General features: G+C 36.5%; 16 protein-coding genes and 3 long non-coding RNA genes across 35 annotated transcripts; 11 read left to right on the top strand and 8 right to left on the bottom strand.

Annotated features, from left to right (window-relative positions):
• Positions 1-2,164: 2,164 nt before the first annotated feature.
• Positions 2,165-20,048, top strand: ppm1j (protein phosphatase, Mg2+/Mn2+ dependent, 1J). 2 transcript variants are annotated; one of them, XR_009438077.1, is made up of 11 exons: positions 2,165-2,689; positions 10,320-10,437; positions 14,769-15,095; positions 16,137-16,249; positions 16,661-16,745; positions 16,898-17,016; positions 17,143-17,206; positions 17,589-17,696; positions 17,891-18,042; positions 18,959-19,594; positions 19,809-20,048. XR_009438077.1 is itself a non-coding variant. In XM_059570542.1 (10 exons), the coding sequence occupies exons 1-10, from the start codon at positions 2,433-2,435 to the stop codon at positions 19,104-19,106; spliced, it is 1,491 nt and encodes a 496-aa protein (XP_059426525.1). In that variant the 5' UTR covers positions 2,165-2,432; the 3' UTR covers positions 19,107-19,662. The 2 variants fall into 2 exon arrangements, 1 of the variants encoding a protein (XP_059426525.1); XM_059570542.1 differs by lacking the exon at positions 19,809-20,048 and having other exon boundaries at positions 18,959-19,662.
• Positions 20,049-21,776: 1,728 nt separating this feature from the next.
• Positions 21,777-34,723, top strand: LOC132160839 (rho-related GTP-binding protein RhoA-D). The gene is made up of 5 exons (XM_059570543.1): positions 21,777-21,934; positions 29,997-30,154; positions 32,802-32,922; positions 34,014-34,144; positions 34,510-34,723. Exons 2-5 carry the CDS (start codon positions 29,999-30,001, stop codon positions 34,681-34,683), a joined length of 582 nt encoding a protein of 193 aa, XP_059426526.1. The 5' UTR covers positions 21,777-21,934; positions 29,997-29,998; the 3' UTR covers positions 34,684-34,723.
• Positions 34,724-38,565: 3,842 nt separating this feature from the next.
• On the bottom strand, positions 38,566-46,783 carry LOC132160841 (putative helicase mov-10-B.1). Its single transcript, XM_059570544.1, has 22 exons — positions 46,600-46,783; positions 46,251-46,356; positions 45,994-46,151; positions 45,594-45,835; positions 44,910-45,165; positions 44,525-44,665; positions 44,249-44,411; positions 43,994-44,145; positions 43,201-43,371; positions 42,888-43,035; positions 42,631-42,792; positions 41,959-42,062; positions 41,699-41,796; positions 41,507-41,605; positions 41,281-41,392; positions 41,079-41,196; positions 40,469-40,661; positions 40,224-40,285; positions 40,007-40,132; positions 39,643-39,731; positions 39,111-39,223; positions 38,566-39,027 (listed from the first exon to the last, which is right to left on the bottom strand). The coding sequence occupies exons 1-22, from the start codon at positions 46,716-46,718 to the stop codon at positions 38,969-38,971; spliced, it is 2,991 nt and encodes a 996-aa protein (XP_059426527.1). The 5' UTR covers positions 46,719-46,783; the 3' UTR covers positions 38,566-38,968.
• Positions 46,784-47,614: 831 nt separating this feature from the next.
• On the top strand, positions 47,615-54,575 carry LOC132160842 (F-actin-capping protein subunit alpha-1). The gene is made up of 9 exons (XM_059570545.1): positions 47,615-47,711; positions 49,604-49,667; positions 50,310-50,361; positions 50,691-50,754; positions 50,963-51,169; positions 51,266-51,345; positions 52,630-52,780; positions 53,370-53,432; positions 53,575-54,575. Exons 1-9 carry the CDS (start codon positions 47,673-47,675, stop codon positions 53,713-53,715), a joined length of 861 nt encoding a protein of 286 aa, XP_059426528.1. The 5' UTR covers positions 47,615-47,672; the 3' UTR covers positions 53,716-54,575.
• A 767-nt stretch (positions 54,576-55,342) lies between these two features.
• st7l (suppression of tumorigenicity 7 like) lies at positions 55,343-71,278 on the top strand. The gene is made up of 15 exons (XM_059570546.1): positions 55,343-55,562; positions 57,139-57,221; positions 57,321-57,480; positions 57,565-57,619; positions 57,736-57,851; positions 57,946-58,024; positions 58,824-58,912; positions 58,994-59,094; positions 59,831-59,945; positions 60,044-60,116; positions 60,236-60,338; positions 66,721-66,871; positions 67,111-67,203; positions 67,612-67,751; positions 71,077-71,278. Exons 1-15 carry the CDS (start codon positions 55,394-55,396, stop codon positions 71,170-71,172), a joined length of 1,623 nt encoding a protein of 540 aa, XP_059426529.1. The 5' UTR covers positions 55,343-55,393; the 3' UTR covers positions 71,173-71,278.
• Positions 71,279-79,597: 8,319 nt separating this feature from the next.
• On the bottom strand, positions 79,598-87,576 carry LOC132160845 (protein Wnt-2b-A-like). The gene is made up of 5 exons (XM_059570548.1): positions 87,209-87,576; positions 83,482-83,702; positions 81,775-82,052; positions 81,321-81,585; positions 79,598-80,507 (listed from the first exon to the last, which is right to left on the bottom strand). Exons 1-5 carry the CDS (start codon positions 87,322-87,324, stop codon positions 80,278-80,280), a joined length of 1,110 nt encoding a protein of 369 aa, XP_059426531.1. The 5' UTR covers positions 87,325-87,576; the 3' UTR covers positions 79,598-80,277.
• A 3,481-nt stretch (positions 87,577-91,057) lies between these two features.
• cttnbp2nla (CTTNBP2 N-terminal like a) lies at positions 91,058-105,323 on the bottom strand. The gene is made up of 5 exons (XM_059570547.1): positions 105,184-105,323; positions 101,606-101,713; positions 93,051-93,323; positions 92,788-92,895; positions 91,058-92,518 (listed from the first exon to the last, which is right to left on the bottom strand). The coding sequence occupies exons 1-5, from the start codon at positions 105,196-105,198 to the stop codon at positions 91,457-91,459; spliced, it is 1,566 nt and encodes a 521-aa protein (XP_059426530.1). The 5' UTR covers positions 105,199-105,323; the 3' UTR covers positions 91,058-91,456.
• A 627-nt stretch (positions 105,324-105,950) lies between these two features.
• On the bottom strand, positions 105,951-168,233 carry phc2b (polyhomeotic homolog 2b (Drosophila)). 5 transcript variants are annotated; one of them, XM_059570553.1, is made up of 16 exons: positions 168,021-168,233; positions 124,690-124,951; positions 121,750-121,908; positions 121,593-121,664; positions 121,317-121,478; positions 120,135-120,284; positions 119,310-119,580; positions 117,255-117,362; positions 115,560-115,936; positions 114,372-114,531; positions 112,077-112,285; positions 111,126-111,258; positions 110,717-110,837; positions 108,050-108,176; positions 107,667-107,943; positions 105,951-107,039 (listed from the first exon to the last, which is right to left on the bottom strand). In XM_059570553.1, exons 2-16 carry the CDS (start codon positions 124,888-124,890, stop codon positions 106,879-106,881), a joined length of 2,688 nt encoding a protein of 895 aa, XP_059426536.1. In that variant the 5' UTR covers positions 124,891-124,951; positions 168,021-168,233; the 3' UTR covers positions 105,951-106,878. The 5 variants fall into 5 exon arrangements, with proteins under 5 accessions (XP_059426536.1, XP_059426535.1, XP_059426533.1 ...); XM_059570552.1 differs by lacking the exon at positions 168,021-168,233 and adding an exon at positions 135,760-135,898; XM_059570550.1 differs by lacking the exon at positions 168,021-168,233 and adding an exon at positions 128,494-128,645 and having other exon boundaries at positions 120,195-120,284.
• LOC132160476 (uncharacterized) lies at positions 141,826-149,770 on the top strand. Of its 2 annotated transcripts, none has more exons than XR_009438015.1 (3): positions 141,826-141,966; positions 146,962-147,033; positions 149,690-149,770. It is a non-coding gene; the product is annotated as an uncharacterized LOC132160476 (long non-coding RNA). The 2 variants fall into 2 exon arrangements; XR_009438016.1 differs by lacking the exon at positions 141,826-141,966 and adding an exon at positions 142,628-142,826.
• LOC132160848 (solute carrier family 2, facilitated glucose transporter member 1-like) lies at positions 152,357-175,197 on the top strand. The gene is made up of 10 exons (XM_059570554.1): positions 152,357-152,704; positions 166,713-166,808; positions 168,858-169,018; positions 169,168-169,408; positions 169,494-169,656; positions 169,749-169,936; positions 170,052-170,156; positions 173,830-173,931; positions 174,062-174,265; positions 174,351-175,197. The coding sequence occupies exons 1-10, from the start codon at positions 152,690-152,692 to the stop codon at positions 174,546-174,548; spliced, it is 1,473 nt and encodes a 490-aa protein (XP_059426537.1). The 5' UTR covers positions 152,357-152,689; the 3' UTR covers positions 174,549-175,197.
• A 4,316-nt stretch (positions 175,198-179,513) lies between these two features.
• Positions 179,514-189,830, bottom strand: LOC132160477 (SUN domain-containing protein 2-like). 2 transcript variants are annotated; one of them, XM_059570154.1, is made up of 18 exons: positions 189,734-189,830; positions 186,759-186,879; positions 186,559-186,671; positions 184,352-184,435; positions 184,174-184,233; positions 183,989-184,082; positions 183,595-183,656; positions 183,310-183,413; positions 183,111-183,188; positions 182,966-183,019; positions 182,789-182,832; positions 182,557-182,674; positions 182,251-182,469; positions 182,023-182,107; positions 181,495-181,610; positions 181,239-181,406; positions 181,062-181,151; positions 179,514-179,967 (listed from the first exon to the last, which is right to left on the bottom strand). In XM_059570154.1, the coding sequence occupies exons 1-18, from the start codon at positions 189,768-189,770 to the stop codon at positions 179,854-179,856; spliced, it is 1,761 nt and encodes a 586-aa protein (XP_059426137.1). In that variant the 5' UTR covers positions 189,771-189,830; the 3' UTR covers positions 179,514-179,853. The 2 variants fall into 2 exon arrangements, with proteins under 2 accessions (XP_059426137.1, XP_059426138.1); XM_059570155.1 differs by lacking the exon at positions 189,734-189,830 and adding an exon at positions 189,251-189,514.
• An 11,641-nt stretch (positions 189,831-201,471) lies between these two features.
• Positions 201,472-290,305, top strand: LOC132160849 (rap1 GTPase-activating protein 1-like). Of its 7 annotated transcripts, XM_059570559.1 has the most exons (25): positions 201,639-201,719; positions 245,351-245,410; positions 252,385-252,420; positions 263,749-263,845; positions 274,002-274,049; positions 275,126-275,164; positions 275,267-275,455; positions 276,488-276,591; positions 277,481-277,559; positions 277,896-277,949; positions 278,043-278,126; positions 278,217-278,317; positions 278,636-278,765; positions 280,543-280,698; positions 280,921-280,992; positions 281,625-281,711; positions 281,795-281,935; positions 282,438-282,569; positions 283,476-283,585; positions 283,762-283,881; positions 286,734-286,875; positions 287,145-287,250; positions 287,641-287,693; positions 287,876-287,928; positions 288,529-290,305. In XM_059570559.1, the coding sequence occupies exons 5-24, from the start codon at positions 274,011-274,013 to the stop codon at positions 287,882-287,884; spliced, it is 1,947 nt and encodes a 648-aa protein (XP_059426542.1). In that variant the 5' UTR covers positions 201,639-201,719; positions 245,351-245,410; positions 252,385-252,420; positions 263,749-263,845; positions 274,002-274,010; the 3' UTR covers positions 287,885-287,928; positions 288,529-290,305. The 7 variants fall into 7 exon arrangements, with proteins under 7 accessions (XP_059426541.1, XP_059426542.1, XP_059426544.1 ...); XM_059570558.1 differs by lacking the exon at positions 245,351-245,410 and having other exon boundaries at positions 201,472-201,719; XM_059570557.1 differs by lacking the exons at positions 201,639-201,719; positions 245,351-245,410 and adding an exon at positions 249,067-249,266 and having other exon boundaries at positions 283,765-283,881.
• A 748-nt stretch (positions 290,306-291,053) lies between these two features.
• LOC132160851 (protein-arginine deiminase type-2-like) lies at positions 291,054-300,101 on the bottom strand. Of its 2 annotated transcripts, none has more exons than XM_059570562.1 (16): positions 299,897-300,101; positions 296,942-297,110; positions 296,258-296,327; positions 296,041-296,102; positions 295,234-295,351; positions 294,667-294,819; positions 294,144-294,334; positions 293,824-293,927; positions 293,553-293,664; positions 292,977-293,084; positions 292,728-292,879; positions 292,499-292,646; positions 292,226-292,319; positions 292,068-292,141; positions 291,818-291,955; positions 291,054-291,371 (listed from the first exon to the last, which is right to left on the bottom strand). In XM_059570562.1, the coding sequence occupies exons 1-16, from the start codon at positions 300,067-300,069 to the stop codon at positions 291,138-291,140; spliced, it is 2,100 nt and encodes a 699-aa protein (XP_059426545.1). In that variant the 5' UTR covers positions 300,070-300,101; the 3' UTR covers positions 291,054-291,137. The 2 variants fall into 2 exon arrangements, with proteins under 2 accessions (XP_059426545.1, XP_059426546.1); XM_059570563.1 differs by lacking the exon at positions 299,897-300,101 and adding an exon at positions 298,611-298,765.
• A 1,900-nt stretch (positions 300,102-302,001) lies between these two features.
• LOC132160853 (leucine-rich repeats and immunoglobulin-like domains protein 2) lies at positions 302,002-317,160 on the top strand. The gene is made up of 18 exons (XM_059570567.1): positions 302,002-302,608; positions 303,449-303,523; positions 303,618-303,752; positions 305,560-305,700; positions 305,894-306,037; positions 306,490-306,633; positions 306,761-306,904; positions 307,451-307,531; positions 307,621-307,692; positions 308,421-308,489; positions 308,652-308,815; positions 308,960-309,271; positions 310,349-310,630; positions 310,722-311,165; positions 312,258-312,410; positions 312,524-312,664; positions 312,817-313,092; positions 315,197-317,160. The coding sequence occupies exons 1-18, from the start codon at positions 302,427-302,429 to the stop codon at positions 315,382-315,384; spliced, it is 3,147 nt and encodes a 1,048-aa protein (XP_059426550.1). The 5' UTR covers positions 302,002-302,426; the 3' UTR covers positions 315,385-317,160.
• A 4,127-nt stretch (positions 317,161-321,287) lies between these two features.
• Positions 321,288-423,166, top strand: LOC132160852 (membrane-associated guanylate kinase, WW and PDZ domain-containing protein 3-like). Of its 3 annotated transcripts, none has more exons than XM_059570564.1 (21): positions 321,289-322,486; positions 391,396-391,512; positions 398,546-398,665; positions 403,213-403,419; positions 406,232-406,418; positions 408,073-408,152; positions 409,171-409,228; positions 409,322-409,434; positions 412,599-412,793; positions 414,133-414,741; positions 416,476-416,507; positions 417,301-417,460; positions 418,823-418,917; positions 419,042-419,234; positions 419,345-419,524; positions 420,325-420,522; positions 420,960-421,047; positions 421,216-421,321; positions 421,635-421,772; positions 422,727-422,862; positions 423,032-423,166. In XM_059570564.1, exons 1-21 carry the CDS (start codon positions 322,180-322,182, stop codon positions 423,082-423,084), a joined length of 3,372 nt encoding a protein of 1,123 aa, XP_059426547.1. In that variant the 5' UTR covers positions 321,289-322,179; the 3' UTR covers positions 423,085-423,166. The 3 variants fall into 3 exon arrangements, with proteins under 3 accessions (XP_059426549.1, XP_059426547.1, XP_059426548.1); XM_059570565.1 differs by having other exon boundaries at positions 420,337-420,522; XM_059570566.1 differs by lacking the exon at positions 423,032-423,166 and having other exon boundaries at positions 321,288-322,486; positions 422,727-422,956.
• An 8,839-nt stretch (positions 423,167-432,005) lies between these two features.
• On the top strand, positions 432,006-445,918 carry LOC132160856 (complement decay-accelerating factor-like). Its single transcript, XM_059570569.1, has 7 exons — positions 432,006-432,321; positions 436,158-436,343; positions 436,428-436,527; positions 436,605-436,675; positions 437,104-437,280; positions 443,528-443,611; positions 445,494-445,918. Exons 1-7 carry the CDS (start codon positions 432,252-432,254, stop codon positions 445,544-445,546), a joined length of 741 nt encoding a protein of 246 aa, XP_059426552.1. The 5' UTR covers positions 432,006-432,251; the 3' UTR covers positions 445,547-445,918.
• A 1,036-nt stretch (positions 445,919-446,954) lies between these two features.
• Positions 446,955-447,857, top strand: LOC132160857 (uncharacterized). The gene is made up of 2 exons (XR_009438078.1): positions 446,955-447,466; positions 447,656-447,857. It is a non-coding gene; the product is annotated as an uncharacterized LOC132160857 (long non-coding RNA).
• A 9,498-nt stretch (positions 447,858-457,355) lies between these two features.
• LOC132160478 (uncharacterized) lies at positions 457,356-459,156 on the bottom strand. Its single transcript, XR_009438017.1, has 2 exons — positions 459,010-459,156; positions 457,356-457,593 (listed from the first exon to the last, which is right to left on the bottom strand). It is a non-coding gene; the product is annotated as an uncharacterized LOC132160478 (long non-coding RNA).
• A 5,260-nt stretch (positions 459,157-464,416) lies between these two features.
• LOC132160858 (uncharacterized) lies at positions 464,417-477,939 on the bottom strand. The gene is made up of 8 exons (XM_059570570.1): positions 477,780-477,939; positions 469,314-469,382; positions 468,677-468,747; positions 468,462-468,542; positions 466,100-466,220; positions 465,502-465,554; positions 464,971-465,114; positions 464,417-464,869 (listed from the first exon to the last, which is right to left on the bottom strand). The coding sequence occupies exons 1-8, from the start codon at positions 477,877-477,879 to the stop codon at positions 464,693-464,695; spliced, it is 816 nt and encodes a 271-aa protein (XP_059426553.1). The 5' UTR covers positions 477,880-477,939; the 3' UTR covers positions 464,417-464,692.
• Between the last annotated feature and the right edge of the window lie 3,231 nt (positions 477,940-481,170).

The following is a 481,170-nucleotide window of genomic DNA, read 5'->3' on the forward strand; positions in this document are numbered from 1 at the left end:
AGTGAAAATGTAACCGAAAAAAAGTTGTTGATTAATTAGAGGCCTACTACAATGTTCATTACATATTATAAACTCTATGCATGACCTAGAATTAAGACCTAGATATCTTATAAAGCACTAAACTACCATAATGCACTACCATAAAACTCCATAAAAGTAGGGAAATATATTGTATGACTAAGACTCTTTAGTCTTTTGGAGTTTTGTAATAAAGTGCAGCAAACAAATTAAAAATGAATGAGTGATTCTCTTTCTATCTTTATTTGTTTATGTAAACTATTCCTTCGATATGCACATTCATTTTGTATCCTATGCAGCATTTTCTTAGCCAAGGTTAATATGAAGAATGCACACAGAGATATAAGTGTATGCGATATGGCTGTGAAGAGGTTTGAGCTGCTCTCTGCATTGTCAGCCTGAATTAAGATGCCTGCTAGGCAACTAAATGTAAATTACTTTTATGGGCAATCAATGCAAAGATAATACTGATGATAACACTCAAAGATTATTGTTTTCAAGTAGGTGCTTCATTTTGTATGTTAAGACAACCTGAGAAAGAGAGCGGGGGGGGGGGGGGGGGGTGCAAATGGAGAGGAATGGAGAGAAAGCAACAAATTAATAATACTGAATAACATACATGTAAATAACATTATTGTTATTATTTAAAAAAACCATTGTGGCAAACCCTGACAGGTTTTCATGATAAAAGTATCAGCATATTTGAAATGTTAACCAGTGTTACATTAAACAGCAGGGCAGGCTGCGGCCGTATGTTGGGAGTCATGGATGCTTTATGGTCTCAGAACACAGAGAAGAGCGGAGAGAATCCTTCAGAAGCTGCACATCAAGCAACTGAAGGCAACTTTGATTAAAGGGTTAGTTCACCCAGTAATTTTAATTAGACTGTGTTTTATACCCTCGAAGCATCCTGTATATCATATACACATATGATACCTCAAAGGAGAGTAAAACACAAGTTAATTTTCATTTTTGGGTGAACTAACCCTTTAAGCATATTTCTCTTGTCTTTGAATGTGTTACTGAGAAAACAAAGCCATGGGGTTTCAAATACAGTTATTACTGCATTGTTTCTTTTCAAGTCATCTCATGGAAATCACTGCAGTCCAAGAGAGCTATTCAAAGACACCTTTGATTCTACATAGATGTTTAATGATGCTGAATCATGTGTTAATGGGTTACATGTGCTATCCACATCCAAGGGAGTGTATCCGGTATTTTGTCTTAAAGAGACAGTACGCTAAAAAACAAACCAACAAAAAAATCTAGCATCGATTACTCTGATTTCATTAGGCATCATTATAGGCCTTTATTTTTTTCTTCTTCTTTTTTTTACATTTTCAATCAATCAATCAGTCGGTCTCTCTTTAGTCCGTCGGTCTGTCTATCTAAAATCTTTAATCCAGTGCCTTACAAAAGTAACTTCCCTTTATACTTTAACACAATTTAAAGCAAGATACGTTTTATAGCCTGTTACTGCAGTAATAGAGGGTGTATCGTGTATTCTATCTTAAAGGGATAGTTCCAAAAAAAAAAAAAAAGTAAACAGACGCTTCTTATAAAGTACATATACAAGTTGTATATACATATATTACAATACATTTTTTTACATGTTTTTATTAATGGAAACTGCTTTCCATTAATGATAAATATTTAGATTTTTAAAGTGATTAATTTATACTGTTCTAATGATAATAATAATAATAATAATAATAATAATAATTAAAATTATCCTTGAAAAGACAGAAACAAAAACATTCATTTCAAAATTAATAATTATGAAAATATTAATAATGTAGGCTAAATATCAATAAAACATGTAAAACATTTTTAATATATATTACAAGAACAGAATGTTTTTGCATGATTTTATTAATGCAGTTTGATTTTTATTAATGGACATTAATTTGTTTTATTAATGTTTTAATGAAGAAATATAAAAATAATAATAATGTAAACATTAATAAAACATGTAAGACATATGTTGGTAGATTATCTAATAATATTATGTTGTTGTTGTTATTGTTATTATTATAAAAAATAATTGAAAAGACGAAAATCCTTGTAAAATAGTCGCCCCCCCCCCGAAAGTGATGGTATAACTCAGTGGTCGCTGTGTACATTCTCTGGATGGTCAGCGGAGAGTGCTATAGTACACAGCACTCCATCTTCCCTGCTATAGGCGGATATAAGCCTCTCGTGCGATGATACACACTCTGCAGGGAGAGGATTTTTCTCGATGAGGAAAACATTCTCTATCAAATCGTCACATGGGGTCAATCGCTTCCTGCATCGCGACTGAACCACTGTACGCGTTTGTGCGTTTTGTTTTAGCCGCTGGAACTCGTATAGGGTCGCATCGTTAATAAGATTACCGTTTCTCGCGCGCCGCTGATGTTACATATTTTGTTGTGATGATAAGCAAAGTTAAAAATGCCATGTCCTCGTTTGTGGGCGGAATGATCCCGCACGGCCACCACCACCATCAGCAGCAGCACGGATCCGCGCAGAACGGCGGCACGGACGGGCTGCCGCCGCGCTTCCCCTACACCAGACCCGAGTTTCTGGACCTGACACAGGAGCTGCTGCAGTACTCCACCGAGCACGCGTCCAGACCGGTCATCACGCTCAAGAGAGACAGCAGGCTGCCCTGGCGAACAGGATACGCGGAGTGAGTCGTGCGTTTTTGTCTAAGACGCGCATAATAAATCGATTGTGGGTTAAAACTATACGGCTGGTGTGACGTCATTGCCCCGGAATGTTACATGTCACGTCTAACCAAGGCAATGGCTCATCATCATCATCCTCCTCCAAGCGTTCTAGAGTCAGCTGGAATGTTTTCACCGGGATGCGTTATACCTGCACTGATGACGTAGCATAGGCTACAGTTTGCTGAGCTAATCATTACAGTTAAACACGAACATGCTGCATGTGTCAGGTTATAGCCTACGCGTAGCTTATATCCTTATGATACTGTAGCACTCATTGAATGCATCCTTACCACAGTACTGAAAGAAGAGTGTACCACAGTACAGTGCATTCCCACTGCCTGTGCAGCTGTGAGAACACACAGTGTAAAAAACCTGCAAATGTCTGATTCCAGGCCTAAAAGTAAATCATGAATGGGAATTTCTTTAGTCGTATTGCATTACTCTGGTTATGCTCAGCTTTAGGGCTGTTGTCAGAGCAGAGGGAGACACCTGGGAGCATTGTCCCAGGTTCAACTGATGCATTGGGGCACTAAGGTCCTGTATGACATTGCTGCATTCTGCTCATGATAAGCATACTTATTACGGTTTTAATTAAAATGGGAATCGTAGGTCTTACATCTTTCCTAGTTATAGGAAAATAACTCAAATTTAAGATGGAAGCAAACTGGCAGGCTACTGGTAAAAAATAAGTAACTGAACCATATATTTATGTTATAAATGCTATAAAGCATTTATGCATTTACTAAATTATCAACTTATTATTTCTCTAGTTGTTTTATTTAAAAACAATCATACATTTTAGTATTTATAATTGTTGATATTTTATATAATAAAACATTTAAATATTAATTATTTAATTTTTAATATCATGGAAATTCGTCCCCCGCACTTTTTCAGTCAAATGTGTTCGCATAGATGTTTCAAGAGCTGGTGTAAATAAATATAGATTTAAACTCAGAGACAGGATAGTCTGCGCATGACCTGATATTTTATTTGGACTCAGAAGCGCTAAACACTCCTGCAGTGTGTGTTTCATTCATCCTCGAAGCCTGAGCGCGCTCTCGCGCAGAAAGTCATAACAGGAAACTCCTAATATGGGCAACAGCGTCCAGCTATCGCTATATGAAAACAGTTGTTTTGACAGAAGAACTGAAACTTTTGGAAACACATGAATTAATATACATTAATTAATATACGATTGCGACAATATATGGTTTTTCAAGTCATCTCCAGCAGGTGATAAATACAGTATATCAACAAAACAGTGCTAAGTGACATAGATTTATTATAGTATAGAAACTATTCTGCCTTATTATGTGATAAATAAGTGTTTGTAGTATATAAAAAAAATATTATTTGTTATTGTCAAGCAGTTATAGATTTCTAAGCAAATTAAAAGCTAGAAATTAGAAAATAATTAAAGTTGCCTATAGTATCCACTACTAGTCAAGTCTCTTCTGTTCACAAAGCCTGCATTTATTTGATCCAAAGTACAGCAAAACAGTAAACTGAAATATTTTTACTAGACTATTTAAAATATCTTTTTTCTATTTGAATATATTTCAAAATGTTATTTATTGAGATTTTAAAGCTTGCTAAATAAAAGTATTCATATCTATAATTTCTTTTCCAAAAAAGATATATTTTTGGATGATATACTGTATAATGTTGCAAAGGCTTTTTATTTCACATAAATGCTGATCTTTGGATCCATCTATTCATCAAAGAATGCTGAAAAAAAATGTACTCATGTTTTAAATATTGATAATCAGCAAATCAGCATATTAGAATTATTTGATTTCTTAAGGATGTGACACTAGACTGGAGTAATGATGCTGAACATTCAACTTTGATCACAGGAATAAATTACATTTTAAAATATTTTCAAATAGAAAATAGTTATTTTAAATAGTAAAAACTTTTGCTGTACTTTGGATCAAATAAATGCAGGCTTGGTGAGTAGAAGAGACTTCTTTTAAAAACATGAAAAATCTTACTGTTCAAAAACTGTTGACTGGTAGGCTATAGATTACAGAAATGTTCTATTGTAATGTTTTATATTTTATATATATATACATATGTATGTATATATATGTATATATATATGTGTGTGTGTGTGTGTATATATATATATATATATATATATATATATATATATATATGTGTATATATATATATATATATATATATATATATATGTATATATATATATATATATATGTGTATATATGTATATATATATATATATATATATATATATATATATATATATATATATATATATATATGTGTATATATATATATATATATATATATATATATATATATATATATATATATATATAATTTCTGTCCCCTTCACTTCTGAAAAAATGGCTACGCCCCTGGGAACCCCGAGTTTCATCAGGCGTGGTCTGTTGAGTGAAGATCAAGGCCATACTTGCAAACGGCTTGACAAGATCAAAGCCAAGATGATAATGCAGTTTTGAGTCATGCCAGTAATTAATATAATTTTGAGATGTTTGGAAAAATGTTTATATTTATGTAACATAGACCTTCTCTGAGCCCAGTGTGTGGAGGAGCTATCTGACTTTGTTTGAGGCCTTGTGATGACAACATTTGAAATTGAGTGCTTTCTCTCAAGTGTCGAAACAAACAGAATTTGTAGCTGGTTCTTTAGCATGTGCTCACAGACACGCTATAGGGAAAGGTAAAAACAAAAGGTTTTAGTGGACATTGATAGTGATAATTTCAAGCTGGAAGTTTAAATCCACATGAAACAAGTCGTCACAATCATTTTTAGTTCTAATGTGATGTATTTCAGAATAAAATATGCAACTAGAAAAACAAAAGATCGTATACTAGCCGTTTTCCATGCAATTCCAATGAACTGAGAACGGAAGCTGTAACGAAGATGCAATAGCACCATAAAAGTATCATGGACATGTTCTATATATCTGCTGTTATAAGTTTTGAAGACAGACTACATGCACCGAAATACAGTCTTCATAGAATTTAATCAGGTTATATGCCCTATCGAATTTAACATGGATGAAAACGAGGCTATGAGGCCATTTTTACAATGGCACGCGCTATATAAAGTTCCTCGATCATGTCATTTTAACTCCCAAAACTTTATGGAGTATTGAAAGCTTTTTCTGAAAGACATGAACAAATCTTCATTATGTTGTTAAATAACAGTATCCACTGAATGCACTGGACTTCCGTTATTCACAGCCTCCTTTTCATGCCTGTCAAAAATTAAATATGGCTCTATACTGACTGAAATCTATTGATAATCTTATCCTGAGGTGAGTTGTTAACCAGATCATTGAATCAATGGGTTGAGAGTAAGATCAGTTAGATTCAAAAATTCATCATTCAAAATGAATCAACTGCTTCTTCAGATTCAAAATAGTCTAAATATAAAGTTTCCAGCAAATGACGTTTTAAATATCTGTTTCTCAACATGCTATTGTAAGGCTTCATAAGACTACAGCACAAAATAATATTTTATAATACCTTTATAGTGCTTTTGCAGTCTTTTTGAAGTTTCATTGTAACTACAGCCAGCACAGTTCTTCAGAATAAGGGTTCTGAAAAGAATTAAATTCCTACAGGTTTGAGTGAAAAGTCCCTTTTAAATTCTGACAGACTCTTTAGATTTTAGATTAATGGCAGCACTAGACTCCTCAGATTGCCCAACTCTTGTCTCTCGCTCTCTCACACATACGCACACACACTTATTATCTATAAGATATTGCTGAGTCATCCACTGTAGATAAAGGAGATTGGCTTTGGTGTTGCCAAGTTGGCAAAGTTAAACAGATTCATGCTTGCAGCAAGCACCCACGCCACAATACACGAGTTCCTGTCAATTGCAAGTGAATTATAAAGCTTAGTTTTCTGTAGGGATGGGTTGATACTAATCTTTCAGTCGCCCAACATCCAACTAGTCAAATAATGAGTTGGACATGTTTATCTAGATTTTTCCCTTTCGTGTTTCAGTTTTGATATCTTAAGCGACAGTGCTTTAATTAGCATTTCACACTGCTATTTGTTTAATATGTATCGTAAAATCAAGTCAGATATGAAAACATGCACGTTTGCATTAAAGAATCCCCTTCAAAAATGATTTCAGTTTGACCAGAATAGTTTATGACACATTGCTGTGGCTATTGAAGGTCAGTCCAAACACTATTAATTATCTAAATAATGGGATATACTTTAGTTTCTCTGCCTTTTAGATTTCTTAATCTACTTGACAACTAAGTCAGCAGGCACAAGTCAAGATACACGGTGCCATAAAAAGGATTTCATTTATTCTCTATTCTTAAACACAGTGGGTGGAGGTGAAGAATTGCTCATCAGGTTTGAGTTATATTGAAGCTGTATCCCTTTCCTGAGCTCATAGCTATGTGAAGATAAAACAATACACAATGGTATGATGCGCATACTTTAAAAAGACAGAAAGTGATTATTGGGTTTGATTAAGAATACTCTACAGCCGTTTTTATTGCATCAAGAAGGATATTTGTTAAGCACACAGTTCCTGTTTGACAAAGATTATGCTAACTCAGTGTATGTGACTGATAAAATGGACGTTTGAATATTGTTAAATGAAGACCTTTTTGTTTATATAGTCTTGCCTGAAGATGCACTGCATTATTGAAACTCTTCTGAGAGTGTCAGACCAATGATGGGAAACATGATATTGTTCTCATTTGGTATTTACACACAATACCAGCTTCAGTTTTTTTAAACGCCATGTAATGAATCACTCAGTAAAATCATAGTATGTTCACTAGCAAATCATCTCCCAAAATGTATGATTTTTAATGTTTCTAGGAAATATTTAATTTTTTCATAATATACGTCAATGAGAGAGTTGTTTTTTCCTGTAATTCTGCCATTCCCCCAGGATAACTATGGAGCCCCGCACGTGACATGTAAGAAAAAAATTAATAAATCGTGCACACTTGATTACTATTTCTTTCCCTCGATTTGCTAAGCGTGTGCACATTTTATAAATTGAGGGAATGAAATAGTAAATTGTGCACATGATTTAGCCTGTGTGGGGCTCCGCAGATAACTCAATTGGAATTTACTATTTAGTACACAATTTTCTGGGTTCAGTTTTTAAAATTCTATGTAATTAATCACTCAGCAAAATTATAATATATTCACTAGCAGAAAAAAAAATCAACCAAAATCTGCAAAATATACAACTAGTTTTTAATTGCCGTCAATGGAGAGAAATTATTTTTCCTGTAGTTCTACCATTCCACAAGCAGGCCCAAACTGTTAAGATCATGCTGACATGTTCATAAAAATGAACTTCAGCCCCTTTCTAATGTTAGAAATGGGGATCCTTTAGAAGACTTAGCCCCAGGAATACTGAAAGAAAACCATTGTCAGTTAACCAAAGTTACCCGAGACAGGAAATGCTAGTTTTTGACTGGTGTAAAAGCCTTGCTAATAAACGGTTCAGTTTGTGGCTTTAGCTCATTGCACTACTCTGTATTTTGCACAGACAGTGACTTTAGTTCTGCTTTCTTTGCAGTACACGTATGGTTGTGCTTCTCTTGAAAATCATAATTTTCCATTTTAAGTGGTACTTTCATTTAAAGAAATTGCACTGTTTTGAAACCTTATGTGGCAGAAGTGAAGTAACTTCAGAAGAAGGAACTTGCTGCTAGGAGACATTTCCTCTTTTGAAAGGAGCTTATAGTGGGACTTTATCAGATGAATCTGAATGTAAAAACGTGTAGCATAATTCAATTTACATTTATTTGTATTATACTTTATACTCACGATACATAGTGTTTCTAAGCAGCTTTACAGAAAATCAATATTGATGCATCACAGTTAATGTAATATACTTATTGTGGCTATATTGTTTAAAAAAAATAAGCATTTTTTATTTATTTGTTTGACACAAGTACTGTTGTATACCTGGTAAAGTTTTTGATTATTTTCTATTGTTAGAGCTTACATTTGTAGAAGAAATATTGAGTAATAGTCACAAACGTTTGAAGAAAAGACCTCCAACATTTCTAAATATCTCGTCAGGTCTACTGGGTCATGACTGTGGCCTGAAGCATCTTACTGCTCTCCGCAGATTAGGAAGAGAATGGCTTTTTATAATTCAGATTTGGGAAATAATGGCTATATATTTCTCTTCATGTTATACTGTCGTCATACTAGAAGTGATATTGAGCTGCATAATAGGTGTTTTCAAATCTGAAAGTTATTATTTTAATTGAACACAATAAGTTGCACCTACAAATAGAATACAGGTGCATATCAATAAATTAGAATGTCATGGAAAAGTTCATTTATTTCAGTAATTCAATTCAAATTGTGAAACTCATGTATTAAATAAATTTAATGCATACAGACTGAAGTAGTCATTTAAACAACTTTTGGTGCTTTTGGCAGTTTGGGCGGGTGGCAAATCCTGCTGGAAAATGAAATCAGCATCTTCAAAGAGCTGGTCAGCAGAAGGAAGCATGAAGTTTTCTTGGTAAATGGGTGCAGTGACTTTGGTTTAGAGGAATACGACAACTGTGCCAAATTCTTTGACATGTCTGTATGCCTTGACCCCAGCCTCAGTCCATTCCTTGTGAAGTTCACTCAAATTCTTGAATAGATTTTGCTTGACAATCCTCATGAGGCTGCGGTTCTCTCGGTTGGTTGTGCATCTTTTTCTTCCACACTTTTTCCTTCCTCAACTTCCTGTTAACATGCTTGGATACAGCACTCTGTGAACTCTTGCTTCTATGGCAATGAATGTTTGTGGCTTACCCTCCTTGTGAAGGGTGTCAATGATTGTCTTCTGGACAACTGTCAGATCAACAGTCTTCCCCATGATTGTGTAGCCTAGTGAACCAAACTGAGAGACCATTTTGAAGGCTCAGGAAACCTTTGCAGGTGTTTTGAGTTGATTAGCTGATTGGCATGTCACCATATTCTAATTTGTTGAGATTCAATTGGTGGGTTTTTGTTAAATGTGAGCCAAAATCATCACAATTAAAAGAACCAAAGACTTAAACTACTTCAGTCTGTGTGCACTGAATTTATTTAATTCACGAGTTTCACAATTGGAGTTGAATTACTGAAATTAATGAACTTTTCCACGACATTCTAATTTATTGAGATGCACATATATATATATATATATATATTTAAATTAGTTAGATCCTGAAATATTCTAAATTACTACATCCCTATGACAAAGGAATTGTTTACCTTTTTATTTTTGACACATAGTTGTGTCAAACAGCGAAGGTCATTGGGTCGCTCACTGCATCATCACAAATAAAATGGCTTCATAAAAGAAAAATTAAGCAGCACAACTGTTTACAACATTGATAATAATAAGAAATGTTTCTTGAGCAATATTTTAGACTGATTTCTAAAGGATCATGTGACACTGAAGACTGGGGTAATGATGCTGAAAATTCAGCATTGCATCACAGGAATAAATTACATTTTAAAATATACTCAAATAGAAAGTAGTCACTTTAAAGTCGTAATAATATTACTGTTTTTTTAATAAACGATTAAGTGATTTGGTCTCTCCTTCAGGGTGATAAATGCTGGGAAGAGCATGCTGAATGAAGACCAGGCTTCCTGTGATCTGCTGTATATCAGGAAGATAAGTAGTAAGCAGCAGCGCTGCTCCATGTTACTGGAAGACGGTGGGGTAAGTAAGTTTTAGACACTACATCCTGTAAAGACCAATGCTGGATGAATGTTGTTTGCATGAAAATATTGCAAACGCCAAACTCTATTGAAATCAATGGTAATGTGAGTCGTCACTGCGCTTCAATTCTTGGTATCAATATTTATGAATCCACTGAAACATCTATAAAAAATCCCTAATCTACTTTTTAATGGAACTCTTGTGGATCAATTGAACTGAGCTCAGGTAAGATTATGAAAGATTTAGCTTGCTGACGGAGCACTGAACTCACTGATCCTGGAGATCCCATTAAGCTCAGGCATCTGTTGCTGAAACTACATTACAGAACAATAAAGGTCTTGAAATTTACCAAAGTTCAATTCTGAACCGAATCCCTTGGTGATCATTATGAAAGGTAAAATAGCTTTCAACAAGCATACTGACAATTCAGACTTCTCGCAATGCGAGTTTACATATCACAATTCAGATTTTTTTTCTCAGAATTGAGTGATCTAAACTCATAATTGTGAGTTACAAAGTCAGAATTGCATGTTTTGAACTAGTATTTGTAAGAAAATAGTCCCTTTTTACATCAGAATTGGACGTTATAACTCATAATTGCATGTTTGTATCTCACAGTTCTGAGAAAATAAATCACAATTGTAAGAAAAATGGTAGAATGGTATCTCGCAATTCTGACTTAGCAAGTTTATATTTACATCATGCATTTCTGAGAAAAAATGTCAGAATTGTGAGATTAAAAGTCACAATTACCTTAATTTTATTTTTTATTCCGTGACAGAAACGGGCTTCCATAGAAATGCACCAATCCACCAGTAAACATCTGTTAACTCAGTTGCATAGTGGAGTTTATAGGTTATAAAATGTATATTTCTGGTTCTAGTTGCTGATTGGTCAGTACCCTGCTCGTAGCTATCATGGGAAACTCGATTATTCGAAACTATTTCAAAATATGGATCAGCATCTTGTGCTTCATTGCATAAGTGTTGATCTAGAATGATATAAATCAAGCTGAAGTTTCTAATACAAGCCGACATTCAAAAGGACTTTGTGTCTTATCAAGCATGTTGAAGTGAAACTTCTTTTTTTCCTTGTGAGAGTTTTGATCACGTGATGTGGTATAGGCAGTGTTTTCAACAATCCTGGACTTATGACTTTCAAACTGTGTGGGCATAAAACTGATCGTTCTGATCCTCATCTTCAGTCTGAACCCTACGTCCATATTACCCCATAATAACATGTTATCCTGTGCAAAAGTGGAAAACGTACTCTTAGATAATATTCCATTGACAATTAAATAAGGAGGATTTTGGCATCTGTTCAGAGCCTTTTGTATTTTGGGATCTGATGAAATCCTCCCTGTTACATTTCTCTCTCTTAAAAGGTTCCTATTATGCGTTTTCTCTTTTATTGAATGTTGCTGTTTGAGAATAAAAAAGATCTGCAATGTAACAAAGCTCAAAGTCTATTCAAAGAGAGATTCTCTTAAACAGTAAAGAAAAATTATGGCATTTGGAGCCAGAGTCTGCTCAGTGTTGATTCATTTGGCGTCTGACTCTGGAGCCGCGCTACCAAAGTCCCGCCCACACTCCTGCAGACCCAATCACAAGCTCACAATCATGACACCACACCCCTTTTTTACACCATTAAATAACTAACAAAAAGCAAACTTGTTAAAAAAATTAACACTTGAACTTATTATTTAGCATTTAGCATGACAAAAACCACCAAAAATGACCGAAAACCATATTTGGGAAAAATTTAATTGAAGTGTAATTTGATGATTTATTTTGGCTCACGTCCCACGTCCCAAGATGTTTTGGTTTAATTTTGCCGGTCATGAGCATCACATATTGGTGTCCGAAGCCCCACACATGACATGCAGGGAAAAAAAGTTAATTGTACGCATGATTTACTAATTCTTTCCCTCGGTTTACTAATACGTTCCCTCAGTTGACTAAATCGTGCACACAATTTAATATTTCATTCCCTCAGTAAAGCATGTTCACAAAATAATTTGTTGGGATCGCATATTTGCATGGAATCACTTTAAGTGAGAAGTATCTACATCAATTTATGAGAATGCAGACAAGAAGTAGCAACAAATTATTATTTTGTGCACACGATTTACTTTGAAATGAGGGAGGGAATTGTATTGAGTGCACGGTTTAATGATGGCACAAATTATTATTTTGTGGGCACAATTTACTTAAAACAAGGAAAGAAAATTGTAAATTGTGTGCATGTTTTAGTAAATTGAGGGAACAAATTAGTAAATTGTGTGCATGATTTATGATTTTTCCCCCTTCATGTCATGTGTGGCTCCATAAGGGTGCAGCATTTAAAGACCTCACTCAGAAATGGGCTGGTAATCTCCAGCAGTGTTTACTCACGCGAGGTTGTTAACCAGGACACTGACCTCTCTCCTCTCTTCCCTTCGCTTCTGCTTGCATCACGTGATGTTGCCCTCCCCCACTTAATACCCCTCTCAACTCCCCTAAATCAATTACATCATCCTGTCATTTGCTGTGCTGCCTGTATGCAAGAGTCTATATACAGACAAACAGGCCGTTAAAAGGATAGCAAGGCCACATATTCACTTGACCTGGAGCCCTTGCTCTTTAGAATCAGAGATCCAGCCACAGTTGTTTGCTGCTGCCATGGGCCTTCCCAGCTGGCTGTTGATCTTACATGACTGAGCGAGTGTAAGCTCTCGGAGTTAATCTCGTCAACAGGTAATGACAGGAAACTGAGATTGGAGAGTGTTTCTAGAAAAGCTATGGAACGGGTCCGGATGCCCCCATGTGGTTTTGAAAAGGCTTTACATGTTATTGTGCCACCTTGCTTTGCTTTTTTAAAACCCCTTAACTGTCACTCATATTTTTGAACATAGACTTTATAGTGCATGATTCAAACTTAAAATTGTATAATTCATGAATGAAAAGATTTTGTAACATGATATTGATGTACCATTTACATGGTAATGCAATGTCTGATTTTAAAATGGGTTTAAAGGATGAATTTTGAGATTTTAAGTTTTCAGTTGATGTATAATTTCTGATGATTTCTAAAATGTGATGGAGAAAAAGGCAACGAAGAAGTCTTTTTTTAAAACAAAGGTCAAAACTCCTGTTATAATTTAGATTTTTGAGAGTGCACTCTTGTCATAAATTAATCTATTACTTTTCCTACATCATTTTTAACAGAAATAAAATGGTAAAATATATATTTGGGAGTCTTAGACCTTTCCAACGATATATAGTTTGTCAAGATTAGATTAGATTTAATTGTAATGTAGTGAAGTAAACCTAGGCGTCCCGTAGGTGACAGTTAAAGGGTTTTAATACTGATTGGTCGATAGTCAAAAAAAAAAAAAAAAATTCAGACGTTTTCTAAACGACTACTAGCTACTACTAGCTTTTGCTATGGAAAATTATTAGGTGAAGGGGGTATTTTTTTTTTTTTTTTTAAATACTTTGTCCTGTAAACCACTGGTATTTTGAGCTCCTAAAGAGTGTAAACATTGTGGTTCATTCAAGACATCATGCTGTTTGTTTGATGCAAGAGGTCAAGGTTCAGCTAGTTAGCCTGATCCAATTAGCCCCCTACTGATAGAAATTGTAACTACAACATTATGAAACATATAAAATAAATGTATAATATATATTGTATATTTTTATTTATTAAATTATATATTTATATAAATTATTACTAATAATAATCAATTATATAAACAAACAATCAAATAAATAAATAAATAAATTCATTCATTATAGATAAATAATAATAGATAAATTATAGATAAATAATAAAATAACCAAATATTTAATATGTACTCAATTGCAAAGTTTTGGATAGGCTACCTGATAGTCATTTACTTTTTCTAAATTAATTAATTTTATATATCTTTTTTATTTACATACGTACATTTACTTATATTATAATTTATATATTTTAATTATTTAAATAAATGTAAATATATATATATATATATATATATGTATATATATATATTTTTTTATATATATAAATTGTTACTAACTACTTTAATAGATAAATAATCGATCAATAAATGAATTAATCAATCAGGTAGACCAGTCCCAAACTTATCCAATTGGGTGTATTAAATTAAATTATATATACTTTTTTTATTATTATTATTTTTGTTTTAGTTTGTTTTTTTGTTATATTATTATTAAATGTTTAATATAAAACCCAATCGCATGAGACAAGTTTCCTATTTATTTGAACAATGACATTTTGTGCAATTCTGTTTCATGCCACTAATGGTGCAGAAATGACACTCCTTGTCCTCTTTCTCATCCCTTTAGGAAACCTCAGGCATTCCCATACACTTCTGGGGAGTGTTTGATGGACACGCCGGCTCTGGTGCTGCTCTCATGGCATCCAAACTTCTCCATCGTATCATCCGTGATCGGCTTTGTGATGTGGCTCATCTCCTTGAAAATCAAAACAACTCTCCACCTATCTGCCTGGCTAAGAACGGGAGCCCCTTCCAGGCTGAGGCGAAGAAAGGTGCCTGCCTAGATGGAGAGGAGCAGGATGGGCTCCTGGATGAGCCGCGGTTCCACATGGAGAAAGACATCAGTGTGGAGAGCCTGGTGATGGGGATCATAGAGACCGCCTTCATACAGATGGTGAGATAAACCTGTGGATGTTTTTAATGGAGGACTAGGTGTACCAATTCAAAATAAAATAATGAAATTATCAGTTTATTCAAAAATACAATTTTAAATAAATAATGAATTTTTTTAAATAGCATGTGAAACAATTATTTAATTTGTGTTTAAATGTAATTAAATGTAACAAATAATAAATTGATATATAATTATGCAACATTTATAATGTATTTAGTGCCATGAAAATAATAAAATAAATGATCAATGTATTATTATTTTTTAAATGCTCATGTAAAAACTAAACATTGTTTAAATTGACAAATATTTAAAACAATTTATTAAATTATTATTTAGTAAAAAGAAATTGAATTTATTGAATTCATGAAGTCATATGATGCAGCAAATCATAAATTAGTATATAATTTTAAGTGCAACATTTAAATTGCATCAGTCTAAAGCATTTGCCAGCTATGTTTCTTTACTTCTTTGCCAGCTGAGTTAAAACAGCTCCTGGACAGCTCACAGTTCACAGACAATAAACATTTGATTTAGTTTGAAGACTTTAACTAACAGTTAGAATTTAACTAAAATTTTAAACATGAATTCATATCACATAGGTATTTTGGACCTAACATCTGTATATTACTGGCACAGATGTTTAAACATCAAGACTGGGCATTATACATAGAATGTTGAATGTTGCGCAGATGTTTTTTTTTCCAAAAAGCGACTAGCTACAAATCTAGCGACTTCTTGGACAATCATTATTTAGTCTCTGAGACTCTCTGGTGCTGGCGCACGAGCGCGAGGTCTCTCTTTCCCAGCGCGAGCCTCTCTCTCTGCATCTGCTGTGTTCAGCAAATGCAGAGAGGAGCAATATTACAGTTAAAAAAAAAGATATTCTGGTGCTTCTAACTATTTTACAAGCAAGTATAGCCGACATCAGTCACAGCACAACCACTAACCAGCGTCTGCTAAATGATTAAATGTAAATGTAGATGTGAGCAAACAGAAGAGAAAACCGAGTCTGTGTCTGTGTCTGTGTGTCCCACTCTACAGGACGACCTGATAGAGAAGGAGAAGGAATCTTACAGCATCTCTGGCGGCTGTTGTGCCTTGATTGCAATTCACTTGTTGGGGAAACTCTATGTAGCAAATGCTGGAGACAGCAGGTAGGGGGACAGCTATTAAATGTGCATGTTACATTATTTTTGTTAAAAAAAAGACTTTGTATTAAATTAGCCTCAGTAAACATTGAAATGTCTGTCTAATGAAAAATGGAGGAAATTGTTGTTGCCTGAAATGAAAAGATGACATAAATATGTCTCTAAGGAGACGGTGTGTCTTCTGCTTTCCATTGCATTTCATGTTATTTTTGCAAAGATGTTGGCCATATGACTCACATACTGTGACGGTTACCCATAATGATAATCTTGGGGATTTTAGCAGTAAATGAGAAAATAACTGCAGTAGATACGGTACTTCAAATAGCATATATAACTGGCTATTGAATGTATCATCCAGCCTTTTATAAACTGCTGATTAGAAACACTTGTAAAATTCCCTATGTAATTTTCCCACAGAGCCATAATTGTCCGGAACAATGAGGTCATCCCAATGTCCAATGAATTCACACCAGAAAGTGAACGACAGCGGCTACAGTACCTGGTGAGTCATCTGCTGTTATTGTCCCAATATAATTCCCATTCTATTTCTAGCTTTTTTCTAAACCCTGTTCATTAATTTACTGTGTCTGCTCCATTTCTATTAAATCTTCTATTCTGTAACCCTTCCATTGCGTTTGTGCTGTTTTTGTCTAGGGCTTCCTCAAACCGGAGCTGCTCGGGAATGAGTTTACTCATATTGAATTCCCCAGACGTATCCAACACAGTGAACTCGGCAAGAAGATGCTTTTTAGAGACCACACAATGACTGGCTGGTAATTCTAAAGCAGGCTTAATTTTATAACATCCAGTAAATTGTTATTTTATTTTATTTAAATGTATATAAAAGTTTAAGTCTTTGGTTTTATTGCATTCATCATCATTAAATGTTATTATTTCAGGGCATATAAGACAATCGTAGAAGACGATCTCAAGTTCCCGCTGATTTATGGAGAGGGGAAAAAGGTAAACGAATCATTTTGCTTTGTTTGAACTTCAAAAGGTTCAGATGCTGTACATGGATTTTATTTAAAGCTGCATAGCAGTAACATTTGTTACAGACCTAACATATGAAGGTGTCTGAAGCTTTTTTCCGCACAGTTTTCACGGCTATTTATTACAAAGCAGAAGTATTGAGGTGTTGCGAATGGGACTTGCTAAAATGTTCTGCCAGTTGTGGGCCAGAATAATGTCTGTTTGTTAAAGTTTGCATGAATATAAAATAACCTTTTTTCATTAATGGCACAAGAATCTCTAGCTGTGAGTGTGTGTGTGTGTGTGTGTGTGTGTGTGTGTGTGTGTGTGTGTGTGTGTGTGTGTGTGTGTGTGTGTGTTTGTGTGCTCTTAGGCTCGAGTCATGGCTACAATTGGTGTAACACGTGGTTTAGGAGATCACGACTTGAAAGTGTACAACTCCAACATTTATATTAAACCTTTCCTATCCTGCTGCCCAGAAGTGAGTATATTATTGGATATTTATATGCAAGGCCATTTATTTACTCATTCAAATAGTCATTTAGCTACTAGTTATTAAGTCACTTCTTGATTGAAATGGACAGTTCACCCAAGATGTTTTATTAGATGTTAAAAAGTAAAAGTATATGGCATATGAAGCATAACAGCATCAACATAATACAATCTCATGCCCAGGTCAAGGTGTACAACATCTCTGAGCACAAACATGGGTCTGATGATGTCCTGATCATGGGTAGTGATGGACTATGGGACGTTACAGCTGACAGAGATGTTGCCGATGCAGTATCGACTTTCTTGTCTGGTCGTGAGCCCAATGATCCCTTGAGGTATGTCCTTGATTTTTCCATCTTAACTGACCTGATCTCATAATGAACAGCACACATTTTCCCCACACACTCACGAAAATTTTCTAAATGCAAATAATAAAATACAACAAAACTAACTTAATTTTTTTATCTTTATAGTCTCTTATGCTTACCGAATTCAGCTTTTGTTTAATCAAAAATATAGCAAAAAGAGTAATATTGTGAAATGTTATTGCAGTTTAAAATAATATTTCACATTTTGTTATATTTTAATATTTAAGATTGTAAAAAGTAGCTTTAAGTTATGGCAAAACATAATTTTATCAGTTTCTCAAAATCATTTAGAAATAATTCTAATATGCTGATTTGTGTACAATTATTATCATTGCTGTTGTGCTTCTTAATATTTTTGTGGAGACCATGATCTTTTTTTTTTGCAGTTTAAATTTTAAATTTTTATTTATTTATTCTTAATTGTTATATATATATATATATATATATATATATATTTGTCATTTTATATTTTATTAGATACAATATAATTATATAATACAAAATAATTGTTAAATATAATAAGATGCAATAATTAAATATAAAGCCTATATACATATACATACATATAGTTTGATTTATTTGAAATAGGAATCTTGTGTAACATTACAAGTGTCTTTCCTGTCACTTCTGATCAATGCATCCTCACTGAATAAAAGTATTCATTTCTTTAAAAATAACCTTTGAATGTTACTATGTTAGTTTATATAATTATGCATAGTTAGGGTAGCTAAATAAATAAGGTGATCATTGGCGGAATCGAGTGTGCTGTAGTAGTTAGACCAGTATATGTCAGTTTGTCATCACCAAGGCCCTCAATTGTTATTTTGCATTTACTTTAATGTTCAAATGCTGATGTCGTGTTTGTCATTTCGTGTTTTTAAAGGTACACTTTAGCAGCACAAGACCTCCTGATGCGCTCACGTGGAGTCCTGAAGGAGCGAGGCTGGCGCCTGCCCAATGAGAGACTTGGCTCTGGTGATGACATCACAGTGTTTGTCATTCCATTGGCCAGGGCAGAGTTAGAGACATGACCAGGTTGGTCCGCCTTCACTGGACAAGCACACCAGGACACGTCCCTGGCTCCATCCCAGAGAAAGGGCGAGGAAAACCAAGAAATCCATTTTCAATCCATCAGATGGCTCGGATACGAGAGACGTTAAATGCAACTTCCCCTTGTCCTCCTTCTTCTCCTCCGAGTCATACCATGAATATCGTCAAAGCCCATGTCAGGTGTGAGGTGACATCATCAAGTGCCATTCCTCTTGCTCTCTATTTCCTTTCTGATTTGTCGAACGCACCTCTGCAAGTCAGTACGAGACAGTAGGACTTGTAACCCATGAGTATTTGTTAACATTGGTGGGCCGTTTGAATCTCAATCTCAGTGTGGCAAAAGGAATGAGCCAATACTTCAAAAAAAAATCAAAGCCCTGATGGCAAGAGAAATAAAAACCGAAGCACTTTATATGTAGCAGAATCCATTTGAGCTGTGATTTAAAATGCTGATTTTATTTCTCTAACTGTTCTCTGACTGTCTCCAAAGAATGCTTCTTTCGACTGAGTTTAAGGTTTTCTAAAGCAAGATGCAATCAACAACAAAAAACGATGGACATTTCCTGTGAATGCAGAGTTTTTTGTTTATTTTAGCTGTTTCGGGTTTAAACAGGCATCCTTTTACATGGAGGCAATGCAAATGGCTATATTCTGGAACTAGTATTAAATATAGTTCTGTAGAGCTAGGCTCATTTTCCCTAGACCTTCAAAAAGCCATGTACAATTAACCCAAAACATCTAGTACAGTGTAAGTCATTGACGTGCACAAGGCTTTCCATTCACAACCGAGCTGATTGCTTGAACTGCTGTAGATTTAAACATCGTAGCTGAATGGCCTGTTTATTTTGCTGTAGATAAAACCTAATTTGGTCTAAAACCGTGTCAGTAAAGAATCTCAAATCCAACAACCAATAGATCCTAACCTGAAACACAACCATTAGATCCTAACCTGAAACTGGAATTAGTTTAATCAGTCATTGGTCTTTTTTTTGTACACCTTGAATGTACCTGATTTCCTTTACTTGATGTCAGTGTTGTGTCTGTAAAGTATTAAGTAAATATATATTGATTTCTTCCTTTCTGAATGGTGATTCATTGTCAAAGGATTACTCTTTACAAATGATGTGACTAATTCTAAATAAATCTATCCTTTTTATAATGGCTATGTTGTTATTTTTTGTGCTCCATTAATTTGCTCCATTGTGCATGAGAAATGAGTGTTACTGGTGCACAGTAGCTTGCATTTAGAAGCAATTAATAGATACTTATTAAAACTATAATAAGGATTATGATATATACTGTTCAATATAGTGATCCGTCATATAAAAAACATAAAAACAGCCACTATGTGCACACTCTTAGAGAGAAAATTAATTAATAAATACAACCAGTTGTCACAAAGGTGGTACCCTTTCAGAAGATACTTATATGTACTATTTTGTACTATTATGTATACTTTTGGTATACATGATATGCACCATTTAGGAGTAAATAAGTTACAAAATGTAGCCTTCATTTTGAAAAGACACTGCCCCAGTAACAACATTTGTACTTTTTTTCTGAGTTAAGCTGTTCATATTGATAGAAAATACAAATAAATAACAGATATTAATCATGGAGACCTACTGAAGGCTAATAAAGCATATTTTACACTGTGAAAATAATATGGTAATATTTTGAAATATGGATATTATTCTAAAATGTAATTTAATTTTTGTGATGGCAAAGCTGAATAGAAATATTATGAAATAGAAGTATTTTCTAACATTTGTAACAAGTCTTTTCTGTCACCTTTGATCAATCAAATGCATACTTGCTGAATAAAAATATTTAATTAAAACAAAAAAAAATCTTACTAAGCCCAAACTTTTTGAATAGTAGCCTATTATAGACTTTTGTCTGTATTTCCATAATGATATTAAATACATGCATTTAAAACACATAACAACTTCCCTTTACTTTTATGAAAAATATTCATAAAAAGACAACATTGCATTCTACTTGTACAGATCTTGTCTGAATGCATTTCAGCTTGATTTTATGACAAAAAAAGTGCTGATATGTGTCATAAGTAGCATGGGTATATTTGTAGCGATGGCCAAGAATACATTTTATGGGTCAAAATTATCGATTTTTCTTTTATGGCATATCATTAGGATATTAAGTAAAGATCATGCTCCACACATTTCCATTTCCTACCGTAAAAATGTCAAAAACAATTTTTGATTAGTAGGCTAATGTTAATCGCTAAGAACTTCATTTGAACAACTTTAAAGGCGAAAATTTTGAATTTTTTATTTGTATTTTTTATTTTCGCACCCTCAGATTCCAGATTTTTATATAGTTGTATCTCGGCCAAACATTGTCATATCCTAACAAACCATACATCAATGGAAAGCGCATTTATTCAGCTATCGAGTGATGTATACATCTCAGTTTCAAGAATTTGACCCTTATGACTGGTTTTGTGGTCTAGGGTCACATACAGAAGAGGAACCAGGCTGAAGAGCAATAGAGCATTGTGATTTAGTGGTGTGTGGTGTGTATGGCTCTCCACAGCGATCAGAATGATGTCATTATTATCGGTGGCGGAGGGAGGGACCGCAGTGCTCCTACTTGGAACCGCCTCCTCAACCGGTCAACACTCAGCAGCGCAGCGGGCGACTGTGAGTGTGATTCCCAAAACAGCGGGCGGGTCTTCTGTGAGTCGAGCCTCGTCTGTTAGCAACAATCGCCTGAAATTCTCCACATTGCGCTTACAAATCGAACACGAGATCGTCTGGGAATTTGAACCCCGCGAGAAAATAAGGTATTTATGTTTCCATTTGCATACATGACATCTTATTTGACATGTCGGACTTCAGGAATGTTTCTAGAAAGCAAGTTTGCTCGGGCGGTGTGAGGAAAGTAACGTTAACGTTAGGTGGTGGCTGTTAGTTCTCAAACGAGCTCGTTGATGTTTTTAATGGCTCGCGTTATGTGTGAACTATGTCAGATTCATAGTTTAAACCGACCAGGCAGTGTGACAACAGTGAGAATTCACATTCACAGTTCTGTCGTGAGTTATAGAAGTATTCAAAATTATACAAAACACATTTGCGACTGTTAAAGCTCAGCACGAGTTTTGGTTATTCTTCGATATAGTGCGAACTAATTAATTGTTTGCTCGCTGTTCGACGTGCCGTTTCTAGTCGTGAGTAATCAGCTTCCTTCAGTCACGCAAGGGCGTTGCAGTCGACAGCGCTTCAGTTGTGTGCAAAACTTTTCCCCTACACCCAGCCGAGCGACTAACTAACTAACCTGTTGTTCCACCGAGTCTGTCTGTCAAGATGACATGTCGGCGTGTCTTATGGCACTGCCTTCTCAAAATGTGCCTTAGGCCAAAGCCTGTGTTCTGTGGCAACCAAATGCTTGGATAAGACTTAAGAAAGGCCTGATCTTTAATCCTTGGGGTGTTGTAGGCCATTTTACGCTCATTCAGATAGCCTTGAGCGACATTTCATACACAGATTTCAGTATTTTATATGATACAAGGGAAAACTGTTGTATGCGCCAGAATTGACAGTATTCCCTTGATTCGGGAAAACCTAGAAATGTCAGGGAAAGTGACATTGTTCACTCACTCTAACTTTTTAGCAACTTAAATAATTTGGACTGCTTCAAAATGTATGTTTGTGACTTTTTGTAATTTAATATTGTAGGATAAAAAGTAAAAATCTTATCAACACCTTAAATTAGAAATAAAATGAAAAATGCTACTCAAAAACCAAGAATACATTCTTATCCAGGTTTTCTGACTACAAACAAAGCTGAACAAGTCTTTTTAGAAAAATGTAGTTTAAAATACTTTTAGACATGTACTGTAGGACAGATATGAATGACATAATGTCTGCCACAAGTAGAATTAAAATGCTATTAACAAGGTTTGTCTGGAAATGACAAGGACTGAGCGCTGCCAAAATCCAAAGCTCATTAACTGTTGGTTTGCACCTTCTGTTTGTTCATTGTTTTTCTGATTATTTAATGCATTTTATATTGGAAGCAATGATTAAGTTGGTGCCAAGACAGACAATTCATCATCCTGCTGATCTAATGACTGAAGACTAAATCACTGCAATAAAAATCATAAGTTTGAAAAATCCTGCTCATGTAATAGTTTAGATTCATGGCATAAATATATTATGCCCATGGTGCATTAACAACAGTCAGAGTCTGACCCCAGACTGAGATAAATTAGCTAATATGGATTGTAGGTTTGCTGAAAATGCCTCATTGACTGCTTTCAGACAAGCTCCACATTACGAACTGCTCCCAGAATCCTCAGCCTGCTTCCTGTTGCATTAAGCTTCTGGCTGCCTTTGTCAACCTGCCATCTGGTGAACTTTGCCACACTAATGAAACATTTTCCTGGAGCAGAAATGCATTTTAAGGTCCACAACCCCTAAGGCAGATACACTATTTTATTTTTGAGTGACCATGTGGTGGCTTCGAGTCACAGGAGGACATACTGTCAAAACTTTTTTGGGATAAGACATTAGTTAGTCCAAATCAAAATAGCACAGCACACAGCAGCTCCAAAGTCAATCAAAATATAGTTGAATTACATGAGAAAACCTGGCAGTGAATTAGAAGAGAGGTTCTCCTACACACACTTATGGAATCAAGGAAGGCAAACCTGGACAAACGTTATCACCGTTTACCTAAACCATATCTCTTCAGTTTATTATCTTCAGCATTGATGAGGTGTTCATGTGGTCGTTGTGTTCCTCGCAGCATCATATATAGACCATCTGTCCCTCATGCCATAAAAAAGATGATTTCATTCATCATATTTTTGTTGGTTTAATTCCATTTTTAATGTAAAGTTCTGTTGTTAAAGGGATGGTTCACCCAAAAATAAAGATTATGTAATTTAATTAAGCTATGAGAATACTTTTTGTGTGCAATAAACTATGTAGGGTCAGAAAGCTCTTGGATTTCATCCAAAAATTTAATTTGTGTTATGGAGATGAACGAAGGGCTTGACATGAGGGTGAAAAATGTATGACAGAAATTTTGTAAACTCTCCCTATAAATGCAAGTTGTGACTGATGCTTTCTTGAGGAGATTTTGTCAATTTAACTTGTCATTTTACATCACTGTCATTCTTACAGTTCAACTTGAACTATAAAATGTTTCTAAAGTTGTCAGCCAACTGGTAAGTACAAGACTTTAGTTTCATCCATTCACACATTAGTTTTGGACTTTGATTAGTAAGCTCCTACAAACACTTTTTTTTGGAGACATTTCAAGTGTTGGAGTTTGCATTTGAGCACTTTGCTCTGGTTGTGTAACCTTATAAACTTACTGTAGGCCATGGGCAGTATTTGTCTGTTAACTGCAATAATATATTATATTGCAAGTTACTATGAAATTTAAATGGAAAAATAGATATTTTTGGGATTGGTTGAAATTGTTAAAAATTATAAACATAAAAATTATGTTTGTTTAAAATAACTCTGGGACTTGTCCAGATGTGTCACAGGAAGCATATTTAAGCTGGCGCTGTTCACATGGATTTGAGTTTCTCTTTTATTCTCCAAAGAACTTCTTTAACAATAGTTGAAGGTACTTAAAGTTCCTTCAGTTTGCTTCTGTAACCTGAATTACCTGTATTTGTGTACTTATCTTTTGTCAATAGTTGTAAAGACATTTTTCAGATGACTCATTTGATTGTTTTGAACACATGAATCACTACATTATTTAAAGGCCTATTTCCAGGAAGATGGAAAACAGCAGGGAATTCCATGCGTTTCAGACTCTGCTGCGTAAGTGATATGATGCTTATAAGCCAACGGTCCGTGGACGTGACGTTTAAGACTGAGACTATTTTAGAAATGTCTTTCTCAGATCAAATGATTCACACACTTTTTTAAGCAGTGTTGTGTAACATTTAAAAATAACGAAACCCTCTTATCAGAAAGAGAAAGGTTAGTTATGAAAGTTAGGATTATTATTGGTGTTTAGTTGTCAAAGTTACCATGTTTACTTCTTGTGATAATCAAATATGATTTAACATGTACAGAATTATATATTAGTTTCATTAAATTTTGAAAAAAAAAATGTATATAATGTATGCGTATGTGTGTACATATATGTAAATATACGTGTGTGTGTGTGTGTGTGTGTGTGTGTGTATGTATGTATAGCCTATATATATATATATATATATATATATATATATATATATATATATATATATATACATATACACGTTTGTCTTGAAAGCTCTCTATTTGTATGATCAATTTATTTTTTAGAAATTAATTTTATACTTTAGAACACTGAAAAGGACAAATAGTCGAAGCACAAATATTTTTCCATAATCTGTTCTCATTTTTTCCATAGTTTTCTAGACCTGAAGATTACTTAAGGGAAATAGCTAGCCTACTTTTTTAAACTGCACAGGAATCAGTGAGCCAAAGGAAATCATGTTGATTTACATAAACCTCTAATATGACAATGTGTTAGCAAGTGTGTAAAGTTAATGAGTGTAAATTTTATAAATGAAACGGGCCTAAGCACAAATGAAATAACAGTGTTGCACTTGCCTTTTTCCATGCATTTCCTGGAAATAACTTAAATCGATTTTCATATTTCTAAACTGCATAGGATCCTTAACTGTTTTAATTAGGAAATATTTAAATATTTATGGAATCCGAAAGGTCCCCAAAATGGGACTCGAACTCGCGCTCGAAAGTTTGTCTACACAAGGGTATCAGCCTCGACTGTTGGAAGATATTTAAATAAATGTTATAATCATAATTTTTTTTATTTTTTGTTAAACACCGCATATTTGTTCAGTGATAACTATGAAAAAAACAAAGCTCCGCCTACTTCCGGTTTCATCCGAATACAGATACAGCTACGAATAATTTTGTGATTGTTACAGATACAAATACAGATACAAATACTGGTTTCACTGCACACCCACAATATATATTATTATATAATAAATAATTCTTATTGAGTTTTATTGAACTTTGTTTTTTCTCAATAACATTATACTCAAAAAATGTTCTGTATAGTATCACCATAGAGCAACAAATTTATTTATTTTTCTCCAGTAATTTTTTTTTATATATATATATACTGCACATGTACAAGGAAACGAAATGCGGTTAGCATCTAACCAGAAGTGCAATAAGCAGTAAGTAAAGAAAATACAAGGTCTACAATATGTACAATAACTATACAGATAAGTATTATGAACATAATTTACAGATTTTAAATACTATTAGCATGATATACAGATAGGTGTGCTATGAACATACTATGCAGGTGGATTATGTAAAAGTGTATGTACACTATAGGCAGAACTATGAACATATGAACATAATTACACTATTGCAATGGACAGTAAAGTGCATAGAAAATATTTCAGTGTGCAAATGGATTATTCAGTGCTCCTGGATGAACAGACAGTAGTGCAAGTAATAACAAGTTACTGTTTTTTTGCTTGTTGTAAATAAATAAATCAGTCAGATGTAGTGTTGAAGAGGGGGAGGAGTCTGTGTGTGTGGTGTGGGGGGTGTTGAGGGGTGTCAGAGGGCAGAGTTCAGCAAGGAGACAGCTTAAGGGAAAAAGCTGTTCCTGAGTCTTGTGGTCCTTGTCCGGAGGCTCCTGAAGCACCTCCCGGAGGGCAGGAGGTTAAACAGTCCGTGGTCAGGGTGAGAGGAGTCCTTGAGAATGCTGCAAGCTTGTCGTGGACAGCGATTCCTCTGGATGTCCTCAAGAGCAGGAAGTGGTGTCCCTGTGATGCGTTGGGCAGTTTTCAACACCCTCTGCAGTGCCTTGCGGTCAGCCACTGAGCAGTTCCCATACCAGACTGTGATGCAACTGGTCAAGATGCTCTCGATCGCACACCGGTAAATATTCACCAGGATGGAAGAAGACAGCTGGATCTTCTTCAGTGTCCTGAGGAAGAAAAGGTGCTGGTGAGCCTTCTTGACCAGGCTGGAGGTGTTTGTGGCCCAGGACAGTTCCTCCGAGATGGTGGTTCCCAGGAACTTGAAGCTGAAAACACGTTCAACAACCATCCCGTTAATGTGGATGGGTTCATACGTGCTTCCTTTCTTCTTCCTTAAGTCCACAATGAGCTCCTTAGTTTTATTGGTGTTAAGGACCAGGTTATTGTCAGCGCACCATGTGGCCAGGTGCTGTACCTCCTCCCTGTAGGCAGTCTCATCGTTGTCTGTGATGAGGCCAATCACCGTGGTGTCGTCTGCAAACTTAATGATGGAGTTGGATCCATGCACAGGCTTGCAGTCGTGGGTGTAAAGGGAGTAAAGGAATGGGCTCAGCACACAGCCCTGTGGTACGCCAGTGTTAAGTGTGATGGTGATGGAGTGGGTGTGGCCTGACCGAACATGCTGAGGCCTGTTGGTCAGAAAGTCCATAATCCAGTTGTAGAGGGAGGTGTTAATGTCCAGGTCTCCAAGTTTTGTGGTCAGCTTGGAGGGAATGGCGGTGTTAAATGCTGAACTGAAGTCAACAAACAACATCCTAACATACGTGGTTATGGTCCAGGTGTTTGGTGCAGAGTGCAGCACTGTGCATACTGCATCCTCTGTGCTCCTATTCCTACGGTAGGCCAATTGATGTGGGTCCAGTGTGGGTGGGAGGCAGTCTTTGAGGTGTGCTAGGACCAGTCGCTCAAAGCACTTCATAATGATGGGTGTGAGTGCTACGGGGCGATAGTCATTCAGGCACATTGGGGAGGAGTGTTTCGGTACTGGCACAATGGATTTGGACTTAAAATATGTTGGCACAGTTGCTTGGCACAGTTGCTTAGAGACTGTGAATGAATGTCTATGAAGACCCCTGCAAGCTGCTCTGCACATGCCCTAAGCACACATCCAGGAATGCCATCTGGGCCAGCAGCCTTGCGTGCGTTGATCTGGCTCAGTGCAGTGTGGACATCTGTGGAGGTGAGTTTGAGGGTTTGGTGGTCTGCTGAGTGTGTGATTTTTGGTGGCCATCTCCTTGCTGTTGCTGTTGAAGCGAGCATAGAATTCATTTAGCTCGTTAAGGAAGGAGATGTCCGTGACCGTTGGAGTGTAGTTGCTTGACTTGTAGTCACAGATGATCTGGATGCCCTGCCACATGCGCCGAGGTTCAGAATTGGAAAAGTGTTCCTCTACCTTCAGCTTGTAGCAGTACTTGGCCTTTTTGATGCCCCTTTTCAGGTTAGCCCTGGATTTACTGTAGGCCTGAGCGTCGTCTGACCTGAAGGCAGTGCTGCGGGCTTTCAGCAGAAGTCGCACCTCCTTGTTCATCCATGGCTTCTGATTAGGATATGTTGTTTTATATATATTTATATATATATATATATATAAAATATATTGAGCTTTTTATTCCTTTATGATTTAGACAGGACAGTGGAGAGAAGATAGGAAAGTATTGGGTAGAAAGAGGGGAGCGGGACTGGCACAGGGATACGAGATGGGAATCGAACTCTGGTCGCTGTGAGTGCAGTTGTGCTGTATATGTCGGCGCACTCCAGTAATTTCTAAAGTCTCTCTTTCAGTAGAAACTAAACCCCTGTGTTTCCTGTGGGTGGATGAAGCTTTATGTGAGACAGACAGAAACCCAGGCAATACTAAAAATAAAGTTCTTTCTGCTCCTAGGAAGCACAATCTGATGGAGGTCTGCTGATAAGTGTTAACATATGTCCAGACAGTGGAGAAGAGCGTGAGATTACTAAGGAAGGATAGATGAGAGTTGGGCGGCTTGGATATGCACAGCTGTGCTTTCCTACTGGCACATATTCATCATGGATGCGGGACAAATCTCCCTCATCGCCCATATAAAGACCCAAGCACGACCTCTCCCACTTCTTCCAAAGAATTATCACACTACCACTAGCTCCTATAAGCAAGCGAGTTAGTGTGGATATTGATGTTGGCGATCAAATGCATGACAGATTAATGCGATAATACATGCTCCTCAGCTAAGTTGATTATGAATAAATGCTTTTCCTCTTCCGCCAAACTGACAACTTGCAATTTATAGTGTGAATAGATTTGAACTGTGTAATCAGAGTCTAAAATGAACACTCGCCAAATGGCAGGTGTGACAAATTCGGTTTGTGGAGTTGAAATCAAACTTTAAGAACATTGTATGCGATTAAAATAAAAGATGTCAGGTTTGGTTGGGTTCAGAAGCCTTTGCATGTATTTTGATGTGTGTTTTGTAGCCGTGAGAATCATGTCTGCAGGGTGAGTTTGGTATCATTTATGTTAAACAGATGTTCTTATCATGTTTACTTACAAATGTTTTCCTCATCTGCTTTTGATTCAGCAGTGTTCATGTGCCTTCAGGTCTGTTTTCTGTTATGATGCACAACATATGGCTGAATGACAAAGAAAAACATTGGGCTACAATAAAAAAAAAGTTATTTTGATGTTTCATTTAACGACCAATCAAAAGCCGTTGTAGTTTTGTGTTGAATTTATGAAGAATTTCCTGCCCACTCTTATAAATAATGAAAGTGAATCAATGAAGCTGTTCCTTGGAAAACACCATTAATGTATCCTAAAGTGATCCAATATGACTTCTGAATAAATAAGATGGTTTGAAGTGACTAACAGATGGACATTTCTTGATCTTCTTTCATGAAAGTGAGGACTGATGCATGAAAGAATCATTTAGGCTAGTTTTGTGAACTGATTCTTGGAAAAGATCCGAATCAAAAGAACAGTTTGGTTGCAGTCTTTTTGGACTGGAACCCAACATGTTTTATATTTTACACTGAACTCTTATTTTCCAAATGTAAAAGTAAAAGAGTCTTTTTATGACATGGAGCCATTTGTTGTTATAGCGAATCCCAGGTATGGCGGCTATCAGGAAAAAGCTGGTGATCGTGGGAGATGGAGCATGTGGGAAGACCTGTCTCCTTATAGTGTTCAGCAAAGACCAGTTTCCAGAAGTCTACGTGCCTACTGTGTTCGAGAACTACATCGCAGACATCGAAGTTGACAGCAAACAGGTTGGTATTGATTTTGGTCACCTTCAACCTCCACAGCCTGTCTTTGTACAACTCTTCTCAACAATATTTCCAGTCCTTGAGGTTTGGGTTGGTTTTGAAAATGTCTGATTGTGAAAGCCAAGCTGAGATCTGTCAGCAAACTAGAACATGTTGCGAGTTTTTTCTTTTTTTCTTTCCAGTTATTTTCCTTAGTTTTACTGTCTTGTTCATTCTTAAACCAGTGAAGAATCTGTGAATGTTGTTTTTGTTATTTAATGTGTATTTTAGTTATCCTCTATAGATCCATTATCCAGATGTTTATTCAAACAATCAAACTAAAAAGTGTAAAAAAAATAGTCATTGTTTTGGAAACATTGTTTTGTGTTGTTATTGTTAACTAAAACTATTAAAAACTATTTTCCGTAATTTAAAAAAAAAATACTAAAATCTAAAAAACAATTAGTAATAAGTAAAAATTAGTAAAAAAAAGTAATTGTTTTGGAGCAGTGTTGAACTAGCTTGGTAATACCAAACTCTGCTACTTCGCTTTGCTTCGTAGTCTGGAAGGGCATAACTGACAAGCGTTTTCTTTCTTGTTTGTCTGCTTGTCTGAAGTTTAAAATCGTCGGTTACCCGTAAGCCAATCACACAATGTTTGGTTATGACGTTTGTTATGCGCCGGCTCAGCCGCCTCGAACTTCTACCGTAAACTCTGGTATGCTGCGAGGACAAAAAAACCATAGAGCGAGTTTCGGTGCCTCCTTAACCTGATCCTCCATAAGAGCAACCAAGGGGGACACAATCACAATTATCGCCTTGCCGGACTTTGGCCTCCCCAGTTTCTCGCTGACGATCGGTAACAGTTGATAAATAAACTTTTCCTAAATCCTTTCACGATTAGGACCACAACATCACCTCCATTCAAAATGTAAAACAAACGCTATGCGAATAGCATCCCGTGTCTCCATGTCCGCTGTCGTTTTCGATTTCCCTTACCTAAACTACGAACTTACATTCGGTGCTTATCGTCCATGTCACGGCTCTCAGCCCGCCCTCTGTTCGTTGATTGGCCGGCTGTTTTGAGGCCGGAGGAAAACTGGGAGATACGTCGCCATCTCTGACTGAGTACAGAAGGGAACTGAAATTGAGCGGAAGTACGAAGTCTGACGTAGTCAGGCTAGTGTTGAACTTAAACTATTAAAAAATCAATCAAATCAGAATAATAAACACTATGGTAATAGTATGATAAATAGTAAAAAAAATACTTTAATAGTATATAAATAATAACAAGATGAAAATCATTAGCCCATAGTTCAGATTTTTTGCAGTTCTGACCACTCTGAAATCTAAAGGGGACTTTGCAAAACAGGAAATGACTGTTCTCTCTGGTTTCCTGACTGGACTCAAGGTATCCCGCCCCCTGTCGCTGTTAAGGAGCAGGATGGCATCTCTTTTAAACCCCCTTCGCTCTCTCAGTAGTGTTACGCTGCTTATTTTGTCAAAATATAGAAGCTTCCCAGTGTCGATGGAGCATAAATCTTTCCATCCTTTGTGGGGAAAAAAGACATTCGTCTTCATAGTCTTTCTCCAAAATGTGGTCTACAATCGATATGACGTTCATTTTTGGCTGGTGCAATGCATGTACACATTTTGAAAAACTATGAGCCATCAAAAGCATTATAGGCTTGTTTATTCTGCACCTGAACAGATTATTATGCAGTAGAGCTTCAGATCAGTGTACACGGATGGAAAAAATATTCTGGTCTCTGAGTGAATTAAGGAAAGGTTGTGTAATGATGTGGCATCAGGCTCAACGTATGACTCAGCAACGCTATGAAGCCTCATTGCTGAGCTTCAATCTTACAGGAGAGCAGAAGGGATGGACTTTGATTCCCTCTAATCAGTCGTTCAACTAATTCAGTTCATTAGGCTTGTTGTGATTGGATAAACCAATCCTTGCTGTGGCTCTGTACACATGTGAGTCAAGAGTGACATATCTGAGACCATATCACTGCTGATGGATAAATGTTTTTTTAGATTATCAGAATTAATCTGACATTGAAAACAGATGAAGGTTGAAAACCTTTACGGTGAAAACAATTATTATTATTTTTTACTTTACATTATAAATAAAGTTTATTAAGTATTATTGATATTTGAAATGTAGATATTAAAAAAATATTTAAAATTGTGTTTGATAAAAAATTTATTCTTAAAGTTGGTTTTAAGGTCATTTTAATACTTGAAATGTAAATATTAAAATGTTTTGAAATTTAAAGAAAAAATATTAGAAATTTAAATATTACAAATATTTAAAATTAAGCTTGCTTTATTTATTCATTTAAATATGTATTTACAAATATATTTTAAATAGTACATAAAAATTGTACATGTACATTTCCAACTAGACATCTTAAGCCAGAACATTTTCTGTTACGAATGTGTAACGCTTATTTTGCCTCATTTCTTGGGTTTTACATTGCCTATTCATTCAGACAATGTTTATATCATATTGAAATATATATTAAGTGCACTTCTGCTTTTGTGTAACTTGTTTGATTGCAAATTAGTCATAATTTGCAGTCCAGCATAGTGTACAGATCATAAAAGGCTTTGACTAGCTATCACAACTGAGCTTTGACTCCTTCTGTCCAATTATGATCCACAGGTGGAGCTGGCATTGTGGGACACAGCAGGACAGGAAGACTACGATCGTCTGAGGCCCCTGTCTTACCCAGACACCGATGTCATCCTCATGTGTTTCTCCATTGACAGTCCCGACAGTTTAGGTAATCCCATTTCCCAAAAACCCAGAAATCTTGTTCATATCTTTTATTTTGGCTCACCCTTTAGGCGAAGGCCTTTCTTACTGGAAAAAAGGATTCACTGGGTCATTACTGTATGCAGGAAGTTCCTGTGTTTTGTCTAAGAGTCGAGGCGCATCATGATAACTCTTGTGTCCATGACATTACTGTCTTTTATCTCCACCAGCTTCCCGAAAGAACATCCTTGTTCTCTTCTCTGTTTCAATTTGTGTCTGGAAGCTTGAACAAATTCAACTCATGCTAGAATTGTATAAAGGTTATTGCAGACAGTTCTGAGATTATTTGTCAGGATTCAGCCACATGATTCAGCAGAGTTCATAAGATCATTATTACATAACAATTAATCCAACAGTGAAATGAGTGTTGGAATGGAACCACCATTATTCTTCCGAGACTCTAAACATGAATTACTAATGAATAATAGGATTGGATTTGCTGGGGAAAATCGCTTATTTCACTCATACTTTATTTGGGTCACATTCACATTACAAAACCGCATTCTATAAGACCATATATAAGTATTATTTAACATTTTCATATTTTTGTGACCGATATTTTTATTTTACCATATTTTTCTTCATACAGTACTTACAGTTTGGAACGTGGAAAACTTTATTTATATATATATGTATGTAAGTGTGCGTGTGTTTTTTTTTTTTTTTTTCTTGTATATCATTTTTATACAATTTATGTTATAATACTACATATATTAATTATATTTAGAAAAGAATTGTATCCTGCTTTCTTTTTCAAATATAATTGAAATGTATTAACAAGCGTTTTTTATTTCAATGATGTGCATTTTATATCAATAGTCAACTTTTTTTTATGTGTGTATATTTTATATCATGATTATAAAAAACAAATTTTTTTACAAGCTTGGAAATATCATCTTATGTTAATTTTTATTATTATTTAATTAAGCTGTGTGTATATTATTTATTATACTCTTTGTATAGTATTTCCAATGTCTTTTTGTTTCCTCATTTGAATGAAATCAATCTTGTGTGTGTGTGTGTTGTGTGTTGTGTGTGTGTGTGTGCGTGATCTCTCAGAAAACATTCCAGAAAAGTGGACACCGGAGGTGAAGCACTTCTGCCCCAACGTTCCCATAATCCTTGTGGGCAATAAGAAGGATCTGCGAAACGATGAACACACACGGAGAGAGCTGATCAAGATGAAGCAGGTGTGTTCCCTGGGCTGGCCATACCTCCACTATGGGGAGTCCCATTAAAAAGCTCTTAGCAGCCAGAATTACTGCCACTCTAGAAGCCCTGATCGGTTATCATTTGTCAAACTCATTGCACAATCAGTCCAACCTCTAATAACCAATGACTGATGCCCCCCATATAATGCGTCAGCAATAGTGTTCGGTAATCTGGGCAGACAGCCTCTGTTAAATCGATCCATTTAGTTGGCAGAATTAACATCGTATGTCATAAGTCGGACAGACAGTGCTGCACAATTTTGACATCCATCATTCAGTAACCGTAATTCGGTTTTAAATCATATTGCATGTAATGATTTAGTTCCAACGCCTCTGTTTTGCAGGAGCCAGTTAAACCAGAGGAGGGCAGGGACATGGCCAACCGCATTAGTGCCTTTGGCTACCTGGAATGCTCAGCTAAAACTAAGGATGGCGTGAGGGAAGTATTCGAAATGGCCACCAGGGCGGCACTCCAAGTCCGCAAAAGGAAGAAGAGGAGCGGGTGCTTGCTGTTGTGAGAGAACTTTCCAGTCTTTTCCAGAATGATCTCAATAATGACCAGGAAAAACCAAACTCCACAAAAAAAGAAAGATAGGTTTTTGACCAAACAGCATAAATACACTGGACTGTATGTCACATTTCATGCATACAAACAGGTGGAAGATGGAGGAATGTGAATAAAATATGCATTAAATGGACAGAGGGTGAGCAGAAAAGCAGGTTAGATCAGTATATGATATGTCTTGATTTAGTTTTCCTTATGGCACAATGTTTTTTAGAATACATTTTTATTTTATTTTTCCCCTTCAGTTTGTACTGTACGGATGATGTTGGTTGTAGCGGTATTGTTTTTTTGCACATTTATCGATCGACTATTATAGCTAAGTCTGGTTTTCATATGATTGTAATCGAAATTAATATAACAATGTAGAATTATCTTAATAGCACAGAATTTGGTAATAAAATCAGTGCCTTTATTGCCATTCCCTCCACAAATTGAATGTACTCTGGTAAAGTGGTAGTTTTGAGATTCTCTGTGACTTAACACACTTTTCTAGTAGTGAGAAACCATGTATTTAAATGTATTTAGGTAATATTGAGTATGTTTATATCTTTCAGTCCCCAAATAAATAGTAATTACATGCACTTAGAAGGCTCAGTCAGATTAATTAGGAATGTGACGCATTTCATTTGAATTATCCTATTTGTCCTCCACACATGCATAAATATGCGTGCACGTGGAGCTCTAAACTGGTTTGACCTGCCTTGAATATCTGGGCTGAGCTCAAGCTGTCACATAATCTGACTGTATGGTCCTCACGTTGAGTATTGTCAATGCAAACTTTAAATTTTTTAAGTTTGAATCACTTATTAGGTTTCTAGCACTGCAAAACGTCAAATAAATACACCTATGATTGCTAGCAAATGTGTATTAGCTAGAAGAGGCCTTGAGTGCCTTTGCTTTTCCCACAGAACTGTGTGCATTTAGTTAGCTGTCATTAATGCGTTTTGTTTGAGATAAGTTTATTTGCATGCACAAGTTTTGTCTCAAACAGTGTTGTAATGTTTCATGCCAGTAAAGTAAAGAGGTGTCCGGGCCATCAGGGTTTTGAGAATAACCGTTGTGCATCTAGAAAAAGATCTGTAGCTTTTATTCGCTTGTGTAAAATTCATGTAATGATGACACTTCCACTGCTGTCCCCTACTGGTGCCATGAGATGCCTGACATTAAGTACAACCCGAATTCCGGAAAAGTTGGGACGTTTTTTAAATTTTAATAAAATGAAAACTAAAAGACTTTCAAATCACATGAGCCAATATTTTATTCACAATAGTACATAGATAACATAGCAAATGTTTAAACTGAGAAAGTTTACAATTTTATGCACAAAATGAGCTCATTTCAATTTTGATTTCTGCTACAGGTCTCAAAATAGTTGGGACGGGGCATGTTTACCATGGTGTAGCATCTCCTTTTCTTTTCAAAACAGTTTGAAGACGTCTGGGCATTGAGACTATGAGTTGCTGGAGTTTTGCTGTTGGAATTTGGTCCCATTCTTGCCTTATATAGATTTCCAGCTGCTGAAGAGTTCGTGGTCGTCTTTGACGTATTTTTCGTTTAATGATGCGCCAAATGTTCTCTATAGGTGAAAGATCTGGACTGCAGGCAGGCCAGGTTAGCACCCGGACTCTTCTATGACGAAGCCATGCTGTTGTTATAGCTGCAGTAGGTGGTTTTGCATTGTCCTGCTGAAATAAACAAGGCCTTCCCTGAAATAGACGTTGTTTGGAGGGAAGCATATGTTGCTCTAAAACCTTTATATACCTTTCAGCATTCACAGAGCCTTCCAAAACATGCAAGCTGCCCATACCGTATGCACTTATGCACCCCCATACCATCAGAGATGCTGGCTTTTGAACTGAACACTGATAAAATGCTGGAAGGTCTCCCTCCTCTTTAGCCCGGAGGACACGGCGTCCGTGATTTCCAACAAGAATGTCAAATTTGGACTCGTCTGACCATAAAACACTATTCCACTTTAAAATAGTCCATTTTAAATGAGCCTTGGCCCACAGGACACGACGGCGCTTCTGGACCATGTTCACATATGGCTTCCTTTTTGCATGATAGAGCTTTAGTTGGCATCTGCTGATGGCACGGCGGATTGTGTTTACCGACAGTGGTTTCTGAAAGTATTCCTGGGCCCATTTAGTAATGTCATTGACACAATCATGCCGATGAGTGATGCAGTGTCGTCTGAGAGCCCGAAAACCACGGGCATCCAATAAAGGTCTCCGGCCTTGTCCCTTACGCACAGAGATTTCTCCAGTTTCTCTGAATCTTTTGATGATGTTATGCACTGTAGATGATGAGATTTGCAAAGCCTTTGCAATTTGACGTTGAGGAACATTGTTTTTAAAGCTTTCCACAATTTTTTTACGCAGTCTTTCACAGATTGGAGAGCCTCTGCCCATCTTTTTCTTCTGAGAGACTCTGCTTCTCTAAGACAAAGCTTTTATAGCTAATCATGTTACAGACCTGATATCAATTAACTTAATTAATCACTAGATGTTCTCCCAGCTGAATCTTTTCAAAACTGCTTGCTTTTTTAGCCATTTGTTGCCCCCGTGCCAACTTTTTTGAGACCTGTAGCAGGCATTAAATTTTAAATGAGCTAATTAAGTGGATAAAAGTGTAAAATTTCTCAGTTTAAACATTTGCTACGTTATCTATGTTCTATTGTGAATAAAATATTGGCTCATGAGATTTGAAATTCCTTTAGTTTTCATTTTATTAAAATTTAAAAAACGTCCCAACTTTTCCGGAATTCGGGTTGTAAATTAGCAACACTACATAAATCCACCCCCATGTTTCCTGTCTGTGTTGACTGTTTGAACGAGTGTTGAATTCAATAGCATGGGTTAGCTTGGTTTCCCTCTTCTGCTAATGTAAAATAAGAGGGTGAAAGGCACAAAAAATTTTTCAAGGTGTCCTGGGTCATATTTCAACCAAAAAAAAACAAAAAAAAATCTTCCTTGTTTAGGTCCATCAGAAGCACACAGAACATGAAACTAACCATCTGTATAATTCTTAAACACCTGGAACACTATAGCAATGATTTCGAAGTTATTAAACTGGGCATTATTAAAACACAGATTGTAATGTACTGACTGTGCACAAAGAATATCCCATTAGACCAAGTACAAACTAAACACTACATGCTAATAAATGTTCTTGAGCTTTTTTTGTTTTCCAATGTACTGATTTGTGAAATCCTCTATGCAGATGTGAGAACAGACCCATGACCGTTGTGAATTCGTCGTCTGCATGAGTAAATGACTACAGCGTCCAGCTTTAGCATACAGAGCTCCACTTCGGACTCTGAGATCAATCTGCTGTGTGTGTTCATATGGTCTCTTCCTTTTTTCTGGAAGTATTAAATATGATTTATTAATCCAGATTTTTATGAGCGCTCATAGTAACAATGCTTTGTAAACGGGACTAGTAGTAATTGTTTGAATGAACTGAAACCAATCCATGTTAATAAACTATTTTTTTCGAAACAAAACAGTGTTGCACTTTTTTACTTTTGTGTGAAATTAAATGCAGTGAAAACTTGTCAATTTTTCAAATGCTGGACCATTTACTGTTAAATGTTTCTTTTTTTTTTTTTGCTAAATTTTCAGTCTTTTCTGCTTAGATTTTAAGTACAACATAATAAAACAATACCACCATAGGCATAAAGTCATGTATTCTAATATTCTAAATATAACACCAAATATATATATTTATATATAAATATATATATTAATCTAAAAATAAACAAAAGGCTAAAGACATACAGTATACTGGCATAATTTGCATTGACAATTTTTTTATTTTATTTTAATAGCCATTTAATTGCTAGAAACATTTTAAGTAGTGCTAAAAAGCATTTGAAATAAGTAAATATGCATTTTCAGTGATAAAGAAAAATAAAACAGATTTATGTATTAAATTAAAGAAATTAAGCATTGATAAAAATTGAACCGTGTTGGCTAATGAAAGTGATAATGCGACTGTGATCTTTAATCTACATCAAGTTGCACAAGTGCTACAATCTCTCCACTTTTAACTTAGTAGTGTACAAATGGGCTGTTTTGCTGCATTACCAATTGAATCATTCATCTGCCTTGTTTTACTGGCAGAAATCAACAATAAAATGAGTCTGTCAATACTGCTTTACTGATAAAAATTCATAAAATTCCCATTTGCTCTGGATGTAAGCTGATGGTCTCATTTGATTGTTGTAAATCTGGTCCTCACTGCTCAGATCCCCACTCTGGATGCGCATGCTGCTGTAGTGGGCTTTCGTCTATATCTAGACACAAATGCGCAATGAGTCATACGATCACATAATATAGTTACACTTCAGGTCTGAAAGTGTTACATAAGGCTGCGTACCATCAGAGCTGATTTTTAAAGATGCCAGCCGGCTGACCACATCCTCTTCTCCTTCTGCATCCTTGTAGTCGAAGCCAGTGTAGCCCTGCTCGAGCTCACAGTACCGGATAAACCTACACAAACAAATACACATTAATGAACTAGTCCATACAGACTATCAGTGTGACAACAATTTCCTGGAATGAAACAGAACTTGTTCCACTTTCAAATCCACAAACAAAGAAAATCAAGTATCAATCAAACACAGTCCAAAACTGGTGTGTAGTGCTTCTAAATATAACTGGAAGAAAAACAGGGAGATTTTTCTCCTGGGCATGTGGCCAGTGTAAAGCGAGGTCATTGTTTTGCATAAGAAATGCTAATATGGCATGTTATAAAAGATGTTGGCAGCCAATCAGGTGGTTTGTAAGTTCAAAATGGTTTTGTAATTGGCGTTTTTTTTTATTCAAAATGGGTTGTAAGTGGCCTGCGGGCGTTAAGACTATTTGCCATTGGGTCGGTGGCAGGTTAAGCTTAGAGGAACATACTTTACCTCTGCCAAGTAGGATCCTTGCTTAGGATGACTGGGTTTCCCACCACAATGAGCAAGGCCTTGGCTCTGGTCATGGCCACATTAAACCTCTGTGGGCAACAGAAGAGCTTCACTACAGGGTGGATTCATTTCTCTAATCTAAATCCAAACAGATGGTCAGAAACATGTGTTTGACCTCTACTGCTCTGATTATGAGCTTCTGTGATTCTTGTAGTTAAAACAACTGCTATTCGATTCCACAAATGCCAACCAGTAGCTCTTATTCAGACTTTTGAACAGTAGTATGTATATATACTTGATTTACTGCATTACAAATGGCAATAAGATGGTTAACCAACTTATCCAATAGAAATGAACTACAGACCTTCTCATTCGAGAGGAAGCCAATGTTGAAGTCTTGGTCCATCTTGACATAGTTGGCGCTACTACGGACAGTAGAGACTATGATGACTTTTCTCTCTTGCCCCTGAAACTCTTCCACTGACCCCACCTACAAGAACCCAAAAAAATACAACAGCAAAAACGATGAGCTCAGAGAGGGAGAAAAAAAATGAATAAATAAATCAAAATGACAGGCCAACCTTGATGTCTTTCCACTTGTTCAACTCTGCCACGGTGTTCAGAGCTTTCCGAATTTTTTCCACCTAAAATGAATTAAAAAAAATTGTTAAATAGTATAGAGGGGTATTTATTTCTAATATTTTTTAAATACATTTTTTTAATTCAATAAAATAGCTATAAAAAGACTTCAAATTATACATTTTATTCATTACTAATGACAAGCAAATTTTACAACACAAAGTAAAAGTATCCATTCTCAGTCTTCCCTGTTTCCTGTAAGGAGTGATAATGCCAATGTCACTGGTGCTGAGTTTTGGCAGACCCTTCTTGCCCTGCGATTGAATGAGCTTGTTGAGGTAGCTGACGATGACCTCGATCTCAGTCACGTTGAAGAATGAAGGACTGTTGGACTCCCTTTCGTCTTTCCCCATCACTCCATGAAACACGACAGGAAATCCCTGTTCATTAAAGAAACAAGAAAGTGCTTTATTCATTCATTGTCCAACATTCGCACCTTCCACACATTCTTTGACACACATATAATACCTAGATAACTCAACTACACTCATAAAAATTAAAAGTTCTTTAATGGCATCTATGGTTCCATGAAAAACATACATGAAACCTTTCAAGATTCTTTAGATTTAAAAATAGTGCTTTTAAGAACTGTTCACTTAAAGGTTTCCTTAGGGAACCAAAAATGAAACCTTTATTTTTAAGAATGTAGAAACAAGATCTTACATAATCCACAGTCACAGTGTGTTCAGTATATTTTCTTATTAGCTCTGATTCTGTTTAAACATTCAGTTATCAACAAAACCAGCACAGGTTTTTGCTTTGTCAAACAAAAAAGTTTTTGTGTTGTGGTCTGGTACCTTCATAGGGAGATGCTCCCAGAGACAGAAGGCCTTCCGCTCCATCTGGTTTGCAAACACCTGCAGCTCATTGTCATAGAAGAGCTCGTTGGGGATCTTGAGGATGGCGGGATGAGATCTGTGATGGAGCGAGATGTACTTGACAATAAGTGATCCGTCATCACTTTTGACATTGAAAATGGTTGAGAGATAAGATTAGAACCTGTAGTTGCGCAGAAGTTTGGTGACGAAGCGAGTGTCAAATCCAGAATGACCGTCCTGGCTCTTCTGATAGAGCGCGTTCTGTTTCATCAGCCTCTCCAGGAGGGACAGCCCTGTTTCATATGAGACGGTATTAAAAATAAAATTTCATGACTTAACTACAGCTGAGTTCAAGAAGAAGAAATAAATGAAAAATACAATGGAAGTCATGAGACATATTTGAGTACCCAGTCCATGTAGTTGTGCCAGTGGAGATCTCATAACGGGGCCCAACTGCTTCGGGTCTCCGGCCAAAACCAGCTGGCCCTTCTCAGGGTCGAGCAAACCTTGGGCAGAGAGAGAAAGCACAGTGTAGAAATGAACAATGTGTTCTTCTAATCTGAGTTCTCCATCTCCTCTCCCAACCTTTCCTCATTTACCTGCGATCCCGATGATACACTCAGGCTCCATGGCTTGTCCGGCCTCATCTATGAAGATGTGTGTGAAGTGACCCTTACCAACACCTCCTGTCACGAGTCTGAAGGACACACAATTAGTTATTAATTTTTAGCCAGCATAGCAGAACATCCCAGCTAGCACAAAGTAAACTGACAGAGAATATGACAGGATCATTATAGTACTGCACACCGCCAGAATGGACAGAGTTTCAAGTGCTATATTAGTGTTACGACTGCTGTACCTTCCTGCGGTGACCAGAGTGACAACAATGACACTGTAGTCCATCAGAGCTTGTCTAGATGGGAGTAGGAAGCTGTCTTGAGCTTCATTCCAGTTACTGTGTTTCTGTAGGGAATTGATATAATCTATAATTATCTCATTTAAATAAAACATATATATATATATATATATATATATATATATATATATACAGTACAGACCAAAAGTGAAATGAAATCAAAAGTACACATTTGATTTCATTTCATATATTTAAATAATATTAATATACTATATTTCGGTATACACTTATTTGGTCACTTTTAGTGAATTGAGTGAACAGATAGACAGACAGTCATAGATAGATGGATGGATGGATGGATGGATGGATGGATGTTACATATAAAGAAATAACATTACATTTATATAATATAGTGCATTCATGATATTTACAAATATAATATAAACTATCATACATTTTTGTTTTATATATGTAAATATTATTAATACATTATAATTCATATAATATTATAACAAAAGTTCAAGCTGAGTGCAGTGGGGTAGAGTATTCTGCGCAGTGTGCTGGTGTTACCATATGCATATTCCAGGCATCCTTTTGTAATCTAAACTACATACAAAAAATAAGAGTAGTGGTAATATGTAATTCCAGACACTCCCCATGTATTTGATATCTCACCAGCAGTTTCTGCGGTAAAGTGCGTGGGTCTCTACTGGGAGCACAGAGTCGGTAGAGGCGATGGCCATCCACATATCCTAACAACCTCTCACACAGAAGGTCACAGGCACTGTTTGAGGGAGCGCAGGCCAGGATATGGGTTGTATCCTTGGATTTATTCACCTGGAAGCAATAAACAAGCACAAAGTCATGCGTCACCTGGCTGTTTAACGCTGTAATAAACACATGAATGAAGTAGTCCTTATGATTGCCTTTACCTGCTTTATGGCTTCCACCACTGTGACAGTTTTGCCTGTGCCAGGGGGTCCAAAGATCAGGTAAGGTGCTGGTTTGGATGTGCCCGACAGGATGTGCTGCACTGCTGCCTTCTGCTCAGGGTTGTTCTCTAAATCTTTATTGAACATGCTGGAGGATAAGCACCAAAAGGTTTGATAGAAAAAAACACACAGGAAAACATACAGCTCAGGTTACAGTGTCTTTGTGTTCCTATCATCATCTCAGAGGACATTCCTAATATATGTGCATGTGCGCGGATGTACTGTAGATGTGTGTGAGTGTTTGCATTCAGACCTGAGGTCTGGTAGTGCAGTCTGTTCAGTGCCCTTATCAGAGGGGAACAGCACATCTCCCAGTCCGTGCTGACCAGCGAGCTCCACTGCCCTGTGCTGAAGCCTTATGGGGAAGCGATTGATGTTGAACTCAACATCGAACTTCATGTTGCTGACAAACTTCTGGAGAAGCCTACAAACACAGACCCAAAGACATTCGATCATGTTCTTAAAGAAGGTTTATAATTATTATAGGCCTATAATTATTATTAAGAAGTATTTTTTTTAAGTCTCTTATGCTTAAAAAGACTGCATTTGTTTGATTAGCAATACAGCAAAAACAACTATTAATGTTAACGTTACATAACTGCTTTAAAAATGTAATTTATTCCAATGTAATGTTTTCCTGTATCCAGCATCATTACTCCAGTCTTCAGTGTCACATGATCCTTAAGAAATCGTTCTAATATACTGATTTGATGCTCATAATTACCAATGTTGAAAACAGTTGTGATGCTTAATAGTTTTGTGGAAACAGTGATTCTTTAATGTATAGAACGTTAAAAAGAACAACATTATTTGAAACTGAAATCTTTTGTAGCCTTATTAAAGTCTTTACTGTCACTTATTAGTGTCTTTAAAATAAGTAAATAAATAAATAAACATCTCGCTGACCCCAAACTTTTAGACAGTAGTGTATATATAAAATTAGGTAGTCAGAACAAAAACGTGTTAAAAACATGTTACAGTGTGGTTACTATCCATGAAAGCTATGTATCGCGTTATCACTGTGTGTAATATTTCACATTTCTTACTTCTTGGAGAAGCCGAGTTTAACTTTGTCAAGTTCTACACGATGGACATAGCCTTGATAGACAGTGATGGGCTGGTTCCTGTCCTCTGACAAACAGAAGTTCAGTGTATCTCCTCGTAGTACAGACGGTCTGTTCTCTGCCACCCCTGGTACCTGAGTTAAAGACAGAGACAAAGTTGACAGAAAAATACAAATTTCAGTCCATCTGGCATGAATAAGAACACATCTGTGTTAGATAATTGTGCTTCTCACTCACTTTGAGAATGAGCAACTTTTTGTTTGATTTGTCGAGGGTCATAGTCTTGCCGTAGAGATCGTACTTCTTGATGTCCACCTCCATCTGAATCTCTTCCAGGTGTAGGAGGAGGTGAAAGCGCTCGGTGTAGTTCTTCATGCATAGCTGGCTGTCCAGCACTTGCCTGAGAACATACAGATACATACTCAGAGAGAGAGAGCTGTGTGGCTTACTTTAAACATCAGTACATCAGTTCAACACAATTTCCTTGCTCTAAAAAAGTCCATGCTTGCTTGCCTGACTCTGGGAAGCTGCTGTCTTACTGGGGGTGAAAGGCGCTCAGAGTCCTCCAGCTTGTGTTTGGCCAACTCTTTCAAGTAGGCTGGGTACTTATATTGATTCAACTTCACCATAATCCTCAGAGTGTGTGTGATGAAACTATGAAAAATACACAGGGAGAAATACTGATTCAACAATATTGAACACAGTAGATAGATAGATAGATAGATAGATAGATAGATAGAGAGAGAGAGAGAGAGAGAGAGAGAGAGAGAGAGAGAGAGAGAGAGAGAGAGAGAGAGAGAGATAGATAGATAGATAGATAGATAGATAGATAGATAGATAGATAGATAGATAGATAGATAGATAGATAGATAGATAGATAGATAGATAGATAGATAACCTCTCGGGGGGTACCCCTTCTTCCACGATCCTGTTCTCCGGCTGGAGTCTCCTGCTCTGTTTGGGGTTATATGGACTCTCTGGGCCCAGTGTCTCAGCAAGCCCAGATTGAACCACTGCCTCCAGTTCCCGGACTATAAAGAAGGGCTTAGCAGAACCTGGTGGATCTGCCTCTGGACAGAACTCAAAGTACATGGTGGCTGGAAAGTGTCCGTGGTGGTGGACTTTATAATGCACTTCAACGGCATAACTCTCACCTAGCAGAGAGACATCAATCTGACATTGTTGTGAGCATCCTAATTTAATTTGAACATCTATCTATCTATCTATCTATCTATCTATCTATCTATCTATCTATCTATCTATCTGTCTGTCTGTCTGTCTGTCTGTCTGTCTACTGTATCTATCTATCTATCTATCTATCTATCTATCTATCTATCTATCTATCTGTCTGTCTGTCTGTCTGTCTGTCTGTCTATCTATCTTCCTACTGTATCTATCTATCTATCTATCTATCTATCTATCTATCTATCTATCTATCTATCTATCTATCTATCTATCTATCTACTGTATCTGTCTGTCTGTCTGTCTGTCTGTCTGTCTATCTATCTATCTATCTATCTATCTATCTATCTATCTATCTATCTATCTATCTATCAGATGACACTCAGTCCCTTTTTCTCACCTGGACAGAGCAGAAGAGGAGAAACACGGTTCACTCTCCTCTCATCTACGAGAGTGAAGCAGCACATTTTGTGCAGAGCTGTGTAGTATGTGAAGTGCACACAGTTCTCGCCCCGATTTACGATGTGAAACTTCACCACAAACACCTTCCCCTGCTCCTTGATTATGAACATAACCTTCCCTTTGGTGGCCTTGGGGTCAGAGGTTATTTCAACATCTCCTTTGTCCTTGATGAGCTCATCTCTGAAAGAGAAACATTTGACAAAAAGTTTTTAAAAGTAAAATGCGCCACTGGGAAGTGATGCCTGTGATCACATTCATATTATACATTTTTCACACATACATCATGCATTTAAAGGCGATTTTGTTCAAACAAGCAGAATTATATCTCTGATGATCACCGTTTCATTCTGAGTTTGTTGAGGATTTCTGAAGCAAGCTTCCTCTTTGGGGTCAGGACAGGTTTTGGGGAAGAAGATGCTGGGACAGATTCTGGGACTGATGTGCTGGAGTTCTGCTGTGTGAAGGACTTCCATTGATCGCAGTAGTACACACGCACCTGTCAGAGTAGGGGAGTGATGAAATGAAAACATGCAATATGAGTTTCTTGACAAATGGACTTAAAGACACAATATATGTTCATTTATGTTGATTTCACCTTTGGTTTCCCATGAAATATAACTTTTCCATGCCTTATACTGGCTTTATTAAAACATTTTAAGGCATTGATCACATTGGAAAATTTGGGTTCTTTGCTTCCATCCCTGGAAAAAGAAAAAAAAGAAAGGGAACAATCACATGCAACTTAGTTAACCTACTGCATCAATGCAGATCCTGGACAGTGATATCATACACAACACTTGTATGCAAATGCCACAATGTTTTATTCAAAACTTTGTAGATAAAAAGACAAAATAAAGCAAAACTTGACATGAATGAATCGTGTAAAACAGACGTGCCAGATACTGAGTGGATGACTCTGAGTCATATTAACATTAGTGGCAAACCTTTTAAACTCAGAGTTGTAAATATCCCGAAGCTCGTTTCTGTCTGTTTTCGAGATCCTCTGCCCCAGAAACTCCATAAAATCAAGCCCTACTTCGTATGATGTTCTGAGAAAAGGCATTGTGCTGTTGTTTATATGTCAGTAGTTTGAACGTCATCTGCTCTAAGCGATTCCGGAATCGAAACTGACTGCAGGGGTAGGCTACATCAGTAAACTATCGCATTGGCTCTCAAACGAATGAGCCCTGACCATTTTTTTCACTACTTATATAAATTACTTGACTGCTTGAATGTTGAATTCTTACAACAATGCCAATGTATAAACAACTTAAACATCAAAATGAGGCAATGCTTTGCAAACATTGGGCAGTTACCGGTCATAACATTTTATTATGAGAAAGTATCTTTAGTCACACTCCCTAAATCTGTTGCGTTACACAAGATGCATAAAGGAGATAACGCTTTTTATCTGGATGGGGTTATTTAATTAAAAACGCAGTTAGGTTTGGTAAATCTAAAACTTAGAAACTAGACATTTCTTTTTCCGTCAAATTGTAACCAAATATTGCCTGATTTAGTTTTTATTAAGTGGAATATATTAGGAAATTTATGCATTAAATATGAACAGTTAAAGTTAAATAAATATACTAAATACAAATAACTAAATAAAATAAATCGAAATAAATATATGGTATATCATACTTATAGGGAGAGGCTTTTAAAAATATTTTGTATTGAGAGCAACAAACAATTTATAGCTAATAGAAATTCAAGAGCATAAATAAGATACAAAATATATATTGTATCCCTGGATAATAGTGTAAAGATTATATATTTTGATACAAAGACTGCAACATGAATGACAACTTTTTAAGTTATAAAAATTTACTGAATCAAAATATGTAAAGAGAAAAGAGGCCAGTGGGAGAGCTCATATGGTGTACAAAGTGTAAAAAACATTTCAGTAGCTAAATATAACGTTAAGTATGTAAATATGTAATTTTGAACTCTTTTGTCAAGTTCCTGATTGTTTTCCCGTGATACAATTCGACAGGGCAGGTCCAGTTGAGCCAAGATGGCGGACTTTGAGGAACAGCTTTCCGAAGAAGATAAGGTATGTGATTATCAATTCAGGCTTCCTGATGTATCTTCCCTCTTTTGTTACCGGGATATGTACGACTTGTATATTTTCATGAACGTGTCATAAGTGTTATTACGCGCATTGGATGTTTTACAGTGTACAAAATCCGCGATGAACAGCGTGCTAAGGAAGCTAGCAAGCTAACTGAAACTCGATCTAATCGATCGCACTCCTCACAGACGCTAGACTATGTAGATACTAGGGACTGAGATTAGAGATTAATATTAATACTTACCTACTCTATGTAGAAAATGTATTTTATCAGATAATATTCGTGTTTTCACGTGAACATTGGAAGTATTATTGAGTTCACGGACTATTAGAAGAGGTTCGGACTTGTGCATAGGAATCAGGAAAAATCACTTCATCAAAATGATCAACTTAATTAAGACAACATTATAAAATATGTTCGTTTATATTTGGGTCATTTTTCACATAACTTAGTATCTTATTACAGTTAATTTGAATACAAAAACTTATTTAAGATCGTTTTTCCCGTGATAATATATATATTTTTCGAATAGTATCCAATATATAAATAACTACATTTAATTATCGTATTAGATTCATTTAATGAGATCAAGGGGAAGTGTTTTTCTTGCACTTAAACAGGGGCGCAACCTCGGCTCTGGTCTTGTTTGTATTCTCAGCTGAGTTAGTGTCGCTGACCCAGCCCTCTTTCTGCATGCTCTTACATGCGAGCGGCTCTTCCGGTCTCACGCCCCCACCCCCTGCCGCCGAGCCGATGCGAGTCAAGGGCTGTTCTAATAAGTGGGCTCGCCCCTCCGCCTCTGCAAAGTCGAAACAGTCGTGTTGAGGCCAGTTGAAGGAGGAAAGAAGCATTTCAGAAATGCTTACATATGGAAAGTGTGTTGCAGCTGCAAACTGCTCAAGATTGGCTAGATGTGATATTTAGATTCCACTGTTATATTATTCAGCTCACCAGTGCAAGATAAAAATAAAAACTTGGCTTTTGCTTTAGGGCAGAGGGTTTTCCATGATTAAAAAAAAAAAACGAAAAAATGATTAGTCGTGCAGGATAAAATACGAAATGTATCATAATATTGAGCAAAAGTGTTAAATACGCTAATTAGTATTTGGATGTTTTGTCATATTAAGCAAAAAGCTGTCGATAAAAATTAATTGAACGAATAAATTAATACATCGATTAAAAGTTGTTATATGATGTATCAGTAGTGACACATTTTCTTAAGATCTAACAGTTTGATTTAAACCATTATGTTGCATTTCCATTGTGATTTCTTTCTTTATCTTACCGCTTGACTTTAGTTGTTTGTGATCAGAATGCTCTACAGGTGGTCTATACTGTTTTTGTTTGTTGTCAGTCTGTTTCTGTTACTGAAGATAGACCCTGTAGAGGTTTCCACATTCAGAAGTGCTGCAAAGGGTCAAGAATGGGAAACATCCGCAGAGCCAGAGCTGGACTCAGTGTCACGGCCCTTAATGCTTACATGTGCACTGCTAAGAAAAGCCTCAATTCTGCAGCCATCTAAGGAGTGGCACAGAGAGGGGCCCAGTGTGTCATCTCAGGAAGCATTTGACCTGGTTTCAAAGGAAGCGCAAAGATATACCAGCTTCATTTAGTTGATATGTGTTCTTTAAGTTGCTTTTGGCTCCTAGAGTCTCTGGAAATATGTGACAGTGGCATTAGCCTGTGGTTCATAAGAATCGCTTGTATGTGCAGAACACCCCATTCCACCTGTTCTTGGACCTGAGCGTTTTTCTTGGGTATTTTTGAGCTATTAGATGTTTTCTGCATGGCTTTGAATAATCACTGACACCTCGGTTGTGAATGTGCAAACATCTCTCTTGTTTACTTCATAAGTGCGTTTGTTTTTCCTCAGGTCCGCATTGCTGCAAATTTTGTCATCCATGCTCCACCTGGAGAGTTCAACGAAGTCTTCAATGGTAAAATATTCATGCATCATATATACAGGCATTAAAAAACCAAACAATTACTTATTGAGACAGTTTGGAGTTGGTGAGATTTTTTTTTAATGTTACTATATTATAATGTGCTCTTATGCTCTCCAAGGTTGCATTTATTTGATTGAAAATACAGTAAGAACAATATTATTGTGAAATACTGTTACAATTGAACAGTTTTGTTTTCATATATTTTAAAATGTAATGTATTCCTGTTATGCAGAGCTGAATACTCTACCATTTGAATTAATTTAATAGTAAATTCATAAATACTGAGAACACTGTGTTAAAAACACTACTGTTCAAAAGATTGGGGTTTATGTAAGATGTTTTAATGTTTTTGATATATATATATATATATATATATATATATATATATATATATATATATATATTTTTTTTTTTTTTTTTTTTTAAGTCGTTATGAATGTCTAAATTTTCACTTTACATCCTACTGAATAAAGTTAAATTTTCTTTAAAAAAAATATATATGTATATCTTTCAGACCCTAGGTTTTTTAACAGTAGAATATTATATATTAGGAGGATGTATGTATTATGTTTTTTTTTTTTTTTTTTAAGAATGTTCTCATGATATCACATGACGTCTTTTCTTTGGTTTCAGATGTGCGGCTACTGCTCAATAATGACAATCTGCTCAGGGAAGGGGCGGCTCAGTGAGTAGTCTATATTTATTACAGCATATAAATGCGTATTATATTACTATCCTCCCTGCCGGTTTTCTGCAAGCAAAATAGATAAATCGAGATTCTCTTCAAGAGATGCCATGAGTACACAACCCGTTTTCAGTGTCTCTTTCAGTTTAGATTCCCCTTCACAATATGAATAGATATATGGAGAAGTGGTATATTTAGTTCCGTGGCTGTATCAAAAGCCCTTTATTTAAATTGGATCAAATTCTGTGAATCATTAATCAGGGTTGAACTGATAATGTTGCTAATTTTGAATAGATTACACTAAAAACATTGTTTCCTGTTTGTAACAGTGCCTTTGCCCAGTACAACATGGATCAGTTCACACCTGCTAAACTTGAAGGAAGTGAAGATCAGGTGATTATAACAAGTACTTTTGAACTGAAAATAAACCCTAAATAATTTCTTAACATACATTCACATGGTCAGTTTGTGCATGATGCACCAGTGCACATTATTCCAAAGAAACTAAACCTTGTCAGAAACATGCTCTCCCTCTGAAATAATGTTAGTAGGAAAGAAGAGTCTATTGACTGAATTTACTTAAACTGCTTCCAATCGGCAGGTTTTGATCACAGAGCATGGAGACCTTGGCCATGGACGGTTTTTTGACCCTCGTAAGAAACAGTCATTTAAGTTTGACCACCTGAGGAAAGAGGCGACTGACCCAAAGTCTCATGAGGGTGAGGCGGCCCTCAGGCCGTGGAGGGATGCTTGTGACGAAGCTCTGAGGGCGTACGTCAAAGATCATTACCCCACTGGAGTCTGCACTGTGAGTTCACTAGATCTCGTTTTCTAAAGAAAAGGCTCATTTAATAAAGCGAGTTCTTTGTGTTTTTTGCAACATTTTTTTTTTTATTGTTTTTAGGTTTATGGGAAAACCATCGATGGACAGCAAACGATCATTGCTTGTATCGAGGGTCATCAGTTTCAGCCCAAGAATTTCTGGTAATTTCGTTATCCTTCTCTGTTTAATGGTATGACTTGAGCTTTAAATGGCATATCAGAGTAGTGGTGCTCACGAAGGTGCCTCAGGTTTGAGACTGACCTGCAACATCTACCAATATCATTCCTCACCTCCTCCATTCCCTGTCCCTCTTTTATCTTTCTGATAAAAATAAATAAATTCCAATAATAATAATAGCAAGCACATACTCCTAAACTGCTTTCAAAATGATGCACTTATGCACATGTAGAGTATGAAGGATATTTTGTCATTAAAGGGTTAGTTCACCCCAAAGTGAAAATGATGTCATTAATTACTCACCCTCATGTCATTCCAAACCCGTAAGATCCTTTGTTAATCTTTGGAATACAAAGCTATTTTTGATGAAATTGTAGAGCTATCTCCAATGTTCCCAGGTCCAGAATTGTAGTAAATAAATCAGTAAAACAGTCCATGTGACATCAGTGGCTCAACTTTAGTTTTGTGATGTACAACAATATATTTTTTTTTTCGCAAAGAAAGCAAAAATAACATAATTTACCCAACCATTCTTCTTCCGAGAGTTACGTCTTCTGCCATTTTAGAGAGTATTAAAATGGTGGCATTAAAAACTCATGATTCAATGCATTTGTTTTAATACATTATTAATAAACCAAATAAAAATGATGCCCTATTCAGACGGGAATTGTTTCTCATGCAGACATCTGTTAAAATATTTGCATGGCTCCTCAGGGCTAAAACTGATATGTTTAGATGATCTTCTGAAGAGCAAGTTTTGGGATCCTGATTTCTGATATGTTCAGTCACAACACAAGCGGTGGATGGATATCATTTTTAAAATTTAAAAGAAGTTAATGCAGTTAATACAGTAACCGGCTTTGTTCCAAGTATGATATATGATCTTTAGGTGTGGGGAATGAGCTCTGCCCCCACCCAGATCATGACCCTACTGTATCTAGAGACTGTTATGTGTCTTTGAATGGAGAACAGGTGCACTAGACTGCAAAGATCACCTACTTGTAGCACTGACAATCTAGTTTCGCTCTTTCACACATACAGATAACAAAACACATGGCTTAATTGCACAAAAGAACATCATCTTTAAGCAGTGTGCACAAAAACTGAGATGTCATGTTATATCCCTGACAGTGAATGGTTTTTGCATACTATGGTAATTATGATGGATTGCATGCAACATTGGCTTTCGTCGTACAATATAGCTACTAAAAATGCCATCAGTCTCGTTCTTCTTGTCCGTAAGACCTCCTCCATTTGTCTGCATACAGGAATGGCCGCTGCCGATCAGAATGGAAGTTCACAATTTCTCAGGCTACTGCTCAGGTGGTGGGAGTGCTGAAGATCCAGGTTCATTACTATGAGGATGGAAACGTGCAGCTGGTCAGCCACAAGGATGTGCAAGAGTCTCTGGTCATCTCTGTAAGTTATTTGAGCCCGAGCTGCTTGGGTTTTGGAGTGAGTATGCTTCCTGTTAATGAGTCAGTACAACACAAACAACCTGCCTGATAAAGGATCAGCCGACTGCCCTATGAATGACTTCTCTAATGACAGTGGGTGTGGTTCTGTCTTGGTACATCTGTTTCCTGGACTTTGAATTTGTTGCTGCCTGGCATGGCAGAATGATATTTACTAGTTAAGTTTAGTCTACCATTCAAAGGTTTGGTGTCGGTTTTTATTTATTTATTTTTTGTGTGGATGTACAGTTTGGCTTGCCAGAACTTAATCTTCATCTAGTCAGCCTGCTGGCTCAAACTTTGACAACGAATCTCTTTTCCCAATATCCCTATGCTCACTTATGACAGCATATGTTATGACCATATGTTGCTTTGTTGAGAGAAAAGGAATATGAAATTGCCCTGAAAATCCATTTAATTCTGAACACAATAAAAACGTATACACTAAAAGGACCAATCACTGTTTAAAACTTATTTTGAGGAATTATGAGTGCACAAAATATCCACTTTTGGTAGTTTAGTGATTTTTATTTATTTATTTATTTTTTCAACAGAATGAGGTACAGACTGCCAAGGAGTTTGTCAAAATCATTGAAAATGCTGAGAATGAATATCAGGTTTGTTGATTTTGATTGGTTAGTCATTATTTTACAGGATTGCTATTGCGAGTTAGTCTTGATGAAGTATTTTATAGCACCTGATCATATCTACTATGTGTGAAAAGTCATAGTGCGATTTCCCCTGCCGTTTGCCTTCCAGACGGCCATCAGTGAGAACTACCAGACCATGTCTGACACCACCTTCAAGGCCTTACGCCGGCAGCTTCCTGTCACCCGTACCAAGATCGACTGGAACAAGATCCTCAGCTACAAGATCGGCAAAGAGATGCAAAACGCTTAGACACACGGCATGCCTCCGCTTCTGCTCGCGTCACAAGCAAAGAGACAAGCTAAGAGGGGCCCATATCTAAACCTGAACCTACACCTGAATCCAGGGCGGGGCCAAGGCGAGAAGGTCCTTTAAGAAGTGTGCTAAAAATGTGTCTGTCCTTTTTTTTTTGTTCGTTTGTTTTCCAGAAGCCACGGTTTGACCTCAGCTGAAGAGACTGCCTCCTTTTCTGTATTGTAGGAGGGCTGCAAGCTTGTTTTAATGGGTTTAGCAAAAGTTTTTGCTGTTGAACAAATACCTCCCATGACACCAGTGTACAGCGTCATTAATGCCCCCCTTAAATCCCTTACACCTCCTCTAGATCAGCGTTCCCAATGCTTGACACACTGAACTTTTTATTGCACTTAGCCCATATGATCAATTGAGTCCATTTTGTTTACTTTTTTAACAACTCAACAAAGTTTTACTTCATGTTGAGTCGTAAAATAAAATACGTACCCCATCAAAGCTCTCTAGCTGGTCATAAAGAATGTCTTGACAGCAGTTATCATCACTGTGTTGTTTTCCAACGTAAAGATTGGTCTTTTTTTAAAACATTGTTGTAAGGTGCCATCATCTGAATGTTCTGTCAACTGATCACAGAGAGGGTTGTGCCAAAGTGAGCCTTGTATTTGTACAGGAAGTCATTTCAGGTTACTGTTCTGTGTGGAAATGGTCCCAACGTCGTACTCTGGTGTCTAAGAATGGTATATATACTGTATGCAGTTACACAAAATATTTGTCATCCTCCTACCCTAGCTTTTATTGCTAACTATTTTTTACAAATTATAAGAACAAATATGATCCCAGAGGAATAAATGATTTGCACCAAACTGACTTCATTACTATTATTTTTAATGTATTGGAACATCATTTAATGCCATATTATATATAATATTAAAATGACGTTTTGCTTAAAATGAGGGGTGTAAATTTTCAAATTTAGCTCTGAATCAGTTTAACATTAGTTGCTTCGTTGTCAAAATTATTATTTTTTAATTACTGAGCTGTGTTTTTATGGTGTATTATTATTCTTTCAAATAACAAATTCTGTAACTGGTACATTATAAATTAATTGTTAAACTGGTGCATTTATACACCCCTCCTTAAATTGCTAGGATATTTGTTTGGTTCTTGCTATAAAAATGATTTTAAAAGGTTAAATAGTAATATACTATACCTATAAACATAAGCCTCAGAAATTAACTTTAATTGCATTTTTATTTCATGTTATTTTCCAATTAAATTTTATTTGCCAGATGGTGATTTTTTTTTTTTTAGTTTAAATTTTTTTTTTCTGTATTCTGTTTTTTCAATTTATTTTATTGTTTAAATTATTTTTCTAACACCTGAATATCCATTAATTAGGTTGACAACAGAAAATTTTCAATTAAGGTTTTTTGTGTGTGTGTGTATGTGTATAGTAAAATAGTAGTATGTTAACGGCCAGTTTCACTTAAAAAAAAAAAAAGAAAAGAAAAAAAAAAGTAGTATACATTATATACTGCAGTATGCTATTCTGTAATTAGGTTTGAGACAGTTGAGTATATATCAAATGAACGAGAGCTACGCCCTCTGATGGAGAGCGTCGTTACTGCACTCTCTCCTCCACTATCCCACAATTCTAATGTTTACGGCTAGTCGGTGAAAGATGGCGGACAGCAGTGGCCGTAATCCTCAATCACCCGGTTTCACGGATAAATTAAAATCGTGGCTGTGCTGGTCGTGGACGTACATATGTGCGCTTTGGTTCGCCATGGTCTTAACGATGGTTTACGTGCTGAGGAGCCCTCTGAAGCTGCAGGAGACCGTTAACGCAGGTGTGTGTTTATGTTCAGCTGTGTGGATGTATACAGCTCAACACAGGATATCTTTCTGTCCATTTAAGCAAAAGTTCACACAAATACACTAATTTTCTCGTCTCTATGTAAACCCATGTGAGTTTAATTTTCTGTGGAATATGAAAGGAGAAATTCTGAAGTGAGTGCTGGTCGGAGTTTTCAATGCAATGTCAATGAATGGTGACAGAAGATGTTAAATTGCTGTTAAAGATCATAACAACACTCGAGTCGTGCAGTTGTTTGAAGTCAAACTATAGCATTGTGAGAGAAACAGACCTGCATTTAAATTCATTACTGAATCATTGAATTTAACGATTACTTAAGATAAAAGCAACTGTCAAATGCAAGTCTAAGAAATTTTATGTTTTGTACATTTAATATAATTCTGAAATCAGTGCACTTAAGCTGCACTCTTATGTCTCTTATTTGTTTATCCACAAATGTTTAAACTTGTACATAGTGCAGTATGCATGTGGTGTTTGTGTAGCAGCATTATTCAGAGAAGTAATTTACTAAGACAGTGTGCTATGACAGTAAACAAATGAAAATATGTTGAGGTTTTATCATCATTATTTTTCTATACTAAGACGTCTTTCAAAATTCTGCATAAATAATCCACTTGTATATGAATTTATATATATATATATATATATATATATAAGCTACTTCATTTTTCAGTTACTGTTTTTAAGATGATACTTATTGCAGAAGTTAACTACATGTAACTCGAGAAAAAAAATTTTTTGTGTGTGTTTTTTTGTTTTTGTAAATGACTGTACAACAGTTTTTTCACAAAGCAACACTCCAATTGCTCATTTTAAAATATAATATATTATATAAAACGTATATAAAATGTTTAATGTTTTATAAGTGCAGTGTGCATGTGATGTTTGAGTAGAAGCATTATTCAGCAGTTAATAAAAAAATTGATTTTAATATAAATTGTAAAACTGTAATTGTAATTTATGCAGGATATGAGTGTAATCATTATTTGTTTAAAAGACAATACATTTCTGGCCATTTTTTATGAGTTGAATTATTATATATTTAAAATCTATAAATACATCTCCACTTTATATATATATATAGATAGATAGATAGATAGATAGATAGATAGATAGATAATATATTTATATTGCTATTTTGCATTGCTTTAAGCTAGTGCTGTTCAATGATTAATTGCGATTAATCGCATCCGAAATAAACATTTTTGTTTACATAATATATGTGTGTTTATTACTGTGTATATTTATTATGTATATATAAATACATACAGTATACATGTATATATTTATATTAATAGATTTTATATTATATATAAATATATTTATTATATAAACAGCATATTTGACTGAAATATATACATGCATGATAACCATAATAAATATACACAGTACACGCGCACATTATGTAAACAAACACTTATTTAGGATGCGATTAATTGTGATTAATCGCGATTAATCGCTTGACAGCACTAAGCGTTTTTCAAGATTAACAGGTGTTACAGTTTTTTCTTAATATGAGTGAAAATGTCTATATTGTTATACATCCACAGCATCTGTGTTTTTAAACACTCTTACGCCTAAATTCTATGTTGCGCTGACTGGAACCTCCTCACTCATCTCGGGCCTTATATTGGTGAGTATTCTTGGCTTTGGTAAATTGGTTGTCAGATAACTAAATACTAACTTCAGTTTCAAAGCTGTGTAAAATCACACTCTTTGCGTTTATCTTCAGATATTTGAGTGGTGGTACTTCAGGAAATATGGCACGTCCTTCATAGAGCAGGTGTCTGTCAGTCACTTGCGCCCCCTACTGGGAGGAGTGGAGAACAGCAGCTCTGTGGGCCTCTTCTCTTCTGTAAACGGCGATACCGAGCCGAGAACCAACGTTGCAGGTTTTTGAAAGTTACTACATGTTTATCTTTCTAAATATTATAAAGTGAATGGAATATACAGCTGTTATTTTATTTTTCTTTCAGAATGTAAAGTGTGGAGGAACCCACTGAACCTATTCAGAGGCGCAGAGTACAGCAGGTATATTGTTGGATGTTTCTTAAGGTTTCATTTAATTTGAATATTTGATTTTTAAAATATGACAGAATTCTGTTATTTAAAAAAAATCCTATTCATTCATGATCCTGTCATTCTAGGTACACTTGGGTGACAGGAAAAGAGCCCCTGACATACTATGACATGAATTTATCAGCACAAGATCATCAAACCTTCTTCTTGGGAGACACTCAGCAACTTAGACCAGAGGACTCTGGTTAGTCTCATGCTCCTCCACTTAAAAGAAATACCTAAATCTAATCAGAATTGATGTTTAATCATGATTGTGATCCCTTTTGTTTGTTCTGCAGTAATGCAGAAGGCCTGGAGGGAGAGGAACCCGCAGGCACGAATTCGAGCAGCTTACCAGGCAATTGAACTGAACCGCGAGTAAGTTCCATCCATCCTTGTGATTTTATTCAATTATAGCCACAGACGTCTTATTCAGTCAGACTTTACAGCTGAAATGGTCAAGTTAATAAAAATTCATAAACAAGGGATGCACAAAATGTTGGTACCATTTTACGTATTTGCTTATTTTAATTTTATTTTATCAGTCATTATAAGATAATTAGTAATGCATGCTCTTACTTTTACATTTACAATTAGTCATTTAAATTTAATCGTATTTTTTATAATGTGGATTATAACGATGCCGCCTGAATTGACTTGTAAATTGTCATTTTAAAATGATCTATTTAAAATTTTTATGTTATATTTTAAATTATTTAAATATACAACAGCTATATAAGACATGTATCGTTATTTAATGACTCGCTTTCTGTTTCAGCCAGATGTGAACATGGATTTTATTTTTTCTAACTCTCTTTTTATGTTTTGATTCTATTTATATCTATTTCATCATATCATCATATTTAATTATGTATGTTATTCTCTGTCACTTAAAGCTAATCTTAACACATAACAATCACATAATCTTAAAAAAAAATTATAGCACTATTTAATGTAATATTTTTGAAATTAATGTATACCGTACTCATTTTTTAAATTATTTTAATACATAACAGTATCTTATTGTAATATAAGCCATGTATTGTTATTGACCATAACATAGGAGGAGTATTTACTGGCTTTTCTGTGTCGGCAGAATTTAATCATCAGTGCATCTCTACTGTTGGCATCAAATTGACTTTTTCTGACTCTCAAGCATATGACTCATTCATTGCAGATGTGCTGCAGCATATGTGCTCCTGGCCGAGGAGGAAGCCACAACCATCACAGAGGCTGAACGGCTTTTCAAACAAGCACTTAAGAGTGGTATGAAACTTTCACACTGTCACACATGTATGCTCAGCATACAGTAACTCACACTGTTGCTTATTCGCGTTGCTTTCACAGCCGGAAAAGACACCAATCTTGTGGTCTACATCAAGCGCAGACTGGCCATGTGTGCAAGAAAACTGGGTCGCATCAAAGAAGCTGTAAAGATGATGAGAGATGTAAGAGGAGCAATATACCACTTACGATGTTTAGGTGTTGTGGCTGTAAAAAGTGTGTGTTTTGGTGATTTATGTTATGGGGCTTATCCCTTGCCACAAAGAATTTTATAGAAATTATTTTACAGTAAATTAGGTTTAAGTTTTTGATTTTTGAGGATCTAAATGATTTTCTGTGGTTTTCCACAACTTGATTGAACATTACTGTAACTTTAGTGCAGATATAAATAAAATTCAGCCTTTCTTTATAAATGTTAAAACTCTGGTCAGATGACTCTAAAACATGTTGTCACTCCACGTCTTTAAAATATCCTCAGGGCAAGTTTACATTCAACATTTACCTGAACATACCTTAATATTTTCTTTATGATACTGTACATTAAAAAAAAAATACTGAAAGAGAAACTTTGATTTTGAACAATAGATTTAAAAATCTTAAAATCTGGTATAATCTTATATAGCATCTTTTATGCCTAAAATGTTTATGTTCTGTAATCATCAGAGAGTAATTTCTGGTATAATTGAACACTTACAATTGTTTATGAATATATTGGAGCTCAGCCTTTACTTGAAATGTAACATAATTTATTTTATTTTATTTTTTATATTATATTTCACATTTCGTTGTTTGGTTTTATTTTATTTTACAGTTCATTATTTATTTCATTTTGTTTTATTTTTGTGGTATCTTGCACTTGAAGTATGCTCTGTTGTGTAATTTTCTTGCTTCCTTGCACAGTTAATGAAAGAATTCCCCTTACTGGGAATGTTAAATATTCACGAGAACCTTTTAGAAGCATTATTAGAGCTGCAGGCCTACGCTGATGTACAAGCAGTCCTTGCAAAATATGACGGTAAGCTCATTCACCTCTCAGTGTCACTGTACATTTCATAGACGACAGGAAGAGATGCTAGTATCCTTTATATTAACTGTCTGATGTTTTCCTTTCAGATATCAGCTTGCCAAAATCAGCTACTATATGCTACACATCTGCCTTACTGAAAGCCAGAGCAGTGTCAGATAAGTAAGCCTTCAGCATCCTGGAAATGTCTAATATTCAATAGCATATTACCGTATCATAGCATAGGTGATGTTTATGGATGATAGTTTGCTGAATGAATCTGTGTGTGTGCTGTATGGCAGGTTTTCGCCTGAAGCAGCGTCCAGACGAGGTCTCAGCACAGCAGAGATGAACGCAGTAGAGGCCATACACAGAGCCGTGGAGTTCAACCCACACGTACCAAAGGTTTGAATGATTCTTTTAAACGGTCCAAAATTCAGCGTCATATGGAGATGACCAGTGAAATGAAAACATTTACAGATGTATTACTGTATTTTGCTTAACTTAAGGCCAGGATATCAAAACAAAATATTATTGGTAACAAAATATTAAACTACACTTAAATTTAGTTTCTTATATACTACTATTCAGAAATTTGGGGTCAGTAAGATTGCTTTTAATGTTGGAAAGGGGCTCTCATGCCCACCAAGGCTGTGTTTTTTCATTAAAAAAGTAATATAGGCAAATATGATTACAATTTAAAATAACAAAGCTGCAAAGCTGAGTTTTCAGCATCATTACTCCAGTCTTCACTTTCACATGGTCCTTCAGAAATCATTCTAATATGCTGATTTGCTAAACAACAAACATTTCTTATTGTTATAAATTTTGTATTTTTTTTAGCTTTCTTTGATGAATATAAAATGCAAAAGAACAGCATTTATTTAAAATTGCAATGTTTGTTTCATTATAAATGTAATTACTTTCTATAAATGTAATTTATTTTAATACATTTAATTGAGCCTTGCTGAATAAAAGCATCAGTTAATAAAAATAAAAAAGAAGAACTTTTGAACGACAGTCTATATGCAGTAGCATTTATACAATCGCTATTGTGTTACCACATGGAGTTCTGGAATTGCAACAGTAAAACAAAACTTTTGACTTTTCATCGAAATTTCTGATACTAAATGTTTATTGGATTTGCTAACATTTCAAGTGATCTTACCCCAGTAAAAAAGTAATATATTTAAAATATATTTATTTCATACCAAGTATAGTTCAAATCTATTAACATACTTACTGAAATCGCTTAAGACTTACTGATATACAAGGTCTAATTCAACTTTGTTTAAACTGAGAAAGTTTACAATTTTATGCACAAAATAAATAAGCTCATTTCAATTTTGATTTCTGCTACAGGTCTCAAAATAGTTGGGACGGGGCATGTTTACCATGGTGTAGCATCTCCTTTTCTTTTCAAAACAGTTTGAAGACGTCTGGGCATTGAGGCTATGAGTTGCTGGAGTTTTGCTGTTGGAATTTGGTCCCATTCTTGCCTTATATAGGTTTCCAGCTGCTGAAGAGTTCGTGGTCGTCTTTGACGTATTTTTCGTTTAATGATGCGCCAAATGTTCTCTATAGGTGAAAGATCTGGACTGCAGGCAGGCCAGGTTAGCACCCGGACTCTTCTACGACGAAGCCATGCTGTTGTTATAGCTGCAGTATGTGGTTTTGCATTGTCCTGCTGAAATAAACAAGGCCTTCCCTGAAATAGACGTTGTTTGGAGGGAAGCATATGTTGCTCTAAAACCTTTACATACCTTTCAGCATTCACAGAGCCTTCCAAAACATGCAAGCTGCCCATACCGTACGCACTTATGCACCCCCATACCATCAGAGATGCTGGCTTTTGAACTGAACACTGATAACATGCTGGAAGGTCTCCCTCCTCTTTAGCCCGGAGGACACGGCGTCCGTGATTTCCAACAAGAATGTCAAATTTGGACTCGTCTGACCATAAAACACTATTCCACTTTGAAATAGTCCATTTTAAATGAGCCTTGGCCCACAGGACACGACGGCGCTTCTGGACCATGTTCACATATGGCTTCCTTTTTGCATGATAGAGCTTTAGTTGGCATCTGCTTATGGCACGGCGGATTGTGTTTACCGACAGTGGTTTTTTGAAAGTATTCCTGGGCCCATTTAGTGATGTCATTGACACAATCATGCCGATGAGTGATGCAGTGTCGTCTGAGAGCCCGAAGACCACGGGCATCCAATAAAGGTCTCCGGCCTTGTCCCTTACGCACAGAGATTTCTCCAGTTTCTCTGAATCTTTTGATGATGTTATGCACTGTAGATGATGAGATTTGCAAAGCCTTTGCAATTTGACGTTGAGGAACATTGTTTTTAAAGTTTTCCACAATTTTTTTACGCAGTCTTTCACAGATTGGAGAGCCTCTGCCCATCTTTACTTCTGAGAGACTCTGCTTCTCTAAGACAAAGCTTTTATAGCTAATCATGTTACAGACCTGATATCAATTAACTTAATTAATCACTAGATGTTCTCCCAGCTGAATCTTTTCAAAACTGCTTGCTTTTTTAGCCATTTGTTGCCCCCGTGCCAACTTTTTTGAGACCTGTAGCAGGCATGAAATTTTAAATGAGCTAATTAAGTGGATAAAAGTGTAAAATTTCTCAGTTTAAACATTTGCTACGTTATCTATGTTCTATCGTGAATAAAATATGGGCTCATGTGATTTGAAATTCCTTTAGTTTTCATTTTATTAAAATTTTAAAAATGTCCCAACTTTTCCGGAATTCGGGTTGTAGTATACTTATAGTACAATTGCAGGATATTTTTATTTAGTACATAAATATATAAATGGATTTGTATTATATCTAGCATGAAATAAATGTATTTAAAATACATTTAAGTATATATATTTTTTATATATATTTACTTTATAAATATATATTATAAAATGCATTTATGTATAATGCATTTTTTAAGTTACTGGCCCACACATCAGCTTTATCTCACTGGTATTCATGTGTGCAGAGACACATTGTCATGACCAGGAGGTGATGCTGTTGAAGCACACTGCAGTCCTCTGCACTAAACAGAAACCTTTCTAATATTCACATCAGGAGTGCATCATTCACAGTTTTACATTGAACACATAATTGCAAGCGGGCTTGTTGACCCATGACTGCCATGCATAGATTTTAGTAAACTGTGTTTAGGGCAAAAGTTGTATCACCTTTGATTTCCTTTTTGCTCTTTAAAGATGTTTTGACTCTCATCAACTATTTCTTTCTTTGTACCTGGTTCCAACTTGCAACTTTTCAAAACACTAGATCGGACTTCAAAGCGCTTAACCTCTTCACACCCAAACATACCGTCTCAGTATTTACGCACATGCATGCAACTCAGACATGCTGTATCAGACTACAAAGTGCACCTGTTTGAGATGTGCAGCAAATATCAACACACATACACCTGGTCTTTCATTTGCCAGATCTGCCCCTAGAGCAAAAAAGACTATCCAGAATGAGCAAAGAGTGTGTTGCATGTCAGAAGTATTACTATTTGTGTGATCATTTCAAACAATGACTTGTCTGTCCTAAGGTTATACCGCCAGCATTATGTATTGAATATTAAAGATGTGGACTTGTAGAATTTGGGCAATGCAGTAATATTTGATGCTAATATTAAACAAGCAATAAGATACAAGAGACCCAAATCTGTGTCCTTTATATTTTTAGTATGTATAACAGTTTAATAAAAGTGAAAGGCACATGATTATTTGCTCAAATTCATGGTCTCTCCTACTTATTGCTTATGTCGGTGGTTTTCAAACTTTTTGATGGAAATTTCCCCCAAATGTTATCCCTCTTGATAAAATCTATAATTAGCTGCAAAGCGAACTTTACAACAAACTTTGATATTCTAAAAAGATGCTTCGTAAATCCTTTGTCATTGTACTGAAGCCAATGAAATTTACTAAACTATTATCTGGTATATATATATATATATATATATATATATATATATATATATATATATATACATATACATACATATATACACACACACACACACACTCTTGTTTGTTACACACACACACATACTGTACAGACCAAAAGTTTGGACACACCTTCTCATTCAAAGAGTTTTCTTTATTTTCATGACTATGAAAATTGTAGAGTCACACTGAAGGCATCAAAACTATGAATTAACATATTCTAGGTTCTTCAAAGTAGCCACCTTTTGCTTTGATTACTTCTTGAAGCTCATCAAGAGAATGCCAAGAGTGTGCAAAGCAGTAGTCACCTGAAATGGTCTTCCAACAGTCTTGAAGGAGTTCCCCGAGAGATGCTTAGCACTTGTTGGCCCTTTTGCCTTCATTCTGCGGTCCAGCTCACCCCTAAACCATCTCGATTGGGTTCAGGTCCGGTGACTGTGGAGGCCAGGTCATCTGGCGCAGCACCCCATCACTCTCCTTCTTGGTCAAATAGCCCTTGATCCCTTCAGTGTGACTCTACAATTTTCATAGTCATGAAAATAAAGAAAACTCTTTGAATGAGAACGTGTGTCCAAACTTTTGGTCTGTACTGTGTATATATACATATATATATACACACACACACACACACACACACACACACACACACACACACGTTTGTTACATCTAACCCTAACCCTCACAGGGACCTTGGTTTCTGACCCTACCATCTGAAAATTGCAGCAAAAATCGAGACTCATCAGACCAGGCAACGTTTTTCCAATCTTCTATTGTCCAATTTTGGTGAGTCTGTGCGAATTACAGTCTCTGTTTCCTGATCTCAGCTGATAGGAGCAGCTCCCGGTATGGTCTTCTGCTGCTGTAGCCCATCAGCTTCAGGGTTCGACGTGTTGTGCATTTCAGAGATGGTATTCTGCATACCTTGGTTGTAACAAGTGGTTATTTGAGTTACTGTTGCCTTTCTATCATCTCTAACCAGTCTGCCCATTCTCCTCTGACCTCTGACATGAACAAGGCATTTTCACCCCCACAGCTGCCGCTCACTGGATATTTTCTCTTTTTTGGACCATTCTCTGTAAACCCTAGAGATGGTTGTTCGTGAAAATCCCAGTAGATCAGTAGCTTTTAAAATACTCAGACCAGCCCGTCTGGCACCAACAACCATTCCACGTCACTTAAATCTCCTTTCTTCCCCATTCTGATGCTCGGTTTGAACTTCAGCAAGTCGTCTTTACCACATCTAGATGCCTAAATTAATTGAGTTGCTGCAATGTGATTGGCTGATTAGCAATTTGTGTTACCAAGCAATTGAACAGATGTACCTAATAAAGTGACACCTGTGTGTGTGTGTGTGTGTGTGTGTGTGTGTGTGTGTGTGTATCTATATATATATATATATATATATATATATATATATATATATATATATATATATATATATATATATATATATATATATATATATATATATATATATATATATATATAGATAGATATATATATCAGTCACTTGAGATCAATTTAATGCAACCTTGCTGTATAAAATCTAAAAAATAAAAACATTGCCCCAACTTTTGAACAGTAGTGTATCTTTTTTAACAGTGCAACAGTGGTAATATTAGTTTTATGGTATAAGCATAATATCTTAAATGTTAACTTTGACATCCTAAAAAAAATTAAAATGCATGATGTCATCCGTCAGTACCTCACCTTTGCATCTCCAAGACCACCATAGTGTAATGTCATCGTACAGGTTCTGTACGGTCAAGTGAAAAGAGATACTAGACAGACTGAGACATAGGCTTATGGGAGTTCAGCAGGAGCTTAGGAGGAACCTCCACATAAAAGAGACCCATCACTGACACTTGATCCGCCATTAAAAGAGGTGACCGTGATTGTGTGCGGGCATGTTGTGTAGAACAGCTGCCTGTCGAATGTCAGCCTGATCATAAAGCTAAATTACCCATGTCATGCACGCATATGACATATCCAACATTGTGATTGTTACTGAAATATGTTTGGATATTTGTTCAATAATTCAGAAGGTGCGCTTGACACATTGTAGAGGGAATCAGTCGAATTTAGCTGTAATGTACCATAATCACAGCCAGGGGCATTTGGGTAGGTTATCCTCTGGATAAAACCATTTAATCCTGTTGTATTGCCCTCCACAACATTCACCCCCGGGGCCCAGAGCAGGTGAGAATTTAAGTATACAGGCTCAGTATAAGTATAAAGCTTTCATATGTACACTTAAAAAAGAAAAAGAAAAAAAAATGCTGGCCTAATGTACAGTGTTATTATGAAATAATTTTATGGAAATAGGTGTTATACCAGTATTTGGTTAATTTAAAATTTAAATCTTCTGCCAGGAAATTATCCTTTTTTTTGTTGTTTTTTTACAGTATATGTGTAAATATCTGGGTCACACTTCACCCCAATATTACAGGTGAAACAATAACTTATATTTTGCATTAAGAAAATTAAGAATAATTTTGCATTTTTTAAAGACCATTACGGTTATATTTTTTTCATTGTAACATTATTTTCATCACATAAGTGCCTTATTGATTGCATAATTACCTGAATGCATTCGTTTTTTTAAGTTTTTAAAGTTTTTTTGTACGTATTTAAATACTTTACCACATTAATAATGTAATATTATACATAATATATTTATATATTGAAAGTAATTGTTTCTATAATTACTTTCTGCGTTATGGTAATAAGAATTGAGAATGCTTAATTTTCATTTATTTTGTTTCAATGAGTTAATGTAATTAAAATTAGTTTTTTTTTGTGTGTCGTTGCAGTATTTATTAGAAATGAAGAGTCTGATTTTGCCACCTGAGCATATTCTGAAGAGGGGAGACAGTGAGGCGGTGGCTTACGCTTTCTTTCACCTGCAGCACTGGAAACGGGCAGAGGGGGCGCTCAACCTGCTACACTGTACCTGGGAAGGCAGTATGTACAGTGCACATCTGTTCTTTTTTACATGCTGTCACATTCATGTATAGAATATGATGATTACCATACTCATTTACCATGAAAATTACAAGGTACTTCAGAAGTACTTAAAAGCATGGCATGCTATTATCAACATGTAGTATCTGAAAACAAATGTACTTTTTGTAAGCTGTTTACTGTAAACAAAATGTAAATCATCTCACTTGATATCAGTTGACACCTTTTGACTCTTGTAGCTTTCCGGATTATTCCATACCCCCTGGAAAAGGGTCATCTCTTCTATCCTTACCCAGGATGCACAGAAACTGCAGACAGAGAGCTTCTGCCTTGTAAGTATACACTATATAGTTTTTTATATCTTTCGTTATGTTGTTAATGTGCTGTGACTGTCTTATTAGAGTGATTTCAATAAAAATTGTACATGCAAAAAAATGGCTATTGTCAATAGTGTAGAGAAGAAGCACTGCTCACACGGAGGTCACTTTCAAACAAAGCAGCTTCCTGTTGGTCAGTGTGGCAAATTCACAACCTGACACAAGTTTTGCATGCTTTGCAAACTCTAGATTGTATAGATTCTCATTGGAATAACAGGATTTCGCCCCTGAAATTTCCCTGAGCAATGCTAAATGTGACCATACCTTTTGCATAAGGATAGAGTGTAAAATGATTAAAAATAAGAGGAAAATAGGGTACTTACTGACATGTTTTAAGATTTTAAGATTATCTCTTTATTCCAGCATTTCATGAGGTTTCAGTGTATCCGAAGAAGGAGCTTCCTTTCTTCATCCTCTTCACAGCAGGCCTGTGCTCCTTCTGTGCTATGTTGGCCATGCTCACACACCAGTTTCCAGAGCTCATGGGGGTCTTCGTCAAAGCCGTGAGTATCTGCATGCCTCACCAAGCCCAAAAGTGTGTAGTTGGTTTTTTGTTTGGTTTTCCTCATGTCCCTCTGTGCCCTTATTTATTTCTTTTTTTGTTTAGAAGAGAAAGTACACAATCACTGAACTCCCAAGATAAACATTTCTTTGTGTTGCAATATAATAATGAAGTCTGTCAATGGCATCCTAGATGGTACAAAGTGCAGCTCGTTATGAGACCATATATATATATATATATAAATTAATTTCCCTTAATTGGCAATGAATAGGTCCTTTTCATTGTCATTAAAGTGAAGTAGCTGAATGGAAACTAGAGAAGCCTAATAAAAATGCTAATTTTAGAAGAAAGAAAGATAGACATAATTTTTACAAGTTAAAGCTGCACTTTTGAACTTTTTTTGTGTTCAGAATAAAAAAAAGTTATATAATAAGCGAGTGCATCATGAATCCATTTCCCAAACGGTGTTTGTGGCTTGTCCTGAATTAATACGCTACACCTTAGTTTTTATATTCTGGATGTTTTTGGTGGGAACCGCTGTGGAGTAGCCCAGTACCTGCGTGATTCGCCATAAGCAGAGAGAAGTAGCTTCGGCTACTGTGTTCTTCTACAAGTAAACGCATGCAGTTCTGTTTTGTTAACTGCTAGAGCGACAAACAAATGAAAAATTAGTTTAAAGGAATTTATATTTTGTTATTTTTAATTTGTATATAGATTGACCCACAATACTTTGCACAGTAACTTATTTACAGTTCTTAGTCAATGAGGTAGGGAGCAGAATGGAGAAGGGAAATTAAGGAGCAGAAGTGAAGCTAAGCCAAGTGGGCCTTTGAACTGTTCGTACAACAACATTTAGCCTCTCCGAAGGCCAGGATGCCCTTTTCTGTGGCGGTGCGTTCTTCTCTTATCGTTGTTTACATTCATTTGGGTGAATTAAAAGCGAGTGATTGATTTCAGAGCAAGTTTGAGTTGTTGCACTAGACGCCACGGAAGGGCCTCGCCTCTGACTTGCATTCGAAGTCGCTCTTTTTCCATTATACTCCCTCGCTTGCCCGCGCACATACACACAAGCTTTGTTCCCCGTCCACTCCAAACATCTTGTTTTCCTTGGGGAACAATGCCCTGATTTGTAATTGCAATAAACTCCTGAATGTGAAGACATGCAGCCTCATTGGTCTTTATCTTTTTATCAACCTCGTTTGTCATGTTACCACATGTATTTATGCTAGCTCTATCTATTTCCTGGATCTGGGTTAAAATGGATGATACCTCTCCAGCCTCCACTCTTCCCGTCTTCCTCCCTCTGCGACACACGGCCCCGGGCTTCCTTTCCCATATTCCGTCATAAACATCTGTTCATCCGTGAAATGTATCGCTTCATAAACACATTTGAGGCTTGTTTATGGTGGATTGAATCGTGGAGGTTTCAGTGTTTTTCAAAGGGACTGATTCTCGCCAGTTTTATAGTCCTGAAGTTGGTTGCCATCCAGAGATTTTTCTCCTTTTGTTTGTGTCTGTCAGGACCTCCATGTAGTGTCCCAGAGGGACAAACTCTATCATACTTATGTCTAGCACTTCAGGCACTTTAAAGGCAACTTTCTGACAGCATGTGGCTCAGTCAAACACTGAATAGTCTATGAGTGAGGTAGATAAGATGAGCAAAAGCACTGCTTTCATTTTTTTCCCTCAGGTTGGACATGGATTTAACTTTGATTTCCTCATGTCAACATTAGCTTACAGCGGCAAGTTTAGGACTGAAATTCATTAATTTCACAAAATTGTTGTTTGGTAAAAAGGTGTTTACTGTACTATAACACCAAACTACTGTACAGTCGCTACCAGAGATTGGAAATTAAATCTCAAATATTTAATATTCAGTTAATAATAAATTTAAAACTATAATTTTTTTTTCTGTATTTTTTTTCTTAATAATCAAAATCCCAGTTTACTTTAGATTTCAGTATGAAATTTTTTATATTTCTAAATAAGTCCTAAATACAAAGTTATCATTTTAAATGTATAATTGTAAATCCAAATACTTAAGTCTATGTATATGTATGCATATATGCATTGCAGATATATATTTAAATATGTCAGTGTTAATCATGACTATATGGATGTAAATCTGGATAAATGCAGTTTTATTAATCTGAAAATATGATTGTGAATCCATATATGTAGTTTTTAATTGTATAAATTAATGTAAAGTCCTGAATATATATATATATATATATATATATATATATATATATATATATATATATATATATATATATATATATATATATATATATATATATATATATATATATATAAATACAGACTGTAAATTTTATATTTTAAATTAAAAAAAAATGTTGCTTTCCACTCAAACATTTGTTTGGTAAAGTACACCCATTTACTTTAGAAATGTAAAAGTCTGTTTCTTCAATATTTTGCATGAAATGTAAAGGGTTACTACACCCCAGAATGAAAATTTTGTCATTAATCACTTACCCCCATGTTTGTTCCAAACCCATAAAAGCTCTGTTCATCTTCGGAACACAATTTAAGATATTTTAGCTGAAAACCTGGAGGCTTAGACTCCATATCACTGTGCTGTGTATGCTCTTCTGTGTCCTCCGCGCCACAAGGATGCACTGTTTTATTTCAAATCAAAGCTAAATACACGTAGTAACAGCGCATCCTCGTGGTGCAGAAGACACAGAAGAGCGTACGCAGCACGGTGATATGGAGTGACACAGAGGAGACCGTTGACAAAAGAATTAATGAATAAAGTCATTATTTTTGTTTTCTTCGCTTACAAAAAGTGTTCCCGTTACTTCATATACACTTCATATTGCACGTTTGATGGCAGATGGAGTCTGACGAAGACTTTTCATACCTTTTATGGACCTTGACACTGTTATTTACTTGACAGTCTATGGGACAGTCTCAAGCCTCCAGGTTTTCATCCAAAATATCTTAAATTGTGTTCCGAACAGAGCTTTTACGGGTTTGGAACGACATGGGGGTAAGTGATTAATCACAACATTTTCATTTTAGGGTGAAGTATCCCTTTAAGATGTTTGTGATTATTAATTCAGATCCATCTGACTGTTTTTTTCTCTCTCTCTCTCTCTCTCTCTCTCTCTCTCTCTCTCTCTCTCTCTCTCTCTCTCTCTCTCTCTCTCTCTCTCTCTCTCTCTCTCTATCGCTCTCTCACTCTCTCTCTCTCTCTCTCTCTCTCTCTGTCTCTGTCTCTCTCTCTCTCTCTCTCTCTCTCTCTCTCTCTCTCTCTCTCTCTCTCTCTCTCTCTCTCTCTCTCTCTCTCTGTCTCTCTGCAGTTCTTCAGCACCCTCTTTGCACCCCTGGGCTTTTTTGCAGACAAGATGGAGAGTTTTATGCCATCTTGCCTGTGGCATCAACTAGCAAACGTCTGACGTACACACACAGCTCAGACATACTTGCACTTGAAAACACTACTGTACATGTGTAACGTGCCCGTTAGCCACCTGTACTGACAATAAAAATGTTATGGCTCTTTGACGCACTTTGCCTTCTCTTTTCCTGTAGTAATTAATGCCTTCTGACATGGTTGAGTAGAACAGTAGAAGTCAATATGAACATGTTGATGAAATACCCGATTCTCAACCTCTGCGCCGTGACTGGCTCTAATCCCGCTTAAATATGCCTGCTATGGCCGCAGGGCAGGTTGCCACAGTGATATAGTGCTGATGCAATCATTGAAGAAAAAGACTGGCCTTGTGTACCCTGAAGATTCGGCAGTAAATCATGTGTCTGTTTTTAGAGGACCTCACTTAACAAAAGTTCAGATCCACAGCATGAGGGTGAGTTGGTTGCACAGATGAAACTGTGTATTCATATAATACTTTTAAAGTCTTAGTCATGCATTGCAGTTGTGGTCATGAATATCGATCTGTTTATATATGATGGTATGTTGTTCTACAAATGGGCCAAAATCTGATGATATTTAAGGCCAGTTCACACTATGATAAAGTTTTAAAAATCATTATGTTTACCCCACAACTGTAATGGTGTAGAGGAACAATATTGTCAGAATCACTTTTAGAAAGCTTTTAATAATCCATCCTGCTTTAAAGAGCTCAAGTATTTAAAGCGGGAGACTGCAAACCTTCAGTACTTTAATAATAAACAACATTATTGTGCATCAAAGTGGACACTAATGTAGTAACAATATTGTTATAGTTCTCTTTATAGTTATAGTTCTTGGCAATCTGTTCTGGAGATAGTTGATGAAATCATGTTGCATATGTTCACATAATTGGCAGGCAGAAAAGACTTATCAGAATGTTTCACCAAAATACTTAATGTTAAAAACATGAGCAGGACATGCCAATCACACTTAAAAAAAGACTTGCACTATAGGAAAGTAACCAAAAGAATAACAAAGTGCAGTAAAACTGTTTGCGCTACAAACCAGTGTGTTCATAAATAAGACGGTACATTAAAATATGAAGACAGCAATTTGCAGTATCAAGCAGCGAAACTAGCTGTTTTTGGTAAATCTAAAAACAGCTGGACGCGGATAAGACCAGAAGCCCGACCCATAAAATTTACAAATGGCTGCGCCCATATTACATGAAAAATAAAATGGTTAAGTAATTCTGTATTATTTATGTATCATCTTTTTAATATGAAAAACTGCTTCAATGAGATAATCATAGTCATATTTTAATTTTACAATCTTTTATGCAGGAATCATGTTATTTGTATTCCTAAATGTTTTTTTAAGATGTATACTTAAAGGTAGGTTTGTTGGCGGGTTTTGTTTTCAAGGTGGCAAATGTACAGTATGTTGCACGCGGGAGGCATGTGATGCAGAAGGTAGGTCAGAACAAAACATTCAAATAAATAACGTGTTACACTTATGTTTAATTTGTTTATTCTATATATATATGGCTATTGTAAATACGGTAGTAATCATCACTAAGTGGGTTTTACCAACATGCAAATAAACACTATTCTCCTTTAGTTCCTGTCCTGCTGTGAGCACTATCACCTCTGATGTGGGGATGGATTCTTCTAACTGGGTTTCATCATGAATTGAATACTAGCATAATCCTTTCTGCATATTGTACAGTAGGCATATACACTAAATATGGCATATGCATATATTTAAAATATATATATGCTGTTGTATAAAATTAGTATGAAGCAATGCTAAACATTATATATTGTTGTTTGACCTCAAGTTTAATTCGGCTAATAAAAACTTATTTTGTATTACACTGCTGTTCAAAAATTGGGGTTCTGTAAGATTTCTTATGTTCATCAAGGCAGGGTTAATTTTTTTTTTTTTTAATGAGTAAAACTGAAATATTGTTAAATATTATTACAAAAATTTAATCTAGTTTCTATTTTAAAAACTAATATATTCCTGTGATGGCAAAGCTTAATTTTCAGTATCATTACTTAAGTTTTCAGTGTCATGCAATCCTTCAGAAATAATTCTGCTGATGCAGATGATAAAATATGCTCAAGAAATCTTTCTTATTGTTATCAATGTTGAAAACTGTTCTAATGCAGAATAACAAAAATAGTAGTAATAATAATATATAAAAATAATAAAAATAATAGTAACAAATACATGTAGTTGTTTTTTTTAACATTAGTTTTATAGTTTCTTAAAGTTATGTGTGTTATTGTTATGCTCCTGTAGCTCAAGTGGTAGATCATTGCGTTAGCAAGCGTAATGTTTGGAGTTCGAATCCCAGAGAACACATGTTAGGAGAAAATTGTTAGCTTGAATGCAATGCAAGTCGCGTTGGATAAAAGCGTCTGCTAAATGCATACATTTTATTGCCAAATATGGCTGCTGAAGTTACACGGTGTTGTTCAAAATCCAGTTTTTGCTCCAGTGTCTTTAAAGCACAACTATTCCCTTTCAACATATTTGGCATGGACATGGATGTTCACAGCTACATATGAGACGAATGCATAGTGTCTGATCATCAAAGGTCCCGCTACCACCTGCTTTCTTTGGCAGTCATCCATACAACGGTCAGATGGGGTCATGCAGGGTCTGTATGAAGCTCCATAAGGTACTGCATGTAGAGTAGAAAAGAGCCTAAAAGACTGGTGATGTTTATCCAGTGTTTATAATGTTTATTCAGTGATATATTTACAAACAAACAGTGCTTGAAGATGTTAATGTCCCAGAAAAACAACCTGGCGAATGCCTGTGAAGGATGAGGGCATGCTTTGCTTGATATCATCAGAGGCCTTGAGCTGGTGGCCTACCGCTGGATTAAGTACATTTGGGGGTGTCTTAACTGGCGCTCTCCAGGGGTCGGATTTGTTCAGGTTGGCAGTTTACTGCAGGTTTAAGCCTCCGAGTGTAACGAAAGCTAGTGACAGCCAAGCAAATAATGTTTGCAGCAGATACTGTCGCATCTGCAAGTCTTTGCTGTATTAAAGCTGTGTCTGTATTACAGCATATCCTGCCTCTCTTATATTGGCTTAGTGCTCACTAAGGGGGCATTTACACGACACTGTTTTCAACTGAAAACTTAAAACTTGTGTTTTGGACATTCATTTACACAACAACTGCATTTTGGGGAAAAACAATAGCGCAAACTTTTAAAAACTGGTTTGAAAGTGCAACTTTTTGAAAACAATACCATTATTGTTTGTCTAAACTACAAAAATCCTAATTTGTGAAAACGGTGTCATCATGCATGTGTGTATTATGTGTTCAGTCAAGTACTTGAAGAATGCATATGTGTGCAGGTGCGTAGTGTTTCTTTAAAGGGGTCATATGACACCAAAAAGAACATTATTTTGTGTATTTGGTGTAGTGCAATGTGTTTATGCGGTTTAAGGTTAAAAAAAACACTATTTTCTACATAACATACATTATTGTTGCTCCTCTATGCCCTGCCTTTCTGAAATGCGTTGATTTTTACAAAGCTCATCATTCTGAAAAGCGAGGTGTTCGCTGATTGGCTGATCTCGAACGCGTGATGAAAATGTTACGCATCTTACCATACTGTGATGCTCTGTCCTGGCGCGATGAGACAAAACCAATAAAAACCAATGTAATGACCATTACAAACGAGGCATTTGATGCATCCAGTGGGGACATAATTCCGGATTATAATGACTAATACTGTGTTTTTAGGCATTGTGTTGTGTATCGCGTCATGTAAACATAAAACCATGTCTGAATTTGTGATCAGAGAAACAACAAACAACAAGTGGTACTCTACACTGCTCAAAACTCGCATTGGAATCATTAGTGGCAAATTATTTAATTATGAAAATGTACAGACTGTGAGTCAGAAGCACCAGACTGTGCAAAGTTGGTATTGCCCCACTTTATAGAAACAACACCATTGTAGGCAGGAAACAGTCGACCGTAAAATGCGCTGCAAACATCTGAATATTTGGGTTGAACTGTTCTGAAACAGTGTTTTAAATACAACTTAACCACTGATTTCTAGTTGCATCCTCCTTTGGAAGACTGATCAAAGAGAAATCATGGCCGGACAGCACGCCAAATATGCATACCATTCTTCTTGCTTTATTATCTGCAAGGCGAACTCGTGAAATGTTGTTTGAACTGAAATGTGTCTTGGCAGTGTGTGTACATAACCATCCTAAAATGATAAAAATCCCAATAAATCATAAGTCTCAGATCAAACCATTCACAGATTCTTGGCAGAGTGACATCAAACAGACCCAGGCCACTCCCACAATTGTTGACTGACACTGGTGTTTAAGCATAGACCCACCCTGAATGAGCTGTCAACAGTCTGCCATTGTTTCTACACCAGAGCAGGTGGTCTCCTAAGCAAATGGAGGTGTTTTGTTGTTATATGTAATAATGAACATAGCAGTCGGCATTTATTCTAGACATCTGAGCCACTGAAGATGCAGTGGATTTCTTTTGCTTTTGAGGGTAATGCACCCCCGTTCTACTTAATTAACTCTATGTTCACATGAATCATTTGTGATCCAGCTTTATCTACAGAAGCAGTGAGTATAAGGTTCTTTTTAATGAATCTTTGCAAATCGCCTTTCCTAATAATGTGCTAGTTAGCCAGGTCCATGACAAATGCAGCTAAAGTATACAGTCTCATGAGAATGCCTGGTCACCCCAAGGAAGAGAACGGTGGGGTGAGCAGAGCTCATTAGCATTGAAAGGGACATGCACTCAGCCATGTCCTCATCTCATACTGTATGAAATACATGTTTCAGCAACTACCTGGTAATGCACTCGCATTCACGTAAAGTAGCCTTATTGACCAGTTTGGGCACAAGGTGTAATACCTTCAATGCTGTATAGATGGCGATATCACTAGTTTGTAGCAGAAATACACTGTTGCAGAAATAGCTAGGCACTATGTAAAATGTAACCTGTAATTGCGTTACTCATCACAAGTGTATTGGTGTAAAGAGTACATAAAAAATCAAGTCAAGTAGACAGTAAAAGTGGTGTATATTTTTAATTATCAGTAAAACTACAAAGTAGCCAGAATATTGAATATTGGGAACTACAATATTGTAGACATTATGGATGGGCCTGTCATCTTGCAACTGCATAGCAACTCCCTGACAACTACCCACAACACCCTAGTATCTATGTTTGGGTAGTTGCTAAAATGTTGCTAATGTTGCTTGCTATTCCAAAAGCATATAATTAGCTATAGTCGTTAGTTCTGTTGAACTCTATTAGTAATGACGGAACTTGCAACCATAGTTCCTTTTGGGTAACACAGCACTGGCTGGTTGCTAGAGTACTGCTATTAGGAGTATTTGCAGTTGCTAAGGCGTTTCTCATGTCTCTTCACAGATCTCCATCTCAAAACGCATTTAACAAAAATAAAGAGCTCTGTATTTACTCCCTGTAGTGCTGCTGTGCCTCTGTTTTGGAAGTTTTGGAAGAGCTACATTCTTGCCAGCTGACTCACAAGATAAGAGTTTTTATGTGTTAATCCAACGCCGCCGGCCTGTAAGCTCCGTCTGACAGCAAGCGTGCTAACGCTTCCAACCACCCGCTTCTGCAAGCCAAGCCACACTCGTCCCCAAAGGTCACGTATATATAACGCTTATCTCCCCTATAAATCTTCTCTCAAGACCAAACACTTGCTGCGGATCTGTGGGCTAAAGCCTGCAGTGGGAAGTACACTGTTCCCAATGCGGCTTTCCTGTATGAGCAAGAGTATCCGTAAGGACGCAAAAATATTTTCAAAATGGTGTAGTAGTAACCAGTTCTTGGTTTAGAGAATTGTGAGGATAAGAAACTAAAATTATACTTGCTTATACAAAATCTAGTGAATGTCACATTTAGTATTGTTTACTATATGAAAATTTTAATTAAAATTGCTTAGAAAAGTAATAGCACACCTCGATTGAATTCGCTCATTCGCTACCCTATTTTTCACCTAAATTGCTTCATTGAATTTTTACCTCAATATTAATATTTTAAAATCCAGTTGTTCACGTTTTTTTCATTTATCTATCTTTGAAACAGCTGGTTTATTATTTTTAGCATAACAAGATCGGTATCTTGGACAATTGACTGAAAATGAATCCAGTTGTAAAGACCACACACATATTGGGCTCTGAGGACATGATCACGTGACTCGACGAATATACACAAAGTCTTCGCCAAAGAACAAAAGTTTTGAATGCTATGTTAGCTTTCAGTGCTTTGACTCTATCAATACGTCCTTGTACGGATTAGTGCGCTAATTAAAATGTTAGCCGATTCTGTTTAGGAACATACATAAATTTCAACACTAACCACAAAGTGGCTAGTGTTGCCAAGGGGGTAATTTTACATGTTTTCCACAAGTCTTTCTCAACACAAGTTTTTCTGGCAAAGACAAGGTGTGAGGTGGAACAACGGAAAACATAATCAGACTAGTTGTGGGAAATTTCTGACATTCCACAATTGGAAAAATGTATCTTTGGATGAGTTGCTGAAAATGAAGCAACAATAGAGAGTTATTGGCACCCTTTGAGACTTCAGTCTTGATATAAGAATTACAGAGGTGAAAGCAAATCCGGTCAAAAAGCTACAAGCAGCTCTGTCTTACAACGTGACACAAATTAGAATGGCACGAGATGAAAATCGCTTGTGCGCAGGGGCCAAAATTAACACTCTTCCAAGGCCAAAAATGAGTAAACATTGGCTTTGGCGAATTAATAAATCTAAACAAGTTGGGGTTTTTTTTTTAGGAACTGCAACATAATACATGGCTATGATACATAATACATCATCTGAATTTTGATTATGGCAGGGTTTTTTTTTCTTCAGTTCTAATAATCAATAATATGCAGTACAAACTAATGATTTAGAAAATTATTTTGAAGTTCATATATATATATATATATATATATATATATATATATATGTGTGTGTGTGTGTGTGTGATGTTTGGATATGGCTTTTATAGCAACGGCTTTCCTTTTGGGCCTCTTTCGTCATTTGCAATTTGTACAATGACAAAATGAACTTCCACAGTCTTTACCTGACAAAGTTTCAGGTTGCTTATGATTAATGGTGCCACCATTTTGGACATGCATTACTGACCATTGTGACAAAACTCAAGTGCTTCATTCACTCATCCATCATAACAGCAAATTTAGAAACAACCATGTTGTCAAACCAAGGTGCTTCATTCAGTGCAGCAAAATGAATGGCGAAGAATTCCAGTCATGCTTACCTGACTATTTTTGCTGCTCAATCTCAGTAAGCTGCTGTCTTATTTTAGCAATGATTTGACATTTTGTGTTGGTTTTACACAAGGACATATATGAATATATAATATATATGAACATATATATGGACATATATGAAGCAAGCAGTAAAACTTTCAGAGAGTCCAAAGTTTTTTTTTTTTAATGGTTGTTATTTATTTGAATGCATCTAGAAGATATGATTTATAGTTGCTACTAACTACCTCAGCCTAAACGCAAAGCATTTCAGAGATTTGATGCAACACGTATTGAAAACCGCTTCATTCAACAAGCTTGTTGTAGCAAATTTATGCCTTTTTTATTCTCAGAAACTGCACAGGATCTATCAGATTTTAGTATACAATTTTGTATGTTGTGTGCGAAAATTCATCTAATTGTGTGCAAACAGTCTGTGGTCATGGTATCTGATGGTTTGGACACTTTATTTCAATAAACATCGAATTTCAACGAAAAATCCATCAGGGAAAATATTTAGATACTGATCATAGACAAGTTTTTGGAACCAAACTCTACCAAACCAACAAAAAAAGTGCTCATATTCAAAGGGATGTTTAAGTGCTTAGATATTTAAAAGATAACATGAAAGATATATTTCTCTGATATACAATGACAATGGGATGTTACAATAGGCACTTTTGCATCACATAGTTCTATGGAACTAGCCAGCATGGTGGTTCCTAGAGAGCCAATTTCTCCCTCGGGCCGTTTTCCTGGTTGTATTTGCACCAGCAGCAGGAATTCTGAATTGGCCAACAGTAATGTCCTTATATTCATGGTAATTTACAAACATCAACAACTGGTGAATGGACGATGATGTGATCGGATCTGTGTTGTGGGCTTTGTGATAACAGTGATGGAATGTAAACGCACAGTTTACGCAATTAAAAATGCATGAAAATCTGACTAAATCTCCTATGACAACATGCAGTGTTAATCATTGAGGCTGAGAAAATAACTCTGCAGACAACAGGTAAACGCCGTTATGGCTGTTTTGTATGGCGTTTTGTATGTGTTTGGCCAAATTAGCGTACACTATGTCACTGGTAGTTCTTACAGAACTGTTTTAGTCTCTACTTTGAAGTAGGAGATAATTACGTTCCCCAAAACAAACAGAGTTCCTAAAACAAAATACGTTCTAGTTCCTGTGATGTGAACACACCAAAAACCGGGAACTTCTGCCAGTAGTTCTAGGAACTATAAAAAGGTTATTCTGGTGTGAAAGCACCTTATAAATTGATCATTGATCAAATTCTTTCATGCATAAGTTGTGTATCAAAATGATGGTCCATGAAGTAAATGGGAAGTACAGTTATCACATTTTTACAGCACAATTCAAAGTATTATTTTGGACCATGAAGTGGAATTGTTCTTGTAGTGAAATGCGACTTGTTGCTATGTTCTTTGGGAATTTGGAACTGATGCTGTATATTGTTCTTTCCCTAAAACTCCATCAATGCATTTATCAAAGCTGTCCAAAAACATAATTTGATGTATATAGGCACAGATATTATCAGTAAAAGGTGTTTACAGTTTGAAAACAGTTCACAGTTGGTTCTATTAAACACCAGACAATATGCATTGTGTGATTTCCCATGACACCAACCGTCTACCAGTGCTCCAGACTGGCCTGTAATCTCTGTACTTGCATCATTGAAGGCGGGTAAAGTTCAGGGTTCTGCAAGTGGAGATCAGAGCGTTACAGTCAGAAACTACACATTCCACAATGCGGTGGCCCACTTCAAAAACCTGAGAACAGAAAAGCACCAGTAGCTGCTGATTGGTCATGGTCATGGCAGTCAGGTCAAATCAAGCCAGTCGGGTTTCTTATGCGGTTTACAGGTGTGGACGTCCACAGTTTCCTCACAGTCCCTGCACTCCACAGCGCAGCACCACTTGAACTTGCACTCGCATTTGCTCACATGGTTTACACGCGTGGTGTCATACCCACGGCCGCAGCACATGACCTCGCAGCCGTCCATGCCTCTGGAGGACTTGTTACACACCCGTCCTGCTGTACCCAGGGAACCTAAAATATAGATGCAGAAATTTAATAAATCAGGGTCATTATTTTACATTAAGTAAAATGATTCCATTGTGAGTCAATAGGCCATTCACTTATTCAGATCAAGATCTTTTTTCTTTAGAAAAGTATTTCAAGGTAACTTTAGTTTTTCCATGGGGCAACTGGGTATTTTCAAGTCTGGGCCATATAGTTGTTCACCTCAAAACCAAAAAAGATACAAATAAATGATAATAAAATAAAAAACTAAATTGTTTTTATTTTTAATAAACATGAACATTTTTGAAGCAATCAAATGAAGCACATTTTACTTACTATTATAAAAGTTTTTTTTTCATGATGATTAAAGCACGTGTCTTGCGTAGTTGTCATAATTATAATGTGTGCTTTATCTTGGATATTTAATTATCTATGTGTATTTCAATATTCTGGTGGTTCTCATTACTCTCATAATTGTAATAATTTTAATTATTACTGTATTACAAAAAAGTTATTGGTAGTGCGGCAAATACTACGATGTATAAATACTTTAGAATCTAATGCATCTTTTTATTGCATTGCATTAAACTTCGTTGTAGTAGTAATAAATTATTTGAGAAATGTGTTTAATTTTCATGAGATGTAACAATGCAAAATCTAAATAGTTCTTACATAAGTTTTCTATTCTTTAAAATGCAATATACAATTTCCTATTTCTGTCTTGGGACTACGGGGTGAAATATGTCTCAGATATTTTCTTTGGCAAAATTTTGCCCAATTACTTTTTGATATCCCAACTATCATGGTATAAAAACATTTAGCATGCTCTTTATTGCTTACCTGCCAAACGGTCCATTAGACAATAGTCTGGAGAGTTCTCAATGTATACTAGATCATTTTTGGTCGTTCTCTTGTAATTTCGGTCAGCAACCATGAAACCTGAACCGTCCTGGTTCATGGTGACCTCCACAGCAGTATTGTACTTCTTTCTCAAGTAGTCCCCTGTTTGCCGGAAATCAGACATAGCCAGCCAGCATGTCCTGAGAGCACATGACCCACTTACTCCATGACACTTGCATTCAGTCTTCATAAAACGCTTTACTGCCTAAAGAAAACAGAATTCAACCCATGACCTATGAACCACTCAATGACCCAGATTAAAAGACAAGCTCGGATTTTTATAATTAGCTTTTGTAATGTTAGGACATGTTATATAAACCCCTTCAGGATCATAACCTGCTTACCTGTTAGGGTGTGTTTTGCAACGATCAAATGTGATCATCTTGCCCCTTACCATTCTCCCACAGCGGTTGTTGTGCAGATTCATCAGTGCTCTGGCATCTTTGACCATCCTCTCTCTGGCATCCACAAAAGCTTTGGCAAACTTGATACCATAGTTGATGTTGTCACTACAGCCACCCCAGTCAAAGTCGCCTTCTTCATCGCTCGCCCGGCCTCTCCTGTTGATGTCGCAGCCACAGATCTTCAGCTCTCCTTGACTGCACGCTCTGGTGATGGCATAAACCACCCCAGCAGAGGAGATCGCATAAACAAATGCTGCTTCACGGCTACCTGATGAAAGAAAAGTGAGAGATTTTTCATAATAGCGTGTTAATTTCTGGGTTAAGCACAGGGTTTTATGTTGACTTTAGCATCAGCCAACGAATGCCTTACTTGAAGTTGTCAGAAAATGTTTTAACTTTAAAAACTTTGCTTTTTAGTAGTTTAATAGAGCCAAGGAAGTTGATGAGGCGTAAGGCTCTTACCATGGTGTTAAATCCACTGTGCTTTTGTTATATCAACTCTCTAACATCATACCTAGGTTTAAGCCCCTTGGCTGGACTAAAGTGCGGGAGGCCACCCTAGAGCTTTCAGACATTCGACTGATTCAGGCTGACACTCCTTCACCTTTAGTTTCTTTGGTCGATTGCACTCATAGCCTTGAGGTGTGTTTTTTCGACCAAAGTAGCGCAAAATGACCCCTATTTTGCTCATTTTCCTCCTCCAGCTCGCGCACTGAGCCAGAACAGAGGGTGATATGTCAAAAAGAGCAACTTTGTCTGTCTGCCAGAGTCATCTGCACAAATATTTACATCTCCTATTACTGTTTATACATCAGCCTGTAGCGAACCCCCCTCCCGACTGGCCACTTGTATTTGGAGAATATCCACTCTCTGTCAGACTTTCGCTCATTCTTGGGAAGTGGAGACTTTAAAGCCCTTTTTCCCCGATATCTATCCAACAGACATATTGACGGGATTGTTGTCTTGACTTAATGCTTTACACCGATTTTGTTCTTGCTGCAAGTAAAGTTGTAATGTTGCACCGTTTACTGTATAGGTATATGCCAGCACGTCAAGCTGATTGACTAAAGCATAACCTTATAGGCAAATATGCATCAAAACATATCTGTTTCCCCAATTGAAAAAAAGGCTATTTTAGGACATTTTTGGTCAAAATTCTGATTATTATTATTATTTTACTTTTAAGATTTTGTTTGTTTGATTGTTTTAATGTGTTTTAGTTTTTTCCATTATTCTCAGTTGTAGTTCACATTGAATTTCCATTTAAATATTACTTCATTACAATATTTGTATATTTAAATCAGTGCGTAAACAACCAATATTACCATTCCAGTACTAGTGTAAAGTATTTAGCAATTTAAATAGTATATTTCGTATAACTTTTGTATAATATTACATATCTATATAATAATTTAATAATATAATATTTTATATTATTTATAAAATGTTTATAATATTTAAATATACTTTGTTTTTACAATTTTGTTACAACACTGTACTTAAATTGGCTTTTTCTTTGTGCAAAATATGCTTTCTCATGTCTTTCTTTTTTGGGGTGGTTCTACTAGCTTTGGTAGCTTATAAAATATGCTTTTTTACATGATACAAGGTTGCATGATTTATGCACGTCATGTCTTATTTCTGTATAATTTTGATCTCAGCCATTGCTAGGAATAAAGTTTAACACAAACACTAACTGCGCAACATGACGCGGCCAAAAACAGTATGGTCTCGCTCCAGCGTGCTGCAGTTCCAGCGATGGTGTCGGAACTGGTGCTGGCATTCTCGGATCCACTCTTTGGCTCCTTCTCCGATGGACTGCATGAGATCTGGGTGTCTTTGACAGAGCTGCCTCTGCTTGTTCACCAGCCCTGGAATGTTGTCACATATGACCCGTGCACCTAAAGCACCAATGTACCTGCAGAAACAGACACATTAGTTGACCTAGCATTTGCTAAATTAATAAATGTTATATATAAATATACATTACTGTTGCAGTAGTTGCCCAATGTCTTGTGATTATAAATCAATTGAATGCATAATTATCAAATCAAACACGCTGAACATGAGAAACCCACTTTATAGTTGTTTCAGTCTGCCTTTTCTTCTGGGTCCATCTCTTTTAGAGCCACACACTGTCTCTTTTAGTCAGCCACACTTTAATACACATTTTTCTGGAATGCTTGATTCAGTCTTGTCAATCATTCTGTGGTATAAATATTTTTGCATAGCGACCACTAAACTGAATAATTGCCCATGTTCCCAGCCAGTTGATTTCCTATAGCTGTGCAAGTTCCATGTCTCAGTCTGTTTCTTCACTCATAATAAAATAATTTCAACTTAAATCAATTTCGTGTCCCTTTATTTAAGATATTTCACAATAAATGATACCCCATCATACTTTACTGTGTCTGCAAAAACTAGTTTGTAAATACATAGTTCACCCAAAAATTAAACTTCCAACCCAATCTCATGAGAAAACATAAAACTTTTACAAGACGGCCATTTCATATGAATTTGTACGATATGATTCATGCAGAAGTGTACGATTTTTAGACAAAGGTCCACCCCAACCCCATTTCATTAAACTGTCAGTGGAGCAAAAACATGTGAACAAACAGTTCGTACTAATTTATGAAACATAAAATAGTTGCAAATTTCCATGATGTCGCATTGGAAAATTCTTTCATCACAAACTCAGGTCATTCAAAACCTGTGTGACTTACTTTCTCCTGTAGAACACAAAATAATGTATTCTGAAAAATGTATTTTTCAAAAGATGCAATGGGGTCCAGTGTTGTTTTTGTGTTCAGGAAATGAATAAAAAGTCATACAGGCTTAGAACTCTAAGGAAGGGAGTAAATGATGACATAAATTTCATTTTGAGACAAACTATCCTTTTAAGAGCTACTTATTTCTCCATAATTTAGATACACCCCAATTTGTCCCACATCCCATGGTTCTCTGTTGACAAATCTCTACAAGAGTGTGTTATGTTCTGTAATTTATGTTCATGGACTGCAATACTGCAGCAACAATTGACAATCTTGCATTAATATTTGTCATTATGTTGCAGGTTTCTTGTTAATTAGCCTGACAAATACCTGGCGGACCCTGTCTGTTCAAGAGCACCACACAGACACCCTCGGTGAGGTTTACACTGTGCTCACACGCCGTTGTCTCCTTCCCGGATCTCATTATCCAGTCAGTCGTGTCTGGGTTTGTGCGACAGCACTCCGTACAAACCTACCAGACAATTTCCACTCCTCTTATGGCTGTCTCTATCGCTCTCTCTCTCTCACACACACACACACACAAACACACACACACACTGACATACTAGTGCAAACATACAGCCCAGCGAAAGACTTATTCCTCTCGCTATAAAGCATCCATGGGAGGGCCTGCTGTTGCCGGCTATGCACGGTTGCCCTGTTGATCCTTGACACACAGAAACACAATCTCGCTCTCCCTCTCTGTTCCAGAACACTTATCAGCTGTATGCGGCTGGGACTGGGAATGGCCACTGCACGTGAGCCAGAAAACCGCTATGCGTGAATTGATTGCAACGATGACAACAATCCCCATAACTGTATAAATTACCGTAGGAACTTAGAGATATTTATCACCACTGGGTCACACGGTTTTGGGCATGCCGCCACGGCTGTCTTGCGGACTCACGCCGTGGAATCCCCGCTGCCTTATGGAGAGCAAAAGGGGCCATACGTATAGTTATTTCAACATAGATGATACAAACGATAACCCTTCTTTCCCCATTCATGAAATACGGTATTATTGTCCATCCTGAGAGAAACCCAGCATTCATTTTAATTGAAAGTATCAAAAAATAGCATGGACTGAGATTATGCTGTTTACTCAGCTGTGGGGCACTAGGCAGTGCGCTGACTATGTTGATATTGCTACCTCTGAGACGTGATGGGGAAGTTATGAATGCTGCAATTATAGACATTTTTAAAGGCGAAGGCTGCCATTGTGTCATCATGTCTGGTGTTATGCAGTCAAGAAATTGAGATGAAAAGCAATAACTTCAGAACTAAGTCACTTCAAATCTCTATCACCCTAGCAAGTGTGTTTATATGGTGCGTTCAGCACACAAGTAGGTCTGCTGATCCAGCCAAGACCTGTCATAGAACAGTCTAGAATGTGTTGATCAATGTCACTTTAAGACATCAGACTCCTCTGTCTTTACTAACAACTGTCCTGAGAAATGATTAAACATGGTTTATGGATTTCTGCCATCACCTGCCATCTAGAGCTATTTTTTTCTTTCTGATTGTATCATTTTATCTTCTTTTTTTCAATAATATTGGTGTGATTATACTTATCTTTTTGCTATTTATTACTATTTATTTGCTATTTTAGTACTTTTCATTTGTGTCATACTTCACTAACTGTAAAATACTAACTGCTATTCCTTTTATCGTGCTTTGGAACAAATTGGTCTATGAATGAAAAAAATATATATATTTAAAGAGGACTGAATTACATAACACACACACACACACACATACACACACACACACACACACACACACACACACACACACACACACACACACACACACACACACACACATATATATATATATATATATATATGCTGCACCATACACACACATTATATAACCTTTCCATAATGTTAAAGTCAATATAGACTCTCAAATGTATATTTATATTTGCTGAAAATTTGTAATAATATTATTTTGACATAGGCTTTTTTTTTTACTTTTAATCCATTATTTCTCTACTGTAGTCTGAAATGCTTTTTTTAAATTTTGTATTCTACTTTTCTAGATGATCAAATGTTTGATCCTCCTGCCAGAAAAAAATTATCATAATCACATAATTAAAGGGGACCTGAGTCATATCTATAGTGATGGACAAAAGTTGGAATTCGTTTACAGTATTCAGCCGTGCTACTGCATTAAGGAAAACTACGTGTTTCCCACCGTTGTACAAAAGTGAATGTATTAAATATGATGTAGGTTTACTAAACTAAATTTAAAAAAAATAATAATAATAATTCAAAGGTTCCGTCCCAAAAAAACTTTGCTTTTCTAGTTAGTCATAAGAATTTTTCTGATCTGCAGTTAATTCTAATTTCTGTTATTTTTCCTTACACTTATCTTGCAATTTCCATCATAATTTGGAACCATACCTGAATTAAACGAGATATTACACTGAAATCTCTTTTTTAGTATTTTTATTTGATTCGAAATTAATTATTACCACAGTTATGATTAGTCACATATTGGACACAAATTAAATGCGCGTAGGCTACTAACAGAACAGTTCTGTTAGTTTAATTTAAGTCTGTATGCACCTAAATTCGATTTCCAAAAGATAATGAAGATGAGCCAATGAGTGGCTCTTGTGCCAGTAAAACACTTTAGAAACACCTACCACCAGGACGAGTCCACACTGGGAGTGAACATGAGCAGTAAGATGAAGGGCAGGTAGATCCTGGGAGCAGAGCCGCTCGGATCACGGCGTGACTCAACTCCAGCAAAGCCTCGCATGATTTACTCGGTCAGTATATAAACGCATCCAATTAAAAAAAAAATGAAAAGAAAGGAAAATAATAGAAAAAGTCACAGGTTCATAACAGCTCTTGAGATACTTTATCCTTCATAATTCAAATAGTGTATCTTTCCACGATATAATCGATTAAATCGCTCAGAATGAAAACAGATACATCCATATAAAATACTGAGTATTCATGCGTATCCAAATTGAGTTCCTTTAAGTCGAATCTGAATGTGGTGGTTTATAGTCCAGTGAGTGAGGTACAGTATCTGTCCCACAGAATTAGATCCAGAGGCAGGTCTCTGATTGGTGGGGAGGTCTGCGCGCTTATTGGCTGAAGTCAGCACGAGGAGACGAGATGAATGAGCGGCGCGCGCGATGCTGTCACAGATCAAATCTGCGCTTCTCAACACGCGTTACTCTGACCACTTACAAAGAAGTAAACCATCGTTGTTGGACACTTACACGATGGTAATACCATGTTTATTGTAGTACCTTGGATTAACATAAAAATATATACAATTTTATGTCTATTTTAGTGAGGTAATTGTGCTATACCGTGGTGTGCAGTGACTTATGCCTCCGACAGGCTAACGTTAACTGTTCAATTCAATTCAAGTTTATTTGTATAGCGCTTTTTACAATAAAAATCGTTACAAAGCAACTTTACAGAAAATTACATTTCTACAATATTTCTACAATATAAAGTATATTTAGACACTTATATTTAAAAACTCTGAAGAGTTTTGGGTTCATAACAAATATCAAAACAGGTTTCATTTATTTTAAAGACAGCATAAGTACAATTTTAAAGCCAAACATTGATGGTTGGATAGGTTTTAAATGATACAACGATATATACAAGGTTAAAATGGATGCAAGTGTACTTGTAGTACTTGTACAAAAGCCTACAAATAGGCTATCTATCTATCTATCTATCTATCTATCTATCTATCTATCTATCTATCTATCTATCTATCTATCTATCTATCTATCTATCTATCTATCTATCTATCTATCTATCTATAACATGCTTCATTATAATATAATATCAGGCCAGATGTCCAGTGTTTGTTTAGGTATCAACATGCCAGACTGGTGTATGCTAGTCTATGTATAACTCAGTGAATACCTTCTAAACAAAGATAGTAGCCATTGCTCATATATTTTAGGACAGTGACATTGTCAATGTACATAATCACCCCAGCTTGCTCATAAAATAGACCACTGGTATTGGACGGAGGGGGGACTGCTTTTCACACAGTAATACAAAGTAAACAACAAAGAGCTCCAGAAAGAATGTATCTGGTCACTTTGACTCACACTCTGTCCTTTAGCTTCCTGCCAAGGATCATTAAAGGAGGAAATACGCTCATTAGGAGATAAGATGTCGGAGAATCCACTTTGTTTGCATGCCATTTATTTTCTCATATTGAATTAATATAAAAATGAATTTGATGTCTTGGAAACAGACACACACATATATATATACTCTCTCTCTCTCTCTGTTACTCTTTATTATTTATTTATTGTTTATTAATAGTTAGTAAGGTAGTTGTTAAGCTTAGGTATTGGGTAGGATTAGAGATGTAGAATATGGTCAGGCAGAATATGTGCTTAATAGTAATACTGATTCATGCCTTAGCAACCATTACCAAACACGAATAAATGCCAAATCTAAGCACCACTGGGGCTCATACAGTGGAGAGCATCACCTTTTGTTTTTTCTAAACAGTTTGTGACTAGAGTACTTAACCCATTGGCACCAATAATTAGTGAAGTGTCCATTCTGTACTGAGAGGTCAGTGCCCTCCCCTCCCCTGATCTAGAGGAGCTGGTGATTATAGCAGTGTGTGGGAGAGATTTCACCAGGCCAGGCATGCGTCCCTGTCGGCCTCGCAACCTCGACCTAGTGTCCCAAACAGGAATGTTAATTAGCAACATCCACCAGAGGGGGTGACCATCCACTGACACACAGGACATCTACAGATAAACCAGTGTAGTCAGCAGAAATAGCAGCACTGATATTTTAGGGGACATTAAATGAGTAGTTCACAAAAAATTCTAATACATAATTATTATATAAAAGTAATAAAGTGGATTAAAGTTCATGAATATATTATTATATGAAAAGGTTAATATATTATAGCAATATCAATATACTAATATTGCTATTGCGGTGTTGCTTATCATATGATATAAATTGTGACAAAAACTCATAGGGGCATTTTTTGACCCAATATCTTGAATTTAAGGAACATAATTTATGTTCTGTATAATGTATGTTTCATAATGTATGGACTGTAAAATCTGTCATTTTTTCATAACTAATTGTTAAACACAGCCCTAATTATTTATTCCACTTGTTGTATCAGACTTTGCTGTGAATTTTCAGTACATGTAAATAATGACAGACGTTTTCTATTTTATATAAAAAAAAATTATAATAATTGTAATTTTTACTAATTGTAATTTGTTTTTAATGTTATATTTAATTTATATTATTTTAATTTAATTTATATATTTTTTAATAGATTCAAATGGGATTTTTCAAGTGAAGTCCAGCTCTAGACTGTATAAGCTGTGAGTTTGCGCTTGATTGGAACCTGGTAAGACCATTGTGACCGGGGGGCAGAGTGGCACATACTTCATGCGTGTTTGCCTCTCTGTTTCCCGGGCCACACACACTCACACACATATACACACACATAAAGAAGGGATTTAGGATTTAGGGAGAGGCTCCTGGCTGGTTAAACTGTGATCCCCGCTCCTGTTAGTCTCACATGGATGCTTGTGATGCACACACATTTTTCAAACACTTTGCCCCGAGTTTGAGACAGCAGATGCTTTAAGATCTAAGGGTCGGTTGTGCTTTCATTGTAACATCAAAATGAGAATCATACATTGACAAATTTTTGTGCTTTTGGGCTTGTAGTTAGTGTTTAATGTTATCTGTTCATTAAAGGTTAAAACTTTATAATAACATTCATTACTAGACAGCTTGATTCTGATTGGTCAGTTTAATGTTAAAATGAATACTGCAATGCAATAATGACATTGTTAGTGTGACAAATAAATATTTATCTGAAATTTTTTTTTTTACATAACCACCATTTTTTGAGCAGACTATCACAAGACTACCACATTTATACACAGAAATGGATTAAATCTCAAAATAACTTTATTTCACATACTATTTTTAAAATGCAGGGTATACTGTGCAGTAAGCTAGTCTACTAGTATTCCTTTCCAAAAATATAGCCTATGAATGGCTGAGGATGGGTGATACTGTGCCCTCTGCTGGCTGGATTTAGGCAGTACAAATATTCAAATCTTTTGCTCCAGCCCATGTCTACAAGTGTATCAAAAAATTTAAAAATGATACTGGTTATAAAAATAACATTCATATCAGATCACAAAGAGAATACAAACTTAAAAGATAAACAAAACAGAACATTATAATGTGATACAAACATTTGTAATATGATTCTGAGCGAGATGTAAATATTAGGCTAAATATCCGATACATTTAGATATACAAAACAAACTGCTATGTGAGAAAGCAAAGGATTATTCGAACATGAAATTTGTTAAATATATAATTCAGTGTAAAAACTAGATGACGGTAAAATGTTGATACACAATCATGTGCACTATTGTTCAAGATTTGGGGGTTGGGAAGATTTTTTTAATGTCTTTTATGCTCACCATTATTAACAATACAGTGAAACAGCAATATTATAAAATATTTTTACAATTTAAAATAACTGAAATCTATTTGAGAATATTATTTATTGTATTTTTTTTAACTGTACAGACCCCAAACTTTTGAATGGCAGTTTTTATATAAATATTTGTCTGAATAACAGTATATAAAACTATTTATAGAAGCTGGTGATTGTCAGTGATAAACATGAAAAATGAGTTTTCTCATGGCAAAATACAGAATACATAATGTATTCATGCACAAAATCAATATGCATCTGACTAAAATATGGTAACATTGCAAAATTACTTAGAAAATATGTTTCAAAACTTCTAAAATTATTTTAAAAACCTGAAATGTCCCTCACAAAAAATTCAACAGTGTTTGACACGAACGATCAAGTTCATTATTTGTGCTTGCTAGCCGCTAGAAGACAGCACCAGGTCTGGTTCTTTGCCGTTCTCGGAGTTGCTGCTGCGTCCGCAACTGGCCACCGTTTGAGCCAAGCGAGCAGCTCGGAGTGTGGCTGGTGAAGGCGGCGTGTCGGCGAGGCCTGGTTTCTTGGGTGGGATGGGAGGTGGGTTCCCTCTGTCGACTCTGGGAATAGTTGGAGACCTGAGAGTAGGAGACAGCATCCCAGAGTGGGCCAATGTGTGGTAATCTGTGCCAAAAGGGGAACTGTTGGGAGAAGATGGTTTGCTGGGACTCTGCGGAGAGCTGAGACGATTCAGGGCTTGTGTGACAGTGCTGCGGGGTGCTTGTTTAGAAATGCTGTCTAGTGGAACCACATGGGCTGCACAGGGTGAGAGGTCACATGGAGAATTTGGAGGGGAAGAGACAGTCTGAGAATCTTGATCAAAGGTGCCTTGGAACTTGTGACGGGCTGCATGGAAACGCTGGTTGATGCCAGCCTGGTACGCCGCTTGTATACTGGGTATGTCAAGTGAATTATTGCGGCTTGTAGGGCTATGAGCTTGTGGATTGGTCTGAGAGCTCCCATTGGTTAACATGCCTTGCTTCTCAACATTTTCATCTTCCTCCGCAGGAATGTGGTGTCCGTTTATTTGGGTCTTGTTTGAGTTCTCCTCTGCTTTGTTCATCTCTCTCCTCAGTTTCTCCAGTTCTTCCTGTAGTGCTCTACAACGTGCTTCCTCCTTTCGTAATCTCAGCCCAAGCTGCTCCCGTTCAGTGTCAAACTCGGCCAGCAGCTCCTCTCGCCTCGCCTCCATTTGCATAGCCCGCTTCTTTTCCTCCTCGATTTCCGCTCTCAGAGCCTGATTTGAAGCTCGTTCACGATCGAGGCGATGGCTGAGTTCACTGGCATGCTGGGACTCCTCGTGTGCGCGCGTGCTGGAGCGTTTGCATTCCCGTCTCAGCGCCGTCATGAGCTGTTTATGCTGGGTTCGCTGCTCTTCTAACTGATCATTCAGTCGTTTGTTCTCCCTCTCTATTCGGGACGCCTTTGCCTTCTCAAACTCCAACTAAACACAAGTATAAAAAATACACAAATTAGTAAGAAATACACTGATAGACTCATAGATTTGCAGAAAAAATATTTCAAAAATGTTTGATTTGGAAGTTTGGAGTTGCTTTTAAGTATTTTATGCTCACCAAGGATGCATTTATTTGTTCTTTGCTTTGTTATAATAACAAAGCAAACACTCATTTTGATTAAGACAATAAAAACTGTAGCCCGTTCCCCTTTAGTACCTCAAATTAAGATCACTATAATATTTTCAGTTCTTTATACCTGATGCAGGAGGCGCTCTCTCTCCTTCTCCAGAATGTAAGTGACATCATCTCCTTCTGCAGTATCCTCAGCATGCTTCCTCTTCTCCTCCTCCAGATCAGCAATGACCTGAAACCACCACAAAGGGGCGACAGAATGAGATAAAGATTAGCCTATAAACCAATCCAATCTCAGCTTGACCTGGTAAATCCAATTTAAATGATATGATGCTCACATCAGTATCGATGTAAGTGGCTTTCAGTTGTTATACAGCATAAACTCACCCTCCAATGTCTGTTCTCAGCAGCTGCTAGCTGTTTCAGCATCTTCTCCTGCATCCTTCTGCAGTGTCCGACCACCAGTTTCAGCACCGTCAAAGGATCCGAGCGAGCCGTGGCCCCACAGACCCCCTCTCGTCTCTGGGAGGAACTTCCTCCATCGCCCCTGGACTGGCCAGAGCTCTGGAGGACCTCACTGTCTCTCTGCAGAGCCAGGAATGGGTCACTCAGGTTGTATTTGCCATATCGATCCAACATGTAGGAATCTCTACGCTGGGCCTGTAGCAAGACAGGGATTTATTGGATTATTTTAGATGGATTTCTGCATATTTCACTCTAAACAATTAAATCTAATTTTGCATACGCTTTTGATTAGTGCTGTCAAAATAAGTGCGTTAACACAGGGATGGAGCTAGGGTTGGCCACCATACTCACAACTCCTGCTTCTGTCTTTTTTTTTTTTTTTTTTGACAAGAATTGAGCCTTTTCAGATGTGCACATCAGCTCAGCGCCAGGCATGGGCGTGAAAAAGCTACAGGTGACGAGGAGCTTCAGTGGAACAACAGTGAACTGTAGTCAGATGAGATGAAATGTTGTCAGGCCATATGTCAGAAAAACTATTTTTTGTTCTGTCTGCCATTATACTGGGCTCGCAGCGCGTGCTCTTCAATTGCATGCACAAATACAACGGCACTCTTTGTGTGCGAATGAAATTATACGAGTGTGTGTGTCAGATCCACGTCACTTTCAGCAGCAGCTGCTCTTAAATTAATAGCAGCCAAATAAGCTAATAACCCAGCTGATGTGATGTCTGTAAATCACAGAACAAAAGAAAAAAGAGGAAATCAATCACTTTTGTAGCTTTAAGGATTCATCTATATTTAATTTAGAATTTAATGTTTGATAAAACTTTTTGAATATTTCCTACTTGCTGAAGGGCAAAGGTAAATATGACATTTAATATAATGGGTTTATGTGAAGATTGTTTTAAGTTAATTTAAATGAGAACAAATTTTTTTAAATTGATAGCTCACAATTATACTGTAATGATAAATCAGTATAATTGTATAATTAAAAAAATATAAAAGTAAAAACATTAGTTGGGATAAACTGTGATTAATGTGTGATTAATTAGATATTATTTTAATCAATTGACAGCACTACTTTTGATATGAAACAGCTATCCATGATCTATTGTCTTGGTAGTTTGCGACTCATTTTTGTAGCTTCTATTCAAAACATCTCTGCAAGCCTTGTAAAGCGGCCTCCACTTTTCTCTTTCACAGACACACTCGCTACATACTTGCTTTCTAAACAGGAAATGAGATGATACAGAGCACATGACCCTGCCAAAAGCAACATAAACCATCCTCTTAGGCTCTGTGTGAATGTGTGTGTATGTGTGTGTGTGTGTGTGTGTGTGTGTGTGTGTGTGTGTGTGTGTGTGTGTGTGTGTGTGTGAATGTGTGTGTGTGTGTGTGTGTGTGTGTTCGTGTTCAGCTCCTGGTGTTTGTTGTTTTAAGTAAGAGGTCACGCAAGGGTTGCATATAGAGGTGAAACAATCGCTACAGTTTAGGTAAGGTCAATGCAGCGAATAGGACACCAAAAAAAGTTCCAGCTGGAGTAATTTAATAACTCCTGAAATGACTCTAAACTAAAAGAGCTCATTTGACCCAGAAAAAAAACATAAGGATAAGGAACCGAACGGAACTGTTGAACAGTGAAGAGAGAGTAGCTGATTGCTAAAGGCAGTCTTAAATTACAGCATTCAAATAGTGGTGCCAGGTTATGGCTGCACAGGTATTCTGGGTGGTTACTAAGGAGTTACTAGAGTGTTCTGAGCAGTGTGAGTTCTGAGTGTTGTGGGTGATTACTCAAACAAACATATGTACTTGTTTGCAACAAAAGAGGTTGAAGCTTAAACATAAAGAGAAAAGCGTGATGAAACACTCCAACCTCATACAGGGTAGTTTGGAATGAGTTGGTAGGTTTTATGAGTCCAGCTGAAAGCTGTAAGACTGGGAGCTTCTGAAAAAATGACTATACGTCTACAGGGAATAGTGGTATGAAAATGAATCTCAGGAGGAGGGTAACACAGACACACAGATGGACACACATCAAAACACATACTAAGGGTCCAAAATTAACGTTTTGCCACACCTGTCAATAGAGGATGAAAATTTATTGACTGTAAATAATCATTAGCAGCCACAAAACTGTATTTTCCATTATTACCCTATACACAATGATGTTGTTAAGACAATTCCCAAAGAAGGGAGTATATACAAGGGCTGGGTAAAAAAACATTTATCTCTCAATTAAATCGATTGTCATTTTTTACGAAATGATTGTGCTTTGTTACTTTTTTTTAAATTTGTTACTTAATTTTGTTATCATAAAAACTTAATTGAGTGTAATTCAAGTGCTTGTATACAAATTAGTAGGGATGCACCGAATATTCGGCCACCGAAAATTTTCGGCCGAAAATGGCCAAAAAGTGCATTTTCGGTTTTCGGCCGAAACACTTTTATTACCGAAACAACACGGCCGAAATGTTATGATGACGCAAACAGAAACCGCGACCTGCACGTGCACCTGCATAGCGCAGACCACGAGCTCCCCGCGTCATTCACTTCACACCAGTGGGTCTTAATAGAGAACATTCTCTCTATTCTTATTCCTTTATTCGCAGCACTAAAGCGTCTCCTAACAAAGAGATTGAGACGGACCACGAAGTGAAAACAAAGAAAAGTACAGTCTTATAGAGTCTGTTAGCACACGTCTCACTGAGATCTTTTCGGATCCTCCGCACTTCATCGCGAATGTGCTTGATCCGCGTTATAAAGACCATTACTTGGACGCGGAAATATGGCAGAGCACACGAGAAATGCTCCAGGCCGCGCTGGATGCGGAGAACCCGCGTGGAGACGGAGAAGCGCCAAGCGCAGGAGACTGAGATCAGAGCGCAAAAAAAAAAAGACTCGTCTCTGCATATATAATACACACACATATACATATACATGCATAATATCAGATTGTAGCCATATTTCTGCTAGATTTTTTGCTAGATTTCTGCTTTAATTTGATAAAAATGTTTATTTATGCCCTGGCCCTATTTAAATACACTCTCTCAAATATTTCTCAAATGTCAGGCAGATGACAAGCTCAACTGCTCAACAGCTAGATGGTTATCTGTCTGAAGTCCCCATCCCCAGAAGTGATAACAGTCTTGCCTACTGGAGAAGTAATGCACTTTCTAGTACTACAGAGAAAAATTTCAAATGCTCTTCACCTAAATGCACTTTTTATGAGAGAACAGTTAATTTTAAAACCTTTCTGCAGGCCAGTAGGCCTGTACATTATTATTTAATATACAGATGAGTGGGATTAAATTTTAGTTTGAATTTTATTTTATACTGTGCATTGTTGCAATGTGCTTAATAAATATTTGCATAATTTGTAATTATGCATTTTTATGTTTTTTTTATAATTTATGTAATTGTAATTATCTTTGAAACTTTAATATTAATTTATGCAATTGCAATGTTTTAATTTTAGTAAAGTTAGTACACGGTCATAGCAATAAATGCAATGGTACTAATAATTGGGATAATTTCTTTCGGTGTTTCGGTTTCGGTTTTCGGCCTTGGTTTTCTCTTTTTCGGTTTTCGGTTTCGGCCAAGAATTTTCATTTCGGTGCATCCCTACAAATTAGTTCATTTAAACCTTCAATATAATAGAATTGTAGTACTACAAACTGACTCTCATGAGTTTATTTTTTTCTTGAGAAAATTTGGCATGTACTGCACCTGATAAATATCCCAAATAATCGATAGTGCATCAAATCAGAAATCAAATCGAATCGCAAGTTAGTGAATCCAAATTTAACTGTGAAATTTGAGCCAAAATCCAGCAGCCCTTGTATATAACGTACATATACCATGTTGAAATAAAAAAGTCAAAGAAACTTAGATAGAATACATGGCTCGATGCTAAACTAACACAGAGATGCCTGATAGAATGACTGATACACCACAGGTTCACTGCATTGTCAAATCACTCGGCTCACATGCTCTTTAGTGACAGATTCAGGTCGGAACATGCATGTCCATCTGGTAAGTGTGTGTGAGAGTTTTTGCTGTTTAATGGTTTACTCAAGTTCAGCAACATAAAATCTTCTAAGATTCTGCTTCTCCAGGAACTTGAGATTATCAGAAACTCACACACTAGCCATGATGAAAGCGGTAAATGAGTGTAAGTCAGTACACTTTGACTCTTTGTGAACCTCTTTGGCACTGATGCTGGAGCAGATAAACGTGCCGTGCAGACGTGACACAATGAATGAGTGTTTTATAGTCTGAAGCAGAAGTGGTGAGAAAGAAAGAGAGTAAAGGCTATGTTTTTGTCTAGAGGAGGCCTGCTGGAGGTGCTTAACAAGAAAATGAGAATGATGGTGGGTGACATTACCACCAATACTTTAATGAAAGCTTGGGGTTTTAAAAACACTGTAAAAGTGACACAAAAAAAGTTATTTTTTGCATGCAACCTGTAACAAAAATGCATGTCTTGGGATTTGTGGGATTTCATAGTTTTCACCAAGGTATCCAATGACAAACTGGAAATAAATAAGCTTTCACCGAGTTAATTCCTTGTTCTAGGAAACATCCTATGTGGAAATATTTGTGTAATGCTTCCTAAATGTTCACGCAAAGAAAGAAGACATGGTTTCAGTAACCACAGTTAGTGTTGAAGCAGCCATTTCAGAGAGATGCTGTGTGTATCAAGGCGAAAGCAAAAGGACTTTATTTGGCATGGGGAGGAGGTAATTCTGACTTTGCTATGACATTCTGGCACTTCTGAATCAGCAACTGCAAGTATGTTTTGTTTAAGTATTTGCTATTGAATGTTCAACTGCAGAGTTTTGCGTGTGGTGTCGTGTGTGTGTGTGTGTGTGTGTGTGAGAGAGAGAGAGAGAGGGAGAGAGAGAGAAAGAGAGAGAGAGGGTCACAGTGGAGTCCGTGGCTTGTGTACTGCAAACACATACGAGCTTCATCACTGTGTCTGTCACACGACTCTGTTCCCCTTTCAGGTTGAACTGATGGTAAAACTAAGGACATTATTAACTGTCTTCACATTTATTTTGAAAGATGAAGCTCACAATAATGGAAAGGAGCGTTACATTGAGTGCTTGCGGTGTTCGGCCAATCACAATGCACTGGGTCAGTTGGCCAATCAGAGCAGACTGCTCTTGTCTGAAAGAGGGACTTTGTAGAAAATGACAGGTTTGAGAGAGGCGGGACATAGAGGACCTGCAATAATGTTTTTTTTTTTAATTAAAGCATGTCAGCATATTCTGTTACACCAAATACACAAATAATGATCTTTAAAAAAGATCCATTTGGCACAAAATGTAAACTAAAATAAAAGGACTTAAAAGTATTGTATTCAAGCTAATAACATAGTAATTTAAGCTTCAAATAGCCCAAATAATCAACAGCTGTATGTACTGTGTGTAAAACCTTTTGTTTATCAAGTTAATGGATGTCTGCTTTCCATTCTATATTTATGATGTTTTAAATTTTGTGTGTGTGTGTGTGTGTGTGTTTAGGCTAATAGCTTGAGCAATTATGGGGGCCTTGGGAAGATTAACCTTACTAATGACTTAAGATAAGTCAGCCAGTCTGGTGCCTTCAAACAAACTCTATGTGTGTGTGTTAGTCTATCTGATAGATAAAGATACCATAAAGAGTATCTTCACTGAGAACATTAGAGAGACCAGCGATAAAATAGTGAGATACTGTTGGTATCTGTTACCTGCACTCTCAAAATCATACTAACCACTCATTTGATAGTACAATATAAAAAACTATTTTGATAATACATCTACTCGCTTAACTTTGAGCTGAACACCTGGAAGGCATTCTTTTTGGAACTCGAAGTCTATGTACTTGTTAGTCATGAAATGTTTTCAAGTTTTCCTGCAAAAGTCAACAGCTGCTGAGGGGCAGACATAAGCATGGAAATGAATATTTGAGCAAAATACCATTTAGTTCGCCTCTATCTTCAGAAAAAGCACCACGAACCAATTATGAACAGTGTTTGGATGTACGATTAGCATGACTAATGAAGTTATACAGAAATTAGAAGCTGTTGTGATGTGACTTCTGCCCTCCTGTTGATTTTCCCCTTTACGTTTGACCAAAATGCATAAGGAGAATTTGCAATGTGTATGTGTGTGAAAGAGTCCAAACAGAAAAGTCATGCCTTAATGACCTCATTCAAAGCAGGCAATGAGTGACAGAGATTGTAATCCCAGCATGCCAGAACATCGCCCCTAAAAACCACAGAGAGCTTTAGAAGAAATATGCAGTTGGGTTAAATTTAAGCTTTCTACCTAAGTCACCTAAAGTGTTTCAGAGGAATGGTTAAAACCCCAAATCTAGAGTCTGTGATGCTCACATAGCCCCAGTCCAATGCTTTCAAGAACAGGAATGCAGCAGATTATATCTGTTCAGCCTTCCATAGAGATTTACCACAAAAACATGATCTGAGAGCACAGATGCTGAATTTTATCACCATGCTAACATGATCAGATGAACAGATGACACTACAATAGAGTTTAAAGCTAAAACTAGACAAAAGGAAATGTGCGTAATAATGTTTGACATGTTTATGTGTGGCTTTGAAGAGAACAAACAACATTCAAAGGATCGGGGCCCAGAGAACTGGTGTTTGTATGGACATAAATGGTACGCTCAAAAAGGGAAGTTGTCTTGCTCACTGTCTGGCTGATTATGAGTCACTCCTACATTGCCAAATCAGTATTTAAGCAGCAACTGTGGTATTTATAAATTTAAAGAACACTAAAAAAAATAGTTTCAGGCTACATTTCACCACATCTCATTTAACGACTTAATGTAAATAAATTTAACAACTGAATTTATTAGAGCATTAAATGTTCATACTTATTGTGACTGAAATATGATTTAGAGGACTAAAATAAGAATTGAACATGTTCTTTACAGGATTTTTGTGAATTGCACCATTACAATGGTGCTGAATGATTGCTATGTATTTAGTACTCAAAAGTGCTTTAAAAAAAAGTGAGGCAGATTTAATTGTTCATCGTGAGTTTAGTTCATTCAACCTGCTGGATCTGTATGCCGTTTTGGGTGTCCCCCAGAAGTGTGGGATGAGGCCCAGCAACAGCGCTGGAATGTAGTAGGAGACTCACAGAACAAAATAAATAAATAAAAATTAAGCAGAAAAGAGTTTGCTGAAAAAGCAAAGTAAATGAGAATCCAGTCAACTCTAATTAAACCCTGCTGAACGCAGTTGAACTGGGAACATAGCAAAACACAGGAAGTACAACAAACCAAGTTTTAACAGCAGTTATGATCAAATATCAATCATTTTTGCATTTAGTGTTGGTTCTTGGCAACTATTCTAAAACGTGTGAATTCGGAATCATTTTAAACCAGCTGCATCATTTTTTAGTGTAAGGACAAGGTTTTCAAAAGCTAAAGTTGTTTTGTAGTTGTTTTTTAATAAATGTATAGCCTTTACATGTCTTAAATAAACTGAGTTTTGTCCAAGATGATTTGTACACTGAGGTTTCTTAGAGTTTAATATACTAGTTTTTATTGTGTTAGCATGCACGATTGAGCTCTGAGCCAGACAGACATCTGGCTTTCGTTGAGTGATACAGCTATAATGTCTCTCATGGGTATCTAGTCTGCTGTGCAAAGAGTTAAATGTGTTTGACAGCAAACTACTGACTGCCAGTACACAATTACTGAAGCATACTATTACTGAAGTATTGACTTATTAATATTGATGTAATTTCTCATTAACGAGCAAAACCCCACTAGTAAAACCATCACGAGAACCAGAGATGGACTTTATCAATCTCAACTATCTAGGTCATTGTAAAATTTATCCAGGACAATCTGGGCTTGTTTATATATTTGGTTGATGGGAACTCTCCAAGGAATACCAAAAGAATACACACCACAAGATCATAAGAGCCGCTTATTAGCTCCCTAATGGTGTAAACTGATGTATGACTTGGGTCGCAGCTGCTTGGATAAACATGCAGCAACAGCGCTGTACAAAGTTGAACATCTAAACATCTTGAACGGATAAATTAGTCCAGATGCTCCTGAATAAAATGTACATGACACAGGAATGATTTTCTTTTATTTTGTCAAGTTCACTACTGGCCCACCAAGCCTATTTTCTTTCTGTTTCTCACAAAACTATCATATAGCTTAGTAAGACTTAGATATGTAGTGCACAGCTCATTTGTAGTGCTCTCTTATGGTTCATTTAAAAGTGTTTTTAAGGGCTGTATCAAGATTCTCCAAAAATTCCACAGAAAAAAAACAACACCATATGGGTTTAGAATGAAATATGGCTGCGTAAATAATGACAGAACGTTCATTTTGGCGAAGTGTTGCTTTAAGAACCAAGAGTAGCATGATTTGCCCGTGCTGTTATAGAATGCTGCTTAAAAAGAAACTATAAAAAACATTATTATCCATTGACGGGACTGGACTAACCTTGAGTGCCTGTATGACAAAGTCTCTGGCCTCCAGCTCTCCCTCTAGAACACTGAAGAGCAGCAGCACATCTCTCTTACTCAGAGCCTCCACATACAGCCTCGACTCCTGAAAAGACAAAAAAATGGAGCAAATGAGTGGGTGACTAAATACGAAATATAACTTCAGCAAACAATACACTACATTAGCACAAAGTCTATTTTAAATAGTTAGGAGAACATGCAGTCAGGCAACAATCTCCATGTCCAAAAAAACTTCTCCCTCCCTTTCCATCTGCAGACCAAATGACTGCAGTCTGCTGTATTCTCCATGTGCTTGTCTTGATTATACAGTGTGCTGCTTATTCAGTGCATGGGATCATAAAATAAACAATACAAACCCACAGTAAATAATTTGTTCTTTAGGTTTCCAGTATGGATGCACCATGCAAATGTTTTCATTCACCGATGCCATTAATTATTTTATTTTTTATAATTATTTTAGAAGTGCATTTTAGGTTACATTAAAAAACATTTTTTTATACTGTATATTTATATTGTATATAAAAAAACATTGCCATGTTATTTTCATCAACAAACTATGAATGCCTGTTTCCAGCACTGAATATAAATTAAAATAAGTAATTGCGACTTTTATCTCACAATTCTTTTTTTTCTCAGAACTGCATGATACAAACACACAATTCAGACTTTTTATATCTCACAATTCTGATTAAAAAAAGTCAGAATTGAGAGTTAAAAATGGTTATAAAAGCTATTAAAAATAAGAGATAAAAAATATTCTTTTTTCTTAGAATTGTGAGTTTATTCTGACAATTCTGACTTTATAACACGCAACTGTGAGTTATGTCGGAATTGCGAGAATTTTTACAGCCGGTTTTTTTTTGGGGGGGGGGGGCGGTTTAACTGCCAATTGCTACTTTATATCTCAAAATTATGAGGAACAAAAATGGAAATAAGACAGAATTGTGAGAGATAAACTTTTGTGAGGAAAATAAAGTATTGTGTATTGTGTTTTTATCTTGCAATTCTGACTCCATTTCTCGTATTTCTGAATATATATTATGGAATTATGTGAAAAAAAAACTGAAAAAAAAAAAATATATATATATCATCTCGCAAAAGATGAAAAGTCACAACTGACTGTTATTTTTTTTTTATCAGTTACTTCCATAATAAACACTTGCTTTGATCATTAAAAAATGACATACCAATAAGGCCATGATTAAATGCATTTTTGCTTTCTTCTTTCATAACTATGTGCACTAAATCAACAGACTGAATTAAACTCATCACAATTTTTAGTCTCTTTATCTTCGAGAGGTTTGTTTGCAGCCATTATGTTTCATCAAAAGCTATTTATTTTAAACCAGTCCTCCTGGAGCAATCAAAGGGTTAACATGCTTGTCCGAGAACATAATGGCTATAGATCACAGCTGTGATCTCAGAAAAACTCCCATTCCCATGTTGTGTTTCTTTCAATGCAGTTCACAGGAAAAAAAAAGCAGGTCATTTTTTTCCATTTTACTCTTATGAGTCAAAGCATCTGTCACACATCAAAGCTAAAGCAGCATTCCACGACTTTTCTATTGATAGACAGCTAGAGAAAGAAACTTCTTGTTGGTAGACTGAAATTCCTTCCTGAGCTCTTGCTTCTAAATACTCAGTAATTGTGCATGGATAACCCTGAAAGTATCGAATTTCACTTTCCCATATAGCTTCGCACACATAAATGCTTTGACCCTTTCGCAAGCTTCAACTGAAATAATCTTATGAAACTCAATCTCGATTTCTGCCTTCTGACCCCACTTTAATGGCGCTTTGTGTCGAGATTTGTGTGGCTAGCCAAAGTTTCCACATCATCAAGTCGCGGAGGAGTCTCAGAGTGTTACATAATATGCCAGAGACGGAAGACGTCCAGCTACTGTGCGCCAGCTAAAATTTGGAAGCTCGACTTCCACGTCAGAGCTGAATAAATCGCATTACTGTACTTTGCAGTGCATGAATTCAAATTCTCCTTTTCATCTGTGCTGTCGTGCAATCTTCAGTCAATCTGTGCTTGTAAAAAGCTGTCACATGTCTTTTGATGTATTGTGCACCGATACTAGATCTGAGGCCGTGACTATGCAAGAAGAAAGCTTTCATGGTTCGTGGTTTCCCCGTTCAAACCGTGCTAATTTGAAGCGTGTTCCTAAGCAAAGCCATACTTTATAGACGTGCTAATTTCACAACTTCACTTTGCCTTTTATAAAACCCAAAGAAAATTATTTCATGCATCAGTAAGTGCTTTCAACTAACTAACAGTTATATAGATCACGTGAAAAATACAGTGGATACACTTTGGCATGCGTGTCTCTTTACTAAAACTTGTGATTTAGAATGAAACATTATAGGAAAAGGTGATAAAAAGAGTCAAAACATTCTTAGAGATCATTATATGTCTACAAAACCTTTCTTTTATGTGCACACTTGAGGATTAGCCAATGGTGTTCTTCATGGTTGACTAATTTGGCATTTCCTTTGTAATGGTGCCCATGCCTTTCTGAATTAAAGGGTGCTACACTATTCAACATCGGCCTGAATGCTTCTTAAATTACCCAGCATTTCTCCCTGGAGCTAGACTGAAGCAGGCAGTGTTTGAGTCCAAGCTCACCCGACATGTCAGAGGGTAATTAATTTAATCCTCAAGCTGCTTGTGAGCTACAAAACAGATGGCCCAAAGTCAACTGCCTGTTGATGTGATCAGCTGGACAGACTTCATAAAGTGTAATATATTTTCCTGTTTTAAGCATTTAAGCAGTTAAATAGAATATTCTCATAGATTCTGTTTTATTGTTGTACATATTTCAAAATCCTATTTTTTTTTAGTTTAAAAGATATATATATAAATATATATATATATATATATATATTTTTCAAAATAGGATTTTGAAAATGTAACGAAAAAATTACGAAACCATTTTCTGAGAATTAATTTAGTTATAATATAATATAAAATGATACAATACAAATATATGATGTGATAAAAAGTTAAATTTTTCCCATGTCTTCCTGGGATGTCATGCATCTAAACCTAATGTACTGCAGTTTTGGGCTCATTAGAGTTTATCAGACTCGGAACGCGGAATATGAATGATGCCCAAAAATGATGAACGCCTATAGATGCAGAAACGCTACATGGGTAACAGTTAGACAGCACACTACGTTTCGAGACACAGCATCTGGCTATCTGGTAAAATGTTACATTTATGCAGAACTCACAAGCTAAATGCAGTAAAATAATACTGCTTAGGCTACTTTAAAAAACGATGTTTCGACAATATTATTATTATTTTTCTTTTACGTATGCTTCTCATATAACTAAAGAAACTCCATGCAGTAAGGACGTGTAAGTTACTGGCTTAAGCTGCTGTCAGAACTGTTGGCTATTTAAAACTAATTCGCATTATGGATTCAACCTATTCATGCAATCATAGGAAGAAAAAAAAACTTTTTACTTTCTCTGTTCTCGTGCTCATTTTCTTCACCTTTCTTTCTTTATAAATATTAAGCGATATATTATAAAGATAACGTTCTCACCGTTGTGGGTGCCATGCCAGGTTTGATCAGTTTCCAATATCGCTCATCGAGCAGCACCGTTGTTTAAGATCGGCTTCACCGAAGCTCATCTGTGTAAAGGAACGCTAACAGACATCCTACGTAGCCAATAGGGTGTAAGCGTTTTAACTCAATAGACCAATTAGGAACGAGACGCAGGGATAGGAGGCGGGACGTAACAGGAAAAGTTTTATGAAATGGGATTCTTTGTGCAGCGGTGAAAGCACTCTTCAGTCAAGAGTTACCAACACGTCTTAATCACGACATATTTGGACGGGTTTCTGTGAAAACAACGTTTGTATGGTATCAGGGTCGAGTAAGATAAATAACCACTCTTAAATTCATCCTAAACGTTGAAAATATGTAGACGGTTAGTTAAATATGACGAAATGCACGTGTGCCACCTAGTGGTGTCCTAATGTAATTCCAAGCACACAAAATAAAGGCAGCCCCAAAAAGTATTTGTACATTCACGTGAGAGTTTAAAGTACAGTAGGCAACATTTGAAGTGGATCGAAAGTTGATAAAATATCAAACTGGGTGGCATTTTATTTGAAGAAAAAATAAAGCAGAATGTTTCACAAAAATAAGTGTGTTAGGTTTTAAATTGTAAAAATATATATTTCTTTTCAGGCTTGGTTGGGTATTTTATGAAAAAATAAGAGTTAATAATAAATAAAATTAATAGGTTTAGCCGTGCAAGGAAAATCATATATAGGGTCAACAAATTAAACAAGCTGACACAAGAATCCTTCATTAAAAAATGTTATATTACAAATTTCATTCATCTGATAAATACAGGCATTTCGCAAAGCATTGTACAAAAAAAACCAATTCATCATCACAATCTTTTCTAGCAACATACAATGACAAATCTGGGCACAATTAAAATCAAACATAGCGTAATTCCCAATATCCAAGACAAATACAACTGAATGTGCATTTCAAAACCAGAGCGTCTGTATGGACACACATTGAATAAGGCGCTGTTGAAAGGAACTTTTCAGACTGGATCCCTTCTTACAGGTTGTATCGGTTTTCAGGGTTAAAGTTGAATATTCTGTTACTGTGCTTCTGTTATTCAAGTCTTCTCAAAGTAAATGTGACAGTGAAATAGCACCAGTTTTTTGTGATTCAACTCTGTTACAAATACTCACACACAAAGGTAAGAATAATTTACTTAAACATATTTGTACTGTACAAAAGCATCTCACATGTACAATAGGACAAAATCATACCTGAAAACAACAAATGTTCAATCCAGAAAAATCTGGGCCTAGTAAAACCACATGATAATATAAGTTCTGTTTGGACAGAACTGTTGTGATACATTGTCCAAAGATTTCTTCCGAGAACCGATACTAGTAGTTAAGTCCAGTCATCTGTGAGTCCCAGTCAGAATTCCAAATCACTGATTCATAATGCCTTTCTTTTGGTGTAAGTCGCTATTGTGTGATTTTTCATAGGTAGTTGGGTAATTTTCTGATCCAGCTGAATTTATTTCAGTTTTTTCCTTGGGGAGGTGCAGTTTTGGGCTTTAGCCCCAATATGTATTAAGTTTTTAAATATTGATTATTAAAAAAAAATGTAGTGCAGTTGGGGTATTGTAGTCACTAGGTTGAGGTCAGTGACATCAGAGGACACACACACACACACACACACACACTTGCTGCCTTTTCAAGGCTTGGAATCTTTCAGCATGTTTATGCGGGCAAAGATCTTGAGGGCGGGTCCTAATTTAATATTCATGGCACTCATTAGGTGATCTTCCTTCAGAAGCAGCATGGCCTGTCCATCAATCTCCTGAGCACGAAACTCATCTGCAATCTCCTGGCAACCTAATTGTGAAGTCAAACAAATTTGCACCATTAAACAGCATATTTTTCAGTCACTTAAAACCTGGTTTTCATCATAAATTTCCATTTATCTTTATATTATATTGTAATATTTAATGAATGAATATCATATCAAGTGCATGTGCATGCATGTGTATATACACTACTGTTCAAAAGATTAAAAAAAAAGCTTTTATAAGGAGTCTCTCATGCTCACCAGGCTGCATTTATTTGAATAAAAACAGTAGTAAAAACAGCAATATGAAATATTATTACAGTTTGAAATAACTATTTTATGTTTTAATATATTTTAAAATGTAATCTATTCCTTTGATGCAAAGTAAAATTTTCAGCATCATTACTCCAGTCTTCAGTGTCACATGATCCTTCAGAAAACATTATAATATGCTGATTTGCTGCTCAAGAAACATTTCCTATCATTATGTTGAAAACGATTGTGCCGCTTAATTATTATTATTATTATTTTACTTCATTTTTTCTTTGATAAACATTTTTTACATTTCCTTAAGAAAAATTAAACTGAGTCCAAACTTTTGAATAGTAATGTCTTTAGAGCACATGGAATATAGTACAGAATATACATATACCCAATTGATATGAGCGACTTACCTGGCAAAGAGCGAATGAACTCAAACACCTCCTGCACATTCCATTTGGTGGGGTCAATTGGCAGGAAGCACTGACTGAGGAGAGGAAGCTCTTCGGGATCGTTAGCAGCAACCCCACCTTGAGAAACGATTGGGCCAGAACTGGCTGCAGAGAGCGGGGAAGTTGCTTCCTCATAGCTGGAGATATCCGAGCATGGGCTGGACTCTCCTTGACTAGGCTGAGATTGGAGCGGTGAGGATATAGATTCTCCCTGAGATTGCTGAGACACAGAGAGCCGCTATGGAATAAAACAAGAGACTGTATGAGGAGGATTTACTTTATATATTTACACAAAAACATTGTGGGATAAACCACTGGCACATTGTACTGAAGTAGCTGTTCACCTGCTTTTTGGCCTCTCTGCCTCTGGGACTATGAGACCTCCTCCTTCTCCACTGATTTATCTGATTGGTTGTTTTAGTTCTATCAGGGTGGAAAAGACCAACCCGCTTCGTGCAACTTACACTGTATCTGTTCAAGAGGGTTATAAATTACAATACAGATAAAAATATTCCACATCACAGAAATGTATTATTAGTTATCAGTTGGATAGCAGCTGACTGAATAAGTGTATGTATATATACAGGTCCTTCTCAAAAAATTAGCATATTGTGATAAAGTTCATTATTTTCCATAATGTAATGATAAAAATTAAACTTTCATATATTTTAGATTCATTGCACACCAACTGAAATATTTCAGGTCTTTTATTGTTTTAATACTGATGATTTTGGCATACAGCTCATGAAAACCAAAAAATCTCAAATAATTAGCATATCATGAAAAGGTTCTCTAAACGAGCTATTAACCTAATCATCTGAATCAACTAATTAACTCTAAACACCTGCAAAAGATTCCTGAGGCTTTTAAAAACTCCCAGCCTGGTTCATTACTCAAAACCGCAATCATGGGTAAGACTGCTGACCAGAAGGCCATCATTGACAACCTCAAGCGAGAGGGTAAGACACAGAAAGAAATTTCTGAACGAATAGGCTGTTCCCAGAGTGCTGTATCAAGGCACCTCAGTGGGAAGTCTGTGTGAAGGATAAAGTGTGGCAAAAAAACGCTGCACAACGAGTAGAGGTGACCGGACCCTGAGGAAGATTGTGTAGAAGGACCGATTCCAGACCTTGGGGGACCTGCGGAAGCAGTGGACTGAGTCTGGAGTAGTGGTGGAAATTATGATTCTTTCTAGAGATTCGTTCATTTTCAGTTCGTTCACCAAAATGATTCGTTCAGTGATCATGGTTTCGTATTACACAAAATATGCCAGCAGGTGGCAAAAAAGGGTGTATTATGTGTTTTGTCTTAAGTCAACAAACGTATTCACTTGTAACAAAAACTGACCTGGCTTTATAAAAATGTGTGCATAATTTCATTCAATATATAAAGTCTAATTAAGTTGTTCATTTACCAGTTCATTTCATTCACGAACGACGTATCCGTTCATTCAACTCATTCACGAACGACATGTGTGCCAGTTCAGTCATTTCATTCACGAACGAGATATACTAAATCATTCGACTCTTTCACGAACGACATAGGTATCAGTTCAGTCATTTCATTCACGAACGATAAGAGCTCTAGATCTCGTTCAGACTCATGAAACTAGTTCATTGAAGGGCGTATACATTCACTACATTCAACAAATCACATGCTCTGTCACATCTCATAATCGAAGGCTATTGGCTCGAGGTTGAGTAATTCTTTGACAGGATGAAATGGTTCAGTTACCCGGTTCACTGAGCTGCGCATGCGCTGCTAATAGCGCCACGCTGTGTAGGGAGGAACTTCAGTGAACGAGAAATATGAGTCAGTGGATTGCGTGAACAAGAACGATTCGTTCACCTAAAAGATTCGCTCAAAAAGAACGATTCGTCCACGAACGACACAACACTAGTCTGGAGTAGAAACATTCAGAGCCACCGTGCACAGGCGTGTGCAGGAAATGGACTACAGGTGCCGCATTCCCCAGGTCAAGCCACTTTTGAACCAGAAACAGCGGCAGAAGCGCTACCTGGGCTACAGAGAAGCAGCACTGGACTTTTGGACAAATTTTGCATTTCATTCGGAAATCAAGGTGCCAGAGTCTGGAGGAAGACTGGGGAGAAGGAAATGCCAAAATACCTGAAGTCCAGTGTCAAGTACCCACAGTCAGTGATGGTCTGGGGTGCCATGTCAGCTGCTGGTGTTGGTCCACTGTGTTTTATCAAGGGCAGGGTCAATGCAGCTAGCTATCCGGAGATTTTGGAGCACTTCATGCTTCCATCTGCTGAAAAGCTTTATGGAGATGAAGATTTCATTTTTCAGCACGACCTGGCACCTGCTCAAAGTGCCAAAACCACTGGTAAATGGTTTACTGACCATGGTATTACTGTGCTCAATTGGCATGCCAACTCTCCTGACCTGAACCCCATAGAGAATCTGTGGGATATTGTGAAGAGAAAGTTGAGAGACGCAAGACCCAACACTCTGGATGAGCTTAAGCCGCTATCGAAGCATCCTGGGCCTCCATAACACCTCAGCAGTGCCACAGGCTGATTGCCTCCATGCCACGCCGCATTGAAGCAGTCATTTCTGCAAAAGGATTCCCTGACCAAGTATTGAGTGCATAACTGAACATAATTATTTGAAGGTTGACTTTTTTTGTATTAAAAACACTTTTCTTTTATTGGTCGGATGAAATATGCTAATTTTTTGAGACAGGCATTTTGGGTTTTCATGAGCTATATGCCAAAATCATCAGTATTAAAACAATAAAAGACCTGAAATTTCAGTTGGTGTGCAATGAATCTAATTTTTAATTTTTATCATTACATTATGGAAAATAATGAACTTTATCACAATATGCTAATTTTTTGAGAAGGTCCTGTATATATATATATGTATATATATATATATATATATATATATATATATATATATATATATATATATATATATATATATATATATTAATCATGCATTTTTTATATATTTTCATTATATAAAAATGATTTTGAATCTCTAACCTTTTAGCACAGACCATGGAACAGAAGCGTTTTGAACGTTTGAACTTGTAGGCAAAACCGACCCATCCACAGAGCTCACATGTGAGCTTGGGCTCCTCCGGTTTCTCCTGGGTCCTCGTGCCTGATAAAAAATGATACAATTTTATGTATTAAGTTACAGTTTATTTATGACTCTGAAACAGAGTTTGTGTGTAACCATTGGAATGGTGAGGCAATACTATGCTGTACCTTGATTACACAAAGTTTCAATGGTAAAGTTCACAAACAGGAAATTCCATATCTTATGACGCTCCCTTGTTCATAACAATGCAGGTTTCCAATCTTTCAAAACTTGAAATCCTGACACTTAAAAAGGTCAAGCATTTTAGAAAAACAGTATTTATTTGAATCTGCTAAATGAAATGCCTACCTTGTTGTCCAGCCTCCTCCATGTCTGAGTTTGTGGCACTGAGGGAATTACTGCTGGCCGTTTTCTCTGGATCTGAGGGAAGCTGCGTGTCTGGTTTCTTGGGGCTGTCTGCTTGCACCGTTGGTCTCTCCACCTGACAATACAGTATACAAACGTAATGATGTCAGGCTGATTTCTGGAATACTTCGGGCCCTTGTTTTGGGTTGGAATAAACAGATCAACAGACATTTGTAATCATTTGGATAAAAGTGTCTGCTAAATGGCTAAATGTACTGTAAGAGACAATATTTTTTTCTATACTAACATACAATCAAATACATGATGTACGAAAACAAATAAAAAATCATGAATTCATAAATAAATGAATAATAATAATACAATGATGATGATAATTATTACTGTAGCACTAAATTAGTGAATAATAATATTAATTTTGGAACTACAACAATAACAGTTATTATTATTATCATTAAATTAATTTTCCATTTAAATTTGTATAATTGTTTTATAATCCTTTGAAAGAATAATAATATTTTTTATTGTGTTGCATTAAAATGATTATGAATAATAATATTATATTTTAGAACAACAATAATTCTTATTAACAATAATAGCAATTGCTATTATTATTGAGTGAATTTTCCTGTTTAAATTTATATTAGTATATATATAATTAATTTTTTTAAAAATACATTTATTATTATTGTTGATGTTGTGTTATTATCAGATTTAATTGTTACATAAATTTATATAGATAAAATTTAACATTATAATGAACAATTCATTATTATTAATAATAATAATGAATTCATTATTATTATTTAGTTGTTGTTGTTGTTATTATATTACTGTGATTATTATATTAAAATTACTATTATAAATGATTCTAAAATAGTCAGCTATTCTAAAAGTATTATTATTAGTAGTAGTAGTAATTTTATTACAACTCACAGGGAATGGCTCAGCTCCCTCCTGAATGACAAAACCCTCGATGACGTGCGTGAGGACGTGAGGCTTCACAATGGCTTGGGGTGGCTTGTTCTCGCCGTTTTGTGACACACTTCCCGTCACAGCTGCCGGAGGCGGCTCGCTGGGGGCTGCCGAGGTCATGGTCGGGGTCACTGGTGCTCCCGTGGGCTCGCGCGCTGTCTCCACAGAGCCTGGCGGCGGTACAGAAACAAAGTGTCGGCTCATCACCATAGCAACAACAACATCGGCAGCACAAACATCAGCCGGAAAAAAAACAGCTGCTGGAAATGCGATACAAACAATGCACTTATAAAATTTACGAACGTTTAAGGAATAGTTCTGCTGGAAAATAAAACTGTAAAAATAATATCTCATATATAATATATCGCTATAATTTACTCTCCCATGACATTACAACCTATCATCATCATCATTATTATTATTATGTATGCCACCGGTTTTTTTTTTTATGTATGCAGTTGCTTTGTATGTAGAACATCAGACAATTGACTTTTGTACGTGAATCGCGTAAAAATCAATCAATTAACACTCATGGCGTTTGACATCAATGACGTCCAATTAGAGCGGCGCGCCATTTTTAATATTTTGACGCAGTAATATCTGAGGGGAAGATTATCAGCCAATAAAGACAAAAGTTTTCTGTTCCTTAGACAAAAACTAAATGTTATATTCATAACTAGATGTTATTAATATATTATAACATCAGAATACTTAAAATCTGGAAGTACGGAGTACTTATTTGAAGTGTTTGTAATGGCATCCACCGTCACCGTATGGACAAGATGTCAAATGACATAACCTTACTGAAGTTCAGTGAAGAAAGGACATAACGACATGAGGGTGAAGAAATTATTTCATTTTGTGATAACTGTTACTTTAAGAAACATCCCACCATCACTAGGCGTCTGAAACTTAAATCACTTAAACAAGAATACATCTCTCCTATTGTATTTTGTACTGCGTTCAGTCTGCGCTGTTGCAATGGACCATGTAGACACTGCTGGCGTCAACTGCGTCGTCTTTTAAAACAGCGCGTCTACTCTACACAGTTCAAAGAAACGCGCCTAGAGACCGCTGCGTTTTTGTCTTAAGTCCACTAACCAAAACCACTGGCTCCAAAACACAAGACTGTCAAGACGTGCTGTAGCTTACCGACAAAGCGCAATAAAAAGTCATTTCCCCCAGGGGCGCTCTTCAATTCCGTCTCGAAACACGGGGGGAGCCTCATTCCCACACGCCTGTTGTGATTATATTAATGACGGAATATCCAGAGTCCGCCACGCGTGCGATTCTACGCAACATGCAGTGTGCGCTGCTCCTTTTCTAGCACTCCACTCCCACGCACGAGCACTGCACATTCTGCCAGAGAGGCGGTTCACTCTTTCCCTGGAAGCGGCAGGTCACATGACTCTGTAGACCAGAGGTTCAGTGAATCTTTCACTGGCTGGTGGCAGCGGTTGAGTCTTCTATGCAGGCTATATTGGGCATTATCTGATGGTAGGAAAGCACCTTGGTCCAAAACCAGTTTATCTGTTAAATTACTGACAGATTAGACATCAAGGCTGCTAGTGCCTTTTGCCAGGCAAGGAAGTCATGTGACTGGCCCAGAGTCAATTCTGGTACATATTACTGTACGTGGGAACTGCATGCCACCCCTCATCCTACTGCATTCTCTTTTGGCAATTCTGGTTCTCAGTATGGGTGTCAAAAGCTTCAAATTTTAATGAAGCTGTGATTCCTTAATTTCTGCCAGCTGCGTGGTATTTGATACAGAAAATACAAAAAATATTGGGACACTTAAGTTATAGCCTACATACAATGTATGAATGTCACTGCATTAGATGAGAAAATACAAAACACACTTAAGTCAGTTTGAAGTCAAACACACATTTCAAGCAAAACGCTGTACAAAAAGTGATTTGATGCATTGAAATGTATACATTTTTATTCCAACTGTATTTTGTTTTACTGGTTATTGTATTACACTCCGTCTTTATTGATCTCTCCAAAATATATATTATAATAAAAAAATATTTGTTGGATTATAACACACAATTAATCAATTTAGACTTCTGTGCTCATTAAAGAGGTATCCACCTTTTTAATCCATTGATTAATTGTGTGTGTATGTTTTCATGAGGTCTTGCGCCTTGTAATTTATCATCATCTCTGTATCTTAAATTCTTTATGACTGCATTGTTTGATTATGAAACTGTACTTGTAAACTTGCATATTTAGACTCTTTGGCCACTGTACCTTGAGTTTGAGATGTAGTGTTAACAGTGTCGATTTTGGATTGTCCAGGGGGGTCCGTGCCTTGGGTTGCAGTGGTTGGCTGCATTTGTACTGGCGGACAAATCTCTCTCACCACCAAAGAGGTGGGCTTCTCCTTGTCATCCTGAGCAAGTCTTGAAGCCTAAATATTATGGAAGAAGTTAGTTGCTTCTGAACTTTATAAATTGGGCCTCATTCATGAAATTCTGAGTAATTCGGCCCTAAAACAGACTTTCCCGAAAACTCCCCAGGATTCACAAATGCTTCATACAAACATCATATTTGATAGTTAAACATGCATATGTTAATGAATTCCAATCCTTCGTAAATGGGGTGCATGTGGACGCTCATTCACAGTTAGCATAATCGCCGCCTATGAATTACAACTACGTAAGTTACATGTCCAGGAACTCAGTAGAATATTATGGACTCCCTTCTCAGGTTTGGATCCAGTACGTTTCATAAATGCAAAACAGACTAATAGGCCATTTGCCTAACAATTAATATTTAATGAACATAAGACCACTTATTCATGTTTAGCCTGGCACTCTTCTGAAAATGGCCAGTTGGTGGCGTTTGAGAACACTTTGGTGGCACATTTTTCAAGGCGCTTTGGTTGCTATGATTTGTAATATCCACAGCAGTTACATATTACTAGGATCTCATTTTGAAGAATATTACAGAGTATAAAAATGCTGCAACCAGCAAAATTAGCTTCTTCACTGACGTTCAGTCGTTGTTCAGAAGGATAGATGGTCGGTGACGTGTTTTTCCCACTCCTCCGACATTGATTGGCTGGCTAGGTAAAACATGACAGTGACAAGCACTGTTTCAATTCTTGGCTACAAAAAAAAAATTTAAATAAAAAAGACGGGGCATACAAACTTGTGAAACATTATTATTATGGTAGTGCATCAAACTGCAGTGCCTTTAGTTTTCCAAAAACAAACACGTTACTTATTATACACCATTTACACGTGGTAGAAAGCAGGTTTATAATTATTTTGCACCAAATAACATTTAGAAAATATGAACACTTTCATGAATTAGAAAGTTTATGTTAGAATGGCTTTACTAACGATTTACACAAAAATTTGTTCCGCTCGTTTCATGAATGAGGCCCATTATCATCATAATCTACAATCTGGCTCTAGTGAGTGAGTCGCTTACCTGGCGTTGTGCTGGTTGGATTTGGAGATTGATGGCTGTCAGTTGGACCGGTTGAGCTTTAGCATGGGCCAGGCCTGTGTGTGAGCAGTGCTGGCTGAGTGCATGGTGGCTTACGGTTGAATGGAAGATGGTAGCCTGTTTATTTTGAGCCGATCCCTGGTTGTGAAGTGCTGGTTTAGGCAAAACCGGAATGATCCCTACCGATGAGGTCTGGGCAGAGCTCTGGACGGCCAGTGAGGCTGTCTGTTGGTGGGGCTGGACCGAGGCGGTCTGCAGTAACTGAGGCTGGGTTCTTGAGGTGGGTGGGGCTTGGGGTTGAATGACAAACTGTTGCGGTTGCTGCTTAATCAGGGCCCGCGGCTGGATTTGGGCATATGCTGGAAGGAGAAACCACAGACAAACACTTACTATTACATACATATACTGTTTCACATGACTACACATTAAACTGACAGTTCCAAATTTAATTTTCACTGTCAGATTTTGGGACTGACAACCTCATTTTCTTTTCAGGTGTGAGTCTTGAAATGTCCCGTTCACACAGCAGCTTGCAGTTGTGTTTAGAATACTGTCGGTATGAACGTGCAATGGGAGTCAAGCCTGAATTCCTTAACATTAACCATAGCGACAGTGATCAAAGTAAAATCAAAGATGGTGATGTCCATAAAACTGAAAGTCTTATCATTTTCTGACAAGAGTCCAATCGAGCCACGAGTTTATCCATCAAATCTTCATTAACGGACAGCAGCTTTTAAATTTGGGTGGAGAGCAGAGCATTTGAATCGCGTGCAGAAGACAAAACTGACAGGAACAGCTTGGGTGGAAAACGGACGGCATCTAAATTAAACTTTCAGATTAAACTTTCAGATGACTCACAGCTCATTTCTCTGTCACTGTAAATTACCGTAAACACACATGAAAACACACAACACACGGTTTGTTGTCCAACTAGTTGTCTAGTCCTGCTGCTGTGTGAACGTGGCCTTAGTCAATGAATCCATTTTGAACCAGTTCACAAATCCATCTGATTGATTCAGTAGTGAATCAGTCTGAAAATAAATGATTCTTTAAAATAATTATCCAGGAAATCAAAAACATCTGTAAAGAACATGGAAAAGTCATTGCAATTCCTTGAGTCCAATGTGTGGGAACCTTGATTACATCTAAATACATTTAATACATAATTTTGCTGTTCAGTTTGTCCTTTTTGCTGTATCTAATAACATACGTCTCTGTGCTTGGGTTTTCCAGTACAAATTCTGTATCCAGGACTACGACATTGGAAACTGGATGAGTTTTAAAACTATGATTAGGTGTTTGACTGGAGGACTTGCAGGAAAGTGTGTTAAAATGTAATATTAACTCAGCAGGAGAACATTCAAACACAAAACCTTAAGAGTTGGGCAAGTTGAGATCACAACCTCAAAGTTTATGAGCGGTAAAAGAATTTGAAGAACTCCAACTGGCTGGAAAGTTAGCTAGCATGTGGTTTTTATGTTTATATATATGTACGCGTGTGTGTGTTCTGTCACATGAAATGCACACCGGATATGGGAAGCAGACGTCAGGAACAGCTACAGTCTTTCTTTAAAACCCTTAATAGCAAACAGAAAAGGTTCAGTGTGGGAATGTTCTTCCATCTAATGTGAATGTTGTGGGATGGTGTGTTCAGATGACTCAATGCTCTGTGCTCACTTTCTCTCACTCTTTCTTTCTCCCGGATGTTCAGAATAAGGAGTTGATGAGTTACTCCTTGCATAGCGCAACCCTGGAAAACCCCGAAATTTCCTGTTGAACGTTCAGCTATATGCAAAGCCACAACACATAACACATTAAAACAATGACATATATGCTTGAAGACATACAATATCTGTTTTTTTCTCACATGTTGGGCCAAATCTCATCATATGTTTCATCAATCACAATCATCAGTTCCCTAAGCTATGAGAAGCCATTTATGAGCAAGATTTTCCTGTGTGGGTGCATTTTCTCTACAATAAGTAATGTCGCTTTCACTTTAGTAATTTGAGTGCAGTACAGTATTCGGTATGTTAATATCTGTGGCTCTTTTATTTCCTACTTTCTTTTAACAAGCCCTCTAGTGTGTGGTTGTATTCAATAGAATAGTTTCAATTATTTGATACAAACATAAGTATCAAAATAGAGAATACATTCAACTTCACAACAAGTTATTTTTACTGGTTTTGACTTTGCCAGTTCCTACCAAACAAAAGCAAGGAGTGAAATCTGACAGTCAGTTGGGAATCATATTCTAAAGAGATGTATAAGCAATTAGTTAGACTTTTTATAGCAAAATCTCCAGTCCAGTCTCCTCCAGTATCCACATTCACATAATTTTTTATCTAATATTCAGATTTTTATAACATTTGGACATTTATTAAAAGCAAACTGAATGGTTCATCCAAGAGAATAATTCAGGATGAGTTTCTGTGAATATCGTTAATGCACAAGGGGAAAACCGTGAATCATAACACGCATCACATCAACTCTCTGGAGCACACTGCTATGGAAACTACATCCCAACACACATGTCAGGTTTTTACCCTTCCTCTCCACTGAGGCTCACTTGGACCCTCTCAAACACACTTTTTCAGTCAAGTTGAAGCTTGTTTAATCTTCATTCATTCTGGTTATTTGTGTGTATAAACAGTGGCATAAACCTTTCACCTGCAAACAATCACTGACATGGTATAATGTGAAAGAAATGCAGCTCTCTAATGAGAAACTGAAATGAAGCGAGTTGACATAAATGCACAAATGTAGCTGCAGTAAAGACAAGCACAGTTTCATTACACATTGCCTCTTTTAAATAGACAGTAGCCATCAGTAATAAAAAAATATTAATAAATTTATTCCAGAATCAAAGCTTTTTTTTGTTGTTGCCATTTTTAATGTTTTTTTCCCTCTTTATTTTTCTTTCTGGGGACTGATGTAAAAATATATTTTGCATTAGTAGTTTTAAGGTTTTATTACAATTTCTTTATGGCTTGTTTTACTCTGGTCACACAATACTCCACAAAAGGCTTTTTTCTTCTTTTTTTTACTTCTTTTGGCACTTGACTAGTGTTAATATTAGACCCTGGAGCTAAAATACTTTACATTTTTTGTAAACAAAAATCTGAGGCTTTTACCAAAGCACAACTAAACACATAGCGAAGTCTCTACTGGCCTTGACACGCACAAGTACCTGCTTCTAAATGTGCAGGATAATTGCCCTGTGTGAGCTGTTATGATTAGAGACCAGCGGAGTGATGGATGGCGTGTATGTCAGATGTTGACATGCACTGAAAGACTTATCTGAGAAAGTTTGTGCCCTTCAAATGCAATGCATGCTTTAATGCTCTTGAGCATAAGCCATGTCGAAGAAATGTAGCCTTGGGTGCATTTCTCCTTTCTTTGGTACTTGGTGTGTGACATGATGGACAGACAAGTGAAGCTGGATCTCATTAGAGTGCAAAGTGAATTGAAACTTTTTAGTTTGTTTAACGGCCAAATGTGTGCATACAACATTTTCTGGACCACTTCTGACAAAAGGTGCTTGATGGCAACATCACTGGCTCAAATGTTGACCAAAGTGAGATATTTCACTGTAACTTCTTAAATCCACTAAAAAACACTCGTCATTGCAAAAAATGCTTCAGCAAAGTGGAATAGTTTACTTTAGGTTTAGGAAATAGCATAAGTGTTGCAATATTTTTGCCAGCATAGGCCATATGGGTCTGAGCTTACCTGGTGCAATCAAGGGATGTGAAGAGGACACATTACGACTCATGTTAACTGCTTTCATCTCTGTTTGCTCTCCCGTCTTCACTCCATCCGAGGAAGCAGCGTTCACGTTGCTTTTCCCAGTGTCTGAGCTGGAAGCACTCTGGCTGGGTGTCTTGATGAGCGGGGTGGGCTGAATGGAGACAGGGGTCTGCTTTAAACTCAGTGCCTGGAGGCCTGAGGACTGAGAGGGGGAAGACACCCCCTGCTGGTTGCGCAGGGCAAGGTTCTGCACCTGTGACAGTCATAAATCAGGCAATAAACCTTTAAACTAGAATATAACAAAACATTTGAACTGTAGTATTTAAAGTTATATTGTGCACAGAATCACATAGGCTAAAGATCCTAAAGTAATATTCACAATATTTCCTTTTGAAATTGTTATTATCATTTTGAGCCAGTCCTAATCAGATGAGAAGCATCCCATCCTACTGACAAACTAAAAGATCAAATTATAAAATATAATTTTGTGTTAAGGTATATTGGTAACGTATAATATTCCTTTTAGGATCTTTTAGCGTTGATTCCTTAAAGTATTTCTGGATAACAGAGTCTGCTGAATCAATATATGTACAATAAATGTTCAATATTATAATTGAAATACCAAGTAAGTCTGTTCTTTTTGGATTTGTGATTCAAGAAATCCACAAATTTCTGAATGTTTCATGAAGATAAATAGTTTTAAGCACAGCATATTCATGAATGCAAATAAGGAATTTTGTAAAATTGTGGGTGTACTTTTGAATGTGCATGTATTAAAGTAGTGTATATCAGCATACGTGTGTGTACCTGTGCAGAGGCAGACTGTGTGTTATTGGCTGTGTTAGTGTCAGACTGTAGAGCAGTTACTGTAGCTGTAGGAGCCAGGATCAGCTGAGGGGACAGAGGAACGGCTCGGCCCAGACTCCTGGCTACATGCACAAGATTACTCTGCTGAGCCTAAAATAATCACACATAAAGATGCTCATTAACACCACGTCCTCAGGAAACTCTCCATCATACTTTGATTGGTCTAGAGAGAGTGTTCACAGGGGCCAACAAATGCTCATGCAGCATCAACCACCATAAGTTTAGCCGTTTTAAAATATCACGGTCTGCTGGTTAATACTAAAAATATATATATATCCTAATATATATATTAGGATTCCTTTTCAGGATTTTCATTTTTAATAAACTATTAATTACCGGAAACAATTTTATACCAATTTATTAAATATCAGCCATTTTCTGTAGTACATTTGTATGCATAAATTGATAGGCCAGCATCAGTTACTGGCTATAACACAAAAATAACTGGAATCATCATTATTGATCAAACAGCTTATCCCTAGAAAAACTGTGGTACCACTTTACTTAAAGACTTTATGTATGTAACACATTATAAAGCTATTCATAATGTACATCCTACTGCATGATATCTTTTTATAAATAATTGTAACCAAAGATAAAATGCATTATAATATTTGAAGATTTGTTCGTCATGAGTTTTAATGCTTTATATTTTCTACAGGTTTAACAATCAGTAGATTAGTTAGTATTAAATTAAATAAAATTTCTTCCTTTTGACACTAGAATAACTATGTGATCATTAGACTACAACAGTATAAACATGCATTACGAATATCTTTATTAATTATTAGAACTGTTGTTTATGCCATTACATTTGTTCAATAAATGTAAAATAGTTGCAAATGTATTTTCATTTTGTACTGTTTTATTGTGTACGTTGAAAAAGTTTGGAGTAATTATCTAGACAGTACATTTAATGTTACTTTAAAAACACAGAAAAATGATCTTCACACCAATTACCAGTGGCTTAATTTAGCTGAATTCATCCTACTTATTTCTGGCATTTAGCAAAAAAGCAATGACTGATTAAAAGGGAGTATTTCACTCCTTAAATATAGATAAAATAGGGAAAGCAACCTCACAAAAGATTTCTTGTGTTTATGGCTATACAGGTGTGCTCACCATCTGTGCTCGCAGGTACATTTGAGCTTGGCTGGCTGTCAGGGTGGAGCTTGAGGCGTTGCCTAGCAACACAGCTTGCTGGGAGATCCCAGAGGGGGCGGAGCTTACACTCTGGGCACGACTGATCAGCTGAGCAGCGGCAGGGGACGTGGTTAAATTAATCTGAGAGACAGAGTTGTGACATGAGCAGCTTGAATGTTATGTCACATGCAAACAAAGATCTTGACGTGATTATAATGCGCTTGATTTTAGAGGCTGCTTCCAAATAAAGCTTACTGTGGTCTGTGATGGCCCATTCTGCGTAGATGAGGTCCCATTCTGGTTTTGTCTGCCGGCTGCTAAACTGGCCTAAGCGGGAGTAACATGACAGAGAGAGTAAGAGTATATTTGGGAGTATTATGCTCGCTGTAGGAGACTATGGATGCTAAGTGACCTGCTGCACTGCTGCGAGGCTCTGGAGCTGTGCTGTGCTGAGGTGCTGCTGCTGTAGAGCTGCTGTTTGCAGCATCAGATGCTGCTGCTGAGCTGCATACATCTGCTGCAGGTACTGCGCCGCTGTGCTGGGCTGCCTGTGTAGAGCCTGCTGGATCACCTACCATTCAAGAGAGACAGAGGAAAAGTGAGAAACCTGATTCTCACTAATTTCTTGCTTCATGTATAGAGAGCGATGAGATTAGATGGAGTGAAAATGGAGACTTTAGCTGAAATCTCCAGATTCGAAAGATTTTTTTTTTTGGTAATCGCAATATCAGTAGTGTCTCAAACTCTGCTCATATTTGCCAAGATACCAATAAAATCAGAGATTTCAATATAAATATGGAGACATGTCTGCTTTTTTATAGCTCTGAACCTTTGCTTTGTGTCAACAATTGTCTCACATTTCCATTTGTATTCACCTTTGATAAAAAAAAATGTGACAAAGTTGATATTTAAATCATAAGTAGCTGCAAGTTGAAAGCTGTGATTCAATGTGATGTCTAATGTTTGTTATAGGTCAGATTACAATCCTAATCTTTTAATGTTTACTTAGCAACTTTTTCTTTCATAATATGCATTTGTCTCCTCCTTTTGGTCTGAAAATTAACTGCAACAAGAAAAAGATGCAATATCTAATTCTTCTGTTGTTTTTATTTCCCATATTGCTTTCAAGGTCAGCCTTGATGTTTAATATGGTTATATTATCATAAAATTAATATTAATAGGAAGATGTTTAATATTAACCACTATATTACAAGGCTTCTTTATGCACATATGTCACTGCAAGTCTAATAATGCATAATAACAACAATAATACATTGACATTGTATAGGATAACAGTTACATTTGACATCATATTTGTTTAATGACAACTAAATAAATACTTAAGCATCCAATATAAAAATAAAATGTTGTATTGTCATAATCGCTAATAATAATGTTACTTAATAAAGATTTCAAACCTTGTGGACAAGGAATAGATTAAGAGTTACTAGATGAAAACATTCAGAACAAAATCAAAACAAGATGCCAAAATACCTGAACAAGAGCAGACGTTCAAAAAAACATGTTCTGTATTAGATGACAGTGTAGATAAGTGCATCGCTCTCATCACTAATGATACCTTCCTATCTTTTTCTCCCAGCTATAATATGTTCTCCGTCATCCCGCACTTCCTTTATTTCCTCACTGAACTGCCCACAACGGCACAGTTGCTAGGCAACAGGATTCCTGACCCCTGGTCTTGGTGTGAGTAAAGTGCAGCCTGAACTGAGTTTAATGAGCAGTGCTGCTTGTGTCTGATCATTTTCACAAACTGAGAAAACTCTGAATGAAGCAGCTGGGTCTTACCTGTTTCCAGTACATTTTATGTCACTACATATTATGCACCACAATTTTTAAAGATAGAAATGTAGTTAGGTTTCTTTACACAATTAAGTGAACAAAGTGGGTGCAGTTTAAAAAAATTTAACTACTTTACTTTGGATTGATTGGATGTTGCAATTTTTGCCATTAACTCATGTCATGTGAATCACTTGTGTGTTATACTACATCATCATCATTATTAATAACAATATTAATATGAAAGGGGTCATATGATGCAATTTCAAGTTTTGCTTTCTCATTGGAGTGTTAGAAGCTGTTTGTGAATAGATAAGATCCCTAAAGTTGCAAAGAGTAAAGTCTCAAACCCAACCTGGGAGAGTAGCCTACAATGCCGTCTGTGCACAAAGGCTGTTTCTATAAAGTGGGGCAATTCCAACTTTGCAAGGACAGTCTGGCACTTCTGACTCACAGCCTGTATGTTTTCATATTTAAAGAACTTGCCACTGATGATTTAAACATGAGTATTAAGCAGTGTAGAGTAGCGTTTGTTGTTTGTTGTTTGTTGTTTCTCAGATCACAAATAATGGCGACATGGTTTTATGTTTATGCAGTGCGATACACAACACAATGCGTAAAAAGACAGTATAAGTCATTATAATTCGTAATTATTTCCCCACTGGATGCAACAAATGCCTCAGGTTTTATTGGCTTTGTCTCGTCGTGCCAGGACATGGCATCACAGTATGGCAGTATGGGGCATAACATTTTCATCATACGCTTATGTCATACGGCCAATCACAATGCACTGGAAAGCTGGCCAATCAGCATACACTTCGCTTTTCAAAAACGAAGCGCTTTCTAAAAATCAAAGGGTTTCAGAAAGGCAAGGCATATGGGAGCAACAGTTGTACACTGTGTCAAAAAAAATGTGTTTTTTGAACCTTAAACCACATAAACATTGCATTACACCAAATACACCAAATAATATTCTTTTTAGCAACGTCATTTGACCCCTTTAATAATAATAACAACAACAGCAACGTGTGTAGGACCCTTCGTATTGCTCTTATTATTGTTTTTTTTAAACAAAAAATCATAGATTTACTCATAAATGTACAGCTATTACTGTGTTTAAATAGTATAAAAGATTATTAATATTACATTCGACTGGAATCTTGCAACAGTGTCTAATTCCCAGCCTCTTAATTTATTAGTAAGGAGAGGTCAAAGGTCAATCACTGAGTCAATAATAAACAATAACACTCCACAATAGAGGAAAAAATATGAATATGAAGCATGGAAATCATTGTCTTTCCTCTTCTGACTGCAGTAATAAACACACCAGCAGATGGCAGTATGGATTAAAAGTCCACTAATTAAAAATCTATAGAAGCAATAAAAAAGTGATGGTGCAATGCAGTGAATCATTATACAAGAAATTTTGATAAAGAGATATGTGGTGAATTGCAAACATGCATGCAATATTATCAGCACAGTAACTATGCATTCCTGAACTCATTTGTCGATATTTGAAGTGATGGTAATGTTTTAGTGTGAGTGTGATGCGCACCTGCACAGTCTGTCGGTCAGGTATGCCGCTGTATACAGATATCTGTGGTATGGCTGCTCTTCCGCTGCTCGTGCTGCTGCTGCTGGAGCTGACAGTGCTGGCAGGCGAGGCACTGGTGGTGCCTGTGGAGTTTGTGGTGGAGGTACTGGTACCTGTACTGCTGCTGGCACTGGAGGCAGGAGTGCTCTGCTCGCCCTCCATTGTGCCACCCCGATGCCTCACCTTTGAACCACGACCACCCCGCTGCCACACTCGACGCAGGCTGAGAATAAGAATTGGTAAATTCCAGTTAATAAAATTGCCTTCTTTTGTTGAGATTGTTGAGACACTGATGCAATTTCTACCTGGTAGTTATTAAATTTGATGTTAACAAAAAGAGTACCATAGTACTATCATGTTATATACACAGTACCAAGGTAATGCCGTTTTTTTTATGGCTGCATGATTTGGTGGGAAAAAAGTTATATTTTTTAAATAAAAAAATTCAATAGCAATTGAAAATGCAATTGTTTTTTTTTTTTTTTTACTGTACTGCACAATTTGGCCAGAATTTTGTGCACAAACACAGAAGATTGTACACTGCTTGCATTCAGCTCATATGCTCCAAAATGGTGATGCGGAGAGACACAGAGGAGACGAATTGTTGAATAGAGTCGTTATTTTTTTTTTCAAAAAGTATTCTCGTCGGTTCATAATGTCACGGTTGAATCACTGATGGCAGATGGACTATTCTGGCGATGCTTTTATTACTTTTGACCTTGACAGTGTAATTTACTTCAGTCTATGGGACAGTCAGAAGCCTCCCGGTTTTCATCCAAAATATCTTAAGTTGTGTTGCAAAGACAAACAAAGCTTTTACCGGTTTGGAATGACATGAGGTAAGTGATTAATGACAACATTTTCATTTTGGGGTGAAGTATCCCTTTAATAATGGTAAAAAACAACAACAACTAATATATGCAATTATCATTTATATATATATATATACACTTTTTGAAGTGAAATATAAGCCCATGAAATCAAGGCCTTGAAAATCACAATAAGCCATATCAGGGTTTCTGTTTTATTTAGATTTATAGTGCATCCCTAATGGTAGTACCATAGTGTTCCTTGAAATACTTTGAAGTATCATGTAAATACCATGATCTATAAATACAGCAGTCATTCAGTATCATGGTAAATAGCAGATTATCATAGTGTTACCATTTGATACCATCTCAGTGCTTTTTTATAAAGTTAATTTACAAAAGAAGGTCCAAGTTGGTAGCCTAAGATGTAAACATCACTTTATTTGCATACTGTACTTTTCTGTAAATGACAGTATAGTTGCATTTGAGTTCATCCCGGACACTGAATTTGAGTGTTACATTTCAGTAAACCTTTTTTTCTCAGCAGTCTCCAGTTACCAGTACATGAACGGCCATGGAAGATGGATTACACATCCAGTCAGAAGAGTTTCCCATGTCAATATGCGATAAAGAACCACGCTAAAGGTTGTCAAACAATACTTGCATTAACAAAACAGTTCTTTTTTGGTTCAGTCTGCTTTCATACAGAGTGATTAAATAAATTATATTGGTTAAGCTTTTTCAGCATGATCTTGATTACCACTGACAATAATTTCATCTTTTAGTTCTGTTTACAGTAATGCACTTATTCATTGGGCCAAGAAAACTGGACATTTGTTTATTTCTCTCTCTCTCTCTCTCTCTCTCTCTCTCTCTCTCTCTCTCTCTCTCTATATATATATATATATATATATATTATATAGGATTATATATATAATTTAGGGTATGTAATTATTATTATTATTATTTGTACTTTTTATTTTTGGAGAAAGATTATCTAGAATGTTGATCAAAAGTGGCAGTAAAGACAATTACTATTGTTACAAAAGTTTCCAAGTAAAATCTGTTCTTTCAAACTCTATTCATCAGAACCCTGAAAAGGTATCACAGTTTACATAATAATATGAAGCAACACAATTCTGCTTTGCATCACAGGAATAAATAACATTTTAATAAATATTAAAGAGAATAGTTATTTTACATCATAATAATATTTCACAATATTACTGTTTTACTTGATCAGATAAATGCAGATTTGGTAAAAATAAGAGACTAAGAGAAAAGTTTTTCGAAAACACTACCAACCCCACTTTTCTAGAATTATTATATAAGTGCATTCTAGACTAATTAAGACCAACTAATTTTCTGTGATAATCAACAGCATGAGTGCGGTGGACAGAGCTTGTTTTCTTTTGAATCTGAAACATTGTTTAAACTTAGACATAGGTACAAGTATCTCAAGAGAGTCCTATGTCGGTTCATCCCATCATATAAACATGAAGCATGTAATCAGGGCTAATGAATGAAAAATAGGTGCCTGTGCTGAGGGTTCGCCATAGGCACTAATGTTTAAATGACTTCTCTCCTTTCCTTTCTGTATTCTGGGGTTTGTTATTCAGGGACAGAAAGTGTTAATGGGATTGAGATGGGGGAAAGAAAGAGAACGAATGCAAGGACGAGGCTAGTGGGGGTTTAGAGGGGAAGTGTGGCATGGTTTCAATTATACTCATTTAATTACTCACGCACATGGTTTAGAGCCACTAACCCCACACACTCTTCACCCCCTCCCTATCTACCCCGAATCACCCCCTCTTTACCCACAACAAACCATTATGCCTCCCCTCTTTCTCTGTCTGTTATTACGCCAAGAAATGGTGTAATATCAATGGGCCCTCCCCCTAAGCCATTTCCTGCACTCCAAAGAACTAATGGAGTTGAGCATTATAATTAGATAATCTAAATATAAGTCCTGAGCCTCATTAATATGCATTAATGGAAAGACCATAGGGATATCTGGGAACATGGTTACAGAATTAGAATATTACTAAACATTGTACAAACGCGAAGACACTTGGTTTTGCACAAGTTTAGTTTAGTGTGTATGCAGTGGCATCCTAGCATGCTTCTTACTGCAAACTGTGCTCATATAATTCTACAGTACAATAATATCAAACGGTATGCTAAATGTCACATGACCACCCTACTTTGCATGTTTAATTCAGCAAATATTATATATATATTTGTGTGTGTGTGTGTGTTTAATGTAAACAATGTGATTTTTGCAGTTGATGTTGATGAATTCATAATTTGAAACTGGAAAGTGAAATTGGGAAATTTTGGAAAGAATGTAGATATATCATGCATCTTCAGAGTTTGTATATTGCATACTTGTATGCATATTATATACTGCATAAATAGTACACATAGTACTATGGTAGTACTCCATCGCAATCTTTTTAGATGTTACCAGCTGTGTTCCTTATAAACACTAGAATGTGTTATGGTGGAAATGCATCGTGGAATGCCATACACTCATGATTAAAGCCTGCTTGGTTCATATTTAGCACTTGAGTGGGTCTGCTAATGAGAGGGAAGCTCTTATGTTGAGTCCAAGTCCCGGGCCCCTCTGAGGCTTCCGGTCCAACCAACCATATGCATCCAGCCAGTAAGAGGCTCTCTACAGCGTAGAGTTTAAACTACTATTAAATGCCAAATAGTATAATTAAATGTCACCTTTAGTAGAGCTAAAAACATAAGTCTGTCAGTAATTCCAAAACAGAGAACAAACTAACAATCTGTTCCAAAAATCTAAAAAAGTTACAAGGATGTTAGGTAAGATGGAAGGATGAGGATGGAAATGGAAGACAGACGTGCATCAATATGCATGCACTGAGAGATTTCACAGACATCCAGGTTAGCCAAGGGCCCACCTCCCAGACAAAAGCCCAGCTCCTACCTTTTCTGAGGGGCAGCACGAGCTCCGTTTGGCCCCGTGGTGAGCCCCATGCCTCAGGACCCTAATGCTTCTTTGTCTAGTGTGTGTTCTGTACCCCAATCCTGCCAGATCACCGCTAGCATCCACTGTCCCAGTCGTCAGGCACAGACGTACTCTCTCTCTCCCTGTTTCTCTACATCTAACGCACACGAGAACACCCCCGGTTCTGTGGTTTCCTAGCAACAGCCAACTGGGGGTGCCTTTTGGAGCCCTATTGCAGAGCTGTGTGCTGATTGGACAATTGGTTCTTCTCTAATGAGGATGATGGTAATGATTTTTTATCCCCCTCTATAAGCACCACAATCGCCCACTTTCAGAATATTCACTGGTGATGCTCATCCTGCCAAAACAGGGAAGAAGGCCTGTCCCGGAAAATTAGACTTTGATGGAAGTCATACTTATATTTAGTGTTGTAATAAATGTATTTAGAAATGCTGTTTTCATGATACTTAAGGTAATGGACTTGAATAAACCTCAATTCTGAGTAATAAAATTGGGCAGCTCAAATCATTAATGTAGCATGATCCTATATTAAAACACCCTAGCCCTAGCAAACACATAGCAACATCCTGGCATTGCGGCAGCGAATTATGGAGCAGCAGCTATCTTTTTTTTTTTTTTTTTTTTTTGCAAATGTAATATTCTATCAAAGATAAGTTGTTATTAGAGGTGCAGTATGTAAAATGGACAGCTAGTGGTTGAAATGGGTACTGCAGTCCAAATTCGAAATATTGGAGAGCCTAGTTTCTCTTGCCCCTCCCCCTCAGACTCGTCACTCATGTGGGTTGCCAGACTAAGGATACGCAACAGGAATGATCAGAGTTAACAATAGAAGGTGACGGGCTTTACACTGTAAATTGATTAGTTAAAGAGGTCATATGATGCAATTTTATTTGTATAATGCCTCCCAAATGTTCATGCATGAAAGAAGGCATGGTTTCAGTAACCACAGTAAGGGTTGAAGCAGCCATATCAGGGAGATGCTGTGTGCATCTAGGCAAAAGCACTTTATTTGGCTTTCCGAAAGTAGATGCATTTAGGAATCTTTAGGATTACTTACAACAGAACCACAACGCATTTTATGGATGACCCTTTTTGTGAACCTAGGAGAGGAGGTAATTCTGACTTTGCTACGACAATCTGGCGTTTCTGAATTAGATACTGTAAGTATCTGAGGGTCACACAGTGAAGTCAGCTGTCTTAACAGTCCGTGGCTTGTGTAGCTACTGCAAACACATACGAGCTTCATCACTGTGTCTGTCACACGACTCTTTTCCCCTTTTGGCTTGAACCGATGGTAAAACTAAGGACATAATTTACTGTCTTTATATTTATTTTGAAAGATGAAGCTCGCCATTATGGAAAGGGGTGTTACATTTCCAAGAGTGCTTGCAGTGTTTGGCCAATCAGCACTGGGTCAGTTGGCCAATCAGAGCAGACTGCTCTTGTGGAAGAAGGGACTTTGTAGAAAACGATGCATATGAGAGAGGTGGGGCATAGAGGACCTACAATATTGTACAGTATTTAAAAATAATGTGTTTTTTGAACATTAAAGCATGTCAACATATTCTGTTATACCAAATACACAAATAATGATCTTTAAAAAAGTATCATATGAACCCTTTAAATTAATCTGGGTTTTAATGCACTGCTGGGTACAATCTGCGATCTCTGATGCAGATGGTTTTCTCACTACCATGGCAGCAATACGCTGTGTTTTCAGACAACTGGCAACCCAGGTTGTCGAAATACTGTTGGTTAAAATGGGTAGTGGGCGGAGTCAAACAGACCAAAACAAAAACAGATATTCTCAAACGGAACATACGTATGAAAACAGAATAACTGGCTATAGCATTGTTTTTCAGAGAAATTGCAAACGGTATTTTTATGCTTTAGTACAGTCAAATAATTACATACAGCACCTTTAATGGCGGTGCTAAAAACAAAGAAGAGACACCAAGCACAGACACAGTGAAGTCTGAAAACACTGCAGTTCACAGTGTTGGTTGATGAAGTGTTGTGCTGATGAGGCTGCCTCTTAATAATCAGTGCTTAGAGCATCACTTAGCAAAGGGTATAAACCCCCAACCGCTGTGGCAATCACAATGAAACCACGCACTCATGAGAAACAGACTGCATGTGGCTGATGTGTTATTCAGATTGTGTCTGCTACAGGAAGTAAAATAGGGTTTTGGGACCCGCTTAAATCGGGGCACAACAAAAGACCATTCTGGTCATTCTGAAGAGGCCCTACTAAATTGAAAATATACGTACAAGGGGGTCTTTCTGACCTTGGAGGAGGAGATAAGAACGGCACTGTCCTGAAAAGTAAATTGAGGTACTTATCGTGTAACACCTCTGGGCTGTGTGATTCTGAAATGTACTCTCTCATATTGATTGCACACAGATGGGCATGAACGTCATTGATTGCCATCTACTTATTAGCATATAGATTAGCTTCTGGTGGGGCTGGATAAATTAAGGTGGAAGAAGGAAGGTTAGAGAAGGAATTGGGAAGATGAAAGAAGATAGACAAGGTGGAAACAGCATGAAGAGAAGTAACGGACAGAGCAAGGTGACTGCAAACACAAGATGAGAAGATTCTGTTTTGTTTTATATATACAAGGGATGTAGGTAAAGAGAAAATTTACTCTAGTGAATGTTTTAGTCTATCCATTCTGTTTTATTATTATGTTTTTTAATGTTGTCTATCACCTCATTTTCACATGTGCTTCATCTATTCAGAAGACAGAGGACAGAAAGAATGAGAGTAAACAGAGAAAAAGACAAACTGGGAATATGCGATGATAAAGGCAAAGATATAGATGGGAAAATCAAGATGGACAGATGAGGAAACGGCAGTAAACTGGGATGGGATGGGATGAGATGGGATGGGGGTGCTGCTGTCTGTCTGGTCTGGGTCTGATCCATATTAGTTACTCACTCATCCACTCAGCATGAAATGAATGGGGGGCAGGGAAATGAGGCGGGGGTGGGCAGCCACCGGGAGCGGCGGAGGGGGTGAGGACAGATGCGAGAGCATTGAGAGATGGAGGAATGCTTATTTTATGGTCTCTCCTATCACTAAATTTGGCCTTATTTAGCGCATTTTAATTAACTGCAATAAATACTCATAGTAACAATCAGTCTGTCAGTAGTAACTAGTCATTACTTATTATATTCATAACCTTATTACTTATTATGTTCATAACCGTGCATCTCATCAACGAGTTCCTTTTTTTTTTTTTTGCTCCTTTATCCCTTAAATGATTTTATCAGCCTGCATGTTGGTTATTGAGTTTACAGTTGCAGAATATTTTATAAAAAATAATTCTACTTATTTTTTTATGTTTTTTGCGGTTTACATTTGAATTTTAAAATTGTATTTAATTTTAGATTTTTTTTATTTAATAAATGATTAAAATATACTTTTTATTTTTATATTTTACATGTATGCTTATTTTTATTATATCTTATAATAGTTGTATTTTTATATTACATTTTTTACTTTAATCATATAGTTAGTATTTTTGTTTATGTATATGTTTTTTAACAAAAGCAGCATTTATTATATGTTTTACATTTTTGTTATAATCTTTAGCTATTTTATTTTAGATAACTTCAAATATGAAAGCCTGCACTGAAAAAAAAAGAAAAGAAAAAACACTGGTGCCAATAAATTAATGATGGATAAGAAATGGTCACCTATAAACTGTGTGTTTAAATTAAATTGAAATCAAGCATCAATCTGACTGTATCCATTATGTTGCATGCTATTCAACTTCAATTAAGATTTCATTTTGAAAAATCATGGTTAATGTTTATATCTTCATGCCTTATAGTTGCATTAAGCAGGTTAGAGTTGTGTGATAATATACTTTACATGCAGCAATACAAGCAATTAAGAAGATGAGATATGTACACCATGCTATATGGCCTGAACAACAAATCATAGCTACTGTATAGAACACTTGCCGTTGGGCTTCACTTGACTAATGGCAGTGCATGACAGTCAAAAGTCTCACTGTAACCCTTTTTCACCTTCTTCCTATCCTGCTCTCTTTTCTTTCTCCTCTGAGACTCCGTTAATTGGTGTCCCTTTGGTACCCCGTTCTGTGGCAGTAGAGCCAGTACGGCCCCAGACAGACATTCCCAAGTGACTCCGTTTCCCTCTGCAGAGCTGCAGCATCAATGCAGCGGACATGGATTAACTCTCCCTTAGAAGGTTGTGAATATAGTACACTGATGATGAGATGGGCTACAGAGGGGGCCCCTCATACTTATTAATACAAAGGAGGATATGAATGTCAGTAATGAGCACCTTTGGAACCAAAAAAAAAAAAGAATAATGATGTTGGCATTGATTCTTAGGCATTCATTGATTTATTTTTTTTATATAGCCCGCATAGTTTTGGCCATTTTTTAAAAATTGAAATTATAGACACACTTGAGTAATTTTCACAAAATTTTTCATAACATTATTTGTTTAAAATAATATATACTGTCATTAGAGGAAAATTCCAGTCATATTAGCCTATTTAAAGTTACTGTATTTTTCAGTCTCATGAGAACCAACATCAGATGATGATATGAGCAGCCAAATACTACTAACTTTATCTTAGTTACCCCCCTGTTATTGGACACTTTGTGGTAAATGAATTACAGTGCATGCAAATAGCACATTTGTGCCATGGCTTTCTACAGTAAATGAACATTTTTGCCTGATGTTGCAGGTATGTGCATGTTTCAGTGGTGAGAAATTGCTCTTTTAGTTATAAAAATAAAGAAATGTTGCTCCAGGCAGTCTTTTTTTAAAGGTCCTACTTTAGATGCCAATATTAATACATTTGAATTCAAAATGTCCTGCCAAAAAAGTAGTTTATGGAAAAACTGAGCACTTTTTTTTTTTTAAAGATTTTGGGCAAGTGTTTGAAAAATCAGCCCATTTGTTGTCTTCAGTGTCACAGTGCTACAAAGCAGAAGACTCTATGGCTATCCTGGAGAATGTAGACATCAGCACTGCACTGTCAGTGACGCAGCACACACTGGACATCATGTGGACACTTAGACTTGTCAGTGAATCCAAGAGCACATAAGTTACATTTGGACTTCTTTAATTAAGCTAGGCGATCATATCTGGGGGGACAGCATGGACTGCGCAAACCCATTATTTAAGCCGGGTAAACGCATGTTTATATGCACACCGAGGGATCCGTCTTTGACTCTGGGTTAAAACTGAGACACTCGAAACTCTAATTCCTTCAAGTAATCGGCACGTTAGAGTAAGCGCACACAATCAGGCTCCCGGTGCAATTAACCTTCAGTCCCACTCACAAGAATTCTGGGTCACTGCACAGAGGAGGGAGGTAAGATGGTTTATTTAATAAAAAAGCACTTTAACAGACAGCTTGAGAAAAAGCTTTTGTATTAAAGTATGGGTGGATGGGCAGACAGAGAGATTCTTCCACTGTATTTTCTAAGACAAGCATAGCTATTATTGCTCCTATTAGTTGTGTTATGGACGTGAATGATACGTCAAATCATGTGTCATGGGTTTGCTATTTATTTTCTAAACAGTCAGACTAACGATTTACATCTGTCAGATAAAAAAAAGTGGGTGGAAAAATCATTAAAAGAGGGACTCTAGCCATATGTAATGACTAGAATATCATAGAATATCGCAAAACTAGTATAAATGCACCTAGTGAAAGTCCAGAACACGCTAGCAACAAAGTGGTGAGTTTTGCATGGCAAATCAGCTCTCACATTTCCTTCTGAAAATATATAGCTAGTTTAAATTCATTGGTTTGAATCTGTAAGAGTAATTTTATCATTTTAGACAATGATTTTATTCACTTTACAACAACCAGTCAGAACGTAAACAACCCTGTCCTCAGGAGCTGCAAACCTTATTATGATTGTAAAAACAGTGTAATGATGTTTTGTTTATTCTTTCATATGGCTAGCCTAGTTTTGTTTATTCATCACCTTAATAAACACACCAGCATTTAAATTAAAGGTGCACTGAGTAATTTACTGTCTTTGTCTACGGTTAATTGATTTATAGTCATGAGATGCCTCCAATCACATATTAGCCTATTAAAAGATGTTGTATTTTCAATCTCATTTGTGAGATTTGTTGCTTTGAATCTATATGCGTGATTTTATAATCTTGCTCACTGAGTTTAGTCTCAATTAGTCACTAATTAAACCTTAAATAAAACTGTCCCATCAGAGATTGATGGAAATGCCGAGGCAGATGCTTTGCACCATGTGAAACTTGTTCATGTACTGCGACAACAAAAAGGCCCAAACCCACCTACCATAAATTCTCAACAAAGTAATCAAAATAAGGAAAGCGTGTTTATTATAAAGGCAAACAACCTGAACCAAGTAGCACCATTCTAATTCCATGAGGCGGAATGGAGTTTTGCATGTTTGGGAATCTGCAGATAAGAACATTATGGATTTAATATGATGCAGAAGTTTTTTTTTTTTTGGTCACAGGATCTGGTTTGGAGTGCTTTGCGCTTCTCGTTCTAATCCAGCTGTGTTGTTATTTGGCTGAATCACCAACTTGGAAGTACTAAAAAGAAGAGAAGTTTAAACGTACACACACATGCACATGCACATGCACACAATCATCCAATTGCACTGTGGTCTGGCGCACTCATTCACATGCTATCCATTCTATATAATCTGGCCTAATGTGGGTCACATGGAATGCCAAGGGCACAATGACCCGGCCCTGACCCCAGACTCCACTCTTTCAGATTCACATACATACTGTACTTGGCGTGATGAAAACTGACCTTTTAAAGAAATATCCTTCAGATAGACTGATTTGAAACCAGTTCTTTATGCTTTTGAAAAGGCTGATAATATTCCTTCCATCCTTAACATTTGGAGTTAATCTAAGGTAAGTAATGTGTTATGCATTCACGCTTATCACTATACACAAGAATGGCAGGTTTTGTGTTACAAAATAGGATTGCTGTCTTATTAAAAGTGTGTTTTGTCTGTACAGGTTTGCCAGCCGGCAGGCCAGTGCCCTCACATCCACATTGACGTCCCTCGAGCTGTCAGATCTGGGCTGGCTGGCTTTGAAACCGGTCTGGAAGCATGCATTAAGAAAACAAACACATTCCCTCTGCCTAAATCCTTCCGCCTTGTTTAAGAACCACCAGAAAGAAGGAATTTCACAACATGCATATAAATAATCCCTACCTTACGCTTTGGTTTTGCCTTTCCTTTTCTTCCTAGAATTGGATTACGTCCTGCTTTCCTGCTATCCTACACCATTTCTGGGTTGTGTTTGTGCTGTAAGCTTTACCGCAGAGCAGAGAGAGAGAAAGTAGGGGGTGAATCTGGGCATTAGCATTCCAAAAGTCACATGTGACACGGCTTCAGCCAATCACTGGACGTTATGCTTTCATGACCCTCCCCCTTCTTCCTAAATCCCTCCCCTGCTTCTTGTTCTCTCAGTCTACCAGCACCATGGCAACACAAAGGGCTTTAATGCCTCTTTAGGATTTCATGGCGGCTCGCTTGAAATGCATGTTGAAAAGTTTACTGACAGAAGCGAGAAGTGTATGAATGATGCCTTCAATAATGATCTGTTTACACATTAATTGTTTGACCTGTGACCTGTTTGGTTACATTTTAAGGATTTATTAATCTTGGTTAATGTTAATTTTGTAAATACTAATAGATAAACATTTGGAGTTATGTTAATTAACCTACGCTAGTGTATTACGAATGAACATAATGCATAACAATAATTATTTATTTAGAAGATTAATAATTACTGTAAAAATAGCTGTTCTTTGTTCGCAATGCATTTCCTAATATTAACTAATTGAACCTTGTTTTAAAGGGTTGCCAAATAATAAAATAATGACGCATAAAATTGTTTGAATTTATCCCATGTTTGATATTGTATCATTTTAAGTAATTTTCTTCAATCTCTATCTCAGTTTTTTTTTTATAAAGACAATGCTAACATCCCATGGCCCGCTGGCTTCTGTGTAGGCAATGGGGTTGCAATATATGCAAATATATTCAAATAATGGATCACCGAGATCACAGTAAAACACAGTCCTCAGGGCCCTGGGGTTAAGCTGATTGGTTGCAAGGCTAATTCCGAGTGTCTTGATTGGTCCAGAGGGTGATTGGCCTTAATGTCAGTGGTCATGTGTTTGTTCCTCATCATGGGGGGAGGTGGAAGCCACTGGAAAATATCTAGCATGTCCATGTATTTTTAAATGCAAGGCTGCAATATTTTATTACCAAAAAATACAGTACATTTATGTACCCTGATATGAACACCGTAGCAACAGCTACCCTAGTGTTATACTTTAAGGTGTTGAGTTTTAGACCAGCAAGCACTGCTTATATGTTCTTAAGAACATTTTTAAATCTTGTGTATTTTTCAACACTTATGATTTATAATAAGGCAGAGCAGATGGATCCAAAATAGCAATTTATTTCACATAAAATTAAATTAAATTGATTGTAGCTAATGAGTAGAGTTTGTGTATTACATGCCTTGTCTTTTTATCATGCTCTTGGAAATCATTATTATAAATCAGCAATATGATTGCTATGTACAAACCATATTTTACACTTTATTTTAATTTCACACAGCTCCCTATCTAGCATAAGATGTCTGATATTCATAAATCTCTGTATGCATCATAAGGATTATTCTTAAATAATTAATCTGCAATATGACTTATCTGATTTGACCAGCACTTAATTATCTAGTCCCCAACAGCTCCCCTGATACTCTGCTTCCAGACACAGTGACCCACCGCCTTAACCTGTTTTCCAGTAAAACAGTAATTCCCATAAGCCCCACAGCAGAGAAGCAGAGGCATCCGGCGGTATATCACATTTCACCTGAGAGGTGGATTTCATAGCCGTCACCCTGTAGAGCAATGGACCTCCAAATTGACACGAGCATCATATTATGTGGGCGTGTAATAGAATATGCATAATTCATGGGCGAGAAGATGAAATATTTATGTGGAGTTCCTCTGTGCTGCTGATGTCCTGTTGTAGCACTGAGAAATACCTGCAATGGTTCCTTTGATGTCCCCTGAGTATTTTCCGCGGTCATGATCGTGTGTGGAACACAATAGGATTTTAATTGAAGAGAACTACAGTTTAATTTGTTAATCAAATTAGTAAGTAGCTATTTTTATACTGTTTGGTCAAACCTTTGCAAGCGGGGGTATATTATTTGCTTGGTATGTTATCACCTCATTTGAACTCAAAGCAAAGCGAGAATGCACCATTAAATGAGATCACAGCTAGCAAAAGTGTTCTGCCATTCCTAATCTTGAAAGAAAGACCGATTTATTTAGCATAAAGCTTTTCCATACTGTCGGCTAATTTAAATTCGTATCGTTTTTCTGTATGTTGATTAAGGATGGAGTCTTGTGTGGATGGTGTGATATCAAAAGTACATAGGTCAGTGTAAGAAAACACTTAAAATATGTTATGGCTGCCATCTAGTGGTCATAATTAGTTAGAAATTTTGAGCTATTTTCATAAGAAAGTTGGTATAAATTGGAAAGCTGGAATATTGATATGCCTGCTTTTCTACAGTATAATGATTATAAATATTGTAATAGTTGAAAAATAAATACACTTATACATATATCTTTTTTATTTTTTAACCAAGGATGGCAGAAAAATAGTAGTATTTGCCATGAAATTTTTTGTGGTAATTGTAAAAGTTTTTCTTTATTTTCCCATTGACCTCATCAAGTACAAATGCTGATTGCAGTCGGATTGAATGCATTCGTGGCAGACGAGTTATGTAATTAATTTAGTGTGGTTTAGTATCCACCTGTCATCCCTCTTTGTGAATTTAACCACTGTGCTTTGCTGTCTGGACTGGTCATTCATCCCAACCAACATTTTTACAATCCACTAACCTGATTCACTTGATCCATATTACATATAGTAGAGGACACCATTGGTTTTTCATTTTAAAATACATTTTTTAATTGATAAATGATGTTGTCTCCCATTCTTGGACGTGACAGGTCTCTGACAGGTGCCATTATTTATATTGCATGTGTTTTCTGTAAAACTGTAATCCATCATTGCATTAATGTGGCAGGTTCTAGTCTGGTAGTGCATACTAAGCTCCTCCCTCTGCCGTCTGTGGCATTGTGGGATGGTTGTGGCATCACTGTGCCCTCTAATGGTCTAGTGTGAAATACCAGATGTACAACAGAGGAAAGATGTGAGGTTAGTGAGGACATGGGTCAGAAATGAACAGACAAGTCTCAGAAGGCCGCTGGCTCACGAGGTTGTAGGAATCTGAAGATCTGAATCTTTTATCCTAACAAAAGATTTGTCCCAACATGCCTTATTCTGTTCAGCAGAATAAGGCATTGTTTAAAAAAAAGAACAAAAAACTCATTCTTCCACAAGGGGGCTTGCATGGGTCCTTTTCAGTTCTTATGCACAACCAAGACTTCATACAGTAACTAAAATATCTAATCAACTGTGAGCATTTTTGTGCAGTGGAAACGGATATAATAGTGGTGCATAGTTACTTCAGTGAACATTTCTCAGGTCGAGTTTAATTTTGAATCTGTTTGTATCTCGACCATCTATTTTACAAAAAAAAGCTATTGAATATTGCCTGAAAAAATTACACTCTAACTTTTGATCTTTTGTAAGTTGCTGTGAATAAAATAAAAAAAATCTCTGTTAAAGCTTTTTAGCAATAGCAGTTTTAGATAGGATAGTGTATAGTGTTTATACAATAATGTAAAACAATCAAACATTAGTTGAACATAAATGAAAACAGCAAAAAAATAAGACAATCTGTGTGTATGTGTTTCCGTCTAGATGCACTTTGAAACAGTAACTTTAACACTTTAAAACATCACATTTAACCACAAATTGAAAGAAACGCTCCCCTTATTTTCATCTAAAATCAGTGGCTCAACCTTTTTCTGCCGACTAAGATCATATGATATATATATATATTTGTGTGCGCGTGTATATACAGTAGTCGGCATTTCAAGTGGATCAAAAAAGTTAATCAAGTTCATTTTGTTTTAGTTTTAGGTTGTAGGACAATTTTGATTAAAGGTTTTGATTAACTTCAAATGTTGACTACTTATATATAATATGATCTAATTTAATATAATATAATATAATATAATATAATATAATATAATATAATATAATATAATATAATATAATATAATATAATATAATATAATATAATATAATATAATATAATATAATTAATATAAGATAAGATAAGATAATATGTGTGTGTGTGTGTGTGTCCTCTAAAGGGTTAATCTCAGTCAGTAGGAAGTGGTTAAGTCACACACATATACAGTTAGTTCCAGTCATCTATGTAAAAATATAATTACAGTAAAAATTTGAACACATTATTACATTTCATTTTTTTTTTCTCTTCCTTTCTCTCAGAATTGCAAGGGAGTCTCTCTCAAAGGAAGTGTGGATGGTGCTTTGATTCAGATTATTCACTGAGGTTGTATATTTACATAATAGTAGTCAGTATTCCTCACTCATTGTTACTTGTTTATTTGTCTAGTTACGTGACTGACTTGTGACCTTTGCAGTCAGGATATTTAGTCTGACGTGAGAAGACTGTTCCCTTTTCCCTGTAGCTTGAATGGCCATGTATGTTCTTCAAAGAGCTTGTTTGATTCTTTGCATGGTGATTTAGAAGGACTGTTTCCAGGTGGGATTTGGTGTTCACATGGATGATCGGATCTGAGAGATGGATGTGCCTGCCTTAATGGCACAGTGAGTTTATTTCAATTGTAGGCTGACCAAAAGTATTCACACAAAGTGACCAAAATAATATTATCTTATCTTTTATTAAACTAAAGTTCCTAGATCTGAGAATAATAGTTAATATACTATATTAAATTGATGTATTATTCATAAACGCAGGAAATCGAATGAATATTTAAATAATTTTTGCCTAGGAAAATTATTGATCATTGAACCACATTCTGACCTTTTGTGTTGACCCCTATAGCAGATGTTTTTTTTTTACAATGAGACCCTGCCGTTTATTTGAAGTATTTTCAGAGTAATGCTTTATTTGAATGTTTATTTCAATGTTTTAACATTTTTCATTTTTGTTAACTGATTTAATATTGTTATGTGACTCTTAGTAAAAGATTTCCTGACTTTTAAACTCTAAATAAATTGCTAAATAAATATATAGTATATAGAATATTATTCATATTCATTCATTCATCATATATAGAATAAATAAAGTACATGGCATAGGAGAGGGAAAAAGATCCCATTGTACCTGTGGAGCCAGTCAGTCCACACTACAGATTGCAACATTTTACCCACTAAATAAAAAAAGAACAGTGTGTTAACAAAGAGTGAGATTAAAATGATGTAATGTGAACTGGCCAATGATGAGCTAATATTAAGCTGCGTTTTTTCTGGCTATGCAGTTTCCACAGTTACAGTGGTAATTAACAAAAGTATTAAAGCATTCACGGCATGCTCTCTAAGCTTCTGCAAGGATCAGTAAGCAAGTACTAACACTCGCTGAATGCTTTTTATTCAGTCTCTTTGCTTCTGAATGTGAAGTCTTGCAGACATTCAGTGAGCTTTGATTTTGTTTTTGGATGTGTGTTTGTGTGCTTGAAAGGGCAACCCAATTCTCCCCTTTCTAGTGAATGTATTTGTGAGGTTATTCTGCATTTGAACCAGTATCAGCCGGTTAGTGCCCGTGCCATCTAACACAGACTGTATTACACACTATGCAGCACATTTCCCCCGTGATGGTTATAAGTTTTGCATTTCTACATCCTGAGTTCTCATTTTCACTTACAGAAGTGTGACTGTGTTCTTAGACAACCTTTGTGTACAATAATGAATTATGGTTGTGCATCCATTTTGCAAATAATATGAGATTATTAAAGATATTACTTTTACTTAATTTGAATATCAAAATATGAACATAATAAATCACTAAATCTATTTATGAAATTATTGAATTATATAGTGATAAAAAATACAAATACAAAAATAAAATAAAAATATTAATAAAAAAAAAACATTGTTTTTGCTTTTTGTAGCCATACTTTCTCTGAATAGCTTTTCACATCTTTTATTTGCTGCTGTAATCGTACATTGGCAAATTATTTATTTATTCATATTATTTATTGATATGGTTATTTTATTTATTTACTTTTGTCAAGAAAGTTTAATTAAGCATTTAGTTAATTAAGAAATGAATGCTCTCAAATGAAGTTGTATTGAATGCTTTTGTGACTCTTTAAAAAAAAATTGTGTCCTTTTTATTTTATTTTATAAGAATTCCATGGAAAAGAGCAACCAGCACCATCTTCAGAGTCTCTTCTCCTATCAGTCATACAGGTCTGGAATGACATGAGGGTGAGTAATTTATGACAGAATTGTCATTATTGGTTGAATTTATTCTTTTAATTCATTCTCTAAAGCAATGTTTTGACTGTACACTACAGTACTGAATCTGCAATTTCAATGAAAACAAAGCAACTGAAATAGACATGTATGTGCATGTGAAAGCCACACATGTAAAATTAAATGCAGAACCTTGACTTGCAGAAGGTTTTATTTATTGCTCTTGTATATTCAGTAAATCTTAATTTGTTCAGAAACTAAAGCCGTAGTGTAGCTTAGAACTGCTGACTATTCCAATGACAAAAGTTTTTAAGAAAGCAGAACGATACAGTATGTGATGCTACCATGAAAACGTCACTGTTTCCATTCCGCTGATTTTGACTGAAGCTGGGCTGATGCTACGAGGTCATTACATTTTTCCATGGCTCTATAAAGCAGGATTAACAGTTATAACAGGTTGTGGTTAACACTTCAGAAGCTGAGCTGCTGTTTCATTCAAATTCCTGTTTAAACAAATAGATGTGAGATGGCAGAGGTGGGACGTGCCGTCAGATGGCAGACGTGCATGCTCGCAGACACGCACACATCTACCGGGTTGGTTTTCAGGGTGTGTATGTGTCAGTGAGAGTATTCGCTTCCCCAGTAATGGGAATTAGGTTTAGGTAGAAAGAAAGAGTGTTTGTGAGTGTGTGTGTGATAGAGTATAAAAGAGGCAGAGAGTTTTTCAAATTAATGAGAACTGTGAAAGAAAGAGAGGGACCAGTAATGGAAGTAAACCAAAAACAAAACTAAAAATAATAATAGCAATATTTTTTTTTATTATTCTTTATGAAGAAAATGTGAATTGTGCTTGACTTCCCAAGGCGAATAGAGTAAGTCTGATTGCTTCGAAAACTAGTTGTATGATTGGAGGTGTCATTTATTTTTGTATTTTTTTTGTATTTTTTTATTTTATATAAAAAAGTATGTTTATAGCTATTTCAAATGTAATTTTTATGAATGAAATTAAATTAGAATGATAAAATCAGTCAGCAGTTTGGTCAATATTTTATAATGTTTATTAATTAAAATATATATTTTTAATAAAAATGCACTTTGTTAATTCTTTTATAATTATTGCACATGCAAAATAAAAATCTACGACTGTTTTAAATGTTGCATTTTGATCAATCTATAAATATTGAACATGCAATGTGAATGAATAAAAAACATATTATGTGATGCATATTATCAAATGCGTCCACATGCAGATCCACTTTTATTATATTTTTTTGTAATTTATTTTGGTTGTATTTGCAGTTTTCAAGACCTTATATCAATTAAAAGATAAAAAATGGTATATAGTAAAAAAACAAAAAAAGGGATTACATGGGATTACAAATTGTGAAAATCTTAAAGATCTTTATACATTCAGGATAATGTAATCTTAAAATTAGATGCACGTTTTATTCTAAGTAGAATCCTAAATCTGTCATGGTCCATGGAGGGGGCCATCATGAGAGAAGATTTCAGACTGAAAGGCTGAATAGGAGTGTTTGATGGTGAGATAGTAGGATCACTGTGGGTCGTAATAGAAGGAGAAAAAAAAGAAAAAGAGATGTGATAGGTGGCACACAAGTGTTACACCTCAGCATCATGTGCTTATAAACCAGTCTGATCCAGACTGCAAACACAAACAGATGTATTTTAAACCCAGTTCTAATGAAAGACTAACTTCCCACACGGAGAGACGGTGACACTTAATGACTCAAATGATAAAGTATGTTACTTCCTATATAATCACTTGACTACTTTGCAGTAATAAACCTGACCTATATTTTCTGGTATATCCACATGCTTTCAAAACACGTCACAAAAATATTCTGTTTACTAGTGGAATGTTAATATGTTTGTAATGAAAGCTTATAAATGCTCTCATTCGTCCTGTGCTTGTCTAAAGGGATGGAGTTGTGGATTTTCCTCTTGTCAAACTGATCTGATGAAAATTCTGGTTTATTAGCGACATTGACAAACATTTTGAATTATGCTTAACACCTGGAGAAAACATATAGACTCTACACAAACAGATATGTGGAATTCAAATATTCAATCAACTGAATGGAAAATGCAACTATTTTTTACATTTGTTTAGTCTGTCTGCATGCTTTTAAGTAAACCAGGTTGTTTGGACTACAAAGTGTTCTTTCGACTGAGGGAGGACTGTACGCTGATGCTCTGCTGGCTTAACTCTGGCTGACAGCCTGTTTTTCTACTGTGCCCAGTTGCAGGGGAAAGCTGGAGTGGCAGATGATTAATGGGACATAATGAATGCCAGAGCGGATGAAACATGACTAGGTTCAGTGGTCGCTCACTATTTCCTTATCAGTTTTGCTTCTTCAGTTTTATAAAAAAAATAAATAAAGATGTTCAGTGGTGCCAAAAAGATGATCATCTTTTTGAAAAGTGCACTATGATTCAAAAGTTTGGGGTCTGTAAAGTATTTTTTATGTTTTTGAAAGAAATGTTCAGCGATGCTAGGATTTTTGGACAAAATACTCTAAAATAATAATGTTGTAAAATATTGTTGAAATGTAAAATAGCGGTTTTGATATATATGTACTTAATTCCACATTTTTTTATTTATTGTTATTATTGTTATTTTTCTAGTCTTTAGTGTCACGTGATCTTCAGAAATCATTCCAATATGCGGATTTGGTGCTCATGAAACCATTTGTGCTGCATAATATTTTTGTGGATATTGTGATGCATGTTTTTGGATTCTTCGATGAATAGAAAGTTCAAAACAGCAAATGTAGGCCTAAATTTTTGGCATCATTGTAAACGTGTAAACAATTGAATGTATCCTTTCTTTCAAAAAAGGTATTTATTTACCCCAAACTTTCCAGCTGTAAAACCTTCTTGTTTTGAAAGGTTTGTGATACTTTTTTTTTTTTGTTGGATGAATGTCTCTTGGTTTAATATTTTATTATGCATTGCAATAACTTTCATACATTTTTCGGTCTATAAATTCCTGTCAAAGCTAACAGGCATATAATGGCATTCTTCAGTGTAGGTAAAATGTATAGGCCTGTTGAGACAGACTGTGCTGTTCCACATTTCAAAGCAGGGAATAGGGCCTAGCAATAATTAACCATTGAATAAACAAAGGAATAAATGTATTTTGACATTTAAATATTTATATAATATATAAATTCACTTTAAAAATCTAATTTACAGTAATTAAATAAAGTTGGAATTTATTAGATTAAATCTTTTTTAAAGATCATTTGTGTGCAACGTTGTGTATGGTAGTGTCTGTATATTCTCACCTCTCTACAGTCAAATGCTTTAAAAACTCTTTACAATTGCATCAGCCAATAGAAAATGTTGTAACCAGGGCTACTTTTTCAGAAGGGCAGCATGTACCTACTTAATGTCAGGTAGGATGGATCTTTAGTGGCCCAGCCAAGAATGAGTTACAACTTTCTGTATCCAACCCTTACCAGGCACTACCTTTTTATAGTTTTACCAGAAAGTCTAAAGGAATCCACAGAGAACCCGATGATGCTCCATGGAGATGAACCGATTGAAGAAAGCTTGTATTACAGAATCCTTTATATTTAAGTTGGAGCCAAGAAAAATGGCACATTACCCCCCAAAAAATGGCTGCACGTAGCAAAGGAACCCTGGGAAAATCTATAAAAGGGTTGCATGTTTACAATAGACCTGTTTATTTCTGACTGTCCCCTTTCTAATGCCCCTTTTTAGTTACTATGAGATTAAATGTTGCCTGTAAACCCCTCTCAATCAATCAAAGTGGGGCCCCAGGTCCCAAGGGATTGAAAGTCATTGGATTACCCATCTGCACATGAAGATTTGTGGATTATAATCAAGAATCTGTGGAATTGAGGTCTCACAAAGATCCCTACTGGACAAGCTCTTTAATAAACAACAGTAGCAATCGATGTATGAATGCTAGTACACTTATCACAGCTGAGCTCCTAAATGACCTTAGTAATTCACATTTCTAAACACAATATCCAGTATTATACGCCAGGCAGTTGATATAGTAACCCATGGTCACCTTCCAAGCTTCTTTCTATCAGCCACCCTGGACGATCATTTACAATTCAGGCCCTGTTTGCTCCAGGCATGTACCAGTTAAGTATTTCCTCCATAGTTGCAGTCGCTATAGGCTCCTGTTTACACTGACACAAAAAGTAATCCTCATGGGTTACTGTACGTCTGTAGTGACGGGTGTCAGCTGCTGATATGCAGTTAGGAGTGTTTTTATTATTATTATTATTATTTATTATAAAAAAATAATACATTTAACCTATTTAAAGGAATTGTTCACCCAGAAATTTATGTTTTGTTTTGTTTATATCATTCCAAACCTGCATGAGTGCTTTTGTCCATTAAAAAAAAAAAAAAAACTCTTATACGTAACATTTTATAGAGAGAGAGAGATAAACAGATGGCAGCACTGAGAAAGAAAGTATTGGCAAGCGCAGTTTATTAAATTGTTCACATATTTCTCTGTCTGTGGACAAAACAAAGCAGAATATATGTGACCCTGGACCACAAAACCAGTCTTAAGTGTACATATTTCAAAACTGAGATTTATACATCATCTGAAAGCTGAATAAATACGTTTTTTGTTGAAGTATGGTCTGTTAGGATAGGACAATATTTGGCCGAGATACAACTATTTGAAAATCTAAATACTGAGAAAATCACCTTTAAAGTTGTCCAAATGAAGTTCTTATCAATGCATATTACTAATAAAAATTACGTTTTGATACATTTACGGTAGAAAATTTCCAAAATATCTTCATGGAACATGATCTTGATATACTAATGATTTTTGGCATAAAAGAAAAATGTGTAATTTTGATCCATACAATGTTTTTTGGGCTATTGCAAAAAATATACCCCAGAGACTTAAGACTGATTTTGTGGTCCAGGGTCATATAGAGTTGTGCTTGAGGATATCTTGTTTACTTGCTCCTAACTCTCATCTTTCAGAGATTTGTTTAAAGGAACCTTGCAGACTTCACTGAAGTGTCATTCTCCCTCAGAAGTGCTCACTGCAACCAAGTAACTTGTCAACAAAACTTTGCACCCCAGTGAACTGATAAACCTGTGCATTATACTGGTGTGCCGTCTGATGCTGACACTGCTCAAAGTGGATTGAGTAAATAAGCAATGTAGTCATTTATAGTTCAGGGGTTATACAATTACACTTCACATCTGTACAGCTACTAAAGTCCCCATTGCATCAGCCAGGCATTTCCAGCTGATATCAATTTAGAAGATGAGTCATTGTTAGCAGAAGCCTGCCTTATTGAGTTATCTTGCGTGTCTTTAATTGAATCAAGGAAATACTATGGCAGTAAAACACTCAGACAACTTTTTAGTGATACCAGGCAATCCTGAGTCTATTATGGTGGCTCAGAACAAGGTAGTTACGAACGACCGTACTAAAAGTGCACCACCTATTTGGACTTCACCACATTCATTCTGAATCAGAGAAGATCTGGCAACTGTGTAAGGATTTCACTAAACCGTTAAAAATCCTTTGAATGCAGAGCAAAGCACTTTTACAGTTATGTCATTGTTTAGTATTTGCACAATATTGACCTAATAGATAAATTATGGTCGTTGTTTACAAAGTGAAAAACTTCACATAGGGACTTTTAAAATCAAATCCTACTAGTATTAATATTTAACATACTGCTATGTTTCTCAAAGTACAACAACAACATTTATTTTGCAGTCAGTTTGTGATTGGTTGAATTTGAGGTATGCTGGCATTAGATAACATAATAATAGATAATGGCATAAAGCCAGCAGAACCATTTTAGGAGGCTGTTTGACCTTATGGATTAATGTACTGTTTATTGATAGGAACTGTCGAGGGTGAATGCATTTGAGAATTTTCTCAGACATCTTAAACCTTTTTTTATATAGAACTACTGCTGTTACGTTACTGTTTAGATTATACATATTTTTACATGAGTATTATTTACAATAGAATTAAACTTTGGCAATGGGGCACCTGTCAAGACCATGTGACAAATGCCCTTTTAGAGTTTTTAAGCTCTACGAAATGAACTTTGCTATATAAGAATGCAGCATGGCTTTGTCTGCATTCTCTCAGACAGCGGATATGAGATGTCTTGAGGGATTTTTTTTTTGCAATATTACACATTCTACACTAACACAAAACACGCCGGGCCTTCTCCAGCTGGCCTAAATGGGGCAGTGACTCAGCAGGGTGAAACTGGCAGAGAAGGCATTAGGCATTTTGGTGCTGTTGTAGCAGGCTTGTCAGTTCTGCAACCAGTGTATCAGATTTCACAGCTATGAAAGCCCTTGCCTCAACTGTCCTGGTGCTAAAATGTCATAGGTAGAGTGAAGTTTAGATTACCAGTAAGAACGTGCATATGCAAGGACAAAGTATGAGCTGGCCAGGGATGTGTCTGGATTCACTCCCAGTGACTCAAACGACACAAAGACATACTGACCAGGCCATTCATCCATCCTGTGCATAAAGGCCAAGGATGCCAGTGGACTGGGCATTAGTTTGGACAGCTAAGATATATAGATTATAGGTCATTCTGTGGCCTTGACCGCCCAGATTTTCTGGCATGTTATGCTAATTCAGCTATACGACGTTTTGATCTTAGCTACGCATTGTTTTTGGGTCTAAATAAAGCTGTTGCTCGTATAAAAATAGTATCAAAATAGATGTCTATATTATATGCACTGCAGTATATCCACTAACTCCTCCTCTAAAGTGTTTTTTTTTTTTTTTGCAAATTGCAATTAAATGCTACAGCTAGAAGTGATTCAAAGTAAAGGTAAGATTTCCCAAACGAATGAACCTTTTGTGTGTGTATTCTTGAAAGAACTTGTCTTTAGGGCTGGGCAGTGCCACTTATTTTCTGACCTCTTAACAACTACTATCAAAGCTTACAATAATCGTTAAAGATCAATGCATTTAGTGACTTCTGAATTCTAAAATTATATCAAATGCCACAAGACAAACAACAACAAAAAACGATGATAGATGTAGATGTTTGGTTAAAACCCTCTTAAATTTCAGTTTTTCACACAAATCTTGCATAGTTATAGGAAGACTTGGAATATAGTGCCTAAGTATTATGGACTACTTTTATGATACTTTTGTTGCTTTTGCATCTATTTGATGTTGGATTGCCACATTTTTTTTTCATTATTTGAAAAAAAAGGTCAACATTTTATTCCTTTTTTTTTCTTCTTCTTTTTTTTTTTTACAAAAGTCAAAATAAATAATGAAAATTTGTTATTTCTTTCTGATTCTGAAGTGACTGGTGCAAATTTAGCACTTTGTTTCTAACACTTACCAGAACCATTTCTTTGCCAGTAACACTAGATTGCAAGCTAAACTGTGTATTGGCTTTTTTTTTAGCATTGACTGGGGGCAAAAGGTCAGACAAAGAGCACCCGTTTTCACAGTTATACATGCATTATTCTGTTTTATTATTTGTATTTCTGTTGCATAGTGTAGCATTTCTTTTCAACTGCAGTCCTGATGACGTTCATATTGAGTCAGCATTAAAATATATATTTTCCTTAAGTAACCCTTAAAGTCATCTTCTTCTTGATTTCTTAATTCATTACATTTTATTGTAAACTAAAAAGCCCGATTATGAGGGACTGAGAAAGGCCTTTTGACACTTGTTTCATAATAAAACATCCTCTTTTGAAGACCTGAACCCAGGCCTGAGGGGGTCCTAAGAACATGTGTTCCAGCACAGCTGAAGGAAAACCACCCGCTTAGATGCAAGGTATGATTATTTGTCTGTTGTATCTCGATGTTGTAAGATACATACTTTACTATTGTCCAGTTTCCGTATTCCGAGGTCAATTTTCACAACTCAGTCAATGAAACCCCTCACCACTTGCGACTTACTGAAAACCCAACACAGTGTAGATATTCAGATCCCTCCAAGATAATAGTCTACTGTAAAAAAAAACAAAAAAAAACATTTATGTTAAATGTATCCAAACATGCATGAATGAGGTGGAAAATAAAAACAACCCCAAGATGATTTATATTAAACACATGGCTTTCTCCGTCCAGGCCTGCGGATCTGTAAGGAAACATTTAGTTGTCAGCTGATCCACAGATCATGTTTATTATCTAAAATATGAAGTTATATCACCCTCATGAGCAAGTTTTGTGTTTTGACAACAGTCTGAGATTGCCCTGCCTGTTGTTTGACAAGGAGAATGAAATACGAGGCAAGGTTGTCCTACAACTGAGTACTGTTGCTTACTCACGAAGATAAACATACAGTGTTCAAATTCCCAGAAATACCCTGCTAACTCTTAACCAGACTTCTCGTAGTGAATGAAGCACATGGTTGCTGGTTGGTGCAGTTGATACGCACTATGGAATGAGTGTAGATGCCGTCTAAGCACATTAGCGCAACAAAAGAGCACATTAGCTAGCCCTTTACGTGCAGGAGTCCACAAACCCTGCCTAAAGGGTGTATGGCTGCTTGTTCTGCCTTTGACAGATTGACTGGGCAATATTTCTGAATGAGGCCAACACACCACTGCATGCTGCCTGCAAAGGGAAATCCAAGCAGGCACAGATTTAAGGAACAACGAAAACGTATGACTAAATTAACATTTTAATTCTTAAAACTTAAATATTAAGTGTCACCATTTAACTTAAACTGTATGTGAATAGAAATATTAGTTGGCTTTAAAAAAACAAATGACAAGGCATTTGTATGTTCTGATTTAAAGTATGCAAAATTCTATAATATATATATATATATATATATATATATATATAATTTTTCAAATTTCAGTAGTATGAGTAGCATTCATTCCATGAATCTTATGTATATCAAAGCATATTCTGATTGGAAATCTTTTAATTTTGGCACCTTCCTGCATTGTATTGTTTCAGAACATGATTCACTCCTTTTACGCTCTTCTGAAGGCTTGAGATGACGAACATCCTGGACTGTCACGCTTATTTTCTTTCTGTCTCCCAGGTTTAGAACATCTATCATTGATTGTTCAGAAATGTCTGTTTTTGTTTTTCTTAGCATATCAAAGAAATGTAACATTTCTTTTGATTACTGTGCCAATGCGTTGTTGTTTCCTGCTCTTGCAGGTTGATTATTTTACTTATGCGATAAGCAGATACTTCCCCACCATCTCGAACAAAACCTCTGCTTTGTAATGAATTGTTACGTATTACCCTCTCTCATCTCTGGCTTTCCCACGATCCAAAAGGAATTGTCTGTAGGAGTGAGACACAATCGCTCTTTGAGCTTCTCTACAAACACTTGTTCAGTCTGACTGGTTTAATCGCTGATCTGGTACAAAGGGTCCTGAGTAGGCAGCCCATGCAGCACATAGTTACCTGGACACCCGTTTCCTCTCTTGGCAGGATATGATGTCTTTGCATAAGCGGTTCTGCCATATAAGCCTGTATATCTCTTAAGACTTTTTTAAAAATGTGTTTATATTTATTTGCCAATACCTTTAACCTAGAGTGGATCTGGGATCAGTATTTTTTTCATCTTTAGAATCTAATTTATTTTTTTATTTTTTACATGTAAACCAACTATATAAATAAGTTTAAGAGTTGAGAAATGGTGTTAAGCCATTATAAAATATTAGGATGCAACAATTATAACAGCAATAATTAGCATTTTGTTTGTATTTTAGTCTTCTTTTTCTTGGGTACCCAGACTTTTCTGTCGCCAGTACCTACTTTTGTTTTCATTAGATTTCAAAGGAAGAAGACATGAAAGGTTTCTTTCTATTTTGATTATGCAATACATTTAGAAAATGCAGTGCATGATAGAAAATCTCTGATTCTTAATATATATATATATATATATATAAAGAATCAGAGATTTTCTATCATGCACTGCATTTTCTAAATATTTTGTGCTCCTCTCAGAATGAAACTGTATTTTTGTTCTTTTTTGGGATGCATTTGCTAAATATTCTTATCATGCCACATAATTATTTTTGTTCTATATATTATTCTAGTCTATTCAGTTATAGAAATCTTATTATGAAACGAAACTCAACATTAATGGAAGCATATTTTTAACACTGCTGAATCACGGCTTAGTGGATATTGATGAAGTTTGTATCAAGACTTTTTAAAATGCACGTGTTTGTAAAATAATAATAATAATAAAATAATAAATAAATAAACTGACTGCGTTCTCCAAGGGCATGCTAACTTTTATACGTCTTAAAACAGAAGCGTACTATAGTTAGTATTGTCAAAGAATGACTCTTGATGTGTAACTCTTTTACGCAGTCGGTATGAGCCAATCACAGATCACTATTCCCGTCCAGCCCACATCACACCCGAGTTTGTTGCGTCATACATAAAAACGGTGAAAACAGGCAGCATCTCAGACTCACCGGGCCGAGCTGATAGTTTTGTTAAAATAGACCAGATAAGAAAAAGGAGGAGAAATAAACTTATTTAAGAACTTTGAGAGCTGTCAGAAGTTGTTGAAGAGAGGCATCTGAAGGCATTTACTAGGTCTCCCTTTTAAGCTACACCGTACTTAGCGAAGCTATATTTATTTATTTATTTATTGTTTTTTATCGTTCATTTTATTTAAAAGTCGAATTCTGAGGAAAACCGAGGGAAAGGGTCGAAGTTTCAACCGAGTCAACCTACATCGAGACGTCATCGAACATTTGACAAGACGTGATGGGGGACGGAAAGGTAACTTCGTTTATCCCCAACACAGGGGATAAATCCTAAAAAGACATTATGTGGAAAATGTTATTTGTCTGTAATGGTATTTCTGGTAGTTTGATTGTTCTGATTGCTGCATAGCCTCGCGAGCCTTCATCTCGAACTCAAAAAAAGTTGACAAACAAGTTACGTGACAAAAAAAAAAGCCAAAATAACCACGTACCACGTGTTGAGAGCTGTCACGTGGGTAAGAGAGTTGTGATTAACACTTATCAACGCGTTAGTGTCCTAAATACTGGTAGGTGTGGATCGAAATGAATCAGTCAATACATGGAACTCGTTTGTTTGAAGGCAAAGGCTGTGTTCTAAAAACCAGTTAAACCGCCTACATAGACAGCAATTGTGGGCATAGCGTTTTCTGGCTACGTCTCTAGCACAATGAGTTGCCTGTTAACACTGCATCTTTAGGTATCAGTGGTGGCGCCTGTGATGCCCTAAAGTGCTGTCTTTGTAGGTAACATACTGGGTTTTCACACAGCCAGAGAATCGTGGTGTATGTGCCCACTTTAATCCATCAGTTGCCAGCTCTATTTTTCTTTTATTTTTTTTCTTTACTGTTTTATTTTCTTCAATTTCAAGTACTTTGTTGGCATTTTTGGGTTTACACACAATATTGCCATTTATTACAACATTACACAAAGCAAAAATATACTATTTTCTATATAATACAATTGTTTGCTATTTGCATTTTCTTGACTAAATTCATCTTAAAATTCACCTTAAAATTAATAATAATGTTTTAATTGGAAGGCTCCATCTCTGGCTTTATTTTGGGCACCATCCAAACTAGTGACTAATACTGCTAGAGCTAGAGACTCATACGTGACTAGTAGGCTGTTATACATGGCTAACCTAACCACTGCTGCATAATGATAACCCATGATAGTTCAAGTGTTTTTTTTTAGTATTCCTGCACTCAGTATCTTTACATGATCTTGAGGGTTTTATTTTTTCTTTTGTCACGATAAAGCAAACCATAGAAACAAAAAAAAATTGAGATGCTTTAGAATTGAAAATGACTGAAATGCATTGGTTTTATACTAAATGCAGCAAGTTTCTTTAGTTAAATTAGAGCTAAAGTATTAAGAAATAAATTCAGCTGTTTTATGTTTTTGTCTAGTGTTTGGTTGACGTGCTGGAAACAATGGAGATGTCTCTAGGGAAAGGAGGGCTACAGCCAGGGAACACTTAATATAACCCTACCAGTAAGGTCGTGTTCTTGACCCGTTCCCAGCACACTGCCTAGTGTGTTGCCTGTGTTGTACAGGGCTGTTCATTCAACGTGCACACTTGCGTGCCTCTCTAATGCCAGAGAAACATGCACACGCATTGTTGTTTGTTAAGACATCCCTCGTGCTTAGTCTTTTCATACCATACCAGCTGATATTAAACAACATGTGAAGAATGTAGGCTTGACGGGAAGGTTTTAGATATTACCACCGACTATAGAAAACTTGCTTAGACATTTAATGTACATTTATCTCTCTTTTGTATGAATAGACAGCAGTGCCACACCTGTCACTCACCTGTCAGGTTTTATTATTTGTGTAGGAGAACAACTTTGTCATTCTATCTCTTTATTTTCTACTACTTTTACTCTAGATACCGTGGTTGTGTTCTAAATTGAAGGAAGCATTTTTGCTTTTATGAATATATCTCACCAGGAAATTTGTTTCATACAGACTTCCCAGGCACAATGTCATATCTAATGATCTACAAGGCATTCTAGATAACCAAGCAAATATTTAATGACTAAACAAAGATTATTTCCAGGTAAAGTTGGAAAGATACAATGAAAAACTGATAATTTAAGAATTTCATTCTTTTAATTCTTCCAGTCACTGAACAGCATGCATAAGACTGTGGGATATTATTCGCTAAAAATGTTAAACCAACCAGATTAAGGCATCTGAGTTAGAAAGACATTCATTTGAGACGTGCTTTGATATCTTTACCATCATATACTTTGTACGAAGGCAGTGTTATTAAGATTTCAGATATGGTTCAAAACATGTTATTTGATCGAATCTCTTCAAACTTTTGAAAAATGACTGCTGAGCACCAGAACAAACTTAAAATCATGTAATTGGGGGCAGGTGTACAGTTGACCTGTACTATATCAAGCAGAACTAACAAGCTTTTAGCGGAAATTTCGATTTTCGAAAATACATTTAATGCTTTTGATTAAGGATTAAACCTAAAGCAGACTGTCAAAAGATTTAATTCTTTTTCACTCTCTCAGGTCGAACTCATTTTCTTATTCACCCCTGCATGACTGCGTCTCTTTTATGTACTTCCCTGTCAATGTCATTTCAGCCTAATGGGTGCTAATAAAGGGATTTTTAAGCAGAATCGGATTATGGAATGATAGAATTCCAGTAAGGTAATTTATTTCCTTGAAAAATCAAGGGGCGAATCGGTGCAGAGTTGTTATTGTTAATGCCAGACATTTAAAAGAGATGGCAAAGTTTTTTATTGAGGTCATTTACTGTAGGTTATGTAATATAGTTTTTAATACAGCAGGGTTAAATCCTAGAGTGGCCCCATTCCAGTGAAGGATAGCATTGTTAGCACTGAAAAAAATACAGAAATCTATGTGTTGCAGTATGTAAAAGTAATTCAGTGTAGTCGTGAGTGGCTTATGTTAAACCATGATATTAGTGGAGTGACTCCCAGACTTAACAGAAGTAGAAGCTGGCAGATAGATGTTGCTTGAGAAAGAGGATGTGCCAGTCAGAGCCTCAGAGAGAGGCAGAAAGAGAGAGATCTTTGTCTTAGTTGCTGGCTCTTTTCCTTGAATACGAACCAGACAGCTTATCTTCCTCATCTTGCAGGCCTATATTCATCATTAATTGGTTCAAAATACAGGTCCTTCTCAAAAAATTAGCATATTGGGATAAAGTTCATTATTTTCCATAATGTAATGATAAAAATTAAACTTTCATATATTTTAGATTCATTGCACACCAACTGAAGTATTTCAGGTCTTTTATTGTTTTAATACTGATGATTTTGGCATACAGCTCATGAAAACCCAAATTCCTATCTCAAAAAATTAGTATATCATGAAAAGGTTCTCTAAACAAGCTATTAACCTAATCATCTGAATCAACCAATTAACTCTAAACACCTGCAAAAGATTCCTGAGGCTTTTAAAAACTCCCAGCCTGGTTCATTACTCAAAACCGCAATCATGGGTAAGACTGCCGACCTGACTGCTGACCAGAAGGCCATCATTGACAACCTCAAGCTAGAGGGTAAGACATAGAAAGAAATTTCTGAACGAATAGGCTTTTCCCAGAGTGCTGTATCAAGGCACCTCAGTGGGAAGTCTGTGTGAAGGATAAAGTGTGGCAAAAAACACTGCAAAATGAGAAGAGGTGACCGGACCCTGAGGAAGATTGTGGAGAAGGACCGATTCCAGACCTTGGGGGACCTGCGGAAGCAGTGGACTGAGTCTGGAGTAGAAACATCCAGAGCCACCGTGCACAGGCGTGTGCAGGAAATGGGCTGCAGAGAAGCAGCACTGGACTGTTGCTCAGTGGTCCAAAGTACTTTTTTCGGATGAAAGCAAATTTTGCATGTCATTCTGAAATCAAGGTGCCAGAGTCTGGAGGAAGACTGGGGAGAAGGAAATGCCAAAATGCCTGAAGTCCAGTGTCAAGTACCCACAGTCAGTGATGGTCTGGGGTGCCATGTCAGCTGCTGGTGTTGGTCCACTGTGTTTTATCAAGGGCAGGGTCAATGCAGCTAGCTATCAGGAGATAGCACTTCATGCTTCCATCTGCTGAAAAGCTTTATGGAGATGAAGATTTCGTTTTTCAGCACGACCTGGCACCTGCTCACAGTGCCAAAACCACTGGTAAATGGTTTACTGACCATGGTATTACTGTGCTCAATTGGCCTGCCAACTCTCCTGACCTGAACCCCATAGAGAATCTGTGGGATATTGTGAAGAGAAAGTTGAGAGACGCAAGACCCAACACTCTGGATGAGCTTAAGGCCGCTATCGAAGCATCCTGGGCCTCCATAACACCTCAGCAGTGCCACAGGCTGATTGCCTCCATGCCACGCCGCATTGAAGCAGTCATTTCTGCAAAAGGATTCCCTGACCAAGTATTGAGTGCATAACTGAACATAATTATTTGAAGGTTGACTTTTTTTGTATTAAAAACACTTTTCTTTTATTGGTTGGATGAAATATGCTAATTTTTTGAGATAGGAATTTTGGGTTTTCATGAGCTGTATGCCAAAATCATCAGTATTAAAACAATAAAAGACCTGAAATATTTCAGTTGGTGTGCAATGAATCTAAAATATATGAAAGTTAAATTTTTATCATTACATTATGGAAAATAATGAACTTTATCACAATATGCTAATTTTTTTAGAAGGACCTGTATGTTTGGGCACTTAATTTGACTAAATTCGTTAAAATGTTATAGGAATGCCAAACCCAAGTGGCATGTCAAATGCTGGATTTCTCAGATCTAATATACCTTCTTACCAATAGTCCCAGTTGATTTGAGTGATTTTTAGTGACAAGTTAGTTCCACATTAACACATCAAGTTTGCCAGCAAGAAATTGTTCAAATACTTTAAACAGTATATTTATTGTTTTAGTATATATAAGTGCTATAACAAGTCTCAGTTAGGTTAATATATATTATATATTATATTATATATGTTATATACACACACACACACACACACACACACAATTGCATAATAAATGCAAAAAAATAGAATACAAAAAGATTAGAAAGGTAGTTAGATTTTTTTTTTTAAAGAATAGAATTAGAATAGTGAGTTAAATTTAGAGGGTCAAATAAAGATGGAAGAGATGTGTTTTAAGCCGATTCTTGAAGATGGCTATGGACTCAGCTGCCCGGATTGAGTTGGGGAGGTCATTCCACCAGAAGGGAACATTTAATTTAAAAGTCCATTAAAGTGACTTTGTGCTTCTTTGGGATGGCACAATCAAGCGACGTTCACTTGCAGAACACAAGCTTCTAGAGGGCACATACATTCTAGAAGTATAGTCTTAATATTTCTTGAAATGCTCTTCTCTAGACTTAATTTCTCTAGCAAATACAGGTGCTTCTCGATAAGTTAGAATGTTGAGGAAAAGTTAATTTATTTCAGTAATTCAACTCCAATTGTGAAACTCATTTATTAAATCAATTCAATGCACACAGTCTTTGGTTCTTTTAATTGTGGTGATTTTGGCCTACATTTAACAAAAACCCACAAATCTCAACAAATTAGAATACTTCATAAGACCAATAAAAAACATTTTTAGTGAATTGTTGGCCTTCTGCAAAGTATGTTCATTTACTGTACATGTACTCAATACTTGGTAGGGGTTCATTTTGCTTTAATTACTGCCTCAATTCGGCGTGGCATGGAAGTGATCAGTTTGTGGCACTGCTGAGGTGGCATGGAAGCCCAGGTTTATTTGACAGTTGCCTTCAGCTCATCTGCATTTTTTGGTCTCTTGTTTCTCGTTTTCCTCTTGACAATAGCCCATAGATTCTCTCTCGGGTTCAGGTCTGGTGAGTTTGCTGGCCAGTCAAGCACACCAACACCATGGTCATTTAACCAGCTTTTGGCAATGTGGGAAGGTGCCAAATCCTGCTGGAAAATGAAATCGGCATCTTCAAAAAGCTGGTCAGCAGAAGGAAGCATGAAGTGCTCCAAAATTTCTTGGTAAACGGGTGCAGTGACTTTGGTTTTCCAAAAACACAATGTACCAACAGCAGATGACATTGCACCCCAAATCATCACAGACAACACTGGACCCAAGCAACTTGGGTAATCAGCTTCTCCACCCTTCCTCCAGACTCTAGGACCTTGGTTTCCAAAAGAAATACAAAACTTGCTCTCATCTGAAAAGAGGACTTTGGACCACTGGGCAACAGTCCAGTTCTTCTCCTTAGCCCTGGGAAGAAGGGCTAAAAAATATTTTTCTTGATGCCTTGACCCCAGCCTCAGTCCATTCCTTGTGAAGTGTACTAAAATTCTGGAATCCAGTTTGCTAGACAATCCTCATAAGGCTGCGATTCTCTCGGTTGTAGTTTTTTTTTTTTATTTATTTTTTTTTTTTTAGCCTTTTCAACTTTCTGTTAACATGCACAGCACTCCGTGAACAGCCAGCTTATTGGCAATGAATTTTTGTGACTTACGTTCCTTGTCAAGGGTGTCAATGAATGTAACGTTGAAATAAAATTAATAATCTAGCTACAATTCCTTGCGCTCAGGAAGTTTGGGTTTGACTTGCCTGGAACGGTACAAAGTCGTTAGTCGTGGTTTGAAATCGTGACTTACAAGCTCAAAAACCTGCCTGGAAGGCAGCATTAGACTACTTCAATCTGTGTGCATTGAATTTAATACATGAGTTTTACAATTTGAGTTAAATTACTGAAATAAATGAAATTGTCCTTGGCATTCTAATTTATTGAGAAGCACCTATAAATAACGAGCTGTAGACATTGAGGACTTGCCTGAGGTAGATGAAATGCTACATGACATTTTTGTTTAAAAGCTGTTTTAATGACGCGGTTGAAACACTCATTGAACGTTTATGTATACATATTTTCGGTAAGAATACGTGTACTGTTATACCCTTAGTGTGTAGTTTATCATTGTGTTCTTTACCTGATGATAGATAGATAGATAGATAGATGTGTTGTTGTGGCTTTATTTCATGTTTCTTTTGCTACAAAACATGCTACAAGATACTTTTTTTGTTTGTTTATTTAACTAAACACACAGATCCTCACACCACTGGTATTAATGTTAATGAGGCTATTGTTACGGTTCTGTTTAGTTTCATCCTGGACTTAGTTGTGTTTTCATGGACTTGTCATTGGTTTTCTTCAGTCACATGTCTTCCTTTTGTTCAGTTTTCCCGCCACTCTTGTCTTGTTGTCATGGTAATTAATTTAATTTACTTTGGTGTTCATCGTTATGGCCCACAGTCCTCCGCTGTGATCTGTCTCTCCACCCCTACGGCTTCGGTGGGCTCCTCCTTCTCTACGGCTCCACCTCAGTCCTGGGTCACACCAGCTCAGCCTTATTCCTCAGGCACTCGGGCTCCACCTCAGATGCTCGTCACCACGGCTCCACCTAGGTCTTCAGTGCCAGCATTGTCGCTTGGTTCCATCAACTCTCTGTCGTTGCCCTGGGTTCCCCTCACATCAGCTCTGTCTCCTTCGGTCGTCCTGCAGATGTTGTCGGCCATGCGGACAACACCTTGGCTCCTCCCTCCAAAGACTCCGTCATTCTTGCTGAATTCTGGGGCTGCAACATCGGGCCACAACTCCCATCAGTGCTCCTATGGTTGCTCCCACCATAGGGCTGGGTGATATGGAGCAAAAAATATATCTCGATACACGATATATATCTCTATCTTTACAGGAAAAATAATCCCCCAAAAACTACTGCAAAAAAAAAAAAAGCCAAATATTACATGTTTTGGGCCCTATAAAATGTAAAAAAAAATCTTCATTTGTTTTATTGTTACCTTATTCTGTGTTTTAGCATGTGTAATTATTTAAATGAAAAAAAAAAAATTGTCACGGTTCTGTTTAGTTCCATCCTGGACTTCTCCAGTCCCATGTCTTCCTTTTGTTCAGTTTTCCCGCCACTCTTTAGTTGTCATGCTAATTCATTTAATTTACTCAAATGTTCATCGTTATGGCCAGAGGTGGGTAGAGTACCCAAAAACTGTACTCAAGTAAAAGTACTTCTAGAAATATTTACTCAAGTAAAAGTAAAAGTACTAGTCTTGAATAGTTACTTGAGTAAGAGTAAAAGAGTATCGGATAAAAAATCTACTCAAGTAGTTAGTTACTAGTTACTTTGGGTCATATATACTGAGCCTATTTTTATTTAGATATATAGATAAAATGTATGTAATGTATGTGTGCGTGTATAAATGTATATATTTCATCAGCCTTTACTCCAATTTATGTAATTTATTATAAAACCCTGTCTGTTTACTTAAGTAACAGATATAGGTGTCATGCCATAACATATTTTTAATACGACTGACTTTATATTAAATGTGAATTTAACATTGAAAGTTAATGTGATATAAATATTGCTACTAATCTTTCATTGTTCAGAAAGAGAGCAAATAACATTTACATTATTAAAGATAATTTTCACTGACAGTCTAGATTTCAATCACTCTCAGAAACTCCCATTAAAATCACTGAAACTGTTAACACTGTGAAATCAATATCTTAATTAAAGATTCGTACACACATCTGCACTTTGTTGTTTCTGACGAGAGAATTCGCCAGAAAGAGGTATTCAGTCAGGAGCGAGTGAAGGAAGCACCGGCATTTTAGCGCTGACTCAACTGAACGCCTCTGATTGGCCAATGCTTTAATAAGCTCAAAAGAATCATGTGTGATTTGTTATAATGGGCAGCGCTGTATAAACGCATCTATCTCTGGCTCAGCGCCAGCAAGCAATCACAGATCTGAATTTAGCAGCTGATAATATGACTCGCTGAACGTACTTGCACCAGTGTGATTGTATTAAAATTAATAAAATCTTAATCGGCTATTTTTTGTCTTTTGGAAGCTGCATTCAACTTGACTCCCCTCTGTTATAAGCCACACACGTACAACAAACTAATGTCACAGTGGTATCGTGTACTGTAATCGAATGTAGCCCAAGTTATTACCAGTTAAACAGTAGACAGCACACGCGGTGTTCATCTAATAAGGATCTCCATCGCTAGCAAATAATAACCTTTGCAGATTTCAATTCAGTGCAGTTCCAGCCACGTTTTCAACGCTCTTTCTGTTCTTAAACGTTACAACTCCGAGTGAACCACTTCAGACGCTCAGCGCGTGCAGCAGGGAACTGAACGACTCATTCAAACTGATTCATGAACCAATTCACTCGTTTGCCAATTGGTTTGATCAAGCCTTTGAACAGAATTGACTCAAAAGAATGAATCATTCACGAATGGGCATCGCTCATTGCCCAGAGAAAAGTAGACGGCGCGTTTGGAATAAACTGAAGCATTATAACATTTATTGCATTAAGATAAAGTAACGAGAGGAGCGTCGTCCACAGTAACGAAGTAAAAGTACAGATTTTCCCCCAAAAATGTACTCAAGTAAGAGTATAAAGTAACCATCTTTAAATATACTCCGAAAAGTATTCGTTACCCCAAAAAATTACTCAAGTAAATGTAACGAAGTAAATGTAACTCGTTACCACCCACCTCTGGTTATGGCCCTTATTTGTCTTGCATTTAATTTGCTGCTGTGTGAGCTTTCATTTGTCTGGTATTGTCTGTGTAATACACTGCTGTCTCGCAGTTTGGAATTCTGTGGATTTATTTAATAAACCTTGTTGAATATTCAACATTTTCTTCATCCTTGGAATATTCGTGACAGCTATAAAGTAAGAGAACTTCCAGTAGCGTTGCTGTTGTTAAGTTGGTTATCATTAGCTTAGTAGTTATTGCACCTAGTTTATGATGTCTGTTGATCCTGGATGACTGAAGATACTGACATGCAAAGACACACATTTTTGAGTGAAATCAATTAAATTAAATCAAAATAAAACTTATTATTCTTATTTTTTTCCATGTAAAGTACAATGTACAAAAAAAATAAATCAAAGCAATAATAACCCAGCTTCAGCATCAGCTGTAGTCTAGAATCTAAGGCGTTAAATGTCTTAAGGAATGGGAAGATCAGTTCAAATGTTATGTAACTCAGAGCACCCCCCCCCCCCAAAAAAATGCCTCATTGCTTTGCAATGAATAGCGAGGTTTATTTGCATGCCAGTTTGGTTGCTACAACAGAGCCAGCATCCAATTGCCTGTTGTGGAAAATTGTGTTTGCATTTTTTCTACAGAAAGTGAACAAGTTAATTTGCCTCTACTGTTCATGTAATCTTCTTCTCTCTTTATTATTTTATACAATGGTGACATTTAAAATAGTTAATTTTCACTCTTATTATTTGAACAGCGAAAATAAGTCCTAACTTTGCCCTAACCTGAATATAATACACTTACACACAATGAAAGCCCTGAGCCAAAATATGTGTCCCAGTCAACTATCAGTATGTGTATCAGCAGAAGGGTGTGACTGTTTATGCTGTGAGCGGCATGAATTCAGAATGACAAAGCTAAAATTATTTTCATATGTAGCACCTATACCATTAACCATTATAACTTTTACAAAATTGTCCAAGCATAACACACATTAATATATTTTGTGGAGAGGGACAGGCCAACTTTATATATCTTTTTGATCCGTGTTCATGTAGTTACAGGTATGCAGTGTGTAACTAGGCAAGTCTGCATAGTAGTATAGGGTAAAGGAAGGAATCTCAAGAGAAAGGTTTCATAGCCAAACCAACACCCTACCCTCAAGTGAGAACGAAGCCAAATCTTTCATAATTCGAGGTTTCATCTTTCTTAAAGAGATACAGACCCTCTCCCTGCATCTGTTCTGAGTTGTGTTTGCCATCAGAACTAATGTTTCAATAGCAGGAAGGATGTAGTTAACTCCTGAATGAGGTCGGTTGTGACGAGGCTACTGTTTGTTGCCTTTTCATTTGTGCAGCCTTGGCTTGGTTAACATTTTCCAATGTGTGTGATTCTGACTTCATTTAAACTACAGAATGAATATTTAAAAACCTCCTAGAGGTTTTGTGATTGTATGTATTTGGCTTCCTGTTTCAGGGCTGGTTAAACAGCATAGTCGTGACCTATGTTGAACTGCAGGCTCTGTACACCAATATAAAGTGAAGGGGTGTGTCCACTTCACTCCTCCAGTAAGCTCTTGTGTCTTGTGCAGAGGAGTGTACGCAATATGCATGCGTGTGCAAATGAAAGGAGTCAACAACTGGTATCTTTCTCATCACTGACTGTCTGTTTAAAAAAGAGGAATACAAGCTTTGAAAATTTTTCAGAATGGAGATCTGTTTAGTCTCATCTAGCATGCTAAATGCTAGCTCAAATAAGAACAGCCTGACATTTAAAGATTTTTTTTTTTTAGAGTTGTTTTAACTTTTAAAATGAACAGATCCCATTTTCAAATTTAGACTCTAAAACTCTTAAGTAATTCTTTTTTAGGTTGATTTCCTTAAAAGGAATACAAAAAGTGTAGAACCTGTTAATGCTGCGTCTTGCAAGTTTAAGTAAACTTTATTTTAAAGGTCACGTTTTTCGTGTTTTTTTTAAAGCTTTGATTGTGTTTACAGTGTGCAATATAACATGTTCATGTTTCGCGTGTAGAAAAACAGTATTTTTCACACAGTTCACTTATCTGTATACCGCTGTTTTCACTGTCATAAAAACGGGCTGATGTCTTCCTTGTTCTATGAAGTCCCTCCTTCAGAAATACGTAACGAGTTCTGTTTGTGCCAGCGGTTCCTGTATTGTGATTCGACAGCAGCTGAGCGCATGCTGCCCTCCTGGAAACGCGATTGGGCTAGTTTTGGAGTAGTTTTAAAAAAGCAAGTGGGCAGGATTTGTCTTGAAATCCTAGCAATCCTGAACTGAATGCACATGCTTGAGATGTACTTCTAATCACAGAACGCCTTTACTGAAGAGATGCGCATGAAAATCGAATTCGATTTTTTTCCACAGCCCTACCATCTAGTTAACAAAGCTAAACAGCGTTGCCCTTTGTGTAATAAGTTACAGAAACTGTTAAACGCACCAACTTAAATAATAAAATACACTTACTGGTTGTGATCCATACACAACACTCCAGACAAACTCCAGACAAAGAGGGAACTGCTCCATTTTCAAGAATAATCTTTGTGTGAATCCGGCATTAAACTGATTCAGATTGAGAAAGCTGTCCTCAGCAAAATGTGCTGCACATAGTTTTACATGTGGATTATAATTTTTCGGGAACCGAGTTAAACATAAATTGTAACCATTGATCTCTAAGTACAGCATCCCTGGGAAGCCCAAACAAAGGTGATTGGACTCCGAGATGAAAATAACAGCGTTTCAACGACATGGCGACAAACACAAACGCAACTCTTCTTCCTCTTCTCCGTCGGAGCGCAACAAGACCACGCCCCCTTTTTTGTGTGTTCATGTGGGTGGAGGTTAGTCAAAAAATGGTTCTAGTGATGTCATTACTGCAGGAAGTAGAGGGATGTAGTCCAAATGGGTCGTTCGATGTAGGCGAATTCTGTTACATAAAATATCACGCTTGGCATTGAACTTTGAGCTTTAGAATTTTACAGATATTATTTATACTCTAACAACAACATTACACACTAACTAAAGTTTGAAACATGGGATCACGAAGAACGGGACCTTTAGGAGTGTTTGAGGCTCTTTATGACTTCTGTATGTATCAGTGATGCAACAACAGTTTTTGAGCTTGAGTTTGTCATCAGACATTCATATTTTCAAAGCTGTTAAAGGCTTGGCTTATGGGTCAAGTGGCTTTAAAACCGGAAACTAAACAGCAAGCTTTAGATGATTTTGTTTTAAAGCCGTGGATGGGTAACCATGTGGAAGAAAATTTCCATCCGAGATTCTCTCTATGTGAATAATCCAATCCAGTGATTTTTTTTTTTTTTGTATAATAAGAACCCAAACAATGACGGTGATGCCTTCAGAGGAGAGGAGGGTTTACACACACCCTTTCTTTATTGGGGCTGATTAAACCATTAGAAAGTCTTCCCTACGTAGTCCAATAGACTTGCATCATTGACTTTCACAAGTTCAGGTTCAGTCTTTGTAGTTTGCAGGAACAGTTTGTTTCAGGTCAAGAGGCACAGCTTCGCTCTAACGTCATTTCACCCAAACTTGGGTAGAAAATGTTGAAACAAATATAGTAAGAGACTGAATCATGTGAAGCTTCTCATGTCCCAGTCAAATTTTGCCTCTAAAAATAGGTAATTATATTTTTCATAAGAAAATAAAAGCTATTTTTGTACCTGAAGACTCCATCTTTGCACTGTGACATTTATTTTCATGACAATTAATCCTCCTGTTTTTATAGTAAGTAAATTATTTGCTTAAGTTAATGAAAATAATGTAGAATAATATTAAATCATAAATCACATTTGTAAAAAAAAAAAAAAAAAAACCTTATTGTATTCTTATTCTTTATCATTTTTTATTATAATATAATTTTATTTACTCAGGATTGACTAAGTAGCATTGCATTATTGCAATATTATCGCACGATACTGATTTAATGAACTTTCAGTCCCCTTTTACCTTCAGAGTTTCCTGGGTTGCAAACATATTTCATCACATTTTGTCCAGTCATTTTCAAGCCAGCCAGTCTGAAAACAAACATAATTCAGCTTGTTTTTGTTTTGCGTAGGAACGAGGAAAGTGATTTATTCTCTGAGCACTTCCCTTAAAAATTTATTAAAATAAATCTTCCAAATCTTCAGACATATAAACAAAACCTCTCAGGAGGTCATCCGTGCGAGTGAATACTTCTATTGTATTAAAAAGCAAAGGAAATGCTGATCATTTTGCACAACACAAATCTTTAAAGTCCTCCAGGTAGGGGGTGGTGCTGGATATTTGAACAATAGAATTCTTTTGAGAATACTGAATACTGGAGAAGAAATATTATTTATATGGTTCTTTTTTAATCTTTCAGACAAAAGACTCTTAAACAGCTGTGAGACAACTGTTGTCATCTGAGCGGTAGCCTAGCAGTTAGCACAGTTTGGCTAAAATAATGTTTTTCAATTTGAAGGAAGTACAGAATAAAAACAAGCTCTACAGCTACCATGACACTTATCAGAATGTCAAATAATAGGTCGCCACTCCTCTGAGAATAGTTCAGATTATTGCAGTCAGGTCTGGCCAATCTTCACTTTTGTCCTGAGTTTAATAGAGCTCTATTGCACATTGAGAGATGATGGAGATTCAAAACAATTCATTGTGTAGCACAAAATGACTCTAACTTAATCTTAATAAATGGTTTTATTCTTCCCTCAACAGCAACTGACCTTGCCACTGATGCTGACTGTCGGGACGGCTGTGATCGGCTCCCTTCAGTTTGGCTACAACACAGGTGTCATCAATGCCCCACAAAAGGTGAGTGACGAGCACATACTAACACATGCACAAACTGTGAGTGACTCTGTTCACCCCAGTATCCCAGGTGTGTCTTTGAACTTTGACATTAACACAAATGTCCTGTCCTAAACTCCAGAGGCACTGCAGAGTTACTCTGTACATCTCCTCGGGGAGATTTTGCCTTTCTTTCACATATTATTAGGCAATTTACATTTGTTAAATATAAAGCTTGTTCAGACATGCGTGTTAAACTAGGATATGAAAGGAGCTTTTCTGACTTTAACTCTATATGGACTGTATAGATCCTATATTCTTACTAAATACTCGCACTCCTCTTCCTGTCTAGAGAAACCAGAGGAGAATTTGACTTATCAATACCTGCCATAAAAAAAAATGTATGTACAGTATGTATAAATGTTTTTTTTTAATTTAGACAAAATAGATTACCATTGTAACATCTGCCATTTATCTCCATGTTGTTATCGGCCAGAGTTTTACTATCATAGATATTGTTTCAACTACATCTCAATAAATTAGAATGTTGTGAAAAAGTTCATTTATTTCAGTAATTCAACTCAAATTGTGAAACTCTTTGGTTCTTTCAGGGTCATTGTACATACTGGCCTTTGGCAAAGAATGGTGTGTTTGCTTTTACTGTTTGCGTTTCTGATGGTTGTACCGATAGTTTTAGCAAATGAGATAGGGCTGTGCTGATGCCTTAGTAGGAGTAAGATGTGTGGGTGTGGGTCTGACGCAGACCCTCTCTATAAATAATCGCTTCGATAAGATTACTGCCCCTTCAAGGGCCAGTTGTCCACAGTCCCTTTTTTCATACACTGGCAGTGGATTGGGACTGTAGACAACTCTGTTCAGCATTTACTTTACCTAAACATGGTTTCTACAACTATTGTGTTTTAAGAGATTATTTGATTAGCATATGGGAAAAGATTACATTTAGTATAAGGGATAGCTTCCTAAGTGCATGTGTCTAATAGTGATTCTATAAAAACAAACAAATAGGTGTTGTGTAACAGGTTTGTATAATGACCTTGAGGCACACGACTTTATTCATGAATGATATTTGTCATGCTGATGTGCTGGAGGGCTTTTTGCATAACTAAGGTGTCAGTCAGCTGATGACGAAAAAGGAGAGACAGGAAGTAGTACAGAGAACTGGCTTCCTGACCTCAATGAGCCAAATGATTATACAGAACAAACTTAATTTCTTACCATTTAAAACGCAGCTTGAATCTTACTGGGGGACATTCCTTTTAACTCCACAGCAGACAGTCATAGGGACGCAAAGATCCCAGAGAAATCGGACTCTCTCCATGGGTCTCGGTTTCCATCATAAAACCTTGTTACCTAACACTGAACGAGACAGTGCCACCTGCTGGACACAATTGCTCAGTACAACATTAATCTACAGAATTTCAATTTTGTTGATGTGCTAGTCTTGATGTAAAATAAATAAAAAGTAAAGAATTAAATTTACAATTAAAATTAATAAAACAAATATAAAAATCATAATGAATAAGAGTCACACTTTAATGATTAAGAGTCAAAGTACTTTATATGTAATACATTTTTTTTGATGATTCTAATTTTGATGTTTTGCTCTGATTATTTTAATTAACAAAAACAAAACCTCTTAACTACATTGTCACAATTATAACAATAATATATAAAGAACAGGTTTTTGCTGTAACTTATGTGCAGTCATGTAGTCACGTAATAAGCAGTCATGTTTTTTTTCATATTTTGAATCAGTTTTTAGTTTTATATTTTCCATTTTCTTTTTCTTTTTGTTGTTTGTAATTTTGTTGTTAGTAGTGCTCCCCCCCCCCCCCGTATATCCCTGTATAGTTTTTTTCCCCTGTAAAGTCCTATATAGTTTTTGCAATTAAAAAAAAAATCATCTTAAAACTAAAATAAAATGAAGCAATAAGCTGTTTTTTTTTTTAGTAATCATTTATCTTATTTCAAGGGAAAATGTTGCTGTATTTTTAGTCTCAGTTTTAGTAACTGTAACAACCCTGGTAATAAGTGACTGTATTTGTGTTGTAGATCATTGAGAACTTCCTCAATGACACATGGTTTGATCGATATAAGGATAACATCTCAAAAACAAGCTTGACTACCCTGTGGTCTCTGTCTGTGGCCATCTTCTCTGTGGGCGGCATTATTGGGTCCTTCTCCGTCGGGCTGTTCGTCAACCGCTTTGGAAGGTGAAATACAGTTGTAACCATTGATATTATTTTAACATTAATTATGGCACTGTCTTTTACATTTTTTAATTCCTTGTATACTATTCAGTCCTTGTTTCTGTTGATGTTAATGTTGTATTATAAATCTCTTTCTATTTTTCTCATTTCAGGAGGAACTCCATGCTCATGGCCAATGTCCTGGCTTTTGTCGCCGCAGCACTGATGGGCTTCTCTAAGATTGGGGCATCCTGGGAGATGCTCATTATTGGGCGCTTCGTGGTGGGCCTTTACTCCGGTCTGTCCACTGGCTTTGTGCCCATATATGTGGGTGAAGTGGCCCCCACAGCCCTCAGAGGAGCCCTGGGCACCCTTCATCAGCTGGGCATCGTTGTTGGCATCCTAATGGCTCAGGTATATACATACTCGGGAAGTTTTTGCTGTTTCAGTCACTGTTTGGGTGTTTCTCCATATTTATGTGCCGTTTATTGTATTGTAGATCTTTGGTATGGACGTAGTCATGGGTAATGCCACTATGTGGCCGTTCCTCCTTGGCTTTACCTTTATCCCAGCCCTGGCGCAGTGCTGTTTACTGCCCTTCTGCCCCGAGAGCCCACGATTTCTCCTCATCATCCGCAACGAGGAAGACAAAGCCAAAGCAGGCGAGCACAGACCCACAGCACCCAAACATCTCCATTTATCCAGCGTAGGAATGTTTTCATCAGTGTAAACTAATGTTTTCATTTGCCTTCAGTGCTTAAAAAGCTGCGTGGAACGACCGATGTGAGCGCAGACATGCAGGAGATGAAGGAGGAGAGCAGACAGATGAAGAGAGAGAAGAAAGTGACCATTCCTGAACTGTTCCGCTCTCCGCTTTACCGACAGCCCATCGCTATAGCCATCATGCTGCAGCTGTCCCAGCAGCTGTCTGGAATCAATGCTGTGAGCACCTGCACACACACACGTTTACTACTACAACAAAAACAAACCTTGGGCCTTTACCTTTTATATAAACTTGATTTTCATGACTAACTGGTGTTTACACATGGTTGTGTAGATATTCTACTACTCCACAAAGATCTTCGAGAGGGCCGGTGTGCAGCAGCCGGTTTATGCCACTGTTGGAGCAGGAGTCGTCAACACAGCTTTCACTGTCGTGTCGGTGAGTATGGGTATGCAAACAGACATCAGCATGAACATAATTCTACAATTATTGATTTATTTACATAGCATATATTATGAATTATATATATATATATATATATATATATATATATATATATATATATATATATATATATATATATATATATATATATATATATATATATATGGGGGGGGGGTTAAGTTAAATATATCATATATATATATATATGTGTGTGTGTGTGTGTGTGTGTGTGTGTGTGTGTATATATCATAAATATATCATATATTGTTAGTGACAAGTACACATTTCCATTGCCAACACTTAGTGTCAGATACCTTAAAGGGATAGTTCACCCAAAAATTAAAATTCTATCATCATTTACTCACCCCCAAGTTGTTCCAAACCTGTATGAGTTTCTTTGTTCTGTTGAAAAAAAAGGAAGATATTTGGAAGAATGACAGAATCAAACAGATCTCGGTCCCCATTGACTTCCATAGTAGGAAAAAATATATATTAAAAACATTCTTCCAAATATCTTCCTTTGTGTTCAGCAGAACAAAGAAACTTATACAGGTTTGGAACAACTTGAGGGTAAGTAAACGATGATAGAATTATCATTTTTGGGTGAACTATCCCTTTAAAGACATTGCTATTGCTACATTGCTACACTTTCTATGCTATGACTGCTCCACAGACTTCTTGTTGCAAATTTTGCTCACACACACAAACTCACAAACTTACTGACACACTCAAACACAGGCTCACACACTCAAACATTTAAAAAGACTCGGACACAAAGGTGGACAAAAACCAACACACACCAACCTGAACCTGGAGATAATAATAATATAATGTCTAGTCTGGTGGCTGTGATTATATATAAACCTACCAACGTCCGTTGCCATGATTTTTGGAATGACTGACCGCGAGAGGAAAAAAATGACGTTTTAGTCGCATAACATCGGTTAATGGAAACGCTGTCATTTCGCAATAGTAATATATATGTGTGTGTATATATATATATATATGTATGCAGTGTTGGGGAGTAACTAGTTACATGTAACGGCGTTACGTAATTTAATTACAAAATAAATGTAACAGTAATCAGTTACAGTTACTAAGAAAAAATGAGTAATTAAATTACAGTTACTTATGAAAATTGTAACGATTACAAAGAGGATTACATTTGAATATTTACACACATCCACATACAGCTTATTTCTTTCCCAAATTGCACTAAGACATATGACCCATAATCTCCGAGACGCGGAAAACACATTAGTAGAATCCAGTCATAAAAATGGAATTCAGCCTATAACGCGGACGCAATATGCCACATTTTGGACGAATAAATCAAAAGTAGGTCAGTACACTTGAATCAAAACCCGATATGGACTGATGTCTGTGAATATTAATCCGCAAAAAGACTGAATATGAATCCTGCACGTTCTGCGTGTCTGTGGAAATCAGGCGCTGACTGGACATCGGGAGAACCGGGACTATTCCCGGTGGCCTGGCAGACGATTTGGCCTTCTACTTTAATATTGTTATTGTATAATTGCAGGCCGAATATACTAAAGCGATTATTTCCCAATCCACCCTTCGATAATTAAATCTCTAATAAATCATGAATCGGTTAGTCGTGACTGGCAATGGTTGGGCTCGCGCGCTCTCCGCGCCTCCGCCGAACGGTTTGGATCAGACTCCGAGTAATCAATGCGAGAGAGAGAGACCGGAGTGAACTGTGTAAGCGCACAGCTGGAGCAGAGAAGCGACACTTCTGTTCAGGGTTTCAGGTGCATGTCAGTTTCATCTGTAAAGATGCTATTGTAGTTTTGTCTTTGTTTACTTAGTCAAGCAGCAGCAGCACATTGCTCGCAATCACTCAAAATACTGTATAAACGACGTCATTATTATCTTTTGTAATGTTACAGTAGTAAGTTAGCAGACAAATCATCATATTTTATCATAGGTTTAGGGGGAGCTAGTGGATACAAAAACACAACCCTTAGGAAAATTAATATAGCCTATGGTATGGCACTAACCGTAGTTTAACCATGGAATTTGTAGTAAAAATAAATACAAGTGGTAATTCATTTGCCAAAAAAACAAAATTGCACTTACAAAACATGGTAAAAGTCAAATAAAAACCTTCAGTATTAAAGTCATGAGAGAGATGGGTGGATAATGGAAGTGAAGGTGCAGTTCAGGAGAGAACTCTTAATTACGTTGCAATTCCCCCAACCTAAGGATTCACATTTTTTCATGTCAGGTCCAAAAAAATAAAAATAGGGTTGTCCATGTTTCAGAATGGGTTGTGGGTGTATGAGTGTGAGATTTCCCAGCCTATTTTTTTCCCAGTCCGCCCCTCATGGAAATTAATCTCTAGAACAGTCACTTCATGAGCATTTTTTACTTGTTTTGAGAAACTATCATCATATCATATACAAAGAGACAGCAGTGTTTCAAAAAGACACCAATGTTTCAGGAGTTTAGTACACAAAATAGGACACATGCTTATTAGATAACCGTACTTGAGTTGATGTATATGCTTTTATTTTTTTATTAACTATTTTTCCCCAAACCATTGTTAGATGCAGTTAGATGCCTGTAGTTATGCAAAGATTTGGTTTAAAAAACAGTATCTATAAACTAGTTCTTTTGATTTTAAATCTGCTAAATCTTAATTTAAGTGATGAAGGATGGTGAAAGTCTGACAGATGATTAACAGTTGCAAATTAACATTCATTAGAAATTTATAAAAGTAATCAAAATGTACTCAAAAGTAATTAGTTACATTACTTTATTAAAGTAATTAAAAAAGTTACACTACTATTACATTTTAAATAGGGTAACTTGTAATCTGTAACCTATTACATTTCCAAAGTAACCTTCCCAACACTGTATGTATGTATATGTGTATATATATGTGTATATGTATGTGTATGTATATGTGTATGTATATGTGTATATATATGTGTATGTGTATATATATATATATGTGTATGTGTATATGTATGTGTATATATATGTGTATATATGTGTATATGTATATGTGTATGTGTATATATATATATATATATGTATATGTATATGTATATGTATATGTATATATATGTATATGTATATGTGTGTGTGTATGCATTTAGCAGACGCTTTTGTCCAAATTGCATTTAGGCTAACATGTTTTAGCCAACATGTGTTCCCTGGGAATCGAACCCAAAACCTTTTGCGCTGCTAACGCAAACGAATAGTGAATCTACGTTTACTACAATTTAAGCGTTGTTATTATTTTACATAATTTCACTCCGTGTTAAACTAGCTGAAAATGTGCCCGGGTAATGGGTATTATATGATATTTAATATTTAAAAGTAAATATTTAAAATAAATAAATGCCATACATTGAATTTGCATTCATTTATATATACTCTATTTATCAAATGGCAAATTTCTGATATATGATGTATAAAATCGATAACGAAAGTGTAATAAAATGTATTTAAATCTTTATTTAATTCTTATTATTTACATTTTTTACACAATTTATTTACATTTAGTTTACATTTTAAAACTTATTCTTCTGATAATTATTCAATCAGACAGTTATTGTAAATAACTAAGTAAATGATGAGCAAGTTTTAATCAGCATTTTGCATCATATTAATATGATTTGGTATTGTTACGCAGCTGTTTGTGGTAGAGCGAGCGGGCCGCAGGTCTCTGCACCTCTTGGGACTGATGGGAATGGCTGGATCTGCTGTACTGATGACCATCGCTCTTGCCTTGCTGGTATGTAAATAATATTTTACTGCCATGGTGTCGATGTTTAGAGTTACTAATCATGCAAATAGTCATCCTTTAGGTCTAAAGGTTTACAATATATTTGATCTCACGACTTTATTGCCCTTCTCTCTAACAGGAAAAGTATGACTGGATGTCCTACATTAGCATCGTAGCCATCTTTGGATTTGTGGCCTTCTTTGAGATCGGACCGGGCCCCATCCCATGGTTCATTGTGGCGGAACTGTTCAGTCAAGGCCCAAGACCCTCTGCTTTTGCTGTTGCTGGATTCTCCAACTGGACAGCCAACTTTATCGTGGGCATGTGCTTCCAGTATGTGGAGGTAAGAGCCCAGTGATAATTATCTCAAGAAAACAGACACGTTTGTATCTGGCTGGGTTAACTTTATTCTCTCTGTGCTTTAACAGGAGCTCTGTGGGCCGTACGTGTTCATCATCTTCACCATATTTCTACTGTGCTTCTTCATCTTCACCTACTTCAAAGTCCCAGAGACCAAGGGCCGGACGTTCGACGAAATCTCCGCAGGTTTCCGCCAGACAGCATCAGGTGCTGAGAAGTACTCGCCCGAGGAGCTCAACAGCCTGGGGGCGGACTCTCAACTTTAAACCCCTCCTTCAGCCCTGCCTTCCTCACTGATCACTCCTCTGCACGCAACTACTGAGGAGAAGGGGTCAGCAGGCTGTCAATCAAACATTTCCTCCTTCCCACAGCTGCACTCGTCTCTTAGTCCCTGATACACCCTTCTTAGTTTGAAAGGCAGGGAGTGAGAGTATTATCATATTCCTTTTATCAGAAAGATAATCGTTTTAAGACGTTTGAGGTGATGTATTTTGCGTTGGAATCGCTTTGGCTTTGTCTAACTTGGTTTTATGTATTTCTAAACTGTTACTTTTGCTGTGCAATGAGAGTAAAAAATCGACGGTCTTCCGGTCACTCCTGACTGAACCGTGACACTGTTGATGTCACAAACCCAAAGGCCAAACATATGCAGATTGACAATTCAGTACTGTATTCCAAATAACTGTATCTCCATCATAAAAGGCGTGTGGCCTTGACAAGTCGAAGTTGGATTAGCTAAAAAAAAAAATATATGATTTTTTTTTACCCTAAAAATAAAAATACAGTTTAACTAAAAGCCCCATATGATGTCATCCACTGAAACAATATGACGTCGTACGTGTATGTATAATTTAACTTCTGCATAACAAGCATTTTTTTTTTTTTTTTTACTCAATACAAGATATTTTGTCCCTATATTCATATCAATCTCTTCTGTTCTAGCTTTCCAAGATGCGTTTAAATGCATTTATATTTTGCAACAAGTTCTCTTGCTCTATGAAATGCAGTTAGTTATGATCACTTCAGTGGGAGACAAACAGAACATTTCTAAGTTTTTTCATTATGTTACTTGTCACTGAATATTACATCAACCCAACTTTTTAATGTAAGGTCGTCACTTTATAATGCACAATCAGATGTTCTCTTCAATCAATGTATTAGCATCAGTGCAAGTGAATGTTGATCATAAAGTACAGCAAATATCTGACATAATGTCACTCATGAGTAATAGTTCAGATGTCAGTAGTTTATGCGTTTTGCACAGTCGAATCCCTCCAGTTGAGGGGAAATTGTTGAGTTGGGAAACACGGAGAGCGACCAAAATGCACTGTGACTCGTGGCATGATTAGAGTGCACTGAACAGCCTTCCTCTTCCTCTTCTTCATCAGAAGAAAGAGCTGCGAAACCAGACCATTGATGATGCTGTTAGTACAAACCATGTGTCTGCTGTTCAGCTTGCTCTGACAGACATGTTTGGAAACACAGTATGCCTGGCTCCAATGTGCCTTGTCATTTTTTAGACTCGTAGTTTTCCTTTTTTCTTCTTTTTAACCTAGTCTGTTCACCCTTGATAGTTAATTCATACTGTAAGTATTTGTGACTTTTACGCACATCAGTCATCAAATGAGGTTTTTACTTATGTAAGCATATATATATATATATATATATATATATATATATATATATATATAATATCTGCTGTTAAAAAATTTAGCATTTTTTAAACGCTTTATAATTAATTTTTTGTTTTTAGGTAAAAAAAACCTACATGCTTGCTATTCACATCTAATAAATCACCTATATTATTTGTCACTTTTTAGACATATCAGACACCTGTAAATAAGGTTTTTTTTTTTTTTTTTTTTTTTTTTTTTTTACTTTTTAGTGGAGTTTGAATGTGTGCATGAGTTATTTGGCCAGCAATACAAACAGGTCAAATGAATTTCTGTTTCAACACCAGCATCCTGAATACATATTTACCCTCACAGCATTCCATACGGGAGCATCATGTATTTGTGTGTTTGAGATTTTGTACACATCAGAAAGACACGAGTGTGTGTGTGTGTGTGTTTCAGATCATATGCATGTTTGTGTGAACTCTCAGAATGAGCATGTCCCACTGAAATCACTGATGTGTGTTGTGTGGAATTGTCAAAGAAGGATATATTTTAAAGCATATGGATTTTCCGCTGTAACTGTAAATAATGAATGTAAAATAGGTGAATTTTATGTCTAAGAAATTGTAGTTTTATAGTGTGATTTTAATAGCTGTACCATTTTCATCTGTTGTATAATGTAGAATATTTCTTTTCTTTAATGCACTATCATGGTAGTAAATACTGTAAGACAGTGTAAACACCTCACCTTTTTTTGTTTACCATACTGTATTTATTAGATCACCTAATTTATTTAGTTTTTTTTGCTTTCAGTTTTACTTCTGTTATGGAAATAAAATTGTTAGAAAAAAAATCTGTTTTTGTGAATGAACCGTGTGGGTAGCTGTAGCGCTGTAGTTTCCAACAAGTGGTTCTGATTAATCAAACACCCGATTCAACTTTGATAAAACTGAAACTGGCGAGTAATTTAGAAGACATACAATAACCACTGTCAGAAATCAAGACCCTCGAGAAAAATAAGTTGAACCGTTTTAATTTCTAATTCAGCAAAGCAAATGAACCTTGGCAGTGTTGTGTAGTGAAGGTTTGGCCATTCATAACCGCATTTGCGAGGGTGTGGTGAACTTCTCTGGTCAGCCATAGATACGGGAAACCGGGTTCTTCTCATAGTGTTTGATACTATTGATCAGGGGTGTCAAACATACGGCCCACAGAGTTGTCCAATCCGGCCCGCAGGGGGATTTCAACAATAATATAAAATTATAAATTAAACCTCAGTTTGAAAATTAAATAAAGTGTGTTCCCTACAATATTTTATTTTGAATTTAAAGAGGAACAAATTACTAATTAATTTACGTTGATATTACGCCTCTGGAGTCTGGACACTTGACGCGCATTTTAAATCGGTGCCAGAATCTCGAGCAGCATGAGGATATGACGATAGCTGCGTTGTAACTGATGCTTGTGTGGCAATTTTCTTGTGATTTTAAACATGGCCAAAAGAAGACATTTGGCCTGGAACGACGGACAGGCTATTTAAGGAGAAATGGAAAAAGGTATTATCTCAACGCCAACATGTAACGTTAAGTTTAATCACAACTTGTGATATTAAATTACACTGTGACGCACTGGACAGCTTCGTATGGAGAAAGTAAATGAGAAAGGAGTGTGCAATATTTATCGTGTACTAATATCCTAACTGTTGTTTTAATGATGTGCGAACTGACATTTTGTAACTTTTCAAAAAAAAAATAAAAACTAAAAAAAATTGTGAGTTTTTCATTGTCGGATGAAGGCTACAATATAATTCAAGATATGAGGCAAACATGTCCTGTATTGTTTTTAATATTTATGTCATGATCGTTAAGTAGCCTAATGTCTAACTATATCAAGAGTGTTGCTTTCCCGAATGTCAGCGCGATCGCTTTTATACTATAGCTCAACTAAAAATATGCTAGTATTAAGTGTGTTACATTAGTCACAATGCTGTCGATCTCGGTTTCGGCAAGGAAAACAAGGCCAAAGTAAGAACAATTGTGTGTCTCCGTGCAGCACTGAGTAGTATTTTGTTACTAAATTAATCTTTGTTTTTGAACAAAGCATTTGAATCTATGATTCAGTGGCCCATTCATAGACGACCACTAGCTTCATTTCTAAATGGATCAGCCGTTTTGAATGAGTCAGTTCACTCATAAGAGATTTGCTGCCACCTACTGGTGACTTTAGTGTCATATTTATTTATCCATGTCAGGCTTAAACCATCTCAAAACACACTCTGCAAAATATGGTAATATATATGTATATTGTCATTTTGTGTCAAAATTGCACACCCCTAAAATAACCTAGCATCATCTTCAAAAAAAATACATTTCCCATGTGTGTGTACTGTATATATACACACACACACACACACACACACATGTATATACACACACATATATACAATTTTTGTAAATTATATTGTAGTTTGTATGGTTAATGTTAATGTAATTGTTAGCAAACTAGAGTTTAACAAAAAGGTAATTCAGCCCGCACAAGGGGACATTTTCTCCGATCTGGCCCTCAACCTTAAATGAGTTTGACACCCCTGCTATAGATGTGTCCACACTAGGGAACGGAGATGCAAAACAACTTCTGAAAAGTGTGGATAAAAAATATTACCACCCTCTTTATTAATATTAAATGCATGCAACTGATATAGATATGTATATGTGTGAAGTCACATAAAGTGCATGTGAAAAAAAGTGTTTTCTATGCTTTTTTTGCATGTAGAAAAGCATTAGATGCTGGTAGAATTTGAAGTCAATTTCAAATTGAGTCAGGTCTAAAAAAAATATGTTGCTGAATTGCCAGTGTATAAACCAGGCAAATGATTTGGATTAACTTTGGCCATGAATTATTAAATGAAGCATGGAAAGATCAGTGCTGTGCTGTACATGCAGATCTGCATGAAAATGTCTTGTGCAGCTCATGCATTTATATTGACATTCACACAGTATTATGTACCATCTCAAATTTATTTTATTATTTCTTACAAAACAATATCAATCATGTGACAGAAACTTATTGTAAACTTGCCAAATTAACATTGAAGCTCTACAAAGCTTGACAAGAAAGGATGCCAAAATAAATCAAATAAGACAACGAAAATATTTATACCTTTTAAGTGTGCATTTGAAAAACTGCATCGAGCACATATATACATTAACAAATAGAGGACAAAAGAATTATATAATCTGGGACATTCAAGAGCACTTTGGTTTGAAAACCCAAAACCTGAGTTTGACTCCAGCCCTCCCCCGTCCCGCAGAGGAGACATACACCATCTAGTACCCATCTATACTCATGAGCTGGGGCGGAAAATAATAACATCTCAGAGTACAATCAGAGCTGCTGCTCATACCTAACAAGGACATACCTAAACAATATACTATTAGAAGCTTCTTAAGAGGTATATGGTTCAATGATGATGTGAATAAACACATTTCATTGCAAAACACATACTGAGGATAAAACAAATACAACACAAATGCTGTTTTATGCTAATTCCAGCTAAGCATGACATTTTTTGTCCTTCATTTGGTTTTATAAACCAGTTACTGTTACACACAATATAAGCCTGTCCTTCATATGAAGAAAAAAAAAATCCAAAAATTTAATTCAAAACTGTATAAACAACTAAAAATGTACACCTATTCATAAAAAATGTTCCTATCAAGACTTGAAAATAAATGTTTGAGGAATGCAAAAGTGAAATATTTTTTGAGAGGGTAAACAAAAAATATCAATTCTGATATCAGTCGAACGTTTATGTGTGTTTTTTGGTATCTGTTAGGAAGATATTAGGAAGATGTCTGATTCATTCTTAAAGAGTCCAGTGCATTTGAGCTTTACATTTTTTTTTTTTTGCATAGAGTAAACCAAAGCTGAAGAATCATTTCCGATCCTCTTCCTGTCAGACGAATGAAGGTTCTCCGTGAACTCTGAAGCGATACACACAGGTGTACTCCAGATGACCCCAGTTGCTCAAGATCCTCAGCTCTGTCATGCTATAGATCTCTGACGCTTCCTACAGCCAAGAAGAAAGGTTACATTTCACAAGTTCCACACCTAGGTAGCCCAAAAATATATATATATTTAATAAATGTATAATTCATTTATATGTATATAAAAACTATATTTTACATAGTAACTTATTATTTTTTTTGTGCCATCAATTATTATTATTATTAATAATGTGTCCAGACGTTTTATTATTATTAACAATAATACAATTATTTTTTTTAAACCAGTGTAAATATACAATACTTTTGACAAATCTGGGGTCAGTAAGATTTTTTTATTTGTGAAAGTAATTTTATTCAATAAGGATGCATTGATCCTAAGTGACGGATAGAAAATACTTTTATAATGTTACAAATTATTTAAGTAAACTGAAATAAATGGCTGTTCTTTTGAACTTTCTATCCATCAAATAAAAATGTATCACGATTTCCACAAAAATATTAAGCAGCATAACTGTGTTTAACACTAATAAAATGAATAAGAAATGCTTTTGAGCAGCAAATCAGCATATTAGAATTAGTATTAAATTACTAGCTTTACAATCACCGTCATAAAATATATTTAAAATACATTCAAACAGAAAACAGTTAGTTTAAACTGAAATAATATTTCACAACATTACCGTTTTATTGCATTTCTTGATTTAAAAACAACAGTAATATTAATATTAAAAACAGAAATACTACCGTATTTTTCGGACTATAAGTCGCACCTAAGTATAAGTCGCATCAGTCAAAAAATATGTCATGATGAGGAAAAAAACATATATAAGTCACACTGGACTATAAGTCGCATTCATTTTAGAACCAAGAACCAAGAGAAAACATTACTGTCTCCAGCCAAGAGAGGGCGTTCTATGATTTCAGTGTAGACTACAGGAGCACTGAGCAGCATAGAGGCGCCCTCTAGCGGCTGGAGACGGTAATGTTTTCTCTTGGTTCATTTCTCTCGGTTCATGTCAAATAAATTTTGATAAATAATAAACTTATAGTTGCAGGACCAGCCAAACTATGAAAAAAAGTGCGACTTATAGTCCGGAAAATACGGTACATGTACTACCATGATGATGATAGATAGTAATAGTCTATTTGGACTCACCACAAGCTTGAAACTCTGAATGGGCTCTCCATCCTGGTCATACATGAATGTCCCAAGCAGCTTTCCATCTTCAGTCTCATCAGACATACCCTAAACACACGACAGCCGAGGAATCTCAAAGCTTTTGCTTCATTGTTATGCAGATGATTAAAAAAACACTGAAATATCACAACTCACATAGACAGCAAAATCCTTAGGGGCGCTGTCAATGCGGCCCGTCGGTGAGAGCTCTTTGGGAAGGTGTTCGAGTGTCACATGGGTGATTCTTACTGGGTAAGACAGCGCGATTACCAAGAAACCCTGGGAGCCTCGGAATGCCCAGCACTTCCCGGGATACAGCTCGGGCTACAACACACACACACACACACACACAGAAGCTTAGACAGTCAGATCTGTGTCTACTGTATGTGGCAGTGTTTGTGTGATCTGTTACCTGTATAACAACCCGAGGGCTTTCTGAATGATACCACAGAGGAATGCCGAATAAACTCAGACACGCAGATCTGGTCTTATACGTCTCTGAGCACCGGGTGTTGAGCACACTGGCACCTGCACAAACACACACACACACTTAGTCATGTCCGGTAGCATTACATAGATACACTACTGTTCAAGAGTACGATATTTTTTTTTATTTAAAAGAAGGCTGCATTAATTGATCAATGGGAAAAGTACAGTAAAAACAGTAATACTGTGAAATAGTAATACAATTTAAAATAATTGTTTTCTATTTTAATATATTGTAAATGTAATTTATTCCTGTGATACAAAGCTGCATTTTCCACATCATTACGCCAGACTTCAGTGTCACATGATCCTTCAGAAATCAGTCTAATATTCTGATTTGAGCTCAAGAAATACTTATTATTATTATCAATGTTGAAAACAGCTGTGCTGCTTTTTTAATCTCTGTATATATTTACTGTACACACACACACACACACACAAGGGTAATTATTACCAGAAGATTCCAAGGCATAGTCCGCCAATCCAATCCCATCTGCCCTGTACAGACTAATTGCCCTGTGGACCATTTCTTTCACATCCTGTTACATACAAAAAACAAATTCTCATTAAAAGGCATCATGATCCTGATGTAAACTTCAAACTAAGACTAAAACACCACAAAAACACTTTTTTTTACTATACTGATTCTACATTTGTCATCCCATTACACACAGACACACACTTGTATAGTGACAGCTCCGGCTCCTTCCTGTTGCAGCGTCTCTCCCACGGTCCTCCAGACGTCTCTCCTGCTCTCTTTCTCCTGCACTAGTCTGTCTAGTATCCGTTTCTCCACATCCTCCAGCGCCCTCTGCAGCTCAGGACGGAGCACTATGGTCGATTCCACTGAGCCTGGATCTTTCAGGAGTTTTATCAGCCAATCGGATAGCTCTGCTCTCAGCTGCAGAGGAAATGACATCATTAGTCCAATAATACTCAACCGCATTCATCACATCAAAGGAATTTAAATGCGCTGAAGCACCCTTACATTAGTGTTGAGAGAGTCTTGTGCATCAACTCTTTCCTTGAGGAGGTCTTGGGTCGACTGCAGGTTTGAGATGCTGGACTTCAGATCAGAAACCTGCTGCTCGTGTTCAGACTCGGCACTAATGAATATTAAACATATTTATTATATCACTGCATAAAATCATGATGCAACTTGCAAAAGAAGATTGAACCAACTCCACAAAATCAAAGTAAAAAACTGACAAGACACTAACTTCCTCATCTGATCATTCAAAGACTTCAGATCAGTTTGAATCATCTAGGAGACAAGCACACAAATGCATAATTACTGTAGGTGGATGACATCATTTCCTGTTTTGCACTTTGTTGCCATGGCAGAAGAAACAGAGGTGGTAGAAAGGAAGAGGGAACGTTTGGTTTGGTTTCCTCACCTCAGATTTGACCTTCTGTCTCATGCTCTCCATCTTCAGCAGTTCGATGTCTTTCTGAGATAACAGACAGACAAAGAGAAAGACATTAGGACACTTCCTCTTCAAAAGACACAGACAAACCTGATTGAGATTAGATTTGAATTACCATCAGGCTCGCCTCTCTTTCATGCAAGCTGACGATCTCTTCCTTCAAGTTAGACAAGCTCGCATGTTGGAGATGATCCTTTAGAGCAAAAAAAAGCCTTTAGTTTAATAATTACAGTAATTTAAGAGAAATATACGGTAACTGAGTATGAAACAGGATCCTTTCTGAGGTCTAATTAACCTGGAGACAATCTACTCACAAAGGTTTCTTTCACAGGTCTATCTGTGTGTTTAACAGACGGAGTCTTTGTAACAACCTCACGCGGAGGAGAACGAGAAGCAAACGGGAACCAGTACCATATTCCTGTAACACAATATTAGGTCACTGCATATTAATGTTTATAACTCAGGCATGAACATGCAATAGCATTTTTACAGCTACATGTACTGTATGTAGTCCTAAAGGTTCAAAGTGGGTTATTTTGAAATACTGTACAAAGATTTTGTTTTCGATATTTAAAAAGAGTCACTATCTGCCGTCTCACCAAAAATAAGAAAGAGGAGAAGGAGGAGCAGAACAGCGGTCTTTCTCATATCTGATGTGCATCTACAGAGAGGGAAAGAGGAAATGTGACCATGTGTAAAAAAATAAATGCTCTTCAATGGTTCTTTGATATGAACAGAAATACGTTTGAGTGCATCTAGAAAACTATTTAATTCACTTCATTTATTTTTTAATCAGAACTGGAAATCACAATTCTCTGCTTTTCTGAAGTCTGTGAGACTCTGTAAAACATTTTGAGATTTGAAACAATCTAGGGTTTTCTTATAAAGGTTCTATTTTAAATGCATGAAAGTTGCAGTAAACTATTACACAACTATCATACATTTTCTTAAGGCCAGACATTTGTAATTACAACACACACACACGCACTGTACCTGCTGAGCAGAAACACATTGATCAGAGACAGTCGAGAGGTCAGGCTGTACCATGAACTTCCCAGCCACCAGTAGAACATGACCAGAGCCTGAGCTGCAACACACACACGAGCGCATGACTACTGGAGGAAAAAAGCTGCTTGTTCATGTTAGTGGGGTGAAGAGAGGGTTTATTCATTTAATACCTGGAGAATGAAACACATCCCAAACGACAAACGGTGGTTCAGTTACAGACTGGGCAGAACCTGGAGAAAAGGGAAAACAAGAGTAGATGTTTTTCAACCTTCTTTGCTTGACCAACCAACCAACTACTAGCCAGTGATTTTTTTTCTTCCCATTTATAAAATTTTTATTCACACTTACTAGGGTTTGATTTTATGGATTGTTCATAATGCTCCTCAGCAGAGGAATATCCAGAGGAGAATCCCTGAGTAGCAAGGGACATGCCTGAAAAACAGAGACACTTAAAATAAATAATGCTTATATGAAATGACTATTATATATTTTAGATTTCTGTTATTTTTATTACAAATTGTAATTATAATATAATATATATATATATATATATATATATACAGTTTTTGAAAGAAGTTTCTTCTGCTCATCAAGCCTGCATTTATTTGATCAAAAATACAGAAAAAAACAGTAATATTGTGAAATATTATTACAACTTAAAATAATAGTTTTCTATTTGAATATACTTTAAAAAAATAATTTATTCCTGTGATGCAAAGCTGAGTTTTCAGTATCATTACTCCAGCCTTCAGTGTCACATGTAACATCCAGTCTATCACATGAACATTTAGAAATCATTCTAATATTCTGATTTATTATGAGTGTTGGAAACAGTTCAGCTGTCTAATATATTTGATGAATAAAAGGTTAAAAAGAACTGCATTTATTCAAAATAAAAATAAAAATTATAATAATATATATTCTAATAATATATTTTCTTTACTATCACTTTTTATCAATTTAACACATCCTTGCTGAATAAAAGTATTGATTTTATTTAAAAAAAAGAAAGAAAAAAAAATACTGACCCCAAATTACTGACCAGTAGTGTATATTGTTATTACAAAATATTTATATTTTAAAAACATAGCTTCTTTTTTTTTTTATTCATCAAAGTATCCTAAAAAAGTATCACATGTTCTGAAAAAATGTTAAGCAGCAGAACTGTTTCCAACTTTGATAATGAATCATCATATTAGAATGATTTCTAAAGGATCATGTGATAATGATCCTAAAAATTCAGCTTTGCATCACAGAAATAAATGATAATTTAATGTATAATAAATTTAAAAACAATTATTTTAAATTGTAATTATATATCACAATATAACATTTTTTCTGTATTTTTGATCAAATAAATGCAGGCTTGATGAGCAGAAGAAACTTCTTTCAAAAACATTAAAAATAGTAATGTTTCCAAACTTTTGGTCTGTACTTATATATATATATATATATATATATTAGGGGTGTAACGGTACGCAAAAATCACGGTTCGGTACGTACCTCGGTTTTAAAGTCACGGTTCGGTTCATTTTCGGTACAGTAAAGGAAAGAAATGCAAACATTAAACTGCAGGTTGTTTATTACTATAAACTTTTTTTAACAATTTGTTTACACTTTTTTAAATACTTTTTAATAAAATATATATAAAATAAAAAAAGAATAAGAAAGTTCTCCACTAAATAAAATACTCTCAGTCTCAAACCAATATCATATAATAAAATATAATGAAAAATATAAATAAATAACTATGATTACAGTGCAGCATTACCAATCCCAGCTTGTAGGCCTGCTCATATTTAAAAAAATAACTTTTCCAAAGTGTAAAGTGCAGCATGAACAGTTTCAGTTTTGAGACCTGCTCAGATTTCGTTATAGCGTTGGACCGATCGGAATTAAGAGCAAAGGTCTGTTTAAATGCCGACAGGAGCTGCATTTGAATTACAATCGTTTTTTTTCTAGTTGTAGTGATGTTCACACTCGCCTGATGCCTTTTGAAAACCTTAGGTCGTTGACACACTGGCATATTGCAAATTGTCCTTTATCAGTAGGCTTTATATTTATGTTCAACATGAAGTATAGATATTGTTGTAGTGAAGACAAGATCCTGGTCTGTCGGCGCCTCGGCAGTCTCCCTCTTTGTCACCTACAGTAGCAGCAGCGAGTCAGCGCCGCGTCAGGCACCATTCTGGTGTGTAAAGACACAGAAAATGCGAAGCAGGTGTCACGCAACTGACAAACAGCAGGAACGCCACGCTCACGCCACGGCACGCAGCCAGTGTGTCACCGGCCTTAGAATCAGCTGCAGGGCGGGATTTGCGCTGAACGCTAAGACTTCCGCCACTTAATATGTTCGTTTGGAAACACGAAAATGTATATGTTCCGCAAACAAAATATTGCTTTCGGTCATTCGGTACACACGTGCACCGTACCGAAAGCCCTATACCGAAACGGTCCGGTACAAATACACGTACCATTACACCTCTAATATATATTTATATATAAAATATTTTTTATTTATTTTTTTTACAGACTCTGTATGTTTAGATACTAACCCTTCTCATTCTCAATGCGCTGTCCAGTCAGTATCTGACTCACACTGCTCGCGCGACTTGAATTGCGTGAAACACTGCTTGTGCTCTTGCGACCACTCCTCTTCTTGAAGATCCTGCAAGAAAACATCTGCATCAGCCAGAAATGCACATGCAAACTATCTACTGTATATGATGCACTGAGAGCTCCAGCAGAAACACACCTGTTTGGGCTCTCTTTGTAAGAGATATGGCCAGTGGATCCGGTGGAGCTCGTGCTGACAGCGTCATCATCAGGGATGGACGGCTCTTTGGTCACTAACCTTGTGCTTCGTCTCGACATCTCTGCAGAACACAGGAATATATATATATATATTTATTATGAAAAAAGTACTTTAACTCATTAGTGGTGACTAATAACTCAAGACTAGTACTACTGCTCATATTTAGGTCATATATATATATATATTAGATTTCATCTAATTTTAGTTTAATTTCAAACAATTTTGTAATGTACTATTGTCATTATTTTAGTTTTTATATATATACGTATATATATATATATATATTTCCAGTCAGTAATTTTAGTCATTCTTTTTAATCTTTTTCAGTTAATTACCAAGGCAACATTTCTTTTTTTAATTAAATTAAATGTTATTCTTATTTTTTAGTTTCAGCTTTTATCTCAATTAACAAAAAAAAAAAAAACACACACAAAAAAGTTTTAAAAGGATTTGTTTTAGTTAATGATAATAACCCTGATTAAATGTTCCCTCTTTATTGTTACATTTACTCATTAAGAAACATCTTTACTGACTGCTCACAGGAAAACCAGAAAACATTGTGAATCAGATCACCAAGATGAAAATCACGACATAAACGTGACATTTCATTAGACACTGTTCAAAGCTTGTTGTTGCAGTCACAAAGTGTAGTCAGATACTGATCTTTGAGTAATTCCTAATCTCAAACGGCAGCTTTGAGCAGCAGATTATGTGAAGGAGAACACGTGGAGCAAATTCCCAAACCACGGAGCTCCAGTTCCCCTTCAATCAGTTACATTAAGTCTCTTTAGTTAGATAATCTTAACAACAGACTGCACTTTAAACTTAAATTAGTTAGGAATCCACCCTTCTGTGCAGATGGAGAAATACAAACAAACTCTCATTCGATGCTCTTGTTTGTTTTAAACCAGCATTCATCCAAGCAACTATTCTTTTTTTCCCCTACAAATCCTTAATCCTGATTGAGCTAATACTCTCACGCAGCATTAAAAACATGCCTCCACATTTACAAACTACTCAATGACCAATGTTGGAGGAAAACACTAAGATGAAACAAGATGCAAAGTCTGACCAAGTTTAATCTGCAATCCGAATATATCAGTATCTCTGCTGAAACCTATACACTTCAAATAAGTAACAGATGCTTTCAATCATGCAAAACATAAACTGCTGATTGAGAACTGAAGTGTTATTTACATCAACTTTAGATGCTGTTTAATGCAACACGTCCAGATAATAATCCCTCTAACAGCTATTTTAAACTAACAGTGTTGTCTTTCAGATCAGCTGTGTTCATTAAATTCATCATCTTATTTCTTGATCTTTTTTATTATACATTATTAAGATATTTTTCTGTTAACTGTGTGCAAATGATTCAAAACACAATTTTAATACAACTTTTCTATTATTAACATTATTTTTAGCTCCAAAATGTAACTGTGATAAGAGACCTGTTTGGAATAAATATTGTGTATAGTCTGTATTATTATTTTGTACACTATATTATTGTTCGTACACTTTATTCAAGGTGAAAGGACTACTAATATTCTACAGATATTCGTGTTATGGCCAACGACAAATGTGACCCTGGACCACAAATCCAGTCTTTAGTAGCACAGGTAACAGTTATATTTGTAGCAATAGCCAACAAATACATTGTATGGTGCAAAATTCTTGATTTTCTTTTACGCCAAAAATAGGACAGGATATTAAGTAGAGATTTTGTAAACTTTCTACCATAAATATAACAAAACTTAATTTTTGATTAGTAATATGGATTGCTATGGACTTCATTTGGACAACTTTAAAAGTGATTTTCTCATCATTCTTTTGTTTTTTGTTTTTTTTTTGCACCCTCAGATTCCATGATTTTCAAATAGTTGTACAGTCTCTCAGCCGAAATTTGGTCTAGGGTCACAAAAAATATAATTTTACATTATATTAGTATTATATATTTACTCCATTATTTTAAATAATATTAACTAACATGCATAACAATGCAACAAACTTTATATCACTTTATAAACCACGGTAATGATTTGGAGCTCACAGAAGGAGGCAAAGTAAGTTTCCGTTTCTATCTTTGGCGGTTCTCTTGATATCTGCGCCAATTTTAACCACAAAGACATTTTGTTTCCTTCCCGACGTGGATGCAAATTAAATGTTTTCTTGGAGGGAACAGCGCACAGTTCTGTGGTGAATAATTACAAACAGACTCTCCAAATGAGAATACAACTACACATTATGTAGCTCTGCAACCTTTGCGTGGAAATGCGGTTATTTACTAGCGGCACATGTCTATAAAACACTCGCGCAGCATCATTTTCACAGCACGTAACGTTATGTCATGTTGTGTTGACTAGTGCCCTAAACAGTCAACGCTGCTTTTGAAAATAAAAGTTAGCGTTTATACACACTCGTGGTCGTCTCACCTTCTCCGTGGGTCTCCAGGAAGACTTGCAGTCTGTCAAAACCTGCTAAAGTGCGAACCGCTCATCCGAAACGGCTCCGCAATAACGGAATAGCGACAGAGACGTCGTTACACTCACGAGATACGAGATACTCACTTCAATCACGTGGCTTATAACGGATTCTAACGCGCTATAAGACAGGATGCTTTGAGGACGGAAGGGCTCGGCTCTTTAGTCTTTTGACAGTTGTCAGCAGCACAGCAGCTCCACCTCTCGTCGACGTTTCTTTGGGGTTGTTTATAGAAAGATGATGTAGGCAGCGAGCGCTACTGTGTGCTGCACGCTGCGCCACCCAGAGGACTCACGGAGTTACGTAGAAACTCCAGCTCGTCAAACTGGAGCTTCGTTTTACACCCGTTTCTTTCACTTTCAACATGATCCATTATGTAACGGTTCTTCGTCGTTTGTTCAAACACTTATTTTAAACATGTTTTAAGCACTCACCTTCTGTCGACCAGCTGACTTTACGTAACCGCTGCATATGTGAACGGTTTATGTGCGAAAATTCAGAAATAAATAACAATAATCGTCACTTCATCTCACGTCGTATCGAAATCTTGTCGTCTTTTGAGTGATTTTGCTAGTTTTGGTAAAATAATACGCCATCAAAAAAATTTATTCAGGCAACATATATTTGTATAAATATTTATTGTTTCAGTGATTTTACAGAACGAAACTTAAATAGAAATGAATAAAATAAAAATATGTGTGTGTGTGTGTGTGTATTTGTGTACAAATACTGTAATATATACTAAAGTATAATTTTGGGGACTTTCCATACACTTCTATTATTGTTATACTGACTAAACGATATTTTCTTTCCCTTAACCATAAACCTACCGCTTCAGATTCATCTTTGTCCTTATGGTCTATCTATCTCTTGAATATATATATATATATATATATATATATATATATATATATATATATATATATATATATATTTTATTTTTTTTTTTATTTTTATTTTTTTTTAACTAAAAACTTTACTATAGTAAGCTATGGCCCTTTTATACACACACAGACACTCGTTTGTAGGCCTACTTGTTTATGCTACATTGCGGAAAAAATATAAAAATAGTAAATTATGTTTATCTGAAAGTGTAATGATGCAAAAAGGGTTTCTATAAGAGGTAGGTTTATGGTTAAGGGATAGAAAATATCGTTTAGTCAGTATAACAATAATAGAAGTGTATGGAAAGTCCCCAAAATTATACTTTAGTATATACTACAGTATATGTACACAAACACAAATACACACACACGCACACACACACACACACACACACACACACACACACACACACACACACACACACACACACACACACACACACACACACATTTATATATGGAATAAATTAATGCTTTATAATTATATTTAAAAATCCTATTTATCACAGTTTCCAAAAAAAAAAACTGTACACCTGCTTTCAACACTGATAATAATAAGTAAATATTTCTTGAGGATCAGCATATTAATTAGAATAATTTATGAAGGATTATTTGACTCTGAACACTGGAGTAATGATGCTCAAACTTCATTGTTGCATCATAGGAATAAATGTAATTTTAAAATGTATTAACATATAAAGCATTTATTTTTAATTTATTTATGGTTGATTTTATTTTTTACCAAATAAATGCAGTCTTGGTGAGCATAAGATATTTTACAAAATAAGAAAGACTTTTACGACCCAAGTTTTGTACGGGTGATGTATTTTAATATTTGTTTATAATCGGAAGATGGCGCCATCGAGCCTTGTTAAGACTGAATTGTCTAATGGACCGTGCACGAAACAATACTCAAATTCATTTAAATCATAGTCTACATTTGTTTGCCCGTGTCAACCATTTTCAGCAGCTGTTTGTCCACCTGTCAAATCTCATTCTTCCTTGCGGTTCTTAATGGAGCTTTAACTCAGCCAGCGCTGAAACGCATTTGCCTTCCTATTCAGTCAAATTCAAGGGGCGTTTAACAAAATATTACATTAAACACACACTCACACTGAAAGTTTATAGGCCTACTTAAAAAAAGTTTGCTCTAGCTAAATATAGAAAACTTCTTTCAGAACAGACCAAGGAAATTCTCATATCATTGGCCTACTGCTTTAGATTCATCAAATACGAGTTTAACTTTGGCTGTGATGACAGAAGCATTGTGAGAGAGGTTTTTGCTACAAGCAGGGTTACAGATAGAAAGGGTTAATGCATTCAGAGCACTGCTACCATCAAGTACAAGACAATTTGTACCCTTCTCAACGAGTCAGTGAGGGGTTAACTGAGAGCTATCAACTCTAATCAGGTCTAAGAGGGATTGGATGAATGTTTAAAATGTCACACACGCCTCAAACTGTGTTCACCTTGAAGGAAACATTCTAATCAATACATCCTTAAGGGCTTATCTTATCCTTATTTGCATATAGAACCAATTTTAATTTTGACCGTGTCTGATTAATGAGACATTAACAGAGCTTGACAAAGACCCTCAGTTACAAGCTTTTACAATAAAATAAATACGCACAGCATTGGTCACAAGTTATATACAATTTGCTACTTGCTATTGCTTGTCATATTAAATTATATTAGGGGAGAGGGACTTTCTCATACTAGAGAACATTTGATTGGACAAAAAAAAAAAAAAAAATCCTTCCCAGGTTGTATGATTTGTAATTCTGGTCCATTTAGCTGAAATGTTCATGTTGACTTTAAGATTGCAGTGCAGTAAGCTTACAATCTCTTATTACCAATCTGTGCACCTTGATTAATTAAGTGAGGTGACATGCGGTGATCATTTATTTCCTGCCTGCTCTATAGATTACATTGCTTTATCAGACCCAGATGTTTTGCTCAAGGTCACAGATATGCACTGTAATGTCAGGCCCAATTGTAACCTGAAATGTGATTATTTTATCACTTATGCAAGGTACAATCACATAAAGGTCATCTGGAATGAAGAATGTGAGGAAACGAGAAGCACTTCCCAAAATTTGATTTTTAGTGCCTTTCTGCTGTTGCCAAGGAAACCAGTTGTACTGTGTGTGTGTGTGTGTGTGTGTGTGAGTGTGTAAGTGTGTGTGTACATGTGTGTCAGTGTATAGCAGCTATAATATCACATAATCAAAGGAAAGACTTCTCAATTTGCTCTTTTTGTCTCTCACACGCAGATGCACACAAAAATGAGAATGAAAAAACATCTGAGCATCAAAAGACATCAGGTTTTAAAGCTTATGTACTGGACATTCTTCATTCGAGTTTAACCTGCTGGTGATTTATTCATTATTCGGAAACCCAAGTCTGAATAATTAAGCAGTTTTTCAATTGTATGTGAATCAAGCTCGCAGACTATTATAACTGTGTAAGCTAACTGATAAAAGCAGTTTTTTTATTTATTATTATTATTATTTTTTTTAATAAAAATAAAATAATATTTAATTGACATTTAAATATTTATTATTAATATTTTTTACTGTAATATGTCATTAATTTCCCATTTAATTTTTTTTTCTTAAATATGCTGTTGACAGTGCTTCATGAATTATTATTTGATAAGAAATTTAAGAAATTGTGGCGCTCTAACTATAGGTAGAGATAATAATTGAAATTCATGACTGATTTTAAACTAATTTTAAAACAGTGTGAATTGGAGTATACCATGTGTGTTTGCATGTGCACCGTCAAGTCAAAATATGACTTTATGACATCATTTCCACTACCCTTCACTTTAAACTTAAATTCTGAAGTGAAATTTAAATTCTGAATTGTGAAGAATTTCTTTTTTTTTCAGGTAATCATTTCATGCACTACAATTACGAACATTTTTGAATCACTAAGGAGCACTTTAGCTTTCTATTATATAATAATTTAGCTTTCAGATTATCAACACTATACTTTGCTGTATTAATGTTTTCATGTTCACAAAGAAGGTCTTAAAAGGCCCTTTGACACAAACAGGGTATGATAGATGCACAATGAGATGTTAATAAAGCTTTAAATGTATTCAAGTATTGTTTTAAAGTGTATTTTAGGGGGTCCCCTTATGAAACAAAAATATATTGCAGTATATTGGAAAATATCATGTAATATATTAGGCATATATTCTTATATATATTTATTTTTTCCAATATATTGCAATATATTGAAAGCGGCAATCATTTGTATATTTTGCAATATATTATGTAGGCTAATATATGTATCATCAATATATTATTAAATGTATTCAAATATATAATATTTTAGAAAATAAAAAGGGAAATTAATATATTACAATATATCACAATATATTTTAAGAAATATATTGGTAAATATATTTTCCTTTCGTAAGGGTCTATGTGCCCTGTACTTGGCAAGAGACTTGTCTATGTAATTATTTGTGCCTGTGACAAGGGAAATGGAAATATATGGTTTTCAGACTGATTGCATCTTTTCACGGCAGAGTGATTGCGTGACAGAAATATTTTTTCTCTGAAACAGAAAATTGTATATGGATTGCTGACTTCCTGTGAAACAAATTATGCAATATAGCTGTCATAAAGGGCTCCTCACAATTGCTTGGCAAACCAGACTGACTGTCATTAGGCTGATCACCAGAATGACAGAACAGACTCTGTTGGAAAGGGCTCTAGGGACAGAGAAAGAGAGGGAGGGAAAATATGAGGGAAGTTAGAGATACGAAATGCCAGTCGGAGAAAAATAAGCAGGCCAAATGGGAAAGACAGAAAACAGATTAATTATTCATCAGTACTCAGAACCTTGTGCAGTCCCTGTGGGGGGATGTTGTATGGAAATTTAGCGCCACGCTGTCATATGTTTCCTTTCAGCCTGAATTCCCCATCACGCTCAACCTTTGACCTAAAGCATGCTAAGATTAGTAGTATTTGAGCTCTCGAACACTACTAAACATTACCGCTTCATCCATGCAAAGAGAGGCTTTCTTTAATTCCTGCATGGTCCTCCACTTCAGAAGATTAATACCTGGCTTAAATGCACCCAAATATTTTGATACAGAGAATCAAAATGTAGGATCAGCTTCTGCTCCAAAGGCTTATAGCTGGAAATGAATGGGCTGGTGATATGAATGGTGATAATGCTGTCTGGAAAACACTTGTGTGTGTCAATAGAATTTATAATACAGAATAAAGTGAAAACTTATGTATTATGTGTGTAAAAATGTAGAGACATTTTTATTGGATTTAACCCTTAAAAAGTAGTTTTGTTGTTATAAATGCTGAATTATATTTAATTTAAAATATAACCTATTAATCCAGATTTAATTTAGATGACCATTATTAGGTTTTCAGTGAAATATTTTTATTGATTAATTACTTTCCCCATCATTTCTTAGATATATTGTGCATTATTATTATTATTGCTATCATAATTTTTTTATCATTTCATTTACATTTAAATTATTTTACATTTATTTGATCATAGCTAGATACTTTGTATCATTTAAAAATAATTGAATAGTTATTTTATTATTTTATTTCAATTGAAATTGTTGACATTTATTTGTTATAGCTAAGATGGAAATCAAGTTCTTTCTTGTTTATCCAGGTCTGGAAAAGTTATAGATTGTTTGGACAAAACACCATATCTTGTTAACAGCTTTCTCGTTATGTTAACATGGCATCTTGTTGTTTCCATGGAGACGAGAGTGTGATAAACGCAGTCTGTCTTTCTGATTCATCTGTCCATTTGTTTATCCTCCTGTCATTCATCATGTACAAACACTCACTTACACACAGAAAGGATTTCGACCTTTTAGTTGAAATTAGCCCATAATTATGCGTTGTTGTAGTCAGTTTAATTATGATTCAAGAGTGACAAAGGCTTATTGCATTTTTGTCAATTTTTCATGGACAAGATCCACACACATATACACCCTGCCGTCCCCTCCATGTTTCTGTAGATCAGATTGTATTGATCAGTAGGGTTAACAGTCCAGAGAAAGCAGCTCTCTCCCACATATTCAGGCTGTCTGTGTGTGTAAAATTTATCTCTGTGCATTATCCTCCTGCAGGAGTGCAGTTTTTTTTATTATTTTTTTTATCTCCATCGAAGTGCTGCCCACTTCAGACACTTCACAAACACTGATGTCTCTTTCCACACGGCTCTAAATTAGCTTTAACCAGCCCCCACCAACCTCAAAATCCTCTCACATGAATATTCAGCAGGTATTTCATTGTACATTAAGCTGACTCAATATCAAAAACTAAGAATATGCTAATAGAATAACATAAGGGAGATAAAATGTGATGCAATAGATTCATGAAAAGACGTGAACTGGGTGCTCTAAAGAAGGTTTTGAAGTAGATTCCAAGTTGCTAGTGGTCCTGATGTCCACTAGAAAAGTTTTAATGTGAATTTGTCTTGCACGTAAGGATTTTTCTGCCTAACATTGTAAGGTCTCATATGATTGTAGATTTGCAACAAAAGCAAGTCCCACAATGCACTGGAATAAGTTCAAATATATAAATACAATTTATACAATATTTATATTATGTAACATCTTAGTAACAGCCAAACTTTATGCGTGTCGTGTATGAATCGTGAAGTTTTTTCAAAAGTAGTGTGACTGAAACTGGCCACTTTTGCGGTTATATTTCCAATTTCATTAATGTTTGCAGTTTTTACAAATCAATTGTTATTATTATTATTTTTATTTTTTTGCTAATTTAAAAACATACTATAGCGTTATTTAATTATTGAATTAATGACTCTTCTTAGGTTAATTTTTTTAGTGAATCAAAAACATACAGCACAAACGGTGCACTTCAACTCCCAAACAAATGACAAACTTACAATATAAGCCGGTACTTTTTAGTGAATCAAAAACATGCAACACTATGGAATGCAACCAGTGTAGTCGAAGAAATGACTCTAATGAGCCGATTCTTTTTAGTGAATCTAACTCATACAGATAATATCTAATTGTGAGCCCTCATTTTTGTTCATATGGCAACATGTTAAAGAAGTAGTTCAGTTAAGAGTTAAATGTATGCCCTCTCTTTAAAAAGACTGTCTATAAAATCTGTGTAAACAACTTTTGCAAGAATTAAAAAATATATATATATATATTATTAAAATAAATAAATATCCCAAGTATTTATTCCTTACAAAAAAAAGAAAAAAAATCTTTAATAAAACCGGAAAGATTCCCATCCCTATTTTCTCATAAGAGTCATTCTGAATGCTTACTGCACTATTTCTGAACCATTGATGACTCTTTGTCAAAAGGTTAAGACAACATCCTAGTAGTGTGACTCACAGAGACATCATTATGTGCCCTCCTCTCTCTCATTCAGTTCAGCAACAGCTCCACTAACAAGCAGGCTCTGTGTAGATTCAGGTCACAATGACTATAGTGCATCCCCTCGATTATTGCACGCTGACCATGCTCTGGCTCTGGGACAGTCATTACCCCTACTGGAGCTTTTTTCACTGGCCTAATTATCTCATTTTGAAACCAAAGTGGGCTCTTATGTTCCTGCTGTGCATTCTGGGTCACTGTATAGTGTGTGCTCTCTAGAGCCTGTGGACAATTTAACCACCTCCAGATTTTATGAAATAAGATGAGAAAGTAAAGGTAGCTCATTGATTTTACACAGTATCAAATGCTTTAATTTGTGCTTCCACACAGCTCCATTCATATGCTTCACATGCACATGCTTTAGCTGACAAGGAATAGAGTATAAATACCTATGCATTGATTCAATCAAAGTTTTAAAAACTCTTTAGTATGATACTTTGGAACTTACCTTTCATTCATCGTTTGTGCTACAGACGTGAATGAGGTGCTAAATTGTCAAATTTTATTGTGAAGAGGGGACTCATTTATGAAATTTATCTCATTTTCGAGGGGACCTAAAAAAAAAAAAAAAAAAAAAAAACATACTTCACATACATACATAACCTACATACTAACAAAATAAAGACAAAAGCTCTCCATCATATCAAAACCACCTATTTCATCTCCAATTCAACCATTTAAAATTAGAGACAAACAATTAGAGTCATTCATCTAGACAAATATATTCATATCAAACATCAGAAAAACAGTTGCAACTGGTATGCAAATAATTAAGAAGAGACATATTAAACTGGTAGAAGGAGGAAATTGATCTAAAAGACCTAGGTAAAGCATTCCAATCAGAAGGGGCTTTAAATTTAAATGCTCTCCTCCCACTTTCCTTGGATATCTTTGGTACAGAAAAGAAAAGATGCTCCGTGTCTCTTAAGCTATAAGATGTTTGAAATTGAATCAAATATTGTTTCAAATAAGATGGATAGTTAGAAAAAATGCATTTGTAAACAAACTGCAACCAGTGAAACTGCCATCTAGAATTTAGTGAAAGAAGATTCAATGACTAATACATTTAGCAGTGATGTGTTCTAAATGGGCACCTCAAAACAAATCTGCAGATACTATTATAAATCACATTCAAGGGTTTAAGATTGATATCAGCTGTGTTCTGATAAACAACATCCGCATAATCAATTATGGGCAATAATAGTTGAGTAATAATTTTTAATCTGTTTTGTAAAACAATTAATTGAGCAGTATAATGTTCTTAAACTACAATTTATGTTTTTTTCAATAGAATCTATATGTGTTCTAAAGGTAAGTCGGGAGTCGAGCCAAAGGCCTAGATATTTAAACTCCTCAACATTCTTTAGAGGTGTACCATCCATAAATTTAAAATGAAGAGAATTATTTTGCTTATGGAGTGCAGATCTAGTTGCAAAAAACATGCTATAAGACTTGTTTTTATTCAACAGAAGTAAATTAGAAGAAAACCATCAAATTGAAGTGAGGTTTGAATCTTAGATATATCGTAGATGGATGTATACAAAACTGTGTCATCTGCATATACTGTAGATGAATCTGACAGTCTGAGCATAATTGTGGAAGATCATTTATAAAAATGGAAAATAAAAGAGGCCCTAGGGAAGAACCCTGAGGGACACCTGTTTCAATTATTCTAGTCTGGGAGAGAACATTAAAAGACACGCTTTGACATCTGTAATGCAGATATGAATTAAACCAGAGAACAGCTGATTCGGAAAGACCAATAGCATATAGTTTGTCAAGAAGAATATAATGATTGACCATGTCAAATGCCTTAGTGAGGTCAATAAAGATTGCACCAAATTATATGGTTTGTTGAGGAGAAAGGTATTGTTACTTTTGAAAGCAATCAGATATGAAAAAATACCAGACTCAGGATCTCTCCCATATTTGAAAGAGAGAGCAGGAGGAGGTTTCTCTAAGAGTAACCATCAAAAGAGAATAGCTACCGCATAAATACATGATAAAAACAACTCAAACACATAAGCACCTGCATAGAAACGCCCAAGCAACCATCACTAGCATCATGTCATTTCTGCTTTTCTCCCTATTGCTTTGTTGTAAGTCATAAATGATTGCTGATTTTATCTGCTGTAGGGATTGGTCCTTCAAAGGAGTCGTTCACTTGATATTCATAGTGAGGTGGGCAATCAGTCAGGCTCAAACCCAGGTGAAACATCCCCACTGTGACCCCCACATTTGTCAGAACATTTCCCAGCTAGCACACAATGTAGCAGTTGTGTAATTTATTGGTACTTCTTGGTAATTTCAAGACAACGCAACTATGTAACGTAACCACTACATCGCACGCTCATAATTTCATTGCAATCAAATTCCAACTCACAATGTCTTCAGTACAAACTCAAAAAGAATGTTTGAGTTCACTTTGGTAATTGGCAACATAACCTCAACATTGTGTGCCCACAGTTTCATTACCATTATATTACCAACTAACAACATTTGCCAGTAGAGACTCACAGACTCACAGTAGGTTATAAAATAAAGAAAAAATTTAAAGTATACATGCGTTACATACATATTCATAATTCTTTGGTAATTTCATGACTTACTGGCAAAGTAACTGCATCATCACAGGTCCATAATTTAAAATCATCAAAATCCATATTCTTTCATTTGTTCTAATAATCAGAATTATAGTCAATGTTCTGTGAAAGTTCCCTAGTATGTGAGATCATTGAGCTACAGCAATGTTATATGTTGAAAAAAGGTATATGATTTACTTTCTATTTATTTTTTTACAGCGTTGTTGTAGACTTACGACAGGGTGACAAGCTTCCGTCTTGTATGCCCTTGACATATTATAATACCTATTGCAGAGTTGTGATTGATTGTTGACAGATAGATCTGCATTGATCATTTTGAGAGCTTCTCTGCTCAACTTGCATAAGCAATCATTTACTGAGCTCTTGAACGATTGAATCTCCCAACTTATGCCTCTGTTTATTTCTCTAGTATCCTCTCCACAGCATGTATTCATTGCTTTGTTTTCCTAGAGCTGCTCTCAGCTGCGAACTCCATCTTGCAGGCACCTATTGATCTGGATCTTACTATGATTAGAGATCTGGACCAGGCTGCCTACACACTGCTCCAAAACTACCTGTGTGTGGGGGAGCACACAGGAGGTGGCAGACTGCCAGAGAGATACATGAATACTCACAGATTGTGAAAAAGCTTACGTCTGGTTGGCAGTTGTTTGGTGCTGGCTGGATGGTCGGTTAATCTGTCGACCAGTTTCTTTTGGGAGGCGTTGAGCTCTTTGTTAGATCCTCAACACACATATAACTACACAATATAGCTATACACACTAAAAATACACACGCTTCAACTGAAGACTAACAAATGTGAGTGCGGAGGATGCTGCAGGGCAGATATCTATGCAGGATCCAGTTGAGAGTAAAATCCTGGATTTGTTCTGTCTCTTGGCAAAACCCGTGATGCTATTTTCCCCTAGCCGGCTGCACAAATGGACAATGGTGCACACATTAGAGAAGACTTTGCAAATGTTTTTCATGGCATGCACCTTTGTTCTTTTTCTTTTTTCTGTTGGTTTTAAATTTACCCAGAACCAAACAAGCCTAGTAATTATGCTTCAATTAGGCTGGCAGTAAAGCTCACTAATGGGTGCCACAACATGAGCAGAGATTTCATTCTCGGAGGCTCTTTTGCATGTATTTAACAGTCAAAGAGACAGTCAGCAGGAAATTCTTTTTTTTTAATACAGGGTCTCCCATTTCTGTGTAAAAATTGCTCAGAATGTGTCATACATGCAGCGACCGATGACTGTGGCAGAGATGACTGTGGCAGAGATGACAATGGCGAAGCCATTAATAATGGGTTTCTGTGTGCGGTAGTTAACAGCCTTTTAGCTGTTGCTCGATGGACCACGAGTTGGTGAGAACATAATTATACATCAGAATGAGTGGTTTCCTCATGGGTTAAAAAATGTGTTAGGGACTATGAGAGTGAACTATAAATGGTTCTTGTGTTTGGAAACATTCAAATTGTAATGAGAGAACTGTGAGTTATTGCTAATGGATTTTGTGTAAATTCATTTGAAGGGATTCACTTGAAAATCCATGTTAATACAGTCTTTGCATTCACATCTGTTTCATATTTAAATAATGTTAAACATTTTCTGCATTAATTTAGATTTAACTACTTTTTATGAAAAGCTCAAATGGTGTAACCATCAAGTAAACACCTAAATACTTTCCTTTTTAAGTTAAGTGACTTCTCCTTTTTTTTTTTTGTTTTTAGACATTAAGAAATTTACTTAAATACTGCTGTGAAAATTATTTTTATATAATCCTCAATGGGTCATTTTTATTGTCAAAAGACAACGAAATTGATTTAGGCATGTTAGTTAAGCCACATTGACTTTAAATACTTAAAGACAAAACTGCAAAAAAAAAAAATATATATATATATATATATTATAAATATATACATATATTTTTTTTAAATAAAATTTCATATAAAGGACGGTGTATTTTAGTGCTGTGACTGGTCACCAAGTTTCTTCTTCTTATTATTTATTTATTTATAAAATTATTTATTTATTTTTTATAATTTTTATTATTATTATTTATGTATGCATTTCACTAAAATAGTAATGCAGTGTGACAAATTAATAAAAAATAGTTTTCAATATTCAATTGAGTATCGCAATTAATATGAGAATTAAAATGTGCATATACAAGACTAAAACGCATATAAATATATTTTAGAGTATATGTTAAAATCTTTATCAGATTGGAAAATGTTTTCATTGTGTCGTCCGCGTGTACTGAGGAGGTGATGATCACGTGACGCGCGCGTTCTGTACTGTAGCCTCAGCTTGTTTCTTTGAAAGGGTAAATACGCGCCGCGTTCATTCCTCACTTGCATCATCTCTGTCTGAGGGGACAGAGCTCAAAATATTTTCTTTATTTGCACTACTGTTCACCAACAAACATAGGCAACGGTTCTGTTTCGCCCAACAACATTAGAAACGCCAAGCTTGCTTCGAAGACTCCACCTGTCCCAGCATCATCTGAATGAGATTCAGCACAGCTTCTGGTAATTCGTATTACTTTATTATGCTTTATACGTCTTTTATGCATCGATGTGAAAGTTGCATGCTTTATCTTAAATGCCACATTATATTATACGTTATGTGAATTAATTAACTACTGTGCATGTTATCAAGCTGCCCAGTTAGTCTTGTATCCAAAAGCACTTAATAACAATTTAAAATGCTTCCTTAAATTTTCCTTTTCCGAGCTTAATTTTGTCTTTCCTTGTTGAATTTGGACACCCAGTCGGTTGTTGCAGCAAAGCTTCATTGTTCCAAGTGTTTGTATGTGTGAAGAGTCCAGTAGCTTGCCATTAAAAATGAACCATGCTGCTTTTTGTGGACCGAGATGAGAGGAATTTTGAAAGACGTGCTCAGAAAATAACTTAACAAGCTTGCTGTTCTGAGCCTGCCTTTGTGATTCAGTCAAGTCCACCCCTGCTTTATTATAAGGGTTCAAACTGTGATGCTTTCCCAGTGTATTAGAAAGGATTATTACTAATTTTCTTACCTCATGTTGTTTCTTTTTTCTGTGGCCCACAAAATAAAATCTTTTGCAAAATGCCCAAACTGCATTTTTCCATATAATAAAAGTGATTGTTGCTTTCAAGCTCCAAAAAGTACACAAAAAGCTATAAAAGCATCTTTAAAATACCATAGTATGTGCTTAACCAGTGATGCAAAATATAATAAATCACATTTCTCTTGTTTTGAATGAACTTTAAATCCAACAATTAAGAAGTTTTTCAGCCGATAAGAATAAATTTGGACTATTTTTCTGACAGAGCAATGGATGACGACAGAAGGCTTGGAATATAGTGGAATACAGACTACTTTTGTGATGCTTGATAAGAGCAGCTTATGTGTTTAATGTAAGAAAATAAATAATTTGGGGTTTGGAATGAGAGCGATTCAATACTTGGGTGAATTACTTCCCTAAAATATATTTTGTGGTGTAAACCAATTCTGGCTTACAGCATTATTATTTTGCTACCTTGCAACTTTACTTCTATAAGTCACTGCTGTTAACAGCCTTGATACCAGTTCACACAAATCCATTATAAAAGGATTTCTGAGCTTTTCTAAACACTGTCACTAGCCTTTCACTAACCGCCTTTTACATTTGATAATGTGTTAATAAGAAGTGTCTGAATCTTAGTTGAGCCTGTAGTGGGACGTACAAACAGTTTGTCCAGTGGTCTGGTTCTTCCACCCTGTTATCGCCCGTGTTCCACCCTCCCTTCTGTCCCCTCAGTGTCTCTTATCTGCTTCCCCCATTCCTCTTGCTCTCGATCTTACTCCCTCACCTTCACCATCGCTCTCTCTTACTCTCTCTCCCTCCTGTTCCCCCCCTGCTCTGTTTCTTTAACACACTTCGCCCCCTCCGCTTTTTCTGCCTGTGGCTAGCATTTTTCTGTGGTCTGTCTGTTTAAAGAGATGGACAGCTGTCGAGATGCCACGGAGGGCAAGAGTTCCTGCAGCTATTTCCTGCTTGTTGGCTTTTTCCCCATCTCACAAGTCTAATGACCCTGCAGCGCTTTCCACTAGAGAACAATAACACCATTAGATTAGTCAGAGCGAGTGGAGGAGTATTGACTGTTCAGTCTAGCTGCTGGCCAAGGCTAAAAGTTCAGTGCTGTTGTATGTTTTAGGCCTGGCTATAGACGAGGAATAAATGGATTTGAGGGCAAAGATGGATGAGCTGAATGGTAATTGAGCAGAATCTATGAGCAAGGGATAATATGTGTATTTTTAAACTTAGACGGGAAATAGAGTAAACCTGAATGCAGTCTTTTCAAAATCAGCCTCATGCATGTAAAATTGCTGTTATAGAACAAATCAGGTTGATGATTTTAAAAAGATCATGCCATTGTAGAGTCTTTGAGAGAGCATTGGTTGTGAAGTTCAATGTCTGCTATAAGTCACTTAAAAAAGTAATGTAAACAACTTGACAGAAAAGACAATCTGATTTTGAATATTACAATAATTTTGAGGTGTTTCTGAGTTGCGTCATGATGGTCTGTCATGATTGATTAGATTTTGTTCATGTGAGATGAGGATGAAGCTCCAGAGATACTGTCCATATGATTATTATTATTTTTTTTAATCATAGATTTAGTTTTTCCAATTTTAAAAGTGCTGATCAATGGGACACAATGAACTCTAAACACACAAGGCACTGTAAAATAAACAAAAATAAATTATGAGGACATGATTAAAATATTCCAAAATTGATTTTTATATACCGAAAAGGTCGAACTCTATTAGTTTTGAAACATAAAACACACTCTAATATCTAGCACTGAGTTGCAATGGATTACATATGCTAGCCCCAAAAAAAAACTCTAATAGTTTGGGACAAGGACATGTTTTTGTGTTGAGAGCTTTAGGCAGCAAGTATTTTCAGCAAGGGCAAACAAGGCCAAGGATGTGGAGTGTACACTGCGTGGAGAGAGTGATTGGAAGTGTGAGAGTGAATGTTTCCTGCAGGCCTAGGATACAACAGCGAAACCTTTTGTGATCAGAACCACTTTTAGGACTGAGACGTTACTTACAATTCTGTGTTGTTGCAAAATCGCACCTGCTGTACTTCTTATAGCACTATCTTTGCAAAAACTGTACTGCATTCTTTTGTACAGTCAGTGATAGAACAATTGCTTTTATCTGGGGCAGCTGTGTCAGACCTTTTGTACTCCACTTTTTTAGAATGCTTTTCAGCAGGGATTGCTTTGAATTCATTCTTTTTTTAGTGCTTTGGGATTCTTAGTGCCTTTGGTTTTAAATCAAATGAGTTTAAAGCTTGAGTCAGTGGGTCATGTTGTGATTAGTTTACCTTCAGGATGTTGCTAGTTTCATACAAAATCATAATAAATCTATTTTTCAGACTGATAAATTTATCTCCTCCAAAAGATTGAATTGCTTTATTCCTTTTCTTTCTAATAGAAGTAGTTTAGATTTGAGATTGAAGCCCTAGCATCTGTTTGAATTTGTCGATTTGATTATATAATGATGTTGTGTTGTTAAGAGTGAATTTGATCATAAGTGAATGCAAACTGGAGATCCTAAAAAGTAAGATGATCCCATATCTTAGTAATTTGTGTCTTTGGTTCATGTATTGAATTGTCTAGAATCTTTAGTAATTTCTGAGTGATGCCTCGATCCAAAGATTTCTAAGTTAAAATCAATGCGTATTACTAGCACTAAACTACTGACATAAAGCATACTGGAGCTTGTAGCCTTTAGGTGACACAATATGGTTTTTGAAGATGAGACGTGTGACCCATGCTGTTGACGTGAGCTGATGATGGACTCTCTGTCGACCTCCAAGAAATAAGAGGATGTGGGCGGTAAAAATGATAGATTGGATAAAGCAGAGGTTATAAAAACTGTTCATATCACTTGTGCAGACAGATAGTTGGATAACACCATTGTAACTCAAGGTAACACACGAAGGATGGGTTTCTTGTCAGTGTCCATTAAAGATAATGTGCTTTTGCCAGATTCCCAGTATCAGATGTCTTTGCAGCATACAGCTAGTAATCTACAGTAAATGCCATCACTGTCATCCAAGATGTTATCTGAAATCCAATTGGTTTCACATACATAATTATGAATGTTAATGTAAACAATATACAGTATAAATATTCAATCAGGCCACTTTTTCCCATTTCTTTCATCTGCAGACAAATATTTCACGTATATCCCTGCTTTAAAAATGTCACTGATCTCTGTGTGTGTGTGAGAGAGAAAGACTTTAGAAGGAGGGAGTTGAATATGTAATTGTCACTGGGACTAATCAACTGAGATATTACATGGTTATTTCTTTCCTCTCTATCTCTCTCTCTCTCTCTCTCTCTCTCTCTCTCTCTCTCTCTCTCATGTTCTCCACTGTCGCTCCTCTGGGGAAAAAGAGACTGGCTCGGTAAAACAGTCTATTAGTCATAGTACTGGGGTCAGTGGGGACACCCCAAGCACAATATGAGTAATGATTTGTCAGTGTGAAAGATTTAAACAGAGGTCTTTGGGGGGGCACACCGGGCCCCTGCAGACTCCCCAGAGTAGGAGACCAGGGGTCGGGCCAAAGACCCATGTCACACTGTATGTGTTGCTTTCGATTTAGAATTCTGTCTCTTAGGTTTTGTGCTTCTTTGTCTTCATTTCTCACTCTCTCTGTGTAGTTTGTACTCTTATCTCACTTGTTTAGAAATAAAATGGGTTGCAAATGCTGTTTCCTATTGAAAAACTTGAAGCCGTTATGAGGATAAGTGTCCAGTATTCTGATCCCTGCCCTGTGTGCTGCTGCTTCTGTCACTGTTTTCTTCCCTCCCAACATGTGCAGAAGATCAGCAGCAGCTGTGTCTGTGGACGACTCCACCCCATGTGGCTACTGTTTGTGGAAATATTTTGAAGACAACAGATGCTTTGCATGTGGGGTGTTTTGCATTAGCATTAGATCTTGTAGAGAGAGAAAGCTGCAATCTTTTGATTTAAAAACAATAAGTAGAATTTTAAACCTTACAAATTTCACTTTTTTTTTATTATTATGTGCGTTGTTGTGTCAGTGCATCTAGAAGTATGAAATGGAATTGCATACTGTAAATGCTTTGGTCTTTAGAAAAATTGCATGTCTAACACTGTTGATGACACAAACATTGTTTTTTTTTTTGTTGTGTCTACAGAAACTATTTGTGTTTGGCTGTGATTTGTCTTTCCATTCATTTTAACAGTTTAACTGCAAACTTAAGTGCTGGAATGTGTGTGTGGGCTTGGCTGTGCTTATTTTACTGTCCGTTGGTCCAGAGCTAAAGCAAATGCAAGCAAATGAGTTACCAGAATCATTGGTTGTTGGGTATGATTAAATTTTTCATTTTTTCTTGTTCTTTGATTGAAACTAAAGCTTGCAGACAGTTTAAAGCAATTCGCATGGAAAAACATAATGCTTGATGTATTCGTTCTCATGTGGACACTTGTAAACCAAAAGAAAACCTTTTAACCAAATCACATTTTTTGTTGTAGAATTGAAAGGGCTAGTTTGAAGGAGCACCTGCCTCTGAAAGAGTGATTTTTGCGAGAGCATTGCTCTGAAGGATGTTCCTGGTCGGCCTTGTTCTATAATTGCTTTTCTCATGTAATTCTGGATGGCTATGGTTTTTTTTTCTTTCTTTCTTTAATTTTACATTAATTTTATTACATGAATACATTTTTTCATTACTCTGAAAATAAGCAGCACAAGCCAATATTTTAAACTACTAACTGTAAAGGAAATGGTTGAAGGTTGCCTGTGTGTTTAGCCCAATCTTCTGCTAAAGTTGGATATACAGCCTTGACATCTGCCATCTTAAGTGAGTTGGAAACCGTTATACTACTCTATACCAACGAAATTTTTGCCTTTTATGATTTGCCTTTCATGTTATATGTATTCTAAAGTAAGTTTGGAATATTCATATGGCATAACATACTTCATTTCTACTATTTCTGCAATATGCAATATATATTACTATAAAAATATACAAACAGCAATTTTTAACATTCTTTTTAATTATCAGACTCTTGAGAGTAGAAATTGCATAGAAAATAGGCCTAACCATTTTTTCCGGAGATGATATCAGTTCAGCACTCTATAAATTAAATGTCACCGAGTTCACTGCATTGCATCAGTGTAGCTTAAAACATGAAGTATTGCATAATACAATGGTTTACACATCATTTAAAAATATGGTTGACATTACACTGTGCAGTATGCAGTTCCTATTGCCTTCTCACTCCTAAAAATGTAAGGATCCTCTAGCGGGTTTTCTAAGGGTTAAAGGTTCTTCATGGAAAGAGTCTGTTATTTTTAAGAGTGTATGTAGAAAGGAATCATATATTCAGTGCTGCAAAATCGAGGTCTGTTGAGCATCTCTTAGATTGTGAGTCATTGTGCACAGTATTTGTACACTAGGTGTCCATGCTGAAAGGACAAAATAAGCTAAATTTAAACAGTTCTAAATGGCTTTTTGAAAGGCACAATGATGTTTAAAGAGGCAACATTTTAAATGTCAGTGCAGGTCAGGGCATTGACTCATTTAGTAGTTTAGATGCTTTTAATGATGCATACAGCTAATACTATTGCCTTTTCTTAAACGGTTTTCAAATTTTCTAACAAACGTATTGGAAAAAGTCACTTTTGCAGTCTAATAGGATCAGCTATTAGTCAGTCAATTTGTTTGATGGCAGTACTTTCCGTGCTAGTTCTCAAAACTTAAATCTTCCATGAACTATAAGTCAATAAAAATATAGCCTATTCAACGGAATCAAAATATGATTTGCAAGGCCACCTTTTGTAATGTCTGTTCATTAATTTTTAAACATTTTTTTATTAAATGTCCTGAATATTATATATGCAGTCTTGCATGGCTGTTTAAATCACTTTGCAGTATCTGTCCTTGCTGTATGTGTGTGTGTGTTGGTGTGTGCAGTCAGTGGTCTAGACAGTCCTGCTAAATATGCTTCAGGCGTGCTGAGACATGCTGTGGGCATGAGGTAAGATGGCTAGGGCGGGCGAGAGATGTGCTCACCCGGACACACAGACACATACAGGCCTTTAGGATCATCATGAGTCATGGTCAAGACTAACGTGTCGTCAACATGTCAATCACACAACTTTCATCTTCAGCTCACCTTTAAAAATGCCAGTGTGCCAGTTCAGCATACAAACCCAACGATCTTTGGACTGTCAGATTGGCATTGCGATCATTACTACTTCTTCATTTGAAACTGCTGTATTTTTCATTTGAACTGATGCATACATGTAGTGTGCTTGGTGTATAGCCACTACATCTAAGCATTTCTATGCAAGACTGGATGGAATTTCTAAATCACTATGATTCAATAAGCATTTGATTGCAGGAGTGCTCTGAATTGTCAAGAGGTATTAGATTAGCAAACCACACTCCATCAGACGCCTCCTGGAACACTTCAGCTAACGGTTGCTGTTTTAACACAGCTTTTCTAAATCACTTCTCTTTTTTCAATGTCTGTTTTGCATTATTCATTTTTGGTGTTGTATTAGAGATGGGAGATTTCCAAATTTAACTTCAACAATCTCAATTAGATTAACTTCATTGTACCCAAGGCAGCATTTTTGAACTTTGTTTTAGATTTTTGTGACCAGAATTCAGACATCATTTCTTAAAGGGACTGTTCACCCAAAAAAGACATTTTGTCGTCTATGCACCATCTTTTATTTCTAAAATATGTTTGATATTTCCCAGATATTGTGTGTCCGTGTGTGTGTTTTCTATCTATCTATCTATCTATCTATCTATCTATCTATCTATCTATCTATCTATCTATCTATCTATCTATCTATCTATCTATCTTTTTTTTGTCTGATGCTTTTTGTGTGAGGAAGAGAAAAAAAAGAGTACTTGTTGACATACACAAGTTGAAATGAAAATGCTAGGACTGCATGATTTGGGTAAAAAATGTATCATTGTTTTTTTTCTGATAAAAATTGTGATTCTAATAAAAAATGCTTAAATCTTCAGGTTAGCGGTGTTTGTTTGTAGGGCTGCACAATTTGGCCAAATATTTGCTCATGTATCAATAATAATAATAATAATTTATTATTATTATTATTATTATAAAAATATTAAAATATGACGATCAGAATGATTATTACTGTAATATTTTGCTGTAAAAAATAGAATAATATTTTATTTTACTGTGTAACTGTAATATTACAAAACGTCTCAGGTTACGACTGTAACCTATGTTCCCTGAGAACAGGGAACGAGACACTACGTCAGAATGACGCTTTGGGGAACGCCTCAGGCGTGACAGGTGTCTGAAATCACTATCAAATCACGGCAATCATAATGACCGGCGACAGCCCGTGAATCATTAACGTGAATGATTAACGTGCGACCTGCAAGTATAAAAGGGAGCCTTGCAAACATGACAAACATCCTATCGTCTGAAGGGACTGTTGCAGGCAGGCCCCGAGGCATGGCAGGAAGACGTAGTGTCTCGTTCCCTGTTCTCAGGGAACATAGGTTACAGTCGTAACCTGAGACGTTCCCTTTCGAAAGGGAACTCTACACTACGTCAGAATGACGCTTTGGGGAACGATATACCAACGCCACCATGCTAAGGGGAGTGCCTGCCAAGCGGCAGTGACAACTGACAGAACTAGCAAATTCAAATGAAACGCTAGAACCACTCACCCTCAGGTCACACTGGGCTGTCAGTGACAGCACTCCCTACGGTCATAGCCCAAGCTATATGATACCACAGAAAAACCTCCATAAACATAGTTTTAGTGAAAGGTCTACCTGGGCCTGCTCAAGGGCCTAGGACCACACTTCAACTTCTTAGAAGGGGTCCCTTCTAGGGAATGTGGCTAGGGAACCTGAGGGAACCCCAGCCAGTCACTATTCAGGGGAACGTGCCACCTGAAATGCCACCAGGCAGGCCTGACCTGGTGTCACCATACAAGACACTATAGTCTGGCCACTTCCTGTCTGTCCGAAGACAGAGCCTCTGGACACTTGCCTTTAGGAAGGCATCCAACCCGAGGGACTGCGAAGCAGGCAGTGAACCACTCGGACCGGATCTCAGAGACGGGATATCCTGGAGAGTATGACTCAGCATAGTGCATTACAACCCTTGCCAGCGAGGGGAGTTTCTCTACTCGATCCACGGATCAACCCAGTGTTTGTGTTTCAAAACACTAAGGAGGCCTGTGAGGGCCTAAGGACTGATCTAACTGGGAGGCCTCATTAGAGGCCTACGACCGACTGATCAGACTCAGGAGACCACATACTCATACTGACCCTCAGTGAGGGGAGCATTAGATCTACCTGGTAGGCAACCAGGCTGTAGCAAGATAAAGAGGTTCCAGGAGGGAACCCGTAGCAGAGAATAAAAACTTGAGTCGAGCCAGGGCGCAAGCTCACCTTTGGTAGCTGCCTGATAAGGTCTGCTAAACTGAAAGTAAGCGGCCACTAGCTTACAAAACCCAGCACCACTGTGAAACTACTCAGGGAGACCTGGAGAGGCCTACTACCTGACAACCACAGTATGTGGGAGCTCACCATCAGAGAGGCCTCGTGCAGCCTACTATCTGATAACCATAAAACGTGAGAGCTCACTTTCAGAGAGGCCTGGAGAGGCCTACTACCTGAAAAACCATGCTCAGTGGAACACACAGTAAGTGGGAGCTAACCTTCCAAGGAGGCCTGGAGAGGCCTACTACATGATAACCACAGTATGTGGGAGCTCAACTTCAGGGAGGCCTAGTGAGGCCTACTACCTGATAACCACAGCGCATGGGAGTTCACTTACAGAGAGGCCTGGAGAGGCCTACTACATGACAACCACAAAACCTGGGAGCTCAACTTAAGGGAGGCCTAGTGAAGCCTACCACAGTACATAGGAGTTTGCTTACAGAGAGGCCTAGAGAGGCCTACTACCCATTACCAGAAAACCCACATTAAGTGGAAACTCAAAGTATGTTGGAACTCAACTCCAGGGAGGCCTGGTGAGGCCTACTACCAGAGAACCATGACATGAAGGAGCTTACTTTCAGGGAGGCCTGGAGAGGCCTACTACCTGAAAACCACAGCTGACAGTGGGCCAGACTGGCATTCCAGTTGACTGTCTATGGGGCTTTGCCTTCAGGGAGGCCTTATGAGGCCTACTACCTGATAGTTCAACCTCAGGGCCACTTAGTACCACAGTATGAGGGATTCAGCCCTCAGGGAGGCCTAGTAAAGCCTACTACCTGATCTCCACAAAAAATGTGGGAGCCCATCTTCAGGGAGGCCTGAAGAGGCCTACTTCCTGAAACGGTCTAATCAGCTGGATGTGTACTGCTGCTGGGGACTCGCCTAACAGGGAGGCCCGGTCGAGCCTACTAGCTGATAGCGAGTCTTTCTGCTACTTTAATGAACACTGCTGGAACCATACTAATAAAAAAACTTTCCTAAAGTTTTGACCTAGTGTATGCTCCACAATGTTGTGACCCACCTCCGAGGAGGCCTGTTAAGACCTACTACTCGGTAGTGAGTCTTCTGCCCAAACTACCAGGGCCAACCACCAAAGGTGAGCTGGCCTAGGAGCCCTATCTTAGGGGTTACCCAGTCAAGGAGGCCTGCTGGGGCCTACTACCTAACTGTGCAGCCTTCAAGGCAGAAAAACTGTTACTACAGCGCTTACAGCATCCTGGTACCTAATCACATTGCCAAAGGCAGTGTACTCAGCAAAAAGCAATACCCTCATAGCAGGGGAGTACAACATACGCCACTCTGCCTAGTGGAGGCCCCATTTTAAGGGCCTACCTACTAAATGCAAGGGCATCAGCTCATGGCAATGCTCTGGCTTCAAAGGAGCGGAGTTCAAATACCGGAATGAAATGTAGTTAGAACTCCCTGCTCAACCGGAGCCATCATGGTGTGAGGTAGATAATACAGAGCTGAGAATGGATTACTCAAAACTACCCTGCGTTAGCGGGGGAGTAACACCATATGCCCCTGAAATGTTAGACAGGGAGCGGGCCTGCAAGTGGCTCCAAAGGGTGACAGGGATTTGTCCTGTGCCCAGCCTGGGGGAGCGGAGCTTGCTTGCAAGCCAACCAACTTTCACCCATCGTCCGAGCGGTTCAGCTCAACGGGCTGAGTGGAGCCAGCTCTAGAGGCCTAAAAACAAGTAGCTCTGTTCGGCAGGGTCTGGCAAACTATCACATCGCAGAGCGAAAGACAGCCTGACCCGCCTGAAGGATCATACCTCAACTACCACCCTGCATTACTCTATCACCCCCGAATGCAGTGAAAGGGGCGGGCTTTGGCCAACAACTCCCATTTAAGGGAGGAGGCTGAAATCTCGGGGAGGAAGCCTACACATAATAAAATGCGGCAGCTATACTTAGCAATACGCCTCCAACATCCCAAACATAGCCTAGGCCAGCTACAGAGGCGGCCCGGGTTAGGGCCGACCTACAAGCATAGATCTACCTGAGGGCTCGGAGGAGCCACAGCCTACTTGATTGAGAGGCTGTGAAACACTCAACCTACTGCCAGGGGAGCGAAGTACTCAGGATACCAATGTCACAAACCGAAAGGTAGGACATAAGATCTATCTGAAGCGCCAGCGTCAGTCTAAACCTAAAGTAAAAAAGTTTTTTTTTTTTTTTTTAAAAACCAACCAGTTCACCTGCGGCGTGCAGAGTGAAGACTCGCCAGAGAGTTCTCTATGAACCTGGGGGCCATCACTTTACATGCCTGAAAGAGGCGCTCTCACCAACCAAGCCGAGGCGGGCCATCAGAACCTTGTTCTCATCCTAGACCCAGCCCCAGGCCTGGTGTAAGAAACGCCTGGGGAGTCGGGAAAAAGAGGAGAGGGCTAGGATAGTAACAGCCCTCCAGGAGATGATCCATCACTAACGCTGTGATCGTTTGTACTGGATCACCTCCCTCAGATCCTTCTTTTTCCTGCGGGAGTCACGCCTCCTCTGTGACCTGCTCCTACATGGAGGGGGTGCACGAGAGGCGACACTAGCTCTCTGGCCCTGTCTACGGCCCTCAGGTCGTGAAGGGCCAGGCTCTCCCGCCTGTCTGAAGACGAAAAGATGTTTGTCATGTTTGCAAGGCTCCCTTTTATACTTGCAGGTCGCACGTTAATCATTCACGTTAATGATTCACAGGCTGTCGCCGGTCATTATGATTGCCGTGATTTGATAGTGATTTCAGACACCTGTCACGCCTGAGGCGTTCCCCAAAGCGTCATTCTGACGTAGTGTAGAGTTCCCTTTTTTTCCCAAGCTTTTATTTTTTTGGTTTAGGAAGATGGTTAGCACATATTTTGTTTCCATATCGATGCTTGTTGCGTTCCCAAATTCCCATGTTGGACTTTTGGTTTGACTTTGATTAATCATTCTGCACTAGAAAATATAACCATACGTGTCTGTATGACATAATATACATTTTTGTGTGAGCTGTTCCTTTAATCCCTTTAAAAGAAATCTGTAAATCATGTTTTAGTACGTACATGAATCCTAATCCTAAATACACTCTGACATTTGACAGAGTGATGTAGACTACAAGAAGGCTTAGCCATGAGTGCCTGTGTGAGCACACAGTCCTGTTCCATTGAGTTAGTTCTGATTAGATCATTAATTCTGATCTAGTTGATATGAGGAAGGCTGGCTGCCTGTCCTCTGCTTCCACCCCCACAGTTCCCTCCGAGCACAGCCTCGGTTTGAAAGACTTGTCACTGACAGATCCTTGATCGCCTCTCACCGTCTGATGGAATGATAGATGATGAAAGGACAGGGCTAAACGAACAAGAAGAGATTAGATTCTCTTATCATGTCTACTTTCCCTGACAGAGAGCTTAAGACCGGATGGATGCATGGATGCATGGTGAAGGTTTCAGAGGAGGGCGAGCGGATGGAAAAGATGCTCTGGGAAAAGATGAAGAATTCATGTCAACCTCGGGTGTTTTTGTGAGGACGGGTTTGGTTACGTAATCTCAAAGAGATCTCAAACAGTCTCTTGGAAAGGGTGCATATGTGGTGTCTACTCCCACGCAGGGTTTTGAAAAGTGTATTTTTGAATTTCAACTAGATTTGGCAGAAATGTGAGTGGTGCTTGTGTGTCGCTGTATTGTGATTGGTTATCTGGTTGCAAAGATGTTCTGATCGTGTTTTAACACAATTCCAGGTGAATGTTTACTGGCAAGTTAAAAGAGTGCCCTTTAAAAGAGACCTATTATGCCCCTTTTTACAATATGTAGAAAATACACACACACAAAAAAAAAAATTCTTCAGAAAAAATCAGAAGTCGCTTGGGGTATATTTATAGCAATAGCCAAAAATACATTGCATGGGTTAAAATTATAGAATTTTTTTTTATGCCAAAAAACATTACGATATTAAGTAAAGATCATTCTCTGTGAAGATATTTTGTTAATTTCCTACTGTAAATATATTAAAACTTTATTTTTGATTGGTAATATGCATTGCTAAGAACTTCATTTGGGCAAATTAAAAGGCAATTATCTCAATATTTTTAGTTTTTGCACCCTCAGATTCCAGATTTTTAAATAGTTGTATCTCGGCCAAACATTGTCCTATCCTAACAAACCATACATCAGTGAAACGCTTATATATTCAGCTTGTTTCAACAATGTTTCCGTGAAGTTTCAGCACTTTTTTTGTTTTACTTTGGATCAAATAAATGCAGGCTTGGTGGGCAGAAGATAATTCTTAATAAAAACAAACAAACAAACAAAAAACATTAAAATCTTACTGTTCAAAAACTTTGACTGGTAGTGCAGACTTATTATTATAGATTGAAACAAATGTGCTTTAGCCAGTATAAAGAGTATCAAAAGTGCTCAGAGTTGCTGCAGAAAAAAAAAGATCAACAAGAAAAGCATGTTGCTGGAGACCGGCTTATTGAACATGCAAACTGATTGTCTGCCAGCAGGAGGCGCTGTATGAGCAGTAGAACTAGCGGGTTTCTACAGTAACGGCTATAATCAAATCAAAATATTTGATTAATTTTAATAAAAGTTAGTAAATATCATCCATAACTAGTTATCAGTTTGCACTTATCTTAATCAATAAAGACGGGCGTACATGGTGCGATTTTTGTTGTCGTACGAGTTCGCATGCGTTTTTTTTTTTCTCAATCATGTGGAAATCCGTGTATGCTCGTATGGTCGCGGCTCGTATCATGTGCGAATTACGAGCTGAGCAGTGTGCCTTGCGAGCACTTCCCGACCTCCCGATCATTTTTAAACATGCCTAAAAAGTTTGTGAGCTATCGGTTTTAATTCGTGACGTGTGTGGTTGAACGATCCGATTTGTTGATCTATCTGAAGTTGACCAATCACGAACTAGGAAAACCACAAAAGAAGAAAGACGAAGACGGAAGCGCCACGGCAAATGTGGACTATTGACCAATGAGGATAAACTCACTGAACTCTTAACAGGAACAATGAGCGCTGTATGAGGTTTCTAGCAGTGTGTACCATGCATTTAAATTCACTCACTCACTCACTCACTCATTCACACACACACACACGCACATACGCACGCATATGTAGTTTATGGGGACTCTCCATAGACGTAATGGTTTTCTATACTGTACAAACTGTATATTCTATCCCCATACACTACTTCTATCCATCACGGAAAAAATGCATGTTTAAAATTTAAATTAAACATCGTTTAGTATTTTTTTTTTAAGCCATTTGGTTTAAGAGGGCACAGGAAGTGTCCTCATAAACCATGTTTACATTGTAATACCCATGTCATTATAGATATGTGTCCCCATAAACCATATACAAGAACACACACACTTTGGTGACCAGATGTCCCGGTTTCCTGTTGCTAAAAAAGAACCTGTATGTGTAGGAAACAGTCACGGCTCATATCAATATTTTATATGCAGTTATGAGAGAGGGAGAGCAGTTATATTAGGCGCGTTCGACTTGAAGCAGCGCTGCACAGAATGATCGCTGTATGCCATTAAAGTACCGCAAGAGCGATAAAAGAGCACATAGATTCAATGCATTCAAATCGCTCATGGTACTTTGATGTCATACAAGTGATCATTCTGTGCAGTGCTGCTTCAAGCCGAACGCGCCTATCAACTTTGTGCGATTGCTTTGGAAATTGTCAGGTCATTAAATCGTGACGTATATCGCCTCATCCATAAGATTTTCAGATAAACTCACTCGTGACCTATGCGTGGACATACTATCTTCCGACCATCCGAATTCGCACCGTGTACGCCCGCCTTAAAATGGAAACTATCGCAGATTAGTGTAAAATGGCAGTGATTTAGGAACAATAACTTTGACTGATTAATTGATTATCATTCTGGTCCCTATGAATCAGGTCCATTCTGTTTTATTTACAATAAAGTTGATTGCTTAGAAAAATTATAACACAGTTCTACACAGCAAATTGCACAATTTGAGGCAATATTCATGTCCGTACATTACAGTTCACCGTTTGGGGTTAGTAAAAAATATATATATACATATATACAATTTTTTTTTTTTTTAGAAATTACAATTAAACTTTTTATAATATTACAAAAATATTAATCAGCACAATAGTTTTTAAACATTTACTAAAAAAAAATCTGCATATTAGAATGCTTTCTGAAAGATCATGCAATATGGAAGACTGGATTGATGATGTTGAAAATTCTGATTTCCATCACAGGAAAAAATTACATTAAAAAAAAGAAATCTAATAGAAAACAGTTATTTTAATTTGTAAAAATATTTAGCAATTTTACTATTTTATGATCAAACAAATGTAGCCTTGGTGAGCTTAAAAGATTTCTTTAAAAAAATAAAATAAAAATTTTACTGACCTCAGTGTTTCAAATGTTAATGTATAATATGTATATGTATCAGGCCTGGGAGCACCATAGATTAACCTTTGCATTAACTGTGAGCCGTATAGGTCAAAATCTCTATGGGGCTTGGGGAGAACACACACAAATACCATCCGTACACACACAGACACTCATTTATACCCTCACAAACAGACAAACACTCGCACGCAAGTGCATCTGGTAAAGTGAAATGTCAAGGAGATAAGTGAAATTGTTTAGTTGTTCCCCAGAGAGTAGAAACCGAAGCAGAGCAATTATCTTAATTGTATTCCAGTGGTGTTAATACCCATCATGCTTTGTCGCTGAATACCTGTTCTGTTATTCTCAGTCTCTCAGTGTTTCCTTCTATGTGGTAATCTGTTTATTTGCCAATCTGTCATTTGTAATTTCCCTACCATTACTTGGCTTTTGCACTTGATTTATTCCTCTCGTGTCTTTCAGAGACTCTTTCTTTAGACCAAAGAAGTATTTTTTTAAAGTCTGTGTAGTTAGACTTTTGACCATCATTATGTCTAGTTAACGTTTCCAGCTTGTTGGCCCACTTTAAGCAGCTTAAACGGTGACCAACCACAGTTCAGTTTGTGAGCATCCTTGTCAAATTTGTGTACATATGAAAGTGTTTTTGTGCCATTTAAGAGCAGAATAGATGATACCCCAAAAGTAGGTTGTAATTTAGTTGATTTGGTTCCTTTCTATACATCCAAAAATAATGACGATTATGTCACAGACTGAAACCATATATATAGAAGTTGTTTTTCTGTGGGTTTTACATTTTCAGTCTGTGGTTTCTGCTGTCAGTCGTCCCTGCTGTACCTTTAGGAGAATTATTTGGAGGCATAGGGAGCACAACATGATGAATTCATTAAACATTGACATTAGTCTTAGGTTGCTGCTGAGTTATGTGAATAATTTATTTGCTGTAAGCTCTCCTCTGTGTTATTGTGTTGACTTAATTGCCATTCAGCCACAAATACAATATTCCTGATTGGTTTAATTCTGGCATTATATTAGAATTGTCCACAGGTTGCTGTTCTTCTGATCCCAACAAAAGCACATGATGTAATAAAACAAAAGGATGTTTGCTGCTCAGCTTGGTGTTATAGTGAGAACAAATGAACTTGTTTCACTTGCCGGGCTTATTCCTCAAGCCCTTTTCTCTGATGGCACGACCCCAATTAGCTTCCAGACGGTTCAGACGGCTTCTCAATGTTAAACATGAATTGCAGCAGATGCTGTTCTAGTTGTCACGTTGAGATGGAGCGCGAATGCACCAAACAAACATGTTTAGAATCAGGAAAATGCCAACAGTGATGAGAAACACTGCAGACTAACTGCAAATAGAAAGGAAAGATATTTAACATCTCAATTGTTCCTACTAGAGAAAATGGGGTGCAAATGAGGTGCTTGAGAAAGTTGCATGCTGCCAGAGGAAAAAAGACTAGAAAATGTCTCTTGGAAAGTTTCAAAGATCAGAGATTTTGATTTGCAGTCCAACATTTCGCTTTTCTTTCATTTGTTTTTTTCCTAAGGGATTTGTGGGATGAAAATACAAGTAGCCTATAATTTATATTTAAAGTGTGAGCATGGGGTAGTTGATCCAAAAAAAATAAAAAAATGTTTTTATCATTTGCTTGTCTTAATGCTCTTCTTAAAGGAATAGTTAACCCAAAATGAAAATTAGCAGGAAATTTACTCACCCTCAGGCCATCCTAGATGTAAACGAGTTTGTTTCTTCATCGGATTTGGAGAAATTTAGCATTAAATCTCTTGCTCATCAATGGATCCTCTGCAATGAATGGGTGCCGTCGGAATGAGAGTTCAAACAGCTGATAAAAACATCACAAATCCAACAAATATTCCACAGGACTCCAGTTTATCAATAAACATCCTGTGAAGCAAAAAGGAGCATGTTTGTAATAAATCCATCATTAAGACGATTTTAACTTCAAAATGATTCGTTCTCTCTGTGATGCATTTGAAGTGTTTAACAGCTCACAGTGAATAACACTACTTTCATTTTGGTCTGTTTGTGGCACAAAGGTATTGTCTGGCTTCAATAGACTTGGGAAATACTATACCGGTCTGATGGACCATTTTTATGGTGCTTTTGTGACATTCTCCATTCATTGTAAGTGCATGGAAAAGTGCTGTCACGATCAAAGTTCTCTACAGAATCTTTCCTTTTATGTTCCACAGAAGCAAGTAAGTCAAACAGGTTCGGCATGATGTGACGGTGAGCAAATGATGACAGAATATTTATTTTTGGATTAAGTCAGCTTAGATATAAAAGTACACAATAAAATCCTCTTCTGGTGAAGTTGACTAGCTAAAACATCGGGCTGAACCAGGAGCAGTTTGTAACCTAATATGATTGTAAATGCATGCAGTCTTTGGAGACAAAGTTCAATTCGAGACTTGAAAGTACACTAAAAGAAACTAGAGGAGACCACAAGTCTTTGAGCTTTCCGAATCTGTCTGCTCTCTCTAAAACACTGTCTATGCAGGGCTTTCATTACAGGAAGACACACACACATACACCTACATCCAGGAAGTGGTGTGATTGAATCATTGATCAATTTAATGGAGGCTCTGGACAACCGAAAGTGTCTTACTGCAGTCTTTCTCTCGTGTAGCATAGTGAGAATTGAGTAGTCAAATAGAGACCTATTTGTGAAGGATGTACATATAGCACTGTTTTAAAAATTGATAAGAAATATTCCTTGAGCAGCAAACTAGCATATTAGAATGATTTCTGAAGGACCGTGTGGCACTGAAGGTTGAAGTAAAGATATTCAGCTTTAGAAATTCAGCTTTGCATCACCAAAATGGGTCTGTGTATCTTTTGGTCATTTGACTTTTTTTATTTAATATTGTAGAAAATGAGAAAACGGTTCCTTATGCTTTTTTTTCTGTTTTTTACAAAAAACGAAAAACAAGAATTCTGCTTAATTTTTTGTCTTTTTGTTCGGGGTAGAAAAATGAATAAATGGCTTGAATATTTGATTTCTACACGTGTGCGGGAGTTAAACGCCCCTTTCTGGTGATTGGTCAGCCAAAGATCAAACCGTGCTGTCATCGGTTCTTCTGAAGTTCTGCACGGCAGAATACTAGTCCTCTGCTGCTGCAGTTGTATCTTTTTTTCATCAAACAACCAGACTTTTTCTATTTTGTTTGTACGCCCCTAGGGCTAGGCTTATTTATTTTAGCTTCTACATGTCCACACTTGTTTTAAAGCACTGAGGTCATCCAATCAGGTGCTTGATGTTTCGAGAGCGAGGTTAAAAAGTAAAGGTGACGAGCTTTTTCAGTGGTGAACTGAACTTTAATGTTTAGTGTTCTTTAAGTAATAAATGCAAAGCAAAGTTACAATGGTATCCCACCATTTTTCTGTTTAAAATTATCTGATCCAAAACAGTTTCACCACTAGAGACCGTATGAATGGAAGCCTGTTTTCACCACTGAATAATAAAAAAGGTAACTTTTTCTTTCATATTTCTGACTTTTTCCTCGCAATAGTTTACATCTCACAATTCAGAATTTTGTAATAATTCTGACTGTTTCCTTTTCCTTTTTTGAGTTGACATCTCACAATTAGCCTTTCGCCGGCCCCTCCCCCAAAACGGCCATTGTCCAATCACACATCATAGCAACTGTTACTATGTGAGGCAGACAAAATTTCTGACTCCATGCAAGATGGTGAAGCGGTGCGCCCACAGCGTTTGTAAATCGGACACTAGAATAGAGCTGTAATCGGGCCTTAAAAGTTACGCCCGACAGGACCCGAGCCCGACAGATTTCGGCCCGAGTCAGACAAGTACATTTTGATTGACAGCTTTTTAAAAGCGCGAACCCGTTTACAGCCCGACATTATTCAAATGTACGCACGCACACAGCTCTTTTGCCTTTTGTCAAGAATGAGTCATTTATACATGTTTTAACATAATTTATACATGACTAACGTAATAGGCCACTTGGAAGTTTGAACAAAGAAATAAAATAAGTCCTCTGTGACATCGTAACATCTCAGAACTCTAAATAGCCCTAGGTATAGACTCATTTACCCTATAAATAGGCCAACGCACCAATAAAAACGAGTCTTTCTTAAAATTTTTCATTAAGATAAATTCCAAATTAAGATTGGTATTTGGCAATAACGAAATTAAGATAAAGAGTCTGCCTTATTTGCTTCACCATTGCAGCTGAAATTTAATAAAAGAATAATGCCAACATTAGCCTATATAAGCTAGCCTAAATGTCTACATTATGCATTTAAGACTCAATTAGTATTTAGTTATCATTTTTAAAACCTTTACTCACCAAGATAATAATAAAAATAGCTACTCGCAATAGACAATAATAGACCATAACATATGAAAGAGAACTTTCCCGGCAGTGCAAGAGCATGACTGGTACACAAGGCTGTGCTGGTTGCATTTGAGGTACAGGTCATGGTGTTTCTTAGATTTCGCTTTTTTTACCTCCACGGCATACTGTAACCCCTTTTGCCTTGATCTGGAGGATATCGCTGAGGTTATTACTCCAAAAAAGGTCACTGACACGCACGGGTATACCTCTTCCCGTCATGGCAATCTGTCGCGCTTGACCATTTGTTTGTCGGAAGTAGCAACAGTAACTAAGGGGGGCGGGTTCGGCGAAAGGCTAATTCTGAGAAATTAAGTCATAATTGTGAGATAGAGTGTGTGATAGTGATAGTGTGTGAATTTTAGTTTTCAGAATTGTGATATAAACTCACAGTTGCGAGGAAAATAAAACTCAGAATTGCAGGACTTAAAGTTGTTATTCTGAAAAATAAAATCAGAATTCCAAGATGTAAACTTACAATTGTGACTTTTCTTTATATAACGCAATTGTGAGTTAAGTCATAATAGTGAGATATAAACTCGCATCAGTCTTTTTTTTCCCCTCAGAACTGGATTTTATAACTCGCAATTGTGAGTTTATATCACAGAATTCTGAGAAAAAAAGATTGCGAGAAGTTTCTCACAGAATTCTTTTATAATTGAAATTCTGAAAAAAAAAATCTGAAATTTGAGTTTTCCATGCTATTCGGAGAAGTATTTTATATTTTATTCAGTGCTGGAAATGGGCTTCCATATACATGTATAAAATTATTAGATATATATGTATTTGACATCTGAATTAAATTTTTCTTCATCCACCCCCCCACAGAAACACACAGATCATAAGCGAACTTCCACTAGACACTAATTAGACATGCGAACAGTGCTCACACAACAACAGCACCTATTAATAGAGACCGCGGCCCTTCCACAGAAAACCGATTACAGTCATCATTATCTTAATTGCCTTGTGATGATTCAGGAAAAAATGCTGCAAATTCAGTTTATGAATTTATAAATACAACCAATTAGCATTTCAAACCTGTTGTTCGCCGTGATGTTTTAACAGAAGCAGAGGGGAAGTCATTAATTGTAATTTAGCACATTCTCGACATGGAATATTGTTCATTATCCAATTTCACCTTTTTCAACTCATGGGAATGATAATGGCATCCTATTAATGGTCCTCTGGTAATTAAACAAGCTGATATGCAGATTGCTGTCTAATGGAGTTACTGTGGTAACCATTATCAGAATTAACCATCAGTGCATGCATGAATCAATTTCAACATTGATTTGTTTTTCCAAGCAAATATCCGAGTTTAGTCGACTCCGGTGAACCGGTAGGAATATGCAAGTCTGTATTCTCCTATTGCCTCCACAATAGACCAGCCTACTAATTTACCACAGTCCTGCTTAATACATAATTGATATTCATGAGGTCTGTTCACGTTGCTTACCATATTACTGAGGCTGCCAGGAGATAATATTCCCTTCCACTCAGACAAACAGCCTGATGTGCATTTGGGCTAAGACCCATCACAATGTAATTAATCCCTATGGGTCTGAGAATGAGTTTTAACGTTGTCTGATATGCCGTGTAGAGGATACTATTGAGTTGTAGCAAAAAAGAGAGTCATATCTGTAAATTAAAGTCAAAATTCATTAGCATTTAATACATTTTTTGGTTCGCATTGCTTTCATACTGTGAAAATGGATGGTGAGTGTGATGATTAAGCTCCAAAAAGATAACGGCTTAACCTTTTAACTGCCCCACCAAGAAAATTGAAAAATTATTTGTTTGCTTTTCTTGTCTTCTTATGTCGCTAGTTTCCACAAACTAACAGTTCCACAAACAGTTTTTTTTTTTCAGAACATCCCTTAATTTTTGTAATATCGGCCTCTACCAAATGGTTGAGATGTCACTTAATGGTAAAAGAAAATCTAAATAAAATAGTTTTGTATATTGAATCTTTATTTATTGAAGTATGCCATACAATATTTCAGGTTTTCATTTTAACAAAGGAAATTATATGTTTTCTTGTTTTTTTAAACAATAAACAAAAATAAATAACAGAAATAACTCAAAACCAAACATTCTTTCTGCATTCTAAAACTAAAAAATAGCTAAAGATAGTAATATAACTGCATTTTATGCTTTTATGATTCAAGAAACACATCGTCAAGTGTGGTAGTGCAACAGGATTTTATTTATTTATTTTTGTAGATAAATGAGCATTTCTTTGTAAACCAGCAATGCTGTGCAGTGTAAGTTTTGAGCCGGAGTATCCTCTGGCTCCTTCAAGGAAACTGTTTTTAGAGTGTTTTTGCCTTTTCTTCTTTTCTAACATGGAAGCTTAGTAAAGGATGTGCTTGTTGAGCACAGCAAATTGCCCAGTGTTCATTTAACTCCACAAGTGTACATTTTACACTTCTCTGGTGTATATATAGGTCTCACCAGCCTGGTGTTTAAGTAACACTTTCAAAAGTGTTGAATATATACCCCTCGACAGTGTTCATTGCTTTACACCAAAAGTGTACAATATACTCTAGTGTACACTGTGTATTACTCTCTGCAAGAGTGTATTATACACCGGTTCAAAAGGATATTTTTTTAAACTGACGGAGTAAAATACCTACCACATGGGTTTATTCTACAATTGTACAAAGATTAATTGTGCTATTAGCCGTCTGGAATTAAGAACACTTCTAAATTTATTTTTTTTATTGTATTTATATACAGATCACACAAACCCTTCAAACCCATTGGATTTATTTTCTCAAATTCAATAGGCCACAAAGAAATGCAACTCATGTTGTTTTTAAAAACACAATTAGTACAGCATGCATAAAAAAAAATGGTGTGACACAGCATTAAAAGAACAAATCATTTAAATTTGAATTTCAGTCATTAGTGCAATTCATATTACTGCTGTTTAAGTGCTAATGACTTGGTAATGTTTTTGCAATTTATTTACACTTTAAAATAACACAAGCGATACTTTGCCTCATAGTGCATCCCTCAAACATGAACAAGCGGGCCTGTCTTCCTGATGCATCGGGGATAGTGGATCATGAAGTGAAGCTTGGGAATAAGATTTCTTGGATGGAGTTCTTTGAACAGCGTGTGGTGTTCACAGATCAAATGTTTCAGATGAACAGTCATTCCATTCGAGATGACTGGAGAAAACACTATTATCTGCAGAAGCAGATTTTGAATGAGGCAAAATGTCTGGATGGCATTGAGACCCAACCCATTCCCAGCTTAGTTTTCAGAAATATTAAAATATCAATACATTGAAAAGTACAAAGGCTGAGAGAGGACTTAGTCATGCAGGGGATGAGCCGTCATCCGCAGCAATGTAGTGGTCATGGATGTTACTCTTCGAAGTGCCAACTGTTAAAATGTATGGCTGTGTTGTCTGTATTGATCCAAGGACTTCTACAAAACTGCAAGAGGACTGAAAACAGAAAACAACAAAAAACATTCTCATTTAAATTAATGTACACCTACACATTAACAAACATTCTAGGCATGACATGCAGTTCTACATAACATTAAAGCCCTATTCGGACGGGATCAGTTTTACAGGGGTAGATGGAGTAATGTAACTTTACCACAGGACGTCTGTAATATTGATGTCCTATTCGGACTGGATTAGAAAGTCTCAGTAAAACAGTCAGAAGTGGGAGGGGTAACACGATTACGCAGCGCAGTCACCTCCCTCGTCGTCACGTGGACATTACGTTGCTTCCTGATTTCAAGATTAAGTTTGACTATATATATATATATATATATATATATATATATATATATATATATATATATATATATATATATATATATATATATATATAACACACACACACGTATCTTATACATTATATAATAATAATAATAGATATATATATATATTATATAATATTAATAAAGATATATAAACAAAGATTTGGGTCCAGTTAAACGATTTATTAATGCAATTCATTACATTCTGATGATTGGATTCTGTTGGTAATTGGAAATTAACTTAATACAAAAAGAAGTTCCGTGCTTCTGAGAACTGCTTGTGACCTTTTCTTTAATGGTCTGTGTCATCGTATGCAGGATAAACTTGAGGTTTGCCATTGATTTGTTCCACCGCCTAGAAAGCAAGTGAATGCTTCTTCAAGCGCTTCCATATTTAAAAAAACGCGCAAAATTACAGGAAATGACGAAATACTACCGTGTATATTTTCAGATGGTCCATTCGCACGGGACTAGTATTACCTGAGGTAATTTCTCCGGACCTTTTTACAGAAGGTAAAAGTCGCCGTAATCTTTACTGACATTGTCCATAATGATTACTGACATGGAGCATTCGGACGGGACTAAAATCACCGAGAAGCTCTGATAAAAATTGCTTTACCCCACGTCCCCATGTTAAACTAATCCCATCCGAATAGGGCTTAAGAGTAAGCATACCTTGTGAAATCTTACTACGCGATCCAAAGCTTCACGCACACTAATCTTGACAAACTTATTTCTGCTAGAACGTGGTGGCAGGAGATAGACCAGCAATAACAGGGAAGACATATCAAAGTCCCAGTCTAAATTCAAAAAAGAAAACGCTAACCATAACAAATCTATATAATCATATACCAATATACATAAGCTATTTTATACACGCATAAAATTATTATCCTTGCTCTTGACAAAAAAAAATGCTGAATCTGATCTGGGGCAGTTTATTTTTTAGTAACCTAAATTACCCACGCGTAAGAGGTGACAAAAAAAATTATGAATAAAAGTTTTTTGTTTAAAAGCAGTGTTTCTGCTTTTACATTATATTTGTTCTGTCATATTATATTCATAAAATAAAATATTTGTGAGCATCAAAGTGTGAAAAGACCTAAAGAAAAGATTTGTTATTAACAATGAAATGCATATAAACCATATTACAATTATTAGCCAGATAACACAATTCAGGAGCACTTACCATCCTTGATTACAGAATCGTAAGACGATCCAGTAAGCTTTATGTACTTTCTGTGATGTTGGTACTGCACTTTAAACAGCATACTGTCGATTTTTAGCTTCAAAACAAAAAGTAACAAGTTTTAAAAAAAGCATTCCTATATTAAACTAGGCATATAAATTAAAAAAAGAACACAGTCTTTGTATCAGAAACTAACTGGTGATTAAAGGGATAGTTCACTCTCAAATTAAATTTTGATATGTTTTAGCTTACCTCAAGGACATCCAAGATGTAGGTTTCTCTGTTTCCTCAGTATTTCCCATTTTGATATTTTTAGGTCCAACCGTTCTTGTCTGTGACTCATATAATGGAGGTCTATGGTCACCACCTCAAAGAGCATGCACAGAGGAGTCAAAATTAAACAATTCCCCATCGTAAGTACACATTGATGACCTAATACAAGAAACGAGCGGTTTGTGTAAGAAAACGAACAGTATTTATATCTTTTTTACCTTTTGTACACAACCACGTCCAACTGATCTGAGTTCGCGAGTGCTTCCTGATGTGACGTGCGTGCGCGCTCTTGCTTTAGTCTGCGCAAGCGCGGAAAGCCCCGGATGTGATGTCTCGCGCATGCACATCACTCATTGTTTACCACACGCTACGCTTTCAATCTGCACTGTCTGAAATATAATGCAGTAATTGTAATAAATTAATGTTTATAATGCACCCTATAATCGTTGCGTTTATAATAAAAATACAACACATTACTCACTCTATTGACAGCGTGCCATTGGGTCCCTCTGGCATTGGACGTCGCCTCCAGTTTATACGTGGCAAACTAAACACAACGTGCAAAACGCTGCGTCTCAACAGCGGAGAAAAATCAGGATCTTCAGTCAGGCAGGTGTGTGATGCGATACTGTTAATGTCCTCGTCGTCATCTTGTTGTTCCATTCGTGACAACATATGCTCTCCACTTCTGTTGGCATCTCACAACACTTGCTACTAAAACACCACAAATTTTGAAGAGATCTCTGTCTCTGAGGCTTGAAGACGTGCTGCTGCAGCGGATCGCTCCTGAGTACTTGGTCTGTGTATTCTGGTTCAAATAAATATGGTTGTGAAAAAAATTCAACGTTGTCTATGGATATATTGAAATCGTCTTCCATTGCAATTTCCTGTACGTCTAAATATGTTTAGATCTTCACAGTGAAAGGTAATACTTCCAAAATCTGTGTAAACCATAGGCAGTAAGTGTAAACAATGAGTGATGTACACGCGCGAGAGATCACTTCCGGTGCTTTCCGCGCTTGGGCAGACTAAAGCCAGAGCGCGCGCGCACGTCACATTGGGGTGCACTCGCGAACTCAGATCAGTTGGACGTGGTTGTGTACAAGAGGTAAAAACGATATAAATACTGTTCGTTTTCTTACTCAATCCGCTCGTTTCGTGTCTTAGGTCATCAATGTGTACTTATGATGGGGAATTGTTTAATTTTGACTCCTCTGTGCATGCTCTTTGAGGTGGTGACCATAGACATCCATTATGTGAGTCACAGACAAGAACGGTTGGACCTAAAAATATCAAAATGGGAAATACTGAGGAAACAGAGAAACCTACATACGGTTCTCGTTTCTTCCAAATGACCAACACGATGACTGAAATGTCCCGTATGTAAAATAAGCACCGAACCAGTGTAGATCTTCGCGCCCAAATTTCTATCAAATTGAATTAATCCGATCAAAAAAAATAAAGCCATATATGTGTACAATAAATGACGCAGTTGTGATGTTTTGGAATTTCTGATTTCACTAAAACTATAACTTAACAAGATAACGTACAGCCTGCCAGTCTATTAATGTGACTCACTAAAGCTAGTTTATGTTCCGTCTCATGGAAACAGAACGTATTAAAATAAACTCTGTATATCAATTAAATGTATGTAGTTGTATTAAAACAAAAGGTTAAGAGTGAAGATTCTAAATCTTACCTTTTGTGTTTTGCTTTCAATCGCACGATTCCACCGAAAGAGCCGCCATTTTTCCAAACAGGGTAGATTGTCAAATGCGGACTGCATTGTCTCAATTACTTCAAGTTCCCTTATGTACAATTAACACTGGACAGGTGTTTGGAATTGCAACACCAAAATATTGCACCACTTGGGGGCACAATGTCACACAAGCTGGTGTTTATTACAGTAAATGTACACTTTTATTTGAACACTGTAACAACCATAAGGCTTTACACTGAAATTTTAACACCACCGAATTTGCTGTGAGGGAGCATCATCTTCATCCAGGGACTCAAAAGGACTGTCACCAGCTACCTCTTCTCGGACGGGGTGATAATCCAGATCCTTCTATGTCAGTGGATCTCTAACCTCGCAATAAAGTTCCCCCAGCAATGCATGTTTTGTATGTCTCCCTATATCTGACACACATCAACTTCAGGTCTTGCAGTCTCCACTAATGAGGTGATGAGTTGAATCAGGTGTAATAGATGAGGGAGACATACAAAATGTGCAGGTCTGTGGGTACTCCAGGACAGATTTGAGAACTTTATTGGGTCATCAACATAACTGAGATCAGCATCAGAGTCCTTGGGGGTTTAAATTTTTAGTGATGTTAGTACATCACCATTTGTCATTTAATAAGTAATTGCCTCTGATAATTATGATTTCCACACATTAATTCTATGAATTCATTACATTTACATCAAAAAATATCTAAAACTGGCAAAAATGAAATTCTCATTATATTAAGGAAAAAATAACAAGAGCTGTGTCATATTCATAGCTATAAATGATCAGTTTATATTTCTCAGCATATTGTACATTCTGACTGCAGAAATGGATGATCTGAAAACATTTGGTCGAGCAGGCAGTTAAAGGGTTGACTTCGGTTTTAACTTTATTCATGCAAAGCTATTGGACGGTTTTGGAAAGCTTGAAATACACTGCAAGAGTCATGTGGGCAATATTTAGAACCCAGTTCATTTTAGTCCCAAATTTAATGTTTATATCTCTGATTGGTGGTGTTCTAGAAGAAACGCCCTTTCATTTCATAGAAAAAATGCAGATCACATGTTCTGCTGAATATCTGCTTTCGTGTTCTATGAAAAAGTGAAATGATTGCCTCCCACGCAGAGGTTCCTTTTGGTTTTGAAAAATGAATATCCCGCTGACTGTGTTAGTAAATCCATTGAACTGCTGACCTGTGGACATTAGAAATGAAGCAGCGGTTTACTTGGTTTCCCGATCTGAGAAATCGCCTCGGCACTTGGCCACACCGAGAGTGAAACTGATTTACTCCTGCTGCTCAGACAATCCCTGAGGACCAGCAGGATGTAGAGCAGAACGGCAGAGCAAAAAAAACATCAAAATGGTTTGTACCGTGAAAAATGTGAGATGTTTGCAATTATAGTTGAGAAGAGAGCTTCTCTATGGAACCTCATGTGTGTCCACATCCTATTTCATCCCAAAACCAGAAGGAAACCTTTTTTTTTATTAATTTGTATTATTTATATTTTTATATGTAGGCTTTTATATTTTCATACATGGATGTTTTTTTTATTTAAAAGATTAAACATATTAATGGCATATGATTATATATTTTTTGCACGCACTTTAATATTAGGAGGTTAAGCTCGTTGTTATTACGGTCTTGCAAAAATTAAATGTCTCACCCATACACATTTGTAATATTGAAATGAAAATAATTTTCAATGCATGGTAAAATATGACCGTGATGCATATTTACAAACTTTACCATTTCAAATTGTGTGTATGCTATATACTTCTACAGCATTACTTTATACGATGATCCAATATGAGAAGGTATGTTTTTTTCTGTAACAGTAATGAGAATTGTTGAGAATTCTGCTTAATTGTCATTTAAAGTAATAATGCCACAGAGCAGGGCTTTGTTTGTGGTGAAATATGACCTGTATTTTTTGACAGATGCACCAATGAAGACGATGTTTGTTTTAATCACAGCTAGCTCTCGTCATCTGGTGGCTCAGGCTTTGGCCAAAACATCTTCATAGAAGGAATAATAAATTGGTCTGGATTCTCTTCTTCTCATCATGCCGTCATAGTGAGCCTTATCATGCCTCCCTTGTTCAAGATGCCCCCCTCCCCAGCTTTGGGGTTCATAAATAAACCAGCAGTAGACTGGAAACGGCAGTTTCTGAGCTCTATGTCAGACCAGTGATATACAGGTCTAGGTCTTTAGAAAAGGCTACACTTATTTCTTCACACTATAATTGAGTGTTATTACCACACAACAGGAAGATGGATCTTGCAACAGTGACATGCTATTCATCTTGCTGTGAAAAATCACAGACATGGAAGCAGTTTGTGTTTTGTGTTATATCAAAACTAAAAGAATATGTCTGGGTTTGAGGCAAAATTCAAGCAAAATAAGAAGGTTTGCTATTAAAGCAGTTATTTAAACATTGAACATTGCTTATTATTACTGACCTTTTTACCAGTTATAATAGCTGAACTTTGGCTTTTATTCATTGCACTTACATAAATGTAGTGAAAACGAATGAGATGAAATTTTATGATTAAATCAGAATATTAAACCACTGAAACTAGAACATCACTAGAACATGCCTGTCAGCTTCTAGGATGATTATGACATGCTCCATGAATACCTCTGCAGAGCATATACAAATCTGTTTTCTTTATCCCTACATGTGATTTTTTTTTTTTTTTTTTTTGCCGCATGGATGCAGAATCTGTTTGACGTATGTTCCAGTCTGATGATTTTATAGTTCTTGCTGTCACATTCAGTGTTAACTTAGTGGCCCAAATCAAGAGCCTACCCACAATTCTCTGAGGCTATACTGTAAAAAATAATTGTATTTTCAAAAATGAAAAAATGCTGCTTTGGTTACTGCGGAGTTTCCTTACTGTGGGAAAACTGTAATAAAACACTATTTACTATCACATAACAGCACTATTCATTTAATTTTACAGTATATAGTACAGTATATTTGCTTAATTTTATGTGGTTTAATTATGTGAGAGCACATCCTGCTCTGGTAAATCTGGTACGTATCAGTTTCAAATGACTTCAGCAGGCTGTAATATATTCCTAGAATCATATGTATGCTTTTATGATTTTATGGCTTTTTGTCATTTTTACAGCTTGATAACCCTGGTCACCATCCATTTTCATTGTAAAGAAAGCATTCTGCTGAGTGCTCTGCAGAGGAAAGCAAGTCAAACGGAGATGCATGTGTCTTTGAGAAAGATAGAGAGAACAGTTGCTTGATTTTGTAGCTGTTGGGTGCAAATATTTTTTTGTAGAATATTTTACCCACATACTTTATATACACATACATACTCCTACTCCCTTTTTTTCAGACCACCAGGTGTCACATTAATCAGTATGTGTACAATCAGGCATAATCATTTCAATCAGACATCCCAGTGTTTATGCCGTTTGTTTACTCTGTTTGTTTACACTGATCACACTATATGCTGCTCATCTCACATAAATGCAATTTAAAATCAGTCTCTGTTTGCCAACAGTCTTGAGTTGCACTGTCACATAGGCTACTCTTGCCAATGATGATTTTTTTGTCACCTTAAAAGTACTGAAATATGAAAGTATAGACTGAACACAAACATGGAAAGATACAGTATGAATGTTTTCACTCTTAAATACATTTTCATGCACCAATGGATTGCCAAGGCTGACCAGAAAAATTATTTATTTGATCATAATGATGGTTTTGCTGTTTTATTAACTTTAAGACAACAGTGTTTTTTATTACAATGATTTGACCATGCTCAAGGGACTTTTAGGTGCAACAGTATGCCTTAAGCATGGTAAAATCACAGTACAGCACAGCTTCCCATAGCTTATTCCTTAAAAAACATTATCCAAGCAGCTTGAAATGGTTAATGGTTCAGAAAGATATAGTGTTACATTTCCACTCTGATGACTGTTAAGTACTGACAAATGGCAGTGGTGTCCTGTTGTGCTCTGTGCCAGCTTGAGAACTCCCAAGAGAGCGCTTTATACTGCAAGGTTAGCATAACCGCTCATGCTTGTAGCTTTACTTTATTTTTTTCTTTTGACACTTTTTCAGTATTGTAAACAGATTTTTATCAGTTGGTTTAAAGAAAGAACCCCCCGTTAGTTTCAGACTTAACAGACCGACTGGTTCGGTTCACGTTTTCTGGCTCAAATATGAAAAACGTGTGAAATGCATTTGTTCGCTGTGTCACAATGGTCCCATTGCAAACCGCCAAAAGCGGACAGATGCCTAGCCATCTGAAAGTTTCAGAAATCAAACCCTCAAGTCATTCTCGCCCCATTTGGAGTGTGTTTGGTAAGATGGATGGAAACACTACCCATATGTCATTGTATTAGAACAGAAGTCAGCGTTGGAGCAAGATGTTGAAAGTGTTAAAAACAACAACATATTTTTCTAAAAAATTATTGCGATACTGTACAGGTATGGATCATATAAGGATCACATTTAGCCTATATTTTAGAGAAAATGTGCTTGTTGGAGATGAGAAATGCTGATAACTCTGCCAGGCTCTGTTTCTGCCAGAGCAACACTGGCATTACTTTGGCCATTTGGTGACACGACATTGCAGGCCAGGGGCCGATGTGCCAACACAATCATGACAAGATGCTCACTACATTCTTTAACTCTTTATTTCCCTCTTGTCTCCAAGAGGGGGTTTTTCTTATCAATGCCATCAAAGAACAATTTTGTTACCCCAAGGAACCATTTAGTAGATTTGAAACATTTAAAGGGTTAGTTCACCCGATAACTAAAGAAAGAAAATTCGTCCATCTTCTACTCTCCCTCGAAGCATCCTCGGTGTATGTGACTTTCTTCTTTTAGAATAATCCAATCGAAGTTATATAAAAAATTGTCCTTGCTCTTCCAAGCCTTTCAGTTGGGGTAAGCGGGGGTAAACAGAAGACGTCAAATAAAGTGCGCGCATCTGTAATAAAACGTCCCTCACACAGCTCCGGGGGGTGAATTAAGGCCCCCTGTAATGAATCCATGCGTTTTTGTAAGATAAATATCCAGATTTCAAACCTAATAAACACTTTTTCCCCCCTCATTTCTGCTGACTGTTGGGAACCAGAAGATGTGCAGGCGAAAGATGAAAGACATATACGTCACGCTCACGCGTGCCTCTGGGAAGTGTAGGAGAAAAGGAAATAAAGTTTCCGTACTTTAGCAAAGGAACACCAGTGTCCTCTTGGCTTATTTTGAAATCCTTCGATGTTTTTCTTTACAAATCCTCATTTGTGTTTCTAATTCATGACCAGCATTTTGTTTTGTTCTCTCTCCACGCTTATTACTAACCACGCAGCGGTGACGAACTATAACATCCACCTGCATGTCTTCCGGTTCCCCACAGTCGACGGAAGTAAGAAAAAAAGTGTTTATTATGTTTGAAATATGGATATTTATCTTACAAAAATGCACAGATTCACTACAGAAGGACTTTATTCACCCCCTGGAGCCATGTGAGGGACGTTTTATTACAGATACGCACACTGTATTTCACGTCTTCTAAACAGTTGACAACAAACACCCGCTTACCCCACTGAAAGGCTTGGAATTTTTAATATAACTTCGATTGGATTATTCTGAAAAGTCACATACACCTGGGATGCTTTGAGGGTGAGTAGAAGATGGACACATTTTTATTCTTGGGTGAACTAACCCTTTAAAGAACCTTTTTCCACTATTAGATTTTTTTTGTTGAATGGAAAGATTCCACGAAAGTAAACAGTTCCTTCATGAAATTATTTTTAAGAATGTAGAAATGTCAGATTGTCCTTCTTAGACAGTAATAGATTATATAGAGAGCATAATATGCTTGTATATTTATTTATTTCTACTTTCTAATAAATTGAGAAAACAAATGCTCAGATTTGCCAAGAGTTCTCAGTTTTGCTTTTTTTTAAGGATCAACTTTGTCTCTAAAGTTGCCTAGGTTAATTAAAAAACTATTGTTAACATACAAATTGTTCTAGGAAAGAAGTTGATGAGAAATATTCAACTTCATTTTGAAATCTCTGACTTTTCTGAGCACACTTTGAGACTGAAAAGAAAAAACGGAGAAGCAGAAGAGACACACAAGCCCTCATTAACTTTTAGAAATTCCTTGGTGTCTAGAAGAAACAGTTCAAATACAGAAGAGATCATATTTGTGATTGTTCTTTTTGGCAGGAAAGTCTGCAAACAAAAGTGAAAGATTTCAATATGAATTAAAATAATTCTTCCAAGACCAAACGATCGGAGCTATGCTATTAGATAAATTGCCTCCATTTCTAAAGAAACATCTGCATATTTAAATGAAATCTTTATTTCATTTAAGTCTTCGAAATAGGATGGTCCTAGAGATAAAAATCTTGAGCTTTCTATTTGAAATGCATTAATGCGGACAGGTTCAGTTAGGTTGCATAGAAAGTACTCCATGATGGCATTCCTGTTCAGTTGAAGAGGGTCTGTAACGATATCAACCTTCATATTCATCCGGAAGAAGGAGGCGGGAACCGGCGGACAATCAAAAACATTTTAATAACAAAATAAACACAACACAGCGCACCAGCCCCTCACGGACGACTGGTGCGCATAAAATAAAAACCAAAACACAACTAAAAGCCCAGGCCTGGGCCTCTCTCGTCCTTCACTGTCGTCGCTCCAGTTTTATATCCTTCCATCTCCTCCATGGGCCTCGAGACCGGTGGGACGAACAGGTGTAGTTCATCTCCAATCACTCCCCCGGCCTCGCTCCCATGTCCCTCGGCCCCGCCCCACTCGTCACATACCCCCATCGCCCCTCGCAGGCCGGGGGGTACTCCCGAGACTGCGCTCTACTCCCCCCCCCCCCCCTCCCTCCGGGGGGGCCGCTCCCGGGGACTTGCGGGAACCTGGGGGTAGGACAGGCGAGGCGAGAGAAAAGGAGATGGAAGGAGGAGCGACAGAGACGAGAGAGGGGAGAGAGGAAAAAAAAGAAAAAAAAAAAATTCCGGTTCCCAGACGCACTGCTGCTCGGCCCTCCACCAGCTGGGCGATCTCCTCCGCGGTGCCTGGCGGTGGCGCTGGACGGCCCTCGGCGGACGGCACGACACTCCTCCGCCGCCCGGTGGACGGCGACGGCTCCTCCGGTTTTGGGCAGCCGGCAGGAGTCCCCCGTTCCCTGCTCCTCCCCGTTCCGGCGGATGGCAGCAGGCTCCGGCCACCTGGCGAACGGCGCCGACTCCTCCGCTCCCTCACGGACGGCAGCCGTCTCTCCACATCGTGGGCGGCCGGTAGCGAGCTCGCCCGTCCCCGGCAACTCGCTCCAGCCCACCGCCTCGAGCGTCCATGGCGGCACACTCCTCGCCAGCTCGTTGGCACCGCGGATTCACCACAGCGGCGAGGGATCTTCAGCAGCGCGTCCCTCCTTCTCCCGGGCTTCGGCACCACTGTAACGATATCAACCTTCATATTCATCCGGAAGAAGGAGGCGGGAACCGGCGGACAATCAAAAACATTTTAATAACAAAATAAACACAACACAGCGCACCAGCCCCTCACGGACGACTGGTGCGCATAAAATAAAAACCAAAACACAACTAAAAGCCCAGGCCTGGGCCTCTCTCGTCCTTCACTGTCGTCGCTCCAGTTTTATATCCTTCCATCTCCTCCATGGGCCTCGAGACCGGTGGGACGAACAGGTGTAGTTCATCTCCAATCACTCCCCCGGCCTCGCTCCCATGTCCCTCGGCCCCGCCCCACTCGTCACAGGGTCATTGTCTGAGGGCAGGCCGAGTCTCATTTACTGCAGATTTCACCCAGACACACAAATGCAGACAGCATTTCACTCTTACTCTGTGAGACACATTCTTTGTGACACATTCTTATCTCTCTTTTCCTCTCGCTCGCTCGACTCTGATGTCTCAAGCAGCTTCGGTCTGCCGGCAGAGCTCTCTCCTCTGGAGGTCAGACACGCAGTGGGGGGAGAGATCGGTCAGAAACGGTGCCGAAGGCTTTGAAGATCACACTGAAGAACAGATCTAAGGCGGAGCGCACCGAGAACAGACAAGCTGTGGCCATATACGAATGTGCAAATTCCCAAAATGTGGAGGAACTTCACATGAATTATGCAATCCACACTGTCACCGACTCTGTCTGCTTTGAAGAATGAACTAGATTTCTAGAGGACTGAACTCACCATTGCTTTCCTAAAGTGTTCTGAGCTTTTTAGAGCGCTGTTGTTTCATTGTTTGAGTGTTATTAGTGATTTGACTCGCTGCTATAATATTCTAGTGTCTCTTAATGTCTAGTTGTGTTTCCAGACTGAGGTCTGAGAGCAGTGTGATCAACTAATTAAAAAATTAAAATAAATTGCAACAAAATACATTAGACAAAAAGGCTTGGATGAAATGTTGCCTTGGCAACTAAATAAATTTACTAAAACTCAAACTGAAATCTAAAAATAAAATATATAAATAATATTAAAATAACCTTCAGTTTGTGGAATTATTTAATAAAGAATTATTTATTCACAAAATACATTTTAGTTATGAAAAAAAGTATTCATGCAGTGTTTTTGCAGCAAAACTATTTTGATTTAAGATGTAAATGCTCCTCTTCATTGCTATTTACAGTATACAATCAAACCAAAATGTATTCAGACACCTTCGATGTTTCAATGCTGTTAAATAATTAGATAATAGAAATTTAGGTCAACCAGTTACCAAGCAATGCTTAATTTTGTTCAGACTGTGCTGTAAAATGGTCATATTAGCAATTAATGGAAAAACACTTAAGCAAAACATGGTCAGGTCAAAGTGTCTGAATAATTTTTGGTCCCAAATTTAGATCCGTTTTACTGGCAGTCCACTGTATGAAGAATTTATGGGTATTAGGGATGCGTGGTATAACGGTACAGCAAAAATACCGGTATATGTTATATTTTAAATGGTACAATATCATAATTTTGCTCAATTCGGTATTTGATGCGCTGCAGTTTGCTCTACCCAAACAGACGCTGGTCACTTAAAACCGGCAAAATGAAAAACGTAAAGCTACAGACGTGAATGCCCCACTATGCAAACGCTGTTTGAAATCATGTGTAGCAACGGGAGGCAACACTTCAAATCTGTCTAAGCATTTGTCTCTAGCTAATCCTGTAATGGTGGAAATTATGATTCTTTCTAGAGATTCGTTCACCAAAATGATTCGTTCAGAATCGTTCATTGATTCGTTCAAAAGAGTCTATTATGTGTTATGTCTTAAGTCAACGAACGTATTCACTTGTTACAAAAACTGATTTGGCTTTATAAAAATGTGTGCATCGCATTCAATTTATAAAGTCTAATTAAGTTGTTCAGATGAACAAAGCACAAGGTTTTCTTACCCAATTAGCATTTTAATTGTTTGGTCAGACAGTTTGTATATTATATATTCACATTCATAAATCGGGGATTAAACGTGGAGTTCTGTATGCTAAAATATCAAAACAAGTGTATGTGCACAGTACTTGTAACTGCGCTTTGCATTTTGCGAGATTGACATGCTAAATGGCAGACTAACCCAGTTTACTCTCATTCATTTCGTTCACGAACGAGATAAGCTATATCAGTTCATTTCATTTACGAACGACGTATCCGTTCATTCAACTCATTCACGAACGACATGTGTGCCAGTTCAGTCATTCATTCACGAACAAGATGTACTAAATCATTCAACTCGTTCACGAACGACATGGGTATCAGTTCAGTCATTTCATTCACGAACGATAAGAGCTCTAGATCTCGTTCATATGAAACTAGTTAATTGAAGGGCGTATTCGTTCACTGCATTCAACAAATCACATGCCCTGTCACATCTCATAGTCGAAGGCTATTGGCTCGAGGTTGAGTAACTCTTTGACAGGATGAAATGGTTGTTACCCGGTTCACTGAGCTGTGCATGCGCTGCTAATAGCGCCGCGCTGTTGTGGAGGGAGGAACTTCAGTGAACGAGAAATATGAGTCAGTGGATTGCGTGAACGAGAACGATTCGTTCACCTAAAAGATTAGTTCAAAAAGAACGATTCGTTCACGAACGACACATCACTATCATCCTGACTTATTCAATGAGTTCAGAGATTGACAGATGAGATGAGACAGACAGACAGATGAGTCCATCATTCAGCTGATTTAATTTAAACTTTTATTCACAAAACTGATCAGCGCACATAGCCTACTTATAAGATAATGTAAACACGAAAGCTCAAATGTGCTTGCATGACACGCTAGAACCAATGAATGAATTTTAGGTCTCATATTTTTTGCACTTTTAAACATTAATATATTAATTGAATTTGAATGAATAAGGAGATTAGTAATATCAATTTTACAATTAGTGATATTAAAATAAATGGCATATTACTATTACTGCCGCTATGGCAACCTCTAGAGGAATCAGTCGAGAGAGAGAGCGTAATAGTAATATGAATATCACTAATTGTAGGAGCCATTTTGGGGATGGTAAAGGTTTTGTCCACTGGGTGGTGCTGTGGCTATGTTTAATTAGAGCACCTGAGGAACAAGTGTGTGTGTTGGTATTTGGGAAGCAGTTTTTGAGTGCACTGCAGAGTAACTTGCAAGGTGGATTCTAGTTGTATGTGGTCCATAAGGTATGGCTTTGTGTGTACATGTGAACAAGGAGAGGCCACAAGAAGTTTGAGATCATGTTTAATGGAGCTCAAGTAATAAAGAAAGACATTTGTTATGCATCTACATCCGTCTGCATGGTGTAAAGCCAGTACACTAATATCAATGTTAGAATAACACTTTACAATTAAGCTACATTTGTAAACATTAATTGGGTAACCTGTTCTAACAGTATTATAATATTTATTAATCTAGATGAATCAGTAATTATTATTTAAATATATTCAATTCAATTCAAGTTCATTTGTATAGCGCTTTTTACAATACAAATCGTTACAAAGCAACTTTACAGAAAATTATGTTTCTACAATATTTAGTAGTAGCTAGTAGTTTGTGCACGTTTGACAGGATTTTAGAAAAATAAAAATAATAATAATAATACAAGACGTAGTCAGCTAGATGATGAGCTATCAATATTATTAATTAATAGTAATTATATGATGCAGTCACACATGTAGCAATAATTGTTAGTTCTGTTTGTTGATTCAAGGTTAGGATCATCTGGGGTCCTCTGAGGGTCAGCATCATCTCTTCTCAGGTGTTCTGGATCCAGACTGGAGCTTGTGTAAATCCTAGTTACCACGGGATGTAAATCCTGTGGCAAAACATAGAAACAAAATAGAGACATCATTAGCATAGCTGCTGATCCAACAAAGTAAAATTAGTTTAACCCAAGCTAAAGAATAAAAATGCAGATGCAACTACACTCACAATTTAAGAGATACATTATTCGAATGCTTGGTGAAAGAGATGCGTTTTTAATCTAGATTTAAACGGAGAGAGTGTGTCTGAACCCCGAACATTATCAGGAAGGCTATTCCAGAGTTTGGGAGCCAAATGTGAAAAAGCTCTACCTCCTTTAGTGGACTTTGCTATCCTAGGAACTACCAAAAGTCCAGCGTTTTGTGACCTTAGGGTGCGTGATGGGTTGTAGCATGGTAGAAGGCTAGTTAGGTACGCAGGAGCTAAACCATTTAGGGCCTTATAGGTAAGTAATGATAATTTGTAACTGATACGGAACTTAATAGGTAGCCAGTGCAGAGACTGTAAAATTGGGGTAATATGATCATATTTTCTTGACCTGGTAAGGACTCTAGCTGCTGCATTTTGGACTACCTGTAGCTTGTTTATTGACGAAGCAGGACAACCACCTAGAAGTGCATTACAATAGTCCAGTCTAGAGGTCATGAAAGCATGAACTAGCTTTTCTGCATCAGAAACAGATAACATGTTTCGTAGCTTGGCAATGTTTCTAAGATGGAAGAATGCAGTTTTTGTAACATTGGAAATATGATTTTCAAAAGACAAATTGCTGTCCAATATAACACCCAGATTTCTGACTGTAGAGGAAGTAACAGTACATCCGTCTAGTTGCAGATTGTAATCTACAAGATTCTGTGTGGTGTTTTTTGGTCCAATAATTAATATCTCTGTTTTATCCGAATTTAATTGGAGAAAATTATTTGTCATCCAATCTTTTACATTTTTAACACACTCTGTTAGCTTAGATAATTGGGAAGTTTCATCTGGTCTCGTTGAGATATATAGCTGAGTATCATCAGCATAACAGTGGAAGCTAATTCCGTATTTTCTAATAATATTACCAAGGGGCAACATGTATATTGAAAATAGAAGGGGACCTAGGACGGATCCTTGTGGCACTCCATATTTTACTGATGATAAATGAGATGACACCCCATTTAAGTAAACAAAATGGTAGCGATCGGACAGGTAGGATCTAAACCATCTTAGAGCCTGCCCTTGAATACCTGTATAGTTTTGTAATCGATCTATGAGTATGTCATGATCTATGGTGACGAACGCAGTACTAAGATCAAGTAAGACTAGAAATGAGATGCAGCCTTGAGCTGACGCAAGAAGCAGGTCATTTGTAATTTTAACAAGTGCAGTTTCTGTGCTATGGTGGGGCCTAAAACCTGACTGAAATTCTTCATACAGATCATTTTTATGCAGGAAGGTGCTCAATTGAGCAGACACAACTTTTTCTAAAATTTTAGAAATAAATGGAAGATTTGAAATAGGCCTATAATTTGCCAGTACACTAGGATCTAGTTTTGGTTTCTTAATAAGAGGCTTGATAACCGCCAGCTTGAATGGTTTTGGGACGTGACCTAAAGATAACGACGAGTTAATGATATTGAGAAGCGGTTCTTCGGCTACAGGTAACAGCTCTTTTAGTAATTTAGGGGGTACAGGATCTAATAAACATGTTGTTGGTTTAGATACAGTGATAAGTTTATTTAGCTCTTCCTGTCCTATATTTGTAAAGCACTGCAGTTTATCTTTGGGTGCGATGGATGAAACTGAAGTGTTAGACGCTGTAGAATCTACATTCGCTATTGTATTTCTAATGTTATCTATTTTATCAGTGAAGAAATTCATAAAGTCATTACTATTTAACGTTGGTGGAATATTTGAATCAGGTGGCGTCTGGTAATTTGTTAATTTAGCCACTGTGCTAAATAAAAACCTTGGATTGTTTTGGTTATTTTCAATGAGTTTGTGGATATGCTCTGCCCTAGCAGTTTTTAGAGCCTGTCTATAGCTGGACATACTGTTTTTCCATGCAATTTTAAAAACTTCCAAGTTAGTTTTTCTCCATTTGCGTTCAAGACTACGAGTTACTTTCTTGAGAGAGTGAGTATTACTGTTATACCATGGCACAGTACGTTTTTCTCTAACCTTTTTCAATTTGATGGGGGCAACAGCTTCTAATGTATTAGAGAAAATAGTGCCCATGTTGTCAGTAATTTCGTCTAATTCTATTATATTTTTGGGTACAAATAGCAGTTGAGATAGATCAGGCAGGTTATTTGCAAATCTTTCTTTGGTGGCTGGAACAATAGTTCTGCCCAGGCGGTAACGCTGAGACATATAGTTAATATCAGTTATACGCAGCATGCACGATACAAGGAAATGGTCTGTAATATCATCACTTTGGGGTACAATATCTATAGCAGTAAGATCGATTCCATGCGATATAATTAGATCTAGTGTATGATTAAAACGATGAGTGGGCCCGGTGACATTTTGCTTGACTCCAAAGGAGTTTATTAGGTCAGTAAACTCAAGTCCTAATGTATAATTTGCATTATCAACGTGAATATTAAAATCTCCCATGATTAGCGCCTTATCAACTGTAACTAGAAGGTCTGAGAGGAAATCTGCAAATTCTTTTAGGAATTCTGTATACGGCCCTGGTGGTCTATACACAGTAGCCAGAGCAAGAGATACATTAGATTTCTTTTGCATGTCTGACAGTGTAACATTTAGCAGAAGTATTTCAAAAGAGTTAAACCTGTATCCTGTTTTCTGGGTAACATTGAGAATATCACTATATATTGTTGCAACACCTCCGCCACGACCAGTCTGACGGGGCTCATGCTTATAACAGTAGTTTGGTGGAGTAGACTCATTTAGACCAAAATAATCATTTGGTTTTAGCCAGGTTTCAGTCAAGCAGAGTACATCAAAACTATTTTCTGTGATCATTTCATTTACAATAACTGCTTTGGGTGTGAGTGATCTAATATTTATGAGCCCAAACTTTAAAAATTGTTTTTGTTCATTTATTTTACATTTTTCTGGTTTAATTACGATAAGATTTTTTCTAGATCCTACATTATATTTTGACCTCACTATTCGCGGGAACAGACACAGTCTTAATAGTTTTTACAGCGCAAGTACTTTTATCATTTAAGCGGGTGGAACAAAACTCATCATAATAGTTATTAGAGAATTGTCTTACTAGTCACATGGAGCGAAGTGTCCTGGAGATGTTGTCAGAGAGCAGCTCCGCTCCGATTCTGCTGGGGTGTAATCCATCAGCGCGAAACAGCCTAGGATGCTCCCAGAAAAGATTCCAGTTATTAACAAATAGCAGTTTCTGTTCTTTACACCATGACAACAACCATTCATTTAAAGCAAAAAGTCTACTGAACCTTTCGTGTCCTCGTCGATACGTGGGCAGTGGTCCTGACACGACTATCGTCGCCGCGGGCGTCGTGCTGCGAACCGTCTCGATCAGGCTCCTGAAGTCCCTCTTCAGCGTCTCCTTCTGCCGCAGCGTGGTGTCGTTAACCCCGGCGTGAAGCACGACCGCTCTGGGGCTCTCGTCGGCCTTCAGGATCGCGGGTATCTGCGCAGAAACATCGAGAACACGAGCACCAGGCAAACAATGAGTGTGCACTTTACCTTCGGCTAACGTAGCACTTACGTGTCGGACGATGGAGTCTCCGATGATCACAGCGTCGCGTCCTGTCTCGCGGAGGGGAGCGAAGCGGTTCCGGATGGAGATGTCGAAGGCAGGAGGGGGAGAAGTCGTCGCCCGGGACCCGGCTCGCGTCCTCCGCTGTGGATGCACCCAGGGTCCGTGGTGTCCCGGCGTCGCAGTGAAGGACATCTGGGAAGATCGCGTCCTGGGTGCACCGGGCCTGTGCAGAGAAACACACGGAGTAGACGTGGTGGGACTGTTAGCAGATCGCTGTATACTTACCCCGGACTTGTGAGCGTCAGCCAGGGATGATTCCAGCACGGCTCTCCGCTCTCTCAGCTGGGCCTGCCTCACCTCCAGGTCGCGAATCTGCTTTCCCACGGCCTCGAGCTCGAGCTGCACAGAGTGGAGACATTCATCCGCCATTAAAGCAAGTAACAGTGAGTACAGCAGTGGTAATGTGTGTGAATAGAGTATTAGCAATGTAAGCGCAGTTAGCTGCAACCACGCCGCTGATGCTAACGGGCTAAAAGCTAATAGCGGACCCCGGGAGATCAAAATAAAACTAGTGATAGCGAGGCGCTCTGATTGTTTTTGTTGTATAATACAATAGAGGATATATTCACACGTTATATAAACGGAAACGATGATGTATAAAATTGATTTTTGAGTTAAAAATAGTCAATGAAAAGAATATAGTGACGGAGCTCAAACGCAGTACAGCCGCCAACAACAAACAAACAGGAAGTGACTAATACTAAATAAATATACTAATACTAGTTTAGCATTTTAACATTACTTTATGGAATGCATTAAACTAATTTGAACCCAAACACAAACCAAACAATAAGCATTAGTTTTCCTGTCCAAAAATCTGCAGTTGTCAAAGGATCTGTCAAAAAAATAAAAATAAGGATGTGACGATATGAACACTTTTTTTTTTTTTGGCAAAATCAAAATTGAACCTATGTTCCCTCTAGGTTTTTTTGGTTTGTTACATTGATACGTTTTAGTTTTTTTGCACCATGTGATAAGACTGACAAGATATGAAGATATTAAACTATTTTAATCGTTTCAAAATTTAACCTACTGTATGTTCCCTGGTAGGTTTTTTTGTGTGTGAACATTTTGATTTATACATTTGGTGCAGCAGAGTTTCAAGCAGGGTTTTTATTTTTAATAAAAATTGTTTCAATTCATTTAACTTTTGAGGCTGGTTATTGGTCACCTGTAGTATCGATACCGAGGTATTAGATAATGGTATCGTACCGAAGCCAAAATTGTGGTATCGAGCCATCCCTAATGGGTATGTCACGGTTTATTTTGCTATCCTCACTTATATAAATTAACTATAGTGTCCTGCACCCGCTAGTAAAAATATATAAAAATTTATATCTGGTGTCTGATTCATTTTTGGTTTGATTGTATATGTTTTAACATGTTACTAGAGTTTCTTTGCTCATGCATCCTTTAGCTTGCATACTGATGTTTACTTTTTATTTTCTGTAAAGCTGCTATAGAACGATAAATTCATGTTTCATATTAATTTTAAATGCATTTAAAAATGCTCTTTATAATTCTTTGAAAAAAAAAGTTTAATCCGTTTAAATATTTTTAAATATATTTTTCATTTAAAACTTTAATAAATAAGCTGAAGTATTGTCTATTGTTGTGTTAAAAGCTTTGCAGGAAGAGGAAGAGATGTCAGAAGCTTGCTCAGATGGAGGTTATTTGATTGGACTCCCAGCCTGAGGTAGTCCTGTTTCTCCTGTAAGCGCTTTGTGAAAACTTGTGTACTGGGCTCTTCTTCCCAGCAGACTGCAGATGTAAACTGATTCTGTAGAGAACACATGCTGTTGTCGTTCACACCACACTTGGTAAATAACATGCGTTCTCAGAAAAGAAACGTGGACTGCAGTGTATTCACATGTGGTTGTCTGCTTGTGTGTCTACATGTGCCCTCCAATGCTCGCCGCTATCAAAGTGCTGGAAGATACAATAGACGGCATTGTATCTCGCAGCAGACAGCGACACGTGTTGCCAGGTAACCACATCTGACATTGAGCTGAAGGTACACGGTCATAAAACCTCTTTTATTAACTCTGCCCAGGAGACGGTGCTTTATCCTAAAAGTGTGATCACCTTTTTTGGCAAAGTTTTGTCAATAGTGTAGCATTACATGAATCACCTTTCACAAAGATTGACTTTTAAACCATGCAACTTTCTGCTGGTTGACATGGTGAGTTTGTGTGACCAACTTTAACACAAGCAACTTTTTGGTCCTGTTGACAAGACATTGTCCCCAAAATGTAAGATCAATGGTAAATGTGGCTACACCTTAAGAGTATCATAACCATATGTGCTTTGTACTTTGGTGTGACCATCTTATATAAATTACAAACTTATTCTTTCTTCCGTGGAATACAAAAATATATATTTAGCCGATTGTTGAGGCTACTCTTCAAATATGCAGCTTGCTGGAAATTTTGGCATTTCAGTCACATACACGCTATTTAAGCTGTATATTAAACATTCAATATGCATCAAATTGTTATTTATATATTAGGGCTGCACAATTAATCAAATTTCAAAACTCGATTACGATTAAGGATGCCACGATTACAAAAATAAATAAACAATTTCAAATGCCCACTTGCATTATTCTGGGTGCTTAAGAGGTGTTTGCAGCGCGGAGTTTAACAAACGCAAACACACTGTATAAATGACATTTTGTCTAACTGATAGTCGTTGTCACACAGTTATGTTAAACGCCAAACCTGTCAAAAGCGGAACAAGACCGCAGTACTCGTTTGAACTGTGCATCACATGGACCTTTCATCCGCTCGCCTCAAAAGAAAACAGTGTAGAGCCAGTTTAGAGCGCATACGTTTATTACAGTGACCAGTTGTGATCACGCACTAAACAACGCTGTGAAATCCAGTAAGAAGCACTCGAGTTCAGCACAGAGTTCTCCAGTACAAATCATGTCTCTTTAATTTAAAGTAGTTAAAAAGCCAAATAAATCAGCTGTTATTCTCATCAACACTGATGCAGAAAACAGCATAAACAGTGCAACAACAACGATCCAGTTAGAAGACGTTTCGATCCATAAATCACCCACATTTACCATAGTTTTACTGTAGTAACGGTAACAATGATCATGCTTCTGCTACTCTGAATTCAAGCTCCTGTTCTAATGTGCATTTCTATGAGACAAAACTTGTAATATTATTACGTTCAGTGCTACCAAATCAGGTGCTGGTGCCACTGCTCTCGAATGTTAGTATGGAGCCCTGATAATATAAATTGTACTGTAAAATGTTACTGTAATTTGAAATTTCGTCTATTTAATTGTAAATGAAATGTATAGCTTAGGTAAACCATTTAAATTTATTTTGTTTCTTATAATTTTAGTATAACATTATTACACCATGCCTAATTTTATAAGAAGTTTAAAGAAGAAACCAAACCAATATATAGTTGAGCTCTGAGGCTCGATGCTATAGAAAAGCAATTAAAGTTCAGGAAGAGAGTTTTCAGCCTATTTTTATATATATATTTTATATATAAATATGGCATCCAGCTTCAAACAATTGCATAAATTGGTTCAAAATAATTATTAATAATCGCAATTACAATTTCAAGGGAATAATCGACAATTATGATTTTAGTCATAATTGTGCAGCCCTATTATAAATGTTAGTGTGCAAGACGTTCAAGATTCAATTCAAGATTCAGGGGTATTAAGAGTTTTCTAGTTTTAAACACAATTTTAGAGGCCATTTAGGTCCAAATCCACAAGGTTTGATTGTGCATGAGCATGCATGAGAATCAACTATAGACATAATGACTAATATGACTTCAGAATATAATGCACTAATGATATTTTTTCATGGTGCTTTGTCATCATTGTGTGAATCTTAGCTTGAGTAGGCTGGAGCATACAGCTTAAGAGTTTGATTGATTATTGTTTTTGTGGTACTGTAGTGTTGAATTATGGGATGTGCATTGGGAGTGTAGTACCACTTGGTGGCAGTGCTAATCCGAATCCTTTTCTGCTGCATTTCTGCTTTACGCTTTAAGCTTTTCAGGAACTTGCTGGCCTGGCCTAAATTCATTAACATAACATACTCCCTTTAATTGAACAGAAACCACTTCAGCACATAGACTTCGTTTAGACCTTATTGCAAGAAATACTGTCCAACTTTGAGTAATTTAAATCAGATGATGTATTTGATGTTAAAATGGAAAAGGGCATCTTTAATTTCCCTTAAATCAAATTTCTTTACTGTACTTGTCAGAGATTTATTCTGTTATTATTGAGCATTTTGTCTGAACATCTCAGCGTTCAGACGCCATGCAATTTGGCTTCTTAAAGGACACTGCTGCATTACTTTTTCTTGTAGCTGCTTTTGACTTTTTATCTGCTTTTAATAGTGTGTGTGTGACGGGCTGTTACAGACTAATTAATCTCCTGCTGCCCTTGCCATAATCGGCTGTTCACAAATTAACCAGAGAAAATAGTCCTGTTTCTACCTCCATGTGTCCCCACAGAGGACAAGCGAGAGAGAGAAAGAGGGAGCATGAGAAAGTCAGAATATACAGAGGATGTATATGAAGTTTTAATTTATTAGTTCTGGGGACAAGTGTGTTCATCATAAAGGTCCTATCCAGGAAAAATAGCATAAAAACTATATCTTCAGTGTGTTTTTTTCTGTCAACCAGTCACAGACATTTTGCTCGTTTTCAACTTTCCACCATCAAATATTATAAAATGATTATTATTAGCCTATTAATAATACAAAATAATGTATTGAAATATATTTTAAAGTAGTTTTTGGTATGTATACTGATGGCTCTCTGATGTGACGTCTCTTTAAAAATGAATGGTCACCTTCAGCATTAGCTGGAGAAGAAAAGCTCTAATGGCTTTTGTCTCAGACAGTCCGACCCCATGACACATTTCAAAGTGATTATAAAATATCCTGTGCCACAGACACTAGACGCCGTCCCCTCTCAGATCAGGACATCAACAGCTACCCTACCTAAAATAATCTCTTTTATTGAACTGACTTTGGATGTCCCCTTGTCACTTTTGTTTGTTTTTGACTTATGTTAAGGCTCTGACTTGAGGCTAGCTCATCTGGCACAGGGAATTGAGTAGTGATATGTATTTGAAATCTTTGGAGAAACTGATGTAACATCGCATCACTTGTGCACCCATGGATCCTCTGCAGTGAATGGGTGCCGTCAGAATGATAGTCCAAACAGATGATCAAAAACACCACAATAATCCACAAGGATTCCACACAACTCTAGTCCATCAATTAATGTCTTGTGAAGCGAAAAGCTGAGTGTTTGTAAGAAACAAAGCAAAAAATGTACTCGCACGGAGCTCTCCATCAGTTGATATCAGAGCGAATCGTGATGTTGCCATTGTGTTCATCCAGTAAACATCCATTTATCTGAGCCTGAGGTTACCAAAGGTTATATATGTTTGTCTTTATGAGATCTGCCTGAGAAAGTAGTATAGCTGGTTAGATTGGATTACGTTTTAAGCTAAACGTCTTTAAATTCTTTAAATTCTTTGTTTTCATTTGGACATTCATGTTAGTTGCTGACCTGTGTGTGTGTCTCAAAGTAAAGAAATCATCTGAAAGACAAGCACCTGCTCTTAGCTGTGGATCTTCTGTCTCAGGTAGTGAAAGGGAGGGAAGAAAGGAGGAATGGGAAGCAGAGAAGGAGGGACACAATCTCACACACTGAGAAAGAGGCACAGGACAAGTACCCAGCCCAGAGACGGAGACTTAGGAGAAGAGACTGCTAGAGTAGGAGGTTAAGAAGGAAAACAGAAGAATGTCTCACAGGAAGAGGAGCTTCACTTTTGGAGCGTATGGGGGGTAAGGCACACTAATGGGGATTTGTGAGGATAGAAGACTGTGACTTTGAATTCTCATGTTATTTTCTGTTGTAGTTAATGTTCACTGATTACTCTTGTATTTGGATGCAAAATATCTTTTGTAGGATGCAGATGTTATTCATTTTTCTTATGCATTAGACTTTTCATAGGTAATTTACCAAAAACTTGATTCATCGAACATGATGTCTTGTAAACAACATTCATACCACGATGCTGCTGAATGCTTGATTCTGATTGGTTGATGTACGTTTGAAGGTGTTGATTAATTTACTGCATGATTATGAAGTAGTTCCAGGTTTGTTGACCAAATTAGTCGTATATTACTTTGCCATGTACATTTCAACTAGTAAAAATGGTTTAGTGAGGTCAGTAGTTCTTTTCCAACTTTTCACAACTACTTGTAGATGTTTCAGAGTGAAAACCTGATAAACACATTATAGAGACTGACATGTATATGTGGTAAACATAAACATATAATGTATATATATATATATATATATATATATATATATATGGAATAATTAAACCTGGTCTACACACACACACACACACACACACACACACACATATATATATATATATATATATATATAAATATAAATAAATTTAACTGGTCTGGTTACACACATTTAAACTATAGAAAAGTTTAAATATATGTGTCATTTTAATATCAATTCAAGACTTTTGTAGAAAGTGTATAGTACAATTGGCAGACCAACTATTGACTATGGATTATTTTATATTAAAGTGTCTTTTATTCACACAAATAACTTCTCACGTCTGTTGTCTATGAATGTCTATTATACTTACACATTTTGTAATTTGACTCTGTTATGCTTGCTTGGTTAAAATGGTTCAGTTGAACTGCTGACTGTTTGACGATGGTGAGATAATGTCAGAGTTTGCTCAGATGTTTTTCTCTGACAAAAATGGCCTATGGAAACATGAGTCATAGTAATTTGTGACATTCATCTCACCCCTATTTCCTGAAACGTTGTATGTTTCTATGTAAAGTTTGAAGCACTTTTGTGTTGAAATGACAGATTATTGAAATAGATCAACCATAACGACATTGTGTATTGTGATACATCTGCTGCTTCTTTGGCTTTTTACCCACTTTGTCAGGTCTAACAGGTTTGTATTTTGGATTGCATAAACGTTCTGAAACTGGTTCTGTTGGATCCAATGTGTTGTTTTCTGACACACGCTCGTACAAACACAAACTGATCCCTCATGTGCTGGTTTATAGGCCTTGTTTGTACATTCAGCGACTGGACTCCAGTATTTACTGCTGAACTTATGTGGTATTTACAGTGCATTTGTGTAGACTGAATGGTTTATTCATGTCAAATACAGTTTGATTAGATTTTTTTATAACAAAAAAAAAGTATGTGACAAAAAAATTGCATAGGACAAATATTTCAAGCTTTTTTGCACCTATGGTATTATAAAGTTTTACCCAATATCATATCATTTTGTAATTACCCAATATCATATCATTTTAAAGAAAATGTCAGGGTTGTATATCCATATAAATCCTGTTTAATGATATTTCACCCAAAAATTTAAATTTACCCTTAGACCAACCAAGATTATTATTATTTTATTTTTTTTAAACCAGAACAGATTTGAAGTCATTTTGCATTACATCTCTTGCTTTAAATTATGGATTTGTTTCTTGCAAACACAGTTTTTTGGATCACAGTACATTATTTGATGCACTGGATTTGGGTGGATTACTTGTGGATTATTGTGATGTTTTATTATTATTTATTTGGACTCTAATTCTGACGGCACCCATCCACTGCAGAAGATCCATTGATGAGCACTTATCTACATCTCGGATATATTTCAGTAATTAAGAAAATTGAACCATTACAAAAGTGCATCCTCCTGACTTGCACTTTGGCAGTAAGTCATATAAGTATAGAAATTTAAGCGAGAAATACCCTTTGATTAAATAACATGCATGTAATATATTTAAAATGACATTTTTTGAATCCGTTGACAGCCCTGCTTCATTATTCAAAATAAATCTGAAAGACTGTAAGCAGCAAATAAATGATCAAAGTCACTGTTTGTTCTTTGTCTCAAGGTTATGGAAATATTTGTTACTCTATGCTCTACCTGAAGTGTTAACTCCTTTTTGTTGACACAACAGCCACACTTTTTTCCCTTGCACTCAGCAGAAGGTTGGAGGACACACTAGTGCTATGATTGACAGTGGAGGTCTGACATTTACAGCAAAGACCGTAGATGGCGATATCCAGATGCATCTGTTACTTTCGGTCTCAGTTTTGTAACACTTGGCTCGGGTCACTCATATTGTATGATGCATGTTTTTTTTTTTACCGAACAGATGGGTTTGTTTGTAGAACCATCTTGTGGCAAGATACGAAACCAATTACGTTAGCCAGGACAAAATAAGGTTTCATTTTTATGCGAAACCGCCATTGTGTTTAGCGTTGACTATTTTGATATTGATTCTTAAAGGTCTTATTCAGAACACATCTGAGCTGTTTTTAAACCAAGCAGAGTCATAGCGTATTCTTAGAACAAAGCCGCAGCTGCTTTTCAGAAAAATATGTTAGAGAAGCTGCTTCTCTCATTAGTGTCTCAAAACCACAAATGCCCTCCACACAGTTCTACAGCTTTTGTCGAGCAGAACTGTTGAGATCTCCATCAAAATCAAAAGAAACGTTACACATAAATACAAAGTTAAAGTATGAGAGGTTAAAGCTTTGTCATACCGCACAATGAGAGAGGTATGTTTCAAAGGATTTTAGCAATGGCAATTGCTTGTATTAATTGATGATGTGCTCCAGTGGTCCTTCATTATCCTATTGGTCCTTACCCTTTGTTAACTTGATAGAGCTGCTGAGTCATTATCCCATCAAGTGCATGAAGTGTTTGTCAGCAGTGAATTGATTAGCTTTTAGCGTTTAGCAGGCTCTGGGTGGAGATTGATTGGCAGAATGTGTTAAAAGGAAGAAATCAATTACCGCTCTCTTTGTATAAGTGCTTACTGTTGTGTCAGTATATGTGCATACATTCAGAAATGCATGTTTGTAAAAGTACCATGTTTCTTTTCTCCACAGAGTGGACAAAACCTTCTCCAGGTCAAGAAATATTTGGTAAGTCCTTCTCTTTCTTGAAAGTAGTTACCGTATTTTCCGGACTATAAGTCGCACTTTTTTCATAGTTTGGCTGGTCCTGCGAGTTATAGTCAGGTGCGACTTATTTATCAAAATTAATTTGACATGAACCAAGAGAAATGAACCGAGAGAAATGAACCAAGAGAAAACATTACCGTCTACAGCCGCCAGAGGGCGCTCTATGCTGCTCAGTGCTCCTGTAGTCTACACTGAAAACATAGAGCGCCCTCTCGCGGCTGTAGACGGTAATATTTCTCGTGGTTCATGGTTCTAAATAAATGCGACTTATAGTCCAGTGCGACTTTATATATGTTTTTTTCCTCGTCATGACGTATTTTTGGACTGATGCGACTTATACTTAGGTGCGATTTATAGTCCGAAAAATACGGTAGTATTAAAAGTATAATTTAAACATTTAATCCCAGTGGTCACAATATTGACTGTAAAAAAGGTCTTCATTTATGAAGCTCTAAAAACCTTACTGACTGATGTTTTAGTGCACTTCCTGCAAATCTGGAAAAAATAAAGGGTGTCAATGAAATGTGTGCAGTTTCACTTGATTAGTGCAAACTGTCACATGACCAGAGCTGTTTATTTCCTGTTTGCACTTCGAGAAGATGATAACTGCATCAAAGCTCCAAAACAATAGGCTAGTAAAGTATGTCAGCATAAAGATATGACAAAGATTTTTGGTACACATTATCTTTAAGGTGTCTAGTATTAATATATGAATTCACGTATATTCAGTTTTGTTGCGTGTGGTCATAGAATGAGTAAACGTGGGATAACAGTGAACTAGTGAACAGTTGCTAGTGAAAATTACACTAAAATGTTGCAATGACAAAATATTGCACTAAATTAAAAATTCAAATGTTACAAAAAAATTACAATATTGATGTTGTAATACTGCTAGCACTTATATAAATTTTTTATTTTTGTAAATTATGTACCGTATTTTCCACACTATAAGGCGCACCGGATTATAAGGCGCACCTTCAATGAATGGCCTATTTTAGAACTGTTTTCATATATAGGGCCCACTGGATTATAAGGCGCATAGAATAGAAGACACTGCAGTCAAACATTTGACTGGGTTTGTGTTATGCATCCACTAGAGGGAGCTGTGCTTAAGGGAATGTCAACATTATGACTGAGCCATGATCCATATATAAGGCGCTCTGGATTATAAGGTGCACTGTTGGTTTTTAAGTGTGCCTTATAGTGCGGAAAATATGTTATTTGTTATATTTCACAAAAGTAAACATTTTGAAATGCGTTGATGGTTGAATTTTTTTTGTTGTGTAACTTATGCATGGCTTTTGTGTCGCATAATTTTTCCCCTTCTTTTGTACACATGTTTGGACACAAGGCACAAAGTTTGTCATCCCATTCCATATCTGTAAAGGTCACCTCAACTACTGTATGATTTGTGTGAGCAGTTGAAAAGGGCAGGTTGGATCCAGTTAGCTCACAAACTCTCTGATATCTTTCACATCAGCCACCCCCCGCACTATACTGCTGGTGGAAAGTTTTACGCCTGCTTGACTGACAGCATTATTACTACAGAGGGAGCTGGTTATGTGTAAAGCTGGTTTATAATGGCTGTGAAGAGGATGTGTCTGGAGAGAAGAGGGAACGTGAAGGGAGAGTGTGAATGCTGGAATGTAATTATGGCGGGACCTGGGTTTCACTCTGTGTGTATCATCTCAGATGAGCGCTGTAGTGCATGCTAATGCGAAGAGAGACCCAAGAGAAACAGCACACATGAAAACTAGCTATCTTTATGCTATTCTTTTCCCCCTTGCTTTCTTAGTTGTTTTCTCTGTTTTCTTCCTTTATATCCCCCTCTCTATCTTTTACCCTTTTCACTTTCACATACTCAGAGAGTAAGTGTTTCGACAGCTTGCTTTAGTTGAATAAAACATGAAGCAAACACATTAAGTACTGTACCCTCGTTCTGAGGTTGGTTGTCAGATAAACATCCAAAATTTGTTGTACATGTATTGGAAGAAACAAAAGACATTCTTTGTATGTGAAGACACAGAATATTTATCTATTTGCACTGCAATTTGTTGTTTTCATAGAATTAAACAACCCCCTGCCCTTTAGTATTAAACTTTGAGGTGGAACTCGTCCTGCTACATAATCTACATAAATTATACCTTACATTTAAAGGGATAGTTCATGCAAAAATGACAATTCTGTCATTGTTTACTGAGCCTCAAATTTTTCTAAACCTGTATGAATTCATTTCAGGTGTTGACAATAAAAAGACGATATTTTGAAGAACGTTGGTAACCAAAGAATTGACTTCCAAAGTATGGAGAGAAAAAAAACTATGGAAGTCAATGGCTGCTATCAATTATTTGGTTACCAACATTCTTCTTCTTTTTTGTTCAGCTGAAAAAAACCCATACGGGTTTGGAACAATAGAAAGGTGAGTAAAAGATGACAAAATGTTTTCTTTTTAAGGTAAACTATCATTTAAATGACTATAAAATGATTTTCTGTTCCAATGGACAATGCAGTAGTTACATTTTTCTTTTTGTATTTTATATTGTAGGCTTTATTTGATATTCTTTTTTTAAATGCAGTATTTACTAAATATTTACTACATTTTAAGAACTAAAAAGATTTAAATATTATTTTTAATTATTATTGTTTAAAAATATTATTTTTAAATCTAACATGATCAAATGTCACCCAATTTATTTGCTTTTTCTTTGAGAGAAAATAAAAATGTAACACTTTATTTACCAAAAAAAAAAAACGTTTTGGAAACATTATTTTCAAAAGCAATACTTATGGTAATGAATTGGTTGTAAAAGCAGGTTAAAGCGCATTTGTAACTTTAATCATTTGCCTTTACAAGTGCTCTTTTGTCGTGCATGTTTGGAATTTCACTGCACCAAGTCACTTTGCATCCGAACACTTCCTCCCACTGCTGCTGTCAGAGCCTGTGCTGTTTGGAGACACAATGCTTTTATGATTAGACCTTTTCAGATCAGTATTACGCATCAGCCTGGTATTCTCTTCTGAATGGCATGAATGCCTCTGCTGTTACAGTTGCTGAGACGTGGCCCATGTGGGCTTTCTAAGCTGGTCTTCATCTTGCAGGCCTGAGAAAATTAAGACAGATTTATAAGAAACAGCCTGTAGAAGGGCGTATAGTAAAAGCTGTGCGTTGGATGGGACGTCCCTGCATCCTTTCTCATGGGACGAGCATGTGCTTGGGATAAAAGCTGCCAGGGACAACAGGGATGCTTTTAAGTGATGCTGTGGATGCACTTATGAAGGACAATATTAATAATATGGTGCTTTGATTTGTACAATAGTGCTGAATGATTACCATGTTTATATGCCATAGTATTTATGTAGTACACCAAGGTACCTGGTGCCATGGATCATGTACCATACACGTTCCTTGATATTATCGCAGTATATTATCCAAAAAATAAGTTACTGTAAGTTGACTGTTTTGCTTCGTTTTAATGATTAGCTAAAGTAGAGAAAAAAAAAATATATATAATTTTTTTATTTATTTATTCATTTATATATATATATTTATATATTTTATATATTTATCACTCAACTGTAGTTCTTGGAATTAACTACCATTTCTGTTCATCGGTCAAGCATACACAGTTGTTGGTCAATGGTATAGTCTCAGAATGGTTAAATGAATGGGCAAATATTTGTGATCCTGGACCACAAAACCAGTCATAAGGTCCAATCTTTTGAAATTGAGATTTATACATCGTCTGGAAGCTGAATAAATAAGCTTTACTCTGATGTTTGGTTTGTTAGGACAGGACAATATTAAAAAAAACAAAAACAACAACAAATAGTTAAATATTTTAAGGATTAAACTGTGGATTGAACTTGATAATGCCTTTGATCCATTTTGCAATAAATAATTGCTGAATTAGTTTTGTTATGGTAGAATATGGACGGCAGTGCATTGTTTTTTGTTTGTTTCTGGACTGTAGTTTACCCAAATTCTGTGAGGACACTGGTCTAGTGAGGACAGCAGTGGTCTTTTGGGGACGTTAGTAAGCTATGCCTCACAGCGGCGTCATCTAAGTTAACAGGATAAATAAACCCCCAGAGATCTATGAAAGATGTTATTAAAATGCTTGTTTAAGGTGCCATTGAAAAATGGTGCCCGTGGAGCTGTTGAAAGCATATTTCCTCAAGTCTGGAAAGTTTACAATGTAACAGATTAATTACATTTCAATTTCTTAATGTACTACGGAGTCTGAAATTGTAGGAAGTCATAGGAATTGGTTAGACAGATGAGAAAATGCTGTTCATCTATGATATGCAGTTTTCCTTCAAACTGTGATTTTAGTGTAAAATTAGTCAAGTGAGAAAACAAATATTTTTGACTATTTTAGTGCATTGTTACCTTTTAGTATTTCGTGTTTGATGAATTCTTATGATTATTATTTCTGATTGTACCAAAATATACAGATTAACAGCATTTGCTAGTTGGATTCTTTTACTTTTTTTAGTCTGAGAGTGATTGGGAGGTTTGAATGGGAGTTTGAAAATAGACCTGAATTTTGTCAGTTTTATTTCAGAAAAAATTCCCACGTTGTGTGTCTAAGATCAGACAGTGTGTTTTCAAGCACTGTTGTCAGTGAATATTCATTTCATCCATGCATACAGGAATAACACAGTCAAGACAAATATAACACTCTTTACGGAATATGTTTTCTATTTATTTGCCTATTCATTTGCATATATTAATTATTCAAACACATTTTGTATGTTCTTAATGTGTTTGTATTGTGCACAACTTGCCTCAACAACAGTTGCAGATGCATTTTTAGCATGTAAGGGCGTTCTGGGTGGTTGCTAGGGAGTTGCTAGGTGGCTGATCACTGACCCATGTCAAAATATCACACCAAAAAAATATCTGACTGGATGTTTCCCTTGACATGACAAAAGGAGAACAACACCCAGCTCTTTCATTTCCGTGGTCAGTTATTCTAGCCCTTGTGGCTGGTTTTGTTTGTTAACCTGAAATCTGTCCGGGACCCTCCTGCTGTGGGCTAAGTAAAGACCATTTATGGAGAGAATACTTAAAAACAGGTTTGACTTCTTCACCTCCCCAAGAGCCGGGAGTGAAACTTCAACTGTCTATTAAACACAAAGAACTCAACATTCAGGTGGACGTCTCAGACCTGAGTCTCTGTCTACTTGGGTGCGGACAGAAAACTTTAGAGAGAAGAGGCCTGGTCCAATTGCTTTGAGAAGCATGTTTGGGAACTCAGTAAATAGAAATGGCAGAAGATTGAGCCTTTCTGAGGCTGTTCTACGTAAAGTCAACCATCTTTGGTAAGAAACAAAGTTGTCTGCAAGAACTTTAAATTTTGTGGGGTGACTATGGTCCCAAAGGAAAATTGTACTGCTGAAGAGATTTTTTTTTTATTAGCTTAAGGTTCTCAATTATGTTTCATTTAACTTTCTATTCTAACATTTAACTTGATATTTCTTCTGTAACTCATTAGAATTTGTACAGAGTTTTCAAAGTTTCATCTTCAGATGTAAATTGTGGTTGGAGGAAGTATAATGAACTTGATACTGTAAATTGTAACATTGATAGATGTAGACTACTTGACTTCCCAGCATGCGTCACACCATGAATAAATGATGCAGATACAGTTTGTTTTATTGCTAGCTGTTTTTATTTATGCTGTCCCTCTGATTCACTGTAACAAGACAAGAGAAGAGTGTGCATGCAGTGTAGATGATTTTCATTGTTACATACTCTACAGTACATTGCTATGGCAAAAAACTAAATTTATTTTATTTTGCAATGCAATCAATGCAATGCAATGCAAGATTATACCGTCACATCTTTCCATTCATTTTGTTGGTATTTGTGGTATTGAGGGAAACCATATTGCTGGTGAAAATAAAAAGTGTTTAATTTTGTGCGATTTCACCACCCAGTTACTGCTGCTGCATAAAGTGAGGACTGATGGGAACTCTGTAGTGACTGTCTCTGTGAGGGATGTTCCCATCTGAGATAGTCGTTCGGTTACAGTGCAGCTGTCAGAATCATTCAGGATTGGCAGCAAATCCGTTTGAGGTAGTTGAGTGTGCCAGTTCTAGACTTGACAGATAACATCCCTTTAAAACTACATAAGAAGCTCGAATATCACACACACACACACACACACACACACACACACACACACACACAGGGAATGTTTTGAGTTCAAAACAAGTTAAGCTCTATTGACAGTATCTGTGACATGCCGTCAGTTACAACAGAAAATAATTGGACTTGTCTGAAGTTGTATTTGTAGTAAAGCATTTACATTGGAAATCAATAGGACAAGGCATTTTAAAAGCAAAAAAGTGAAGATGGTATTTTTAATTTGTTTAAATTAATTCGCTCTTATAAAAATTTGTTATTTTAGCTGTTACGTTGTCTAAATCATTCTTTTAGGTAGATAAACCTCATATAATTCCAGACCCATAACTTTATTTCTGACCAGATCATGAATGTTTATGATAAATGAATCAACAGATTAATTAAAACATCATATTCAAAGGGATTTGTTCATGAATCTTGAATTGAATGATATTTTTATGTCACCAATGACACAATGGCTCTAAAGCCCGAGTCTCCAGTCAAGGTAATTGCATGGAAAACATTTTATTCTATTCATTGTATTTTATTCTATTCTATTCTATTTTTTTTGTGTTCCACAAAAGGTTATGTATGTTTATATTGACTCGAAGAGCGAGTAAATGAATTGGCAGATTTGGGTGGACTGTTCCTTTAGTCAAAAGCAGCACTCTCGTCAGCAGGATGTATTGGTGGCTGTGAGGATTTAGAAATATTGGCATGAGAAAGAACAACTGGCAAAATGTCAAAACTGGTCCGATAAAGGGATGCAGAAACCTCAGACTGGATCAGAAGTAATAGATTCAGGTTTGATAACCCAAAAAAAGACAAGAGAGGAGAGGAGTGAGTCATAAAATGGTGTTGAGAGGCCAGGAGGAGGGAAAGAAACAGAAAGAGTTGGGAGGATGAGAGAGAGAGAGAGAGAGAGAGAGGGAGCGATAGGAAAACCAGAGCTCTGTCTATCACCTGCCCATTTGGTTCAGAGCTGCAGAACAGATTGCTCAGCGCTGATTTGTCGTCTGTGCATGTGTTCAAGTAAGTAATGTGTCGCTCTCTCTTTGTCTCTGTCACTCCATCATAAGATCGTCTGTCTTCTGTTGGTGTGGAGCTCAGGTGGTCGTGGTGGGAGGCAGTCAGCTGAAGAAGTGTCAGACTGTATTAGTGGAGCAGGTTGTGATGAAGACGAGTGAGCCGTGTGTGGGCTTGTTTTGGGGGCATGGTGTTGTTTTTGGTAGCGGTGCACCGATACCATTTTTTGGTGACTGTGTTATTTATTTCAATGTTGGTTAACGATATTCGTTATTTAGATTTGAGTGTGTTTAGTATATTAACTCCACTATTAATAGCAGCAAATGCAGGATGCTATAGCTGCACTAAGAACGTCATCTGCATCTCTAGTTTCTGCATGTTAGTGATTTAGTAAATCATATTGATTTCACTTGTGGTTTCCTCATTGTTCACACTTACCACTTGGTCATAGGATTGAGTTTTACTTGAGTTTTGTGCATTTTTGCAAATTGCAGAGAAATGAACATACATCATTCGTCAGGTAATCTATTTATCTATATAACGATTATGCATGATTTTATCTTAATGCACACTCTGTTCCGTAGTTCTGTGCTAGTGTCAGATAGCTTATTGCTAATTCATGTAAACACAGTCAAATTCATTTGTATTAGCAGGTGCGCCTGACAGAACCAGGGAGCAGCGCTGTTTTGCATTTTCTGTATGAATCCTGTAACTCTTTCTGCCTCCAGGTTTTCCTGAGCCTTTCCTAAACCTTGCCCAATGTAGGTCTTAAAGGGGTCTTATTTTACTTTTGAAAATAATTTAATTTAATAGTTTTTTGTTGCTCAATTGATGGAGCTTATCACTTACAACATGCTAAGGAAATTTTCATTTTACACAAATACGTTTAAACTAACGCTACCCATCAAAAGTTTGGGGTCGGTATGATTTATTTGTGTGTGTGTGTGTTTCTGAAAGAAGTCCCCTCACCAAGGCTGATTTATTAAATAAAAAAAAATTTATATTGTGAAATATTACTAGAATTTAAAATGGCTGTTTTAGGTTTTAATATATTTCAAAATGTCACTTAATTTCAGATTTCTCCAGCAGCCATTATTCTAGTGTCACATCGTCCTTCTGTTTTTGCTACTGTACCTTTAAGAATTTAATGTAAATGCACTCTCTTTTGATTTGCTAACCTCTTCAAGTTTGAAATAGGTGGCACTTATGGGTTGCAGATTTACTATCAGATGCAGATACATCCTTTCCTAATGTGCTTTGAATGGTTACGCAGAGCTGTAGGTGCTACACACAGATAAGAACAGCACAGTGTAGGTGAACATTTGTGGAATCAAGAAGGATCATAAAATGAAAGAATATTTACATTTGTAGAGTAAATATTTTTAGAGCTGGCTGGTGTAATGTTTTTCTTCCAATGCAAAATAAATACCCACACTCACCATCTCTATGCAAATGTCACTGGCATCGTGTGTTTTGTATCAACCTCTTATGCCACGTCTAAGTCAAGCTTGGCTTATGTGCTATGACAAATCAACAGCTTGTACTGCTGTCAAAATTACTTGATGACTTCAGGGGCTTTTCAGCACATAACCTGCCATCAGGCTAATGAAGTGAGTCAGCTCTGGCGATCCTCAAGAGGTAAAGATCTAACAAAACACCGCTGTGCCTTTGGTGACAGGACATGATGTTGCTGGCATCTGACATTCTTTTCAAGATTTGTCTCCGCCACTTACAACCGAAATGGCTTTTTGCCCTGCTGTCTAAGGTGACCTCAGTTTCATTTGGTTTTTAACAGTATGCAAATTGTCACTTTTCTGTGCAGCATAAGCAGATGCTTCATAGTTCTCCTTAGTTGGATGTCATGTGGTCTTCACATAGTCTTGTGATCTTCAAGTAAGTGTCACATACTGTAGCCAAAACAATGAATAACATCACAAATTCTGGTCCACATTGCAGCATGTTTTGGTCAAAACCACCTTTTTGGGCTGATAAATCTGAGATTTTTAGCATTTTATCAATAATGTTCTACTGAATCCCTCAACACTGTCAAATATCAAGGCTCTTTTTTGGCATCTATAGGCACTTTGGCACCACAAAGTTCTAGGATCTAGCCAGCATGGTGGTTCCTAGAAAAGCTATTTCCCCCTCTGGCTGTTTTCCAGGTTGCATTTGCATGGCTTTATTCGCAACATTTACAAACGTCAACAACTGTTGAATGGAGGACGTCACCGAAAGAGCATGAAAATCTGACTAAATCTCTGATGACAACTTGCAGTGTTACATATCAAGGCTGAGAAAAGAACACAGTGCAGACAACAGGTAGTTAAAAGCCGTTATGTTTTGTACAGTATGGGTTTGGTCTACACCACTGGTAGTTCTTATAGAACAGTTTTAGACCCTATTCTGAATTAGAAGCTAAGGTAGGTCCCTCAAACAGAGTTCCTAGTTCCTGCTGTGCGATCGCGCCAAAAAGCGAGTACTTCCGCCAATATTCTAGGAACTATTAAGGGGTTCCTCTGGTGTGAAATCCCCTAATAGTTCCATGAAGAACCTTTAACACTCATAGAGCTTTTACATTCCACAAAACATTCTTTGTGGTGGAAAAAGGTTTCTATAGAAAAAAATGGTTCTTTTAAGAACTGTTCACTGAATGGTGGTTCTTTGGCATTGTTGTGAAAGCCCCCACTCTTATTTTAAGAGTGTACTGAATGCCTCAAACTACTATTATATGATGTATCTGTAACTATAACCCCTGTATTTCATAGATTCACTGCCAAGAATGTTGCAAATCATGCCAAAATGCCAAGAATCCAGTCTGGATTCTGCTAGTTCCTACCCAAAACCCATCTTATGAACAGCTGATACACACTGAACACACTACACTTTATATTTATATACACATACACTTAATTTATCTAACACACATACTTAGTATACACTTAAATGTTGCACATAATATACATGTACATACATTACTGCATTTTTGTAATATACCTGCCTACAATTGTCAATTTGTATATTGTCATTCCTTGTCTACTTATTTGTATTTTTTGTATTTTTATATTCTTTTATTATGTGTTTTATGTTCTGTCGCTGTCATTCTGTTGTACTGCGGAGCTTCTGTCACGAAAACAAATTCCTCGTATGTGTAAACATACCTGGCAATAAAAGCTCATTCTGATTCTGATTCTGATTCTGAAAAGTGATTATTGTGGTAAAAGGGGACTTTTTGGAAAAAAAATCCTGCCCACTTTGACTCTGGGAAACTGTGTAAGTCTGCCAATAACATTGGAGCTTGTTTTTTGGAGACTACCTTGCCACTTTCGTGTGCAATATCCAACAGAAAGGGCCTGAATGATATGCAAGGTTGCCATCTGAAGGTGCTTTCAGATGGACAGTGAAAAAAATCTCTGAAGGTCTCCCTCCAGAGGTCATTTTTCATTGAAAATGCTTTTCAATGCTTTCAAGCTGTTTATTTTTAGGTATGTTAGACCAAACATCAAATCAAAGTCACTATATTATATTTATGGTCCTGTTTTGCTATTAACTGTAGGGCCACCTCATGCAAAATTCGTTGAAATAATAAAAGAATGAATCTGGTTTCAGTCAGGATGAATAGATCATTATCAGCTCGTTAAAACGGAGCACTAAAAACTGTTGTGTGCCTTCAGACAGACATTCATATGTGTCCAGACTGGCATGGAGGAACAGATTGTGTGCCAAATAGCAGGGGAGATTTAATTGATTTAGGATCGGCTGTTAAAAGTGACGCGAGCTGAGTGCATTCGATGTGATGTGAAATAATATGTTTGAACCGAGGCACTGGCTTGAGTCAAATTACAGGCCAGGGGAGGGAGGGAACAAAAACTGATGGCTTGATTCATGCAGTGTGTTTCACTGAGCCATTCTCTTTCACACTCTGCATTCACACACACACCTGTGGCTTTTTTCAGCAGATTGTATTGCATACTAACTAATCAATTCCTTCTCAGCTGGAGCAGTCCGTGATGCTGAGCATTTCTAATTTGATCTTCAGAAGAACACTTGTAACAAATGTGCCAATGTGAATGATCTGATTGCCTCGAGTTGTTAATGCTCCTGCTGTAGTTCTGAAGATTTTTGTTTGTCCACAGGAAACAAGATGGTAGAATCCCGCGAATATCTGACCCGTTAGAACGTCCTGGTCTGGTTAAGTCCTTTCCACCATCACCTGCTCCGAATCTTCTAAAGGTTTGACAGGTTTTAACATTTCACTCCTCTTTCCTCTAATCATGTTATATTCCAGCGGAGCCTTGGGTTTGGTCTGAGAAGTGGAAGGAATATCAAAAACGACTGCCTTTCATTTCTTTCTTCCTGCTGTTCACCTGTCGTTTCCTTTTTCTTGTGACAACCATCTATTACAAATAGATGAGCTGCTTCTTTTTGTGTGTGCATACTACATATAACCTACTTTTTATCATTTTGTTGATTTCTGTGGAAGACTTGATCTTTGGAGCGTCACAAAAAAAGAAAAGGATAAAACCATTCATCTAATGATTAATTTAAAATTAAAAATGTTCAGTACTGTTTGTATTATTAAAGTGTGTCACCGGATAATTCTTCGCTCCAAGATTCCCCCTCAAGGACCAACATCCAAGTCTAACTTCAGAAATGATCCTTTGTTGAGGAGCGGAATGCTAATTTGATCCAAAAAGAAATCAAATCTCCTCCAGGCATCAAGATCTCATGATGAACTGCAAATTAAAGCACTTCAGTCGCTTTGGCCCCTTTAATGTGAGCTGACCTGGTGGTGGTCCATTAGGGATCATTCAGAGAGGCTTTAAATGTTTTTTTGAGAAGGTTCAGCCACTGACAGACCCCCACTGAGCAGAACCTCAAAAAGTACTGCCCTTTTTTTTGTCATTTAAAATCAAATGTTAAATAAGTCTTTAGCAAGTTTTAGATGAACCACTGCTAGCTCTTCTCCAGGGATACCCCTTGCCTTCATTTAACACACAAGTGCTTTTTTAATTGAAGTCATCTGTGTCTCTGAGCAGCTCTGAGAGCCATTAGCACAAGGGCTTCTGGGAGCCAGGAGGACTTAAGTATCCGTGTTTAGGGATGTCCTAGAATCATTAGTGTCTCGATGACATTGTGAGAGGTTGAATACGACTAGCTCAGTCTAGATTGTGTAGTTAAGCATTTATGTATTTCACTAAGAGTCTCATAATGCAAGATGCTTATACAATCAGCTCAGCATCTCTGCAGAGCCACACTGGGATTATAATGGCTGTTTTATTTAGTTTTAGCATGATGCAAGTGAAATTGGATTGTAAACACGTTGCCTTAGCATGCATTTTTTTATTTGATGTTTATTGCCTGTGGATTATGGACTTTGCATTAGGGTTTTGTTGTATTCCCTAACTACTTATAGTAAGTAAGGTTTTATAATGCAAAATAAGGTTTTTATTTGACACAGAGTTTACTAATTTGATACAGAATTAAAAAATCCTAGTTATCTTATCAAATAAACATTGCAAATGGGTTCTTTTCAATATCTCAGTGTGACGAGTGGGGCGGGGCCGAGGGACATGGGAGCGAGGCCGGGGGAGTGATTGGAGATGAACTACACCTGTTCGTCCCACCGGTCTCGAGGCCCATGGAGGAGATGGAAGGATATAAAACTGGAGCGACGACAGTGAAGGACGAGAGAGGACCAGGCCTGGGCTTTTAGTTGTGTTTTGGTTTTTATTTTATGCGCACCAGTCGTCCGTGAGGGGCTGGTGCGCTGTTTTGTGTTTATTTTGTTATTAAAATGTTTTTGATTGTCCGCCGGTTCCCGCCTCCTTCTTCCGGATGAATATGAAGGTTGATATCGTTACAGTGGTGCCGAAGCCCGGGAGAAGGAGGGACGCGCTGCTGAAGATCCCTCGCCGCTGTGGTGAATCCGCGGTGCCATCGAGCTGGCGAGGAGGATGCCGCCATGGACGCTCAAGGCGGTGGACTGGAGCGAGTTGCCGGGGACGGGCGAGCTCGCTGCCGACCGCCCACGATAGGGAGGGACGGCTGCCGTCCGTGAGGGAGCGGAGGAGTCGGCGCCGTTCGCCAGGGGGCCGGAGCCTGCTGCCTCCGTGAAGGTATCCGGAGGAGCAGGGAACGGGGGACTCCTGCCGGCTGCCCAAAACCGGAGGAGCCGTCGCCGTCCACCGGGCGGCGGAGGGGTGTCGTGCCGTCCGCCGAGGGCCGTCCAGTGCCACCGCCAGGCACCGCGGAGGAGATCGCCCAGCCGGTAGAGGGCCGAGCAGCAGTGCGTCTGGGAACCGGAATTTTTTTTTTTTTTCCTCTCTCCCCTCTCTCGTCTCTGTCGCTCCTCCTTCCATCTCCTTTTCTCTCGCCTCGCCTGTCCTACCCCCAGGTTCCCGCAGGTCCCCGGGAGCGGCCCCCCCGGAGGGAGGGGGGGGGGGGGGGAGTAGAGCGCAGTCTCGGGAGTACCCCCCGGCCTGCGAGGGGCGATGGGGGTATGTGACGAGTGGGGCGGGGCCGAGGGACATGGGAGCGAGGCCGGGGGAGTGATTGGAGATGAACTACACCTGTTCGTCCCACCGGTCTCGAGGCCCATGGAGGAGATGGAAGGATATAAAACTGGAGCGACGACAGTGAAGGACGAGAGAGGACCAGGCCTGGGCTTTTAGTTGTGTTTTGGTTTTTATTTTATGCGCACCAGTCGTCCGTGAGGGGCTGGTGCGCTGTTTTGTGTTTATTTTGTTATTAAAATGTTTTTGATTGTCCGCCGGTTCCCGCCTCCTTCTTCCGGATGAATATGAAGGTTGATATCGTTACACTCAGTTGTTTCATTTGAGAGCCAGTTGAGATGTTTAAATGGCAAATGTTTCATTTGTTTTTGGGCCCCTGATAACATTAAATGGACTCATTTCTTCCTGTCTGCTGGCCTTCATGTCACAGCTCAAAACTGTGAAAATACTACAGTACAAACCTGGTAAATGGTTAATGGTAATTTCCTGTAATATTTACAGGGAAAAACCATAAACTGAATTCTGTTCGCTGAATTCTCTGTTGCATTTCAAATTTTGTTTGAATTTGTTTTTTCTTTGAAATAACTTTCTTTTTCTTTTTATATTTTATGTTATGTTTATTATGGTTGAATGCTACATAAAATGTTGTTAATGTTTTTTTAATTTATTTTTATTTCAGTTTAATGAGTCTCACCATGATGGTGTTTAATGCTTGTGTGAATGACACTGTGTACCTTCTGTGTATCCTATTATTTAAAACCTGCTTGTGATGGGCTTTGTTTTATCAGGTGACTCTCATAAACACCTGCTTTTGTTGGTTTTCAGTGTATTACAAAGTTACAAAACAGATTTCTTTACTTCAAGAAGTTGGTATATTAACCCTTAAAGACCTACAACATTTTTGGGGCGCCTGACACACCTGCACTTTTATTTGTTTTTCAGACCTATTCTAGAAGTCAGCATCAAGTGCCATATATAGTTATAAAAATGAGAACTTACAGTTTAAGTTTAACTAATTTAAAGTCTCAATTTTCCTTTCGTTTTCTCTAAGAATTAATGAAATTACAGAATTTTAAGAAAAATGCAAGCAACAGTTGGGTGTTTTTTTACCGTGTACTCAAACTGAAACTCCTAAAGTTTGGATATTTTTCTTTAGAAAGTTGTGTCTGGGTGTTTTACACTTCCAAATAAAATTTTGTTTACATATACCATTCCCCAAGCAAGTTATAGCCATTTATTACAATATTGTTATCGACGCTTTTGAGTGAAAAACAGGCCTATTTCGTTAACTAACAATAGAGATGTGTCCAAAAACATTTTAATGAGTAAAGAAAATGGAAAGAGTGTTATATGATAAACCAAACAAAACAAGTTTTTTCTTCTTCTGAGAAATATATTTTCAATCTGAGTATGAACAATAAACACAAACTATGCAGCATATAGTAAAAACAATTGCACAAATTGTCTTCAACTATACAGTGCAAATGATTCACAAACTACACACGAAATGAGTGAAATATTCAGAGTGCAACAGAAAAAAATAGTGCAAACTATCTTTATGAACTGTATAATTATATAATACTTAGTATACATAATATACATAATATTAATGATCGATCCATTGGCTGTAATCTGTGTCAGAATCGATTTTACCGGGACATCGCCTAGTGACCCAAGACATAAATCCCAGTGCTTTATCAGATATGTACCAGTTTCATCCTTGTTTTTGATTCGTTTTATGTCAAAGTACTTTGTGTTTTTTAGTACAAAAAACACTTGTGTTTTTTGTGCTTTTTCTGAGAGTTTTCTCATGCAAATGTGTTATTGCGTGTTTGTATTCATGTACTCACGACAGACTTTACTTTCACTTTGTTTTAGTTCATTTTCCAAAGCAATATGTTTAGTAGTAGTTCAAAAGACTACTTATTGGTTTAATATGGGACAGTTTGAACCAATCTGGGCACGGACTAAGCGTCAACAATCATTTCTGTTTGGTTCAGAGGAACGAAAGCATTGGTTTCTTCTGACGAATCAATGTTGTTAAAATGCGATGACGTAATCACGTAGACTACGGCGCTTCTGAATATCCAAATGAGATAAATAGGATATCTCCGAAAGAGAATCTATGCTTTACATAACTTTTTAAAGCATTCAGATTGGATTAGCGGTTCAAAAGTTATTAAACATTAAAGAATAACAGTTATTTTTAGCCGCGGGCGGCTGTCTCGGTCTTTGAAGTTTAACATTACCGTATTTTATGGACTATAAGTCACACTTTTTTTATAGTTTGGCTGGTCCTGCGACTTATAGTCAGGTGCGACTTATTTATCAAAATTAATTTGACATGAACCAAGAGAAATGAACTAGGAGAGATGAACCAAGTTAAAACATTACCGTCTACAGCCCTCTCGCGGCTGTAGATGGCAATGTTTTCTCTTGGTTCTAAATAAATGCTTATATGTTTTTTTCCTCATCATGACGTATTTTTGGACTGATGCGACTTATACTCAGGTGCGACTTATAGTCCGAAAAATACAGCATATCAGTTAAATTATGGTATTAACTGTAAATTTAAGGTAAAACTGACTAAACATTGTTACCATATTTTTTATGGTATAATTCTGGCAACCATAGCTGCCGTTTTTATACAGTATATTTTATGGATTTTTTTTTGTTTTGTTTTACAGTGTGTAATGGCACGGAACGGCATGGAAATGCGTGCATCATTTTAATGCAGTGCAAGAGTAATTCATAACGTGGCATTTACACCTAATTTACAATATTTGATGAAAAAAAACCTAGAGGTTTTATCTGACATAAGTTTAAGTACTAGAATTGCTAACACTAAAACTGAAATAAAAACAAATTAAAGCTTAAATAGAAGCTAATAAAATGACAAAAGCACATAATGAAATGACTCAAACTTAAACTAGAATTAAAATAAAAACTGATAATATAAAAAAAAGTGAATTCAAAATATTTATGAATAAATATTAATAAAATAGATCTGTAAAAGTCTCAGTGACCTCTGAGAATTTTTCTTTCCCTCTGGGAACATGCATTACATAGAAACCTACCTCAGAGGAATCAAATTCTGGGTTCCCCATACCAATGAATTCCAGAGTCTGTAAACACCTTGATCCTGGGAACAGGAGGGAGGATGATCCCAGATTTAGTGGTTTTGGATGCTACATTAAATTCTCCTGAATCCCAGAGCAATAACAGCGTTACAACAGGATGCTTTTACCACAACACCACCAAACAACTTTTGTATGAAGATATTAGAAAACATAGAAGTTAATTTTGAATGAGGCTTACATCCAGCAATAACCCACCTAACTCTGTTTTGGTTGCACATTATTCACTTTTATAGCCATTTTCGAAGCTGTTTTCTGTCATATAAAACATTCTCACATTATGGTTATTAAACAGCCTGTTTGTCTATGAGACTCATGCTGTTGCAGTATTTCTGTAATATGGTGTTGGCAAATGCATTATAGTTGTGCAACATGGCCGTAATGTGACAACAGGAAGTCATATTATCTTTCAGCAACTTTGACATTATGTCATCTTACCATTTTACATTTTGAGCCTGCTATTTCTCACAGATACACTATAATATAATGGGAATGTTTGCAGCTATATATTACATTAGATATTTTGAGAATGAAGAAAGAAAAGCTAGTATATCAATGCATGTTATTCTACAGTATTGCTGTAACGCTATTTAGGTAACATCTCAAGGTCACTCAAAGGTCTTTGATTTAGATAAAAAAAAAATAGTCAAGAGATTTCACAGACTTGCTTGAGAAAGCATGTAAACCTTCACAAGCCAGTCATTAGGCATTTTCAAGTATTTATAATTGGTGATTTATGCAACAGTCTTTTGGACAATTTAATTGTGCAATTTAGTTATCAAAGATACAAGAAACTTTTTTGCATGTCCTTTGGCTGGTGAATCGGAGGAGACATGTGTGGTTTGAATGGGCATGACGCTTCTGGGCGCACACACACACACACAGACATCCACATGTCACTTACAGTACCAATGATTTCCTTCATTAGAGGGTGTTTCGTATGGCATGCTTGACTAGAATAGGGGAAGTTGTAGCAGATTGAGGAAGCTATATGCCTTTTTCTTGCATTCCCTGCTGCTTTTCTCATGAGTAGAACATATGAAGATTGAAAGAAAGAGAGTTTCATTGCCGGTCACAGTCGATTCTCTAAGGGTTCAGCTGATTTAATTGACTTCATGATGTCTAAGAGTATGTACAGGTTTCGGCTTCCAGCACTCGCTGCCATGCAACACCGCAGACGCTTCAGTGATGTAAGTAGACTTAATGTATGAGAGTGTGATGAAAAATAAATCATAGTTAAATGTGCAAGTGTGTGTGTTTATATAGAATGGCCAAGTGTTAGATTGTAGACATAATGTATTAGTGTAATTGTGTTTCTTTTTACTGTAACGTGTGCTGATGTTTTACTTTTGATTTCGTTTTTAATTAGCATTATAGAGTATGCTCACTGATTTTTATTCCTCTCATGATGTAATTCAGTAATGAGAATCATGCTGTCTGATATTATCATCATGTATAAATACTTTACAGTTTGAATAATAAATTAGTGAATTTACAAGATAATGTTTTGATGCATTATGGTAATGCAAATTTGGGAGAAAATAGTCATGAAAATGTGAAATTAAATTTCAAATATTGATTTGTTTGAAAGATAATTGTAGATTTGATTTATTTCGAGTCAGACATACTTTCACAGGATCTGTACAAAGTGTACCGAGCACGTTTGTGATGCAATAGTGTTATATAGGATGTCTTAGTTAAGAAAGAATTCTCACTCTTATATTGAGAAATCTCAAATTCACTGCTTGGTTGATTCATAACTGTTTGTGAAATGAATTTAGGAAATAGTATTTCTGTGAAGTGTACATTAGCTGAATGTGAGAACCAGATGTCCCCACAATGATAGAAGAACTTGAAAATGACCTATATAATGGGACCTCCCAACAGTTAATCAAATAAGGAGACTTATTCATGTCTTAATAAAAATCTAAAGATTAACCAAGGAATCTGGAAATGGTTAGGTTTAGGGATAGGCTTTGGGTTATAAAGATATTTAACTGGGTGTATCTTAAACTTTAGGCACTCTTATGTCCCAGGGGTTGATTTAGATTTAAACTAACAGATTTTGGTTGCATCAAAACTGCCTCAGCAAACCTTTTAACATCTCTTTAATTAATTATATTTAGCATGCCTAGTTTTTTGTGTCCTATACCAATGAAAATACATCACAATAATATGAGTTGATGCATTGTAAAAAGGGAAACAATCTAAAAAAAAGTCAATTATTTTAATATTAATAGTAATAATAATAATCTATTTTTCATAGTAATTATGTGAAGATATATTTTGTATTAACTTTTCAAAAACGGTTTGTTTTAAGAAAGCACTCTAAATGTCAACAGGCCTGAAAGTGTCCATTGTTAAAAAAACACTCATTAACATAACAGAAGTAAATTGTAAGTCACCCAAAATGTGTGTGTGTGGTGTTTGTGTTTGATGAATCAGCAAGCCATATGGAGAAACACATTGAAGTTCCAGTTTCAGTACAGCGTTTTGTTACATTGAAGTCATTTAAGGTAGTCTGGACTGTGTGAGTGTGTATTATCTAAGTGCAAGTTCACTGTGTATGTGAAATTTCTTGTTGAGAAAAAAAATCAGTTGCTGGCAAGGATTTTGCAGAGTCCTACCTTGCTCTGCAGTCTTATCAGCAGTAAACATTTCAAATGGTGCTGCATTCTGACAAACTCGATTTAGTTTTTTATCTTTTTAGTAGTGTTTGCCTTTGCAAAAATTGCTGCCAAGTTGCCAGGGCGTTGTTATGTGGGGGGTGGGGGGTCTGATTGGCTTTGATGTTGCTATGTTGTAGCTAGGTCATTGTTAGATGGTTGTGTGTTCTGATTGGCTGTGGTGTTGCTGTGAGGTTGTAAGGACGTTGTTAGACGGTTGTAGGTATGTTCGGTTGCTAAGAGGTTGACAGGTGGCTCTTGTGTTGCTACAGTATGTTATGTTATCCCACCTTCAACATACAATATTCACTTTTTAGCTTTATTTTATCATCTGCCAAGGAAAACTCATTGACTTTGAAATTTCAGGATGAGTTAAGTTTAATATTTCGGGTTATATGTGACCCTGGATTACAAAACCGGTCATAGGTGTCAATTGTTTTGTTAATTTAAGCTTTCCACTGATGTGTGGTTTGTTAGGATAGGACAATATTTTGCCGAGATGCAAATATTTGAAAATCTGGAAACTGAGGACCTTTAGAGTTGTCCAAATTAAGTCCTTAGCAATGCATTTTACTAATCAAAAATTAAGTTTTTATATTTATGGTAAGAAATTTACAAAATATCTTCATGGAACATGATCATTACTTAATATACTAATGATTTTTGGTATAAAAGAAAATGTATAATTTTGACCCATACAATGTATTGTTGGCTATTGCTACAAATATACCTGTGCAACTTAAGACTGGTTTTGTGATTCAGGGTAACATATTTATATGCAAAGCATTAGCAAACATGCTAATATGCAGGCTGTAATTTCTGAACAACTTTGCCTTTAATGCATATATGTTCTTATGCTGGTTTATTTTGAGGTGTGGGCTCAATGATATGACACCGCAGCTGTAGCTAGTTAGGTCACATCCTTCATACACACAGCTGCTCTGTCTCCGTGCTAAATTATGCTGTTTCACAGTCTTCATCTCCCATTGAGATGAACCGTATGATAGGGAGGAAGGACATCTGGTCGTCTGATGCACTGTTGATCATAGGATCAAGGCAGGGAGCTCTGTACATTACTGCAAAGCCACTGTCACTGAAAGAGCCGAGAGTCATTCCCATGTCAAGTGGACTCACAGACTGTCAGATCTCGCTCTTTCTCATTGTGTTCATCCTGCTCTCTCCCCCCTCTTTTACCTGTTCCTCCTGGTTCTCAGACATCAGATATATTTGCAATGATAGAGCGAATGCAGGTGAGAAATCCACATTTTCCTCTGGTCTTATGTTTGTTGCTTTTCCTGCAATCTCTTGCTTTTTATGACCTCTGACCTTTAATCTGCAATATTGTGACACCTTCCCAGACTTGCCTATTATTACTGTCATCTGTCATCTATATTTAATGTTCTCTCTTAATATCTCACTCATTCACTTTAAAATGTATATATGTAGCTTAAGCTCTGTCATTAAACTCTTGAAAACAGTGTTAGAAATATAGTCTATGCAAGTACACAAACACTTGGTAAGTACATTTTAATGTCTGTTGAACCTAGTGATCCATCATAATTTGAGCACAAAGAGCATTTTATGCTTCTGACCTTTTTAAATCCAACCATAATGAAATAATAGTAAAAATAATAGTTCAAAACATTCAAAAGTGTCCGTTTTTTTTTTTTTTTACATTTAAGACAAACTTGTAACAAACCTAAAGGAGGTGATATAATTTATTTTAAGTAGCTGTTATTTAATTGTATATATTAATTTATATTAAAGTAATTTTAAGTATATTTTATGTCAATGTTCGTTATTGCTTTAGAAACTTAAATACTTGCATAGAATATGTTTCAGACCTAAGTGTCTCTCTGTGTAATGTCTGGATTTAAATTGTTGTAAATATTGGCCATGATAAAATTTTTGAGAATTATCAAATGTATATATTATTTCAAGTTATAAACGAATACTGAATTTCTGGTATTTACTGTTCTAATAATGTATATGAATGACAGTAATTCAATTTGATTTATATTTTTAAATGAACTGTATTTATTGAACATCCTCACCTTTCTTGTGAACACAGACCAGTAGAATGGACGAGCAGAGGTGCTCTCTTCCGCCTCCTCTCAAAGTAAGTGTGTATATTTAGAGCCACACAAACAAGCATCATGTAGAGATGTAACGATAAGATTTTTTTGTTGGGCCGATACCAATTTTAACAAACAATTGTTGGCCGATTTCGACAATTGCATAAAGCAGGGCTTAAAAAAAAATAAAAAGATTAGTTTACTTGGAGCAGAATCGTTATTTGGACATTTCTGTTCCTGCGTCCCTCTGTGAAACCGGTTTGAGTAGAAAACATACTGGTTAATAACATTATTTTTAAAACTTTTTCTTGAATGAGTTTTGAATGATGTCTCTTAGTTATAGCCAATACAGCATCGATGTCGGCCCTTTTCACGATATTTCCGACATGCCGATGGCTTTAAAATAAGCAAAAATCTGCCGATAAATATCGGCGTCAATACATCGGTGCATCCCTAGCATCAAGTGTTATAGTCATTACAGTCTGTTCTCACAGACACTGCCATCAGCACTGTGTTTATCACATGTGCACAGAAACACATAGTATTGCTTTTGTCGAAGATGCATGTTTTTATATTAACCCTCATTCTCAGCTTAGTGTAGAAGTCTAAAATGATGGAGGTCTTATTTTAAAATAAGATTTTTGTTTAAAAAAAAAAATGTTTATATGAGCAAACCTCTGTCAGCATCTTGTGCCATGAGTATTGCATTTAAAATTAATAAGTTAAAATTAATTTCAACTTTTTTGTAATGCTGCAGATCAGTGTCAGTTTTAATTTACTGCTACTATTAGAGGAACATCAGAAAAATGATTGGCTTATTAAAGTTAACGTGTCTTGCCTTAATATAAAATATCTTCACATATATTATATTAACAAGTATGTATTTAACGGAATCTATATAGAAGCTCTCTGTTATAGTTCTGTGCATTCAAGTCAACATAAAACACCAGAACATGTGATCTGATGCTCTCAGTTCTCATAGTTCAGGGTTTGTTTGGAATCATAAGTCTCCACAGGTCTCTTTATGCACCTTCATATTTCCTTCATCTACAGCATAAAGTGACTTGAATGAGAGGCTCACAATATCTACATCTCTAATCTCTCTCTATTCTTCCCACAGACAGAGGAAGATTACATTCCATATCCCAGCGTCCATGAGGTTACAAGCTTGTTTGGCTTTTTTTTTTTATGTAAATATGAGTGTGTTTTCTTGTAAGATACTGGTTGTAAAATTGTTGTTTTTGTTTTTGTGGGCTGGCAGGTATTGGGTCGTACAGGCCCTTTACCACTCATTCTGCTGCCCCAGTTTGGGGGTTACTGGATTGAAGGGACCAATCATGATTTAGGCTCCTCCTCCACAGCAGAGGAACTGCCCCCTTGTCCCGCATCACAGGTTAAACTGGAGACAAACAGCATAGCCAAGATCTACAGGAAACACTTCCTGGGCAAGGTGAGATTCTAAACGGCCAAAGATGTATTTAATTATTCATTTGACCTATCCCTCTTCATCTGTCTGTCTTGTTATAGGCAATAACCAGTGTAATTAACAATATTATATTGAAAATATTCATATTAATGAAAAACAAACAACAACAATGTGCAATCTGGAATTTTATATAATAAAGTCAACTAGAATCCCACTATTTCCCACTATTTCAGCCTCATGAAACCAATGAGTACAATTTAAGGCCAAACATTGGCTAATACAGTATGGTATGGTATAGTCGCTGATATATTATGTGTGTTTGTAGGTTTCATTCTGTTGAGTGCTGTCAAATGATTAATCATGATTAATTGCATCCAAAATAAAAGATTTTGTTTGCATAATATATGTGTGTTCTGTGTATATTTATGTATATATAAATACACACACATACAGTATATATTTTGAAAATATTTACGTGTTTATCTGTCTATATTTATATTCATATAATTTACATATGTATATTTAATATATAAACATAACATATTTTTCTGAAATATATACATGCATTTGTGTGTATTTATATATTCAGAATAAATAAATATATACAGTACACATGCATATATTATATAAACAAAGACATTTATGATGAATGCCATTAATCACGATTAATCGTTTGACATCACTAATTCTGTTGTTTCCGTTTTCATTCTGACTTTGAGGTTCTGAAAGGTACTATATGAAAATAATAAAGACGTTTTTTTTATTACATATCTGTTTTATTGATTTATGCTTTACCTGATATATTAACGTGTTTAGGTTTAGTTGACAAAGTTAATCAGAATTCCTATTTTTTCACCAATTAACAAATTGATAGATGATTGTTATGAGAACAGGAGTGTTTTTATTGGTTGTTTTGTCTCATTGATGTTATAGTCATCTTATTAGTAGTAGCAATATTCTCTGGGCTTGCTGTCTCTCAGGGTCAGAGCTTTTAGGAATTTGTGATGATGTAAAGAGTCTTTCAGAGGGTTTATGTGTTTATAACTCTTCCCGCAGGAGCACTTTAATTATTACTCAGTGGACAGTGCTCTGGGCCACCTGGTCTTCTCGGTGAAGTATGATGTGATTGGAGACCAGGAGCACCTTCGACTGTTGCTTAGGTACTCTTGACTATTCCAAGATAAAAAAAAAGTATGGCTTTGATGTTTTGAATTATGCGTTTCTTTAATTCCTTTGTTACAAATGCTACTGAAATACCTTAGGAAATGCATAACAGTAAATAGTTGATATACAGTACTGTAAAAGTATAGAGTCTAGGAACAAACCTTTATTCCCTTTCAATGCTACTTCCATTCAATTTACAAATCCTTTCTTGCTACCTCAATTGAAATCCAGTTCAAGAAATTGAATTGGAAAATTAAAAGATATTCTCAATTTAATTCTGAATGGTGCACAACCCTGTCACAGACACTTTTCTTTTTAAAGAAACAATCACGTCCACTCTCTCCTGTCACATATTCTCTCATTGTTCATTTACGAAGAAGTTCTGACTTAAGTGATCAAAATAGGCAGCAGAAACACAAGGTCACATCTATTCTTAATGACCCAAAGCCTTTCTCGAGGCCCTTTAATGATGGGGATGGAAACAAGAGACCGTGATCTATAAAGCCTCTCTTTTATACAGGGAGCTTTTCATGGACTCTGAATGTTTTTTATTGGCTGTAAGATAATTGACAAGTGCACCTGTGAATGCTGGAGTGACTCGCATGGCAATTTTTCATAGTTGAACTACCATTCATCTCTCGCTGTCTCTCTCACCCTCTATTTGTGTTTACTGCTAAATATAACATATACATTTACATTTATATTAATGCATTTAGTAGACGCTTTTATCCAAAGCTGCTTGCAATAGAGGAGCGTGAGCAATTTGTCTCAGACAGATTAGCAGAGAATGTGTCTGTGAAGTGCAATTGAGAAATTTGGTTAGTGTTATTATAATAGTTTGTAATGCTGGAGGTAAGTGTAAATCTTCTGTCTTTTTAATTGTAGGTCAAGGTTTAAAACTTACCATGATGTGATACCAATTTCTTGTCTGACCGAGTTCCCTAATGTTGTGCAGATGGCGAAGGTAGGACATTAACATAAATAGTTGAGTGCATGGCTGTCATTGGATTAAAAAAAAACTTAATTCAATTAAAATGTTATTCCATTAAAAGTGTGTGTGTGTGTGTGTGTACAGTATATATATATATATATATATATATATATATATATATATATATATATATATATATGTGTATATATATATATATATATATATATATATATATATATATATATATATATGTATATGTGTGTGTGTGTGTGTGTGTATATATATATATGCAATTATAATTATTATTTAATAAAAATAATGTGATTAGAAAAATGTAAATTAAATTAATCACAATTTGTCTTTTTCAAGCTTGTCAGTGAAGAGGTGAATGTGGACAGATTTTATCCCGTCTTATACCCAAAGGTAAGCTGGGACACGAACATAGGAAAAAAAAAACGAATTAACAAATCAAGTATTTTATTTTTGCACTGGGCCTCATTCATTATATGTTTCAAGGCATCCAGACTTATTGTGACCTTCGATGAGCAAGTCATCAGCAACAACTTCAAGTTTGGAGTCATCTACCAGAAATTTGCGCAGGTTAGATCACCTTTAAGTGTTTTTATTCCTGGATTGCTTAATTTATATTATTTGTGGGTTTGTGAACTGAAAATGTTCTCTGTTCTACAGACATCAGAAGAGGAACTATTCGGAAACAATGAGGAAAGTCCAGCTTTTGTTGAGTTTCTGGAGTTCTTGGGAGAGAAGATTGAACTTCATGATTTTAAAGGGTATAGACCTACAGTGTTTAACATGAACAGTACCCAAGTAGGACTTTTTCTGATCCTGGTACAACATTCATATTAATAAATCACTGTAGTGTGCTAGAGCTGTTGTGGAGGCTTCAGTATCAAAGTTATCTTATTATATTATAATTTCCCTTTAATTTCAGGTCTAGGTCAGAGTTACATGTTGAGTAATGGCTTTGATTGTTTGAATAGAATATTGTCCCAGGCCTGACGAAGGGTTGTTTGTACAGCTGGTATGTTTAGAGTTTGAAAATATTAATGAAGTAATTCAGATCTTTTTGACCTTCTTTTGTAATACAGCTTTCGTGGAGGCCTGGATGTGACACATGGTCAGACTGGAATTGAGTCAGTCTACCACAACTTCCACAATAAAGAGATAATGTTCCACGTGTCCACTAAGCTGCCATACACTGAAGGTGATTCCCAGCAGGTGAGACCTCATATTTTGTTTTGTCCTGCTTTGTTTTTTGTTTTTTTGTTCTGCTGTTTGGCTTTGTTTTGTTTTGTTTAGTTTGGCTTTGATTTGTTTTGTTCTGCTTTATTGTTTTGGCTTTGTTTACCTTTTTGTTTTGTTTGTTTATTGCTTTGGCTTTGTTTACTTTGTTTTGTTCTGTTTTATCTTTTATTTATTTTTGGTTTGGTTTGTTTTTTTTGTTTCATTCTGTTTTGATTCACGATCAGTAAAGAAAATAATTTTTTTTATTGTTTTTTTATTTAGATTCCTCAGAATTTAGCTAAATCAACTTTTGGTTACCTCTTGAGGGTGGGTAAATATAGATAAATACATTTGCACATTTAGGACCAACAAGTAAGATTCTGGGATATTGTTTTGTCACAGTAAGTGTGGGTTTCGGGTGTATTACCATTTGCAGCCCCCCAGAGATCCTTGGCCACTGTGTTATGCACTGACCAACAGTATGCTCTGTTAATTAGCAAGCAAACCACACAGTGCAAAGGACTGAGCCTGAAAGCCATCTGTTGTCATGCACGCTTTGCTTTGCTCAGAGAGATAACATCACCTAGGGGTTTCAGCACAGACTGCCCTGGCCACTATAACACACCCTTTTCAGTATGGTACCTCAGAGGCCAGAGATAACAGATGGGTACAGACTCATCACCTGCTGCTTTTTAATCACTATTGTATGAGATATGTGATGTTATATGAGAGCTACAGTATAGCGATATGCTAATGTCCTCCAGACTGGGACTGACAAATGTTTTTTTGCCTTAAAATGGTTTGTTTCTGTCTAAAACATCGTTTTGAATATGATGTTTGCCACAGGGCTGCAAACATGCTTCGATATGTCTTATTAATTTCCTGAACACTTTGATGATAAAGACAAGCAGTTTGCCTGTGAACTATTTTTCTGTTATGACAGCTATAATAAGTATTTATGAGCAAGCTGTGAAGACGAGCGAACGAACAGTTCAATTGAGGAAAGCTAATCGGATAAACCTTTGAAGGTTCATAGGAGATAAAACTGACACCCTGCAGAATGCTAATAGTGATTTGTTGCAAAGTTAAATCAAGTATAAATGTAATTATTGTTTCGAAATGTAGATCTTTGACAGCACTGGTGCAATAAAACACTGATTGGTTTGTGATAATATTATGATCCAATATTGTTATTTTGTGGGACATTTAATAAGTAATCTTTGTCAGTAGAAGGGTGAATCTCACAAAACATATCAAGAGCATAAAAAACAAACAGATAATTGCACTTCAAAATCAAAAGGATATTTTATTTTATTTTATTTTATTTTATTTTATTCCAAAAAATAACCCCTTTATTCCAATTCCAAAAATCAATTAACAAAAAATGAAAAGTAGTAAGATTTTGTGTGGGCCTACTCATTATTACATAAACAGCTGTTTAGGTATGTAATTTATATATATATATATATATATATAAAATATGGCGGGGTGGGGGGGGGTGGGCTGTAGTGCAACAATATGTAGTATGCTTTATTTACATGAAAGCAGAATAACAAACCTCTCAAACTGGCATAACTATGTTGGTTCTGTTCAAATATAAATGTACAAATATACATTTTTCATACAAATGGTCTATTTAAGTTTTCAGTTCTGGTTTCGGTTCTGGCCGGTCTGTTCGAAGAAGTGAATCTTAAATCATTTGTGCAGACCTTACGGGCAGCTTCCTCTTATTACTTCACAGTTTTGTTTTCTTGGTGTGACTTAATTTCAGCTCCAGAGGAAGAGGCATATAGGAAATGACATTGTGGCTATTGTGTTCCAAGAAGAAAATACACCATTTGTTCCCGATATGATTGCATCAAATTTCCTTCACGCTTATGTAGTGGTTCAAGTGGAGAACGCCTGCACTGATAATGTCCTCTATAAGGTAATTACAATTGTTTTGAGCTTGAGCCATGGATTTATGTGAATAGTGTATTTCTAATAGGAATACTTGATTACATACAATGATTGACTCAGTTCTAAAAAAAAATTCTACACATTGATGTTTTTCAATATAGTAAAACAACTTGTTAAACAATGTGCTCAAGACTTTTTTTTTTTAGAAGCCTTCCTGATATCAGTCATAATTTCTTTTGTGATATTGTAGGTATCTGTGACGGCTAGAGATGATGTGCCTTTCTTTGGACCAGCCCTCCCAGACCCGGCTGTCTTTAAAAAGGTACGTCTTTTCAGTTTGTATTCATTTAATGTGACTGATTCCATGTGAAATAATTTCCACAGAATTTTTTTTCTTTTTTTTTTTTTTTTTTTACAAAATTCTACACATCCTTCAAGCACTGATGTTCATTTATAAAGTACTCTATTTGGCTTATTAATTATTCTTTCAGATTCCAATATGTATAAACAAGTACTTTTAATTCAGCCTTACTTTATTTAAATACTTTCTGGATTTTATAATATGCTGACAAATTATATGAATAAATATAGTTGTAATAAAAATCAATTTAAACAATTTCACGGCCAGTATAGTTTGCCAAAAATTTTGCTGAAAATGCACTATCCAAGATGTAGATGAGTTTGTTTCTTCATGGGATTGAAGAAATTTTGAGTTAGTGATGTAATGCTAAATTTCTCCAAATCTGTTCTCATGAAGAACCAATCTACATCTTGGTCAGAGAGTCTTTCAGCAAATATTCACTTTTAACTGAAGTATTCCTGTGATATGACTGAATTAATAAATCTAATATATAATTTATAATTCACCTATAATTTTCTCTAAAAAAAATCTAATTTAGGAACTGTTCTTTGTTTAGATCTAATTTAATCTCATGTTCATTGTGTTTTGTGTAGAGTCCAGAGTTTCACGAGTTCCTCTTGACCAAACTGATCAATGCTGAATATTCCTGCTATAAAGCAGAGAAGTTTGCCAAGCTGGAGGTGAGAAGGGCATACATGTTTGCATGTATTTGTGTGGGAGCATCTGCATGCATACTGCTGTACATTAAGTCTTTGTTCTCCAGGAGAGGACACGTTTTGCTCTGCTGGAGACTTTATATGAGGAGCTACACATGAACAGCCAGTCCATGATGGGACTGGGAGGAGATGATGACAAACTGGAGAATGGAGGAGGAGGCAGCAGTGGCTTCTTTGAGTCTTTCAAGGTAAAATCCATTTGAATCTCTTTAACTAGTAAAGAGAGTTTGTATTTGTTTAATTAATTACTGACAAAATGATGCTTATGTCTAACAAAAGAGTTCTGGTGAATGGCAGAGAAGAGTTTTGCATAATTTGCATACTGTCCATCCTATATGTGAGACTAGAATTGTTGCATCCCATATTGTAGTATGTTAAAATCGGCATGATATTGAAGTATGATCCATGCAGTATACACTGTAAACTATATGTCAAACAATTTGGGGCTTTTTTAAATAAGTGGTATTTTTTTCTTGTTTTTATAAGAAGTCTGTTATGCTCACCAAGGCTGCATTTATTTATGTCATGCATTAACATGGTTTACTATTTGAATATATATATTTAATTGGAAGTATGTAGTATGCTAGTCAAATCATGCCCACTATGTAGTCTCTAGCTCTCATATAAACAGTTGTAGTGCCCTCTATTGTTGGCTTGCAGTGATGCAATGCATTCTTTTTTTCTTTCCAGCGAGTAATCCGAAATAGAAGTCAGTCTATGGATGCCATGGGCCTCAGTAACAAGAAACCACACACCGTCTCCACGAGCCACAGCGGAAGCTTTACACACAACCCTCCAGACAACCCCAAAACACCCGGCATTGTGAGCATGAACACCCCTTGTGACCCAGAAATGAATGCAGGCTTTCATGAGAAGCCCCAAAACAGTGTGGCAACTTTAGTTTCTGCCAGTCTTCATGCCCTCTGACCCCGGTCGTGCCCTGCGAGTTGGTTTTGTGTCATTATTATGGCTCACATCATCTGAGGCTTCATCATTTCACCCTTACAAAAGAAAAAAACTGATGTGTAATCAGCTCTTATGATCTGTTTGGATGGTGGTCGGTGGAACAGATGGGGCTCTCCACAAGTGACCGTCCCGTCTCCATTGCTATGACAACAAGTGCAACAGCAATAATTGAGAGAGCCTCTAATGACAAGCTGCTGTAACAGCCTGTTAGCCATCCTAATGTACTAATGTGTCTGTAACAACTGTCACAGAAAGCCAGAAGATTATCAAACGTGTGTGCAGAACTATAAACTTGCAGACGGATTTGTTAAACAGAGATTTTTCCATCTGGACCTGTTTTCAAGGTCATCTTGGCTGCTCTGCAATGCTTCATGAACCAATATTTAGACCAAATTAAATCACTCATCAAACTCTGATGATGTTGAAGGGCCTGTCCATTTTTATAAAAAATAGAACCCAGTTTTTGCTGTTTCTTAGCTGATATAATATTTGATGTTTTGTGTTGAATCATAAATCTGTCGTCACCCTGATGATTGATAGTAGACACAGCATGTTGATTTACACAAAGCATTTCATACACAATGGTCATTCAAAGTGCTCTATTTAAGCATAATAATAATAAACAGACATAAAGTTAAAGTCAAGTTAAAATCAATAAAAATAAAATAAGAATTAAAACTAAAGAAAATGCATGAATGGAAGATATTATGTAGGGGCTAATAATCTGAATCAAAATGTGACCCAAATGTGATTTCTCCACAGTCCTTGATTATTCCCGGGAAAAGCCCAACCCGTAAGAAATCTGGTCCATTTAGTTCCAGGAGGAGCAGTGCCATTGGGATTGAGAACATACAAGAAGTTCAAGAGAGAAGGTAAGAAAAATGTGGCTAAAAAACTAAAGGTAAACCAGGTTAACAGAGGTTAAAAAAAGTGTAACAGAGGTTAGACTCTAGTGTGTACTGACAAATAAGTATATTTTTATGTTAGGTTTATTATTATGAAAAATGCAGTTCTGAGAACAATAATTAAGTTAATCATTATGTTCCAGCAGTCGGGATGTGTCCCCGAGTCCACAGAGGACATCTGACGGTGGACACACCACTCAGGACCTCAGATTAGACAACTCGTCCAGTCAGAGCTCACCTGAGATGCAGATCACTAAGATTGGGTGAGCACCTTCTGTTTGCTGCATGGACGTATATATAATCTGATCTTTACATTCCTGGAAAGGCATCTATGATCACATTGTTGTGCTGATTTGCCACTCAAGGATCATTTCTTATCATCAATGTTGAAAACAGTAATGCTGCTCAAGAAATTTTTTTTTTTTTCACAATTTTTTCCCCTTAATAATTTGAAATAGAATTTTTCACTTTTGGTCAATTGGATGTTCAAAAAGTTAATTTTTCCTGAATACAGTATTCATTTCTTTCAAAAAAATAAATCGTACTGACCCCATGTGCATCAAAATCATATTTCCTTTGAAATTGAATACCGTTGTACTGGTTCTAGTACTAGTAAAACATTGATTTTAATACTCAATTTTTTTGTCTATTAACTATTTATGCAATATCCTCAGTTGAATAACATGTTCATGTTTGGTAAGTAAATAGCCTAACCTGAGGATATAGGTGGGTTGTTCAAAGGGAACAATAGGTAGTTGCTCACAGGCCGCTCCTTGTTAGGTTCTGATTTTTATTACCCTCTACATAAAACCACTCCCAGCAGCAAATAATAGATATTTTAGTCATTAGTAATACATCTACTTTGAAGTTCTCTGAATGTGTTGAGTTATTAACACCTGCAATCACTAAACATGACTATGGCTAGTGCTCATGGCCGTAGCCAGGCTTTGAAAATTAGTGAGGTCCAGGGGGTTTCTATAATAAGCCCCTTATTATAGAATTGTGCTATAATAGCCCCTATAAATACAACTTAATTATATATCCTATTTATTGCATCAAAGTTTGTTAATACTATATTTATGTGGTGGAGATCATAAAAGACAACACCTACCAGTCAGTTCCAGTGGTGTAGAAGGTAAAGCGCAAGTCATACATATTTTAGCGTCTTCGACCTGGGTTCGAATCCACCTTTTGGGGAAAATTTTTCTGCCTTTTCAAATTTCATATCACATCAGAAAAGCATTTATTTTCAAAGAAAATTAAGTAAATAATCAAAAAGTTAAGGGTAGGTGTAGGGAGGGCTTTATTGTCCCAATAAGGTGGCATCCATTAAATTTACACTCAATAAGTTACTATTGCATACTGTTTTATAATGTACTACAATACTGAGTTGCAGATAATTGCCACTATTTGCAGTAAGTAGTATTAATAGCAGAAAAACCTGCTATTTTAACATAGTATAAATAGAATCTATAGATATTTGCACTTAGTGTAAATAGCCGCTGCCCTTTTTGATTACTGGCAGACTAATGTCGCCGATGCTATGTTGCCAGATGTTATTAAAACAAACAGAAACCTATAAATAAATAAAATAAACCGAAATTATTTCACATATTTTGGAAATTAGTTGAGATAAAGTTATCGCTGACCCTAAACCGCAACTTCCATCTCCAAATAGGGGCGGGAACTCCAAAACAGGGTGGGAGCTCCAAAATGGGGCGTGGCTTCCTCCCATTGAGAGACGCATGACACGCAAGCACAATTTTTCTCCCAATCCACATCAGTGCAAACTCCGCCCCACAGCTGATTCTGAAGTTTTTATTGGTTGTGTCAGTTAAAGTGTTTCCTACTCTATGCAACAAAAAATGCTAACCCCTAAACCTACCCAACACCTTACCTTAACCAGTGAAATTGACTGAATGACGGGATTGGCGCTGAATAGTGTGGTAAAGAAAGTTCCAGTTCAGGAGATAAACAGTTAATAAGATTATGCAATATGAGACTCACATTTGAGGCACATTTTAGTTACACTCAGCATCACTACCCCCCTCCTAGCCTGCGAATATTGTGCCCCGGGACGGCCCCGTTGCTTGGAATAAAGCGATAGAGTAAAATCTTTCCCCTCCTCTGGGACGGCTCCTGAGTGATTCCCGTTTACATCATGAGGTTCAGACTTGGGTCCAAACACCACTGGCCACGAGCCTTGGGCTCTGGTCTCATGGAGAACATTTATTTATATAGCATATTTTATTTTAGATGAACTAGATGAACATGAGACAATGTTTAATTTATTAAGTTTTATTTTGAAATGTAAGTCAGTAACAATTGGCTGAAGCCACAGCCAATGGTGAAAGTCTTTGCGAAAGGAGACCCCGCCCCATTTTGGAGGTTCTGCCCAATTTTGGAGTTCACGCCCCATTTTGGAGATCTCCGGTCTGCAATTATACCCACTTGGCATCTCGCGCTCTCACTCGCTCACAACTAACTGAAGACTCGTTCACTTCGGAAGCATCTCGCAGCGATTATTTTCATACCATGGACACTAAACATTCTGAATTATACATGCAGACATTCAAATGAGGAGTTTAGCAGCAAATGAGACAACAAGAGAACAAATTTTATTTTCAATCATGAAAAATTTACCGAGGTCCGGACCTCGGTACCTCATAGATGGTTGACCTCGGTGACCTCATAGATGGCTACAGCCATGCTAGTGCTATCATAACATACTCCTTTATCATTATGCAATAGCAAAATACAGCCCAAACAACAGCTTTTAATCACATGGACAGAGCAGCTAGTGCAAATAATCAATCTGATGTAGGTAGTTTCCAGGTGCAAAGATCAATAAGTGAGCTGCTTTTGCTTTTAAAGTGTGATACAATCATTGAATCAAACATACCACAACCAACTTTCAAAATATTAATGCATCTAAATCTTTGACCATATGCATTTAATAATGGTTAGTTAAATGCACATAAAATGACGCATTTACTTGCCCTTAGCAATTTAAAGAGGTTGAAAAGTTTTTGAGACCGCTTTCAGCCATTTTTAATTTTTAGGTGAAGAGTTTTTTATTTGACCTCATATGTGTGCATATGTATTGTGTTTGTAGTTCGGCCCTGTGCTGTCGAGCTCCCTCGATCCCAGAGTCTCAGGATCTGTCTCGCTCCTCGTCCAATGCCAGTAGCTTCACCAGCGTGGTGGAGGAGAACGAGCAGGAACATGAAGCGACAGAGGACTATGACACAGGACTGGTGCGGTCACATACACACATGACTCATAATTGATCAATACATGACTCATATTCTACTTAAAAGATAGGTACATTTTGGTATCAAAATGTTCTAAGGCAGAGAAAACCAGGTGTATTTAGACGCCCATACTGTTCGCAGGCGAATGCATACAGGCGTAACGGAATGTGCATTTAATTTGTTTTGAACAGATGTATCAATATAACGATATGAATTGTCAAGACTAACTGGTTCTCTTGTTTGCATATGTTTTACATTTTTCTGGAAAAAAGGAGAGTCTCTCTTCAGCCGGTACGCCTCACAAACGAGATTCGTTTTCATACAGCGGCGTGTGGTTGGAAGACGGCCCTGGCACTACTAGTCAGAGCAGTTCACACGGTGAGACAGAACAAACATTTGTCCTCCCAGCAACCCAAGCACATATCTGTTAAACTAAAAGGATCACGTAATGATGATTTATGTCTTCGACTGCACGTCGTTGCATTGTTGTGCATGTTGCATTGAGGAGATATTCTTGATATGAGGTCATTCAGAAGAGAGAGCAAATAAATAGGAAAATATTGGAGAGCTATTTTTAACCTATTGCTCTCATAAGTTGCAGCTGTACTATAGTCTGTGTAGTATGAGCAAATATTGTATCATAAAGACTAAGGAAAAAAGAACACTGCATATTAAACAGTACATGATTTTTTTTTTTTAAATACTAGCGTTTTAGTATTTGTTTATGTAATTGTGTTAAGGCTTTAACAGTCATCTGTTTCACTATAGGTCCCCTTCAACAGCAATCTGAACCTCGTCCTAAAACAGAGAGACAGCACTCGGTAAGAACATCTAGTCATGAAGATGCCAGATATATATAGTCCTACAGGCAGCGCAGAATAAAAATGTCCTGGAAAGAGGGTAGAAGATGTAGCATGAGCGTTCTCTCTGTACCTGTGGACATCAGATTTAATGTAGTTTTTCTTTGTATTTGATTTGTTCTGTTGGTGTTTATCCTACATAGAACTGCTAGCTGTCCTGTAGGCTGTAGATGACTTCGTGGATGTCCATCAACAGGTTATTATATGTTATGATGTGTTTATTGGGCTGGTGTCATTTAAGTTTATTTGCATTGTTATTATAACTCTTAATGACCTAATTTGGTCTCTTTTTGTTAAGTTAGTTGTGTTGCTGTTTGTAATGTAGCATGACATTTAGAAAATCACACAATAGTATTCAAAGGTCTGGGGTCAGCAAGATATTTAAGATCATTTTTGAAAGAAGCTGATACTTTTATTCAACAAAGATTGAAAGTGACAGTAAAGAATCCTGAAAAAGCATGAAGCAGTACAGCTGTTTTCATCATTGATGATAATAATAAGAAATGCTACTTGAACAGCAAATCAGCATATAATACTGATTTCTGAAGGATCGTGTGACGCTGAAGACTGGAGAAATTATGCTGAAAATTCAACTTTGCTATCACAGGAATTTAATTGAACTATATTAACCAGAAAACTTGTAATAGTATTTCAGTGTCCACTGTTTTTACAGTATTTTTGTTAAGAGACTGCTTTCAAAAGGATTAATACAGTCTTACTAGCCCCAAACCTTTCAACTGTATATATTCATAAACCTTATTCTCATTAATCAGTATTAATTCTGTCTTATTTTCAGCATTTTCATAAGCAGCCCTCTGCAGCAGATGCTCAAAGTGAGTCCTGAGGGGAGACCGATGTGAACAGCCTGGAGGCGTACAGTCAGGCATGTGTGCATCAGAGTATCAGCGCGCTCTTGTAAGGACTCGACCCCCTTATCTTCTATCATGTGGCTGTTGGTGTGTAGGCAAAATAGCAAACCTGCCTGGCTTGTGTTGAAGGCAGAAGAAGAACAGAGAAGAGCTGCCAGCAGGTGATGAATCACGCATGATTATGGCCTTATCATAGGCTTGCTTGCTTTCTTTCTTTCTTTCTTTCTGTCCACAGTGGCCCTCATTGTGTGGGTTTGGGTTTTATTTGTCATATATTTATTTATTTATTGAGTAGATCTTTTAGTAACGGGGGTGGTAAGCTGTCACAAGCTTTTGGCATCTTTCAGAATAACAAATGAGGTTCAACCTAAACCCATCATGCTTAAAATACACATGAACCTGCGAAGCACTGTAATACACATCTATGTGTGGTTCTGTTTTGTCGCCTTTTGTGTAATGATGTTGAAAAATGAATATAGGTAAACGTTAAATGTTGTTCTTCAGAGTAGTTCTCTATCTTGTTGTGTCGAGCACCCAAGACATTTCCAGTCCCGTCCAATAAATGAAGCGTGGGCATTATAATTTATGATCAAATGAATAGACCAAGTGTGAGATGCTGTATACTTTTTAAATAGTATTTATTAAGATTATGCTGTTTTACTGATCAACATATTTTGTATGGCCACAGCTGTTTGTGGTCAAATTGTCACGTGTGTGAACTGTACACTAATGTAGTAGCCTCATGTTTGTAGTTTTATGTTTTAAAGCTAGCAGTGCAGTCTCTCAACTCCACTATATTGAAGTCCTGAAAACCTTTTAGTTTATATGACAGGTGAGCAATATGAATGTAAAACTGGTGGATATGAATTATGGAAAACACTAGATCAGAATATATTCATCTGATGCTTTATGTTCAATAGCAAATGTTGGGCATTTTATTTTGTTTTCAAACACAAATGTGTTTTATTGATTACAAACAAAAATGCCCATTTTAGATTAGATAATCAAAATAATATTTTAGCTTTTAAACATAGCACTACGGTGTTAATGCTTTCCCATTCATCTCAATGGCTTATCAGATACAATTTTTTTTTTTTTTTTTTTTTTTTTTTTTTGAGTCAGTCACTTGAGCCATAAATGTGATGGATTATTTTGAGCAACTATCCTAAGCTGCGACATTAAAACAAAAAGAAAGTCATTGGAAAAATATCAACTCAAATTTCTGTATGATGCATATTTTAAAGAATACTATGGTATCACTATCATCAGAAAGATGGCATTACCACAATTTCATGCTCAAAAACATGAAAATACCTAGGTACTTTTTTGTATGACTAATTTCCAATTTCGCTTCTTGTTTGAAGAGCTTTTTTTCTTATAAATAATGCTGTTTGGATGATTTCAGGGGTGATGCTTCTAAAAGTTTCTGGAAAAGTGACAATATTTTAGGCTGGCTGAATCCATACTCGAGCTGTGTCAGAGCCCTAAGTCTCTGCTGATTGGTCAAACTGTACATAATGTGTTTGCACATGCTAGAAACATGAAGCACAAACTTGTTCCAAACAAACACCGACTGCTTTCTGCAAGTGAATGTGTTCTCCTTTACAAGTGCTTATTATGCTACTTTTATGAAATGTTTCACTGTAAATAAATTTTCTCCTTTTTTGTAATATAACAAAATAAATTGTTTAATAAAGATCAGAAGGGTTCATGGAATGTTTATTGTGTGCTGTAATCTACATTATTATGAGTAAGATAATACACACCCAAGACCATCACCAGTTATAAAATGAAATTTCCAGTCATTATTATTGAGGCAACACAGAATGAACATTAATGGTTCATAGTTATGAAACCCAGTACAAACTTTTAAAGCTTTTGTTGTTGTTAGAAAAAATAAACAACCGGAGAGTGTTTCATAAACCAAGTTTACTTAATAAGCCAGGCTTATTTCAGTTAGTCAGACTTATTTTGAACCAAATCAACTGACAGTAAGTCAGACTAACTGAAATAAACTTGTTTGATAAACTTATTTTATGAAACAGGCCCAACTACTCTTAAGCTGTAAACATTTAAAATGATTTTGAACTTCAAAACATTATTTGTAATTGTTAGCCCTTAATCTTCTTACAAATCTTGATACAGTACCACCGCAGCCCGAGGAGTAACTATACTGTTAAAAACAAGGCCTGGTTTACAGAGGAAAGTTATATGAATTTGACAAACTATTAAAAAGTATTTGCTCACACTCATGTTGTTTCATAAGTATATGGTTTGCTCTCTTTTTCAAGCTTCATTTACTGAAATGTCTGTCCTTCAAGGAAAGCTGTTATTTTACTTCAGAACAGCGCAAATTAATGTGAATGATTTTTGGGCTACTTTTTTATTCTTTGACAGCACCAGAGCTGCTTAAACCACATGAGGGTGAGTAAATAACTCATTCATTTTTTTTAATGATTTATTCCATTAGTATTTCACTCTATGCATTGTTTTTGGCTAAAATGAAATTGTTGCGAGACTTAATAGGCACTCTCTCTCACAGCTCTAAGTTCCACCATCTGAAAGGGGACGGCTCTCGAAGGACATTGGAGCCGCAGTGAACTTCACCCAGCAGTTTGTGGTACGGGGCAAAGTCATCAATAAAGGTACATTTGAGGCCCAGAGGCTCCAGAAGAGAACACACCTCTGTCTCCAGAGCACACCTGCCATTCACCTTCGGCCCAAACGGTTTTGGGATGCCTAGCTGATCCCCCAACACAATCATGTTCACCTGAGGGTGCATACATACAAAACAAAGGTCAATGCAATGGGAAAACTATAATATTAGATTCCTCAAGTAGCTCACTGTAGAATATTAATGGGCATTTGGTATGACAGGTTGATAATACTTTAGTTATGCACTGTTTTCTAGATTGATGATAGCGATGAATGTTTCTTAAGCAGCAAATCTGCATATTAGAAGTATTTCTGATGGATCATGTGACTAGTAATGATGCAGAAAATTCAGCTTTGCATCATGAATAAGTAAAAAAAAAACATTTGTTTAAAAAAATGAAAAAGTAATAATATTTTACAATATTACTGTATTTCTTAGTAAGTAAATGCAGTCTTGATGAGAAGAAGAGAGTGTGTTTTGACTGATTGACTTGCCATTAAAAGTCATAAAAAGTTCAAATGTGAGTGGATGTTCGGGAAGTTCTTATAAATGTGCTGTACCATGTCGGGGTAGTAAGCCACAGCCCTGGGGCCTGTTTTCTCTTCTAACGCCTTAAACAGGATGGGCAAATCAATGATGTCTTCATCATCCAACCCCAGCTCTTTCTTCAGCACGTCTCTGTTCCAGTCAATACAGTTCTGAGTGAAAGATTAGAAGATGCCAGCATTATTCTTTCTCTTAAAAAAAATAAATAAATAAAGATATTGTTTGGACGGCATCTTAATGTATCGTGAATGTTGTTTCACTGACCTGCACGTATAGGTTTTCAGCCTGTAGCTTTTTGTCACTCAGAATCTCATTTACAGAGATGGTCTCTGGCAAATCTGTTCAGGTAAAACCGTTAGCTAGGATATGAAGTGTGGTGGATGGTAAACTTTTTTTGGTACAGAACATTCGGGAGTGTTTACCTGGAAACATTACTGCTTCTCCATGTCCTTTCTTTTGTAAGCTTTTGAAAACTTTGTATCCGGCGTCAGGGCTAGCCAGAAGCAACCGGAATTTCTGAACAATCAAACCATTTCAATTAGCACTGTTTTGGTTATTAAAAAAAAAAATACTGGCTGTGTTCAGAATAAAGTACTGGCATTTAAAAAAATCTACTGTTTTACTACCTTTTTTTTATTATTAATAAATAAATGCAGTCTTAGTGAGCATAAAGTATTCTGAACTTATCGGTTTACCTTTCGGTCAGGGGCTGGAACAAAGGTCATGAACTCATCCACATGACCCACAACCAGCCAATCAGAGTACAGAGCTATCGGCTCTTGAACTTTCTGTGCCCACAGGAAGTCCTGGACCACTTGGGTCATGTTTCGGCCACGAGTTGCACTTAAAATTAAACACAAACATTCTTGTTTAATCAATCATCATATATATTGTGTGGAGGCTTTGGAGAGTTGTGGTACTTACGTAGGGAACGCTACCCCAATGATGATCCTGCCAAGTGGGTAACTCTTTCCGTTGACTGTGACTGGTGGACTAACCTCCAGGTTACCGAAGGAGTCCAGACTGGTGACCTTCTCATTCAAAGCATGCCGTGTCACGTACCCAAAGTCTGGCCCCTGTGACACAGTGTTTTAGTGTTTCTATACATATTTAGATGTTAATGTTGGTTTTGAATAACAAATTTGTCTTTGTGCATTTAGCCTTCTCGCTCACCAGAATGGACTCGTAGGGGAAATCCTTAAGATCTCCATCACGAGGAGAGTCTAGTACAACAGGGAATTTGTGATGGGGAGAGTCAATGTAGCCAAACTCAAGCTCATCCTGTGGAGCGTGTCAGTAGGAATTAATCATCTCATATGATAGTCATCCGACAAGCTTGTCTAGTTCACAATACAGTCCATCATCATATGACAGTTTGATAGTGTAGGAAAATCACTTTATCAAACTGTGGAATGCAAATAGTATTTTTTGTTTCTATCAAACAAATAACATTTCAGAATATTAATAACTGGCATATATACACACATACTAGTTTAAAAATGTGGGTTTCAATTATTTGATAATAACAAAACGGTAATAATGCTTGTTTTTTTTTTTCAAACCGTTCCTTTTTTATCAAGATTCTTTGATGAATAGAAAGATCAAAGGAGCATTTATTTGTTTGTGTTTGTCAATTTTGATCGATTTAATACATCCTTTCTGACTAAAAGTTTTCTTTGAAAATATTTATTTTTATTGACTGATTGATCTCATTTTTATTGATTGAATGGATTGACTGATTTAGCTGACCTGCATCCAGCGGTCGCCTCGGTTCATGTACTCATGACATATTTTCAGTTTGTAGCCACACTTGTCCACCAGGTTCCTTATGCTCTTCAGGAATGTGTAGTTATCATTTGTGCTGCCAGAAAGACAAAAGGAAATCATTAACCCCCCATGACTTACGAGATGAAAGAGTGAGTAGCAGAAAATACTTGGAACTATATGTATCTATTTCTAGGAAATGGCATTATTTGTTAAATGATATATGAAGGATTAAAGAAAGGTTGGACTGAATCACCTGCACACATACACCTCCACAGGTTTGAGGGTGTTTGGGGTCATGATCCAGGGAGAAATATGAAATACAACTGTATCTGTGAAGATGGGCGTTTCAGGGAAACCCTTTTAAGAAAATTAGTATTTAGCAGTTATTAAAGAATTATATTACCCCTCCCTCCAAAAACATTTTTATTTTATTCAGTTTTAGTCCTTTTATGGAAGAGTTTTAGAGTGTAACTTTTATTACATGACAGAAGTAGTTCTTGCAGTAAGTAAAAGAACAAAGTTTGATGTCCTGTAGGTTGTGGGAGAGATCAGAGAGTCGTCTCCTTCACTAACCTTGCCACAGGGCTCTAGTAGACTGAGGTTAATGGTGACGAGCCCATCAAAGTCTTTATCAGGGAAGCGAAGACCCTCTACAAAGAACGCTAGTTCGGTTTTGCCTCCCAGATAGGGCACTTCCTGTGTCAGCGTGTCCATTCCCACCACCATGATATAGTCTTTCAGGAACAACTTCAGGAGTTTGTGCTCTGGTAAAAGAAAGAGATTTAATAAAGTACTAATGTACCAGTTTTCGCCTCCATCTAATTAAATGTATCACGCATCATCAACTTTCACATTACACATGCCTAAAAAATTACTATACATGTTCAAACCTTCTCTTTTCCACAAATAATTCCACAAATAAGGAATACTTTATCCAAACAATGCATTCTGCTTTTTAAGTGGAGCACAAACTAAAAATTAAGTTAAAAAAAAAACATTAAAGTTCATAGTAAACACTATACAAGCTCCGAAAAGCATTGTTCTTTCATAATCTATTCTGAATATATATATATATATATATATATAATTCACTCACTCCACACATCGTCTTCTTTTGCAGTTGTCCGAGGTCTAAAGACTCTCACGTTGTCTGAAGTGGTCTTTGAGATGTGCATGGTTAGTTTATAGCCTTCAGGAAGTTCAGCGGGACCGTTGGTGCGCAGGATCATCTTGGACATGTCCTGTAAATCTGCCATCGAAAAATATATACGTTTTTATAATGATTCTCACTTCCTTCCCACAGCAAGACATTTGAAGAGAAGAGTCACGTGTTAATTAAGCTAACAGTTCAATATGCACAGAAAAATACACAACAATTTGGTGAAGTTTTTTTTTTTTTTTTTTTAACAGTACTAAATAAACCAGAGTTTGATTTAAATGAAACCAGTAAAAATTAACTGGACTTGCACTGCATTCTGGCTAAATAGGGTTAATAATGAACGAATAATAAGGAAGCATTATTTTGCGTGCATACAGTGTTTGAAAATGCTGTTTAAGTTCACAACACCCCAGGCTTTGGTACAAAGTCTATTTACACTTAACAACCATCTGCGGCGAGACTTTATTCCCTCTCATATCTGATACTAGACCTGCCCAGACTCACCTGACACTTTATTGATCTCAGCAACCTCGCTGTCCAGTGTCTTCTGGTAAGTGGTCTCTGAGTCACAGTTGACCAGCAGAACTGCACCGTGGCCATTAGGACCCCACTTCCACGATCCCTAGATCCAAAAACTAATACTATCACACATTCTTCAAACAAAGGTAGCACTATGCAGTTGGAACACAAAAGAAGATACTTTCGAAAGTCATTGAGGTTCAAAAAACCTTGGGTCCCTATTATGGAAGCCTGTTCATGCCACAAATGTAAAAAAAAAAAAAAAAAAAGGAACATTAAGAAAGGCAATTTCAACTTACCCATGAGTTATATCTCACAATTCTGAGTTTTTCTTGAAATTCTGAGTTATATCTCACAATTCTCAGTTATATTGTGCAATTCCAAATTATGGCTCACAATTCTCAGTTTTTCATTTTTACATTAACAATTCTATTTTTTGTTGCTGCCACAGAACAAAAAAATATTTATTGTTTTGTATTGCAGTTGTAAATTTATATCTCACAGTTCTGATGTTTCTTCTTGGAATTCTGAGTTTATATCTCTCAATTCTGAAAAACGTCAGATGTGAGATATTACTGCCATACAAGAAAAAAAGTCACAATTGTTTATTCTGTTTATTCTTGGGCCTCCAGACCCTACTGGCTTTGATTGAATTGACAAAAATTTGAATTTTTCTAAATATCTTCTTTTGTGTTTACCCATGTCCAAGCCTGTAGCAATGAGCCAAAACCAAAGCATCCCAATAATACTAACACAGAGCAGATCGCAAGACAACAAGCAAACAAAGCTCACCTTGTTTGGATTGTTTTTCTCAACAACGCCATCTCGGTCAGCGTCTACGTCCAGAGATATCTCTGCAACAGAACCAAGACAACATGAGGCTTGCCTGTTGCTTTAGTCCCACCAGCATGAGGCTGTTTATGGTTACAGCACAGACACTGTTTACATAAGCATTATTCATAAACACAGGCGTAGCCTATGTCTCAAAATAAAAACATGCGAGACGTACCGACAGCTGTTAGATGCAGCACGGCGTCCCCGAGCGACTCTGCTTTCTCTCCATAGTACCTCACAGACAGCTGAAACAGATCAGAACGAAACAAGCATACGCTGGATTACTGCGACAATTATTGTGCAATTATTGTGGTTTTCTTTGATTACTAAATTGATTCATTATTGTACTTATTGCATTTAAAAATGTGCTAAATATGCCTTCAAGTTGTGAGTGCTAGATAGTGTTGTGAAAGTGACGTGAGATCACTTCGACACATAAACCTCAGTTTCCTGCACAGACTAGTACCAGGGTAAACCACAGTGTGTGCATCAGACTAACAAGTCTGACAAGGCAAGCGGTTTCCTGTCTGCATTTGTCAATGTCTTTCAGTTCTGTTTATTTTCTAATAGACTATTACCTGCTTTAGTGCAAAGGCTAGTCATACTTTACAACGAATAAAAAACATACCCCAATGGAATCTGCCCACACAGAAAACTCCTTTTAAATATTTGTGCTAGTATGATGATTTCTGATACAAGTTTAGTATTTCTGGCCAAGTTTTCAAACATTTTACCTGGTTTCAAACTATTCTTTCGAATTTTCTTTCAAACACGGAAAAATTCCCAAGATTTTTTCTGTGTTTGCTTCTAATCTGAATATTTTCTCAAGCACAAAGGTGATTGGATGCACTGCAGGTACCTTGGTGTCGTTTGCGGTCTCGCTGACTGCATCCATGGTGACGATGAGAACAGAGTTTGGGGTGAGGGGGTACGGAGCAGCATTCCTGTCCCCAGCCGGGGAAGTGACCTTGCATTGCACGTTTGGGCCACATTTTATTGAGAAGGATTTGGACTGCGGTGGAGCACACCTGTCGAAAACAATCATACATACACGACACATTATAAATGTATCCATTCCACTGTAGGATATTATACAATAGAACTGTATTGCACCATTTCATACCCAATTTAAATATACATAATTTTTCAAATATTTGGAGTCAGCAGGGATACATTAAACTGATCAAAAGTGACATTAAAAGACGTTTAGGTTCTGACTCAACCTATGGACCAACACTTCAAGACCATTTAGGAAAATACTAAGCCAATTAAAATCTACAAAACTTTTTACCATGAAAAACTACATTTTCTGACATGAATGAATGGATTTACATTAACAGCTCTAGCATATCACACCACTGATGACACTCTGGAGCAGGGCATGTCACCAACCCAAATGTCATAATTACAGCATTAGATAGTGAGTTATTTATAATATATTTAGTTAGATTCAATTCTATCTTCTAAGACCGCAAGCAGTAGTCATGATGATGTTGCTGGGGAATTGTCTATTTCAGTACAGGCTAATAAAAAAAATTATTTGATAAAGTCTTTCAAAAACCTAAAGAAAAAAAGCTATTAGGAAGTCTGTAAAGCTATCAAAGACGACAGCCGATAGTGGCAGTTATAAACAGAAGCATTGAGACAGAACTCAGTGATGAATTTAAATAATGTTGCAGCACAACGAGTGCATTCATCCGTCTTTGGAACTGCAAGGAGAAATTCTTCAATCAATGACCCCCCTCAATTGACAAACAGATCGATATCTGCAAATACTGAAACTTCAGTTCATTCCAGAATGATGACGCCAATAAACTTTAGAAGCAGAACAACAATATAGCTATAAACCATGCTAGGAAAATTGTATTACATTCATATATAACATTTCAGTTGTCTATGTATAGGCTACATCACATGCATCCTTTTTAGTGACATTTTGTTTAAATGTTTAAGTTCCCAGAGTCTGTAATGAAATGCTTGTCAAAATAATAATAGTAATTTTGAAATTAATCCTTTTATTTTCTATTCGAATTCCTTAAATATGTTCCTTTGATCTAAACTAAACTCAGTGGTCAGACAGTAACACACTTTAACCCTTTGCTTGATTTGCACTGAGAACGGTGGTTACTGTTATCCATTTGTAACATGTAAACTTTTGTATATCATATTATTGGCGACTGACAGTTCTGGTCACCATTCACTCATATTGTATGAAACAATTTTCAACGCAAGTGAATGGATTCTGCGTCTGTCACATCCTCTCAACTTTTGTTCTCCACGGAATAAAGAAAGTCAAACGGGTTTTGAAACAACAAAGGCGAGTAAATAATAAAGGGGCTTTCGGGTGAACTGTCTCTTTAAATATGTCTTTCACGCTATTAAAATAGACCGCTGTGTTTAATTCCCTTGAGCTGTGTCTCGTCGCGCTGTTTACAAACACAAGAAGAAAGCATCCATAGCGACTGTCCCTTTAAATTAAAATAAAACGTGAGTCTATTCATACAGTGCATGGAAATATTTTAGCCCACCTGTTTAAATTGACCGTTAACTCCGTTCCGAGCACATATGTCGTTCTTGTCGCTTTCTCAGTGTCAATTGTAAGTGATCGTCGAGACATGATGGTTAATTGCAAAGATGCGTCTTTCTTTCAAAGTGTCTTCAACAAGTCCCTTTTACCCTTTATGTACTTGAGACGTCACCGTGCCAGAAATCCTATTGGTTGCCTGAATGCAGGTAGCTATCCAGGGACGCTGTCTGGAAACGCCCACATCTCAGTATATCGACTGACCGCTAGAGGACGCTGTTAACACCAGTGCGTCGCGTATCAACTCTTTTGGCCAATTATTGCACTGTGTTGCCTCAGGATAACAAACCGTTTGCTTTCATTTGCAAGCACATGATGTAAATACGATGACAGTAAATATTTGGTAAGAGATGGCTTTGAATAAACCAATAAAAAGCAATTTAATGGTTTTAATATTTTTTTTTTTTTTTGGTGCACCGTGTGGAGGCTGCACATACTGCCTGCAGGCAAGCCATTATTTTTCACCTCATCCAAAATATAATTCAGCTTTGTTAGTGAGTAAACTAAATTGTTTTTTTTTTCAACATTTATTTATGTGCAATGGAGGATATAAATGTTAAGCCTAATGGTTTGTTGTCTAGAAGCAACATTTACAAGTCTTGTTTTTGTATCCATTATTACCCATGATATTTTTTTCCATACACTTTTTAGTTTTTCAGTAACATTTAAGTTGCACTATTATTTATTGTTTAACGGCACTTATCTTTGCTATTTTTCTATTTGGTTTAGTATTAAAAATGTATAGTTAGTAAAAATATTTAAATAAATAAAACCCTGCATTTTTATTGTTGCATTATCACATAATGCTTGCATAAAAAATAAAAAACCTAAAATATAACCTTTTAATATTATGTTTATTTGTTTATTTTATAAATGAGTTCAATTTAATATAAAGTAAACTTGTTCAAATGTTCTTCAAATGTGAGAGTCAGATAATTACTTCTAGGTGCTTTGTTCTCGAGAATGCTGCAGATATAACCACTCCCACTAAGTGACCATTTGTTAAAGTCTTTTAATGAATAAATGTATAAAAAAACGCACTTGATATGTAGAGGTTAAACCAGAATTTGTATCTGTTGCACATGTATAATAAAAACAGTTCCAATAGGTATTTTTTTCCACTCTGAAGGCTTGGCTACTGCTATACAGTTCCTCGATGCATGCAACATGCAATTTTTTAAGAACACAAAGAAAGGAAACAATGGATTACAATAATATCACATTACCTACCGGTCTACAATCACCTTAAGTTCTGTACCGATGACATGCACAATTTGCGTGGGTACATTAATTTCCAGTCGACAGGTCCGCTGAAACATGTTAGTCATGTCTGACCCCTTCTTTCTCTTTCTCAGACTCCGAGGTAAACTGACTGACCGTGTTTGCTCCTGCGACATGTCCATTGTTACAGACTTCCACGTCTACAGGTCTCAAATAACCTGTTTTTTCCCCTGAGAAACAGGGGCGTATGTTGCAGCAGGAGAGAAAAGTCATGTTCTCACCTGTCCAAAAACTTGCTCAAAGCTATACAAATTCCTAGAAAGCATTTAGAAGCTAAACTTATCAGATTTAACAATGCCTAAAGAACTGATTAGTAGTTCAGTAAAAATGTAGACATGGTTTGTTTGCTGGAAAGGTCTGCAAGATTTATGCTGATTTGCCTTGCAACATCAAACAGTATTACTGATGCATGTCAAATATTTAGTTTGTCTGCATAACAATATATTTAAAGGCATATTCACCCCTTTCTATGAAAATCTGTGAACTTAAATGCTTACAAGTACGCGTTGTTAATACCTGGTCTAACAAGAATTAACACAAGTTATTACACAGCACCACGTCCTGAAGTTTTTTTTCTGTTTTGAAGATATCCTGATATCTTTTTGTCTGCCAAAAGATCTGGCAGATGATCAGATGTAGAAAATGAATACATTTTAAGATCAAATGCAAGTTCATTCCAAGCATTCTATGTTAGTTATAAGATAATTAGGTTTTATTGAACCTCATATGTTGCACTTTTACCAAGATACCTTATGAGGCCTCATCTTTTGAGTTTCTTTACTTCAAAAATATATTTTTTAAATATTTTAATTTAATTTAATTTAAATTTAATTTAATTTAATTTAATTTAAATATTATTAATTTTTTTACACACACACACACACACACACACACACACACACACACACACAACCTCATTTATAATCTGCTATCAACACATGCATCAATAACCAAACAACTGATTAACCTGCATGGGCAATTCTGGTACGACAAGCTTACCTGCAGGGTTCATTTCTGAACATTTGAAAATGTGATGTGTCTGGTCATGTCAAAGCAGACAGGGTTTTTTTTACACTATTGAACCCAATTTAAAACATGCTTCAGCTAAAATGTATAAAATTTCATGTATATTTGATTCTTTTTTAAATACAGTTAATAGATGGTTTCATATATTGACCACAGTCATTACAATAAATGCAATAGCCTAATGTGTTACACAATATAATGCAATAGCTGTAATAACCTAAATATAATATAAAGATCATAATTAGAATTAATGTATATGTCAGATCTTAGATCTTTTTGTCGTTATATCATTGGGTGCAATATATTAGTGATGTCAACATGCTGGCCTAACAGGTTAAAAATATCTCATCTCAGTATAGTGTCTAATTTATACTTTAAGTTACATTGAGTGTAGTCAGAGAACTGGCTGTGACTGTCTTTCACATAACTTCACGTTTGAAACTGTTGATGGGAACTAGAAAGCAAAACAATCACATGCATTGTTTATTTATTTATTGAGAGAAAAATAATATTTCATCTTCAAATTTTTGTAGTTGCTTAATCATGATCATGAAGATGACCAGGTTGAAAGATGATAATGAAAGTACTGTGCAAAGTAAAATTCTTTGCTACAAAAAATCCTAACTCTTCAAATAGAAATTTAATATAAAAATTTGTTTTACATTTATGTTTTTATAACTGCAAAGTAGAGTTTGATCACTAAATAAATGTGTTATGGGGTTAAAGTTTTGGGTAGGGGACGAGCCCATAGTAATAAGGAATGAATGAATAAATGAATGAATGGGAAGCATTTTTTATTATTTATACCACCTAGTAATAATAATAAAAAAATAGCAACTTTATAATTAAAAAGTAATTAAAGAGATTAAATAAATTTGAAAAGCTGTTGTAATATACGCTTTAAATTATAGATTTGTGAAAACATTTATAACAGTACAGCAAACCTGGAGAAAAAAAAAAGTCAAGTTTGACGGATTAGTCGACTGGCCAATGACGCGAGGCCTCCAGCAGCACGTGACAGAGGGGTGGATCACGTGTCAACGGAAGAAGGTGCTTTTGTTTTTCCTTGGGAAAAAAGTCGAGGAACAATGTTTGGAAAGACGATTTTCAGTTATACTTTATTTTTCTCTCAAATGCATACAGACAATCTTATATAGGACATGAAATCTTTCGGAATACCTGAACCATATTTCCGCGTCTTGAAGCTTGATTGACGCTCCGTTTGGGAATTCTTGAAGCTGCAGAGATTGCAAGGCGGAAGAAGGGAATTTCGAAGAGGCGAGCTGAGAGGGCCAAGAGATGGCTCCCGATTGATTTCATCAGAGCTTTGCAATGTTTTTCAACTTAACTCGGGTTTATATGAAATCATATATTTATTCTAAAACACAGATTCGTCTCTGTGTCTCGTTAATGTCATAATTCGGACTGATTATTTGCGATCCAAAAACTCAAAATGGCGGAGGGCTGGCCCATCCCCCAGGCCCTGCTCCTGCTCGTAGTGAGTGTCGCGGGCCTGGACACTTGCCCTTCTCCCTGTACGTGTTCTGGTGGTCCAGGTGCAGCGCAACTGCTGGATTGCAATAGGAAAAGACTGAGTGTTGCAGCTCTGGAAGCTCCAGTCTGGATCACCCATGCGTGAGTACTAGAGGAGATGTTGTTTACATGCTCCAGCACTTTGCAGAGGCTGCACATGTGCGCAATACTAACTAGCTGACAACTGATTAGTTTACATTTGTTTGTTTTGGGGCAATTATAGTGATATGAAGTTATATTGTTTATCAAATCATACGTTATGGCATTATAAGTGTCACGTGATCCTTTATCGAAATACCAATGCAACTGTTTTTCCTTATAAATACCTTGATTGTTATGGATACATTTGAATAATAATACAATTTTGATAGTTTAGTTTTAGTAGCAAAACTACAAAAAAAAAAACATCTTACACTGATTAAATATTAAGACGTTGTTGAGAGATAATGACAACTGATATTTCCATACATTGTATGCAAGTTGTCTACTAAAGTTTAATTGATATGCATTACAAGCTGATTCAAAAGTTCATCAAAGCTTTTTGATCAGATTTATAAATACATATTTTTGCCTCTGAATAAAACGTAGGTATTTTTTTCTCTTTGAGTGTGAGTTTCATATTGTCACAATATCATACTTTATGGTCTATAAAAGCCTTGTGTTTCAAATATGCTACGATATCATTTTTTCTATCAGTCTCATTTATTTAATGTAACTTGGTTTTAGTTTAGATTAACTATTCCTAGTTTATTATACAGCTTCGATTCTTTGCTTTGTTGTTATTAAATCTGTATTTAAATATATAAATGATGTGAAAAGTATTTTATCAGATCTGAAGGTACACATCATAGACTTAGAAATTCCCCAGTCTTAAATAATGGTTTATATATTTGCCACCATTTTTTTTTTCAGGTTTTAATAGTTTGTTCTCTGTGAATTTAGGTCTATGAATCAGAATGAACTTCCAGCAGTGCCTTTTCTTGGAGATGCCTCATCCAACATCACAGTACTGTCACTGTAAGTTTCCCTCTATGTTCATTTTTTTCCATTAATGTTAGGTGTATATGACCATGTATGTTGATTTGGTACTATATCTGCTGTTTATTTTCAGTGTTCATAACCGAATCTCTGAAGTCGTGGCAGAGCAGCTGTTGCCATATTCATCTCTCGAAAGTCTGGACTTGAGCTCTAATTCTGTATCTGAGCTTAAGGCCAGCTCGTTCCCTCCCATGCAGCTGAAATACCTGTAAGTTTTTGTACTCCGGCTTGTCAGAGTTTTGCACTTTCATACTAAGACTGTGTACAAATTCTAAGCAGAGATTTCTGAAGAAGCTCTCTTTTTCCTTTGAGTTATCAGTTTGAGACAACACAAGTATCAGGTGTTGCTTTGATCTTTGTTGTGACATTGAATAAGGCCATCCTTAAAAATATTCTTGTTTGCCGTAACCTGACTGACCCTGTCAATTTAGGACCGACTCAAATGTTTATTTATTTTTTTGCTCTTAGTCCGACCGACTTGCCGGTTGTACATTTGCGTTAAGACCAACCATTTTTTAAATTATATTTATTAATTATATTTAAGTAAGTATTGTAAATATGTAAATTGCCTAGACCTACATACAAACGAAGGCTACATTCTTTCTTTAAAAAAACCCCTTGATGTCATCTGTGATTACACGGATGTCACACTGTGGCCTGTGCATTCGCTTCGTCTTATACTCTCATTCACTGTCAGAGTCAACGGTTCGCGCTTGGTAATGATGGCTGCGGCTGCAGTAAACTAAATGTTTGCGGTCACTTTTCAAAGTCATACGGGTTCGGGCACCATAATACATCTAAAACATTCATTAAAACAGCTTGACACCGCTTTAACTTGGCACGAAGTTCTGGAAAAACTGTGCCCAGATCTTTTCCCATCCCTTCTCCCGTTTAGTCTAAAACTGTGACTGTGTCGACTGTCACTTTATGTTCGTAAATGTATTGTGCGAATCGACTGGACCAACCAACACAAGTTTCGAAAACGAAAGTAGGAAATTGATTTTAACGGCCTTCTCTCGGAGCGCGTCCAGTTTTCTTTTTTCTTTTTTTTTGGAACACGCATCACACAACAACTGCAGCTTCGAACACACATGCATAACAGCAAATAATAACTCTGCACAGTGTTTCTCTTTTTACAACAGAAATGTGAATTCTGCCGGTATTCAGACTCATGCATACAGATACAGATTTGGGCTAGAATCGCCGTTTTTTGTTGTTGTTGTTGACATTTCTAATCGTAAACACAGCCATGTTGAAGCCTGCAGTAAATGTTTTGCGTTATGGCAGTCCACTCTGCTTATTGTTTTTCGAGAATGTTGCACTCCTGTTTGTCATTGTACACCTAACTTCACGCCAATAAAACATCAGAAATATTGATCTTAACAATATATTGAATCTTTACATTCGTCCGTGGGTTTACCTACATTTGGTGTTATTTGCTGTATAAAATGCATCTAGACCTGCAAAATCGATTCAATGAACACTTGTCACTCAAACCAAACAGGATTTTTTTTACAAAGATGACAACACAAGAAAGCAAAGTAAACGGTCTCTCATTTGTAGGTTGCATTGACACCTAGCGGTGGATGCAAGTAAAACAGTATTACACTACCTCATTTTTTTCTTCTCACCTGAAATTCATGCAATAAACATGTTTGACAAAGATTTCAATTTGTTTGTGGTCTATATAGCCTGCATCAAAATGAGGTTTGCAATGATGCGCCCGAAGGCACGGGTTGAAGACCCAGTCAGTGATGTCACAATATGCTAATTTGTTTAAATTCATACCTACGGAATTACCATCACCAAAATACCATTTTTTTTTTTTTTTTTTTTACAATGAAACTTGAAAAAAAAAATATATAGACCTACCTACCGACCCTTTTTTAAAAGAAATTTACTGTGACTGCAAACCAAAATATTTTTAAGGATGGCCTAATGGAGATTTTCTTGGTGTTTCTGATTACTTTTGGGGTTCATGGATATTTGTTTGTTTCCTCTCACCATCACAACAGCAACCTGAGCAAAAACAAGATAAGTTCCTTGGAGCCCGGTTGTTTCGGAAACATCAGCTCCCTTCTGGTGTTGAAGATAAACCAGAACAGACTCTCTGTGCTGCCTGATAAAGTCTTCACCCTCTCTCAGCTCCAAGTCTTGTGCGTATTCATGGCTAACGAAAAGGATGTTATTCCATTGCTAAATTAGATTGTGTCTGACAGGATAACTGCTCGCTAAATGCACCTGATATTATCATTTGGGGAGTTAATTTCCCTTGTTGTCTTGACTCTCTCTGATTGTTCGATTTTCTCATTGTAATGTGCGCCTCTTTATGATTTTGTCACTTTTCAGAGAGTTGAGGCGCAACAGGATTCGTGTCGTGGAAGGTCTAATTTTCAAAGAAATGAAGGCTCTTAAATCGTTGAAGATGCAGCGCAACGGCATCACAAAGCTGATGGATGGAGCTCTCTTTGGTTTGGAAAGCATGGAGGAGCTGTGAGTCAATGCTTTCAGGGTTTCACTAGATCATTTAACTTGCTTAAATATATGTAGTTAAAAATTGCTATTTATAAAAAAACAATATTTTTTTTACTACCTGCATTTAACAATGTGGCAATAATTTGTAAAGTGTAGGATCCTTTTGGGGTAGAAAGCCATTTTAGAGCAATTATATACATTTTAAATATGTCAAATTTTGCCAGAAAGGCTGGAAATTTATTATTAATATTATTATATATATTTTTTGACCATCACCCAGCTTAAAATTTAATTTGCCCTTTGTAGCATTGATTTATTTATTTTTTATAACTTTATTTGAAACCATAATCTGAACCTGGAGGTTTGATTCTTTTCTGTTTATTTAATGTAGCTGATTTCTAATTGAAGTTTCTGTTTCACACGGATCAAAGTAGTGATTTCTGGGTGATGTGTGTTATGTCCTCTGCCAGAGAGTTGGAGTATAATAATCTGACCGAGCTGAATAAGGGCTGGCTGTACGGCCTGCACATGCTCCGGATTCTCCGGGTAAATCAGAACAATATCGGACTCATTCGAGCTGATGCCTGGGAGTTTTGCCATCGCCTGGAAGAGCTGTGAGTGACTTCAGCCCTGACCTTAAAATTTGATCCTGTAGACATTATGATGAAATTAGCATGCACATTTTTATCCTTGAGGTGTTGGCTGGCTCTCAGGTAATGCATGTGTGTGTTTTGTCTCCAGGGATTTGTCTTTCAATCACTTGAGTCGTCTGGAGGATTGGGTGTTTTCTGGCCTCAGTCTCCTGCAGAGTCTCAATCTGGGTGACAATCAGATCACACACCTGGGCGAAGGAGTGTTCAGCAGTCTGGCTAACGTCCATACAATGTAAGATAACCCACATTACTCTTCAGTCTCTCATTTTAAACAGATAGTTATTGGTAGAACATAATAGTAAGCCTTAGGTTTATGTATAAAATGCATGAAAGATGATTTCGAATGATCTTGATGAAAATTGAAGTAGCATTGTGCTCTATCTCTATAAAATAACAGATAAAGTCTATCCCTGTAGATAAAGCCTTGTATGAATCCTTCTAGTTTAGTTTTTGCATTTCAGCTTGCCCTACAGAGAAAGAGCACATTCAAACATGCCCACCTCTCATAACCTCCGCCATGTCCCGTTGGCACAGTTGTAAAAGGGATGTCAGCCTTTTAGAGCCAACAGTGCGTGAAAACGGTCTCACAATACTCCCACATACCAGCCTGTCCTTACAAAACCTTCCCTTTAAACATTAAAAGCATACAATGGTGCTGAGAAGTACAGTCACCTAAATAAAACAGCTCTGATATTTTAGATTGAAAACAGGAAGCATGTTCTACACAGCAGCGGTCTGAAAAGATTCTGATGGGTCTCTTGATGTTTGTTCGTTCCAGGGACATCCGTAATAATGAGATCTCCCTCGCCATCGAGGACTTGGTTGGCATGTTTGTGGGTTTGAAGAGGCTGAACTCGCTGTGAGTTTGTTGGTGGATACGAGCTGTTTAATCTGACTCCGAGATGTGAAGTGTGGCTTGACATAAGCGTATATGTGTGTGTTTTCCAGAGTTTTACAGAATAATAAAATCAGGAGCATCACTAAGAGAGCGTTTGAGGGTCTGATGGAGCTGGAGCATTTGTGAGTCTCTTTTATCAGTCCTTGGGATTTTCAGAACAACATTTCAACATTATTACTGGATGTAGCACTATAGAAATCCCTTTTGTATTTATTTATATATTTCTTTGGAATAAAGTTTCTGCCCTTGAGTACAAAACAAGCTGGTTGTGAGAGTTTTTAATATTGAATGAAATTATACTTTCTGAATTATAAAATTACATTTATGAGATAATAGTTACATCACAAAATTTGAAGTTGTGACGAAATGTAAGCAGCAACAGACCTCTTTTCCATATCGTTCTGGATGAATTCTTAACAATAATATCTATAATATTCATTTTAGAAAACGGGTTAATTTTCATCTTAATGCCGACTTTAAATTTACACTTTTTTTTTTTTGAAGTCACAGTTATAAGAAATACATTTGCAATTGCAAGATGAGAAAACACCTTTCCAGGCTTCCATTGTTCAATCCAAAGATCTTACTTTGTGAAATGAGCATCAAAATTTGGAAAAAAAGACCACATTCAAGTCATCTTTTTTTACTTTGACCCTTTAAAACATTTAAGGTTTATAGATCATAGATTTATAAGGTTATGCTATTGTACATATTTGTCTAAGTGTAAATATAAAGTGAACACAATATGAAAACAATCGATTTCCAATTAATTTCATTATTCAGCACAACACAAAGAGCTCCTGTTTTGTATTGTTCCGTTGGAAATAATCGTTCTGAATTTGTTCTGCAGGGACCTGAGTAAGAATGGCATAATTTCTATTCATCCTGATGCTTTCACTCATTTAAAACTTAAAACACTGTAAGTAATCTTTTACTTTCCACAGACTGTATGTATTTCATATCTATGCATAATATATTAATATATATTTAGTTTCATTTTCGTCCGTATTGACAGTGTTTGTGTGTAATAAGTGTAATTCCGGTGTATTCTCAGTAATGGCTGTATTGTGCTCATCCTCAGTGATCTGAACACCAGCAGTCTTCTGTGTGACTGTCAGCTGCAGTGGTTGGGCCAGTGGTTGATTGACAGTCAGTTCCAGCAATCCTGCACCGCCATCTGTGCTCATCCCGCCTTCCTGGCAGGATCAAGTGTGCTCGTTATTAAACCAGAGGAGTTTGTCTGCAGTGAGTGACCTGACCGTTACCTTCACGCCTTTTCAAAGCCCTGTAACAAAATGTCCATGGCGGCCTTTTCTCTTTTGCTTCTTGTGCCTTGTATAAAAAGCAATTTTAGAAAATTAAGATCTCTTATTTGTCTCTCACTCGCAGATGACTTCCCTAAACCCCAGATCAGCGCTCATCCCAAGACCGCTGTGGCCTTACGCGGGACCAACATCACTCTGAACTGCTCTGCGTTCAGCAGCAGTGACTCTCCCATGAGCACCGCCTGGCGCAAAGATGGAGAGGTGCTGTATGAAGCCCAGGTTCAGAACTACGCACGGTACCAGGATCACCGCCTCCTCTACACCACCGTCCTCCACCTGCTCAATGTTAATTTTACAGATGAGGGCCAGTACCAGTGTGTGGTCTCCAACCGTTTTGGGTCCAACTACTCTACTCTGGCCAAGCTCACTGTTAATGGTTAGTGCCTCATCAAAATTGATTGTTACATGTTGTTAAGCCTTTAGCCTTATTTTTTCTTCAGTTAAATTGATGTGAAATTGATGATCTTTTGACTGAAAACAATTGCGGTTATATTTGATTCATCCCTTTTTTTTTTCTGTGTGAATTGTGAAAAATCCAATTTAATGAGCACTCACTAATAGCTAAGGTAACATATTATTAATAGTTTGTATTTTAGGTTGTGCATTCAAGCCTTCATACCCACAAGCGATCTTTTGCTACCCTCTGTGTACAGCTCTATCTCGCACCGTTGTGCGATTTATTTTGATTTATTTTTAGGTCTAGTCACAGAATTCAAAGTGTTTACTGGTGTCTGATTATTCATTTAAAGTGTCGATTGTGTGATCATCTGCAGGACTTTTGTTTTGGCGTATTGCTAGAGTGCTATGATCCTTTATGCTTTGATAAGCAGTTTGGCATTAGTTTTTTCCCTCTCCTTATTTACCCTCATTTCTTACCAGAGTTCTGACAGTTTAATTTTCCACATCTGTTGAACAAACAGATCTGTTAAACAGCCCTCTGGGATGCCGACCTTAGCAATGTAATTATTCTGTTTATATCGGTTCACGATACTGATGGAAGAGCGGATTTGTAACCTAATAATAGAATATGACAATAACAGAAACACAATTCACAAAGCAAGCACTTTAAATGCAAATGGTGCTGTTTAGGGTTTGATTGGCCGTTGGGATGCTTGTTTTTGTATTGGCTATTTATGAATTCTGCTGTCTTTTTATTAAATTATGATAATCTTACTGTAGTATAACATTTGCATTGTTTGCTTTTGTTTAAGCATTCACATTTCCTTGCTTAAAATTATTTTAAGGGTTTAATAAATATTGTAGAAGGTAGAATGAGAAAAAGAATCGAGGATTTACTATTGTATATGAAAGAAATCATTGTAATAACTTCTTTTTTTTTGGTGACACTTTTGTTATTGTAGTCGAGTTTTACAAGTGTCATCTAGATATTTCTGGACTTTCTGGAATTACTTGAGGAAATCAGTGAAAATAACTGTGTAATGGCTTTTCCCAGAGCTCCCAACCTTCCTGAAGACGCCCATGGACCTGAGCATCCGCACCGGTACGGTCGCTAGATTGGAGTGCGCTGCGGAGGGACACCCGACACCGCAGATCGCCTGGCAGAAAGACGGCGGTATCAATTTCCCTGCGGCCCGTGAAAGAAGGATGCATGTCATGCCAGATGATGACACTTTTTTCATTGCTAATGTGAAGACCGAGGATATGGGCGTCTATAGCTGTACAGCCAAAAACGAGGCGGGCAGCCTGTCAGCTAATGCCACTCTTACTGTGCTAGGTATAGTTATGATTTTTTTTTACTAAAAGTCAAAACATTTCTTTTGAATTATTTACATTAAATAATTAAACATCTCTGGTCTTTTTGACAGAAACCCCGTCCTTCCAGCGCCCTCTAGAGGACCGTAACATTGCCCGAGGTGAGACTGCTGTCCTCCAGTGCATAGCTCGTGGTAGCCCCACTCCCCGCCTCAACTGGACCAAAGACGACGCCCCGTTGGTGTTGACGGAACGTCACTTCTTTGCTGCAGCCAATCAGCTTCTCATAATCGTAGATGCCAGCCCTGCTGATGCAGGGAAATACACGTGCATCATGTCCAATACGCTCGGCACAGAGCGCGGTCATATCTACGTCAGCGTCTCACCCTCGGCCAACTGTGACCCGGTGACCAGCATATACAGTCAGGACGGGTGGACAACAGTTGGCATTGTTGTGATGGTGGTCGTCTGCTGCGTCGTCGGCACCTCACTTGTGTGGGTCATCGTCATTTATCACATGAGGAGGAAGAGTGAAGACTACAGCATAACAAATACAGGTCAGTGCACAACATTACATGTATCAGTTAAATAATTCAAATAAAATGTATATATATCATACTATATAAAATTATGATTATATAATGTCTAGTTAATAGGCAAAATTAATAATTAATAGAGTATAATGTTTAGTAGTAGCGCTATTGTGATTATGAAAGTTGTGTGTATATATATATATATATATATACATATACATATATATATATATATATATATATATATATATATATACATATACATATATATATATATATATATATATATATATATATACATATATATATATATATATATATATATATATATATATATATATATATATACACACACATATATATATATATATATATATATATATATATATATATATATATATATACACACACACATAAGTTTCATATATATATACTTTTTTCTCTCAAAATTCCCTTTTTTGAATACAATATGTGATTGGGTTATTAAAATTAATGCAACATTATTTAACATTACTTTTCATAAACAGTATAACAATCTAGTGCAATTATTTTTGCATTTTAACATAATATAAGAAATTGTGTATGTTTACTACTTTTTTATAATTTGGTGTTTGATAAGAACTGAAGAGTAGAATAATAAAAATACTGTCTTTATAAAATAAAATATAATTTATTTTAAATTTATTATATTTTTCTTATAAAATATTATGTAAATAAATCTTTGCTAGGTATAACATAGGCTAGTAAATATTGTAATATTTAAAATATTCTCCTTTTTGGTCCACTTTAATTATAATAAATGTTAAGTGGTCTTTTAACCCAGTGCTTTAATATAATGTTATAGTAAAAAAAAGGATTATTATCCATAATAATCATATTTTTCTAACAAAATGTCATTTTTTGAATGCCGGTAATTGATTTTAGACTACACAGTGATTGCGGTTATTTCAAATAATCACAGTCAGGATATTAAGTAATAAATGCAACTACCCTACCTACTACTTAAAATAGCCATTATAACAATTTGAGCATGGACCAAAATTGGAAGAATTAGAAATGTATCCAGACAAATGACATTAATTTTAATATGTAAATCTCTCTGTTGTTGTATTCCAGATGAAATGAACCTTCCAGCGGACATTCCCAGTTACCTCTCATCTCAGGGAACGCTGTCCGAGCCTCAGGAGGGCTACAGTAACTCAGAGAATGGAAGCCACCAGCAGCTAATGCCATCTCATGCTAATGGTTATGTCCACAAAGGCACTGATGGTAATGTCACCCTGTGTTCCTCTAGCGAGAAAGTTGATTTCTTTAGAAAGGATTGTATAGTTTCTACATATGATGGATGTATAATACTATCGTGTTGTGATGTGTTTCAACAGGAGTATGTTACGGTGAAGTGAGCAGTGATGTTGATCCAGATGCTAATGGAATGCTGGGTAGTCGTGTGGGCTCTTTCTTTGCTGGACGTAGCAGCTTCCACTGGAGTGAACCCAGAGAGGGACAGGCAAATATCCCTAATGGTAATTGATCCCAAAAATTCATATAATTTGATTTGTTTAAAAATGAACCTTCTGTCATTTACGCTCCCTCATGTGATTGCAAAGTGGGCTGTTTTTCTCACCAGTTGACCTCATTAATCAGCTAAAGGGTTGATTTTTGTTTGTGTTTTTAGGTGGACCAGTCCCTCTGGTCATCTGTTCAGACTGCTACGACAACGCCAACATCTACTCGCGCACGCGTGAGTACTGTCCATACGCCTACCTGACAGAGGACGACGCACTTGTGTCTCAGATCCCTCGGGACGGACACCAGATCGGCCATCAAGAGCGGGATCAGCACACCGAGCACGCAGACGCAGCACTGGAGAGTTTTATAAGTCAGCAGAACGCCTCTGTGTTCCTCACCAACCATGAGCCACGGCTGCCAGCGTCACAACACTATAGCACTGGTGAGATGAACACCAAACATACATACAGCAACAGCATATTGTTATTATCCTTTTTACCATTGCTTTGTTACTAAACTGAGTGATCTGCCCACCTAGGCAACATGTAAAGGACTAAATGCTTTATTCCAAAAAGTGTCATTTGCACATCAGGCAATTCCAGAATGCAGTGTGACAAGCTAAATAAATAAATGCCATTGAAAATGGCAGAAAGTCTGAATAAAATTTGTATATTTAAATATAATTAATATTTAAATGTGTATATTTGCATAATATTGTACACTTCATATATACAAATAAGAATTATATATAATATATTTAGATTTTAAATTGACATTAAGTCGACATTAAGTAAAAGTAAAAAATATATTTTTTATAGCTATGTACACATTTTAATGCAACTTTACAAAAAATAAATTTAGTAGTTAAGAAATTTTTATTTTTTTTATCATACTCTAACAATTCGAATGATAATGTAAGTTTCTAGTAGGGCTGAAACGATTCCTCGAGTAACTCGATTACAAAAAATGATCGAGGCAAATTCCTCTGCCTCGAAGCCTCTTTTAATTTATTTTAAATCTCACGTCAGGTTCTTTCGTTCTTTTTAATGTGACAACGCGTTTACGTCACCCACAAAGCGGAAGGAGACACAAGCGCAGCGTCTGAAATCGCATACTGCAAGGTGTCAGCAGTGTTTTGATTTGAGGCGCGTGCAAACATATGTCCATTGCAAGATAGAGCTGGCATACCACAACTAGGGCCTTAGGATTTCTGCGATGCAGAAAACATGGAGGGAATCGCGGAATCCAGTCATAAAAACGGAATTTACAGTTAAACGCGGAATGGCACGGACTTTGCCAAATTTTGAATGAATTAATCAAAAATAGGTCATTGCACTTACACCAAATCACGATATGGACTAATATCTGTAAATATTAAACCGGAACAGACTATTTAAATATGAATCTGTGTTGTTAAGAATGTTCTGCGTGTCTCTGTTAATGAATGGAGCAGAAGTGCGACTTTACACACACTGAAGCGCGAGTGACGCTCCATCTGCTGTCTCACTAATAAGGACGTGAACACATGAACAACATCTCCAGAACTGCTCTGACAGTCACTTCATGAGCATTTGACCGTTTGATTTGAGTAAAACTAGCGTCACAACAGAACTGTAAAGGTACGTCAACACGTCAAAATAAAAGTCCGGTTCAAAGACAAGTATTTGCCAGAGATGTATTACTATTGTTCAGCAGAATATATATATCCTACTACTACAAAAAAAAAAAAAAATCAAACATTATTTTTTTTAAGGTTTAATCACACAACATTTCTTCCATGTTTTATTTTTAATAGTAAATCCCCTTTGTTTACCAAAAAGTTAAGTTTGCTTAATTTTCAATAATTAAAAGATAAATAAATGTTTTATGTGTTTAATGTTTAATGTGCATCTCAGAAAATGCTTTATTTAAAACCCCAACTGAATGGCAATTAATTCATTTGTCAACTTTCTTGTCATTGTTCACAGTACAAGTACAGACAGAGAAACAATGGGTAATAATTAAATGTTTATTTTTGATGTATGCATTGCATTGTATGCATTTAAAAAAAAAAAAAAAAAAAAAAATCTAAAAAAGGAAACTAAGTTGTTCATTTTAAGAGACCCAGTAGTCTTATTTTCTCTTGCATAATTAATATTGCACTTTAATTAAGCAAAAACGCATTTTATCCGATTAATCGATGGAAATTTTGGTAGAATACTCGATTACTAAAATATTCGATAGCTACAGCCCTAGTTTCAAGTAATGATTAGTACTCTATACAGTTATTTATGAAAACACCAACCCAGTCTTCGCAAATGATTAGTAAAGTTGCGGGTAAATGGCCACAGGAAAAAAATAGTTGTGAGTGTATTTAAACATCATAATGAACACCAGTTGTGTGGCATGCATTGGGTGACCATTAACATGTTTGCTATCCATGAAGAGCAGTACATTTTTGCTATCTTTGCTACCTATGTAGATGGTAAACAGAGTCTGCTCAGTAGGGTTTGGAAATGATATAATGCACATACTTATTTTCACAACCTCTATTTTTCTTGTCTCAGATGTCCCAGGCAGTTCATTTTGGGATGGCGAAGAAACCCACTCTTCCATCCTCGCCCAGGGCTCAGTGACTGTAGACAAGCCCCCGATAGGTCTGTCTGCTGGGGACGGCCAAGAGGAGAGGAGGGGGGCAATGGAGGAAGGCTCATACAGGACTAACCTACAGGAAAGCACCTCAGCGCCCACATAAACCCAGCTAGCCCGTCTTCCCCCAGTCATCTTGTCCCCAAACATCACCACCTTGTCCTTCAATTGCCTCCCAGTGCCCTCAGCCCACTACCTCCTTTGAGAAACCTCATTCTCTGCCAAATGAAATGCCTCTTTCTTCATGTTTACACCGCCTCTACTGTCCTTCCCCGCCATGTTCGGTTGTAATCCACTGGGATGTGCATGTTTTGCCGGAAAGCTTTTCAGACCGGAGACAGAATCCCTGCTTTCACCATTCCTGAGCTAACTAGTCTGGTTTGAGCTTTGAATGCACCATTTCCAAGAGCTCCACTAGTCCAACTGCAGCATGTGACATACAAATTATTCCATGTTGGTTTTCCCGCCTACCTAAGAGTGTTGAATCTTTTTGCATATGCCAAAACTTGACCCAGACTCCCGTTTAACTTGCTTTTGCTCCGGTACAGGACCTGTACGAATATTGACTGTGAAGATTGGACTGTCCAAATAGGACAGTGATGTTCTCTGCGTGACGTCAGAAGGCCAATTACCTGTATTGCATTTCTAATTCCTGTTGGCAAACGGTACAGACTTATGACCAATAATGTGTTAACAGAGTTGATGGCTCCGTTGTTTCCACTGTTATTGTACGTCGGAGTTACTGTCCTATCATTAATAATATTTTTTGTGTAGTGCTTCTCACAAACCTAAAACATATTTCTCAGTTTCTCTGTCTGTTTTTAAGGCACTATAACAGAGAGTAAGGAAAACCTGATATGTTGCACCTTTGATAATCTTCCCAGGACAGTCTTTAACGAATCGTAATATGTTAACTTTTCTTCATTTACTCTCCATATCAAGCTTAAGATTTTTATTTTGTGTATTTTGTGTAAATGTCCATTTTTAATTTGTTTCCCTCATTTGCATTCTTGCAAGTGAATTTCTAGTTGAATTGCAGTCTGTGATTGATCGGCTTGACTGAGCACCATTGGTGTGCATTTGGGACGGGGCTACATTCTGTCTGACCAATAGAAGCATTTGAGAGAATTTCTTGCAATTCCAGTTGGTGCCCTACTAGTGTAGAAATCACGCGATTCACCTTTAAAATATGTATATGCTGCATTTGAAATCGGTTGTTACTGCTAGATCAAACTGGTTTCCTCTAGTAATTTGCCTTTTTTTTTTTGCCTCATCTCCTTAATTTGAGATGTTAGAACCAATTTGACAGTTAGGCATAGCCATGCCTAGTCATTTTTATTGTTTTGGTCTTAGAATGACAGCTGGATTTTATATATCTTGCCTGTAAACTATGTCTTAAGAGGCTGTGTCCAAAACCAAAGGAAGCTGCCTTACAGTCCTGCTGTCCACTCATTCAACACACACCTTTTAAGGAAACACATTTTAAACAGATTTTCAAAACACTGGAACGTGACTGCACGTCTGATGATCTTAAAATAAATCCTGAGATAAGCAAGCTCATATTTAATGACCACAGTTCTCATTCATCAGTAGAAATTAGGCAAAAATACATTAATAAATGATTTTACTGCTTTTAGTAGCTCAGTCAATCCAAAAATATTTTTTAAAATCATGCCAAACCACATGCACAGGATTGCTGGTTAACACAGGCAGCAAAATTAGTAAAAAGTAACCATATGAAGCATCTTGGTGGAAACAATGTTACGCAAACATTTGACTTGATGCTTAATGCCTTTCTACCTCCAGATCAGCATTTTTCAGGTTTCGGACACAGCCACTACTAAGGTTTCTGTTACATTTACATTTATGTGGTGGAATTCCATGGACAAAATGCAGGAATTTGCGCAATCTGTGATTTGTGTGAGGCAAAACATTTGCCTGTGCAGTTTTCACATTGGATTTAAGATTGTTAAACTTTATCAATATAAAGTTGTGGTCACATTTACCATTGCTCTGCCAAACTTTGCTGGTGAAATTAAGAGTTTCACGTGAGGGTGAAAAAGTTCCCCATGCAGATTTCGCTCATTTTCAAGTTGGTTGCATGAATTTGCCACATTGACCAACAGCCATGCTTTATACAACACTATGCTATTGAACCCTGTTTTATGACTGCACCTTAAGTCTGCTTAGTTTAGAAGTGACCTTTGAGTAATGGACCTTCTTTGCCCACAAAACATTCAGACTCACTTCAGTGCTTGGTGATCCAAACCATGTGCATGGATCCCAGATTAAATCTGGACCATTTATTTTGTTCAGAAAGCTCCACAACATAGCAGTAGACTGACATTTTGCACTTTTTTGAGTATACAAATGCTGGATCTTGTGTTGCAGCAGATATCTGTGGTCACTGTCTTCCCCTGTCTTTTAATGGAAATGCTTTATTTTCAACCAATTTCCAACTGTGATAAATACTCCTTGATTTGCATATTGATTTGTTGCATCTTGCACAATCTCTTGCTTTGCTGTTAGCTGTACAATTACACTAATCAGAGACCTTGATTTCAAATGATTTGTCTTGACTCCTCGCTGTTTCAGTTTCCATTGTTGAAAGGAAAGGAGTGCGTGTCATCAGCGGCTTCCAGCTATGTTTAAAACATCTAGTTTTTTTGTGAATTACTGTTAATGCTTACTTGGTCTCTCTCGTTTGAGCTTGCAGGAGATTAGTGCAAAGCAGTTTAAAAGTAATGTAAGTGAACAGCGAGTTTATTTTACCCTGAATTATACAGGACTTTGTTGGGAACTTTAGAAATGAACAAGTGTGATTTCACTTAAAGATTTACACCAAAGAAAAATCCACACGGATCAAACATTCCTGCCTCCTGCAAACCAAAGTTTTGCTTAAATGCTTTGACAATATTTAAATGCTGCTTTTTTAAATGTTTCGTAATTTTTTTTTTGTGTGTGTGTATGCTGTACCTGTACATTCTGTAAAGCATGTATAAAGAACATTGTTTCTGAAAACTGACATTTAGCTGACATTTAAACAATAAAATGAATTCAGATGCATCATGAGTGAATATGTATCCATGTTATTCAAATAAACTGTTGTTCGTGGAAAAAGCTAAGGTAAGGAACACTATGCAATTGCTCATATTTAGGGTTTTGTTATAACCCTTTATAATATTAATAATTTGATATGCAAATGTATGATGTCATCCCCATCAGCAATCATCAACATGATGAAAACTTTGATCAAACCCACAACAAAACTGCTGCATGGCCTTTGCCATCCATATTCTGTATTTGATATTCTATATCATACTACAGTATATCAGCCATAAAAGACTGATGTATCAAATATGATAGTAACATGCAGACTTTCTCATAGATTAAAAAAAAGATTTCTAAAGTTTAGTAAACTCTTCTATTTCTGGACTATTGTTTTATATACAGGGTTAATATCAAATATGAAGAGGTTGATCTGCTATTGTTTTGTTTCATAAAAGAACAAGTCTTTTTCATTTTGACACAAGGGTGAGTAAATTCTAAGATTTTTCATTTTGAGGAGCTATCCTTCAGTGTTATTGCTTTGTGGGGGAAAGTGGTGTTATTATAAGTGCACTATATTAGCATTATGCCACAGCTCACTTACAGTGTTATTCAATTATGCTAATATAATAAATTGCAGAACTTTTCTGGAAGTTTTCACTGAGCTGAAAAGGACGCAGACCCATTTGATTCCCTCTAAATACTTCAACTGACAATTTTCATTGCCGTCCTCCAAGAGATGTTCTGAGAGAGAAATTATAGTTGTGAGATCAAAGTACATATCTCCGCCTGCTGCTAACCCTCTTTACTCAGCTTTATCAATAATTCATTCAAACACTAGACTCACTTTGGATTATTACACTAGTGGAACGGGGATGTTGCTGTGTCCTCTGCACGCACCGTCGTGCAATGCTCGAGAAAATTCACTGGCTATTGCTTTCGTTTAGACCATAACTGAGACTTGAATAAGTTTGTAACAACCAGTAGATATCTAATAAGCTAGTTTATTTGTGTTCAGAGCCATGCACTTTCCAGATTTAATATAGATGGAAACAGGCCTTACTGTTGGTTTTGGTTTTCACAGAAGAAAGTCACATGGATTTAAACAACATGAGGATGAGCAAATGAAAGAATTTACATTTTTGGTTGAACTATCCTTTTAAGACCCAAATATGTGTAAACCTGAAAACAGGTATTATTTTGTCTTGTGTAATACACAGCATCTTTTCCACCAAATAGAAAAAAGAGAAACAAAGAGCTATATGTTATTTTGAGTATTGCTAGATATATGTGGGCTGGTGTGTAAATAAATTAGTGGTAACTAACACACTGAAATTAGTTTCAGGTCTGGTCTTGTGCTTCAGTATAATTAACCTTGTCTACACACTTCTTGCAGCTTTTCCTGTGTCTGATCTTTATACTGCATTTGAAGTGAACATTGTGAAGACATTGTGAAGTGACATTCGGCCAAGTATGGTGACCCATACTCAGAATTTGTGCTCTGCATTTAACCCATCCGAAGTGCACACACACAGAGCAGTGAACACACACACACACACACACTGTGAACACACACCCGGAGCAGTGGGCAGCCATTTTTTTTATGCTGCGGCGCCCGGGGAGCAGTTGGGGGTTCGGTGCCTTGCTCAAGGGCACCTCAGTCGTGGTATTGAGGGTGGTGAGAGAACTGTACATGCACTCTCCCCACCCACAGTTCCTGCCGACCCGGGACTCGAACCCACAACCCTTCGATTGGGAGTCCGATTCTCTAACCACCAGGCCACGACTTCCCCCAAGTGCCAGCAGTGGTAAGGAATTAAATTGAATCCTTTACAAACTGAAGAAGGCACTGTTTTGATTTGTCTTGACTTGTCTGTAATTAATAAGGGAGCTGAGCGCATGAATAGTGTGTAGTGTTTGTCTTAGGCAATGGCAGATTGAATGATGAGACTCAAGTTATGCTGCAGATACAAATACTCACCATAAGGTGGGAGCTTTGAGTCTTACGTGACACTACAGGATGGTGCTATTAAGATAATTGGCCCTATAATTTGATTACAAGATGAAATATTCACTGATTACTTGTGATATCCTCACCTAGACTTGAAGCTACAGATTCAATTACATCATCAGATTAATAAGACAGAAAGAATAAAAGTGCAGGATCTGATGTTAAATTTATTATTTTATCATATTTGGTAGCCTAATGGGAGCTTATTCTTAAATGTTTTTAATGCTTTACATTTTACATTTTGCAGATGATTTTATCCAAAATGGGAATCGAACCCATGACCTTGGCATTGGAAGCAATTGTCTTATGTACTGCTTTAAAAAAAATAATGTATTTATTTAGCCTATCTATTCTAATTGTTTTCTTTCATGAATGCAATCAAACTTAAGTTTGTCTACAGCATGGTTTTGAAAGTCAAAGCATGTTTTTTGTCCCTCGTTTGTGAGCAGGAAATACAAAGGCATCCAAAATTTTGTTTCTTGGTGACATGCAAAGATTGATGGTTTGACTTATTTGCATTGGTGAAAAGGAATTAATAGCAATTTTTTGTCTTAAATGTAAGTTACTTGATTACTTGTTTAAATAGGCTACCTATCACATAAAAGCAATTCTTGTACATTACTGAAGAAACGTGTTTGCATTAAGCTAGCGTTTAACATTTTGGTACATTCAATGCTGACATTTAGTGATTGTTCCACAGGTAAGGGGCATTTAAGCCACAACATAAAGCAGAAAACCCCATCATTTTGGGTCAAATCACTGTGTAACAGTCTCTCCTGGCGTTTTTATAAAAACTGATGCAATGGAAATATGACAAAAGCCAATGTAATTCAATAAATAGTTGCATTTTTTATTAGTAATAATTACAAGTTACATAGTCCATTAGCCTAACTGTTGCTTAGGGCTGCCAAGCAAGGTGGAAACTGTTACAGGTGTGCGTTTATTGGCTTATCTTACAGATAATTAGAACGCCACTCACCCAATCAGAATTTAGAATCAGAACTGTCGGTTTTATAATTGGTTCATTTGTATCTTCATTTACTAAATCAGTTAAGCTCAGTTTATATAAACCTCCACCTGAGAGCCGTCCAGTCACAGGCCGCTGTTCGCTGTGAGCGCGCGCGCGCATTACATACACACTCGCTTCATTTGACAAATACAAGAGCAACAGTAGCCTCCCTCCGTGACTGGAGATCTGAGAGAGCAGCCGCCCGCGCATGACAGCATCGCAGCGTCCATCTGAGGCGATACACATATGTTCGACCGATTGATTTCTCTGTCAAGGGCTTATAATATGTGTAAAGGTGACGGTTCAGCCACAAGCCAGGAATGAAGACGTGATAGACGCATCTACTCACTGACTGGGCATCGCGTTTCGAAGACGAACGTGAGCTTCGGCCGTTTGGACAACAACCGAATATATCCGAGACAGCCGCTGTCGTAGCTCTTTAAACCTGTGGGACACCGTCTTGCTGCCAATTCTGTTTATAGACACATTTTTATTGCGCTGTAGCCTACTGTCAGACGCGTTTCTCAGTATGTCAGTTTAGTGCGCTTGATGCTTTGCATGCAAACCCTTTCGTGAACTTACCAGATAAACACAGTTTTACCTCGTTCCTGTATCGAATGTTGTTTACTTTTGCATTATGTAGCTCCAGGCGTTTTTACGAAGGTAATCTACATGTTGTCTTGAACTAATAATGGTAGATGAGGCTTATGGAGATATCATCACGGGCTGGATGGCGCACATCCCCGCGCTGTCGTCCCCAGACCGGGTAAAGTGAACGGCAAGGCTTTAAAACCTTCTCACGTCAAACTGCACTGACACTTAAAGGCTTAACGATGTCTAAAACGCTGAAGAGGAAGAAACACTGGTCCACTAAAGTGCAGGAGTGCGCTGTGTCGTGGGGAAGCGTTGGGGAGTTCGGTGATGTTGTGGAGATCCTCGGAGGCGCAGAGCTCGGGGAGTTTCCTTTCCTCGGTCAGATGAATTTAGACGTGCTCGTGTGTCACGTCGGGAGACTACCGTACTACGGGGATGTGTTATTGGAAGTGAACGGGACACCTGTCAGCGGGCTGACGAACCGAGACACACACGCGGTGATCCGCCACTTTCGGGAGCCGATTCGAATTAAGACCGTAAAACCAGGTAAACTGAGAAAACTTTGTTTTTGTTGGCGCTTAAAGTGAATGCTGCCAAACAGTACTGTTGCCAGGAGAGTTGTGGGTCTGGCTCACAGCGCACCTGTATCTTCGAGGCTTTCAGTTAAAGGGACAGGTCATCCCTAAATAAATGGTTTTCGTATGTAACTTAGACGCATCATTATTTACAGTCATTCGATTGTATTACTTTCGTGAAACAGGAAAGTTTATAACTTTGGTTGTTTAGCGTTTTATTTTTATGTATGCACTGTGTCCACGCTGCTCCTTTCCATACAATGAGAGTGAATGGGGACTGGGGCTAATATAGTGCTGCAGCCGTGACGTCCAAACCCAGGAGACCAATTCGCCATGGGTTGCGTCCAGGTTATCCTCTGGGTTTATATAATGAGGTTTTCGACTCAAATTATTTTCTGTATGTGTGTGTAATTTACATTGTAGTGCAAAAAGTCCAATAGTCAGTTCATATTTACCACAGACATTGTTTCATGAATTGAAAAACCCCATTAAAGACTAATAGGAAAATCTTGAGGGCACCCACGGTAAATTAGACTTCTAATTACAATAAGGCTCCATTTGTTGAAATTAGTTACCATACAACAATGGAAAAATGCTTCTAAACCTAACTGCAATATTTACTAATATAATGTTAACGATCAAAAGTTAATATGATTTAATTAGTCCGGTGGTAACGTGAACATTCAATGAATGAACCAGCATTAATTTTTAAACATTACGTAATAAATTGGATTAATGAATAATAATTAACAAATGCATCACCCATAGTTAATGTTGGTTAAAACATTACCATTAGTTGGACCCTATTGCACACTCTTAAAAATAAGGGAATTTCAAAGTGATGCCATAGAAGAACTTGGGGTTCCTCAAAGAACATTTCATTAAACCGTTCTTAAGATAACTTTTAAGTCTTTTAAAACGTTCTTAATAAAAATACTCCTTTTCCACTCTCTCTCTCTCTCTCTCTCTCTCTCTCTCTCTCTCTCTCTCTCTCTCTCTCTCTCTCTCTCTCTCTCTCTCTCTCTCTCTCTCTCTCTCTCTCTCTCTCTCTCTATATATATATATATATATATATATATATATATATATATATATATATATATATATATAAAGTGGAAAGGTTTAATGGATTTTATGGGTTTTTCATGGAACCAGATGCCAATAAGGATCTTTGTTAAAAGATTTCATGAAAAATTTCGTCTTTACTCATCCTCTCTGTTAATTCAAAGCTGTGTGACTTTCTTCTACTGTGCAAACTGAATAAAGGTAATTGCCTAGGTTTTTTTTTTATCCGCACAATGAAAGTCAAAAGGCTTCAGTATCGTTTACATTCCAGGGTTCTTTCGAAATCTACTTTTTTTTTCACAGAAGAATGCAAGTCATACAGGTTTGGAATGGCATGATGGTGAGTTAATGATGACATAATTTAGGTGAACTAACATAGAAAAAAATAACATGAATATTGAATCTGAATATTGAAAATGGAGCTCAACAGCCCCAGCATGAACCGTGTGAACATTCAGTGAAACATCTCATTTGTGCTGTACAGAAGAAAAAATACTCCTGGTTTGGCACCTCAAGTCTGAACTATCCCTTGCAGACTTACTGTGTAACTTCTACTAGAACACTGAGAGAGCATGGACAAGTACTTTGCCGAACAGCCTTCAGAAGATTCTTTGTTCTCTCCCTCATAGTGGTTGCACCAAGTGCCCTGACTCTGACTTGTGCTGTGCTTAAAGTGTCTTTATGTCAGGTGCACAGTGTTTGCCTTAGGGCTGGTGGGTAGTAAACACTCCACACACATCTTATAAAAGCATGAGCATCATTTCTAAGGAGACTCACTTTTGGAGTGTGTATTGATCATAGCAAGTGGGCCACCTTTACTTAGGACAGGCCTGAGTCCCTTACTGGTGTATAAGGGCATGATGAAAATGGGGAGGAGGACGTTGTTACCATGGACACCGAATATCTTAGCATTATTGATTGGTTGAATGAGTGTATTCTTAGCAGGAGGAGGGGAAAGGCACAATATGTCAGAGTTGTTATGGAGATAGGAGGATGTTATTAGCATGTAGATGTGAGAGTTGTTGCCATGGAGAGCAGGAGAGGGTACAGAAGGATAACATTAACTGGATGGTTGATTGTTGAATAAATGGGCAGTATCTGAGATTGTGTGAGCATGCAAATCAGCGGCAGCTGAGGCCCTGACCTTTAGGACGCATATAAGTGTGTGCGTTGTTAAACAGATTCTCATCAGTAAAGTGTGAGTTTAAATAACTTATTTGTGAGTTTTGGCCAATTCATTAGCTCCTAAGTGTTAATTGTTTGATGTTATTAAGATGAGTTAATGAGGGTTGGTTTAAGCCAGTAACTCATGCATTTGTGATGCATTGACTATTTTTGACCAATTCATCATTTCATTTGAGTTTGATTTAAACCGTTAAATATAAGAATTATTTGGGAGTTTTGGAACTGATTCATATTTTTTGCCAGTACATTAGATCATAAAGAATATTTAGTTAATTTGTGAGTTTTCTTACAAATTCATTAGCTTGTAAGTGTTATTTGTTTCACACTGTTGAGATCTAAAAGTTAGGCCATAAACTGATGAGTTTGAGAAGGATTTGAAAGTATTTCTGACCAGTTCATTATAACTCACATCTCAATAAGTGAGTGATGTTAGACAAATTTAAGCTAATTCGCAAGTTTTGAGTAGTCATTTGTTCAAAAAAGCAAACTATTAATAGTTAGTGAATAAGTTATGTTGATTCAAACCAATCACAAAAACTAATTAGATGTTTCATTCAGTTTGTCAGCTCATAGGAGTAATTTGTTTGTTAATAAGATTGTTGGTGAACAATACATTATTATTATGATGTTTATTTATTTATTTTAGAAAAATAAAAAAGGTTAAATGGGTGTGTGTGTGTGTGTGTGTCCAAAACTGCTTTTGAGATAATGCTGGTGTTTAGTTTTGCTTTTGTCTAGGTCTTTTTTTTTTCCGCTGCTCAGAGAGAATTAGGTTTGAAATTAGGGACTTTGTTCACCAAAAAAAATACTGTTTTGTATCCTCTGTGGTGGTTTTTGAGCACTATTGTATGTAGGCTGCTGCATATAGGTTCATGTGTGTCTTCCATGTCCAGGCCTCATATAGAATTCAAAGTGTGTGAATAATAGATGAAGTGAGTGAAATGCCTGTACACACTGAGGATCAGCTGATAACAGGAAATGATGCGCAGTCTTTGCCACAGGCACAAACACAGCAGAGCTCCATCCACCAGCTGCTTCATCTGCACCTCATCTACCTTTTGCTTTACTGTAGTCCAGTGAAGGTGTCTATTTTTGTGTCATTGGAGAATTGCTATGGATATTTGTGGTCGTAGTGGGATGTAGTATTTCCCTGTCCACATTAGAACAAAGTTGCAGCTCTCTTTTTGCAGCAGGTTGAGTAAATCAGTTGTGTGTGCAGTTACTTTAATCAAAAAGTGATGTTAAAATGCATCTACTTTATGACTTCATTCCTCAAGCTTTCCCTAATGGTTAAATCAAGTTGGCTTCATTGACTGCATATATTGATTACCACATACATTTTTAGAGAAAATTGCTTTTACAGTTAATCACGTAATGGAAGTCTAGACATTCTGGAGGGGTTAAATGAGAAGTCTTTATAATTATTTTGCATTACCACAATAAAAGTGTTATTTACACTGCACCGTTGTCAAAATTCTATTTTTAGCTTTAGATGGATTAACTTCTAATTGTATGGTACTGGCACAATTCCCGTAAGTGGGTTTTTCTTTATGCAAACAATCTATTCCTGGTATTACTGCCAGTATCATAAAGCTATTTGGGTTTACCAGCTTCACATATTTACGTTATTAGTTGAAAGGTTGGATGTGACGTTTCACTGAAACTGTAGATACTCTCCATAATATTTGATTAGAATTATCATTTAACCTTAGATGTGGCGATTAACCTTAGGCTTGGTCTACTTTACATCACTTCAGAGGAAAATGATTTGCTTGAACAACTGAAAACTGTTAATTTAATTAAAAACCCATTTGAACTGTGTTCGAATCATGCTGTAATTATTGTATTAATGAGTTAAGTGCAAATGAATGCCACCATACATTTGTAATTATCAGTGGGATACTTGGCGGAAATAATTTATTAATCATGAGTTGTGATGCATTTTGTATGTATTTTGTGTACTGTAAAATGGCAATAAAGGATGCCAAAAAATGAGAAGACAGATGTTTGACTAAAATACATTTCCAATCATTCTTTGTGGCAGTGTGAGGATGATAAATGCACAGATAAAGCATCAATTGCAGATCTAATGCGCATCTTTTTTTGCGCTTCATTATGTTGCATTAGCTATAAAATCCTTTTTGTCTTGTGAACTGAAAGAGAGAGAGAAATGTGTAATTGTCCATCCAGCAAGTCCATTTTATTCAGACTGAAATCACTTAAATAAACACATCATATCACATTTTCCGAAATAGGACCTTCCCAGGGGGACTTGAACGCAGTGTGTCGTCGGCAGCGCTCAAACCTCTCGCCTCTACTGTAGCTTTTCTGCATGCCATTGTTGTTGTAATTCAGAGCCAGCATCAATGTGGGAATTCACAGCAATTCTGATACATAGTGCTCCTGAATTGTGTTAAGAGTTTCATCTCTCTAGGAGTGAAGTATTGCAATTTCAGCAACAGTTTTAACTCTTTGAAATGGAAATCAGCCAGAGGCTCCAATTCCACCGTTCATATAATTAGACGCTGCATTGCTTTATCCAAACAGCGAACCTTTGATTAGAACATATGAAAGGTTAATTCAACCTTTCATCTGGGCCAAATTAAGTCATTCCTTGCATGGAATATCACCTCCTGAGGGCCTTAAAGACATGTTAAAATTATGGAGGCCTTGCAGCTCTGTGACTCAGAATTAGAGCAATAACAGCGCTTGACTGTTTTAAATGGATCGCACGCCAGGGCATAGTGTCATTTTGACTTTAATGAGCTTATTGGAGCTTTAAAGGTTTTAAATATTCCCCTGCACACTAATTTATTTTGATAAACGATCCGGTTGCATATCAAAACTGTGAATCAGCACTTATTTTAAAGGTGTTAACCATCGCACATTGTATTGCACCTGTCTGCAGCCTGCTATATTTCTTGCTAATGAACAATGTATAGGCAGGATTCCAGCTTATTTACTTAATGAAGGACAAGCGCATGTTGCATCGGGGTATTGTGCCTATATAAACATCTCAGCATGGTGATAAACCGCTGGGGAATAGAGAGAGATGCTGTTTGTTCCCCTGTACAGAATGTCTCAGCAACCTCTAATTATCATTGCTGCCTCAGTCAGTATGTGAAGGACCTTGTGGTATTGTGTTCAGGCTATGGGAAAAAAATCAGCACATGTCACGGATACACTAATTAGCTTAATTTAACCACCGGCAGCCTTCTGCAATCAACAGTATTGGTGTAACTAGGAGCACTGAGAGTTCGTCAACATGGAGTATGTGCGCCTGAGGCACAGTGAAAACCTGACAATTAGGACTCAAGAATTCAGTGTCTGAAGCCCATATATCCAGTCATCTTTATCAGCACTTCTCTCATCCTTTTCAACCACTTCTCTTTCTGTTCACCCTCTCCATTCGTGACTTCCTGTTTTCTGTCCTTTTGAAGAGTCTAATCCCATTTTGCTGGCAGGTGCATGTTGACCAAATGAACGGTCAAGTACAGTAGCTTGTCAAAGGCCTGATTGAAAACCCAATGTGTTAATCGCTGATGAAGTCATCCTTGCACGGAAATTCACCTGAGCTTCATACCAGAGCACCATGGGAGTTGCTCGCCCGTCTATGAAATATTCCTGATAATACAGTACAAGCTGAAAATGATTTTACTTCTAGATATATAAGTAGTTATTGGTGCCTGCCTACTGATTGCTCAAACTTGGTGAGCTGCCGCAAAAAAAATCAATAGTGTGTGCAGAAAGTTTTGATGATTATACCCCCCCTCCCCAAAAAATGAAAATAATAATAACACGTATAACTTGAATAAAATATATTATAATAATATTGATATTACTAATATGTAAATAATTTTTTTTTACTGAAAACAGCTGCAATGGAGCAAAATATGGCAAAATTAAGATTATTTATTGACGATAATACAATTCAACAACAATAATAATAGCATTAATGATTAATAATAAATGCTATTATTTTATCTTTTGCACTTTGTTGCAGCCATTTTCTGTTACTTTTCTATAGCTTATTTAATTTTTTAATTATTTAATTTATTAATTAATTAATTAATTTTATTATAAATGATATCTTATTCTTACCATTAGTATGATTTAATTTAGATTAATATTAGTTATACTGATGATTATTACAATTATTATTGTTGATGATGATGTGGCAAACTTTTACATATTACTGTAAATCCTACTCTATAAATGAGTTTCATGTGCATTTCAGCAATTGGGCTTTTTTTTGTTTTAAGTTTGGGTGTGTACTGCAATATTACCGTAGTATTTGTGTGCTGAGACACTCAAGTATGCAGACTGTGTGCAAGATGCCATTGTTGCTTTCTGCGATGGATAGGAGCTGCAGCAAATGCTCAACTTATGTTAGATTTATAGTGGAGGTAATTCAGTTTTTTTATCAATGCATATTATGTAAAATGTCTCAGAAATTCATACAAAATGTCCAAATCATTCTCTGTTCTGTATTGCGCCCTTTTAGGTTATTAGACTCTGGTGCATGTGACCAGATCTGTACGACTGCATAATAAACTCTTGGTTATAAAACCACATCACCAGCTGTGTTTATGGCACAAAGGATTATACTGTATCACCTCCAAATGGCACATGTGGTGGCCTTTTGTCCTGTGGTTAATTACCTGCATTAGCGTGGATAAAACTGATGGATTGTGCCTGTATACAGGAGATGAGTCAGGGAAAATGTATGTGTGTTCACATACAGTTTACGGTGTCACTGGATTTTATATATGCCAATGTTGAGGCAGCAGATTTGTGGGAGTGGCTTATGTTTCATGGAAAAGAGTGGATTATGGTGGGTGTGGTTTTAGATATGTCGGGGTATTATTTATGGAGATGTGTGTTACGGGTGTGTGCTGATACGCTGTAGAACAAGATCAATGAATGAGGGAGGAGATGTTGAGTGTGTTAAGGATTGTTTTCCATAAACCAAAGGCTCTTTTAAACATTTCTGTGTTTAGAGCCTTGAAGTAAATAATAATAAGGAGAAGCTGGTGTATAGAGGTGTAATGAGAGACTTTGGCAAATGTTATTGCACCAACAGCAAGTTTTCAAATATTACTTTCCAGTAGAGAGCAAATTAAGAAAGAGATACGGTAGCTGGAAGGGTGGAATGTGTCAAATTTTTTGTCTATGCGATAGAATTTTTGTATGTTAATGAGGTGTAGGTTTCTTTTATTCCAATATAATAATAATAATAAAAAATGCAGCATTATTTGACCTACTGCATTTTCATGTTGTCTTATATCTGTCATTTCAATGTCACATTATTTGTTGTAAGGAACACTTGAAGAACATCTAAGTGACATTTTTCCCCATAAATTGAACATAGTCACCAATAATTGTATCATTCAGTTGATTCAGCATCTTTTTTGTGCTCTGCAATTATATTTTTGTTTAATAATTTTAATTGGCTTTTATTTTTATATTTTCTGTTTTCATTATTTGTTTAAAATGGTGTAATTTTGTGCTTTAGTTTGTAAATTTTCTTAGATTTAATATTTACATTTCTTTCGTTTATTTGTGTTTAAATTTTTTGTTTAGTACTGAAACTTAAACATATTTTATTTACTTAAACTAAGCTGCCATGGTGAATATTTTTATTATTATTATTTTATTTTATTACATTTAAAATTTTCATCTCGTATTTGGTTTAGTTTTAGCTTTATTTCAATTAGCAAAAACAATTTTCATAGTTTTAGTTAATAATAACTACACTTGCACTAAATGCAAAAAGTACACTTCTAACATTCTCTCTCAGCTCGCATCTGAAACAAACCACATCATGAGAAAGAAAGTCTTGCAAAAAAGAATGCTTGGAAAATGCATCTAAGAAATGCGACACGCAGCCCTGTTAATGTGTTAATTTTAGAGAAATATATAACTCATTAGTATAATGCAAACAGCCACTACAAACACATTAAAAACATATTTCTTTTTTTTTTCAAAGATGTAGCGTCTGGACCAATCAGACACACCATTTTTCATTTGATTTAACAAATTCTCTCTGAAACAGACACATACTGCTATACTCTTCTCTAATTAATTCATAGTAAAACCTTTCTTTGAATGAACACACATATACTTCAGAGCATTGTGTGTGCTGTTACTGTTCTTGTATATTGTCTTTTGTGTATTGTATATGTTTTATGCATGCTTATGATAGATCACTAGTTAATATAACATAATCTATATGATGTTTGGTATCTATGAGTTTGTATTTGCATGATCTAAATGAGAGTGTATATTGTATGTTGATACATATGCAACACATTAGTTTTATAAGACTCTTAAAGATTCTTCTCTTGAACCCCCCAATCTTATTTCATATGCAAGAAACCAGACTAGAAACAAAGAGTTGTAAAACTTCCCTCCAAAAGGTACCATTAAAAACCACCCTAAGCTTGCACCAGGCAATCGGCCTTGACTTTCCATTCATCAAGATCCTCAGATTCGAACTGGTCTTTCTCATCAACTCACTTCAGCAGAGACCAACTGGAGCCCCAAAGTGCATCAGGACGCTTTTTTTTTCAAACAGGCGAGACGTGCAAATATCAAACTTAGTCTTATTAATTGATACATTAAGTATCCTATGGACCTTTTACAAAGGTGTGTTTGAACTAAGAAACAGATGTTTCCTTCAGGCTGTAGATCTGCTGAATATCGAATTGTATGATAACTTCATGTTTTTATTTCTCTTCTCTTTACTGTTGAAGCTTTAACCCTTTTTCCTATGCCCACTGTATGCGCACGTGTGTGTGTGTGTGTGTGTGTGTATGTAAGACTAGTTTAAGTGTTTATGTAGTTATTACATTCTTTCTTGTATCACACTTGAGGTCGTTCATTGTTTGTTCATAACTGAAGTCCCTAATCTTGCAGATTTTTGCTACATGCTCTGAGTAGTATTGTACAGTAAGAAAGTTATTTTCCTTAACCAGGAAATTAACGTTCTTAGAATTGACAGACAGTTGACACTGAGAGGTCAAGTAAATACTTACAGCGGATCTAAATATGTATAATTAATCATAACTAGTTATGACTGATAATTCATATTTCCCCTTTGAGCTGATTCGCTACACAGAGGAACTTATAGTACATTTTGAATTGATAAAGAAAATACACATCCATATAAAATTTGAAATGATCATATACACAAATGATCTAATTCTTGTAATCTATTGATAGCCCTTGGACAAATATAAAAGACAGAAATCCTCTCCAAAAATACCAGAATCCGATTAAGATCAAACCCTAGAATCAGAGGTTGCTTGTTGTGGTTAACACAGAAACAGGCACAATGCCAGGTCGGTCTCGCTGGCGTAACATTTCCTTCCCATAGAGCCCTGCTGCATGCCCCCTACAAGAGCTGAACAACAGTTGGCTGTCTGAACAGTTGGTCATGCTGGCAAGGGCAAGTCTGCGATGACGTGCGTATGTAAATAATCATGACAAAATGGAGATGAAGATGATACAGTCTCTGTGTGCTCGCAGTGTATTGTAGTGTAGAATGTAAATAGCATCTAGTCGGCGTCAAACCACACATGCTGAAACCACAGCAACAGAATGAGCGTGCTTATGAGTGAGACTTCAAGTGTGGAACCAACTAAAATGGCAAAATTAATATTTATTTCTCTGTAGCTTGCATTGCTCAGGAAAAAATAGGTGGTCTGGGCTTGAAACTCGACTAACAAATTAAGCCAAGCGCCACGGATACTTTTGTTTTTGTTTGCTCTTGTTTGTAATGTTATTGCCCTTCATCATTATTGCGTAAGATGTTGAAAGTTATAACAAATAACGTATTTTGTAATGGGACTGTGGGGTATGATGTAGTATATCATATAGACGAAATAAAGTCTATTGTCTCATATTAGTAATGTTATGCTTTATCGTTATTTCGTGGTGTCGCAAAATAAGTTGTTTACGGTAATTGGTATTCGGATGACTGTGATATTTACACACTTCCACGGGGCGTGAAGGGCAGGGTGAGCATGTTTTCACCAAGTACATGTTCCTGGATCAATATTCTTGTTGATCCTGGAACAACATTTCAATCAACCAATCAGAATTGAGATACAACTTTTCAGAAAATATGATTGAACAAGATGGCGCCTGTGTATGTGGCGTGCCATCTTTCACTATGCGAGTTTGTCTTTGTTTTATTTGTGATTGTCTGTCTGTGTGATAAACTCCTCTGCCCTGTTAACATATGACCGGCAAATGCTTTTTGATATTAAATCATGAATGGAGGGAGCACGCTGTTGCATGCAGAAAGGATTCAGCACTTACCTTCCACCTGGGTGCTCTCTCCCATTTCGCCTGCTATGCACGCTTTATTGCTGATGTTGGAGGAGACTCGGGCGGCGAAGTGGCTTTATGGTAAAGCTGAAGGCGAGTCTTACCTCCTCTAAGGCAGTCTACTCTCATTCTACTAATCCATTATTCAATCAGGAAGAGAAATGGTCTTTCTCCGGACATCCTTATGAATTATCTTACCAGTGGATTTTACAGACAAGTCCATGCTATCGACTCCCGGCTTTGTAAACGGATGGTGAACCTGCAGAATCTCCGACAAGTCTGAAAATTCAGAGGAGGTACCTGCTGAATTAATTCTGGCGGTGATGAATGTGCGTTCATTGTCAAATAAAACGTTCATTTTAAATAACTTTTTCAGGGAACATCATTTAGACTTTTTGTTCTTTTTTTTGTCTTTTGTTTTTAAGAATAGTTTCACGTGTCATCCATCTTCTGTTAGCACTTTTTCAAGCTTTGAGCTACAGTTGTTTTTATTTAAAGTGACAAATCCAGTTCCACTGCTAACCTCCACTGCAGGTTAAAAAAAGTAGATCCAGACCTGAGCCCTGGCTAAATGAAGTGACTCGGGGGTTGAAGAAAACTTATCAAAAATTTAAATCTAAATTTAATTTCACTTCTATGCAGATGACATGCAAGTGTATCTTTCTTTGCAAAAGAATAGTAAGAAGCAAATAGAATCTTTGCTGAAATTAAGCTATGGCTGTCCTTAAATATTTTTAAATCTGAATGAAGACAAAACTGAAGTTGTGTGGTTTGGAGCTCAAATAATTTATCTGATTCTGCCAGTTTAGCCCCTTTTTGTAGGTCAGTAGTGCGAAATTTATACATTTTTTTTTATGGTGATCTCAAGTTTAAGAAACCTATTTATTCTGTGTTGAGATCTTGTTTTTATCACTTCAGATTAATAGTCAAGGTGAAACCATTTTTGTTCATGCATTACTTGGAAAAAGTAATTCATGCCTTTGTATTCACAAGGTTAGATTACTGCAACTCATGTTGGCATAAATAAAACACTGCTTAACCATTTACAACTGGTTCAAAATGATGCAGCGAGGCTTTTGACAGGTTCTCGTAAGAGAGATAATATTACTCCTGTTCTGAGTTCTTTACAATGGTTATCGATCCCTTATATGATAATTTAAATATTTTGGTTTTTGTCTATAAATTATTGCATAGTAGGGCTCCACTGTACTTGGTTGAACTGATTGAGAAATATGAGCCAAAACAGTCTCCAAGGTCAGCTGACCAGCTGTCCTTGATGATTCCTAGAACTAAGCGGCAAAATGGAGATCAAGCTTTTGTAACGATAGCTCCGAAACTCTGGAATGAATTACCTTTTTCTCTCAGATCAGCTCCCACATTAAGTGTTTTTAAACACAAGCTTAAAGAACATTTCCTTGTATTAGCATTTAATGGGGTATAGACACTTCTTTATATATTGAAATTGTGGAGATAGTTTCACTGTCATATTATTGTGCTCAATAAATAAATAAGAAAAGAAAAAATATACGTTTTAGGTTTACAACCAGAGTTAGATGCTTCTACACCCTTGTTAATCAGCTATCATTTCCCACTGATTTTAGGAATAAATTTTGGGTAGGGTTAGGTTTAGGGGTAGGGATTTTAAGTCTATATTTTTGGACAATAATGTTGATCCAGGATCATCAGAAGATGTTGATCCAGGAACATGTCTTACTTGGCAAAATCACGGCGACCAAAGGGGAAACAGAACCAGGTGGAGAACGACCAGCCAGGACAAAATGAAAAGCTTGTTCCTAAACGAGGGACTACATCTGTAGGATGGACTCACGTTTTTAAGAACTGCAGTTTTAAAACAACTGATTACGTAAACATCTCTAATTACGTAAACACCCTCTTTATAAGTATCCTCATAAACACAGTGATTTAGGTCTAAAGAAAAATTAAACAACTTAAAAAGAAAACTCGTATGTAACCGTATATTGGATCGGGAATTCGGTCTTAAAGGGGAAGCTGTCCAATATTCGTCCTGTCTGCCATTCATATTAAAGGCAGGGTAGGTAATAAATGTATAAACAACTTTCTTCCAAATTTGTTTAAACTTTCTATATATATCAATGCATAATTAAAATGTAAGCACTCTGATAAAAAGAGTATAAAAATCGAGTGACTCTAGACCGTTCAATCTGTATTAAACACAGCTCATTATTTCCATTTGGGACGAAACATAGGATTGGCTTAGGCGACTGTCACTCTCTCGCAACCATGGCAACCACCCTTTTGCCACACATGACCTGCCCACTTGCGCGCGCACGTTTGATTTGAGGAATTCAAGAGGCACGGATCCTAGGAATACCAAAACAATGGCAGAGAAACAGCAAGCAAAATTCACAGTACCGGCCTATGCAGTTAGTGAAGGCAAACCAGGCAAAAAAAGGAAGACAGTAACAGTACAAGAAAAGGCAATGAACAAAAAGTCTTTGGATAAACAAAGAAATAAAACGCGAGTTAATATCACCGTGGCTTTCCAGCGATGGCGAGAACTGAGGGAACTCAAGGGGCTGAAAAGTGACTCCTTGATGGCTTTATTTCTGCTGGACAGGTAAATCTTTCTTTTTGTATTTTGATCATACATATTTTTTCATGAAGCATGTGTCATTAGCACACGTAGCTGCGTAATATAGCTAACATAACATTACTTAGCGAGCCGTAGTAGAGACGATAAATAAACTATAGGAGCCCAGAAGGGAGGAGGTGGAGTGAATGGAAATAATGAGCTGTCTTTAAAACAGTCGTGAGAGGTCTACAGGCACTCGATTTTTATACTTTCTTTTTCAGAGTACTTACATTTTAATTATGTATTGATATATAAATAACGTTTAAACAAATTTGGAAAAAAAGTTTTTTATACATTATTTTACCTACCCTGCCTTTAATTAAACAACAGTGAGAGAAAATATGTCACTGCTCATGACTAAATCACTTATGTAACTATAATAAGAAGAAATTAACATTTATTAAGTATAGATTCTATATAATATATATATATATAATGTATAGAATCTATACTTAATACATGTAAATTCTATCTATGATGGATAGAGCGATCAGAATTTTAACTGATTTTAATATAATGAAAACCTTTTTAAAAGAAAAAAATAAACAATATTGTGATATTAATGTTACCGTGATATAAAATTTGTCATATCGTGATATAAGATTTTGGTCATATCGTCCACTCCTGTTTTGTAATTTTTAGAAGTGCTAAGATGTTTTGAGACTATTTCAATAAAATCTACCAGGTTGCTATAAATATGTATTTGTTGCTAAAATGTAACTTTAAATGGGCAGTTTAGTTTGTTCCTAAAATAATAGTTCACCTTAAAAGGAAAATTTGCTGAAAATTTACTCATGCTCAGATCATCCGTTCGCTTCTACCAAAAATATAGGCTAATCCATAATCCATAGTAATGCTTCCTCTGACGGTACCCATTCACTGCAGAGGATCCATTGGTGAGCAAGTGATGTAATGCTAAATTTCTCCAAATCTGTTCAGATGAGGGAACAAACTTACACATCTTCAATGGCTTGAGGCTAAGTACATTTTTCTGCAAATTTTAATTTCTGGATAAACTATTCCTTTAATGTTTGGGGGTTTTCTAATCAGTGTTTTATCTTGGGTGTATGTTTGTTTTCTAGGCCATTTTTAAAAATGTTTTACTATGATGCAACCAAAATGCAATGTTAGGAAAATGTTTTCTGCTTGTTGGGGATCCACATTGTTTGTTTTCAGGAAAATAAGCCTCCAAATGATTTAGCGCTCAGTTGTATCTCTGCACGCTACACAGGGATAAGAAAAAGTATTTTAAAGGGGTCATATGATGTGATTTAAATTTTTATTATCTTTTTTCTTTGTTACAAGCTCTTGGTGCATAAAGAAGATCTGTAAAGTTGCAAAGAATGAAGTCTCAAATCCAAAGAGATATTCTTTATAAAAGTTAAGACTTGTCCACAACCTCCTAAAACGGCTCGTTCTAACAAGCCCCCAAGTCTACGTCACTATGTGGAAAGATTTCCATAACGCCACCCAGATGTTCATGCTAAGAACAAAGTCGTACATTTTATTCTTGTAGTATTGTTGTTGCTGCTGCCACTATGTCTTATAGACTGTGAAAGTGAAACTACTTTGTTTGGCTTTTCAGAAGAGGACACGACTAGAAATCATGTTTATATCACATTTATAATGGGGTTTATGTTTATGTCTCGTCCCTCCGGCTGGACACCACATCACAATATGTTGAGGGGTGTAACATTTCAGTCACACGCTTGAGGTATTCGGACAATCACAACGCACTGGATAGCTGGCCAATCAGAGCACACTTCACTTTTCATACCGATAAGCCTTGTAAAAATCAAGCCTTGCAGATTCATGAACCCCTGACATATGCTTTGTCTCTGTCTCGCTGTCAAATACACTCTTTTTCACTCTTTTTCACTCTTTGTCTAGCACACACATGCACGTACAGAGTATATGGGGATTACGGAGAATTACATAACCCACCCGTGCAGAGGTCCTCAAGGGTACATTGCTTTCTGCTTGCATGCAGTAATCCAGAATGGCTGTGTGCCTAAACATGACAGAGACTGATAACAGGGCTGACGTGGAAGGGCAACACAGGTCATAAATATTAAGAGCTAGACATTCATCGGTCAAAAATGGCATGCCAGTGTAGGATTGATAGACTAAATGGTGGCTAAATAAAAGCTACATGGACTATTTGTTAGACTATTTGTTGGGCTATTAGTGTTCCTGTAGCTCAAATTGTAGAGTATTGCGTTGTCAAGCGCAAGGTTGGGGGTTTGATTCCCCGGGAACACATGATAGGTAAAACATTTTTAATAATTTAATTTAATTTAATTTAATTTAATTTAATTTAATTTAATTTAATTTAATTTAATTTAATTTAATTTAATTTAATTTAATTTTGGACCACCAAGGATACCATTTTATGTCATTTTTTATTTATCAACAAAGTTATAAAAGTAATTATATTACAGATTGATATTTAGCCATGGTCTTGACATCTTAACAGTTATGCTATGAACAGAGGGTATCATATATCTGTGTACTTCTCTTTAACCACAGCTTAGTACCATGGCATTGATTTATTTATTTATTTACACTTTTCATTTATTAATACTATTTATTTAGAACTGTTTTTTGTACTTACCCTGAGATATTACATTTTAGCATGTAACTTGTCACACTGTGCAACAACAACAGCAACAACAATTATACTTCAAATCATGTTTGTTGAGGTTTTTAGTGTGCCTTCAGTTTTCTAAGCAACTGAACATATGGTTTTTAGAAGGTAGGTGAATTAAAATGTGCAAAACGATTATACACTTACTAAAGTGTCCTTGAGGCATATTGACTTGCAAGTGGGCTTTATGCATTTTTAGTTTTAGATTGCTAAATGGATATATAATTTATTCATTATTAGAATGTAAGAGAAATACTGTTCATGTTGATTAGTATATGGCTTAGCCAGAGACATTGTTTTCCTTTTCCTCCTAAAAAAGAAAAAAAAAGGTTGTTGTTGGATGTTGCATCATGTGCTGTCGAGTATCTGGACTTGTTCTTTGAGGCAAACAGGGTTTGTGTAGGAGTGTGTATGTGTGTGTTTTCAGAGCCCCTGTTTCCTCTTAGACGTGGCTGACTGAGGCAGAGGTCCACACCATCAATGCACGTTCAATCAAACAGTCCTTAATGCCATCCCAGACAATTACAGAGCTCAGCAGAAATTGCCCTTACGTTGTGATAAATGATGCATCACATTGTTGTTTTATATGGATCTTAATATTTAATTTGGTTTGTGGAAGACAGGGTTGCTTCATCCATAAACCATTAATGGATGTTCCTTAGATGCGCCAGCACTTTTTTGGCTACTAATATTTCGTACCTGCTAATACTGCTATTACTGTTTCTATTTGGATATGCTAGTTCCATTGTGTCTTTTTGGGCATCCCACCATTAGCGATCCATTTGAGAAGGCGTGTCAAGCTGAAATAGCCCACATTTTTCTAATGTTTCTTCCCATTGTGCTGTTTTTGAATGCAAGAACACATCTTATGTAAACTCCACCAAAGTTATGTTCTAGATTGCTGTCAGATGAACGCAACATCAGTCCAAAAATTTTCACAAGTGGAATTTTTTTGTGAAGAGTTGAGTTTAGGAAATCAATCATGACTTGGATTTCGGAAGTTTCACACTCTGTTAGCAAAGAGTTTCTGTTTGTTTCAAACACTTCTCAAGAATGTCTACAGTCTGTCGTTCTCTTAAAACCGGTCTGACCTGAATGAGGCATGAGCACGGACACAAGTATTTGTTGCTAGATAACATACTTCATTGTATTAATAATCTTTTCCACCGACACCTCACGGGCAGACTGAATAAACCTAGATATTCACCAAAGTTGCCTTCCTTCCTTCTATAAACTGCAGAGAAGTTTATAATCGTAGTTTGCACAAATATTGAACATTTTTCATTATTGACTCAAACTCATGTCATTCCAAACCCATTTTTTTCTTCTTCTATGGAACTCTAAAGTGTTGTTTTGAAGAATCTCTTGATATTTTGTGTAGAGTGAAAATATTTCCATCGAGTGAATGTCAAGCTAGTAGTCCATATGACTCATGCCCAATATTTCAAGTCTTGTGATGCTATTTGATAACACATCAAGACATTCGAGTCATCCAGATTTGGAACAACACGATGGGGAGTAAATGGAGAGAATTTTCATTAAGGGTGAATTATCTCTTTAATCATCCCATCTGCTATTATGGTGATGATGCAGACGGGACAGAGTCTTTAACAAGATCTCGACCCTAAATGTTGCCCATCAGCAATGGAGCCATTTGTAGCAAAACATTTTATTGAGTATAAGGCAATTAACACTTGTTAATGATGGTTTAAGATCCCCATAAAAGGAGTTGCGTCATTAAACATAACCTTTAAATGAAAACACAAGCAGGACGAAGCATGAAAGGTTAATATGTTTTCGTCAGCACCTTTTAAAGAAGGACAGCACATTGACTTGATTTTCTGAGCATGTAAACACCATCCTTTGTCAGCATGTTTATACGCATACAGTACATTGGCCTTGGATAAGCATTTGGACACCTACGCCACACTTTAAAAAAAATGTACAAATGTCACTGCATTACATAAATGAATGCCACAGGGTTTAATACTTAAAAAAAATGAACAATCCTAAAATGATCGATATTAGATATACAGATATAAAATGCAAGCAGATGCTACTTGGTTTGATATTTTGTCGCTATGCCATCACATTCATACATTTTGAAGTATGGCTTAAGAATCTAAAAGCTATATTTGGACTCACCGTATCATATATCCACATGAAATACACCCAAGTTCTCCTGCTCATAAACCTGTTGTTTAAACAATGGACCTGTATGGCAACATAATGTACACTAAACCAAGACAAAGTGCTTCAGAGCTTCTTAAAATGTTGTGGTGGCAATCCAAATGATGGAAGGGATGGAGTTTCTTTTGGTGGCTTGATTTAATTAGATTAGGCCAGAGCACCAGGTGATGTGAGACTAGCGTCCCGATGTTCAGATCTCATTGTGATCGATTCGTGTATCTGATGGTTGTATCAGGTTTCATAGTGTCATTAGAGCTGACCTCTTTTACTTCTATTGACTCTCCGCAGTCTGCAACCAATTTTAGCAATACTTTGACTCCAAGCAGCTTTTAGAGATCGCATTTGGAGATCTGAACCTTTCAACTCTCTAAACCAGAATGAGAGCAGAAGTGAAAATGATAGACCCTGAGGCCAGTGGCTTTCAGACGGAGGCCTGCCTTGCCCTTGTTATTCCCTCGTTTCTCCCCTGTATCTCTCCTTTGCCCTCTTTCCTCTGTATTTCTCGCCAAACTGTTTCTGTTATTGGGCAGCACTCGCATTGAGCCATCAGACGCTGCCATCTGATTTAAAGTGGCAGACCACAGAGGCAGCTGAGCTTTCTGCTTCAGGAACTCTCTCTCTTTCTCTCTGTGTGTGTATGTGTGTGTGTGTGTGTGTTTATTTCAAACGTGAATTGAAACAGCACTACTTTTATTTTAGATATACAGGACGTCTAAACCCCTGTCATGTGTGCATGTGTGTGTATGATCCTATGGAAAGCTCAGTCCTTCTCCGAGGCAAGCGGTCTCCACATTGTGGGTGTTGCTATGGGTTACGTCCCCTCTGGGTGAGTCAGAGGCCAGTGGTGCTGAAAAGATGCAGCCTCTTTTCATGATACTCATGAGAGTGTGTGTGCATGCATACAGAGGGCTACAGAATTGTGTGCTGCATGATGCAAAATAAATGCTGCATTTCCTGTCAGCATTCATGTCAGTATATGTGATTATAGTATTTACTTAAAGAATAATAAAATAAAATAGCTACACTTCCCAGAATTCCCTAGCTTATGTGTTTGTGAATGAATATGCATGTTTTCATTTCAGTTTTAAATGCAAGAGTTTTAAGTCTTTGCACAACCAACCATAGACCCCTTCCCCTTCCTCCAACAGATAATTTCTCTGATATTTTATTTTTATTGTGACAACACTGCTTGTTTTAAAAAAAATTATTAACAGGATTGTTGATGCGAGTTTACCACAATTCATCTTACATTTTCATAATATTCTGCATTTTCTTGAATTATAAAAATTTTTTGTTTTTTTTCTTCTGCCAAATCTTTAGACATTGTAGTACAAAATAAGCGTATTTCTGTGAATAAAACTGGGTGTCACTCGCTGAATTTTACATGTTGTTTTAACGAGTTCATGTAACCACAGTCTCATGTATTAAATCATTCTATAATGCATGTTTCACATATTCTTATGCCACGTAGCGTGCTGTTTGGGAAGAAAGTGGCTAGCATTCCATTCTGAACATGACATCAGAATTCAGCTATGAATGTACACCAAGACATTTCTTGATTTGTAAGGCAAACTGGCTTGGCCTGTTTCTAAAAGTGTGTGTTTTGTGGTTGTTCTAGTTATATAAACCCAGAGACAATGAGTTGGCAGGGCAAATTATTATGTAAAACATTTGAGTTTTGGCTTTGTTGTGAAACAACGGTGTAAGCCGATAGAACACTAGTCTGTCAACGAGAAAATAATCACCTTCATAATATATATATATATATATATATATATATATATATATATATATATATATATATATATATATATATATATATATATATATATATATATATAACAGGTATTTTTAGGCATTTCTTCCAATATGACAGCTTGTGTTAAGAAGCATGTATTCCGATTCCAGCAGAAGATATATTTTTCAAAGTATTGACTTTGCTTCTTGTCAAGGTATAGGGCACATAAGTGCCGTTGAGAAGGTAGAACTTTTATAAAGTTTTCGCCCCTTCTCTTACCTCCTCTTAATGTTGGAATGAAAGTGTCAAGCATAAACCCATGTTCAAAGCATTTAATTCTTCGACACTGACATTTGCCAAAACTCTACTGTAGATTTCACCTCACGTAAGATCGCATCTCTTTGAGCGTAAATTTTACTCTGAGCACGTTCTTCTTTTTTTCTGCTCCACATCTCTCTCATTCTTTCCCATGCTAAAGGCAAAGATCAGCGAGTTGTGTATAAAATGCATGCACACACACAGAGTAAGTGTTCCTGAAATAGAACAGTGCCATGACAGCTGCAATTGTTGACAAATTTTTGTTTTGTTTTTAGAAGTAAATATTTTGAATATTTGCTAACCATAGTAAATAGTAACCCCAAAATGCCATAGTGTTGCTGTTGTTGCTCCCATTGCAATAAAACTGATAGCTTAATATTGATATTCTGGTCTCTAAATATGGCTCAGACCTTTCCTCCAATGTAAGTGTGTGAGATTTTTCAAGGTAAATATCGTAAATTGAATTGCTTAAAAATAAAAGCCCATGATGCGCAATTTCATTCTTTGGCTACAGCACAAACAGCTTGTGATGAGTTAATATTGTTCAGTATTTGGGGTTAGTGATTTAAAGCAAGTCCATAAAAATGTCTCATTGTGACTTGAAGTATCGTGGCCTGCTGGTGAGACAGCTATTCGTTGCAAATGACTCATCCATGATGGTCAGTGATGTGGATACAACACATTAACAAGCCGGAAAAATCTTAAGTCGCCCGCGGTGGTCCCATTTACTTGTGTTTTGCATGTATTAGCGGCCCAATCAACGTCAGCACTTTATATTAGTGCCACAGTTTCCGTCAACTGACAAGCACTACATATAGTGTTGATGTTGCTTTTTCTCCCACGTACAAATTATAAAACAGTTGCAAAGCAGCATAAGATGTTGACGTCTGAACTGGAATAGTTGTTTACAGCTGATGTTTGATGGCTGTGTGTGTCTGCGGGAAGCAGTTTCTAATTTGGAGCATAGTAATCAAACTGACGCGTTCAGTCAATCTGAACACATTTAGCGGTGTGATTAACAGTGTTTAAGCACAGTTGTATGTAGCAGTAGCATGGGAATTAATTAATAAGCCATGTAATTGAACAAAAGTCAGTTATTCAGGCTCATTTATAGGACTGGCAGAGTGTTTAATTTGGTTGCAATTGCTAGTTTTTAATGTTGAGATAAAAAACGATTAAGAGGATAAGCTAGTGTTAGGATTGGATTAGTACTAAAATTTAGGCATTAACACAATTAGCGTCTGGTCTTGATATTCCATCAACACTTAGCAACAGGTAAGCGGCTTCAATTGCATTTAATTTTATAATATTTGCAGTTCTATTTATTTGTTTTATTTTAGTTTTTTAAGGAAAAAGAATAGAACTTTGTGTTTGGAACGGATACCATTTTTTAAAATGTTTTTGAAAGAAGTCTCTTATGTTCACCAAGGCTGCATTTATTTGATCAAAAATACAGTAAAACAGAAGTATGGTGTATTATAACAACAACAAAAAACTGTCATTCTTTGAATATATGGTAAAATATAATTTGTTCCTTTGATGTAGGCATTTGACTGTATCAAATTTTCTTGTTGCTAAATCATTGCTGAAGCTTTTATCAATGGTGTACGATTTATTATGAAAATATATAAATCGTTTAGAAAAAAAAAGTGTAGTCATACAGTATAGCGGGTTTAATAATGTTTTTCTTATAACAAAAAACTGAACGTTTAAAGCAAAAAACTAGACGGATTAAAGTGCAAAAGAATTACATTATAAATAACAATAGCTAACACTTTATAATAAGGCCTCATTAGTAAACGTTAGTTTATGCTTGGGGTAGGAAAGTTCGGTCCTAGAGAGTCGCAGTCCTGCAGAGTTCAGCTTTAACCCTAATCAAACACACCTGAACAAGCTCATCAATGTCTTCGGCATTACTAAGTTTACAGGCAGTTGACTTTTTTTTTTAAGGGCTGAAGCAGAACTCTGCAGGATTGCGGCTCTCTAGGACCGAACTTGCCTACCCCTGGTTTATGCACTAACATTAACAATGAGCAATAACTATTTGTCACTTAAGTTATTATTCTTTGTTAAATACATCTGTTAGTTCATGTTGGCTCCAATAAATACAACTAGGTCCATTAATAAAATTAATAAATGCTTTAGAGAATAATTTTGCATCGACTGTTTGTTACCATTGAATAAATGTTAACAAATGGAGCCTGCATTTCAGCTGTTGCATAAGCGCCATCTGCTGTCACAGCGTGATTGTGCATTTTTATTCAGCTCATCTCTTTCACTTCTTCTGCCATGCGCTTCTCATTCACTTGTAATTAAAAGTGTTAGGCCTCATTACTTTTATGTATACAAAGATGAAGATTGCCTCGAGTTTTTTATTTTATTTATTTTTATTCTATTTGAAATCACATCAAAACGTACAGAAAATGTGAACAAATGTAAAATTAGCGATGTCCCAATCAGGATTTTTGTGCCCGATCAGAATCGTAGTGTATCTACCAAGACCCAAGCCGATACTTGTATATTCCTATAGGAATGTATGATTGGTGCACAGTTCAAGTTATTAAAATCAGTCCAGTGAATACAGAGTTGTGCAGAGAGTAAAAGTTATGTATGTATGTATGTATGTATATATAATATAACATAATGTTATATATAAATATTAGATCTACTATGTAAAGACTTTTGTAGATGTAAACATGTTACAATGTTAACCAATGTAAACATACTGTTGTCAAAATTATGAATACGGAATTCTTTTATTTTATATGTACAATAAGCAGAATAATGAAAACATATGGTTAGAAAGCATGAAGCTTGCGGTGTTAGAACGTCAGTCTATAAGTCAAATCCGAAGCAAGATGCAACCCATAGCAGCTCTGATAATCTAATAGCAGATAAAAAATAAACGATGAATAAGAGATGGTTACAAAAGTGTGCATCAAATACACTGCACACAGAAGTTCACATGCTAGAACAGACCTCACTTGTGCACTTATGTAAAAAGTGTTTTTGTTATTGTATACTTGTTGAGCTTTGATAATAGTTCAAATCCACAATAGATTGCAAATGGCTTTCAGTTACAGATGCATTACAAAATGAGTTTTTTAAATTTGTAAATTTGGTAGCTAAATATTTTTTAATGAATCTCAGTATATCTACTTTTACACTATATGTCACACTCTTTGAGCTGTGCTGGATAGCAGTTCATTGTCACCCATGTGAGCAACTGAAATTTGCAATATTTTGATATCGTACCTGGAAATTTGAAACCGTACAACCCTAGCTTGTACGCTGCCAATAAAACACTTGTCATTAGCTCAGGTTTTCTTTCAGCTTTAGCTCTGATCGTAGGATGAGGAGAATTCCAGATGCCTTGTGTGTGTGTGTGTGTGGGTGAACCTCTGATGTATTTTTAGTCTTTTGCATTATGAATGCCTGACAGTCTTGTTCAGAGGCGAGCCAGCGCTACTCTCTACAGAATACCGTTCCTTTTACCTGTGCGTGTGCACACAAATGATCACACACACATACACATGTATGCATACAGCACGAGCGAGAGATCATAATGTACCAGCATCTGCGCTTGTTTGTTTATTGGGAATACTGGAAGAGTGGAAATCCATTTTCCTGCTTTGTCTTTGAACTCTAAACTTATCATTCCTTTCATCTAGGCTACCTCATCCCTCCCGCTGGTGCAAAATAGCGCCTGTATGAATCCTCGCACATGCATAAAACCCAGTTTAATCACTCTCGCGCATCAAACCCCAGGGCCTTTGCTGTGTTTGCATGTGTGTTTCTGTGTTGAAGTCCACGTTTGTCAGTTTCGTTTAGTCATTACACTCCAAACCAGTCAACTCCATGTTTCACCTGGTGAGGAAATAGTTTTTTTTTAGTTTAATCTTCTATCTCCATCTCTGGTACATCTGTGTTTTCTATGTGTGTGCATTTGAGAGAGTTTCTAGAGGCGCTGATGTCTTGTCTCTATAAATGTCTCTAAGTTAGAATAAATCCTTTTTAAGCTCTGGATTTCAGATGTGCATGTGGTGCCGCTTGCGTCCTATCAAACACAGTCTTCCAGCAACATCCGTCTATCTTTCATTCTCTACTAAAAACCAAATCGTCCCAGATCACTCATACATACCTCACACATGGTCAGCAAGCACTCGAGGAAACTGGATATAATTAGCCATAGCTTGGTAAGATATTTGATGTATGGTTGTATGATGTAAGGCGTTTTTTTTATTTTTTATTACACGTCCATTTCTGTAGCATTTTGAGCTGATCATCATCATGTGGTGTGACAGTCTGTGACACATTTTTCTCTGTTCGCGCTGAAGTTGAATCAAGAACAATTTAAAGAGACAGTCCAGCCATAAAAGCAAATTTGGTCATCATTTACTCACCCTCATGTTGTTCTAAACACGTATGACTTTGTCTGAACACAAAAGGAGAATTTGTGAAGGACGTCCAGGCCGCTCTTTTCAGTTTAATGAAAACAAAATAGGATAGACTAGGGCTGACAAACTGACAAAAAACACAATAAAATATATATTTTAAGTCATACACTAGCTTTATGTAAGAATCAGGTTGAAATTTAAGTTGCTGTTCAATAAAAATCTTGACATCTGTCACGTTCATGCAAGTGATGTCTGATTCATTAATGAATCATTCTTGTGAGTCAGTGATTCAGGTGATTCAGTTGACAGAAGCAGTCTGTATTCTTTCTTCTTTGCAAGTGATTTCAGTGAATAAAAGCTTTTGTATAACATTAGAATATGGTAGTTATATGTACCACATCTATGATACTAATGACAGAATTTCCATTTTTGAGTGAACTAATCCACTAATTACATATAATCAAAAATGTTTTGATATTTTTGTTATTTTAAGATTTTAAGAGGTTGGGGGGGCTTTTGTGATAAACAAGTTTTTGCTCACTTAGGACTGATATGATCTTTCAAGGACATCAGAGAGGAAAGAGATAAGCTTGACTTTAATTTTTCATGGTTCATGGTTCAGATTTTGTTGCTGTTAAAACAAAATCCTACTGACGTTATACGGTATGATGTTAAATCAAATGGTGTGAAACAATGAAAAACCCATCACTCAATGAAAGATGCTACTAGAGAGAAATAACTCGGGAAGGGATGCAAATTACAGATTCAAATACTGGCATCCTCAGCACTACAGCTGCACAACTTCATTAACTACAGTGACGTGCTGGATTAGTAAGTGTCTTTCATTTTTTGTGTTAGAGTAAAACCAAATACACAGCTTGGTTCTGTTTCTTTATTTCACTGTCTGTCGTTATTTTTGCTGTAGAGTTGCTTCTAAACTTAAAAGCTTGTTAAAATCCATCTTTACCATATCCTACAAATTTGTTGCTTTTTCTACCACTTACCATTCACTCACATTGTGGTTCTGGGACTAATTTTAGAGTCCGTTTAATTAAATGGAATGAATTTAAAACACTGCCATTATTAATGTAATTTGTGTTCCATTCAAGTGACTTAGTTCTTATAAGGATGGAAATGTAATTTATCACTAATTGGATCAGTTATGTAATTTATCTAGAAGCATCTCTTTTCTAATTAACAGCAAGCATTGTAGAAGCAATCCTTTTTTGAGAACATCTGTGTGTTTTGAGACGTGTTCGTGCATACACTGTAAAAATGTCATGCTTTCATACTTTTACTTTTTATACCCCCAGAATTCCAAATGTATGTAAATGTTCCTTGCCATTTGCCAGTATAGAGCATTTAAGAGTTTATTTATTATAAACAATAAGTTAGAATAAGAATTAAAGCTGCAAGCAGCGATGAACGGGCCCTCGCACCCGGGCTCACCGCCAGCGAGTGGATTTTAGTAAAAAGGTAAACAGTGAGAAATATGCATTTTAAGTTGTATAATTTGAATATGTCAAAGTCATTTATATGTGCCAATCTTCCTGTTGCCACCAAGTGGCACTATTATTATAATGGAATATTGGCCTTCAGATGTGTTCAGGGTAGGGATGTTGCGGTGACGGATTTTTTCCACCGGTTAATCGACATGTAAAAAAAAACGGTAATCCCGGTGTCACCGGGGTTGTGTGTCGGGGATTTCGGGTGGCCGAAAATGCGGCCGTGCAGACGTGCACACGTCTCAATTTACTTTCACATTAATTAGCGGCAATTCAGTAGCATTTGTTTGAATTAATTATGGGTTAATTTATTTTATTCTTAATAGAAATACACAAAACAATAAGACACTCTCTTGTACTACACACATCTTTATTGCAAAATGAATAATAACTTAACACACCATGCAAAAACTAAACAAAAGCACTTATGAAACACCTTTAAAGTGCATTTATTAACAAAACGAACCACTGCACACATCTTGCAAGTATCAAACAAGAAATTATATAAAGAAATTCACTATTCGTTAAATAAATGCCTGCCTTTTTCAGCAAAAAAAAAAAAAACACCGCACAACCATCGAATATGAAACGAACGAACATCAAAAACTTCATAAGGTAGCCTACCCGAATAATCACTGGACACTTAAGTGCAAAAAAAACTAATATAAAAATTAAACTCATGTTAAGCTGTTTAAAAAAAAAGGTAGGCCTATTAACTGCATACACCGTACAAAAAAAATTATAAATAGGCTAAATGAGAAACAATAAACGAAAAACCTTCATTTTAAATTGCAACAGTTCGCTTTGAAACCAGATCTTCCGCCATCCTTTGCCAGTTAGCTCGCCTCACTCTCCTCAAATGATAAATGAAATCGGACACCTGCTGCTTTACTGCGGCGCTCGTTCCGCTTACGCTAAATTACGAAGGCACGTAGTCACTAACTGAATTAAGTGCTTTATATGACGGCAAATCAATGCCAATATTATCCGAGCGCACAGGCTAAGACTTCAACACGATGGGGACGGTGCCGGTGGTCAAGTGCTATGACCGGTAGGTGGGTTAAACACCGTGTATCACCGGTAACACCGACTATCGCAACAAGCCTAGTTCAGGGCTGCACTCTTATCGAACATGTGAAGTTTGGGGAAGATCGAACATTATATGCCTGAGTTACAACAACTTCTCTTCCTATGGCGAGACATCAAATTTTGTCACAGCGCCATGGACACACCCTTTAACAAAAACTCAAGATCTCCACAATTTAACATTGCAAAGACCTTTAGATTAGACTGACCAAAATAAAATGTTGATGTCATAAATTTTTTTGTAGTAGTTTGTTACAGCACAAAAAAATATGTCACTTCCTGTTGCCAGCAGGTGGCACTATGACTATAACTGAATATGGGCATGTAGATCTGTTCAGGGCAGAAGTCTTATCCAACATGTGAAGTTTGGGGCAGATTAGACATTGTATGTCTGAGTTACAGCAACTTCCTTTTTCATGGCGAAACATCGATATTTGTCAGACTGCCATGGACACGCCCTTTAACAAAAGCTCAAGATCTTCGCAATTTAACATCGCAAAGGGCTTTAGATTACACTGACCAAGTTTGGTGTTGATCTGAATAAATCTCTAAGAGGAGTTCATTAAGGCAAGGCAAGGCAAGGCAAGGCAAGTTTATTTATATAGCACATTTCGTACACAATGGTAATTCAAAGTGCTTTACATAAAAGAAAGTAAAATAATCATGAAGAAAAATAATAACAAAAAATAAAACAAGCAATTTTAAAACTTTTAAAATGATTAAAACATTTACTTAAAATGAATTTAAAAATAGTTAGAAAATGATTTTACATAAAAAAATAATAAAGTAAAATAAAAAAACAGTGAAAATATAGTGCAATCAGTTCGGACATTGCACAGTGCTCATTCAATAAATGCACAGCTAAACAGATGGGTTTTGAGTCTAGATTTAAGCAGGTTTTGGGGGTTTCAGCCACTTCAGATTGTGGTGAAATAAGAAATCTAGGTGTCTTTCTGGATAGAGCCATATGTTTTAACAGTCATATAAAGTCTGTAGTTCGCTCATGTTTTTGTCTCAAGAAAAGAGATGGAGATGCTTGTTCATGCCTTCATCTCGTCACGTTTGGACTATTGAATGTTCTGTATACTTGTTTGAATAAGTCCTCAATGGAGCGACTACAAGTTGTACAAAATGCAGCTGCAAGGCTGTTGACTGGTACCAGTAAGTGGTCTCATATAAGACCAGTTCTCAAGGACCTTCAATGGCTCCCAGTTGAATTCAGAGTGCAGTTTAAAATTTTAGTTATAACTTATAGAGCCTTGCATGGTCAGGCACCTCTCTATATTCAGGATCTTTTACATAAACATTCACTGGGTCGGCTCTTACGGTCTTCTGGTCTGGACCTTTTAATTGTCCCTAGAACACGTCTTAAGACTAAAGGTGATCATGCTTTTTGTACTGTGGCACCGAGGCTTTGGAACTCACTTCCATTAGCACTGAGAACTATGGGTTCTGTCAATTCTTTTAAAAAGCGGGCGGCAAAGTAACTAAAGGCGGACTCCCCTTGTTTTGTGTGAACCCTTGGAATTTCTAACTGACTCGATCCTAGTGATCTGAGTGCTCTGTCAGGTTTATATTCAGTGAACATATCTGCAATATATTTCGGTCCTAGGTCATTTAGTGACTTATATACCAGTAAAAGTACTTTAAAGTACAACCCCTGAAAATGGCAAAAACAACACCAATTTTGCAGAGAAAATTCTAAATAACTGACTTCCTGTTGGGATTCGGATTTCGTACCAAGAGACTTTTTCGTAGGTATTGGTGTGTTACATGTGTGTACCGATTTTCGTACATGTACTTGAAACATAGCTCGAGGCACACTCCGTTGAATGTGTATAGGTGATGCTATAGAGCCATTTTGCCACACCCGATGGAATATTGGCCTTCAGATGTGTTCAGGTTAGGACTGTTATCACACATGTGAAGTTTGGGGAAGATCGGACATTTTATGCCTGAGTTATAACATATTTTATTCCCATGGCGAGACATCGAACTTTGCCATGGCGCCATGGACACGCCTTTTAACAAAAACTCAAGATCTTCACAACTGAACATCGCACAGTCCTTTAGATTAGACTGACCACAAAAAAGACATTGATGTCATAAAATTTCTAGGAGTAGTTTGTCGCAGTATAAAATATATCACTTCCTGTTGCCAATAGGTGGCGCTATGACTATAACTGAATATGGGCATGTCAATCTGTTCAGGTTCAGAGTCTTATCAAACATGTGAAGTTGGGGCAGATTGGACATTGTATGTCTGAGTTATAGCAACTTCATTTTTCATGGCGAATCATCGAAATTCGCCAGGCCACCACGGACACGCCCTTCAACAAAAACTCAAGATCTTCGCAATTTAACATCGCAAAGGCCTTTAGATTAGGCATACCAAATTTGGTGTTGTTCTGAATACATCTCTAGGAGGAGTTCGTTAAAATACAACGCATGGAAATGACCAAAATTACACAAAATTTGCTCATAATATTAAAAATAACCGACTTCCTGTTGGGTTTGGAATTTTGCTACAAGAGTCTTTTTTGTAGGTATTGGTGTGTTACATGTGTGTGCCAATTTCCGTGCATGTACGTGAAACACAGCTGGAAGGCTGTCGATTTTTTTAGTATAGGTGGCGCTGTCGAGCCGTTTTGCCACACCCTCTTCTGAATCCTATATGAGACGAAAATTTTCACCAGGTTTTACGCGTGTGCAAAGTTTCATGACTTTTTGAGCATGTTTAAGCCCTCAATAATGCGATTCATTCGGAAGAAGAAGAAGAAGAAGAAGAAGAAGCGGAATAATAATAATAGACAAAGCAGATACGAGAGGGTCCTCACACCATCGGTGCTCGGGCCCTAATAAGAAAAAGTTTAATGCTAATGCAAATTGAAACAATATCATGTAGCCTAAACATTGGTTTGAAAAAGACGAGTAAACAAGTAAAAGAGTAAGAAAACAGAACAAAGAATCACATTATCATCAATAGAACAAAGAGTGTTTGAAGTTTTTTCTGAGTGTGTAACTGTACGGCTTTATTAAAGCTGTTGAAGTTATCCAGCCAAGAGCAGGGAACATTTTTCTCTTGTGAATATTAGCCTTTGTTTAATATTATGAACAACATAATAGATCTTTTGCTGTCTTTCAGATCTAATCTGTGACACATTACATTTTTTATCTATTCAGTTTTGATTCACTTAAGATATAACTGTTTACATCTTGTCTGTGTATTGTACTGATTAAGAATGCAGCGTTTGAAAAGAGCCACTTGTCAGTCATTCAGTTTTTCCATACTTTTGAAATCACTAATTGTATGCATAATAGAAGTGTATAGTGTTTCAGTTGAGTATAGCAGTATATACAGAGCGTGTTGCTAGTGTCCCCTTCGTAGTATTTTTATTCAGTGCTGAGACACCCCTGGTTGTTCCTGGGTGAATAGTGGAATACACAAGGCTGCCGAGAAAACCAGTCATTTGACAGCATGGTGCCCGCTCCATTGCCTGTTGGTAATTGAGGACCCCTCTTTGACTTGTGTTTCTTCTAGTCCCCTGCCGTAATAATAATGCATGCTCAGACTAGATTATTGATTGTCTGTAATGCCGGAGGGAGTTGTTATCAGTCCCAGCTGGGTTTGGAGCCAACTTTGCTCATCTTGTCATGATGAGGTCACTCAAATTGAGTAGGCCACAATTTGGAGGGTGATTTTCTTTTCTTCATTTACCTTTATCCCTTTTCTCTCCATGCCTGTTTTCTTCCATGGGTGTCCTCTAATGCCTCCGAATAGGCTTGACATATAGAACTGGCACAGTTGTAGTGACACGAATATTGGCACACAAAGCGTGAATTCAGTCTCCCCGAGGCACGGCGTGGCAATTGTCGAAACTGAGGCTGTTAATCTGACGGAATCAGATATTTGTTCTGGACTGATTGAGAGGAGGAGGACAGAGGCACATTAGAGCTTCACCCAGCACTCTGTGTATGCCATCTACGTGTGTGTCGTCTTTGCTCAACCGAGTGTGGCCACAAATCTCAGGGGCATAGCCACCCCCTGCTGTTCCAGACGCTCTGCAGATAAACGGCAAAACGAAGAAGTGTTAGGCACAGTGCCGATGTGCTGCTGCTCTGTGATTTCCAGTGTGCATTTGTCCATCGTTTACCACTTTGTACAGGTTTTGGTGCAATGCGTGCACTTAAAACTAAAGTGTGTCATTGTTTTGAAGTTAATATAGTGGTTTTCTCTGTAATGTTGGGAATTGCAAGCAAGCTTTTGTCAGCAGGCTTGTTCTGGAAATGTTTTTCCACATTCATGTTTCCCATTGTATTTTTAAAAAGTCTTTGTTTAAGAGTTAGGTAATGTAAACCAAACCAATCAGCTACATGGTGAATCACAACATTAAAAGCAAAAAAAGTGTTTGAAAATGAGACTAAAAGAATATATACCAGCGAATTAACAACCTCATAGCTCACAATAGGTCTGTCATTAAAAATCAATTTGCCTATGGAGAAAATTAGTGGGATTTTTCATTCCATTTATTTGAGCATCCCAACCAGCCCAACACAGCATTATTGGTTCATCTAATGGCGTGAAATGATCTGTTTTTAATGGAAAATGGAGGTTTATTTGGGGAACTTGAATTTGATTGAATTTCCTGCTTCAACAGTACAGCTCATGTCTAGTAGTAAAGAGAGAAACTTTGCCCAAGACGGACCTTTTTTTAATGTCAAGTTTATATATAGATGTGACTTTTAATAAAAGTACACTCATTGTCAGTTTTTGTATGGCCGAGTTTAGTAATTTGAGCTTCACAAATAATTCAGAACAGGCTGAAGCAGTTTAAAACAGATTACGGCTAAATGCATAACATGTTTTATAAAAATTACATAATGTGTGATATTATTTATGTACTATTATAGTATTTATTTATTTTTTAGATATTTTGGACTGACTTTTATTTTTATTTCAGTTTAAGTTTTAGTAATTTTAGAACTTCAACCAGCATTTGTTTCATTTGTGTTTACAATTAATATTTGTATGTAAGGCAGTGGTATCCAAACCTATTACTGGAGGGCCAATGTTCTGCAGATTGTAGCTCCAAGCCTAATAGAACACATACAATATGTACTAAATCACATTGGTTCTGGGTAATGCCTGTTAGATATCCAGTTGGTTTATTACTAAGCCTCTTGTGTTTAGCTACATGGTTTATGAGTCTACATACATGTTAACTTACTCATTTTAAAATATAAGTGTCCAAAGCGCGGCTTTTGGCTTCAGCTCAGCCCACCGTCTGTAGCATACCAAACAGGAAGGCTAAGTTTGTTGTAAGGTTTTAATGCGATTATGTGGCTTTGAGTCTTTTCAGGTATCACTTTTATCATCTTAGAGGCTTGTAGTCTTTCATTTATCTCTCTCTCTTTTCCTTCAGCCTCTTGAAGTAAACAGCCGAGTGTTTTACTTTCTTAACCTTGGCTGTACTAAGAAGCTTTGTCAACACCCATCACATAAACAAACAACAAACATTCTTCGCTTTAAAAAATGGCGTTATTGTCAAGTAGGTTGACTTTCCCTCCCATCTTCACGTAATATCCATAGGAGCGGACTTATTCACGTTTTTTTTTTTTTGTCTGTCATTGCAGACAACAGAGTAATTGGCCTTATATTCGGAGGCGGTAGATTTGCCGGGAGTCGCTCGTAATCTTATTATCCTACCAAACACACAACAAAGACACGAAAGCACTTCCCAGCATTCCCGCTTGTAGTTGGAATCCCATGATCCCAGAGACAATAAAGGAGTCCGTTCCAATAATTCAATGCTGTGCATTACTTGTCTTCTTTCACGGTTGTTTTCTGAAGTTTTCTGAATGATATCACACAGTTTGTTTATATAGCAACATGTGTCTTGGTGTTTTTAGGATAAACATATTTTGCACAATACAGTGCAACGTTTATGTCCTGCAACATATAAAACCATTAGAATCGTAGATATCCATAAAAATATTTTTATTTATTTTTTGCATGTTTTCATATGGGTAAAAAAAGGGACCGTTCTGCTTAATTTATTGCTCTGTGTACTATTGTAAATTACCATTTAAGATTGATTATATGCTGTTTTTTAATGCAACTATGTCAATTAAATGTGTCAGTTTAGTACAATTATTAATGTAATTAGGAATTTTCCTTACAAATTCAGACAGTCACATTTTTAAAAACTGATCCACTCCCAACTCTAGAAAATCTAGCTTGTGTTAGTGGATGTTGAAGAAATCACAAGATGCTGTGCAGCAGGATGCCTGTCTGATTGTGTAGACTCCAATTTACTTGTTTTGATTTGATGAAAATTTGTTTGCTTAACCATTTCCTCAAACTGACATGTGCGGCTCTCACACCGCCGCTCTGTGCATCTCTGTAAACCTCGGCCCACTGGAAGTTTATAATCTGTGGTTCTGACCTGACCTTCCGCCCAAATCTCACTGATTCATTTCAGAAAAATAGCTGTCTGTGTGGGAAGATGATACTTCAAGTTATTTATCTCATTTATCTCGTCACTTCCACATATGCCATAATGAGAAATAAAGTAATAGTGTTAATTGGAACATGTTGTGGATATTAATTTGTGACTTTATTTCTCGTCGTCTTGCTGTGTTAATGTTTGTCTTCGAGCAAGTGTGGCGGAGGTTTCTAATAACTTGAAAAGTGGAAGCGTGGGAATTGCAGGTGCCATCTGGTCTCAAAACAGATAACAATAAAAAAGGGACATAAGAGGCATGATTCACAATGACATGTTGCAATCTTTAAGCGGAAATGATACCAGTGGAACAGATCAAATCTAGAGTGCTGCAACTGATGTGAATTTTACATGAATTTCTTGTTTGTTTCATAATTTTGTAAAGATGGCATTCCATGTTTGCCATAATGAACAGAGGTTGCTTGAGTTTGTTTGTTTAATATAAAAACCTTTAAATATTGCAGAAAAAATTATATATTTATTTTATTATACAATATAAAAATGTGTGTGTGTGTGTGTGTATATATATATATATATATATATATATATATATATATATATATATATATATATATATATATATATGTTAAAACTTTAATTTTATATATATTTCTGGCCATGGAACTTGTTTGAATCATAATATTTTAATTATATTGTATTTAATTGTTTAATTTTAATGTGTGTTTTTTTTAAGGGATCATTCACCCAAAAATGTACAAATCTGTCATTAATTACTCAACCTCATGTCGTTCCAAACCTGCAAGACCTTCACTCATCTTAAGAGTATATATAGATATTTTTGATGAAATCCGAGAGCTTTCTGTTGGAAATGCATCACAGTACTGATGTTGGCAGCAACTTCTGGTTCATGCAGACTTTAATGTAATTTGTTACTAAAATGTATTTATTCGTTCATTTAAAATGTTTATTTTAGTAAATAATTTGTCAGATAAAAAATATAGTGCCTCACACTTCGGAGTTATTTGTAGGTGTGTCCGAAAAAATTCCGATATAAATGCAAAAAGAAAACGTCCTGCACAGTACTCAAATTTGCATCATTCTTAAATTTTATTTGTAGCGTTTCGCTTGAGGCCGAGGAATGTAGATTGACAAAAAAGATCTAAATCAAATTTTGTGATGATGCAAGTATGAGTAGTTTGCGGGATTTATTTGTAATGTTTTGAAATTCATAATTTGATTTCAATGTTTCAGCCAATTTTCCTTCCTAACTCTTAAGTCTTAGGAAGGTTGATTGACCAAAATGTTGCAAATAAGATAATGTGATGTATTTTGAGTAATGTGCAGAATTTATATATTTTTGATAATAAATTCTGTCATTTTTCTATAATTATATATATTTCAGCATTAGGACATCTGATAACTCTACTCTCTAGGTGTTATATTGCTGTTGAATGGTATTATCTACATTTTTCCATAAAATTGATTTTCATTTGGCTCTCAGGAGAATTTAGGAAAACATTACCATGCTAAATGCACCAGTCATGGCATGAGAATCTATAGACTATCTGTTTGAACTACTGAAATGACCTGGAAGTACTTTAACATTGCAGTCGAGGGCTATTGAGCATGGAGGGCTAATCTCCATGGCTCATGTGCTCCCCTATGATCCACAGGAGGACAAAACCGTTGAGGCCAATGGTGTGTGTCAAATGCAGCGGAAGTCATCCTGAAAGGACAAACTGAGATTACAGAGGACAAACGTCTTATTTTCCAACACAATGCTCTAGATAATGTCTTAAATTAATGACCCGGCATAAGAAGAACAGAGATAAATGTAACATACAATCGTGCTATGAATAACTATGGAACTGTCATGCGGAAGCGCTTCCATTTAGACGTTTCTCCAAGAAAGACTTAATCGAAAATGTCAGCTCAGCAAGAAGCAGCTGACTTCCTCCCGCCCTATCTTTTGTAGTCGTTCCTTTGAGAGTCTGTCCTCCTGAATACCAGCTCGCTCTAGAATCCCGTGACCTTGAGCAAATCGCCGGCTTTCCTTCTGTCTCCCTCCGTTATGTGTCCTTTCTTCCATTTTTTTCCTGTTGCATTTTATCATAGCTTTTAGCCATGAACTGGTGCATATTCAGTGCAACTCAGATGGCTTTTTATAATACAGTGATGGATCATGTTGAGGGCTTGATGAATCGTGCCATCATTACTGTAATGAAATGTTTTCCTGTGAGTGACAGCCATGATTTTCACAGAGCAAATTGAAGCAATACAAATGAGCAAAGCAGCACTGTAAGTGACTTGGTTTGAAGCTCAGGAAGAGTAATCATTTTTGTTTTATCTATAACTATAGGCAGAGTGATTGGTGATTGCATTTTTATGAAACAGATTTCCGGCTCCATAATCTGACTAGATATGCCACATTCAAAGCTGATGTAAAATAGCCGAGATGCACAGACCTGTGACTGCATATCAGTCAAGATCTGTATTATTATGCCCATTTGCTTGCCATAAACAGCTAATGAACTCACTTAGCAGAGGAATTGTTTTTTGGGGTTTAATATGGCTAATGCATGTAATAATTTATTGAACATTGGCCTTTTTTTTTTATCATATTCCTGTTTATACAATAAGCCAAAGTAAGTTTGTCACACCATTATGGAGAATGAAAGGCAACTTGAAATCGAAACTGAATCGTTTACTTTATTAATACATGTTCCTCATTGGCCTGGCTTTTGCATCCTATTTATAGCTTGACCGCCTCAGTCTTTCATTTTTATTATATTGAAAAGATAAAATAATTAAAAAGATTAACAAAAATCTCCTTTTTTTCATTCCCAGGTCATCCATTCCAAAGCTCCACCCTCACAACAACTACTTAAAATGATTATTTAACTATTATTTAATATATATATATATATATATATATATATATTCTCTTTTGTGTTCCATAAAAGAAAGTAAAATGGGTTTGGAAAAGCATGAGGGTAATGTATGAGTAAACTATGCTTCCATTTTTAGAGAATTATTCTTAAACTATGGTAAAATCACTGTAACACACAGCTCTCGTGGCTTTTTTCTTCTCTAATAGCTTGCGACCTCACATAGTTGGATCTAAGGTCCATGTTGAGCTATGACACTATGAAAAACGTTTACCAGTCTTTCTGTATCCCTTTCACACTTCCACCATCCTCATTTCTCCATCCTTCGTCTCTTTATTGCGGTTCACATCTGTTTCACCTGTTCATCTAACTAATTCTGGTCTTGCATTAAGTTTTCATTACAGTTCTGCTTGCACGCACTCCTTGTAAGGTACAAGTTAATTAAGTTTATGCATTTGCTGGCACATAACCCAGGCTTACAACGCGATGCTTGATTTATGCTGTCGTCAAGGACGATCTATAGCTGTGTGGAGGTGTAAAAGGATAAAGCAGAGATGAAAGCCATAAAGAGGTGTACTGCAGCCCTCGACTAACGCCACATGTGTTATTTGTGCTGTTTTCAATGAGTGAATTTCAGTGTCAAATCTCATGGCTGTGCAGTATCAGTGATTGAAGGTCAACCACATTCATTTACACAGAACTGTGCAATTATTTACTGACCTTGGATCAGTTTCATTCACTCAAATACTAAGCTACACCATGTCTGCAAGTGATGTGAGAAAAATAGGTTTTGACAAAATAGAAATAAGTGTGTAAAAATGGCATTGAATGCTTATAAAACAGATGCAGACAGCAGCAATTGTTCTGATTAAAAATGGCTACTTTTGTTCACCCTGCTCTGCCAGTTTTATGAAGGTAAAATTGTGGCTTTTCCTCTATTTAAATGCATTAGCTGGTGAATTTTAAACCAAGGGCCATTTGGGAATTATTGCACATTACACACTGTGGTCTCCTTTTAAATGAAGGCGTGCTGGGACATTATAAAAGGCCTCATCCTAAATTTCTTTCCTGATGCACCCTTATATTACTTTAGAGTTTGCAGAGGGTTTTTTTTTCCCAGCAGAGTCCACCGAGAGCAGGAGAAAGTTTGATTTCCTCCATAATTACAAAAGTGCCGTGATACTCAGCCGTTTCAGAACACTCTTTATTACCTCAGAGTCTCATGAGGGGGCTGGCAAGGGAAAACATTCTACAAGAATCGCTGTATTAGCTGAAGACGACAAAAAAAAAAAATGCCCAAAACACTGGCACAAATACAGATCCCAGATCAGCTGTTCTAGCTTAACTGATATGGAATGCATGGTTATTTTATGAATAGATGATGCTTGCACAAAGTACATTGTTTAAATTTGTTTAAATATAGATTGCAAGATTATGCATTCAAAATAAGGTTCTTTGCAGAGCCTTGTTCAACAACTTAGTTTTTATGAAGTCCCATTTTTCTTTCTGTAGGCTTCTTTCATTGGTTTTCCTTGTTTTTTGGGAATAAAGAAATGTTTTAATGTTTATTTTAATAGGAATAAAGCAAAGCCTTTTAATGAATACCTAAAGAATAAACCAATTCCAATTCTATTTAAATTGAATAAAATTTAGTTACATTTCAAAGCTATTCTTAATCTGTTTCAAACTCATTCTCTTCACTGTGTATGCATGTGTATAAATATTTGGTAAGAAATATTAGGATTAAAATATGTCGTTATTTGAATCAAAATTCAGCAAAAACATAAATGTATTAAATATTATTAAACTTTAATTAAATTGTCATTTTTCACAATGAGTTGCATTTATTTAAATGTGTTTTTTTACATAATATTTTTTTTTGCTATTGCATCCTTTAATGCATCCTTGCTGAACAAAATCATTTCTTAATTTTTTATATGAATTAAAAAAATACAGTATAATTGCTGACTGCTGATTTATATTTAAATTGTTTACACAAAATAATAATAATATATATATAATATATATATATATATATATATATATATATACACATTACATTTATAAAACTAAAAATAAAAGTAGTTTGAAATAATCTATAAATGTTTTTAATAAAATGTTCACCGCAGTATACAGTATGTGATGACTATTACAAAATGTAGCACACTAGGTCTTGGAACAGAGCTGCTGTAGGCTATGTTCTAAGCACTATATGCTGTTTTCACCAGAAGTGTGTTTTGTTTCTCATATGTGAAAGTCTGCGTGCCTCGTTTCATCTGTGAGCTAGAGCGAGTGTCGTTATTCTTCAGATGAGCCTTTCTCGTGTCATCTACCTGTTTCATATCCATTATTAAGGGCAGATTGTATCCATGCACCACTGCCTTTTTTCCCAGCATACATTGCTACAAATGAGGCTTATCTGAGACACTGAACAAATTAAGTCAGCAAGTTTTTGTCATTCACACGCTTCCTCCTTTGAGATGCTTTCCATCATTCTGGATCTCCCTCCATTTTTTCTTAGTTCTGAATTGCAAATTTCGTTTGGGATTTGAAAACTCCTGTTATCTGTGTCTCTCCTCTCTGCGGTGGCTGATTCAAAGCACAAGTATTAATCTGAGATGACTCTATAGGAGGAGAGATAACTATCTCCTTTGGCACATGGAAAGAGAGAACTGATAAAGACGGATATGAGGAAGAGGCACACATGAGATTCAGAGGAATACGAAGGAAGCTTGTGTGTTTGTTGCCGTGGGAATTGTGCCAGTTTGACAGCAGGGCTGATTGGCACTCGCCGTTGGTAAACTAGACTCTATCAACATTCTGGCCCCCAACTGCATGCGTAGTGTGCTCCGGCGTATGTGTTTTAGGATGAATAAGGCAGGATATGAATGTTGCCACATTGTCCTGGCACAGCTGCCATCTAATAAAGCTCACCAGGCACTGCGCTGCCATGCTGATGCATATTTATACAGAATCAGCAGCAATGATCTACATGATTCATATGGGCTGTGTGAAGGGTACAGTGTAAGCGATGGGAAGAAAACCAGGATGGGCCCTCCATGGCTCCTGCTTGAATTGATGAGGCAGATCTTGTGTGTGTGTGTGTGTTTTTGTTAGGAAGTATATTGCATGAAATTTGGCATGTGTTGTTTTTAAAGTGAACATGCATTCACAGTTGACCTTGTTTCCCATTATGTGTATATAATCTGGGGCAGTGCTATGTGATATATTATAGGTTTTCTTAAAATGCTGAATTTTAATTTTTAAATGTTTTAATAATTGAATATATATGTTTTTCTTCCACAGAAGAAGAAAAAATATGCAAGTTTAGATCAACATGAGTGTGAATAATGTCATTTTATATATTTATATTTATTTTGGAAACTTGTGCATGTAAGTGAACTTTAGGGGGACAAAAAATGGCTTCTAAGTGTGGAATATGATCCCATTTATGTTTGTGCGTCTGTGAACATATACACGCATTACTGGTCAAGATTTAAACTAATGGGCTGCGTGATTTAAAGGCTGCTGTGATTAAACTGTGATTTAATTAGATATGCTGCTGATAATGTGAGTGCCTGAAACGGCAGAGGGCTTAATCATTTACATGGATAAAGAGGGGAGGGAAAGCAAAGGAACGTGATGAAGAGAGGGAAAGGCAGCTAGGTTTGCGATTGATATTCTCGGTAGCTGCTCATGTTAGAGCAAGAGTGTATATTCCCTCCTGGTGGTTAAAGGAAGCAAATCAGCATGGCAGCAGACAAGCTCTTGAAGGCAGAGCACAGACAGGCCACTGATCTGCGGTCGGGCTCTCTGCCATATCTTACAGGCGTTTTAATGCCTTGCTACCAGCAAGGGTGCCGGACTGGGGGTAAAACCAGTACTGATTACCAGGGCCCCAAAGGAAGAGAGGGCCCTTAAAAAAACTGTAATATATATTTTCAAGGGGGGGGGGGGACTTAGGACTGCCTATGCATAGGGTCAGGGATCTTTTGCAGCGCCCCTGGCTACCAGTCCTACCCAACACACACACACTGTCTAGACAGTCTCTGAGTGACATGTGACCATCAGAAGATGGACTTTTAAGGATGGTCAAAAGGCGAACTCTACAGCGAGGGCCCTTTAAGGCAAGTCGGTTCACTCAGTGGCCATTTTGGTAATGTCCCCAGGCAGCTTTGTTTTGTAGGTTAAAGGCATACAAGTGCATATTCTATACTCTTAAATGAAGAAAGACTGAACAAAGGGTTATTTATTAACAGATTCTTGTTTTTAGCATCCCAGTTTAGCTTCAGATTACATTTATTTTAATACTTCAAATTCTTGTGTGAAACCAAATCTTTAAAGGGGACATATTATGCCCCTTTTTACTATGTTATATAAGTCTCTGGTGTCCCCAGAATGTGTCTGTGAAGTTTCAGCTCAAAATACCCCACAGATCATTTATGTAATTTTGAAAATGCCTATTTTGAGTGGAAGCAGAAACACGCTGTTTTGCGAGCCTGTCTCTTTAAATGCAAATGAGCTGCTGCTCCCCTCCCCCTCTTCCAGAGTAGAGCTGAGCCATTACAACTCGCACCTGCTTAAAAACATCTGTTTTGGTTCAGATTATCCTGTTTATCGAGTTGAAATCGTGTGTTTTAATCCATATTAGTTTCAACTTCTGATAAACGGTTTTTTGGTGAGAACTAACCAAGCGGCAACATTCTGATCTGAAAAATGAAGCCTACCCGGAAGTGCGAAAAACTGCAATACATCGAAAATCCGCCAGGGGAAGGTCCCAAAAGGGAGCAAATGTCCATAGCCCCCTTGTTAAAATGTCCGTTTTCACAGCATAAATTCATGTTTTTACAAGTTGGTCCCATGGACTTTTATTGTATTTTTCGATAGCTTCCGAGTGCCTGACAACTGTGAGGGGGGTGATTTTTTTTCTAACTCGTTAGTTTAGATCGTATTTAGATATAAAATATATGACAATAAGGGTGTGGTTAACTTTGAGTGACAGCTTGATTGACAGCTGACAAGGCAGCGCCACGGAGAATGACAACAAGAAGCGCCATTTTTTAATACAGTTGACATATAATACTACTGTTTCTGTATCATGAAATGTAGTTTTAAGAGGTTTTCAGGCGAGAATGTAGTTGTTTAAAGCTCAAATCTGTGGTTTATTTAAAGATTTATGAAAATTTTATCCAGTTGATCCAGCGATGACCGGGCGCTCTGCGTTCATGTACCCCGCCTGAAGCAGTCTTTCCTCGGCTAGACCTTCTAAAGTTTGCCGCCAATGCCGCGGACTCTGGCGTCTCTGTAGTGGTTAAACGTGAGATATAATTTATCTTGTGTATATCTAATGGGCGATTTTTAGTCTCGTAATCTATAATTTTTTCCCTGGGCAATCGTTTTGGCTGAGGGGAAATTTCATAGTTTTATAAGCTATTTAACTTTACCGATGTATGGTTAGACTAGAGCGCTGACTTTGTATGTTTAACTGAATTGTTTGCTTTATTTGTATAGCTTCTTATACCTTTTACTTATAATTTTATAATGGCTAATATTGATAAAACTGAAATTTAACAAAAAGAGACTGGGTTGAGTTTTGTCATTTTAAATTTTAATACAACGAAGATGATCTGTAATGTTGTTTACTGCAAAATCTGTTGTTTAGTACAAATGCACATATTGCCTGGACCATAAAATGTTTAATATTTTTATATTATATTTAAAATGAAAAGAGGCAGGTTTGTGTTTTATATTTTGTTTTTTCATAAATAGGCAAACGTTATGTGTAGTTGAATATAATCAAGATGCGTTGCCTGAACCACATTTGTGTGGATATAATGTTTAAGATTTCTTTTAATGAAAACGAAAATAGTTAGTATGGTGTTTTATAACATATTTCATTGCCTAAAATATACACAGAGATAACCGAATTTGCAGAGCGAGCTGAGTGAAGCGCGCTGCGTCAGAATTTCCAAGATGGCGCAGCCCATACCCCCCATAAACGGCTTCAAACCCGTTCTTCAAAAACTCTATGGGTGACGTCACAGACGCTTTGTCTATATTTTTTACAGTCTATGGAACTAACCTGTGCTGAAATGGGGGGTTTCATGACCCTTTAAATGCTCACATTCTCATATCAAGAAATTTGGTGTTTAATTTCTTTCTAAGTAAAAAAGTATAAGTATCCTCGGTTGTATTATTATTTTTTGCGTTGTTATCAAGACATTTTGGGTGTAGTCACGTAATCTAAATTGCTTAACTCTTTTTATTCATTTTTTGCATAAGTATGTGAAAAAGTAAGCATTATTAAATGATACACACTTAAATTTATAGTATGCATTACATTAATGTATTATTTTGCTTTTTTAATCCATGTTCTGGACTATAATGAAATTGGATTTGTGGATTTTTATAAAAAATATCTTAAATCTTGCTTGTCCAATCAAATTGTCAAGAAGTAGATGATGAAATATTGTGGTAGATATTTCTTAATAGAAATGCAAGATCAAGTGCATTGTGGGGCACAGTAAATAATGCACATTTAGGTCATACTAAGATACATACTGTATACTTCAGTAAGTGTAGTATACTAGTATGCTACTGCTCACATGGTCCATGTTTTTGATACTTGTTCTAGCTATAAAACGTCATTTCATTTCACCTGGTTTTTGAAAATGTTCTCAAAATGAGATGATAATAATCATATAATTTACATTTGGGCAAGTAGACAGAATAACCTGGTTTCCCATAGTGCTGTGCAGCCATCTGTGAGTGGGAAATTGATTCGATTATCATTTTCAATGTAATAAGCTTTGGCATGTAACTCATCCTGCTCCGTTTGTGTGTCGAATATGGAAGATACCTCAAACTATATGGCTTGAGGAGAGATGTGATATTACTTTTCTAAGAAATCAGACTTCGTTGATTTTAAAAAGGGCAAACAATTGACTTATTCTGGTGCCTAGATATGGCTTGATTCCCTCCTTCAGTGATACTTGATTGTAGGCTCTTTTGACTTGGGCCACCTAGCAACACCCTTGAAACCACTCTAGCCGGTTGGGCTCGAGCCCCTGCCCCTTTAATCGCCCAACGCTAATGTGCCCTTTTGATCCGCTCTATGTACCCCTGAACTGCAATTTCTACCTAGAGGGAACACCCAAGACCACGATTGTGCCCTAGCAACTTCACTTAACCCCTGCCCCTCCTAGGTCTGTACACACCACCCGAGACCACATTAGCCAAAGCTTGTTCATCAGCTGCTGAATAATCAATGGTGGACCTGCTGTGCCACACGGGTCTGCACACATTGAGTAACATTTTAGTTACAGACTTTTTTGTTTCCAGTGAGCACTAAAAGGAGTGGGTGGCAAACAGACCTGTGATGTCAGAGTGGAACCAACGGGCACATCCTTCCAGAGTTAACCGAGAGAGAGAGAGAGAAGAGAGAGGAGAGAGGAGAGAGGAGAGAGGAGAGAGGAGAGAGGAGAGAGAAGAGAGAGAGAGAGAGAGAGAGAGAGAGAGAGAGAGAGAGAGAGAGAGAGAGAGAGTGTCTTAAGTAGGTCACACATCCTCAGCTGTAATGGATTCATATTTAGTAGTGCTCAACAACAAGTAGGGCTGGGCAATATAGTGAAAAATATATCTGCATTTTTCAACCTAATAGCCTACAGTATATACATTTTAGGAATTACTAAATTATAAAGAATGAGTAATAATGAGAAATTGCCAACTTTAATAGATTTTGAGACATTGTTTTCAAGTAGAATACATGTTTTTCCTGAATGTAATTTAATTATTTTAAATGATTCAATAATTGTATTATTATTTATTTATTTATTTATTTTTTTGAACACATCCACAAAGATTTCTGTGAATATTTTTGAGAGATTAAACACCTGAATTTTGATTCAGATTTTAGAACGGACAGTAATAGTAATATTCATTTTATATAGCCAAAAATAAATATTGTTGAAAATTCACTACACTGTCCCGTCAAAACATCAACTATGCCTGTGTTTAAAGGTATATTATGTGAAAGCTTCCCTTTTCCAAAGGTGTTCATTTTAATGCATACAGTAGCTTTAATGTAGTTATACTGTACTTATACAATGTGAATATACTGTCATATTCAATGTGTAGTCAATATTTCAGTGTTGGTCTGGGATATAGGAAGGGGTTTGATTTTTATTTTATTTTTCTGTAAAAAAAGCAACCCAGTCAGTGGAAAAGTGGACCGATTTTGAAGAGATCATTCTCTGAGCACTTGCACTAGCAGATGTCCTGATGTTTGCTCTTTAGCGGTCATGCTAGCCTCCTCTGAGAGAAGGTAGATTTATTTAGCAGTGTGCTAAATGGACTCATGTATAGATTTTAAAAGCCTAATGCTGTCTGTCTCACTGCAGCACAGTGGCTTCACACAATCACTGGATACAAAAGCTTGTGGTGATACATAACTGAACTACATTATAAATGAGAGGGATGGTAAGAACATTAGCTATGGACCATGTTTGTTTAAAGGCACAGTTCATCCAAATGTATTTTTATCATTCAGGTTTGTTTCAAACCTAGTAAATTTATTTTTTCTGCTCAGCACAAGTGGGTAACAAACTCATGGCATTGAGAGTGACTGACACTTGATGGTTAGAAAAAATGACCAAATAGATGTGTAAAAAAATGTAATAAAATAAAACAATGAAAATAGAAAAAAAAAACACACACACACACAAAAAACTACTTTATCTCTTTTGTTATGTGCATTCATAAAGTGTATTAATTTGTAAGTGTCATATTTGCCAGATGGCATTAGAAGTTATATTAACTAATAACAGTGGCACATGAGAAGTTTATACCATAGAAAACATGTAAAATATGCCTTTTTCAAAGCTGCTGTATATAAAAAACACAAGGTAGCTGAATTTGCATGCTATTTAGATAGCTGAAGCTTATAGGTGTTCATTCCTTTCACTTTACTTTCATTACTTTCAATTTTTAAATTTTGAATTTTTTTTAAAGTAGAGGCCATGATCTTTTTTTTTTTTATGTATTGCATATTCAAATAATCATATAGCAAAGTATACTGGAGGCCATCAAATTTTTGTGAAAATCATCAAAATCGCTTGCGGTGGCTGGCAACTTTAAAAAAAAAAATGCTGGCAGGGAAAGAGTTAAGGATATCATAGGGTTTTAAAAACATGATGCAAATACAGAGTTGTTTATATATATATTTACATAATATTAATATTTTTATTTTTTATTTTTACTAAGTTTTCTAATAAATCATACAGCAAACATGCAAGCGAAGATTATATATTTTTATTAATTTATTTGGCAATGTATTATATTTTATACATATTTAAGTTTTTCTTAAAGAAATCAATCCTAGGCTATTCATTTTCTGTAATAGCTGATATTATACCGTTAAACTTCACTTAATTATATATATATATATATATATATATATATATATATATATATATATATATATATATATATATATATATATATAAACAAAAAAACACTTTTGTGGAAAATATGACATACAATGGTAATTTATTTATATTTTTGAGTAGTACAGTATTTAAATCAGCAAAATGTGCAACAGCAACCCAATAATTAAGCTTGCAAAGCATAAAATCATTTGTAAGTGTTCAGTGTATGTGAGATATAGTGATACTGCAGCACTGTCAACTGGCCGACACTCTTACATCGCACAATCCTTATTTTTAAACCCTGCTAAAAAAAAAAAAAAAAAATTCAAACGAAATGATTATCAAACCGAAAACACACACACACACACACACACACACACACACACACACACACACACACACACACACACACACACACACACACACACACACACACACACACACACACACACACACACACACACACCTATGTAGTCCATTTAGGCAAGTGATCCGCACTGTTAAGACTTAATATGCAGCTCTTAAAGGTCATTTCACCTTCATACATATTCATTCGTTTCTCAGTCTTTTGTTATTTATGTCTAGTTTTCCCATCTACACTATAATCCACCGTGATTTTCACCGGTGTATGTGTGTGGATATGTGGGTAAAGGCAGAGGCAGATATAAAAGGTTGTTTACCATGTTTATCTGGTAAGCCTCTCCTTAATGAGCTACTAATTAATGATGAATGTTGATTTACTCTTAGAAATGTGAGTGTGCGCTGTTGATGTGATGTTGCAGCAGCATGTCTCATTGTATACTTCACGGTTTGCAGAATACTTCTCTACTTTTTCTTGCTATTCATTAAGGGCTCTGAGGCTCGGGTCTAATCTCATGTATAATGTATAGTGCTGTAATGTTAGTCTCTCTAGAGCTAGAATTCGTCTCAGTGAGAGCAGGCCTGGCCCTTTGATGTATCCCAGTGATTAGGTCTTCCTGTCAAACACCCACCACATACACACACACTCGCACTAGGGGCTGAAGTCAGTGTTAGACCCTCATTAAAGAGCTTCAGTGGGAGATTTGAGGGGAGGTTGATGTAGTGTGTGATAAATATGTGCGCTAATAGTGGGTTTATTATTCTATAGGACCGCAGAAATGGAGATCTACAGAATAGAAGGCAAACGAAGAGGGGCTGTTTTGGATATTTTCATTATACATGTTCAGATGGAACAAAACAATTATTGTTCCATATTGCATGTGCAAAAGAATGGAAAATGGTCCATGTTAAGCAGAATTTTAAACTAATGTATCTTCAAAACATACAAGCAAGTAGCAAATAATAAAGAACAGCATAGAAATGTATTAAAAACAAAGTGTTTTCAGTATTTAACCCTCAAGGGTCGACAAACGTGGATATGCGTTTTGTGGCATAATCTCCTGATAACGCCGAAAAGAACTTAAATTACACTTGCAGTTTTGATCGTACAAATAAGAGCAACACATCAGTCGAATCTGTAAAGGGTCTACTTTTATTTGTATAAACACATAATAACAACAAAACACTGTGCTTTTGTAGAATAAAGAAAATAAAGCGAGTGCCTTCCCTGCCATCTCTGTATCTGTCACCTCTCTTCATACAGTAGATGCATAAATAAAACAACCCGAATCTCAGCGAATACTTGCCTCAAAAGACAAGATTAATATATGTATAGAAAGCTTGAAATGTCTACTTTGAAATTCAAGTCAAAAACAAATAATCTCTTTTTATGTAATCCGTATATAAGTAAGGAGTGGTCCGGTTTCTCCTGCAATCGACTCATTTTAGCTAATGTGTTCCCGCCTCGCGCCGAACGTTTTCCATTCAAGAACTGTGAATGATTTTTACAGTGAATGACACAAATAATCAGTGAGGAACTCGTAGCTCAACAATAAACCATGAGAAAACATGTTCAAGTATGTAAACTTGCGGCAGAACCTATAAATCTGCTTATTTATAATTATTAATTATCATTATTATTATTAGTCTCAGTTCTGCAGCTGTTACAGATGGGATGACTTTTTTTTGTTATTAGTTTGCTTGAATTAGGATTACACTTATGTAATTATTTGTCCCTTTTTATCTAAACAATTTAGCATTTTTAAAATGTTTCTAAACTCAAAACACATTTTTGCCCCGTTTGTGTTATTTTATTACTTACACAATAATTTAAAGAATAAAATATTGTTATTTACAATACACAGCGTGGTTTTTAATCATAATTTTAGGCGGGACAACCCTGAGATGTTTTTATAAGCTTGTTTTTATATGTACCATGATAATTTTTCAGACTTGATATATGGTCATATATACATATAGATATACCATGATTTGTTAGTATACATGGCTGATAATATAAAAAACAAACCTGTACTTAATTTCCTATACTTATGTAGGCTAAATTTCTGAAAATGTCTCACATTAAACTCATTATAACATTCCAAATCTGAATTGGGAAGATATTATTCAGGAAAAAGGTTTTAGTACTACAGTAAGTGAAGTAATATTTTAATCAAAGGGTTTAGGATTAGAGAGTAGTGATTATAATTAACTCTATTTAGGAATGAACAGAAGTTAACATCCCATGACTTTAAAGCATTTTGACTCTTATAGCTGTTAAGCATGCAACATTTTCTTTGTAAAGAGCGCAAAGCAACATGTAGGCTCACAAATATGGCTGCAAACACACGCACAAGAAGGTCAAGAGTGTATCTACCTTTAATTATCTGAGGGTGAATTGCTTTGACCTACGGTTCCTGCGGCATTTGGCTCTCGCCACAAACCTTCTCCAGCTGACACACATACCCACAAGCTCATTTTGTTGCTATGCTAAAGGTGAGGATATGCTGGTATATATTTATTCATATCATTGCTGGGTGTTATCACCATGACTATTAGCGTTTGTAAACACATGACACACAGTTTTCCAGCTAGATGTTTTCAGTCTTCATTCCAACATGAAGTGACAAGCTATGCCGGCTTGTGTGTGTGTGTGTGTGTGTGTGTGTGTGTGTGAGTGAGTGAGTGAGAGAGAAGTGACAGTGGAAACGCGACTGGCCCTGGCACGCACTAGCACGCCCGGTTTAAGCTTGCCAGGGGAAATGCGGCTAAAGATGCCCCTGAGCCCCAGACAGGCATCTCCATTTACCCTCAAGCTGTGGTGGCATCAGACATCAGTAGCGCCCCTGCTGTCCGACATCTCACACACACACACACACACACACACACACACACACACACACACATACACACACACACACACACACACACACACACACACACACACACACACACACACACACACACACACACAGCACAAACACATCACCCTTCCCCATGCACTGTTATTTTATGCTGCTAAACATAAGATGTGTGTGTCTCAGGTGTGTCACACACCTTAAACCTGGAGTACAAACCAAACAGCAACTAACCTAGTAAATACTTTTTTTAGTAGTGTGATAGCATCTCTTTTCCAATAAGTAGCATTAGTGTAATACAATTAAATGCTTGTTTGTGTGTGTGTGTGTGTGTGTGTGTGTGTGTGTAAATACTTTATTAAAATAATATTTTTTTTATTGTATGTATAATTGTAGTATAGCTACTGTAAGTGCCTCTTATTTTAAATGGCATAAATAGTTTTTGTTTCATTGTAACAACTGCTTATTGCTTGTATAATCCTGTTTTTAATGAAGAACAAGCTATAAATGTACACAGAATATAAATTATTAGTTATAAGAAGAGCACTATATCTATAATACATATAAAAACAAGCCAATATATGTAAACTAGTAGTTTTATGTTATTTTTTCACAAATTGTTGGCATGTAAATATTTGCTCTGACAATGTTCCTGTCTGTAATTTTTTTTTAATTTAGTCTGATTTAGAATAATACCCTTCATAAAAAAAAAGAAAAAAAAAATCAGGCTAAAGGCAGAAATGTAATGTTTAATTTCATGTTTTTGCCACTGTTGCAGAAAATCACACCAAAAGGGGGATCTGTATTAGCGTGTGCATGTGTTTTTTTACTAAATATGTGCTAAACAGGTGGCAGTGCATTACAGATCACTTTACACCAACAATCACAACTGATTGTCGTTCAGTAAGTCTCAAACACATTTCCACTATTTTGACTTCCCTACATTCTCTCTTAACTTTTTTCTTTCTTCTTTTAATTCTGCATCTTACTGCTGTTATGATTATTAAAATCTTGGAGAAAGCAAAATGCAGTCTTGTCCTTGTTTACCCATTTTTATTCAAAGAATATTATATTGCTATATATTAGCTTCTTGTTTACATAGTTTATAGAAGTCATAACTTTAGCCATGCTAATATAACCGCAGCTGTGTGCTCAGCTTAACTGAATCGAGGATTTGCATGGCATATTATTGCAGAAGTCTTTCCTCAACCTTCAAAATGTGGTGTTCCAATACACCCAAAGGAATTGCCATCGCCATGGGAACTGCTTAGGCATTTGAGACGAGGTTTCTAAGGACTGGGTCTCTCATTTCTAATGATTTTCACATGTGCACCACAATCTTGAAGTTGGGTTTGAACATGGACCATACAACTGGTGTATGTCACTGTTTTGGCACAAGTCAACATAATTCTAGCCAAAAGCTACACTTGAGAATGATGTGCTCACACAGTCATCCTGCAACCACTGAGAAATTCTGAATGTATTTTTTTCTGAGCTACAAATGTTAGCATGCCCTCTTACACTTCCCTCGAGGATAAATGAGGGGAGGCAACAAAACATGAAAGCAAAGTGAGGTGGGACGAGGAATGGGCGGTCATGATGAGGACGGCGGGAGAAAGCATTTCACTCCATCAGCACTGCCGTGAGGGGAATGATAAAAAGGGGGCAAAGAGAAAAACGCTTACCGCTTGATTGCTGCAGAGAGAGCAGATAAGACAAGAAATTGTGGATGTTGAGGGTGAAATTCAGAGAGATCTATAAAAATGGTCCAAGTTACTGATTTTGCCACTCTACTACTAGGTGACATATGTGATACTTTTTAAAATACTTTTATTCAGCATTTTTGCATTAAATTAATCAGAAGACTGAATTGGGGAATCCAATCATAAAATGGAATTTACTGTATAATGCAGAATGGAACATAATATGGCAAATTTTGAATGAATTAATCAAAAGTAGGGCTGTACAATGAATCGAATGGCAACTAGTATCTGTGAGTATTAAAGTGCAAAATGGCTTATTTGAAGACTTATTTGACTTATTTGAAAATGAAGTCTGCAAGTTCTAAGTATCTCTGCGTGATTGAAGAATGGTTTCATCTATAGACATGCGAGATGCTTGTGGTGTTTTCAGTGTCTGATGTCTTTATGAGGACATTAACACATGAACTTCATCTGCAGAGCTGTTCTGAGAGTCCATTTCATTTTACCCTTTCATTTCAGAAGAACTATCACCATATAACACACGTCACAACATCTTGTCAAAATAAAAGTTTGGCTTAACTTGAAGAAATTGTGACAGAACTGTTGTTACTACAGTAATACGGTCCATTGAGGAATATAGTTTCTAAAGTAGCAATAATAGCATATTTTTAAGGGCTAGACTAAAAAGATTTAAAAGATTAATTACATTTTAAATGTTAAAATTGTTAGAATTTCTGAAAAAACTTTATAGGGCACTATTGTTATAAAAAAAAGTTGGTTAAGTTTGAAAGTTTTGGTTGATTAGACATGCTTCTTGAGTATTTAAATGTAATTAAACTTGAAATGGAATTCAGAAAAATTAAAACGGAAGAGATGGAATAAATTTTGCATGCTTTTTGATCATTACTTTAGTGTTTTTAGCATACAACTTTAGTGTCAAGAAAAAAAAGGGGGAACAATAATTCAGAAAAAAACAATTGGCAAAAAATATAAAACAGAATTCGAGGAAAATTTATTTTCTTATGGCCTTACAAAAGTGACAGTAAAGACATTTAAACTGATACAATATAAATTATTTCAAATAAATTCTGTTCTTTTGAACTTTCAAAAAAATCCTGAAAAAAATGTATCATGATTTACACGAAAAATATTAACCAGTACAACCAGTTTTCAGCACTGACAATAATAAGACATGTTTCTTAAGAAATATTCAAATATGCATTAGATTTTAGAATTTTAGAATGATCATGTGACACTGAGACTGGAGTAATGATGCTGAAAATAAAGTTTTGCCATTACAGAAAAAAGTAAATATATTCAAAAGTCAAATATATTCAAATAGAAAATAGGTTGTAATAATATTCCATTAATATTTCACATCAGGATGCCTAGTTTTGCTGCCAAAACATTTGGTTTTTATGAGTTAGTCCCATGATTCCAAAGACTTACCTTCATTTCTCAACCCACCTGTGATGCACTCTGCAGTTAAATAGCATTATGCATTCATAGTTTATCAGTCCCAGTAGGGGGCGAACCTGAGCCCTCTGTACACTCCCTGGGACTGTCTCCATTAGTAATGTTTCATTTGATCCCTGTGTCCTCATGTAATGGGAAGATCAATCATATTGAGAGCAATGAGGTGGGAAAATGGAGTTCGCTGTTTGAGAGCGCAAAGGTTATGTCCCCAGTTTTTACAGAAACTCATTCCATTTTTTTCAGTGTCAGGCTTTTGATGGGATGCACCACGGTAAACCAGACATGGCTCTTTGTCACTGTGAACCCAGCGTTCTGCTGGGAAGGTAATAACCTGTGTCGCTTATGTGACATTTCAGAAAAGTATTTTCCACAGCCTTTACTTTCCTCTAATGATATTTATCCAGGTATTAAAGCAATGGTTCACCCAAAAATGAAAATTCTGTCATCGTTTACTCACTCTCATGTCGTTCCAAACCTGTTTTACTGTTTTACAAAAAAATTTTTTTATTTTTTTTTAAGAATGTACTGGTAATTTGTTCATGCATTTACAGCAAAATGGATCTTGAAAGGATAAAAATAATGCAAAAGTACTCTTTGTGCACTATATTATTTCAGACAAAGTGAAATCGGTATTCACAGGAAATCTGGACTTCTTGAGTTTGAAATATGGAAAGGTTTCCAGATGTAATTATTAGCCAATAAATGAAGTAAACAAAAACTTTTATTATGGTTAAAGTTTAAAGTTAATCAAATATAAGTTCTATTCATATATAAGCAGCTCTTTAGAAAACAATAGTGTTGTTATTCAGCTCAATTCAGTTTAATGTTGATTCAGTTCAGTTCAGTTCAATTACTGTTAATATAAAATTAATAAATTCTGAAAAACCTTGATTCAAGCAGCTCTACAGTAGTGTCATTATTCTCATCCAATGGTTTTAGTGCAATCAATTTGAAAATATTATTAAATAAAGTTTTTTTAAGCAAGCCGAAAAGAGACTATGGCAAGGAACCCACATTACATCAGGTGACTGAAATGAAGAAAAAAAAAAAAAATCCAGGCTCAGTCAGGGGACAAGTTTTTCTCTGGTCTGAATAAATGAACATGGTGTGATTTATGATTCCAGCCTGCATCGCAAGTCAGATTTGTGAAATTGATATTATTTAAAAAAAGAACACTCACACAATAAAATGTATCCAACTCCTGCTTGTAGATCGGGATACATCACAATGGCATTGGGATGGAAGAACTGTAGTCTGTCCAGCAGGTTGAGACATGAAGTTAGAGAGCTGCCTTTTAGCCAGTAGTAGATGTTCTTGATGTGTCAATCATTTATAGCAAATCAACTGTTTAGCTCAAATCACACTATAAAACTGTAATTTTCATGTTGGTTCAGCTGTGCATGCAATGCTGGTGTTATGACTGTTCTATAGAGCAGCTGATGCCCAATTGGCTTGGATAATTGAAAGGCAAGAACTTTCTTCATACCCCTGCCATGTTGAGTGTTGTGATTTTTCACATGCAATTTTTCTGTGTTTTCTCATTCTCCTTATAATGTTTCTGACTGTGTTCAGCAGCTGCCCTTGGGGCCTTTTGTCTCCACCACACTATAAAAAATTGCAAGGCTCAATTCAACTCGTATCTCTCCTGGAATTCACTATTTATAGTTCAGAATGCTTTATTATTCCCCAAAAATGTTGTCAAGGATTCCAGGAATTAAGTCTTTAACTGTTCATAATAGTTCTGCAACAAATACTGACTCCCCGCAAGCTATAACCATGTTTATGCTGAACTCCAGGAAGAGGATTACAGTGTTAAGTGGTATAAATTTCGAAAATGTTAGCACAGTTGATTAAATTCATCATTGTCGTCCCCAAAATAAGCCCTGACGCTTCCTCTACAACATTCTTTGGGCTATTTGTCATAATAAATAAAGGTTTCTGGCAGTTTAATTAATCTTTAATTAATCCAACCCTCTCTAAAGGGAATCTTGGCACTAGTGTCCAGAGAGTGCAGTAAGAGTCAGCAAAAGCTTGAGGACAAAGTGTTGCTGCTGTCAAACTCCATATTTGTATTTTTTCTTTTGTTTCCTCAATGAAAATAAAAATGCATTATGCAGATCTATTTTGGTAGCAGCTCTGCAGTTCTAACATTGCACCGTTAGTGCTCATGAAAGTGGTGTTCTTTAAATGGAAATTCTAAATATTTGCTAAATAACGCATCCATTCATTCAGGTGCTGAAGCAAAAGGCTAAATAGACATGCAAAGTCTACAGCTCCTATTGCAGGTGTGTAAGGTGTCGCCATTTATTTTGGAGTGATTGCAATGTATTCTAAATATATACTTGTTTTATGGACCAGCGTAATTTTTGGACAGATCATTCACCGTTTTATTAAGAGTTTAAAAAAGCATGAGCTCTGTTGCAACACATGGAATTTGTGCGTACAGTAAATAAAAAAGAAAAAACAAAACAAAAAAAAGCAAAGAAGTTTGTATTCAAATTCAAAAAGCAAGCACACTTTTACGATTATGTCCAGTTTAGTTCCTGTCATGTCTGTTATGAGCTCTCATTAGTTACCATGGTTTCTGATTAGTTAATCCTTGTCCAGCTGTTCCTACTTAGTTCTCTCATTTAGCATGTGTGTACTTCTAGTTCTGATTCTGTTCTATCCGCTGTCGGTTATTAGCTTATGATAATGTGCTGTACCAAGTCTGAAGTCTCAGTAAAGTCTGTTTTGAATGATGTATCTTTATTTGCTGTTCTCATTCCTCAACGATCTGTGACACACAAGACCTTTTTTTTTTTTTTTTTTTAAGTACCTCAGATTTGTTTAACTTCTTAATTGTGATTAGTCTATACATCACTGCTCTAAAATAACACTTTCAGTTTCAATTTACTAGAATCATCTTTTTCACTTACACTTGATTTGTGTTGGCTATATAGTTCATATTTAAGGTAGCAATACAGTACATATCATATGTATTGATAATACGACAATATTTAGTTACGGTAATATTGGTTAAATGGAAGGTGGGCATCCTGCCAAAACCCAGCTAGGAAAAAAAATGATAAAGGCCCTGAAGTGGTATTCAGGAACTGTGAGTAAACAACACCGAGTGAGTAAATGATGACAAATGTTATTCTTATTGGGTAAACTAATCTTTCATATACTTGAAAGTGATCGTTTCTTTAAGTTTTTAATGAGTTTATGTTTTGTTATGGATGGATATTTAAGTTGTTCTCAGTTGTTCTCACAAGATGCTAATTTTGTCAGAGCCTCTTGCAGATGAAATGGTATTTTTGTTGATGTAAATGTTTATTGGTCATAGTCAATGAGGCTTTACTAATAGAGACAGGAGCTCAACCTTTAGAAGATAGAGCTGTTTTGTCCCTCACTCTGCTCTCTCTCCCTCCCAAGAGTCTCTGTAGTGAAACAATATCATCCTTCATTGTGATGTCCTCAGCTGGAGCTTTAAAAACCAAACTTAACTTCATAAGCCAGAAACTTTTTCAGGAATGTAGCTGAGTTTCATAACTTACTGAATTATTTTGTCTGAGGAGCCACTTGCCTATAGGGATATTTTTGTTCAGTTTAATGGATAAAGTTATGATATGAGCTCTTTTTCAAACCTAGCAAGCTGCCTACCTAGACAGCTTTTTAAGATGACATAGGCACAAAATGAATAATCAGAATACATGCTCTTCAGTAGAGAATAACGTGTTTTTATAAAAATGACAAAAACTGCCAATTAAATGAACTGTTATTCAACATCTGTGCGTTAGAGTATTACGTTTTTATTAACATTTATGACATCAAACTCAATTTAAATTACGTTTGAGCTGTTTGAAAGCTATTTTGTGTTGCTTGCTGAGTTCAGAACTGAGTGATGGAACAGAGATGCATTTGTAGAAGACTAAACTAGAAAAGCAGTCACATTTTGATAAGATTGTGAAAAGCATAAACAATCTCAGATAACATCTAAAAATATAGGATAATTATAGATTAATACGAGATTAGTGAGCTTAATCAGATTAGTAGTGTGAAAAGTCAATTAAATGAGGAATAATGGTGCATCTCTCATTGCAGCTGTTGGATAAGTTGGATAAGACACAAGAGCATGTAGTCTGAGCCACACGCTGTTAAAAAATTCATCTCATGATGTGAGATATTTACTCAGCAAACTCTTCCGCCCAAATGCCTCTCAGATTTGACAGCTGTGCCGAGTGCACACCTTTTGAGGAGGCTGCTTATGTAACGTGTCAAAACTATAAACTCTGCCTTCACAAACTTCCATATACTCCTTTCCCAGAGATGGGTTTCTTGGAGCTGATGGCTATCCAGATCGTCTCCATCTCAATTTGTTTTGTAGTATAATGAATATGCTTTTTATGTCACAATGGGAGGCTAAAATTGAATTTTCTTGTTTGTTAGAATAAAAGACAAATAAGCTTTGCTGTAACACATGAGTTTTAACTTTTGCCTTTTACAGAGACAGCATGTAAGCAGCAGTCTGCACTTTGCTGATTAAAGCAATAACAGAACCCAAATTTGTTTGGTTTTTACATTTAAAATAGCCCACAACTGAGTTCAGAATATGCAGTAAAATTTATCCAAATTTTGTGTGCTAGTAAAAAGAATAGTTTGTCAAGGCAGCTTTGAATTTTGGCTTGGCAAAACCTTGTCTTAAAGTTGAAAACGGCTTTAATAATTCTATTGATTGATTTGTTTTTTAATTGATATGAATTTTAGGGATGTAACAATATCAAAATCTCACGATATGATAATATCTCAAAATGAAATCCACGATATGATATTTATTCCGATATTTAAAAAAAGTCAAATTTGACTTGCAACTGATATTTAAAGGGTACTTAGCTTTCTTTTAAGTTGTGGTATACTGTCTCAGTCCATTCACACTGGTGTTTTAGAAGTCAAACTAATTAGAATATAATAATAATAATAATAATTTTATTTTTATTTAAAATTATTGTTTTTCTAAGAAAGTAATAGTCATATATTGTAAAACAGTTGCATTGTAAAATAAATTAACATTTTCTAGTTATATTATTTTTGCTTTAGACTACAATAGGGAAATTACATCGTTCCTAATTTCTACACTTGAAAGGGATATTTATTTTGACTGCAGTAACGTTACCCATTTAAACCTCTAGCTGTCAGAAATTCATTCCACACTTTTTAGACAGCTTTTATTTTGAAGGAAACGCCAGTAGAGCTTTTATTTTAATTGAAAACTACAGCTTCAGAGAAAACAGGCTTACAAAAACAGGTCTCACTGCAAATCTAGTCTAATGCTTTAATCATCTGCCCATTAAAATGTTGGAAATTATGTGAATGTGAAAATAAAGCATAACTGGTTTTCATAGCGTTCCCAAATGCGCACTAAACTCACGGCACATGAAATCGTTCTGAGTGTCGTTCTGAGTCACAGAAAAGTCTGGATCACGAGCTGATCGTCTGAATGAATTGTGAGCTTCACTTTGAAACGCACAGTGAAAACAGACTTGATGAAGGGATTAAGCCATATTATGCTTTCGGCTTTAGTTCGTTTGACAGATACTGAGCCAAAACATAATGGCCCAAAACACAACTTTAATGACATTTTATGTTATAATAAGTTTAAATATATTTTAAAAATCTACACTTTTTCATACCATCATGTGACCACTGATATCGAGACAGTTCTGCTATCGCGATACCGCTATATTCACACTATCGTTACATCCCTAAGAAATGTACATGTTAGACAGACAGATTTGGAAGATTTGCCAGCACAACATAAGACAGGGAAAATTCAGGCCATAGATTTGACACTGTCTTTTTAAAGTTGACAGGGCTGCTGTAAATGATTTTGTCAGTGACACTGAAGTCCTCAGGTGTGTGGTTTTGACTGACTATATAATGCACAGCTAGCACACTCACCCAGGCTCTCTCATATACCTGCTGAGAGTTAGACTTTCTGAACAGGGGCTCATTATTAATAACACGCCAATTAGAAAACATATGCATGCTCACAAAGATCACTGATGAGGGCAGTTTAGTCAAAGAAAGAAAGAAAGTGCACTCTCCTTTTCTCTCGCTCTTTGTACGTTTCTTTCTTCTCTCATACAATATCTATAATCACCCATGCACTGAGGAACAGAAAAGCATGGGTTCCAATTAATTTTGAATGGACTTCTTGTGAGATGTTTCTATGTATACAGCAGGTTCTTTTTTTTTGAACAACAGTCAGTTTGAGCATTGTTCTGTATTTGAATTTGTCAGACATGTAGCAGGTTACTGAATATAATGCAAAGTCCAAGAAATACATATAAAAACAATATTCAATAAATAAAAACAATCGTTAAATACTCACCACAGGACTAATGATAATTGATATTTTTGTTATTGTATTTAATTTTTTTTAAGATTAAAAAGATACATTTTAAATGTTTACTTTTAAATATAATAATAATAATGAAATATATAAATAACTGCTGGTTTGTTCTGGAACTTCTGGTCTTGTTAGATTATTGATGGTCATTAATTCACTCACTCACTCACAGATAAAAAAATTACATTTCAAATATGTTATTTATTAATAATGTTTGTATATAATTTTGATTAATTCAAATGTTTATTTACTTTAATGGACCTTTTGTCTTCACAGAAAGTGTTTTTACTGCATTCTCTGTGTTGTATTTTATTGGATTGTCTATATAGTTTTACTGGACTTTCTTCATTCTGCACTGTGTGTTGTGAACTACTTTAAACCAGTATTGTGTATTTTATAGCCACTATCTATCGCTGCACTGCACAATATGGCACATGCTGACGTCTGCATGCACACCAGTAACTACCTCATCACAGACACTTTCACTGTCTGCAAATATTGCTGGAACATTATATTTTGTTTCTTTTTTTATCATTCAGGAGATATAAAATCCCCAACTTTGACTTTGTCTGTGACCGCTAACAGGATTGGTTCAGAATCTGCACACCTCTCCACTATAAGCCCTCTCACCTTGCCTCACACTTTCCGAGCTTCAAAGCTCTTTGCACTCTTTGGTTGCTGCTCACTGGTTTTAGAATTTATAAGCATGGAGGAACGAAGTGAGAGAGAGTGGGACGGGAAATCAATATCGATGGTGAAAAATTGCACACAATTGCAGCTACATTCTTACAAATTAGCACACTCTATAGAAGCGCATCGGTAGGTAACAAGAAGTAAAAAATCCCATTCATTTTCTCCATAGAGAAATTGATTTTTTTTAGATAATGTATAAACCTTTCAAGACGATCCTAATGTGAGGTCCAATGTTGTTAAATGATGATATATGCTTGTGGGGAAGGCACAAGTCCATGTGCTTCCAACTTCTTCTTTCAAGGCTTCAGGTTTAATTGCTGTATTCCCAGTGAAGTACTACACTCTCTTGACTAGAGGCTTCACATTCAGATACATTTCTGTGAGCATGGAAATGGGAATTGCAGAAAAGAGCTCTGTAGCATCCATCTAGTCATTATTTACTTTATAAATTCTATATTTTATATTGTTTTATACAAATGCATTTAATTCTAGTTAAGGTGCCATAAGTAATATTGAGAGATAGTGGTTAAAATGGGCATTGGAGAGTGTTGTTTCTCCTGCCGTGTCCTTCTCAGACTTGACGCTCTCACGGGTTGCCAGATGGAGAACACACAACATGACTGATCACAGTTGACAGTCTAAGGTGACAAGCCATTACACTGTAAGAGGATGAGTTGATCTATCCATGTTTTAATATGCCTCTGGTCATAAAGCCTTCAGTTCGTTCGCTCACTCCCATGGCTGTAATATGCTGTGTTTTCCATTAACTGGCAACCCAGAGTGTTGAAATTCTATTGGGTTAATTGGCTGTGGGCGAAATCACACAGACCAAAACAAAAACAGACATTCCGACACTGCACTTTAAAGGATTAAAACATCTTGGGACATCTAGATAAATCATTCACTGATTGACTAGTCATTTGATGGATGACTAAAACCATGGGTCTTCCAGTCACCCTTATGGTTTGACAGGCTGATAAATGCCTCAGTCATGCTTTACCAAAGTCCTGTTATATTTCTGTTAGAATTCCTTTCTTGTAGGTTCTTGAAGGTCTCGGTTATACAGTAAATCTGTCCTCATGTAGACAGCAACTATTGTCACCAATGCAACCACTCCATCTCTCTCATTGTCAGCAATAGGCTTGCCACATGCCTCCCTATTTAGCTTCAGAGGATCAAACGCTTGGCATCCTTTTCCTTTGTAACATCCCTCCTTCCTCTGTGCATTCTCTCACAGACAGCTCTCCTTATCCTCATATATTAAAATAACAAGAGGTTTCGCATCCTGCCTAAAAAAAGTGGTAAAATTGCTGAAATATATAGATTTGGATTCATTTTTGATTATAAATAGCATCAGCAATATTCTAACAGACATCAGTGTTCAATAAATGACTGTATTTAATAGTAAAAAAAAAAAAACGTAACCATATGCTCACTCATTCCTTTTTGGTTCAGTAGTTGTTTTAGTGGAAAACAACTTCACCAGTTGAAAGACGGAGATAAAAGAGGAGGATCTGAGTTTTATGTTCTGTCAGCTTTGAATTATTTTCTCTTCTGCTCGTTTGCTCATTGTCTGACTCTGTTTTTCTATTCTGATTAGCTTTGTTCTCTTTGTCAGTAACAACTTTTAGGTCATAGTGCCATTAGGCAGAAATCATAACTCCCTCGCCTCTGTGTTGTGACAGACTGAGCTTTCACATTCTCATGAAGAAATACAAGTAATGGCTCTCCACACTGCTTTCAACAACAACCGTGCTTTGTGTTCACGCGGCTGTCTTAGTGATTGTGGACACGGTCTTGGAGAGGTCGGGGAAGCGATCAGAAATGGTGATTTAGCTGAATTGCCGCTGTCCTTAACCTCTTGTTTTCAATCGGTTCTGCAGCCAGCTGCTTCTCGACTCTTCTCATTTCCCACAATGATTGTGAGCCACAGTTTCAGCTTAGGAAGTGCCATTACCTTCGAGAGCTTCAGGAGACATTTGCAGGAGCTAAAAACAGCTAATTTGAGTCACATAATCAGTGACGTCTAATATATGCATGTGTAACAGGCCTCCTCAGCAGTGCTGTTGAGAATCAATGGGGAATCGGAGCACAGCTGAGAAAAGAACCCTTATTTGAGCCGTCGGTGGCAAACGAGCCAAATCAGGCAAAAGAGCCATCTGCTCCTGAACTCTACAGTATATAGAGGTTCAACCAATTAGATAAATGCACTGTATGAGGGGGCAAAAAGGCTGTAAGATGGCCTTCATAAAAAAAAAAAAATACCATGGCAACCAGTGTTTCAGCGACATTTTTTTGTGTGTGTTTTTTGTCTTGGCTTGTCTTTTTCTTTTTCTTTTTTTATGCTGTACTGTATGTACGAGTCAGGCATTTGCATGTGTTTCTTTCTCTTTTAGTTTATTTTTGTAAATAAATTAGTATATATATATATATATATATATATATTTAGTATAGTATAATTTAGTATATATATAAATATATATATATATATATATATATATATATATATATATATAATATAAATTGTATGAATATAAATATATATATATATATATTTAGTATTGTATAATTTAGTATATATATATATATATATATATATATATATATATATATATATATATATATATATATATATATGTATATATATATATAATTTAGTATCTATCTATCTATATATATATATATATATATATATATATATATATATATATATATAATATAAATTGTATGAATATAAATATATATGTAAATACGTGGAAATATTTTCTAAATATATACTGTATTTGTGTGTATTTATATATAGGCCTACATAATAAATATAGGCAGTACAGTATACACACAGTAATTATGTAAACTAAAAATTTAATTTTGAATGCGATTAATCAAGATTAATCATTTGAGAAATTAAAAAATTATAATATGTTTTATGTAGATATTACAAATATATTGGTACCAGATTGGTTTGCAAATATTGGGTGTTCGAGTGTATGATGCTCATTAAATATAGTGCCTTTGCAAATCTTAAAAAAAGTAAATTTTTACTTTGGCATTATAACAACGTGTTGCCGAAATTAAATTTTAATGAACAATTATAGACATATAATTGGCCATAACATTATAATAATTATTGTACACTAAAAAATTGTTGTAGAAATGAGAAATTGCTGGTTTTTCACAATTTATAATACAATTAATTGTACAAAAAAATAAATTATAAAAAAAGGGCAGTGGCACATTAATTTTAAGTAGAAAAATTGGAAATAGTATCATGAAATCTTTGTTTTATTTACTGTGAATAATATTTTTATTGAATTTTAATATATATATTTTTAATTTAGCTTTGCATGCTCGATTTTCATGCTCGACTTTTTCAAAGTTTCAGAATGCATTTAATAATGAAATTTCAGATATGCTGTATTGAATATTAGAAAATGCTAAATAATGTTTAAAGAGAATCATGCCCAAAGTTAAATTGAAGGTAACTCTATTGCCCCCTACTGAGGTTTATTACCACCAGAGCAAGAACACAAAAAATGCATTTACAGTACTTTTTCTGTTATTAACAACATTTATATTTTAATGGAAACGATGCAAATTATGGTACATTTTTATAAGAGTGATCCTCACAAGTAGTAAATGCAGACTTCCTATCTCATGGTAAACCAAAGAGCAAAAAATGATAAATTTGTGTCTTCTTTTTGTTAGATTTTTTTTTTTTTTTTTTGTACGCTATGGTTTGTGAGCACTGTGACAGGAGGGAATCTGGGGAGGATTATAAAGCTGCTCTGCCATTTCTGACACGTAGGAAAGGAAATGGAGAATGACAGACATAAGAAAAGGGAGAAAACTAAAGAAAAAATGTCAACGTTAAAAGGGGTAATTAAAAAATGAAAGCAAGGCAGATGAGGAATGACCAAAGATATTTACAGCTGAAAATGGGAAATAAAGAGAGTGGCACAGTGATAATGTTCTCTAAAACCTCTGGTCTTCCCCCTAACAAATTGTCTGTCTTCCCTGGACAGGATTATTATATTATTACCTCATTTTAACGACGGAAGAAGAAGGTGGGTAAGGCAAAGGGAGAGAGAGAGTGATACAGAGCATCTGTCTTATAACCTCAGAAGGCTCTGCCTCAGAACTCAGAATCTGAGAAGTTAAGCTGAAAATGATAAAAAGAGTCTAGACCTTTGTCCTGTTGAGGCCAAAAAAAGATAGTAGAAGTCCCCTTCTTGAGGTCCACCAATTACAGCCTATTTGGTGTTTAATATACAGATTCCATATGAATAAACACCATAAATACCTACAGCGCTGTCCAAAGTCTCAGATCTCTTTTGAATTTTTGCATGTTCCTAATTTGATTACGTTTTTTAATGCTTTAGTATTTTTTAAAGCAGATTATATTTAAATAAAAAATGGTTGAAAACACACATCTTAATTAATTATCTTAATAATTTTGTAATTTATTTAATTGTTTTTAATTTTTAATTTTATTCATAATAATAGTAGTACTACTAGTAGCAGTAATAATAATTAAAATAATAATAATTATTATTAGTATTACTAATTTGTAAGATTGTTATTTATTGTATTTTTGTGTTTTATTTTTATAATTTATTTTATTTTATTTTTTGTCATGGGTATGTAAAAATATGGGTCCTGTGCATTTGATCTTGAGTTTAAATGCAGAATAGACACTATATTTTACCCAATGCAAAAGAAAACTAGGCTGAGATATAACGTATAGTCTGTACAATAGGTTGCGCTGTTTGTACCTCTTATTGATTGTTCAATCAATAAAACATTGAAAATACGTCTTTCTGAATCATTCTCAGGAAAATAATGGGTTGTGAAAATAAGATATGACCTAAAACAGTAGAATTTGTTAAACACACAGCTTTTTTCTCACACAGTCTCATTTTCATTCACATCGAATTAAATATGCTGTCTTCTCTGAGTGATGTCCATTGAGAACCAAGTTCAAAAGAGATGAAGTGGATTAAAATAGAATTAAAAGAAAACAAAGTAGTATTCTCGTTATCTATAAAGTGAGATAAATGAAGTGGTGGAAGTTGCTTGGACAGTGGGCCTATAGCAGCGTTAATAAAGGGTCATTTTCACTTGGTGAGACTCATCACACCCCTCTGCAGTGTTGCTCCACGATGCTGACCACATGTGCTGTGTCTCTCACTCGTTCACTCATTCACTATTCCCTGTATAGTCCATGCCACATGGTGCACCATATGGGGAAGAAATGAGTGCAGATGAGGGAGCGAATTTGGATGCTAATGTAAATAGACTTAAAAACAGAAGAGGTACGAGTCATTTCCGGCAAGACATTTACGCCAATTATCTTACATGGAACTTCAGTAACTGTACTTTATGATTTAATTTTTTTATAATTTTATTTATATGTACCAATTTTTTTAAACAAGAATCAACACATATGAATAAGTGTGCTTCATTAAGCTTATTTTATTTTATTTACATTTTTTTCCATAAACTATTGTAATTTGTTTTATTTTGGTAAGTATTTTGTACAACAAATTTGGTAAGAGTGCGTTTGTGTGTGTGTATGTGTGTTTAAGTGTAACATGTACCTAACATTGTAAACAAGAATCAGAACATGAATATGTGTTTTGTTTTGTTTTGTTTTGTCTTTAAACTGAGCCATTATCTCAGGTAAAATGTCCATAATCAAATTTAATTAAGGAACAGCATAGTGTTCTCATCCTTCCTTGAAGCAGCAGTGATATCTTTGTATGCTGAAGCATTGCTATGTCCATGCGTAAAAACAGCATTCATCCCCCAGTCAGGTTAAGTCATCAAGCCATTAAAACGCTGCTGATATCTGCTTCTCATGTCAACACTTTGATAATTCCTGTTTTATCCCTGTCAAAATGAATTAGAATGATGTGATATTTCAGCTTTTCGTGGTTTGTAAATCCTGCTTAATTCAAGGCTTCTGACGGGGACACCTGCCTTTCCGCCCAAAGGTTATGAAACATAACAGGTCATGCTGTGTTTATGAGGAGATTATGGTGCTTTATGAGGACTGGCAGCATGGCACAGGGGTGAAGACGGGAGATTATGGGTGAGGGCTTTAGTGGTTTGTGGCATCTGTCTGCAAAAGTCCACACTTTCTTCTTAAAGGCATCTTATTATACATTTTTTATTATTTAAAAAAAAAAATTTCATAGTCCGTTTTATTCTGTTGTTCCTTTAATGAGTTAATATCATGAAAAATCGATTTGTCTTTGAACTTCTAAGATGAAAGAGCTTAATGAACAATGAAAACATACTGTAACTTTCAAAACTTTTTTCCCCAGTCCAAAAAAGTCTGTGAAAAAGACTGTGTAAGCACTTTCTTTAAATATGAAATAAGTAACATTGTTTGGCTGGACTGTTTGCTGTGAGGTGCAATTGTTTATCTGCTATAGTGATGGAAAGACTTAATTTTAAAAATCATTATTTCAAGCAGTTGTAATGAGCATTTAATTTAATTTATTTTAGAATTTACATTTATAAGATGCTTTATCCAAAGCGACTTACAAACAATTCAGGCTATACATTATTATTTATGTTTTTTTTTTTTTTTTTTACCAGTATGTGTGTTCTCTGGGAATTGAACCAGTGTTGGGGTAGTTACTCAAAAAAATGTATTAGTCACTAGTTACTAGTTACTTCTGTAAATTGTAATGAGATTACTTTACTGCATTTGAAAAGTTACTTCACTACTTATTACTTTACTTTACTTTTTTAGGGCCCTATGAAATCCGTTTGATTTTTTTCCCCAATTCTGTTTTATTTTTTTCCAAATTCTGTTTTTCGTTTTTATTTTTCTGGATTCCATTGTTTTTCTGTTTATTTTTTTCTCAACTCCTTTTAAATGGTTAAATTTAATTGTATTAATCAAATACTTGTCTTTAAATTAAACCGGACTCTTATTTTGACGTGTTAGCGTGAATACCTTTACAGTTCTGTGTATGTGATGTGATGCTAGTATTGCTCAAATCAAATGGTCAAATGCTCATGAAGTGAACACAGCATGACTCTGAGTGCAGTTTTGGAGGGGGAAAAACATTTCATAAGGCTATTTTAAGAAATTATTGAATAAATTAAGTTGTTTCTATGCATGTAAATATGTCAATGACTTGCTGAAGTGCATGAAAACAAGCTACGTATGTATTAGACCCAAAAATAACGTCTCTCTCTCTCTCTCTCTCTACTGTATAAAAAGTACATTATTATTATGTAAAGTATAATATTATACACTCTAATATAATATAGTATTGTATTATAGTTATTATATCCAAGTTGTCTGTCTGGAATGCAGCATTAGGTTAACGTCAATAAACGATCGTGTACTACAATTACGAGTCATTCTATAAGGTGACATTTCAGCACTTGACAAACGGACAGCGACTCCTATAAGCAGCACTTAAAGCACAGCTATGTGATTGATAACGCATGAGAAACAATAACGAACGATCGTAAAATTACTTGTAGAAAACGCTCTTAAGCATTAAGATTAATCGTTATCGGGAAACCCGGCCCAGAACATTACGCACATGCAAACACGGCTTGTGTAACACAGGAAAGCGCTTTCCTATAGTCCAGTAAAGTAGTGTAGTTACCAATATTATTAAGGTAATGCGTTACTTTACTTCATTACCCAAAAAAGTTATATAGTTACTGTAATCCGTTACTTTGTAATTATTTGTAAATAAAAATTATTTTGTAATTATTTGTAGTTGTTTTATTTTATTTATTTATTTATTTTTTTGGTAAATGTTATATTTTTTATAAGTGATGCAAAAATATGTTAAATTAAAAAAGATCAAACTCAAAAGAACAATCTGTTAAAGACTGAAAATTGTCAAAGATTAATAAACTAATCTGCATTGAAATGTGTCATATGAATGGGAAATCCAGAACGAAATGATCAGGGACATTAAGAATAAATCACAAAAATTAAAATTAAACTTACAAATGAAAATGAACTTCTTTTTTAATATTGTGATCATTTGAAAGGATATGTTTTGTTAATGTTGTCACAGTGTCTGGGTTGTGTTCCCTGGGTTTCCACTAGGTGTCCTCAGTTCCCACAGTGTTTATCATTTATCACTTCCTGTCTCCTTATTTGGTCACCTTCCTCCTTGTTTAGTTAATTGATTGTTCCCCACCTGTCTCCTGTTTCCCCATCATCCTTTTGTGTATTTATACCTGGTCTGTTTGAGTCTTAGTCACGGAGTCCTTGTTTAATGTTTAATGTTTAATGTTTAATGTTTAATGTTTAATGTTTAATGTCAAATGTTAATTCATGTCCGTCAATGCCTTGCCTTGCCTTGCCTTGTTTAATGTTATGTTTGGATTTACCGGTTTTGACCCTGCCTGGACTGTGTTTTCTCTTTGGATTTCCCTTTATTAAAGACGTACTCGCAATTGGTTCTCTCTCCTGTGTTTTCCATAACACCGAACGTGACAAATGTGGGTTTTTGACATAATGATTTTATAATGAGTTGGTTTTTTAATTTAAATCATGTTTTAATAAACTTTTTTTTCCTTTTCCCTTTTAAACCAATGATCAAAGAAAATGTGATCTCTTATATGACCCCTTTAATAGCATTTGTTTTCCTCCCTCGAGCTGTGCTGTTGGACTCCTCTCTCTCTTTCTGTTTCCCTTCATTTTATCATCCTCCCTCAGTCTATATCAGCAAACATCCTCCGTCTTCTTCTGCAGAGCAACTTTGCCCAACTCTCTGTGAACTCTCCCAGAGTTGCGTCTTTGGAGTTTGGCAGAAAGAGGGGAAGTGAGGCTTTAGAAAGTTCAGTGTGGAGGGTTTTCATTAGGTTTCACTTTTCACAGTTGCTTTCGACACTGTGTCAGCTTGTTTGTGAAGTCTCTTCTGAGTTAGCAAAGCTTATAAGAGACTTACGCCGTGTTGTTTTGTGCAGCTGGCTCTCACACTGAGTATGAGTGTGTGTATGTGCAGAGTAAGATGTCACTCTAGAAAATGAAAAACAATTGAGCACTAATAGAAGGTATTTTCGTACAGTGAAAGTTCGCGTAGGAAAGCAGGATCACGAATGACATTCTTTTCCCTAGTCAGACAGTAAACTGAACTTTTGCTTCTATTTTAATTCCATAATTTGACATATTTCATAAGTTTTGTTTTATGCTGCCTGCTTAGATTTTTTTCCCCTGTAATTTTTCTTATGTGTCTCCTAATGTTTCACAAGAGATCTTAAGATTGTTTTTTAAGAGCTTTTTGATCAAATAAACAGAGCTATACAATTCATATTCACTGTATAGCTCTATACGCTTACTATATGTCAACAAATGTCTAATTTTAAGACCTAATTATGTTTTTTTTGGTTTTGTTTTTTCAGAAGTTTTATGTTTTTAATGGGCTAAGAACCCATTAAGTTTCATTATCTTATGAAAGAGCAACCTCAGAGCACTAATGTATCCCTTACCTACTTCAGTTTCCATAAACTTTGAAAGTTTTTTTTCTAATATTCTCTCTCTCTCTCTCTCTGCAGGTAAAGTGCTGAATGCGGATTTGAGGCATTATCTTAGTCTGCAGTTCCAAAAAGGATCAATCGACCACAAACTGCAGCAAGTGATTCGAGACAACCTGTACCTGCGCACTATTCCATGTAAGACACACACACACACGCACGCACGCACGCACGCACACACACACACACACACACACACACACACACACACACACACAGCCAGTCAATTCTTTTTTATTTTATATTCATATTTATTTGTTAAATTAAATGTATTTATTAACACAAATCATTTATTTATTTATTAACTTGCATATATGTTATGTGCAATATTGTTTTAGACAAGTTTTTTCATACTTTTTTATAAAATTATATTGACGAAGTGCCAGTAATAGTAATAAAATGTGTAAAATGAACAAATATGTATATGTAAAAAAATACAATAAAATACAAATTCATACATGTAATAAAACATATTATTTTATTTTATATGTTTAAAATTTGATCATGAGATGTTGTTTGTTGGTTATTGTCTCATTCTTTGGTCATTTCTCACACTAGTGTGTCTATTCATTTAGTTGGGAAGAAAGAGCCTGTCAAATACATAATAGCAAATATAATTAAATACATATGCACATCAAATATACTTAATAAATACATCTTATTTTTTGTACTTTATTTGACTTTTTGTCATTTAATTACATTTTTTATTGTATTACATTTACTTTTTTAATTTTACTTTATTGTATTTTATTTAACCTTTTACCATTTTTTATATTTTCAATGTAAGAACATTTAAACATATATATATCTCATCTCTGGCAGTCTGGTTATCTCATCTTACCTCTCAGTCTTTCCACTTGGTGTTTAGAGTGAATCCTTTGGCCAGTTCTCACACTGGTGTGTCTGTTAGTGTAGTTAAGGAGACAGAGCCTCTCCTCAGGCAAAATCTCTGGTGTTGGTCTGGCCCTCAGCAGCACACTGCCAGCTCTCCTCTGTGATGCGCCACATGAGATGCTGTTTCTCTTGAGAGTTGTGGAGTGGCTTTCTGAGAGTATGTTTCTTCTCCAAGCAGAAGCTCACTGCTCATTAGTTTCTCATTCAGCGAGTTCGTTATTCCCTATTTAGACTAACGTGATAAGTGACAGTGACAAATGTGTCATGAAACAGTCTGAGGGGCAAATTTACTACGACACTTTAGTACGTGGTATTTCACCTAAAAAAAAAAAAAAAAATCTGTCTTTCTTTCATGCTACCTGCAGCATAATCTGTTTACCTGTTTCCGAAAATCATTTCAGTCAGGTTTTTTTTTCAGGAAAAACAGACCTTCCTAAGCAATTGTAGCTTTTTATAGAATGCACCAAACATGCAAAATTTATTTGTTATTGATATACAAATTAATTGTAATGCAAGTTGTGACAAAACCAAAATGAACCTAAAATAAGCCTGAATAAATTTAGCTAATCTGGTTAAAAAAATAAAAATGAAAAATGAAACAATGTGAAATATTATTACATTGTAACTTTTCTTTATTTAAATATATTTTGAAACATAATGACATTCCTGTGATGGTAAAGTTTGAGATGTGATGGTGAGTTTTTAGCATCCTTACATAAGAAATGTTTCGTGAGCAGCAAATCAGCATATTAGTAATATGCTCAAGAAACATTTCTCATTATTATCAATGTTGAAAACAATTGTGCTGCTTTATATTTTTGTGAAAACCTTGATAAATTTTTTTTTTCAGAATTCTTTAATGAATAGAAACTTTTAAAGAACAGTGTTTATTAAAATATAAATCTTACATTATACTGTACTTATTTACTGTTTCTTTTGATCAATTTAATGTGTCTTACTGACCGCAAACATTTGAATAGTAGTATAATGCTAGAAAACACTGTATATAATGAAATATAGCTTATGCTGTGGAATGAATAGTAACTGTTTTCCTGAATTAATATTCTGCAGTGTTTTTTGAAAACAATAGAAGTCCGCCATACCTCAAGCTCTTTCTTGCTCTTTGTAGCTCCTGTCACTCTGAATATCCTTCTAAAGGATTTCAGCATCAGAAATGAGCAGCTAAAGTTTATTTTTAACAATCCATGATCATCATGCACATCACCAGTGTGCATGGCGCATTCCAGCGCCAGTTGTTTTGTGAACCTGTCAAAATCAAATACTATTGCAAAGAGGCTGTTATTGAAGGCAGCCTGAGGCGGTGCAAACCATATTAGACTTGACAGCAAACATGCAGCTCCCAAATAAAAGCGCAGCAAAGCGCCGTTACTGGTGTCACGTGTGCAGAGGGCGTTTACGTAGACTACTTAAAGGCACAGCAAAAAAAAAAAAAAAAACACCTGTCATTTGTAAAGGTAAAAGACAAGGTTATATAAAAGAAAGTTTGATATTATAAAGTGGACTTGCAAGAAAGTGATCCATTTACAGCCAACAGAAGCTGTTTAGCTGTGCATTTTATCACTGGCAATAAATGTTAGACATCAGCTTTTATTTCCCAGCTGTCAAACAGCCTAAAAATAAACTTTCTGATACACACATTTTAGTTTTATTTCTGAAATTATTGAAGTTTAAAAGTAGAATTAATTATGAATAATTCCCCCCAAAGAATGGAGAATTATTCTTTGATGTTTATGGAAAATTAGCAGGCTTGAGACAATCCGATTTAAAATAAAACGACAAAGAATTCCACTGGATGCCAATTTAAGCATCCTCTTCTCTTGTCCTTAGGTCACTCTGTTCTTGGCCTAGTTACTCCCTCTCCTTTTCTCTCTTCACCATAGTCAGTAAGTTATGAGAAGAGTCTGAAACAGCAGGGTATAGGAAGAAGAGTTGGAGGAAGAGAGAGCCTCCGGTATTTGCGGTCACAGAGCTGCTTTATGGAGCTACGAACAAAAGCTCTTAAAAGCTCCTCTGACGTAGAGGAATAAAGAGCAGCCTAAGGTGCCACTCATATCCCTTCTCCACCAGAATGCAGCCGGAGCAGGTGCTCGCCCGGGGGATCTGCGGACTTCTTTTAGATCTGGCCTGTGATTAAACTGACTTCAGAGGCCGACTAAGATGTAACTGGCTGTTATTACATAACCTGCTCACAACCTGCCGCATCACAGTCTTTTGGGCTCACCAGAGTTTACGCTGCGTCAGAGAGCAGATTTGTTTCCATTGATCCACTGGTTTGTCACAAAGACATAAAGCGTTTGAGGAAGAGGTGTTGCGTTTTGTGAAAGAAAGTCTGGGAAAGTTTAACATAAAAAGATATAAGCGTTCGTTGAACAATGAGAGAATATTTAAGACAGTCAGATTTACTGTGCTCTAATTATTCAATTGTGATTGTAAATGTAAATGTAATATTATAAATAAAATGTTTAAGTATTATGTGTATTTTATAAGTATTTTAGTTTAAGTACTATTCAAAAGTTAGGAATTGGTAAGGTTCGTATTTTCATTTCTTACCAAGGCTGCATTTATTTGATTAAAAGTATGGTAAAACCGTAATATTTAAAAAAAAAAAATTATTACAATTAACAAATAGATTTTATATTGTAAAATAAATTATTTCTGTGATTGCAAAAAACAGTTCTTATTCTTATCCATGTTGAAAATGGTTGTGTTGTGTTTAACGTGGATTTTATATATACATTTTTGCATTCTTTGATTAAAAAGTTAAAATAAAACAGCATTTATTTGAGGTAGAAATCTTTTGTAACATTGTGAAGGTTTTTTCTTGAGTCATTGCTGAATAAAAGCATTAATTTCCTTTAAAAAAAACAAACAAACTATGTAACAATATTATTGTATTTTATTAAAATAGAATACGTAACGATCAAATTTTTTCAATTTGCAAATAATGGTCTTTCAGATGGACAAGGAAAATAATGTGGCTGAAAGAGTAGGATAATCTCTTCTTTCATTCTCCTCCATTCTTTATCCTTATTTTATGGATCTGGAACAAGTTAACCCCTTTTAACCTTGCAAGTGAATATTCACATTTCTGTAACCATTCTTGTGGCATTTAAACAGTTGCTCTCCCAGTGAAAATGTAGAGGAGCCCGTTTTAATATTATTTGCTCTTAAGTTAGAGTCAAGTTTCGGCAGACACTTGACTCTGGCATTTCAGTTTGCTGGTTCTAATGTAAATGTCCTTCAAATGACAGTAGAGCCTGGTGGCATTTCCTAGCACACACACGAACAGAGCCGAGAAATGTCATCTTTTATTTTTGGCCTTTTATTCGTAAGAAATGCCACCCCCGGATGTCTCTTATGAGGATTTTGCTACTAAACAACCCACCTCTGAAATGAGGTCCAAACGTGTACACGTTATATTTGATTTTTTTTTTTAGCAAACACTCACGCAGGCTTAAACACACAGACTTAACATTTCTATCTTGGTTTAGAGGTGAAAAGGCAGGCATCCATTAATAGTTCACCCTATTTAAATTCAAAAATTTAAATTCTGTCATCATGTTTAAATCCATATGACTGTTTTTCTTATTTTTTTAGAATGCATTTAGAAACTTGGCATTCACATTCACATTTAATCAGTAAATTTGTATTGGTTTTATATTTTTGTGATTTGTAAAGGTCAAAGATAAGGATGTAAAAAAAGAAAGTCTGACTGATATTATACAGGTCCTTCTCAAAAAATTAGCATATTGTGATACAAGTTCATTATTTTCCATAATGTAATGATAACAATTAAACTTTCATATATTTTTGATTCATTGCACACCAACTGAAATATTTCAGGTCTTTTATTGTTTTAATACTGATGATTTTGGCATACAGCTCATGAAAACCCAAAATTCCTATCTCAAAAAATTAGCATATCATGAAAAGGTTCTCTAAACAAGCTATTAACCTAATCATCTGAATCAACTAATTAACTCTAAACACCTGCAAAAGATTCCTGAGGCTTTTAAAAACTCCCAGCCTGGTTCATTACTCAAAACCGCAATCATGGGTAAGACTGCCGACCTGACTGCTGACCAGAAGGCCATCATTGACACCCTCAAGCGAGAGGGTAAGACACAGAAAGAAATTTCTGAACGAATAGGCTGTTCCCAGAGTGCTGTATCAAGGCACCTCAGTGGGAAGTCTGTGGGAAGGAAAAAGTGTGGCAAAAAACGCTGCACAACGAGAAGAGGTGACCGGACCCTGAGGAAGATTGTGGAGAAGGACCGATTCCAGACCTTGAGGGAACTTCGGAAGCAGTGGACTGAGTCTGGAGTAGAAACATCCAGAGCCACCTTGCACAGGCGTGTGCAGGAAATGGCCTACAGAGAAGCAGCACTGGACTGTTGCTCAGTGGTCCAAAGTACTTTTTTCGGATGAAAGCAAATTTTGCATGTCATTCGGAAATCAAGGTGCCAGAGTCTGGAGGAAGACTGGGGAGAAGGAAATGCCAAAATGCCTGAAGTCCAGTGTCAAGTACCCACAGTCAGTGATGGTCTGGGGTGCCATGTCAGCTGCTGGTGTTGGTCCACTGTGTTTTATCAAGGGCAGGGTCAATGCAGCTAGCTATCAGGAGATTTTGGAGCACTTCATGCTTCCATCTGCTGAAAAGCTTAATGGAGATGAAGATTTCGTTTTTCAGCACGACCTGGCACCTGCTCACAGTGCCAAAACCACTGGTAAATGATTTACTGACCATGGTATTACTGTGCTCAATTGGCCTGCCAACTCTCCTGACCTGAACCCCATAGAGAATCTGTGGGATATTGTGAAGAGAAAGTTGAGAGACGCAAGACCCAACACTCTGGATGAGCTCAAGGCCGCTATCGAAGCATCCTGGGCCTCCATAACACCTCAGCAGTGCCACAGGCTGATTGCCTCCATGCCACGCCGCATTGAAGCAGTCATTTCTGCAAAAGGATTCCCTGACCAAGTATTGAGTGCATAACTGAACATAATTATTAGAAGGTTGACTTTTTTTGTATTAGAAAACACTTTTCTTTTATTGGTCGGATGAAATATGCGAATTTTTTGAGATAGGAATTTTGGGTTTTCATGAGCTGTATGCCAAAATCATCAGTATTAAAAAAATAAAAGACCTGAAATATTTCAGTTGGTGTGCAATGAATCTAAAATATATCAAAGTTAAGTTTTATCATTGCATTATGGAAAATAATGAACTTTTATCACAATATGCTAATTTTTTAGAAGGACCTGTAAGTAGACTTTAGAGAAAGTGACTAATTTTATACGACTTACTGTATATACAACTTGTACAAATTTTATCGCTGGCAGTAGACATAGACATCAGTTTTTAATTCCCAGCTGTCGAACAGTCGAAATATAAACTTTATGATTGGCACGTTTTTTTTTTATTTCTGGATTATTTAAAGTTGAAAAGAATTCTGAATAACTCCCCTGTAATAATGAAGAATTACTCTTTGATGTTCATGAAAAATCATAGCCTTTTATACCCTTTTTGGAGCTTTAGTCAGTCCCAGATCACGATATGCTTTAAACATTCTGCAAAATATCATTTTTTATGTTCAGCCGAAGAAAGTTAGTCATACAAGTTTGTTACAACATTACGATGAGTGAATGTTGGCAGGGCTAAGTAACCAAAGAGTGAAAATATGCTATATTTTAAAGACTACTTCACTGCAGACACACAGTTTTCAAAAGTGCTGAATGCTTAAGATACTGAATCTCATTTTATGCAGTCTGTGCACACTTTCCACATCTGTGTCACCAACTTGTCATTCCCCTTGTGAATCTGTGACTATACACTATGCTTGTGTATAAAACACTAAATAACACAAGACTTCCTCTGATATGATGTAATATGTCCTTGTTCAACACCATCTCTCTTTGTGGTGTTTCCAGACCATTTTCACAGGAATTATGTTAAAACATGCGCTTTTTCATCTTTTAAAGCCTTGTGAATGGCCAAAATCTACCCCCTTATTTTGGCTATATTTCCATGTAATCCATCCAGATTCTTAGCTCCAGATTCAGAATCCAAGTTTCCAAATCTCATCTATGGGAGATCAGTTCTATTTACAGTTTCCAATGGAGTGCACTTGTTTTAAAAGGAAATGCTGAAGCGCAGCCTGGGAATCCAATATGAATTTTGCTCAGTCCGAGGCTGTTTAGACAGACATAAAGTTTGCAGTGAAAGGGATTGTAATTGTGTTTGTTTTACTGGAAGGTACCACCCGGCTGCCCAGAGATGGGGAGGTTCCAGGAGTGGACTATAATTTCATCAGCGTGGGGGATTTTCGCATCCTTGAAGAGAGTGGATTACTGCTGGAGAGCGGAACATATGATGGTATGAAACATTGTCTCTACAGTGATATTCTTTATACAAACAGACATGAATGATATCTCAAATCATGTGACTTGTTGAGAAGAGGTGTGCGGTTTCTTTTTGTGGTCTGAATCTGGCAGGTGAAATTCACATCGAATGCAATGAATCTTAGTTTACCTGAGAACTTAAACTCTAATCTTATGCTGCCTGTCAAACAGTGATATTTCTGGAAATGCACCTCTAGTGTTAAGATCCGATAGTCGTGTTGTTTACTTGACTGAAGTAAACTCTCTCACCAGCACCTCGAGGCATTTATCGTACCCTAAAAGAATTCCATGACAGTGCAAACTCAGAAATGAACTGTGGATTTAGCCTTCAAATCTTACAGGCAGTGAGTCGGTTAACACAGGTTTACACCATGCAAACATGCTTTGCAGAGCTTGAGGTAAACTGTTAAAAAAGGACCTATAAGGAAGACAAAAATGGCAGTCTTTCTGCAAATAGACTACAGCATATTTTTTTCCTCAACAAAAGTTCCATGAAAGAAGCTTCATGCTAAGCTAATTAAACAATAGTTTATCTTGTGTGTCTCTCAGAAAGTCTGTACTGTTTACTGTAGGTACTTACTGTATATGTACACTTGAGGTTCAAATATGTAGCTTTAAGGTTCTAAAATCTTTTAAGGGGAAAGAAGGTACAACTGTGTAATTATTTTATTACTGACCATTTGTACATTTTTTATAATATATAAATTGGTCATGATGTACACACACACACATATGTTCACATGCAATGACTTTTAAAGTTTTATATTATTTTGAAAATATTTTATTTAGCTAGGAGGCATTAAATTGATCGAAAGTGACAGTGAAGACATGTAGTTTTCTATTTCAAATAAATGCTGTTCTTTTAAACTTTCTATTCATCAAAGCATCCTGGAAAAAAACTATTATCGCTCTTTCCAGCAGCCCAACTGTTTTCAGCATTGCTAATAATAATAATAATAATAATAATAATAATAATAATAATAATAATAATAATAATAATAATAATAAATGTTTCTTAAGCAGGAAATCAGCATATTAGAATGATTTCTGAAGGATCATCTGACACTGAAGACTGGAGTAATGATGCTGGAAATTCAGTTTTGCCATCACAGGAATAAATGATATTTTAGAATATATTTAAGTAGAATGCAGTTATTTTAAATCGTAATAATATTTCTCAATATTACTCTTTTTACTGCGTGATCAAATGAAAGCAGCCTTGGTGAGCACAAGAGACTCTTTTGAATGAAATAGTTTATTTTCAGACCACTTTATTTTTTCTTCATTAATGAAGCACAAAAAAGCTTTGTGTGTTTATCCTCCCCTCTGCAGTCTGGTGGGTTTGGATGTCTCTGTCCTGAGAGACAGATAGCGTGCCAGGCGAGTGCTTTCACTGTGGCCCCATGTCGACAATGGGACCGGACTCATGCCAGGGAAAGCCTGCTGGGACAGGGAGCCATGCCAGTAGGAAATGCCCATATGTGCTCTGCTCTCAAAGAGGGAGACGTTCTGATCCTAGGACACACACGCGTGCATGCTAACACACAGACGTACGCTAATCCCAGCAGACTGTTCCTTAAAGGAATATTTCACCATCAGGAAGTCACAATCAGTTTTTTTTACTAAATATTTACTGGGATATGACATTTTTATACTTGATACAGCATTGTATAGATTTACAACATTTAATGTCTCTGTGTGGTCATGCTTGAGCAATAGCAAACAGATGCTAGGCATTTCTGATTCCCTCATTCCAGTAGTGTGGATAAATTTACAACCCTCAAGGCAGCTTTTAATGTAATCCTGTCTAAGCAAGCTTGGTTGCATTAAGAGTTGATCCTGATCAATAAAGATTTAGCTCTTGTTGAAAGCACACAGATATAAAGAATCTCAATGGGGGTGATCTGTAAACATGAATAGACTGTGGCACAGTTCACTGTACTTACTGTCTGTTGGGTCACATATCAACATCATTTTTAGTCCAATGAATGGATAGATGTCCTGTGCTCACTTGGAATAATTCTCTCTGAATGACAGGTTAAAGAAAGATAATCTTTGATTCTGTAAAAAAATCTATTAACATATTTTCTGACATGTTGCTCAAGACTTATATATATAACAATTATAATTAAAATTTATTTTGAGTGTCACTTGTGCACAATGCACTTTTCTTAATATTAAGCCTATAATGTAATGGCTTTTTTATATGTCACTTGGTGATCAGGATAGTATTTTTTATTTTTATAATATCAGTTTTAAAATGCAAGACATTTAAAGTGTACCTGAAGTAAACTTGCAATAGGTCCACTTTAGCGCAATCAAATATACTTCAGTATATCTATAGTTAGACTTCAGCACTACTTCCACTAAGTACAAAATTTGTTCCAATTTGGCAGATTTAAGTATACCAGTTTAGTACTAACAGTACAACTGCAAGGTGTTTTTACAGTATTAAGTACATAAATATGTAAATGGATACTGTGGCGAGTGGGGCGGGGGAGAGGGACGTGGGAACACGAGTGAGGCCGGCAGTGATTGGGCAAATCAGTGGCACCTACGGCCCACCGCCGGTCTCGAGTCCCACGTAGGAGATGGAAGGATATAAAACTGGAGCGACGACAGTGAAGGACGAGAGAGGACCAGGCCTGGGATTTTAGTTGTGTTTTGGTTTCATTTTTATTTCGTCCGTGAGGGGCTGGTGCGCTGTTTTGTGTTTATTTTGTCATTAAAGTCTTCGTTTGATTGACCGCCGGTTCCCGCCTCCTTCTTCCGGATGAATACTAAGGTTAAATCATTACAGATACTTAGTATGAAATGTTTTTCAGATATATTTTAGTATATTTATGTTTCATTAGTGTTATGGAGGGAAATATGACATTTCTTCATCAAATTCTACCCATTCTTTTTAATGAATCTGCTAAATATTAAGTGCCATTCTGGACTTCTTATGTTGTGTAAAGCCCATAAATCTCTGCAATGTCTCCATATTCCATCATTTGATCTATTTTAATGTTATAGCTGCGCTTTATGTGCACCAAAATATTTTTGCAACTTTAAGAGAACACTGGGACAATGTTTCCCTCGTGGTGGGATTAAACGGCTCTCTGCAGATTACTGGCGACAGATGACGCTGTAAATCTGCTCTGATACTGAGTGTAGAGCATACCTTCTGATGCGTATGTGGTGATTAATCAGGGTTACGGTGTCATGCAACGTCTCTAATTAGCCAAGCACTTACCTAGCATTTATTAAAAACCATGTTGTATATAATAAAGTGTGTCTGTTTCATAGGTTTATTTGCCTCTTTATGTCACATCAACAAGGTCAAACTATAGTAAATACATTTCTCAAGCATCTCTTCCCATCTAATTTTGAAGCTCTTCGCCAGAATAATTTGCATACTGTACTGGAATTTACAGCGATGTTCAAATGTCTTTCTCAGTGAGACCATAGTTTTGGTAACAAATGTTATGGTAGCAGCACAAAAGGTTTCCTTACACTGTGACACTGGATAGCAGAAGATCTCATTTGTATAATGAAGAGAGACAGAGAGGGATGGAGTGAATATTCATCACTGCATATTCATGAGAGGTGAGCGAAGTTGTCAACAGAAGTTAATTGTTTGTGAAAAAGCCTATTCCCACACGGTTTCAGTTTCTATTTGCTAATTAAACTCTTTAGATTTTACAGTCTAAAAAGGAAAGGATTAATCTTTCGACTGATTACAAGGATTATATTTTACATTGGCAAAAGATGAATATGTGACATTAAAAAGCTTTTTTTTTCTCATTCACAGACATTATTGATGTCTAGGGGCAGCATATTTATTTTCAGGATGAAGGGAGCGAACAAACAAAACAACAAATTTGGATAATTTAAATTAATCTGTGTATAATTGGTGAAGGTTGAACAGTTGATTTGAAAAAAAAAAAGTATTTCCATTGGTTGAATCTAATCATACTGAAAGTGATTTCTTTAGTCTTACATCAAGGGGAAATAATGAAGCATAACCCTTCAGCCTATACAAACACACATACACACACATTGACATGTACCACCAAATTATAAATTCATTTGCATATATTCTGCTGTTCCACTGATTGGCTGCACCATTGTTTCTGATGCATATTAATGAACTGATTTTTGCATGAGAAGATAGAGGGAAAAGGTCAATTACTGAATCCAGTGGTGAGTGTAATTACTTTCAAGGCACCACTGAATGGAAAGAGTATAACATTTCACACTGCATATTGGATAATTGACACCTAGATCTCCGTTTTTGAGAAAGCGGGACTGAGGAAGAAACCCGAGGTAGCGATAAAGAGATAAATTTGCAGGCAGCTCCTGTCTCAGGGTTCCAGAATCAGCTGTTTCATCAAACTGGGGAGATTTGTGGATTGTTAAATCAAAGCTAATGTAGCAAAAACGTTGAATCACACCTCTAAAGTTTCAGAGTATATACCTTTTTGTTTTTGTATTTAGTTTTTTGTTTTTAAACAAGACACTCTTCATTTTTCTCAGGTAACTTCTATGGCACTCCCAAACCTCCTGCAGAGCCCAACTTGGTTCAGCCTGACCTGGTCGACCAGGTTTTGTTTGAGGAGGATTATGGCACCGAAGTCCAACGAAAGCGAACAACCTCTGTCAGCAAGATGGACCGCAAGGACAGCGTGGTCCCTGAGGAAGAAGAGGATGAGGAGCGGCCACAGCTCCCAAACGGCATTCCAGGTCAGGACAGACTTTAATCTGAGTGTGAACAACCGCAGTCTAAAAAATTCCCACCCATGTTGACACAGACTGTGCTTCATTACTTTTTTTATATATCAATATCTTGGGACTTTGGGATGGTGTTATTTTAGTATTATTTATATAATAATATAGTATTTATAAGATAGCTTTATTTTTACTATCTTACGCTTTCATTTTATTTTCACTTTAAGTTTTAGGAATTTTCCTGTTATTTATTAGTTTTTTTTTCCTATTTAGCTTTATTTTTTTATTTCATTTTTACTTTGAGTCAATTTAATTGACTTTATTTTTTCAAAGCTTTTCATCTAATATTTATATTGAAATAGTTTAATAAAAAAGGTTAATTTAACTTCAGCTGCTGTGCTTCTGTCAGTTCTTTATTAGTAGTCACACTGCAGAACTGCGACCCAAAATTTTTGCAACTGTCAGACCTTTATTAGAGCTTAAGATTCACCGCAAAGTCAGATTTAATTGGCCGTTGGGGAGCATGTCAAATGAAGCGATCAAAGGCTTCCAATTTTGCCCCACAAGAAAGAAGTGTTTAATATTCCTGAAATTTGTCTCAAATAACAAATCTTTGCCAAAATCGCTATGTGCTTGAGGCTTTAACCTGCAGCATGCTCCACTCATGTGCAAGTGATCAGTCTGAGGCCTTACGTGATTTCTCAGAGAAGAACCCCGTCCTCTACTAAAGGAGAAATCTGCACCGAGAGGCAAGCTTTGCTTAAAAAAGAGCCAAACCCCCTGCTCTCATGCTCTCATTAGTTCACAGTATAACCTTATAGTCCTTTTGAGATCAGCAGTTGTGCTTTCAAGGCTCCAGGCCTGAAATGTATGCTCTATTTGTATACTGCATTACTTCAGAGTAGCGTTTGGCAAGCGAGTCACATTGCTCCATAATTGCTTGCTTAATGCGTGGAGGATTCATGTCCGTGACCCTGGTGTCGATCAGCTTTAAACATAAATGAGCTGTTTAGATGTTTACAGTGTTTTAACTTTTAACCCTTGCTTTTGACTTCAGGCAATATAAGCCTCTAATCTCCCCAGGAGGAAGCAAGCTTATATCTGCAGTATTTTTCATCTTAAATTATGTACGTCTTATGTAATGTTCCTATATTGCACTTACATTAGGTGTATCTGTTTATGTGTAGGCTCTGTGGGATATTTAGGTGTATGTAACTTGATAAAGAAATATAAACTGATTTAAACTTTCAGGCCTTGAGTCTCATCCAACAGAAAGTAACATGGTAATTGTGTGGTGTTCAAATGCGTGTGAGAGAGATTAAAATTAAATATACTGTGCATATGCATACAATGCAATGCATTAGTACACATAAAATATAATGCATATATATGTAATATTGTATTTCCCTTTAATACCATGGTACCGCTACAGTACCCTTGTTTAATCTTTCTACATGCCTTCTTATTGCTTCCTTGTTCTTATCTTGGAAGTAAACGCTTAAAAAAAAGACTCTTGACACAGCTATTGTTTCCTGTGATGTATTGGTATATTAATTAAAATCTGTTGTGTTTGTATAGTCATGTTTGACTACTGGGACTGATGAGGTCTTCCCTCCCAGCCTTGGCAAAAGCCAGACTATAGGGAATAGTTGTTGAATATTTGCTGGAGTAAGTTATCCCTTGGCTCATGTTACAAGATACGTTTAATGGGGAGTTTCCTTGCCACAGAATAGTGTCATATTCGCTTTAAAGGCTTCTGCCACTTCAAATGTGCTTAAAGAGAGGGAAAATGGCAGCGAATTAGTTATGCATGCATATGCATAGTTACTGCTGTTACATACAAACACAGACAGCTGCTGTTACCTTGGGCATTACTTCCTGTTCTGCAGTATTGTGGAAAAGTACATAGCAGTAGTACTGTTGTCACATTACTGCATTAAAGTAAGTACATTGACTCAAAATATTCAGATGATGTGTAGGTCCACGCAGAATCCATCAGATTCGAATTTTGCAATTTTATAGTGATGTTTGATAAGACACATCAAATCCTGTTGCATGCTGTAATAGCCATCAAGATGTACTTGCATAGGGCTTTACACAATACACATTGTTTCAAAGCAGCTTTATAGAAAAGCTTGATGCTAATGTTTATAATATTTTAAAATCTTCATGCCTTAGTCGCATTTAACAGATTAGAGCTGGAAGATAGCGTATTTTCCGCACTATAAGGCGCACCGGATTATAAGGCGCACCTTCAATGAATGGCCTATTTTAGAACTGTTTTCATATATAGGGTACACCGGATTATAAGGCGCAGAGAATAGAAGATACTGCAGTCAAACGTTTGCCTGGGTTTGCGTTATGCATCCACTAGATGGAGCTGTGCCAAAGGGAATTTCAACAAAACCTTGATCCATATATAAGGCACTTCAGATTATAAGGCGCAGTGACGTTTTTTGAGAAAATTAAAGGCTTTTAAGTGCGTCTTATAGTGCGGAAAATACGGTAATATAGTTTACATTTTGTAACAAGCAATCAGGCACAATATAATAATCAAATTGCGATTTGCTATATAGTAGTAGCAAGAGGTTCACGTTTATATATTATACAGTGTATGCTATAGAGTATTATGATGCAAAAATTGAACAAAAATGACAAGATTTTTATGTAGCTTTAATTTGTGGTAATAATAATTATGTCATTAAATTGTGGCTATAAATACTTTTTCTGTAATGAACCTGAAACAGGAAAAGATCTTGCTTGCACACCATCCTACTTTGACATGCAAAATGAGTTTTGCATTGTCTTATCTTCTTTCCTTCTGCAGAGAGGACAGAGGAGTGGAGGAAAGCTGTGCCCAGCTACACTCAGTCCAGTGGTGGAGGCAGCTCAGGTGGCAGTGGAACACTGGAAGTCCGCACCTGGAGCTCTTTAGCCAGAGACGAAAGCCTGGAGCCCCTGCCGTACAACTGGGAAATGGCCTACACGGAGACGGGCATGGTCTACTTCATAGAGTAAGTGTGTGTGGCCGTCAGAGGAGAGATTTAGACTTTACTAACTGCACGAGGGCTGCTGCTGTACTCATAAATTCCGGGTCACCTTCTCGTCTACAACACAATCATATATAACAAGGCTTGTTCATAGCTTTGGGAATATGATTGTATTAGCAAAGAAAAGTGCATTTCATATAAAAAAAGTGCAGTTACTTTAAAGATATCACTGTAATTACAGTTATTTATACAGTTATGTAATTTTCAATTAAATATGCTTATTCTAAACTTGTTGCATCACTTTCAGTTACAAGACAGGCTGCTATTTGTGTTTAATCATGCACATGGACATATTTTATCATGAGATTACAAAGCTGGTAGAGGGTAGAGGTTATGACTTTCAGTAATGCATTTGATTCAAAATATATTTATTCAAATATATTTTATATAATGTATAAAATCTATTTGTAAATTCTGTAAATGATGCCTAACATTAATATTATCCATTACAGAATGTTTTGTGGTTACTTTAAACCCATGGCTTTATACAGTACCTTTTGAAGTTTTTGTTGTTGTTGTCACATTACTTAACACCATCTGATCTGACACGTTGTATATCACAGAATATTGTTTTTGTGTTTATTATTGTTTTCATACCACTAAATGTCATGTTGGATTTGATGCACTATTCACAATACCACAGGATATTGTTTTGTTTGGTTTTGTGTTTTGTTTTGCATTTATCATGCCACTGTAGTATTCTTGTGGAGCGTTTTCCTTTTTTATTGCCGGAGGTTCTTAAAGTAATATTTTGATGCAGTAGTTATATGCAAATTGTATATTTATACAACGTTTTTATTTACTGGCTTTAAATTTGTTCTTCAATATTCCCTTTCATAGGCAGCAATAATTGTTAGCAGGGAGCACATTTTTTTTCTCTTCATAGAGCCGCTGTCTGATTCTATTCAGGTCAAATCTCAAACTCCATCAACATAGTATTCCAATTTCTATTTTCACAAACGGCATGCTTTATCACTTCCTCTCCCCATCTTGCTGATATCTGATGTTTTCTCTGAAAAAGTAGTGATGCTTTTAAAAGTCAAGAGCAGAGCTGTCGGAACGAAAGAATAAATATAGCTCACAGTGTGGCCTAGATGCTCTTTAAAGAACAGAGTCAAAGTTCTGGTTGTGTGTTTGTGTGTGTGCATTTGGGGTCACAATCATAAATAATTTAGTGGTTCCAAAAATTTCCCAGTTCAGTTGATAAGTTTCATACTGTAACTACAGGCCATTGAAAACCTCACCCTCTTTGACCTGCCAAGGCTTTATAATAACTTTCTCTGACGCATTGCATTAGTCTAAATCAGCGGGTCTCAAACTGAGGTCAATGCAATGTCAAAAATAGACCTAAATAATAAAAAAATGGACAAAAAGCAATAACAATGAATTAACCAACTAATGAATCAATTCTTAATAATGAATGAACATGTTCAGTCCAACTGCTTGCGATTAATCAGTTCATTAAGGTTCATTAGATGAAAGTAGCGGTCTAGTTCATTTTAATGAAAGAAGAAGAAAACAGTCTAGCACAATGCTGGTATGTAGCCCAAAATCGCTTGGGAATAACTGGTCTAAATACAGCACTAATATCTAATGCATTTTCTTTTTTGTTTTATAGCCACAACACAAAATCGACTACGTGGTTAGACCCTCGTCTGGTCAAAAAAGCCAAGCCCCCTGAAATGTGTGAGGATGGAGGTGAATCTTTGCATTACTTATTTAAATAAGAAGCCATAAACATGTATGACAGCTACATGCATATGCAAATAGAAGTTCAATTGCATTCAATCAGATGTGTGTACCCTTCCACATTCACACACCACAGAGGGCATGATTGCATAACCTCATCTGAATGCATTCACTTCCTCTTGCCTCTGTAATATACACACGAGCACACATGATGTCTAACAAAATGAAGCTGCTCTTTTAAGGAAATTTTAAAGTCCTGTGCTAATGCTCACTGGTGCACTTTTCTGTTTGTGTATGAGTGTGTGTGTGTTTGTGTTTGTGTGCGTGTGTGTGTGAAGCTCTCTGTTGCGTGAACTGTTCTTTTTTTCTCCTCATTAGTTCATTTGGGCATAATGTACGTACAGCAGAGGGGATACAGCAGCTTACCCTGCCTGTTTATTTGACTATTTTGTAAACATGACCTCTTTTGCACTCTCACATAAATTTATTTTATATATATATATATATACATTAATGCAAAGCAACATAATGTGAATGAAAAAACTGAAAAATCTTTATTTTATTTTACAAAATAAAATGTATTGAAATCTTATGACACATTATTACACTAGCTTGTTTTCAGTGAACAAAAGTGGTCATTTATTTATACATTTGTATAATAATAATTTTTTTTCTAAAGTCCATGTATAATGTTTCTTTCTTTTTTTTTCTACAGCAAAAACCCAATATTTTTGCACCGAGAGGCTGTCATAATTTAATTTATAATAATTTTACACCCACTCTAATTTACTCAGATTAACCAAGCTGCTAAAGTACGTTTAATGTTTATTTATTTAAATAGCTTCATCATGATTGGCTAACCTTTGAAAGGTAAAAAAAAAAATCAAGGAAATTAATGGTTCTTTGTGATATGACTTCTTTAAAATGTTGCCTGCTGTTGTTAAAGATATTGTTTCAGCCATATGCATGTGTTTTTGTGTGTGTGTGTTTGCATTTAAACACATTGCTCTCGTTCCGTCATCATCAGAACTTCCATATGGTTGGGAGGAGATTGATGACCCGCAGTACGGCACATACTACGTTGAGTAAGTATTATGATATGATTCGATTTGTTTTCTTTACGCTTTTTAAAGTATAAGCTAGCGATATACTTGAAAACTTTCTCTGGTCATCCTCAGTCACATAAACCAGAGAACCCAGTTTGAAAATCCGGTTCTAGAGGCCAAGAGGAAACTCGGTTTGGACACTGCAGTCACAGCTCAGACCCAACAGAGGGCAGCACCTCCTCCAGGTACAAAGACGCACCTCCCTAACTGTGAATTTAAACTTAATTTATGAGTGTTTAAAGGGAACAGCAAAGACACTCAGCATGTTAGAGTTTCCCGGCAGCAAACACACAGGCTCCTCACTGGGTGAATGATAGTGTGTCGGGGAAAGAGGGACAGAAAGATAAGATTAAAGAACGGTGAGTCATCTGCCATTCTCAATATGATGAATTAAAGATTCTTCCATTACACTGGATGCATTATAGATGTGTTTGAGCATGTGCGTGTATGAGAGAGAGCCAAAAACCCGAGGAAGAGAAGAGTGCTGTTTTAGGGTGGATGGATGGGAGGATAAATGTTATAGAGATTGCTTTGCAGCACATCACAGGCTGCATTAACATAAGAGAACATTAGCATCCATCATGCATTCACATTGCCTCTCTTTGATCAGGCCCTCTCTAAAACATGGCTTTACTTCTACACATTCATTCTGAATTTCTGGAAACAATGACTGCTGTCCATTCAGGCCAGAAAATCCATATCTACTGAAGTGAACAGTGGTTATTGATGCGGAGATGACAGAAACAGGGGGAAAATAGATGACATGTGAATCTGACGGCTTTGATTGGATGGAGACCGGCGTAACAGACCCTCTATTTGGTCATTAGGAGTTGAAGGAAGGACAAGGGGAAAAAGCACCTTTTCTTTTGCTTTGCTGAAACGCTCTGTTACCATGGCAGTGGTGAGACTGCAGCAAGTTTCATTGCTTTAGATATCAAAATCACAAATCTATAGACACACAATGCTAGCGCTTTCTCAAACACTGGTTCACCAACATGATTTTAGCAGATGGATGAACTCAGTTGGCCCATTAAATTGATCAACTTTCTATTCCCAAATAGTCCTAAAAAATGTACTGTAGTATGCGTAAATGTTTTCCAGCAAAATGTTAAGCAGCACAACTGTTTTCAACCTTGATGATGGTGATAATAATGTTTCTTGAGAACCAAATTAGCACGTTACAATAATTTCTGACATTGAAGAATGGAGTTATTAAAATTGCATTTTAAAAATAAAAAAAAGTTATTTAAAATGGTGATAACATTTCACAATATTACTGTTTTTTTTCATAAAATAAATGTGGCTTTTGTAAGCATAAACATAAACAAAAGCTTTTATTTTGGATGCGATTAATCAAATAGTTTAATGAAAATATAATTTATTTATGTGTATTTTATTATTTATTATATAATTGTATAAATGTTTTGAATATTAATAATATATTAAAATATAATATACATGTACATGTGTATTTTTATACTTTTGTAATATATATTTTTACACAATAATAATAATATCTATATTCTACAGTATTAACATAATGATAGAGGCAGAACAAAAAGTCAAATCACCAGCAGATGGTTGCAGTTATATTAGGAGGCACTAATCGACAACTACATTTTCTTCTGATTTGGAGATGTGGCATGCAACTCTTTTAACAGTATTTTTTCAAATTCTATAACTTTTAACTGTTTTGAAGATTTCTCTTACTTTGAGTCTTGCCGTCACAATAAAAAAAATAATACATTCTCTACTTTCTCCTGTCAAAATGGCTAAATACATTTTTGACAGGCCTTCCTCCCTGTGATAGGGAGATTCACAGCTGCCATTACAGCACATGCAATCAAAGCACCCGCGCACGCACGCACACACGCACACACGCACGCACGCACGCACACACACACACACACACCCATGCTTCCTTTAGCTCAGTGTGATTTGTCTTTTACTGTTCAGTGGTATAATAGTGCGTTAAACTGTTTCCCACAGTCTTCTAGACCTCTTTTGTGATTTGTGAACTCTGAGGGTACAGTATTCCATGGTACACTGTGTTCATCTTTTATGACAGGAAGTACAAAAAGTGAGTCAGAGGGCATAAAACCCAAAGTTCCCCCTAAAACTTTCACTATCAGCAGTGGAACATTAGCTGGAAATCACCTCACCCAGTGCTGAGAGGGTTTCTGAAGGTTATGTAATATTGAGAACGGGAATGTTATCACTCCCTCAGCCCTTCTGGAAACACACAGGAGAGCAGTATATTAGACAAGTATGTAAGGACGAGCTGCTGATGATAAATGTTCTTGCCAATGCTGTCAGAGAGAGTTGTTAATGGTTTTGTTTACTATTCAGTTTTTAATTACATGTCAGTCACACATAGGAAAACATTCCTGTACAATTAAACGATAGTTTCATGGAACATCTATGGAATCTGTGTACATACACATGGATATAATGAGTCTATCTATCTATCTATCTATCTATCTATCTATCTATCTATCTATCTATCTATCTATCTATCTATCTATCTATCTATCTATCTATCTATCTAAAAAAATATACAAATAGAGGTTATTAGTGTTCAACATTTCATGCAGTCCTGTTTTGCATAATTTCCCCCTTTTGCAAATAATGCAATGGTCTTTACAATTGTGACGCATAGGAAGCAACATCATGGAAAGAAAAATGAATCATTTCATTAATTTCGTAATTTTTTTTTTACACAAATTATAGACGGTTTTTTTAATATTGAAATTTTATCAATTACTGCAAAAAAACATTTTGTGCCAAACAGCCTATACTCTACCATATTACATTTTATTTTAGACTACATTTGCAACCCTGTTACCCTTTTTTTAAAATATATTTTATAGTTTCATTTTAAAAATGTTATTGTAATTTTTTGTGATTATAATTATAATTAAATCTAATAAAAAAACGAATTTTACACTATAGAATGTCCCACATGTCACATATTTTAGTTTGACCTCCTGAGGTCCTTGATGGTCAACCTTTTCTAAAGGTTAGGTCTCTTTTCTCTCTCCATATGTTCAAAAAAAAATGTGCTTCAGAAACTTTTTCTGGTTTTTCAGGCCCTATTTTGTATTATGTTCACAGAAAATATCCCATAATGTGCTTTGGTTAATGAAATTAGGACAGTCTGCTTTTGTGACTTCACACATTATTGATGAATCTGTCATACATTTTGAAAACATGTTTATCAGTGAGCATCGTGGTGCAGTTGATGCTTGTATATACCATAAATCCTTGTCTAGTTGTTTACAGTTTTGTCTTTGTGCATATTTTATGTGAAGTCATCACAGATGTCTGTCGGTGTCTTCCTCTCCTGTAGGTGGAGCGGCTGGTACGCCCGGGTTCACGCGGGACCCGACCCAGCTGAAGGGGGAGCTGTATCACTCGGCTCTCAGAAAGAGCCAGCAGGGCTTTGGTTTCACCATCATTGGTGGAGACCGACCTGATGAGTTCCTGCAGGTGAAGAACGTTCTTGCTGATGGCCCGGCCGCCCAGGACAACAAGATGGCCTCTGGTGAGTGATGCCTAGTTTGGTGAATGGTTTTTAGGGGAACATCCACAATTCACATGAGAGATAATTAGGAAGCCAGCCTACGAATGACTTAATTATAGATGTCTCATCACATTAAACGGGATAGGAAAAGTATATTAACATAAAAAGACTACAGAATAATGGCTTTATTTATTCACCCTCATATTGTTCCAAACCATTTGACTTGATTTTATTTTCTTCTGTAAAACAAAAAGTGTGATATTTTGAAGAATCATGCATTTTTTCCATATCATTCTTATTTTAGTACTATCATACCATCACAGTTTTTTTTATTATTATTCTGATTAATATTATTATTTTGTTTGTACATTTTTTGTTGTTATGTGATTAAGTCATTTTTATTAGAATATTTAATTCTTATACAGTATTATGTATAATGATAAAAATAATTTTTTTTGTATTTACCGTATTTTTCGGAATATAGGTCGCACTGGACTATAAGTCACATTTATTTAGAACCAAGAACCAAGAGTAAACATTACCGTCTACAGCCGCGAGAGGGCGCTCTATGATTTTAGTGTAGACTACAGGAGCACTGAGCAGTATAGAGCGCCCTCTGGCGGCTGTAGACGGTAATGTTTTCTCTTGGTTCATTTCTCTCGGTTCATTTCTCTTGGTTCATGTCAAATTAATTTTGATAAATAAGTCGCACCTGACTATAAGTCGCAGGACCAGCCAAACTATGAAAAAAAGTGTGACTTATAGTCCGGAAAATACTGTAAATATTTTTCAGTATTGCTATATATATAGTTTTTATACTTTTAATTTTAGTTAAGTATAATAACCTGGCTCCATACAGCAACAGTTAATTGTGACCATAGTAGCAAGTCATCTAAAGCCACATAATAGCCAAAAAGAAAACTGAAATTTAAGTAATTATTCACTAATAATCTTCCTTTCCATTTAGTTGTCAACTAGATAGCTGCTGCAGATGATTGAGTGACTGAACAATCAGTCTGATTCATGATCTGTATCAGCTGATTCAAAATTCATTCACTGATTCAGTTCAAAAACACTTGGAATATAGTACAGAAGTCACACAAACTGCTTGGTATTATCTTATCAAATGTGTATATGAAAAAGATCTGTGTCAAAATTCTTCAAAGGTTCACAAAGAAATAATACACGTTTGAAATGACATAGTGTAAGGGTGAGTAAATAAGGACAGAATATTTCATTTTGTCTAAACTTTCATCTAGCGTCTTTCAAAAACATAAATGGATTAGAAAAGTTGTTCATCCACTTTGTAATGATCCTTTTCCTTTCTGATGCTGTCAAATTCCCTCTCTTTTAAACCTAGGTGATGTAATTGTGGAAATCAATGGCACACTTGTCTTGGGCAAGACCCACGCCGATGTGGTCCACATGTTCCAGTGCATCCCAATAAATCAGTATGTTGACATGGTCCTCTGTCGTGGATACTCGCTTCCCCCCGACGTGGATGCGGACAGTGAGGACCTTCCCCCTCCACCTCCACCTCCATCAGGAGAGATCGTAACCGCCGTACCCCTCATCAATGGCCAGCCACTGCTGGTCAAAGGTGACGCCCTTCACGGCTCCTCCCAGGAGCTTCACTACGTAACCACAGATGCCAGTGGGCGGCAGGTGGTCGCTGCTCTTCCAGGGGGCAGCAGCAGCAGTGCCGAGACGGGGATGCTGCAGCCGGAGCTGGTGAGCGTGCCAATCGTGAAGGGACCTGGAGGATTTGGCTTCGCCATTGCAGACTGTCCTCTGGGGCAGAAGGTGAAAATGATCCTGGATGAGCAGTGGTGCCGAGGCCTGTTGAAAGGAGACGTGATAAAAGAGATTAACAGGCAGAACGTGCAAACGCTGAGTCATGCCCAGGTGGTGGATATACTGAAGGACCTCCCAGTGGGCAGCGAGGTGAATCTGTTAGTGTTGAGAGGAGGTAAGAGAGCGGGAGGGTGTGTGGAACATCGCACTGATCATTTAGGTCATAAACATACTCTAAACAAGCAGAAAAAGCTAAAGTGTTCACTATAATTGTCGCTTTGATCACTTTTGTGGGATCATTTGCATTCATGTTTGTTCTTGTAGCTCAAACAATAGACAACACTAGAGTTGATTCCCAGGGAATTCATTTCACTTTTCATAATCTTTTGGCCTTAATGACAAGAAAAAAAAATACAAATATATATATATATATATATTTATAAATTTAACTTTAAATACAAATTCTGCATCATGTTTAGTACTTTCATTTTAATTCAGTAAAAATTCAGAAAGTGAAAAATGTGTGATTCATGAAAAGAGAACACTGTACAGAGTAAGTCGCTTTCTTGTACAGTATTATTATTTTTTTCAGTACAAATATCTATATGTTCTTAATTCAAGATTTGTTTGAGATGCACAATGGCATAAAATTAGTTTTATGAGAAATATATCAACGTTAATTATGGTCTATGTGTTTTTTTTTAAATAAAAAATAAATTAAGATTTAAGAAAATGCCAGCAGGATTAGAAAAAAATTACTTAATTTTAATCTTAATTTTGAAATATTTCTCAAAAAACAACTTTTAGCATCTACCGTCATTTTTGTGTCTCAAGTATTATATTTTGATTTAAATATGTTTAGATATTTGCACTGGGAAAACAAAACTAAATACTGAGTAAGAAAATGAATGTGCAGTGTAGCAGAGGACATTTTTCCAAATTATAATTTTTAGCAGGGAATTACACAAAAGCTCTTTTCCCTTTTTACACAATTTTTTTGTTTTGTTATATCTGCATTGTTTAGCAGGTGAGAAATCAATGCCATTATTTGCCCCACTTCATAAGTTTACATTTTAACCACACTCTTCTCCTCCACTCTCACCGATCACACTTGGTGTGTTTCTGTCCCCTTAGGAGAATGTTATGTTAGAATGATGGACCGTTGATCCTGGTGCAGTTGGCAGGAGAGGCCCTGTTGCATCTTTTGCACCCACTCTTTGGGGCTGGCTGGGAATTAGTGAAATGGGTTTAGATCACAGGGGAATTTCAGGATGTGTCTGCAAGTGAGGATTTATTGTCTGAAAGGTGAGAGAGAAAAAGAGAGAGAGATAGAGAGGAAGGGGGAAAGGGGAAAATATGAAGAAAGAGAGCAAGATAATTCATTGTTTAGCCATTAAATTCAAAGTAAATCTCACCAATCCAGAGAAAGACAGAGAAAAAAACCCTGAATTGAGAGATGGAAGTGTAGAAACATCTTTATTTTATGCATGGCTTCTGTCATTTGCAGTTTCTTTCTCCCTGGAGAATTCATCATTTTCTCTTATGTACATTTATTCTATCCATCTTTAGTGGCTCCTAGATGATGCATGTGTCATGATTAACTCAGCTCAGAATTGGCTCAGGAAACGCCCCACTCTGAAGCACTTGAATGGTGCTTCCTCTATGAGTAGCTTTTTAGTTAGATGGATGGGAATTAATAATGTAGCATTGAAACAATGTATTCTCATGCCTTTTTCATATTCGAGAGGCAACAACCATGAAACACTGTCATTATAATAAGGCTAGAAACGTTCTATCTCAGTAACGAGTTCTTGTTTTTTTCCCATCTATCTGTCGATGAGTGCCTGTTCCCTTGTTTTTTCCTCCTTCAGTGCTACTTGCGTCTCTCATACCTTTTCTCTTTTTCTAGGTCACACATCGCCTGTGAAGAGTTTAAGACCTGTGAGTATGATAATAGATTTCAGAGGTGATCATGATCTTGTAGAACTGAGGAAATGGCTGAATATTTTTTTTTATTTTGTGCCGATTAAATTTCTTCTCAATTATTTTTTGTACTGTGGGTTGGGGATTTGAACAAACCCCTTTTCTGTAAGTACCAAAATTCAGTAGCTGACACGTCCCACGCCATTTGTACTGAATTGTGTGGTGTGTACTACTTTGAAGTGAAAGAATGTACGATTTTCACTTGAGAATGATGAAATGGGCAAAAACAATCCCATATACTTATATTGAAGAGGAGTTTTTAGAGATCAGAATATCATTGAGAATTATAATTCATTCCCCTTTATTTAATTAGGCCCTTTTGACCCTGGCCTGTAAACACTCAAATATCAAACTGGTGAGTGTTGTTTGGACTTACTCACAATTACTAAAATAAATGCTTTGAAAGACCAGTATCTTGTAACATGGGGCAAAATGGCGAAACCATGAATTTTATGTGTGTTTTGGGCTTCATTTTTCAATGGGTTTACTGATAGACTTTTAAATATTTCATGCAGTATCACTCTTGCACACATTGCATATGAAGTGTGGGAATTTTCCTGTAAACTAGAAGGCCCGATCCAACCAAAATCGTGTTTTTGTTGATATAGGGTATCTATCTGTAGGCACTTCCTCATTTTCTCTGAGGATATGCCCAGTGAACAGTTTAAATGCTGCTTGTTACTGTCCACATCTGTGTGCACTCTGCTGGTCACTTTGTGAAGTGGTATTAAATCACATTATATTTCAACAGAGACCGGGGTTGAGTGCCAGCACTGAGACTCTGGACCGTTGCCATGACATCATGGTTCCCCAGGCTTTGACCTATCACTCAAACACACTGCCATGTAGCTCTCCAAAACAAGATGCTTCCCTCCACTACAGCAAACCCAAAGCCTTGCCGGAGAGCATAGGTGAGTCTATGCTGAGCTCATCCAGCAAGCAGGAAACTCTTTTGTTACAGCACCAAGATATGGATCTGTTGGATTTGAAAATTTGTCTGAATGCTATATCCTGTATCAGATTTTATTTTGCATTATCTATTTAAAATATGGAAGAGCATTTCCGCCTCAGAGTCAAAAATGATGTAATTGTGTAATAAAGTGTATAAACTATACATAGTATAAACTATAAGTAAATGAAGTAAAAAATAAAATAAAAATTAAGTTAGTAAAACACTATTGCCTTATTTTTTTTATTATAAATAAAAAAATAAGGTATTAAACTCAAATTAAGATTATGCAGTATATAAACATCACAATTATTTTTTATGTTACTATGTTGAGATACATTTACATTTACACTTATTCATTTAGCAGATGCTTTTATCCAAAGCGACTTACAGATGAGGACAGTGGAAGCAATCAAAAACAACAAAAAGAGCAATGATATATAAGTGCTATAATAAGTCTCAGTTAGGTTAACACAGTACACGTAACATGGGATTTTAAATAATATAATAAATAAAAAGAAAACAGATAGAATAAAAAAAGAATAGAGCAAGGTAGTGTTAGAGATCTTTTACACATACACACACACACACACACACACACACACACACACACACACACACACACACATACAATTGCTAGATACAAAGACACAAATTTGCAATTATGTGATTTAAAGTCACAATTATGAAATATAAAACTCCATTTTATTTTATTTAAATACTTTATTTAAAATGCATTTACAGAACAGGGTTTTTTTTTTGTAATCTTTTTTTTTCACTTTCAAATCATAATACATGAATACATGAGAAAACAGCACACGAGACAAGAGCTGTGGAAAAAAATGTCTTATTCTTGAATATATTCCGCAATTGGTTTAAATGTGTGAAACTTTAAATGAGATTTATGAGCGGAAGATTTTCAGTTAATATCAGTTGTTCTATGTTAAAACATTGTTGAATGGCTTTGTGAGACTTTGAATATAGTTTGAATAGAGTATTTTATAGTAAAAAAATTTCCCTTTGGAGCTGTACAGTCGGAATTACCAAGCACTATTATTGCATGGAAAAGAGCAGCTGTTTTATTTGAGCTTCACATAAAAAAATATCATATGGTTTTCAAATGACATATATGAGAAAACTGTCCTTTTAATTTCTGATCCGAATGCAGAGACAATTTGGACTCTTTACTTTTATTTTATTTTTATTACTGTCGCTTCTATTTTTAGTTTTTCTTTTTTGTGTTGATGAACTGATAATGTGGTTAATTCCATGTTTTCCAAATTATATATTGTACTTCCATGTAACTCTGTCCATTTGTATACAGCACCTCATTATAAAGAGTTGGACGTGTTCATCAAAAGAGATCAGGAGACAGGCTTTGGCTTCCGTGTGCTTGGAGGAGAAGGTGCAGAACAACCAGTGAGTCCCTCATACTTCTGTAATCACATTACTGGATATTTATATTCATGGACTGTATTTATGTGATTTATTAGCAGATTGACTTTCTGTCTTAACTCTAAAGCAATCTGTCTAATTCCATTAGGTCTACATTGGTGCCATCATTCCCCTGGGGGCGGCAGAGAAGGAAGGGCGTCTGAGGGCTGGAGACGAGCTCATTGGTATCGATGGCATCACTGTGAAGGGGAAATCTCACAAACAAGTTCTGGATCTGATGACTAACGCAGCACGAAATGGACAAGTGTTGCTTTCAGTGCGCAGGAAGGTCATTTACAGAGGTGAGCGCTGCAGACTGACAGGCCTTAGACATAAAACCAGCACTGGAGTGTAATTAACTGCCTGGAAAGCTTTCATTAAAGGTCAGTCCGTGTAATCTTCTGCTCTATAGATGCCCTGGAGGATGTTGGGAGCGGAGCGTTGACCCTTGTGAATGGCTCACCTCGGCTTCCACGTATCCAGGTGCCAAGCATCAAGGACCAGGGGTCGTTTGATATCACGCTCCATCGTAAAGATAACGAGGGCTTTGGCTTTGTCATTCTCACATCGAAGAGCAAACCGCCACCTGGAGGTAACAGCAGATTCATTGATGTACCAGCTGAAGTCATTCGGGAAATAAACAAGAAAAACATTAGAGATCATTAGAATTGGAAATCAAGACCCTTGTGAAAAATAAATATACTAAAATGCATTTGAAATCTACTAAATCTACCACAAACACCTTTACATATTTATGTTCTTAATAAAAAATCCATGCAATTGTACTTTTAGTATACTAAAAGTCTGTTATACTTAAAAACTGCTAAATTTGAAGAGCTAATTTTGTATTAAATGCACTTTAATTGTGCACTGAACTCCAACTAAAGACATACTGAAGTATATTTGATTGTGCTAAAGTGGATATGTTGCAAACTATACTTTAGGTTCTCTTTAAATATAATTTGCAATATATTATTCAAAGATCATACAATCCTCAACAATAGTGACATTAAAACACATTTTAGGCTTTTTGTTTCAGTTTGATAATTGAATTTTACCATGGTTGTTGTGGTTTAATGTCATGTTGTGTTTAACATATTGCACAGTGAAAGTTGTTTCTTTATTTTCACTGTCTTTTATGGCCACTATAGTCATACATACTGTGTATAAATGGTAGTCAGTGGTGTTTGCATCACAACTTGCATTGTTCATTGAGCATATTACATCATCAGCATTGTGCCTCATTGCCTTGAGGCCCATGTTCTCTATTCCATTCCATCCAGCTGTTTCAGCTTTACAGAACCCCAGAATTGTTACTTCTCATATGATTCATTTATTATGATTATAAATACAACACAAGCCATTTCAATTCTGCTAAGTGATTTGCCTAAGTGTGTGTTGCAGTGATTCCTCATAAGATCGGTCGAATAATTGAGGGCAGTCCGACTGACCGCTGCGGACTGCTGAATGTGGGTGACCGCATTTCCGCTGTGAACAGCCAGTCCATTGTGGAGCTCTCTCACAATGACATTGTTCAGCTCATCAAAGATGCGGGGAACTCCGTCACACTCACCGTGGTTCCTGAGGATGGTGAGTGAGATAATGAAATGCCGCAGAACATATTCATGCTTTCTTAACCTGTGCCTCGTGCTTTGATTTTTTTTCACACTAAGGCAATAATGTAGTTTAATTGAAAGGCTAATAACCTCAGTGAAATTTAATATAAATTATGCATGCATATTTAAATTGAACGCTTTATAAACGGTGTTTAGACCTATTATTTAGCCTACAAATCATGACTATACACCGTTTATTTTGTTATGTTTAATACATGTTAGTTGCATGCGTGAATATGATACAACTAAAAGCATTAATTGGCACAGGCTTCTGCAGTTCAAATCTTCCTGATCATATTGTGAAACATTCCTCATCAATATTTCAGAAGTGTTGCAAATGCTGTTTTATAAGGGCTTTAACACTTGATGTTCATCACTTCATATGACAGTCTGTTTTTATTGGCTGTTTAGAGTACAAAGGCCCGCCCTCAGGAGCCAGTTCATCCAAACAAAGTCCAGCACCGCAGCACAAGTTTCTCAAATCCACTCAGGATGAGAGGTGCAGTCCACTATCATGTATTTAAACCACTTTAAATGTGCTCATTCCTTCTGTCTATTTGTTGTAAATTCGTGTAGATTCAGCCATAAACATTAGCCGATAAAACTAAGCTCTCTTCACTTACAGTGTATTAAAGCCACACTTCTGCTTTGTGTTACTTATGCGCAGATATAATTTGGATATGGATGAGATCAGGGATGAGCTCATACGGACAGAGTATAAAGCTCTTCCCATGAGTGAACAGGGAGCACTGTGTGTTGCCAACTCCAAACAGGCAAGAGTCACACTTACATCACAAACTGTGCCTAGAATTTAACTAGAGAACATGTCTAGGGAAATATTTCAACACTGTATAAAAAAAACAATGAGATCATACTAGGTATTTAAGCCAAGACTAAAAACTATGAATGGAAAATCTAAATCAAATCACAAAATCTAGTTAAGGATTATTATTAATTTCTTCATGCTATCACAGAAATAAGTTACATTTTGAATATATATTAATATATTACATGCATTTTTGTTCAAATAAATGCAGCGTAGTTGAGCCAAAACTTGAACTGTGTATATCTACTTTTTCTACCTAGGGCTGTATTGCAGTAGAGTTGGAGCGCGGACCTCGTGGTTTTGGCTTCAGTCTGAGAGGAGGAACGGAGTATAACATGGGCCTCTACATCCTGCGGCTGGCTGAGGACGGCCCTGCTCTACAGGACAGCAGGATACACGTCAGTACAGCACACCACTCTTTAATAACTCACACATTGCGGATGGAATCTGCTGACTGTTTTCCATCATCTGCAGTGATTTTAGAGAAACATCTGCAGAGTGCATTTAAATGTAGTAAAATATTTAACGGAAGCTGAATATTATACCTTTTTATACTCAAATATTTCAAAATAGGAGACCCATTTCATGGGTTTGATCCCCAGGAAATACATGAAAAAATGTATAGCTTGAATGAAATTTGGATGAAAATGTTTGCCAGAAGAATTAAAGAGGTTTATTTTGTACTCTACTGTGCTGTTGTGTTTAAGTTTAAAAACGCATAAATACTCAATATGTATAAAATGATCTGTAATAACAGACAAAGCAAATAGAAAAATGACGAAGTTCTTACTGGCACATCATTAGAAATAAAGTTCATCAAATAAACTTTATCGTTTGGTTTCTACCTGCACGTTTACCTCTCTCGTAAACACTACACATGTGAATCAGAGGGCAGGGCTAAACGGGCAGCGATGTAGAAGCAGGTGTTGATATTCTTCTGCGGAGGCAGTGTTTAGCCACAGTATTACATCATAAAGTGGCACATCCCACAAGCTGTCATTTTGGCATATTGGCTTTAATATAAGCTGTTTTTAGACTAACAAGAGTTAAAACTTACAGAATGTTTTTATACCACAAGGACCTCTTATATACCAGAGATCAAAGGAATTTTGATTTCTCAGTTTATGATCCCTTTAAATGCAAATGTTAATTGACTTTCAAGGCCATATCAGACATCATCTTCCTGTTTGCAGTCAGCTGATATGGGTTTTTCATTGGCCGATGCTGATACATGAAAAGCAAGATATTTTGGTCTTTAACTAAACTCATCCCCTCTTGTGGCCTGAACCAGAGACCACTAAGATATTCAATAATGATAAAACACATAAATGATCTTATGCCTGAATGTGCAGGTAGGAGATCAGGTAGTGGAGATCAATGGAGAACAAACGCAAGGCATTAGTCACACCAGAGCCATTGAGCTGATCCAAGCTGGAGGAAACAAAGTGCTACTGTTACTGCGACCGCAAGCCCTCTTATCAGAGAACAGTGAGTTATGAGACACAAACACATGATGCTGCTGCTATTTACGCAAGCATGCTGTAAGAACATCAAGACAACATCAACAGCTAACTTCAGCTTTTTCTTTTTTCTTTCTATCTTTCTTTCTTTCTTTCTTTCTTTCTTTCTTTCTTTCTTTCTCTCGTTCTCTTTGCAGGTTGTGTAAGCTCCTCTACGGTGTGCTACTGCCCCCAGGAGCATCATCACTAACAGCCTCTTTTCTTCTAGGTCTTTTATTCTTTGGTAATGGGACTTTTACTACACTTTCTTTGCTCCCTAATTGCTAGTGTTTTCTCTGCTTTATTGTGTCAAATTATAGATATGTCAAATATGTTCCTGCATTCACAACACCATGAAAAATGGTTTCACTCAAAAATATAGCAGGGCAATACATTTACATAGCGAATCATTAGCAACCAGCAGTGAAACAGGCAAATACCACTCAAATATAATTGGTAACCATGGTAAATAATTAATCATAGTATTTTAATTCTAGGCAGTATAAGCAATCACATCTTTTCACCCTTAGGTTCTGATGTTATCCTTCCTGATCCACTGGGATCCAACACTTTCAGCATTCCTCTCAGTTATCCTCTCCTTCATCTGCCATCTACCACAGCGAAGAAGGAAACGTCAGACCTGACGAGCTCCTTTGCCCGTTCTCACGGCTCCTTGGATCTGGCCTGTGAGGAACCTCGCTCTAAAGACAGCAAGAGGGAGAAGCGTGCCAAACCACCAAACACCAGCTCTTCCAGAGTCCCGCAGCAACGGCTCATCAAGAGTCAGTCTGCGGAGAATCTCCTTGATCTCGGAGATGCAATGAAATCCAAAAGCCCATCCAAAGACAAAGCTTGCAGCCACAAAGAAAATCAGCAACAGAGCACTCGAGACTCCCACAAGAACAGAAAGTCCTGCCAACATAATCGCTCAGTCAGTCCCCAGAAGTCAAAGCGTGAAGGACAGCAAGTGGTAACTGGCGAAGCGCAGGGACGGAAAGAGGAACGCCGTGTGAAGGGGACTGTGAGGGTGGACCAGAAGAAAAGTGCCGCTGATAGAAGGAAAATACAGGAATCTAGAGGAAGGGAACATAATGAGGCCCAAGAAGGGGAGGCAAAGTGGACAGCTGAGAAAATAGTGATAAACAAAGGAGAGGATGAAGTGCTTGAGCCAAAAGCGGAAACGGAGCTCAAAAGACCCCGAAAGAAAAAAAAACAGAGAGATAGAGACATGCGAAATGAGGACACCCACATATTGAGCAGAGAAGGAGACAAGAGGAGCAGACAAACAAAGGATAAGGGGGATCAAACGGAAGTAAACAGGAAGGAAATGATTACAGACAAGAATGAAAGGAAAAGAAAAGGAAATGAGAGCGAAGACAACACTGTCACCATGGATGGGGTTCCAGTCACCACCAGGGCGAATCTAGTATTAGACCGCCCTGGTCCCTTGAGCGACGGCCTTTGGAAGATCCCTAGTTTTGCTCGTATCCTCACGCACCAGGAAGCGATGCAAGATGTTTGCGAATAGTTTGGCGATCCTTGGGAATAGAAGGTTTAAGGCCAAAAACATACAGTACGCAAGTATGTGAATGCAAACGCTTCTAGCTGCTATTTCACACAGTTCATCGTGTATTGCAAGTTGCATTCTCAACATTTCAGCACAATCGTGGGAATTTGCGTAGATTATCTGCTGGCGGAAGAGAATTTTGCTGAGCGAGTTAAACTGTCGACGTGTTATTTAGGCTAGATATAAACATCACATCTGGTTTATTGGCACAGACATTTGAAGAAAACTAGGGCCTTCTTGAGTAAAAGACTAAGCATCTTCAAGGGGTACTCAAAGTACTCAAGGGGCTGATTGAGGTTTATTTACATTGCCTAGCCAAACTTCTCCTAACAAGTTCCTTATGCTGTAAAAAAAAAAAAAAACTGAAGTTGAGTTTAATTATATTACATTTATGGAAAAGTGTATACAGCATATGATACATTCTACTGCATAAACTCAAAATAAAATCTGTTACTTGTGAATTGTAGCTTGCAAATAAGCCAATGTTGCTCCAAACCTTTATTTTCTTCTGTGGAGCACAAAAGAATATATTTTGTAGAATATTGGTAACCAAATGGCTTTCGCCCCCCATAGACTTTCATAGCATGGACAACAAATACTGTACTATGGAAATCAGTGGGACTTGAAACTGGTTGGTTGCCAGATTTCTTCAAAATATTTTCTTTCATGGACTAAATGGTTTTGGGTCCCACTGACTTCCATAATATGGACAACAAACAGTATAGAAGTCAATGAGACCTAAAACAGCTTGGTTGCCAGATTTCTTCAAAATATCTTCTTCTATAGACTAAAAGTTTTGGGTACCATTAATGTCCATAGTATGGACAACAAACACTATAGAAGTCAATGGGACCTGAAACAGTTTGGTTACCAAATTTCTTTGAAAATATTAGCATTTATACCCTAAACCAGGAGTGTCAAACTCAGTTCCTGGAGGGCCGGAGCCCTGCAGAGTTTAGATGCAACCCTAATTAAACACAACTGATCCAGCTAATCAAGTCCTTCAGGCTAATTTGAAAGCTAAATGGTATGTGTGTTGGAACAGGGTTGGAACTGAACTCTGCAGGGCTGCGCCCCTCCAGGAACTGAGTTTGACTGGTCCCATTGACTTCCATAGTATAGACAACAAATACTATGGAAGTCAATGGGACCTGAAACTGTTTGGTTACCAAATTTCTAAAGAATATCTTCTTCTACAGTGCAACGAAATGGATCAGTTGTCCACAATAAGCTCAATAATATGCATTTAGAAAGTAAATGCCAACTTTAAACCAGGTTGTTTATTAATTAGATAGGTAGCTATAAACAAGTCGACACCTTAGAAGCACAGACATCTCAAGGTCATAACTTTATCGCCCGATTGAATAGAGAGGTTTGAAACCACTACAATAATACAAAGCATGTATATTCGGTGCATTCACATGCTTGTTCACATACTTTCCAAGAGTATGTTTTTGGCCTTGCACCTTGTTTTTCTCCATGTGGCTTCAGAGCGTATCAAGTGAACAATGTTCATGTGCTTCTCTTTGGACAGTAGTCAGCATGAGCTTCTCATTCAAATGATTTAAAAAAGCACTCACAAAAAGACTGATTAGACATGAAGTTTCATCTAAACTGCTTTATGGAGATCATTGCTTAATCAACTTGGACAGGCAATTTCTGAAGCTTTGTGGTCGAGCTCATGGATTTCCTTTTTGTCCGGACAGCCTCTTTAAAATTGCTTCTTGCCAGCTGACATTAAACAACATGAGGACTCTGTCAACATCACAATGCAACCCTTCCTTATGCAATTTAACAGGAACGGCCCATTAATCACCAAAAACAACAATTCAAGTTTATGTTTCGGTTAAAAACAGCACGTCTTTACCCCAAAGAATCATTTTTTTCCACTGCATGCAAACTTCTTGTTTTGTTGCATGCGTTTAAGACCCGTGCAGTTTATCTCTTAACATTTTCAAATGGTGTAAATAAGAACTGTCTTGAAGATTGGGGGCTTTACCAGGGACTTTTCAGACTGTTCTCTCTTCCATGTCTTTGATTCCCTGATCTCCAAATATCATAATTGCAAATGACCAGAAACTTGTGCTTTAATATACCAAGAACATGATCAAATGTTTATTTATTGAAATATGTATATGAATAGATACATGTAGCTATAACAGATTGTGACATTGATTTCGGTGTAGAGGTTCAGGCTCTTGCTAAGCACCGTGGTAGTTTTACCTTGTAGCAACTGTTTTGACTTGTCACAAAACAAATGGTTAATGCAGATGTATTTTTAGATATTCTATGAAATCAGATTTAATACGGTAGATATTTATTTAATTTCTTTCCTGAAGATCCATGTCATCAAGATGAAGGCAAGCAGTGCAAGCAATGCAACCCCTCGGTTATGAGGCTATACTGTACTTTACAGCAGTCAAGCTTTGGTTTATGACCAACAGAAGCCAATGAGCATGGGTGAACCTCATGAAGGTTGTCAAGGGGTCATATTTAACCTCAAATTTAAAAGAAAATATTTTGCATCAAAGGAATAGTTCAACCGAAAATGAAAATGTGCTAAAAATTTACTCGCATCCAGGCCAACAATGAATGAATGGGTATCGTCAGAATGAGAGTCCAGACTGCTGATAAAAACCTTACAATAATGCACATGACTTAAATGCACCAATTATTGTTTTGTGAAGTGAAAAACTGTGTCTGTAATAAATCCATCGCTTCTGGATAAAACACTGACATATTTGTTTTGGACAGTTTTGGCTTGTAAAGTGTGTTTAATCTCTTCCTCCTGATTCACACAAAAACCTTTTTCACTGGAGAAAGCAATATCATGGATTGAAGACGTTTGAAGTTAAAAACATCTTGAATTTGTTTCTTATTTCACTTCATAATGTAAAATACTGGAATGGAGTGGTCTGGATTACATGTGGATTATTAAAATTTGTTTTTATCAGCTGTTTGGATTCTCATTCTGACGGCACCCATTCACTGCAGATGATCCATTGGTGAGCAAGTGATTTTGGGTGATCTATTCCTTTAAGAAAATAAAGCCTGCATTATTATTATTATTATTATTATTATTATTTATATTATGACATTATTTTTATGAAAATTAAGCACAATTACTCTTCAAATTCAAATTACTGTATTTTTTGCATTAGCTTTAACTTAAACTATAATATAAAAATAATTAATATTTATATTGCACTAAAGTAATGAGTATCTAATGAATATGACTGCAGTGAAAAGCAAACCTTCTGAATCAATTACAGAGAATTTTTATGGGAGAGAAATTCATGCGTACTGTCACAATGAAACAAATCATAAAAATCCTACAAATAGACTTCATTATGTGTAATTGATTTTATGCAAATTTTCATTTTTGAGGTGAAATATGATCAAGTACAGTTTTCTGTGATATTCACCCTAATGTGCAAAGATTCAGTCTTTAAATACAGATTATAATGTAGGGGGAAATGATCCCTCCTAAAAACAGGAATGTTGCGGGTACAATGTATTATCAAATTGTCTATTTTAAGATCCTCAGCTGATTTTTTCCATGCTTGCTTGCAACACCTGATCGGTTGTGGGAGGTTTCTGAAAGGGCTGATTTATTTGGGTTTTGAGGTCTGAATGTGGCCAAGATTAACATGTATGGTGTGATTTCATAGGAAGTGATATGATCTAACTATACCAAAGGACAGTTGGCCATTCCATATGCTGTGTGGGATGTGATTATGACCTCAGGGTTTGGATATGTAACTGTGACACAGCTGCGATATAAAGTAAAGGTGAGAAAGACAAGATCATTGTTCACGATAAGTTGTAGTGTTACATTGTTCTGTGCAAATGACACATTGAAAACTTTCAGTTCAACAAAATGTGAAGACATGTCATGAAAGCAATGTTAGCATCTGCTGTACATACATGTATAAGTAAATCATCTTCATTGTTCATATTTAAAAAGTGAGGCCTAGAATCACCTCATTTTAGACAAAATTCATATGGGCTCAGTATAACGTGGTCTGATTCATGTAAATGTTTAAATAATGTACAGCACCTTTATAAAAAATAGCTGAGTGGTCTCTCAGAAGAAAGAATAGAAATATGTATATTTGTTCTGTTATTTTTCTAAGTAATTATTTAAGCATGGCGGGAAAATATTTCAAGTCAGTGCAAAGAAAATAAAATCATATCCTGGTGTTCTGGTCATGTAACACTTCATGCAAAATCAAATGTGTTTTAAAATGTGTATCAACAATCTCAAGGGAGTTTTTTTAATTAAAAAAAATGATAAGGGTCTCCTAAACAATCCACTTTCACTTCAAATTAACTTTTTTCCCTTAATCGAAATCTTGCGACATCTGCTTCAAAATAATGATGTTATTTAAATTTGCGAATTATTCCATAATTGGCATTTCTATATTTAAGCTTGTTTTTTTTTTTTTTTTACTCCAGCCTTTTCTGCTGAGTTTTGCAGAGGAACAGGCAGTGTGACAAAACCGAGCGCACACAGATAAGAGCAACGTTTGACTAATTTCATTATTTTAAGATGACTTTAAGCTATAAGATTTTTAAATATAATGACTGTGACCATGACATTTATTATCCCAGCTCAAGTTGTCTACAGAAAGCCTTATCCCAGCCTGTCACGCCTACAGCATTATCTAGATGATAAAACCTATGGCTTGTCTCACAGAACAAAATGTAGACTACTTTAATGGCTTACAGTAAAGAAATATGCCAGTCTAAGCAGCATTTGTTCTGCTGAGTTAAGCAGAACACTGCTGTATCATTTCATGATTGCTCAGCGATGTGTAAAGTACTCAGTACCGCAGAGACTGGAGGAGGTATTTAAGGCGGTAGCAGAGATATAAAGGAGCAGATAAATTTATTGCAAACCACTGAAGCAGTGGTGAAAGTGGATAATACATGTCTGACAGGTGAAATATATTAGGATTCTTTAGCCCTACTTTGAGGTTTCTACGAAACTGCCACCAGGTGTCACTAACGAGTCGTTTCCAGTAAAACACATCACTAATGGAAACAAAACATTTGCTTATGTGGTAATATAAAAGTTAATGTACGTATAATGAATGCACATTTTAATATATTAATGTTATAACGCAAAAAGTTACATAGCTGTGTGTTCTTGTTGGGGTGCAATAGTTAAGGCTTGAGCAGTAAAGTTAATAGGCTACATGGGCCCCAAAGCATTGCAGAAAACGGTAATGTTATTAAACACACAACCATGTGCGACCCTATACAGCTTTTCTTTTTGAATCTTAAGTTTGCTGTGGATAAGCTGATGAAAAACAGACCGAGTTATTCTGTTATAAACAAGGAAAGAGTGACTGTGGTTTTTATCTCTCTATCCAGGCCAGGATAAAATGGGTGTGGTGTTTTTTTTTTTTGAGATAAGTTCAGAGAGCACATTTGGAGTCTAGCTCTGACATTTCAGAATACTTTCTCAGGGAATTAAGTTGATTTCATAAGCTCATTCAGTTTCACTGTTTTCAGCTGTTTTTCTTTCACTTTCACCAATGAAATGGTCACATGTCAAATGGTCAAGAATGTTATTGTTGTTTTTTTAAGTTTTTGAAAGAAGTCTATCTTATGCTCACCACTGGGGATACATTTATTTGATAAAAATGCAGGAAAAAATAGGAACATTTTGAAATTATTACGGTTTAAAAGAACTGTTTTCTATTTGAAAATACTTTTAAATTTAATTCAATGCTGCAATGGCAAAGCTGAATTTTCAGCAGCCATTACTCTAGTCTTCAGTGTCACATGATCCTTCAGAAATCATTCTAATATAAATAAGAAACATGTCTTATTATTGTCATTTTTTAAAACAGTTGTGTGAAACTGGGAAACACTACCATTCAAAAGTTTGGGGTAAGTAAGATTTAGAAAAAAAAGAAAAAAAAGAAGATTTTAGGGATGCATTAAATTAGTCACAAGTGACAGTAAATACATTTATAATACAACAATACAAGAGATTTTATTATAAAAAAAAGTTTTAAATAAAAACTGTTCTTTTGAACTTCCTTTGAATCAAAGTATACTCAAAAAATCAGTTTCTACAAAAATATTAAACAGCGGCATTGTTGAAGAGAACTTTTAATAATTAATAGTTGATGCACTATGTAGCAAATCAGCATTTTAGAATGATTTCTTAAGGATCCTGTGACAGTGAGAACTGGAGTAATGATGAAAATTCAGCTTTACCATTACAGGAATAAATCATGTTTTAACAGTTATTTTAGGTAGTAATAATATTGTACAATATTATGTTTTTTTGTATTTTTCAACAAATAAATGCAGCCTTGGTGAGTGTAAAAGACTTCTTTCAAAAAGATAAAAAAATATAAATAAAAAATAAATAATATATATATTTATATAACCTTTTGACCATCAGTGTACATGGGTTTAGTTGACAGTTTTTTTTTATTGTTTTGTGAGTGTTTTTTTTTTTTTTTTTTTTTTACATCGACTTTCTGCAGTGATTTTACCATAGGTGATGTTCATGGATGATTGTTCCTTTTTTCCAGCAGAAAAACTCTGGCAGGGTTCCCTGTAAGCTATAATGCTTGAATCATTAAACACTTTTGTGGTTAAGTACACCCTGTTACTATAGCAATCATAAACACAGTTTCTATGGAGGTACACACACACACACACTGAAAATAGCCATGTGTTACTGAAACACAGCATGATTCAAAATTTCAAAACCAAATACTGATGTTAGCAGTTAGACGTACTGTATGATACATAGAGCACCAAGGAAGAAATTGCCATTGTGATTAGGCTACACTGTCAAGCTTCATGAGGGACGCCCCTGTTGGGGAACACCCTTACACTGACTCACATATTCCATAAACTCTAAAAAACCAAACTCAAGACCTCAGCAGACTGGACAAATTTGCACTTTTGTTATTCAAATAGACGCACACTATAGCAACAGCATTAGTTATGTTGCAACAGCAGTGTTGAGCATTTTCACCAGGTTATGAGAATAGTATTCTTTATATACATATATATATATATATATATTACATTATATATGTATATATATATATATATATATATATATATATATATATATTACATTATATATGTATATATAGCCTATGCTTTAGGCTTTAGCCTAAGCAATATCGTACTCGTATAGCCTATATACTGTATATGTAAAACCATTAATGTTTCTTAAGCATCAAATTAGCAAATTAAATATTATTTCTGAAGGAAATTAATACTAATGTGTACATGGCTACTATAGGCAACTAATAGTATAGGTAGGCAATAAAGGTCAAATGACAACAACAGTGTATCAAACAAATACAATAGCCTACAGTACAAATACATATTCGTTTAAAACAATTATTGTTACACACTGTAAAGAGATTACATAATATTTTTAAATATAATCGGCAGACTGTGTATACTGTGCTGCACAGTACGCTCGCATTTCAGAGAGCAGCAGCCAGTTTCTGTGAACCGTGTTATCAGTCTTTAGGCTCTGGTCTGAGGGAAGGGCAGGTCTACGTCACAGAATGGGCGTGTTCCATCCACGAGTGAACCACTAGATTCTCTTCTTCAGACGTTCAGTCGTAGTACACGCCAATATATGAAGGGCTTTTTCCTTTTAATTTGCCAGTTTTTCTTTTCCTTTGCAGCGGGAAAGTGACAAATTAAGCTAATATTGGGAATATTTTGTCCGTGTAATTTATTTAATCTGTTGACTTCTTCTGTCGGTTGTTGTATATTTGAAAAGTGTTTGTTGCTGAAAAACTAAATATATTCGAATGACGATGACAAGTGTGAAGGCTTGGTCACTGCTTCTACTGCCGTTTTCTCTGGTCTCTATGGGGAAAGGTAAGTTGATTTTAAAGTAAACTTCTTGAATAGTTGTTTTTAAACCCAGTCCATCTGTCAACTTCAGAAACTTTTCAGCGTGTTGAAAATAGCCTGCTGAGCAATTTCATGAACAAATGCCGCTAAACTACGAGACAACCCTGGGTTTGGATTGATCTGTTTCTTTGAATTGTATGTGTCTAATAGAATCTCGAAAATTATTAGTCAAATGAAAAAATACCACCCTGTCTCCTAAGAGCAGGGTTTCAAAGACCGATATCACAACTTTCCTGTAGGTAGTGCTACAATATAATTGTCAAGTGTCTATTATGATTACCAAGGCTGCATTTATTTGGTCAAAAACCCACCAAAACAGATATGGTGAAATATTATAATATATATACTATTTAAAATAGCTTTTCTGTTTGAAACTTTGAACAGATTTTCAAAAGTAATTTACCTCTGATGGAGAAGCTTAAAAAGGAGTGCTGCTTAATATTTTTGTGGAAACTGTCACAGTGTCTGGGTTGTGTCCCTGGGTTTCCACTAGATGTCCTCCTTTCTCACGGTGTCTGTCACCTTATCACTTCCTGTTCCCTTATTTGGTCACCTTCCTCCTTGTTTAGTTAATTGATTGTTCCCCACCTGTCTCCTGTTTCCCCTTTACCCTTCTGTGTATTTATACCCGGTCTGTCTGAGTCTGTGTACGGAGTCCTTGTTTAATGTTGAGGTTATTTCATGTCCGTCATCTTGCCTTGCCTTGCCTTGCCTTGCCTTGCCTTGCCTTGCCTTGCCTTGCCTTGCCTTGCCTTGCCTTGCCTTGCCTTGCCTTGCCTTGCCTTGCCTTGCCTTGCCTTCTTGTCTTGTATATTTGGATATTCTGGTTTTGACCCTGCCTGGACTGTTTACCCCTTTTGGATTTGCCCTTCAATAAACACCATACCTGCAATTGGTTCCCTCTCCTGTGTGTTCTGTAACACCGATCGTGACAGAAGGACTCCGTCACTGCAAGAGCCAGCGGTATGTCGGCTTATGTCTCCTCCCCAGCCACAGTGCGGGAGAGGAGTGGATTTGAAGGAACTCGCCTGGTGGTTTTCCGGGGAACCAGAGGAGGTCGCCGAGGAGGGAGTGGTCGAGAGGATACTCAGCACCGCTCTCAACCAGGGCCGCCCTTCGACCCGGGGCTCGTGTGGGATGGATTAGAGCCACCGTCTCACCATGGCGGACGGAGAGGAGAGAGGAGGCGCACGTCCGCCACAGTGGCGTCACTACCCATGATGGCCGCTAGCCCAGCGCCACGAGGCAGGATGGACACCAACACAGTACCACAACCCAAGGCGATCACGAGTCCAGCGCCACGGTGCAAGATGGCCGCCAGCTCAGCGCCAACGCCCAAGAGGGCCGCTGACTCATTCTTGGATTATTTCGCTACGCTGTCCAAGATCCTAGAGATTCCCAAGACGGTTAACGTCATGGCTGCTGAGCCAGCGCCACAGCACAAGATGGCTGCCAGCCCAGAGCCACAGCACAAGATGGCTGCCAGCCCAGAGCCACAGCACAAGATGGCCGCCAGCCCAGCGCCACAGCACAAGATGGCCGCCAGCCCAGCGCCACAGCACAAGATGGCCGCCAGCTTGGAGCCACAGCACAAGATGGCCGACTCAACGCCTGAGTCTCCAGACAAGGTGTCACCGACTCGCCAACATAGAGGGCGGAGGAGGAGGAGACAGGCGTCTACCATTCCTCAAAGCCCAGAGGACGTTCCCGAGGCGGTGCCCGATGCTGTTCCGGAGACCGAGGCGGTGCCCGATGTTGTTCCGGAGGCCGAGGCGGTGCCCGATGTTGTTCCGGAGGCCGAGGCAGTGCCCGATGCCGATGCGGTGCCCGAGGCGGTGCCCGAGGCGGTGCCCGAGGCGGTGCCCGAGGCGGTGCCCGATGCCGAGGCGGTGCCCGATGCCGAGGCGGTGCCCGATGCTGTTCCGGAGGCCGAGGCGGTGCCCGATGCTGTTCCGGAGGCCGAGGCGGTGCCTGATGCCGAGGCGGTGCCCGATGCTGTTCCGGAGGCCGAGGCGGTGCCCGATGCTGTTCCGGAGGCCGAGGCGGTGCCCGATGCCGAGGCGGTGCCCGATGCTGTTCCGGAGGCCGAGGCGGTGCCCGATGCTGTTCCGGAGGCCGAGGCGGTGCCCGATGCCGAGGCGGTGCCCGATGCTGTTCCGGAGGCCGAGGCTGTTCCGGAGGCCGAGGCTTTCCCGGAGGCCGAGGCTTTCCCGGAGGCCGAGGCTTTCCCGGAGGCCGAGGCTGTTCCGGAGGCCGAGGCTGTTCCGGAGGCCGAGGCTGTTCCGGAGGCCGAGGCGGTGCCCGATGCCGAGGCGGTGCCCGATGCCGAGGCGGTGCCCGATGCTGTTCCGGAGGCCGAGGCGGTGCCCGATGCCGAGGCGGTGCCCGATGCTGTTCCGGAGGCCGAGGCGGTGCCCGATGCCGAGGCGGTGCCCGATGCTGTTCCGGAGGCCGAGGCGAGTCACCGATGACCTTCCGGAGTCAGGGCCAGTCACCGTTGAACTTTCAGAGTCAAGTCAAGTCACTGGGTGGTCTGCTGCTCCGCCCTGTTGGACTCCGGCATCGACCATAGGGGCGTGGTGGTCATCTGCTCCACCCTGGAGGACTTTGGCCTTGACCACAAGGGTGTGGTGGTCTTCTGCTCCGCCCTGGGGGGCTTCCGCTCTGACCACATAGACGTGGTGGTCTTCTGCTCCGCCCTGGGGGGCTTCCGCTCTGACCACACGGACGTGGTGGTCTTCTGCTCCGCCCTGGGGGGCTTCCGCTCTGACCACACGGACGTGGTGGTCTTCCGTTCCGCCCTGGGGGGCGTTTGCCCTGACCACACGGACGTGGTGATCTTCTGCTCCGCCCTGGGGGGCTTCCGCTCCGACCACACGGACATGGTGGTCTTCTGCTCCGCCCTGGGGGGCTTCATGTTGTTTTTTCCTTTTGTTTTTGTGTTAATGTCTGTCCCTGTCCCTTTCTGTTAGTCTGGCCCTCCGTCCCTCCCCCTGAACCTCCTCCAGTCCTCCTCCCTCCTGGTCTTTCTGTGTTGTGTTTCATTCTGGTGCTTGTTCCCCTTTTTTTTCTTTTCTGGCCCTCCGTCCCTCCCCCTGAGCCTTCACCTGTCCGCCTCCCTCCTGGTCTGTTTTGTGTCTGTCGTGGAGCGTCTGGGAGCCGCTCCGTAGAGGGGGGGTTCTGTCACAGTGTCTGGGTTGTGTCCCTGGGTTTCCACTAGATGTCCTCCTTTCTCACGGTGTCTGTCACCTTATCACTTCCTGTTCCCTTATTTGGTCACCTTCCTCCTTGTTTAGTTAATTGATTGTTCCCCACCTGTCTCCTGTTTCCCCTTTACCCTTCTGTGTATTTATACCCGGTCTGTCTGAGTCTGTGTACGGAGTCCTTGTTTAATGTTGAGGTTATTTCATGTCCGTCATCTTGCCTTGCCTTGCCTTGCCTTGTCTTGTCTTCTTGTCTTGTATATTTGGATATTCTGGTTTTGACCCTGCCTGGACTGTTTACCCCTTTTGGATTTGCCCTTCAATAAACACCATACCTGCAATTGGTTCCCTCTCCTGTGTGTTCTGTAACACCGATCGTGACAGAAACTGGGATACTTTTTTAAAGGATTATTTGATGAATAGACATTTAAAGAGAACACTTATTTGAAATAGAAATCTTTTGGAACACTATAAATGTTTTTCCTGTCACTTTTGATCAAACTATTGGGTCCTGAATAAAATAATGTATTCATTTACAAACACAAATTTTACTGACGCTAATCTTTTGACTAAAATCTTTTATTGTGGTTGTTGTAGCAGAGTGTCCAGTTCCTCCTATGAATGGCAAATTTGTCTTGTCACTGGAATCCATACTGAAGAATAGCTTCGCAGACGATTCAGAAGCGCTTGTGGAGTGTGCTAAAGGATATGAGAGAGCTAAAGGTCCAACTTCAATCACCTGTGTGAACGGGGTCTGGAGTGAAGTGAAATTAATCTGCAAAAGTAATTTGACTTCTAAATTTGGACATTCCCTTTAAAAGAAACTGTATCAAGTACTAAACTGTGCTATGTTGGCTTTTATTTCAGAGGTAGATTGTGGACAACCTAAACCTTCACCACATATGACCTACTCCAGCCCTGATGGAACATTGTTTGGTGCCTACATACAACCCATATGTGAGACAGGGTAAGGAACGCTGTGGCCCCTACTGTCCATACTGCACTCATACTTGTACTTGACTCTTGTTTTTCTTTTTAATCCAGATATGATCTGGAAGGATCAAGCTTCAGGCAATGTCTTGTTTCTGGCTGGAGTGGAAAAGCTGAATGTATATGTGAGTCCTCATCTTTGTTTACTGTAGATTAATAACGGTGTTATTTTTAATATAATTGAGACATTATTATAGTGTTTCTTGATATTTTTAATTCATTTAATGCATTTTTATTTTTATTTTTTTTTATTTTTTTCAGTTTTGGTAATTTTGTTCTTATCTCTTTTGTTTCTTATTAAAGTATATTTATATATTTTTTTCTTTCAGTTATAGTTATTTAAATACATCATGTTAAAACTAATTGAAAATGAAAACATTGCCTGGGCAACTTACTGAAATAAAACATGTTTATATTATTCTGAGTTTTTTTTTATGATTTTAGTGTACTGTAATAACCCTAATGCGCGTTCAGTATTAACATCTGTGTTGTCTAGAGTGACCTGACAGTCAGAAATGTTGACAGCTTCTCTTTCACTGTGTCTCTGTTATAGTGTCAGAATGCGTTTTTCCAGATCCAATTGAGCATGGAGAGAGGGTTGGACCCAAGAATCCTGTGTTTAATGATGTCATTACATATTCGTGCAATGATAACTACACCCTTGTTGGCAACAGCTCCATTACATGTGGTGAATACGGGGAATATAGTTCACCGCCTCCAATATGCATAGGTCAGTTTTTAGAATTACATTTTTACTCCAGTCACATACATTTTTTGTCCTAATTAGCTGCATTGAATGACCACAAACAATTGCATTGGTCCAGCATCTAGCTCCACACACTGTAGCTGTGTATAGAGTGCAACAGCCAATTCCGGAAGTAACAACTCATTTATTTTCTACATAGGGAGGTTGATTTTTAGCTACAACATATAATAATGCACTCAAATATATTATTATTGGCTGTTCTTGTGTGATTTGAATAACATAGTATTGTCGTTTTTACTGTGGATGCCAAGTTGTTTTTCACTGGAAACCTGTCTCTAAGTAACAGTATAAGTAATGGTGCTTTAAGATCTGACCCTTGATCAGTCTGAGGTTGTATTTGGACTCAGTCACTGGCGTTACAGCACCATCAGGGCACTGCATGTCAGAACTCAGCCTGCTGAACTCATCCTTCTATTCTTGCACAGCACAGTTGAATTGCATTGCCCTTTCACTTTCTTGTATTTTATTGTTTTGTCGCCTTATTGAGAAGTTTATGTTCGCTCGCATCTCTAGGTAACCTTCTACTTGAAGGTCCCCTTCTTCTTCTTCAGCAGGTCTATCAGGCCTTTTGTGATTTATTGATTTTTTGTCTTAGTTGTATATGTTGAAGTGATCTTTAATAGTAAATCTTCAGTGACTCATCGCTCTCTGACTCTTTCCTTCAAGCCATACAGAATCATCTCAGCCTCATGTTTCCATTTCATCATAGTCCTGCTAGTGACAGGCAGTTGTTGAAAGATGTTTTTAAGGAGGCGATGTATTATTCTCTGAAACCATCTTAGTGCGGGTTGGGGAGTATCGGATAGCTGTGCCTGGCAGTGCTAGGAAGAATATTGTCCAAAAGTTGGAGATGGAATGTTAAAAGTTAGAAGAGTTCACTACCGATCCCTTTTAAGTTTCCAATATGCAGAACCTTCTTTTTAGACAGACAGATGTATAGAAAGATGTAGATATGTAGGCACCATTTTGTTATAAAGTAATTACTTTTCATTTTTGTACATTTTATATATTATATTATTACAATAAATTATAATAAATCAAATAAGTCACTTTGCAACTAAATTGAGCCATTTATTGGTACACCTGATATTGAACAAACGATTAATTAAAATTGAATATATCTGTAAAAAATATTTCTTAAACCCAGGGCTTGAAAACAAAAAGAAAATTCAATCGGTTCACTCAGAGCAGAATCGATATTTTGACATTTCTGTTTCTGCATTCCTATGAATTATTATTGTATATATTATATTGTTAGTAACATTATTTTTTAAAAACAATATTATGTGTCTATAATTTGCCTAATAATAATGTAACGCGCGTAGTTTCTTTATGTAGGCTTTGCAGTTCTAACCGTGCGCTAGCTCGTTGGCTTTGTTGGAAGGAGGACACCGACAGGGAGCTCGGCAGATCATAACACTTGATTTATTAAACATGAAGAGGTGAACATTAGGAATTAGTCACATCTGATTACACAGTGTGCGTTATCTCTCTCTCTCTCTCTCTCTCTCTCTCTCTCTCTCTCTCTTTCTACCTCTCATAACTGCGCGCAGACAATTGTCTCTGGTCTCTGTTCTCGCGATATTACCTTTAGATCTTATTTAAAGTTATAGAACATTAATTTTAACCTTAAATTTCACTCCCTACAATAATAGTAATGTAATATTAATAAAGTACAGCGTTTTATTTACTCAAAAAGAAAAAGAAAAAAATAGAGATCTAACGTTAGTCAATTTAATCCGCTGTGGTTAGTCATCTTTTCTAGATTTTGGACAAATATAGGCTACAAAAAAAAAAATCTATCAACACTTTAAAAACAGCTAAGGTTTTTTTTAAGATATTTAAAAATATTTGCTGCATTGTAAAAAAAAACAAAACAAAAAAAAAACCACAAGGCTGAAAGATTGCGTTTTGAAAGTGAAAAAAAAAAACGGCATTGCATTTTATTAGCCCTATTACTTTACGAAATAATGAAGGCTAAAATGCCTGTAGTCTAAACCAAAATGTTTACAAACATTATAAAAACAGCTATTAGTTTCTCTCGAAAACAAAACAAGTTTAGGCTATAAAAACGTCAATTCAAAAACAAATTAATTTAAGCTGAAGCTGATGCCTGCATCTTCTCATCCGGCATGGATTTAAATGTTTCCATGTTCCCGACATATCTGGATGCTAAAATATTATTTATTATATAGTGTTTGTACTTTTATCTTCATAAAACATCATCCTTCAATTCGGCTTTATCAGCACAGTGAGGCGCGGTCACTTTGAACGCAATGTTGTACAACGGAGCAGTCTAACTTTTTATTTGTTTTCTTTAATAAAGCAAAATGATTTTGTGTCAGCACGATGGTCATACCAAAGCTGATTGGTTATATAGAAGCAAGACATTATTCAACGCTTCAGCTTTTGCAAAATAAAGAAAACTTCTCTCTGCTGTTTCGTTTTCCTTTCCGAAAACTTTGGAACATGTCGCAATGAACCATAATTTAGCACACTTTTTCTTTCGTTTCTTTAATCTGTCAATATGATTTAAGTGAAATATATTTAGTGTAGGCTATATGCCTATATTCCTGTTTATGTAAGCCTATAGGGGTTCGTTTTTCAGTTTTCTCCATTCACAGAAGCGCTGCAGGTGTGTGATCTGTTGAATTCATCTCAAACTATCCTCAGATAAACTCTAGGGCGGTGCATTGCGACTTGCCTATGATGAGTACACAGCTGAGCGGACATTTCACTTGCTGGCTTCAGCGTCACATTTGCATATGCCGTACTTCTGGAATTCATGATTCATTGACAGCAAATTTCAAATATTAAACGGAACGATAAAATAACGTTATTAACCGGTTAATGGCCATTTCAAAATTTTGATTCTGTTCGGAACTATAAAATTTTATTTAGTTTCTATTTCTGGTTCTGTTCCTGTCAAAATTTCATTCGTTTCCGGTTTTCATTTTCGTTCCTTGAACCTGTTCAGAACCCTGCTTAAACCATTAATATAACTGTATGTTATTTTCTGTACGTTTCTTTCCAGGGAGACATTCTTTTATAGTCTCGGGTTATACAAAATGGTTTGGAAACTTGTTTTGAAATTTTAATGGGCTCACTTCACATTAATGAAATGCCATGCATGCTGCAGTGTGCCAGATGTCTTGAGATGTGTTTTCAGTACTGTATTTAGTTTATTACAATCTGCCAGTATTTACTTCGTTTTTGTTTTAATGACTTAATCTAGTTTCCTTTCTATCCCCAGCTACTGAATGTTCAGTTCCTGAAGTTAGATTTGGTAACCAGATGGAAGGAAATCTCCTGTTCTTTTATAAAAGCGAAGCCAAGTTTGAGGTATAGGTTTAGCTACAGCAGCATGCTCTCAAACACTGCTGCTTAGTGAAAAGCACTTGTAGCTAAAAGCATCATCAAATAAGATCAAATGTGAAACTAATTTGTGAATGATGGGTGTTCCTGTTCTTCCAAAATCGGTGGATCGGTGGTTTTGCATTCCTTATACATTGTTCAAATCAACTGAATTGTCTAGATGTTTGTGCAACATGTATAATGTTGATTTGGAGAAGATGGCAAAAGAAGATAATGACGTATTCATATTTTTTTTTCAGTCATGATAACACCGACAAAAGCAAGCACTGCCACAACAACAGACACAACAACAGCCTCCAACTTTTCACATGGTAAGGAGTCCAACGCAGCTAATTATCTGTTATGGTTATGTTGTAATGTTTATTTGGTAAGGTTTGAAGTATCATTAGTGTGTGTAGCACAAACATTGTGCGACAGGATACGTTCCCATCGAGCGCCAACCTCCCGCTCGCTCTCGTGAAACCAATAAGGAAATGACTAAAACTGTAATTCATCGACTGGCCGCTTGAGGCTGGCTGCAAAAGGGAGTCAGTCCCATACTCCCCATGTTAAAATGCCCAACTTTACAGCAGAAAAAAACATGTTTACAGCCTGGGGCAAAAAATGATTTTGTTCTATATAGCTAATTTTGCCCCTAATGGTGTGCATAATTGCTTAATTAAGGGCGTGGCCACTTGAGTGACAGGTGGATTGCCTACTGCTGTCACCGCTGTCGCGCTAAGTGGGCGTGGCTTCAGCAACCAGCTCCCGCCTTTTTGTCCATTTTCGATTGTCCGGAAGAGTCAAGCGGTAATGCGCTGCCAAGATGGTGACGGCCCGCTCTGCACACTTTAGGCTTCAAAAACACTCTTCAGGAGTCTAAGGGTGATGTCACGGACACTACATCCATGTTTTTATACAGTCTATGGTTCCCATACATTCCCTATGGAGATTTGGAAAAAATATATAGTGAAGTGACATTCAGCCAAGTATGGTGACCCATACTCCGAATTTGTGCTCTGCGTTTAACCCATCCAAAGTGCACACACACAGAGCAGTGAACACACACACACACACACACTGTGAGCACACACCCGGAGCAGTGGGCAGCCATTTATGCTGCGGCGCCCGGGGAGCAGTTGGGGGTTCGATGCCTTGCTCAAGGGCACCTAAGTCATGTTATTGAAGGTGGAGAGAGAACTGTACATGCACTCCCCCCACCCACAATTCCTGCCGGCCCGGGACTCGAACTCACAACCTTTCGATTGGGAGTCCGACTCTCTAACCATTAGGCCACGACTTCCCTACCCCTATTATATACCCCAATATACCCCTATTGACCGGAATATAAGATGACCCCCCTTTTTCCAGATGTACCTTTTGGAAAAAAGCATTTTAAAAAACAAATCTTGTTCTCTCTCTCTCTCTCTCTCTCTCTCTCTCTCTCTCTCTCTCTCTCTCTCTCTCTCTCTCTTCTCATGCATTTTTGTCGCCATCTATTGTCGTGGGTGTATTATTGACATGTCAAAGTCTAGACCCTGAATATAAGACAACCATGTTTTTTAGATGTATGTTTTCAAAAAAACATCATCTTATATTCGGGTCAATACGGTATAAGAATGATTATTGTTTATTTGTTGTCTCTTTGTTTTGGTGGTAGGTATTATTAACACACACAAAAAATTGGACTGAAAAGGAAGGAGAGGAAGAAATACTGGGGAAGATTATTATATACTTATAAAAGAAATGTTTATGTTGGTAATTTGAAGTGTAAACAGAAGTATGAAAAATAATATAAAAGAAAATGTTAGTGAACACTCCAACAGAGACAGTTAGCAGGACAATGTATCTTCACAAACTGCAAAGAATGTTATGGTTTCTCAAGTTCTTATGAATGGAATGGTGCAAATTCAAGGTGTTTTTTTTATTTATTTTTCTTTTAACTTTTTTAAACTTTTTTTAGGGTGCTAAATGATGGGGCGCTGCAGGAAAGTTTTTTCTTTTTTTTTTGTCAGAAGCTGAACCTTCTAAATGTTATAATGGATGGGAATTTATATTCCAATGTGTGCATTCATGATATGAGTGATAAGTAGACCTGTACAGAATCGGCAGCACTTCCTGCACCAATCTCGAGGGAATCTCTGTTGCATTCTGCTTCGAGAACTGCACTTGTAGCTAAAAGCATCATCAAATTAGATCAAATGTGAAACGAATTTGTGAATGATGGGTGTTCCTGTTCTTCAGAAATCTGTGGACCTTTCTCCGGTGGTTTTGCATTCCATAAACATGTCACGTTGTCTAGTCTCTGTTTCCCTGGGTGTCTACTAGTGGGCTTACTTCCCCTTAGGTACTTCACCGTAGGCACTAGAATTCCTCTAGTCTGGTCCTGTCTTCACAGTAATTCCACTCCGGTTAATTGCACCAGGTGCAGTCACTTGATTGTCATTAGCCTCCTTATAAATACCTGTCTTTCCCTGTTGTTTGTTTGGAGTCCTTACCCTTCGTGTATGCAGCTTTCTCGTCATCCGAGTTTCCCCTTCATCTTCTCGTCTCCCGAGATTGACCCTATAACCTCTGGTCCTCCGAGTTCCTGTTCCCTATTTGTTTATTTGTTTGTTTATTTTTGGACTGTCTGTTTGGCTTTGACCTCTGCTTGTATTGACAACGATTTGGATTACCCCTTGAATAAACATCTGCGATTGGATCTCGCTCTCTCCCTGTGTCTCTCTAATGCGCGAATCGTCACAATAAATTGTTCAAATCAACTGAATTGTCTAGATGTTTGTGCAACATGTATAATGTTGATTTGGAGAAGATGGCAAAAGCAGATAATGACGTATTCATATTTTTTTTTCAGTCATGATAACACAGACAAAAGCAAGCACTACCACAAACAAAGCCACAACAACAGACACAACAACAGCCTCCAACTTTTCACATGGTAAGGAGTCCAGCGCAGCTAATTATCTGTTATGGTTATGTTGTAATGTTTATTTGGTAAGGTTTGAAGTATCATTAATGTGTGTAGCACAAACATTGTGCGACAGGATACGTTCCCATCGAGCGCCAACCTCCCGCTCGCTCTCGTGAAGCCAATAAGGAAATGACTAAAACTGTAATTCATCGACTGGCCGCTTGAGGCTGGCTGCAAAAGGGAGTCAGTCCCATACTCCCCATGTTAAAATGCCCAACTTTACAGCAGAAAAAAACATGTTTACAGCCTGGGGCAAAAAATGATTTTGTTCTATATAGCTAATTTTGCCCCTAAGGGTGTGCATAATTGCATAATTAAGGGCGTGGTCACTTGAGTGACAGGTGGATTGCCTACTGCTGTCACCGCTGTCGCGCTAAGTGGGCGTGGCTTCAGCAACCAGCTCCCGCCTTTTTGTCCATTTTCGATTGTCCGGGAGAGTCAAGCGGTAATGCGCTGCCAAGATGGTGACGGCCCGCTCTGCACACTTTAGGCTTCAAAAACACTCTTCAGGAGTCTAAGGGTGATGTCACGGACACTACATCCATGTTTTTATACAGTCTATGGTTCCCATACATTCCCTATGGAGATGTGGAAAAAATATATACCCCTATTGACCGGAATATAAGATGACCCCCCTTTTTCCAGATGTACCTTTTGGAAAAAAGCATTTTAAAAAACAAATCTTGTTCTCTCTCTCTCTCTCTCTCTCTCTCTCTCTCTCTCTCTCTCTCTCTCTCTCTTTCTTTCTCATGCATTTTTGTCGCCATCTATTGTCGTGGGTGTATTATTGACATGTCAAAGTCTAGACCCTGAATATAAGACAACCACGTTTTTTAGATGTATGTTTTCAGAAAAACATCATCTTATATTCGGGTCAATACGGTATATGAATGATTATTGTTTATTTGTTGTCTCTTTGTTTTGGTGGTGGGTATTATTAACACACACAAAAAAATGGACTGAAAAGGAAGGAGAGGAAGAAAAACTGGGGAAGATTATTATATACTTATAAAAGAAATGTTTATGTTGGTAATTTGAAGTGTAAACAAAAGTATGAAAAATAATATAAAAGAAAATGTTAGTGAACACTCCAACAGAGACAGTTAGCAGGACAATGTATCTTCACAAACTGCAAAGAATGTTATGGTTTCTCAAGTTCTTATGAATGGAATGGTGCAAATTCAAGGTGTTTTTTTTATTTTATTTTCTTTTTCTTTTAACTTTTTTAAACTTTTATTTTTAGGGTGCTAAATGATGGGGCGCTGCAGGAAAGTTTTTTTTTTTGTCAGAAGCTGAACCTTCTAAATGTTATAATGGATGGGAATTTATATTCCAATGTGTGCATTCATGATATGAGTGATAAGTAGACCTGTACAGAATCGGCAGCACTTCGACAGAATCGGCAGCACTTCCTGCACCGATCTCGAGGGAATCTCTGTTGCATTCTGCTTCGAGAACTGCACTTGTAGCTAAAAGCATCATCAAATTAGATCAAATGTGAAACGAATTTGTGAATGATGGGTGTTCCTGTTCTTCAGAAATCTGTGGATCTTTCTCCAGTGGTTTTGCATTCCATATACATTGTTCAAATCAACTGAATTGTCTAGATGTTTATGCAACGTGTGTAAGGTTGATTTGGAGAAGATGGCAAAAGCAGATAATGACGTATTCATATATTTTTTTCCAGTCGTCATAAAGTCGACAAAAGCAAGCACCACAAACAAAGCCACAACAACAGCTTTCAACCGTTCGCACGGTAAGGAGTCCAGCCCAGCTTTTCTTCAGGTTTCACACTAATATTTGTTGTGGTTATGTTGTAATGTTTATTTGATTATATGTTTTATTGCAGGAGGAATTGGAGAAAAGCTCACTAATGGCTCTTCAAGTGAGTTCATCCTTTAAATTCAATGATACTGTACTAAATTCAATGTCTGACTACACCCTCAGGAAAGTAATGCAGTAACTGTAGATAGAGGGGACTTTAGTTTGTCATACAACATGTGTCACCATATTATATAACTGTCAGTGATGATAATGGCTTATTTTGTCTTGTATAAGTTCCAAATAAGAGGAGTGATCACTATTATAACTGATGGCCACCACATACTGTATTTATTGAATGTTCATTTCCTTTTGTTCACGTGTCTCACTGTTTCTAATAACACAACTGATCTTGTATGTTAACATTTGCAGGTGCCTTCACAGATGCCGCTATCTGTGAGTAAATTAATTATTACATATTATACATATTGTATCTATTGAATGTTCATTTCCTTTTGTTCATGTGTCTCACTATTCTTATAACACAACTGATCTTATATGTTATCAGTTGCAGGTGTCTTGGTGATAGTTGCCTGTGAGTATATTAATTATTACATATTGTACATATTGTATCTATTGAATGTTCATTTACTTTTTTTCATGTGTCTCACTATTCTTATAACACAACTGATCTTATATGTTATCAGTTGCAGGTGTCTTGGTGATAGTTGCCTGTGAGTATATTAATTATTTGGATTAAGCAATGTACAGTATAGATAGTATAGTGTGTGTATATATATATACCATTAGTTTTGGGGTCATTAAAATGTTTTGAATGCCTTTTTATATTATTATTTTCTGCAAGGATACATTAAATGGATCTAAAATGAGTGTAAAGACATTTATCAATGTGCAGAAGATTTTTATTTACAATTTATTAATGTAAAATTCCTATAACAGTGTCCACAGAAATATCAAGAAGCATTGAAGACTGGAGTAAAAATTCAGATTTGCTTCAGGAATAAATTGCATTTTAAAATAATTGAAAATTGGAAATATAAAAAAAGCAGTAAAATTGTAATAACATTTCACATAAGAAATGTTCAACTTTTAAAAAATCGTACTTAGCCCATATTTTTGAGTGGTACTGTATGGTGTTATGCTTTGGTGCCATTGATTGTGATGCACAGCTGTTCTTGACCTCATTGCAAAGCATTTGAAATTTGAAACTATCTTCTTACAGGGGTTATGATATATATTTTTAAAAAAACAGGGTGAGTATATCTCTGTCAATTGATTTAAAGTCATTCTATCGCTGCTAAGCATGGCTGACTTTCATTCCCCTTCACTTCAAGCTGCTGTACACAAACACATGCATTCATCCACACATTAACATCAGCTTTCCTCTTGCCATTTCCTGCATGAATCCCATCTTTTCAAATGAGAAAGAGGATGGACACAAAAATACACACGCACTTTGATTCATGTTTTTATCAATCAGAAAGCTATCTGTCCTTGTGCTTGATTTGTGGCTGTGGCACACTTTGATTATCTTATACAGTGACAGAAGAAGTGCTTTTGGGCTAATTAAGCTTATACAATATCATAGAAAATAAAGTTTCACCGACTGTACTGGTCTGAAGGATCCTACCTTAACATTCCTAGCATGCTCATCATGAGTTAATGGGCAAACAACCTCAATCTCAAGTAAATTATTGCTGATGTACCCCGTGAAAATGTATTATATGAGCCGTAGTAGGTTAAAAAAAAAACCTTTTAATTAAAAGGTGTGCTGTCACAAAGGAAAGGCTGGAGCTGCTGACAAAATGACAAAAATAACTGCAGAGCTAATGTCTGACCAAATACTAATTACATCTAAACACCATGCAGAGCGGATGGCTAATTTAATATGAACAAAACATGAATGTGTCCAATAAATAATGTATTATAATGTCTTTACTGTATGTCTTTGTTTGATAATGCTGCGTAGTTCATACAATACTGGTGAAGAACTGAGGGCAAAAGAAGATTTATTACTAAATCAAAGTGTCTAAACTCAAGGTATCCACCCATATCTGAATCTTCATTGGCTTAATATGAACTTTCTTTTGTCATGACTTCATCCAATGATTTATACACTCATTAGTTGTTAGTTAGTTCTGGCAAAATAGTCTCAATTAATTATTCTTCATGTGTTACTGTGTCGTGTTTATTGTCCTTAATTTGTTTTATCTGGACTCTCAACCACAGGGCAATCAATCGGACGGCTCCTTTGCTTTAGTGTAACTCCTGCACATGGATTCACTGAAATTGAAACCTTTTTTGTTCTATTATTTAAACTAGTTATTGTATTTTGCTACAAAATGTTTGGCTTTTAGACATATATTACAGTAATTGATAGAAGCACCAGATTATATTTTTGTATATTTGAATAAAGATTGTTTTTTAAGTACTTGGGTGTGGTTCTTTTGCTTCAGGATGACTAACTCCTGATCTCCAGATTTTCCCATCTTGTTACCAAGAATCCACCCTAAAGAACCTCTGGCACATGTTTTCACTCGAGTGTTTTAACAGATTTTCTGTGAGTGTATGGTAACAGGAAACCTGATCCTGAATTAGCAAACATTTCTAATAAGAGTTGTAATACTTCACCCCCCTTTCAAAAGTATTCCTTTTACGTAAGCAGTAGACCGCACAGCAATGTGGTTACCAGGACAATGACCGAGATACTTGCTGCTATTCAAGCCAAATACTTCCATTAACTGGAGAATCATTTAGACAGTGTGCTCTAAACAGAGACCTTGGCCAAACCCAGGAAAGAAAAAAGAAACATACATGTGTATGTATATATATATTATTAGAGGTGGGCATAGATTAATTTTTTTAATCTAGATTAATCTCACTGTGATCTTGAAATTAATCTAGATTAAAATGACTCAGTCGAATTCTGCCGAAGGCATTCAGAATATGTGTGTTACCCAAATTAAACTGACAAACAGTAAGTCTTTGAGAAGGGGTTTATCAAGCTAGGTGGTGCATTAGAAAAGGGGCTCATCTCCTGTTTCCAAAATGCATCACAAAGTGCTTGAAAAAGCTGTTAACACATTGCACAAGGTGCAAACAACCTTACGCCTGTTTCACACCAATGTTTAAGTTTTTTTCAAGTTTGTAGGTGTCCAGGTACAGAAACCAAATAATTAAATGTAAAATAGCACTGGATAATCTTCAATGGAAAAATGAAATATACAATCAAACCTACATTTATTCAGACACCTTCAACATTTCTCACATTATTACAGTTTTGCTATATATATCAAAAATTATATCTGGTGTCTGAATAATTTTTGATTTGACTGTTAAAACTACAAAGTAATTCAGTCAAGAGCAGTGCGTGATTTTCATTTTCATTTTCTTGGATTAACATTACAGCAGCCAGTAGCTAAATTAGGCGCGGCCATTTTAAGAGACGATGAACGCATCGAATAAAATACACATCCCATTTTTCCCCAACTGTCTACTTTCACTTAAGAAATAACTGAGGTTTTCGAGCATAATTTCCAAGGTGGATATTTTGACATATTTTGTATGTATTTGTCGGCACAAGAGCAAAAATAAGCAAATTCGATGTTCAAGTGTTTTGAGACGCCTTTCTCTGCATGAACCCTGAACAGAACACCGCGGTGCTGAATTGGGCTCTTTCACATCTTTTTGTTTGTTCAAAATGTGATTTGTATTTGTTCGTTCAGGTGCAGGAGGAACTTAGAGGAGACCTTCGCAGAAGAGAGCTCGGTTCAGTGTTGCTGTCCGTGATACGCGTCTCTCTCTCTCGTGCACACCGAACACAGCGTGTGAGTAACCGGCTACTCTGTTCAGCTTTTCCGCGTCTTGTTTTTGGATGCTTTAATGTTTAAATCGACAAGCGGTAAGGCTTAAATACACGTGAAAAAGATAAGCTTTCGTGACGATGCGCAGCAGTGGCCCGTCAACTGTCCTGAGCATCTTTTTAGGCTGGCCTCAGCCAGTAGGTTAAATAAAATATCAAGGTGAAAGTCATCATAACTAGCTTAGTATAGACCCAGCTCCCAACCCAACTTTGAGAATAGATTAACGGTGATATTTTTTTTATGGCGCTATCGATAACGGCCCACCACTAATATATATATATACAGGTCCTTCTCAAAAAATTAGCATATTGTGATAAAGTTCATTATTTTCATAATGTAATGATAAAAATTAAACTTTCATATATTTTAGATTCATTGCACACCATCTGAAATATTTCAGGTCTTTTATTGTTTTAATACTGATGATTTTGGCATACAGCTCATGAAAACCCAAAATTCCTATCTCAAAAAATTAGCATATCATGAAAAGGTTCTCTAAACGAGCTATTAACCTAATCATCTGAATCAACTAATTAACTCTAAACACCTGCAAAAGATTCCTGAGGCTTTTAAAAACTCCCAGCCTGGTTCATTACTCAAAACCGCAATCATGGGTAAGACTGCCGACCTGACTGCTGACCAGAAGGCCATCATTGACAACCTCAAGCGAGAGGGTAAGACACCGAAAGAAATTTCTGAACGAATAGGCTGTTCCCAGAGTGCTGTATCAAGGCACCTCAGTGGGAAGTCTGTGGGAAGGAAAAAGTGTGGCAAAAAACGCTGCACAACGAGAAGAGGTGACCGGACCCTGAGGAAGATTGTGGAGAAGGACCGATTCCAGACCTTGGGGGACCTGCGGAAGCAGTGGACTGAGTCTGGAGTAGAAACATCCAGAGCCACCGTGCACAGGCGTGTGCAGGAAATGGGCTACAGGTGCCGCATTCCCCAGGTCAAGCCACTTTGGGCTACAGAGAAGCAGCACTGGACTGTTGCTCAGTGGTCCAAAGTACTTTTTTCGGATGAAAGCAAATTTTGCATGTCATTCGGAAATCAAGGTGCCAGAGTCTGGAGGAAGACTGGGGAGAAGGAAATGCCAAAATGCCTGAAGTCCAGTGTCAAGTACCCACAGTCAGTGATGGTCTGGGGTGCCATGTCAGCTGCTGGTGTTGGTCCACTGTGTTTTATCAAGGGCAGGGTCAATGCAGCTAGCTATCAGGAGATTTTGGAGCACTTCATGCTTCCATCTGCTGAAAAGCTTAATGGAGATGAAGATTTCGTTTTTCAGCACGACCTGGCACCTGCTCACAGTGCCAAAACCACTGGTAAATGGTTTACTGACCATGGTATTACTGTGCTCAATTGGCCTGCCAACTCTCCTGACCTGAACCCCATAGAGAATCTGTGGGATATTGTGAAGAGAAAGTTGAGAGACGCAAGACCCAAAAGTCTGGATGAGCTTAAGGCCGCTATCGAAGCATCCTGGGCCTCCATAACACCTCAGCAGTGCCACAGGCTGATTGCCTCCATGCCACGCCGCATTGAAGCAGTCATTTCTGCAAAAGGATTCCCGACCAAGTATTGAGTGCATAACTGAACATAATTATTAGAAGGTTGACTTTTTTTGTATTAAAAACACTTTTCTTTTATTGGTCGGATGAAATATGCTAATTTTTTTAGATAGGAATTTTGGGTTTTCATGAGCTGTATGCCAAAATCATCAGTATTAAAACAATAAAAGACCTGAAATATTTCAGTTGGTGTGCAATGAATCTAAAATATATGAAAGTTTAATTTTTATCATTACATTATGGAAAATAATGAACTTTATCACAATTTGCTAATTTTTTGAGAAGGACCTGTATATATATATATATATATATATATATATATATATATATATATATATATATATATATATATACATACATACACACACACACACATACACACACACACACAAAATATATATATACACACACACACACAAAAAAATATATACTGTATACACACACACATATATAAATATATACATATTACAGAGAGGGATTTAACCATTAAATCTGGCTAAATGGCGTGTAATCAAATATATATTTAAGAATATCATGTATGCCGTCATCTTGGTAAAGTCACATAGACCAGTTCTGGAGATGATTCACTGTTTGGGTGGAGGCTAGCAGTAGATTGTTACTGAAAGGATATTGAATGGATGTGTATTTACTCATGCAGTAGTACTAAACACAACCGCAAGCAGTAAGTCTGAGCACTCTGACCAGTAACTGCTTTATTTATAGGGTCATCCAGTCACAGGACATTTAATATGTTGCCCTGTTTATGCATAGACTCAACTTCTTGTTCGAAATGAAGGTTTTATGAGATTCAGTAGAGATATTTTGTTGTTGTTTGCTCTTTTTTTATGGTGCTCTTAAAATTAAACAGCAATATAAAATATATTTTCCTGGAATAAAGGAAACGAGGCACCTTGTTATTCATTAATTTAACCCTAAGAGGGCAAGAGCCATTTGCATTTGTCATTGATGAATGTGGCACATTTCCTGGGCCTCAACCTGACAACAAGCTATATTTAGCACAAATGTGTGTTCATGACACTGTCTGTAAAGAGGAATTGGAATCTCCATTGGCCCCTGTATGGTTTGATAGTTTGTTTTTCCAATTGACATGAAATAAGCAGAAAGCAGATGACCGTTTTCCCATTAAAAAAAAAGAAGATTTTTTTGGTTCACAGGTTGAAAACTGTTAAACCACTCAAAATTCGTTCCCTCTCATAGGTTCACTTCGATGCTGTGATGACGTAATCGCTTTGGGGAACACCTTTGGTGTGACGAATAGAGCATCACAGTCCCGCCCACAGCCCGAGAGAGCTTTGGTGCCGGTGTTACGGTTTAACTGGTGACCGTGTTATCTGGTGACCAACTTCCTGGTTTAGGTCTCCGCTGCAGATGTGATGGAACGACGACAGCAGATTCGGCGATTCTGAAAGCACAAACTGACGTGATATTAAGTGTCTAATAAACGCAGACATGCTCATTGCATGATTCTAATATTCTTCTATAGATTACAAGTTATTAGTATGATCGCCCGTTTCGCGGCTGAAGTAAGTAGGATAAACAAAAAAAATACAAATAAAGTACGCCTGTGTTGGCGCGGGTTTCGAACACGCGCTAAAAAACTGCGCGCTGCGAGACAACAGTCACATCGTGCAGCAGCTGAATCAAGGAAATGTGACCATGTTAACTTGTGACCTGTGTTTACCTATTATGAAAATAAACCATAGCAGAACACTGACTACATTTTATGGTTTATGATGTTAAAGAACATTTCATGACGTCTCAGACAACTGTACATTTGTGGCTATTGTGGTTTAATTATAAACGCTATCGTTAACTCATATTTACCATAGTAAAAACATGGTACATTTTCTTTAGAGACTGTTGTTTTATTTGATTATACAAGTATTTTAAATATTAGCTTTATTTAATTAAAAATTTGTTTATAAATGTAATACTTTGTACCTTGAGACTTGCGTTCAAAAGCCAATTACTTAAAAAATATAAACGGTATTTTCTGCTTGTGAATATATTCGCAAACAGAAAATTCCATTTATATTTCATAATACTATTTATTTGTATAGTTAATATTTCAAATACTTGTATAATCAAATAAAATACCAGCTAGTGAATGCAGATAACAAGTTAACACGTTTATAAAGTCATGATTATACGCAGCATTTCCGCTAGCATAATCTTATACGTTTACACTTCATTCAAATCAAGTCACGCTTCCAAAGTAATGCTACGAGAAAATAACGGCAAGTTACATTCATGTAATGAAACAACAGTCTCTAAAGAAAATGTATCATGTATTTACTATGGTAAATATGAGTTAACGATAGCGTTTATAATTAAACCACAGTAGCCACAAATGTACAGTTGTCTGAGACGTCATGAAATGTTCTTTAACATCATAAACCATAAAATGTAGTCAGTGTTCTGCTATGGTTTATTTTCATAATAGGTAAACACAGGTCACAAGTTAACGCGGTCACATTTCCTTGATTTAGCAGCTGCACAATGTGACGCCGAGAGTCCTGTGTTAAATCTAGAGATCTGGAGTTGATTCGGTGTAGATCGATAGCTCGGTGGTTCGTGACTGTTGTTTCGTGGCGCGCTGCCTTTTAGAGCGTGTTCGAAACCCGCGCCAACACAGGCGTACTTTATTTAATTATTTATTTATTTATTTTTTGTTTATTCTTCTTACTTCAGCTGCGAAATGGGCAATCATACTAATAACTTGAAATCTTTACAAGAATATCAGAATCATGCAATGAGCATGTCTGCGTTTATTAGACACTTAATATCATGTCAGTTTGTGCTTTCAGAATCGCCGAATCTGCTGTCGTCGTTCCAGCACATCTGCAGCGGAGACCTAAACCAGGAAGTTGGTCACCAGATAACACGGTAACCAGTTAAACCGTAACACCGGAAGTAAATTTCTCATTCATAGCTCCCATTGACTTTTGGAAATATCCATATCTAAAGAGTTTTAGAGCATGTCTGAGGATAACCAGCTACGGCTGAACTCATAAGCATACAACATATCATTTCGAGTGAAAAAACAGAGAGAAAATCCAAAAAAAGTCAAAGGTACAAGACTGTGTGCATATTTTAATTTCGAGCGAAGGAACTACTCGAAAATAGACCACCGTAAACCACCCATAAACCACCGCGCCTCACTGAATTCGACTGAAGCCACAACCGCGAAAGAGCCTTTTGAGCGACTTCCAAATTTGATGACGGCTGCGCGAACTTTTTCCTCCAGTTAATTTTATTTGAATGTGCAGTTAATAGCAGTTCTTTCAGTATTAATCGTGTAAATAAATAGTGTTTTATAAAGGTGTTGTGTATTGAATTTTATATTTATCATCGTGTATTTTATATTGTGTGCGTGTGTTAAAGCAGTTAACGATAACGTCAGCAACATGGTGCAGTGCTTTGTACCTGACTGCAATCACCGCTCAGTCGTCAACACGTGTCGTTACCCTGAATTATTACACAAATGTTCAGTAAATGCACAAAAAGGTATGCCTAGGCTAAATATTGTTTTGACAGTGCCATCATAAAATGCTTGATATGACTCATACAATATAAAGGCTACAGTAGCCTAGCTAAAGTGCACGATAATGCTAACTAACATTACCAACCTACCTGCAAAACTCACCAAAACTTTGTAGGTCTTGTCCCTCATGCTGGCCCTTACAAAACCCACAAGCTGACCCTCAGGGTCACAGGTGAAAACTGGCAGAACATTAGATTAATGAACTAATAGCTAATCATTTTATGGTATCGCATGGGCAAAATAAATATATAAAATAATAATATTAATAATATTTTTAAGTGCAATTTTCTTATTTTACAAATGATCTGCCAATAGAGTAAGAAAAATACGGCAGTGGCTATTTACACTGAGTGGAATTAACATACTTTCTTAGGGATCGATCCTATTTACAGTAGGCTAAGTGCAAGTAGCTCTAGATACTATGTACAGAAACAATGAAGTGAAAATCATGAGATATTATATTTACCATGTAAAAGTAGCAGTTCTTTGCAACAGGCTAAGTGTAAATAATAATTAGATGCTAGTTATACTTTATACTACCATCATACAGATGCATTGGCAACTCAGTATTGTTATACATTAACAGGATGCAATAATAACAGATTCTAAATTATTATATTTATTACAATTATAAATAGTTGTATCATTATTAAACACTCGTTAGGCACTTTACTTCCACTTTTAGAACATTTTGTTCATTTTTATTGAAAATAAATTCTAATGTGACGTGATGGGAAAAGTGAGAAGAACGAGGTTGGCAAAATCCGGACTCTAATCCAATCTATCGCGTTACAAGCTAGTTCTCCGTGTCCAAAACATTACTGCCAACACCACTGAAGACGTTATTCACATGTGTTGTATTTAACCTTATGTGTCGATGGAGGGCGGAGCTACATTAGATTTGATTCAGAATAATCTTGTTTTTCATTTGCATTAAGATTATTTTTATTACCACACTGGCATATAATTTTACTTAAATAAACTTAATTTAGCTCCCCCCCAGGAAACAAGACTAAGTATCTTATATCATTTTCTTATATAGAAAATCAATCTTTATTTTTTTTATTTTATTTTTTTTATTTGTATTTGGGGAAAAGAAGAAGAAGAGAAAAAAAAACACTTAGTAAGAAGAGCATTTTTCCAGCGTGCATTAATGAAGTGTTTAAAAAGGGGCCCAGACAGCAACATAGTGTTGGCCCAGATCCTCTTTTGAGAAACGGGCCCGAGAAGTTCCCTTCGTTACGATAGCAACCCCCCCCCCCCCCCCCAATTCCACACACAATTGTAAACGGCCTCGCAACCCCTTGCAACGGCCCTGTTTAGCACAATATGTGTTTATGACTCATAAAAAACTGTCTGTGTAAAGAGGAATTGAAATCTCCGCTGATGCTGACGGGTTAACAGCAACTAAAAACAGAATATGCTAAGCAAAGGTTCTCAACGCTGCATCTCCGGGATCATTTAGTGTTGGTCAATCAGCTGTGTCATGAATACATTAGAGCACATCCTGTTTTAATACAACCATCAGACCATTAAATGCAATCACAGTAAGTGGGATCCGTTACAGATGCTGGGAAAGTGATCCCAAGTACAAAGTTACAAATGAGAATGAACTCGTCTGGGTTTAGATTAGATTAGATTGATGCTCGCCTGGAGTCAACTGTTTGAGGAGAATAATATACACACGTCTGTTTTTGAAAACGTTTTGAGGTCACAGAATGCCATCTAGCGGTGAAAGACTGAGATGTGAGCGAGTGACGCCAAGAGGCTGTTGCGTCATCAGTTTCTCGTGAACCAAACTCGAGCAGATTTATTCCCCGTGAAAATTAATCGTTATATGGTCAATGCATTATTAGAATATTTTAGAATGCACGCGTGCCTTGGTGGAAGTAAACACGTATTTAAGTGACATGTGGAATTAAGTGTTGACCTTTTATTTTATATCAAACAAAGTTTCGATACCATTCGAGATGGTATGGTTGGTGCTGCAGTGGAGGTCCAGGGTGAATAATCTGGATGTGTCAGGTAATACACGTAAAGATATGTAACTAGTCACATGACTCAGGAGCTATAAACTTATCATGGCATCATACTAGTTTCACAAACCTGTATGAGACATTTATGCACGCAACCGATTGATTCGGTCTGGACGGTTCTCCAGTTAGCAACTCACTCAACTGACTCAACGACGCCATGACTAAGAAGAATCAACCGCTTATTTTGAAATCAAATGTTCGAAAGAACCGATTTCCCTAAATGATTCGAGCTTTCCATCACTACTTTTTTCATTTTCAAACAGGCAGTTCCATACATAAACTCATTGGTTTAGATTAGCAGAGCTGCTTCAGGAATCCCGGATTGGCTAGATTATGATTACAAATCACCCATCAGTGATATTTTTACATATAGTTTATATCTTATAGTATTTTAAAAATGATAAAGTCTGCACATCTCTGTAACACTGCTGAAGTTCAAATGGATTATCATAACATGAAAAGGTTCCAACAGAGGCCATATTAAGACTATTATATTGCCTGCTAATTGTATTGGATTGGGGGAAAAAGACACTTGTAGCATAAGAATAAATTAGTTTTATTTCATTCATCAAACTTATGCAAATCAGACATGCAAAGACATTGATCACAAACACTGCAGTCAACACCATTTAGGTGTCCCATGTGATGTCAAGACCGACCCAGGAACACTGATTTCAAATGGTGCTAGATGCCATAAAGTACTCTATGGCACCATCTGAATTCAGCTTCCAGGAGCAGCACAAGAGGAGATGGCACTGGAAAATCACAGTTCAAAACCGGCAAAATATTAAAGATGATACAGTGCATACCTTTAAACCTCATTCTGTCAGTATAGTTTGTACTGATCCATACTTTCGTTTAATATTATTTATTTCTGTGAGACTATGTTAAAACTTGTTTCCTTGCCACTGCTGCGTATATACGAGAGTAGAGGTAGCTACTGTAGACCTGAGTCAATAGAATAAGTACAAAAGAAAAGTACAGGGAGTGAGCAAGAGGGAGGGGAGAACATTTGTTTACAAGTTTCTTGTTTCACTCTAACATCAGTTTATTCTTGGTTTGCTGCTTCTGTGCACCTGATGGCTTGTGCAATGCTGATCCAGCTCTTAAAGGGAAAGGCATCTTTATCGAGGCTCTGAACTTGCCATTTAAATGGGATGGAAAAGAGAAAATATTGCAGTGGTTATACAGTCAGCAGATTGCAAACAGAATTTTTTTTTTAAAAACAATTTTCATGCATAAAACATATTATTTGAACTTGCATTCAACAAGCGGTTTATTTCCAACATTTTCTGGGATGCTGAGAAGAGGCTCATATAGTATGTTTATAAAGGATGTTTATTATTATCACAACTGTCGGTTTCTTGAAAGATTATGAAATTCATGTTTCTTGGGCAAGAGTCACACCAGGATTACTAATACTTTAATTTATTGTCTGTACAGGTCCTGGACAGAAATTCATATTTGACACATAAAAACATAAAAAAGACAGAAAGCATACTTTACACTTACGGTCCCTATAGAAGACATGGAACATACAATATCCTCATTAAAAAAAAATTGGTTATTAGTTTAGGGATTAGAAATACAAATATAAGACTAAAAAGATAAGGTATAATATATAAATATTGATTTATAAAATCACTATTATATCTTTTAATTAAAAGAGTCTAATGCTGTCGTTGGTTTATTTTTATTTTTTATTAATAAATGTACATATTTACAAAATCATAACAATGACAGGTCTACCGTATTGTTCACTTCAGGCTACAAACAAGAAGCATATAATGTGGCCTGATTGCGCCACCTAGAGGGAAAATTGAGCATTGCGCTAATTATTTGTTTACCTCGTTTGGTCAAGTGCACACCAGAAAATAACTACTAAAAGTTTATTGTAAAACACGCTGAAGAAGAAAGATAGTGTTGCGATTTGACGTCCTAAGCCCTATTAAGTATCTATAACAACAAAAGTTTTGGTGTTAAACGGGTAACCAGTGGTATGTTAAGCCTCTTTTAATATATAATTCACTACTATTACTTTGACAGTAGCTCTTTAAGGTTTCTCTTTTTGACAGATTTGCTTCAGCGATAGTCTGAAACGACAAGAAGTGCGCACTTAAATTCCAGCCAGTGACGTACGCAACGCATCTGTCGCTTTTGCAGCATCCTTTTTTTTCTTGAACGGGACGCATGCAGTTAATGAGACAGTAGAAGACTCACTCATGATTAGGCTGTCATGTTTAGCCGCGACACGTAAATAGCGATCTACGAAATCTCTTACGCAGGAGAATTCCCTAATGAATCTCCATATTGACGCAATAGCTATGACGCAGTGATATATCTTAAAGGCCTTTTGGAATAATTATTAGTACACTTCAATCTCAGATTTCAAGTGATGACATCAATTCGTCAATATTATTTGTCAGGTAGTATTTATAAATTATGTATGGCTAAAAATATTAAGGCATTTAAAAGGATTCCTATATTATTACCTGCCTTAGACACAAATAAATTACTTGTTCATCTTATAATAAGAAATTCTTATACTTACGTGGGTACATTCAAACCGATTGCTTTCCAATATAATATTTTTCTAAATAATCTGCATGCCACGGATGCCTGCACTCTTCACTTGTTTCAATCTGACCTAACTCCTCACTTTCCTTTCTTTAGACGTAGTCTCCTCGCATCATTACAAGATCCCTATCGATTTTTCCAGGGCGAAATACTCAAGCCCCGCCCCCAGACGCTCCCCCGGCGACTGATTGGCCACCGCGCTTTACACGTTCCTAAACACTTCTGGATCACATGTGCTTGACGCGTGTTTACAAACATTGAATGAGGTCACATGGTACAGGCGATCGTTTAATGCGCATCGCAGCCTTCAGAGGGAACAAAAGCACCGGAACTCAAGCTTACGGGAACGATCTGTCATTTCTTCGCCGTCGTGAAAACACTGTTTAGCTCGTTTATTGATTTTATTCTTAGGAAAATTTGCAACTGTAAAAATGTTCTCTATAACATACAAATATGTCGTCTGTGCTTTAATATAAAAACATTTATAGTTGCCAAGTGACTTTGCTGTTTATACAGATATATTGAGGAAGATATCTTTAAATTTATTAAGAGAAGCCCACGTGTTACAATCTGCCATGCTGCAAACATATTACTAAATAAAAACACATACATGTATGACAAATTGTTGTAGCACTTTCTGGTTGTTAAAGTTTGGAAGACGTTCACAGTTAGTTCAGAATATTAAAATTGCTTTGAATGTTTTTAGAACATTCTATAAATTCCTATAACAGTCTGTAATAGTCTAGAACATTCCAGAACATTATGGGACTGTTCTTCAAGACAAAAATCATCCAACGTACACTTATGAAGTTTTATAAGACTCACTGTTTGTAAATGTTAACTCATATCATAAAATATGTTGTCAATATATCATAAAATATGTTGATTAGCCAATAAGTAAAGAATAGTCTTCAGTTAGGTAATTTCATGAATGTGTTCATGTTCCTACCAATTTAGTTTAAAAGTCATAAATGGTTTTATTATACCTTTGGCATTATAACTTTAGACAACAAAGGGGAAAAAAACTTATTATTTGTGACAATAAGGAAGGAGTTTATTGTTTTAACATTATTTTGTGTTATTGTTTTAAGGATGGATTCCATGATGAATTCTCACAGCTCTCCCAGAGTAAAATTTTTTCCCATGCAAGAGCTCTTAATACACACTAGAGGGAACTGTTTGCCCAAAATACTTTCTCGACTTAAGCCATTGCTGAAGTTGTTAGCACTTACAAAGTGGAGTATTTGTGAACAAGTCCACATTTTGAAAATTAAGAACATGATCATTTTATTCCAAAAGCAATACCTCATCAAAAGCATAATCAACAACTGATCAATTGTTGTTCTATGTTCCATAGAGCTCAGCAGAGACGGAGGCATAGTGATTTACAGTATTCAGTAGTGCACAAATGTGATGGAGGGAAGTGTCTGGGATAGGAGAAGTACATGTGTTGGTCATAATACAGGGGCGGGCATGTGTCATTCTTATGAGGATTTTATAGCTGACAGGTTTGTCTGTGTGTGCGTGTGAAATGAACCAGTGTGCCTGGTTGGGAAGGTTTTACTCTTGTTTCAGTCTTGTGGAGAACAGAGATAGTTGGTCTTGTTAATTAAATATTATTCTATACAACTTGTAAAACTTTTTTTCAGGTGTAACAACCTAAACTAAAACTAAAAATCAGTGTTGCTGTATTGATTTTACAGATTAATGTACCACAGTATTTACAGTGTGTGTTTTTTTAAAATGTAAGTCAGTATTAGGTTGTCTCTGATTATCATGTTAACTCATTAAGCCCTTTACTTGTTATTGCAGAAGAGTGTGATGTAGATCTTGTGTCACTAGTGTGCCTCTGCTAGCTCTTCCACTGAACATCTGAAGCATGCAGCTGGGTCTGACTGAACGTCTTTATTTAGCTCCATGGTATTTAGACTATTTGTTGGTGACTGTAAATCAGGGGTCATCAACTATATTTGTCAAAGGGCCAGAATTTTTCTCTGCAGACACTGTAAGGGCCAGATACTCATAATATAAAATAAAATTCGATAGCGATATTTTAGGCTTCATATTTGTGAGGCTGTCAAGCTGTCCATCACTGTCACATGCAGGTCGTAGTTTGTGGAGAACACTAGAAGAAAGGCCTTCTGAATATATTTGAATGAAAAATGGCACTCTCAAAGAGCCTTAAGCGAAAAGTTGATTCAGAAAACCGTAGTTTTAATGAAGAATGGACTGATATATATAGTGCCTACTGAAATGTTGTACCTGTGTGCCTCATTTGCTTTTTTTCAGTTAGATTTAAAAATAAATAAATATGGAAAGGACCCGAATATTCGTTCGGTGGGTTGGTATTCGATTTGAAAATTTGACATTCGAATAATTGTTTTTTTTTTTTGCACTCATGGGATCCCCCGCGAAACGGGTTTGTGGCTTTTTGAGCGTCTCAGCTGCGTGGCGTGTCCGTTTTTATTTTGGCTCCCATATTTAACAGGTTGGAGTTTGCACACTGAGAAATGCGTCTCAGGCGCGCTTGAGCCACGCGGAAAATGCGTGCATGCTAGAAATAGAACCGACTCGTGTTCCAGCAACTTGAGTGTTCTCTGGCTAGAGCGCAGAACAGCGGAGTTTGTATGGACCGAAGTGCATGTCTGAGCTTGTGTTTTGTTGCTTTGACATTGTGGAAAATAGAGTATAATAGAAACAAAATGTATTAGCATTTTTACCCGTTATTATCAATCTAAATTAATCTCGTTTTTAATTTAACTTAATTTCGTTTTTCTTTATTTAAATTTCGTTTTTCTTTATTTAAATTTCGTTTTTCTTTATTTAAATCTACCCTTACTGTGCCAATTTGTTAGTCAGAAAAATATTAGACTACCTTAAAAGTATTGCTTAATTTAACAGACCTGTGTGTGTGCGTTTTATATCACTAGTGCAGTGTCCGTTCTTGGAGCATAAGCCCTGCACGCGTGAGGTGCGCCGCTTTCCGCTCGCGCTGTTCTGACTGTAGTTTACTAAAAGTTTATTAAATCTGAATGTGTCGCGTCTTGCGTGTCCATCTATATTGCACCAAATGCGACAATGCACTCCCTTGTGAAGACGATTGGATGAACGGTTCTCGAAATAATAAAAATGCAAACGGAAATACAGACACAAATTCCTGCCTTTATTAGAGAGAAAAATAAGTCCAGCCCCTCTCTCCGAAGCTTCGAATAGTCAATGTTCATTACTACCGAAGCTTCGAAGCTCAAAAAATGGTATTCGGACCAGCCCTAAACTTTTTCCTCTTACAAGGTTATTCCTGAATTCAGTATTATTCTGGGGGCCGGATGGAGATCTTTGGGCGGGCCGCCAGTTGACGTTGCATGCTGTAAATGATTTATAAATAAAAGAACTTGATGTTATGACATGGCCCACACAGTATTTTTTTAAATGTATTTAATTTAATACCAGACTAGTATTTCACATTTTAGGATAACCATAAAATCCTCCACATGCAGTTTATATTTTATTCTTAAGAGGAACTGGGAATAAGTTTCACTTTATGCTTGGTTTAGAAATATAATTGCTGTTTTTTCTAGCTCCTGTTTATTTGTTTAGCTTTCATTGGGTAAAGTTGATTCTGAATGTTAATGATTTCTGAATACCCCCTTCTTGACAGTGATTGGTTGGTTCATTGTTAGAGGGAAACCTCAGCTCCACCTTCATTTTGCCATGGCAGTGCTGGTCTTTTTTTCTTGTAGTTGTTGAATTCATCTGGTGGTTGGAGACTCAACTTCTCCAGCCCTGTCTATATATAAAATATACAATACCATAGTTCAAAATGTTCAACTGTGGGCCTCCACAGAGGGTTTAACACAATTCACTTGATCCCACGACCGTGAGAATCCACTGAAATCTCATGCACGTAGCAATCTTGATGTGGCCCTGGGGACATCACTACTGCCTTACTAGTGTTTTCTTTGTAGTAGCCTCAGTAGATTTACTTGTTTACTTAAACATTTAAAGCCAAAGATTTACAATATTTATGATTATTATTTTTTTTTAGGTGGCAAGTTGCAATGTCGATTCTTCTCTGAAGTAATATTTTTAATGAACTTGAAAATCAGCAAGATATTGTATATTCATACATTTTAAGTGTTTTATCTGGCCCAGATGGAAAGTGTGATCATTTGCTTGTTGATTTTTTGGGATAAATCATGTGATTTTGTTGGAATTCATTTAAATAAAGTGAAATGTGACCCAAACAAAAGTTTATTTTATTTTTTTCAGATTTCTCAGAAAATCAAGAAAGTTACAGAAAAAAAAAATACTATACTTATCTATATATCTAAATGTTTGATATTCTGTAAAAAAAATGGAAATTTTGCTTTGTTCTCTAGCAGTTCAGAAATGTGGCTTCTCCATAATAAATGAAATAAGACAAACAAAACAATAAAAGAACTCTCTCACATACACTTCTACATGCTAAACAAATATTCCTACATCTTCATGACCCCCCCCACCCCACTGAGTAACTAATTGAATGTCTAGATGACACACCAAACCAAAAAAAACATGAAATATACTTTGTATAAAAATATATGCAATTACACAAACAGTAAAAGTAAAATTTGTCATTTGTTCTAACGGCTATTTTGTCTTTACCATTAAGATGTGTGTGAGTGCATGATGTCTGACACTCAAAGCGTTTTAGCTGTACTTGTGTTATGAGATACCACTTTACAGCTTTTTGCATATTACACATTTTTCAGCTCAGCTTGTAAAGAATAATGTTAGAAATGCCAAGGTCCTGAGTTCAGTTTCCAGGAACATGCATTCTGATTAAATGTATTTAAATGCAAGAGTTGCTTAGATAAAAGCATCTGCCAAATGCAAAAAAGTCTGAAATGCATAAGCATCCTGTACATTACCAAAATGAATCAAATCAAGAGTGGAAAATGCAAAATGCTAACATATAGGCGATTGAAAATGAGACTACACTGAAAGGCCAGAGTTGATATCCAACCCTATTCTATCTGATAAGAATCCTAATTTTAAGAACTGTTGAATCCAGACAATAGTTATTATTCTGACTCCCTAAACATTTAAGAATAACACTTCACAACGAGTTTCAGTTCGTTAACATTAATGAATTCGATTTCATGAACAACATTGACATGAACAATTTTATAGCATTTAATAATCAAAGTTAATGTTAATTCATAAGTATACCACTGTTCATTAATTCATATTCATTCATAATACATAAATGTTCATTTATACTACTTGATACATTAAAAATGTATCATGTTGTATATATAGAAATGGGCATCATCATAGATTAATAAATGCTGTAAAAGTATTGTTCATAATGTTAACGAACATGCTAGTAACCACCAACAGAATGCGTCAAAACACTGGTGGAGTCCAAACATATTTAAAAGTGTAAATGTTTGTATATAACTGATGTGGTTTCTGAATTGTTATTCATCAGCTAACATTTCAGGCTCAGCTGGAACAGATTTGGTTCTTTCATTTAAAGGCTGTCTAGCAATCAGTCTTTTCGTACTTTCATCACTGTTTTTCTCAACCTCATCTTTTTTTTTTCACACCTAATGCTGTTGCGCTTGATAACCCATGATGTTTGGGTCGATGGATTGATGTGGACTCCGAGTCGCTTACATCGGAGTATCGGCCACTTGTGTCTGGGTGGCGGAGTGTCCATTGGTGGGGGGAGATTCTGGCGACTCTCCATTGATGATGGGCTTGTCCAAAGGCTCCTGTTGAGGCAGAGGAGCCACAGACAGCAGTGTGTTGCCTTGTATCTCTTGATCCACTTGAAAGGAGTCTTCAGCCTTGATTGAGACGAGACATTGGATAGATATGCTGAGCATTGATCCGACCTCAACCCTATCGATTCATTTGGAATGTGCAGTGATTAGATAGTCACACTCACCAGTCGTAGCCCTTTCGATTGTCCCCGATTCGTCTTTAGAAGGTATCCAGCAATTAGCAAAGCAGCAAGAAGCAAACCCGTTATCAGAAGAGAGATCAGGACAATTTTAGAGCGATGGCCCAAAACGGCCTCCTCTACTTCCACCTAGACACAGACCAATTCCAAAACATGTTAGCCCTTTTGACCTGGATGCAGTTCTTTTTTGGGTTTTATAGCTTTGTGAATTAAGTGTGAAGTGTGTTAATTTGATTTGCCAGCACAGCTGTTTACCCTTAAAATGAGTTACAGTCATACTTCAACCTAACTTAACCCTCAATTAAACCGCATGGTAAAATACGCAGTGTTTCTGATTCAGAGGCATAACAGGGTGTGTATTATTCATATGGTCTGGAATCTGGGAGTAACACTGTGTTAAACCACTGCTATACAAAATCCTGATAGCAGATGTACAGGATCCCCTTCCTTTTGTATGTTTTCCTTCTTTTTCACATTGCTTGCTTGATAACATGACAAAGTTTTGGCGTTGCTGACCTTATCTGTGATGTTGTCGTTGTTGAACTTCCCAGCCATTCCTTCAGGATCAGCTTCATGAAACAAAATATAAACAAATAAATACAAAAAAAAAAGATTTTATTCTGGTTGTTCTGTAATATTTAACATACACCCATATTAGTCACTTATTGATTTATACTGTATTTGTATTTTTTGTGGCAATACATTTTTAAATTCCAGTTTAATTTCTGAAAAGTTTTATAGTTTGAATATGTAAAAATGAATTGAAATTCAAAGAAATTCAATGGCTTTACTTTTTTAACTTTTTTAATCATCAGATATACGTTGAATGCTTTAAAAAGAATTTAAATGTAATACTTTGTTTGAAATGTCATCTATATTGTATTTCATATCTGTAATATTAGATTTATATATTTGATCATATTTAATTATATATCCTTTTCTATTTTGTCGAGGGGGGGGTCTATATCAAGTCCATTTCACACATGAATTTTAATGAACTGATAATTTAATCTGATGATTTCATGACATCGATCGCAGTGTTTTTGCTGTACATTTTCTATATTTGACAAATGTAAAACCAACAAATAAATAACAAAAAGAAGACAATACAAACTTTCAATGCTGTCTCCATAAACGATGACCTCATCCGTTTTGTCTTTCTGATAGATTTCAAGTTTGCAGTCTTCAATGCAGAGATGTTCTAGAACACTCTGTATCCTGACTTTAGTCTCTTCCTATTGGATGAAAGAGTTTTTGAATAAGTGTAGGACAAATGCATATATGTATGTGCGTGCGTGTGTATGTGAGTTTGTGTGTGGTTATTTAACATGTAAACATGATGAAAAGAAAGCAGAGTGATGCATTAAGCCTTACTCTCTTTTTCTCCCCTTTCTTTCTCTCTCTCTCTCTCTCTCATATTTCTTTCTCTCCTGGAATGTGGTGTAATATGATGCCTGTATGTTCAGGTTTTCTCTCTTAGCAACAGCCTCCCCTTCCACTCAGTCACAGTTCTCCAAGGAAACATTGGACAATAGCATTCCCATAAAAGTATGCCATTTTGATCATAACCCTTATGATTAACACTAGAATAATATCACTAGAATAGATAATTCTGATGCTAATAAACTGAGCAAACTTTCCAAAATGAGAAGCAGTTTAAATCACTTTCCTTTACTTGCTAAACAAATGTTTTTCTTTTTTGTTAGAACAAGTATCAGATATGTTCTGAATTTGAGCTGAAATCAGCAGATTAAAGTCTGAAGACATGAATTCTGCTTTAGTCACATACACACAAGTCATTCATGATGCCGTTTTTTTCTATTTTACTACTAGTAGTAGATACTTTATTCTATTGAGACACTTTACTGGCTCTGAAACTAAACCTAGAGGCCTGACTGTGTATCTTGGCAGAATTCCTGGCGTGAATGCCGAACAGCCGCCGCCCATAGAGTGTAATGGAATCCCATTGATGTGCAGGCCACAAGGCCTCTGACAGGTCCACCCAGTGAGACCTTAGCTTAGCAAATAGCATAACACCCTTTTTAGGGTCTCTGCAGATTGACTTATAAAAAGACTTGGCTTATTGCTTATTGTTTAAAGTTATAGTCTGTGACTCAAGACTCTTTTTACTGTAGATAATGCTGATCACACTTTAGTGCGGGTTTTCTGAAATGTAAAGGTGTGAGGGTATGTCTGAGTGATTGCTAATTGGTGATTCTCATGAGAACATGTGCAAGGTCACATTACACTCCAGATTGTGGCTGTTATTTACACTGTTTTCAGACAATATTCATTACTGTAATATTGTTTTTTTTATAATTATCATTTTATTACATTAATGCAATGCTTTTTTTTGTTTAAATCAGTATGTAGTATATTAATGTAACAAATTATGCCATTATGTCTAGGTGCTTTACAATTTGAATATAAATTTTTATTGCATTTTTTGTAAGTATATAATAGTGTACAATTTATATATTTTATGGCTTTATGGTAATGAGAATTTGGGGAAAGTGCTTAACTGTCATGAATATAACAATACAATGCAAAAATGTTATGGTCATAAAAACTGCCTTAATTTATTTAATCAAAATGCCATTGACAGAATGTTTCTTTTTGTTTGCCACAATAGTGTGTGTGTATATATATATATATATATATATATATATATATATATATATATATATATATATATATATATATAAAATAATGTATTATTATCTTGACATGTGGGTGCAGATAGGCTACTCACAACATTGTTCCTTGGATGACATTTTTTTACAATCACTTTGAGTACTTCTGGTCTGTTTTGGTCTCTATAGTTTAACTAAAGATTTTCCAACTCTATACCTAATTTCAACCCCCCTTTTAAACTAGCCAGAATGGATCTAGAATCTGCACTGCTATTATTATATAATATTTCCCCCCAGATTCTGCTCAATTATCACAGGATAAATCCAGACTAGGGATGGGAGGATAACCGGTTTTATTGATAACCGTGATAAAATGTGCTGAAGGTTAGTAATATCGTTTAAAAATGAATTATCATTAAAACCGTGTTTGATTATCGCGGTTTTAATAACTCACTATTAAATCATGTCCAGCCAGCAACAGTCTGACGCAAGCGCAGCGCACAATTTTTTTTTTGTTTTTTTTCGAGAAGGAATGGCGAAAGTCAGTGACTTTTCTATGCTTTTCTATGCTTCTACACTTTTCATTGTAAGGAAGGAAATGCCACAGAATTTAATCTTTCTTTAAATTAAGTGCATAGAGTTGCTTGTTTTATTAGTTGTTTGTTGATTATTAAATATAAAACTTGCTGAAATGTTTTCAGTGTGAGCATCAACTATTTTTGAACACTTTCATCTCGTTTCAACAAAACCGTGATAATATTGATAATCGTGATAATTTTAGTCACTATAATCGTGATATTTAATTTTCATACCGTCCCATCCCTAATCCAGACCAGTACTTACACATGTGGAGGAGGACTTTAGTTTCAGCTGCACATCATATTTGTATCGCACAGGTATTTTATCCACACAGACCACATTGCCCTGCAAAATAAATACAAATAAACGCTAGAAGTTCTTCTTAACCTTACACATAACGGATGGAGCTTGACAAATAACTAATCCTTTGCTGATGTTTTCTGAAGTACAGTATGGAGTGTCCCCACCTTAGAAGAGACACTGTTTTTTTCAGCTGGGTTTGGGTCGGTCTGTTCTGGAGTCAGCTCAGTGGTCTCAGGTTGTGGCGTCTCTGAATCAGGTGACAAGGTGGGTAAAATTAAAATCTGGATCTGAGGATCTTCTGTGAGATATATACTTATTACATGTCCAAGTGTTGTGGCCATAGTCATAAAGAGTTGTTTTTCTCATACAATTTACTTTTGAAAGTGAAGAACATGGTCATAGTTTAGTGAGGTAAATTCTACTTTTTAGACTTCAGGAAAATCATATATTATACCAGTCGGTTCGTTATATAGATCACACATATTTGTACAGTACAAATGGATTTATTATATCACATCTAATATAAACCAGACTTAAATTTGTAATGTCATTTAAAACAACAGCATCACCTGTTTTGGTTCTAAATACCTAGATATTTTTCTTGCTTTTTTGCTTGCTGATGTTGTGTAAGCTAATCAGCTCAAAACTCAAGGGAAAACACAGGAAAAGGAATTACATGTGATTCATGCTTTTAATTACAGAGAAGGTATTATGACCAAATAGCATCTTTATTATTTCATTCATATCTGAATGTTTCATTTGTGTCTTTGCTGAGTTTAACATGGGTTAATTTCCTTTTATTTGATTTTTTACCTTTGCTGTGCACCTTTGCTGTTTGAAGGAACGGATCACCATCCCCACGGACTTCATCACAAATCACAGCTGAAATTTAAGGTAAATGTTAGCAGGGTGGCTCATTCAAATGAACTGCATTCAAAGTTTCATGATATTCAGTCTAATTAAAACATTTTAAATGAGCAAAAGATAACCAATAGGCATGCACTGAAGGAGGGATCTGAGCAAGAAAGTAATAGGTCTGCAGGGATGAATTTAATTGCCCAAAAGTGTCAGTAAAGACTTTTACATTGTGCAGCAAATTAGCACATTAGAAAGACTTCTGAAGGAGTGTCTTGATGCTGATTTGTAATGATATGTCACAATATGACATGTTTTAATGGTGATTTGGACTGAATAAATGCATCATTGGTGTGAATAAGAGACTTCTTTCAAAAACATAAAAAAAATCCTCTTACTAACCCCACCGCTCACATATTTTATTTGGAAATGTGTCTAGTTAGATAAAATTATTAGAATTAATAAGCCTTAACTGAACTGTAAATCGTTAATATTGTGTAGTGTTGTTTAAAATTTCGTCAACGATATTGTTGCATTGGCATTGTTCCATAGACTTGAATCCAATTAGCATTTCAGTTAAAGTTTTTATCTTTTTTCCCCCTCTATTTAATTGAGTTGTTTTTTGTCTTCATCACCCACAATCATTGTAGTGTATGAGTTATAAACTCATGTTAGAGCCAACACATTGAGCCATAGAGTTTATGTGGGTGACGCGTTTTTGAATCTGGCTGGCAAACATTTTTCTTATTCTGTCCTATCTCCTGTGCTTCCTTTAAAATGTTGCTGGTCCTGTATTTGATGAAGCTGGATCTGGTTTTACTAGAGAGCTGAATGACACCATACTGTAACTGACTGTGTTCAATTGGCCGCATCCAAACTAACTGAATTGAGTAGCAAAAATTTACACAACTCAAGTCTTTGAAATTCAGAGCATTTGCTTAGCGTGCTTAACTCTGGTTCAAGTCGATTAAATTGCATAATGTTTTTCAGAGCCAGAGGAGTGAACACTGACTTATTTTCTAAACAGCTCTGCCAAGGGCTGCACTGGTTCGAATCAATGAGTTAAACGTGCTGTGTGTAATTAATAGACTAATTGAGCATGGATACATCAGCACAGACTGAGCTAATAAAACCGTAACCTCACTCCTCCTCCCTGCTACAAGAGGTCCTGACCTTTGACCCCGTCCCTGCCTCAACACAAAGGAAAGAATAGTCAAAGGAAAGGAGGCAGGGAGATGGAAAGAGGACTAAAAGACTCTTATTTCTGTCTTTCTGGAGCCATTTCACATTTGCACATGATTATGTGCTGAAAAATGTGATTTATGTGATTTTCTGCTAGAGATGTTTTGAATAAAGGAGTGATTCTATTTTAAAGAGAGCTTTTTTTCTGTCTTCGGTCATGTGTCAGCGCTCAGCATGATACACATGAAACCTAAAGCGAGGCAGTACTGAGTCAGATTACTGTCAGAATGATTTAGTGCGCTCTAAGACATCCGTTCCATCCATTATAATGAAACGATTATTTAGCATAATTTGCATAATTCTCCTGAGCATGCAGCAAAGTATTCTCAAGTTCACCAGTCTAATTAATTCTAATAGATCTTTTGATTGTTCATATACCAAATTTGGTCATTTTTCAACATTTTGGTAGTCAGCAAATTAGTTTTCCCATGTTTTTATTTTGCCTGTAAATTAAATAGCCATGAGAAGTAATTATATGATATTATAAGATATGGTAGTGTTTCTCTCTTGGATGAAATTCGTCGTCTTGTATTATTATATTTATAAGTCAGGAAAAGCATATTTAACTGTATCCTAATGCTAGCATCTAGATTTTTCCATGCTAAAGTTTCACAGGGAAATTCACTAAGAATGAATTGGGTTTATTTGCATGCGCTTCTTTGTATTGACAAAAAGAGTTATGCAAATCAGTAATGGTGCAAACTCTGCCAAAAATTTACTCTGAATGCAATTTGCACAATGCAATTCCCCATCTTTTAACCGGGTTTGAGTGTTAGTTTGTGGAGGCATAACTGTTTAGTCAAATCATCCCTAAGTGTTTTGTAAATTAGATTTATAAGCCTGATTATGTAGCTTCCCAAGAATAATAGCCTAAATCCCACTTCTGTGTAATACACTTTCCAATGTATGAGTAACTGGCTGATATAGTGAAAAGATTTAAACCAGGAAATTTTTAGGTGCTAAAACAGTAAATTGTTTGTTATCAAAACTCTGTCACTTGCAAGACATTTTATTAGCATTGCTGACTAAAGAAATCACATTTAGCAGAAGCTTTTTTCCAAAGCAACTTACAGTGCATTCAGGCTATACATTTGTTTTACCAGGATGTGTATTCCCTGGGAATCGAACCTATGACCTTTTGCACTGCTAACGCAATGCTCTAAAACTGAGCTACAGGAACTGCAGTTTTTGCATGTTTATAAGAAGCACAAATGTGATTTAATTTTGCGTTAATATCACTTTCATATCTCAGTTATATATCCTTGCCAGCAATGAGATTAAATGAATAGCCAATGGAGACTTTTACCTTCTTGTCTTGAGAGGAAGAACCCAAACATGAATCTCTAGACCTTCAGAAGGGATATTGGTTGGAATTTAAAAGGTGCTGGTTTGCCATGAGTTTTCAGTCTAACCTTTCAATATGAAAATGAGAGTTTTTATAACTCTACTGTATAGTAGCTCTATGTTCTAGCTGCATGCCTGTAATTGTTTAAATCTTCCTATGTTTCTAAGACTCCTGAGCTATGAAAGAGCGACCACTTTGGTTTCTGACATTACAGATTAATTCATGCCAAGGGTTTTGTTTCCATCACCATTAGCTGAAGTCAACAGATGGGCACATTAAAATCTTGTTTTCCCCTCCTCCTCTACTCCAGAGTCCACCCTCCTGCTTCTCTGAGCCCCCCATTCCTAGTATGACCTCACCTCAGCGGTATTCACTCATTCGCTCGCCCCCCCTGGGCTCCTACCAGGCTGATACGGCTTTGTTTATTTCCCATCCTATGAATTAGTTAAACATAGCCAGTGTGTGTGGTATAAGGCGTGTGTGTTTCTGTGTGTCTGGTATTTCAGAGGCGTATTGTTTTGATGGTTTAATTTAATTTAGAGGCACTTGCAAACAGAGCAACTGCACAAACGCACAAACACAGATGTAATGCTGCCTATGGTTTTTTTCTGAAAGATTTGCATTGCATAGTGGACAGCATGCTGAACGAAAACATTTTATTAGGTATATTTCAGTGCAAAGATAAACAGAGAACCCTAAACTGATCCTTGGCTGGAATCATTTGCTCTGCTTCACTTCCTTCCATCCTCCCTGTAAACTGACAGACAGATGGGTTTTAATGAAGTTTATCTGTCAGCCATCCTGATAAAGCACAACCTGTTTTTATTCAGAAGATAAAAGTATATAAATGACCTCTTTTGAACAGTAGTGCAAAAAAGAGGAAAACTACGGGGAAGTGAGGAAAAAATTGGTATCACAGAAGAACATTATCTCGTTTCATTAAAAAACATCAAAGTACTTGTGCTTTAAAGTGCCCAGAAGACAAAGTTCTGATCTAAAAACATAGCCATATATCCGACTGATCTTATATTTTGTTTTCTTGATAAGAAGAGGGTTTAGACCATTGAAGAACAAAAGAAGAGTGTGGAGGATAAAACTGAGATGGCATGCTAACAATGAATTTGACACTCTTGTCCATCACAGCTGTTGTCCTGTGCGATAGAAAGCATATGTATCTGGAGGTGACAGCAACTTTATATACAGTACAGTAACAGTACACTTTGCCTTTGCTGTTGCTTACTTGTGGAACCCTTGTGAAAGGCTCATTGCATCTTTGGTGTTGTTTTGAATGCTACAATGACTTGTGTCTGGTATTGATTGTTCAGTGAATTTCTTGTTGAATGACTGCTGTATGTTTTTCCATTGTACAGCGAAAGCGATTGCTTACTTGTAATTTTATGTATATTTTTAGGAGAGGTATTAGACATTTTGTCTAGATATGATATAGAAATGGATAATATTATAGCCTATTACAGCAATAGAAAATATATAATTTATTATTTTATATATAATGCATACAGTAAAAGAATAGTAAAAGAACAACTTCTGAGCACTGGTAATTTTACCAACAAACTACTGTACACTGAACTGAATCATGTACAAACTTTTTGAAAGCATTAAAGACTTTCAAGGCACTACATAGTTCAGTAGTTAACAGAATAAATTAAACCATATCAATAGCTCTGAAAACAGTGGCCTGTATAGAGGGAAGGCACAATAGAGCCCATTACTCAAAGAATCATATGAAAGCATGGCTCCAGTTTGCCAGAAGGGATATTAGTGACCCAGTTGTGATGTGAAAAAAGAATTTGTGCTCACATGAGAACAAGAATGAGCGGTGGTGCAAATTTAATGCATCTCAAAACATAGTGAGTGGTAGAAAAATGTTAGCATCAGGGTCACAGGAAATGAATATCTGGCTAAAATAGACAATTAAAGAAAACCTTTGACCAGATTAAAGGGATAGTTCATCCAAAAAATGAAAATTCTCTCTTTTACTCATGATGATTACGTCATTCTTAACTTTTATGACCTTCTACTGTGTAATACAAAGAATACATATTGTCCATTCAATATCCATTCATTTTTTTGGACCTCAATATTCCTTAAAAAAAGAAGAAGAAGAGAAGAATGAAAGAGCTGACAAAATTGTCATTTTTTTAGGTGAACATTAAGACTATTTATTTATTTCTTTGAAATAAGATTTTGGTAGCACTTCACTTAAAGCCTTTATGTATAATGCATTATAAAGTCTGTAGCTAGTTGTAAATAATTATAACCAAATATCAAATGAGTAGTATAACAAAGAATTGATAAGTGTTATAATGTATTAAAAGAGGAGGCAATTATTGATTACAATTGTACAATGCATTATCAGGTGCATCACAAGGCATAATTAATTCATTAAAACTAAAATGTTAACAAGTTTTTAAGGAAAACTTTCTTTGTAAAAATTTTGTGACACTGATTGCATTTCTCTTTTTCTTTCTGTATAATCATTCCTAATTATGCACATTTGTGTTAATCAGAAAGAGAAACTTCTTTTTACCAAATGTGTTTTTTTGAAGGTGAAAAGTTGATGTCAATAATTGTCCACACAAACAAAAACACATGCCAGTTCACTCAGGCACTTGCACCAACTTTACAAATGAGCCTCTTACAACCATAGGGAACATTTCTACAACCCCCTTCTACCCCCTTCTAGAACCCCCTTCTAGATATGTTACATCTATCTGCCCCCATACCCCCATTCCTCAACTCATCTTCACCCCATTCCCTCCATATTTCCCATCACATAACAGGAAGTTACATCTCTCATGTTCTTACTATCCCTGGCTGTCTTTCCCTCAAGATTTCTGGGAATTTCCAGTCAAGGAATGTTTCGAAATTCCAACCCCAGGAATGCTTGAATAACGGGATAGTATGGATTCCTTCTAAGCCACAGGGAAGAAGGAATGATAAAGGAACCTATCATGCGAGGAAAGAAAGACAGAAGGGGTGTGGGTGTCTATAAAGCGGTATGTATTTGTTCTACATCTGTACTGTGATCCTCGAGGCTGCTCACGCTACTTGGCGAGGTCCCACATCGCAGTTTCTCTCGCAGCCGACAGCACGCTCGCTACATCATGCCCTGCTTCACACTTGATAACACTGACAGTTCGTCAGCTGCTATGAGAGATCAGCTTTACCACAGCAGATGCACGAGCATATGCCTCCAACCTCCGTCTCAAGTACATCTGTCACTTTTGCCTATCAAAGCAAAGAAAATGTCCTCAAATCTCATTTTTTGTGACTTAAAATTGTTCCTGGTGGGCAAAAATAAAATCACATTTGAAGGTGAACCAGAATGCCAAAGAGTCTTGGGGACCGGCTCTTTTTACTTCATCACTCAACATCATCCAGAAGACCCTAGCAACTATTCAGAACACCCTAGCAGTCACTAACCACTTAGAATGTCCTAGCAACCATTAAGAACACCCTAGCAACCATTCAGAACACCCTAGCAGTCACTAAACACTTAGAATGTCCTAGCAACCATTTAGAACACCCTAGCAACCATTCAGAACACCCTAGCAGTCACTAAACACTTAGAATGTCCTAGCAACCATTAAGAACACCTGGTCAACCATTAAGAACACCCTAGAAGCCGAAGCAAGTGCATAACAATGCTCTCACAACTACCAAAAACACCTTAGCATTAGCAAGTTTTTGAAAGAAGTCTCAAATGCTTACCAAGGCTGTATTTATCTGATCAAACATACAGTAAAAACTGCTGTAATATTGTGAAATATTATTACATTTTAAAATAACTGTTTTTTTATTTTAGTATATTTTAAAATGTAATTTTATCCTTATGTTAGAAAATGTTAGAAATATATTTGTCTCTCTGAGGTTGAGAAATCAATGATGGTGTAGAACATTCTGTTTAGTTTTGCAGTTCTTGACTAAATGATGCCTTGTCATTTGCTGCTAGACTGAGAGTTCCCTTAAGGGTTCTGGAATTTGAGACTCAAACAATCCAGGGAAGGAGGAATGTAAGGACCGTCTTCTCTCTCTCTCTCTCTCCCTCTCTGTAACAGCATGCCCCTTGGCCTCTGACCCCTCAGCCCCCTCTCTTCCTCAAGTGTGGGGCCCAAATTGTCTCCACCCAAAGAGTGGGCAGCAAACATATGGAGGAAAGACAGACTCTTATGTTTCTAATTAGGCACTCTTTTAACAGGCCTACCCCTTCACTCTCTGCCGAAGCATCATTATCAGCAGAGCTCTTACCCCTTTAAGCTACAATAACTGAGTTATGAGACCTAAGCCAATGAGAGTGAAAGCTGTTCTTGGTTGTCGGGAGCATGCAAGAGAATGCATGCATTGCCCCAAATCTGCATTGGAAAATAAACATATTTTACTAGTATTTTTTATAAAGTAATAAATCTGAAATAAAACATTGATATTTCCTCATATTATTGCATGGTTGAGTGTTTTTAAGTAGCTAAATATCATTTAACATTTTTATGTGGCTAAATTTTATGCATGGATTTATAATAATTAATTGAATTATTTTTACTTATTTTCTTTACTTAAAATTCGAAATCTACAGTCCAAATCTACAGAATTAAACAAGAAGTTATTTGTAGGTTATTCTAAGTTAAGGTTTATAGCTTATAGCTTAAACATGTTCTTGTTTTATTAAGCTATATACCTTAATAAAAAAAAATAATAATAAAATAAATAAATTACATTTAGTTAGACCTAGGCTTAAAATAATAATTAAAAACAAATATCAAATTAAATTTATCTAACTGCAATTTTGCCTCTCGAATAAGTTTAGCTATTTTACTGGAAAATATTAATAATTAATTGTGCTGTCAAACGATTAATCGTGATTAATCGCATCCAAAAGAAAAGTTTTTGTTTACATAATAAATATGTATATTTTATACATATACTGTGTATATTTCTATGTATATATATAAAGACACACACATGTATTTATATATTTAAGAAAAATGTTGTTTATATTTTAAATATATTTATAGAATTCATATAATATAAAATATATAAATATACATGTAAATATTTTAAAAATATATACTGTATGTGTGTGTATTTATATATACACGTAATAAATATACACAGTACACATACAGATATTATGTAAACCAAATCTTTTTTTTGGATGCGATTAATTGCGATTAATCATTTGACAGCACTAATAATTCATAAACATCAATTCAGAAAATAATTTGCCACCGCTGTTCTGCTATTTGTGGTTTTGTAATGTTAACATGAGTCTTTGTTTCTGTCTCTGACTGAATTTGAAATATGTATTACATCATACGGTCCACAACTTTTGCCACCCAGGGTCTTCTGAACACCTGGATGCTTCATAGTCCGCCAAATGAACAAAATCCTCTTTATGCCTAATGGAATAACAACAGATGGACTCTTTAATTCACATACATACGCACACACAGCCACCTGGTGATATTATATATGCACAGATACACTGTGTGGGAGTGAGCGAATCAATTGATCCCAAGCCATTAACTTGAGAGAAAACTCATCAACTTTATTTACAGCGTATTGCTGTGATGTAAAGGGGTGTGGTAGCTTCCCAGACAGCGAAATAGCAGAGCGGAGTGAAGAAGTGCATGCATTATAACAAGCGCTGAAACTTTTACATTAAAAGTTTTCTTTATAATAGTTACTAAAACTTAGGAGTAGATAAGACCTCTCAAAGCAAAATGTTAATGCATTACATGCTTCTCCCTTAACATTTTGAGTAATGCAAAGTTGGTTCCAGACATCTGCAGGAGAACGGAAGTGAAGTAAATTGTACTCACCTTGAAATAAGGCAGCAAAAAGACAGATTAAGAAAGCTATATGTGACGCTTTGTGGCATTTTCTGTGAGTGGCCATCCTGAGCGAACGGTCCTGGAGCATGTGGTGTGACTGTGTGTGAGAGTGTGTGAGGTTTGGGGGTGTTTCACTGTGAGTGTCACACAAGGGATAAAGCCAATGCCATGGCCCTTCCCCCTCGCTCTTTCACTCACTGCCACTCTCTACTTCAGCCGTTCCTCTCTATTCTATTCTATTCTTCATTCCCCTGGGCTGTGTTGTAATTATGGAGTATAGTGTCTGTATCCAAAGTAGCTCAAATTGCATTTTTTTAGTCTTTTTAAGTGAAGTTAAGACGATTAAGACATAATAGAGACAGCATCAGTGCTCAATTCATCCATCGGCTTGCTGTGATGCCTTACTGAAAACTCACATTATAAAAAAAAAAAACATATTATAGCAGTCCTGTAACAAAGGAACAAAATGGGTGGATATTTTGTAAGTTGATGTGTATTTGACCACTTTAAAAGTACATAAATCTGCGTAAAGCACTGGAGAAAAACTTAATGTAAACATTGTATTTTATAACTCCTCGATTCCTCAACGTAAATCTGAAAGTGGATGATAAATGCATTCTTTGTCCTATTTCAAATAAGAATAGTGTTTTAGGCAGCATTCCAGCAGCAAGTCCACAGAATGAAATGTGTTGTTGCAGTTTCTAGTGTTATGTTGATGCATACTTTCCAGACTCAGCAAAGTGCCTCAAGTAATAATAAACATATAATAAATCAATGTAAGACTTTTTTTTGCTTATAACAATGTTAAAATCTTGTGTATGCTAGAATCTGTAGCTACTAAGCAAGCATTACTTATTGGCATTGCTTTACGGGCTGTTTTCATTTGGGCAAAGAAACTAGGACACAGTGCTGACCCCTGCTGTTTAAAATTTCACATTTATCCATTTATAGGAGACTGCAGCACTGAAAACAACTTCAGTTTGCAATCAAATACAATATATATATAATATTAAATACTGAAATGCATATTCAAGCTATGTTTTTGATCTTTAACAAAAGTTATGTTTTACTGCTATGAATTAAATATTAATATGCAATACCTAATACCTCTCACACTTCATGGAATAACGTTGTTCACGGAAAGCCTCATATTGCATATTCATCTTGCTATCATGATTATACTTTTTGGATAAACTTAATGGAATCATAGATTCCATCTCTGGCTATTGAGGCTGGATTTAATTGGATGTTTACAGAAGAGATGAATGGCAATGTGATTCTGGAATGCTGTGTTCAGGAAGTCATATTACAAAGCGATGGTGTGAAAGTACATATTGTTCCATGGGCCTGACACTGTTTTCTCACTTTGATGTTTATACAGTTTTTTTTAATAGCAATATCAGTTAAATGAATTTCTATATAAACACCACCATTAAAAAAATGGGGTTGGTAAGAGTTTTTTCTCGTACGATCACCAAAGCAACATTTATGATGGAAAAATGCAATATAGACAGTAATATTGTATAATATAACAATTTAACTGTTGTCCATTTTAATATATTTTAAGATGTCATTTATTCCTATGATGGAAGAAAATCCCAAACAGAATCTACGTATTGAAATGGAAACATTGTAATGTTGTAAACTGACCCTTCATTTCTGAACTGATATAGATTGTTATTTTCCATTGTAAGAACATACTAAATATTGGCTTGTGCTTGATTTAACTGTGACTATTTTAAAGTATAGCTCTAAGTTCAACTAACTGGTGCATCTGTTATTTGCACAAAATGTGCACTAAAAGTCCCAGGTCTTGTGGTAACATCTTGTCAACATTAGAACTGGAAGTACAGCTGGGGATGTAAGAGTGTACATGAGAGCATCCTGCATTTCTACTTATGAAAACAAAGAGACTATAATGGATTTCATGCATTACAGCCCATAGCCATTCAGTCACCAAGGGAACTTCTGAAGAGAGTGAGGTTAGCCACGATTAGCTGTCTTACCCTGAAGCATGGCAGAATGTGTGTGTGAAGCACAGATCGTGAGCCTATAAGCAGTGTTACAGACATATTTACAGTTACAGTGCCATAGGGAGACCACTACCATAGAGAAACAAACCCGGGTCTATGTGATTAGAGGTTACACAGTACAGCAGCGGGGCCAATTTAATGCATATTCCTGGTCCTGTTGTGTATAATTCATCAGTGCATGATATTTAAGAGGATACAATGTTGTCCTCTCTAATCTTAAAGAGTGTAATAACTTACATTACCTTTGTAATGATTTAATGGAATTTAGAATGCCCCAGCATCCCTTGTTGAATATCTATTTTACTCTGAAATACAACACATTTTGTGTTTGATAAGGCCTTCTGAATGAGAGGAAATTTCAGTATATTCATGAGCATTCTGAAGCATTTGGGTAATGTTCACTACCCTTTCTTTCACATCCTGGCACTCTATGTAGATTTTATCAACTTTGACTGCCTTAATGGCACTTCCTTATAGGAAACATAATGTAACAACAAGGAAATTGCTGTTAAAAGTTGTGTAAGAGTCCTGTATTAGCCCAAATGGAGAAAATGTCAGAGGAACATATTGCTTGCTTTGAGAGTGATTGTAATAGAAATGACAGCTCAATTCAGTTGCTTATCTGCACTGTTGCAGTAATAACTCAGGGACACTGCAGCAATTATAAAGTGTCTTATGTTCCCCTGCCTAAGATTCTTTTGTATATGGCTTTGCTGAACCTGTTCAGAACAAATCTGCAAGGTTGTTCTTTGTATCATACTGTGAGAGACTCCTCTATGGTGAAATGTGAAAAAATGAAGGATGAATTCATCAATATTGAATGTTTCAAGGACATAATTGGTGAGTGGTAATGATCAGGGACGGGTGGAAACGCCCGGTCTATCATTTCACTGAAACACTGAGACAAATGTGCCCCTTCACAGCATATAGGCCTAGTCAGACAGAACTACTCTCCTGTGTAACATTTACAGTAAGGTGATCCCAATGTTGCCAGGATCTGTAAATTAAAGGAATAATTTTCTTCACCTCTGACTGTTCATTATAACATGTACTGGTATGAAACCATATTTGTTTTTTGCAGATGTTTTACCTATATTTTCAATGTTGCACTTTATTGCTTTGTGTGTTAGGAAATGTCTGTAAATACTGGATAATGTCCAATATATAGTGATCCTCAGGAAACAATAAGTGATAAAAACATATCATGATCCATAACATATACATATTATGACTTATGATACTGTATAATCTCAATCTGTTGTGTGATAACCAGTCATTTAGTTGTTTGCTCATGTCTATGGCTTGGGGAGTTACTATTTGTGTAATTTTTGTATTTTTCTTTTTAG

This window comes from Carassius carassius, chromosome 17 (assembly GCF_963082965.1).
Source record: "Carassius carassius chromosome 17, fCarCar2.1, whole genome shotgun sequence".
Classification (NCBI taxonomy): domain Eukaryota; kingdom Metazoa; phylum Chordata; class Actinopteri; order Cypriniformes; family Cyprinidae; genus Carassius; species Carassius carassius.

Excerpts from the sequence above, each read along its gene's own strand:
- ppm1j (XM_059570542.1), top strand. The coding sequence starts at position 2,433 with ATGATAAGCAAAGTTAAAAATGCCATGTCCTCGTTTGTGGGCGGAATG. Across the intron at positions 17,017-17,142 it reads GACCACACAATGACTGGCTG|GGCATATAAGACAATCGTAG; the intron begins GTAATTCTAAAG and ends TTATTATTTCAG. Across the intron at positions 17,207-17,588 it reads TTTATGGAGAGGGGAAAAAG|GCTCGAGTCATGGCTACAAT; the intron begins GTAAACGAATCA and ends GTGTGCTCTTAG.
- LOC132160839 (XM_059570543.1), top strand. The coding sequence starts at position 29,999 with ATGGCGGCTATCAGGAAAAAGCTGGTGATCGTGGGAGATGGAGCATGT. Across the intron at positions 30,155-32,801 it reads TCGAAGTTGACAGCAAACAG|GTGGAGCTGGCATTGTGGGA; the intron begins GTTGGTATTGAT and ends TATGATCCACAG. Across the intron at positions 32,923-34,013 it reads TGACAGTCCCGACAGTTTAG|AAAACATTCCAGAAAAGTGG; the intron begins GTAATCCCATTT and ends GTGATCTCTCAG.
- LOC132160841 (XM_059570544.1), bottom strand. The coding sequence starts at position 46,718 with ATGCCTTTTCTCAGAACATCATACGAAGTAGGGCTTGATTTTATGGAG. Across the intron at positions 42,063-42,630 it reads CTTTACCGCAGAAACTGCTG|AAACACAGTAACTGGAATGA; the intron begins GTGAGATATCAA and ends AATTCCCTACAG. Across the intron at positions 39,224-39,642 it reads AAGGATCCTACTTGGCAGAG|GTTTATCCGGTACTGTGAGC; the intron begins GTAAAGTATGTT and ends TTGTTTGTGTAG.
- LOC132160842 (XM_059570545.1), top strand. The coding sequence starts at position 47,673 with ATGGCGGACTTTGAGGAACAGCTTTCCGAAGAAGATAAG. Across the intron at positions 47,712-49,603 it reads AGCTTTCCGAAGAAGATAAG|GTCCGCATTGCTGCAAATTT; the intron begins GTATGTGATTAT and ends GTTTTTCCTCAG. Across the intron at positions 50,755-50,962 it reads TTGAAGGAAGTGAAGATCAG|GTTTTGATCACAGAGCATGG; the intron begins GTGATTATAACA and ends TCCAATCGGCAG.
- st7l (XM_059570546.1), top strand. The coding sequence starts at position 55,394 with ATGGCGGACAGCAGTGGCCGTAATCCTCAATCACCCGGTTTCACGGAT. Across the intron at positions 55,563-57,138 it reads GCAGGAGACCGTTAACGCAG|CATCTGTGTTTTTAAACACT; the intron begins GTGTGTGTTTAT and ends ATACATCCACAG. Across the intron at positions 60,117-60,235 it reads GCCAGAGCAGTGTCAGATAA|GTTTTCGCCTGAAGCAGCGT; the intron begins GTAAGCCTTCAG and ends GCTGTATGGCAG.
- LOC132160845 (XM_059570548.1), bottom strand. The coding sequence starts at position 87,324 with ATGCGAGGCTTTGCTGGAGTTGAGTCACGCCGTGATCCGAGCGGCTCT. Across the intron at positions 81,586-81,774 it reads ACAACCGCTGTGGGAGAATG|GCAGTAAAGCGTTTTATGAA; the intron begins GTAAGGGGCAAG and ends TGTTTTCTTTAG. Across the intron at positions 80,508-81,320 it reads TCTAATGGACCGTTTGGCAG|GTTCCCTGGGTACAGCAGGA; the intron begins GTAAGCAATAAA and ends TCTATATTTTAG.
- cttnbp2nla (XM_059570547.1), bottom strand. Across the intron at positions 93,324-101,605 it reads TTGTCATACAGGCACTCAAG|GCCCAGCGTAGAGATTCCTA; the intron begins GTTAGTCCAGTC and ends GTCTTGCTACAG. Across the intron at positions 92,896-93,050 it reads CTGAGAACAGACATTGGAGG|GTCATTGCTGATCTGGAGGA; the intron begins GTGAGTTTATGC and ends TGGTGGTTTCAG.
- phc2b (XM_059570549.1), bottom strand. The coding sequence starts at position 128,543 with ATGGGGCTCACCACGGGGCCAAACGGAGCTCGTGCTGCCCCTCAGAAA. Across the intron at positions 124,952-128,493 it reads CGTGCTGCCCCTCAGAAAAG|CCTGCGTCGAGTGTGGCAGC; the intron begins GTAGGAGCTGGG and ends TCTTATTCTCAG. Across the intron at positions 121,909-124,689 it reads CTGACCGACAGACTGTGCAG|GTGATCCAGCAGGCTCTACA; the intron begins GTGCGCATCACA and ends CTTGAATGGTAG.
- LOC132160848 (XM_059570554.1), top strand. Across the intron at positions 169,409-169,493 it reads TTGGCATCCTAATGGCTCAG|ATCTTTGGTATGGACGTAGT; the intron begins GTATATACATAC and ends ATTGTATTGTAG. Across the intron at positions 169,657-169,748 it reads GGAAGACAAAGCCAAAGCAG|TGCTTAAAAAGCTGCGTGGA; the intron begins GCGAGCACAGAC and ends ATTTGCCTTCAG.
- LOC132160477 (XM_059570154.1), bottom strand. The coding sequence starts at position 189,770 with ATGCAGCGGTTACGTAAAGTCAGCTGGTCGACAGAAG. Across the intron at positions 183,414-183,594 it reads TCTCCTCTTTCTTATTTTTG|GAATATGGTACTGGTTCCCG; the intron begins GTGAGACGGCAG and ends ATTGTGTTACAG. Across the intron at positions 182,470-182,556 it reads AAGACTCTCTCAACACTAAT|CTGAGAGCAGAGCTATCCGA; the intron begins GTAAGGGTGCTT and ends TTTCCTCTGCAG.
- LOC132160849 (XM_059570555.1), top strand. The coding sequence starts at position 249,223 with ATGTCTCACAGGAAGAGGAGCTTCACTTTTGGAGCGTATGGGGG. Across the intron at positions 263,846-274,001 it reads CTGCTCCGAATCTTCTAAAG|ACCAGTAGAATGGACGAGCA; the intron begins GTTTGACAGGTT and ends TTGTGAACACAG. Across the intron at positions 275,165-275,266 it reads CATATCCCAGCGTCCATGAG|GTATTGGGTCGTACAGGCCC; the intron begins GTTACAAGCTTG and ends GTGGGCTGGCAG.
- LOC132160851 (XM_059570562.1), bottom strand. The coding sequence starts at position 300,069 with ATGGACATGTCGCAGGAGCAAACACGGTCAGTCAGTTTACCTCGGAGT. Across the intron at positions 297,111-299,896 it reads CTTAAGGTGATTGTAGACCG|GTGTGCTCCACCGCAGTCCA; the intron begins GTAGGTAATGTG and ends TGTTTTCGACAG. Across the intron at positions 292,142-292,225 it reads AGAAGCAGTAATGTTTCCAG|ATTTGCCAGAGACCATCTCT; the intron begins GTAAACACTCCC and ends TTACCTGAACAG.
- LOC132160853 (XM_059570567.1), top strand. The coding sequence starts at position 302,427 with ATGGCGGAGGGCTGGCCCATCCCCCAGGCCCTGCTCCTGCTCGTAGTG. Across the intron at positions 302,609-303,448 it reads CCAGTCTGGATCACCCATGC|GTCTATGAATCAGAATGAAC; the intron begins GTGAGTACTAGA and ends CTGTGAATTTAG. Across the intron at positions 306,634-306,760 it reads TGCCATCGCCTGGAAGAGCT|GGATTTGTCTTTCAATCACT; the intron begins GTGAGTGACTTC and ends TTTTGTCTCCAG.
- LOC132160852 (XM_059570564.1), top strand. The coding sequence starts at position 322,180 with ATGTCTAAAACGCTGAAGAGGAAGAAACACTGGTCCACTAAAGTGCAG. Across the intron at positions 322,487-391,395 it reads AATTAAGACCGTAAAACCAG|GTAAAGTGCTGAATGCGGAT; the intron begins GTAAACTGAGAA and ends CTCTCTCTGCAG. Across the intron at positions 416,508-417,300 it reads CTGTGAAGAGTTTAAGACCT|AGACCGGGGTTGAGTGCCAG; the intron begins GTGAGTATGATA and ends ATATTTCAACAG.
- LOC132160856 (XM_059570569.1), top strand. The coding sequence starts at position 432,252 with ATGACGATGACAAGTGTGAAGGCTTGGTCACTGCTTCTACTGCCGTTT. Across the intron at positions 432,322-436,157 it reads TCTGGTCTCTATGGGGAAAG|CAGAGTGTCCAGTTCCTCCT; the intron begins GTAAGTTGATTT and ends TGGTTGTTGTAG. Across the intron at positions 437,281-443,527 it reads ACCGCCTCCAATATGCATAG|TCATGATAACACAGACAAAA; the intron begins GTCAGTTTTTAG and ends TTTTTTTTTCAG.
- LOC132160858 (XM_059570570.1), bottom strand. The coding sequence starts at position 477,879 with ATGCTCCAGGACCGTTCGCTCAGGATGGCCACTCACAGAAAATGCCAC. Across the intron at positions 469,383-477,779 it reads TTTTGCTGCCTTATTTCAAG|CTGTGATTTGTGATGAAGTC; the intron begins GTGAGTACAATT and ends CTTAAATTTCAG. Across the intron at positions 468,748-469,313 it reads AGCAAAGGTGCACAGCAAAG|AGACGCCACAACCTGAGACC; the intron begins GTAAAAAATCAA and ends CACCTGATTCAG.